The 576716-nt window shown below is 38.8% G+C and overlaps 1 protein-coding gene, 2 long non-coding RNA genes and 1 pseudogene across 26 annotated transcripts; 2 read left to right on the top strand and 2 right to left on the bottom strand.

Annotated features, from left to right (window-relative positions):
- Positions 1 to 202523: 202523 nt before the first annotated feature.
- PLCL1 (phospholipase C like 1 (inactive)) lies at positions 202524 to 559639 on the bottom strand. Of its 23 annotated transcripts, none has more exons than XR_014079934.1 (9): positions 301299 to 301350; positions 296277 to 296322; positions 291629 to 291705; positions 277825 to 280299; positions 274998 to 275201; positions 254225 to 254300; positions 252018 to 252127; positions 206049 to 206395; positions 202524 to 204178 (listed from the first exon to the last, which is right to left on the bottom strand). XR_014079934.1 is itself a non-coding variant. In XM_081581533.1 (9 exons), exons 5-9 carry the CDS (start codon positions 280243 to 280245, stop codon positions 203996 to 203998), a joined length of 2994 nt encoding a protein of 997 aa, XP_081437659.1. In that variant the 5' UTR covers positions 280246 to 280299; positions 291629 to 291705; positions 293495 to 293616; positions 296277 to 296322; positions 334332 to 334574; the 3' UTR covers positions 202524 to 203995. The 23 variants fall into 23 exon arrangements, 16 of the variants coding, with proteins under 16 accessions (XP_081437659.1, XP_081437643.1, XP_081437658.1 ...); XM_081581533.1 differs by lacking the exons at positions 206049 to 206395; positions 301299 to 301350 and adding exons at positions 293495 to 293616; positions 334332 to 334574; XR_014079932.1 differs by lacking the exons at positions 291629 to 291705; positions 301299 to 301350 and adding an exon at positions 334332 to 334574.
- LOC145542560 (uncharacterized) lies at positions 301379 to 313564 on the top strand. The gene is made up of 3 exons (XR_014079939.1): positions 301379 to 301913; positions 302617 to 302642; positions 313358 to 313564. It is a non-coding gene; the product is annotated as an uncharacterized LOC145542560 (long non-coding RNA).
- Positions 474656 to 479027, bottom strand: LOC145542562 (uncharacterized). Its single transcript, XR_014079942.1, has 2 exons — positions 478896 to 479027; positions 474656 to 475475 (listed from the first exon to the last, which is right to left on the bottom strand). It is a non-coding gene; the product is annotated as an uncharacterized LOC145542562 (long non-coding RNA).
- LOC145542559 (large ribosomal subunit protein uL22 pseudogene) lies at positions 520484 to 525259 on the top strand (annotated as a pseudogene). The gene has a single exon (XR_014079938.1). The product of XR_014079938.1 is annotated as a large ribosomal subunit protein uL22 pseudogene (transcript).
- Positions 559640 to 576716: the final 17077 nt, after the last annotated feature.

Here is a 576716-nt window from a genome sequence, read left to right as displayed (position 1 = left end):
CATGTCTATTTTCACTATTGTTTGCAATGAGTAGTTATTGTTTCTAAACAAAATATATATATATATCATCCACCTTAAAAATGTAAAAATCCTTCTACTCTCAAAAATGCAAAAATTTAAATATAACTGTGTATGCATGTGTGCTCAGTCATGTCTGACTCTTTTGAGACCCCATTTACTGTAGCCCACTGGGCTCTTCTGTCCATGGGATTCTCCAGGCAAGAACACTGGAGTGGGTTGCCATTTCCTCCTCCAGATCTTCCCGACCCAGGGATCGAACTCATGTCTCCTATATTGGCAGGTGGATTCTTTACCACTGTGCCACCTGGGAAGGCAAAATATAACTGTCTGGTTCCATTTTCAGGATGTCAAGGTCAACTGATTAAATTCCAAAAAGTGAAGCTCTTTGGCTTTTTTGGTAAGTCTGAAGTATTCCCATTGTCAAAACCTTTGAAAACTTTCATATTTCTAGGTCTAAATGTCATACCTGGAACAGAAAGAAAATGCCTAACATTTATATCAACACATCTTCACATACTTTTCTGCAACACAGGGAGAAGTCTCCTTGAGAATTCAAAGCAGTGTTTCTTCAGACAGTACAGCAAGAAAGTTCATTTTAGAATCACATTAGCTTTGCATATGGTTCATCATTAGTCATAGAATATAGATGGAGGCCTGAGATTTTTTTAATTTAGACACCCAGCAGGGCTAAAGATACCACTGAATAACTTACAATCATTTGGGAATGTTGTATACATTGAATTTAAGAAACTTCAACCTTCTAGATACTGTCATTCAGAAATTCTTGAATGCTTCACTGTTCATAAACCAGCTGTTAAGATTACCACAGAGCACACCCCAGCACCATTAGTTCCAGGAATTCACACCAGAAATTACCAAGAAGGCCGCGTGACCACTCACAGGACCCCTCTCTCCTCCTTATGACACCAAATGGAAGCACATCATCAAGCACAAGCGACACTATCTTCTTAATGTCTCTCTCATCTTTCTTCATACTCAGCCACACCTATAATCTTAGATCAAACCAGAATGTCTCACCTGATTTTCTGGCCTCATGGCCCTAGCATTAGGTCCTTCTAGTCCATTCTCTTGACTGGTATTTCCAAAAGACTGACTGGATTACATGACTTTCTTACTCAAAACTCTTCTGTGAATTCCCATTACTCTCCTAAAACCCAAATCCTTGAAATCAAGGCCTTTGAGCATGTGGACTCTGTTCACCTCCCCAGCCTTACCACTTGCTAGACCTTCCACACAAACGCTTAACTCCAGACGTTATTACATGATTGCTCTTCTTAGGATGCACTAGGCTTTTTCTGGCTTGCTCACACAACCATGCCTTTTCACATACTCTTCCTTCTGCCTGGAAGCCTTCTCTTCCTTCTCTGCCCATCTCACTTGGCTTACTTACTCATCCTCCAAGCTCAGGTGTCACTTTCTCCAGAAAGCTTTCCTTGAACTGCTTCTCTACCAAGATTCAGGCTAAGTGTAGGAATTCTAGAGGAATCCTACAGCATATTATTCGGGATGAAGCTATCCCATCCTTATCATATGAGATTCTAATAATATGTTCACTCTTCTGTTTCTCTTCTAAGCCTGAGACAGGAATATGCCTGGCATAGTTCTTAAAACATACTAAACTCTCAAGAAGTTCTTGCAGACTGACAAAATGAATGAGTGAATGATTGAGAAACGCATTACTCTGCATCCAGGAAACCGATACTTAGCCAAACATCAATATTTTCACTGATAATGTAAAAATGAAAATCATTACTGACTTTCACCACCCATTAAATAAACCAACCTCCCGTGTACTCTGGTTGACCAAAGTCATTTTTAAAAGTGGAATGAGAAGCAAATATATTCCTAGTGAGACTTGCTGGTAGAATTTGACACTGAAACACCATCAGTATCCAGGTTAAACTTCAATTACATTAAGTGGTTTTGTTATCTACCCTGATGTACAGCTCTAGGACCATATGTATTAATGATAATGGTGCTTATAGTGACAGTCAAATAAAACTACGTCCTCAATGTATGTTACTAAGCTGGAGAGAATCTCTTTTCCTTGCAAAATGTCTGGGTTTGTGTACAATCTGAATAGTAACAGCAGCTTTCTGGTGTGATGAAGTTAGTCAACACACCATGTAGCTGTGGATTTGAAGGGAATGATATCCACAGGCAGATGGACAGATGAGTCTGGCCAAAAAAAATAAGAGTAGAGGAAACTCTTAACAGCAAAGATCATTCAAGAGGCAGAGGAAGATAAAAGATGCTGTAAGGGGCAGCTGCAGGACGGCAGTGACGGCTCTGCACTAGGAGTTTGTCTGTCTTGGCTCCAATCAGCAAAGTGAACACATCTCCTCAAAACTGCCAGCATCCAACGTGTGTCTGTGTGTGTGTGAATGTGTGAAGATGAAAATAATTCTTTTAATAGCCATTTAAACATTGTAAAGTGAAGTCACTTAGTCATGTCTGGCTGTTTGTGACCCCATGGACTGTAGCCTACCAGGCTCCTCGGTCCATGGGATTTTCCAGACAAGAGTACTGGAGTGGGTTGCCGTTGCCTTCTCCAGGGGATCTTCCCAACCCAGGGATCGAACCCGGGTCTCCCACATTGCAGGCAGATGCTTTATCATCTGAGCCACCAGGGAAGCTCCTAAACATTTTAAGGTACAATATAAGTATAAGAAAATATTACCATCAAATTATTGTTGTCAAAGAAGTATGATTGGAAAAGATTGCTGATCACCCACAGATTTTTCAGTTTACACTTTCACCTTGTTATTGTTCAGTTGCTAAGTCATGTCCTGACTCTTTGCGACCCCATGGACTGCAGCTCACCAGGCTTCCCTGTCCTTCACTAGCTCCCTAGAAACATGCTAAAGGATTTCATGCAGAAAAACAGCAACAATAAATTTTTACCTTTATCTTTCACTAGTATCTAGCTATTTTAACTACCTTCTCTCTCCTTTACTTCAGAACTAAATTCCTCAAGTGAATATTACGAAGTTACTTCTTATTTCCCGCTGTATTGATACTGGATCTCAATATTCTAGCAGCCACCAGAGGATGCCTTTCAATCGTCTTCTTTACTCCTCTGTGATTATGCCATGTGTTTACCGCCTCCCACTTCTCGACATGCTTCCCTTTGATTCCATTTTCTCCTTGATTTCCTCCTACATCATTGCCCTTTCCTTCTCAGTCTCCTTTTAGAGTTCTCTTCTGTTTGTCCCTTAAGATCAAGTTGTCCCAACTGCATACACACACAGAGCCACCTGTGAAAAAAGACTTCTGGTCTCACCTTTCCTACTATTCTTGGGCAGATTACCTGAAGTTGTTTTTGTTTTTTTTTACTAAGGGGAGATTTACACCTCCTATAAAGTGTGCATGTGGATTAATAATAATAATAACAAGAGAAGTGTAAACACTGAAACTTTCTAAGAAGGTTTCAGCAAAAGTATTGTTGGAGAGGAGAAGGTGTAAAGGTGTTAAATTCCTATCTTCCATAGAAAGAAATCAGTAAATAACATTTCAAACTGAAAAATGAGGAGTCTGTAGTATCAGTTAAGTTATTTTAAATATGGAGGTAAACACCAGGGGGAAAATGTCAGCCAGAAGAGTTGAAAATGTTTCTCTGCAGAGTGAGAACTGCAGGAAATCAGAAGTGTTTTGGGCAAAGGACTGCTGTTTTTCACAATACCTCCCATGATACCATTTGGCTCTTTAAACTTCGTGCACATTCATATAAAAGGTGATAGGGATAACATTCCAAACCACTAGTTTCCGTATATATAAAATCAGTATTTTGATATAAAATTTGCCTAAATGAAAAAAGATAACTGGAACCATTCCAAAGCAGACCTCCAAGAATGAAGCAATAAAAAAGAAAAAAAAAAAATGCTCGAATGGCAGTTGAAGGAGGAGACGAAGCGATAACTGCCGTCTGGAAAAAATAAAGAACCACACACCTCTTTCCTATTAAACACAAAACTGTACTATAGTAACCAGTTCCTAAGTCTTCCTAACACCTCTAAGCAGCTCTTGTGCTTGCCAACAGGAATCTCCCAGGTAAAATTCCATCTGCTAATTTTTGTTTCTGACATTGTCTATTCTAAGTCTGTTAGATTCTTTTTTTAGGTTTTTTTTTAATCAAAAAATATAGTTGATTTACAATGTTGTGCCTGTTTCTGCTGAACAGAGAAGCAACTCAGTTATACACATTTGGTAAGTCTATTAGATTCTTAATTTAGATGGTGAACTAATATCACAGCCTTGTCTATTAGGTCACTTATTCTGGCAGATACGACGTCCAGTATGAATCTCTTAACTCTACACACTTTAAGAAATTCCAAATATAAACATTTTCAATAATGTAACAAGGGCTTCATATTTATATGACATACATCTTTTGTGTAAAATATATTATAAAAGAAGTAAGCACAGAACTTTAAACAGACTCATATCTAGTCCATGTTGTAGGATATATATTGTGAAGCCCCAATGTGGAATCGTGTAAAAGCCTTTGGGGCTTTACAAGTGTTATTGGATTCCAGTCCCAATAATCAGTCTAATGTATCTTGTTTACAGACATCCTTGATTAAAAAACATAGAAGAACAAGACAGGAGGTGAGGGCAAGGAAGGAGCATTCATTAGCAATCTCAAACTAAAAGGTAGTCATAATCCATAAACTATTGACCCAATAGACAGAAATTTCCCTTTGTTTTAAATCAATTAACAATTATACATGAGCCATTAAAAAGCCATCATGCTTATAAGCCATTACAGTGTGTACCTATCGTGTATCGATTAGTGTGCAGTCAGTTATTAATTAATGACATCATCACTCTCAAACCTCTGAAAGGTTTGGTGCCTTAAAGAAACACACCACCCACCAGAACCAAGTGCTTGACACCTGACATACTCTATAGCCTCAAGCAGAAAGTATATATTCTCACAGACCCTCTGTTTGTCATTCTAATGCATCAGTCAAGTCCATACTGTATGTGTGTCTTCCAAAATATCCCATCTCATTATAAGTAAGTCATATAAATCTCTAATGACACAATAGTTTTAACATTATTTATATGTGTGGCAGCAGCAAATCAACTTCTCAGAGCATAGCCAACATGAAAAGTACTGTCACTTGCAATGTATGTACAATGACTGCCATCTAAAGCTAAAACACCTCTTTCATCCTGCACATCCTCTGACACTATTCCTAAAGTATCTAACAGATCTTACAGATCTAACAAAGTGGGACCTAAAACTATGAAAACACAAACGCTACAAGATCTATAATAGCAAATGTGTTTTCTTTCATGCAATATAAACCAGAATAATATTTTTAATTTTTTTTATTCTCATTTTTAAAAGATTGTCTCTTTAGCAGGCAAAGCTGTTTTTAAAACTTTGAGAATAAAATTTTTAGTTCAACTTGCATCATAGATCCAAGAGAACTAACATAAGACCCTAAATCATACTGTGAAACTGAATCACAGAAGTTTACTTAAATACCACAGTCTGCTAAAGGATAACACACTGACACAATGGTAAAAGTCATATTAAGTGTACAATAGGATTACAAAGTAAAAGTTACCCCAGGGAATCTGAAATCTTTTAAAGAATGTTAACATCATCTTTCTTTCTAAATCAAATTAACTCTCTGAGTAAGATAGATACACTACAAAATAACTAATTATTATTCACCCCATCTCACATTACTCCTAATCATGGAGAAGCTAGTTATTTGGTGTTCTCCACAAAATTGTTTAAATAATACAGAAATTTAATTAACATGTCTTCTTTCTGCAATTGTATATCATGGTTTAAAAAGAAAAAAGCTTCCCAATCGAGTTTCATTAAATAAGCACAAGCATGAGACCAAATCACCTGAATTAAAATTCTACATTTTTCCACTCCCTTCTCCCCTGAGATCATAGCAGATTATTCACTGTCCTCATTCAGAATCACTGCAAAGAGAAGGCTGGACAAGTTTGAAGTAATGTACAAACACATTAAGTATGTAGTATTCTCTACTTGTTTTACATTGTTATGGGCTCACTGCTCAGCCTGGAAAATGGAATAGAAAGCACCCTTGTAAGATGATATTATTATTATTTTCATCATCATCATTTCCATTATTTTGCCACAAAAGGGTTCTCTTTCATTAGGTTAGAGATCATCCTGAAATAATGATTACAACATTAGAAGATAGGGCAAGGTTAAATAAGGTCCCATTGTTTGGGGTTCACAATAGAAATCAGGTGTATTTGCCTTTATGGAAGATTTTGGTTCACAGAATAGTTTTTTGTGTAATTTTTTTTTTTTTTACCACGACCAAGATATGCTTATTTCTTCCATAAAGGAAGACATCTTTTTTTAATAAAATTGGCAGTGAGGTTATGTGTAAGGCAAATTGTGACTGAGCCAATAATCTGTCATTCTTACCACCCAGAATGTTCACATGAGGATATAAACAGAAAAAGAAGCCACTTCGTATGTAAAGAAAAAGGAAGAAGACGCTTCCTCAAGATCTCAAAAGCTCAGATTCACACTCGCCTGAGGGAAGAGCGAGGTGAGCAACAGAGAAGTTACGGAGGGAGAGAGGAAGTACTAACGATGAGGACAGACTCCGCAAACAATTTCAGAGAAGAGACCTTACTCTAAAGTCTAAACAAGCCTGGTAACACTGCTCTCATTTTACATATGATAGAAAAATCACACTATGTGGTCCTGAAGCAGGTTAAAAACAGGCTTTTCTTCAGAAAGAATTGTGCAACTTCTAACCTCAGGGCCATGAGGTGATTGGGCTCCAAATGAGGTCATGGCAAATTCTCCCCTCAGTGTCCTTCCTCCTGTCCCTGACTCAAGGTGAAATCCATGGCAGTTGAAAGGCCCCCTTCAGTGCTTTGGGTACATCTCATGACTTAGATAATTATAAAGAAGTTGAAGAATTTTAAAAGAATACATTTGCTGACTAGAAAAAAGGAAAATCACATATATATGTATATATTTATTAGCTATTTGGAGCAGATCATTTTATTGGCACTTATTTTAGATGTCACAGCCAGGCAGTCAGCATTTGTAGGTTCGGGAACCTACCACTAAAAATCTTAGTTTACCTAAAAAAATTGCAGCTAGATCTGAGTTTACCTAGAAAGAACCATATAGACCCTCTTCTTGTTCTGAGGTCACAAGAGAAACGGAGCTCAAAGGAACAAAATGTAGTAAGCATCCATCTTCAAGTGATATAGTAAGTGATTTGTGCATTGGTCTCTCCCAATAGTTTCCCTGTTTTAGCGAAGAGGATTCTGAGGCCCAGGCAAAACCAGAGCTGATTAAGCGCTGAAGGCTGGGTTGAACCCAGTTCTTGCTGACACTGAAATGACTTTCTCTCCACTTCACTATCCTTCCTTAATTGCATTTGGTTGGGGATAAGCCTGTACAGCACAGAGCCTAAGGAAGAAATAACAGCGTAAGGGCTCCTATATTTACTGTTGTTGTTGCTGTTAATACTGATTTAAAACATGGGTCCAAATTCAGACAGATGACTGTGAACCCTAGGCTGCTGCGTATCATCTGACATAGGACTCCTTGGCATACAGTAGGTGTTTACCATTTTTTGAGGCTTCTTGACAAATACATAAAACAACAACCAGGCCAGCAGATATGGGTCACCTGTATTTCAATAGTTTTTCTCAATAGTAAAGAACTTTACTTTTCCACTAAGACTTTGATATAGTTTTTAAAAAAATCAGTCAAGATGAAATGGAAAGCCATTATTTATGCCTCTTTAAAAACCCCAAACCTGTAATTTAAAAACAACAAAAATGGCAAAATTAAACTTGATAGAAGCATGAATTTTCATGTATACAAACACACCATATAGCCATGTGCGCTTTAAGGGAAATGTTCCCTGTCTTATGAAAGTGAGGCAACTTGTTATGATTTGTGCACACTTCCATGAAATACCAAAGAGGGAAAAAAACCCTCCTGTCACTTGTCAGCTAGTTCAGTCACTGCTGCTGTAGAGGTACCATAACATATGCACGTCCCCTTCTGAAAATGTATCAAAAGGGGCTTTGGTAAACTCCTGTACAAGCTTATCATATGTGTTAAAGCCAAAATGACTTAAATTCTCTGCCCTGATGGATCTGCACATCAGATGCATAACTGATTAGTGACAACTGACACAGAAACAGAGAAAATGTTCACTGTTAGGACGAACACAACGATTCACGCACGAGTGCCATCAGGATGGCATACTATACTTTCTGTACATACAGAAAGTATGTTCTGCTGCTAAGAGAAAATTCTAGTCAAAGAACTTTGCTTTTTAAGTACTTAATCCTCAAACTGACTTAGAAATATTTATTTAAAAATTCTTACCAATTTAATATCAATTTCATCAATAATATCTTAAAATATCAAAAATGGTCTACTCCAGTTAAAAATAATTAATTCACAAATTTCTCAAAGGCTTACTCTGTGGAGTGTGTTCTTCTCTAAAGCATAAGTGATGGGGCAAAAATGCTAGTAGCATAAAGAGGCTAAAATGTAAATCGATCTGATTATATACATTACTCAAATAATGAACAATTCTGAAAGATATCAAAGGACAAGTACAGTTCTGCAAGGATGAGTGACTGAGAACAAAGTAGAATGATAATATTCTTTCTATACATGAAAGACAAATCCACCAAGCACTGAATTCTTCAATGTAATTTTTATTTGGCCTTCAGGAAAGTTACCACGAATATTTCACTATCGTATGGAAAACTGTGTTATATCATTAATAATAATAAATTATTTAACTCAAGCATGAGACAGACTTAAACAATTTTCTTCTTTCAGAAAAAGTAAAACTATGCTAAATGAATACTTTCCACAAGTTCTTATATTGGCAAAAACTGCATGTGCCCTTGGCCATAAATTTTATTTGATCTTTTATATTTTTCTACTTTTGAGAAAGTTTTTCTCTCCCTAAATGTAGATGATTTATTTTGAGATGCTTCTTTCAGTATATTTTAAGGAAAGTCAGTTGTGTCTAAGCTTTCTGATAAAACACAATACTGGACGCCCGTTCCCACCCGCCCACCCCCGCCACACACACACACACACACACACACACACTTCTTATTCTGAAGTCTGTTCTGTTTCATTTCTGTTCCCCTAAAGGCTTACCTCTCAACCTCTACCTACCCAGATCCCAAAACTCTGCTGGTTTCAACCTCCTGGGAAAGAAAGCCTCCCCCTGCTATTTTCTCTGCTCCTTCAAAACACACTAAAGAGGTGGATGAAAGAACATCTTAAATCAGTCCGCCTAAAACAAGTGCCTTCTTGGCGCCATCCTAAACGCTTCAACAACTGCCAGCCTCCAAAAGACATGAAATACTGTTGGGAGGGCGCGAGGCCATTGCTTCCGCGTCTTATGTGAGCAATGAGGAGCCAACAGCAGAGAACGTGAAGGTACGAACTTCTTTTAACTACCAGACTTAGTGGTAGACCAGGATCCCTTCCTGGTTCCACAAGTATTCAATATAATTTTTTTGCTCCTTTTCCCCTTTTCCCCTCCTCCCGCTTCAGGTAGTAGTACTTGAACAACAACAACAAAAAAGTTGTTGCGGATGCCCCATCTCTGTGAGGTGGTGGCGCGCGTGTCCCGCCTCAGGCTTCTCCGTTTCCCACACGGTGCTGCCTGGTGCGCCTCCATCCTTGGAGAGCTCTGCACCCCCGCGCTTCCGGCCCCAATGCCAATACCATATTCTGACTTCTGTGCGGAAGCCAGCCACTCCAGAAGGCTATGTATTTCAAGTTTTCCATACCAGAAGAACTGCACATAGATGAAGATGCATTTCATCAACCCTGCAAGAAACAAACACCAAAACAAAACCCCGGAGCAACTGCATCACTTTCTTCAAGTGAGAACCGAAAAAGCCAAAATTCTGGGCCTTCCTGAGGTTCATTCCTCAGGATTTTCTTTTACAAAAAACGGTTTTTGCGTTTTTCTTTTTACGAAAGGAAGAATAAAATCACGTAGAATTTATAGCAATGTTTGGTTTTTCCCGTTTTTACTTTCTTAAGGCTACTTTTTATTGCTCTAGCCATTGGCACTAATGTCCTTGGTATTTTTCTCGTAACTCTCTTGCGTGATGTGTTTTTACCATGTTTTCATACCCTTTTCTCAGTACTGTAACACATAATGAAGGTTTCCAATCTCTGCCTACATTATTTGCCAGAGATGGTTTACAGAAAACATGGCCAACCTATGTGGAATGTAACATCTGAGGAATATTTCTTAGGAGAAAGTAGCTCACAGGAGAGACTGTTTTTTAAAAACAAAAGCCCACATTCCTGTTAACTGTTTACCAGAATGTTACCTCATAATATAAGCTGGCTACCTTTTGCACCAGTTCCTGATGTTAGTGGGGGTGACAAAGAAACTGCAAAATATAAAGGAACAATATTACAAGCCAACCTGTTGATATTTTGAACAAGAAAGCTCCTTATACCACACTAAGTTAAACACTGTAATATAACATTTGGGCAATCTTCTAATACACTAGGAATGCCCCTAAGGCTTAAATTCTAATCCACTTACTTCTGATCATTTTTATGATCCAAAGTAGTTCTCTCTCTAATATAAAACATATTTCCAACTACCTACTAGTTACGAAAGCCATTAAATTCTTGAAGATTGAAGGTGGAAAAATAAATTGTGTGTATTTTAGACCCCGAATGATCTTCCTATAGCAATTTTAGAACAAACTATGAAGAATTCTGCAATTTTAATCTCCTCAGTAGCTTCCCATTACTAAACAAGCACAGAGCCACCGTACAAATGTAGATGTTACATGTCATCTTGATCTGCTGCTTTTTTCTTTCATTAAAGCTTTAATGCAGCAATTATGGCTACGTTGCCCTATAAAAAAAGGAAAAGGCAGTTTACTTTAAAAAGTGAAATTGCATAGCCTACTATTTAATTATACACAAATGTAAATGGCCTATTTTTCCATAACTGGTTATTACAGCACTGTTTTACTTTCTGAGTTTTCACAATCTCTAAAACCTACAAAGCTTCCTGCTATATAATTGTTTTGTTACATTATTGTTTTCATCTTATTTTTTCTTTTAATGTGAGTGCAGCGGGATAAATCTTGGTTTTAAGCCAGCCACTACTTCATCTACTTAAGCTTTTATAGATGAAGATTGCTGTAATTATCAGAATACCCGCTTATTTCTGAAGTATTATCCTGGCAACCTGCTGGCATTTACAACCAATTAACAAGCTTTGCCATTAGTTGCATAAGGGGTATCGCAGAGTAAACCCATTGTGTGCTAATTTTCTATTTTAGATAATCAGTTTGGCCATCCAGAATGGAAAGAAGAAGAAAAGAAAAGGTTTGACACTCAGTGGTAGACATGTAAAAATTACTGCGTGCCCCCTAGAGACAAAGGTATCCTGCAACTCAGTGATTGCTTTGTTGCCATCACTATTGGTTCTTAAGTATTTCCCTTTGTCTCTTTTGGAAGAAAAAAAAAAAGTGGGGATTCAGGAAAGTAATCATGTCCTATCTCACACACTCTCGGTCTTTTAAAACTGACTAGCTTCTCTTGCTATCCTGCCCATAATTTGACCAAATTGTACGTGTTAAATACCAAAAAAAAAAAAAAAGACATTGAGCACGAGTTCTTTGGGGTTTTTGGTTCTTTTAAAAAAAATGCCTTTCAACCTTTTTTCCCCTCCCCACCTCCCCCACTTGCTATTAGAATAAATTAATGCATGGGCTTCCACCAACTGGGCTGCCTTAAAATTAGCCTGCATGCTGGGTTTAGTTAAAGTGGTGTGCTGTTGTCTGTTGCTCTGTTTAAACAGTCGCTGATATTAATATGTCCCAAAGTTTGGTCTAAATCAGGCAAAAAGCTACAGTTCTATTTTGCTCTTCAAGCTTAAGACTCACTCCGGAGAGTAAATGTCATCACCAGCCCGAGAATGTCAGCCTCGGGCCACAGGAGACCTCCCAGGCTTGTGTTCAGAAAGTCTCTCTCCCCTTGAGTCTTCGGCAATACTAATAATTACTTCAACCCAGTTCTCTCTGCTTCTATCTGTAAAGTTTTCCTAGTCTCAAAGCTGCCTCCCCGCTCCCACTCCCAGATGATCCCTAATCAAATGTAACTGTTCTCTGTGAGGGAAAGCACAGACTGGCATTTTAAAAGTACCAGTATTGACCAGTACCCATTCTTGGCATTTGTAAACTTCTTTGGCCATAGAGATTCTGAAACTCCCATGCCACCCTGCACTTTAAAATCATCATCTTCAGCACTTCCAACATGGGTTAGGAGGTCTCTATTTGCAGCAAAACAGTCTTTAGATCAGATCAGCATCCTCCTTGCTCTGTAAACCTCAAGAGACTTGTATACGACAGTAGAGTTGTAAAGTACCCATCTCTAAGGACCTGCTTTACCCTGGATTAATTAACTGCCTTACACACACAAAAATTCACAAGGAGACACCCACTATCCCATGCATCAAGTTAAAACCCCTAATAATTTCCTTCTGTCCAATCATTTGCTCACAGATGCAGGTAATGAATGTGTCTACAGGCAGAGCCACATTATCAGGGCATGACACCACCGTAACAGACTTTTCTGTCTTTATAACCAAATTCACAACTCATTATGGCATTTATATTTGAACAGATCTTTCCAGCAAATGAAGACATTATTATGCTTCTCACAAATACGGCTTATTGAAATCAGAAGGAGACATTCTTTTCAAGGTTTGTTATATTCTTATACTACTGTAAAATTCTTATGAAAAAAATCCTAGCTAACTTTCCACTTTCACAGCACAAGGACCTAAATGCTCGTGATTTGTGCAAAGAACTACCCAGTCTCACCAAAGAAAGAGGAAAAAAAAAAAAAAAGCTTGGAGAGGGAGAGAAGAGCCAAGAGAAAAAGATGGGAAGTTCTTTTATTATTCTTATCTTGGACTATTCAAGGGCCTATGCTGGGCAGCCTAATAATGTAACTCTCATTGTTATTTTAATAGACTTTTATTATAATAGTTATTAAATTATCTATTTTAACTGTATTGGTTTCCTAGTAAAAAAAATTGCTGATTTCAAAGTTTATTGAGTGGGATTTTAACCTTGCTTGACCTATTGGAGCTGTAGTGAAGGAGAAGAGAAAGAAAACAACTGTAAACTGCCTTTGGGGAGATGGTGCAATAGATTCAACAAGTGATATGAGGAACCTTCCTGAAGTCTTGCTCCCATGACTAAGACGGCCACAGCTACACCATTTTTGCATCTGAAAGACATTAATTTTTTTCTTCTTTTATGTACTCTATTTGCCTGCATCTCAGAAGTTCTAGAGCTGTAAAAATGGGGTTTTCCCCATTTTTCCCACAAATATTTAATCTCAGTGACTGCAAGCATCATCTCTGGGGCACAAGTCTTTCTGCCTCGCTCTGTGATCTTGGTTAAGTTACTTCTCTGTGCTCAGTTTTCTCAGTTTTTCTCATCTGTAAAGTATGAGACTAATTGCCTCATAGGATTGTTGTAATAATTAAATATAATAAAGCATGTAAAATGCTTAGCACAATGCCAAGCACATAGTAATACAAGTTGTAACTTATTGTTCTACCATTTTAGTTGTGTATTAGTGGTTATGCTAACCACTATGGGGCCATTAAGATCAGAGCAAGATCCAAGTAAAAGATACTGGAAGAATCCAGAGAGGAAGAATTTACAAATATTTCACCATTTCCTCCTAAGGGTAATACCTATGACTTTGATTTTGTTTGTTGTACAGGTAAGCCTTAGGCTAAAAAGATTCCTGCCAAAGATAGCTAATCTCAGATGCAACGTAACAAGTACATGTATGTGTGTGTGTGTGTATGTGAAAGTCGCTCAGTCATGTCCAACTCTGCGACCGCATGGACTGTAGTCCATGGAATTCTCCAGGCCAGAATACTGGAGTGGGTAGCCTTTCCCTTCTCCAGGGGATCTTCCCAACCCAGGGATCAAACCCAGGTCTCCTGCACCACAGACTGATTCTTTACCATCTGAGCCACCAGGGTTGTAATCGTCTGTTAATTTTTTTTTTTTAATTCACTTAAATAAATGAAATAAATAGCAGTATGTGGCTATTACCAGTCAATATTTGGCATTTTTAAAGTATACCACAACCTAAAATTGGCTAGAGATTATGTTACAATGAGATTTTATTTGCAAAATTAGGCTTAATGGAAAGTGTTTCCCACAAAGAGAAGAGGTTTAGCTTCTTTGCTTGTAAATTCTAGAGCAGCAGAACTCTGTTTTGTCCATTGCTACATCTTCAGGACTCAGGCAGTGTTTTATACAATAATTATTTAGGGATGTATGAATGAATGATTTCATTCTCTGTTAATGGTATTTCTATCAACCATTGGTCGTTAATGAAATATTAAGTCAGTAAGGGTTAATCATCTAGTGCTGTATTAAATTAATGGAGCTATAATACAAAGAAGGTGAGATGGAAGAATTTCGTCTCAAAATAGTTTCCCACACAGTTTAGGGACTCTTCAAAGTCCATTTGGTAAGGTTGCTAAGTCTAAAAACAGTATTGAGCTTTGCCGATAACTGCAACAGCATTCTCAGCCTGCAGTTGTTTTACAAACAGAAAACTGAAACTTTCCATTTTATAGGAATGTAGCAAGATTGAACACATGCTCATCAAAACCCAAAAGCCTATTAAAATCCCAAATTTTCTTCTTTCAATGCATGCTTTATGGTTTTGTGCAATTATTAGGCTAGCCCTTGTTGATCTGATAACCTATCACAAAAGTTAGAAAAGAAAAAGTCCGATCTGTACTACAGTTTAAAGTTATTAGACAAAGGAGATCTTAAAATTGAATATGAGTCAAATTCTAGAATAAGTTGACAGTTTTTAATTTTAGAATGGAACCAGAACATACCTTATAACTTGAAAACCTCTAAGACACGTTTCCATTGCTGTCAAAAGGTGAAATTGATCCCACCTCTCTACAGGCTCATCAGAGTTTTCCAAATAGCAGCCTTCAGCTGTTGAGTGTTATGTTTCGATTATATTTCAGATGAGTTTTCTAGTTTGTTTTTTAATTGGCAGGAGCTCAAGAAACATTTTTATATCACAAAAAGTTCCCTTTTACATTAATGAATATGAACAAACCTTCTATCAATTTGAAGTTTCTGTTTTTCTGCACAACGTTAAATAATATTGGATCTAGCTATGAAAAACTTTCAGAATAAAGTACTATAGTTCAGATTAAAGGCTGTAAAATCCAGTTCTAAAAAATGTATCTTTCAAGATATCTGTGGTACTTAAAGGAAAGAAAATAAAGACAGTTATAACACAGTTATATTCCTAGCCCAATAATTAAGACTATATTTTTAATTGTCATTGTTTTTAATAACATATTTTCTAGGGAATATTAGTCCACATAAGAATGTAAGTCATCTGAATTCCTCTTGTATTAATATATAAAATCTCAAGAAATTCTCATTCAGCTTACATGTCATCATTATAGATTTAGTCTATGGTACCAAAAAATTCTGTCATTATAACCAAACTTGTCATTGTCCTCATAATTTATATCATTCTAAATTGTGGGATGTCAAATCCAATAAAATTTGAAAAAGGTATAGAAGCTACAAAAGCCCTTCTAAAATATCTACATATCCTTTTCTCTAGAGTATAATAATTTCAAAAACATGTATTTAATTTCCTTTTCGGTTCTTTTCATTTACGGCCAAGAACTTTTCATGTTGCAAGCACACACATCCACCCCTCTTTATCACTTTTTAACAACTTTCCTCAAAAGCAATTTAGAATAGTCACATACGTAAAACTGTGTTTTCAAGATATTTGTGAAAGGAGCCTAAATCAGGACAAAAAATAAATAAATAAAAGTGCATGCAGACTCCTAGTACATTCTTGTACATGTCACCCCTTTTGAAAGGAAAAGGAATAAAGGTCAGGAAAATTAGCTTCTCAGCACAGCAATGTGGAAAGGAAGAGGAATGTTGCTTATAGTGACATAAAAACCATCAACACAGATGTGTTCTGGGGTTGGAGAAGGGTATCTATGTGAAATGCTTGCTCAATGCATTGTCAGCATAGAATCAGACAAGGGCCCCTCTTTCTGATTCTATGACATATTAATAGCAGCCTGGGCTGTCCGATTCACGGGGTCTCACTCCCATGCTAGAGAGAGGAGCTGGCAGACTAGATGCCATACCCTAATCCGGAGGCAGGGCTACCACATCTGTTCTAGATTATCTTCTTACTGACCCCAGCCAACAGCCCCAACCCCAGTCTTGACTACAGACCCTCTTGTCATCAACTTTACTGGAGGGCAGAGAGGAGAAGAATGAAAGAAAAATGGCTCTCTGCATGATAAGTCTTTTTGGTCATGTCCAACTCTGTGCGATCCTATGGACCATAGCCCACCAGGCTCCTCTGTCCATCGGATTTTCCAGGCAAGAATACTGAAGTGGGTTGCATGCCCTTCTCTAAGGGATCTTCCCAACCCAGGGGTTGAACCCATGTCTCTTACATTTCCTGCATTGGCAGGCAAGTTCTTTACTACTAGTGCCACCTGGGAAGCACAAGGGAGCTCTGAGGCTTGGTTCAAATCCTACCTTCACTGCTTTCTAGCTGTGTGACCTTAAGAAAGTTACATAAACTTTCTGGACTTCAATTTCATGCCCTCAAGTGCAGCTGGTGATAGCACCTCCCTGGTAAACTTATTTTGAGAATGAAATGAGTGTTGAGGCTCCATCTGAAGTGCTTGGCACAAGGCCCAGCACATAATTGGTTCTTTATAAGCATCAGCTATTATTATCATTATTGTAATATGAGCAACGTCTACCCCCTGACCATCAGCACCATCCCACCTCTCTTCCTGATGTTGACCCAAAACAGCAAGAGATGGCCAAAATAAGTTTGTGACTCAATGCAGACAAACATGTAGATGGCTCTAGAGAGTCGAGTAGAACCTTAACTATTGAGCCACTGCCAATTCGGGAGCCCACTGGTCTTGTAAATGGACTAATCAGGATGCTGAAAGGAGACCCAGGACCATTATGGATTGTTAGTGCAGTAAAGTCCCAAGGGAGGCAGTCGTATCTGGTTTGGAACTCCTTCTCTCCCACTTATTAGCTATGAAAATCTATCTTGGGCCAATTCAAGAATCTTTGTAAGCACCAGTTCCCTATCTTTAAAATGGATTAATAATATTAACTTACTTGCAGAGTTGTATGAAATTAGAAAGTTATAGACAGAGAAACAGGCTTCCCAGCTGGCACTAGTGTAAAGAAACTGCCTGACAATGCAGGAGACATAAGAGACATAGTTTCGATCTCTGAGCCGGGAAGGTCTCCTGGAGGAGGGCATGGCTGCCCATTCCAGCATTCCTGCCTGGAGAATCCCATGAACAGAGGAGCCTGGAGGGCTACAGTCCATAGGGTCACAAAGAGTTGGACACAACTTAAGTGAATTAGCACACATGCAGATAGCAATATAGAGACAGAGGTATGGTTTATTACCTGGCACACAGAAAGCACTCAATATGTAGCAGTATCATTACAAAGAACAGGAAAAAGGTAAATTGTGGACCCAGAGTAATTGTGGTAGACCTTGAATAATGGTTCCCCAAAGATGCACATGCTTTAGTCCCTGGAACCTGTGAAGATGTTGTTAGCATTGCACAGCAAAAGAGACTTTGCAGATGTAATTAGGGTTAAAATGCTTTTTAATGGGAAATTATCCTGGATTATCTGAAATAGGAGTAAAGTTGGCTCAGTGGTAAAGCATCTGCCTGCCAATGCAGGAGATGCAGGAGACACGGGTTTGATCCCTAGGTTGGGAAAATCCCTGGGAGGAGGAAATGGCAACCCATTCCAGTATTCTTGCCTGGGAAATCCCATGGATGGAGGAGCCTGGTGGGCCACAGTCCATGGAGTCACCAAGAATGGAAGATGACTGAGTGGCTGAGCACTCACACACACACACACACACGCATCCTGGATTATCTAAATAAACCAATCTAGTCACATCAGCCCTCAAAAGCAGAGAACTTTCTCCAGCTGGAGGCAGAAGAGTGATGAGGTGAAAGGGAAGTCAAAGAGATTCCAAGTTTGAGAAAGATTAGACTCACCGTTGTGGGCTCTGGAGAGTAAGGCTTCTAGGAGCTGAGTGAGGGCAGTCCCCAGCTGAGAGCCAGCAAGACTATGAGAACTTGAATCTTAAAACTGCAAACTGAAATTAGCCAATACCTGAATGAGCTTGGAAGCAAATTCTCCCCAGAGCCTCAGATAAGAATCAACTGGTGGACATCCTGATTCCAGCCTTGTGAAACTGGTTGCAGAGAACCTAGTCAGGTCAACCCAGGCTTTCTACCTGTAGAACTGAGATAGTAAATCTGTGTCACTTTAAGTATAAGGTTTATGGTAATTTGTTATGACAATAATAAAATTATAATACAAGAACTATTAATATAAATGGTTTTCACTACTAGACTGTGATATTCTCATTTGGTATAAGAGCTTCTGGAAGACAGGGATGCTCTCAAATAATAATAGCTAATATTTCTGATCATTTACATCACAGGGCATAACGCCAAGTGCTTTACATATATTATCTCCTTTTATCTTCACAAACTCACTAGGTAGGTACTGTTACAACTGCTGTCTAATAAGTGAAGAGATAAAGAAAGTAAAAGAGATGAAGGTTAAAGACTCAGCAGTAATCACACAGCTTACATATAGTGGAACCAGGATTCAAATTCAAGCAGTTGATTCAGAGCACATGCTGCTCACTGTGATACTATGCTTCCCTTGGCAAAGCGCAGGGGTTGGCATACCACCTACACTAGATCTCTTGCTGAACAAATTACTAAATGAATACAAAGAAGTAGTTTACAGTTCTAAATAGTTAATAGTTCTTGCTTAACCAGACATTTTATAATCTGAATTATTTCTAGAACCTAAAGATTGATCTATCCAAGGCAATTATTATTAAATCATTTTACCAATCTGTTAAGCTAGGCTATCCTATGGTAACAAATAAACCCATAATCTCAGTAGGGCAGCACTACCAAGGCTTATTTCTCATTTTTAGAAAGCCTGTTATGAGTTAAGGCAACATCCCAGGGTAACTGTCTTCAATGCAGTAACTTGGAAAATCTACTTTGATTTTGTGGCTCTGTCTTCTCAATATGAGGTCCTGTAGTTGCTGAGGCAGGAGAGCACCTGGAGATATCCTAGCCCCTCTTCCAGGCTTCAACCTGAAGATAACATCACCTATATTCACACCTTTTAGCCAGAACTATTCTTGTGGGGTCGCACAGAGTCGGACACGACTGAAGCGACTTAGCAGCATTCTTGTGTCTCCTCCAACTGCAAGCCTAAAACTTGTAGTCTTCCATGTGCCAGAGAGGAGCAAAGATTCAGATACTGATGGGCACTATTAATATCAATCAATGGAGAAGGAAATGGCAACCCACTCCTATATTCTTGCTTGGAAATTTCATAGACATTGGACCCTAGTGGGCTACAGTTCACAGGGTTGCAGAGAGACAAACACAACTTAGTGACTAAACAACAACAAAATTTTGTTTTCTTTGGAATCCTAATGCTACAATTACAGTCACTAAAATCCTCCTGCAATACAGGACACACAGGTTCGATCCCTGGGTCAGGAAAATCCCCTGGAGATGGAAATGACAACGCACTCCAGTATTCTTGCCTGGAAAGTCCCAGGGACAGAGGAGCCTAGTGGCCTCCATGGGGTCACAAAGAGTCGGACACAACTCAGCAACAACAACAATATCAATCAAAATCACTAAATCCCACTCCATACAAAAGAAATAGAATGAGTTATTAAAAATTATAGCTCTGACTTCCTATATCAAGTGTCCCAAGAACCCCCATTTCAGCCTCATCTATTTCACATTCTGTCTTCCAATCTGTAATTCAAATCCTTCACAACAAAAGAGAAGTTCCCTGTTTTCAGGTGGCAAGGCTTTTTCAGACTGCACATGGCCAACAGCGGGATATCAGTTTAGGTAGTCTCCCTGCACCCTGAAACTCTGAGGAGCTGAACCTGTAACCCTCAGATCACAGATGTCTCTATGCTGTCCCCAAACTGAAGGACCTTCACAAATAGTGATCAACTGATGCTAATCAAATATTTATTCATCCTTGTTGTTGTTGTTCATTCACTCATTCGTGTCCAACTCTTCGCGATCCCATGGACTGCAGCTTTCCAGGCTTCCCTGTCCTTCAGCAACTCCCGGAGCTTGTTCAAACTCATGTCCACTGAGTTAGTGATGCCATCCAACCATCTCATTCTCTGTAGCCCCCTTCTCCTCTTGCCTTCAGTCTTTCCCAGCATCAGGATCTTTTCTGATGAATTGGCTCTTTGCATCAGGTGGACAAAGTATTGGAGCTTCAGCTTCAGCATCAGTGCTTCCAAAGAATATTTGGGATTGATTACCTTTATGATTAACTGGTTTGATCTCCTTGCAATCCAAGGGACTCTCAAAAGTCTTCTCCAACACCACAGTTCAAAAGCTTAGGAGCCAAGAAATTTTAACTATCACAGAAGACAAACAGATTCAATTTTGTTTTTCTATTAAAATCTCATCCCCAATTATTATCTCAAAATTATAGAAAGTTCCTCATCCTGCTCAAATAAGGATTTTACATGAATCTCAATTAGATCATATTTCTTCCCCTAGGATAATTAGTAAGAGCCTTGTTTTGAATTAATGATGGCATAAGAGAAACCAAAGAAAAGATTCCTAAAATATAGGAAGCTCTCTAAGTTAATGTACCTGTCCACATAGTCTTGCTATCAGTATTCAGAATGTGTAACATCACAAACATGGAGGGAAATGCAGCTTAAACCATAGAAATATTCATGTTCACCTTGGAGAGATTGACCGTCTCTCTTATTTTCATGGAAATGTGCAACATAATATCATTTCACATTTTGGGAAAATTGGAAAAATAAGTTTTGCCCCCTGTCTTGAGAATGTTCTAAGGATTGCTAGGAGTCTCCTCCACAAAGTACTATTTTTAGTCGGCATTCTCTGTGGCCCTAAAGCCACAGTTGAACAAGCAGCCCAGGTGACACTGTACCAACCAGCCCTGCTCAAGGTGATTTGCCTACAAAGTACTTGTTTTCAGTCTACAATGAAATGAGGAACTCGTGTCAGACTGTAAATCAATGGCCAGCTTCCTTCATCAGTACAGTCTTGCTATTAAAAAACTTAGTCAAACTTAACAGTGTCTTTGGTGATGAAGATGATTTATATTCTAAAGCAAGCTTCTTGTCATGAGCAGACAAAAGCTGAGAGACCAGAACAGTCACGCATATTCTACAGTCTGAGGAGCCATTTGTTGTTGTTCAGTCACTAAATTGTGTCTGACTCTTTGCAACCCAATGGACTGCAGAACACCAGGCTTCCCTGTCCTCCACTGAAGAGCCATCTTGCAAAACTTTGGCTTAAAGATACTGAGATGGGGGGTTATCGGTTTCTATAATATAAAGTCCTCTCTCTCCCTCTAGTAAGTCACTATACAGTCAGAACCTTGAGAATAGAGACCCTGAGGATGGTGTTCACTCTTGTCCTAATTGATGTTTCCTATATTACAATGTAGAAATACAGCTATAACTCTTTTTGGGTATTCTGATAAGGGCCATGTACTCACTGGCTTAAATGTTTTTTTCCTGACACTCGGTCCAATTTTCAGGTTCATTCAGTTTTATCGATACTTTATAAATGAACATATTCTGCATGGTCATTAATTGAATAATACAAGCTTCTAGTGTAAAATACAAAATACTGTTTCTACTTTCAGTGGAATCAATTAAAATTAGAATGTCAATTAAATATAGTAAAATTTAAATTATCCTATGTTATAGAGGTAACAGGTCAACTCTAATCCAAATCACCAGTCAGCATCACACATCACACAATATGTATGTTTTGAGTTTATATTCAGTTTTTATATACTTAGCACTAGACTACTCATGGTTGAGAGAAGTCAGTCTTAAAGACAGGGTTCAAACTTACAATGCAATACTAGAGCATCAAAGCCACACACACACACAAAATGCATACAGAGGAATAAATTCTAATGTTTCTTATTTCATCCTTTTTTCATTATGAAATTGCAAACTTATTAAAAGTTAAGGGGCAAAGGACATGGCTTATATTCTTCAAAGTAACTTGGACATAGTAGGATTCAATAAATTAAGTTGAAATTAATCAAACATAATAATTGGTTGCCTATTGTGTGCTTAAGAATGGCAAATTTAGCTAATTTTTTTAGTCCAACCAACAGATATTTGCTGAATTAAAACTATATTCCAAATACTGGGCCACATGCAAAAAGAACTAGGACAAGGTTCTTACAAAGTGTTTCTGTTTTTGTCTATGAGAATGGCAATCTAAAGGAGTTTAAACAATATCATGCATGCATTGCTTCAGTCCTGTCAGACTCTTTGTGACCCCATGCCCTGTAGCCCACCTGGCTCCTCTGTCCATGCAATGCTCCAGGCAAGAATACTGGAGTGGTTTGCCATGCCCTCCTCCAGGGGATCTTCCTGACCCAGGGATTGAATCCTCATCTCTTACATCTCCTGCATTGGGAGGCAGATTCTTCATCACTAGTGCCACCTGGGAAGCCCGAACAATATCATATGTTAGTGCTAAAGGAAGAGTCATAATAATCATAGTGGCCAACCTGTCAGTGGTTACTTAAAACCAAGTAACATCCACATCCTTTCCCCGTATCACCTTGCTATTCCTCAGAAGCACAGGTGCACTCTTTCAGTCTGAATTCTTGGATGTTAGCAACAGAAACCCACTCTAACTACCTTAAGCAAAAAGGCATCTATTGAAAGATTTTTGTGGAGCTCACAAAATGAACAAGAAACTGAACGATCAGCTATGGGTGTGGGCAAAAATCCAAGGATGCTCCAAAGGACCAAGAAAAAGGAAACATAAAGCACAGCACCTAGCTTATGTATAGAAAAAAATGTCACCATCATTACAGCTGCCATGTCTGCCTCTGCTGCTACTAGGAAATCCTCTAATCACACCCCAAACCTTGTCATCTCCTCAAAACTAGATGTTTCTGAAGAGGGCATCTAATTGGCCACTGTTGATACTCAATAACCCCCTGGTAGAAGCAGAGAAGAGAAAAGAAAGTATCCAGTCTCTTGGATGAAAATCCAATATCACCCCAGGACTACTTACAGTAGGAGATGCAGTTCTCTAGAAAAGCAGGGGGGAAATGCTTAAAACCATAGTGGAGATTCTGATCAGCCAAAAATTGACAAGATATGTAGATAAGAAAAGGTCTAGATTTACTTTACGGAAATAATAAAAATAAAAAATTTATTTTATAAAAATATAAAAATAATAAAAACATTAAGATTAAGGGTTTCTCGAACTAGAATTTCATTCAGTGTACAAAAATTTGAATTTAACTGCTGCTTAAGGATACACCTAAATTATTTCTCCCTGCAGCCTGAACAACCCAAACTTTTAAAAACTGTCTACTGACCTAGAAAGAATAAAGCTAGTTAGGAATCCTTGAATGAAACATATTCATTCATTTAATGAAAATTCATCCAAAGTCACATAGGTAGACAGATTTCATGCACAAAATGATATATACAAGAACAGACTTCTTTGCCTTTCAGGTTCAAGAGTTTAAAAGCAAATTTAATCAGAACGTAACTTAGGTCCTCTATTTCTTTTCATAGAAATAATGCCTTGCATTTAAATAATATCGTTTAACTAAGAATATTTCACTGTCCCTAATCCTCACAATACCTCTATGCCCTAAACCAAAAGTATTATTCTTTCCACTTTAGAAAATTAAGTCACTCATCTAAAGTCACACTAGCTATTTGGAGTGGAAATTACCAGATCATTTTTTCTCATCTTTAAAAGTCACATTATTTTTCAAAGTCTAACTTTCATTCCAATCCATTTACTGCTTTAATAGAGAGTTATAGATGAGAACAACGGATAACCTATGTTCCAGGATTTCTTCATTCAAATTTTACAGTATCTGAAAATATTGGATGACAAAGTACAAAGTGTCAGTGAGTCAAGACTTGAAGTGTTTATAGAACTAATTTCTTCAGTGGTAACAGCAAAGCCAGCGAGGAAGGAAAGACTAAACCACACCTATAAATGGAAGATGAATCAGGCTGTGGCCCCAGAGTGTTGTCTTTTTTTGTTATCTTCATGCAGGATATGGACTACCACAACAAAAATAATTAGTCTCATCAACATACAGTACCCATATAGTTGATGAGGACAAACTACTTATAGGATAGTCATTTATTTCACACAGAAAAGCTTGCCATGAATGGGGAAAATATGCTTTTTGAGTCAAAGATTGTCTCTCACAATAGGAACTATGGCATTATGGTAAAGATTTAATGAGATAATGTATATGAAAATGCTTGTCAACCGTAAGAGAATATTCAGATTTGCAGCAGAGCATAAGCATGATAAAATATCTGAAAGACAACTTCTAAAACTTTTTAATAAGTAATAAAGAAATCCAGGGATTAAATAAAGATCCAAAATAGCCGCCATTATGAAAAGCTTTCAGTTTTGCTAACAGTCTTCCACGGTAAAATGAATGCCCTCCATTTTGTAATGCTGCTGGTAACACCAGAATAGTTTTACAAAAATACATTGGAGACATTAATCAAAAGAGGGTTAGGGTGTGAAGTTGTTGAAGACGCTGAGCTCTACTTTGCACCACTTTCTCACTCCTGACTTTGCATCACTCTGACCTGTCCCTAATGTTTGGAACCTATTGTCTGACACTCATTTCCCACCTCAAAATCTTAATAGGATAATAAATCACAGTCTGGTCACTACTGGTCACTACTCTGGTCACTACTTCCCCCAGGGAAGTGTGCAATACATAAAATGTTAATAACTCTACCTCTCTCAAGAGAATATATATACACATCAGAGGTGTCATCACAATTGGTAAGTCTAAGGAATGAAGTTACAGAATTTCAGTCATCAGACAAGTGAGGAAGAAAAAGATTGTATGAGCATCAGAGACCTCCTCAGAAACCCGAAACTAAATTCCTTTGGTTATCATCTAGCTGAAGTTAGTGGAGGCTACACAAACATTAATTCTTGGGACAACCTAATATTGTCAAAAACCTAGTGACAAGCATCTGACTTGCAGTAAAGTCCTCAGAAAGGTATACTAAGGGCTTCAGAAAGGTAAGACTTTGCCCTCAGAGGCGGCTTACCCCAGAGCCAGTGTGATCCTGACTTCACCCACTGGAGTTTGTGCCCAGCCATGGGGACTGGGAAGACTGGGCAATTTGACTCATGGTTTCCATTTATGTATCTCCTGCTCTCTCAGATGATATGTCATTGACTGTGAAACGATCAAAAGCAAAAGAAAGGTAGATACCAAAGCCTTGAAGGTGATCCCCAGTTTCTTTCAGAATCTTTCTGACATGCTTGAGATTTGAGAACAAAAGAACACACTAACTTGTACTTCTGTGTTACTTATAAAATATTCAGTAGATAATACAAGAAAAATTTTATCCATTCAACAAATATGAATAGACGGCTTATTATGTGTCAGACATTGTTCCATGTAGGTTTTTGGTTAAATAGGTAAAATGTAAATCAGGAAATAAAGTTGATTAATTTCAGTGGAAAATGTTAAAAGTACTTTTTAATTGGATCTGTAGGTTAAAAGTTGGGAAAGAGTTTGAAACAAACCAAAAAGATCATTAAGTGTCTAGCACACCCTTCCAGGTTTATCTCTGCTTTTCACTGTCTTTGCAATATTTTGAATCTTTGAGTTATAGAAAATTAAAAATAATGTGAATAATTCTGGTCCATAGAAATATAAATGTTATGACCTATAGAATACAATTGATTATTAGCCTGTAAATATTCACCAGTTTTGTATCTACTTGCCAATTCATTCCAGCATTCTTTATTTACTTATGTGTATATGAAGGCAAATTTGAATTTTCCTTTGAGCAGGTTATACCATCTTACTGCTTCTTTCATTAATTAATGAATAGATAAAAATCTTTAAGCCCATGTTCATTTTGTGTCTACATAAGAATCATAATTATACTTTTTAAAAATATATCCTTTAAGAGTTTATAATAAATGTTTGTTATCAAACCACCTACCTCAAAAGAATATGTTTAGAAAGAAATAGTAAATTAATTCTCAAGCTCTCCAAATCAAAGTTTTAAATGCATGAAAATAATATCTTAATACAATTGTGGCATTTGAAGTCTCATTTTGATAAGGCCTCTAAATGTCCTCATATTACTGATCCCAGATAAAGGAACAGAGCTGAGCTATGGGGAAAAAAAGAAAGAAAGAATATAAGATCTCTTCTTATTTTTTGCTTTAAAGAAATAATAAACTGCATTGTTGTAACTCAGTGTAAGTAGATTCGAGTAAGGCAATAGAGACGGATGCCAGAAGCTACTCATATCGTTCTTTAAAATGGAAATTTACCGTCTGCTGCATCACATGGACAAAATACAGAACTATTTTTCACAGCTTGTTCACTGAACAGATTATTGTAGAAAAAAAAAAACTTTTACATTTTCTGCAGATTCCCAAATCTCAGTCAAAAAACTCTTGGCAATTTTTAGCAGTGAAACAGATTTCACTTTCAGATTGAGATACTCCATTTAGCAGTAGTCAGATGATCTTCCAAATAAATATAGACTCGTTTCACTCTTGATTTTATTAAAAAAAAATGTTTTCATGAGGTGTCTTGGAGGAAACTTGCAGTTATTTGGTTTTCCCAAGCTAAAGCAAAGAAAAACTCGAAGGTCTTCAAAACCAGAGTTAAATAAAAAAGGAATGTTAAACTGAAAATGTTATTACAAATAATGCATGTTCATCACAGTACCAATAAATAAATAACCCTATAAAATTTTAGAATTAGTTGCAAAGATGCTCCAATCTTTTCTGCCCTAAATCTCAGCTCCCCAAAATATTACTAAACAGAAGTGCATGTGTTCGGTACAATATAACAGACAGCAATATGTTGAGATACTTCACACAAAGAGGTCTCTGGGCCACTTTTCTCTTTCTAGATTAGCTCTATCACTTAAGTACAAGGCAACTGCACTCAGCAATTTATTTCCAGAACCATTGTTTTTCTTATCTAAGTGTTTAATGCCACAGAAAATAATGGGATATGTTAAATTTAATAAAAGTTAAACCCATGAGAAAATAGTGAAATAAAAATAACAATCTTCATATAATCCTGTGTCCAAGATCCCAGAGCTATTCACTATATGCCTCCTCCCCAAATTCTTGAACTAAATTTGCCCCATGTTTTTCTATCCATGAGAGGGAATTATATGGCAAATCATGAATAAAATCAGAAATATTGATTTTGTCTTACTTCTATATTTATAAAAACATAGATTGTATGTATGAATACCACAGGCTGCCCAACTAAATCTCACAAATGTTGTTGCTATTTTTAACGAGTTTTTATAGATTTGTTAAAAGTTCATCTCCGTGACATTAAAGATGATCCCAGTCTTAAACAAAGCAACCTGAATTTAAAGCAGAAGATTTGCCAAGTGGAGAAAACCGGAAATAGCTCATGCTATTAAAACCATTCCACTCTTCCTCTAATGACAGTGTTACTATCTGGGAAGAATTCATTGTGTCCAATCCCCAAAAGCCACGTTTGACATACAATATAGGAAGAGATTAGATTTGGAGGGTTTTTTGAGCTATAGTTGATTTATAGTAGTATGTTAATTTCAGGTGAACAATACAGTGATTCAATATTTATATAGCTTATACTCCATTTATAGTTTATTATAATATGTCAGCTATATTTCCTGTGCTGTACAATATATCCATGTAGTTTATTTATTTTATACATAGTAGTTTGTACTTCTTAATCCCCTACCTTTATCATGTTCCTTTCCCCTTCTCTCTCCCCACTGGTAAAAGAACAGGTTATTTTTGGAATCTGCTATGAATTGTTGGAAAGTTTCAAAGGAAAAAGCTAGCTATGATTCTACAAGTATTGGGGTAATGTGAAAGAACAAAACTGTTCTTATAGTATTCCTTGACAAAAAATTAAACTAATATAAAATGTGTGAGAATCTGAATAAAACCACCATATCATGATGGTAAAATTTCATATGATAAAAACTAAATTGTCTAAGAGACAACTGTATGAGACAAATTTGCTGTGCTTTAGATTTCAGTGTTGGTTTCATTTATAGGTCAATAATTGAGGAGTGGGGATGGCAGAGCAGAAATAAAAATGTAAAAGCTTCATGTTTAGAGATCTTTCAACATGAAAAAATATTTGAAATGAATCTAAAGGGTTTTTGACATTGTAATTCCAACAAATGGGAAAATGGGACCTAATTTACAAAAAAATTATCACCACCAAGTAATATTATTTTCTTTCCTTTCATAAAGTTAATCAAACTGATGTTCCTGCTTTTAAAAGACTTTATTCATTAGAATAAAATATATTTTGAATTTAAAACTAACGAAAGTGTAGGCAGCTGAGGAGAATATCTTGGAAAGATGAGGAAAAACCCCCAGACACATTTGGCCCATCGACAGATCCATCATATGTGGCAGTAATGAGCAAGTGACTTTGGGACTGAGAATAGAAATTGACCTAAGGATGGAAAGAGTTAGTGGCACTGATCCTAATTTTTTTCTAAGCATGATGAAGTTTAAGCAAAAAAAAAAAAAAAATTAAGAGTTACAAATTGAAATACTTCTACATGGCTCAGAAATTAACCCCTAATTCTAATATCTTCTGATGTTAAAGACAGGACAATAGGCTCAAAATGGAGTTGCTTATGCTAAGCCCCATGTCACCAGATTTAACTGAATTACAGCCTCAGCTCTTCTAGAAATAGATTCTTAAAGCAACCGGGAACCACCCCATCAGCACAACGGAGGTGATCTGCCTGATAGACCTCTGCCAGCCACTATAAGGGAAGTAACCTTGCAACAACCAGTTAGCTTGTTTGCCTATACAACTCCCCTTTTCTGCTCCCTTCTGCCTATAAAATCTCTTGCCTTTTTAGCTCTTCAGAGGTCTTTTCTATCTGCTCGATTGGATGTTGCTCAATTCTCAGACTACCAAATAAAGCTAAGGAGATCTTTAAAATTTACTCAGTTGAATTTTGCTTTTGAACACTTATAAGAACTGAGTCTAATATTAAAGCAAAAAAAAAAAAATACTAACCTAAATAATAGTAAAAATAACAATAGTAACTGTTTCTAAAATTAAAGGAGTCTTCCCGGATCTGATAACACCCTGTAGACATATATCTTGATGCTGGCGACTAGCCCATACTGCTGGAGCCCATGACATAGTCTAGAGTACCAGATGTGGGCATAGTTCGAAGCCATCAGTCTTAATGGTCAGAGTTCCTTTCTTCCTGATTGCTAATTTTGGGGTATTAACTCTTCATGGCATCTTTATCAGACAATGGAAGTAAGCCCTTTATTTAGAGCATCTCACTGGAGAGTCTGTGAAGTACAAACTGGACATCAAGAATTTAGTCCAAGCTGACAGCCTTGTTGTAAGAAAACTTCCCCTGTAGAAAGATTTAAACCAATTCCATCATAACTACAGCTAAAATAATTAGCCAAAGCACTTGGTTGCCAGCCAGTGGTTTCCTGGTAAATGAAGATAATAATGAAAGCTGATGGTGTGGATCTACTGATGTCTAGCCACATGCCAGACACCTATAGACAATGATGTAACACTGCAGGACTTGAGTTTAAAGTAACAGGAACAGCAGTCAATTGGGATTTTCCTCAGCAACTAGTGCCTCCACAGCAGGACCTCTACTGTGAGATTGAAAGAGGTTTTTTAGTGGCCATGGCTGATTTTTTATTTTAAAAAGGACTAAAGGCAAAGAGTGTTAAGGTTACTGCTAAAAAAGGTGAAGGCAGTGAATTATTCATCAAGTATGATTATTTCTATCATGGAGCCCTTTTTCCCACCTACCGTTTTCTGTTGCTTACCATTCAACGTTGTCCTCACATTCTTTTGTTGTTGTTATCTGGTTTTGTTTTGTTTTGTTTGTTTTTAGGCTGCACTATGCGGCACATGGGATCTTAGTTCCCCAACCCGGGATAGAACTCCAGCCCCCTGCACTGGGAGCAGGGAAGACCTAACCCCACCTTCTAACTTAGCCACTCAGTCTCTCTGACGTTTCCCTGGCCTAATGACCTGTGACCTCTACACACCTGCTCAAACTCATTTTGAGTCATTTTAATTTTTGTAATTAAAAAAATTTTCAAACTCATTGCCTTGTGATTTTTTTAATGTGCATACATATTTTTAGTGGATACAAAAATATAGCACTCGAGATGAAAACCCCCTTGATTGTATATGGAACACCTATAGTAACTCTCCCATGTAAAGATAGAGAACCCACTTTTCTTTCTCTCACTTTCTCTCTCTCTCTTCTCTCTCCTTTCTCTTCTTACCTCTTTGGCTTTTTTTTTTGGTAGTGGAGAGAAGAGAAACGTTTTACTAACTTTGAAATCATCTGTTGTTCAGTGAGAGATGGCTTCTCAGCATTTCTCTGTTTTTGTGGTAATATCTAAAAATTTCTTTACAGAAATTTCATTGCTCTCAACAGCCCTTTTACTTTTCATTTTCGATGTGACCTTTAATTGATTGCTTTGTGCATGCCAAAATGCATTTTTTAATTCCTTTTACAAAGCTGGGCACCTAACACAGTAAATTAATATAGTATCAATCAAGTGAAAAATATAAGTAACACTTTTTAAATAAAAAGAAATATCAAATGGCATATTATTTATAATTCCAAAAGCCATAGAATTTTAGAACTTGTCAGGACCCAAGAGATCATCTAGCCTTAAATCCTCATTTCATACAGGAGGAAACTAAGACAGAGAGAGCTCCAACAGACCAAGAACTAGGTCCTGGGCCTCCAAATATATGTCCTAATACTCCATCTAGTTGACCTGCGCCTTACTTTTACCTATAACTTTCATCTTACAGTATCTCAGCAAATTAAGGAGTTAACATGGCACTGAATCCACACTTCCTTAGCTTTATAAAGACTTCCTTATGAAATTCCTGACACCATAAAAAAGGGTCCAAAATTATTATGCATTTGTTTTATGGCCCAACTGTTCACGAAGACAATACAATATATTGTCATCTGCTGGTGACAGTATTTATGGTCACTGCCTATGACCCAGAGATCAGCCACTTATGGGTTGATAATTTACAAGAATTTGGGTGTAAATGTGTGTTTATTTTGCTATTTAGATTTTCATGGTCCCTTCTACTCCAAAGAATTCTTTTTTCATGAGTTTTTATCCCACAAATGAATGTTGTAATTACCTTTCAAAGGCAGATTCTCTCCTAATCCATCTGACCACATCTCAGTTCCTCCCTACTGTGAAGCAGCCTCTTTGGGTTGCTGCAAGGGTTTAGTTTTTAGTTCACAGCTTCTGAGGAAGCTGATGAGATTTGAGGGCCACTCTTATTTGGACATTCCTCACAGGCATCAGTAGATTGTAAAAGGAATATTTTACTAAGTAAAATTTAAAATATAGCACATCCGTCTGAAACTCTAGTACAAAAAATTAAGCTAAACATCAGTATTATGGCCACATAAAGTTTATAGTAATATGAGCCTCTGACTTCCCTTCCCCAGGCAACCTGGGTTTTTTGGCAGATACACACTTGGAAGGGGTCCTGGGTCGTTTGTTGATATCAACTCTATCAAAACGAGCAGAGATAAAAGCACTGAATGTCTTGACACCCCTGGTTTTTATTAAAACCTGCCCTTGACTCCCTGGCTGGAGGTACTGCTCTACCTGGTACCAATGGTTGAGTCTTCAACCCAGATCTCTCAGTTAACCTGATATTGAGACCACCTTTTGGCTCTGAAGACAGACATCATTTACGTTGGCACCACAAATAATGGAAAGTATTAATAACTAAGCTTTAGAAGAAATATTCTTTTATCAGATCTAATTCATTGGTAAGCAATTTGCTCTTAATGCCATTTAAAGAGAAAATCTCAATGCACACATACAATTGAGAAAGGTTATGAGCATGCAAAAGTAAGAAAACTGAATAGTGAAGAATTATCCATTGACTATTAAATTGTTTTCTTTCTGTAATCAGTCATCGACCTGGTGTCTTAGCCCATGAATTATTCACTGGCCACAAAAGGAGTCTCAATGTGTGATTAAAACATACACTATAAAAATCTCTGATTCAAATAAACAAAAATTCCCTTCTTCTCGTCTCTGTGGTTAAGATGTCTGCTTTATTAAATTAGTAAGATTATTTAGTTTCTCATTCAGAACAAAACCTGAGTGTTTACACTCTGCACTACGATTTAACAATTTAGGTCAAAAAACATGTTTTGCTTCTGTATTTGTCAGTAAATTCTGAACTTCAATCTTATCATCTTTTAAAAGGCTAATGCTCTGTTTTTATTTTTCTTGCTATCCTATTTCACAATGCTTATTAAGCTGAACTTTTCTTTTTTAAAACATCTTTTTCTGTTCACCTTACTACCCAGGCTGTAGGCAAAATCTCCATGAATTTGCAATTGTAAAGAATTCCCTTTACCAAAGAGCAAGAAACAAGTCATCTTTAATGCGTCGGGCTTTTTGTAATTATACAACATATCTTTTTTTATTTTACTTTTACAAAAAAAAAAAAATATCTTAACATTCACATTATGCCATGCAATAAAAGTAACTTCTAACTTTTCCTCTTATTCAGCCAAGTTTCTATTAGAACTTCTTCTGGCTATTTAAATCTGTTTAAACTAATGGTTTTCTGTAATTTGTCTTTTTTCTTTGGAAACATACCGTGCCATTGTCAGTTTTTAAAAAGAAGCAATTTTCTGACTTGGGAGATTGAGTAGGTCAAGGAAAAATTACTACTGTTGAAAACCCGTAATTAAATAGAAAATGCAGCTGCACTTATGAGAAACTAAAATTAAGTTTATTCTATTAATATATGATGCTGAAATTCTATTTGAATTTTTGGTTAAGGTTTAATTTAGAGCCATGTCTTATCTATACTCCATCTTCACTGATTACTTTTAATAACTAACATGTAGGAATATACTAGTCATATATTTATGGAGGGATGTTTCTAATTACTTTCCTTTCCTCCTTAAACTATTACTTTCTGAAGTATTTTTAAATGAAAAAATGAAATGTTTTCTGTCAATTTGCATTTATTTTTTATTATGATTATTCTGAGTAAATATATGTTCTCGCAAATGTCAAAAATGTATGTGCAAAAAATATATTTTTAGTACTAATCTTTACGGCAACATAAAGATTAGCTACAGAAAGGCTAGTATTTTAAAAAATAAAATAATCTAAGCTTTCTTTTCATTAATTTTTCTAAATGTGATATATACTATTTTATTTCACTGAACAATACTCTTAAAGAGGGGTTTTACTAAGAATACAAGCCGACTGTTGGATTTATGAGATTACCAGATCTCTTTCCTGATTATGGCTCCTGTATGAACAATTCATCAAATTAGGTTACATTTAAAGAGTTAAAATATTTTGTATAAACACAAGTCTAATAAAAAAATTCAACCATTTAGAACAATTTAAAAAGTCATAATATTTGTCACTGCCTAATTTTAATGGTGTGTTTTTAACAAATCAAGATAAACACCCTTTAACCTCCCCTACAAAACTCTTGGATTGAAATCTGAATAAAATTTACATAAAATTAGATATAATGTGAAAGCCTTATTAAAGCAAATCTATGAGTTCTATAAAATTATTTATGCATTGAAGTACAAGTAATCTCCATCAAAAAGCTGAAGTTGAATGTCAGAATATACATAAATGTTTGCCACATCCTTAATCGTAAAGCTTATGTTTTTTCATAAGTATATTTTAAGAGGCACAGTAATATAAAAAAATAGCAATTATTTAACTGCAACTAGATCTAAAACCATAAACTTTGAAACTTATTTCTACTTTGAAAAAAATAACCTCTTTTTTTCTGGGAAAGAATGTTCTGGTTTTGCTTTTGTTTAGAATCATTTTAAACACGTCTTCAGCCAATGTGTGGATTTCTTCACCATGATTCCAGACCTGTGATCCACAAACACTACAGTACAGTGACCAGGAGACATATATACAAAAAAATACATACTTCTCAGTTATTACACATTTATGAAAAGAAAAGTACTAGGAAGTGATAAAAGTCCATGGTTTGAGGCGGAGTGGAAATTTACAATAAAACTAGGGCTTTAATAAACATATTCCTCTTTGACATTCCTGGTCAGTCCTGTCGCCACTGTTTTGTTTGGTCATTTCTGTTCATTTGTTAATGTGCTAAGGCTCTTGGAATTCTATTTTCCAGATGCTTATATTCTGCAGAGGGAAGGAAAACTGATCCATGAATTTGCTATTTGCATAAAACACAGAAGCATCTGTCATAGACTCCTTTCTGGTTGAGTCTGGCATCCAGGGATCACTCATCTGGTCTGCTCGGCACTGAGCTCCCATGAAGGCAAAGGGTCCCCAGTGAGGACTGCATCTAGGTGCAAGGTGAGAACTCACTCAGTTCACCAGCAGAATATTGACAATTATGTTTTCGAGATGATGATGACATAACTGGCCTTGTCATACACATGCACACACACACAAGCTCAGATTCAGCCCAAGAACCACTGTAATTGATGACACTTCCCTACAAATATGTTTCTTATCAAAGTCATAATGAATTCATCATAATCATGTCGTCTACCGTTAAGTAGCACAGAGGGTGAAAATTTTAAGGCAAGATTAGAATTCTTTGCAGGGTTTTATTTTAGTGGAGATTTTTGCTTTGTTTGGTTTTGTTGTATCTTGTCTTCTCTCGCATTTAATTAAAATCCCATGAGTGTGGATATCTTTGTGCCCACTTGACACACACACACAGAAAAGGAAATTGCTTCTATTGCTAAAGTAAATTGCAAAATCAGGATGGATCAAATAAACTTTAAAGAGATACATTTCAGTATCATTCTTTTTCACACGTACTCCTGCATGATATTCAAACCAACATTTAAAGTATCAAGGTCAGTAACCAGAAATGTCTATAAACTGTATAAACATCTGTAACTAGGTTAATACAGAAATCTAGATACAGTTTTCCCCAAGGATGAATAAAAACCAGTTCAAAGACAAAATTACTTGCAATATTTTCTTAAGTATATTTTAAATATGTCTCAGTGTCTGGTGTAGTCATACTGCTTACAAACACTTTTTATTGTTAGTCTACCTTGATTTTTGCTGTGCCGATACCCTCACTATCCATTGTTTCCTGTGGATTGAGTTACTACAATCTGTTAGACAAGGTCTTCATGAATAAATGGCACAGAGAAGCAGGCAGAGTAACCAGTTAACAAATTCAGACTTTGAAATAATAACAGCTCTTTATAACAAACGGGTATAATTGGACTAAAAGTTTCTCTGATGCAAGTTCATCAGTAAGCAGTAATCAGATAGGAGGCTCCTTTGAAACTTTTCTGATTCATAAATAATATAGTAGTTTACAAAGAGGAAGTTTGTGGGAAGCAGCAGTAAACAGTCTCGAAATCCATCTGTTATTATGGAATCCAGAAGAGCTGAATCAGGATCCACATTGTTTATGATATAAAAGATGCTTGGGAAATGTTGCTGAAATTATTATTAACCAAAAATGTCATGTTTTACTTTTTAGAAGTCTGAGTCATATGGGTGGTGATGAAATGTACCCACCTGTGTGAATAAATGCAAGAAGCTTACCTAGATTCCTTATTTAATAGGATACCAAATGCAGTTTTTTTAAAAGGTATCCTGTGGCAGAATGTATCCTTATTCTTTCATTATTGATTAATTTTTAAAGTCCTTTTCAAATATGTTCTTTTAAAGCATTCTGTGATTTTTAAGAATACAGCTTTAGAGTCCCATTTACTCAAAGAATGTGATTCAATCTTGTGTTTAAAATTAAAATAGCCCAAGCTAGAATGTCTTCCACTCTCCCGTCTCCTGACCTTAACATCACCCTTCATTTCTCTCCTTACCGTGCTCCCAAGCCACACAAACACACAGTTAAATAAAAGGAAAAATTTAGTGTGAGTGTTGTGAGTGTTTCACTCCTGTTGCCCTTTTGAGGTCCAGGAATTACCCTCAAGTCTAACTTGCTTGACACATTTTAATTTTTTTTAAATTTTGGAAAGAACAAACCAAAAAATATATTAATGAAAAGGAATTTCTGCAGTGAAGAAGCTTTGTTTCAAGTTTACTCTAAGTGAAGTTAAAATGCTTTTCCTTGTACCATTTTTTGTCCCAAGCCTGATGAGACTATCTGCTCCCACAGTAAGGAGCCACAGCTGGAAGACAAGGTGCTCTCCAACAAGAGAGGTTTTTAACATCCTCTGAAACAAGAGTGACACGAGTATTTCTATAGATTTCCAATAATGGTAAGTTAGAAATGTAATACAGTGAGTCCATCGCTTACCGTTAATCAGCTAGCTATAGGTTTTTCCTTTATGGGGAAAATGAATTAAAAACCTAGCCAAAATAGAATGCCAATATAAAGATGTAACTACCCAGTCATAAGGTAAGTAACAGGCGTATGGATCTAAAACATCTATCCTATATTACTTTTTTCTTTGTGTTTCAGCTTGCTTTGGAATATTTTGCTGTACTTTACACATAACCCAGATAAAAAGAAGCCTACACGGAATCCTCCTCTAAGTACACTCTGTTGCTCTGAACCGTGCAGAAACCAGCTTGACGCATTTTGTTCACGAGCTCTCCAGACCTGGAGGGTATTTTCCCTGCAAACGTTGACAACAGCGCCATCTTCTGGCTCGACAAATAAAGCGATTCAACCACTTCAAGTTCTCCTCTGGATAATGAATAATCTTCGGCCAGGTTTTCAACTGTGGCATTTTTATTGACAAGTGTGATATTGTGCCCTTGCAATAGAAATGGGACACCTTAATTCCTTGTTTCTTTTCCTTTGATATGTACACCTTTGTAATTGGAAAATTCTTTGATTTTGTTTCTAGCTGCAAAATTATTTTTTAATTTCTCTTTCCCACTCTCTCATTCTCATCTTTAATTTCTGGCATTTTACCATAACTTTAGATCAAACTTATCAACTCATTTTATTTTAGGAATTGTTTCTATATAAGCAGTTCTATGTATGTGTCTCTGCTGCTCATCTTGTACCTAATCTTTCCAGGTCTATAGTGACATTTGGAATTCACTTCCTACTTTAATTTTGATTTTAATTTCTTTAATTTCATACTTCAATTTCTCCTTTTCTGGTTTTTCCAAACTATCTTTTAATGAGTCCTCATTTAAACCATCATTTTATTTTTCTAACGTCATCCAAATTAGTAAAATTCTACAATCAGTAATGAATAGCTATAATTGCTTTAAAAATCTCTAAAGCCATAAAATGCTAGCTAGTGTTGATGAACGTTGGAAGAAAAGCTACATCTTTTCATGTACATTCGGCAACAGATAAATAACCAAAATAGTAATGTCTCTTTCAACCTTTCAATATGTTCAGTAGAGTTAAACACCAAATGGAGTAATGGTAACATGCAAAGAAAATTCTGTATCTTCGTAATGATCTGAAAACCGTCATAGAGAGAGGAACGGCAGTACTTCAGATAGGGTGGTCAACAGATATTAGTTGAAAAATGATGAGGTCAGCATGTCCCTACGGGGCCACAGGAAATGGCACAAATGGGTGGAATACAGTTTTATAGAAAGGAGGGCAGAGTGTGTGTAAATTTTCTAACCAAATAAGGACACCACAAACACTTGAGCCTTTGTTCTTCTTTAAAAAAAAAAAAAAAAAGTTGTTTTTTTTTAAAGGACTGAGCTTGTCACAGTTTAATCAGAGAGAGAAATGAGTGACAGATGAGCAGTAAATGAAGAGAAAAATTGAAGTGGGCCAAAAGAAACAAGTGAAAATGAACAAAAGCTTACACAAGGTAGTGAAATGTATTGCAAGTAAAAAGCAGCAGCAGACGTGGGACCTCAGAAAGGCGGACTGAGATGCTATGCAACCATGTGCTGGAAAGAAAGGAACCCACACACCTTTGTTCCTGAGGCTTTGCGAATCAAGGAAATGTGCTACCCAGACCAAAGCGAGAGACCTAGGAAAAACAGCAGATGTGAGGGTCTGCTAACCTGACTTCACTGGCAAAGGAATTATGAACATTCCTGTGGAAACTATAATTCAGCCAGGCCATGGCACATATTATCCCCTCCCTCACCATCAGTGGGTTATAGCTCCTCTCTTCAACTAGACCAATGGTTCTCAGTCTTTGACTGCACCTTGGGATCACTTGGGGAGCTTTTAAACTTCCTGATGCTCAGGTTACACTCCCATCCTCACCACTTAAAATGACTCCCTGGGGGTCTGGCAGGTATTAGCATATGTTCCAGACCCCTAGATCTTTCCAGAATGTGGGAACTATTGAACTAGATTAAAAATCTCAAAGGGCAGATTGAGTCCCTTTTGTTACCTCCCGTAACATACCTTTGTTAAGTGAAAATAACAAACCTTAGTTTTTTGACCATCTACCTTGTGTTTTTCAGTCAAGAGTTTTCATTTCCAGACCCATTTCCCTTCCTCTACCCTCGAGAGTCCAACATTTCCGCTTCCTAATCCTATGACCTCAGATGAGCGCCTCAAACTTCTCAGCTTTAGTTTCCTTGTTGGTGAAGTGGGCTTTGTCATAAAGCTGTTGAGAGGATCAAGTGAGATAATGCAAGCAAATCCCTCAGCTCAGTGCCTGCCAAGTAGTCAGCGCTCCAAAAATGTCAGCCGTCATTATTATCCATTTATTCATGAGTTAATTCCCTGCCAGCATAAAGGATTTTTTAAAAGTCTTTTGTGAAAGAAAGTATGGAGAACTTTAATCACACAGTAGCCTGAAAAGGGGAAGTTCAAGAGACGAGAGGAAGACACAGTCTTTTATGAAAGGCTACAAGGTTAAAGAGAAGGCTTAAAGGATAAGGAGTTTGTTTTAAATACAAAAGCAACTACATGCCTTATCTTTTAGTCCACACCCCTCTAATTAAAGAAAGTTAGAAATTATAAAATCAACAGATAACTCATCAACTGTTTGCAGAAACAGGCTTCAAGGGAGGGAATGGTATAAGTCCTGACCAAGTTGAAGGTCTCTCCCTCCGAGCTGTGCCCCAAACGGGCCCTTGGAGTTGAGAGGTATGCCTACGGTCCAAGCCCCAAAGGAATGGCTCCTGCAAAGCAGTGTAGACGGAAGCTGCTCCGTGATGCCAGCCTTCTGACTCACTTGAAGCTGATCCACCAAGGAGACATCATTGTATCTATGTGGCCAGAAATTCTTCCTGAAACAGCAAACCACTCCTGGAAACAGGAGTCCCCAAAGCCTGCCCCAACTGGCCCCGGTGCTCCGTTTTGAGTTTTGGAGATTCTGCACAAGTTATCCAATTGCAAAGAACTCAGTTATTGCACCTCACAAAAGAGGTGGGCACGGCAGCAGAAGTCTCAGGCAGGGCTGCCGGGGCAGAAGAAACCATGCTGTGCGCAAGACGAGGCTTATAATTGAGTTAAACGTATCATCTTTAAGCGGTTGAAGTCTGAAAGGCAAATTAACCTAAGAAGCCCTGGATAACCACTCCAGCCGGGTAAAAAGCAAATCGCTCTGAGTAGGAAGGGTTTCATCAAAGGCCAGGAAAGCTAGATGATTGGCCATTATGTGTAAATTGGAATCTGTTTTCACAATAATCAACTTGTTAATTTTCAATGAAATTATTTCAAAGAAATTTTAGCATTTCCTGAACTCCCTTTATTTGCCTCTATCCTTTTCTTTCACCAAATGGACATAATGTCAGTGTTTAAAAGGAAGTATTTATGCCTTTCTTTCAGCAGTTAATTACTACCTGTCAGGCAGTTGAAGATTTCGGGCAAGCCTGAGCAGAGTAAAGTGGGTAGCCTTTCAAAGCAGAAATTCATTCATTCAACAAATGCATGTTCAACATCTGATGTGCCTATGGCTCAGGGGTCGTTTCAGTGGAAATGCACTCAGACAGAAGAGAGTCCACTATCTCCATGTTAACTTACACAAATAAGGCAGCAAGTACGGGCTGAATTGTGTCCTCCAAAATTCACATGATGAAGCCCATAACTCCCAACACCTCAGGATATGGAGACGGGCTGTTTAAAGAGGCAACTAATAAGGCCGTTCAGGTGTGCCCTGATCCAATCGGACAGATGCCCTTGTAAGGAGAGATTTGGACACACAAAGAGGTACCAGGGCTGTGTGCACACAGAGGAAAGGCGGGTTGCCAGAGAAGATGACAACCTGCCAGCCAAGGAGACAGGCCTTGGGAGAAACCTACCCTGCCAACACCTTCATCTTGGACAGCCAGCCTCCAGAACTGTGATAAAATAAATTTCTGTTGTTTAAGCAGCTAAGTCTGTGGTATTTTGGTCTGACAGCCCTAGCAAACGTATGCATAAACCAAATATTTACCTGCAAAAATGCCTTAGTTTTCTTCCCCATCTATAGCAAACTCCAATTCTTTCAAGTACCCTTTTGTGTCCTCTTTTTTACCAGAAGTTTCAGCCTTAAAACTTCCCCTGAACCTTCTGGACAAAGTTTTCCTATTCTTTGCTTCTAACAAAGGAGTTTTAATGTGTGTGTGTGTGTGTGTGTGTGTGTGTGTGTGTGTGTGTGATAGCCCGTGGCCAAAAACTGTATCTTAGTGAGCTACAGAGAAAAAAAAATACTTGAAAAAGTATGTGACAACTTGTTACATTCTCTTAATTCCCTTTAGAGTGAGTATAATAAAGTAAAACTTCATTATATCATGGGAAAAAAATTGTACAAAATAATACTACTGCTTGCTTGTTGAAAGATTAATTCTGCCTGGATCCAGTATATGTGTCATATTTCTGGAAAGTCATTTGACACGAATCAGTCTAAAAAATAAAACAAGCAGGTGCATAATATATTACCCAGAATAAAATAAACATGGCTTCGTTTTTAAGTGCCAGAGTTTATTTCGTCCATTAAATCTCCAGCAGCTTCTGCATGTTTGGCATAGAGGCTTGGCGCCCTCTTGTGTCCATTTGGGACAGGTTTGTTCATGGAATTTTTGAGCAATCGATTCCATTGTGTCTCCTATTCAGTCCCTAAAAATTGTCAGAGAACCCTCAATAGAAATAAAATTCCCTTCTTACATGAACTACACAAGTTATCAAAATACTACTCAGTTAAAATGTATGTTATAAAATTTCAAATAAACATTTCTGTATGATGTGTGTCCCTGAGTATTGAGCTTATCTGTAGTATTATAGACTAAAGCTTTTTCATTTGTTCTTATAATTAATAGGCATTCATATTGGTTTATTAATCCTTCATATTTCTAGTCCTAAATTACTTCTCATCTATGTAGTCTTTAAATTTTTTTTTCTTGGCTTTCCATGGGAAAATATTATGCAAAGAATTTTTACAAGTGAAACCATAACTTATGTTATCTGCACTATATAGTTTTGTTCAAGATACCACCATTGCTATTCTTATCAAAAAGATGAATGAACATAAGAAAACTGCCGAAACACAACATCATGCAAACTTGTTTAGTATGTTGGTGATCATGGTATAAAAGGTCACATTGCAAGTTAAAGTGAATTTCCCCAATTCAGATCTAATAAGCCATCCACCTTGGTTATTTCCTTAGTTGGTGTACATATCATAAAATGTGAATTGGGATCTATATTACAAACCATCTGAATCTATCCCTATTTCTCTTACTACAATTTAGTTCAAATCACACACACATCAAAATGTATTTATATTTACACTATACTCAGATATATAACCATGCTCATCTGGGTCATGGTCTTTATTTCTCCTACAGGAATCATTAAACTCCCCAAGTGAATTCACTAAACTTAACTCCAAAGGCAAGGGGATTGGAAAACTGACAAGGGCTCTTCCAGGAGCTTCCAGAAGATGAGAAGGCAAAATAAATACCTTATAAGTCATGAGAGATTGATAACCTTTGAGAACAAATACAGTTTGAAGCTGATTTCATTAGAAGCAGCTACGAGACTGGATAAGAACATTTAAAATAAAAGCGGAGAACTAGGGCTTTCATCATAACTCTCCACATTCTAGGAAGAGGAATAGGTCAAATCCACTCATTTCTCTGAACCTCAGTATCATCACCATTAAAATGGGAATAATTCTTCCTTTACTGATCATTAATGAGATGTTGCTGTTTAGTCACTAAGTCATGTCCAACTCCTGGATGACCCCTGGAATGTAGCCTGCCAGGCTCCTCTGTCCATGGGATTTCCCAGGCAAGAATACTGGAGTGGATTGCCATTTCCTTCTCCAGGGGAATTTCCTGACCCAGGGATCGAAACCAAATCATCTGCATTGGCAGGCAGATTACCACTGAGCCACCAGGGAAGCCCCCATTAATAAGATAGCACATAATAAATACTTAAGGAAAAGGGTATAAGTAATAAGATGCAGCTGATTAATCAATGCAACTTAGAAATTTAGTATAGACCTAAAAGCAATTATACTAATGATTTCCTCATTCTTGGGAATTAGTTTTAATTTTTTCAGACCCTTGGAATTAGTCTGTAATTAGAGGTAAGCGCAAAATAACCAAAACAAAGCTAAGAAGTTCTGGGTTTGAGAGGACAATTCACTTAGACAAAAGGTCTTAGCTTCACCTCCAGCCCCTGTTAAACATACACATACACACACACACGTGCATACATACACACAACTTCCTACTCATTGTTGAAATAAGTATTATCTTCAGAGGATGCCACCCTCATCATTTTATAAAATTGCCTTTTCCATGATTAAAACAAAAAGAACATTTAAGGATTTCATTTAATAACTGATTCTCTTCTTTTTCTTTCCTGGCTTTCCCCCCAGGTAGGCATTTTGGCCAAGTATTTTAATCATTATATTTTTCACCATCTGGATAAACAAATAATAATGCACATAAGTGGTGCAGAGAATTTGAAGGCATCCAGATGTGCCTGCACATGATTATTATTGCCTGCAAATAAGAGAGTCATTGGATCTCCACGTCTGTGTTGGCACTCTAAAACCTTCCCCATCCCCAGCTAACACGTGTTCCTCTATCCTCAGAGTTTAGAAAACTTTGTTCACATCGTTATGAAAATTGAAGTCAGATTGATTTTAGCTAGCTGGGTATGACTATAAGCTCCTTGAGGAAGAAACTATGTCTGATTCATCTTATTTTTATTTCCAAGTGTCTAGAGCAATTTTCTAATGCCTTAGAAAGCTCGCAAGGTGTACAGGGAAGGCCTGGGTTAAGGAGGCCAAGTGTCCTTTACCCTGCTGGTAAGTGGAGCCCTGCTCTGAGCTTTGACTTTCTCCCTTGTAAAGTGGGTTAATAGAGTATCCGTATCTCTCAAGATGGTTGAGAAGATTAAATAAGACAATTTGCATTAAAGTACATTTTAAGCTATATAGAACTAAAAAATAAATACATAAAAATCTTAATTTGGCCAAATATGTAATAAAAGCCAAACACAAATATGTAAACTCATTCAATTTTGTGACACATCAGAACTCCCCCTTTTTCAGGGGAACGCAGAAAGTAAAGCAGTCTGTGATGGTAAGTGTTATGTGTCGGCTTGCCTAGGCTATGGTGCTCAGCTATTTGGTCAAACACCAGCCTAGATGTTTCTGTAAAGGTATTCTTTAGATGTGATTTACATTTAAATTAGTAAACTTTGAGTAACACAGAGTGCCTCCATAATGTAGGTGGACCTCATCCAATCAGTCAAAGGTCTTAAAAGCAAAGACTAATGTTTCCCTAGGGAGAAACAATTCTCCTTAACACTACAACATAGAGCCTTGCTTATTGCAATGCAGAATTCAGACTCAAGACTGCAACAGCAACACTTGCCTGATTTTCCAGACTGCCAGCCTGCCCTGCAGATTTCAAATTTGCCACTCCCATAATCCCATGAGCCAGTTCCTTAAATCATTCTCTTTTACATATATATTTGTATAAAAAAATATACAAATATATATTTATACATATATCTTTCATATATGTTATATATACATATATATATACATATATCCCTGACTAATACACTAATGCATATGTCTATATATATATATGAGTAATACATAATATACAAATTTTATATATATATGTGTGTATATTATATATATATATATACAGATTTTATGAGTCAGAGAAAAGTTGGGAGAATTTAGTTTGTAGGTTGATTTTTGAATGGCTATAGATAAAGGTAGTGGGAGACAGATTTGGGCTTAGCATCCATTCATTAATTCAATGAGTATTTTTGAGTACCAAATAATGAGCTAAAATTTGCTGAACACTTCCTATGTTCCAGGCACTCTTCCAGAGGCTTTCCAAGCCTCGTTTTCATGGGTGCCTCAAAAAGATAAGTACTATTATGATTCCTACTTTATGCAAAAGGAAACTAAATCACAAAGAGCTTAAAGTTACTCAAGGCCATACAAAAATGAGGCAAAGGAAGGAGATTTGACCAAGCACTTGACTCTAAAGCCACCATACTGTGTGACCGTCACCTCCTGAGTGCTAGAGCTTGCATCAGGCAAGGCATTCAGGGCAGCCAAACAGATATAACTCGTCCCAATTCCTTAAAACAAATCTCTCTTTTTATATATACTCAGCCTATTGGTTTTGTTTCTTTGAAGAACCCTAGCTAATACACATAAACACACACATACTCACATGAATATATATGCATTTTACACATATGCATGCATATATATGTGTATGTTATATACAATGCATATATAATAAATATAATGCATACATTGATATGTAAAACACACACATATATATGCATGCATATGTGTTACATACATATATATCTTGCTGTTGACGATTCCATACCTTTGTATAAATGGCTACTTCTTCTTGGAATGGTCTTCTCCCCTTGTCTGCTCAGCATTGCTTGTCTATCCAGGGCAAACCCACCACAAATATCACTTCCTGTTCCTGCCAATCTCTTGCAGCAGCCTTCATCACTGCTTCCTCTGGGGGCTTGCCTCCATTGTACCCTATTACAAAGACCAGTCCTTTTTCATTCATCTTTACCTACAAGGCACCTGGAGAAGGCAATGGCAACCCACTCCAGTACTCTTGCCTGGAGGACCCCGTGGAGGGAGGAGCCTGGTGGGCTGCAGTCCATGGGGTCGCTAAGGGTCGGACACGACTGAGCGACTTCACTTTCACTTTTCACTTTCACGCACTGGAGAAGGAAATGGCAACCCACTCCAGTGTTCTTGCCTGGAGAATCCCAGGGATGGCGGAGCCTGGTGGGCTGCCATCTAGGGGGTCGCACAGAGTCGGACACGACTGAAGCGACTTAGCAGCAGCAGCAGCAGCAGCATAAGGCACCTACTCCTCCTCTTGCCCTGCATACAGTTGGTCCTCCCTGAGTGTTTACAAGATAGAAGTGGGTTAAATGCTGCTGCTGCTGCTGCTAAGTCGCTTCAGTCGTGTCCGACTCTGTGCGACCCCCTAGATGGCAGCCCACCAGTCTCCCCCATCCCTGGGATTCTCCAGGCAAGAATACTAGAGTGGGTTGCCATTTCCTTCTCCAGTGCGTGAAAGGGAAAAGTGAAAGTGAAGCCGCTCAGTCGTGTCCGACTCTTAGCGACCCCATGGACTGTAGCCTACCAGGCTCCTCCATCCATGGGATTTTCCAGGCAAGAGTACTGGAGTGGGGTGCCATTGCCTTCTCCGGGGTTAAATGCATGGGATTCCAAATGCAAGCTGCATCCTGACTACTCACGGGGAGGGAGGGTGTGGGGTATGGGAAGGTGCCTGTACACAGCCCTGTCTGGAGTCAAAGGTAGGATGTCATATCTTTCTTTGAGGAGTGGTCAGGAAGCCTGCAACTAGTTATTTGGTGATTGGCTAAGACTGGGCTCTGAGAAGTATGTAGGCTAAAAGGAGATGAGGAATGAGGGGATGTGAAAGAGGACAGGGTAAAAGGAGGCAGGATGATGTGGACTGATGGAGGGAGTGGGTGGAAGAACAACACAGCCATTGGGCCTGAACTTTTAAAATGAAGGTCCAGAATAATATAGTGCAGGGGTCTCCAATTCCCAGACCCATAGACTGGTACCCATCCATGGTCTTTTAGGAACCGGACCACAGAGCAGGAGGTGAGTTGTGGGCAAGGGAGTGAAGCTTCATCTATAATTACAGCTGCTCTCCACTGCTCACGTTACTGCCTGAGCTCTGTCTCTTGTCACATCAGCAGTGGCATAATAAACGAATCATCCTGAAACCATCCCCTGGAAAAATCATCTTCCATAAAACTGCTCCCTGTTGCCAAAAATGTGGGAGACCGCTGATGTAGAGCCTGGGAAGTGGTAAAAACAAAATGATGATGATGATGATGACGACGACAATAATGGCAGCAACAGCAACAATAATAAGCAAGATTGAAACAGAAAGAATGGTAGCAGTCCAGAGAGAGCAGGGTCAGATGGGAAAAGAGCAGAGAAAACTGGAGAAGCTTGTACTTATAGGGAATGAAGTGCCAACAAGCAGAGAAGAGAAGTGACTGGTGAAATGCTTTTGTTTTTGAAATCAATTTATCTTAACATGGTAGAGGAATTTGCTATTGTTTTTATTTTATAGTCATCTTTTAGAAAAATTTATTTGGAAATGATGAGCCCTGATGTAATATAGTATGATGTTTTCTTTGAAGTTTCCATGAATTTTTTATGGCTGTCAACATTGATTACGTTGTTTACCATAATTTTCTTTTTAGGAAGTATTCCTAGAAAATGTTTCTGAACCTAATAATGAAAAAAACACTTAAATTATCTTAAATTCATATGAAGGAAGAAAGTAAGAATATTTAAGGAAATACCAAAGAGGAAATTAAAATTTTTCCACATAACTTTAACAAACCCTAATAAAAGGATGACTCGTAACATCAATAATCTCTCTCTTCCTTGCCTGTAGAATCAAATTGGTTCAAAAAAGAAGCCAAACTTTTTATATTAAGAGCAACTAGCACACTAAAATAATTATAAGTACTAACATGTGTAACATGTTAGTTTGTTAGTAACAAACTAACATGTTTGTCTGAAACACTAGATACTAGCACTAACACTCAGCTCTAGAAAATATGCTTGGCCCAGGGAGGAGGCCAGTGAAGCACAGTGGGTTTGGCATCTCAAGTCAAGACCAATCCCTTGGCTAGTTGAATTCATTTATTCTTGGCAAAATGGACTTTCCTGTCTGTAAGAAGAAAGATTGTTTTTTTAATCTCATAAAAATTATTCCAACATTCTCTTGACTTCAAAAGGCTCTTCCAAAACATTTTTATTAGTTAAATTTATAGAATATGGTATGTAAGGATTACATTTTCTTATATCTTAAGTAAGTTACAATTAGGGTAAAACCAGTGAGATGACAAGTTTGGAGATATTTGGCAAAGAAGGCATCCTCAGAGAACCTCTTTACCATAAGCTACAGGAAAACACATCGTCTTCAAGGAGGGAAGGTGTTCTCTCTCTAGGAACTCTGGACCTGGGGTGCAGCTCCATTTTTCTTCAGATTATCCAAGCTCAAAGCTTCTTACCAAGCTTATACTGAAGGCCACCAGGACTTTCAAAGGTGATAGCAAACATGCCTGTTCATCAGTCCTTTTGTTAATTAAGATGGCCTATTTCTACTACCTATTCTCAGGGGAATCCAGTCTCCCAATCTCCCTTTTATGAGGCAAAAATGTAAGATGCTTTGTGTCATGACTCTCATCAGTGAAGGTGAAAAAGTTAGTCGCTCAGTTGTGTCCAACTCTTTGCAACCCCATGAACTGTAGCACATCAGGTTCCTCTGTCCATGGAATTCTCCAGGCAAGAATACTGGAGCGGGTTGCCATTTCCTCCTCCATGGGATCTTCCTGACCCAGGGATCAAACCCAGGTGTCCTGCATTGCAGGCAGATTCTTTACCATCTGAGCCAGCAGGGAAGACCCTCCCAGTTATTATGAGGATAAAATAGAGGGTGAAATTCCTCTTTTAAAATAAAGTGCTATAAAACATAAGGTGGTTAGAAGCCGTAATGGTGGAGGTGAGGTAATGAGCTGGGAAGGAGATAAATAAAACTCCTAAGTTGATGTAAGCATTTGGAAGGCCATTAAGCAATGTATAGGTGACATTGGTGGGTTAAAAATTCTGCATAGTGGCTTAAATTGATAATAAAGGGGGGAGAGTTAGGTGAACAAACCGGGAGTTCCCTCAGTGTTTACCTGACTCTTGACTTTACATAAGTACCTGCTGTCAGTCAAGCCAGCCCCTCATCTGCCCCTGCCTGGCCTTAGACAGTCACTTCCTATCAGATCCATGCACTTCTCTGGTCTGGACCTTAGCTCTCTAGTCTGGCGCTTCACCTTGAACCCTAACTCTGTAAGAAGTTTTTGACATTGAAGGAGGTTCTCGTCATCTTTTCAATTATCTCAAGCACTTTGCGGAACCTTTCTGTAGTTTAAAAATCTAGAACTCTGCTGGGTAAAACATTGGGAGCAGGATAGTCACAGGCACAGGCTGTGACCACATGTAGGGTTCATTCATACCCAATGGGGAAGAACCATACATGGAGAGCCTGGGGGACACTGGTGTGATGGCTGATCCTCTGTGTCAACTTGACTGGGCTTTGGGATGCTCAAATATTTAGTCAAACCTTATTCTGGGCGTGTCTGTTAGGGTGTTTGAGGATGAGATGAATTTCTGAATTGGTAGACTGACTAAAGCAGATTGCTCTCCCCTGTGTGGATGGCCCTCATCCAATGAAGGCCTGACTGGAACAAAAGGGTGACCCTCCCTACGTAGCAGCAACTCCACCTGCCCAACAGCTAAGCTGGTACATTGGTCTTTTCTTGCCTTGGGACTTGATTTAGAAAATCAGTTCATCTTGGACCTCAAGGCTGCTCACCTCCAAACTGAAACTTATGTCACTGGCTTTCCTGGTTCTCAGGCTTTCAGATTCAGATTGGAACAATACCTCTGGCTGTCCTGGGTCTCAGCTCGCTGATTGCATGTCTTGGGATCTTTCAGCCTCTGTAACTGCTTTACCCAATCTCAGATGGATAGACAGATATAGATCTCTATATTGTATCTGTATCTATACGTATCTCCTATTGGTTCTGTTTCTCTGCAGAACCTCAACTGGATACAACAATCTAATCCAACTTATATGCAGAGTACATCATGAGAAACGCTGGGCTAGAAGAAGCACAAGCTGGAATCAAGATTGCCAGGAGAAACATCAATAACCTCAGATATACAGATGACACAACCCTTATGGCAGAGAGTGAGGAGGAACTAAAGAGCCTCTTGATGAAAGTGAAAGAGAAGAGTGAAAAAGTTGGCTTAAAGCTCAACATTCAGAAAACTAAGATCATGGCATCCAGTCCCATCACTTCATGGCAAATAGATGGGGAAACAGTGAAAGACTTTATTTTTTTTGGCTCCAAAATAACTGCAGATGGTGATTGCAGCCACGAAATTAAAAGACCTTACTTCTTGGAAGAAATGTTATGACCAACCTAGACAGCATATTAAAAAGCAAAGACATTACTTTGTCAACAAAGGTCCATCTAGTCAAGGCTATGGTTTTTCCAGTAGTCATGTATGGATGTGAGAGTTGGAATGTGAAGAAAGCTGAGTGCTGAAGAATTGATGTTTTTGAACTGTGGTGTTGGAGAAGACTCTGGAGAGTCCCTTGGATTGCAGGGAGATCAAACCAGTCCAGCTTAAAGGAAATAAGTTCATTGGAAAGACTGATGTTGAAGCTGAAACTCCAATACTTTGGCAACCTGATGCGAAGAGCTGATTCATTGGAAAAGACCCTGATGCTTGGAAAGATTGAGGGCAGGAGGAGAAGGGGACGACAGAGAATAAGATGGTTGGATGGCATTACCGACTCAATGGACATGAGTTTGGGTAAGCTCCGGGAGTTGGTGATGGACAGGGAGGCCTGGCATGCTGCGGTGCCTGGGGGTGGCAAAGAGTCGGACACGACTAAGTGACTGAACTGAACTGAACTATCAGTCTCGGCACAAACTGGCACTGTGGTGTTCAGATCCGAGGCAATGGGAAGATACAATACCGCCCACGTAATTATTTTTGTCAAAATACTTAACATGAATCTAAATCAAAAGGAATTCTTTAAGACAATTGGCCTGGGAACTTCAAAAATGGCAATGCTAGGAAGGCAAAAAGAGGCAAGGGAAAAGATGATGAATGCTAGGAGACAAGAGAGCCAAATGCAAACATGACTCTTGATGCAGAATAAAAAAAAAAAAAAAGACTACAGAAAACATTTTGGGGACAATTGGAAAAATTTTTAATTGGACTGTAAATAGGACAATATTATTGTATCATTTAAATTTATTGGAAATCGTGATGACAATACAGTTACTTAGGGATGAAATGGGCTTCCCTGGTGGCTCAGCTGGTAAAGAACCAGCTTGCCAGTGCAGGAGACACAAGAGATCGTGGGTTCGATCCCTGGGCCAGGAAGATCCCTGGCAAAGGAAATGGCAACCCACTCCAGTATTCTTGCCTGGAAAATTCCATGGACAGAGGAGCCTGGCAGGCTACAGTCCATGGGATCACAAAGAGTTGGACACAACTGAGCATGCACTCACAGAGATGAAAAGAGAGAAGAGATAGAATAAACAAGGCAAAAATCTAGCAGTTGATGCCTCCATGCCTGAAACTAGATGAAGAATGTTTATGTTCTGCTATTCTTTCAAAATTTCTGTTAAAAATGATTTTTAAAATATAATTGTGGTTACATACATTTGCATACCAGAACTGAAATACCTGGACATGGTGAACTTTCTGATGTGCTGCTGTGTGATATACACAAACAACCTATGAAGTATTCTTGCAGAAAAGGGGGGAAAGGGGAAAAAAGAACCTGAGTGTAACAACGCCTCTAGTACTCACATCCCTTCACAGTACAGTGGACAGTGTGATGGACTGCATGACACTACAAGGAAGGAAGCAGACAAATCTAGCATGGGGACATTCGTTCTTCGGGATACCTGACCTGGTTTTTTACAAAAAGTCATTGGCGGAAGCAGGGGATGTGGGGGGGGGGGAGAGAGAGGACTATCTAGACTGAAAGAGACTTAAGAGACAATAATCATATGTCATGTTTGAAATTTGTTTGAGTCAAGAGTTGAATAAACCAACAGTAGAAAAGATGGTTTTGGAGATCAAACCAGTCAATCCTAAAGGAAATCAGTTCTGAGTATTCACTGGAAGGACTGATGCTGAAGCTGAAGCTCCAATACTGTGGCCGCCTGATGCAAAGAACTGACTCATTGGAAAAGACCCTGATGCTGGGAAAGATTGAAGGCAGGAGAAGGGGACAACAGAGGATGATATGGTTGGATGGCATTACCGACTCTTCGGACATGAGTTTGAGGAAGCTCCAGAAGTTGGTGATGGACAGGGAAGCTGGCGTGCTACAGTCCATGGGGTCACAAAGAGTCAAACATGACATGAACTGAACTGTGAAATGTGATGAGGAAATGTGGTGATGCACTGAACCTTGGATGATACCCAGGAATTATTGTTTATTTTATAAGTACAATAATGGCATTGTAGTAAGGAAAAGTCCATGTTATTAAGAAATTCCTAATAATGTATTAAGAGTGAAGTGTCTGAAATTTGTTTAAATCCTTCAGAAAGAAAAAAGAAAGGAATGAAGATGAATGAAATAGGGCATAATCTTGCTAAATACGTAATGCTGCTAATGTTGGTAAATTGGGTAATTGGTATGTTGGAGTTCCCTGCAAACTGAATTTGTGCATGCTCGAAATTTTTCATGATAAAAAACTAAATACATGATATATTAAATATGTTTGCAAATTAGCTCTCAATCAGCTTTATTTTTTGCTTTATCAGAGTTATTTATTTTATCCTGAACACAAAGTACCAATATAATGCATTGTTAGTGAACACTTAATACTCTGTATCTATAATAGAAAAATGAAGGATGGGTTAGTGGTGAGCCCCTGAAGCCAGGGTGCTTTTGAGACTTGAAGTGGGAGTAGCTCAGTCACAAAAGAAGAGAATGAGGGAGCTGTTGGCACATGGGCGAGATGTAAGTTATTGCTTCTCCTTCTCTAGTGTGAGTTAAATACGTTTCAAACATGAGTCATACATTTTATATCGTCTTGACTTTGGGGAACTGGCAGAGTCTGTTTCTAAGCAGAACTGACTGACTGACTTCCTTCTCTAATCCATTTCTAAATTGTACTCAAATTACTCGTCCCACAAAGAAGATAAGAGGAGCTTTAAAAGGCTTGTTTCAGCATCCTGACGTGAGAAAGGAAACTGCATGCCTTGGAAAGTGCACCTGACTGAATTAGAAGTCTGACTCTGCTAACCAGTTATATTACTTTAGACAAAGCACTCTCTCTCTACAGCTCTCTCCAGGCTTCTTTTTAGTTTTTTGTGTTTAATAAAATGGGCTAGTAGATGAATTGCACAATCTCCTCCTACTCAGACTTCCTGAAAGAGCTGTCCATGTACAGTAGTCTGCCATTCTATATTCAGTGTCTGGCCCTCTCGTTAACATAGAAGGAATTCAATTTGTATTTAATAAAAGGAAAAGAAAAACAGATACCAAAGAATGGATTGAACTTGAACACGACTTCAAAAGCCTGTTGATCCGGAGAGTTCCTGATATTTGTTTATCTCTTTGCTTTCTATCTTTTCAGGTTTAACTGCGCCTCCCCCAAAAGAGACTCCAGAAGTGAGGCTGGAATATACCATGTATGACCACTAGATGGAAGCACGAACCTACCGCAGAATCATTCCCAATGCAGCTGGAGCGCTCAGACCAACAGAGCTTCTCCAACAGAGCAGAACCAATACACTATGGACAGTGACGGCTGCCCTGACTGGTGACTTTCCCTACACCTCTCCCTTTGGCCTTGACTATAAGGAACCAGTAGCCGCTACGGGACCAAAACTGTTCTGTTGTTTCAGCCTTAGGATGTTGATCCTGATTTTACTTACATTTTTGAGATTTTGCTCATCATGAACTTTTCTCATTGACTTTGATTTTTTAAACTACTACATTAAAATATTATTTGTCTTGGTTCCTAAGGTTTTTGGTACCACAGGTGAGTGCCTCAGGATGTGCTTTAGTGCCTTAGTCCTGAAAAATATGATTGCTTCTAGCAGCCTAGAAACAATACAAAACAATACAATATTGTACAAAATAGTGGTACAAAGACATCAGGAATAAGCAGCATGGGAGATATTGCAAACATTAGTGCACATCGGAAGACACAGAAAGCAGGAGATCGCTAACACACATGGTTTCTGAATGAACAGGAAATGATACTCAATACAAACTCATGCATGAAAGATGAGACGACGGTCCTTTGTTTACTCCTCTACCTTTTTTATCTTCACTCTTCAAGGTCTTTTTATTACTGGTCCTTCTTCTCTCCTTCCTCCCCTTCTTTTTTCTCTTTCCCTTCTCCCTGCTCCTTCTTCTCCTGCCTCTCCCCCTGCTCCTTCACCACCTCCTCCTGGAACTCCCATCTGCTTCACTGGTACTGCATTCAGAGCGCCCTCACCCCCTTAAAAAAAATTCTCCATCTATTCTCTCTCTGTTGCCTTCTCTCATACACAGAAGTATCCCTAAGTCCTCTCTGACTCTGTCTTACTTAGAGCCTAGAGGCCTCAAGAAGATGGGGTGCAGGGAGGGGAGAAAGGGGAGAAATTCTGAGAATGGAAAGCTCAGAGCAGAGTCCAGGTCTCTCCACTCAGACTACAAGCTCCTTGGGGCACAGCCTCTGCCTGGACTTGGCACCATGCCTTCCTCAAAACACCATAAACATCCATTTGTATGGATGACTACCCGTGTTAATCAGCAGGGTGTTCTTACAGATGAAAAGTCATAAAATGAAATAATTTTCAACAGTACCCTGTAAAGGATTGTTTCAAGGGCTTAACCAAATGACAACACCCATGAATATTGTTGCTGACACCCTTTGTGCCTCTCTCCCACCTCAACTCTTAAAAACATGAAGGTCAAGGGTGAAGCAGATCCACAGATCCAAGGCTCCCCTGTGGAATCTCTCAGAGGCCCAGGCTAGTCCTTCCATAGGCACTACCACCTTCTTCTCTTCTAGTGTTGATAAATTATCTCCTGTGGTTGAAGAGGCAGATGGTGGTCTGCATTGTCCCCTGAGGTGACCTGCGCCTGTGACCTTGGCCTGGCCCTTCCAGATTCCCTCTGTGCACTTCTCTCTGCTCTCCAGCCTGGGGGCTCCATCACCAGGACACCCCAGCGCTCTGTGCTCTGGTGGGGGAAGCCAGTGGGGAGCACTGGTATCAGAGGGAGGTTGGGTCCCTTCACTCCCTCCCTGCAAAGTTACCTGCGGATGACTGTGTGTCCAGAAGGAAGGTTACTCCTGATCAAGGATAGCACAGTCCTCAGACCTCCCACCCACCCTCAGTACCTGGAGTCGTCACAGCACTGCTGCTAACAGATTAATGCAAGTGGGATCCTTGACCAACCTTTATCAAACTGCTTACTTATAGAACATTCTAGGAACTCAGACTGGGAATTCTCCACTTGAATAGAACCAGGCCAGCTTCCAAGATGTGTGCAGGTCTCAGCTCCAGTCTGTCTCAGGGTGGCTGGGGGACTGTAACCCTGGTTTGCCCACCCTTAGACCCCAGATGGCCAAAGGACAGCACAATTGTGAACAGAGCTTGGACGCATGGAGAGGGTGTCCATCCATGAGCTGGCAAAAGTGTTTGCTGTGAGCACAGGTCAGGGGAAGGGAGGGGGCAGGGACGTGGGCTGTCTGTCTCTCCCCACCATGTTCTGGCACCAGGGTCTGTAACTCAGAGGAACGTAATAATTCTCTATGCAGACCTGGCCCTCCAGGTCTTCACACAAGTACCACATTAATGAAGCAGGAGGGTAGAACAAATTTTACTCAGTGGTGTGTTAGCTTGAGTTATAACCTTGGAATATTCTGATTTGTAACCCCTGTACCTCTGTCTGTACTCTGCCCAAGGCACAACAGCTGCCAGGAGAGAACTGATTGTTGTTCCAGCTTACTGAGCTGGCCTCCACAGGCCCCTGGCACTCAGAGCTCTGGAAACAGCCACTGGTATGCGAACTCTCCTTGAATTGATCTCTCTGATGGAGGGTTCCCTGTTTTCCATTGGTATCTTGACTGACATGGTGCAAAAACCTAATTGTACCTGGCATATAGACTCTCAGCTTTAAAGAAAATGTTGACTTGAATTGAATGGGTTGAAAAGATAAGGAAACAAATCCTCATACAAAATCCTCATACAAAACTAAGATAATCAAAACTCATCAAGGGGAAACCCAAATCAGCAAAACCAGGGTTGGTCAAGGAAATCCTCTTAGAGATACATGTTCCTGGAAGACATAGGTATGCCAAGGGCATGAAGGAAGATATCCAGCTCCTCAGATAGGCACCTGAACAGCCCTGCTGGTCCCCTACACTTGAGGGGTCTTGAGCCACAGAGGCTTCATCTGGCTCCTATTCTCCAAAGGCTCTTAGATTTCAATTTCAAAATGTTTCTATAATAACATCCCCCAAATTCTGTGACAGTTGTGATGCTGTCACCTTTCAATTGTGATGACCTTGCATGGATCCCTTTGAGCTGTTCTGGTTCCTGGACCTTTCTGGACCTTTCTAGAAGCTTCTATTGATATTCCCTGGTTTTCAGTGACTATGTTTCCCTCAACAACATTCTATGTATTGTTTCTCCTGGTTTTATTCGTGTATTCTTTCCTAAATATTTTTTTAAGAACTTGTAGGTGCCACAGGTATTGTAGGAGCCAGGGCAACAATGTTGAGATGGCAATGTTCCTTCTTTCATGGAAATTAAGTTCTAGATAATTGCAATAACATTCAGATAAATATCATTCAGTTAACATTTACTGAGTACCTTCAATGAGCCAGACACTGTTCTAGGCTCTAAGAATATAATCCTAAATGAAACACACACACACACACACACACACACACACACACGCACACACGTGCTCTAAGGAGCTTACATACTAGGAAGGGAGATAGACAATAAACAAAGCTATGTAAAGTACATAGTATCTGATTTGCACTGGGTTCTCTAGAACACGAAACAGAACTAAGGCAAAAGCTATGGCTAACAGTTTCTTTGAGAGTAAAATCCAGATGAGCAGGAATGAGAGAACAGAAGATGACGCAAGGAAAGAAGAGGAACAAATACAAGGGGATGGGTTACCAACCTGGCTTCTAGCTTCATAAAAAAACATAGCCAATTACTCAGTCTGTACAAAAGCCTTGTGAATTACTGGGTCTCAGAACAATACATCTTAAGGAAGACGTATGGCAGGTTAAAAATGGCCACAACTTGGAGGCGGTCCTAAGATGGTGGAGGAATAGGACGGGGAGACAACTTTCTCTCCCACAAATTCACCAAAAGAACATTTAGACGGCGAGCAAATGCCACAAAACAACTTGTGAATGCTGGCAGAGGACATCAGACACACAGAAAGGCAGATCATAGTCTTCAAAAGGAGGTAGGACAAAACATAAAAGATAAAAAGAGAGACAAAATAGGTAGGGACTGAGATCCGTCCCAGGAAGGGAGTCTTAAAAAAGAGAGAAGTTTCCAAACACCAGGAAACACTCTCTCCCGCGGGTCGGTGGTGAGCGTTGGAATCACAAAGGGCAAAATAACCGGGAGGAAAAATAAATAAATAATTAAACCCCACGTTTTACATACCTAACAGCAAATCCCAGCGGGGCGCACAGCCCAAACGTGCGTATCCCCTACAGCAAGTGGGGGCTGGGCAGGGAGGGGCGGGCTGCATTTTGTTTTGGGTTAGGACTGAGCCTGAATGCCCCGTGGGCAATCTGAGGGAACTACATTGAGACAGCAACCTGGACCTTGGGATAGCTTTCCCGTGAAAAGCCTTAACCTAAGACACTGCCAGGCCTGCTCACAGAACAAAGGACTTAGCAGAGTAAACCAGCCACAGACTGGCCCATCCCCAGCAGGAGACAGGAAAGGGAGGGCAGGGAGAGCCGAAAGGGTGGAATCGCGGCCCTAGAGAGGCATTCTATACCAAACTGCAAACAAACCTCGCTGCTTGGGACTCTGGAGGGTTGACACCCGCCAAGAGGGTCGCAGCCAGAGATCAGCTCCCCAGGGGAGAGCACGACACACCTGGGAAGCTGTGCCCATTGTACACCCAGAAAACCGAGCGGCTGGGATGGGGGAAGGGAAAAAGACGCAGCCCCCGACCGCGCTAGCCAAAAACCTGGTCACCGGCGCTGCGCGGACCTGGGAAGGGCACAAAACCCAGGCTCAACCAAGTCTGCGCCTTTGTGAAGTACCCGGAATCCAGAACCTGAGCGCCTTAGACCTGGGAAATACAGGCAACCCCAGGGGCTGCTTCAGACAGTTCCCGGCAGTGCAACCTAGAACCTGAACAGTGTAGACTGGGAAAGCACACACGCCGTGAGCGGCGCCGTGAGCGGCGCCGTGAGCGGCGCCGTGAGCGGCGCCGTGAGCGGCGCCGTGAGCGGCGCCGTGAGCGGCGCCGTGAGCGGCGCCGTGAGCGGCGCCGTGAGCGGCGCCGTGAGCGGCGCCGTGAGCGGCGCCGTGAGCGGCGCCGTGAGCGGCGCCGTGAGCGGCGCCGTGAGCGGCGCCGTGAGCGGCGCCGTGAGCGGCGCCGTGAGCGGCGCCGTGAGCGGCGCCGTGAGCGGCGCCGTGAGCGGCGCCGTGAGCGGCGCCGTGAGCGGCGCCGTGAGCGGCGCCGTGAGCGGCGCAAACCCAGTGTGGCCGAAACATTGTGAGCACATGCCAGTGAGATTTGTTCGCAGTGTTCCTCTCTCCCCACAGCACGACTGAACAAATGAGACTAAAAAAAAAAAAAAAAAAAGTGACCACCACCGCCAACCCCTTGTGTCAGGGCGGAAATTAGACACTGAAGAGACCAGCAAACAGAAGAAGCTAAAAGAAACAGAAGGAATCACATTGGAAGTGAAAGATGCAACAGATTAAAACCCTGTAATTAGCACTGACTACATAGGAAGGGGCCTAGAGACCTTGAGAAGTACAAGCCGGACCAAGGAACTATCTAAAAATGAACTGACCCTACAAAGTCCATAACAGCTCCAGAGAAAGTCGGAGGTATATTTTCACTAGTATCATTTTTTAGATTTTTAAAACTTTTTTTTAAATTTTTTTGTTAATTTTTTAAATTTTATTTTATTTTCTTATTTTATTTTTATTTTTAAGTCCCCTATTACTCCTTCAATTTTCATTTTTATAACCTACTATAAACTTGCAAAAAAAGAAAAGACCCTATTTTTATTTCTTTTATTTTTTTCTTTAAGACATTATTTTTAAAGTAAACTTCATATATATACATTTTATAATTCTTGTGACTTTGGTGGGGTTTTTTTCTGTTTTTTTTCTCTATGTTCTTTCTTTCCTTTTTTCTTCTTTTCTTTCTTCTTTTTTATATGGTATTTTTGAGAACCTAACCTCTACTCTAGATTTTTAATCTTTGCTTTTTAGTATTTGTTATCAACTTTGTATCTTCAAGAACCCAATCTTCAGCACCCATTTTTACTTGGGAACGAGATCACTGGCTTGATTGCTCTCTCCCCCTTTTAGCTCTCCTTTTTCTCCACCAAGTCGCCTCCATCTCCCCACTGCCCCTTTTCTTCTCTACCCAACTCTATGAATCTCTTTATGTGTTCCAGGCTGTGGAGAATATTTAGAGAACTGATTACTGGCTGGATCTGTTTCTCCTCTTTTGAGTCCCCCTTTTCTCCTCCAGGCCACCTCTGTCTTCTTTCTGCCTCTTCTCTTCCCTGTGTAACTCCATGAACATCTCTGAGAGATCCAGACGGTGGAGAGCACATAGGGAAGTGATTACTGGCTAGCTTGCTCTCTCCCCTTTTTATTCCCCTCTTCTCCTCCTGGCCACCTCTATCTCCCTCCTCCCTCTTCTCTTCTCCATGTAACTCTGTGAACCTCTCCGGGTGTCCCTCACTGCAGAAAAACTTTTCATCATTAACCTAGATGTTTTATCATCGGTGCTGTATAGATGGAGAAGTTTTGAGGCTACTGTAAGAATAAGACTGAAAACCAGAGACAGGAGACTTAACTCCAAATCTTGAGAACACCAGAGAACTCCTGAAGCCAGGAAGCATTAAACAAGAGGAGCTCATCAAACACCTCCATACCTACACTGAAACCAAGCACCACCCAAGGGCCAACAAGTCCCAGAGTAAGATATACCACACAAATTCTCCAGCAACACAAGAACATAGCCCTGAACTTCAACATACAGGCTGCTCAAAGTCACACCAAACCCACTGACATCTCAAAACTCATTACTGGACACTTCATTGCACTCCAGAGAGAAGCAATCAAACTCCACCCACCAGAACACCGATACAAGCTTCCCCAACCAGGGAACCTTGACAAGCCACCTGTCTAACCCCACCCACAGTGAGGAACCTCCACAATAAAGAGGAACCACAAACTGCCAGAAAACAGAAAGGCCATACCAAACACAGCAATATAAACAAGATGAAAAGGCAGAGAAATATCCAGCAGGTAAAGGAACAGGATAAATGCCCTCCAAATCAAACAAAAGAGAAAGAGATAGGGAATCTACCTGATAAAGAATTCCAAATAATGATACTGAAAATGATCCAAAATCTGGAAAACAAATTGGAGTTACAGATAAATAACCTGGAGACAAGGATCAAGAAGATGCAAGAAAGGTTTAACAAGGGCTTAGAAGAAATAAAAAAGAGTAATTATATAATTAATAATGCAATAAATGAGATCAAAAACACTCTGGAGGGAACCAACAGTAGAATAACAGAGGCAGAAGATAGGATAAGTGAGACAGAAGATAGAATGATAGAAATAAATGAAACAGAGAGGAGAAAAAAGAATTAAAAGAAATGAGGACAACCTCAGAGACCTCTGGGACAATGTTAAACACACCAACATACGAGTCACAGGAGTCCCAGAAGAAGAAGACAAAAAGAAAGACCATGAGAAAATACTCGAGGAGATAATAGTTGAAAACTTCCCTAAAGTGGGGAAGGAAATAATCACCCAAGTCCAAGAAACCCAGAGAGTCCCAAACAGGATAAACCCAAGACGAAACACCCCAAGACACATAATAATCAAATTAGCAAAGATCAAACACAAAGAACAAATATTAAAAGCAGCAAGGGAAAAACAACAAATAATACACAAGGGGATTCCCATAAGGATAACAGCTGATCTTTCAATAGAAACTCTTCAGGCCAGAAGGGAATGGCAGGACATACTTAAAGTGATGAAAGAAAATAATCTACAGCCCAGATTACTGTATCCTGCAAGAATCTCACTCAAATACGAAGGAGAAATCAAAAGCTTTACAGACAAGCAAAAGCTCGGAGAATTCAGCACCACCAAACCAGCTGTCCAACAAATGCTAAAAGATCTTCTCTAGACAGGAAACACAGAAAGGGTGTATAATCTCGAACCCAAAACAATAAAGTAAATGGCAACGGAATCATACTTATCAATAATTTTCTTAAATGTAAATGGGTTGAATGCCCCAACCAAAAGACAAAGACTGGCTGAATGGATACAAAAACAAGACCCCTATATATGTTGTCTACAAGAGACCCACCTCGAAACAAGGGGCACATACAGACTGAAAGTGAAGGGCTGGAAAAAGGTATTTCATGCAAATAGAGACCAAAAGAAAGCAGGAGTAGCAATACTCATATCAGATAAAATAGACTTTAAAACAAAGGCGGTGAAAAGAGACAAAAATGGACACTTCATAATGATCAAAGGATCAATCCAAGAAGAAGATATAACAATTATAAATATATATGCACCCAACATAGGAGCACCACAATATGTAAGGCAAATGCTAACAAGTATGAAAGGGGAAATTAACAATAACACAATAATAGTGGTAGACTTTAATACCCCACTCACACCTATGGACAGATCAACTAAACAGAAAATTAACAAGGAAACACAAACTTTAAATGATACAATAGACCAGTTAGACCTAATTGATATCTATAGGTCATTTCACCCCCAAAACAATGAATTTCACCTTTTTCTCAAGCGCACACAGAACCTTCTCCAGAATATATCACATCCTGCGCCATAAATCTAGTCTTGGTAAATTCAAAAAAATTGAAATCATTCCAAGCATCTTTTCTGACCACAATGCAGTAAGATTAGACGTCAATTACAGGAGAAAAACAATTAAAAACTCCAACATATGGAGGCTGAACAACACACTACTGAATGACCAACAAATCACAGAAGAAATCAAAAAAGAAATCAAAATATGCATAGAAATGAACGAAAATGAAAACACAACAACCCAAAACCTATAGGACACTGTAAAAGCAGTGCTAAGGGGAAGAGTCATAGCAATACAGGCTCACCTCAAGAAACAATAAAAAAGTCAAATAAATAACCTAACTCTACACCTAAAGCAACTAGAAAAGGAAGAAATGAAGAACCCCAGGGTTAGTAGAAGGAAAGAAATCTTAAAAATTAGGGCAGAAATAAATGCAAAAGAAACAAAAGAGACCATAGCAAAAATCAAAAAAGCCAAAAGCTGGTTCTTTGAGAAGATAAATAAAATTGACAAGCCATTAGCCAGACTCATCAAGAAACAAAGGGAAAAGAATCAAATCAACAAAATTAGAAATGAAAACGGAGAGATCACAATAGACAACACAGAAATACAAAGGATCATAAGAGACTGTTATCAGCAACTATATGCAAATAAAATGGACAACTTGGAAGAAATGGATAATTTCTTAGGCAAGTATGACTTCCCAAAACTGAACCAGGAAGAAATAGAAAATCTCAACAGACCCATCACAAGCACAGAAATTGAAACTGTAATCAGAAATCTTCCAGCAAACAAAAGCCCAGGACCAGATGGCTTCACAGTGGAATTCTACCAAAAACTTAGAGAAGAGCTAACACCTATCCTACTCAAACTCTTCCAGAAAATTGCAGAGGAAGGTAAACTTCCAAACTCATTCTATGAGGCCACCATCACCCTAATTCCAAAACCTGACAAAGATGCTACAAAAAAAAGAAAACTACAGGCCAATATCACTGATGAACATAGATGCAAAAATCCTTAATAAAATCCTAGCAAACAGAATCCAACAACATATTAAAAAGATCATATATCATGACCAAGGGGGCTTTATCCCAGGGATCCAAGGATTCTTCAATATCCACAAATCAATCAATGTAATACACCACATAAACAAATTGAAAAGTAAAAACCATATGATTATTTCAATAGATGCAGAGAAAGCCTTTGACAAAATTCAGCATCCATTTATGATAAAAATCCTCCAAAAAGCAGGAATAGAAGGAACATACCACAACATAATAAAAGCTATATATGACAAACCTATGGCAAACATTATTCTAAATGGGGAAAAACTGAAAGCATTTCCCCTAAAATCAGGAACAAGACAAGGGTGCCCACTCTAACCACTACTATTCAACATAGTTTTGGAAGTTTTGGCCACAGCAATCAGAGCAGAAAAAGAAATAAAAGGAATCCAGATTGGAAAAGAAGAAGCAAAACTCTCACTGTTTGCAGATGACATGATCCTCTACATAGAAAACCCTAAAGACTCCACCAGAAAATTACTAGAGCTAATCAACGAATATAGTAAATTTGCAGGATATAAAATTAACACACAGAAATCCCTTGCATTCTTATACACTAACAATGAGAAAACAGAAAGAGAAATTAAGGAAACAATTCCATTCACCATCGCAACGAAGAGAATAAAATACTTAGGAATATATCTACCTAGAGAAACAAAAGACCTATATATAGAAAACTATAAAACACTGGTGAAAGAAATCAAAGAGGACACAAATAGATGGAGAAATATACCATGTTCATGGATCGGAAGAATCAATATTGTGAAAATGAGTATACTACCCAAAGCAATCTATAGATTCTATGAAATCCCTATCAAGCTTCCAATGGTATTCTTCAGAGAACTAGAACAAATAATTTCACAGTTTGTATGGAGATACAAAAAACCTCGAATAGCCAAAGCAATCTTGAGAAAGAAGAAGGAAACTGCCTTGCCTGACTTCAGGCTCTACTACAAAGCCACAGTCATCAAGACAGTATGGTACTGGCACAAGGACAGAAATATAGATCAATGGAACAAAATAGAAAGCCCAGAGATAAATCCACACACCTATGGACACCTTATCTTTGACAAAGGAGGCAAGAATATACAATGGAGAAAAGACAATCTCTTGAACAAGTGGTGCTGGGAAAACTGGTCAACCACTTGTAAAAGAATGAAACTAGAACACTTCCTAACACCATACACAAAAATGAACTCAAAATGGATTAAAGATCTAAACGTAAGACCAGAAACTATAAAACTCCTAGAGGAAAACATAGGCAAAACACTCTCCGACATAAACCACAGCAGGATCCTCTATGCCCCACCTCCCAGAATATTTGAAATACAAGCAAAAATAAACAAATGGGACCTAATTAAAATTAAAAGCTTTTGCACAACAAAGGAAACTATAAGCAAGGTGAAAAGACAGCCTTCAGAATAGGAGAAAATAATAGCAAATGAAGCAATGGACGAACAATTAATCTCAAAAATATACAAGCAACTCCTGCAGCTCAATTCTAGAAAAATAAACGACCCAATCAAAAAGTGGGCCAAAAAACTAAACAGACACTTCTCCAAAGAAGACATACAGATGGCTAACAAGCACATGAAAAGATGCTCAACATCACTCATTATTAGAGAAATGAAAATCAAAACCACGATGAGGTACCATTTCACGCCCATCAGAATGGCTGCTATCCAAAAGACTACAAGCAATAAATGCTGGAGAGGGTGTGGAGAAAAGGGAACCCTCTTACACTGTTGGTGGGAATGTAAACCAGTACAGCCACTATGGAGAACAGTGTGGAGATTCCTCAAAAAACTGGAAATAGAACTGCCGTATGACCCAGCAATCCTACTGCTGGGCATACACACTGAGGAAACCAGACTTGAAAGAGACACGTGTACCCCAGTGTTCATCACAGCACTGTTTATAATAGCCAGGACATGGAAGCAGCCTAGATGCCCATCAGAAGATGAATGGATAAGAAAGCTGTGGTACATATACACAATGGAATATTACTCAGCCTTTAAAAAGAATACATTCGAATCAGTTCTAATGAGGTGGATGAAACTGGAGCCTATTATACAGAGTGAAGTAAGCCAGAAAGAAAAACACCAATACAGTATACTAACACATATGTATGGTATTTAGTCAATCGGTAAAGATAACCTTGTATGCGAGACATCAAAAGAGACACAGATAAATAGAACAGTATTATGGACTCTGTGGGAAAGGGCGAGGGCCGGATGATATGGGAGAATGGCATGGAAGCATGTAAATTATCATACGTGAAATGAATTTCCAGTCCAGGTTCAATGCATGATACAGGGTGCTCGGGGCTGGTGCACCGGGATGACCTGGAGGGATGGGATGGGGAGGGAGGTGGAAGGGGGGTTCTGGAAGGGGAAAACATGTACACCCATGGTGGATTCATGTCAATGTATGGCAAAACAAATACAATATTGTAAAGTTAAAAAATAGAAAATAAACTAATTTAATAAAAAATAAATAAATAAATAAAAATGGCCACAACTTGAGTGTAAATTGGTATATCCACTATGGAAAACAGTATGCAGGTGCCTCAGAACACTAAAAACAGAACTACCATGTGCATGCTTAGTTGCTTCAGTCACTGTCTGACTCTTTGCAACTCTATGGACTGTAGCCTGCCAGGCTCCTCTGTCCATCAGGATTCTCCAGCAAAAATACTAGAGTGGGTTGCAATGCCCACCTCCAGGGGATCTTCCCTATGAACTACTATATGATCCAGCAATTCCACTACTGAGTATATATCCAAAAGAAGTGAAAACATTAATTCAAAAAGATACATGCAAATCAGTGTTCATAGCAGCATTATTTACAATAGACAAGACATGGAAGCAACCTAAATGTTCATCAACAAATGAATAGATAAAGAAAATGTGGTATATATGCACAGTGGAATATTACTCAGCCATAAAAAGAATGAAATTCTGCAATTTGCAACAACATGGATATAGAGAGGGTATTAGGCTTAGTGAAACAAATCAGACAGAAAAGCAAACACTGTGTGTTATTACTTGTCCATAGTATCTAAAAAATAAAACAAATGAATGTATCTAACAAAACAGAAATAGACTCACAGATACAGAAAGCAAACTAATTGTTACCAGTGGAGAGAGGAAAATGAGAGAGGAAGATAGGGGCATGGGATTAAGAGGTACAAATTTCTATGTATAAAATAAATAAGCAACAAAGATATATTGCACAGCATGGAGAAACACAGCCATTGTTTTATAACTTTAAGTGGAGTGGAATCTACAAAAATGCTGAGCTACTATGTTGTATATCTGAAATTAATATATTATTATAAATCAATTATACTTCAATTAAAAAAAAATGAAACAGTCACAACTTCCCTGACATTCCTTCCCTTGAGAGCCAGAGTCTATGTTCCTTCCCTTGATCTGGATGGGCTGTTGATATAGAGTATAGAGGAAGTGACCCTGTACAAGCTTCTAAGCCTTAAGCCTTAAGTGATTGGCAAATTCTACTTCCTGGTTCCTGAGATGCTTGAGCTTTAACCCAGAAGCCCTGCTGTGGGAAACAAGTTCTGGGGAGAATCCCCATGTGGAGAAGAACTGAGCCTCCCAGCCAACAGCCGGCACCACCCCGCCAACTACGTGAGCACGCAGCCTTGATTCAGGATCCTCCAGCTCCGGTGAAGCAGAGATAAGTCATTCCCAGTATCCCCTGGTCAAACTATAGATTCAAGAGCAAAGTAAATGATTGTTGCTATTTTCCACCTTTAAGGTAGTTTGTTATACCAAGATGTAAACAGAACAGAAAGGGAGAAATATTAACCACAGGCTCTTGTGATGTATTAGAGACAGTTTGCCCCAAAAACTGTCAACCCCACTGTCTTACAGTTTGTGCCCTGCAAACTCTCCAGGCACCCATGAGAGAGGCAAGATCTCAAGACAGGAAGAGCAGCGTCTGAGCCCAGAATTGGGTGAGCACAGGGATCCACACCTGCCCTGTTGCAGCCTGAGCCTCCAGGCGAGCTCATGTCTGCATGGGTGCTGCACAGAATTCCTGTGAAGTCTTTGTCCTCAGCAGCCCCAGAAACACCAGAGGTGCAACAGTGGGAGACTTGGGACAAGACCTCTCGAGGGCCTGAGCTGGGTATGAGGGGCTAGGAGCAACCATCTCAGAGGGCCCAGCTGCCCGGGGCAGTGACCCCACCTGCCACCTTGCTAGGTGGTGGCAGAGTGTAGTGAGTCTGTTTTCAGGCAAGATCAAGGCTTGTCCTCTATGGCCCTCAGAATGTGATAGTGCCAGGTGATCTTCCTGGACAGATATCAGCATTGAGCAGAAAGGCAGGGGCTAATGAATCCAGGAAGGTACAAAAACTGGGTCCAGAAGAGTAGCTGGAAAGTGTTAAGTGTCATAAATACTCATGAATTATGAATATGTTTAGATAAACAGCAAGGGACCTAGGAAATGCAATGTGAGCATGATGGAGGTTTTCAACTTTCATAGGGCAGTCAGGCGAGAGCCTCTAAGAAGGGTTTGAACATTTGCACAAGTGTTTGAAAACATTAGGGAGCCCCAGTGACCTGCTCCAGACTTGAAAGGGCAGAAGTGATGACAGGGGTCAGACCTCAGATAGACTTTGAAGGCAAAGCCAGTAGAATTCGCTTGGGCACTGTGGTGGAGTATGGAGGAAGGAGAGGAACCAAAGAGGACTCCAAAGATTCTGGCCTCAAACACTGGAAGGACGGAGCTGTCATGAAACACGACAGGGGAAAATGTGGGCGAGGGAAGGTGGAGGGGTGGATCAGAAGTTCAAATTTTGGACATCCAAACAGAGGTGTCAGGTTGTCACCTGGAAATATGATCTGTTCTGGGAAGAGGTCTTTGCTGGAGGTATAATTCTTGGAACTGTCAGGAAATAAATGGTCAGGTGGCCCAGCGATAAAGAATCCACGTGCCAGTGCAGGAGATGCGGGTTTGATTCCTGGATTGGCAAGATCCCCTGGAAGAGGAAATGACAACCCAGCATTCTTGCCTGGAAAATCCCATGGACAGAGAAGCCTGGCAGATTAGAGTGTATAGGGTCACAAAGAGACATGACTGAGCGCATGCACATAGAACCAAAAAACAAATAATATCATTGCGTGTAGTGAGAAGTTCTACCAGGGACAGTCAACAGGGTCAGCTAATAGAAAGCACTGAAGAGGACGGGGTGCCAAGGAAGAAGGGTCAGAAAGTCTCTCAGAAGAGGTGAAAAAATGAGCTGATTCCAATAGGAATCCTGTTCACGATCCCTTACACCAAACTGTTGGGGAAAAATAAGTTTCAGGATTAGAGGATTGGGATTTCAAAATAGCAGACAGTACATTCAACATGCTTGGCAGGGTCTGGGCAGCATCCTATAATATTATCGCTGTTTCTGCAGAAAACATTTATTTATCACACTGAACAGGGTAAGTAAACATGAATGGTCATGTATCAGTTTGGATCACATTTTACTGCTAAACAAATCTGCATGAAACCCACATTTTTTTTTTTAGCCTCTCAATACAAAGCACTGTTTTAAGTGCTCACATGCATTAATTCATTTAATCTTCATATCAGCACTCTGAGGTGGTTGTGTTATTATCATTACCACTTTCCAAATGAGGAGAGAGAGGCACACACAGAGAGGTTGCTTATGATACAACACCTGATCCAACTCCCAGGTTGGCACTAGCCAGGGCCACGGTCCTGAAGTGGGAATAAATGCGGGTGTTTGAGGAACCTGCTGGCTGGAGGTGGGGAATATGTGGGAAGTGGTAAGAGGACACAGCAGTGGGACCTGGCTGGGCCCCATTCTACGGGTTCTCTTCAGACTCCACTGTAGGGTCCAGAATCCTGAGTACAGCATCTGTTTATTTGGACCATTTCTGCTTGTTTTCTTTGGAACAAATTCATCAGTCTGCTCCATAAGGAAGAGACTGGAGGGGAGGATCATGGAAGTGGGTGGATAGATCACACTACCCCAAACCCCACTTTCTAATCTCTGTGGTTCCAGCAAACATGAATAGCATATTGAAGACTTCATGTTGAGGAAACACTAAGAAGAGAAATGAGAATGTCTTCTTAGCCATAAATTTACCATATTTAACTACAAAGCAAGATCAACACAAAACGTCATTTGCCATCTACAATTTTGTTCCACATACATTCGTGAGATATTTCCTCACATAAATACTTTAGTATTTCTTTTTTAACTTTACCCCACTACTGCCTTTATGCTGCTTTTCCTTTTGGATTTCTTGAGCTGGTTTTTGATAACAAATTGCATGATTCCCTCACAGCCCTTGACATTCTTTCTCACTTGGTCATGATAACCAGGGTGAACAATGTGCATGAGCCCTAGCCCACCAAGCCAGACTGAGAGTTTGGTTTCCCTCTGTCAACCCACAGACCTCAACAGAACTTGAGAATGCAACTGCTTGGAAATTTTATTTCTGGCTTCCTAGAAGGTAATTTTGATTGATACATCATTTGCTGTGTAGGATTGATATTATTAAATATTTAAGCATGCAGGAAAGATTAAGGCATTTTTATAAGCTAGCACCAAATAATATTCTTTGTTGTGTCATAAATACTTCTCCCCAAACTGACATCAACCACACGTTCGCCAATGACTCTCTTCCTTCCCTTAGATCAGTGTTGTCCAGTGTGGTGGCCATAAGCCACACGTGGCCAGCGAGCACCCGAAACATGGTGAATATGAATGGAGATGTGCTGTGAGTGGAAAATACATACCAGTTTCCAAATTTTGTATCAAATCCCCAAAGAATGCAAAATACCTCACTAATAGTTTTTATACTGATTCCTTGCAAACATGACAATATTTGTTATGGGCTGTTTTAAATAAATTTGTTATTAAAATTGGTGTTTATTTTTACTTTTAAAATGTGGCTACAAACCAATAGAGGAGAGAGAGGAGAGGAAGGAAAAGGAATCAGGGAGGGCTAGGAGGAGAAGAGATAAGAAGGGGAAAACAGAAAGAAAAACTAAAATATCTCTTTTAAAAAACTAACTTTTTATGAAAATAGGAACTGTTGGGATTAATCTTCTGAATGAGGGCTTTGTTTCGGAAAATTTCAAGAGACTATTCAAATCTGTTTTAGTCTTATTGACTTGATTATGCTTTTATGTTGTTGTTAATGAAAATGCCAGGATACTCTAACTCTAATATACTTTAATAGTTTAAGTAGTCAAAAAATAAAAAGAAACAAAGAAATGGAATCCTAAGAAAAATGTGCAAGTGTGCAAATTTTTATTTAGATATTAAAAAATCTTTGTTTCATTAAAAGAAAACTAACTTTTTGGTAATACCATTATCTATTTTCTCTTGCCTGTTCTGATTCTAGGTTTCCAGGGCTCAATGGTATTTCTAGTTCCAAGAGGTCTCACCTTCATCATTTTACCTTTGAGAGAAAGCAGTAGCTGTGTGCATCCTTTGAGCTCTCCTCCCCACTCCCTGTAGAATCTTTCCCACCACATCTCATTCAGCAGGAGCCACACCTCTTCCCTGACAATATAGGGATGGCTAGGAGGCCTGCTCAGCTACACTCAGGGCTTTTCTGACTTTTATCTTAAATGGGTCAGGTAAAATGCCCTGCCTCCCTTAGCTGGAGCATGGCTCACTTAAAAATAAGAAGCAGTGAGAATTAATTATTTTCTTCTTGCAATGACTTGTGAATACATTTAAAAATGAAGAATGCACTAGGTTTTTCTCCCTGGAATGTCTGTTTCTGAATTATCATGAAAGACAATACTTATTTTCATAACGTGCTAAATGTTATAATATGTCTGGAGTTATATAATACCTAGAGTAACTGGCAAGTCTAGCCTTGGAGGACAAAATGAAGCAGGGCAAAGGCTAACAGAGTTTTGTCAAGAGAAAACACTGGTCATAGCCAACATCCTCTTCCAACAACACAAGAGACAGCTCTACACATGGACATCACCAAATGGTAAATAAATACCAAAATCAAATTGATTGTATTCTTTGCAGATGAAGATGGAGAAGCTCTATACAGTCAGCAAAAGCAAGACCTGGAGCTGACTGTGGCTCAGATCATCAGCTGCTTGTTGCAAAATTCAAGCTCAAATTGAAGAAAGTAGGGTAAACCACTAGCCATTCAGGTATGTCCTAAATCAAGTCCCTTATGATTATACAATGGAGATGACAAATAGATTTAAGGGATTAGATCTGGTAGACAGAGTGCCTGAAGAACTATGAAGAGAGATTTGTGATATTGTACAAGAGGCAGTGACCAAAACCTTCCCAAAGAAAAATAAATGCAAGTAGTCAAAATTATTGAGGAGGCCTTACAAATAGCTGAAAAAAGAAGAGACATGAAAAGCAAGAGAGAAGGTGAATGATATACCCAACTGAATGCAGAGTTCCAGAGAATAGCAAGGAGAGGCAAGAAGGCCTTCTTAAATGAACAATGCAAAGAAATAGAGGAAAGCAGTAGAATGGGAAAGACTAGAGATCTCTTCAAGAAAATTGAAGATACCAAGGGAATGTTTCATGCAAGGATGGGCAAAATAAGGACAGAAAGAGTAATGACCTAACAGAAGCAGAAGAGATTTAAAAGAGGTGGCAAGAATACATAGAAGAACTATACAAAAAAGGTCTTAATGACCCCGATAATCACAATGGTGTGGTCACACACTTAGAGCCTGACATCCTCGAGTCTAAAGTCAAGTGGGCCTTAGGAAGCATTACTACAAGCAAGGATAGTGGAGGTGATGGAATTCCAGCTTAGCTATTTCAAATCCTAAAAGATGATGCTGTTAAAGTGCTGCACTCAATATGCCAGCAAATTTAGAAAACTCAGTAGTGGCCATAGGACTGCAAAAGTCAGTTTCATTCCAATTCCAAAGAAGGACAGTGCCAAAGAATGTACAAACTGCCATATAACTGTGCTCATTTCTCATACTAGTAAGGTTATGCTCAAAGTCATTCAAGCTAGGCTTCAGCAATATGTGAACTAAGGACTTCCAGCTGTACAAGCTTGATTTAGAAAAGGTAGAGGAATCAGAGATAAAATTGCCAACATTTGCCGGATCATAGAAAAAGCAAGGGAATTTCATAAAAACATCTATTTCTGCTTCATTGACTGTGCTAAAGCCTTTGACTGTGTGGATCACAACAAACTGGAAAATTCTGAAAGAGATGGGAACACCAGACCACCTTACCTGCCTCCTGACAAATCTATATGCGGGTCAAGAAACAACCATTAGAACTGGACATGGAATGACGGACTGGTTCAAAATTGGGAAAGGAGTATGTCAAGGCTATATATTGTCACCCTGTTTATTTAACTTCCATGCAGAGTACATAATGAGAAATACCAGGCTGAATGAAGCACAAGCTGGTATCAAGAGTGCCAGGAGAAATATCAATAACCTCATATAAGCAGATGACACCTCCCTCATGGCAGAAAGTGAAGAGGAACCAAAGAGCCTCTTGATGAATGTGAAAGAGAAGAGTAAAAAAATTGGCTTAAAACTCGGCCTTCAAAAAATGAAGATCATGGCATCCAGTCCCATCACTTCATGGCAAATAGATGGGGAAAAAGTGGAAGCAGTGAGATTTTTTTTTCTTGGGCTCCAAAATCACTGTGAATGGATATTGCAGCCATGAAATTAAAAGATAATTGCTCCTTGGAAGGAAAGCTATGACAAATCTAGACGGTGGATTAAAAAGCAAAGACATCACTTTGCCAGCAAAGGTTCATATAGCCAAAGCTATGATTTTTCCAGTAGTCATGTATGAATGTGAGAGTTGGGTCACAAAAAAGTTTGAGTGCCGAGGAATTGATGCCTTCGAATTGTGGTGCTGGAGAATAGTCTTGAGAGTCCCTTAGACTTCAAGGAGATCAATCCAGTCAATCGTAACGGAAATCATCCCTGAATATTCATTGGAAAGACTGATGCTGAAGCTGCGGCTCCAATACTTTGGCTGCCTGATGGAAAGAGCAGATCCATTGGAAAAGACCATGATGCTGGGAAAGGAGATGGGGCGGCAGAGGATGAGATGGTTATATAGCATTATCAACTCAATGGACACGAATCTGAGCAAACTCTGGGAGATAGTGAAGGACAGAGAAGCCTGGTGTGCTACGGTCCATGGGGCCACAAAGAGTCAGACATGACTTAGCAACTGAAGAACAACAACAGCAACAAATGCTTTAAATGACTTTCTTATAAGCTATGCAAAATGTCCTAAAGTTTATTGCTTTTACTTTTCAACTCAGGAGAGTAATTGAAAAGTCAAGGCTTAGGATTTTAAATGATCATCAAGTACTAGTAACACTAAGCCACAAATATGACTTAATAGTCTCTGCTCTTGTTTCATACACTGATTGTCCGGAATACAAACCACAAAATTGGCCCAGCCTTAGTCTTCCAAAGCATATGATGAGAGCCATGCATTTTCTGAGTAAGAAACCCCTTGGTGAGTCCTCAGAGCATGAACATTAAATATCCCATCAATCTTTTACTAAGTCCAAGGACGTGGCCAAGCCTCACATAATAAATTGCTGGTACTTGGCATCGAAATAGACAAGTGGAGAGTATTTTAGGAATATGAGAAGACATTTCTTTCATTCTCATGGAGCCCAGAGCAGCCGAACTCAGCATGACTGTTGCCTTCCCTGCCAGGTGGATTTCTGTGCCCCAAGGCCTGCCTTCCCACCCACATGGGGAAATAAGCCACTGCCTGCTGAAGCTGAGATGCTGATCCAATGTGTGTCCATAGAGAGAAAGGAAAAGGGGGAGGGAAAGTTTGAGAGAAAACAGAGATATCTCCTCTAAGTAGTCAAAACTACGGTATCTAGCTTCCACACATGCTCTCTGGAGCCCGGTCCAACATAGAAAACACATCACTACAGATAATGTCTGTGTCCCACTAAGATTCATATGTTGAAACCCAATCCTCAATGTGGTGGTATTTGGAAGGGGGGCCTTTGGGAGGTAATGAGGTCATGAGGGTGGAGTCCTCAGGGGTGGGATGAGTGCCCTTATAAAAGAGACCCCAGAGAGACCCCTCAAGCCCACCAGCATGTGAGGACACACTACAAAGAAACTTCTATGAACAAGGCTCACCAGAATTGACCATGTTGGCATCTTGATCTTGGACTTCTCAGATTCTAAAACTGTGTGAAATAGACTTCTGTGGCGTATTAGCCACCTAGTCCATGGTAGTCTGTGATAGCAGCCCAATGGATGAAGACACATATTAAATATTGCACAAATTATGTCTCATACATAGATGTGCACTATTGCTTGGACCTGTCTTGGGTAAAGAAATGAATGCTGAGAAGGGAAGGCCTGGCAGCCAGGTCATTTTCTATCCACAGCAAAGACTGTTGGGCACCTCCCCACCTTCTGTCTTCACACAGCCCACTAGTGCTGGAAGATAACGTCCCACTACTTCCTCCTCTGATACAGTTACATACAACCATCTCTGTGGAAGCAAACGTGGAAGATCCATACATGAGTCCAAGTGCAGATAGAGAGTTTCTGAGACATCTTTTCAGATTATGTTTTCTGATTTCCAAAACCCTGATTTTAAAAAAATGCATTAATCAGGGCTATGTGTATAAGTATATACATATATACATATATATTGAGAGAGAGAAAGATGTTTATTTTATTTAAGAATTAGCTCATGATTGTGGAGGCAGATTGTGGGCCACAATCTGCAAGGTAGGCCAGTAGGCTGGAAACCCAGGAAAGGGGTGATGTTGGAGGTCAAGTCCAAAAGCCTTGGCAGAATTTCCTCTTCCTGGGGAAGGTCTGTTTTGCTGTCCTATGGTTTTCAACTGATTGGATGAAGCCCACCCACATTATAGAGGGTACTTTATTCAAAGTCTACTGGTTGTTAATCTCATCTAAAAATACTTTCACAGAAACATCCAGAATAATGTTTGACCTAACATCTCAGTACCATGGCCTAGCCAAATTGACACATAAAATTAGCCATTACAAATGACCAAATGGAAATACAAATGAATGAGAAAATGTAAGAAAGCAGAAGCCCCACCTCCCACCCCTACTGACATACATGGTCCATCAGTACTGGATGCTGTGTGGGACTGGTCAGGGGTTCATTTTTCTCCTCACCACCCACCAGCAAGGAGTACCCCTCTTCTGTGATTGCCAAAGCAGCTCTCTGGTTTTGTGTGTCTGTGCTGAGACTGCCCAGCCTGGGTCTCTGGGTAGGAAAAAATTGAACCTCCACCCTCAACTCACATAAGAGCTAAAACAGTTAACTGAATATATATGTTGATAATTACTGTCCATCCCAATCAAGGGAAAAATCTGAATGGGAAACAGACCTATACAGCTTCAGAAGAAACCCTTGCCAATTGTCTTTACAAACCAACACAGGTTGGTTGTGTGTGTGCACATGTGCGTGTCTGTACCTAATACATTTCTGCCATATTATAAATACTATATATATATATATAGCCATTTGCTTCATTACTTCATATTACATATTATATTACAAACCAGGCCTTTAAAGAAAATCCGTAATTGTAAAAATGTAAATCATATTATTGTTTGAGATTATTTACTCCCCATTCTTGTAACTGGATTATATTACACTATTCATTGAGAGAAAGAGACAGTAATATTATGTTTTTAGTTCTGGCTGCTGTAACAAAATGCCGCAGACAGGGTGGCTTTAAAACAACAAGGTATTTCTCACAGTTCTGGAGTCTGGAAGTCTGAGGTCAGGTGCCAGTGTGCTCAGAGTCTGGGGAGGGCCCTTTTCCAGGTACAGACTGCCGCCTTCTTACTGTGTCCACACATGGCAGAAAGAGAGCTCTCTGGTCCTTTCACTGTCTCCTAAGACCACAAATCCCATTCATGAGGGCTCCACCCTCATGACCCAATTACCTCCCAAAGGCCTCATCTCTTATTACCATCACAGTAGAGATTAGATTTCACCATACGGATTGGGGGATGAGGAAACGATGTTCATTCTTTACATATATTCTGTGGGAAAAGCATACTTCCCATTCTATTGACATTGCATTTATCCTTGCGAGTTGCTTTGGCAATGTCACATAAGCAAATAAGGTGGACCCCATATCCAAGCAAAACTTTTAAGGGCCCTTATACGTTTCTATCAGTCCTCTTGCTCTTTTCATTCTGCCTCAAGAAAGGCACGGCCCATATTTCGTCCCTTCTTTCATCCTCTTGGGATATAAAGACGTGGAGTAGGAGTGGAAATGGCTTTGACCTTCATCCAACATAGCAGATAAACAAGAAATAAACTTTTGTTTTTATAGGTCACTGAGATTTGTGGGATTATTTACTACCACGGGACAGCTAACAAATAAAAGGAACATAATTAACAAACCAAATAAGGAGACCTAGAAGGAATGTTAGCAACTTCAGTATATTTTGATATGATATTGCATTTATAATCAAGATTAGACTACGATAAAGAATGAGTAATCAAAGCTTTTAAAACAAGTAAATAAAATTAAAATTTTATCTGAAATAAATGTAACTGGTGGGCTATATAATAAAATTGGTGTAGTGAAGACTGACTAGATCATTTAGAACAGGGCTTAACAACTTTATTGTGCTTACTGGTCACCTAGGGATTTTGTTAAAAGGCTGATTCTAATTTAATAGTTTTCAGATGTAGCCTGAGAAATTGCATTTCTAATGAATCCTCAGGTGATTTTAACACTGTTGGTCCAGGACTCGGAATTGAAGAATTACTGTTTTAAATCCTTGCTACTCAAAGTACAGCCCAGAGACCAGAAGCTTCATCAACAAGCAGCTTTTTAGAAATACCATGCTGATCTTCAGATACCCTTTGAGTTGCAAGGATACAGAAGAGTATTTTTCAAATTCTGGTCCCCATATCAGTAGCTCAGAGTCACCTGGGGATTTGTGAGAAATGCAATTTCTTATCCCTCCATCCCACCCCAGTTCTACAACTACTAAATCAGAAAATCTGGGGATGGAGTCCATCAACTTATTTTTAATAAGCCCCCCAGGTCATTCTGATACACATAGAAGTTTGCGTGTGTGTGCTCAGTCGTGTCTGACTCTTTTTGACCCCACAGATTATAGCCCACCAGACTCCTCTGTCCATAGGATTTTCCAGGCAAGAATACTTGAGTGGATTGTTGTGCTCTCTTCCAGGGGATCTTCCTGTCCTAGGGATCAAACGCACATCTCTTTCATTAGCAGGCAGACTCTTCATCATTGAGCCACCCGGGAAGCTAAAAGTTTGCTGCTGCTGCTGCTGCTGCTGCTGCTAAGTCACTTCATTCGTGTCTCACTCTGTGCGACCCCATAGATGGCAGCCCACCAGGCTCCCCCATCCCTGGGATTCTCCAGGCAAGAACACTGGAGTGGGTTGCCATTTCCTTCTCCAATGCATGACAGTGAAAACTGAAAGTGAAGTCACACAGTCGTGTCCGACTCTTCATGACACCATGGACTGCAGCCTACCAGGCTCCTCCGTCCATGGGATTTTCCAGGCAAGAGTACTGGAGTGGGGTGCCATTGCCTTCTCCAGCTAAAAGTTTGAGAACAATTAATTTAGAAAAAGTGACAATTGTCTCTACAGTACATATAACAAAAGAGATACAAAGAAGAAATGGAAAAGAAATTGTGCAAGAAAAGGTAAAATAATAGACGTTAGACTGTAAAATCATAGAAGATAAGAACAGATACAGTGAAGGTGAGAAGAGAGTAGTTTTCAGATCAAAAGACACATTAAATGCTGAGCAGAACAAATAAAGATGACCTACATCCAGACACCAGCTTGTAAATGTGTAAATACTGAAATCATCCATGTAGAAAACATTTTTGCTCAATGAATCCCAGGAAATTCACTTATTCTTTTAATTTACAAAGTCTATAATTGATGCTGGTACTTCTCATCTTCTGCTCAAGGTGAGCAATATGGAATTAAAGTAAGTAGAGATTAAATTCTCTCCAATTCCCTTCCACCTACACTTCAAATTACTTTTAAACCTATTTTGGCAAATTACTTGGTGTTTTCTTATTTATTGAATAACACTGGAATGAAGCAGGCATGATTTCAAATAAAAGTTATAGCTGACATTTTTTTCTTGATGAATCAAAAGTACTTAAATGGTATTTGGGGTTTGTTACGTTTTAAATGTATCAGCCACATTTTTTTAAATGGAAGTGATTTTAATCACCAGTTGTTAGAAAACAGCCAATTTAGCTATAAGCCATTTAGCAGTTCTGACTGTAGTAACATAAATATTAAACTACAATTTAGTTCATATTAAGCACATGTCCAAGGAAAGAAAAATGTTACAATATTTTAGACAATAATTTAGTCTCTGAAGGCTTTTGATTTGACAAATCAAGGAAAGTGAACATATGGTTCATTTGTAGAGGGAAGAAGTTACAAATATCAGAGGAACATCCTTGACTTTTTGCAATTTAGCTATTAACTCTCTGTTGAGTCCTTCTGAGGAGCCTACCAGGCTCTGGGGAAGCAAGAGTGAAGGAAGCCCCTCGTTTTGTCCTCACAGAGCTGAGTTTTTACTGAAGGCAGGTAGGAAGCAAGCAGAGATGAAATGGTTACAGATGATGACACACGCTTCCAAGGGAAGAGCAAGGTGCCAGGAGAGAGAAAAAAAGGGAGACACACTTATAAACGATGGTTAGGGACCCTTATGAAGGTCGAGACCCAAAAACTAATACGCAACTATCCACGCAGAATGGAGGTGTAGGCGGTCCTGGTAGAGGGAAGAATACTATAAAATTCCCAAGAGAGGGAGGAGTTTTGTGTCCTAGGAAGGCAAGAGGAAGGCACAGGATGAGATTAAAAAACATGCAGAGATCAGATATGTCCAGGCCCACTGAATATGGTAGGGAGCAATTGAAAGTCATGGAGATTTTAAGCAGAAAAAAACACCAAAAAATAAATAAATAAATAACACATTAACAAGGATGTGGAGAAACCAGAACTCATTGCACTGCTGGTGTAGCTGTTGTGAAAAACAGTATGGTAGTATCTCAAAAAATTAAGATCAGAATTATCATATGACCCAACAAAACCACTTCTGGACATATACTCAAAATAATTCAAAGCAGGGTCTCAGTTATTTTTACACCAATGTTCACAACAGTATTATTCATAATAGCCAAAAGGTGGAAACCGAAATGTCCATTAGCCAATGAATGGATAAATAAAATGTGGTATATATTAAATACATACAATGGAATATTGTTTGGCCTTAAAAAGGGAGGAAATTGCACATAATACAATGTGGATGAAACTTGGAGTCATTTATGCAGTGTAAATGAGTGCTGGGACTGTAGGCCATCAGTCTCCTCTGGGATTCTCCAGGCAAGAGTACTGGATGGATTGTCATGCCCTCCTCCAGGGGATCTTCCCTACCAAGGGACCGAACCTGCATCTCTGGTGCTGGTAGGCAGATTCTTTACCACTAAGCCACTTGTGAAGCTGAAGTCATTATGTTAAATGAAATTAAATGCACACAAAATGACAGGTGTTGTATAGTTCCACTTAAGAGAGGGACCTAGAATAGTCAAATTCATAGAAGTAGAAAGTAGAATTATGGTTACCAGAGGATGGAGGTAGGAGGGGGAGTTAGTGTTTAATGGGAATAGAGTTGCCATTTGGGAAGACGAAACATTTCTGGAGATGGATGGTGGTGATGATTGCAGAACAACTGGAATGTACTTAATGCCATTGAATTGCATACTTGGAAAAGAGTTAAAATGATAAAGTTTATGTTATCCGTGCATGTGTGTGTGTGTGTGGGGGGCGCTTAGTCACTCAGACATATCCGACTCTGTGACCCCATGGACTGTAGCCTGCCAGGCTCCTCTGTCCATGGGGATTCTCCAGGCAAGAATACTGGAGTGGGTTGCCATTCCCTTCTCCAGGGGATCTTCCCAAGCCAGGAATCGAAATGGGATCTCCTGCATTGCAGGCATATTCTTTACCATCTGAGCCACCAGGGAAGCCCTTATGTTATCTATATTTTACCACAAGTTTTTAAAATGCTGGAGACCTTAAAATACCTATCACTCTGGCTGAGGTATGAAAAATAGATTGGAGGGGAACAATGGAAATGGAAAGACCAATTGGAAGACTGTAGCAGCAGCTGTTGGCATGAAAGAAAATGGTGGCTTGAAACAGCAAGGGCCTGTGCTCCCTTCCAATTGGTAAGGCCATTTAATAACTGATTTTGTAATAATAACATGGGCTTCCCTCATGGCTCAGATGGTAAAGAATCTGCTTGCAATGCAGGAGATCCAAGTTCAATGCCTGGGTTAGGAAGATCTCCTGGAGAAGGAAACGGCAACCCACTCCAGTATTCTTGCCTAGAGAATTCCATGGAGAGAGGAGCCTGGTGGGCTACAGTCCCTGGGGTCAAAAAGAGTAGGACATGACTGAGCAACTAACACTCACTCACTCACTTGTAACAATAATTCAAAACAAACATCTTCTATTTCCACTACCACAAGTAGATTGAGCAAGGTCCCTATACCAGCTGGTTCCACTTGGAGTAAATTTAATTTTTTTAAAAAGCACTAATGCTCCTCAATATTGTGGATATGGGATGGATAGGGGTACATGCATCAAGCACTTTGCAGAGAAGAGGCAGGGTGCTGAGTTCATGCGTGCAAAGTCAATTCAGTCATATCAAGTCAGTTCATTCTTTGCGACCCCATGGACCATAGCCCACCAGGCTCCTTGGTCCATGGAACCACACTCCAAACAGTGGGAAAATCCTCATGTAAGTCCATGTGACTATTTGCTCAGATTTCCACCTATATTTTAATGCAAATAATACTTTAACATCACAAACATATTGGGTAAAAACAGAGGAACTATCAATTTTAAACTTTATATGACAGACATTAGAATATTCCTAAAGACTTGTTTTTGGTTTTGTTTTTTTTTCTTTACTTTAATAAATAATAATGCTAACAGGTCTGTGTGAATTTTATCCAATGAATAGATAGACCTATTATTCAACCTGCATGTCATATACATACAGGAAAAAAAAATAAGTTGTGACCATCTTAAATATCATTTGTGCAAGATGTCCTTTCTCTGTGTTGAACATTTGGAAATATGCTAATCTCTTTCCAGATATATTTCTTGTTTAATGTCAGGTTAAGTTCCTTTGATTTCTGCAGTAGAAACTGTTCCTGGACGTCTTGTAAAGATGTGAAAGCAGCTTGCGTACCAATCTTCAGGTCTATATTTCACAGTGACACATGACAAATAACCTAAAAAGATTATGCTTGGCAGACTGAGGCCAAAGTATGAAATGACTGTTTTTTCTGATAGTAAGTGCAATATTTGAATATCCTTATGATCTGAATAGGAGTGATTTCTTTGTTCTGAAAGAATACTTGACTTAGAAATACTTTTTAGTCTTTACTTTGGCTTTTCTCTCCTCCCTTTACAACTTGTGAAAACTTGTGACTGCATTTTACGTGGCAAAAAATTTCCGAATGTATTATTTAATTCTGTTCTGAAAGGAACATTATAAAACAATTCCCACTGGCGCAGGAACAAATAGCTTCCATTTGTGAAACAATGCCCTTCTGGTTTTTAGCTCTCTGACTTCCTGAAAATTATTCCCAAGGAAACATCATCGTAGCTGCGGCATTCTGTTTGTTCGGATTGAATTGCTACCTCCTAATGAATGAATGTTCAGAAATTTTTACATCTTGCTCAGCAGCCAGAGTTCTGCAAATGGTCCACGAAACAGCAGCAGAAAATGAGAAGACAGAGGGAAAAGACTCTACAAATCCCTGAAGGACCACTGTGTAACCTTGGCCCACGCATGGGGAAAATCTTGCTTGTAATTGGAAGCATACACACACTTAATGCTTTTGCTGCTGGGAAACTGAAGCTTTTCAACTGTGAATAGAAAAATGTGCTAGATAGCTTTTTATTGGAGGTGTTTTAAAAACCAAGACTTTCACATGGCTACTCCAGCACAGGAAGTAGTTTACTCACTCAATTAATGTTTTCTAAAAGCTCTAAAATGAAACAAATCATATGTTGTTGTGAAGTCTGCCTACTTGTTTGCAAGGGAATAGCAGTATACTTCATTGTAATCTTCTGCAACATGAAAACCAAGAGTGATTTTTTTAAACTTGGGTTTCAAATTAGACTGTATCACAATTTTCAACTGCATTGACCTGAACCAATAAGTTTATTCCACCCTTACTCTGAGTTATGGTAGTCCTTCTTTAAAGAGTTCATACTCAAGTAACTATGTTCTCAATGAATCAAAAGCAAAAGGTACTTTAGTCTTAAATATGAGTATTTGCAAACTGCTTTAAAAACTGCCTGTATAGAATTTTATATTTGGAAAGTTAGAGATGATTTTCTATTAATTTAAAAACCACCAAGTTGCTGTTTTAATTTTCTGTAAAAATGTAGTGTGAAAATCACAGACTCCACAATTCCCTTTAGAGAGTTAAAGGAAAGCTGTTGAAGACATTGCATTCTAAGAAACTGTTTTGCATTTTGGCAACAATGTCATATTTAATAAGTAAAGCTAGTTGTGTCATAGCACAAATTAAACAGCCATCTGAATGTCCAGACTTGTCTTTTAGACAAGTTTTCCAGTTCTCCAAGTTTTCTTCATAGATTTTCCAATGAAGAAAAAATAAGAATTGCTTTTTGCTCTTATTAAAGTCATATAAATATTGTTCTACATTGTGTCTCCAACTTTTATGTGCCCATGAATTGGCACATAATAGGGATCAAAATATAGTTATGAGTGGATTCAGTGTGGTATGGAGACTGAGAATATGCATTGGTAACAACCTCCCAGGGCATATTGTCAACCATGGCTTATTAAATGTTCTGCTTTACTCACTGTAAAAGATATTCACATCAATCATTAAGTAAACAAGGCAGGTTTCTAACCAGTATACAAATATTGTATGATCCCATTTAGGGTGGGAGAAAAGGCAGGGAGGCATTTCTGTGTGCCAAGAAGGGGGCAGGGGGAATCCTGCTTTAAAACAATAGCTAGTGAGAACTGGTTCTGCCTACCAAAGGAGTGGCATGATCTCTCACCAGCCTAAAATATCCATTGTTTGGAAAAGATGTCTGAATAGGCTTAAGGGTAGAAGAATGAGACCTTTCATAAAAGGGTCTGGAAAGAACCATCAAAACATACAGAGCACTGATTTGCTCCCTATAAGGAAAGTCCTGGATGTGGGGCAGCTGGAAGACTGTGTGCAGAGAGGCACGGGTTGAGAGAGAGACTGAACCAGTCAGCAGTGCAGCCCACACTTACCCACTCAGGTAGGGGAGCACGTTCAGGCTGAAGTAGCGAAAGAATTTTTGAAAATGGAGATGTGTTAAGCATGCACTCTTCTGTAAGGCTTTCTAGTTCTCCCCACAGCCCCCCAGGAAGGACACCCTAGAATCAAGTATAAGAGGCTATGTTCCATATTTGAGTCTACACAAGAGACTAGACACCAGGGAGATGAAGACAACAGCAGAAGCTGGAAATCAAAACAAGATGTAAGCAGGAGGAACTTTTACCAACCCATGAATCCCTGGAGAGACTGAGAAGTTTTGCAGTGTGAAAGAGTACTTCTAGTGTGAATTACATGTGAAATTTATGGGACAGAATGACTTTCACCAATTACAGGACTTGGCACCGTCTTGGGCTTCCCTGGTTGCTCAGACAGTAAAGAATCTGCCTGCAATGCAAGAGACCTGGGTGCAATCCCTGGATCAGGAAGATCCCCTGGAGGAGGGCATGGCAACCCACTCCAGTACTCTTGCCTGGAGATTCCCCATGGACAGAGGAGCTTGGGGGGCGACAGTTCATGGGGTTGCAAAGAGTCGGACACAACTGAGCAACTAAGCACAGCAAACACAAGCAACTGATATGCTATGTAGACAAAGGAAAGGTCTGGAAAAATACCCACCAAAATGTTAACTATATTTATCTTTGAGCAGTGGGATTATGAGGTTTTTGTTTTTGTTTTGTTTTTTTTGCTTACCTACATTTTCTAAATTAAAAAATTAAAATATATCACTTCAGAATTGAACAAAGTAATTTTTTAATTCCACCTACACACACATGCATGCAAATTGATGCCACATTCCAGTAGAAGTGATACTTCAGATGAGATCTACAGAACAAGTTAGTGTTGGGCAGTGGGATTGGGGTGGGGTAGGGGTGCTCTCCAGGTGCCAAGAATGTGGGACAGGGCACAGCCTGCTGCAGTGGCAGAGCCCAGACACAGTGTGGCCAGAACAGATGATCTAGGCTGAGACCAGATCAATAGTCATGAGACAGAGCACGCTGGGTCTTGGAGATGGGAGAAAGCAGTGTTGTTTTATTCCAAATACAGTGATAAGTCATGAAAGGTAGCAGACAATGACATGATCTGATTTATAGTTTTAAAATATCTGAGTTGGAGAATGGATGAGGTTGAGAGAGGTGAGAAGAGTGAAGCCAGAGTAAGTTCTGGGCCCTTTGCAGCTCCCAGGTAAGAGAAATAGTGGCTTTGACTATAGAAATGGGGTGAGAATTGACAGGTCTCAGAGAGAGATGGGCTGAGGAACAAAGAACAACAAACAAGGTCTCTAGTTTGGAGCTTGGGCAATTAAATGGCAGTGCCATTTTCTGAGACAGAGACTGGGGAGAAACGAGCTTTGAATGGAAAAGCAAGAGTCTAGTTTTAGAAATGTTAACTTTAAAGTGCCTATCAAATATCCCAGGAAAGATGGTAGCAGCAGATTCAATGAATCATGGGTAAAATGGGAGTCACTGGAATTGAGGTAGGGAGAACATATATTCTGTCATTCAAACCGGGATACTTTTGAGAGTTAAAGGGGATACTATTATAAATTTTGCTAAGAACTAGGCATAAATAGCCCCCCCACCATGGGAGAGTACAGAGTGAGGAGAGGAAGAGACATAGAACTAACCTCTGATGAATTACAATATTTATCTTGAGTAGTAAATGGAGGAGAAAGAACCAAATACCAAATGATAGCTAGAAAGAGGAAATCCAGGGAAATGTTGTAATATGGAAGCTAAAAGAAGAAAGTATCTTAAGGACAGAATGCTCAACAGAGTCAAATATGTTAACAGCTCTATTAAGACTGTGGGGAAATACTCATTGGATTTTGCAATGTGAAAGTCATTGATAACCTTTAGCAAAAGCAGTTTGGGTGGAGTAGTGGGTACAGAAGCCAGAAGAGATTGTGCTGAAGAGTGAGTAGACATTGAGGAAGTAGAAAGAATGTGTATACAGCTTTTAGAAGAGTCTTGACTGGAAAGGAGAACACAGTGATATAACAGCAATTGCAAGAAAATGTGGAATAAGGGTAGGGATAGATGAATTTAGCATCAAAGACACTGGAGCCTGTTTGATTGATGATGAAAGCATTGCAGGAGAAACTCTTCTAGCAGAGTAAATCTACTAGAATGTTCATTATAATATTCCACACCAACAAAAATCTGGAAATAACCCAAATATTCATCAATAGGAGAAAAGGTGAATACGACATGGTCTAGTCACACAATGGAACATTATACAGTGAACTGAAAGTTGCTCAGTCATGTCCAACTCTTTGTGACCCCATGGACTATACAGTCCATGGAATTCTCCAGGCCAGAATACCGAAGTGGGTAGCCTATCTCTTTCTCCAAGAGATCTTCCTGACCCAGGAATCGAACCAGGGTCTCCTGCATTGCAGGCAGATTCTTTACCAACTGAGCTATCAGGGAAGCCCATGTTATACAGTAGTAAAAACAAATGAATTGATAACTCACAAAGACATGGATCATCTCAGAAATAGAAGTGAAAAAAGTAAATCTCCCAAAGTTAACATGTACTATGATACTCTTTATAATGTTAAAAAATATACTCTTTCAAAATCTAAATAGCTGTAATAAAACTATGTAAAACACGTAGGAAAAGGGAAAAATAATGAATATGGTATTTTAGATGATGGTCATCTCAGGTCAAGGAGATAGAGTAATAAGAAGATGAAGTGGAACCTGGGGTTAAAATGGAGATTATTGCAATTTCCCGGCTTGTGTTTCAAGTGGTGGGTTTACAAATGTTTATTACCCTGTAAAAAAATAAAATAACTAAATATTAAAAGAAGCTACAATTGATCTATGTTGGGAATATGTTATGAATCACATTTATGATTAATTCTAAATCTGTGTACCTGACATTCAAAGACCAGGGTGAGAGTAGAGGGGAGAATTCAGTGGATCTGTTCAACAATAGTCTTAAGATAGTCACAGAATTCTTCTTTTGGTTACATATCTATCTACAGCACAGCAGTTGAGTCCGAGGAAAGGAGATTGTTGCAGAGATAGAAGCCATACCCAAACAGAAAAGTATTTCTATCTTTACAAATAAGGCAGTTCAAGGCATTTTCTGTAGATGGTAGAGAGATGCTGTGTCATTCTTACTTCTGCTATTTCCTCTTACCTCTTTCTCTGGACATCAGGGAATATTCAGTCCACAAACATGAGTTGTTGGGGGGCTATTTTACTTTCTAAATCTACTATTCTTGCTTCAGAGACAACAGCTGCTTAATTGTCTCATGTATGGTGAAATGGTGTTTCTAAAGTAATTTTGTTATATTCTGATTGATGTAAAACAATATATTTACTGTCATTTTAACACGCGCACATGATTTATAATCATTTCATTAATAGACAAATTACTAAAAGCCTACTTGGCAGTATTACTGAGGCTAGATTTTGCCCAGTTGAATCCTCTATTTTTATTTCTTCCTATGTGAATTACTTTACTAAATTTCGTTTTACAGATTTCAGTCCATGTCTTTCACTTATCAAGATAAAATGGCATTTTAAGAATACCTCCTAAACTATTTGTAATTTATCCCAAGTTTTTATCACCTGTGGACTCATCCCATTGGAGTGCTTTCCCCTTTCACTCCTGAATGCTTCAGAAACATACGGGGCGAAACTGAAACAGAGACTCCACAGTAAACAAGTTAGAACTTCGTTAAAGACAAAGCAAGTGAGGCTGGGCAGCCTCAAATCACACGTCTCTCCCTGTTTGATCAGCAGCTGTGATACACACTTGTAAGAAAACCCGTAGTATCTTGGTTTTCAATATGTCTTCATAACAATTCCTAAAACCCTCCTCAGGCTCAGAGGTGGGAGTGGCTGATTTCCTAGGGATTATAGTAATTAATGCACATGAGTTTGAGTGAACTCGGGGAGATAGCGAAAGAAGAGGAAGCCTGGCATGCTGCAGTCCATGGGGTCGCAAAGAGTTGGACAAATGGGGTCGCAAAGAGTGGGACTGAGCAACTAACTGAACAACAACATAGTAACCAAACGATTTCCCTTGAAACAAATTTGGCCCCATGTTCTGCCCTAGGAATGCCCTCCTAGACCCCCGGGCTGTGTAACCTGGTGCTCTAATCAAGATCAGCAGCGCTGTTACCACTCCCACCATTTCGTCAGAGGACACTGGACAGCTGTTGGGCAGATTTTCAACTCTTCTTTTGGATTATGATTAATACATTGGTTTGTTGAGGTATGAATCTCTTTGTTTATTTCAGTGATTACAGGATCTAGAATGAAGTTAGTCTATTACATGCTAGTTCTAGAAGATCCCAATTACTTGGCTAAACTGAAGATCTCATGGTGGTTCCCCACCTTCCATACTTCACTGTAGTTTTCCTTCCTTTGAACAGAGGGGCAATGTTCTTGCAGGCTAAAACTTGTGATTTATAAAGATCCTGTGTTTTAGAACTTAAGGCTAAGCCATAGAGGAAGCTAGGCCCAGAATTCCTGCCATAACACTAGACTGGAAGGGGACAAGGGAAAAGGCAGGCCACCCCACCTGCAGAGAAGAGTCTGTTCACACACACAGCAGGGCTTTCAGAGGGAAGAAGAAAAGCTTAGATCCTGTGTCCTGCCTCATTCCGGCTGAGTCCTCTACTGCTAACTACCTACGTCATCCTAGAGCATCTCTTTGCCCATGTCTACTTCACTATTGCCATCTGTCAGAAAGGAGTGATGGTGATTAACGCCAGTTGTAAAGTTCTATCACAAAGCTAATTACAAAACCAGCAGATAGAGAAACCCTTCAACTTTCTCTTTAGACACAGCATAATCATTCATTCAAACAATATTTATTCAGCAGCTACTTGGTACTACAGTTATGTAGCGCACTAGGTAGGCTCGGCACTAGGTACTGGGAACGAAGACAGGAAAAATGAACAAAACTACTTTCCTCATCGGTGAGACCACTATGTCTAAGACAATAAGTCTAAGGATGAAAGTCTGTTGGGCTGGAGCTGACAGAGGGAAAGAATGGAAAAAGCCCAGGCCATGTGGCTACCACTGAGCAGATGAAACTTTTCCTCTGAGCTGCCTGCTTCTAGGCTTCTGGTTTAGTGAGATAATTAAACGTTTCTTTGCTGAAGCCACTCCTGGTGGATTTCTGGTTTTGTAGCAGAAGTCATCCTAAGTGCTATATACTTACTGTCGGCTCTCTTGGGATCTGTTCTTACTCTTGGCTTTTCAGGTATAAACTATTAATATAACCCAATGATATTCGGAGAAAGTACTACTGGCCCTTCACATTTTCTTAGGACTCCAGGAGCACTAACCCCTTTCCACTTAATTCTACCAAAAGTCTGCTCTCCATGGGCTATGGCGACTAACTCAAAATTCTCCACTACAAAGGACAAAGGGAAGTTTGTCCTTCCCTTTGCCATCCCCAAGCCACCTGATGAAATCTTCTTCTTTCGACAACCCTTATTTAACCATCTGACTTCCTGAGTGTGTTGGAAATTTTTTCTTCACAATGTTTTAAACTATCAAATAGAAGATGACATAGTCAAAGTACAAAGGTTTTCACACAAAAATATTTTGTAAGTCAATCAAATTATCATCTAGGGCAGGCTCCAACACTAATATTATCAAAATAAGAACACAGAATCAAAAACATCAGTTGACATACAGCTATATCTTGTCTTTATCTTGTCTTTAAAGGCAAGTGTATAGTAATAAAATTTAAAATGTCAATAGATTCCCAGAATGTAATTATTGCTTAGCATTCTTTTATCTCATCTTGCCCTCCAGAACCCACACTGTAGTCAGAATTATCTTTCAAAAATGTATATCTGACCGTTAATCATGTGATTTTATAATCATAATCTCAGATGGACAGATAATATCATAGTTCTTTAAGTCACATGTTTACATATAATTCTAAGCCTGTAGTCATATATTTTGAAGAAATCCTGTCAGTCATGAATGTGGATCCTCCTTCCTTTAGTTCACACACAAGTCCTGTAGGACAGAAGCTTCTTTGGTCTTCAGCCAACAAAGCTCATTGCTGACATGGTGAGGGTCCAAACCTTCCTGCCACTCAGAGTCTGAGGAACTGTTGCTCCTGGGCCTTGGGACCCGACTGGGAACCCCTGTGCTTAGCCAGCCTCGCTGGGCACCTCTCTCATCCACTCACCACCAAGGCAAGTCCACACATCACCTCTCACAGGGTCAGAAACACAGTTAGAGTCCTGCTGCTTCCAGAACCATCTAACTGCAGGACCTTCTCCAACTTGGTGAAATCAATTTCTCCCTAAAGACCCTTAAAGATTCCCTTTCCCGTCTCACCACTCAAAACAGGTATTGTTTCTTCTGTGAACTTAGCTTCTAAAAACCTAGAAAGGCATCTCCTAATTAAGCAGGTGCTCCTGTGTCCGCCTTCCATCCCCACAAAAAATCCTGAATGAGTAAAATAGAGAGGATCTGGGGACTTCTCTGGTGATCCAGTGGCTAGGACTCCATGCTCTCAATGCAGGAGGCCTCGGTTCAATCGCTGCTCAGGGAACTGGATCCCACATGCCAAATAAATAAATATTTTTAAAAAAATCTAAGACCTGACAACTAAGACCCAGCATAGCCAAATAAATAAATAAATAAAATATTTTTAGAGAAGAGGACCTGGATATCAGAATTGAATAAAGAAAGGAAATAAAGAGAGTGGGGGAAAAAAGTCTTAAAAGATTATCCTACCACAAGATTAAATCACTCCCCTCCCCTGTTTAAAATCTTTTAATGATTTTTTATTGCTCTTAAAATAAAGTTCCAATCCGTTAATATGACTGCAGGGCCCACCCTCACTTTCACCCAACTTGGCTGAACTGGAGACCCAAAGGGCTCTGACGCCGCACCATCTCTTTAGCCTATAATAAGGATTGTGTCAAATGCTCGGTGAGATTTTTTTCCCCAGTTTTCATGGAATTATAAGACCCCAAAGGGCTAATTATCCTACATTCTAAGTTTAGAGACTCAGAGAACTGCCAGTTGTTAACACCTTTCAGTTCCCCCTGGGGCTTCCAGAAATTGCCATTTCTACCCATAGCCCTAATACCACTATCAGCACAGCCACAGATTAAGATCACTGAGGGAAAAAGAAATGTGGCATTTTGGAGGAACGTAATGTCTGTGAAAAGACTATCCTTTCCCTAAGCTCACTCTGAGGAAGGCAAAGGGAGTTATTACCCTCCGCAAAGCCAAGGGAGTCTCGAGAGAATAACTCTTAAAGAATGAGGGTTTCTTCACCCCGTAAGTCAAGTCCTAATGACAATCTCATCTTTTCTTGTCTGAAAGCTGTCCAGTTTCTCAACCCTGGCACCACTGATGCAGCTGAAATGCCAGCGGGGCACATTTCCACGTGTGAGGGGCAAGAGTCTACTTGTTTCTTAGTTGTAAGTGGACCAGAAGGAAGGTGGTTGGAGGTGGTTGGAGCAATCTTGCTAGTATTTAACTAAGGTGTCTCACTGCTGGTTAAGGAAGACCCAATAGCAAGAGGTAATGGAGGGTACCACACAGTGGGAAGACTGGAGAGGACAGAAGAAGAGTTCAGAGCCCAAGCGACACCTCCCATTGGCCCAGGAACCACATGTAGACACACTTTTGGACACTGTTTGTCCCACAGACCATACACTTGGTAGTCAGTATTAGAGGAGAGGCCAAGGAATCATCAGGACTTCCCTGATAGCTCAGTTGGTAGAGGATCCACCTGCAATGCAGGAGACCCTGGTTCGATTTCTGGGTCAGGGAAGATGCCCTGGAGAAGGGAAAGGCTACCTACTCCAGTATTCTTGGGCTTCCCCTGGGGCTCAGCTGGTAAAGAACCCGCCTGCAATGCGGGAGACCTAGGTTTGATCCCTGAGTTGGGAAGATGCCCTGGAGAAGGGAAAGGCTATCCACTCCAGTATTCTGGCCTAGAGAATTCCACAGACTGTATAGTTCATGGGTTCGCAAAGAGTTGGACACGACTGAACAGCTTTCATAAGGCACCATCAAGAAAGGAGATCTCAACCTCTGCCCATCACTTCTTTACCCCAACATCAGAGGGGAAGCACAGGGAAGAGGAGGAGAAGAAAGGATGGCAGAGTTGACCATGCCTGCTCTGCATTCCTTGTGACTAAAGTCACTGCTTGGCTTGCTTCTCAAGTCACATCTCCCTCTGACTCTGAATTCTCCTGTGTCCCTCTTCTACTTTTAAGGACCCTTGTGATTATACTGGACCCATCCTGATAATCCAAGTAAAGCTCTTCCAATTCTGACACCAGTTCCAAAGTGTGTGTTTTTTTCCACACCACTAAGCAATTCTCCAATCCCAGCTGGCTGACTTACAATTCAGCTCAACTCTGACACTATCTACCTGGAATAGCATCAGTCCTACAAGTCTGCTTTTCTCCTCTCTTCAGATATCTATTGCATTCCAGGCTTCTTATGTACTTCTGACTGATAGTCTATGGATTGGAGGTGTCACTTAATTGGCTGTAGTGGCTCAGAGAACTCAGAGAAACATCATGCCTTCCATGCTCACTTACTAGAGCATCAGTTTGTTACAAAAAGATATACTCAGGAAAGTCAGATAGAAGAGATGTATGTGGGAAGGGGCTCAGAGCTCCCACACTCTCAGGATGTCACTCCTCCTAAATTTTTGCATGCTCATCAACCTGTAATCTTTCCAAACCCCTTCTTTTTGAGATTTTTTAGAGGCTTTATTGTTTTTGTTGTGTTTAGTCACTGAGTTGGGCTCGACTCTTTTACAACCTCATGGACTATATAGCCCATCAGGCTCCTCTGTCCATGAGATTTTCCATTAACAAAATTCAAGCAAGAATACTGGAGTGGGTTGCCATTTTCTTCTCCAGGGATCTTCCACACCCAGGGATTGAACTTGCATTTCCTGCATTGGCAGGTGGCTTCATTACCACTGTGCCACCAGGGAAGCCCCAGAGACTTTATTACATAGGAATAGTTGATTAAATCATTGACCACTGGCAATTGATTCAACTTCCAACCCCTCTCTCCTACTGAGAGTGGGAATGGAAGAAGGTGGGACTGAAAGTAGCAACCTTCTAATCACATAATGGGTTTCCCTGGCATCCTTAGGTGTTTCCAAAAGTCACTTCATTAACAAACCCAGGTGTGGTTGAAATGGGTTTGTTATACATACCAAGACACTTTTATCACACTTTCATTTAGGAAATTCCAACAGTTTTAGGAGCTCTGTACTAGAAGTGGGGATGAAGGGCAAATATATATTTCTTATTTAAAATTACAATTTCACAGCTACCTATCCTAAGGTCAACTGATAAGGAACTTAATTCCATCCACAATCTCAAATTTTCTCTGCCATGTAATATAGCATGTTCTGGAGATTGGAACCTGGACATCTTGAGGGGAGCATTATCCTGCCAACCAAAGTGTCTTAAGATTCTTCAGGAAAACAGAACTAAGAGGATGTGTGTGTGTGTGTGTGTGTGTGTGTGTGTGTGTGTGTGTAAAGAGATTTATTTTGAGGAATCAGATCATGTGATTGAGGAGGCTTGACAAATCCAATATCTAGTAAGGGAGTCTGACAGGCTGAAGAATCGAGAAAGAGTTGCAGTTTGAGTCCAAAGGCTAGAACCAAAGGCTCAACTAACAAAAAGTTAGTTGCTGGTGAAGTTGAGGGCAGACTGCTGGAGAATTCTCTTTTGCTTGAAGGAGGTGAGCTTTTTTTTTCTATGTAGGCCTTTAATTGACTGAATGAGGCCCACCCACATTACGGAAGGCAGTTGCTTTATTCAAAGTTCACTTAAATATCATCTACAACCACTCTCATAGAAACATCTAGAATGTTTGATTACTTATCTAGACATCACAGTCAAGCCAAGCTGACCCATAAAATTAAGCATCACAGCATTACTCCACCAAAGTCTCTCAATGATCCATTTATACTTATGTCTAGCTAGTCTCATCAAACTTACCCTTTTTAGTATAGCTACAAAGCAGGTACTCCCTAGCAGCCAGTGTTCCATCCACAGTGTTTCTAACTCACCCTTTAAAGCTTTCTTAGGGAGTCCTTTTTCTATGTGCTCCCATAACAAGCGATAATATTCATTGAGTGTGTTTTATGTACCAAGCATATTCTATTTTATATGCATTAGTTACATGCAGAACCCAATTAACTGCAAGGCCACTAAATCTATTGTTTTTATCATTTTGAAGAGAAGAAAGCTGAGACACATGGAGATTAAGTAACTTGCCCAAAGTCATCAATTGAGTAAGTGACCATGGCTGAAATGGAAAAGTTGGAATCCAAACAGATTGGTTTCTATAGCCTTGCTCTTAACTTCTAGGTTAAGGAGAGAAGTTACCTGTGAGTATATCGACACTGCCTATATTTCAACACACTTAATCTAAGGCTGTAAAGTAGACTGCTAAGAAATCTTTCTATAGCAAGGGTAACATTAGGACATCAAGTATTTCAATCTTTTAAATCTAAGTACTTTTTGGTGAGCTGAAGCCTCAAATTCAGCAGAAACCCCCATTTGTCCTTGATTGCTTTACTTTCCTCCTCTTCAGGCATTTGTGACCTGTGAAAGCAATGGAATCTGAAACCTCAGTTTCAACTTTTATGAAGGCCACAATTACCTTTATCTTGTTCACAGTCATCTCCCAAAGCTTAAGACAGTGATTGGCACATAGTAACATCTGGCCAGCAAATTTGGAAAACCCAGCAGTGGCCACAGGACTGGAAAAGGTCAGTTTCATTCCAATCCCAAAGAAAAGCAATGCCAAAGAATGTTCAAACTATCACACAATTGCACTCATCTCACACGCTAGCAAAGTAATGCTCAAAATTCTCCAAGCCAGGCTTCAAAAATATGTGAACCAAAAGCTTCCAGATGTTCAAGCTGGATTTAGAAAAGGTAGAAGAACCAGAGACCAAATTGCCAACATCTGTTGGATCATAAAAACACAAGAGAATTCCAGAAAAACATCTACTTCTGCATCATTGACTATGCTAAAGCCTTTGACTGTGTGAATCACAACAAACCGTGGAAAATTCTTCAAGAGATGGGAATATCAGACCACCTTACCTGCCTCCTGACAAATCTGTATGCATGGCAGGAAGCAATGGTTAGAACCTGTCATGGGACAATGGACTGGTTCAAAATTGAGAAAGGAGTACGTCAAGGCTGTATATTGTCACCCTGCTTATTTAATGTATATGCAAGTACATCATGTGAAATGCCAGGCTGGATGAAGCATGATTCAAGATTGCCGGGAGAAATATCAATAACCTCATATATGCAGATGACACCACACTTTATGGCAGAAAGTGAAGAGGAACTAAAGAGCCTCTTGATGAAAGTGAAAGAGGAGAGTGAAAACCTGGCTTAAAACTCAACATTCAGAAAACAAAGATCATGGCATCCACACATCACTTCATAGCAAATAGATGGGGAAACAATGGAAACAGTGACAGACTTTATTTTCTTTGGCTCCACAATCACTGCAGATGGTGACTGCAGCCATGAAATTAAAAGATGCTTGCTCCCTGGAAGAAAAAGTATGACCAACCTAGAAAATGTATTAAAAAACAGAGGGCTTACTTTGCCAACAAAGGTCTGTCTAGTCAAAGCTATGGTTTTTCCAGTAGTCATGTGTGGATGTGAGAGTTGGACCACAAAGAAACCTGAGCACCAAAGAATTGATGCTTTTGAACTATGATGTTGGACAAGAGTCTTGAGAGTCCCTTGGGCTGCAAGGAGATCAAATCAGTCCATCCTAATTGAAGTCAGTGCTGAATATTCATTGAAAGGACTGGTGCTGAAGCTGAGACTTCAATACTTTGGCCACCTAATTCAAAGAACTGACTCTTTGGAAAAGACCCTGATGCTAGGAAAGATTAAAGCCAGGAGGAGAAGGGGAAAACAGAGGATGAGATGGATGAATGGCATCACCGACTTGATGGATATGAGTTTGAGCAAGCTCTAAGTATTGGCAATGGACAGGGAAGCCTGGCATGCTGCAGTCCATGGGGTCACAAAGAGTCGGACATAATTGAGCGACTGAACTGAACTGAATTGGACATCTGGTATTCAAAATAGAATAGAGTTAGAAGTAACAGGGAGAAAACGGAGGTCAGAGAAGTAATAGTTGCCAAGAATCACAAGTCAGAGGAAGGTAGACTTAGTCTCTCCAGTCCTCACACTTCAAAGTCCACGTTTTATTTCTTACAGAATAGTAGGTAGATGGTGCTTCATTCCATGTGTTTATAAAGTCCACTGCGTGCATGTTTAGTTGCTAAGTCATGTCTGACTCTTTGAAACCCCATGGACTATAGCCCACCAGGCTCCTCTGTCCATAGAATTTTCCAGGTAAGAAAACTGGAGTGGATTGTCATGTTTTCTCCAGGGGATCTTCCCGACCCATGAATCAAACCCACGTCTCCTTCTTGACAGGCAGATTCTTTACCACTGCACCACCTGGGAAACCCATAAAGTCTTTTAGTTCTTTCAAATAAAGCCATGACATATGAATACAAGAGAGGGACTGACATAGAAGAACAACTCAGCTTTTGACATAAATCAAACTTTACAAAGTGTATTGCCATAATATGGAGCATTTGGGAGCAGGAAAGCTCTGGGTAACTCGGTTCCCTAGGAATGTGTTCTTACAGAAGCTCTATTGGATCATTTAAAATCCTGAGCTATCTCAATCATGAATGGAGTTTTGAAGAATACAGTTAGGGAGGCCTGTTTTTCTGAGATTTTAAAGACTGAAGTCTATATAGATTTCCTCCTGTGCATGCACTTTCTGCAGAGAATTGACCTATGACAGAAATCGATGCAAAATAAGTCAAGCTGCAGACTGTGCCACTGCTAGGTTGCCAAATCAATTATGATTTCTTAGATAAGAAAGTATGACAGAGCTGCTCAACTATGAAATAACCTCTGATCTGCAAATATCATTGTTCTAGCCATGGCAAATAGATGGGGAAACAATGGCAACAGGGACAGACTTTATTTTCTTTGGCTTCAAAAATCACTGCAGATGGTGACTGCAGCTATGAAATTAAAAGATGCTTGCTTCTTGGAAGAAAAGTGAAAGTGAAGTTGTGTCTGACTCTTTGCGACCCCATGGACTGTAGCCTACCAGGCTCCTCAGTCCATGGAATTTTCCAGGCAAGAATACTAGAGTGGGTTGCCATTTCCTTCTCCAGGGATCTTCATGTCCGACTCTTTGCGACCCCTTGGACTGTAGCCTACCAGGCTCCTCAGTCCATGGACTTTTCCAGACTAGAGTACTGGAGTGGGTTGCCATTTCCTTCTCCAGGGATCTTTCCAACCCAGGGATCTAACCTGGGTCTCCTGCGTTGCAGGCAGACACTTTACCATCTGAGCCACCAGGGAAGCCTTGGAAGAAAAGCTATGACCAACCTAGACAGCATATTAAAAGGCAGAGACATTACTTTGTCAACAAAGGTCCAACTAGTCAAAGCTATGGTTTTTCCAGTGGTCATGTATGGATGTGAGAGTTATACTATAAAAAAAGCTGAGCACCGAAGAATTGTTGCTTTTGAACTGTGATGTTGGAGAAAACTCTTGAGAGTCCCTTGGACTGCAAGGAGATACTACCAGTCAATCCTAAAGGATATCAGTCCTGAATATTCAATGGAAGGACTGATGCTGAAGCTGAAATTCCAATACTTTGGCCACCTGATGCGAAGAACTGACTCATTGGAAAAGACCCTGATGCTGGGAAGGTTGAAGACAGGAGGAGAAGGGGATGACAGAGGATGAGATGGTTGGATGGCATTACCGACTTGATGGACATGAATTTGAACAAGCTCCAGGAGTTGGTGATGGACAGGGAAGCCTGGCATGCTGTAGTCCATGGGGTCGCAAAGAGTCAGACTCAACTGAGGGACTGAACTGAACTGAACAGCCCTTACATGGATGCATGATGTGAAAGAAAAACTGGTGAAGTTGTCAAGTAACAGGGACTTGACACATTTTTCAGTAAATTACACAAAAGTTTGTAGCAGAATAATGGACCATGAACTCATCAAAAGGGATGTAACACACATATAAAATTAGAGACATTAACCAGGGCCAATGGTCTTTCCCCAAAAGCATTTAAAATAGTAGACATAACAGATTTACATTCTTTTAATTGCATAATCTGGCCTACTGTTAAAAATAACACAGAATATGTTACAAAATTAGGTCTTCCATAGAATGTTCTACTTCATAGCATTCTCTAGAAATGAAATTCTTTGAATGGTGATTTTAATTTTCTCTCACGTCAGTTGTCCTCATTGACAGAGATGTCCCAATCCAGGTGGCCCTTCCTTCTTAGCATCAAAACTCTAGTTTTGTTTAGTTCAGCAACACACTAAACTGAAAGACTGCAGTTCCAGCCTTCCTTGCATCTAGGTATGGCCATGTCACCCAGTGGTCAGTGCAATGTGAACAGAATTCCTACATGAAATTGCTAGGAAAGCTGATTTCAGGGAATTGACACAACCTGGAAGAGGAACATTTTGTCCTTTCTCCCTTCTTTCCAGCTAGGCTGGATCATGCATGGAATAGATATACAGTTAGGATGGTGGAGTTTTGGAGGAGATCATCACAAGCACATGACCACTGTTTGACCTGCGAGCCGGACCTGGGCAATCAAGGCTCTGCACCCCAACCCCTGTTCTTGGAATGTATGGTCTGCCCACGTTCCCACTCTAGGAGCCATTTCAAGGGCACGGCTCTGAGAGAGCAATGTGTTGTTGAGCACACCTAGACTATGTATGTGGCTGAATTCTGTTAATAAGGTCTCTGAAAGTTCTTTCAAAGATAAGGCCTTTGAAAGATTCTGACAGGCAGGAGCAGAGATCTACTCATCTTGCAGCTGCCCAAGACAAGCCTCATGCAGAAATCCGCTTGCTTATTAAACCTATCCCCTACCAAGCCAGATTGTTCTGTCTCTCCGTGTCCTCTTTCTATAGGACCAGTTTCGAATTTCACCCAGGTAACCTACAAGGTGGCAAACTAACACAGGACACAAAGGAAAAAGACCAGAACAGTGATGAGTAGGGAGCTGCTGCAACAGCCCTGAGTTGCCTAACTCCAGATTCCTTGTTTCTGAGAAAGAAATAGACCTTACTTTGTCTAAGCTATGTGGCTGTCCCTGGCGGCTCAGACGGTAAAGAATCTGCTTACAATGCTGAAGACCCAGGTTTGATCTCTGGATCGAGACGATCCCCTGGAGAGGACAGTGGCTACCCACTCCAGTATTCTTGCCTGGAGAATTCCATGGAGAGAGGAGCCTGGCGGGCCACAGTCCATGGGGTCACAAAGAGTCAGACACAACTGAGCAACTAACACTGTCTAAGCTACTGTTACTTCTCCATCACTGTAGCTGAAACATACCCTAATTGATGGACCCCGTTCAACCATTACTCTAGTATCAAGATCAACTGTTAAGTTTGAATACTTGTTTAATCTTATTTTGGAGGGTGAAGGTGGGTGTCACTTTTAAGTAGTTCATCTCTTTATTTTACTTGCTGAAACTTCTCCAGAAATATTAGTTTAGGAAATTGACAGGAAGCTAACCCGGCCAACTGGGTAGGATAACCAATTCATTCCTCCAGATGTGCATCACATTTCTTCCTTGTCCCTACACTGACTTGTGACCAGAAACCAGGAATCTAAAAAGTCAGTTTATGAGCAGAATCTCTGAGGCCTCCTCCATCAGCTGGTGAATCTGCCTACAAATCTCCTAGACTCTGTAATTTACTGCATTTTCCTTTGCAAAATTTGTAATTTACCGCAGCGTATCACCACAACTGACAGATTTTCTAGAGTCAAGCTATTCAAAATGTCTCCTACTTTGGGAAAAGTCTATTTGAACTCAAAATTGTATCAGTTATTATAGAAAAGATATCATACCTTTGATGACCTTCATCAGATGTTCCTAAATTGGTCCCATCCCCAGGGTTTTCTATGAGTTGAAAATGAGATGCCTAATTCAATAACCTAATTACTGTTAGCCTCAGGTTTGACTTTTGACATATATATCTCATAAGTGGTGCCATGTTTTTCATCTTGCATCATGTCAGGGGGCACCCCTGGATGGCTTTCTCACTTTTAGTGAGGCTAGATTGATCAGAGAGTTCAGTTCCCCGTCAACACTTCATTTTATTGTTTTACTATCTATCTGCTGGTGACCATTGTCTGCATCAGTTATTTCATTAGAATTTGAAAAATGAATTGGAAAAACTATTTCCAACCCTATCATTCCTTCTGCATTTATTTGCTGAAATCCTTCTGAATGGAAAATAGTTCCCTTATCCATTTGATTACCCTGAAAAATAGTTTATGACAGTAATCCAAGATACATACTTCTTTTCCTTCAATGATCAATTTTTAGAGTAATGAGCTATGCCCTGGCTCCACGTGTTCTTAGTCGACCTAAAAGACCCCAAGCATAGCATATTCATCATTGCACTGGCCATGCATATTGAGGAGTGTTCAGCCACCGCACTCAACTGCTTTCTGTAAAACCTGTTACTAGACTCTAATTAAGCTTTTCTTGATGCTTGAGGAGCAAATGGGAAGAAAATAAAATAAAACCAAGTCAGGGCCAATCTTAGTTAATGCTATGAAACAGATACCTCCCTACTTCTGTTCAACATTCTGCCCTAACTTTAGCTCTCTTAAAACACTATTTGAACAATGGGGAACAATGTCAAGAAAAAAACCCTAATATAAATGAGGACTTTGAGTGATCATGGTGTGTCAATATAGGCTCATCAATTGTAACAAGTGTACCACTCTGGTGAGAGATATTAAAAATGAGGAAAGCTGTACATGTAGGGAGTCAGGGAGTATATGAGAAATCTCTGTACCTTCTGCTCAATATTGCTGTGAATCTAAAACTGCTCTATAAAATAAATCATATTAATATAAATAAAAACACTCCATGGTTGCCCAGAGCTGGCTATATTATCACCCCTTCTAAACTCACTCCATTATATAATACCTGATACCCTCAAATTAGTCCTCTTCCAAACTGGGTACAAACTCCTATAATGACTTCTTTCTTCTTTCATTTATTAACTTGTACAAATTAATTCACAATGGGGTTGTAGAATGGAATAGTGAAGAAACTAGAGCTGAGCAGCTAAGAATTGCTGCTTTTGAATTATGGTCCTCTTGAGAGTCCCTTGGACAGCAAGATCAAACCAGTCAATTCTAAAGGATATCAACCTGAATATTCACTGGAAGGACTGATGCTGAAGCTCTGGTATTCTGGCCACCTGATGTGAAGAGCCGACTCATTTTAAAAAAAGCCTGATGCTGGGAAAGATTGAAGGCAGGAGGAGAGGAGGCAAGGGCAGGATGAGATGGTTGGACAGCACCACTGACTCAGTCAGCATAAGTTGGAGCAAATTCCAGGAGACAGAGAAGGACAGGGAAGTCTGGTGTGCTGCAGTCCATGGGGTTGCAGAGTTGGACATAACTTAATGATTGAACAAAAACAACAACAAAGTGAAGAAACATGATGTTATCACCTTAAAGCATGCTACTAAGAATAGCAGTTGGTGCTGACTGGTATGAGATGTTTCCAAAGTCCTTTGCTGTTACACTTTTCAGAAACCATTGTAATTATGACACATCTATGTTTTACCTTCAACTAGACAGTAGCTTCTCAGGTGTAGGACTGCATCTTATTCATCTTGTATCCTCCAGCACCCAGCACGGTTCCTGACCCAAAGTAGATACTCCACAAATATTCTGAATGAGAATAAATGAAACATTTTTCATTTAATAAAAGCAAGTGTGGTATATTATATACACACCGATCTATACCAGAGGTTAAGATGGAAAATTAAAAAGGGGCATCTACCCTGTGATGGGGCTTCCCTAGTAGCTCAGCTGGTAAAAATTCTGCCTGCAATGCAGATGACCCCAGTTTGATTCCTGGGTCAGGAAGATACCCTGGAAAAGTGATAGGCTACCACTCCAGTATTCTTAGGCTTCTCTTATGGCTCAGATGATAAAGAATCCACCTGCAAGGCAGGAGACCTGAGTTCGATCCCTGGGTTGGGATGATCCCCTGGAGGAGGGTATGGCAACCTACTCCAGTATTCTTGCCTGGAGAATCCCCACGGACAGAGGAGCCTGGTGGGCCACAGTCCATGGGGTCACAAAGAGTCAGACACAGCTGAGCAACTTAGCACACATACACTCACACCCTGTGATCACTAAGTCCTCAAGCATTGCAAATCTAGGTCTTGGAGAAGAAAGGGGCAGACATGGAAGGATGCCTCGGAATGTCTATACCTGTTTGTGAACCAAGCAGTTGAAACATCACTATAAAAATGTTGTTCTAGTACCTTATGGGTATTTATTTAAAGAAAAATGCCATTCACATCAGCTAGCACTCTAATCATTGAATAGAGGGAAAATACAAAGTAATGGTGTACCACTTTTTACCTTTGCTATTTCTTACAGATTTATTATTCCTCTAAATCTCCCAGACTATGTAATCCTAAAGGACAACAACCAAAATAGGTGTAAGAAAATTAATCATGTTTACGCTCAGTATTTATTTTTCTTTCATCCCATAATAACTTTAATATATACCTTGAAATTTGTCCACTTGCACATTCTCTCTGAACCAGCAGATAGCTTTGGGGGGGTTTTGGTTAATTTCGGAAGCACCTAATACTTTTTTTGCCAAGACTCCTTTCAAGAATGTAGAAGTACATTGTTTATGTTCACTTTCAATGACACTTGGAAATACAGTCACCACTGCTAAGTCTACTGCAATTTCTAGAGGTTTAAATCCATATCTAGCTCAATATTTCAGTTTTATTTGAAGTTAGCTATGGAATTCATGCAAATCTTTGCTGAGAACTCTAATTTGTACCAACCTAGACATTGAAAACCACCAAAACAAGCAAGACAAGGATAGTATTATCACAGCAGAGAGCTTGTTATTTTTCCCCTTAACTGTGTAGAGAGGCTGCTTCTCCTTGTGTGTATAGATTTAAATCCTTAAAAATAATCTTCAATGATACTTAGAGTTGAAAACAACTATTTTCATCTGACCATGCTCTGATAATACAAATACATAATATTCTAAACATTATCTAACTTCCTACAGCTCAGACAGACTTATAAGACAAAGCTTTATAGATCTTAACTTTCAAATCTGTGTAATTTATTTCTTCCCCTTACACTTTCAATTCCTCAGTGAATTATCCCACAGTGGTCCTGATTGCATGTTATGGGAACAACGTATGGTCTGTTTTCATTTACAGTTTTGCTCTGTGCTCCATGGAGGGGTACCCAGGCTCTGTCTTAGCATCTGCCAAACTCCTTTCTCCAGACCAGAACTTTCCTGATTAATTTTCATTTATTTAATCAAAGTGAAGCAAAAATGACAAGTTATCAAAAGTTATCAGTCAAAATATTGCACTTTCCCTTTAATCCCTATCAAATCCAATGCCAGGTAATGTTTGCTTATTCTTTTAATGTGGTTATTAGAAAACTTAAAATCACCTACTCGGCCGACATTTGTGGCTTGCATCGCATCACCATTGGACAGTGCTGATCTGGACACCACTCCTCCTGCCTCTGCCCTTTTCCCCGCAGGTGGGATCTTTAGACCATCCAAAGAGCCCTAAGCTTTAGAACTGGTCTTATCACTCAGTTATTGGGATCATAAAGCAGAGGAGTTGCCCATGACTTCTAGCTGAATTTATATGAACACAAACCTACCTAGACAGTGTTCCAGGTGAAAAGGTGGGAGTTGCTGTAACCTCTTTTATTACTTTCCATGAGACAGAAACTATGGTCCTGTGATACCATCCCATCACTCAGTTACCTCAGCTGGGCCATGGAGAGGAAGGGTAAGCTTCTTTTAGAAACATAAAAAGCAAATGAGCATGATCCCTAAACAAAGAGGGAGGTTTAGGTAGGAAGTTTGCCAAATCCTCATGTGTTCCTCCTTGCCACGGATCTAATCTGAGACTTGGAAGGGGACACAGATGTGGCTAGAGAGGAGACGCCAGCTCTACATTCAGCTAATGGCTTTCATTTCCATTGGAAGCAGATACAGTCACGTGGTGATGCTAGAAAATGCAGGCACCCATCAAAGAGAATTTTCCTAAGTGTTTTCCATAGAAAGCTCATTGACTTCCCATGAAGAGGAGGCCAGCACTACATCATCTGTGCACAGGGCTGTAAATATATTGGTGAGGAGAACAGAGAGTATCCTTTTTCAGAGGTTTCCAAAAATAACTAATTATCAAGATTACCTTTTCAAAAACCACAAATCCACTCAGTAAGGGTCTCTGAGGATTAATTAACCAATGCCCAGAGACTACATGATATTTACCCTTCCTTCCAGGCAGAGAAATTCTTAAGAGTGGATGAACTGAAATGAGGGGCCAGTTCCTTGATTCTCTGATGAGTTCTTTGTTTATATGCTGCAGGGGGAAAAAGGATGAGGTGGAACATTGTGCTAAGAACTAAAATTTGGACATATGTTAAGGAATATGTGTACCATAGGATGATTCACGAACTATGCTCAGTAAGCTTGTAGTATACAAGATATCCAAACAGTGTTAATTGTTAGAAATGCTTAGACATAAATTCCATGCATTGTTCCCATAATGTTTTAAAAATACGTTAGGGCATATTATAATTCTGCCCTTAATATCAGTGCCTGAGGATGTGGTATCACCTCTGGGAGAGGTCAGCTCCCAGTTGAAGAGCAGAAAACATGAATATAAGGTAGAGTGAACATTGGTTGTTTTTACCCATGGCCTACCCGCCTTCCATTGTGAAAACGATTTCCCTAATTCATGTGATATGGAAGGAACTGTTAACTACAGGACCTTTCCTGACATTTGGCTACATAAGTGAGCATGTGATCCAAACCTTGCCAGTAGTGGTTTTCCCAACTGTGGTTGGTCCAAAAGCCAAATGAGGTCAGACAATACCAAATTGCCAAGTCGAGTCAAGGTATATGGATGCTAGAGGACTGTTTCTCTTCTCTCTGGGTGGTGACCTGGGAGAACCTGGAGGCTTAGAGCTTACTCTGCCTCTTTTCATTCTTTCCCGATTATGCAGCAACCATAGTTCGGAGTGACTGGTCCAGGCTGCAGTTCCAGAGATGGGCCAAAAGCGTTATGAGCATCATCGGGTCCTCCTGGCCACAGTGACCAATCTCATGAGTGATTGTGCAGGACTTCTTTATGATGGCTGAGGTAAAAGCCTTCCTTGCCCTGGATAGTACAGTATACCAATGTGATCCCTGAAACTGCTCCAGCCATTTGAGTACCTCAGAGAAGTCCACACAAGAAAGTAGTCAACACATGAAGGACAGAGTCAAACAAAACATAGAGACACAGAGAGCCCTGATCAAACCCTGCCTGAGCACTTTCAACCTCTGGAATGCCATCTATAGTTTTCAAATCATGTAACTACTTTCTCATTTAAGCCAGTTTAACTTTGTTTTCTATTACTTGCAACTCAAACCAATACAGAGTTTGGTACTAGGAATGAGGAAGTAAACCCCTAAACAGGAGGGCCAGCAGAGGGCAGTGTGGAGCCCAGTATTCCAGAGTGGAGGTCAGCCATCCCTATCTGAGCAAAATGTCTATTGCCATTAATCACCTTGATCACACTGAGATTTTCTTCACTTTGTCCTGTACTCATGTCTCTATCAAAGGTACAAAAGCAAAACATAGAATTGAGTTCTACTGGTTCAGAGGAGAATGGGATCTCAGGCTTGCTTTACTCATTTGTATCACACTCATTATATCATGGTCTGATGTCTACAGCCATTTATGTTTACAAACGCTGGAGTAATTGTCACCTGATTGTCAGGGTGGGGTGGTGAAGGGGAACAGTGATCAGGGAGAGGGAGGGAGCTGAAATACATTATCCCTGAGGTCCTAGAAATCTATAACATAAAAGTAGAGTGTATCTTAATAGCTACTCTTAATTTCTTTAGACTATAGTAAGTAATTTTAGGCAACTAAGACATGCATAAAATTAGGAGACTATCATGATCAAGAGGGTATCATCATATAACCAATAGCTTTGGAATTTTTACTATTATTAATATAGTAACAAAATGATTGTTCTAAATATTATCATATCAAACTCTTTTGGGCTCTATCAAAATAGTTCATGTCACTTAGTAGTTTAAACTTTTTTCCCTTTACTACAAAAATTCCGAACATTACGGTGTCCAAGCCACCAAGAGTTGTCAGGATCTCTATAAAAAATTTTTCAGATGAAACACCAGAAAGAATATTGTGTAAAACTCAGTTCATACATATTTGTTACTATAGAACTTTTATCAGATGAGTGAACTATGCAAGTGAAACAGAAATGCAGACTTATTTGTGTTTTTATTTTACAGCATAAATTCTAGGAAGAGAGCCCTAGGAAAAAGTAACTTCATTGGGTTCTTCCTCCCAAAATTATTTTTTAAAGAGTGATATAATTAACTCTAAGACAACACCTAAGAGGTGGAAAAGTTAGAGTTCTGGGTTAGAGCTGTGAGCCCCGATAGACATCCTGAGAGTCAGAATTTCCAATAGCCTGTGTTTCCAGTACTTCTTACCTCCCGAACCAGGACCAGCCTGCACCACATCATTAGTTTGTTTGTTTTTAATGATCACCAACAAAATCAGGTGTTAATAAAATCTTACCAGGAAAAATACATGTGATTTTACATGAAAGTCAGTGAAACATGAATCTGATGAAATCAATGTTTTCTCTTTAGCTGGAAAGAATAAAGGATGAATAAAGTTCTGACTATAAGAGAAGAGAGGGCCTTTCCAAAGCTGAGCATAGATCGAGATGATAATTGTGATGAACATGGCCTTGGAATGAGACTCCTTGGTTTGAATTCATCTCTGTCACTTATTACCTATTAAACAATGGACAAATTACTCACCCTCATTGTATCTCCATGTTTTCCTATGTAAAATAGAGCTGATAATAGTGTGTCACAAAGGTGTGAGGATTACATGGGCTACTCGTGTTAAAATAGAACAGCATCTGTGCAAAATAGGTTCTCAGTGAAAATAAGTATGTCCCCAGCAACTAATGTTGACATTTCTCAAGCAGTCTAGTAATGGCAAAATATATTCTGGGCTTCCACAACCTGTTATTTCTAGAATATTACTGATCACTTTCTTAGAATCGGTTGACTTCTCCTGCTTACCTGGACCTTTGTTGTAAGATGTATATCATTAATTCTCTAGGCTATTTCTCTGCAACATTTCCTAAAGATCAGTTTCTGAGAATGCTCAAACAATACCTGAATTTAACAGTTCCATGAATTCAGTTAATTACTGCTGTTAAATGATTTCATTATTGGATGCTTAATGGCACATGATGTGATGCAATGGCTGATGGCTACTTAGCCCCTTTGCTTTATAACAAAACTCTCTTTAAGATATTATCAGAAGATGCTTCTTCATGATTAAGGATTTTTCTTGTACAAACAGGATGTATGTCAAGGCTAAAAATTGGGTTACTGTGCAAATAGGGGAAAAGCAATGAGCACATTACTTATAATCTTATTTTTAGTTCCACTGCCTTCCACACTGCTGCCAGAGTTATATCAGAAACACAGATGGGATTGTGTTATTCTACTGCTTAATAGTTTTCAAATGGCTCCTTACTGCCTAAAAAATGTCCAAACTCATTAACAAGCCCAAGGCTTTAAACAATCTGGTTCCAATCTGCCCCTGTAAGCTCATCTCTACTCATTCCCTCCTCTACATCAGTGTTCTAACTTCTGAATACATCACATACTTCATTACTTCTATTCCCTTTCTTTTGTGGTTCCCACAATTAGAATACCTTGCTTATCTGACATACTATATTTCTCCAGACTAAGCTGATATGCTATCTAAATTATCCTTCATGCTTATTGAATCTTTTGTTGGCTTCCAGGCAGAATTAACCGTTTCATTTTCTGAGTGTAGAGAACTCTGTTCAAGTATGATACTGAGGATACAGTGTGAGGTCAAAACAGATATCATTCTTGCCCTTGTGGAGCAAACAGTCTGGTGGCAAGTCAGACATTAATCAATCAATATCACAAATATAGATTAAACTATGATAAGGAGAAGAGCATGGTACTATAAGATCATTTAGGCATTTTAAAAGGCTTTCCTAAAAGGTGTGAAGAGTAGTAGTAAACTAGATAAAAGGAGCAGAAAGAGTATTCTGATAAAATCATGTGCAAAGTCCCTGTGGCAGGAAAGAGCATCACAGTGTTAAGAGCTGAAGGCCAGGGTGACTGTAATGGAAAAACTAGAGACTCTTACAGTTGGCTGACCCTGGAAAATAGCACAGGGTCTATTCTTCTTCTCAAACCTTTGCATCACTTACTCTAACCCTTCTGCCTCTGGAGGATGATAACATGAGATTCCAATAAAAGTCAATATGGAATTTGTCAGGTTATCAATACCCTATTACTGATAGTTCTTTTATTTTGGCTGCACTGGATCTTCATTGTTCATTGTTGCATGAGGGCTTTTTTCTAGTTGCAGAGGGCAGGGGCTACTCTCTTGCAGTACGCTGGCTTCTCAATGAGGTAGCTTCTCTTGTTGCGGAGCATGGGCTCTAGAGCAGAGGCTCGATAGTTGTGGTGCATGAGCTTAGTCGCTCCGTGGTACCTGGGATCTTCCTGGGCCAGGGATCTAACCCATGTCTCCTGCATTGGCAGGTGGATTCTTAACCACTGTACCACCAGGGAATCCCATTCTGTATTCTTAATGATAATACAGTGAACTATTACCTAAAGACAACTTTTGACATTCATAAATGAAATGTATCCATTTTATTCTCTTCAGTTCTCTGTATACTATTCCTGATAGACTGTTCATGAGTTACAATAGCTGTGCCCAACATCAGGACTTGTTATTGCTCAGAAAATGAGATAATAGCTTGTTTCCACTGTCAGGAGTACGTCAATACCCCTCTGCCAACAACCACCACCAGTAAGTCCCACTCATCACCCCCCTCCACACCCTACATATCCCGTAGAGGGTAAATAAACCAATTGTAGGGGGAATTAGCCCCAAGTTTATTCCATGCTGCAGTCATCACAAGATTTCTAGTGTTATTGATCTTAGAAAATTGAGTATATTTCTCTGAAAGTAAACTCAAATTTCTCAAGAGATTCATTTTTCCAGAGACTGTTCATAGTAGAAACAAGGGAGACAGTTGCTCTCTCAGAGTTCATTAAATAAAACAAGTTTTTCTTGGTGAGGTATTCAGGGTTAATTTGTGATTTTTTTTTAAGAAAGACAATTTTATATCTGAATTATATGTGCATTACAATTGCAGTTAGACAATGCAATAATTTGACATTTATTTCACCTACTCATTCAAGAGATATTTATTAAGCATTTACCATGGCCTCATCACTATGACAACTATGATCAGAAATGTAACATTTTGTGATTTACATATTTTATTTTCTTAAGCCAGACAAGTGAAGTGTAACAGAAAACAAAGCAACCCTTAATGAGACTCGCATGTCTATTTTATTCACTTGCTCTTCAAATGCATACATATAAGATATTAATTTTCACTTTGTGATGGAGGATATTAGTACACCATAACTAATTATAGTGCTGGTTACAGAAATGATAGATGAGGAAGCAGGAATTGTGAAGATGAGTCCAGAATCAAAGTGCTTCATCACTTTTGATAGAACAGGAACAAAACTTTCCATTCTGTTCATGTGAAATAGATTACAGAGTAAGGCAAAAATGTAACCGGTCTCTCTCAATTCTAAAATTAGGTTTTTTGTGTTTTTACTAAATGCCTCTGTTGGAGCTTTTCTCTAATCATTCTGGACAAGATGTCCCAAAGCTTAAGCCATCAGGACAGAGAGAAGATCAGAGTTATGACAAACTCCAGAGAGGGCTATACTCAATTTGTGCTGTTAACTCTGTTTTTTAGTATAAAAGGAACCATTACCTGTTTGCTCACAAGCTAATGGTCCTCAGCTAGATATCTAAGTGCACTGTTACCATACCCCCTGTTAACTTCAACTTCACGTTCTCTCTGTTCTTTGTAAAGAGAACTTTGTATGACTGTTGCCTAGATACCAAGGACTCCAACTTGTATTACAGTAGTTCATACTTCTGTCGCCATCTGTCAGGTCTTTAAGACCTTATAAAATCAAGCACTCAACCTAGAATTTGCAATTGTAGGGAAATTGAATTCACTCCAAATAGGAATAGAAGGGATGGTACTGTCTTTCCCCCTCAGTTAAGTCACTGTTTCACAACAGTTGTCTTTGTGATTTTAGAGAACACAGACTCCTCAGTATTTCATTTTCAACCAAGGGTCACCTTACTTCTTGTGTCTGTGTGTGTTTAAATGTTTTTAAACAGTGCCTTTGTAACAGAATGACCTCTTTAAAAAGCAGATCCTTAAGAATTTTGAAATTCTTATGAGCAGAAGCTTTAAAAATAACTGAAAACTGACATCTGAAATCTGCAAAAAATATTCCATCTTGCAAGATAGAGTAACTTGAATTCTCTTCTGAGACTTGCTACTTCATTGTTCTTATGACTGAATAGGCACCATTAGAGATAAAAATTAAAAGCAAAGAATCCGCCTGCAATTCAGGAGACCCCAGTTTGATTCCTGGGTTAGGAAGATCCACTGGAGAAGGAATAGCTACCCACTCCAGTATTCTTGGGCTTCTCTTGTGGCTTAGCTGGTAAAGAATCTGCCCGCAATGCAGGATACCTGGGTTCGATCCCTGGGTTGGGAAGATCCCCTGGAGAAGGGAAAGGCTACCCACTCCAGTATTCTGGCCTGGAGAATTCCATGGACTTCATAGTCCATGGGGTCACAAAGAGTTGGACACAACTGAGTGACTTTCAGTTTATGACTCCCGTCTCTTGGGGATAAGTCTGAAGCCCCATAAACCCTTCTGTTGGCATTATGAATGAGCAACTAGCAGTTTTCATTGCTAATATAAAATAAATGGAGTCTCTGCAGACATTGCATTGTTGAGCAGAGAAAAATGCTTCTTTTTCCTTTGAATTCGTTGTGCACTCTGCCTAAAACTTTTCCCTGGTTTGTGTGGAAAAAAGTTGAATTCCTGTTTGAGCATCAAACCTTAGGCAAGATGAGGAGTTGGAATCAAGAAACCTGGGGAAAGGATTTATATAGGCTTCTTCGAGTTAAATTAGAAAAAGGAGCCAAAAGAAACTAGACAGAATCTAATGACTTTCGAGCAGGAACAGTCTGTTAATGTTCTCCGTGTGCTATTTCACATGAGAGAACCTAGACTTTGAGGAATATGCTGCTTTGTACCATTACATTTTCAGGTGATTAACTTACTAACACTAGAGTGCAAGGTCATATTATATTCTGTGTGGAGGGTTAAGATTCTCCTTGAAGGCAGTGAATTTCCCACTGTCAATCACCTGAGAAGAGGAAGTCCCAGTAACAGGAGAGGAATCCACTGGACTTTGGTGAGGGTAAAAACTTATTGCCTATTGCTTGCTTCATGGTAATGTCTAATAAGCCCACAGAAAGAGACAAATTCTATTGCTTTCCTGGTACTTAGGATCAAGTCATTGCCAGATACATGACAATAGTCTGGGGAGCACCCTATCTTTATTGTAACTAAGCATGAAAGATCTGGTTAAGACTTCCCAGTACAAGTCTGGGTCTCTGGATTATGAAAGTCATCCCATCCAGTGGCAGTTGATGTTTTTCTGTGCTAAACTTCCCTTTGATTATGTCCAAACTTACCATGAAATCTAGTTTAGAGGTTGCAGCCTGGTGGATGACTTCTAGAAAGGTAGGGTAAGGACCTCTGAAAAATCTGGTAATCTCTAAAAGTAATGATAACAGTGGAGAAAACTGTTCAGAACTCCAGAGATTAACTAAAGATTTACAACAATACAAGTTTTATTCATGAAAAATAGGTAAATGTCATTAAGAACAGTGAGTTCGTAGCATTTTAACTTGTCCTAATCTTATTCTCCTCTCCCCAGCCCCATGATATCCTTGGAAAACAACAGACTTGTAACTATGGTAGCTGTAAATACCAACAGCCTAGCAGCCACTGGAGGAAACAAAATGAGCTTGGAATGCCTCAAAAGCCCCATTCCCAGAGAACTGTCACTATTTGACTTGCCTGGTAGCTTACTGAAAAGCCCCAATCTCAGGGCTGGTGTTTATGTGATCCAACTCAGAGATCACTCTTTGTGAGAACCCTATCTCTATTTGATGAAAACAATCACCAGTAGTTGTATAACATCACAGCTTCTGCTGAGGATAACAAGAGGCTGACTATAGAAATTGAAAGGACAAACTGGAGAATGAGAAGTCCACAGAGCTTTGAAAAACTTTTAGATGTTCCTGGGAATCTAGGTCATGTCCATATTCAGAGCTTATGTGTATGCCCAGGAAAAATTTGAGAAGATTTCTCAAATTTCTCATATCTGACAGAACTTCAGGCTACACACAAGCAGGAAGCGAAGGCTAATGCAGAGCTGTAAACTGACTACTAAAGTATTGAAGTCATGACCCAACACCGGGGCCAAGCTCCTCAGCAAAGGCTGAGACTTACTGGTTCAGAACACTTAAGGAAATCTCTGCTTAATCCTTAGCTTACCCCTAAGAAAACAACCAGAGACTTCAGTGGCTGCACCTAACAAAGAAGAGAGACTTTACAAAATTAGCCTAAGAAAGTCACTAAACAAGCAAACAGCAAGAACCTTGAGGAAGGTAACAGTCTGATTTCCAGAGTTGTGACATTATGTTATTTATAATGCTCCACTTTTGACAAAAAAAATTATAAGGCACACACCCAAAAAACAAACCAACAGATGAAATCCAGAAAATTATAGCCGTTACAGAGGGGAAATAAAGAAGCCAATAGAAACCACCCTGATGAAACCTAGACATCAGACTTTCATTTAAGCATTTGGACAAACATTTTTAATCAGATATTATAGATATGTTCAAAAAACTAAAGGAAATAAGGTTAAAAGTTTTAAAAAATAGGAGACAAACATCTCACCAAAAAGAGAATAAAGAAGAAAATCAAATATAAATGGTGGATTTTAAAGGTACAATAACTGAAATGAAAAAATCGTTTAAAGAGCTCCACAATACATTTGAACTGGCAAAAGAAAGAATCAGCAAACTTTAAGATAGGTTAATTAAGACTATCCAGTCCATGGAACAAAAAGGAAAAAAGATAAAGAAGGATGAATAGAGCTTCAGATATCTATGGAGCACCTTGAAACATATCAACATATGTATAATGGGAAGGCCCAGAATGAGAGAAAGAAAGAGGCAGAAAGAATATTTGGAGAAATAATCATCAAAAACTTCCCAAATTTGATGAAAACTATTAATCTGTACATCCAAGATGCTCAACAAAAAACAAGTAGAATAAAGTGAATGAGATCCACACCTATACATATCATACTCAAACTGTCAAAAGGCAAAAAGAAAATCTTGAAAGTGAAAAGTGTCTTATTATACACAAGGGATTCTCAATAAGATTAACATCTGGGCTCTGATCAAAAACTTCTGAGACCAGAAGACTATAGAATGACATATGCAAAGTACTGAAAGGTAAACACCTGTCCACTAAAAATTTATATTGCATAAAACTATTATCCAAAATGGAGAAGGAAATGGCAACCCATCCCAATATTCTTGCCTGGAGAATCCCATGGACAGAGGAGCCTGGCTGGCTACAGCCCATGGGGTCGCAAAGAGTCATATACTACTGAGCAACTGACACACACACATTCTCCAAAAATGAAGGAAAAATTATTACAGTCTTAGATAAATAAAACCTGAGAGAATAATTGTAGTTCACTCACAGTCAGCACCAAGCCCTCTTAGATTACTTATACCTCATGGCCTAATAATTGTCTTTACATTCCCATTGTTGCTGTTCTCATTTTAGACTTGAAACACTTGGCCCTATTTTGTTATTCCAAACTAAAACTGGGTCTGTATCTCTGAATTTATTTAGAATATATTTACACGTCAATGGGAATTAATAAACTTTTATGAAGCTTTAATGCAACCAAACAGCCGATTTAAAAGTGCACCTTCTATTTTCAGTGGAAATGTGAATGTAATTCTGCCTCTCTAAGGTTAGGAGAATACCCATAATGTAATTCATATTTTTTTCAAAATATGTATTTATGTATTCAGAAGCTGAGAATCAAGGGTTCTCACTAGAAAGGTAGAAGGGAGAGTTAATTATAATCATTTCTCAAAATTCACATCAAACTTTTAACTCCAAATAGTTAATTAGGCTAATGCACTTCCAAAAGTTCATTATTTGAAGATACTGAATATAGATTTTGCCCAACTTTCGCAAAGATGCTAAAAAAAGAAATCAAGTATTATATTCTACCTGCCTACCTGGAAAGGCTCAGCCTCAGTTCCATTATCTTTGACAAAAGTATTTTCAGGCCATCCTCACCTCTACCTGAGTCTCATGCCACAGGATTCTGGATACGTCATTCTCTTCCTAACTCAGTGATTCCATTAACTTAGTCAGATTATTCACCTTTTTAAGACCAGAATACCCTCTCCTCTATAAATCTTTTTCTGATATCCTGGATAATTGGTCATTTTTCCCTCTGCAGGTCCACTTCTGCTTTTATTTCTTGGAAGTACTTATCACATTATACAGTAATTATCTGCCCACATGGCTGCTACCACTACTAGACTCTGATCTTCTCCAGAAATGGCAACACTCATGTATCTTTGTATTCCTGATCCCCAACACAGCAACCAGAAGGAGCTCAGTGAGATTGGATCTAATGAAATATATGACATAGATAACTAAATTTCACTAATGAATTATAGGTATAAAAGCCTTTAAAGGAAGATGGGGGTCCTTAACAGTTTTTAATACTAACTAGCTGCTAATAACATACTCTCTGATAATCCACTAATATAAAGAACAGTCACAGCTTCTTCATGACTGCTGTTGATATAGAAGGAACATGAGCAGTCAATGGTCACATCTAGGGTACTTTATGTATGTTTCATTTATTTGAATAAATGATGTAGCAGTACTCATAAGCAATCAATACTAACATCAGCAATTTGATCATTCATGCAAATGTATGTCTGATCAGGTCTCCTCACAAGTATTGCAAATATACCTAGGCATGTCTAACTTTAACGATGAACGCAAGTTCTGCCAGGGAATGCAATATACATACTCAAATAACTGAGCACCTTAATTACTCATCTAATAATTCCAAGTACAGATCTCCTAGTACCTAACACAGTGCTTGGCATATGGTAGATGATCAAAGTCTGTTGTCAATTAATAAATTATAATGGTCTTTATTTAAATAGTGTAATCATCTCCTAAATCTTTCCCTATCTTTACCCTCATTTCTATCCTTAGTCAAAAGCAGAGTCTTCTCTTTCAGCATACCTTTTCAGAAGAAAGGAATACTTTTTCAGGATGATTTTCTGTAGTTATTCTTCTTGAGACTGGTTCAGCTTCCATGGCTAGCACTTGATGTCTCTAATATAAATGCTTTTCTAGTTTCCCATTTCAGAATTTTCACTGAAATAATAATAAGTTTAATTTGATCACACAGAAATAGTCTCTTTTCACTGGACTCATAGCTTTTGTGAGCTTTCTTAAATTCAGTTTCAAGACTTTTCTAAATGATTTTTTGCAAGATAATCACAAAATTTCTTGTCTCCCTATTTTTCTCCAACTTTCTCTTCGAAAACATTTAGTATTTATTTTTCTGCATCCAACTCTCATTTACTTTTCTTTAACTAGGATCAACTCCTTGGTCTAAAGATCAGCCTTAGTAATATTATATTCTTTTGGTCCACTTCTAAATACTATGAAGTCATCTTTTTGTTTGTAGCCAAATAGACTTTAGTGTAGTCAAGAAACTGGAAAGTGACATGTTTCTTCACTCATCTTAATAATGGAATTATAATGTTGGTTTATGCTGGTCATTATGGTAAAGAATTCAAGTCTTTGGTATATCCATTTTGTCAGTAATGTCTTTGTTTAGAAAGGAATACTGTTATACAAAGCCACCAGTTGTAGTAAGTGTGTCACAATAATTTTATAAGAATAAGACCTAATTCTTAAAAATTAAAGCAATAATGTTTATACACACACACACACACACACATACTAAGAAGCTTTTGTTTACATACTACTGGAACATACTACAAGCAGATACTCAGCTAACATTCAAAAGTAAGATGTTGATTTTCCTTTTCAGATTCTTTTTTCATATAGGTTATTACAAGATATTGAATACCGTTCCCTGTACTATATGGTAGGGCCTTGTTGTTTATCTATTTTATATGTAGTAGTATGTATCTGTTAATTCCAAATTCCTAATTTATCCCTCCTTCCCTCCTCCATTTATTAACCTTAAGTTTGTGTTCTATGTCTGTACTCATTTCAAGATTCTTAACCACATGAGCAAAGTCTCCTTTTCCATCTCCAAGGTTTGGAATATGTGCATCTTTGATAGGAAGCACTATATTTTTTCCCACATACTATGACTCTGAAGTGGGAACAGTCAAAAAAGTTGTGCTTTTCTACGGCTGCTAGGGGAAAAAAGGCATGGCGGAGGTAGAGAGCTTGGCTTTACGAAGACGGTAACCCTGGAGAGAGAAAGGGAGAAAAGGTAATTCTAGTGATGGACCTGGGACTCTCAGTTGGACAAGAAAGTAAGAGAAGACACAGTAGGGTGGAAGGAAAGATTGATAATTAGACTGTGGTAAGGTAGGTGGGCTAAAGGTCTCAATGAGGTCAAAGAATTCCTGAGTGGGATGCCTAAAATAGACTAGTGGATGCGAGAAATCAGGAGTTTAGAAGTGTGCATTCATGCTGTGATTGAGGTCAGAGGTGTGACCACAGTAAAGGACAGCTGTGGTGGGATGAAATAATTATCGGATGCAAGGGAGTCACAGTTGTTATGTTTAAGAAATTGGTAAAAAGGAAATCCCTGAATAAAGGGAATGAAGTTGAAGCTTGTCAACAGATGTAATCATGGATCCAGAGTAAAAAAAAAGTATATATGTACATTCATATATATATATATATATATATATATATACACACACTTTTCTAATCCTGTAACATATGCTTATTAGCAAAATTTAAAAAATTACTGGATAAAAAATTAAAATCATTCCTGTGCTCCATCTCTTCAAGGAATGCTAATAATCTGGGTTACTTAGTGTTATGGGCTGAATTATGTCCCAAAATTCATATGGTGAAGTCCCAACACCCCAACACCTCAAAAGGTGATTAGATTTGGAGATTGGACCTTTAAGGGAGTAATTAAGTTAAAACGAGGCAAAATAGGCTATAATTTAATCTGACTGTCATCCTTATAAGAAGAGGAAATTGGACACCCCAAAAGAAAGATGTGTGTACACAGAGGAAAGACCATGTGAGGACACACAGACAGCCATATATCTGCAAGCCAAGGAGAGAAGCCTTAGAGAAACCAAACGTGACCCCTTGACTTTGGACTTCTCACCCTCCAGACCTGTGAGAAAATTCCTGTTGTTTAAGCCATCCAGTCTGTGGCATTCTGTTATGGCAACACTAGCAAACTAATGTACCTTGTTTGTTTTACAGACTATTATTTAGAAATTACTCCTAATTTTAACACTCCTTTAGAAAGCTCTTTCTATCTGGAAAGTTCTTTTCAGTCAGGATCTCAGAATTGACTCCACCTTCCTTCATCCTGAATTCTCTGAATCTTAGTGGGGAGGCAATGAGAAGCATTCATGTGAGTAGGTGAGAGGTGATGGCCTGTTTCCCACTGGTGCCCAGACTTTGCTTTGGTCTGCATAAATTCAGCCTTGATGTGAGGGGATTATGTTGTGAAATCTTCTCAGCAAGGACACACACCAAGTCTTTTCCACAGCCTGTGCCTGGAAAAGTCTGAGTGCAAGCTGGCAGTAATGTAAGAGCAACCTAGGAGTCCAAGTCCTCTCTGGCCTGCCTCTACCACATGTCTTCCTTGTGGCAAATGATTTTCCACTGGCAGGCAGGCAAAGAGGTTTTGTCATTTTTAAATTGTGGTGTTTGTGTGAAAACACCCAGGAAACCAGCAAAAGCAGAAGGAGAGGTTGTACAGTCTTATGCAAATAAGAAGTGAAACATGAAAATGAAGTACCCCATGAAGGATTGGCTTGGCAGGATGACCCACATTCTATTACAAAAGTCATTAAAGAAACAATTTCATCTGTTTGGAAATATTACAACAGGAACAGAATGTCGTGTCCTTGTGCAGTTCAATTCTTGCTTCTGAGTTACCACATTAGTTTGTAGGTAACTTTCTACTCTCTCTGATCTTAAAATGTTTATAGAAACTACTAAACGTTTGGCCTTCAAGCAATTTTTGAAGTTCTTATAAGGAAAAAAATAGAATAAAAATGGATCTCTAAATGTAAGCTGAGGGAGAGTCTTGGTGGTATTTATGTCCCATGTCGCCAACAGGACTCATCATTGGCAGCAGAAGCCTGTGGTGAGATTCTAGACCTGGTGCACTCAGTTGAAGCAAGCCACCTGCCTGGTCCACAGTGACTGCCTCGAGAGCAACTGCTGCAGCAGCATCCGTCAAGTAGTTCACTTCCTCCTTAACTTGCCCTGTGAAGCCTCCCCACTAGTGCAGCAGGTGCAGTGTGGATGGACTCATCCAGAACATGTCTGGGTTTAATGATGCTCCATTTGATGCCAAAGAGGCTGTGTGTAAACAGTAGTCCTGCCATGAATGCCTGCCATTGCCAAAAACACATGGCAAGAGAAGAGCATGTTTTAGAATGCTTACGGTGCAAAGGGATGCTTACATATATTTTTAAACAAACAACAGAATTAAAGGCAGAATGATTGCTCTTGCTTCCTTCACACTGGAGCCTCCTGTACTGTGAGAAAACAACCAATCTTAACGTGTTACATAAAATTATAGAACTCAAGCTCCTCCTTTTACACGCCTAAAGACCTGGTTCAATGTTACATGGGAGGTCATACTGATTTCTTAATATTTGATCAAACATACTTGCTCAAAGTTCACAGGCCCTATGCTCACAATTTCTGATCCAGTGAGCCTGGCTCAGGCTGAGGAATCTACATTTTAACAAGTCATCCCTGGTGACTCATGCAGGAGAGACATACTGAGATAATTAAGGGCAAGTCTCGAGCATCCTTTCATTTTAGCTGAAAAGATTCATTTCTGCATTTTTTTGTATGGCAGGTCATGTGGTAGGGAACTCCCTTAGCTTTTGTTTGTTGGAAAATTTTTCTCTCCTTCATTTCTGAAAGACAAAAATTGCCAAATAGAGTGTTCTTGTTCCTTTTAAGATTCTGTGTCTTTGATTTTTGATAGCTTATTTTATTTTTCAAATTATTGTGATAGTTTTGTTTCTTCATGGAGAAGACTTCTTTGAGTTTCAGGGGGCACCTATGAGATTTCTGAACTTGGATATCCAAACCTATCCCCAGATTTGGGAAGTTCTTGGCCATTATTTCTTTAAATAAGCTTTCTTTCCCTTTACCCTGACTTCTCCTTCTGGAATTCCTGATTGTTTCTTTTGATCCACAGATTTAAACTTGTGGGATGTTTCTTTTGATGATTTCCCATAGATCACATGCCTCTTTCTTCATTCTTTTTCTTCCTCTTTCCTTTTTTCCCTTCTGATTGGATAATTTCAAAGATCCTGTCTTCTAATTCACAGACTATATTTTGCCTGACCTGTTCTATTGATGGCCTCTACTGCATTTTTCATTTTCTTCTTTCTATACTTTAACTCCAGATCTTCTGCTTTCTATTTTATGATCGTCTCTTTGTTAAACTGAGCATTTTATTTGTGTATTGTTTTCCTGATTTTGTTGAATTGTCTTTCTGTGTTTTCTTGTGGCTCAGTGTGATTCCTTAAAACAGGTGTTGTGAGTTTTTATCAGGTAAATCACAGATCTCCATGTCTTTGAAATCAGTTGTTGTTGTTTACTCACTAAGTTATGTCTAACCCTTTTGTGACCTCATGGACTGTAGCCCACTAGCTCCTCTGTCCATAGGATTTCCCAGGCAAGAATCCTGGACTGGGTTGCTCTTTCCTCCTTCAGGGAATCTTCCTGACCCAGAGACTGAACCCACATATCCTACATCGTCAGGTGTATTCTTTACCATTGAGCCACCTGGCAAGAAAGCCCTTGGAATCAGTTCAGTTCAGTTGCTCAGTCGTGTCTGACTCTTTGCGATCCCATGGACTGCAGCACACCAGGCTTCCCTGTCCATCGCCAACTCCCAGAGCTTGCTCAAACTCATGTCCATTGAGTCAGTGATGCCATCCAACAATCTCATCCTCTGTTGTCCCCTTCTCCTCCTGCCTTCAATCTTTCCCAGCATGAGGGTTTTTTCCAATGGGTCAGTTCTTCACATCAGGTGGCCAGGAATCCGTTGCTGAAATATTATTGTGATCCTTTGGTGATGTCTTATGTTCTTAATTTTTCATTTCCTTGAAGTCTTATCTTGCTATCTTTGCATTTGAAGTAGCAGTCCCTACTCCAGTCTTTCCTAACTGCCTCCAGAAGAGAAATACCTACTGACAAGTCCTGTGAGGGTTTCTGAGGCCTTCTCAGACCTAGAGATACTCCTGCTCCACACTTCTCCTTCTCATGGCAGAATGTTTAAAATTGTATGCCTTCTCTTGACCCTGCAGTGTGCCAGAGTGGGTACTGAAAGCCTCCTTTTTTCTTTCCCAGGATGGAGTTAAACCTCAAGTTTGTGGTCCTTCCCTGGCCCACAGATTTAGGCTGAATTTCTGTTCGTTCACTATCTGTCTGCCAGAGTTCATTCTTGTTACCACCAGGATCCAGCCACAAGTTCAAAAGGTGTATGGATGAAGCTGCAGAATGCTCAGGGTACTTGGGCATTCAGGGAGATCTGCAGGCAAGGCATTTCTAGCAGCTAGTGGGTGGGCTTTTTGACAGAGTCCCTAACACCACTAGTAGCATTCACATCCTTTCAATGTCCTCTGATAGTCCTCTCTGCCACTCTTCCAGTTTCTTCCCAATTTCCCTCTAAGTCATGCAACTCACAACCCAGTACTCTGGATGGAATGAGAGAGAATTGGGCTTCTTCAGCAGCATCCCACACAGCTGGGAAAGCCAGACATGCACTCACATTCTCTGACTTTCCCCTGCAGGAAAGACAACAAATCAAGAAGGTCTCTTTTGGCATTGAGCTGTGCCACTTTGGAGAAGATATGATTTAGGTAAAGTCAAACTATTCTTACCCTCTCCATTGTGTCCGGTGGAATTTTTTCTTTCCTCCCATGGTATGCTGAAAACCTAGACTTCCACAAAGGTTTTCTTGTCCATGAATTGATTGTATACAACAGTGTTCTCTAGTGGCTCCTAAACTGCAACTAAGAGGGGCTGGAGTGGGTTCATGGGTCACTGCAGGGTCCACAGCCAGAACCGAGGTTTGTGTGCCTTTTGTCCAAGGCACAGGTAAGTGAGTCTTTTCCCAGGCCCCTAGGTAAATGGTGCTGCATCCCACAGCTTCCACAATGGCATTTTTCATGGGTGGATGCCAAGTTGTTGCTGTTAAGGGGGAGATACAACTGAGGGATGCTTTATTAGGCCATGTTGCTGATGTTACTTCCTCATTATGTTGATTCTTAAAGCATGATCCCAGTAGAGGTTCTTTTGAACACAGTTCAAGATGTAAAAAAATCTGTGATGGGATTTTCCGCCCTCAATTCCCTTCCAAATTTACTTAACTTGTTTCTAATCAAGAATGAATCTGAAATGAATTCAGTCACTTCCCTTCAATTTTTTGGAGGAAAATTAAATTCAGTTGTTACAGTTTTCATTAATGAGAAAACATCTGATACCTAGGCTTACAAATGATAATGGTCATAGTAACACACATAACAAATTAGAAGACAAGGGTCAGTTTACAGAACCCCTGAGACATACAGACAAGTATTCTAAGTACCAGAATAACCAGAGCTGTTCTATAAATATTTATTCAGTAAGTACCATCTGCAAGTCTCTGTGCTATAGATGCCATAGGAGAGTCAACCCTCTACAATCTTCAAAAGCTCTGACTGGGGAGAAATGGATGCAAATAAGCGACCAGTAGCATTCAGTTAATTCACCCAAGTTGCTGATGACACTTTAGGACTAATTTAATACTATATATATAGCTTAAACAGTTGGATGCTGGAGATGACTCATATTGGCTTGCAAGATCCAATTAAATTTTCAGGAATTTTGCAACCTGGGTGTTAAATACAACCATAATTAAAAATTGCATAAACTTATATTTAAGTTATATTACAAATAATGGATATATATGATCAAAACTCACCACTTCCTAATGATTCTACTACATTCTACTATCTACTACATTTTGCTATATTCTTGAGGTCGGGTTTCCCCGGTGGCTCAATGGTAAAGAATCCACCTGCAATGCAGGAGCTGCAGGAGATGCGAGTTCAATCCCTGGGTTGGGAAGATCCCCTGGAGAAGGGATTGGCTATCCACTCCAGTATTCTTGCCTGGAGAATTCCATGGACAGAGGAGACAGACTGTTGGGCTACAATCCATGGGGTCTCAAAGAGTCAGACACAACTGAAGTGACTTAGCACACATGCACACACACATATTCTTCATATTCCTGAGGTTATGTCTAAGAGATCTGTATGGTGAAAATACCATAAAATAGTGTTCATCTCTTTCCAACTTCTCATTCAGTAACATCACATTGGTAACTTGAAATCAGCCACAATGGGAGTATTTACACCACAGGAACCAGAAAAATGCTACAAAGCAGAGCTTGAGTTACTGTTTTGTTGATCATTCAGACTGAGATTCGACAAACACTTTCTATAAAAGGTCAGAGAGTTCTTTTAGGCTTTGCACGCCATACCCTCTCTGTCACAACTCCTCAATGCTCCTGTGGTAGAGACAAAGTACCCATAGACAAAATGTGAGTGAATAATAAACCTATGTTTCAATATGCATGCAAGCTCAGTCGCACAGTCATGTCTGACTCTTTGCAACCCCATAGACTGTAGCCCACCAGGCTCCTCTGTCTATGGGATTTTCCCAGCAAGAATACTTGAGTGTGCTGCCATTTCCTCCTCCAGATGTTTCAGTACAACTCTTTACAAAACAGGGGCAGCCAGATTGTGCCCACAGGCTGTAGCTTGTCAACCCATGGTCTAGATTTAACAAGATGATAGATAAAATGTTAACGTATATCAAATTTAAAAGAATGTCATAACATAATGTAGTCATTAAATTGTACAGAACACAAAAAAATTGAGGAACTATTCTAGTATTCTTAAACTATTAAATATCATTCAATTCAGCAAAAAGTTTCTCATCTCTTTGATGAGCCAACGAACTTCTAAGACACATCACAGCTATTTCACTTTTGTCTTACTTGCCAACATAAATAAAATTATCAATGGATATTTATGCTGAAGTCACACTTTTAAAAAATACATGTATTTATTCTGAAATAATATAGGTGTCTCAATTTTTTGGTCAGATGTAAAAATGACGTTTTTATATTGGTTGACACATAATCACTTAGATTTTTTTATCTTCTTCTCTACCTTTCATTCCTTTCTCACTTTTAAATATTAGGGCTTGGAACACTTACTTCTAGTAATTATTTTACTAATTCATTGTACAAACTAGGCTGCTTTGAGCCAAAGGTAACAGAAACCTTGATTCAACCTGTCTTCAAATATAAGAAAGTTTCTTGGCTTACATAAGACATACATCTAGAAAATTGAGCAGATTTCAGGGTTGATATCATCTATCTGGCTCTGGCTGCTGCTGTTCTGCCCTCTGGTGTGTGTGGCTTCCTACTTAGGCTAGATGTGAAATGACTGCAGGATTTCTGGGCCACATGACAACATGCAAAGGAAGAGGAGAAAACTCCCAGAAGAGGGAGGAGATACTTTTGCCATAACCCATAGCAAGCTGCTCCTTCATGCTTATTGGCACAGTCAGGGTCACATGACAGTTTCTGAAGCAATCCTAGGCAAGGAAGATAGGCTTAACCATAGGCGCACACTGCAACGTGGGCAGGATAAGGTTCCCCTGAGACACAAGGACTGAACTGCACAGGGATGGACACCTGAACAAAAGGGAAGAAGGGGAAAATGAATAAGAAAAAGATCACTGGAGATATCCCACTACTGTTTATTTTTTATTTAATTCTTCTGTCAGCTCTTTTTCTGCAGCTTGCATCTCAACTGAAACCTTTAGTGAAGAGTTTCTCAAAAAGTTTACAATTTGAAGAAAATAATTAAAAATAGATTCAGTTATTTAACTATTAGGGTGTTAATCAAAGCAAGCAAAAAACTTAGAAACAAACTAAATGTTTAACAATTATTGTGGAAATTATGTTATTGAAAGGTTAGAAATACATTTGATACAGTAAGATCTTCATGAAATAGTATATAGAGGAAAAAGCATGTTGTAAAATAGTATTTTAAACTCTAATAATAAAACAAAGACCCCTAGAAGAAAATGCAAGTGTGTCCACTCTCTTGGCAGGCAGGGGAACCCAAGTCACTGAAGAAGTCACTGAGTAGTTTGCTCAGGGGGGATTGTAGGTATCAGTGGTACTTAGACATATCAAGCATTGAAAATTAGCCTCTGGGAAATGATGGAACAATGCCATCATTCTGTAAACATTTGGTAACAACAAGTCCCACAGTGTATTGATAGGCGTCTTCAATGAGTTCCAGTAAGGGTAAAAGGTCATAGCCTTTAATCAATTTAATTATTTAAAACAAGTTGTGATAAAATGCAGCATTTAATTTTGGTATCTCCCAGATGAGAGCAAAAAATATTTTTATATCACTATCCACCTGTATCAATCAGCATCCAGCCAGGTACACAAGAACCACACTACCATTTAAAATAGAGGAGATTTATAGAAATTCCCTGGCTGTCCAGTGGTTAGGTCTCCACAGTTTCACTGCTGGGGTCCCCAGGTTCAATCCCTGGTCAGGGAACTAAGATCCTGTATGCTGCATGCTGCAGCCAATAAATAAATAAGTAAAACAGAAGTAGGTGAAATCAGAGAGTTGGATACACAGGAGATGAAACAGTTGAGAAATCAGAAGATGAGATGACAGATTAGTAAGAACAGGAAGCCACTACATAGTTCCTAGACTGGCAGCACAAAGGGAAAGGTGGGGAAGGTGCAGCCCCAAAGCTAGGCTAACTGATGGCAACTAGAACCTCGATCACCCTGTCTCACAGAAGCTTGAGGAGACGTTCCTTAAGGTAGAGAGAGGGAAATGAAAATACTCTGGCTTCTCCCTTCCTCCTGCCCTCCAATCTCTCATCAAGGCTTTCCATTGGCCAGACCTTAAGGAAACCCAGTTGATGAGGTAAAGAGAGAAAACAGGAAATGCTGTCTGCCATAGTCATCCCGCCCTTTATAGAGAGAGCATAGGAAGGGATATATCTGATTGCAAATAGTATAAAGCCTGGTACAGAGAATCTGTCAGTGAATGTGTTAATATATATAAATATACATTATAAGGATGATTCTGAAAATCCATCTACATGGAAGAATGTAAGTTTTTCTAGGTTATAATAGCTTTTTTTTCTATTTAATTGCTCATATTTTCCAATTTTTATTCAATGACTATATATTACTAAAGTTATTTTTTAAATTACAAATTGCCTTCAGAAATTAAGTACTAAAACAGCAAGCTGTTATTGCAAACATTTAGTCAACAAATCACTGACTGGTGCTTTCAAAAAATCTATATTATTATTCATGCCCACATTGTCAACAGGGCATGTAGGTATAATCTATCATGAGGAATAGTCACAATCCTCAGAGTGGAATATTTACAAAAACAAATAAGTCTTCTTTTTGTTGCTATTAGCTGCCTCTCATAATAAAACATGAATATATTATTGTCCTAACAGATGGACTCCTTACTCTTAACAAAGTTCCCATCTCCTCCAGATATGAGAAGTGGAAGTAAAGAAATAGTTAAAGGGAATATAATCTCATTCTGCCACAGTTTCATTGGTTCAAATATTTTCTTTTCCTGTAAGAGTAGAGTATTAATTTCAGGATTATCACAGGGCTGGCAGTAAGCAATCGTAAGATGCCGATGAATGAAGTTTTAAGCTTAATGTGCTTAAAGGTGACAGCTCAGTACACAGGAAGACAGAGAGAGTTACACAGAAGCATGCCTGAGCTTTCAAATCCCAGTAACACCCCAAGATACTGAGGGCATGAGGGGACATGAGGTGGAAGCCAGTGTGTTTTCCTGTGTCATTCTCACAGAGTTTTTATAATCTTCTGACCCTGCCTACTGTTTGCAGAGTCTGGATACCTGTTCACCTATCCAGTATATATAAGTAACTAAGAACAAGCCCAATACATTCCCAAATGCCCCCAGATAGGTTAAGAAACTGAATGAACTAAATATCAATATGCCTGGCATACTATACCCTCTCCATTGCCCCCAGTATAACACACATCAATCTTGGCTGCCCGTTAAAATCATCAGGGAAGCTTTTTAAAATGCCAATGCCATCCCTAGAAATTGTGAGTGAATGAGTCTTTATGGACCTGGAGCATCCACAGTTCTAAATACTTGTCAGGTACAGCCAGCGTGGAGGGTCATGACTCAGAATCAGGTGCAGATCTACCAAGAGTTATTTCAGAAAGTGCTTCTTAATAAGAAACATGAATCTCCCACTGGGAACGACATCGCAGAGTCTCTGCCACTCTTCCTCAAGGAAAAGACTAAATGGAATTTTCCAGTCATTCACTTTAGACACTTTAAAACTGTCATTTGTCCCACTGTCATCCTCACTCAAAAGGATTGAAGAAACCAGGTCCACTTAGCCTGCTGCCTTGGACCAAAGATCCCAGAGTAGAGTGAAGGCTCAAGAAAGGTAAACCATTTACCCGCCTCTCCACTGATGTTTTGGCATGTTGTAGATTTATTCATTTTTAGTTCTCAGATAATACATGTCCATAAGAAAATTTATATGCATGCACACCCACACCTATGGATAGACCCTCTGGGCTTAGCCCGTGTCCTGCTTTGAATAATGGACCCTTAACTGTATCACTTCCCTCACTTTACTAATGGAGAAATTGGGAAAGGGGTCCCTTTGGTTTTCAACTTAAACATTTCTTCTCCCAAGAAAGAGTCCTGGTTCCCCCCTAAGTTACAAGAAAGTCCTTGCTCTGTAGTCCTGTCACCCCCTCTACTTCCCCATTAGACCCCACTGCAAATATCTTAAATTGTCTGGATCACCCCGTAGATTCAAGTCCCTGAGAAAAGAGAGTGCCCTCTTGTTCATCAGTGTACTGATGTACAATGGGCTAGTACCCTAGTGCCAGGTACTATATCACATTTCAGGGGAGATAATAGCTCTTCTTTCATTTTCATCAAGTGAATGCCATTTGGGGTATGCATGGAGTCAAATATCTTAATTTCTGTTTTACAAGAACACATTCCATCTTAAGGAAGATGATAGGAACATGCATTCCTTCAAAGCCATGTCACTGTCACTATACACAACAACACCTTCAGAACTGACTTGGAGGTTTGGGCCAGGTCAAATAATTAAAAAAAAAATTCTGACAGATAACAGAGTAAGATTTAAGAATGTAGCTTAAATTATGTCAGGAAGAATTATGAAGGTTTTTATTTCTAGAAAGATATATGGCATGTGAGGAGAAGTGAGTTGAAAAGTGAGCACAGGCATCAGAGATGAATTGAAGGGGCGCCCGCTGGCCAGGACATGGGAGAATTTTTAGATGATGACATGCAGTTTTGGCTGGGATTTACACACTTACTGGTTTGAAAGTGCTTGGAAGGAAATCAACAGCTTGATCTTCTAAAAAAGTAAAGCTGCAAAATGTAAGCCAGCGGGACAAGGAACCAATCTCAAATACCTAGAAATCTGCCTAACTTTTTGGTTGAGGATATAGTGGCAGAAGATGTCTAATAAGGTGTGTATTTTCAGAATCTCATACGTTTTCAAATGCTCTCACTTTTCCTTCCACTTCAGTGAAAAGCATTTCCTTATTAAAATAATGTGTTCTTTCCTAGCTTCCACATCAACTCTCTATACCCTTGAATGCTTGACTATTTGGCTTTTATTTTCTCATCTTTCTTTTAGAAAGACTACTATACTGGTTTGCTTTAAACACAGGGTCTCTGCTAGGTGAACTAAGTCTTTAAAAAAAAAACCTCTTTTCACACATGAAAATATAAAAGAAAAAGACCCTACCAAGTGTGCCTTTTCAAACAATTCTGTAGAATATTTTTTCCTTCCTTGCCTTCTTATCTTGTCAACCTTTGTTGAAAAGATCCCCTGGAGGAGGGTATGGCAACCCACTCCAGTATTCTTGCCTGGAGAATCCCATGGACAGAGGAGCCTAGTGGGTTACAGTCCATGGGGTCACAAAGAGTCAGACACAACTGAAGCCACTGAGTACAAGCACGCCTTCCTCATCTTGTAAACCTATGTGTTACTACCAGTACCTCAATCTGCCTTGCAAAAATGAAGATCAGGTACATTCACTCCCTAAGTACTTGGCCAAACTGAGAGAGGCAGCTGTGATTGTCTTTTTCACAAGGCGTCTTGCATGCTCTCTGCATTCTCCCACAGGCAGGATGAAAGAGTATTTTGTATTTCCCACTGCCCTGATCTGCATTTCACCAGCTCATCTTCCTGTTTGGCCTTTCTGTTGATGGGAGAGGGTAAGAAGACTACTTTCTACAAGTACAATGTGTGGTTAGAAAAAAAAGGCAGTGTCCACAGAGTAGCACCCTCTTGGTGATAGGAAAGAAAAAAGAAAGTCATCCAGCTGTTTGCAACCCCATGGACTGTAGCCCACCAGGTTCCCCTGTCCGTGGAATTCTCCAGGCAAGAATACTGGAGTGGATTGCCATTCCCTTCTCCAGGGACCTTCCTGACTGAGGGATTGAACCCAGATCTCCTGCACTGCAGGCAGATTCTTTATTGTCTGAGCCACCAGGGAAGCCATGGTGACAGAAAGGCAGGCAGCAATGGAGATGCTGTTGGGGAAAGTTGCATGAGAACAAAAACAAATTTGAGCACTCAGGCCACCAGGAGACAAGTTGGTGGGTTATCAGCAAGCTGAATTAGGAGTAAAAAATTAACAGGTAGCAGTAAACATCATACTGTGGGCATTCGTGTCAACAGTCAACATGAGCATGGTGAGTCAGGTCAGTACTAAGTTATGATCTGCTCTGATACCAGAGGTGAAGTCACTCAGTAGTGTCTGACTCTCTGTGATCCCATGGACTATACAGTCCGTGGAATTCTCCAGGCCAGGATACTGGAGTGGGTAGCCTTTCCTTTCTCCAAGGACACCAGAATCCTTGTTTAGAGTGAAAGACCGAGGTTTTCTGCCTGACCTGGGAACAGTGCTCTTCTGAGCCCTAGATCAGTTCTTAGCTGCCTGATACTCAGCATAGCAGGATCATAATTTTAGGAAGTAATTGAAACTTATCCCTCAATTTAAAATAACAAAAAATTTTAAACTCATTAGTGATAAGAATATATAAAAATTTTACTAAGTCTTGCTTCAAGGGAAAAAGTCTATAGCAGATCGATTCAAAGATTCAATAGAAAATTTATAGGAAGACAGACTAGCTAGATCAGTTTCTCATGCTCAGTACTATGGACACTTTGGACCTGATAATTCTTTATTCGGGGGTTTGGGGGCTGTCCTGTGCATTATAGGATGTTTAGCAGCATTGCTGGCCTCTACATACTCGACACCAGTAGAAACTCCCACTCTCTCCACCAGGGTTAAGACAACCAAAAACATCCCCAGACATTGCCAAATGTTCTCTAGGGAAAAAATTACCTCTGGTAGAGATGCAAGAGGTTGTTGTGCTGTGCTAAATTGCTCAGCTGTGTCTGACTCTTTGTGACCCCATGGACTGCAGCCCACCAGGCTCCTCTGATCATGGGGATTCTCCAGGCAAGAACACTGGAGTGGGTTGCCATGTCCTCCTCCAGGAGATCTTCCTGGCCCAGGGATCAAACCCAGGTCCCTGCATTGCACACAGATTATTTATCATCTGAATCACCAGGGAAATCCAAGAATATTGGAGTGGGTAGCCTATCCCTTCTTCAGGGGATCTTCCCGACCGAGGAATCAACACAGGATCTCCTGTGTTGCAGGTGGACTCTACCAGCTGAGCTACCAGGAAAGCCCTATGCAAGGGGTTAGATTACCACTAAACTTAAATCTACAAGAAGGGTTTGTTAAAAGTTACTAAATTTACCAAACTTTTGACAGATATCAGTTGGGTACATAGGTGTCTGGCCTCTGAGATTTTTTAATCCCATTAAAGTTCCTCGGGAAATAAATGGCTTCAATATTTTTATCAAGAGTGTTATTTTTCCCCTGGAGATTGTGAATTACATCACAAAAACATTCTGTCCCAGATTAGATCCGATTTGGGACGATTTTCTGTTACAACCTCTAGGACACACTTATATTCATCACCCTCTTACCAAGCATTTAAGCAACAGCGACTGTTTTTTATTATGCTGCTCTTGAGGGAAATGAGATACAGCAAGAAAAAATCAGGTAGACATATTTCTAAATATTACTACTAAATGCCTAGTAAGAGCAATCACAGGAAACTTACGGAACAAAAGCCAGATTTTCCATTGCAAGAACCAGGACTTTTGAAAGATCAAACATTTTTGAGTTCAAGGTTTGAGAATTTGGAGCATCCAGAATAGGAAGAAAAAAAAAAGAAGGAAAAACACACACGAAAAACATAGTATTCACACACAGAGAAAATAAACGTCAGAATAGAACGGACAGGAAGTTGTCTTAAAGGGCTCTATTGCTGACCCCAATCAGAGCGAAAACACAGATGTTGAAGAATGAGTGGTGCATCAGGAGAAACACTGAGAGCCTGAGAGTGATGAGGACAGGTACAAACAAGTACCGAGGGTCTAAGGAAATTGTCTTGTACCGCTTCCACCCCAATCTGCCTCCCTCAGCTCCCCAGTAGCACGGGGCAGGCAGGCACTAAAGAGAGCTGAGAACTCCAGTGGCCAAATTGTGGAGAGGGAAGGTGTCACTGGACAGAGACAAAGTGACCTAACAGAGAGCTAGAGAACTGACCACCCAAAGTGAGGTTTCAGTGAGTTGTTGTTAAGTTGTCCTGTTGTGTCTGACTCTGTGTGACCCGTGGATTGCAGCATGCCAGGCCTCCCTGTCCCTCACCATCTCCTGAAATTTGCCCAAGTTCATGTTGATTGCATCAGTGATGTCATCCAGCCATCTCATCCTCTGATGCCCTCTTCTCCTTCTGCCCTCAATCTTTCCCAGCATCAGGGATTTTTCTATGACTCAGCTGTTTGCATCACATGACCAAAATCCTGGAATTTCAACTTCAGCATCAGTCCTTGCAGAGAGTATTCAGGGTTGATTTCCCTTAAGATTGACTGGTTTGAAATCCTTGCAGTCCAAGAGATTCTCAGGAGTCTTCGCCAGCACCACAGTTCAAAGGCATCAGTTTTTCAGTGCTCCACCTTCTTTACAGGCTCTCATAACCGTACATGACCACTGGGAAGACCATAGCCTTGACTGTACAGACCTTTGTTGGCAGCGTAATGTCTCTGCTTTCCAACATTCCTGTCAAGAAGCAAACATCTGATTTCATGGCTGCAGTCAACAACAGCCATAATTTTAGAGCACAAGAAGAGGAAATCTTTCACTATTTCCACATTTTCTCCCTCTATTTGCCATGAAGTAATGGGGCTGGATGCCATGATCTTAATTTTAGTTTTAAGCCAGCTCTTTCACTCTCTTCCTTCACCCTCATCAAGAGGCTCTTTAGTTCCTCTTCACTTTCTGCCATTAGAGTGGTATTATCTGCATATCTGAGGTTGTTGATGTTTCTCCCTCTTATCTTGATTCCAGCTTATAACTCATATAGCCTGACATTTCTCATGATGTTCTCAGTGTATAGGTTGAACAAACAGCATGACAACAAACAGCCCTGTCATACTCCTTTCTCAATCTTGAACCAATCATTTGTTCCATACAGGGTTCTAACTCTTGCTTCTTGACCCTCATACAGGTTTCTCAGGAGACAGGTAAGATGGTCTGGTATTCCCAACTCTTTAATTGCTTTCCACAGTTTATTATGATCCACATAGTCAAAGACTTTTGTGTAACTGATGAAACAGAGGTAGATTTTTTTTTTTTTTTTTGGAATTCCCTAGCTTTCTCTATGATCCATCGAATGTTGGCAATTTGATCTCAGTTCCTCTTCCTTTTCTAAATCCAGCTTGGTCATCTGGAATTTCTTCATTCACATAATGCTGAGGCCTAGTATGCAAAAATTTAAGCATGACCTTACTAGCATGCAAGATGAATGCAACTGCTTGATGGTTAGCACATTCTTTAGTACTACCTTTCTTGTGAATTGGGATGAGGATTGACCTTTTCCAGTCCTGTGGCCACTGCTGAGTCTTCCAGATTTGCTGACATATTAAATGCAATACCTTGATGGTATCATCCTTTAGGGTTTTGAATAGTTCTACTGGGATGAGACCTAGGAGATGCTGAAGAGATCAAGAAGAGATGGAAAGAATACATGGACAAACTATATAAAAAATATCCCAATGACTACAATGGTGTGGTCAGCCACCCAGAGCCAGACATTCTGGAGAACAAAGTCAAGTGGGCCTTAGGAAGCACTGCTATTAATAAAGATAGTGGATGCAATGGAATTCCAGAGGTTTCAGTGGGAGTCACAGTTAAATCTTTGAGGAAGTTGCAGCTCCACCATAGTCTGGGGTGCAAGAGTCAGCAGGATGAGACCTCAGCTATGGGCTGTGCTAAAAGAAGAAGTGAATTAGGGGACTTCCCTGGTGGCCGTATGGTTAAGAATCCACCTTGCAGTGTAGGAGGTGTGGGTTCAATCCCTAGTTGGGAAACTAAGATCCCATATGCCGCCCAGGAACTACTGACCCTATACATCACAGTGAAAGATCTCGAGTGACAAAAAGTATCCTGTATGCAATAACTAAGACCTGATGCAGCCGAATAAACATTAAAAAAAAAAGGAATAAGTTACATCAGTGCTGGACTCTCCAACAGTGGACACAGCAAGAGCAGAGTGGTGAGAGGGAGGAAAAGGGGCACTAGACAGATCTCTGGAGTACAAAATTGTCATATTTTAAACATCTCATGATAAGAACAAAAGAGAGTCCCAGAGTGACAAGGTTAGTCAGACTACACAGACTCTTCATCTTTCTCTCCTGAGAAACTCAGGAAACTACATCTCACTTACACACTAGCAACAAAAGACAATCACAAGTGAATTTCCTGTAGTTATGATGAGCAGAAAGTGAATAAATATCAGAACAATATTTCTGCAAGTAAGAAAGACATTTGAAAATTTGTGGATGGATACAAATGTATTTATTACATTTTAAAGTAAGCTAAAAGAAGATAAGAAAAGTATAGAAGCAATAAAAGAACAGCATAAATCAAAATTTTAAAAATCTCAGAAATGAGATGATTGGGCAAAAAAGAGCCAACAAAAAAGAAAGATTAGAACTCATAATAAGCATGTCAGGACTTAAGACCACCAAGACCACCTAGAAGGAACATAGGGCCTTCCCCGGTAGCTCAGCTGGTAAAAAAAAAAAAAATCTACCTGCAATTCAGGAGATCCCAGTTTGATTTCCCTTTCCAGTATTCATGGGTTTCCCTGGTGGCTCAGATGGTAAACAATCCATCTGCAGTGAGGGGAGACCTGGGTTCGATCTCTAGGTTAGGAAGATTCCCTGGAGAAGGGCATGGCCAACCCACTCCAGTATTCTTGCCTGGAGAATCCCCATGGACAGAGGGGCCTGGCTGACCACAGTCCATAGGGTTGCAAAGAGTTGGACATGACAGAGCGACTAAGCACAGCACAGCACAGAAGGAACATAAGAGCAAATAATAATGCAATAAAAGAAATAAGAGACTAATAGGAAGAAAAAAATTTAAAAGGAAACGGAAAGGAAGAAAAAAACTGTAAAAATTTGAGAGAAACAATACATGTAGTAGATAAGCAAAGAAGTTTCATCACACATGCGGTGGGAGTGACCAAACAATCTATAATCCAATGAAACTTTCCTAAAATAAAAGAACACTTGAATCTTCATATTTAAAGGGAATTTTGTATACTTGGGGAAAAAAAAATAAATCTTGCAGTCAACATCAAAACTTTGCCTAGTAAAACTATTGGGCATTTTAAAAATAAAAGGGAGGGCAAACAGACCAAGTCACTTATAAAGTGGGGAAAAAAACAATGATATCACACTTTTCAACAGCAATGATTATACCAGAAGACAACTGAGTAATGTATCAAGATTGCTTAAGAGAAGAAAATGTGAGCCAAGGATTTTATATCCACTCAAACTGACCTTTAAGTACAAATACAACAAAGGAAAAACTGTTGTGAACATGTAAGAATAGGATAAATATTGTTCCCATCAGCACTTTCTGGAAACTCTTCTAGAAAATGAGCTTTTCTAGAAACTGGAGAGCCACTGGCAAAAAGAATGTTGTTGAGCGTTAGATAGATATTTACCTATGGAACTGATTTTTGTTTAATTTTCTCATGATGATTTCATTAACTGCTAGTTTACTAAATTCTCTTTTTGTTTAGTTTTTCCATTGATTCTTTTGGGAACCAAGCTGTATAACAACAACATCTGCAAATAGATATAGTTCTATTTCTTCATTTCAATTCTTATAGTTCTAATTATTTGATCTAAATTCATTGCCTAGTGCTTCCAAAATGGTGTGGAAATGTTTGCCTTCCCTGTCATTTTAGCAAGAAATTCTCTAATGTATATATGTATACAATCTTGTTTAGAAAATATTCATCATTTTCTGTTTTAATGAAGAAGTGTTAAATCTTGTCAAATTATTTTTCTGCATATATAGAGATGATCATATGATTTTTATACTTATTTCTGTTAAAATAATAGATTACATTAGCTGATTTTCTAATGTTGAGCCTTTATATTGCAAGAAAATTTTATATGGTCATACTGTATTATTTTCTTAATGGGCTATTATGCTCTTTTCCCTAACATTTTATTTAGAACATTTTAATTGATGATCATAATGAGATTGACTGGTAGTTTTATTTTTTTGGCACAAATTTTGTCAGATTTTGGAATCAGTTTACTTTATAGAAAGAATTTAGATTTTTTTTCCTTAGACCATGTTCCGTAATAGTTTTAATACTATTATGATTAATTGATCTTTAAAGTTTAATATTAATAAATTCCTATGTGAGCCATCTGGCTTTCAGATTGGAGTGCTATTTGATTTTTCTATTTCTTCTAAGAAAATTGGTCTATTTATAGACTCCATATCTACTTGCAAATTTATTATACCAGAAAATTATTTAATTTAAATTTATTTGCAGAGTTGTACAGAGTAGTCTTTTATAATTTTTAAAGGTTTCTCTCTTCTAAACTTCTATCTTGTGATTTTAAGTTTTGTAAATCTAAGTTTCTTCTTTTCTTTGTTAGTTTGACCAGTAGTTTTTCTACTTTGTTGATTTTATTTCCCCAAAAGATTTTTTTTTTACATATTCATTTGTTCACTCTTTCTGTCTTATTTTGTGTTTTAATTCATTATTTTATATTTTTATCTTTATTAATTCATTCCTTCTGCTTTTCTATTTCCTTTGTAACTCTAGATTTTTGTGTAAGTTATATAATTTGTTTGCATTTATTTAATTGCCATTGCTATTTAATACCCTTTGTACTTGTGATACATTAAAAGCTATTGAACCACATTCTGAAGATCTAACCTGATATAGCTAATGTGAATATTACAAACATTTATGGGGGGCTGGCTGAATTGAGTTATATTCATACCACTATGCAGCCATGAAAATTAATGAGTTAAATTTATATAGATTACCTGGCAGAAATTTCTATAAGTATTTGTCTAATGAGAAAAGAAAGATATAAAGAAAACTGCAATTTTTTTCTAAAACAGACACTGACAAGCCTTTAAATGCACACTAGAGTATGATATTACATATCTATGAAAAAGAAATGGAAGGATACATCAGTTACTTGAGATCATATGAGGAAGAGGGAGATCATATGAAGATAAGAAATAAGAATATGAACATAAAAATGCTTTTAAAACATGACCAATAAAATAACATGATCACATTCAAGATAATTATAAATATGTGAAAGTGAAGAGAAACAAAATGGTGGTCACTAAAATGTTAAATCCTGATACCTCAAAATGATATGAATTTAGGTATTTTAATTTAACTTTTTTCTTTATTCATATTTTTATTATATTATTTGCCCCAGGTCTTAGTTGGGGCATGTGGGATCTAGTTCTCTAACCAGGGATTGAACCCACTCTTCCTGTATTGGGAGCACAGTCGTAGACACTGGACCAACAGGGAAGTCCCTATAACATACTTTTTAAGAAAATAAGAGAATGACAAAATATTTTTGTGATATGAGCAAAATCTCTTAGTTATTTTCATCTGAACTGATCTTCATTTCCACCAATATATATTTATATATTTCCCATTATCTCTGTCTTATTTTTTATGTAGATTAAAAATCTCTCAAGGAGAAGCTAATTTTCTGCCTGAGTTTACAAGGGCTTGCACCTTTGCAGAAAATAGTGAGAGTGACATTTTTTCCTTTTTTGCCAGAAAAACCATGAAGATTTAGGAGGTGATTTAATAATGATATTTATTTTTAAATGAATATTGTATAGGAATGAGTAATCCTTCCATTCATCCAAAAAATGTTTAGAAATGTATTAGAATTCCATTAAAAACTGGAATCCCACAATTTTAGAGCAGAATGGTAAAAGTTCAAAGGGTTTGGAGTAGTATCAAAAGGGTCACTGAAGGATCTGAAAAATTAAATATATGGGGCAAAGTTAGAGGAAAGCATTGTTCAATGAAGTAGTTGGAGAGAAACTGAATAATCATTTTCACATCTATAAAACCTCTTATACAGAAGAATGAGGCCAGCTGGTTCCAATCTCCATTAATGATGTAACCAGAAGGGGGAAAGGGGGGAGGAAATTGCAGCAGATGAGACATGGGCTGACTACAAAGATCCTGGTGGCAAGATTTGTCAAACACGAGGATGAGTTACTAAGGGAGGTTGTGGGATTACTTCTCCCTTCTCCTCAGGGGCACTTCCCTCATCTGTCTGGAATGGCTTAAATGCAATCCGGCCTCGAGAGAGGTGAACGCCTTCATGACTTACAGGCTCATCTTGTGCTATATGTCTAAGACAGATTTGGACAAGGGTAACTTTAAAGCTAAAACGATTACATTCCCTTCCGTCACTCTCCACCCCAGTGTCTAATAATGGAATATTTACTGTACAAGTTTATGAGGTAGCATGGCAAAGATTGGCTCTAGCAGGCAATTTAACAGAGAGGGGACCGTGGAACAGCAGAAACCTGGCTCCACTACACACAACTTCAACAAAGAAATTTCATTGTGTCCTGTAAACCCAATTAAAATGTTTTTGATGGTTTCCTAAACAATTTATTTTACTTTGGACCATTCTATTGATATTAGATCTTAAAAGATGTTGTGAAGCAGAGCCTTTTTGCAAGATGACTGTGTCTTATTGTGCAACTGTATTTCATAAATAGCTGCTTTTACCATTTGTGTCTATGATTGTTAGTAAAGTAGTAATGGAGATAAATCCCATAGCATTATGGGAAGAGGATCAAGAATTCTCCAGAGAGCAATGCAGAAATCAGGCCTAGCAATTAGTAAAGAGACCTAAAATGGCTTACAAATAACCAGTACTTATGAGTCCTAATGTCTTTATATCTGAATTTTTTATTTGTGGTTAAAAAAAAAATAACAGAAACTGTGTCATCTAAACCATTTTTAAGTGTTTGGTAGTGTTAAGGGTGGGCATCCCCGGTGGCACTAAAGAACCTACCAGCCAAAGCAGGAGCTGGAGGGGATGCAGGGTTGATCCCTGGGTTGGGAAGATCACCTGGAAGAGGGCATGACAATCCACTCCAGTATTCTTGCTTGGAGAATTCCATGGACAGAGGAGCCTGGTGGCCTACAGTCCATAGGGTCGCAGAGTCAGACACAACTGAAGCGACTTAGCACGCACACAATGTTAAGGGTATTCTCATTACTAATCTCCAGAACCTTTCATCTTTGCAAAACTGAAACTCTATATCCATTAAACAGCAGCTCCCAACTTCCCCCTCACCCAACTCCCAGCAACCATCATTCTTTCTGTTTCTATGCTTGACTACTTCAGATACTTCGTATAAGTGGAATCACACAGTGTTTGTCCTCTTGTGACCAACTCATTTCATTTAGCATCATCCAAGTTGTAGCATCCAGGTTGGGCTTCCCTAGTGGCTCAGCAGTCAAGAATCTGCCTGCAATGCAGGAGACGCAGTTCAATCCCTGGGTTGGGAAGATCCCCAGGAGAAGGAAATGGCAACCTACTCCAGTATTCTTGCCTGAAAAATTCCATGAACAGAAGAGCCTGGTGGGCTACAGCCCATAGGGTTGCAAAAGAGTCGAACGTGACTTACAACTAACACAACAACAACATGTTGTAGCATGTGGCAGGATTTCTCTTTTTCAAGAAAGGGCTGAATAATGTTTCCTTGAATATATATACCACATTTTGATTATTCTTTCATCTGTGAATGGACAGTGGATACATGCCCTAATTTTTTAAATGTAACATAAAGAATTTTAAGAAATGTGTCAATTACTATGCTATTGTCTCTCAGCTCCAAACTCACCCTTTTATATTCTGTTTGAGGCCAACGGGGACTGAGACTCTATAAATCCAATTTCTTCTTTTCCTGCTGGCTCTGTTAGACTTCAGGGTCTCCCAGAATCTCATGGACAGAATCCAGAGGAGCTTGATGGGTCCGGGGTCACAAAGAGTCAGTTACAACTAAATGACTAACATGCGCGCGCGCGCGCACACACACACACACACACACACACACACACACCCCATTAGACCCTGTCAATAGGCGGCACTAGAGGGAGCTCACCGGCCAGAGGAGGAGGTAGTGCTTGTTCCTCCTGGATCTCCATAGCTTTCAGTATACTTGCAGTTCCACTGTAACCCCAGCAGCACTCCTCACCTGGCCTGGCAGTTCCTCCCAGTGCTACCCCAGCAGCTGAACATGGTTTGCGGTTTTTCTGATGCCGGCAGGACCAGCCTCACTGCACCCTGGCTCTAGAACCACCTGTGAAGCCCCCTTCCAGGGCCTGAGTGACACCTCTGTGCCTCTGCCTTTTAGTAATGTCTAGCCTGGCCTTTTACCCTCAGCTTCAGTTAAGGGTGGGAGCTGTTGCTCCCCAGATTTGCTACCTCTGAGCTACATCAGTAGTCTCTTTCTGTCTTTTCAGTTATCTAGTTAACTATACACTATACCTGGTTCATGATTCTGTATATTAAATTCACTCTTTTCAAATAACTGATCTATGTCTACCTGCTGACTGCCCCTGAAGTGATACAGAAATCATTCAAATAAAATGTCACCTGAAGTTCTAGAACCTTCCAGAAAGGAAGAACAAACATGGGCCTGGCCAAATAACTGAATAAATCTATTCAGTCTCTCATAAGTGAAAGAGTAGAGTACAGTATGATAAGCTATGTTTCAAAGGAAAAGGAATGTAGGTTGTTATGGAGGATAGAGGTCACCCCTAACATAGACAGGAGTTACCTTATCTGGCTCAGATCTGTGAATGAAACTGTGATGGGAAGGCTGGCACTACTCGCAACCCAGAACCTCCACTCAGAGAGCTGAAGCCTGCACTCCAGGGTTGCTGTCACCCTTCGCTCTCCTTTTTAAGTGTTTCTCCACTGTCACCCGTCATCCATAATGGTATGGAGGTGTGTGTGTTCTATCTCCTTTACATTCTGAGTCCCTCAAGAGAGCAACAAGGAAAACTGTATCTTTATTTCTGTAACTCTTACAGCCCTCAGAAGGGCCCAGCCAGAAGCAACAGCTATTGAAGTCAACAATCTAGGTCTCTGTTTGCTCTGAAATTCATTCATTGGGGAAATGTAAATGAGCTATTGTAGGGATAAGCCTGTGGATGATCATCAGAATAAGAATAACTGACATTTCTTGTACAAGGGCTACATACCAGTCATTGTCTTGATTCATTCTTATCCATGAACTCCAATCCTTCAACAACATACTTAGTATCATTACCACCATTTTACTGATATTCAAAGAAATCAGGCTTAAAGAAAGTTAATGAGCTTACCTAATGTCTCACAAGCAGGCTTTGATCTGAGGTTCTAAGATTCTTCAGACACAAGAGCCTCTGGTGCTCTCTCTACTGCCTATTTTTATGAAAGAAAATAAAATTTCAAGAAACTATTGTTAGCCTACTGATTTAATATCTTCTATTTATACTGTTTCACACCTAATACTTAAAAATCTGCTGTCTGCTTTTAAATGTAAATAGGCTCCTCCCTGAGAGTAGAAACTATTCACATCTTATGATGATAGTATGTATAAATGTAGTTATTTATATGTTAAACTTTTGAAAGTTAGATTAGCAGAACCATTCTAGAGTGATATATTCTGGTAGTACTTAGCCAAAGAAGCAAAAGTGTGCATATACCCTTTAACCATGCTATTCTGCTCCTGGGTATATCCCAGAGAAAATATCACACAGTCCACAAGAACCTTCATTGCAGTTTTGTGGTTGCAGAAAGCAAGCAATCTCATATGCCCATACTAAGCAAGCAGACAGGGAAAGTGTGATGGATAATACTGAGTTCAATGTTAGAAAGCTTAAAGGCAAAAAGTCCCTAGACTCCTTTGCATCTTGGGCTCTGGATCTGATTGAGGCAACTCTGTCAGATGGAATTTCATGACATTTGGAAGGCAGTAAGAAAAGCTGGCTTGAAACTCAACATTCAAAAAACTAAGATCATGGCACCCAGTCCCATCACTTCATGGCAAATAAATAGGAAAAAATGGAAACAGTGGCAGATTTTATTTTCTTGGGCTCCAAATCACTGCAGACAGTGACTGCAGCCACAAAAGACAAAGGTTCATATAGTCAGAACTATGGTTTTTCCAGTAGTCATGTGAGAGTAGGACCATAAAGAAGGCTGGGTGCCGAAGAATTGATGCTTTTGAACTGCAGTGCTGCAGAAGACTCTTTGAGAGTCCCTTGGACAGCAAGGAGGTCAAACCTGTCTATCCTAAAGGAAATCAACCCTGAATATTCATTGGAAGGACTGATGCTGAAGATGAAGCTCTAATACTTTGGGTACCTGATGTAAGAGCTGACTCATTAGAAAAGACCCAGATGCTAAGAAAGATGGAGGGCAAAAGAAGAAGGCAGCAGAGGATGAGATGATTGGATAGCATCACTGACTCAACAGACATGAGTTTGAACAAACTGTGGGCAAGAGTGGAGGACAGAGGAGCCTTGCATGCTGCAGTCCATGGGGTCACAAAGAGTCAGACGTGACTTAACGAATGAACATCAACAATAACAAGGAGGTAGAGGCTGACATTCTGCTGTTTCAGCTGGTTCTGCTGGCAAGCAGTTCCTGAAGATGTCTGTTTTGCTTCTGGGACTTTCTGACCACAGCGGCCTTCTGGTTGTGACAGGGACACTTGTTTTTTGGCACCAGGAGCCTATCAATTCTGTAATTTCTCATTAGCCTTTGGGCTCTTCAGGCAATTCTTTGAAGCTCAGTTTTAAACCTTTCTAACAATTCTGTAAACTGTTTATAGCCCTGTAACAAGCCCGTTTTTGCTTAAACTAAGCAGAGAAATTTATGTTCCTGGCCCTGACCAAAAACACCAGAGCACTGTCTGCCTTGAAAGGGGTGCCTTGCATAGGGCTGTTCGGGATCTGTGAAGAGTGATCTGTACTTCTGTGGCAGAGTAAACAGTTAGAGGCTTTTATGTTTTTTTTGGTTTGCTAAAAACAAGACTTTAATGTCTAGCATGCTTCAGGATCAGTAAATATGATGTTAAAAATAAAGCTTCTTAAAAGTAAGCATGAAATATCTCCTACTAGCTGTATACACAAAATGTTTAGAAATATAACCTAGCTACATCACCAGGCACAAATATGACTTTATTTATACCAATATACTTTATGCAAGACTTGTAGGCACCTCAAGGGAAAGCTTGAATCATGTTCTGTTTATTTTTGTTTTACTTTATAGTCTGAGCTAAAATTGAATACACTTTCTCTGTTTGTCTAGTTTTACATTAGCTTATATGAAACCAACTATGGAATTTGAGGAATCTTAAGGAAACTTCTCAGATTCCCCTGCAGCAAAACCAACAGCTGTACCACTGGATAGGATGTATACTGTGCCCCTCTTCTTATAAGGCATTTTATGCAGTCCCTTTCCAGCTAGAAACAGCAAATTTTCAGCATATACAGAAGGAGGAGAAGCCTCTAAAGATAGTTTTACAAAAGGACATATTGTTTTATAGAAATTACACCTTCCTGGTAGGTTGCGCGGGCCAGCGTGGGAGCAGCTGAGACTAGAAAAGAAGGCAGATAGGACAATGAGAGAAACCTCCATTGAATAGTTACAGTTCCCTAACCATTGTACCAAACACCAGGGACTCCAAAGCCTGGAATGTACCTGAACTTTGGGAATCAAGGTTCCACTTTTTCACCTCTGTCCTTAATTCTGCATCTTGTTGTATCTTGTGAAAGGAATTGATTAAAAATAATCCGTTCTCATTTGCCAAATGAAAAAGGGAAATGCTTGCCTTAGTATTCTAGAAAGGGAAGATGAACCGTAATAGCATTCTTTTGTTATGTGCTTTAACTTAACTGCTGAACTTGAGAATGAAAAACCTACATATACACGCCCACCCCACTACTTATTAGCCCTGAGACCTTGGTCAAGTCACTTAGCACAAGTTTCTGTTTCTTCCCTGGGGGGATCATTGCTTTCTGGTCTAATCCCAGGCTTGGGGGTCGGGTAATATAAAATATTATACAAGAAATCTCCTTCAGAATTTGAGAAAAATCATACAATTGACAGGTGTTAGCCCAGAAATGTGTTATACTCTTGTCATCAATGTGATGACTACCAAGTTCCAAAAACAGCATCTGCTCCAAAAACTGTTGCTAACAGACATTGATCATTTTTCTTTAGTAAATATTTATCAGGCATGAGTGTTTATTGAATGACCATATGTGTGAATGAGTACAGCATGCTCTGAGAAGCGGGGCTGATGGATGTCACAGGCAAATGCCCAACACAGTATTGCACCGAGCCAGAGGAAAGAATCAATGCTTCTTTGCGTCATCATCTGCAACTAAACTGTGTCATTTCTGAAATCCCTTGCAGGTATTTCACTTGGCTCCTTTGCTCCAGCTCCAATGACTTTCCACATTCTGGAATCTGTGGTAATGGCTGATAATAATGTGCACTGACAATAATTAAGTTATGAAATGGAGGGAAATGTCTAACATCAGTTCAGTTCAGTCACTCAGTCGTGTACGACTCTTTGCGACCCCATGAACTGCAGCATGCCAGGCCTCCCTGTCCATCACCAACTCCCAGAGTTTACTCAAACTCATGTCCCTTGAGTCAGTGATGCCATCCAGCCATCTCAATCTCTGTCGTCCCCTTCACCTCCTGCCTTCAATCTTTCCCAACATCAGGGTCTTTTCAAATGAGTCAGTATTTAGCATCAGGTGGCCAAAGTATTGGAGTTTCAATTTCAATATCAGTCCTTCCAATGAATATTCAAGACTGATCTCCTTTAGGATGGACTGTTTGGATCTCCTTGCAGTCCAAGGGACTCTCAAGAGTCTTCTCCATCATCACAATTCAAAAGCGTCAATTTTTCAGTGCTCAGCTTTCTTTATAGTCCAACTCTCACATCCATACATGATTACAGGAAAAACCATAGCTTTGACTAGACCGACCTTTGTCAGCAAAGTAATGTCTCTGCTTTTTAATATGCTGTCTAAGTTGGTCACAACTTTTTTTCAAAGGAACAAGCGTCTTTTAACTTTGTGGCTGCAGTCACCATCTGCAGTGATTTTGGAGCCCAGGAAAATAAAGCCTCTCACTTCCCCATCTATCTGCCATGAAGTGATGGGACCAGATGCCATGATATTAGTTTTCTGAACGTTGAGCTTTAAGCCAACTTTTTCACTCTCCTCTTTCACTTTCATCAAGAGGCTCTTTAGTTCTTCACTTTCTGCCCTAAGTGTGGTGTCATCTGCATATCTGAGGTTATTGATATTTCTCCCGGCAAACTTGATTCCAGCTTGTGCTTCATCCAGTCCAGCATTTCTCATAATGTACTCTGCATGTAAGTTAAATGAGCAGGGTGACAATATACAGCCTTGACGTACTCCTTTCCCAACTTGGAACCAGTCTATCATAGCTGCTCTCAAAGACTACAAAACATAACTCTTGTATCTATTATGATATTAGTGGTGGTGGTGGTTTAGTCACTAAGTCATGTCCAACTCTTGCGAACCCATTGACAGCAGCCTGCCAGGCTCCTCTGTCCATGGGATTCTCCAGGCAAGTACTGGAGTGGGTTGCCATTTTCTTCTCCAGGGGATCTTCCCAACTCAGGAATCGAACCCACGTCTCCTGCATTGCAGACAGATTCCTTACCAACTGAGCTACAAGGGAAGCCCACCTAATGGATGGGGTGGTGATACCCAGCTTCCTAACAGACTCACTGTTTTTCCAAAGTCATTTCACTGGGTTGGTGCATCTGTACTGGTAACTACACAGTCCTCTAGTGCATACAGATAGCCATTGCTGGGCTTAGGAACAGTATTATACTATCAAAGAATGAGAAAAAAATTTTGTAAGAAGTGTGTGGACCATTCTTTAATTTCCTCTTTTCTAGGATACTGGCATAAGATTCTCAAATGACACTGAAATATGAACTTGGCTGCTTATTTTATACTCATTAGAAACCACTTTTCAAATTCAGTTAATAGTGACTATTTACATGTATAATACACAGGGTCTTATTTGATTTTTCTTCTAAATTTGAAACAAACTCTGTGAGCTCTTGAAGTTTTTCTATGTTAATGTTTTATAAAAGATTTCTGAAGACTTCACAGTCCCAAAGCAAATAACATTAGAAATGGGAAATCTTGCCAAATTTAGAACTTTGTATTTTGATGTAGACAATCCAACTGTCTGGAAATTGTCCTCTTAGGGATTATATAAAACATATGCTGTTTTACTAGTCCAAAACACTTTTCCTAATATATTTACCAGTCTTGGGGTGGAAACTATTTTTTAAGAAAACTTTCTCTCCAATAATAGCACATTCCCAAGCCTCACTCCAGACCTGCTAAATCAGGTCTGGAGTAGAGAGAGTAAATGGGGGGTGGGGAGAAGCTGTGTTTTAACAGTCCATCAGGTGATTCTGATGCAGCATTTCTCAAACTTTTGCCAGTCTGAGAATTTGGATATCTAAGTTCCCAGGTGATGCTGATGCTAACTGATCCAGGGGACCAAAAGATAAAGACCATCACTATTTACACTTACATAAAGAAGATGGTATGTGAGCACAGAGCTGGATGGCGGCTGCCTGAAAGCAAAGAGAAGAGGCCTTAGAATGAAATCTACCTTGCTGACACCTTCATCTTGGACTTCCAGCTTCCAGAACTGTGGGAAATAGATTCCTGTTATGTGGAAGAAGTTAACTACACAATGACCACACTGTAGCCATGACATAAGCTGCCACAAATCCAAGAACTGGCCTTGAGGAAATGGAAACAAACCAACTCTGTGACTGAAGATTAACTGTACCTAAAACAATCAAGATGATGCTGGTCAGACCACCCCATGACAAATTTCAGGATGACTGTCAGAGCTGACTGTGCTGTTCCTGCATGTAGCCCCCTCCCAGGGTCTATAAAAGCTCTTACCCTCTGCTTATCTGACAAGCTAAAAAAGACCTCCCCAAGTGTTAATAATTTTGCTAAAATTATCAGTCATTGAAAAATCTTTGTGAATTTTCTTCCTTTCACAGAGACAGTATGTAGTGAGCAGACAGGCATTTCATCATGCCATAGTAAAGCTCAGAACTGATATTTTAAATGTATTGTGCTTTCTCCAAATGACTAGGTCTTGAACCCTCTTGTCTATATTCTATTGCTTTTTGGTGTCTCTTAAAGACATTCTCCCTATTAAGTTACCTAAGACTCTGTTTGTGGCTTCATCACATTTATGGGTGGTAGACATGGGAAAAGGCTTCCCAGTTGGCGCTAGTAGTAAAGAACCTACCTGCCAATGCAGGCGACTTAAGAGATGTGGGTTTGAACCCTGGATCAGGAAGATCCCCTGGAGGAGGGCATGGCAACATACTCCAGTATTCTTGCCTAGAGAATTCCATGGACAGAGGAGCCTGGCAGGTTACAGTCCATAAGGTTGGAGAGTTGACACAGTTGAAGCAACTTAGCACACACGCACAGACATGGGAAAAGGTAAAATCTGGTTCACGATCCTTCTAGCCTGGTGGTAGAAAATTTATAAATGCCGCACAAGTGATTTCATGGTAGAACAAGTCTTTATGCCAAATGGAGAATAAGGTTACCACTTTTCAAAATTCCAGAGGTGCGCCATCCACATTGTTGCAGATGGTGGTGCCTAGAGTTGCACTGTACACAGCCTGCCTGCCCTTAATGATAACTCTGGTTGTGTAAACACAATATTTCCACCATCTCTGCACACATTTTGTACTTTTGTTCCTGACCCTTAGTTACAGTGACTAAAATTAGCTACTTTATCCTCTGTCCTAAGGACGGATCTCTGCTAGTATGCTAATGACTTCATGCAATGTAGGATAACTACTCCTACATCTGAGTAGCTGATACCATTTGGGGTGCCTTCCCATTTATGGTCCTCTCTCTAAAAGGCCTTCTTACCCAATAGAGCGAACCACTACAGCCATCTCTATACTACACGATATAAGCCCCTAGGCACTGCTAATTGCATCACTGGTGGCACCTGAGAGGGATGAAAGAGACTAGACTGGCCAACTGATGGCCAATAAAAATCTGAATTTGAACTAAGAGATATAAAGATTCAATATTGGGATCTGAATCATCTCAATGCAAAATATTAACAATGAAGTTCAGTAAACTGTTATGTCTCCACAAACTGGCCTTTCTGAAGTCTAGTAGCTTTCACTGATTCTACAAGTTACTCTATTCTTTTTCACTACTGGTTATACTTCCCTTGTCCCCATTTTCCCCAGATCTTCTCTCCCTTCTCTTACTTGCTCTTCTCTGCGCTCCAGAAGCTCACCAAAGCACACTGCATCACCTTGGTTCCCCTGCTGCCTGGCTTCCATTGGAGTTGGTCAATGGAAACCTCTGCAGGTCATCAGAGGATGGACAAGAGAGAAGCCAGAGTATTTCTTCTCCACTCCCTTCCTCCAGGCTTCAGGGGCTTCTCTGTCAGTAACTGCAACACCCCAAACCCCCACCATGACTATAACTTCTACCAGGCTATCCCTCCCTCAAAGTTTCACTATCACCAGGCTCTAGAAACACTATCATCTCCCTTTAGCACTAGAAGTGGTATCTGTTTTCTACTGATACCACTGATTTCTAGGTACCTCATCACCCCTTGTTTATTTCTTTAACCATGCCTACAGCATGACTACCATGATGTAGTCATCTCTTTCATTAATGTTCATTTGAACCATTTGGGTGAATTCTACTTCCTGCTGAAAACTTAACTGACACCTTTCAATAAATGTTCCTATTACTAGTGAGATAGTAGTATTTGTTTAAGTGGGTTGTGATTGAACTGCAGGACATGCACATAAACATGATTTAACCAAAATATGCTATCTTTTAGAGGTGCAATCAAAGTTTGAAAAGCTGACATCACTTGCAGGTAAACATGGTAGATTTATCTCTGTTCCTTGAAAAATTCCACTGAATAGCAGAATGAAAATATTAAAAAAGCACAGGTTTTATTTTCTTGGGCTCCAAAATCACTGCAGACAGTGACTGCAGACATGAAATTAAAAGATGCTTGCTCCTTCAAAGAAAAGCTATGACAAACCTAGACAGCATATTAAAAAGCAGAGACATTACTTTGCTAACACAGGTCCATAGAGTCAAAGCTATGATTTTTCCAGTAATCATGTATAGATGTGCGAGTTAGACCATAAAGAAGGCTGAGCACCGAAGAGCTGATGCTTTCAAATTGTGGTGCTGGAGAAGACTCTTGAGAGTCCCTTGGACTGCAAGGAGATCAAACCAGTCAATACTAAAGGAAATCAACCCTAAATATGCACTGAAAGGACTGATGCTGAAGATGAAGCTCAAATACTTCGGCCACCTGATGCGAAGAGCTGACTCATTGGAAAAGACTGCGATTCTGGGAAAGATGTAGGGCAAGAAGGGGGAGGGTGACAGAGGATGAGATGGTTGGATGGCATCATTGGCTCAATGGACATGTGTTTGAGCAAACTCCAGGAAATAGTGAAGGACAGAGGAGCCTGCCATGCTGCAAAGAATCAGATATGACTTAGTGACTGAACAGCAACAACTAGTGCAAAAAAAGAACAGAATGAGAGAGAAGGCAATAGTGAACTAGAGATGAGAGTAAAATGTAGGAGATGCTATGTGGGTGGAGGTGTAATGACCAAATGATGACACAGCACAGGAAACCAACCTAGCAGAGGGGATGTCAAGAGGCAGTAAGCTGATTTCCCCCATCGACAGCCTCAAAAGCAAAGACTAAGAAAGACCAGGGAAAGCGTGGGGGTGGAGAATTGCCCTAACTTGGAGGATTGGTTGAGAACCTGTATATGAAGTTACTGAAACTCCAGGACTCCTCGCCAACTTCCCAGATTTTTCTCCCAAGAAGTGTAACAAGAAATAGTGACGGATGGGTATGTAAAGTGTGGAACTCAAGGGGATTGTGTGGCAATCTGATTAAGAGGCCCTTATCCTTCCCCACCCACACCCCACCAAGCCCTATTCCCACCCTTTTACCCACTCTATCTGCAGATTCCAGTAGCCAGAGGGGACTGGAGAATTATCCTCGGGAGAAAATGGTACACCTAGAGAGAAAATGTCCAAGTACTGATGATTGGGAATACAACAAAAAGCTAGATTTATGTATGTTCGCTAAAGAGAAAAAGGTACAGGTTGACAAGTCCAACTACTACCACAGGAAAAATGTCCTTTTAGTGCCCTGCTCATGTATGACTGGAAAACCAGAGCAGAACCTCTCTTTGGCCTCTTGCCCAACTCTCCATGTAAGGTCCCCATGTGTCATAAGCACAAAAACAAAATGTATTAGAGAATACATGGTACCTCTCACTCTATACTTAGCACAGAGCTGCTGCAGCAACTTAAGACCATAAGCGTACATTCTAAATATCTTGAATAAAAACAAACTTTTGACAATACTCATAAAAATAAGATGTTTGCATTTTAAATGCTTACATTTCAACTTACACTTTCTGATAAAATATGTTCAGATTGTATACACGCTGAGTACAATTATGGCTATTTTTAATTCCTATCATTACTATCAATAATGTCAATCATATAAAAATCTTGCTTGTTACATAATTAGTATGTTTGCTGAAATAAAGGCAAGAAAAATAATTTAGAGAATGTACAATAATTCATAAATTATATCTTTTCTTTTATTGCTTGTCCGGACATCCATAGCTCTATAGAAGACTTAGACATGAGCTATAATAATTCAATTCAATTGCCTTTGATGCTTTAATGATTTCCATTCATAAGAAAACCAGCTTTATATAATTTTTAAAAATTATTATGGTCATTGTTTTGAAAGTATACCTGTAGGAGTAGGAAAATTAAACAGTTTGTTAGCTTGAATTATAATTTCTAGATATTTAGATATGTGGTATACAGGCTTCCATTTGTAGTCTTGTGCTAGGCCCCACAACATTAGGGGCAGACCTGATCACTCACTGCTTGAGGAAAGCCTCAATAGGGAAATAAAGAAAGACTATAGAAAGTGAAACAAAGAAATCTCTGTGGATAAAAGCTGAAAGAAACAAAACAATGCAGATGTCAAAACTTTCTTTAAAAAATTAAAATGATTAATAATCATTGAAAGATAAAAGAAGCCACATATTCCTTAAAAATGGATCAGGATCTTTCTTATTATTGGAATTCAATAAGAAGGATCTCTTGGAAATAGAGAAAGCAAAAATAAAAAGTATAAATATAAACTGGTTAAAAACTTAACATTAAAAAAATTCAATTAGAGCATGGGAAAAAATATGAATGTACATTTCACCAAAGAAGATATATAGATGACAAAAAAGCACATGAGAAGATATTCAACATCATTTGATATCTCATCATTCGACATCAGGTAAATACAAATTAAAGCCCATACCTATAAGAATGCATTAAATAAAAGATAGTAACAATATCAAATGCTAATGAGGATATAGAAAAACTAGGTCACCCATACAGTGCTGGTGGTAAAGTAAAATGACACATCATTATGGAAAACAGTTTAATAGTTTCTTATAAAATTAAATATGCAGCAACCATACATGTAATCTAGCAATTGCATTCTTGTGCATTTATCCTAGAAATATGAAAAAATTATGTTCAAACAAAAATCTGTACATGAATTTTCAAAGGTGCTCTATTCTTAATAGCCAAAAACTAGAAACAAAACCCAGATGTCCTTCAACAGCTGAATGACAAACAAATATGTTATGGAATACTACTCAGCTATAAAATAGAACGGGCAATTGATAAACAAATTACATGAATCTGGAGGGAATTACACTAAGTGAAATAATCCAGTTCCAAAAGGTTATATAATGTATGATTCCATATAGCACTCTTACAATGGCAAAATTATACAAATGGAGAACAGAGTAGTGGTTGTAAGGAACTAGGAATGGGAAGGGGAAGGACAGTGGGTGTGGCTATATGTATCTAAAAGGCTCAGATGAGGGATGCTTGTAGTGATGGAAAAAGTTTCTACTTGACTGTTTCAGTATCCTGGTCATGACACTGTAATGCAGGTTTGCAAAGTATTATCATTGAGGGAAACTAGATAAAGGGTGCTCAGGATCTTCCTGTATTATTTTTTTTACAACTGCATATGAGTCTACAATTGTCTCAAAATAAAAAGTTTAATTTAGAAAATAAAGAAGCACTGGAAGATCATTTCAAGGATAGCTAGAAAATAGGACATAAAGACATTTGAAAAGGATACAATAGATTTTTAAGAAGTTGGAGGACCACTAAGGTCCAAACAGGTCCTGAAGATACAAGTATTAATAATTTACATAAAGAAATGGACCAAATACTCCTGATCAAATAAACCAGTGGTCCACATTACTGCTCTAGTGACTTTTCTCTCCCAACCTGCACTTATGGCCACATGGGCAGTTCCCTATGATAACTCAACAGAAGAAGAGAAGACTGGAACCTTGTTTAAAGTTAGGCAGGTATGCACTATAGACAGGCACCATTCAAAATCAAAAGATTTCCAGGTGACTCAATGGGTAAAGAATCTGCCTGCAATGCAGGAGATGCAAGAGACATGGGTTTGATCTCTGCGTGGAGAAAGATCTCCTGGTGGAGGGCATGGCAACCCACTCCAGTATTCTTGCCTGGACAATTCCATGTACAGAGGAGCCTGGCTGGCTATAGTCCATGGGGTCCCAAAGAGTCAGACATGACTAAAGCGACTGAGCATGCATGCACTTAAAAGAAAATAGCTGCAGCACTAAAGCTCCTTTCTGGCACACCCCTGGAGAAGAGTGAGAAGGAGAAATATCTCTCAGTGGGCAGAACTTGGGGCAATGCACCTCACTGTTCACTTTGCTTGGAAGGAGAAAAGGCCAAATATGCAATTATATACCGTTTGTGGGCTTTGGCCAGTGGTTTGGCTGGATGGTCAGGGATTTGAAAACAATGTGATTGGGAAAAAAATGTGTCTCTGTTAGTTGCTCAGTCATGTCTGACTCTTTGCAACCCCATGGACTGTAGCCCACCAGGCTTCTCTGTCCATGAGATTTCTCAGGCAAGAACACCAGAGTGGGTTGCCATTCCCTTCTCCAAGGGATCTTCCTGACCCAGGGATCAAACCCAGGTCTCCTGAATTGCAAGCAGATTCTTTGCCATATGAGTCACCAGGGGCTTCCTGGGGAAAAAATGGTGATAAGGAAATTTCAGGAAGAGGTATGTGGATAGACCTCCAAAAATAGGCAGAAGACTTGAAGATGTGGGTATCCCATAAAGCATTTGGTAAATGCTCACCAAAGCATGACATCAGCAGAGGATGATTTTAATAATCAAGACAGTAGGATCACCATACTTTGGATACCAGTCAAACTCTTTCCCCGGCCACCTTGTCATCACCCAGTGGGCTCACAACAAAGTGGCCATGGTAGCAAGAGTGAAGGTTATCCATGGGCTCACCAACATGGACTTCTATTCACCAAGACAGACCTGGCTATGGCCAACACTAAGTGCCCAATCTTCCAGCAGCTGAGACCAACACTGAGTCCTCAATATGACACTATTCCTTGGAATGATCAGTCAGCTACATTGTAGCAGGTTGATCATATAGGACCACTTCCATCTTAGAAGAGGTAATATTTTATTCTTCCTGGAATATACATTGACTGTGGATATGAATTTGCCTTCCCTGCACGTAACACATAATTATCTTCCATGGACTTACAGAATGTCTATTTACTGTCATGATATTCCACACAGCATTTCGTCTGATTGAGGAACTCACTTCACAGCAAAGAAGTGTAGCAATGAGCCCACACTCATGGAATTTCCTGGTCTTATCATGTTTCTCACCATCTCGAAGTAGCTGGCCTGATAGAACCATTGGAGTAGCCTCTTAAAGACTTGCTTTTAGCACCGGCTAGGTGGCAATATCTTGCAGGGTTGGTACAAGATTCTCTAGAAGGCTGTATATGCTCTAAATCAGTACCCAAACATAATTCTATTTCCCTTCTAGTCAGGCATCAAGGGGTGGAAATGAAGGGGTACCACTCACTATTGCCCCTAGTAATAGGGGTACTACTACTCACTCACAGAACTTTTGCTTCCTGTTACCATGACTTATACTCTACTGGCTTAGAGGGCTTAGTTCCAAAAGGAAGGACGTTTCCTTCAGGAGACACAAGAATTATTCCATTGAACTGGGAGCTAAGACTGCCACTTGCCCACTTTGGGCTCCTCATGTCTCTGAATCAAGAGGCAGAGAAGGGAGTTACAGGGCTAGCTGGTGTGATTGATCCGGACTACCACAGGGGAAATGGAACTACTATTCCCTAACAGAGTAATGGAAGTAATGTCCATGATGTATGGAGTACAGGAGGCCCGTTAAGACCTCTCTTGGTCAGGAGGCCCATTAAGACCTCTCTTGGTATCACCATGCCCTGTGATTAATGTTAATGGAAAACTATAATAACTCAATCTAGGCAGGACTACTAATGACCCAGATCCTTCAGGAATGAAGATGCATGTCACACCACAAGAAAAAGAACCACGACTGACTGAGGCGCTTGCTGAAGGACTGTAGAATGGATAGTAGAACGCAGGTTCTTCTACTACCAGCTACAACCACATGACCAGGTATAGAAATGGGCACTGTTAATTGTTATGAGTATTTTCTCCTTATTTTGTTATGGATATGTGTGTGTATGTTAAGCAAATTACTTTGTTTTCTTCCTTCTCTTATTCCTTTATCATATAATATAAAATGTACTTACATCATAGTATTCAATTTACAGGAGGTCAAAAAATGAACATTACTCATGGACTTTCCCTCTCTTCTGAGGGAGGGGTTAGATGGAATTATGAACAAATGATTATCTTTATTTGGGAATTAATATGATTTAAGAAGACGCATTGGGTGCCAAGTTGACAAGGGTTGGCTTTGTGGCAGTTAATTTTATGTTAACTTGATTGCATTACATTTAGACTTTTGGCTAAATATTATTCTGGGTGTGTCTATGAAGGTGTTTCTGGATGAAATTAACATTTCAATCAGTAGACCAAGTACAGCAGATGATCCTCCTTAATGTGAATGGACCTCATCCAATCAATTGGAGACCTGAATAGAACAAAATGGCTGTGATTTCAATCCTGATCTAAAGGGACTTAGGTCTTTAGTCTGATGCCTTTGGACTGGAATATACATGATCAGCCCTCCTGGTTCTCAGACCTTCGAAAGCAAACTAGAACTATACATCAGCTCTACTGGGTCTCCAGCTTGCTGACTGCAGATCTTGGGACTTTGTAGCCTCTATAATAGCGTGAGCCAATTCATTATATCACACTCACACATGCATATACATATATTTATCTTATTGGTTCTGTATTTCTGGAGAACACTAACACAAAAGACCTCACTGAGGGCCCCTAAAATAAATGAAAAAGTTTCATAGCCAATCACCACCATCAATAACTAGAAGGGTCTGAAATTTTATCCAATTTTTAAGCAAACAAGCCTGCCAGAGTTTCATAGGTCTGGCAGAAGATTAAATATTCCTCAATTAGAGACAAAGGATTTTATTACCAAACAACAAGCAGGATGAGTTGCATATTCATATGGTTCTCCTTGCTCCTAAGTCCCATGGAGGCAACACAGAGCAATCCACGTGGATGCTGCACATGCTGTGGGTTTGTGTCATAGCTGAGAAACCCTGAGCTTGGGAAAATTGATGCTTCCATAGCGGGCTTCAAGCAAACCTGCCCAAACTTTGCATAAGAGGTAAACACTGCCTTAATATCCTGGATGACAACCAAATATGCCCTCCACTGAAGAAACGTTATATCTTCCAAGGCTGTTTTCTATACAAATGTCTTTGAAAAGATTGTTCAGAACAACAGGCTATCAGGGCCTCAGCTCATAAAATTTGTAGAAATGCCTGAGACCCAGGGAGAACTGGCTCCCCAAAATGACAAATAAGTAAAAATAGAGGATTTTAAATGTTTACACAGGGGAGAACTTATCTATTCAGACTTTTAATTAGCAGTTAAAAGACGATAAATTTATACCAGAAGACTGAGGGAAATAATTTTCAACTTAAAATTCCATACTCAGCCAAGTTATCAACTGAGTAACAGACAGAATAAAAACATTCCCAAACATGCACAGATTTTAAATTAATTCCTGTGAGCATCCTACATAAAACTACTAAGAAGCTATACAACAAATCAAATGAATTTAGAAAGGAAATGATATGAGATCCTGTATAGGAGATTCAACACACAGGCTATCAGTAGAGAGAAACTCTAAAAGGATGGTGAAAGAAGTCTCCAGAAAACAATGCAATGGGTCATAATAGTATCCACTATAGACAGGAAAAAGAAGAGATGGCTCTGCAGGTGAAACACAAGAAGAAATGAAAGATTTTCTCTAGTTGACCATTTGGAAAATTATACTGACAGGAGTTAACAGAGCTATTTGAATTTGGGATCTAATTAATAATAGGCTCCTTTATTTTGAAAACTAAGCAAATGGAAAAATTGAAGCAGTTATTAAGTCTAGGAAAAGCAAGGAGTTATAAAACGCATAAAAACAGTAGAGCATCTGACTAGCACAGAGTAATATTAAATAACCAAAATAATTCAAACAAATACTAGCTATTAAATTACTCTGTTGTGACTATATTGGGAAGATGGGTGAAAAAGGATTGGAAGCGATGGTTATATAGAAGCTAACTAGTCCACTAGTGAAACTCAACAGATGATATCTAGAGTTAAGAACTAAAGGAAGTGGCAATTCAAGCATTTATTTTAAAATTAATTAATTTTAAATAATTAATATCAGTAGCAATAGCTAAAAATATTGAAAGTGGTTTCTTCGCTGAGGAGTGGGACCAGGAGTATGCATGAGAGGCTTAAGGAGAGACTTAATATCTCCTGGGGAAGATGGCAAAAATAAGTCATTTTCTCATTGACTTGGAACTTCCTTTTATTATGCATCTTTAAATTCTATAAGACTTTTAAAAACATATGTTTATTTGACAAGAAAGAAAAACAAACAGACCTAAAAGACTTCTGAGACTTAGTAGTAGTAGTGTCAGTCATTCAGTTGTGTCTGACTCTTTGCAACCCCATAGACTGTAGCCTGCCAGGCTCCTCTGTCCATGGGATTCTCCAGACAAGAATACTGGAGTGAGTAGCCATTCCCTTCTCCAGGGGATCTTCACAATCCAGGGATTGAACCCGGGTTTCCAAACTATATATTATGGGTTCCAGATCTAAATGGAAGTATTTTAGGTCCTACCATTCCCAGCCACCAAAACATCTCTGTTCCCATTTTTCAATATGTACACTGGGACTCCACGCAGGTTAATTTCAAGATACTTCTGTTAAAACATTTTGTGTTGCTGTACAGTTGTTCGTTCAGTCATGTCCAACTCTTTGCAATGCCATAGACTGAGACCCAATGTTAAAACATAAATAGTGAATAAGATGGAAACCACAAGCAATAATACAGCCTAACAAAATAAAATCATGAAATGAAATAAAATATAAGGGAATAAAATATACTAGGAAAGGAATATCTTAAAATAATAGATTCCTAATCACAGAATGTCATATACTCAAAACAGGCTGGTAGAGAGATAGTTTGAAGAGGAATGGCAACTCTCATTGGTCTTTTAAATCAACCTACACTAGTGATACACAGAGAAAGCTGTCTGACAGAAAAGCTGTAATTCTCTTCAGGAAGGAGTATATTCCTTTCCACCTATGTCCTCTATTTATATCAGCCAAATCTTACTGATGCATTTGGAAGTGAAGATCTTTTTATTGCAAAAAGCATTAGTTCAATTCAAATTAGTTTAAGGGGAAATAAAATGGAACATATTGATTGTGTAACTGAACAGGTCAAGAGTAGATTTTTAAGCTGGATGAACCCAGGAACTCAAATGTCAGGTCTCTGCCCATCTCTCAGCTTCCTCTATATTGACTTTATTCCAAGGCAGGTCCTCCACTCACAGCATGAAGCTCCAAGCATATATCCAACAGTCTCTGTTATCCCCCAAGTAAAGCCACTCTTTTCCAAAAACTTCATGAAATTCCCAGTTTGCTTCTGATTAAACTAACTTAATTTGTATGCCCTTCTATAAATCAAAAGCCTCTAGACCTATATGGGATACTGCAAATGAAAAATAAAAAGAGAGGGCTGAGCAGTCTTTGCTATATTTGTTACTAAATGTTTAATGCTACTATAAATGGCATTACAATCTAAGCACCAGTTGCAACATGTGGGTTTTTTCCTCACACCAAACAATTCTCCATATTCTCCAGGCCAGAATACTGGAGTGAGTAGCCTTTCCCTTCTTCGGGGGATCTTCTCAATCCAGGGATTGAACCCAGGTCCCACATTGCAGGCAGATTCTTTCCAACTGAGCCACAAGGAAAGCGCAAGAATACTAGAGTGGGGTAGCCTATCCCTTCTCCAGCGGATCTTCATGAGCCAGGAATCAAACTGGGGTCTCCTTCATTGCTGGCGGATTCTTTACCAACTGAGCTATCAGGGAAGCCCAATTTTTCAACAATTCAACTCAATTCTGACACTACCTGGAGATAGCATCAGCCCATAGGTGAAGGGTTCAGTCCTCCAAGGCTGCTCCGCACCCTCAACACTTCAGATGTCAATCAAAGTCCAGGTTGCCACCTGTACTTCTTACCAAGCACCTATAGATTGGAAGTGCCAATGACTCTCCTCCTTGAGGTCAATTTATTCACTAGAAGTGATCACAGAACTCAGAAGCACGTTTTGTTTACTAGGGTGCCAGTGTATTATAGAAGGATAAATAAAACTCAGAAACAGCTAAGTGGAAGATGTGCATAGAGCAAGGTGTGGGCAAAGGATGGGGAGCATCCATGCCCTCTTTGGACATGCCACTCTCCCCAATTCTCCATGTGCTCTCCAACCCGGAAGCTCTCCAAACACTCTCCTTTGGGGTTTTCTGATGGCTTCATCACACAGGCATGATTTCAACCTCTGTCTCTTCTCTCTGCCCTACAGGTCAGGCGGCTGGGACTGAAAGTTAATTCCTCTAATCACATGGTTGGTTCTCACATGGCAACAAGCTCCTATCCTTAGTTGGGGGTCCCAAAGTCACCTCACTGGCATTACAAAAGACATCTTTTTGGCTCCTCTCACTTAGGAAATTCCAAGGGTTTTAGGAGCTCTGTGCCAGGAACGAAGACCAAATACATATTTCTTATTATAAATCACAATATCATAGATATCTTTTAAAAAAATTATTTTCTATGTGTTTGCTGCTTCTATTTTCTAGAAAGAGTTGACAGATCAGCTACTTTCACTGCTTCTGCCTTATAATCTCCCAAGTGTTCTGCTACTTTGTAAAATATAGTTTCCACTCTGATACCTGTGGCCAAGGGCAGGAATGTCCTCCCCTAACCCATACCCTACACTTCAGATAATCCTTTAACACTGATGACCATTTCTTCCTAGAAATACTCTCTTCTTGGAGATTCTGTGACATTGTACTCTGACATCCCTGGCTCTGCTTTTCAATTTTCTTTTTAACTTCTTTCTTTGTTCATTCCTTAGGTTAATATTCTTCAGTACTTTTATCCTAAGCCCACTCCTGTATATTTTACATTGACAATTTTTTCTGCATTCATTACTTCAAATACTATTTATAAACCAAATAACTAGATGCAAACCTAGACCCACAGTAATTAACTGTATATTTCTGCCTCATTCTTTCTCAGGTTCAGAAACCTTGCCAAGACTATTAATGTTCACCAATATCTGAATTCACCTGTTCTTTATGGGCACAGGGCTAAAATGTATTTTTCAGCCACCTTTGCAGTTCAGAGTGAGTATGTCATGGGTTGCAGACAGTAGAAATAAGAGGAATTGATATTCTCCAATTCTCGGGTTAGCCCATAAAACCCTCATGTGCAATACTTATTCTGTCAGGTAAATGAAAGAATGTCAGTTATCTAGACAGAATACCTAGATAGAAAGAGCTTGAATTATTTTATGGAGCAGATTACATCTCACCCCTCAAACCCACATTGTACTTTTGAGTGTTAAACTAGTAAGAGGTTGTCTGTTTCACCAGCTAACATAATCTACCTGAACTCATATAGACCCATTTACCTAACTGCTTCCACAGCTTTGTCAAACTCAACCAGACACAAAGCACTATCTTCTTCCCCTCCCCCTCACCACCTAACCTCCTTCTCCAGCTCTGATCTCTTACTGATTACCTCATTGGCTTAATAACCTCAAAGGGAAATCTGCCAATCCTGGGTCCTTCCTCCTAACATCAGGCAGGCCAGTCATCAGTGATCTCTGGAATCAAATCGCTTTTCTCTATGCCCACTGCTGCTACTTGCATGCCAGGTGTCATCATCTGGCTGGACTACTGCCATGACCTCCTAATTGTTTCCCTTCCTTAGATCCTTGCTTTTCTCCAGTCCATTCTCCACAGTGCAACCAGATTGATCTTGGAAAAATACAAATAACTCCTCCATTATTCTGAAGATAGAGCCCAACTACCCTCCCATGGCTTAAAAGGCCCTATAGTATCTGTTCTTTGCATATCTCTCTAGGCCCATCGTGTATGGTACTCAGTCCTCTACCAAGCTGTACATCTTCCTGTTCCTTGAACAGGTTATGCACTCTATCTGCTACTGCTTATGTCTAGTGGGTTCAGTGATGGCAGTGACACCATCTAACTTGTATGCTGTGGTATTTCCAGACTGTTTGGTATAAGTTAGCACTCAAGTGTGGAAGAGTGCCTGACATTGATTTGACCACAGACAAAACCCATGTAAATATCCTATACAAAGACCAATATTAGAGTCTCAGCCATGTTAATATACGTATACAGAACACCAAAAGCAATAGTACTTTTGAAATGGTAATCATATTAGTTGGGGGGAAAGGTAGATAGCTATAACACAGAGACTCATAAGGAGAATAGCTTAAGGAACAAAAACATTTATTTCCCACTCATATAACAGTTCTGACATCAGTGGTCCAGGTTGCCTGGGCAGTTTTCCTCTGTATGGGCATTGGGGGACCCAAGTACCTCCCCTCATAGTGTTCTTTCACTCTTGGGGATAGTTTCACTATCTACAGGGACAAAACTGGATCACCATGGGTTCCAGCCAGTGGGAAATGAGAAGAGAATATGGGAGAGAAGGTACATAGAGAAGAAAAGAACTTATAGGATGTATCAGGAAGGATTCCACCATAAAAACAGAACAACTAAGATAATATATATCAAGAGATTTATTGCAAGGAATCTGTCTATGAGATTATGTGGGCTGGCTAGGCAAGTCTAAAATCCATAGCACAGTCTCCCCACAAGGGTGGGCTGGAAATTCGCAGGCAGAAACTGAAGTTTCAGTTCCCAGGTAGAATTTCTTCTTCCTCAAGGAAATCTCAATTTTTCTCTTACAGCCTTTCAACTGATTGGGTCAGTCCTATCCTGAGATTACTCTCTTTTAAAGTTAATTTAGATATCAATCACATCTACAAAATAGCTTTACAGCAACACCTAGATTAGTATTGCTAACTGAGGGCCATAGCCTAGCCAGGTTGACACCAGGTTGACACATAGAACTGACATCACTCAGAAGAAAGGACAACAGAGCGGAGAAGGGGACAGAGAAGCGAAGAGCACGTAAAGGAGTATCATCCATTGCTTTGGGTCCCAGGTGAAGTGGGCAAATTCACTTCAAGTCACATTCCATGATGAGATCTTAGGCACAGGGCTGCACCTAACTGAAAGGAAGTCTGGGAAATGTAGTCCAGCCATGTGCTCAGTATAAAAGCAAAAAGCAGTTTTAGTGGAAAATTAGTAATCTCCACCATAGCAATGATCAATTTTGAGAAAGTATGTGTCAATACTTTGGCTGTCCATGTTTGTTTCTGGTGCATCAGAACTGAGAATGCACTTTACTCCTTCCAAATAAAGTCTTACTATTACTAATACCTAGGGATCAGAAAACACTGCTGATATAGGTCGGCTTATGTACACAGCAGGTCACAACAGCTTATCTCCTTGGCATTGCTTGCCCAGCTGCTCTTTTTACAGTAATGATATAAGTTTGTGATCAAACTTTGGCAATTGCTTCAGCAAACTTCCATCATTTATAACCTTGCTAAATCAGAGTCAGTATAATATCACTGATATTCTACCACTAACATTAGATTAAAACTATTATGAACTTGTGATTCTAGCAATTAGCTAAGAGAGTATAATATACTAAAATATTTTGGTTATTTTAACCAAAGAGATTTGACCATGTGAGAGCAAGCTTCCTACTTTTGGTATGCATCCAAGTATGTGATACAGTGCCAGGACTAGGAATGGGAGAAAGACACGTTTCTGTCCTCTTAGCAGCTTTATTTAATTTTATTCATTTGCTCTTTTTGAATCTGTAGAAATGCCCAGAATAAGAATTTCCTGCTGGCATCTCTCAGTTTGTTTCCTCCTCATTCTCTCTTCATAAAATCTGTTGGTAAGCAAGAAAGGAAGAAGCAGGAAACAGCCTGCAATGGCATTGCTTTGCCCTCCCTCCAGTCCTGATTTCTCCACATTCCCAACATTGCTAAGATTAAGAGGCTTAAGTAATTCCCATGCTAGTGAGATACCCTATTGGTGCACTCTTATCATGACAGGGTCCCTAAAACATTATGTATAGATGCAGACTGTAGTTACTATTCTAATGCATGTCCCGGTGTAAAAATGAGGTGAAGTTAATGAGGAATGCAAATAGGATTTGGTGACTGTTCAAAAATTTACAATTAGCGACATCATGGATGAGGGCAGAACAAAATTAGGGCTCATCCCTTATGCAAAGAACCTTGGGCTTTCATGAACATGCTCTCCTCCTCCCCTCCAGGTCTGTCTCTAGATTTGCCTGACAATATTACTGAAGCCAGCTGGCAAGAAGGACGGTTGGAATGAGGCTAGATAAGAAAGTTAATAAAACAAAGTCATCTATTCTAGGAAGAATAAACAATTGATACCACAATTTTGAGCTGTAAAATTAAGTTTCCCACTGTCACTGGGGATTCAGGCTTTCTTGAACTGCTTGCATTTCAAGTCAGGAACTGTGTAAAGCACTTTGTTTATCAGTAGATTTACTTCTGCAAAAAGCTAATTCTGTGAGATAAATATGATTAGCCCCAATTTTCAAATAAGGAAATCAGTGTTTAGAGAAGTTGATGAATTTGTCCAAGAGCAAGTTGCTAGTATGTAGCAGACACACTACCATGTCTGTGCTTTTTCTAACACACACACACAAAAGATCCTGAGCTATATGGAAAAGTCTACAGTAGATTTAAAAAATATTCCCACTCATTAAAGGTGTGACAAATAAAGATTGAATTGTTAAAGATTTTAAAAACAAGGAGACTGATTGAAGAACACAATTTCTAAAGGTCCTGAAACTACTTGGATAGATTAAGTTGAAAGCTAGTATGGGGAGTAAGAATGGGTGTAAGGCCAAAGAAAAGAGGAAGAAGAAAGAGAACCAGTTGTTCCATTTTATCTATTGGCTACTGAAATGTTGCCTGAAAGTAGCCTTAAGTAGAATCAAACTAAATTCCAACACATGCTCAGAATCAGTAGGTCTTAAATTATAATCATGTGAGATTTCTTTAGAGACCCAAGATACTAAAAATGAAATTTTATTTGTGTATAGTGTTTTTATCCCTCATTACAAAATAATAACTTTCACTTTCTAAATAACTTTAGTCTCTATTCTAGTTGTCTTTCAAATTTATCTCATGTGGTATCTCATGCACAATGATGGTTTCTAATTTCCAAAGACAATACTTTGTTTCTGCCTTTATTAACATATTTTCACCTATAATGGAACTCTTTTTTATAAATATGCAAGTAGCATCTTACTTGTTTCCCTGGATACCAGGGGGAGATACTCAGTCATAGCTTGTGTTAGAAAAGAGAGATGGGAAGGAAAAGGGAGAGAGAAAAAAATAAAATAGAAAGAAAGAGTATTGATTGGTTTCCTTGAGGACAGAAATTTTATTAGACACCAAGAAAGAAAATATCTTTGCCCAAGATGCATTCAGAGTCATAGAGGAGAATAATAGCATCATTATCACTAAACATTAATTGAGTTCTTACTACGAGCCAGGCTTTCCTCTCCATATCATTACCATTATTCTCCTCATCGGAATATATGAGCACACTGAGAAACAGATGACATAATAAGCCCAAAGTCACAAGAAATGGTATAGCCATCATTTAAACCTTAGCAATCCAAGTCTAGATTCCACATATAACCAATGCTCTCTGCTGTCTTCCAAAGAACAAGATAACCACAGTGTTCCATGGGAAAGGAAAACTCTGTTTCAAATGCCAAAGAAACAGAATGGAAGGAATATTCTGCCCAGGTGGGAGCAGTGAGTGTGGGTGGGTGGGACTGAGGAGTAGGGCAAATGGTGTTTAGAGAAGAGGTGACACTGGGTTTCACCTTGGATGGTGGGAAGGGATTTTCCATGTAAGTGTTCAGTTGGGGATTGGGGATGTTGAGGAAGCAAAGACAAGTCCAGGCAAAGATAAAAATTTGTCCCAAATTATAGATATCTGAAAGTACATGGTATATTCTGTATGTGCAGAAGATAGTAAGGGGGGTAGGGGCAGTATATAGCAGGGTTAGAGACTCTCAAGGTGAGTGGTAAACTGACTGAAAAATATTTTTAATTTTCATTCAACCACTGGGTATTGAACATCTAGTACATGCAGCACATAGCAGTGACTAAAAGAGGCAGAAACTCTTTATGGAGCTTACATCCTAGAGAATGGTGACAGCCAAGAAATGCATATATAATGTAGCACATGATAAGTGCTGAGAGGGAAAATAAACCAGTGTAAGGAGACACAGAGTCAGGAGGTGAGTGCTATTTGAAACAGGCTAGTAAAGAGGCATTTATTTACACAGAGACTTAAAGGAGGGAAGACTTGCTCTCACAAGCAGGAAAAGTGCCTGACAGATTATCACTAGGGATGCAACTTGATCAGATTTCCCTTTCTGAGAGTTAATTTTAGCCGATGGTTTAGTGCTGGGAGTGGCAGTTGCGACTCATAGAGAAGTAGAAGACCACTTAGAGAAATATTGCAATAATCCGAATGATAAAATATGATAAACTCAACTACAGCAGCAGCAGTGGGTGTATAATTTTAAAATAAGAATGAGCTCAGAGGGGGACCTAGAATGCTGAGAAAAATCTCTTTTTAGTAACTTGGGCCAGAGGTAATTGTAGACATGCTAAAAGCCAGAGGATATTGGGAAGCTGACAAAGAGAAAACCAGAGAGTTATTTATTGCTCATCCTACAGCATCCATGGAAATGGGTGTGAATGGCTGAAAAGAGAATGTGGACCATTTTCTCACTTCCAAAAGCAAGTGTGACAAGAGAGGAGGAAGAAAACCTTGAAGCAGTCTCAGCTTTGAACAGTGGTAATGTCCAATGTCTCTGTCATCATGGAAGAAAATAGGAGATAATGGATTCCGACTGTTCCTAATTCCCTCCAACTCCCACAGACATTAGCCCACCCATGCTCGCTCAATTCCCCACCAGCATGCATGTGTTCCGCCCATGAGGGTCACTGGTTCTGTGAGACAGGAAAGGGTGGGCACCCTGCAATGGGGGAAGAGACAGAAGTGGAGGTGTAGGCAGGCAGGAGAAAGGGTCTTGGGTGTTTCTGAGCTGATTTCGTGGGCCCCACCAAAGAAATTTGTTGAGGATTCATTTAATTCACTAGAGGATTAAAAGAACAAAAAGTAAACAATTTACTTATAATGAAAACAAACACCAAAGACCATCATTGAGGTGGGTAACAAGGGGCTTCGGGACAAGGCACAGCCTGAAAGCTGAGCTAGCCTGAATCTTCTTTCCTCCTCCTTCCCTAAACTTCACAAGACTGGTCCTGGCAAGGCTGTCAGGAGAGCGGTCCACAGAGAGCTACCATATAGCTCTGCAGGAGTGTGATACAAACGTTTCTTACTACATGTACCTTCAAATACAAAGACTGCTGGCATACAGGGAGATGGGCCAAGATGGTGGAGCAGAAAGACCCTGGGCTCAACAGCTCTCACAATTACACCAAAGTCACAACTGTCTGCAGAACAACCATCGGTGAAGAAGATGGGAACCCAGCAGGAAAGATCTTCTACAGCTAAAGACAAAGAAGGAACCACCTTGAAGGAACTTCCTCAGGGGAGGAGAGTAGAAGAGGAAGACTCGCGATATAATCGAATCCTATGCCCCTCAGGGTGGGCGACCCACAAACTGGAGAATAATTACAGTTCAGAAATTCTCCCACACAAATGGGAGCTCTGAGTGCACATCGGGCTTCCCAGGGGTCCTGTGCCAGGAAGATGAGCCTCCAGAGTGCTGTCTTTGAAGGCCAGTGAGTCCTAATTTCAGGAGCCCTGGGAGATAGAGACTTCACTTTAAAAGGACACAAACAAAATTTGATGCAAATCTAGACGCAGGACAAAAGCAGTCATTTGATAGAAGCCCGGGCCAGACCTCCCTGTTGGTCATGGAGAGTCTCCAGTGGAGGTGAGGGCGGCCTGAGCTCACCCTGAGGATGGAGACACCGGCAGCAGCCACATGTGGGAGCTTTGCAGTACCAGCAATGCCATCGCAGGTTCACCAAGACTCAGCCTGTGGGGCCAGTGCTGGGACTCTCAGGCCAAATAACTAACTGGACAGGAACACAGGCCCATCCTCTGGCAAAGAGGCTGCGCACCTCTAGTGCAGCCCTGGGCACCAGTGGCCCAGGATCCACCTCAGCCCACTTATAGGTAGGCGTGGGCCCTTCTATCAGGAAACCTGCCCTGTGCAAGTCTCTAGATACAACCTCACCTACCAAGGGACAGACAACAGATACAAGGAAACCACAAATGCATAGCAGGCCAGACCCTACCTGGGACCAGTTGGTCCCTGACCCTTCTCACTAGAAACCAACACAAACTTCAGGACACCCCAGATTACATACCCAACTGTGTCATTCCTCTCAGTAATCTGACATTAGCTATGGGATCCATTTCCTGATGGCTCAGACAGTAAAGAATCTGCCTGCAATGCTGGAGACCCAGGTTCAATTCCTGGGTTGAGAAGATCCCCTGGAGGAAGAAATGGCAGTCCATCCCAGTATTCTCGCCTGGAGAATTCCATGGACAGAGGAGCCTGGCAAGCTACAGTCCATGGTGTCACAAAGAGTTCGACACAACTGAGCAACTAAACACTTATGGGATCCCTGAACTCTGAAATAGGACTTGGCTCTGCCTGCGGATAGTCCAGCACCAGCGCCAGGACCTGGCTTCACCCACGTAGCCCCAGAATCTTCTGGACCCTGACCCTGCTCACCAGTGAGCCAGCCCAAGCCCCAGAGAACCCTAGGGTTCTGCAGCCAGCCACCTCATGACAGGTCCTGCTAACTGGCAGCCAGCAGTAGCCGCACAAGTTTGGTTGCAGAGCCTGGCAACCAACCAAACTAGGGGCCAACTATGCCTCCAGACCACCTGCATGGTCAGCCTGTCATGACAGAAGGACACACACAGCCCTTTTAGAGGAACTCCTTAGAGCGTATAGCTTGGGTGAACACAACAGGGTGCACTGCTGGGGTGTGTAGAACATCCCCCACAGAGGACCACTTCTCCAGGGTCGAGAAACATAACCAATCTACCATAAACATACAAAGAGCAACTACAGATAAAATGAGGCAGCAGAGGAACATGCTCCAGATGAAGCAGCTCAATAAAACCCTAAAGAAAATCTAAGAGGAGATAGGCAATCTAACCAAGAAAAAGTTCAGACTTAAGATGGTAAAGATGATTTAAAAACTCAGGAGAGGATTACCCTTGTGATACAGTGGATAGGAATCCACCTGTCAATGCAGGGGACACCAGTTCAATCCCTGGTCTAGGAAGATTCCACATGCCACAGAGCAGCTAAGCCCATGTGCCACAACTATGGAGCCTGCCTCCTGCAACCGCTGAAGCCTGTGTGCCTAGGGATTATGCTCCACAACAACAGAAGCCACTGCAATGAGAAGCCTGTGCATTGCAACAAAGAAGAGCAGCCCCCACTTGCCACAACTAGAGAAACCCCATGCAAAAGCAGAGAAGACCCAGTGCAGCCAAAACATAAAAAAGAAAAACAAAAAACCTCAGGAGAAGAAATTCAGAGGAAGAATACTATAACTGAAAGAAAAAGAAAAACCACCACAAGAAACAAGAAAATCATGAAATGAAAAAGCTCACTGGTAAAGGCAACATACAGGAAAGATGGGAAATTATCCACAGACAAAATTGGTAGGGGGGTTAAAAGACAAAAGTAGTAATACCTTCTATACCCACAATGCACAGTTAAGGGATACGCAGAACAATTCGATATAAAATATGATATCAAGGCTGATAGCATGAAGGCAGACTTACTTTTTAGGCACCATGGTCTGTGACTAAGTCTTGTTTTCCGCAGTGTCCTTGCCACATTGTTAGAGCTTGGCACCATGTAGAGTTCAATAAATGCTTGTCAAGTGGGGAAGCTGATTTAAGAGCCCCAGGAAGCTGTTTTGGCACCTCTAGTGGCCCTTTTGGCAGCTGGAGGTGCATTTAGGGGCTGGAGATTCCTTCAGTGTGTGAGTTGTTTTTGGTTCTGGAGAGCTAAGAGGAAGTGGAGCAGGGCAGAGAGGGAGAAGCTGGCTGCTTGTCAGACCGACAAGTAGAGAGAAAAAGAAGCTTCCAAAATTTTCCTCGAGCATCTTCAGCCCAGGCTCTCCGGGGAAGAAAGATGTCTGGCAGGAGCCTACAATCATGAGACAAACATCATACACATGCTCAACTTCTACACATTCACACATTTCTACTGTACAACAGCGAGTGAGAGGGAGCAGGAATTGAGAGGTAGGGAGGATCAGCAGCTGCGCGGCACTGGAGCGGCGAGCGGCCTAGAGGAGATACCCTACGTCCAAGGTAAGGAGCAGAGGCTGCGCTTTGCTGGAGCAGCCAGGAAGAGATTCCCCAAGTCCAAGGTACGAGAAACCCCAGTAAAACGGTAGGTGCTGAGAGAGGGCATCAGAGGGCAGACACACTGAAACCACAATCACAGAAAACCAATCTAATCACATGGACCACAGCCTTGTGTATCTCAGTGAAACTAAGCCATGCCGTGTAGGCCACTCAAAACGGACAGGTCACGGTGGAGAGGTCTGACAGAATGTGGTCCACTGGAGAAGGGAATGGCAAACCACTTCAGTATTCTTGCCTTAAGAACCCCATGAAAGTATGAAAAGGCAAAAAGATAGGACACTGAAAGATGAACTCCTCAGGTCATGAGGTGCCCAATATGCTACTGGAGAAGAATGGAAAAATAACTCCAGAAAGAATGAAGAGACCGAGCCAAAGCAAAAACAACACTCAGTTGTGGATGTGACTGGTGATGGAAGCAAGGTCCAATGCTGTAAAGAGAAATATTGCATAGGAACCTGGGATGTTAGATCCATGAATCAAGGTAAATTGGAAGTGGTCAAACAGGAGATGGCAAGAGTGAACGTCAACATTTTAGGAATCAGCAAAATTAAAATGGACTGGAATGGGTGAATTTAACACAGATGACTATTATATCCACTACTGTGGGCAAGAAACCCTTAGAAGAAATGGGGTAGCCATCACAGTCAACAAAAAAGTCCAAAATGTAGTACTTGGATGCAATCTCAAAAATGACAGAATGATCTCTGTTCATTTCCAAGGCAAACCATTCAATATCACAGTAATCCAAGTCTATGCCACAACCAGTAATGCTGAAGAAGCTGAAGTTGAATGGTTCTATGAAGACTTACACGACCTTTTAGAACTAACACCCAAAAAAGATGTGCCTTTCATTATAGGGAACTGCAATGCAAAAGTAGGAAGTCAAGCAACACCTAGAGTAACAGGCAAATTTGGCCTTGGCACAGAGAATGAAACAGGGCAAAGGCTAATAAAGTTTTGCCAAGAGAATGCACTGGTCATAGCAAATACCCTCTTCCAACAACACAAGAGAAGACTCTACACATGGACATCACCAGATGGCCAATACCGAAATCATACTGATTATATTCTTTGTAGCCAAAGATGGAGATGCTCTATACAGTTAGCAAAAATAAGACTGGGAGCTGACTGTGGCTCAGATCATGAACTCCTTACTGCCAAATTGATACTTAAATTGCAGAAAGTAGGGACCACCACTAGACCATTCAGGCATGACCTAAATCAAATCCCTTATGATTATACAGTGGAAGTGAGAAATAGATTTAAGGGACTAGATCTGATAGAGTGCCTGATGAATTATGGACAGAGGTTTGTGACATCGTACAGGAGACGGGGATCAAGACTATCCCCAAGAAAAAGAAATGCAAAAAAGCAAAATGGCTGTCTGAGGAGGCCTTACAAATAACTGTGAAAAGAAGAGAAGCGAAAAGCAAAGGAGAAAAGGGAAGATATACCCATTTGAATGCAGAGTTCCAAATAATAGCAAGGAGAGATAGGAAAGCCTTCCTCAGTGATCAATGCAAAGAAATAGACAAAAACAATAGAATGGGAAAGACTAGAGATCTCTTCAAGAAAGTCAGAGATACCAAGGGAAAATATCATACAAAGATGGGCTCAATAAAGGACAGAAATGGTATGGACCTAACAGAAGCAGAAGATATTAAGAAGAGGTGGCAAGAACACACAGAAGAACTATACAAACAAGATCTTCACAACCTAGATAATCACGATGGTGTGATCACTCACCTAGAGCCAGACATCCTGGAATGTGAAGTCAAGTGGGCCTTAGGAAGCACGCTATGAACAAAGCTAGTGGAGGTGATGGAATGCCGGTTGAGCTATTTCAAATCCTGAAAGATGATGCTGTGAAAGTGCTGCACTCAATATGTCAGCAAATTTGGAAAACTCAGTAGTGGCCACAGGACTGGAAAAGGTCAGTTTTCATTCCAATCCCAAAGAAAGGCAATGCCAAAGAATGCTCAAACTACTGCACTCATCTCACACACTAGTAAAATAATGTTCAAAATTCTCCAAGTCAGGCTTCAGCAATACGTGAACTGTGAACTTCCAGATATTCAAGGTGGATTTACAAAAGGAATCAAGAAAGGATTTACAAGAGGAATCAGAAATCAAATTGTCAACATCCACTGGATCATCGAAAAAGCAAGCGAGTTCCAGGAAAACATCTATTTCTGCTTTATTGACTACACCAAAACCTTTGACTGTGTGGATCACAACAAACTCTGGAAAATTCTGACAGAGATGGGAATACCAGGCCACCTGACCTGCCTCTTGAGAAACCTGTATGCAGGTCAGGAAGCAACAGTTAGAACTGGACATGGAACAACAGACTGGTTCCAAATAGGAAAAGGAGTACGTCAAGGCTGTATATTGTCACCCTGCTTATTTAACTTATATGCAGAGTACATCATGAGAAACACTGGGCTGGAAGAAGCACAAGCTGGAATCAAGATTGCCAGGAGAAATATCAATAACCTCAGACATGGAGATGATACCACCCTTATGGCAGAAAGTGAAGAAGAACTAAAGAGCCACTTGATAAAAGTGAAAGAAGAGAGTGAAAAAGTTGGCTTAAAACTCAACATTCAGAAAATTAAGATCATGGCATCTGGTCCCATCACTTCATTGCAAATAGATGGGGAAACAGTGGAAACAGTGACAGACTTTATTTTCTTGAGTTCCAAAATCACTGCAGATGGTGACTGCAGCCATGAAATTAAAAGATGCTTGCTCCTTGGAAGAAAAGCTATGACAAACCTAGACAGCATATTCAAAAGCAGAGACATCACTTTGCCAACAAAGATCCGTCTAGTCAAAGCTGTGGTTTTTCCAGTAGTCATGTATGGATTTGAGAGTTGGACTATAAAGAAAGCTGAGTACTGAGGAATTGATGCTTTTGAACTGTGTCCTGGAGAAGACTCTTGAGAGTCCCTTGGACTGCAAGGAGATCCAACCAGCGCCTCCTAAAGGAAATCAGTCCTGAATATTCATTGGAAGGACTGATGCTGAAGCTGGAACTCCAATAATTTGGCCACCTGAAGCAAAGAGCTGAGTCATTTGAAAAGACCCTGATGCTGGGAAAGATTGAAGGCAGGAGGAGAAGGGGATGACAGAGGATGAGATGGTTGGATAGCATCACCGACACAATGGAGAGGAGTTTGAGTAAACTCCGGGAGTTGGTGATGGACACGGAGGCCTGGCGTGCTGCAGTCCATGGGGTTGCAAAGATTCGTACATGACTGAGTGACTGAACTGAACTGAGGAGTGGCTAGAAGAGATGCGAGATGGAGAGGGGGAGGCAAGGGAGGAGGAGTTTAGGGGAGGGGTAGAGCATACGAATGAATAAATAAGAAATAGCCACTTAGCTTTCCTTGAAGTAAGTGTCTCCAAGTATGAGTCCTTTTTTCCCTTAGCCACTTGGTACCCACATTCAAATATTTAACGTTTTGTATGCAAGGCCTATAAACCCAAGTTCTTTATCTGATACTCAATCATAGAAACAGAAATCTTTTCCAAAGCTCCATGGGACCTGTTAGAGACAGTATGTCGATCTCCACTGTGACAACTGCCTAAGGAATTTGCAAAGGTTCTTTAATGCTTCATAATTTTTATCTCCTGTGCTGGTCTTAGTATCTACCCCACATCACTAATAATGTGTGACATTGTTATAGAGACCTGTTCCTGATGAACCGAGAAAAAGGAACCTTTTCCAGTGAGAGTATAGGTACTACCGTTTTGAATAAGAAGTAAATTTGCTAAGTTAATAATGTGATAAAAGTCATGTGTATGAAGACATGGTTTGCAGTCAGATCTGTATCTCTGAACATATCAGATTTAGCCATGACTTCCTAATTGTGAAGAAATTTCTCCAATTTATTTCTCTCTCCAATTAGTAAGTCTCAAAGTTTCACTTCAGCTTCATAAACTATCTCCTTCATCCAGTCTATCTTCCTCATCCCTTACTCTAGCTCCTAGACCATTTTCCCCTTACTGGGTACTTGAATGTTTTAGAATCTTTGTCCATGCTGTTCCTCCAGTGTAGAGAGTCCTACCTCCCACGTTTTACATTCATGGAAATCACATTCTTCCTTCAAAACTGTGCTCTAATAGCCCCTCCTGTAAATGTCTTTCTTAAACTAGCCACCTTCTATATTTGCCTACTTGTCTAGTTAAACCTCATGTTATAGTTAACTTATTGCTGTATGAGATAACAGAAGTGGAAAGGACTTTGAACTACATGTAAATTATAGTCATCTCCTGGAAACCATATGAAATATCCTAAGAACCTCCCAGGTGAGCTCTGTCAACTAATAAAACCATGAGAGCTAATGATAAGTTGTCTTAAAACAGTTTTCTGGGTTTTTGTTAAGCAGCAATGGAAAACTTTATTTTGGGGGATCCAAAATCACTGCAGATGGTGATTGCAGCCATGAAATTAAAAGACACTTACTCCTTGGAAGGAAGGTTATGGCCAACCTAGATAGCATGTTGAAAAGCAGAGACATTACTTTGCCAACAAAGGTCCGTCTAATCAAGTCTATGGTTTTTCCAGTAGTCACGTATGGATGTGAGAGTTGGACTATAAAGAAAGCTGAGCACCGAAGAATTGATGTTTTTGAACTGTGGTGTTGGAGAAGACTCTTGAGAGTCCTTTGGACTGCAAGAAGATCCAACCAGTCCATCCTAAAGGAGATCGGTCCTGGGTGTTCACTGGAAGGACTGATGTTGAAGCTGAAACTCCAATACTTTGGCCACCTCATGTGAAGAGTTGACTCATTGGAAAAAACCCTAATGCTGGGAAGGATTGGGGGCAGAAGGAGAAGGGGACGACAGAGGATGAGATGGCTGGATGGCACCACCGACTCGATGGACACAGGTTTGGGTGGACTCTGGGAGTTGGTGATGGACAGGGAGGCCTGGCGTGCTGCAATTCATGGGGTCGCAAAGAGTCGGACACGACTGAGCGACTGATCTGAACTGAATGGAAAACCAGAACACAGCCAAAAGCATTCCAGATGATACAAAGATCTAGAAGCCGTAAACAAATATCTTTTACACATGTGTCTTCTGAAGAAATGTGTTGAGGTGGCATAGTGGAGAGAGGGCCAGGGCCACTCCAAGGGTCTGTGCTGATGTAACAGGAGAGATGGTGTTGCTGAGGCTGGAGACACACACAGAAACCTCACAGTGGCAACACATTGGAACTAAACATGCTTGAGGGTTCTCCCTAGTATCATCTAAGGATCTGGGAGCTTTAATGGCTCCTCAAAAAACTCAATGAATCACTTCTTATACATTCAATAAATACTTAAGGAGAAGTTTATCAGGAGAGAGAAGAAGACAATAAATGATGGAATGAATATGATGTAAACCAACAGGGACTCGGTCATCCATATGGGTTGTCCTTATTGGTGTCATTCTCTCTGGTCCCAGCACTACTGTGTTGTGTCTGGCCTGTCATTGTCCCTCAAGCTCTACTCTCCCCCATATAGGAACCACTTCCCATGGTCATAGAGTCAGTCCCTCACTACTGTTCTGATGGCCTCAGCATTCAGGATCCAGTGCCATAGCCCATGCCTGGCTGTCACTCAAGTTGGATGTGGGGCTGCCATTCATGGAACCCCCTAGACCCAGTATTCCCCCATTTTCTGATGGCAATTTTCTATCTCTTAGGTCTGTCCATTTCTATCTTATCTGAGCCACAAGTCCATTCACCTCTGGGAAAGCCAGGCTAATCATCTTGATGACCTAAAAACCTTTCAACTGTTTACTCCAACCAACAGACTGAGGGTAGGGTGGGGATAGGGAACAAGAGACAGGGACAGAGCTTAGCCTCCAGGGACCAAGGTTGGTGTCTCCTTCCTGAGATGGGGAGTGAGAGGAGAGAGTGAGTCCACATAAAGGAGGAAAACAGTTTTCATCTTCCTTTTTCTAGTAGTTCATTCTATAGCACATGGTTGTTAGAGATAGGAGAATTGGCATTTTAGTCCATGGGGGGGAAAACTCTGAATTCTTGCAATACATATAAAACTAAATGTTTCTTGAAGTAAAATGATGAAAGGATATATCAGAGGAAAGATGTGAAGGTAAAAAGTTCATGAAAGAGATTTACCTTATTTATAGCCTAGCCTTCCCTTGAAATGAACAGTATTTCAGTTCATATCAGGGTAATTAATAGACCTGAGAAAGCAATATTCCTAAGAAAAGTGATACTTAAAAGTGTCTATTGCATTAAAAAGCAAAATATACAACCTAGCATAAAACTGTCCTCTGTGTCCATTTCATAAATTCAATTTTTCCAAAAAGATAAAAACATCTTAAAGCTCAGCACTTCAGAAATTAAACATGATCAGCTAAACATGAAAGTAGGTTTGGGTACTGATGCATTAAAGTGCCAGTTTGAAGCAGTAACATTTGAGAAAACTGGCAGCAATTGAAAAAGGGTTATTTCCAGAGGTATCATTATTCAACCAGTTTCTTGCAACACAGAGAGAACAAAATAATGTGGGAGCTATAGCTCCTTGTTTCATCACAAAGGAAACATATCCACAGGGAAGTCGCTGAGGCTGGAATCAGACTTGACCTGGTACTACAAACTCCACCCTGCGTGACCTGGTGAGTCACGGGCCCAAAGGTCCTCTCCTCATTCCCACCTTGGGACATTATCACTCCTACTGCCTCCCTCTTGGGGGACTCAGGAAATGTATGAAAAAATATGCACTATCCTTTTTCAAAAGCCTGTCAATTCCCACTGCTATTTATTACAGTCAAAGTTATTTTGCAGTGGCTGAGATACAGTTCTAGACAGGATAGGTTGTGTCCTAAGAATTTACAGTGCCTAAGGTTACAAAAGGGGTGTGTGTGTACGTACACACGTGTGTCGATTTCACAAGAGGACAATAAATAGAAAACAATGTTTTCAAGGGTACTATACAAAGAAATATTTGTTGGGCAGAATTTTTTCCCCAGGTTAGCTCAAGTATCTTTATCTTCATTAGTAATTTTTTAAGCATTTTTTTGAGAAAATTCTCAAATATAACACAAAAGTGGAGAGAAATATATAATGAAATCCCACACCAAGTCCAAGTTTGCTCTGCTCACCACAAAACAGGTCAATGAATCTGAGAGATGAGGGACTGAGGGAAGAAAGAGACTTGAATCGGGGAGTCAGCTAACTGAGAAGATGGCAGGCTAGCACCTCAAAATAACTGTCTCACCGGGGTCTGGATACCAGGTTCTTTTATAGGTCAGAGATGGAGGGAGGTGAAGAAGCAAAGTAAAAAGGCCATTTATCTTGTAAACATCTCCTAGAAAGCTTCAGACAAAGGATGTGTTCATTTCTTCCTTCCTGCTATCTATAGGTGGACAGGATTCTGAGCAAAGTTATTCTGAGTCTGGCAGAGTGGCAGGATTCTCTGAGACAGGCCTTTCTGTATGATTATAATAACAAACGCAACAAAAAACAAGTCAAAGAAGCAGTTCCAACATGGAGTCAGAATCGGCTTCTTCTCTGCAACGTATGTACCCATCATACAGAAAGACAGTGAGCAATATTCTGCTTGTAAGGGACTGAATTGCTTCTCCAAAATTCATATGTTGAAGCCCTAAGCTCTAGTACCTCAGAATATTAATATATTTGGAGTCAGGTCCTTTAAAGGGGTGATTAAGTTAAAATAGCAGGGTGTGTACCAATCTAATCTGGCTGGGGTCCTTATAAGAAGAGTTTAGGACACAGGAAAGACTCCAGGGATTCCCTCACACAGAGGAAGAACATGTGAAAGCACAGACAGAGACAGCCACTTGCAAATCAAGGAGAGGGGCCTCAGGGGAAACCAATCCTGCCAGCACCTTGATCTTGGACTTCCAGCCTCCAGAACTGTGAGAAAATGTGTGGCCATTGTTCAAGTCACTTAGCCTGTGGCACTCTACTATGACAACCCTAGCACAATAACATGCTGCTGTCTTTGTTTCTTCTATTATTCTACTTTTATTTTGTTAACGTTCTTTAGTAAATTTGGCACTGGTTAAAGTATCACTGTTTAGCTCATGGGCATCACGTGCTCTCCTGAAGCAATGGTTAAAGACATGCTCCAGGAGAATAACTGTCGTCCTGGGCCCCGGAGCCACAGGAACAGCCAGTGTTTATTACAGGAGAACTTGAGGTTGATACCAAGAGAAGGAAGGAAGTGTGGTCACTTACATTCCTATAAATGGCAGGGTTTGGGGTCCCTTAGACCAGGGGCAGCACACCATATTTTCTACTTCAAATTCTCTTCATGCAATAGGTCAATTTTTGAAAAATTTATTCTTGCAAATTTAGAGACATACTACAGTGAAGTCATCCTTGGACTACTCTGATTAGGAATTATTATTAAATATTTATGCAAAAATTGAAAATAGAGCCTTATATTTCAGTAAAAAATAAAATTTGCTTGATGATAGGAATAGCTCATGTACAGAGCTGTCAGCAACAGAAACAAGCTTACATTAGCCCTCTTGGATTGAAATATTATCCGGTAGCCATTCCACAGATCTAAAGCTCCATATTAGAGCCCAGAGTGTCAGGCCTAACTAGACAGGTATCAAAAGCAGGAGGGCTGGCATCTGGTAAACTCAGCCAAACACACATTCCCAGGAGGTTATGGACCAGAGGCTGTTTCCACAAAGTCCTTTCCATTCCACGTCTAGGGATATGGAAGGGTTCAAGACTTGTAAGTTGAGAAAAGATAAGGAAAGAGGAGAGGAATGGAGTCCAGATCTTTAACTTATATCTTAGACCAATATGAAATAGCAGAGACCATATTTATCCTCCAACACACAATGACAACAAGAACAAATAAAAAAAATATATGAAACAAAAGCTCCCGTGACATTGTGTATCAGACAAAAAATAACAGTGACCTCTGGAAGATGGGAAATAAATGAGATAAACCTCATGAATACCTGAGTTTACTGCCTAGAGAATGTTTCTAGGCCATACTGCAGGGATGAGGAACCCAAGCAAAGCCCAGTAGTCCCCCTGAGTTGAGGATATAAAGTTGGGAATCTAAGACATAAAAGGTAGCTTGAGTTCACAGGACAGAGTACTGAAAAGGTGATAGCTCATTGAGAAAAAAAAAAATAGTCAACAAAAAAGTCCAAAATGCAGTTACTTGGATGCAATCTCAAAAACGACAGAATGATCTCTGTTCGTTTCCAAGGCAAACAATTCAATATCACAGTAATCCAAGTCTATGCCACAACCAGTAATGCTGAGGAAGCTGAAGTTGAACGGTTCTGTGAAGACCTACAAGATTTCTAGAACTAACACCCCAAAAAGATGTCCTTTTCATTACCGGGGACTGGAATGTAAAAGTAGGAAGTCAAGAGACACCTGGAGTAGCAGGCAATTTGGCCTTGGAGTACAAAATGAAGCAGGTCAAAGGTTAACAGAGTTTTGCCAAGAGAATGCACTGGTCATAGCAAATACCCTCTTCCAATAACACAAGAGAAGACTCTACACATGGACATCACCAGATGGTCAATACCAAAATCAGATTGATTATATTCTTGGCAGTCAAAGATGGAGAAACTATACAGTCAGCAAAAAACAAGACTGGGAGTTGACTGTGGCTCAGATCATGAACTCCTTATGGCCAAATTCAGACTTAAACTGAAGAAAGCAGGGAAACCACTACACCATTCATGTATGAACTAAATCAAAACCTTACGATTATACAGTGGAAACGAGAAATAGATTTAAAGGACTAGATCTGATAGACAGAGTGCCTGATGAACTATGGACAGAGGTTCATGACATTGTACAGGAGACAGGGATCAAGACCATCCCCAAGAAAAAGAAATGCAAAAAGGCAAAATGGTTGTCTGAGGAAGGCCTACAAATAGCTGAGAAAAGAAGTGGAAGGCAAAGGAGAAAAGGAAAGATATACCCATCTGAATGCAGAGTTCCAAATAATAGCAGGAGAGATAAGAAAGTCTTCCTCAGTGATCAATGCAAAAAAATAGAAGAAAACAAGAGAATGGGAAAGAGTAGAGATCTCTTCAAGAAAATTAGAGATACCAAGGGAACATTTCATGCCAAGACAGGCTCAATAAAGGACAGAAATGGTATGGACTTAACAGAAGCAGAAGATATTAAGAAGTGGCAAGAATACCCAGAAGAACTATACAAAAAAGATCTTCATGACCCAGACAACCACTATGATATGATTACTTACCTAGAGCCAGACATCCTGGAATGTGAAGTCAAAGGGCCTTAGGAAGCATCACTATGAACAAAGCTAGTGGAGGTGATGGAATTCCAGTTGAGCTATTTCAAATCCTAAAAGATGATGCTGTGAAAGTGCTGCACTCAATATGTCAGCAAATTTAGAAAACTCAGCAGCGCCCACAGGACTGGAAATGATCAGTTTTCATTCCAATCCCTAAGAAAGGCAATGCCAAAGAATGTCCAAACTACCACACAATAGCACTCATCCCTCACCCTAGCAAAATAATGCTCAATATTCTCCAAGCCAGGCTTCAGCAATACATGAATTGTGACCTTCCAGATGTTCAAGCTGGTTTTAGAAAAGGCAGAAGAACCAGAGATCAAATTGCCAACATCCAATGGATCATTGAAAAAGCAAGAGAGTTCCAGAAAAACATCTACTTCTGCTTTATTGACTACGCCAACACCTTTGACTGTGTGGATCACAACAAACTCTGGAAACTTCTGAAAGAGATGGGAATACCAGACCACCTGACCTGCCTCTTGAGAAATCTGTATGCAGGTCAAGAAGCAACAGTTAGAACTTGACATGGAACAACAGACTGGTTCCAAATAGGGAAAGGAGTACTTCAAGGTTATATATTGTCACCCTGCTTATTTAACTTATATGCAGAGTATATCATGCGAAATGCCAGACCAGATAAAGCACAAGCTAAAATCAAGATTGCTGGGAGAAATTTCATTAACCTCAGATAACACCACCCTTATGGCAGAAAGTGAAGAAGAACTAAAGAGCCTCTTGATGAAAGTGAAAGAGGAGAATGAAAAAGTTGCCTTAAAACTCAACATTCAGAAAATTAAGATCATGGCATCTGGTCCCATCACTTCATTGCAAATAGATGGAGAAACAGTGGAAACAGTGGCAGACTTTATTTTCTTGAGATCCAAAATCACTGCAGATGGTGATTGCAGCCATGAAATTAAAATATGCTTGCTCCTTGGAAGAAAAGCTATGACAAACCTAGACAGCATATTAAAAAGCAGAGACATCACTTTGCCAACAAAGGTCGGTCTAGTCAAAGCTGTGGTTTTTCCAGTAGTCATGTATGGATGTGAGAGTTGGACTATAAAGAAAGCTGAGCACCAAAAAATTGATGCTTTTGAACTGTGGTGTTGGAAAAGACTCTTGAGAGTCCCCTGGACTGTAACGACATCAAACCAATCAATCCTGAAGGAAATCAGTCCTGCATATTCATTGGAAGAACTGATGCTGAAGCTGAAACTCCAATACTTTAGCCATCTGATGTGAAGAACTGACTCATTTTAAGAACCTGATGCTGGGAAAGAGTGAAGGCAGGAGGAGAAGGGGACAACAGAGGATGAGATGGTTGGATGGCATCACCGACTCGATGGACACGAGTTTGAGCAAGCTTCAGGAGTTGGTGATGGATAGGGAAGCCTGGTGTGCTGCAGTCCATGGGGTTGCAAAGAGTCGGACACGACTGAGAGACTGAACTGAACTACTCTAATGAACCTTAAAGGCAAGGCACAAAAAGGTCAAACCATTTTAAATAACTTACCTGCACTGCATAATATTGTAGAATAAATATTTCAGAATATTTAAAAGGATACAAAATATCCAGCATCCACAAAGGTATAAGGTAAAATGCCTGGCATCCCATCAGAAGTTGCCAGGCAGACAAGGAAGCAAGGGGAAAAAAAATTACAACCCATAAGAATAAGAAAAATCAATCAACCAAATCTGACCCAGAAATTATGTGGATGATAAATAGCAGACAAAGATAGTAAAACAGTTATTATTATATTGTTTTATCATTGTAACTGTTATTATAACTATAGCCCATACATTCAGTTAATTAGAGAAAAGGTTAAACATGTTAAATAGAGACATGGAAATTGGCCAAGACACAAAGGCAATTCAATGGAGAAAGGAAAGTCTTTTCAACAAATGATGCTGGATCCTTGGCCCATACCTCACAATGGATACAAAAATTAACTCAGTTGGTCATAAATCTAAGTACAAAATGTAAATCTATAAAAAATTTTAAATCTTCATGAACTTTGAGAAATAACATTCTTGGACACTACAAAAGTATAGTCTGTCATAAAAAAATTGATTATACTTCATGAAAATTTAGAATTTTAGTACAATAAAGAAACGGTAGGAAATTAAAAGTCAAGCTAGTGAGTGCAAGAAAGTATTTGTAAATCATATCTCTGAAAAAGAACTTATATCCAGAGTAAAGAACTCTTAAACCTCAAATAGAAAATAGTCCATTTCTTAAAAACTGACCAAAACTTTGAACATTTGACCAAAGAAGATATATTGATGGTAAATAACACATAAAACGTTAGCCAATAGAAAATGTAAATTAAAACATACAATGAAAGACCAGTGAACGTAAGAGTGACTAAAATTTTTTAAATATAAGAAATTGCCCTCTGAAGGGTCAAAAGGACTAAGAGCGACTGGATCTTTCATATGTTCTAGTGATATTACAAGCTAGTGGAACCACTCTTGAAAACAGCTTTGGCAATTTCTTATAAACATGCACTTTCCATGTGACCCATCAATCCCACTTTTAATATTTATCTAAGATCAAGTGTCACACTTTTTTGTTAATGGAATTTTATTGGAACTCAGCCATCCTTATTTATGTAATAAGCATGGCTTTTTCATACTTTAGTGATAGAATTGAGGAGCTATACCAGGCTACATGGCCAGCAGAACCTAAAATATTTTTTAGTTGTTCTTTTACAAAAAAAGTTTGCTGAACTCTCTCTAGGAAAAAACAAGTACCAAGGCTCACACAAAAACTTGCTCACAAATGTCTATGGCAACTATATTTACCCTGGCCAAAAGACAAACACACACAAAAACTGGAAACAACTCTAATATCCTTCCATGTGACTAGATAAACTCTGGTAAATCCATACAATGGGATTTTACTCAACAATGCAAAGAAATGAATAATTGACATACAGACACAACAACATAAATGACTCAAACTAATTATTCTGAGTGAAAGAAGCTAGAGGGAAAAAAAAGAATACATATTGAATGATTCCAACTGTATAAAGCTATAGAAAATAGAAAACTATCACAACAAAGTAGAAAACAGTTTTTGCCTGGAAACAGGGGGATGGGGCCAGGAAGGGTGACAGGAAGGAATCACAAATGGACAAGCAGAAACCTTAGGGATGATGGATATTGAAATTGTGGTGACAGTTTCACTAGTGTGCATCTAGTTAAACAGTTTAAGTGGCAACTTATTGTATGTAAATATGTCTCAATAAAGCTATTACAAACACAGACCTGTTCGAGTTCAATGTCCATACATTTAACCACGAGGCTCTATCTTCTTTTCTCATGAAAAGTCCTATGCTCCAACATCAGGCTGTAATAACACCCTGTGGTCCTTTAATCCCCAAGGCTCTGATCCTGGGCATGGGGCTGGTTAGGAAGACAGAAGCTGCCTCTTAACAGAACATTTCTGCAGTCATCAGAGCCAGGGCCACAAGCCTCCCCAAGAACCTGCCTGCAGCCCTTACCCCCACGCTGGGCTTCAACCTGCCCCATCGGGCCTTGACTGCCTCACCTGGCTCAGGTGGAATCCCTCAGACGTCTGGAGAGAAGCCTCAGCATCTCTATTTTTGAGGCTCTGAGAAGCCAGAGGTGTGTTGATTTATTTAAAATAAACAGTGTCTGTCACAGGTTGGGGTTTCTGGAGGCAGATATGGAGACTATGTTTGAATGCAAGAAGTTTATCAAGGGTCAATACCTGTGAAAGCAAAGGGAAACAAGCAGGATTAGGCAGAGGGATAATCAAACAGATTAGTCTGGCAAAGCCTGGGCCAGCTTGGAGGGGAGCTCTGGAATACCTCCCACAGCCAACAGAGACATCCTGAGTAAGGTCCAGATGCTTGGGAATTTACATCCTCACTCAGGACTGCGTCATTCAGTCATGCGATGCAGGCTGACCAGGAAAGTGTATGACATTGGCTGAGCCCTTCTCTGCAGCTGAGGCTGACCCTAAGGGAGCTAATGGCTGGATGCTCTCATGTCTACCACCTGGCCCTTGTAGAGTCAGGGTGAAAAAATTGTGACATATACTCATTTCTTAAAAAAAAAAAAACAACAAACTATTATGAAGAAAATCTTTATACAAGATATAAACATGGTCTCTTTCACCAGCTTGCTAGGCAGTAAACACAAGGCATGGGGAAAGAAATTGAGTTCCCTAATTAATAACAAACTGATTAGCTTCATTAGTTTATTGTTTGTGTCTTTCACGTGTTGACCAATTTTCCGAAGATTCGTCACATTGTGAGATGATGCTGGGTGGCACATTTAAGAGCTAGCTTAGGATTAAAAAGCAAAATCACATTCCTGCCATATCAAGAAGAAACTTCATGTTATATACAGAGAGAGAAACTGTACATTAATTATGGGTATGCTTGACTGATTGCAAGAAGGCAGATAGGTGTGATGCCAGAAGAAATGGGAAAGGAAAGCAATAATGATGCAGCCAGCAGGATCCTATTTCTGGTGCTCTGAGCTTAAAATGAGTGTCGGCAGAAGTAGCAGGAGGAGCGTGGGATGCCAGCTCTGGGATTAACAACAGGAGAATTTCAGGGAACAGTTGCTGCAGTAGTAAGATTCTGCCAAATACCAATACAAAAAGTTAGTAGGCTAGGACATCAAGAATAGAAACAAGTGACTGTGAGTTGGTATTTCTCAAAAATGAACTGTCAGGAGCAAGTTTTTATTAATCAAGTAATACTGTTTTGTTGTTTGGTGATACTGTTTATAGACTATGGAAAAATAATGAATCAGAATTCACTGAACCTTTGAAATGCTGATCTATGAAAATAAAATGTGTCGCTTTTAATGATGAAAAAAACTTCTAGAATTTCCATAAAAATTAAATCAGGGGACAAGTGTCAGTAGTGTTGGCAGTGGAATAAGTGGTAAAATAGGCAAGAATGGGTCTCTCATATCTCCTCTCCTCCATTTGTCTCTCCTACAGTCTAGACGGGGCCTTGGGGCCCTGGCAGCTTGAGGCTCACCTTCTAGATATCTAAGACTGCTGTATGCTCTCATTTGTATGCCAGCCCTGTCGAGACCAACCAGATTTCACCATCTCCATGGAAAGAATGCCCAGATATTGGGTACAAAGGGAAAGGGGCACTTGTTTTCAGACCACACAAAGCTACCTAGGGGAGAGTGCCAGATACAAAGCCAGGAGACCTGGCTACAAAGCTTGACTTTGCCACATGCAAATTGCATGATCTTGGACACCCGGTTGCGTTTCTGAGCCTCAGGGTCTTCAAGTGTAAAAGGAAGTAACACCCACAACCCTGGGTCTCTCCATTCCAGAGAAACATAATAAGGATCAAATATAAATAAAATGCTTCATAACAATAAATTATATAGCCACATCACAGTTCTAGAAATCCCTTGAGGAGAATAAAGGAAAATATTATTAACTGAACTTCAGGAGGAAAGCCAAGAAATATAGGGACATGAATCAACAGCATGATGTTCCTCCTGATACAAAACTCAAACTGGCTTCAGATACTATCAACATCTAAAAGATCAAGCTTATTCTTTGCATTTTAAATTTAAGGAAGGCAAATAAGTCTTTGTTTAATATTTTAAAGGTAAAAATATCAAATATTGAATCAATTAGAGGTCTAGAAATTCATACATGCACCTGGCACCTTTAAACATACAACACTTATCTCTTCAATTAGCCAAAATACTTTTGGATGAGGAAATCTGAGTTATACTATAGCTTATATCACTCAAACTAAATTTTGGCTTCCAGATGGAAACTCACAACATGGATACAACCCCTGCTGTATGTACTATTGTGACAGTGCTGTTGTTTGTTCCAGTAACCATGTCACATGGTGCTCCCAAAGAACAAATTATTGGAGAGGGGTCAGAAAGCGAGACTGTATAAGATAGATGTTTATAAGCAATGTGTAAAATTCCCTGTGGACTCTCAGAAATAACTGGGTGAGATTTTCATCAGAGTAGGATCGCAGATCCTACATCAGCTGAGAGGGAAAGAGAAAGCATTCTTTTGCTCACTGTGACACCCATTTGTATCCACAAGCTGAGAAAGCTTGGAGAAACATCCCAACATCTATAGGCACTCCATTGAATTAGAACGCAAAGAAACAAAAATACAGATCAAAGTACTCCTGCCTTTCCTAGTCAACATTTAGAACATCTTCAGATGGTCAGCTCCTTCAATCAGGGAGCTGCAAAAAACAAATGACCAATAAATTCCTATTGAAGCGGCTTGCATCAGCAGGAAGACAAGTGTTCTTATACTACTATACACAAGTGCCAATTACTCTGAGAGCAAAAGACTTCTATAACGTCTCTTTCTGACTTGGAATTCTACACAGGTTTCCTAGAAACTCTCCTCAGGACCTGCCTGTGTTCTTCCAGGGCTGCCAGAAAATCTTCCTCTCAGTCACCTAATTTCATCTATTCCTTTCGTTCTGTGCAAATCTTCTCACAAGAAACAGGAGGACTAGTTTTCTCATCAAGAAATGACTGGCAATTCCAAATGTCACTTGTAGAGTGTAGTGGGTTGAATAGGGTCCATCCAAAATTCATATTCACCTAGGACTTCAGAATGTGACCCTTCTTGAAAATAGGGTCTTTACATATGTAATTAGGTAAAGATCTCGAAATGATATCATCTCAGATTTATAGTGGATCCTAAATCCCATGACTTGTGTCTTTGTCAGAGAAAAAAAGGAAATTTGCAATAGACACAGGACAAACACAAAGATGCAGCCATGTAAAAACAGAGGCAAAGATTAGAGTGATGTAGCACCAAGCCAAGAATGCCAGAGATTAGAAGCCTAGACTTTAAACTTTTAGCTCTATAACTGCCAGAGAATAACTTTCTGTTTTAAACCACCCAGTCTGTGGCACTTTGTTACAACATTCTTGGGAAATGAATACACAGAGATACAGTCTAATATGCCCAAACCTGCCTTTACATTTCATGACCTCCCTTTACTTTTTGAAACCAGGTTCCTAGAATATAATCTGCCTGACTAATGATTAAAATGATATGAAATAGTAAAAAAAAAGAACGTCAGCTTTAGAATCAGTTTGTTAGTTATTCAGTTGCATGAAGCTTCAGTCTCCTTTTCTGTTAAAGGGACTAGTATCTTCCCTTTTAATAAGATGGTTCTAGCATTTAATTTAATTATATATTTATATACCTTGAAATATTTAAAAACATCTGGTGTAGCTTGATAAAAACCAGAAGGTAGGCCTATCCTATACGTAAGAGTGATATGACACAAAATGAAATGTTTCTTTAACAAAATGTTAATAATTTCCAAAGTAATTAAGCTAATCAGTCGTGGTCAAACAAGACCAAGATATCACCTAGAGATTTTTTCTTTTTTAATTTGAACTCCACCCTAAACTATCCTCTGAGGCTGGGAGAGGCATTGGGTTTATTGGTGGTGGTATTGGTTGGTTAGTTTTGGTTTAACAGGGCTCTCATTTGTGCAGACTTTCACATTTGTTTCCATTTCATAAAACATGAAATAGAACCTTAATAGATTTTTATCTAGTAGTGTCTCCAATAATTTGCTTTCCTCATGTCACATCGTAGAAAATGTGACAAAATAATGAGGGTCCAGGCTCAGAAAATCCACCATAGCCCAAACAGTAACCCCCTGCAAACATCCCTAACAGTCCAGATACTCAGGGGAAAAGACAGAGACATACCAGGATCTGGGAGGCTTTGCTGGAGGGCTTGAACCAGGACAAATGTGTCCTTCAGCAACAGAATGCAAAGAAATTATTGTTAGGGACTGAAAGTAACTGCATGCACTGTTGGAGCAATAAGATACAAAAAGGGCAGAAACCGTTGCTTCTGAGGTGACAGGAACAAAAGCAGGCTGATTATTCCATGTGATCCCTGTACAAAGCACCACCAAGGGGGTGGGCAGACTACCTAAGACACCCCTCCAACCCAACTGGCAAATCCACCCCTACCCTCTCCCCATTTAAGGAACCAGCTCACCCAGAGGGAGCAAGGACACCTGTGTCTGATTCTCTCTCCCTTTTGCTGCAGTGTGAGTCCCAGGAAACCCTTGGCTGAATTTCTCATCTGGCCTCTCATCAATTTCTATTGATTAAAGAGCCCAAGGGCCCAGGTTGGTAACATCACCACTGATTACTACTTTAATCTCTATTACAAATTCCAGTCCAGGTGGCTGAAAATAAACCTTTCCACTCAGTTCACGGAGTAGCAGTTTATTACACCACAATTTCCACTCTATTTTGTTGTTCATGTGTGTGAGCACACATTTTAGGACGGTGTGTATGTGTGTATATTTCAGTTAGCAGTGCATAGTTTCTTATTTTCTGTCTCCATTCTTTTGCTTCTCCTTAGCCTAATCATACAAAAACTTCCAATCACACAGCATTGCAAAGCCCTTTAACATAATCTGTATTTTGCTTCATTAGATAAGAGGCATTGACTGCCTTCCCATCTCAACTGTATGTAACAAATAAGTCGTCTCTGTAGGCACAGTGCCTCACAATGCATCCAAAAATAATATTAATAAAGATAGCTTTGAATCTCAAATATAGAGAAAATTTTCTCAGAGAAAAGCTAAAAGTGTTCTTGGTAACAGAGTTGCCTGTTGCCATGGGAGTGAATCTAAAGATTCTATGACATTTCCTGGGACCACATGAGCTAAGAGGAAAGGATGCTTTTTAGACGTCAACCCCATGTTAATACATTTACCTGGGAAACTATGGGGAAGAAAAAGCTCAAGATAAAAGTATTTATGTGGTTCAGGCATTACAAGCTTGCTATCTGAAATTGTTTGTCTTTTGCAGGTACACAGTTACAAAAGAAAAACAAAATGAGAGAAAACAACAGATCACCTAATACCATTAAATCCTAAAGTATAATGTGTGGGATAACAATAAAGTTCTCATTTTCGTGTCTCCAACTCTACCCCAAAACAAGTAACGCTAAGTTTTACTGTTCACACAATCACAGGATCTGCAGGTAGGAGTGTAGCAACAAACACCATTGTCTCATGCCCCTTTTGTCATCATCTGGCTTTCAAATAAGACTCCCAAGGACTTAGCTGACTGGTTCTGCTGCAACAGAAACAGGACCAGGAAGCCATTCTGACTTCCTTGCTTTGACTCTTTTCTTTATCATGGAACCCACTTTCAGAAGTCGAGGTAAAAGTGGCCCTGATCAGCAACCCATGGACGCTGTGTGAAAGACCATCACCAAGCTACAGCTTTGTTCCTCAAAGAGTGGGTCATCACCGGCCAACTCCCCCCCAACCTCCCGTTAGCCTGCATCTAACAAAGGTTCATCCTGTGAAATAGAATATGTCCACCATGTCAATAAACACGGATGTAACAAACATCAATGATTTCAGGCCTCCAAATGTAAATGAGGGCTCCCAAAAGGGAAAACAAAGCCTGTACCCCAGTAGATGGCACTTATATACACCCTGACTCCCTCTCCTGCCTTCTCAGAGCAGTCTCTCGGGGCTACCTGAGATGCTCCCTCCTGGGCTTGAAGTCCCAAGATTTTCCCACCAAATGAAATAACTCTCTATTTTTAGGCTGTAAATACTTTCAGTCAACAATCCTTTTCTAAAAATTGCTTTTTTCCAGATATTATATAGAAACAAACAAAATTGCTGATCTCCAACCATGCTTGAACATATAAAAATGGCAAGTTCTTCTGGTCAAGCTAATGTCATTATTCTTCAAGTCTCTACTTAGAATGCACATATTAAATATTTTAATATGAAAAATGCTACATGGTTTTAAATTTTATTTAAAGAACTAAGAGGACTACGAGAAAGCAGGGGATGCCCTGAGACTTCTGACCCCACAGGCATTTCCTACTTTTTAAAAAATTACAGATTATTGATGTGTCCAAGCTTCAAGGTTCCATCCAGCAGCATATTATATCAGTTCCAAGTCTTTACCCTCTCCAGGGAACCTGGGTTACAGAAAATTCTCCCATGTGAGTACATGTCATCCTGTCAGACCTTATGTTCTCACCCAATATTTTCAAGATCCAACCCATATGGGTTCTTTTGGCTTCACCCAGTATGTGTTAGCCAATTTGTTTCAGCAAGTAAAATATATTATTCTGGAGAGCTCACCTTCCCTCTTGTTTTACCTCCTGGTCTGGGGGTATAAGACAAGGTGAAGGTGGATCTTGAGGAGAAAAAGCATCATCTTTCAAGGCTTCTTCCTCAGGCTAGGTCTTTGAAAGGGCTCCAGGGAAAGAAAGGCTGCTTTCCTCTACCCTCTGCCCCGGAGAAGAAGTTACTGCTGCTGGCCCAGAACTCAGAAGACTCTAAAGTTTCAAGTTTTTATCCATCCAAATGTTCCCATCCCAGGTCTTTTTTTTTTAATCAGGGTCCTTGTTTTTCAGTAGAAACTTGTCACACCTGTGCACTCAGTCCCCTTTTATTTAGCTCTATCACATAAGCCTGATTTTCAACATACTTCTTCCCTGTGACCTTACAACAGAAGAATCTCTCTAAATGCTGCCATGAAGGACCTTTGGCTTTTATGCCTCACTCCAAGCTGACAGATAGCTGAACTGAGCCAGTTGTTTTTGTTCTTGGGAATTTCCACAGCCAGTGCCGCAATCACTTAAGTCATCAATACCCTCACAGTCTTCAGGTGCTTGAGCAACTACTTTACCTTGCACATGTACCACTTCCTAACCTACCTCAGATGAGCCTTTTTTATTGTGATGTTTCACTACGCTACAGATTATCATCAGGAATTACTCACTTACTACCAGCAATTGGTCCTTGTTGCTATTTGATGAGAGATTGCTCCAGAATATTACCCCACATGTCTGCTTTCTAAAGCTATTCCTTATGCCAAATCACTATTTGGAGTTCCCCCCAAATCAGTGCCTAAAATAACTACTTCTGTATAGTAGTTTATTTAGTTGCCAATTCCAGTGAAGAGAAGTGAATCACCAGGAAGAATGAGGAAGGGGAAATAAATATATATATATGCTATTGATATTGTCATTGTGAACAACAAAGTCTTAATTTCACAGGACCTCCTGAGCAACAAAGAAAGTGCCTCCCCAAATTGTCCCTTGTAAGGACTATAGGCAGAAGCAGTCTTTCATGAATTACCCACATCATGCACACACGTTCAGAACATCACTCCGCACCTCCTTGGACTCTGGTCACTAGATTTCCTAGAATTCCATATTTGGATCTCTTCTCAGGCTCCACATTCTTCTATATCTCCTATTCCCAACATTCCGACTTCATAATTGCATGTTTAATTGTGGTTTTGATTTGCATTTCCCTGGTAGCTAGTTACATTGAGCATCTTTCCATGTGTTTGTTCAGTTCAGTTCAGTCGCTTAGTCATGTCCGATTCTTTGCAACCGCACTGCAGCACACCAGGCTTCCATGTCCCTCGCCAATTCCTGGAGCTTGGTCAAACTCATGTCCATTGAGTCAGTGATGCCATCCAACTATCTTATCCTCTGTCATCCCCTTCTCCTCCTGCCTTCAATCTTTCCCAGCATCAGGGTCTTTTCCAGTGAGCAGTTCTTAACATCAAGTGGCCAAACTTTTAGAGCTTCAGCTTTAGCATCAGTGCTTCCAATGAACATTCAGGACTGATTTCCTTTAGGATTGGTTGGTTTGATCTCCTTGCTGTCCAAGGGACTCTCCGGAGTCTTCTCCAGCACCACAGTTTGAAAGCATCAATTTCTCAGCGCTCAGCCTTCTTTGTGGTCCAACTCTCACATCCACACATGATCCTGGAAAAACAATAGCTTTGACTATATGAACCTTTGTTGGCAATGTGACACGTCTGCTTTTTAATATGCTGTCTAGGTTTGTCATAGGTTTTCTTCCAAGGAGCAAGTGTCTTTTAATTTCATGGCTGCAGTCACTGTCCACAGTTTTTTTGGAGCCCAAGAAAATAAAATCTGTCACCGCTTCCACTTTTACCCCTCCTATTTGCCAGGAAGTGAGGGGATCAGATGCCATAATCTTAGTTTTTTGGATTTTGAGTTTCAAGCTAGCTTTTTCACTCACATCTTTCACCCTCATTAAGAGTCTTTTTAATTCCTCTTCACTTTCTGCCATCAGAGTGGTATCATCTGCATATCTGAGGTTGTTGATATTTCTGGCAGTCTTGATTCCAGCTTGTGATTCATCCAGCCTATCACTTTGCATGATGTATTCTACATTGACGTTAAATAAGCAGGGTGACAATATATAGCTTTGTATTTCTTTCCCAGCTTCAAATAAAATAATGGTACATCTTATAATTCATGATGCTGTAGATCAACAAAGTCCAGTACCTAGTAGTAGAGTACAGCTGGTCAATAATATGTGTTCGATAATTGTCCCTAGTACATAATAAGTATTCAACTAATATTTTCTGAATACAGGATTGAATTAAGACTTTTTGGTGCAAAGATGTGAAAATTTTCTCTACAAATGAACTATTATTTTTCCTTTTTTTATGTGGGAATTTCATTATTCACCCTGTCACACTTTTTGCCCAAGTTATCTAGAAGCCCAGAGCTAATTCTTACAGCCAAGTACAGGAAATTAACTTGATAATGTTAGCCATTATTCCAAGGTACCAAGTCCAGAGAAAAGGAAAAGGAGATTATATTATTTTGATTAAATAAACAAAAAACACCAGCTATCCTTGCTATAGAAGGAGTAACATAATGTATTGAACTTAGATCATAAGAGATCAGTGCTCTGTTAGTGGAAATAGTATATACAGTAACAGCAGATGTGTTTGGGAGGAAGTTGCATTTTAAAATGGTGAATTTGGGGACCTGAAAAAATATCCCAAGGAAGATGAAAGAATTCCAGAATAAATTCTTTAGTAAAAGTCAAAGATTTTCCTGAAGTAAAGTATGCATAATCTTCCTTATGCAACTTTTGTTAGCTAATTTATCGTTGTGCCAGGTGCTTTTTACATCATTCATGAAACAGATATGTATAGGGTACATCTGATGTTCTGGGCACTGTGATAGAAGTCAGGGTATCATGGTGAATAAGATGGAGGAGGGTGAGTTCCTTCCTTTTATAGTGTTTATATTTTACTTGGGGAAGGCTGATAATCAAAAGTAACAGCAACAAAAAAAATCAACAAATAAATACAATGCTCCAAAGGAAACAGGGAGGGGATAAAGAATATTTGGAGACACTACTTCATATTGTGTGATCAGAGGAGGTCTTTCTGAAAAGTTGACATGTGAAATCAGAGTCACACACACACACACACCCACCCCACAGTCACTGGAAGAGAAGACGGAGGACAAGGGGAGAGCAAGCTTGATGGATTTGCGGCTGGAACACCATGACAGAGAGCTGGCAGTAGTTAAGGGCAGGACCTTAGTCAGCTCCATCTGCAACAACAGATACAAGGGACTTGGTGGCTTAAACAATAGCTTATTTCTCTCAATTCTGGATGCTGGGAAGTCCAAGACCAAGGTGCCAACTTATTCTGTCCCTGGTGAAAGCCCTCTTCTTAGTTTGTAGACATCTTTTTAGGTCCTTACATGGTGGAAAAGAGCGAGCTCTAGTCTCTTTCTCTTCATATAAGGACACCAATGCCATCGTGGGGGCTCCAGCACAAGAACTTCATCTAAACATAATTACCTCCCAAAGATCCACCTCCTAATACATCCCATTGGAGGTTAGGGTTTCAATGTGTATGAATTTTGAGAGAACACGAACATGCGGTCCATAATAGGCAGTAACAAACAGGGGCCAGTGCTCACAAATCATGAGGATCATGTCTGGGAATTTGAGGTTTAAGTGCAATCAGAAGCTATTTGAGGGTTTAAAGTAGAAGCATTGACATGATTAATGACACAGTTAAACACACACATACATGTACACATTTTTTTTCATTCATTCTTACTACTATAGGGCAAAGATAGACTAAAGTGTCTTGTTAGAAACCACTTCAACAATCCTGGCAAAGCAATGGTGGACAGTCAGCGACAGAGGTAGGTGGTAGAATTATAGATAGAAGGGAGCAAGAAGATTCCAGATCTGTTTGGGTGAAGATGCTAACAGGATTTGATTATAGGAGTGTGAGAAAAAGAGTGGAACAGACATGGCCCTCTGGGATTTGGGCCTAAGCTCTTGGGAAGATGGTGTTACTGTTCAGTAGGAGAGAAAAAGACTAGGGAAGAACAGGTGGTAAGGGGGATGGGAGGCTGAGAAATCAAGAGGTGAAAACATGATAATTTGACTTTAAGCCTCTTCCAGTGATAATGACAAGGAATAATATGGGCATGTTTATGAGTATAAAAGGATATAAAGCATTATTTTATAAGCTGCAACAAAGAGTAATTGCCATATTATGATTCCTTGCACATACCAGATGAAAGAATACAATCTATTCATCACTGACTGGAAAATGAGCTCATAATCCATACAGCTTTATTCCATCTGTGGCATATATTTTTCATGATTATTTAGCAACTCTTCAAGAAGAAAAGAATTAGTGAACAATAATTTTTACTCAGAGATTTATTTTAAAACTCAGAGATGCCAAAATGTTCTCTACAAAAAAATGACACTATTTTTAATGACATTATTTTTTAATAGTGTAAAATCTGACACTATTAACAAATGAACATAGAAACCAATTTTAAAAGCATGTTCTCTTACAACTTGATATTTTAAATAGCAAAATTACAAACCTTTGAATTGTGTTAAATTCCTCCTCACAACTAAATTGAACTGATGGCATGAGAAATTGATAGTAAAGAAATCCACTTTTTAAAAGAAGCGGAATAAAAAACTTCCTAATTTGATGACTCCTAAAATACACTTTCAATGTGAAAGCCCTTTCTTTGTTTTCACAATGAAGGGTAGTCTGTGAGGGATATTTGGCCCATGAGAATAGGCTTAGAAACACCTCTTCCCTGAACGAATAGAAGAATTAACCAGCTAGAAAGGAAATAGTATATAGGAGTCAAAATCAAACGAAGATGGCACCAGGGTAAAAGAGGATTTGATTTGGTGGAGAAGCAGACTCAGAGTATTCATTGATTTCTCTTTGCATGATGGCCTATGAGTGATTTCTAAAATTTTTTTCTAGAAGTCTCAGCATTTTTCTCACTTAAAAGGCTAACTGAAATTTTAAGCACAGGAGGGAATCAATAAACAGATTATAGAAACAGAAAACATGCAGAGTGTGGTGGGAAAGCAGCAGGAAAACTGCCATGAAAGGAGATAGAAGAAATTCAGAAAGTGCAGTGATAATGATAAACCTCAACAGTTTTTCACCTGTCCCTCTGTTGCTCTGTCCAAAGGAACAAAGGCCTTTATAGGTCCTATGCACTGAAACCTGATCTAAATATGATGGCAAGGAAGCTAGAATATTGCAAGTCCAGTATATTAATATGTAGGCTTTCTACATCAGAATGCTTACCAAAGGGATTTCAGCACTCTCCTAGCCCCACATGCCTGGCAGGATTGTATTTTATGAATAAAAATCAGAATATATAGTGTCCCAGATATGACTATATGGTGAAGGACACTGGGGAAAATCTAAAATCTGGACTCTCCAGTTTGCAAGGTCAAGTTTCTTATATGTGCTAGTAGCAGCTACATCTTTGAAGCAAAGCAGATAAAGAGAAATTTAAGAATACAGTACATTAATATTAGCTACTGAGCAAAATTTTAATCATTGAAGAGTTACAATGCCCTCGAGATTTTATTTGAATAGCATTCTTTTCCATTCTGCTGTGTCTCATTGCTTTCTTCAGAGATAAGAAGTGCTATAAAGGGCTCTTATAAAAGCTATTGTTATCCTTTCCTATGTCGATGGTTTATTTTACCCATCAAGCAATTGTGAATTCCTTGTTGAGAAATGCTGAAATCTGTGGTTACATAAATAACAGACAGATAAAAAGTATTAAGCAGTGTGCCAGGAGCTGTCATATATTTGTTTGCTTTAGCAATCCTAAAATATAAACATTTATGCATTATATTTCTGAGAAGATTTTATAGAAGAGAGGATAATATTTATATGGCATATTTGGAAATGGACAAATGCAGACTCAGGAGTCAGTTTAGCAGCAGCAATCTACCACTTTACAGATAAACAAAAATATATATATATAACGTATATTCATATATAGTCTAATGTATTCTAATATATATTCCAAATAGGGCCCAGATAAATTTAAAGAATTTAGAAAGACTTTGGAGCCTAGAAGCACATTTATGCTAAGGCCACCAGGATGTCAGCAACATGTTCACCAGGATGCAAATACATGAAGAAAGAAATTTTCAGTATTGTATCCTTGGAATTTTGGGGAGTTTAAGCTTTAATAAACTATAACCTAAACACACTTTGGATGACCTACTATTCTGGTTTCCTCTACCTTGTTGACAAAATCGTACTAAAAATAGCTATGAAATGAAAAGTCACCAAATTGGAAGCCAGTAAGTGCGACTTCTAGGGACCCCTGGGTAAAGAAAGATTCCTTGGTGTCTTTATCAGATGAATGAAAATTATAAAACCTATCATAAAATGTGAGAATGTTGCAAAACAAAATACTACATCATTTGGGAATAAAATTAATAAAGCAAGTAAAATCATTCCCTTTCATTACAAGGTTGTCTTTTTATTAGAAACTGGAACACTTGAGTCTTTGCTAAGTCACAAGTCCTTAACCCTGAGATGACTAGATCACTAAATAAGTAACATCAGATTCTATGGCTTATAATCAAAGATTCGGTTCTTCATTTAAATTTTAAGAGTTTTAAAAACATCCTAGCTAAACAGAGGAAATAAAGTAAAAACAAACTCATGTCATTTCTCAGGAAAGAAAATTTTCTTAAAATATTACAAAGCATGAATTTAGAATAAAAATATTTTGTAACATAAAAGACGCTAATAAAAGCTCCTACACCATAAAGGAACATGACCATAGCACAAGAGTTATGGAAAGTCATACCTAAAAATTTTTAAGAAAATTTAAGATAGTATCTCTTTTATACTCAGTGTAATTGTAAGAAGAAATGATCTTGCTTCATTATTCGGAGAAGGCAATCGCACCCCACTCCAGTACTCTTGCCTGGTGGGCTACAGTCCATGGGGTCGCGAGGAGTCGGACACAACTGAGCGACTTCACTTTCACTTTTCCCTTTCGTGCATTGGAGAAAGAAATGGAAACCCACTCCAGTGTTCTTGCCTGGAGAATCCCAGGGACGGGGGAGCCTGGTGGGCTGCCGTCTATGGGGTCGCACAGAGTCGGACACAACTGACGTGACTTAGCAGCAGCAGCAGCTTCATTATTATCAAGTGACCTTGGGAACATTACATAACTTCTCTGTGGAGGATTAAAGTTTCCCAAACTGACAAAATTAACATTTCTGGTTTCACATGGTCTTTTAGAGCCTTACCACATTTCAATACGGGCTTCCCCAATGGCTCAGCAGTACAGAATCGCCTGCAATGCAGGAGACAAGGGTTCAATGCCTGGGTCCGGACGATCCCCTGAAGGAGGAAATGTGAGCCCATTTCAGTATTCTTGCCTGGAAAAACCAATGAATGCAAGAGCTTGGCGGGCTACAGTGCATAGGGTCACAAAGAGTCAGACATGAATGAAGCTACTTTCTTCACATTATTTTCATCATGGTGAACACGTATGCACTCAGTAACAGTAGAAATCCAACCCACCCCTCCTTGATACTGGGTATGACTTTGTGCTGCTTCAGTGGATGTAATGTAATAGAAGTGGCATTGTGTCCCTTCCAACACTAAGTCATATGAGGTGACACAGCTTTGCCCTGCCTCGCTCTCTTGAGGAACACTTACTCTTGAGACCCAGCCACCATTCTATGAGGATGACCAGGCCAAATGCAGAGACTACTTGTAGATATCCAGTTAAAGTCTCAGTCAATAGCCAACATCCATGACCAGCCACGGGCAGGAAAAAGTCTTCAAATGATTTTGGCCCCAAGCCTTCAAATCATCCCATCTGACACTGAATGAAACAGAGCCGGGTACCTCTGTTAAACCCTACCTAAACTGCAGACCTGTGAACAAAATAAATGGGCTTGATTTTTTAATCCAATGTATTTTGGGTGATCTGTTTGTAGCAATACACATTCTCTAAGCCTCAGTTTCCCTTTCTCTATCTCCAAAGTGATAACACTGATCTCTAAGAATGTTTTGAGAACTAAATGAGATTATGCATGTAAGCATATAGCATGGTATTTGACACACAGAAGACACAGTAACTATTAACTTTAATGATAGGATCAGAAAATAGATCATAAGGGGAAAAGCTGTCTGAGAAGCAGGCGGGAACTTAAATAAAAAGCCGGATAAAATGAAGAAATATTTTAAATGAAAAATGTGGTGAAACACTAAAACAACAAAACTGACAACATATAAAATGGAACGTTTGTTGTAAAGTCACACACACAAAAAATCTCCCAGAATACAAAGGAAAATGCAGAAAAATAACATGATTACCGAGAAGATAAAGGAAAGGATGCAATGACGGTATAGCCAACTACTGTTCTTGAAAAGACTAGAGCAGATACATGAAAGCAAATATGTCCCTAAACACACACACACAGAAAAAATACAAAATGAAAGCTTTTTAAGCTAAAAAAAACTTCAACTCTGTAAACTCACAATTCCCCAAATAAAAGTAAAACTTAACTATTTGAAAATATACAGAGGTGATATCATGTACATCAAAGAAAAAGAAAAACCAGAAACTTTCAGGGAGAGGAAATGTTTACTTATAAGTGAAAAAATAAACCTGCTTCAAAAATATTATTAATACAGGGAAACTACTGAGTATTTTAAAAGCTTTGCTGAGGTATATGTGTATGTTCAGTCACTCAGTCATGTCCAACTCTTTGCCACCCCATGCACTGTAGTCCGCCAGGCTCCTCTGTCCATGGAATTCTCCAGGCAAGAATACTGGAGTGGGTTGTCATTTCCTACTCCAGGGAATCCTCCTGACCCAGGGATCGAACCCCCATCTCCTGCGTCTCCTCCACTGTGCCACCTGGGAAGCCCTTACAGAGGTATAATTCCATGCAATAAATTGCACACACTTAAGGCATACAATTTGATTAAGTTTTGACATATGTATGACATTGGAATGATCACCACTATCAAGATAAAACGTTCCTCATAAGTATGACTGATATGTTTTAAGACCCCTAGTGGATGCCTGAAATCACAGACAGTACTAAACTCTATATATGCCATGTTTTTTCTTATACATACATACATATAATAAAGTTTAATTTGTAAATTAGGCACAGTAAGAGATTAACAACAATGTGTGCGCACATGCTAAGTCGCTAAAGTCGTGTCCGACTCTTTGCAACCCTTTGGACTATAGCCCGCCAGGCTCCTCTGTCCATGGACTTCTCCAGGCAAGAATACTGGAGCAGGCTGTCATTTCCTACTCAAGGGGATCTTCCCAACCCAAGTATCAAACCTGTACCTCTTACGTCTCCTGCATCTCCTGCACATTGGCAGGCGGGTACTTTTACCACTGGCACCACCTGGGAAGCCCAACAAACTAACACAGTTGATTGAAAGACGTGGAGATACCAGGGATAGAACCCAGGGCCTTATGCATGCAAAGCATATGCTCTACCACTGAGTTACATCCCCAGCCCTGTTTTCCCCTATATATACATACCTATGATAAAGTTTAATTCATAAATTAGGCACAGTAAGAGATTAACAATAATAACCAATAATAAAATAGAGCAATTATATTTAAAGTTATGTGAGTATGAGCTCTGTCTCAAAATACCTCATTGTACTGTACTCACACTTCTTGTGATGACATGCAATGACAGAATGCCTACATAGTGAGATGAAGTGAATGAATGACATAGGCACTGTGACATAGTTAGGCAACTACTAACCTTCCGACAATACAATGTCAATGGTTGGGGAATCCAGGCAGGATGAAGCAGGACAATGTGAGATTCCATCACACTACTCAGAAAAACATACAATAAAGAACTTATGAATTTTTATTTCTGAAATTTTCCATATTTTGGCACCACAGTTGACCACAGTAAGAGGAGACAAACATACATACATGCCTTATTTCATCATCTACTTTCAAAATTTTCTCCTTATCACTACTTTTGACCAGTTTGATGACTATAATGAGCCTTTTTTGTTTTTTTGTCTCTGGTCATTGGGGCATTTTTAAGATTCTTGGATCTGGGGCATTAAGTTTTCAATAAAAATGAGGGTTTTTTTGAGTCATTACTTTCTCAAACACTTTTCTTTGTCCCCCACTTTCTCTCCAATTTCAGACATATTAGACTTCTTAGGGTTATTTCACTACTTACTGGTGCTTGGTTCAGTATATAAGTTCTTTTATGTTTCTTTTATTTATAATCATTTTACTCATAATTTACATACCATAAAATTCATTCTTTTAAACTGCTCAGTAGTTTTTAGTACATTCACAAAGCTGTGCAAACATCACCACTATCTAATTCCAGACATTTTTATCACCCCCGAAAGAAACCATATCCTTTAGTAGTCATTCCCCACTCCACCCATACCCCTGCCAAACACTAGTGTACTTTCTGTTTCCATGGATTTGCCTAATACAGACATTTCACATAAATGGAAACATACATTAAGTGGCCCTCCTTTGCTTAGCATGTTTTTAAGACTCATTCATGTTGTAGCCTTTATTGGTACTTCTTTTTATTATTAAATGATCCATTGTATTTAAAAATTTAAATAAAAAAGGGGACAACACAGGATGAGATGGTTGGATGGCATCACCGACTCATTGGACATGAGTTTGAGCAAGCTCTGGGAGTTGGTGAAGGACAGGGAAGCCTGGTGTGATGCAGTCCATGGGATTGCAAAGAGTTGGACGTGACTGAGTGACTGAACTGAACTGAATCCATTGAATGGATATATTTTTTTGCTTATCCTTTCATCAGTTGATGGACATTTGAATTGTTTCCATTTTTTGACTATTATGAATAATGCTGCTATGAACATTTGTGTACAAGCTTTTGTTTGTGAACATATGTTTTCATTTCTCTTAGGTGTATACCTAGGAATATAATTGCTAGTCTGTGGTAACTATGGTTAACCTTCTGATGAAATGTCAAGCTGTTGTCCCAAGCAGCTGCACCATTTTACATTTCCACCAGCAGTGTATGATGGTTCTAACTTTTACTACCTCCTCACTAAAATGTGTTACTGCGTTTGTTATTATAGCTATTCTAGCAACTTAGTGATGGAACAGCAGCAGCAGCAGCAGTGGTATCACATTGTGGGTTTTTATTTAAATTTTCGTGATGGTTAATGATGCAGAATATCCTTATCTTCTTTGAAAAAAATGTCTATTCAGATCCTTTGTCCATTTTAAAAATAAGTTTGTCTTTTTATTATGTTGTAGTAGTTCTTTATATATTCTACTTCCAGTCTTTATCAGATATGTAACTTGCAAACTCACTCCTGAATTGTCTTTTCACTTTATTGATGGTGTCCTTTTAAGTACAGAAGTTTTAATTTTGATGAAGTCCAATCTTATTTCTCCTTTTGTCCACTTATATGTGGGTGTCACACCTCAAATTCATGAACTTAACCCAAGATCATAAACTTTACTTCTGTATTTTTATCTTTATATAAATGGCAAAAGTTACATTTAAAAACTTTAATTTCCCGATAAAATCTACCAAAATCTAGGGTATGTAGCATACTCATAATGATGAGATATTGGAAACTTTCCCCTGAGACTGGGAATGAGAAAGGATGTTCACTGGTATCACTTCTGCTGAATATTGTCCTGAAGGTTTTAGCCAGTTCAACAAAGCAAGAAAAACAGATAAAACACATATAAAAGAATCAGAAACAAAAAAATAAAACTGTCATTATTTTCAGATGACACGACTGTGTACGGATGAAAACCAAAATAATACAGAGATAATTACAATTAACAAATGCATTTGGTCAACTCACTTTATATATGGCTATCACAAAACAATCTATTGTATTTTCTATATACCGTAAATAAGCAATTTGGAATTTTAAAATGTTGCTATTTCTAACAATAAGAGAAACATTAAATGTCTAGGAACAAATCTAATTAAAGATGTCCAAAACCTTACACAGCAATGTAGTCTTAAGAGAAAGTAAATAAGACCTTGAAAATGGAGAAATACACCATGAGAATGGACTGGATTAACCAATAATGTAAATATGTCAAGACTCTCCATGCATTCAGTAGAATACTAACCAAAATTCCATGAAGTGTCTGATGGAAATTGATAAGCTGATTCTACAATTTATATGGAAAAGAAAAGAGCAAAAATAGCCAAGAAAATGGTGAAGAAGAAGAGAAGCACGAGACTACACTCTCTGATATCAAAACATGGTAAAACTATAGTAATGAAGACATTAAAATAATGTTGCCAGGACAGACATAGACCAATGGAACTTGGAACTGAATAGAGACTCTGTAGAGGCACACACATACTTGAGTGCTACACTTTCTGTGAGGGTGGCACTATAGAGTCATGGACAAAGGAGGGTCTTTACAATAAATAGACCCAATCAATTGATTATCCATGTTGGGAAAAGATGGAATTGGGCCTCTAACTTATGCTCTACACAAAAGTCAATTTTAGGGGACTTGTAAATTTAAATGTGGAAAGTAAACCAAAAAAGCTATCAGCAGGTTAAAGAATATCTTCATGAACATCTGGGGCAAAAATGTCTTTAACACCAAACATGAAGAAAAAAAAAATCATAACATGGATTAAATTAGGGATCTATACATCAAGAAACATTAGCAACACACACAACAAACTCAGGGTTAAGATTCTTATTAAGTAAATGACTCTTAAAAATATATAATAAAAGATAAAAATTTAACAGTCCACCCAAAAATTGTCTTTAAAAACAATCTTTATGAGATTATTTATAGTCAATGAACATATTAAAGTGTGTTCAGTCTCACTAGAGAATAAAGATAAAGAAAAGTAAGATTTTTAAAGTAGTAGATTGGCAAAGACGAAAGTAAGAAAAATTAAATTTTATATTAGCCAAGATTTGTACACTTTCATAAACTTATGTAGGAAATTAAATTGGATAAGTTTTACAGAAACTGGCAATTATCACAAAATCCCTAAAAATATATCTATTCTTTGACCAAGAATTCCACTTTTAGAAATTTATCATAGAGAAAAAGCTGAACAACTTTGCAAAAATAGATTTTCATCACTGCAATGCTTATATAGTAAGAAACTAGGAGATAAAAGTCTAACAATAGGATATTGGTAAAATATGTTATGGTAATCCACATACAAAGACACTATGTCATAATCATAAATAATGATGTGGATCAAGGATCACCACTTAAGATGACCACAGGGGCAAGATGTAACATAAATGAGTGAAGAGACTCTGGCAGACTAAACAGCACGTGCCCCTTTTGAAGAGGGCAACTCCAATTAATCGATGCCAAGTAAGAAGTGGGGGAGGGTCTAGTGCTGTCAGTATAGCCAATATTTTAAGTGAAGTAAAAAACTGAAATTTTTATGTGAAATCAACTCATGTTTAAAAGTTGTCTATTGTTTAAAAAGATTTTGAAAAAGATTCAGTGACCAAATAAAATATGTCATGTATGGACTAGATTCAATTCAAAGGCTGACAGTACCAATGTACATGCATATTGCTGACACAGAAAGATATTCAGGATGTATTGCTTTTATTGCTGTAAAAAGCCTGTTACAAAACAGCTTCTATAATATGATCTCACTTTTGTTAAAATGGAAAGCATATTTATATACATAAAGAAGTGCTAAACAGTGTCTAAGGGGTATAAGTGGTATAAATTTAAAGGTATATTGGGAGATTTTTATTTTTTATACATTTCCCTATTTTTGCATTTTTATATTTATCATTAATATTTTACTGTAAGAAAATAGCATGAAGTTTTTTTCATTTGTGATTATAAAGGAAAGAGTTAATAGTTTAGTTGAAATTTTTGAGAATTAAATTAAAAAAATCAGAATCACTGAGTAAATATTCATGCACATAAAATCAGACCAAAATTGAAAGTCAACTCTTCCATTTAATGTATCAGTGGCCTTGGGTTTTCTCACCTATAAAGTGTCAATGATAATACCTACCATCTCTACCTCAAATCCCCTGGGTAATGTAAAAATTAATAAACAAAAACAGAATTAAAATCTTCCACACCGCCTTCCTAGCATCCCCCAAAACTAAGTGGAGAGTAGGGGGCATTTTCTACTGCTGTTCAAGTTTGAAAAGAAAACAGACACTTGTAGAATACAATGATGAAGAAAGGTTGGTACGTTTGTTTTTGTTATTCCATCAAGAGGTAAGACCTCTTCCCTTGCAACTCCCTGCCCCACACGTCACTCCCTGTCTACCAGGGATACCCAACACAATGGAGAAGAGTGTGGCTGTCAACAGAAGTAGCATTAGATGAGGTAGAGTCGTATCACGTTCTCAGGAATATCTGGGTAGAGCCTAAGTGTGCGTGGAGCCTCAGGACACATGGAATAAACTAGAGAAGCCACTCTGAAGATTGGATTTGACCCTAAAATAAATACATGAATACATATTCCTTGAAAATCTGCCACCCTTTAGCTTGTCTTCTCGTCTCTCTGGTAAAGGCATGGATTTTTCCACAAGGAATTCAGGGAAGTGAAGCAGTCCACAGGTGAAACCAACCAACTGGCTGATGTAAGGAAGGTTTTGTTTCTATCTGTATCACCTCTTTCTCATCATAGAGGACTTAGTTATCTGTGTTCCACTATTCCTTGTAACTACCGTGCAGGGTAAGAATTTTCTACAATGGAGGGTAAGGACATTTTTTCTGGTTACTGTATATACCATTGGAAACCTACCTTCAAATGAGCTTGTGTGCTTTCTAAGCACCCAGTTTTAAACCTAGGGAGAAATATCATCATATCTGGTCCATGGACATATATTCTGTAAGATATTTTTGATATAACTTATTTTCATTATCGCTCCTTTTTCAATTAATTTCCAATAAAAGAGAACAATAAAAGTGTTGTTTTATATCTTTACTCTCTCAGTAATGTGCAACATAAACATAATAGTGTTAAGAAGTCAGAAATAACTTAACACAGTAGCCATAGAAGATGTTTATATTTGCAAAATTTCAACAATGATCTTCCCTAGCTTCCCCCAAATTAGCATATTTGTTAACCAAATTAATTAAGAAGCTTTTCAAAATAAAAGCAATGTTTTAAATAAATAAATTTTCATAACGATAGAACATTTAGTTCTGTTGGAGGTAACAAACATATTATACTCAAGTACTTTATGAAGATATTAGGATAAAAATTATCTGGATGCAATTATAAATGTACCCAAATTAGTCATTTGCTGTTTTTGCTTGTATGTTTTTCTGTATGTGTTAAAATTATGTAATAGATTTTTGTAATCAGGTAGTCCTTAAATCATCACAATGTTATCTGATGCACAGAATTTATATCACCTCAAGATGATGATATGATATTGTTTGGACAATGTCTTTAAATTTAGTACTCTAAATTAAATGCAATGAAAGCCAAGACCTCCTCTCTACCCATGTTTGTTAGAGAAAATGAGCACTAGATCCCCAGTTTGGGAGAATGAGACATTTTTACAAATCCCAACCTTGAAATTTCATAACTGAATATTGTTGTCACATCAAAATTCTAATCTCAACAGAGTTTTCACTGTGTTTCAGAGTGGGTGGGTATAAATTCACTTATGATCAGCTTTTCCACTGAAATCACATCTGTCTGGTAAACTACAAAAAGCTTTCTAAAAATTGATTTAATAAATATTTTAAAGAGTTCACTAACTGATCCTCCAGAAATTCTGATCAATTGTTTAGCTTTCATTCACTTTTATTTCTACTGTGATTCTTAGGAATTTGTCTAGTCTATATTTAATCTATTAAAACATCTATGCATTGGTAACTTTGGCTTCCTTTCACAATAAGCTATGTTAAGATCTCTAAATTAAATGACAAAGGTAGAGAAGTAAAATTAAACACAGCAACAGGTTATAGTAAGTGCTCTTTAGAATTTCAGATTAACAAAATTGTCCCAAAATGATAAGTAATAACTTAACCAAATGAATAATGCAACACAGAATAGATTTTACCAGAATCTCAACCTCTCTCTCCCCTTCTTGTCTATCTCTCTCAATCTTTCTTTTTCACTCTCTCTCTCTCTATCTCTGTCTCTCACTCTCTCACACACATACACACATACACACACTTCCACCCACATCCATACATGAGTGTGTACACACATCTCAGAATTTTAAAACACTGCTACTAGAGGTTTTAACTTAGATAAATTAACTACATTAAAATACTGACGCTGTGAAAATATCTGTTTATGTCCAATATCCCATAGAGGGCATCTTCTTGTGACCTTCTAAAAATCTTAAAGAAAGAAAATCAGAAGGGAAAACCAGAGTCCTTGGGAGGAAGGCTAGGTGAAGGCGTTGTTGCTGCTTGGGGTCACAGCTTTCCATTGTCCTCACAGCTCTCCTTCTCCTCTATGGCCTCCAGGCTGCGCTTGCTCTTGGCCTCAGCAGCACTGCTGGGGGCTTTACTGAGGCCACAAGACAAGCACGCCAGCTGGATCTGCTTCATGTTTTCTATGGCTTCATTCTTGGCGTTCTTCAACAGGTCTCCCTGGCCCTACAAATAAGCAGAAATAAACATCAAAGAAAAAAGTTATGGGCCAGGAAGATCCTGAGTGACATCATTCTATATGCTTCCTGCTATTGCTCAGTAAGGAAACAGACTCGGACTTGAGAGCCCACTTTTGATGTTGAAGCTGAAACTCCAACACTGTGGCCACCTGATACGAAGAGCTGACTCATTTGAAAAGTCCCTGATGCTGGGAAAGATTGAGGGCAGGAGGAGAAGGGGATGACAGAGGATGAGATGGTTGGATGGCATCACTAACTCAACGGACATGGATTTGGGTGGACTCCGGGAGTTGGTGATGGACAGGGAGGCCTGGCGTGCTGCAGTTCATGGGGTCGCAAGAAGTCAGACACGACTGAGTGTCTGAACTGAACTGAACTTTGCCAAGTTTAGGCCACTTTCTTTTCTTGCATTATTGAGGGTCTTTGTAATTTAACTCAAGGACCTCAACCTGAGCTTTCACCATCGGTTCTGTGGTTGCCGGCAGCCCCCTTGAGATTCCTGTGGGAGGAAACACTCTCCTCTGAATGTACCGAGGACACTCAGCCCTTCCATCACTAGTGTTTGAGACTGCACATTGCTACAACTTCTTTCCCACCCAGCCCAGCATTCCTAAGCTTGGGAGAAAGCAAGGAAAGAACCTCTTCCTCAAAGAACCAAAAATTAAATCAGCTTCTTGATGTACAAGAGCTTACAAAGCAAAATATCTTCCATAAAGTAAATCACACACCCTTATGCTTGGTGAGCTGTTGTTTTTTTTTTTTTAAATACATTGCATCATCACTGCAGTTTGCAGTCTGATAAGTTCCAGGTTATCCATATTCCTTCTATCTCTTCCATTATCCTCAAAACAATGTTCCCATCTCGTTGATGGAGGAGAGGCTCTGGAGGCTTAGTGTGTCAATCAAAACAAAAAAGCAAACAAGGATCACAGGGAATCATCCACTGTCAGTTACATCAGAGACTGAGTGATCTTTTTCCATTATCTTTTTTCTTATTTTAGTTCATTGTTGTGATGATCAAGTATGTATGCTGACACTGGCCCAGGGGGCTGAAGAAGTAAGTATGGGAAAGCGAGAACATATCTCTACAGAGTACAGACAAAAGAGGAAGCAGTTCTGTCTCCCCACTTCATTCTCACGACAATGCCTGAGAGTACGACCTTGAAACTGGAGGTTACCCGAGCTGCTGGGGAGTTTCTCTATAAAGCAGAGACTCTGAGAAAAGGAAAGTCATCTATTTTATGCATGATATGCTGCTTGCCCTCTTTAATTTGATGAAGGCTTTCACCTCAGGGTATATGAGAAAGCTTGTATTTAAAATGCTTTGGAATATTTCCTCAAAATCTGTACAAGCACTTGCCAGTTCTATCTTATGTCATAATAGCTCAACCTTTCAAACAACACTTTTAAACATATAGGATGAGTAAGTAAGGCTTTGCCTAATATTTTTGTTATGGTGCGCATGTGTGCTAAGTAAATTCAGTCGTGTTTGACTCTGTGCGACCCAATGGACTGTAGGGCTGCCAGGCTCCTCTGTCCATGGGATTCTCCAGGCAAGAATATGCAGTGGGTTGTCATACCCTCCTCAGGGGATCTTTCCGTCCCAGGGATCAAACCTGCATCTGTTATGTCTCCTGCATTGGCAGGCAGGTTCTTTACCACTAGCACCACCTGGGAAGCCTACCCTATTTCACACGCCACACTTAGAATTTAGACTAAGAGTAGACTAGAGACTGAACACTCTTTAGGATACAGAGGGACTTTCAAAGGGAAAAATATGCACTACACCAACAGAACTTGGGGAGTATAGACAATAATAAGCCCCCTCTGAATGTTAAAAAGAAGGTCATACCCACCTTGAAAATGCAGTCTTTAAGCAATAATAATAATATAACATACAAAGCGCTTGCTCTCTGTGGGTATCCTTCTTCATGCTTTATATATGTTCATTATTCAATTGTCATAACATCCCCACAAAATAGGCATTTTTCTTATTTTAAGTTTAGAGTGAAAAAACAAATAGAGGCCCAGAATGGTCCTCATTCCGATTCATACAGCTGCTAAGTGGTAGAGTTGGGGTTGAAATAAAGTCCTGCAGTTGACTCCAGAGTCTGTAGTCTTAACCACTACACGATATGGCATCTCTTCAAGGCAAGTTGTGCACTCTTACAAAGCACATTAAAGCCTCCCAGTCATTGTTACCCTTGGAAACAAGACAAATAAAAAGACAATCATTGCCCAGGTGGCACAGAACTTAGAGATGGGATCTACAGTCAGGAAGATAAGATGCACTAAGATATGTTGGCAGGGACAAAAGTCAGAGGATCTTAGTTGTGCTTTTAGCTCCAACAATTTCTCCCCGTGCCATTTTATTTCTCGTAAAAATGATGAAAACATTCTTCTGCCTTCCTCATAGTTTTAAAGATTAAAGAAAATATGTTGAAAAGCTGTTTGTGAGTAAATATGCTATTAGGTGATATGAAAAGCAATTGACATAGTCAACTACTAAATAGTGGGAAATGGCAACCCACTCCAGTATTCTTGCCTGGAGAATCCCACAGACTGTAGCCTGTTAGGCTCCTCTGTCCATGGGGTCACAAGAGTTGGACACGACTTAGTGATTAAACCACCACCACCACTACTAAATAAATGTCTTGATGTTGTGTACATTTTAATATAAATTTTACCAACTTGTTTAAAATGCATCCATAAGGGTTTGTTTTTACTGAGATATGTATACTGCTACTGCTTTTACAAATGCAAACATCCCTTTACAAAAACAAACTGTATTAATAAACAGATTATACCCACACTCATTTTCAGAGTATTAGTTTTAAGTGCTCCTTTTTCTCTTAGTGTTGAAATTTTCATCAAGCATTTTTAAAGCATGACAAAAGCAAAGCTGGCATCTTTCCTAATTGCAAAAGAGCAGTGAAATACACAAAAATATCAAGCTTGATACTACTAATGCATAATGCTCTCATGTCTCTTTTCTGGCGGCAGGTTATGAAACACATCTAATTAATCAGCCAGAATGTCATCTCATCAGTTCTGAGAAGTGGCATCCAGGCCTAAAAGCCAGACTGTGTCAGTTCTGGTAAACAGAAGTCACTCTCTCTAGAAAACAAAGGCCAATTGGAGAAGACAGTTTGTGCCAGTGCACAGAAACACAAGGACGTCATCTCTGGATAACTAAGAGACAACACGTCCTGGGTACATGATATAGGAAGAAAAATAATTAAAAGAAAAATTAATCTATTAACTAACAGAACAAGAAAAAATGAAAGACTACATTATTAAGATTTACACTTAAATACTGATGTAGAAACACTGTTTTCAATTTTTTTTTTTTTAAGAAGAAAGCAGAGAGGTCACCTTTCTGTTCTGTGATTAAACTCCTTGAGTCCTCTTAATTAAATAAGCAGGAGCGGAAGAGACTCATTCTAAGCAAAACTGTAAAGAGGGTGAAGTTTATTGTTAACAACCCCCATCTTGTCATTCCTTTTCAGGTCTGACTTCTTCCCACTATATGTGCAGTGATTTCTATTGACCAACTAGCACCCCATCTCTACTCCATCATACTCCCTCTCAAACTCCTCCTAACTAGCCAGCTTATACCATATCTCTTCCCTTGAAATAGCTCTGTCCTGTGTAGCATTTCCCACAAGATATATTAGGTATTTAGATCACTTAGCTAAGCCAATTAAAGATACTAGTGTGTAGTATTCATTTAAGGAGTATTATAACTGGGCATTTCTAAAGAGTATGCTTAGAAATTCTCCTCCAACAGAGGTCTTGGGAGAAAGGCAGAAAGGAGAGAAGCCCAAGAGAATTCATTTTACTTGGTGGTATATAAAGCATAACATCTCTTGGGAAAATAAATCTGAGATTGTAATGGCCTGGAATGAACAATTAATGGAAATCTGACCATTGAATACTCAACTTGAAAGAAATGTCAAGCTGTTGCCAACATTTCAATATACGAGCAATCTCATGGGAACATTTAGCATCTCTCCTCTGGTACTAGGGACGCTTCAGGGGAAAACATGAGGACTGCTTCAATCTGAAGAAAAGTAAAAGTAATAAAGGGCATCTCAGGCAGACTGACGCTGATGAGACAAGAGGACTATCAAAAGTCCCAACAACAATGACCTCCACGGTTATTTGTCTTCCAAATGTCAGAGTCCATGGAAATCCCAACACACTTAAAGAGTAACACTTAGAATCATAGAAAACCATAAATCGCTACAGAAATTTGAATCTAAAAATTAGTAATGATTAATGAGCTTTTTTAAAAAAAAAGATACATTAAGCATTCATAACCAAATCTTTCCAACATCATTAAATTGCAGTTAAAATACATTATCTAGAAATCAAGAAATATGTGATGCATTTAGATTGCAAAAGGGACCGATATACTACCATGCCACCACAATTTTTATTACTACTAATAAATTATTACTGACAATAAAAAGCAGAAATAGACACACAGATGTAGAGAACAAATGTATGGACACCAAGGGGGAGAAAGAGGATAGGATGAATTGGCAGATTGGGAATGATTATACATTACTATGGGCTTCCCAGGTGGTGATAGTGGTAAAGAACCCACCTGCCAATGCAGGAGATGTAAGTAAGAGACCAGGGTTCGATCCCTGGGTTTGGAAGATCCTCTGGAGGAGGGCATGACAACCCACTCCAGTATTCATGCCTGGAGAATCCCAAGGACAGAGGAGCCTGGCAGGCTACGGTTCACAGTGTCACAAAGAGTCAGACACAACTGAAGCAACTTAGCATAAGAGAACCTACTGTATAGCACGCAGGTTGGGCGGGGGGGAAAGAAGGCACAATCTCTTTGTAGGACACATATTAAGCTAACCTTAAAAATACATTCCAATATACATTAGGTGAAAATACTGTTTGATTCCACTTACACGAGGTACCTAGAATAGACAGATTCATAGATGTCAGGTCCCAGAAGGTAGGGGTGAGTGGGGAGGGGGATGGGAAGTTAGTGTTTAATGGGGACAGAGTTTCAGTTTAGGGAAGTGAAAAATTCGGGAGATGGATGATGATGGGAGGTGCACAACAACATGAATGTTCTTAGAGCCACTGAACTGTACAGATAAATATGGTTAAAATAGTATGTTTTATATTATGTGACTTTTACCACAATAAAAAAAAATTTAAAAACTTAAAAATGCGATCGCAATACCAAACAGAAGCTAATAGTTATTGAGCACAATATACTAAACATAAACCAATTTGTACCCATTATCTCATTATATCAAAACCATAAAAGGGGCTAGAATTCTAAATGCGAGTCAGCTATTAGCTATATATAACAATATATTTTATCATCTATCAAAAGACGTTTAGTATTTGTGTTATTCCTGTTCATACTAAGAAATGCAGTTTCCCTCCATTGTTTGAAAATAGCCTAAAATAGTTTTGGCTACCTTCTGGCAGAGTAACTTACAAAAGACATCCATGGTCTTTAATATCCATTTTTCCCATGAACTGCACTATTCCTTGTGATATTAGTGCATGAAAGAGCAGCTGAACATTATAACTAGTGTCCTTGTCACGTGTGAAGGAAATGCGTGGGTTGTCTCAGAGTACACCACAAATATTTAAAGCAGTTAATCAAGACTCTGGGAATGGAGAGGCCCTCACGTATTCACAACGACACCCATAAACAAATGCAACACTGTCGCCAGGCAGGCTTGTGTGACTCCTTGTCATCACACACTCAACGGCAGACAGATTCCCCAGAAATTCCACCCATGTGAGTGTCAACATCCACAGCTAGAGTCACCCCTGGATAATACTGCAGCAAAAATCAGCCACAGACAGTATGATGGGGTTAGTACCTCTTTATTTGTTCCAGCTCCATTTGGTGGACATGACCATATTGTAGTGGGCTGTGCACAGTTAATAACTGTTCAAAAAGCACAGTTTTGAGGAATCTCTGTATCATCTTAAAGGCGTAAGTGTTTTGCTCCAAAGAGATACACACAACTATTACAGTGCCCTTTATTTGAGAAATTAAAATAGCAAATCAAAAATGTGTTGATGTCAAAACAGATATATTTCTCTTGATGTTACATTACTGAAATATTGGGTAAAACTGTGCAAAGATGGCCTGGGATTCTTGCTCTCCAGAATGAAAGCCTAGTTATGTAGGGAATGTATACAACATGTTAGCAAGAGTAACAGGCACAGAGATGTGGCAATAGGGAAATTATGTACAAAATACCTCGACTGCACAAAAACAGAAGTTTTCATTGCATAAAGTTATCAATACTCAGATTTATTAGTTTTCAAGACCTTGTCAACCAAATATTCAACTGCATCCTACTTGCCTCTTAAAAATTTGAATTTTTACCCTATGAACCTTCAAGAAATATAGATGAATAGTTGAGGAGTAGTTCTGGTCTAAGAGTATTGACTTAGTGAAACTTTTTGTGTTACTCTTCTCCTGAAACTCTGAACTTAAAAAAAAAAAAAGAAAAAACACTGCTTTTCAAATCTTTATCACATAAAGCAATTAAACTATTTCCTTTTTTAGGAAGAAAAAAGTGAACTACATTGGACATGTTTACCTGAGCCATTAGATTTTATAATTTTTATACAGTTTTTTAAATTATCCTTATGACACATTTTAGTATTTGTCAGAACTCCAATTCATCAAATATCTCTGAAGATTACGGAAACAGAACCTGACTAAGTGTTTTTAGTATCTGAGAACCTGGATCTGAAAGAAGAGTAATTTACCAAATGTAGAAGATATTTCAAAAAAATGTTTAGAATAATTCAATGCCAGACAATGTTAAAGAATAAAACAAAATGACTTGCTTAATAACAATCATACAAAAGGTTCTAAAAAATATGAAGTCATACTCTATTAATATTCAACATAATGAAAATTATGTCTGAAAGTTAAATTTGATAACATATCTTTTAAGACCTGGTAAATAAGATTTTCTTTTTTCACACGTCTTTCTCAAATAACAACCTTTGTATTAACCATGTTTTTTTTAAAGTAGTTTTTAATATAAAGTAGGCAATTATTGTGTCATTGTGTGAGTATGCATGTATATATATATGTATAGAGAGAGAGAGAGAGAGAGAAAATAGGGGCTTCCCTGGTGGATCAGGCAGTAAAGAATCTGTTTGCAGTGCAGAAGACCTGGGTTTGAGCCTTGGGTCAGGAAGATCCCCTGGAGAAAGGAATGGCTACTTACTCCAATATTCTTGCCTGGAGAATTCCATGGACGGAAGAGCCTGGCGGGCTCCATGGGGTCACAAAGAGTCAGAAATGACTGAGTAACTAATACACTTAAACATATACAGTCCTGTATGTTAATGAAGTAGTTTAACATTATTTAAATACTACTCACTAATAATAACATAATTGCATCACTTTAACAGAATGAAATATAAAAATTATATGATCATTTCAACAGATGCATAAAAATAATTTGACAAAATTCTACATCATTTCACGACAAAAACTCTTTCATGACAAAATAAATTGAGTATATATGGAATGTACTTCAGTATACAAAAGGACTTATATGACAAGCCCACAGGTAACACCATCAGTTCAGTTCAGTTCAGTCGCTCAGTCATGTCTGACTCTTTGTGACCCCATGAACTGCAGCACGCCAGGCTTCCCTGTCCATCACCAGCTCCTGAAACTTGCTCAAACTCATGTCCATCAAGTCAATGATGCCATCCAACCATCTCATCCTCTGTCGTCCCCTTCTCCTCCTGCCCTCAATTTTTCCCAGCATCAGGGTCTTTTCCAATGAGTCAGTTCTTCACATCAGGTAACCAAAGTATTGGAGCTTCAGCTTCAGCATCAGTCCTTCCAATGAATATTCAGGACTGATTTCCTTTAGGATGGACTGGTAGTATCTCCTTGCAGTCCAAGGGACTCTCAAGAGTGTTCTCCAACACAACAGTTCAAAAGCATCAATTTTTCGGCACTCAGCTTTCTTTATGGTCCAACTCTCACATCCATACATGACTACTGGAAAAACCATAGCTTTGACTAGACAGACCTTTGTCAGCAAAGTAACGTCTCTGCTTTTTAATACACTGTCTAGGTTGGTCATAGCTTTTCTTCCAAGGAGCAAGTGTCTTTTAATTTCATGGCTACTGTCACCATCTGCAGTGATTTTGGAGCCCAAGAAAATTAAGTCTGTCACTGTTTCCCCATCTACTTGCCATGAAGTGATGGGACCAGATGCCATGATCTTAGTTTTTTGAATGTTGAGTTTTAAGCCAACTTTTTCACTCTCCTCTTTCACTTTCATCAAGAGGCTTTTCAGTTCCTCTTCACTTTCTACCATAAGAGTGGTGTCATCTGTATATCAAGGTTATTGATATTTCTCCCTGCAATCTTGATTCCAGTTTGTGTTACATTCAGCCCAGCATTTCACATGATGTACTCTGCATATAAGTTAAATAAGCAGAGTGACAGTATACAATCTTGATGTAATCCTTTCCCATTTTGGAACCAGTCCGTTGTTCCATGTCTGGTTCTGTCAACAGTAAAAGGTTGAAAGCTTTTCTTCTAAGATCAGGAACAAGACAAGACTGCCCACTCTCACTATTTCTATTCAGTATAGTATTGGTAGACTTAACTAGAGCAATTAGGCAAGAAAAAAGAATAAAAGATATCCAAATTAGAAAGGAAGAAGTAAAATGATGACCTGATGTTTTATATAGAAACTCCTAAAGACTCCATAAAAATACTGTTAGAACTGATCAGTGAATTCAGTAAAGGTGCAGGATACAAAATCAACATAAAAATATAATCAGTTGTATTTCTATACACCTATAACAAACTATCAGAAAGATAAAGAAATAAAATAATTCCATTTACAATAGCATCAAAAATAATAAAATATTTAGCAATAAATTTAACATAGGAGGTGAAAGATTTGTATACTGAAAACTAAAGGCACTGACAAAAGAAACTGAAGATAACACAAATAAATGGGAAGATATCCCATGATCATGGATAAGAATTAAAATTATTAAGATGGTCATACTACCCAAAACCATCCATAGATTCAATGTGATCTCTACCAAAATTCCAATGGCATTTTTCACAAGAGAAAAACAATCCTAAAATTCATATGAAACAAAAAAGATCCCAAATAGCCAAAGCAAGCCTGAGAGAGAACAAAGTTGGAGGCATCATACATCTGATTTCAAACTATACTACAAAGCCAATCAAAACAGTATGGTACTGTCATAAAAAGACACATAGACCAATGGAACAAAATTGAGAGTCTAGAAATAAAAGACTGTACGACTCTCTGCGACTCCAGGGACTGAAATCCACCAAGCGCCTCTGTCCATGGGGATTTTCCAGGCAAGAATACTGGACTGGGTTGCCATGCCCTCCTCCAAATAAAAGACTAATAATATATTACTGCTGTTCAGCCGCTCAGTCATGTCCAACTCTTTTTTGCGACTCCATGAACTCAGGTCTCCCACATTGCAGGCGGATTCTTTACCAGCTGATCCACAGGAAAGCCTAAGAACACTGGAGTGGGTAGCCTCTCCCTTCTCCAGAGGATCTTCCCAACCCAGGAATTGAACTGGGGTCTCCTGCATTGCAGGCGGATTCTTTACCAACTGAGCTATACACACCGCCCAAAATAAGAATGGTCATTTAAAATAAAATAATTTGTATTTCAACATGTAAACACCCAAGCAGGCATACAGGAAACCATAATTAGGTAGATAGATACTTGTACTTACTTAATATGATTAATTTATATTTAAAAGAGAGATAACAGGACCAGATGCCTTTCTACACACATAAGATACAGGAAAATGACAATGCACATAGACACTAGTATATAAACAAATAATGGCAACAGACCAGACTTGCTTACATATAATAAAAGACGGCAGGAAATAATCTTAATTAAGATAGGGATAATATGTCAAGACAAGTACAGAATCTCACCATGAAGAAAAATGTGATAATCCCACAAGTGAAGAAGTAAATAATGTTCCATACACCCCATCAAATTTGCCAAATCTTCAAAAGAACCTCAAAGGACATTTTCCTTTGGTGGTTGATAATATCCGCCTCTACTTCACAGGATACTATGGAAGGCTTATCATGGATTATCGATAATAACAAAGTATCAAATCAAAACCAATATCTCACTTAAGTTTGTTCCAATATTACAATTATAGCAATTATACAATCAGGTAGACAGAATGCCCAGAGTGAATACGTTATTCAATTTGTAAACAATATCTTTATTCATTTCAGCTTACCTCTCAGTAACTCTCTCTTTCTCATGTACTGGGCCTTTCACACAACTTCTTATTAAACAATCATTTACAAAAGTCCTCTGATTTGTATTTTAAAGTGTGCAGTCAGGCAGGACTCGAGAAAGTCTTGGAGAACATAGAGCAATTCTTCATTGTTTTGCACCATCCTGCACAGTGTAGGAAAGCCAACATTCCCGGCCTCTCCCACCAAATGGCAGGAGAATCCCCCTCCCTCCAGAAGTCACCTGTACAATGTTCCTAAACACCCTCTAGGGGGCAGTACTGTGCCTATTAAGAACCATCAGGCTAGACTCTGGGGATACTATGTTTAGCACAGATGACCCCTGGCCATATAAAACTTAAGTCTAGTGAGGGACACAGGCATAAATCAAAAAGTCACACACAAAAAATTTATGCCTAATTGCAAGTTGTGCTACGTGCTTAAAGGAACGTGATGCTGCAAGAACAGGTAGTCTAGGGTATTAGTCAAGGCTTCCCTGTGAAAGTGACAACTGAACAACTTGAAAGATGGAGAGGCATCTTCATTTCTTTCCTGGCATCTTATAATCAGTGAAATATAATGTGAGGATCTTTTGATGCTCACCTTGAGTCTTTAATCTTCCTACAGTCTTACAGATACAGATAGCATGGGAGACTGGTCTAGAAGTATACTGTCTCTATGACACAGAACCAAAATTGTCTGATACATCCCATTTTTCCTTATATTTCATTACTCAGAATTTATTTGTTTCCTTGAAATTTAAACTGGGAAAGAAACATTGAAAGTGGAAAATACTCAATAAAGTTTAGTTTAGTGATAGTGTCTTTTTGTTCCACCAAGTAAGAGCTCTTAGTCATTACTCAAAACTTTTGAAGGATAGCTATAATGTTTCCATAACTACATAGATGAAGAAATGAACTCAAGATAGCTAAATAAATATATTGCCCAGGTTCACATAAAAACAAGCATGAGGGAAATAACTAATAATGTCTGCTTCCCAGGACAATAGATGGTTTTTCTTCACTGCATTATTTTTCTTTGTATTTAGGTACATTACATGCTATGCTGCACATGTCATCTAATAGATTTTAGAAATGTAGAGAAGGAAAAAATAGCTTAAGACTTTTTGGTTTAAGAAAGAATAAAAAGTCCTTTGAGAGAACCTTGTGAATGTCCTTAGAATAAATACTACATTGGTGCTCATACTTCGATATCTGACCTTTTCCCTCAATACGGGTACAGAGTTTGGAATAATATCATAATTTTAATCTGAGCCAAATTTTCAGAAATCTGCAGTACAGAAGTAATGATAGAAGATTCATGAGTAGGGAAAGTGTGGAGAAGATTGATTTTCATTTTAAAGAACACTGCGCCACCTGTTAGATTCCTTGAATGAAAATCCACCAAGCAAGGTCATTTGATGCCTCAGTTTCCTTATCCGTAAAATGACTATGATAATTGTACCCATCTCCAGGTTTAAAACCAAGGTAAAGAGAGATAATACATGTGAATTGTTTAGAACAATGCCTGGCATACATGGTAAACTCTAAAGATTGTTAGCTATTACTATCATTCTATAAACTGAAAATTTAAAGATTTCAGTAAATTCAATGTTTCACTATCAGTACCATTATATATATACACATCTATAGATATAATAAATGTCTACTGTATTTTACCTTCTAAAATGTAAGGAAACATAAAGTAATTTGAAGCTTAAAAAAAGCAAGTTGGTAAAGTCAGGGGGAATAAACCATTATTGAGAATAAAATTCAGGATTGATCACCCATTAGCCCCATGAAAAATCTCATAATGTTTAAAATAAAAAGAGTAACAATTGCATTCACAAGGGAACTTACCTTGGCGAATCCCAGACCCTATAATCCTCCTCCCTCTGAAAGTTTATTTTTTGTAATTTAGAAGTTACAACATTGTTCAGTGTAAAACATGGAAGCGCTGCTCACTACTGAAATAAAAAAACAGCTGTTTCATTTAAGCCAGATGAGAAATTTAAAATGAACTGAAATCATCTGTCACCAAAAAAAAATTAATGACAAACATTATCTTTTGTGACAGACCTGTTATATTTCTGAAGATACTAGAAGATAGATTTCTGCAAGGGTACTCTGTTTAAGAAGCCATCTGTCTGCTTTGGGCAAATGAGTCTGAGCCTAATCCACTTACAGAAAATGTCAACAAAATTGCTTCAACACCAGTGAGCTGAATAATAGAAAACCCCGAGCTAAACTTTAAAAATATGATTCCACTGCAGAAAGCTTTATGAATTTATGTTTGTGCGGTGATACTGATATCCTGAGAATTCTCTTGCAGGCATTTTGACAAAGAACCATTCAATAAAACAATAAGAAGCCACTGCCTGTTGATTTCCCTGCTCTTTGCTTCCCATTATTGTGATCATCTGCCTTTTGTCAACAGCTCTAGTTAGAAAGGACAAAAGAGTAACATCAACCTTTAGCAAGGTGACAAAGGCTATTAATTGTACTTTAAATGAAACTTTAGTAATAGATGGTCATCATCACAAAAAATATATCATAATATCTCAAATTAACTTTCCTTGTATAATGAATGACTATCTTGAGTGCAACAAGCCAAACACAGTGCGAGCTTCTCTTAACATAAAAACCTGTGTTTTGCCAATTCATGCAATTTTCATTTTAAAAAGATTATCTACAATAGCCTGAAAGATGTAGGATGCCTCAAACCTCAGAACAGACAAAGCCTAGAGAGGTAGTTACTAACATGAGAAGGATATTTTTTAAAATTCATTCTGGAGTTCGTTTGGTAAGGTTTCAGTTTAAGAAATTACTGATAGCATTGCTTAAAGTATTGGCTTTTGATTCACCCAAAAGATAAATCTCCAAAAATGCCAGGATAAGAGTGTAGATACACTGACAAAAGAGTGAACATCAGATCACAAAATGGTTTCAACTGCTCAGCACTCACAGTGCTGAGACCTTCAGTAAGCGAGTGGCTTCTTGTGACAACTGGCCCTGCGTCGCACCACTCCAGGGGCACCTTTCACACTGTTGTCTGCACCCTCTGCAGCCTGATGACAGATGTACTACATCTGGTCTAGACCTGCCCTCTACCAAGGACACTTACTCTTTATTCTCTGCCAAACCATAATGCTTTTACAAAGGCTGAAACTGTCCCCTTTAGGAGTGCATCATGGCGTGTGCCGAACCGGCCTATCCAGTGGCTCTGTGGGCACCCATTTACATGTGCATGACTCCTAGGTATGGTGTTGGTTACAGCAGCCAAAGAGCTATCAGCAAGACACTGTCAAAGGTCAACCACCTTGTACTCTCCACCCATTTCTTTATTAAATGAATTGGGCTACTTTTTATTAACAGTTAAATCAAGCTGCAGCCAACTCGGCTCCCTCCACAGTGACTGTTTAGAGATTTAGTCATTAATGAGGTATTCACTGTTGGCGGCCCAAATCCAGTAGCACATTTGGTTAAAGACCAGATTACTGTTACTCCAAGAAAATGTCAAGACCTATGTTCGCTCATCTGAGACTTTCTCAACTTTCAGATCTCAAACTTAAGCCATCCACAACACCAAACTATTAACAACACATTTTCTTCATGCTTTTTTATGTTTATTTCAAAAATCATGCTACTTGAAAGTTAAGATAATAGCATCTAAATTTCCCAGTTGTCCATATTATGTCATATTAGCATAATCAACTTATCTATCTGTCTGTGTATCCATCTGTCTGTGTATACTTCATCCTGTATACTTCAGTAAGCATATCATGAAAATAAGAATTCTCTGTAACCACAATACTATCATAGCCCCCAACAAAGTTGGCATTCATTCAGTCATTTAATCTGAAAGCAGTGCATTTAAATTTGCTCAAATGTACCAAAACATCTTTTACAGATGTTTTAAAAAATCCAGAATCCATTCAAGTTTCACATTCGTAGCATCTTTGAAAATAATGATCCAGCTGTGTGAGTTAGAGCAAAAGCATGCGTGACAGGAGAGTGCCTGGGGAAACCTAACAGGCAAGTTCACAGCAATAAGCACCACTGCCTTAAAGACATGCATTTATCTCCACAGCTTCACTCCTGTCCACTCCCCAGAATACGTCCCACTAAATCATCACATACACTTGTCAAAACATTTCTTCTGAATGTCAAATACCATCACTCTTATATTCTTATTTTTAAATCAACTTTATAAATACAGACGCCTGGAAAAGTTCACTGTACATTCACTAAGCCCATTCAGTTTTATGAATGTCATGCTGTTCTTCCTAGGCAAGCCTCAGATTTCTTCCCAGAATAGATGACTCTGAAAATCAAACTATCAGAAACTTCAATTTCAATATTTCAGTAGCTGGTATATTTTTAGGCCTTAGCTATACAAACCAAAAAATTCTTCCACATTTTTAGAGGAACTTTAAATTATCCCCAAATTAAGGACCCAGAACTCCATTTGACAAGCCTTGCATGACCTTGTCCAAGACCACATACTCCTTCCAAAAAAACAGCGCCAGGCTGACCTTGAGCAGGATGGCTTTGCTCTGTGCTTTAAAACCCATCTCCCAAGAGTAGCATGGAAATATATACACTAACATATGTAAAATAGATAGCCAGTGGCAATTTGCTGTATAACTCAGGGAACTCAAACTGGGGCTCTGTGACAACCTAGAGGGGTGTGATGGGGTGGGAGGTGGAAAGGAGGCTTAAGAGGGAGGAGACATATGTATACCTATGACTGAACCATGCTGATGTATGGCAGAAACCAACACAATATTGTACTTATCCTTCAACTAAAAATAAATTTAGAAAAAGATTGAAAAAAAAAAAATCCCATCTCCCAGCCATGACTGGTTAAACCAAATATCACACTGGGCCAAGAGTGGCCCATCTACAGGGGACCAGTGACCGATGAACTGGCCTGACTCCAGGCAGCAGTGACAGTAATTAATCAAACCAATTAGATGAACTCTCTCAGAAATTGAGCCTGGGAAACTGGAAAAGCCTTAGCTGTTGTTGTTGTTCATTCACTGAGTCGTGTCTGACTCTTTGCGACCGCAAGGACTGCAGCACACCAGCCTCATTGTCCTTCACAATCAACCCAGAGCTTGCTCAAACTCATGTCCTTTGAGTCAGTGATGCCATCCAACCATCTCGTCCTCTGTCTTCCCTTTCTCTTCCTGCCTTCAATCTTTCCCAGCATCAGGGTCTTTTCCAATGAGTAGGCTCTTTGCATCAGATGACCAAAGTACTGGAGCTTCAACTTCAGCGTCAGTTCTTTCAATGAATATTCCGGACTGATTTCCTTTAAGATTGACTTCTTTTGATCTCCTTGCAGTCCAAGGAACTCTCAAGAGTCTTCTCCAACACCACAGTTCAAAAGCATCAATTCTTTGACACTCAGCCTTCTTTATGGTCCAACTCTCACATCCATACATGACTACTGGAAAAACCATAACTTTGACTATACAGACCTTTGTTGTATAGTCAAAGGTATGACTTTTGTGAGTCTTAGTTAGTTGCACACAAAAACAGGTGTTAGAAAATAGAGGAAAGAAAGAGAGGAGAGAGCTGAACCTAAGGCCACAGCACTAGAGTGAAAATTCCTAAATTCTTGTTCCTAAGAGAGGAAAAGATAACACAATGCCCTAAAGCCTGCTCGCATTGTCATGATCTTCTAGCCTAGGTTCAGTGAGGCTGCCCATTCTGGGGCTCTCCTTCTTCCCAGGAGATGAGTTGCCCACATTGTCACAATCTCACCTGAAAAAGCCTAAATGAGTCCCTGGTTCCCTGTAACTCAAGCAAAAAAAAAAACAAACTACCGAAACAAAGTTAAAAGCACACTTCTGTCCAAGCCAAGGCTTTCTTAAGCTTCTTGTAGAGAAAACCAGAATTGGTCAAAAAGAAAGGACAGGGATTACAGCTGAGTGCAGTGCAAAGATGATCAACACATCGTCAATCAGCTGTGTGACCTTGGGAATGTCACTCACTCCTGTGAGGGGCCGGTCCCTTCTCTATTAAACACTGAATGGGATGAGATGGTCTCTGAGTTCACCTTATATACCCAGTGTCTATCATTTACTAATTAGGGCTCGATTCAAAACTGCTGTGTCAAAATTCATTACCTCATTATTTTAAATAAAAGAGACTGTCCAGTGGGAAAGAAATAAGGAAGCAATAAAAGTGCTCTGTTAGGGAAAGAACAGAGGACTGTAGAAAACACGTGACAAAAATCCTAACCCTGATGGCAGGGGGGCGGGAGGGTGGGGTGAAGTAGCAGTCTCAGAAAAAGGTCTCCTGAAGACTTAGCATCTGAGCTCACAGCTGGGGCGCAGGTGAAGTGCCCCATGCAAGTGTGCGAACAAAGGCTCCCAGGGGGCAGTAATGACAGCAGAGGGAAGGCCTTATAACTGCTCAGCAGGACAGTGTAACTGGTACCTCCAAGGGGAAAGTTCAGTGTGGCTGGGGTAGCGCTCAGAAGAGGAAGGTGATGAGAGGCGAAGCTGGAAAGGAGGTGGTCACAAAGAGCTCCATGGGGGAAGGTAAGAAATTTGCAGGAGAAGCCATGGAAAACCATGGTGGGGCTTTAAGAAGGCAGAATGGCCATGGCCAGACCCTTAGAAAGGTCTCCCAGGTGTTGTGTTCTGGAGTGGAGCAAGGGTAGATGGGGAAGGAAAGGTTCTTCACTAACTAGAGTGATAAATAACTAAGGCAATAGCTATGGGAATGGAGACCTCTTAGGGAGATATTTAGGAAGTTGACCAGTGATGCTTGGTAACTGCTTAGAAGTGGAGGTTTGGGGAAAAGATCAGGGATTACCCCAGGACTTTTATTTGGCTTGCTGAGAGTTATCACTCTCTCATTCAAGTAGGAATAGCAGAGGTGTCGTGGAGGGCAGGCAGGAGATGTGGGTGGAGAAGAACACAGTTTGAACTGACCTCTCCATGGCTGAGAGACCTCCAGAGTGCAATACCTGATAGGCAGTTGGGAGGGATGGGTGGGGAGTGGAGGTCATCTAAGGGTAGGAAGAGACACTTGGACCAAAGATACACACTTTGGATTCAATAGCATAGAGGGGGCAATAGAAACCATTTGCATGGACAGTATGACCCAGAAAGAGAGGATGGAGTGAGAGAGCCTAGCCGAGAACCCTAAGAAACACCAAAATTTAATAGAAGAGTAGAGGAAAGGTAACCTGCAAAAATTCCTGAGATGAAAAGCCAGAGATGTAAGAGGAAGGCCAGGAATGTCCAGAGGATATCCCCTAAATCAAGGGAAGCAGTGATGCAAGAAGGAGGGAGTGATCAGCCCTTAGAATGTTCCCAAGTAGTGAAGGGAGATAAAAGCTGACACACATCCATGAGATCTCATGACAAGAAGGTGACTGGTGACTCTGGTGAGAACAATTTAATGGAGTGTCAGGGGGAGAAGACAGATTAAAGTTGACTAAGGAGTGCGTGGGAGGTAAGGAAGTGGATACAGCAAGTATAAACAATCTTGTTAAGAAGTTTGGCAGTGTAGGCGAAGAGAGAGATAGGAAGTCAAGTAGCCAGAGGGAAGCTGAAGGTATGTATAAAAGCCATATTTTATGCATCAACACAGTCAAACTGAACAATGAACTGTGAGAGAACAGACAAAACATGAAATGGAATAACTAAAAGCCTTTACTTCTTAGATTGATTGTTGTTCTCATTTGATTTTCATAGTATCCTAATGTTCCTTGTCCTTATTTCAGAGCCTGTTATTTGTATGAAGTGAGAAAGTTACTCTGCAATTAAACATGTAAAGCATACTAATTTAAATATATCAATAAATCTACCTAAAAACTCGAAAAGCAGGGATTGCATATGGCCTATGCATTCAACTACTCCTGGAAAATGAAGTGTTCTAACGTTGTCCACCAGGTGGCTCCCCTGTTTGGGGCTTAGGTAGGAAGCTTCTGTCTGTCCACAAAGTCTGTTCCAATGGTTAGGAACGGCCTTCTAACACCATTTGGTTACTTCCTCTGCTTCCATGTAGATTTGGACCTCAATCATTCTAAGTATGTAAGAGTGACCTCAAACAAATTCTGAGAACTTACAATGTCATAAATTAAAAATCCGTGTGTCACCAACCAGTATATATGTAAGCATTTTAGATGGAAAATACCTTTCCCAGCAAAATCTTGAAACAGTCATGGCTCTTCAAAGCCAAAAAAAAAAGCTATCTGCTTTCTCAATTTGGTGAAAGGAGAAAAAACTAACTGTAAAATGTTCAATAAATTCGTTTCACATAACAATAAATAGGTTAAAATATCAATGTCTCTTTCATGTATAAGGCAGTAACTTTATACTTGCTGTTTGGAGAATTTTAACATGCATAACTTAACCTAATATGATGTAAAGCTCTCAAATTTAAATAATTTGTTGATGGCTCTAAGACATAAAGATTTTTCCTCTGTTTGAAAGGGGTTATTAGCATGATTTAGCATTCAGGACATATTATCATTATGCATTTATGATGTGGGTTAAAAGAGATCAAACCAGTCAATCCTAAAGGAAGTCAACCCAGAATATTCATTGGAAGGACTGATGCTTAAGCTTCAATAGTTTGGCCACCTGATGTGAAGAGCTGACTCATTGGAAAAGACTCTGATGCTGGGAAAAAATGAGGGCAAGAGGAGAAGGGGGCAACAGAGGATGAGATGGTTGGATGGTATCACTGACTCAATGGACATGAGTTTGAGCAAACTCTGGGAGATAGTGAAGGACAGGGAAGCCTGGCGTGCTACAGTTCATGGGGTCACAAAGAGTCAGACAAGACTTAGTGACTGAACAACAACCCCATGGACGTTCCTCTTTGCCCTTCTCCCATCCTGCTGTGCCTGAAACACCCACTAACACTAGAAACAACGTGGGAGAGGGGAGGGCAAATGTTAGTTTTACAACTACCAGTGTACAAAGGGGTTAAGAACACACCACCACACACACACACACACCATACTAGCTAAAACCAGTTTTCCTCAGTTGCGTATCTTTTTAGGAAACAGTTTTATCATTTTTAACTTGTTAATAGTGCAGCATGAATGTTAGCACCTCAGATTTGGAACCTAAATGGAAATGAGAGAAGCACCAAGATAGGAATGGCTCCCTCCACATGGCGCCTTTGTAAAATCCCCATGACTGTCCCTGAGGACAACACGTCATGTTACTCCTTCTTTACCCCTTTTTCCTCGTTTTCTGAGAAACTTGAAAAAAAATCCAAAAGGTTAGCCTCTGAGTAAAATCACCCTCAGGAGGCAGGAACGACCATAGGATATTTGGAGAACTGCAGAGGGTTGTTCATGGCTGGAGTACAGGGGAAAATGAAGATGAATACAAGAAAAATAAAAGCAGCATTACGGTCATTAAGAAAAATGACCTACTTAGCAAGGCAAAACAACCTCATCAGAGACAAATTAAAGGAACTGTATCTACCTAGACAGGGCTTTAAAACTTTGTTACCCTGGAGACTTGACAAGCTGCACTCCTCTAAGGAAAATATTTGTTTATTTCATAGAGGCATGTTCATTGTGCTGCTTATGTAAAAATGTACGTCATATCTATTCAAAACAAACACCAACACATTCTAGCCATCTCCTAGCGCTATCCCCTGAGCCATTCTTCCTTGTCCTTTAACTTTCCATATTTATGTGTTGGAGCAGCCAGGCTGACACCTGCCAGACGATGTTTCAGCACTGAGAGAAATCAATGGGTCCTGGCAGCCGTCTCAGCTCCCTTTAAAAGGTGACCTTTAGGAGCAGCGACAGATGTATATCCCCCACCATGACATATTATTTTTTTTAATCCTCAGTTTCAGGTTGCATAGTTTTTAATAAAGTCTTCCCCTAATGTCAACTTCAAGGGTGCTGAACCATCACAGCGGATTTCCTTCTTCTCTACCCACGTTTCAGTCTCCTCTTTTTTCCTTTGTACTTGGAAAAGTGGAGCTTGGCTACAGTGAAGTCGACATTAGTTCTCCCGGCTGTGGAGGGTCCAAGTGCTGCTAGGTTATTTTAAAGGAATAGTTTCCAACATTTCTCATCTCTATAAACCACAGAAGGTTTATATTATATAGTCAGGTTTTTTTAATAAAAAGGAAAAAATATTAAAAGCCTGTAGTTACTACAGACAAATTGCTCATAAATATAAAAATGAAAACTCTAAGAATGCTAAACCTCAACATTCATAATACTAAAGGAAAAGGAAATCTATCTCTAGTTTAAAACCAAGCCCCATTCCTCATTTTGAAGACCAGACTAACATGAGATTTGTACCTTGCCCTGCAGCCAAAAGTGGGCTATTTTGTTCCAGATAGATATCTTTTGTCCATATATATGTGAAGAAATCGGAGAAGGCAGTGGCAACCCACTCCAGTACTCTTGCCTGGAGGATCCCATGGACAGAGGAGCCTGATAGGCTACAGTCCATGGGGTCGCTAAGAGTCGAACATGACTGATCGACTTCACTTTCACTTTTCACTTTCATGCATTGGAGAAGGAAATGGCAACCCACTCCAGCGTTTTTGCCTGGAGAATCCCAGGGATGGCGGAGCCTGGTGGGCTGCCATCTATGGGGTCACACAGAGTCGGACACGACTGAAGCGACTTAGCAGCAGCAGCAGCAGCAGCATGTGAAGAAATAAATACAGATATCTTCTATTCTCTAAGGAATTAACAGTGAAGGACTCTCTTACTTTATTTTGTAATTCTGGTATAACTCTGTAGCCCAGACAATGTTTGCTAAAGAACCTTTCTGCAATGATAGAAATATTCTATATCTCTACTGTCCAATACAACAGTTACAAAGCACATGTGGCTACTGAGAAACTGAAATGTGACTAGTGCCATGAAGATGGAATACATAATTTTCTTTAATTTTAGTATTTTCACTTCAACAGATACCTGTGACTAGTGTTTTTCACACTGGACAACATGGGCTAAAAGATGATGCCAACCTTCAGCAATACAATGAATTAAGTAAAATTATTTTTCACTCTCCCCAGCCTCTTTCCTGACATAGGACTGGCTACAGTTAGAATTAAATACCCAACTATGGCTTGCACAGGCTTCCCTTGTGGTTCAGCTGGTAAAGAATCCACCTGCAATGCGGGAGATCTGGGTTTGGAAGAACCCCTGGAGAATGGAAAGGCTACCCACTCCAGTATTCTGGCCTGGAGAACTTCATGGACATGACTGAGCGACTTTCACTTTCATGGCTTGCACTTTTTAACATTTGCATCAACAATGAGAACGCACACTTTTTTAGTGCAGTGGCTGCCTCTGTCATGGGCACAGCTGTATCCTTAGCAGGCAGCACAGAGCCTTGCTCAAAGCAAGGCTCCAAAGTATTTGTCAAATGAAGGAAGATTGGGAGCCACTGACTACACATTCATCTCAACCTAGTATTTCCCAAGACTGTTGACATCCACCTCCCACAAAATCTCATTTCCCAACCTTTTAATTCTAGCAAGGAATAGTCAGTTCACCCAAAAACTAGCCCATCGTTTCATAACAAATATATTGTCCCCTACCTTTTACTCAAGCCCTTTTTAACAAGAATTTTCTAGAAGATGACTGTGATACCAATAGCAATTTCAAGGTCAGGTGGAGTGATGATAGGTGATCAGTTCAGTTGCTCAGTCATGTCCAACTCTTTGCAATCCCATGGACTGCAGCATGTCAGGCTTCCCTGTCCATCATCAACTTCTGGAACTTGCTTAAACACATGTCCATTGAGTAGGTGATGCAATCTAACCATCTCATCCTCTGTCGTCCCCTTCTCCTCCTGCCTTTAACCTTTCCCAACATCAGGGTCTTTTCCAGTGAGTCAGTTCTTCATATCAGGTGACCAAATTATTGGAGCTTCAGCTCCAGCCTCAGTCCTTCCAATGAATATTCAGGACTGATTTCCTTTAGGATTAACTGGTTTGATCTCCTTGCAATCCAAGGGACTCTGAAGAGTCTTCTCCAACACCACAGTTCAAAAGCATCAATTCTTTGGCCCTCAGCTTTTTTTATGGTCCAACTTTCACATCCATACATGACTACTGGAAAAACCACAGCTTTGACTAGATGGAACATTGCCAGCAGTAATAGGTATATCAGTGATACGTTAATACCTGTGCTGTGCTTAGTCGCTCAGTTGTGTCCAACTCTTTGCAACCCCATGAACTGTAGCTCACCAGGCTCCCCTGTCCATGAGGATTCTCCAGGCAAGAATACTGGAGTAGGTTGCCATGCCCTCCTCCAGGGGATCTTCCCAACCCAGGGATTGAACCCAGGTCTCCCACACTGCAGACAGATTCTTTACTGTCTGAGCCACCACAGAAGCCCTGTATATATCTATTATCACTCCACCTCTCCAGGGAGGCAGGAGCCAATGGAATAATGACGGATATATTTATATATTTGGTGGGAGACATGAGCCAGTGGAATTCTTCTAATCACCAAGAAGACTGTCCTACCTACCCACATCTAGAGAAAGTCATTTGACTACACACACGCCACATCACATTAAAATGCATTCTAAGTAAATTACAGTTTGGGCCAATGATCAATAGAAAATTGTGACATGTTTTTTCCTACTGGGTTTTATATTAGAAAACTCCTTAAATTTTACAATCCTTTTCTTCCTCGGTTACTGCTATGGACTTTCATCTGTTGAAGCCTTAATCCCGAACATGATGGTATTTGCAGGTGAAACTTTGGGGAGGTAATAGGTTTGGATGAAATAATTAGTCCCCATGATGGGACTGGTGCTCTTATAAAAGAGTGAAGAGTCAGGCACAACTTAGCAACTGAATAAAAAATTTAAACTCTCTCTCTCTCCACCACGTGAGGAAACCAGAAAGAGGGTGCTCACCAGAAATAGACCTGCTGACACTCATCTCAGACTTCCGAGCCTCCAGAACCATGAGAAATAAATGTCTGCTGTTTAAGCCACTCAGTCTATAGTATTCTTGTAATAGCAGCCCAAACTGATAAAGATAACTACTGTATCAGATTCCTAGGGCTACCAAAACAAAGAAACACAGACCAGGGACTTCCCTGGTGGTCCAGTGGCTAAACTCCACACTCCCGTGCAGGAGGCCCAGGTTCAGTCCCTGGTGGGAGAACTAGATTCCACATGTTGCAATTAAGAGTTCACATGCCACAACTAATGCCCAGTGCAGCCAAATAAATAAAAACAAATGTTTAAAAAAATTAAAAAAAAAAAAAAGAAATACAGACTGGGTGGCTGGATTAAACAACAGAAATTTATTTTCTCACAGTTCTGGAGGCTGGAAGTCTGATACCAATGTGTGAGCAGGGTTGGTTTCTTCTGAGGCTTCTTTCCTTGGCTTATTGATGGCCACCTCTCCCTGTGTCCTCACCTGGTCTTTCCTCTGAGTGTCTATGTTTAATCTCACCTTCCTATAAGGACACCAATCATATGGGATTAGGGACACCCCTCCCCTGACTTTTCATTTTAATTTAGCTACCTCTTTAAAGGCATTATCTCCAAATAAGGTCACATTCTGAGGTAATGGGCATTAAGACTTCAACATATGCATTCTGTGACTCAAGCTGACTTCTTATATACATCCAATCACACTGGGAACCCATGTTTAAAAAAATGTGGGGATAGTTTGCCTATTGTACTATGAACAAAGAGCCTTTCTCTGCCCATCTGAAGACTCCCTCTGCAATTATAGATTTGTTAGTTTAGGGTTTAATTATTATTATAAAGTATGGCTTTACTATTGCCGATAAGATTTTTCATGTGTTATATGTGAAATAGACAAGTAACCGGTGGGACAGTCTTGTCGTAGACAGACAAGAATTCTGGGTCCAGACAGCCTGGATTTCAGTTCTGGCTTTGCCACTCATTAGCTAGTTGACCTTGTTAAAGGTCAGCCACCACCTAACTTCTCTCTTAGTTTCCTCATGTGTAAGTCATAAATATTAGTAGTACCTACATCATCTGGTTGTTTTGGAATTGAATGAGTGTTTAGTAAATATGAAGCACTTGGAACACTATCTAGCAGAGAATAATCATTTTATAACCATTAGCCATTATTATTATTTGTTGTTGTTGCTAAAGTGCATTCTGTATTAAAAAATATATTTCTGAGATAATCAAATTCATCAATTTCAACTAGTCATATGCTTGATTCCAGTTTTACAGTGAGTGTTCCTGAAAATGTCCCATTTCTTTCTGGTGTACACAAGGGCTGTTTTCCAATAAAATAGTTATTTAACTTATTGAATTAAAATAATGATGACCTCAAGATTAGAGGACTTTTCCACAAGCATAACAAAGACCAGTGGGAGAAGATCTGCCTATTTGAGGTGTAAATAAATACCAGGAAGGAGAGCAAACTCTCAAGGCATTGTCATATATTTATAGCATTAGGTATATGATGAGCTCTTGATAAATATTTAAAGACTGACAGTGATGAAGATGGTGATGATTCACGAAGGAAAGAAGGAACTCAAAAGATAAGTTACCCAGATTTTAAAAAAGATCATATAAAAAATGCTAAAGTTCAGTCACTTGGATTGTTAATGATATGTGAACCATGCTGGAAAAAGACCAAAAAAAATTCGAAGATAATTAAAGTATCTTTTTTAATCCTCTTATGAGCAACTACAGGCAATAGTGACTAAAGTCTTATTGCACTAAGGCAATTTTTAATATGATTTGGGGTTTATATTCAAATAATTCCTGTCAACAAACATATCTTGAGCACATACCATCTGCTGCTTCTATTGCTATAACAAAAAATTGAATGCAGGAACTAGTTGTAAAATGTAGAATAGGGCCACCAAAAAGTGTCTATATTGTATACTTAGACTATTTTGTATGTGTGTGCACACTGCATTTACAGGGCGTGAACTAAGGAAAATGGCTGAAAGGAGCTGAAAGAGTGATCTGGAAAACTGTGCAACTCTACAAACAACCTGAGAAGAGTCACTAGTTGCCAGACAGACAGAAGACAAGTATCTGAAGGATGAGAAAAATAAAAGTGGACCATGAGCTTCCAGAAAGAAAAAGCTAAAGCCAAATTATCAATCTAATGCCCATTGCTATGTGCCTGTGTTCTGTGAAGACAGAATGCCGTGGTTAGAAAAGATGAGCCTGGGGAGGGAAAATGACACCTCCCAGTGGTAGGAGGAGGAAGGAAGAGAACAAAATGCCAGCCGCATGAGGAAATGGAGCTGCCAAGAACTGCAGAAACACCTGTCTCCCCAACAGGCACGCAGGCATTGAGTGGTCACCTTGGACATCATGACTGTGGACATGAAGAACAAGCTTTGGAGTCACACAGATAGAGGTCCGTGTCGAGCTCTGCTGCTTCCACGTCAGTTATGTTCTCTTGAACAAGCTGCTTAGCTTCTGGAATCCTCTGTGTTTTCAGCTTAAACTCAGCACTGTGGTGAGGTACAGCCCCAACCCTGAAGGAGCATAACCTCGTACGAGAAAAGACATGGGAACAAATCCTTACAATATAGGAGTGAAATCATACACAAGCTACACATATAGCACCAACAGGAAGATTATGTGGTTTTGATGGAAATCAAAGAATGCGGGCATGGAGAGCAAAGAGCAGGGAAAGCTTCCCTAGAAAAGTAATAGTTGACCCTGAGCTGGACTGAGCGATAAGGAGGAGCTGGTCAGGTGACTGAGGACAGAAACAACGCTACAACGGGCTGGAACAGCAAGTGTGAAGCCACAGAGTCCTGAAACTGCCCGGTAGGCCCAGGAACCACAAAACTATGGGAAAGTTGAAGCATGAAGTGGAGGTGCAGAGCGATGCAGAGGCCCCATCACACAGTGCCTTCTATCCAGCCAAGAACTTGGAATTATTTCCTATGGCTGACAGACAAACATCAAAACACATTCCTCCTACTCAAGTTTAATTGGGCTGTTAGAAAAAAGTTGTTTTTCAATCCTCTTAAATAAATTTAGAACACTTTTTTTCCTGAAGATTAAAAAAATATTAATTAAATGTTCTCTCACAAGCTCATACTAGACTTGAAAAGAGAATCGGATATTATTTTTCCAATGCCTCTTGTTTCTGTCATCTGGAGTTACAAATGGAACCAGCCGAGTTTGACTGTCAAAACCAATTAAAGCTAAGATCTAGCTAAGCTACAAATGAAATTTCCTCATCTGATGTATACAATACTCTGGATTACTGAGCTTCTCTAATGCACTTCAATAGACAGATAAGAATTGGCAAGTTCATAAAAAGACACATATTGCACATGGATACTTTGAAATTACTTCTCCTAAATGTAAATCTTAGTAGGAAAAATCACTGTGGTAGGCAATAATTAAAATAAATATAAGTAATAAGAAAAGACACTCCCCTAAAACTTTACGGAAAACAGAAGGCTTTGCTTTATGTTTTCAATAAAGGAAAACTTTATGGAAAACAGAAAAATGATTAGATTGACCATTTCAAGGTAGCTAGATGACAGATCCAGAGGGCACCATTCACATAGACTCAAAGGGAATGGTGTCCCCTAGAGCTGTGTAGTACACAATTTACAGGGTAATATTACTGTATAGCAGCTCTGACCCACTCAAGGATCAGATTTTTAAACTTCAGGTTGCAAAAAGGAAATTACACTGGCGTAGAAATGTCTAATCAAGAGCGCCAGGAAGCTAATTTTGGTTGTACTGATATTTAACTTCAATGTAATTCATAAAGTCTCATGTGATTAATTATCAAGGCCAGCTATAGTTCAGGGTCTCTGTGAAAAGTCTTCCTGGGTATCCTTGACAAAGGAGCAAAAGGAAATGACCTTCCCAGGAGCAGTTATTTAAGGAGTAAAAACAGGGGTAACCACTTTACTATTTGCTCCCTTTCCCTCTGACCAGAGAGGAAGTTCAAGAACAAACTGCTTCTGAGACAACTCAATAATCCGTAAGGCAGTGGTTGTTAAGTGAAGGGTGACAGAAATGATTCAATCTGGGTGATATAACTGTAATTTAGTAGCTAAGAAAGTACTCAGAGGGCCATATTATAACACACATACACACACACAAGAAGCACACACTATATATACACATAATTGTTTCTTTCCATGCTATTCTTCCCCTCCCAGACAAAAATGGATTATAGATAGAAGAGGAAGGAAGTTGCTCGTTTTTTTCCCTCTCTGGTTTCAGATTACATGAAAGGACTGCATGAGCTGACTCAGAGGATACACAGTATACATTGCTAAGAATCATTATTCTCATTTACTCAGATTTAATATTAAGGTGTAGCTACTATTAAAACACAACTTTCATACATAAGCATTTACATGCCAGCTTCATATATTAACACCCTTGGATATTGGTTTCTCCGTTGATACCAAATCCACAATAAACAAACGAGCCTGTTTCCTTCAATATTTTTTAGAAGTGTAGAGAATCATCTTTTTATCCTGGAATACATTGTGAAGCAATTTAAGAACTTTCCATCTCTGAATCCATTGACTCAAGACTCCATTGAGAATACTATCTCTTAAATAAACACTCAAAGAGTTTGGCTATTTTTAGAACACATAGCTTCCTTCTGGCAGATTTACAAACCAAATCAGAAGGGGTTAGTCTATTTTGTAGCAGACTGAATGATTCTCTTTAGCTAGAAAAAAACCTAGATTTTTCTTTGTCTCTGAAAGCAAATGGCTTCTACCTAATAATTTGATAACCTTTCCATAAAATCATATGATAATTCAAAAGTTTAAGACTCAATTCTAAGTCATAGTTCTGTGACAGGGAGTCTTTTCCCTTCTGAAATTACCTTCTTTCAAAACATTAATATGATGGTCATAATGATGATAATAATGATGTTTCTTTCATATTCCTATACTTTTCTGAATAGTTGTGTGTAAATTTTTTATGAACCTAAATAAATGAAACTTACTTTTAAAAATCCAAAGAGATTTCTTTTTCAAAATATCTGTAATTAATTTTCTCATAAAGCCATAGATCTTTCCTTAAATGGGAAATTCATTTCCTACTTATTCTGTGTTAGTGAATAGGTACTTTCTCTTATTACAGATGCTTAAAGTATCACTGACATATGGGGAGTGATTAACAACACTAAAACATCCTACAAGAAGAGGGAAATAAGGGAGAAAAAAAATCCCCCCACCTCCAACCCTGGTCTGTTACCATGAGTCTGTAATCTCATACACACTGTGTATTTGAGCACAATGGCTCGACTTAAAATAAGAGAAGTCTAACTAAATTGGAAGATAACCACTTCTGGATTGAGGAAAATTATGATCTTTTCAATATGGTTTTAAAAGAGTAACATCTAATTTTACTATTCTTAACTTAAAATGTTCTTTAAACATTTATATTTACATATGTATACACACATGTATACATATATACACACATGCATACACACATATATATGCACACACATACATAACATTGCTTGCATTCATATTTATATATGTATGTGTGTATGTTGACAGTGTTAAACTCTACCTGAGCCCTGTGCTCCTGGGAGACAGGGATGTTAGGAAACCCCAACTTTTTGCATTCCAGGAAATAGCTCATAGTCAAGAGCCACCCTTCACCATATGACCTAGATAAGACTCACAGGTGCCCTCCTCGTTAACTGATTCTGGACAGAGACACTCCAAGTTCCCTTTCAGAAATGATTAGCTGAACTGTTGACTCTGCCAAACTTAAGCTTCTCTTCCTCCTTCAAGACCTGAACTCTGACCACTCCCCAGCCTGAGCCAGCATTCAGCCCCTTAATGGCCTCTCAGTATCATACTACCCAGCCACCTGCTCTCCATACCTGACTCTTCTAGCCTTGTAGTAAAAGATTCTTCTAGTAAAAGAAAAATTGTTTCTACTTGACCTTTAAGAAGGTAACAGATTTTATGAAAGGATCATTCTCCTTATTTATTGCAATGGTCCCCTTCCCTACAATGCAATAACTCTTTTGAATAAAATCTTTCTTTACCTAAATATGGGTTTGTTTTCATGTGGCAGTGTATACACCACACTTACATACACATTCAGAGTAGCGAGCTCATGTTGCTCTGATTTGGGTTAAGAATAAGGAAGTTAGATAGATTTTTCCCATATTCTTCTTAGAGAACAAGGAAAGAAGAGGGGCCTGTGTCTGAGAAACCTAAAAAGGCTATAAGAAATTAAAATGAAATACTTTTGCTATCAATGTTTTGTTTCCACATATCATTGAAGAAAATAGTTAACAGAGTAAGGGCATTAAACTTACCTTAGACTAAGACTCTGTGGGTAAGAAACATATTTTCTCTAAAGAAAGTTTTCTTGCAAGAAAAGCAAGACCTTCCATAACCTCACAAATTACAGCCAAGTCCTCTAGTCTATGATGTGTCTATTCATTTAGACTCTGCCCCCTTTTGAATTATTCAAGACCATTATAAAATGCAGTTTTCATCTGAAAAAGCAAATGTACCTACTTCTACTGAAGATAAAGTAAAGTGGTCTATGCTTCCATCATCATGTCACAGGCCTGGCTTTTATCTCTTCTAAACTCCTGGGCAGCACAGCTGGGATACAGCCACCCTAGGCAGAAACCTGGATACCATGTAACCAGGCTGCTTATTGCTAAGAAGCATTAACATTCCATCTGAACCATCCTATGTTGTTGGACAAGGGCTGTTTGGAATAACACTTTAGATTTGTGATATTTTTATTTTTATACATGCATTAATTATACTCTTTTAAAAAAAGAATTTACTTTTTCTAACAGTAATACAGTTCATATTGTATATCCTATAACTCTCTCTGCATTTTTTCAGCTTTAAATCACAGAAATCTCTCCAAAGCAAAACTTTTAGCATCCTTCTCTACAACTACAAGCTGTCAAATGAATTTTATGGATGCACATGGACAGAGAACGTTGCTACAGATTATTTTTTAGAAGACAGATTATTAAATTCACTTGTAATTAACAATATGACTCATGACTGGACCCAATATAATAACAAATTATCTATAATGCTAATGGTGGTAATTAAATGAGCAAGGCAGACATTTTAGAACTCCCCAGACCAAGTTGAGGATGTCTAGCACATCTTTATTTTGATTTGTTTTCTTTTCACCATTATTTTCAGATTGTTTTGGCAACCATACTCAAGTATCAAGATACAAGGCAGGGTTTTGAAATCAATAAAAGGCTAAAATATTTGCTCTCTGCTCAACTGGTACCTCCTCAAGGAAGACTTTCCTGACCTCCTATTGGATCAAATCCCACTGCACATTCTCATACTTCTCTTTCACAGCACTCATCACAGAGACAAACTTAATACTGCTGCTGCTAAGTCGCTTCAGTCGTGTCCGACTCTGTGCGACCCCATGGATGGCAGCCCACCAGGCTCCGCCGTCCCTAGGATTCTCCAGGCAAGAACACTGGAGTGGGTTGCCATTTCCTTCTCCAGTGCATGAAAGGGAAAAGTGAAAGTGAAGTCGCTCAGTCGTGTCCGACTCTTAGCGACCCCATGGACCGTAGCCCACCAGGCTCCTCCATCCATGGGATTCCCCAGGCAAGAGTACTGGAGTGGGGTGCCATTGCCTTCTCCGAAACTTAATACAGTGTGTGATTATTAGTAACTACCTCTCCCACCAGACTGTCAGCCCCATGAGACTATGTTTTTATTCACCAGTACATTCTTAGGCATGGAACCTAGAACCCAACAGGGGCTTTTAAGTATTAACTGAATGGATGAATGTGGCTTTGCAAAAAAAATAAATTATTATTTGCTAATTTGTGGTTCAGAGACCTCTATTATGTTGTGCACCTTCTTATTTATAAATGTTAAAGTGCAAATAAGTTAAATCAACTTCTTGAGATGGAGCGATATTTATTCTGTACTAAGTCAAACCAATAACAAGGTTCTAAATATATGTTTAGGAGTACCCTTTCAAACACCTAGTCTGAGTATAAATACATCAAACAGCTTATAAAACTCTGGAATGGATGCTATGCCTTCTAAATGTATACTCTTTACTTCATAAGGCCTAATAATATTTTCTTTTGTGTGTAAAGATAATGAATGGTACTGACACATGAGATCAGAGTTGTTTTTCTAATTCTTATCCATCCATTCTCTCTCACCTGCCACCTTCTTCCTGGTGACAAATGACATGTAATGTAAGGCAGCTGGCTGATATTACAGGTGAGTCTAGGCTTGCTAGATTGAGCGAGACTAAACCAGCTGCTGGAGAAGGCGATGGCAACCCACTCCAGTACTCTTGCCTGGAAAATCCTGTGGACGGAGGAGCCTGGTAGGCTGCAAGTCCACGGGGTCACCAAGAGTCGGACACAACTGAGCAGCTTCACTTTCAATTTTCACTTTTCACTTTCATGCATTGGAGAAGGGAATGGCAACCCACTCCAGTGTTCTTGCCTGGAGAATCCCAGGGACAGGGGAGCCTGGTGGGCTGCCGTCTATGAGGTTGCACAGAGTCGGACACGACTGAAACAACTTAGCAGCAGCAGCAGCAAACCAGCTGCCACTAGGATCACATCCTCAATTTTGGTATCATCACTGTTTTGCTTTTCCAAACATTTCTGGCATGACAAGTACCATAATTGCTCACCAAAATTCAAATATTATTTTTAAAACATTTAACAGGTCAAAGAATGAAAATATATTTTAAAATAAATGCAACCTAAAGAAGATATATACTAGGTCAATAGACAACATTCTGTCCACTAGCTATTAGAGACACTTAACCTAACAATATAGGAAATTCTTTAGGTTGGTAGGTAAGTCTTTTAGTAGATAGCTGGCTAGGTAGGTGAACAGATGATAAAGTCTTAAGCAGTGACTACTTGTATGGTCCACTCTGTACAATTTTCTTTTCACTATAGAGCACTTAACCTACAAACTTTAACAGACTGTAATCTGTATTTCTAGAGTAGAACTTTTGTGCATTATAAACTGAATATAATTATCATAACTTCTATACAGTTTTTTGAGTATTTCACTGCTTGGAGGCCTTGAAGAACAAAAGAAAGAATAAAATATCACTCTGTTTGCAAAAATTTACAACAGGAAGGCAATATTGTTTAAGATGTCAATATTACCAAAAGCAATTTATACATCCAGTGCTGCTGCTGCTGCTAAGTCACCTCAGTCGTGTCCGACTCTGTGCGACTCCATAGACGGCAGCCCACCAGGCTTCTCCGTCCATGGGATTTTCCAGGCAAGAGGACTGGAGTGGGGTGCCGTCGCCTTCTCCGATATCCAGTGCAAACCCTATCAAAATCCCCATGATATTTTTGCAGAAATAGAAAAACCCATCCTAAAATTCACTTGGAATCCCAAGAGACCCTGAATAGCCAAAACAATCTTGAAAACAGAACAAAGCTGGAAGATGCATACTTCATGATTTTAAAACTTACATAGCTACAGTAATCAAAAAAGTGTGATACCGGCATAAACTCAGATATATAGAGCTGAATGGAATATTAATAAAATAGATAACCCAGAAACAAACTGTTGTATAAATATGATCAAATGATTTTTGACAAGGGTTTCTAGACCATTCAATGGGGAAAGAACAGTCTTTTCAACAAATGGTGCTGAGAAAACTGGATATCTGCAAGTGAAAGAATGAAGTTGGATCCTTACCTAAAAACATATATAACAACTGACTCAAAATAGACCAAAGATCTAAATTAAGACTTAAAACTATAAAATTTGTACAAGATAACATAGGGCAAAACCTCATGACAATGGATTTAGTGACGATTTCTTGGATAAGACACCAAAGGCACAGGCAACAAAAGGAAAAAATAGACAAATTAGGCTTCATGAAAACTTTAAACTTTGTCCATCAAGAGACAGCATCATTAGAGTTAAAAGGCAAACCACAGAACAGGATAAAATATTTGCCAATCATATATCTGGTAAAGGATTAATATCCAGAATATATAGAGAACTTATAAAACTCAATAACGAAAAATCCCAAATAACCCAATTCAAAAATGGGCAAAGAACTTGAATAGACATTTCTCCAAAGAAGATATACAAATGGCCAATAAGCACTTGAAAAGATGTTTAACATCGCTAATCATGAGAGAAATGCAAATCTAAACTACAGTGAGATACCACCTCATACCCATTAGGGTGGCCACTATCAAAAAACCAGAAAATAATTGTTGGTGAGAATGTGGAGAAACTGGAACTCTTGTGCACTGTTCGCAGGAACATAAAATGGGATCGCTGATGTGAAAACCAGTATGGTAGTTCCTCAAAAAAAATTCAACATAGAATTGCCACATGTTCCAGCAACTTCACTTCTGGGTATATACCTGTAAGTATCACAATCAGGGTCTCAAAGAGAGATTTGTACACTCACAGTCATAGCAGCATTTCTTACAAAAGCTAAAATGTGGAAGTGTCCAAGTGCTTGTCAACAGATGAATGGATAAGCAAAATATGGTATGTATGTACAAGGGAATATTATTCAGCCTTAAAAAGGAAGGGCATTCTGACATATATCACAACATGGATGAACATTCAAGACATTACACTAAGGGAAATGAGAAAGTCACAAAAAGACAAGTACTACACTATTGAATTTATATTATATACTTCAAATAGTCAAAATCATACCAACAGATAGTAGAATGGTGGATTCCAGGGGCTAGGGGAGGGGGGAATGGGGAGTTATAGTTTAATGAGTACAGAGTTTCAGCTTTACAAGATGAGGAGAGTTCTGAAGATGGATAGTGGTGACGGTTGTACAACATTATGAATATATTTAGTACCATGAACTTAAAATGGTTAAGATGGCCAATTTTATGTTTTATGTATTTTACCACAATAAAAAAAAAAATCAGAAAAAAAATTCCCAACAAGATGGTAAGAAGAGACCATCTTATTTGGAAAAGCGGTCAGGAAAGGAGACAATAGCAATCGTGGAACCAAGTAGAACCCTGCAGGCTCCCCACCACCGCCAAGTACAAAAGCCCCACTATGTCCCCTGCTTCTTGGTGGTAGAAAAGCTGAAGTCTCCCAGGCTCCCAGAGTCACAAAATAGCAGGTTTGAGCAGTTAGTGATTAGGATAACAGAGTCAGGGACTTAGTGTCTGATGCACATTCCTGAGTTGTTTTACAGATATTGTAACTTCCACCAGAGGGCATGACATAAGCTGCTCCATCTTGAGCAATACTGAGTCTATGGCTAGCACAATTCCAAGAACTAGCCTCAAGAGAAGAGAATTAACATTATTGCTCATAATAACCTATATCTTTGTGGGCATAAAAAAAACCATAGCTTGTTCTGCCTGTATATGTAAGCAGGCAAAAAAATTGTCAGCAAAGAGATGCTCAAACCCATGTTGACATCTTTCATTCGGATAATACATCATCCTATGTCAAAGAAGTTACAATAGCTGGACCTTCACCCCAATCCCACAGAAATGAAATGATATTTGAGGGTGGGGAGTTAAAAGCAGCTCTTTTGCCCCTTTCCTGTTTGCCCATTTCTGTTCCCTTCTAACTGTAACAGAAGCTAATTATAGGAATGAAATCATTAAGCAATTGAAACCAGCTCCTGACTTATACTTTCCTGAATGCATATCATCCCCTGCCTAACCTGTTAACCCTTTTTGTAGATAAAAAGAAGAATGAAGAATTAAGTAGTTAAAAGAGTGGTTAGCTCTGGATCCCTAGTAGTCCTCTTAAACAATCCTCCACACAGATCACTCAGCCAAGATAACATTTGAAGAGTCAGTCAGTCTGCATGCACACAATGGAGAATGATGAACCAACCTCCAGCTTCAATGATTCACTGAGATTCTTCTCCCATCCATTTTTGCGTTTAAAAACTGCGATGGCTGAGAGGAATCTTTGGAGTTGGTTTCAGGACATGAGCCCACCTACTCCCCAATGGCTGGCTTTTCTGATTAAAGCACCTTTCCTTTTCATTGACACTTCCCTCTCAAATTATTGGCTTTTGAGCAACAAGCAGCCAAACCTGAATGGGGTAACAGTAGGAGGGATCACAATGGGAGACTGTGGGAAGTAAGGATACAAACTGAGTATAATTTGGGTTTATAGTATCACAGGTTTAACAAAAGGTGGGAGGAGTAAGACATAACAGAGAGATATATGCTATCGATAAGTTTAGTGACAAAGGAATCTATGTATTTAAGTAACATAAGCAGAAGATATTAAGAAGAGGTGGCAAGAATACACAGAACTGTACAAAAAAGATCTTCACGACCCAGATAATCACCATGGTGTGATCACTCACATAGAGCCAGACATCCTGGAATGTGAAGTCAGGTGGGCCTCAGGAAACATCACTACAAACAAAGCTAGTGGAGGTGATAGAATTCCAGTTGAGCTATTTCAAAAACTGAAAGATGATGCTGTGAAAGTGCTGCACTCAATATGCCAGCAAATCTGGAAAACTCAGCAGTGGCCACAGGGCTGGAAAAGGTCAGTTTTCTTTCCAATCCCAAAGAAAGGCAATGTCAAAGAATGCTCAAACTACCGCACAATTGCATTCATCTCACACGCTAGTAAAGTGATGCTTAAGATTCTCCAACCCAGGCTTCAGCAATATGTGAACCATAAACTTCCAGATGTTCAAGCTGGTTTTAGAAAAGGCAGAAGAACCAGAGATCAAATTGTCAACATCCGCTGGATCATTGAAAAAGAAAGAGAGTTCCAGAAAAACTACTTCTGCTTTATTGACTATGCCAAAGCCTGTGACTGTGTGGATCACAATAAACTGTGGAAAATTCTGAAAGAGATAGGCACACCAGACCACCTGACCTGTCTCTTGAGAAACCTGTATGCAGGTCAGGAAGCAACAGTTAGAACTGGACATAGAACAACAGACTGGTTCCAAATAGGAAAAGGAGTACGTCAAGGCTGTATATTGTCACCCTGCTTATTTAACTTATATGCAGAGTACATCATGAGAAACACTGGGCTGGAGGAAGCACAAGCTGGAATCAAGATTGCCAGAAGAAATATAAATAACCTCAGATATGCAGATGACACCACCCTTATGGCAGAAAGTGAAGAAGAACTAAAGAGCCCCTTGATGAAAGTGAAAGAGGAGAGTGAAAAAGTTGGCTTAAAGCTCAACATTCAGAAAACTAACATCATGGCATCTGGTCCCATCACTTCCTGGGAAATAGATGGGGAAACAGTGGAAACAGTGGCTGACATTATTTTACTGGACTCCAAAATCACTGCAGATGGTGATTGCAGCCATGAAATTAAAAGACGCTTACTCCTTGGAAGGAAAGTTATGACCAACCTAGAGAGCATATTAAAAAGAATAGACATTACTTTGCCAACAAAAGTCCGCCTAGTCAAGGCTATGGTTTTTCCAGTGGTCATGTATGGATGTGAGCCTATAAAGAAAGCTGAGCGCTGAAGTATTGATGCTTTTGAACTGTGGTGCTGGAGAAGACTCTTGAGAGTCCCTTGGACTGCAAGGAGATCCAACCAGTCCATCCTAAAGGAGATCAGTCCTGGGTGTTCATTGGAAGGACTGATGTTAAAGCTGAAACCCCAGTACTTTGGCTACCTGATGCGAAGAGCTGACTCATTTGAAAAGACCCTGATGCTGGGAAAGATTGAGGGCAGGAGGAGAAGGGGACAACAGAGGATGAGATGGTGGATGGCATTACGGACTCGATGGACATGGGTTTGGGTGAACTCCAGGAGTTGGTGATGGACAGGGAGGCCTGGTGTGCTGTGGTTCATGGGGTCGCAAAGAGTCGGTCACGACTGAGCAGCTGAACTGAACTGAATGTAGTTAAGTCACAGAAAAAAATTGAAAATAACATATAATCAAAAAATGTAAAGACCTGTAAGGATTCCAGCTATCATAAAGTCTGATCCTGTTTTTAACTGAGGAAATCTAGCCCCAGAGAAGATAAGTTAATTTTTTTAATTATATTAATTAGTTACAGATTTCTAGACTCATAGTCCAACTTTCTATATGTTAAACTCTTAGATAATTCTAAGATAACACAAACAGAAATTCACAGCCCAAGAGTTTGTTATTTTGTATGTATTACTGGAAAGTATTTTCCTTACACGTAACAAAATTTAAAACTTTGCTTAAACCCTTGGAACCTTGCTTCTCCAGATCAATGACTCAGAGGCTCCTCAACTTCGCCTCACAGAAGGCTCCCTTCTTCTTAGTGAAGCCTGAGGAATTAACCTATAGTGACTTCTGCTGCTGCTGCTGCTAAGTCGCTTCAGTCGTGTCCAACTCTGTGTGACCCCATAGACGGCAGCCCACCAGGCTCCGCCATCCCTGGGATTCTCCAGGCAAAAACACTGGAGTGGGTTGCCATTTCCTTCTCCAATGCATGAAAGTGAAAAGTGAAAGTGAAGTCACTCAATCGCGTCCGACTCTTAGCAACCCCATGGACTATATAGCCTATCAGGCTCCTCCATCCATGGGATTCTCCAGGCAAGAGTACTGGAGATAGTGACTTCACCTCATTTCTAAATTAACTCAGGTTTTTTATTCAAAGGAAAAATATTCCAGAATTTCTGATCTAACAGCTTAAATGATAAAAGAAAGAGGATGTGAAAGGCAGAACTGAAGCTGTGGAGGGAGGAAGAAATATGAATGGGAGTATGGTCTCTGCAAAGTTTCTGCTGGAAGCATGGCTCGAAGCTTCCTCTGTCTCAAGATGTGGAGATGGCAATGACTAAATTAAAAGGCCATGAAGAGTAAAGAGAAACAGGGCGGTGGCTGGATTCTCAGGGTGGGTCTAGGGATCAGCCTTCTGCTTTGGTATTTTTGTTGTTATTTTGTTTTGCTTTCTTAATCTCAGTGGTATCTGTCCAGGGGTTCAACTGCATCCAATCACTCAGCAGTGGCCAGGCCCTGGGGAGCTGATTCATGCTGACCAAGCTCATCAGAGATGGACTGATTAAAAAAAAAAAAAATAGGAAGTTAACTGACTCATATACACAGAGACAGCCAGGCAGATGGGACTAGTTATGTCACTGGATCAACTTATTCCATCTCCACTAGAAAAGTATACTTGGGCAGTCAAGTTGAGAACAGAGTTGCTTGGTGAATGGAGTGTCAGAACAAGGAGATTGGTGGTGCCAAGCTACACTATCTCAATGTACCACTCTGAATAGTAGGAATACATTGTCAAGGTGTCTAGAATGTTCATAGCAGCTGAACAGGACACTCATTCTCTTGGAAGAAGATAATAAAGCAGTTAGTACAATATTTGATATACATAAAGTATTCAGTTTATACAAGCCATCAATATTATGGGGCTATATATTGTCTGGCAGTTTAACATAATAGGCTGACAGCATGCACTTTGGAATTAGATCCTAACTCCATCACTCACTTTGGCTGCAAAGAATATAATCAGTCTGATTTTGGTGTTGACCATCTGGTGATGTCCACGTGTAGAGTCTTCTCTTATGTTGTTGGAAGAGGGTGTTTGCTATGAACAGTGCATTCTCTTGGCAAAACTCTATTAGCCTTTACCCTGCTTCGTTCTGTACTCCAAGGCCAACTTTGCCTGTTACGCCAGGTGTTTCCTGACTTCCTACTTTTGCATTCCAGTCCCCTATAATGAAAAGGACATCTTTTTTGGGTGTTAGTTCCAAAAGGTCTTATAGGTCTTCATAGAACCGTTCAAGTTCAGCTTCTTCAGCGTTACTGGTCGGGGCACAGACTTGGATTACTGTGATACTGAATGGTTTGCCTTGGAAACGAACAGAGATCATGCTGTCGTTTTTGAGATTGCATCCAAGTACTGCATTTAGGACTCTTTTGTTGACCATGACGGCTACTCCATTTCTTCTAAGGGATTCCTGCCCACAGTAGTAGATATAATGGTCATCTGAGTTAAATTCACCCATTCCAGTCCATCTTAGTTCACTGATTCCTAGAATGTCGACGTTCACTCTTGCCATCTCCTGGTTGACCACTTCCAATTTGCCTTGATTCATGGACCTAACATTCCAGGTTCCTATGCAATATTGCTCTTTACAGCATCAGACTTTACTTCTATCACCAGTCACATCCACAGCTGGGTATAGTTTTTGCTTTGGCTCCATGCCATCATTCTTTCTGGAGTTATTTCTCCAATGATCTCCAGTAGCATATTGGGCATCTACCGACCTGGGGAGTTCATCTTTCAGTGTCTTATCTTTTTTTCTTTTCACACTGTTCATGGGGTTCTCAAGGCAAGAATACTGAAGTGGTTTGCCATGCCCTTCTCCAGTGGACCACATTCTGTCAGACTTCTCTACCATGACCCATCCGTCTTGGGTGGCCCCATACAGCATGGCTTAGTTTCACTGAGATAGACAAGGCTGTGGTCCGTGTGATCAGATTAGCTAGTTTTCTGTAATTATAGTTTCAGTGTGTCTGCCCTCTGATGCCCTCTCGCAACATCTACCGTCTTACTTGGGTTTCCCTTATCTTGGACATGGAGTATTTCTTCACGGCTGCTCCAGCAAAGTGCAGCCGTTGCTCCTTACCTTAGACAAGGGGTATCTACTCACGATGGCCCCTCCTGACCTTGAATGTGGAGTAAGCTCAACTGGAATTCCATCACCTCCACTAGCTTTGTTCATAGTGATGCTTTCTAAGGCCCACTTGACTTCACATTCCAGGATGTCTGGCTCTAGGTGAGTGATCACACCACCAGGATTATCTGGGTCATGAAGATCTTTTTTGTACAGTTCTTCGGTGTATTCTTGCTACCTCTTCTTAATATCTTCTGCTTCTGTTAGGTCCATACCATTTCTGTCCTTTATCGAGCCCATCTTTGCATGAAATGTTCCCTTGGTATCTCTAATTTTCTTGAAGAAATATCTAGTCTTTCCCATTCTGTAGTTTTCCTCTATTTCTTTGCATTGATTGCTGAGGAAGGCTTTCTTATCTCTCCTTGCTATTCTTTGGAACTCTGCATTCAGATGGGAATATCTTTCCTTTTCTCCTTTGCTTTTCACTTCTCTTCTTTTACCAGCTATTTGTAAGGCCTCCTCAGACAGCCATTTTGCTTTTTTGCATTTCTTTTCCATGGGGATGGTCTTGATCTTTGTCTCCTGTACAATGTCATGAACCTCTGTCCATAGTTCATCAGGCACTCTATCAGCTCTAGTCCCTTAAATCTATTTGTCATTTCCACTGTATAATCATAAGGGATTTGATTTAGATCATACCTGAATGGTCTATAGGTTTTCCCTACTTTCTTCAATTTAAGTCTGAATTTGGCAATAAGGAGTTCATGATCTGAGCCTGGCTTTAGAAAAGGCAGAGGAACCAGAGATCAAATTGCCAACATCCGCTGGATCATCAAAAAAGCAAGAGAGTTCCAGAAAAACATCTATTTGTGCTTTATTGATTATGCCAAAGCCTTTGACTGTGTGGATCACAATAAACTGTGGAAAATTCTGAAAGAGATGGGAATACCAGACCATCTGCCCTGTCTCTTGAGAAACCTGTATGCAGGTCAGGAAGCAACAGTTAGAACTGGACATGGAATAACAGACTGGACTTCCCTGGTGGCTCAGAGGTTAAAGCGTCTGCCTCCAATGCGGGAGACCTGGGTTCGATCCCTGGGTCGGGAAGATCCCCCGGAGAAGGAAATGGCAAACCACTCCAGTGTTCTTGCCTGGAGAATCTCATGGATGGAGGAGCCTGGCAGGCTACAGTCCACGGGGTCGCAAAGAGTCGGACACGACTGAGCGAATTTCCTTTCCTTTCCTTTCCTTTCCTTTTCCAAACAGGAAAAGGAGTACGTCAAGGCTGTATATTGTCACCCTGCTTATTTAACTTATATGCAGGGTACATCATGAGAAACGCTGGGCTGGATGAAGCACAAGCTGGAATCAAGATTGCCGGGAGAAATATCAATACCCTCAGATATGTAGATGACACCACCCTTATGGCAGAAAGTGAAGAAGAACTAAAGAGCCTCTTGATGAAAGTGAAAGAGGAGAGTGAAAAAGTTGGCTTAAAGCTCAACATTCAGAAAACTAAGATCACGGCATCTGGTCCCATCACTTCATGGGAAATAGATGGGGAAACAGTGGAAACAGTGTCAGACTTTATTTTTTTGGCCTGCAAAATCACTGCTGATGGTGATTGCAGCCATGAAATTAAAAGACACTTACTCCTTGGAAGGAAGGCTATGGCCAACCTACATAGCATATTTAAAAGCAGAGACATTACTTTGCCAACAAAGGTCTGTCCAGTCAAGGCTATGGTTTTTCCAGTGGTCATGTATGGATGTTCGAGTTGGACAGTGAAGAAAGCTGAGCGCCAAAGAATTGATGCTTTTGAACTGTGGTGCTGGAGAAGACTCTTGAGAGTCCCTTGGACTGCAAGGAGATCCAATCAATCCATCCTAAAGGAGATCAGTCCTGGGCGTTCATTGGAAGGACTGATGTTGAAGCTGAAACTCCGATACTTTGGCCACCTGATGCGAAGAGTTGACTCATTGGAAAAGACCCTAATGCTAGGAAGGATTGGGGGCAGGAGGAGAAGGGAACAACAGAGGATGAGATGGTTGGATGGCATCACTGACTTGATGGATATGGGTTTGTGTAGACTCTGGGAGTTGGTGATGGACAGAGAGGCCTGGCGTGCTGCGATTCATGGGGTCACAAAGAGTTGGACACGACTGAGCGACTGATCTGACCTGACCTGACCATCAGTCACTACCCATATGTCCAAAGGAAGGTTACTTAACCTCTTAAGTCTCACTTCTCCTATCTGTAAAAAGGAGTATAATAATAATAACTTTACAGAGTGACCTTTAAAATTACTTAATATGTTGTATGACAATCACTTAACTGCTCACTGTAAGCACTGAATGCTTTCAAACTTAGATAGTATTTTTATATCTCAGATATTGCTTTATATATACATTAATTCATTTAGTCCTCATCATGATCCTATGAGGTGAATATGGCTGAGGAACCTGTCACTGGTAGGTTATATTCACCAATATCTGCTCCCCTTCCTCAAGGAAGTATATACTTTCCCAACTCCCTGAAGTCAGATATGACCATCTGACTTGCTTTGGCCAATCAAATTTAAAGAGAAGGGGCATGTAAACATTTAAACTACTTGGCAGAAAACTTTAAAACCAATTTGTGCTTTCCTACCTTTAAGATTACAGATGGATTAGTTGAGGTAGAGCCCCCCTCTCCATTAGACTGAGTTTCTAAGTGACCCTTGCTGACCCTGGTGGACAAACAGTGTGAGCAAGAAATAAGCTATTTAAGCCACTGAGATTTTCATTTTTGTTATCATCATACAATCTGGTATATTCCAATTGATTCAGAAGCATAGAGACAAAAGGAAATTTTCCCAAGACGACACAGCTAGAAAGGATCTGGCTCGAGTCTGTACTCTTGCCCATTTTATATTTCTTAACAATCGATGGTAATATCAGTATGAAGAATAGTGTATTATTAATGCATTGTTATCAGTGGAGGTCTCTTTCTAGTCTTCATAAATAGCTGTTCTTTTCTGAATGAGTTGGCTCAGGAGGAAACCTAGCCTTTCTCAAGCCTCTATTATAAAAACAGCCCACAGTTGACAGAACACCATTCGAGAATTTCTCAATGGACAACATGGAGGACCCTGGACATGTTCTTTCCTTACGTAATCTCAGGGCAGCACCCAGGGGCACAATAACCATGGCTGCCAATAGAGCCTGGTCAGATTCCCTCAACACACAAGATCTCAGAGAAAGATTTAAAGTATCTATGGTCATTCTGTTGAGGGTGACCCCATTCCTTCTGTTACTCAGTCTTTCACAGATGGATGCCTCTTCTCATACTTCTCTTCCCATTCACCCATCATCCTGTTTCCCTTCTTTTCCTGTCTCTGAACAATGAGCAAAGACTTCAAATGTGCTCTATTAGAAAGCATATTACTGACATCCATGCAATTTCCTTTATGTAGCAAGACTTCCCAGAGACTGAGAGCCTGAAATTTGGAGATTAAATGGGAGAACCTGAGTTAGAAACCCAAGTACTCAAGGAGAGATAAGGTGAGAAGTTTAAGCCTCTGCTCTTCCCAAAGACAATTAAAATGTTATCAAGATAAAAACAGAAGGAGCAAAGCTTAAGCAGTGACAGAAAACCAAAAAGTTAAGTGGAAAAAGATTAGTCATATCTACCGAACATTAATCTATGAAAGAGACTCAGTTTTTTTACGACATACAATGTAAAGCTTTAAATTATAAACCGAAAGTCTATCTAGGGAAAGTATAGATATGTATCAAGTAATAGAAGTGCTCATTGATGAAGTAATCATTAATTCATAATTTATTTGATACATGGCATTCAACTAGTAATCGATGAGATTCATGAATAAGTAAGAACAGCCACTTCTTAACTGTTTTATTTGTAAACTCTAGGGATCTGTACTCCATAACTTTTCCTTTATAATAAAATGTTTACTAATTATATTTCAATATTTTCATGTATCTCCAATCTGATAAAGCTGATTTTTTTCATCAAACTTTTAAAAATGTAAAGATAGTGGAATTTATTTCTTAAAAAAGACAATAGGGCAAGTCAGAAAAATAAATAATTGGGAAGCTCACTAAAATGTTACTCTCAGGTTCTTACTAATTTCAGTTTTGTAGGTGTGACCACCTTTCAATGACGTTCTTTTTGTACTTAAAGAATCAAATCATTTTAGGTAGAGTCCAAAATTTTAAATGAATTCCACTTCATAATACATTATGTTTTATCTATGAGTAGTATAAATTCCTATCTCTTTTCTAAGAGACCTTCAGAATTCTCATTAACAAAATCCTTCCAAAATTGAAAACTATTTAGGACAATAAGATGGCTGTGCAAGTGAAGCTGTAGTATCTTTTTCTGGAAGAAAAAAGAACAGGAAAGACTTTCACTGTAAGATTTTAATATTATGCTAGTAATCAAACAGAACTCTTTTCTGAAGGACAGCATGCAGAAAAGACATATGGAAGGAACGGTTGGCATGTGTGGGTGGGATGAGACGAAGCTATATCAATCCAATGATTATCTGGAAAAGATACTTCAGACTGAGTCATGAAGACCTGCATCATCATATCATCCCAAATGAAGACAGAAGCTATTTAGAGAGTTCAATTTTATGCTCAGAAGTAAAAGAAAGACAGGGGAAGAAAATAACTGTAATAGTTGCCTAATGGCATGTGACAAAAGTGTGAGGAAATGTGAAAGTTCTACTAAGCAAATTCCCACTAAAATATGAATGAAAGTAAAACACACGTAAGGAAGCTTCCAGATCATCGTGAGTTCAGCCTGCTTGCTGGATTCTAAGTCCTCATTTCTAGCTTGGAAAAACTGGACTCTGTAAGTGTAATTCATGTTTGTTATATTGTAGAGCTATTCATCTTCATTTCTATAAATTTTTCTGCAGCTTCTCTGTCACATATTAATATTGAATCACAAAAAACACAAACTAAAGAAGTTAGTTTTTAGTCTCAGCTCAATTTGCTTTATTGATGCCCCTTTCCACCACTCCCACCTGCCAACCCATAATCTATCTGAGAGCACATATCTTTGTTTTTCCCCAGATCCTCTCTTACTTATTGGAAATTCCATTGAAATTAAATATTTTAACTACTTGAATCCACACATTCAACAAATATTACTCAATCATTCCCTTCCCCTAGATTTCAAGAAGTACTCAAAAACTGTGTGTAAAGAAAACTTTTCAGTAAGAAATGCAGAATTTTTAGATGAGCTTTGACAGAGCCTTCTATTTTAGTGATTGTGTCTTAGCAGTGTGGCTATTACTAATTCAAGCAGTTGTAAGCAATGAAAATTCACTTTAGCAAACTTAAGGAAAAGCATTTTTAGGAGCTTAGAAAATCAATAGGAAAACTGGAGAACAAAGCTGGGACTAAGATGTAAGAAATAAAAAAGAGGAGGTTCTTCTCAGAAAGTCACCACTAGAGTACACAGTCTCCAAAAAAAAGAGTCTGGGCTCTTTGTCCCTCACCTACAAAGTCAGATTCCAAGGGAGTCATTTGTTTAGCCCTTGAGGAAAGGGTAGGGGATTAACAGGTCTACTAAACACAATGGGGAGGGCAGAGAAATGTCAGAAGTTTGGAAAAGTTCACTATCCTTGTTTAAGTTCCTAGTGCTCAAGCTGAAATACTAGTAGCTGGTACATGAGCTAAAATAATAGAAGATCGATTCTATTTCAAAACAGCTCTCTTAGAATGATTTGTACAGCATTTGATAGGCCTCATCTAGCCATCAAGGGTTTCCCTGGTGGCTCAGACAGTAAAGAATCTGCCTGCAATGCGGGAGACCCGGGTTCAATCCCTGGGTCGGGAAGATCCCCTGGAGAAGGGCAAGGCAACCCACTCCAGTATTCTTGCCTGAAGAACCCAATGGACTGGCAGTCTACCATCCACAGGGTGACACAGATTCAGACACGACTAAAGCGACTAAGCATGCACGCATCTAGCAATCAGCTCCTGTCACTAAACCAAACACACAAACCTCAGAAAACAGTGAGCCTTAGCAAAGAAACTAACAATTATATCTCAATTTTTTAATTAATTGATTTTTTAAATTAAAAAAACCAAAAGCCTTATATTCCAATGGCCATCCTCACTCTAGCAAAAGTAATAGCACATCTATACGATAATAGTATAGGTAGAGATGTATTATATAGTGTCATTTCATGCACTGTGACTTAGATATTTTGTATACTTTATCTCATTTCATTCTTACAAAACCCAGGGCGGAGGTATTATTAATGTTACCACCCTCAGAGAGATTACATAATTTGGCTAAAGCCTCACAGCTACCAGGCAGCCTACACCCAGAGCCTGTGCCCTCACCCCTGTCCTAGGCTGCTTGGACTCAGCTCCATGGATGAAATCTCACAGGACACAGGAGGACAGGTTGTGGGAAGAACCATGCCCATGAGTTAAAATCTCAGCTCTGCCATCTACCAGCTGAAGGGAAGAAACTGAGACCTCCCTGAGCCTCAATTTCCTCATCTGTGAGATGGAGAGGGTCATACGGGGGTCAGCATGAGTTGCTGAATGTCACACAGCTGTTGCAAAGTGGAAAGGAGGAAACACATATAAACTACTTAGTCATGAGTGCTTAATCACATATGAAATGATGAATAACCAATGGCTGCTATTAGTCATATGTCTGTCTCCCCTGGTACGCTAATCTTAGAGACCCAGGTACTACTTTTTGATACCCGTGTCCATAACTCTTTTCTCAGCGATCAGCACATTAACAACCCCACATAAATATATGATGAACAGAAAGCATGTTTCAGGGCTCTTACTGACACATTGTACTCAAGTATTATAAAATAAGCTCCTCTTTATAGTAACACTATAGTTCCTGCCTCTTAAGCAAATGATGCCTATTTCCCCCCACCTCACCTCCTGACCCCTGACTGTCAACTCATGAGGTTAGGGTCTAGATAGATTTTGTTCTTCATAGGTCCCCAGTGCACAGCAGAGAGCTCAATACATAATAGGAGCTTACCAAATATTTGTGGGCTGAATTTTTAATAAGCATTTGTGATATGTATTATGATTCACTTAGCAGGTTCAAGTAAACATATGCAGTAAGTATCTTTCTGTAGACCAGGCTGTGGTCTGGAGCTACATTGCCTGAGTTCAGACTCCAGTGCCACCATTCACTAGCTGAGTGATCTTGGGTAACAGACATAAGTTTTCAATGCCTTGGTTTTCTCACTTGTAAAATGAGAATAATAACAATATTGGGTTAATGAAAGTATTACAATGTTAATTCATATAAGCCTTATAAAACAGTGCCTGGCTCACCAGTGTTCTTTAAATGTCAGTAATTATTAATTTTGCTTGTAGCTCTTTTTCTCCATCACGATGTTAAGAATAAATCATTCCAACTGCCTAAATCATTTTTCTGTTCATGTAACAAAATATGAAAAGTGATGTCTTTACTTCAAAGTCCTAAAATTAATTTTCAGCAGAGCAAATCATAATCTCAAACACCTGACTTCCAAAATTTCTGTAAAAATAAACATATTTATAGAGACTGTCCCTATAATAAAATAATCCTAAATGGCTCCAAATCATCTGTAGTTTAAGGCTTTCCCAAATAACTTGTGTTGGATCCTTGTCCAGTAACATTTTATGTTATTCCTTCCACAAACAAGAACAGCCATGCTGATTTGAGTAGACATATGAGTACACACACACACACACACACACACACACACACACACGCACCCCAGGTAATGGAATTAGGTCTTGCTGTCTTCTGCCTCCACCACAAAACTCATTGCCTTATTACAGACAAAAGTGCATCAATCCGTGTATGCATCTCCCCATCACTTAGAGTATGAATTAATTACAGCAAGCTTTAATAAAAACTTTAAGTCACTGTTTTCAACCACTGATGAGAAGACCAATTAGAGAAATGAAGAGAAAAAAAAAGCAAATGGGCACCTGAGTACTTCACTCACCTTCAATACTGTAATGTTCCAAGCAAAGCTCTCAGTTGCTTTGTTGAGTTTTCTTCCTTTCAAGCCTTCTTTTGCTCCCAGATTATGAAGCTCCTCATGGAACTCCATGCCTTTGAAAAGAGAGCATAAGAGAATTCTCTGTATAAATTTCAGAAATTCAGGCATTTTATCGTGAAAATATTATCAGTAAAAATATAATTTCCCATTTGTGTCCTCTTATAATTTATAAATCCCCAAATTGAATTCTCTTCTCATTCTGTTCATCATCACCCAGTGGCTATCCTTAAGGGAAAACTAAAACTAATCAATGCATTAGATTAAATTAAATTTTAAACAGCAAGAATACATAGACAAAGACATGAGAAGTTAAGAAGAAAATTTTTCCAACAGGTTGCATCCATCTTGCCTGTCTTCTGCCTGGTTTTTATATAAAATGGTGTAATGTGTGAATGGCTACCATATGTGAAGGATGCACATATCTTACTTTTTCTTATGAACCATCCATATGGCTTGACAGTAGGCCTGGAGCCTACAAAGATAACAATGGTAATTAGTAAATGTTGAGTAAAACTAAAAAGGTTTAAAAAAAAAATAGCATTCCTGGAAACACCCAACTGTTTCAGATTTGGGAATGGCCCTAAAGTTATTTACAGCTAAACCATTCTCCTGAGCTTGAACACTATGAAAAACATCATCATCATATGTTTCTCTAGTCTTTGTCTTAACACCTCAGAATTGGGAATCATACTTTTTTCTGGTAAACTCATTCCATCTTTGGAAAGCTATGATTGATATCAAGCCACTCTTTCTCCCTGGAACTTCTACCCCTTGGTTCTAGCTAGACTCACCAACAAGGTCTAATCTCTGTTCCACAGTGCAGCCCTTTAAATATTTGAAGAAAGATATTGGATTAAAGTCTACCAGAGCTTTCCCTTCTCCAGATTAAACATTCTAACATGTTTCAGCTTATTATAATGTCTCTCTTTAAGGATGAAATCCAGGAATATTGTACTTAAAATAAGACTGAAGTAGCCCACATAAGGTAGGGTTTTACCACCACTTCCGTGTTCTACCGACTAGGTTTGTATTAATGCAGCCTAAACCACATTAACTTGCCTGGTGCTAACATCACAAGCACAATACATAGTAAAGGCATGGCTTCAGAGCCTAGATCTATCCCCTGGCCCTAGCACTGACAGGCTCCATAAGCATGAATGAATCCCTGAAACTCTCTGCCATTCAGTCTCTTCAGCAGTGCAATGGCAATAACAAAGAGTATTGACCTCATGAAATTGGGTGAAGATTAAATAAGCCTACAAATACAAAGCTCTCAAAGTAGTGCCTGGTACATAGGAACATAATGTAAGTATTTGGTATTGTTATTATTTTCATGCTTCCTTTCAACAGAAACATTTAAGCTTCCAGATCAGCAGTGAAGAGCACCATTTTCAAATTTTGGTATAGGTTCAAAGGTCGCCTCTGCCACATGTTGATATGGTATTTGGGATAATTCATTCAATCTCTCAGAATCTCAGATGCCTCATCTCTAGATTGGACATAATGATGATTACCTTGCAGAGTTGTTATGAGGACTAAATAACATAGCAAATATGTTTAGTATATCATATGCATATACATCAAGCAATTGTCAGTGTCACTTTCCTTATCATAATCACTAGTGTGTGTATCGATTAGGGAGAACATGGATCCAAGAGAGAGGAAAAGTACAGGTACGTGGATGAAGGTGAAAATAACAAACAATGAGACGTTAGAGACATGGGACCCATCGCACCCTTGAAGAAAGAACAGACCTAAAATGAGGACTAGTAAATGGGGCAAAAGCCTAGAAGGTTAACAGGATTATGGTTCAAACTGTAAAACTAAAGTGGTTCTTAAGCAGCAATGTAAAACCACAGTTTCCATATCAGTAGTAAACAGCTTTGATAGGTTCCCAAATCACGAAAGTAAGTTCAGAAACCCTCACCTCTCTAGATATCTTCAGATACCATCTCTATATACACACAGACAACCCACTTACTATCACCTAGATCTCTTCTGTACTAAACAAAGGCTTCAATGTAACTCAAAGTATCATTTAACTATGACATAAAATATTTGAATTTTAAGAGTAAAAAGAGAAACTTTTAAAGTTTGCAAGAATCATCATTATGCTTTCTAAGCAAAATAGAGGCAAGAGGGAAGATTACCTGCTTTTTGACACTGCACAATCTTTTCCTGGACTGTGTCTGCCATTTCTATGAGAAATCGGCTCTCTTGGATCATCTGTCACAAAATAAACATTAGAAGGTGGTTATCAGGAATCCTTAAACTGGCACATTGTAAAGACGATACTCAGAAAGACCTACATGATACTGCCAGTAATGGGGCACCATGGAGTAACCATGGGAAATGAGAGAGGGAAGGATGATCCCTGCTCCAACCCCCATCCACTCTCACGCTATCTAGAGCTACTTACCTTATGGCTGCTCCAGTTATGTAACATGCCTGCACACCATGAGTGCCAAATCAACAACTGTTGAATATACGCATACACACTCTTAAGGTCCCAGGTCACATTCACGAACACCTCTTCTTTTAATCCCCTCACCCCAAGTTACTGCAATATCAAGGCTAATGGTACTGGAACAATAGTAATGAGAATCAGAACAAGGAATCACCCATTGATGAGCTTAAAGGACTATTGAACACATCAGTGAAGTTGGAAACTTGGATCTGAGTGGCACAAAGGTGGCAGAGGTCTGATCCTTCCTCAAGAAGGGCTCTGGCTCCATTGGCAAGAATGAGCTGTGAGTCATATTCACCACTGATTCCACAGAGCTTGTAGGCAACAACATTGAAATGGCATCCCTGCCCTTCACATTTGGGTAGAAAGGAAAAAGACCAAAAGGTGATTAATATACTGAGTGAAGTAGGGGAAATAGGACAGCTGTTGGAGAGATAGAGAAAAGAAAAATATGTATATGAAGAAGGAGGGAGACAGAAATAGGTACAGAAGTTGTGATCTTTCCCAGAAAGACAAGGGATTGGGGCTCTTCTAAAGAAATGGCCAAAGAAAGGCACCAATAAGCAAATGAATACTTCCTGGATTTCCAGTCACTCTTCTATTCCTAATCAGTTCAGTTCAATTCAGTTCAGTCACTCAGTCATATCCGACACTCTTTGCGACCCCATGGACAGCAGCATCCCAGGCTTCCCTGTCCATCACCAACTACTGGAGCTTGCTCAAATTCATATCCATCAAGTCAGTGATACCATCCAACCGTCTCATCCTCTGTCGGCCTCTTCTCCTACAGCTTTCAATCTTTCCCAGTAACAGGGTCTTTTCCAGTGAGTCAGTTCTTCACATCGGGTGGCCAAAGTATTGGAGTTTCAGCTTCAGCATCAGTCCTTCCAATGAATATTCAGGACTGATTTCCTTTAGGATTGACTGGTTTGATCTCCTTGCAGTCCAAGGGACTCTTAAAAGTCTTCTCCAATACCATAGCTCAAAAGCATCAATTCTTCAGTGCTCAGCTTTCTTTACAGTCCAACTCTCACATCACACATGACTACTGGAAAAACCACAGATTTAACTAGATGGTCCTTTGTCAGCAAAGTGATGTCTCTGCTTTTTAATATGCTGTCTAGGTTGGTCATAGCTTTTCTTCCAAGGAGCAAGTGTCTTTTAATTTCATGGCTGCAGTCACCATCTGCAGTGATTTTAGAGTCCAAGAAAATAAAGTCTCTCACTGTTTCCATTGTTTTCCCCATTTATTTGCCATGAAGTGATGGGACCAGATGCCATGATCTTAATTTTCTGAATGTTGAGTTTTAAGCCAGCTTTTTCACTCTCCTCTTTCATTTCATCAAGAGGCTCTTCAGTTCCTCTTCATTTCTACTCCTAATAAATGACCCTTTTAATCTGGCTATTCCATGATTTCTCTGTCTGGCTCAATGACCTGAAGAGAGCTCAAGGCAGAATCCAAAGTGGACATAAAAGATCTTAAGACACATATTCTTCATAATGAAATGTTGTTGAACAGATTGTAATTTTATACAATCACTTTCAAATATGAAGTGGTTAATGACTACAAATCTTCAAATGGAAAAAGATATTTGAATCACAAATTTTTAGTGCCTAACAACTCCACAGGAGTAAAATCATACCATTCATTCATTTAAAAAATATCTACTCAGCAGCTTTTATGTGTAAGCACTGTAGTAACTACAAGGGGTATGATACACTAAGGAGCAGAAACAGACACATTTCTATCTCCATGGGGCTCCATGGTCTAGTAGGAAAGTCTGCTCAAATGAATGAATGAAATATGATATGTAATTCAACCAAACTTCAATTACTCATATTTCTGAATAAGACGATAGTTTGAAGTGACTTATTTGGAGGGCTAAATTGACTATTAAAACCATAAACTAGACACTCAAGAAGGTCTAAGCTGCGTCAAACTTTTTAACTGCATTAACTCTTTTAACTCCCAAGAGGAAGTGGAATGCTTCTGAATGACAATTTATCAAATGGCTAAGAGTAGCCTAGTTTATAGCAGGTTACAAGTAAATGAAATTCACAGTCAAAGAAAAATTTAATATGAAGGCAATTTGATTTAGTCTTTTCTAAGCTTAGCATCTACACATGCAACATCAATTGAATTTTTAGGATACTTTCAAAGTTATCAGATGTTCCAATTAGTTAAATAGCATACAAAATGTTTTCATGAAATTCAAGCAAGGGAAATATTCATAAAGAGAAAAGTACATCCTGTGACTTTACTGTGAGCAAGAGCTAATATACTGTACATTTTTAGAATCATTTTAAGGCTAAAAGAATCTTAACTATCAGGACCACCCCCTTAATTTTGTGAAAAAAGGAAACTAAGACTTATAATAATTAAGATTTTCATCTAAAAAACAGAACTAATTAATGACTAAGCTGAAATTAAAATTTCAGACTCCCTCTGATTTTGTCTGGCCTGATCATGCCTTCACACATGCCATCTTTTGAACCTGAAATGTAGCTTTCCAAAGTTGTCAGACTCAGCCCATCAGTAAAAACATGAGGCCATGCCCATAACTGAACTACTGCAACCATGTTCAAATGTTTCCTTTTAAAGAAAAACTTCAAAAGGGGCAAGACTGGCAATTTCCTTTGACAGTATCTTGACTAACATTCATTTCTCTTGGTTTTGCTCTCAGTGGAAACCATATACTATTCTCTGACTAAACAGAAAAGAAACTCTTTATTGGTATGTGGCCAGTTTTCCTCGCAGTACTGTACTGCAAGTATCTCCTCAGTGTTGAGTATGAAAGGAATATACTTCCTACCTCCAAAGAAGCCACAGCCTCATTGTGACAACCTGAGAAGGAAGTGCCCTCTTTGCCAAGGCTCACTCTTCTACCTTGACTTCCAATCTCACCTTTCCCTGCTTCTTTCAGGAATTCATTCCTAACAAATCATTTTTTCATCTACAATTTCTGCTCCTCCCCCGGTTTTTCCTTTTTCCATACAGTATCTCCTATCTTAGAGTAAGCAAATAAAATCGATAACAAAATACTCAATTCATCTTTGAGTGTTGTTCCTTGTCAACTTTTCCTTAAAAAACTATCCTATTGCTTGGACTCCTGCAGGATTCCACTGAGACCCCCAAAGTGTAGTCTCATCACAGAGTACCCCTTGGCCTATCCCCAGATCTCATTTTGTCAGTTCAGCAGTTGACACCACTTTATTACCCTACCCTCATCTATCCATTTATGTATCTATCCATTTACATCACTTTTTCCTTATCTTACTTGTGATACTGATTTCTTCTACATATTAATTACCCACACATGTAGACAATATGCATTTTATTTATTATTGATCACTTCTAACTTATGATTGTCTTTTTTGAAATATAATCTCTTTTGGTCTCTAGTCTTTTTCCTAGGTTCTCCATTTTTCTATAATCTTACATGTTCTTAATTTCCTTTCAAATTGAGTACTGAAAAATAAAGTTTTTAGTAGGATTATATCTAGAGAAAATGTAATACTCAAGTATCAGAAACTATATTACTTCTTTGAGGCAAAATAAATTCAGGACCAAAACATACAATAAACCCTATGATTCAAGTTCTCTTCAAAATCTCCCAAGTAAATATTTGTTAATCCCATAGTGTAAGAAATTTGTTTTTCCCACTGTCTAATAGATCACTTCATAGAGAGATAGTCAAGTGTGATTTCACCTTCAACATAGAAGAGTATCCCTGAGGATAATTTGAAAGACTTTAGTCATAAAAGTCAGAACTTTTACTTTAAAACAAGTTATTATTAATATTCTCAGAACTTAAAATCATTGCTTATACAAACTGTTTTATAAGAGCATTTTGATCCTCTTCTCTATGATAACAGCTTCCATTGTATTTATAAATATAATTTTATTCTATTTTCTGCAGTCAACTTTCAATTATTAGCAGTTGTAGAGAAAACAAATAAAACCAGATAACTGAAACATACCAACAAAGCCAAACCATATTTAAATCAACAATTTCAACCTTTCCCCCCAGCTTAGATAAGTAATTTATGTAAGTTGTTAGAAAGGAAAAATGGTTGACTTGAGTTTCATCTCCTTCCTAGGTCTCTACAGATCCTGACGGAAATGAAATACAAAGCCAAGGAGTGAAGGTGAGAAGCATGTCCTCAGAAAATCTCCCAGCAGGGCAGAGTAGGTAGACAGCCAAAGCTGGGTTTTCTCAGATAGAATCTGGCAGCAGCCTGATTTACATATCTGATGTCTCAGCCTCAGCTCCCAGTTGCCTTTGCTGATGGAGTGATACAAAGAGCTTTTCTTTGGTTGTTACATGAATATCTCCGAAAAGATCTTAATTCCTTGCCATGGCTTTGAATCTAAAAGAACAGGGGACTTACCCAGATAAAGGCTGCTGTCACTTTAAGCATTAGATGTGTCCTGAACAGGGGTGTGTAAAGTTGTCAGTGAAGATGAAAATCATTTATTTAAAACAAAAACTTTACTGAAGGGGACAGTAATGCTTTTACTCAAAGATGGATTAAATTGTCTAATCTGTGTGAAAAAAACTGTCTTCCCAGCTCAATAGGGATTTGACTAATTGCCTAGGATCATCACAGAGTCAATGTAACTATTTAATGGTACTGGAAAGATGAGATTTCATCAAAACATGACTCATAACCTTCCATAGATTCCAGTTTTATCCTGAATTACATCTACATTCTTAGAGCCACAGAAGTTTATATCTAGAAGTAACCTTAATGACCATCTATCATGGACAATCCCATTTTACAGATAAAAAAACTCAGTCTCAAACTAATTTGCCTTAAGCCATACTGCCAGTTGGTAAAAAAAAATTTACACTAGAACTCAAGCATTCCTGAGGTGCAGACCTTATAAACTATTCTGCAATGCTAATATTATATTAGAGTGTAGAATTTCTACTGCAAGTGCAAGTTGGTGATTAACATTTTATAAATTAGAATTCAACAAGCAAAGCAACATAAAATATATTTTTTCCATGATTGCTTCCCCCTTCAAGTCAAGCAACACACATGAACCGATATAGGTATTCTTCCTATGAAATCTAGGAAGAAATATACTTACTTGTGTCCATTGTTTTTTCAGGAAGGAGTTATCAAATTTGAAAAGGCAACCGCTTAAGAATATGTGAATCTATAAAAAGCCAATCTGCTCTCTAGACCTTGTAAGAATACCAAAATAATCTATCTCTTATCCTTTTTCTAATCAAAACACTAGGTTTTAGTTTTTAGTTCAATAGTGGCTCACCTATTCAGATTGTTTAAAATAAGACTTGAATTTTATTAAAGTTGGTACACTTTAATATCTGATTGTTGTTACAAATACATTTGCTAACTAGAATGAATATAATTTCCTTTAATTTTTAATTTACTAAAACATTTTAAATCCGATGGATAAAAAGCACTCTTGATAGATGGGCATCTTTTGGTTTTAAGCAAATTCAGTCTTATAAGACTGCTAATTTTCAGTGATACAGGAACACATCTAAGGTTACAACGTTTACCAACATACTGGAAGTCTACTGCCTTTGGTGTATGTGATGAAGTTAGTATTCTCTCTCCTGGAGCCAGCTCTGAATGATGTTCCCTAGTCTGAATTACAATGGAGCAGGACAGGGGAATTCACACAGACGAGGTCAAAGGACCTCTGTCTCCACATTCATGGTAGTAACAGAACCTATCAATACTACACGAGCAGCTTTCTGCATAAAAGGATAATTTTACCTTTTCTTTTCTCTGATTCGAAGATATAATTGTCAGCTATACTTTGAGTAATCATTAGAAATGTTTGTTTTTATCTCACTATGATTAAAATTTAGTTCATTCATACTATCTCCTAGTGACTAAACTTCATGAACCTTCTCCAGAATTTTTCAGACCAATTTGACAATCTTACACTGTCTTAAATTAAAACTGTTGCAAGAACTTGAGTATTCAGGAATGCAAAGCAAACCCTGAGGATTCATGCACAACATTTCACAAAGAAGCTGCCCGAAATACTTGCTTATTGATGCATCTCTGATACCCTGTGTCCCTGGGATCCTGGTACCAAGTGAAAATGCTGCTAACCCTCAGATGCTGAAAATTCCCTCAATATATAGAAAATGTATAGAAGACATAGTCTCACCCAAGAGTAAGCAGTTTCAATGCACTGAGTACACAACATTTTGTTTTTAAATAACCAGCTCTGGTTAAACACTTGCCAATGGTTTTTTTTTTCCCCTGGGTTCCGTTACTGCACAACCCAACATGCTTTTTAAAATGCAAACTAATATAAAGTTCTACACAAACTTCACCACAAGAGAGAGCAATGGATGGAGAATACTTTGACTTAATTTCAATTTAAATTGATTTCAATAAGTAAAACTAAAGCTGCATTGGAGGGCTGTTGACATACCTACAACTTTTCTCATTCTTCAGCTCAAATGTATACTGATAATACTGAGAGCAGAAAACGTATTTAGCTGAACCCATTATGTTTGGTTTCAGTGTGATACTGGCCCGTACATTGATTCTACCCCAAGAATGATAAAAGATAGTGATTGGCTCTCTTTGCTAGATTCCTAGCTTTGTTAACACAATCAACTGTTCTCCAAATCACACAACTAAATAAAAGATTAAATAATTCTTGACTTTTGTTCTCTAGATTGTTTTGATTTTATGTTCAGAAAATCTGTTGCTGTTTTCATAGCAAAGTTTCAACTTTTATGTTAATGTTATTCAGCACAGAAGTCACCTTCAGAGAATGCTTTGGCTGCATTTTTTACACTTGTAATTCCCTGCAACTCTTCCACCTCTGATTTCTATATTTAAAACACTACTCAGAAGTGTTCAGATTAATTTAAAACACTTAAAAGGACCAAAATATGTTAGGCAATACTTCTTGACTATGCATGGAAAATTAAACAGGTAAGAAAACAGAAAAGTAAAAATTCAGGTATCTAAAGAAAACAATATACAAAGGTTGGACAGTATTTTTCTTTCAAAACCATTTGCACATTAAATTCTGCTGAGCACTGGGTAAGACAGGGTAAAAGTCATAGAGGGGGTATATTACAAGGCACTGTGAAAAATCCACCATAAGGACTCAAGGTCCTTAGACTCCATCCATCACGGGACATAAAATATCATCTGCTTCACTGCCGGGATACTATGTGTCTCTGCTTCTTCCCCTTTTTAGGTGTAAATCTTGCCTTCCTATCAGTATTTCCCTTTCCTCGAGGATAGAAATTTTGCGTCATACCATTTCTTTCCCCCAGCAACTTGCATAGTAACCTGTGTGCAAAGTGTTTCTGTTGAATTGACAAATCAAAAGACTAAACACATAGACAAAATGATACATTGAAAGAAGTGTTGTTACAACTGGCAAATATACACACTCCTATCTCATTTTACTTACATTTCTCCTGACTCAAAGAGCTGTCATGCTTTACACTATGGCTATTTGTGCTGATAACCATGTCTCTATTTAGTCACCTCTGTTTTGCACACAATCTACTAAGTTCTTTATACTTTACATTGTTGAATGTCATGAATAAAGTCAATAAATGAACTTTTTCTTAAAGTCAGTTTTGCAAGAGATTAAGACAAAGGGCTGGCCTTAGATTGATGCAGAAGAATTAAGGGTAGGAAGTCATTTGAAGTAGAGTACAACAGAAAAACAAAGGATGGAAAATGAAAAATACCTGGCAAATAAAATAGCTTGACTGAAAGAGAGGATTCAAATAGAAGGAAATGGGAGATGAGGGTGGCAAAACAGGCAGCACAGGTCAATGAAGGCTTCTCAAGACTATCAGAAATAGAATTTGAGGATAATTATTCCCATTGCTCTTCCAACAACACAAGAGAAGACTCTACACATGGATATCACCAGGTGGCCAACACCAAAATCAGACTGATTATATTTTTTGCCGCCAAAATGGAGAAGCTCTATACAGTCAGCAAAAACAAGACCAGGAGCTGACTGTGGCTTAGATCATGAACTCCTTATTGCCAAATTAAGAATTAAACTGAAGAAAGTGGGAAAACCTCTAGGCCATTCAGGTATGACCTAAATCAAATCCCTTGTGATTATACAGTGGAAGTGACAAATAGATTTAAGGAACTAGATCTGATAGAGTGCCTGATGAACAATGGACAGAGGTTTGTGACATTGTACAGGACACAGGGATCAAGACCATCCCCATGGAAAAGAAATGCAAAAAAGCAAAATGGCTGCCTAAACAGGCCTTACAAAAAGGGCTGTGAAAAGAAGAGAAGTGAAAAGCAAAGGAGAAACGGAAAGATATACCCATTTGAATGCAGAGTTCCAAAGAATAGCAAGGAGAGATAAGAAAGCCTTCCTCAGCAATCAGTGCAAAGAAATAGAGGAAAACAACAGAATGGGAAAGACTAGAGATCTCATCAAGAAAATTAGAGATACCAAGGGGACATTTCATGCAAAGATGGGCTCAATGAAGGACAGAAATGGTATGGACCTAACAGAAGCAGAAGATATTAAGAAAAGGTGGTAAGAATACACAGAAGAACTGTACAAAAAAGATCTTTACGACCCAGATAATCACAATGGTGTGATCACTCACCTAGAGCCAGACATCCTGGAATGTGAAGTCAAGTGGGCCTTAGAAAGCATCACTACAAACAAAGCTAGTGGAGGTGATGGAGTTTCAGTTGAGCTATTTAAAATCCTAAAAGATGATGCTGTGAAAGTGCTGCACTCAATATGTCAGCAAATCTGGAAAACTCAGCAGTGGCCACAGGACTGGAAAAGGTCAGTTTTGATTCCAATCCCAAAGAAAGGCAGTGCCAAAGAATGCTCTAACTACTGCACAATTGCACTCATCTCACACGCTAGTAAAGTATTGCTTAAAATTTTCCAAGCCAGGCTTCAGCAATATGTGAACCGTGATCCGTGAAGTTCCAAATGTTCAAGCTGGTTTTAGAAAAGGCAGAGGAACCAGAGATCAAATTGCCAACATCTGCTGGATCATCGAAAAAGCAAGAGAGTTCCAGAAAAACATCTATTTCTGCTTTATTGACTATGTGAAAGCCTTTGATTGTGTGGGTCACAATAAACTGTGGAAAATTCATAAAGAGATGGGCATACCAGACCACCTGACCTGCCTCTTGAGAAACCTGTATGCACGTCAGGAAGTAACAGTTAGAACTGGACATGGAACAACAGACTGGTTCCAAATAGGAAAAGGAGTACATCAAGGCTGTATATTGTCACCCTGCTTATTTAACTTATATGCAGAGTACATCATGAGAAACGCTGGGCTGGAGGAAGCACAAGCTGGAATCAAGATTGCCGGGAGAAATATCAATAACCTCAGAAATGCAGATGACACCATCCTTATGTCAGAAAGTGAAGAAGAACTAAAGAGCCTCTTGATAAAAGTGAAAGAGGAGAGTGAAAAAGTTGGCTTAAAGCTCAACATTCAGAAAACTAGGACCATGGCATCCAGTCCTGTCACTTCATGGCAATTAGATGAGGAAACAGTGGAAACTGTGACAGACTTTATTTTCTTGGGCTTCAAAATCACTGCTGATTGTGATTGCAGCCATGAAATGAAAAGATGCTTACTCCTTAGAAGGAAAGTTATGACCAACCTAGACAGCAGATTAAAAAGCAGAAACATTACCTTGTCAACAAAGGTCCGTCTAGTCAAGGCTATGGTTTTTCCAGTGGTCATGTATGGATGTGAGAGTTGGATCATAAAGAAAGCTGAGCACTGAAGAACTGATGCTTTTGAACTGTGGTGTTGGAGAAGACTCTTGAGAGCCCCTAGAATTGCAAGGAGATCCAACCAGTCCATCCTAAAGGAGATCAGTCCTGGGTGTTCATTGGAAGGACTGATGTTGAAACTGAAACTCCAATACTTTGGCCACCTGATGCAAAGAGCTGACTCATTTGAAAAGACCGTGATGCTGGGAAAGATTGAGAGTAGGAGGAGAAGGGGACAACGGAGGATGAGATGGTTGGATGGCATCACCGACTCAATGGACATGAGTTTGGGTAAACTCTGGGAGTTGGTGATGGACAGAGAGGCCTGGTGTGCTGTGGTTCATGGGGTCGCAAAGAGTCAGACACAACTGAGTAACTGAACTGACTGATTCCCATTAATGAATTAGAGAAAGGTAGAGACTAGATGGGGGACTAGTCAACTAGTCCTAGTCAACTAGTCAACTAGTCAATAATTTTTTCAATTATTGAAAAAAATTCACATGGGAGAAGAAGAGAGGCTTTTTAGAACCATATCTGTGTCACTGTAAGGAAATGGATATACATGAGAAATATGGCAAGGAAAGAAGCAATATCTTTCACTGATACTGAATTGTAAATAAAAAGACCTTCTTGGATAGCCATGACATGGAAACAACTTATATATCCATCAACAAATGTATAGATAAAGAAGTGGTATACACACACTCACACTCACACACACACACACACACACACACACACACACACACACACGTGCATGTGTGCTAAGTTGCTTCAGTCATGTCCAGCTCTTTGTGACCTGTTGGGAGCCGTTCTGGAACTACTGCCGGATGACAAAGTCACGGCACCACTCAAGAAGAAACTGCAAAGCAGTTTCTCTCCTGGATCGGAACCTTCCCTCCTTCCTGTTTCTATGCTTTTGTTGTGGCTAACTCTGTGTCATTCTTTGATGGCTGGAGTTGTAGGGGCTTCCATGGTGAGGTCATGAGAGTTGAGGAAAAAGAAAAATGATCCCTTGCCCCAGAGAAACATTCCAAAAATGATTAAACCTGCTGAGGCCCCTGACTGGTGGGTCCCTAACATTCAGCCAGGGAATAAGGCCATGATCATTTGGAAAATAAGCCCTAAGCCTATTGTGACCTGGCCTCATGAGGAGATTGTTATTGATGACTGGAAAACTTGGGTCATGTATCAGGGAAAATTACAGAAACTAAGCCAATTGCCTTTTCCCCTCAGAATCTAAGCATAAACAGAAAAGAAATATATGAATTGTATTGTAAATAGTTTCTAGGTAAACTGCAAAAGACTTGCCCCTGCCAGAAATAGTCTTGTATTATGTGGGTAGATGGTAAACAAGCCACCACTGACAATAGCTGTATTATGAGAAACTTTGGCCCTTAGACACCACTATAGTACTTATTCACTGAAGCAAGACACTGTATTCACTGTAGTAGCAGGCTGTACAGAAAAAGTAGATGGAATGATATGATTTATAGACTATGTTTTAGTAAAATAAAAACAGGTTTCGGGGTAAACATGTAACCGAAATGTGACAATAGACTAGGAAAAAACTTTTAACACATCTTAGAATCAGGGGATGTTGATCTGAATGGAAAAATATTGCAAGAATCATTACGTAGAAGAACATGTGTAAATAGAGACTAAAGCAATAAAGATTATGGTCCTTGGGCCATCAAAAACTCTCTGTCTCCCTTCTTTTCCTTTCGCCGATGCCGTTCATCCCTTGGGGACCCCTGGACAAGCTGGAGCTGGACTCCGGCAGTGACCCTAGGGACTTAGCCTATCAGGCTCCTCAGTCCATGGGATTCTCTAGGCAAGAATACTGGAGTGGGTTGCTGTGCCCTTCACCAGGAGATCTTCCCTACCCAAGGGTCGAATCCACGTCTCTTATGTCTCCGGCATTGGCAAGCTGCTTCTTTACCACTAGTGCCACCTGGGATGCCCTGAGCCACTGGTGGTATAGTCACTAAGTAGTGTCCAACTCTTGCGACACCATGGACTGTAGCCTGCCAAGCTTCTCTGACCATGGGAGTCTCTCCAGGCAAGAATACTGGACTGGGTTGCCATTTCCTTCTCCACTGAGCCACTGGGGAAGCCCATAAATACATATATACACAAACACACACACAATGGAATATTACCTAGCCATAAAGAATGAAATAACGTCATTTGCAGCAACATGTATGAACCTAAAGATTATCATACTAAAGTCAGTCAGAAAGAGTAAGACAAATACCCCATGGTATCCCTTGTATGTGGAATCTAAAATATAACACAAATGAACGTATATATGAAACAAAGATTCTGCCCACAATGTGGGAGACCCAAGTTCGATCACTGGGTCAGGAAGATTCCCTGGAGAAGGAAATGGCTACTCACTCCAGTATTCTTGACCGGAAAATTTCATGGACAGAGGAGCCTGGCAGGCTACAGTCTGTAGGGTCCCAAAAAGTCGGGCACAACTGAGTGTCTAACACTTACGCACACTTACAAAACAAAACGTGACTCATAGATACAGAGAATAGATTTTTGGTTGCCAAGCGGGAGGTGGGGTTGGGGTGGGAAGGATTGGGACTTTGGGATTAGCAGAGGCAAACTATTATGTATAGGACAGATAAACAACATGATCCTACTGTAAAGCATAAGAGACTGTATTCACCATCCTGTGACAAACCATAATGGAAAAGAATATGAAAAAGAGTTTTTATGTATGTATGTACAAAAAAGTCACACTGCTGTACAGCAGAAATTAATGCAGCATTTTAAATCAACTATACTTCAATAATCTGTAAAAGATTATTGAATCTAAAAAGATCTTATTGGAGTTAATATATACATAGAGAAAGAGTATTTGAAAATCACTTGGAGGAACTGAGGACCATTGACTTGGCGTTATCTTTTGCAGTGATCAGAAAAGGGCAAATGAATATCTAGGGAATTAAAAATGAACCCAGCTTTTGACCTATTAAATTTCTACTGTTTGTTTTTGAAATACCTAGGTGACACCCTGTAGTCAAATGTAGAAAATTTTAAGGCTGAAGCTAGAGATGTGTTTTAAAATAATGTAAAATGTCCATGTGTAAAAACATCACTGTAGAAGGAAAAAAGTAAACCTATCCAAAGAAATTCTGATAGTGTTCTACTGAAATTGAATGTACTTTCCAATGCAATCATGTACCATCACAACCTTGTGTTAAATGAGGAGGAACATAAGCAGATCACCAAGGACAGAGTCATAAGCATGGTTTGGACCTTAGCATGTCGCCTGCCCTGACTGTAAGCTACCGGAGCACAGGGCCTACGGTAAATCCCAAAGCATTAACACGGTGGCTTGCCGGTGGGCTTAACTCAGTAAATGTTTATAAAATTAAACATCTCCATTCCTGGATCTGACACTAACCAACTCTTTCAGGAACTTTTTTTTTTTAACAACCCCAAGGTTAAGATTAATCCTAAATGAAAAAAAGTCCTTACTTTTTATTTATAAAACATAATTTTGCTGCTTTAACTGCCTTAAGAGACTTAGCAGTGACTCTATGACCTACATTACCTACACCAGTGATATTTTCTTAGAGAACATGAAAGTCCAGAGTGGAGAAGTGATGTTTGCTCTTTCAGAGACCAGAGTTCCAATCTCCCATAGAACAGTGCAAGAAAGGGACAAGTCTGTCAGAAATGACATTCTGATCTTAAATTAAGGCTCTGGGAGTTTCTGAAAACTTGTCATGATGACCACAGAGCCACCAAAATAGCAATGCAGCAAGGAGTCTGACACCACAAGTCACCTCCGTGTGTCGTTAGCCTGGGAAGGAAACATCAGTTCCACCTTCAGTGTTTAGGGCCTCTTCTACTTGCTTGAGTTATTGATTAATAATGTTCCCAGTTTGCTTTAGTGCTTTTCAGAGGCTGTCACTTCTCACCTCTGGCTGTGACATGTGTTGGATATCAGGAAAGTCACCTCTACTTTTGTTGCCCTAAACATCAGCCAGGAATTTACATAGCTACATGCCTATTCAGAGCACTGAGGGAGATTGTAGACAGGGCTGCTCTTAAGTAAAATTGCAATTGTTTGAGCAATCTCACCCCTACCTTACACAGACTTGGGGAACACTCTGTCATTAGGATCTCTTCCTTTCTCCAGGTGAAAAACTGCCTGTAGGACAGGATATGTTAAATTCACCCAAAGGTACAAATTACTGATAACTCATTGTGTTAGTACTTACTAAGATTTTCTTGCATTTTAAGAGATTAAATTCTTAACCTTTAATCAAAGAATTGGTTATAATTTTGAAATTTTAAGTACCAGTGAGCAGGTAGAAAACAATATGTCTTAAATAAGATATGAAATGGGGATGGGGTGTCTTCTGAAATTATGCCATGCAAATAAACCTACTCTATTATGGATATATTTGGCTTTTGATTGCTTGATACCAACACATATGCTATAATACAATTTTAATAGCAATATAAGATGACTTTTAAGGCTGAATTTCTAAAACTCTCAAGTGGAAATATTTCCAAATATTAAATTAATCAATATTCAGTAAGGAATAGGACCATCTCAGGTCATTAGGAAAAAGCCAAATTTAGGGGAAAAAAATTGTGCAAGCGAGCTCAAGGTCAATGTTTTTGAGAGTATTTTGACTTTATTTCCTGACGATAAGTAGTAGAGTTTGATGCATTTGGGTTGACTTTCAATAAATGTAGGGTACCTGGCTGCCTGATTTGTTCCTTTTGATACTGAAATAAGCCAAACATTTATATCTGTTCAGAAATGATTTCAGGTTGTTTATTCTAAACATAATCTGTATTCTGTATTTTTTTAGTGGTTACAACATTTCCTCTTAGATGGCATCTATATAGCTGGGCTTCCCAGGTAGCACTAGTGGTAAAGAATCCACCTGCCAATACAGGAGACTCAGGTTCAATCCTTCGGTCAGGAAGATCCCCTGGAGGAGGAAATGGCAACCTACTCCAGTATTCTTGCTTGGAGAATCCCACAGACAGAGAGCCTGGTGGGCTACAGTCCTTGAGGTTACAAAGAGTCAGACATGACTGACTGAGCACATACAGTTTATTACCATTTCTGAGAAATTTTTAAGCAACTTAAGTCTAAGTTGAACACACAAGCTGTTCATTTTGGAATAACTGCCCCCTAATACCACCACTACTAGGCAATAAACCCTAGATTTGTCTTTTGCGTTAGTCATCCAAGTAAGTTTTTATTAATAGTCTTTGTGGGGCTTTTTAGGCTTTATTTTTAGAAGTTTTAGGCTTGCATCAAAGCTGAGCACAAAGTACAGAGAGTTCCCATGAACTCTCTCACTCCACCTCACTCCCAGTTTTCCCCACTGTTAACATCTTGCATTAGTGTGGTACATATACTACAATTGATGGGCCAATATTGGTACTTTATTATCAACTAAAGTTCATAGTTCACATTAGGGTTAACTCTTTGTGTTTTACATTCTATGGATTTTGACTAATGCATAATGGTGCGATCCACTATTATATTGTTATGCAAAAAAGCCCTGTGATCCACCTATTCATCCCTCCCTCACCATATCCTGCCCCCAGTCCTTGAAGGTACTAATCTTTTTCCTGTCTCCATAGTTTTGCCTTAGTCTGTGTGTGTGTGTGTGTGTGTGTGTGTGTGTGTGTGTGTATGTGTATGTGTATGTGTATGTGTACGTGTGTGCGCGCGCTCAGAGTGTCTGACTCTTTGCAATCCCATGGACTCTACACAGCCTACCAGGATACTCTGGAATTTTCTAGGCAAGCATACTGGAGTGGGTTGCCATGTCCTTCTCTAGGGGATCTTCCTGACCCAGGAATCGAACCTGTATCTCCTGCATTGCAAGTGGATTCTTTACCACTGGGCCACCTCCAAAGCCCTTTGACTTAGTCTATAGGTTTCCAGCTATATGTGTAAGGCAGGGAACAATTTGGCTAGGATAGTATCATAGAGATAAAACACAGGGTATTTGAAGGTTTTCTATAAAACATATTCAGAGATAGTATGGGAACTACATTATTTCACCAACTATATAGATGAATTCATTTACATTTTATTCAACTGACATTAATTGATAACATACTATGTGTCAGCAGTAACTCTAGATGCTAGTTGGTAACTCTAGATGCTAGAGTTACCAACAACAAGCAAGACAGACAGAGTCTCTGCCCTCTTGGAATATATAATCAAATCAAGAGTAAAAGGAAAAGGACAGAAATTAAACCAAAAGTCAAGTGTTTTTCAATACCGCTGAATAAGATAATGGAAATCAAATAGGGGTATGTGGTAGAGTGACAGCTGGAGCCAGCAGTTAGGGAAGTGGGAGACCTGGGTTCGATCCCTGGGTTAGGATGATCCCCTGGAGAAGGGTAAGGCTACCCACTCCAGTGTTCCCACCTGGAGAATTCCAAGGACTATATAGTCCATGGAGTCGCAAAGAGTTGGACATGACTGAACAACTTTCACTTTCACTTTTCTCTGAGGATATGGCACTTGAGCTAAGAATTAAAAGAAGCAACCGAAGAGAAGAACATTCCAGGCAGAGAGAACTGCAAGTAAAATGGCCTGGATATAGGAGCAAGCTGAGTCTGATTGAAGAAAGCAAGCCCACAGGGCTGAGTGAAGTGAACAGAAGAGAGTGTATGGAGGTGAGGCTGGGAGCAGCAAGTGAGATGGGAAGGCAAGGCCAGGTCATAAATAGCCCTGTAAGCCACAGTGAGGAGTTTTAGTTCTGTTTTCATGGGAAGCCTCTGGAGGCAAGAAAGTGGTATGATCTGATTTATGCTTTTAAATGATCACTGGATCTGCAGAGTATCTTAAAAGACATTTATCTTAAAATAAATACTAACATGAATACACAAGAGTACTAAAGATGTCAACCTATACAGTGGAAATCCTAAAGTAAAAATGGTTTTTGAGATCATCATGGCATGTGTCTGGCCAATATCTACAGCACCCCTTTAAAGAAATAACCAACTGAGACATCAACAGTATTTTTGGTCATGTCCACAATTGGCCAAGTTTAACACTTGGTACGGTCAGATGATAAAGAATCTGCCTTCAATGGAGAAGACCCAGGTTCAATCGCTGAGTCAGAAAGATCCTCTGAAGAAGGGAATGGCTATTCACTTCTTGCCTGGAGAATTCCACAGACAGAGGAGTCTGGCAGGCTACAATCCATGGGGTCACAAAGAGTCAGAAATGACTGAGCGACTAATACTTACATGTTATGGACAGCCTATGCTAGCTATAGGGATATTTACTCTCAACTCCCTAACAAAACGAAAAATCTTTTCCAAAGGGAACTATAAATGAACACGTCATTAGAAGTAGTTCTGCTTTCCATGGGAATTCTCTGGTGGTTCCAGTGGTTAGGACACCACACTTTCACTGCCCAGGGCCAGGGTTCAATCCTCAGTCAAGGAACTAAGATCCCACAAGCTGCATAGCACAGCCAAAAAATTAAATTAAATTAAAAAGAAGTATTTCTGCTTTCCACTATAGTGGAGTGAACATAAAGTTTTTATTTTAAACTTTGGAAAACCATGGTGTAGCCTGCAATTAGAAATTACATTTTAAAAATATGAATGAGATTTGGCCAGCAGGTGTGGTTCCAATACCATGGGACACTTGGGGATATGAAATGGAAACTGGCTAACCACAGTCTAGGTGTTTTAATGCTTATTACAGGCTGAGCTCCAGGGAACCAGGCTCCCCTCTCAGTGAGTGATTTTTCTTTCTTAGCTTAAAAAATGAATTGGAGCAATAAGTGCTTCCACTGTCTGTCTCTATGGCAACAGGTACCCTAATTTCACCTCTTAGATGGCAGCTACACCTATTCACTGAATAGCTTTCAGTCCCTACTATTATGATAAAAAAAAAATATTTCATGAAAAATGAGATTTAGGTAACAAGCAAACTTCTTCTCCAGCAACCATGAAGTACAGTTTGTAAGAGGTATGATCATTCATAAGCAGAATATACTTTATGGGCTTTTCTTTTTCAAGTGTAGGGTATTTATTCCCAATGTCTCTCTTCTAGTTGTTTTTGAATGATAAAATAGTATCATGTTCTTCCTTAACATCTACTTTTATTCAATTATGAAAATTAGTCAAGTTCATTGTTAAGAGTTTGGTAGATACAGAAAAAACATAGAAAAGCATGTGCAAGAAAATAAAACTCACTCTCCTTATTTAAAAATAATCACTATTAATATCCTGCTAACATTTTAGATGTATATACATACAAATACAATTTAAATGCTACAGTGTATATATTTTTTGCAACCAGAATCTCTCACAAAACATACTATGAGGAGTTCTTCACATCATCAAATATTCTTCTATCACAATTTTAATGGTTTCAAGGAAGTCCATAATATGGCTTACTATATTTTATTTAACTTATCCCTCTGAAGTGAAGTGAAAGTCGCTCAATCGTGTCCGACTGTTTGTGATCCCATGGACTATATGGTCCATGGACTTCTCTAGGCCAGAAGACTGGAGTGGGTAGCCTTTTCCTTCTCCAGGGGATCTTCCCAACCCAGGGATTGAACCCAGGTCTCCCCCATTGCAGGCGGATTCTTTATCAGCTGAGCCGCAAGGGAAGCCCCACTGATCCCTCTGTGTTGACATTATTAACCACAGATGTTTATGTACACATCTACTGGCTTACAGTAAATCCCTGGATATGAAATACATGGATCAAATAGGATAATCATTTTAAATTATATTGCCAAATCCCCCCCAAATTTACCAATTTATTTTCCCACTAGAGGTAGATGTACTTAAGAGGCACTATTTTAAAAAGAAAAAAGTTGCCAATTTGATGGAGAGGGGAAGTATCTCATTACATTTCTTTGATATCTTAAATTTAAAACTTATTTTAAGGTTAAACATGTTTTGGGGGCTTCCCAGGTGGCACTAGTGGTAATGAACCTGCCTGCCAATGCAGGAGACATAAGAGCTTCAGTTCAATGCCTGGAAGAGGGCATGGCAACCCACTCCAGTATTCTTGCCTGGAGAATCCCCATAGACAGAGGAGCCTGGTGGGCTATACAGTCCATAAGGTCACAAAGAGTCAGACACAGCTTAGCACACAGCCCAGTATGTTTTTAAATTTTCATTATTTTTGAGGGAGAGGAGATACATAAATTGCCTGTTCACCTCTGAAGCAAAGACTACTATGTTGTCCCCTAACATCCATTCTCTATTTTTCAGTAATAGAAGAAATTATTTTTAGTTGAGCACATAGCCCTTTAAAATAAAGATATTTCTGGGCTTCCCTGGTGGCTCACTGGTAAAAAAAAAAAAAAAAAATCCCCTGTCAATTCAGGAGACATGTGATTCAATCCATGATTCAAGAAGATCCCACATGCTGCAGAGCAATTGAGCCCAGGCACCACACCTATTGAGCCTATGCTCTAGAGTGGGGGAGCCACAACTATTGAGTCCATGTGCCACAACTACTGAAGCCCGTGCACTCTAGAACCCATGCTATGCAACAAGAGAAGCCATCACAATGAGAAGCCTGCACACTGCAACTAAAGAGTAGCCCCCTGCATGCTGCAGCTAGAGAAAAGCCCACCCTGCAATGAAGACCCAGTATAGTCATAAATAAATTAATTAAATAATTTTTTTAAAACAAATTTTAAAATACACAAAATAAAGATAATTCCCATTCTTATTTGCAGGTATATGTGTCTATGTGTCAACTCCAGGTTGATGAAACAAAATGTGATGTACATTTTTTCAGAGACATGTCCTTAAAGGGAAAGAATAGTGCCCTCTTTTTCCTCTTCATCATTCCTGATGGTTGGAATGCAGATATTATGGCTGAAGCTTCAGCAGCCATTTTGAACCCTGAGGATGGTCTAGAGATGGTGGAGCAGAAAACTAGAGGGAGCCTAGGTTCCTAAGAACTTTACAGAAGTGTCACCATGAATGCCTGTGAGATTTTTATGTGAAGGGACTGTATTTTTAAAGCATGACTGGTTTGCATTTTTAGTTTCAAGAAGCTGAACTTAACCCTGACTGACACAAGATTTTTTTTTCTCATTTTTTTCTTATTGATTTTTAAATGCTGTTTCGATTTTAAGATTATTTACACTTTATCTGGTGCACATGTCACAAATTTTTCCAATTCTTCATTTGGTCTTAATTTTATTATGGAATTAGGATTTGCAAAAGTATCATTATTCTTAAATTTACTTGATATTTAAATTCCATTATATATTCAGAAAAATCAGATAACAGTATTAGCCTAGAAATATAAATTCCAGAGAATTATTTTGTCTCAACCATCATAAGGCAGTTCTGAGGCATAATTTTATTTCCTCTAGGCATGTGATTAAATAGTTATATTGCAGGCTAAAGTTATTTAGACAATGAGAAATTGTGTATACTTTTGAGGTCTTAGTCAAAATTTATTCTTTGCTAAAGCAGAGATTTTCCAGTTTTAATCTGTGGAGTTCTGGGTTCAAAGCATCGTCTCAGAGGTCTCCACTGGGGCTTATGTGGAGCTGAGTGGGCCAGTTCTGCCTGGAACCCCCGGTCAAGGTTTTTAAAGGCAGTCACTCTGTGTTATTTACTGAAGTTTCACAAAAGAGGCCCTGCAATATGATTTCCTCCCACACAGAAACAGAGAGTAACAATTTCCTACCAGATCATAAGCAGCTAGCATCTTTTTCTGCATATCTGGAATTGCCCCCAGAGGCTCCAGATAAGGAAAGTTGTCTTTCATCACAAGAGAGACGGAGGGAGTATTGTCACTGGTGATGAGCCGAGAAGACAGGGTCAACAGGCACTGCTTCAGACTGGCAATTGGAGGAAGTCCACACAATTCCTTAACAGACACTATGGCATTCTGTGTGGGAGAAAACATAGAATTACACTTCTGACCATAGGACACCACCCTGAGCACTTCCAGTACACAAAAATACATTCATTAGAAGTATACCCTTAAATACATATGAAATTTGAAGCAAACTGGATTATAACCAACCCAAAATACTGTAATATACATGGAGATAACATGCAGAGCTCATTCACAATTACATTTCATCTTTCCCAACTTTTAACAACCGCTACAAATATGCCACAAAGCAAAGGAGATTATGATCTAAAGTTACACAGTACTTTTCAAAGCTGGGCTTTGGAATATTCTGGAACATCTGAAATATTCTGGACAATGCATACAAGTTAACATTGACTGATCATGAATATATTATTAAATCCATATCATGATGATCATAAAAGCATGTCACTTATTGTACATTGGAGTGCATCTCCTTTGAGATTTTTCCCACGAGGTAGCAGGCTGCTATTGCTCATCACCCTCTTTTCACATAACCATCAATGGCATCCCTTTGTCACTCCATCAGAAATGCACCTGACAGACGTGCATAAAACACATTTTATGTAAAGCTACATTTGTCCACATGACAGGCATTTAAAAGAATATTTGAAATAGCAATTATGCCTATTAACAATGAACAATACCTAACCTAGCATGCCTCATGAATTTAGTGACAATGATGGCATTCATTTTTATACTAATTAGGCTCTAAATAATCCTTTATGTTGAAATGAGATCAGTTATGCTAACAGAAAAAACTTTATCCATAGCCAAATCTCCTTAATATGTATTTTAAACATATAATACATGCAAAGGATATATTTCAAGAATTATATGGAACTGTATAAAATCTACTTCAAATATATAAAGTTAAGTGTAGAAATGACTTATAACTAATCTAACACAGGGGTTTATAATGGTTGCAGAATTATGTCAGAAAAAGCCAGATCGATAATGCTAATATTTGGAACCTATTTTTATAACAGTGGTTAAGGCAACCCACTGCCAGTCACATGTTTACAATCTAAGTATTTGTATGTAACATAGTATTTTCCATTACAGCGATTTAAAATTGATTTTAAGCCCATTCCAGAATTTCTCTGTGCTGTTCCGCATTAAGGTAACTGAGAATCATGAATGATTATTGGGTTTTGGTGGTGGCTAATTCTGTATTTAAAGCTCAACATTCCCATTTATTAAATGCAGTATTGGGGAAATTACTTAACCTCTTCAAGCTTGTTTTCTATTTTGAATGTAGGGATTCTTGGTGGTTACTATAAAAATGTTAACTAAAGGATCAAATAAAGCGCATTGAAAAATATTCCTCTCATTTTTTGCTCTCATGCATAGACTGCTGCCACTTCTGCCAAACAAGACCTCCTTGCACCTTGTAGGAACTTACTAAGCATTTGTTGTTTGATTGTTTCTCAGTAACATGAGCCTAGAGTAAGCATACTAAATAGTATTAAAGAAAAAGTTTTCAGCCATCTCTGATTAAAAGTATTAATGAAGGCAAGAAAACTGAATTAAATTCCTACATGCTAAGACTGGGTAATTTACATTCACTCTCATTTAATTCTCATAATAATCCTATGATGTAATTATTACTATTTTTCTTATCTTATGAGGAGAAAACTGATGACCATACATCCGAAATAATTTGCTCAAAAATCACACAGTTATAGAGTTTAATCCAGAATCCATGTACTTTCAATTAAAGCACAACACTAAGAGACGACTAAATAGTTTTCAACAAGTTCAAGTGCTGAATTTTGTTTGTTTATTAGTTTTTTGCTTGTTTCATGGAAGATAATTTATTATTATTGTACACTTAAACAACTAAAAAATAATCTAACAGGCACTACATGTTTATATGACTTTAAATACCCTTCTGTGTTCTTATCTGTAAATATTTTTATATATATTTATAATTAGTATGCATGTGTCTGTATATATAAAATTTTGTATTACATGCACATGTACTATTTTATATTCTTTTTTTCATTGTTTCAAATACATATTCCCATATATCAATTTACTGTGTACTAAGGACATTTTAGTGGATATATAAAACATTTTGCTACATTGATTCTCTATTAGTTGGTTTAGTTCAGACCAGACTTAACACAGCATTCACAATTAGAAACATAAAATATATCTGTTTTACAGAGTTACAAATGTAGGGAAAAAACTTAGAGTTACAGGGTGGAGTAAGGAGGGAGAGCTAAATTGGAAGATTGGAATTGACTACATACTACTATATATAAAATAGATAATAAGGACGTACTGAATAGCACAGGGAACTCTACTCGATACCCTTTAATGGCCTATATACAAAAAAGATCTAAAAAAGAATGGATATACATATATTTATAACTGATTCACTTTGCTGTACATCTGAATCTAAAACAACATTGTAAATCAACTATACTCCAAGAAAAGTTTTTTTTAAATATATGTTTTATCACAGGCAATACTGAACTTAATTCAGCAGTACATGGGTTTATACATCCTCTGTGATAATTTTTTGAGGAATCAGATCATTAGTAAAAACACAACGTTCCACGTTCACTGGTGAGAGAAAGATCAGAAGAAGGAGGGGTAGGGAAGAACAATATGGGACGTTTCCTACCTGCATATTTTCTCTCATATCTATGGCTTCTCGTAAGGGATGAACTGCTATCTTAAAGATGTCATCTATGGTTTTAAGACCAATATTCCTGAGCATGGTACACTCCCGAACTTTCTTCCCCATTCTCACTGAAAGGCTGCGCTTCTGTGGCTTTCCTCCTCCACTTCTATTAGTTATTGCTATGTGGACAAAAAGAGTTACATGCTCCATGATGTCACCCACAAAGGAACGGAGGGGAACATGCCGATAGCCAGGCTGCAAGCATTCGAATGGTATTGTATATTGCCCTATAAACTCATCCCCAATGTAGTCATCATCCAGAACTACAAAACGGATCATGGCCAGTTCAGGCAGGTTCACTTGAAACTCAAATGTCTCATCAAAAATAGGATTATCACTGTTTTGTTGTACAGTTTTAGTTCTTTGTTCTGAACAGTCCGCTGGAATTCCATGTATCTCTATACACACATAGGGATCTATGACATCCCCTTTGGCACAAGCTCCTTTGGGCTTCGGGAAGTTCTGACCACTGATAATCTTAATATGAAGTACTAGAGGAGACACCCCAGGTACAATGCCCTTTGTGTTTGCACTGAAGTAAGAAACTTCATCTCGCATGATAGACGGCCTTAGAACATAACCACAGCCTCCATTCTGAAGAAACCAGCCTGTGTGGAGGTCCATCATTGGGCCTGGAGTCTGAAAATTCATTGCCACAATCTGACAGCCACAATTCCAAAAGTCCTGTGGATTCAGGTTACTGGAATCAATTCTCATGGCGCTTGGATAGACTCGTGATAAGAACTTCTTATTATAATTTACAAAATCCTCTGGGTATTCATTTGCAATTCGGCTGGCCTCTGTTTCACTAAATGAACAAATTTCCCAATAGTTTTGGCTTTTCATAGATAATTCAAAATCCCTGTACTGTACAGATTTACAGATAGATACCAAGTCAGAGAGCTCCCTACACAGCAAGATCTGTTTCTGCTCACCATTGTAATCTACTGACATCCTTCGAGACATTTCGGCTTCTTCATCTTCATCTGTAACTTCTCCTTCTAAAACATCTGTATCAGAAGGCAATTTCTTTCCTTTCACAATGATCATTCTTTTTAATTTTTCTGGTGACGGGAGGTAGGATTCTGACAGCAAAGGTGCTTCAGTATAGAGTTTACTGCCAAAGACCTTTTTCATCTGTTGGACCATTACCTTCTGCTGTGGTAGGGAGCAGTGATTCCCCAAGCAAAGAATGAGTGGGTATTCAGAAGCCACAAAGGCAAATTTATTTATCACCTCTATGACACTTCGAAAGGAAAGGTGTGTTGTCATGTTATTTCGATTACAAAGGATCGGTTCGTTGTCTGAGCCATCATTTACATCAAGTTCAATGCTGCGACAGCCCATTTTCAAAGCTCTAACATACCCGTTAATATCAGCTGGCCCTCTGAACTGGTCTTCAATGAGATAGGTGTTGTGAGAGGCATTGATGTAATAGTGAGACAAAGGCTGGGTCATGTCTTGGGCAACCTTATTTTGTTCAGGATCAAAAATGTTACATTCTGGTGACAACAAATACTGGGTAAAGCCGTCAATTGCAAGAAACCCTTTCTGACGTCCTTCTTCGGAAAGTTCATATCTCCGAATAATGTCTAAGCACATGTCCTCAGTGATATGAGTGACTCCTTGCTCAGCTTCCAAAAAAAGCATGAGATCATTGGCATCCAAATATTCTTTGTTTTTCGATATCTGCACAAGTAAGAAATACACTTCCGGCCTGGTGCAAAGTTCACAAAAAGCTTCGCAAAATTCCTCTTCTGTCACTCGAGTTGTCAGTTTTTCTTTGCTCTTCTGTATTTCTTTAAACTTTAGCCTAATCTTGGACTCCTTCAGGGTAGGGTTGAGTTGTTTTATTAACTCTACGGAGGTGTCTTCCAACATAATCCCATTCCCATCGATATCTGCTGCTTCAAACACTGTCTTCAACCACATGAACCTTGGTGTGTTCTGGTTCCCCTCCATAAAATCGAGGGGTTGCTTACTTCGAGAAACCAGATACCGCAACCCTGACACCCAGATGTTTGCTACGTCCGCTGAATTGGCCACTAAGTCCAGAGACTCGTAGTTTTCCCCGTGGAGTATGGAAAAGGCACAGTCCTCACAAATCTGGTCAGCAAGGCCATTGTTTCTAAATGTTTCTGTGTTCTTCCCTAGTCGTATCTCTTTTATGGCAGAAATATCAAGCTTAGCTTTCTCGAGGTCTTTCTTGGAAGGTTCCCAGCGAAGAGCCTGCAGGTCTGTGTCCAGAGTGAAGAACCGGTTGTAAATGCGAGAATTCGGCCTCACTTTCTTCAGTTCACAGCCAGCCTGCATGAAACTGATGCAGTCACTCGCGCTGCTGATTTTCTTTTCCGACGGCATGCTGCTGAAAGACACGGTTTTTTTTCTTCCACCACATTTTTGGTTTGCAGGATCCTGTAAAACAATTTAAAATAATGAATCAATTTACTTTACAAAATAAACAAATTCGGTAACACTCTATGAACTCCTCAGATTCCATTCAGATATTATGATTATTTGGACAAAAGCTAGCCTAAACTTTACTTGTATAGTGTTTCAGAAAGAAGAAATTGCCCCCAAAATTGAGATTATTAGGTTCAGGAAAAACCTATTTTTTCAATGTCTGTGTTCTTTGAAATGAAATTAACTACAAATCACTCTTTTTTATTTGTTAAAGCAGATTTCCTAAGATCCTCTACCTGCTGGTACTTAAATAACCTTGCTCAGTCCCTATAGATATACGAAACAAATAAAGCTGAATTTCTTTAAACAGTTGTCCTCGTTTACAGTTTGTTACAGTTTAATTTTTATACTTAAAACTAGTTCAAATAAAAAAATGTTTACCTTACCATACATTACATCAGAAAGTCCTTACAATATAGCTTAACAACAACAACAAAAAAAATCCCTTTTTTTCCTCAAACTATTTTGAAGAATAAAGGCATCTTGAAAGTCAGATCCAGAATGAACAGTAAACAATAACCCTCACTTGAGCAATCTTTCAATTTAAATGAACATTATAATAGAGTAAATGATTTAAATGAACATTATGATAGAGTTGCCATATGATTTGGCAATCCCACTCCTGGGTATATATCCAAAGAAAACTACAATTCAAAATGATACATGCACCACAATGGTCAGAGTAGCACTATTTACAACAGCCAAGATACAGTAGCAACCCACGTGTCCATAGACAGACAGTGGATAAAGAAGAGTTGGTATATATAAATATATACACTGGAATACTACTCGGTATTAATAAAATAATGCCATTTGTAGTAACATGCGTAGACCTAGAGATTATCATACTAAGTGAAGTTAAGTCAGAAAGAAAAGACAAATACCATAAGATATCACTTATATGTGAAATCTAAAATATGATACAAATGAAGTGTGAAGTGAAAGTCCCTCAGTTGTGTCCGACTCTTTGCGACCCCATGGACTATACAGTCCATGGAATTCTCCAGGCCAGAATACTGGAGTGGGTAGCCATTCTCTTCTCCAGGGGATCTTCCCAACCCAGGGATCAAACCCAGGTCTCCTGCATTTCAGGCAGATACTTTACCAGTTGAGCTGCAAGGGAAGCCCGATATAAATGAACTTATTTACAAAACAGAAACAGACTCACAAACATATAAAACCAACTTATGGTTACCAAAGGGTTAAAGGGATGGGGAAAGGATAAATTAGAATTTGGGGATTCGAAGATACAAACTACTATATATAAAATATATAAACAAAAAGATCCTACTGTATAGCATAGGGAACTATATTCAAACTCCTATAATAAATCACTATGAAAAAGAATATATATTATGTGTGTGTGTGTGTATATATATGTCTGAATCATTTGCTGTACACCAGAAACTAAGACAACATTATAAATCAACTATACTTCAAAAAGAAAATAAAAATAAATGAACACTACAAGGTTCAGACCTACATTTCAGTATAAGGCTATTAACAGACACTGCTTAGAACCAAACAGAAATATGAATGACTTCACTAATTTTTGAGGTTCTTCTGTTCAGACCAAAGACTCAAATTAATAATGCTCCCAATCACATTATCAATTCAGATAATTGTTCCAGGAACAAATTTCTCAAAAGTACCTCGGTGTATGTTTATAATGGCCAATTTTATAAAGCATATCAAAGAGGCAGTGAAGTATAGAGAGCCAAAGGCACGGTCCTTAGGGCAAAAATGACTAGTCTCCAGTTGGTTTTATTCCATTCACTAGTGGCCTTGGGTAAGTGACTTAGCCTCTTTGAATCTTAATTTCTGCTTTTAAGTAGGAACTAATAATCATTAAGTATGATAGAGCATTATTGTAAGACTCAAAAGAGAAACTGTTCATGAATATTTTTTGTAAGGTTAATCTTTTTGAAGGGAGAGGAACATTTCCTCATATATCTGGTCTCTGTAGAACTGTCAGTAGGCACCGACCAGGATATTGGTGGTTATCCAGAAGTTGATTCACTCCTGACCTATGAGCATTTAAAACAAATCTTCAATGATAAAATGAAAATATTTAAAAACAGCCATATGAGAGTACTATTTAAAACACTGAAAAGTGTAGCCAAAGTAGTCTAGGCTGTTTCCTTCACTGGCATTCTTTTAAAACACAATAGAATCTCTCCTCTAGGATCTCTTTTAATTGCAGTTTTGCCTGTAAGAGTCTCCCTATCTTGTGATTCAGAAAAGGACAGGATGGTTTATTATTCAATTGACTAAAACTTTGCCTGGAAAAAGGAAACAGAATTTGCTTTAGTTATGGGATGTTGGGAGGATGATTCATTAACTCAAATATATGTCTGATTTTTAACTGACCAAGATATAAATTAGTCAATTTAGATTAAAGGATATTGTCTCTTGGTGCTCTGGTATTTAAAAACTTACTCCTATTTCTCTATAGAGTTGTTATTTTTAATTACCCCACAGTGGTCAATTTCCTCATTTTTATGTTAAAAAACAACCATAAATTTTCAGCTGCTTATACGCAGATGCACTATTAAAACCCATTTGAACACATTTAAATTCGTCACAGCCCACATGCTCAGAAAAATCAGATGTTTGTATTTTCCCTCACTTTGAAGGCAGGAACCTAATGGTACTGTTGAGATGGGATTAATCTACCAAGTAAAATACTGAGAGAAGCTGTGAATTATGATGGTAAATTAAACTGTGACTCAGTTTTCAAAACTACCATTTCACTAGACTTTTAAGTAATGAGAGATTTCACATTAAAAAATGTTTTTATATAAGCATATCATGTTCCAAATAAGATGATTGTCAACAGAGTTATAAAACCTATAATAGTTTCTAACAAAGCCTAAATGGGAGATCAGCGTTCCTCTGAATGTACATCTATAGTTCATGCACCCTATACGTGGTATTACACCATCCTTCCCAACAGTCTAAGCACCAATCTTTGTTTATGAGAATAAAACTACTGCTGTCAAAAAAGCTTTCTCTTATAAGCCTCTCTTCTTTATGGTGGTATCTTCTTATATCAAAATTTTCTCTCCTAGGAAAGTAAGTCTTCAAGAAATAAATGTTTTATATCTACCCTACAAAAGAATCCATCTGCCTCATAGTGCTTATTTCTTGCCTTGACCTGTAACTTTTACATAATTATAAAACTTAACCTAAAATGGCTTAAAACTTAGAACTAGTGGAAAAGATATGATCTTAGGTTGTCATCTCACAAAGGACAAAATGCAAAGTTATTACAAGCCTCCAAATGAGCAAACAAATACATATATATATTACATATATTACACAAAAGAATAAATTACTTATAGCTCTTTAAATGTGTTTTATTATACTGAAATGGGGGAAAATGTTTCAATAAATCAAATTAATAAACCTGTTTCCATAAGTTCCTATTGGCATTTGCTCTCTGAAGCCAATAAGGCCAGATATGCTGCAAGTTCCTTAACAAAACTCACCAAACAAAATTATTTTTCATCAGAACACACTGATAAGCCCCATAGAGAACTTTGTTTATTTAATGTAAGCACAGTTTTGGGTCTCAATAATGAATTATTTCAATACAATAATTTTTAAAAAGTATACTAAAGCAGTACAAAAAATGTGAATGCACACAATGCCATAGAACTGTACATTTTAAAATGGTAAACTTTATGTTATGTTTATTTTATCACCAAAAAAGAGCATATTGAAGCATTGTACAAAAATTTAAGAGTAAAGGAAAATACCCATGTTTTCCTACCTCTGACCTAACAAGCATATTTAAGCAACTAATTTTAATGCAATATATTCTTTCCATTTTTTTGGTAAGCTATTATTAAGAGAATGATGATTCTTCGTTAAAATAAAACAAATTTACAAAACCTTTAAGAATAGCAATCAAAACACCAGTTGTCAAACTGTGATTAGAATCTTGTTTCATAATACAGAAATTCAGCTACATAAATGCAGATACACTAAAGTGACATTCACTTTTCTTTTTTAGTAAAAGAGAGGGGAAAAAATTTATTTCTGAAAAGTTCTCCTAAAAAAGTCTCCAAATAAAACTTTAATAGACTCTAACTAAAAGACAAAGAAAAATATAGGCACATAAATCTTACTTTCACCATAGGAAGCCTATCTTGTTCTTACAGATAACCTATGAACTGTAATTCCATATTAATGATATTCATCCCAGTTTTATGAACTTCCAAGCAAAATTCTCTTGGCAGAATTCTATTAGCCTTTGCCCTTTCACCATAGGAAGCCTATCTTGTTCTTACAGATAACCTATGAACTGTAATTCCATATTAATGATATTCATCCCAGTTTTATGAACTTCCAAGCAAAATTCTCTTGGCAGAATTCTATTAGCCTTTGCCCTGCTTCATTCTGTACTCCAAGGCCAAATTTGCCTGTTACGCCAGGTGTTTCCTGACTTCCTACTTTTGCATTCCAGTCCCCTATAATGAAAAGGACATCTTTTTTGGGTGTTAGTTCTAAAAGGCCTTGCAGCCAAAGATGGAGAAGCTCTATACAGTCAGCAAAAACAAGACCGGGAGCAGACTGTGGCTCAGATCATGAACTCCTTATTGCCAAATTCAGACTTAAATTGAAAAAAGTAGGGAAAACCACTAGACCATTCAGGTATGACCTAAATCAAATCCCTTATGATTATACAGTGGAAGTGAGAAATAGATTTAAGGGACTAGATCTGATAGACAGAGTGCCTGATGAACTATGGACAGAGGCTCATGACATTGTACAGGAGACAGGGATCAAAAACATCCCCATGGAAAGGAAATGCAAAAAAGCAAAATGGCTGTCTGAGGAGGCCTTACAGATAGCTGGGAAGAGAAGAGAAGCGAAAAGCAAAGGAGAAAAGGAAAGATATTCGCTTCTGAATGCAGAGTTCCAAAGAATAGCAAAGAGAGATAAGAAAGTCTTCCTTGGCGATCAATGCAAAGAAATAGATGTAAAAAAACAGAATGGGAAAGACTAGAGATCTCTTCAAGAAAATTAGAGATACCAAGGGAACATTTCATGCAAAGATGGGCTCGATAAAGGACAGATATGGTATGGACCTAACAGAAGCAGAAGATATTAAGAAGAGGTGGCAAGAATACACAGAAGAACTGTACAAAAAAGATCTTCATGACCCAGATAATCACGATGGTATGATCACTCACCTAGAGCCAGACATCCTGGAATGTGAAGTCAAGTGGGCTTTAGAAAGCATCACTACAAACAAAGCTGGTAGAGGTGATGGAATTCCAGTTGAGCTATTTAAAATCCTGAAAGATTATGCTGTGAAAGTGCTGCACTCAATATGCCAGCAAATCTGGAAAACTCAGCAGTGGCCACACGACTGGAAAAGGTCAGTTTTTATTCCAATCCCAAAGAAAGGCAATGACAAAGAGTGCTCAAACTACCGCACAATTGCACTCATCTCACACGCTAGTAAAGTAATGCTCAAAATTTTCCAAGCCAGGCTTCAGCAATATGTGAACCGTGAACTTCCAGATGTTCAAGCTGGTTTTAGAAAAGGCAGAGGAACCAGAGATCAAATTGCCAACATCCGCTGGATCATCGAAAAAGCAAGAGAGTTCCAGAAAAACATCTATTTCTGCTTTATTGACTATGCCAAAGCCTTTGACTGTGTGGATCACAATAAACTGTGGAAAATTCTGAAAGAGAGGGGAACACCAGACCATCTGACCTGTCTCCCGAGAAATCTGCATGCAGGTCAAGAAGCAACATTTAGAATTGGACATGGAACAACAGACTCGTTCCAAATAGGAAAAGGAGTACGTCAAGGCTGTATATTGTCACTCTGCTTATTTAACTTATATGCAGAATACATCATGAGAAATGCTGGACTGGAGGAAGCACAAGCTAGAATCAAGATTGCTGGGAGAAATAATCAATAACCTCAGATATGCAGATGACACCACCCTTATGGCAGAAAGTGAAGAAGAACTAAAGAGCCTCTTGATGAAAGTGAAAGAGGAGAGTGAAAAAGCTGGCTTAAAGCTCAACATTCAGAAAACTAAGATCACAGCATCCAGTCCCATCACTTCATGGCAATTAGATGGGGAAATAGTGGAAACAGTGGCTGATTTTATTTTGGGGGGCTCCAAAATCACTGCTGATGGTGATTGCAGCCATGAAATTAAAAGACACTTACTTCTTGGAAGGAAAGTTATGACCAACCTAGACAGCATATTAAAAAGCAGAGACATTATTTTTTAACAAAGCTCCATCTAGTCAAGGCTATGGTTTTTCCAGTAATCATGTATGGATGTGAGAGTTGGATGGTGAAGAAAGCTGAGTGCTGAAGAATTGATGCTTTTGAACTGTGGTGTTGGAGAAGACTCTTGAGAGTCCCTTGGACTGCAAGAAGATCCAACCAGTCCATTCTAAAGGAGATCAGTCCTGGGTGTTCATTGGAAGGACTGATGCTGAAGCTGAAACTCCAATACTTCGGCCACCTCATGCGAAGAGTTGACTCATTGGAAAAGACCCTAATGCTGGAAAGGATTGGGGGCAGGAGGAGAAGGGGATAACAGAGGATGAGATGGCTAGATGGCATCACCAACTTGATGGACATGGGTTTGGGTAGACTCCAGGAGTTGGTGATGGACAGGGAGGCCTGGCATGCTGTGATTCATGGGGTTGCAAAGAGTCGGACACGACTGAGCGACTGAACTGAACTGAAGCAAAATTCAGAAAAGGTTTAGTTGATACATGAAACCGTCAAAGGATTGTAGACAATATAATCTAGGACCCAAATGAGCCCCAACAATGGACGCTGGTCCCATTCTTCATTCATTCATTCAACAAACAATCCTTCATGCTAAGGATTAGCACATTTAAGAGTTTTTTGGAGCAACTGATAAAGCCTCATTTTTATCTGACATAGATCACTTTAGATGTGCACTCGAAGGATTTGATACAGATGAAACTGAAGATGGTGCAGTAGGTGAGTACTACAGCATTAAAGGAGAGATGTGATGTCCGAGGTACATCACTAACAAAAGGAATGGAGGGAAGTGAGAAGTATTGAGAAACAGGAGATAAAATCAGAAGTTCTTGATTCAATCTAGGATGACTCCTAGGTTTCTGGCTTGAATGAAAGGTGAATGGAAATACTGCTAATAGATAGGAAATACAAGGAGAGGTAAAGTTGAAGAGGAAGTAAGTTTACTTTGTGTTATGGTGGATTTCAGATGACCACAGGCCACCTAGGTCAAGAGGCTGGGCAGAGGAGAAGATCTAAAGCAAAAAAAAAAAAAAGGCTAAGGGGTAAAAGAACCAGGAGCACGAGTCTCACAGAAAAGCAAGCAACAGATTTGAAGGAGCAGGTCTAGAAAATAAGATGTTAAAATGGCTTACAGGATTCAGTCACTAAGATATTTACTGTAACTTTAATAAGAGAATGTTTCATGTTGTCTTCAAAACGGTGAGGATGGTGACAGGGCTGACAACCAAACTGCAACCTGAAAATAGTTGGAAGCAAAGAGTTCCAAGAAAGAAGAGCAGATACAAAGTTCCATTGGTGGGAAAGAGGATCAGGATAACTATAGAATAATAAGTGAGAGGTAGTGTGGCCACAGATGAGAATGAAAAAGCAGGCAGAGATTGAGAGTAATAAGTCAAGAGAAGGCTACCCTCACATTACTGGTTTTATCGACTTGTATTGGTGACAGTTTAAGAAATGGATTCCAAGTGTAGTGTATGCATTAGATGTATGTATTGTATGTAATGTATACACTTATACCTAGATTGTCCTGTCCAATGGGTCTATGCTCAAATCCACAACCATGCCTGGCAGTTAGGTAGTCTAGAAAAAAACCCAGCCCCCTACACAAGGCCTAACTCTTCACACAGAACTCAAGGAGAGGCAAAGGTGGTGTCCTCACCACATCTGCTGCCTTCAAGTTTCAAATAAAGGAAGACTGCAACTGTAGAATCACATCATTCTTTTCACATTAACATTTCCAAAGCTATTTTCTCACAGTAAACTCAAACTACTTAATGCAAAGTCACAAACAGGTGACATCACTTCCTTATGATGAGCACCATGTGACCCACCTAATGTCACTGTGTGGGATAATGAGGGCGGAGGTCCTGAGACACACTGCTGAGAAGTGGTTGAAGTCTGACCCAAGCTCTGTGAACCACGGGCTCAGCCTGGTGGTTCTCACTAAGCCTAGTTGGTAAGAAGCTGAATTTTATTATCTATTAAGAAAGCGTTCATTCTCTACAACGTCTTATAATTCAAGAGAATTAACTAAGGCAATGCGAAGTTATGCTTGCACATATCTATCACCAAATTAAGTTTTATGTCTGTGTTTAACATTACATTTCATTTATAAAAGGTGATCCCTTTAACAAAATGCACTAGAGTTATCCCGTTAAAGAAAACTACTCCACTATGTATATGCGGTGGTGGTGTTAAGAAATTCACTGAGTTATAGGAAGGCAGTGATCCTCTAAACATTTTTTTTAATGACACATCTTAAATGACTCTCCTAATCTGAAAGCAAAAATGTTGATTTTCTAAAGGCAAAGATGGAATAAAATGCAGAAAGAGTCCATTTCAGTGTGGGTTCTTAGTACCTTTTATCTGTTTTCTTGAACAGAGGAAGCCTTCTGTTGTGCTATATCTCACTGTCATCATTCACTCATTAGAATTCATTATGACATGACTCGAAGTAGAAGTGATTATCTCAGGCTCTTCTGATGGCAAGGTTTCTACCCAGTTAGGGCTTTTCTACAAATATGATGTTCATTATGCATGTTCCGTGAATTAGTTGAAAATACAGTGCTCACTTTCGCAAAAATTAACTGAGCACCTACTATGTGCAAGCACCTACTATGTGCTAGCACCGTCCCAGTGATTAGTTCTTTAAAATTCATTAATCCCAACACTAATGGCACCTTGAATAGATGCTCTCTTTCCATAATACTTTTAATGTATAGCTTTTATAACTGATGCAATCTGTAAGTAGAATAATGACAAAATCATCAAATTTAATAAGTCAAACAAAACATATAACAAATGCTTTTAAATAAATAAAAGCAGCTTGAAACAACATTGAGGATGTTTGAGAACCAAGACCATAAAGGGGCACAAGAGCTGATGAGCCAATATTTAAAAGGAAGTACTAGTAATTAAGTATAGTTAAATTATATCTTTACCACTAGGGCATTTATTGAGATGCTTAAAACTGGACAAGAAAAAAACTAAGCTTTAAAGTGTTCAAAATCTATAAAAGTCTTAGGTAAAATAGTTTTAAAAATCACTGCCATTTAGCAAGAAAACAAATACAACTTTCCCATGGAGCTACACTATAACTTTATGCCATGGGGAAAAAGTCTTAAACAACACAACCCTACCTGTGACTCCATTATTCCGAGATGTGCGAGAAAGACCTGGCCACTAACTGTGTGTGTGACTTGTAACAGTTTGCTGCAAGAACCCAGAAGATGGCATCAGTGGGTTTAGTCACACCAAAGTCCCGTGGCCATGTTCTCATAGTAACTGCTAATAGACAGACTGCAAAGCACTTTATCAACCACAATAGTACTGGATTTTTAATAGGCTAACATTTTTATAATGCCTCCTAAAATAACTGGAACAGCAGAAGCAAGACTATGGAGTCATATTCTATTAGGTTCATTTTGAGAAAAGAGACTTCCTTACTTTCCAGACCATTCTCTAGACCATCTCTAGACTAAAAAGGCTTTGGTTTGAAATCTTCAACAAAACTAGGAAGAAAGCAACTCAAAGAAATGGTAAGAATAACAGTAAATAATACCAAAATATCCTTTTCAGCCGACTCAATGGATATGAGTTTGAGAAACTCCGGGAGATAGTGAAGGATGAGAAACCTGGTGTGCTGTCCAGTCCATGTGTGCTGCATGTTCAGTCGTGTCCGACTCTGTGACCCTATAGACTATAGCCCGCCATATTCCTCTGTCCATGGGATTCCCCAGGCAAGAATACTGGAGTGGGTTGCCATGCAGGAGATCTTCCCAACCCAGGGATCAAACCTGCGTCTCTTGTGTGTCCTGCATTAGCAGCAGATTCTTTACCACCGTGTCACTTGGGAAACCCAAGCACTGTAGTCCATGGTGTCACAAAGAGTCGCACAAGACTTAGCAACTGAACAACAACAATCCTTTACAGATCACAACTTCAAGAACACTATAACCTGATTTAAATATTTTAAATATTATGTATGATGTTTGTTCAACAACAGTGGACTAAAGATGAATTACCTCTTCTTTAACTTTATTCTATATACCTTCATCTCTGTGATTCATTCAAGAGGCAAAATTATAAACCTAATTAAAAATCTCTGACTTTTCACTGCAGATCAATACGCATAGGTAAAATCAAAGACTATTCACCTGTTTGGAATTATTTTTTCACTTGTACAGAAATTAAACCCATATGGGTGAGGAGATATGGCTGCAGGTCAATAAAGGCTGGAAGCCTATGTCTCTAGATGTCCGATCATTCTATTATTCCATTGATTCCTGCCATCTCTGTTTCCCCCACAGAGTAAGGGTACAAACCCTGTGATTATTTATTATCAAACCTCACTACCTGATGGACTTTCTATTTTCAACTCTTATTTCCCTCCAAGGACACAAGTATAGATGTTCCTGTATCGTGTCAACCGCCTTCATGGGAAAGGCCTAGTTTCTCACTTAAGTCTTGTCAATCTCCTCTTGCATCCTTCACAATCCACTACTTCATATATTGTTACAAGGTACACCAATGATCCTATTTTTCTAGTGAAAAACTTGACTGTTTTCACATGACCTGTATCAGGAGTTGGGGGGGGCAGGGTATCTTGCCCTAAAAATGATCAAAAAATAAAAAAAAACTTGACTGTTTTAAACTAATCCAACTGCTACATGAAGTATATGTTTTTGCTTATTTTAAGTCCCAGGGGACTTTGTTACACTACTGTGTCTTGGCAGCACCCATATGAATGAAATGAAGGGGACATCAATAAAGGTCATCTGACAATCATTCAATGGCTTCTGAAGAATGACATGCTGCTGCCAATCCTATCCCTCTAAGACAGATGTCCACCTCACACTCAAACACTACATTTAAAATTTACTGGTAGCCTGCGCAACTCTCAACAGAGGTGCCAAGAACCAAGTGGGCCTGGAGACCGAGATATGATTCTGTCCTTCCTCACGAGACTCCCTACACAGCAGGCCCAGGAATCCTGGCTGAACTTACGCCAGAGCCAACTCCATTGTTTCTGGTGTGAGGATTAATCAGAGGTTCTCTTTAGAGAAGGCAGCATGTCATGGTCCCTATAAAAAGAAAGTCTGTAATGAAGAATATGTAAAATGTGGTTTTAATAACTATATTGCTAACACATTTCTTTCACGGTCCTGTTGTAGGGATCAAATATTGCGTTGGCTAAAAGGTTCATTCAGGTTTTTCTGTAATATCTTACCGAAAAACCCAAATGAACCTTTTCACCAACCCAAAAGAATGCCCTAATTATTTTGTAGGTATAACAATATGTTGATGCTTAATTAGGGCATTCAGCAGAAATTGATATTTAATTAGAGAAGCATTAAAATCTATGCATAATTTTGTTTTTTAATTCCAAACTAGTGTTGCATATACTTAAACTAAATTATCTGAAAAATTAAAATTCAACAGGAATGGAACACTATTAAGTTTATTTCAAAAATGTTGCTGAAAAAAATTCCCATTTTCCTTTGTGTGCTAAATAACCAGCTCACAGAATAATTTCTGTTTCATTTTGACTTTTCAATTTTTAATGGTAATATTTACCATCAAATATGAGACACTATTATATTATTTACATTGATTTCAGTCAATGTGGAATTTAAACATAGTCTCCAGTCATCCAAATCTGAATAAAACAAATTTAAAACTGAAAGGGGAATAACCAATATGTTTCAATACTATGTGAGTTCTACCATTTGTTACCATAGGGTGTTACTGGAGCTGAGTTTCAGAAACAGATGTGATTTATAAAAATAATATCATGCAAAACTTGAAATTTGTTAGGAGAGTAGATCTTAAAAGTTCTCATCACAAGCAAAACAAATTTTAAATATGCACAGTGATAGATGTTAACTAAACTTATTCTGGTAATCATTTCACAACATATACATACATCAAATCATTATGTTGCACACCCAAAACCAATACAATGAATTTATCAATTAAATCTCAATTTAAAAAACAAACTCATTCAGAGATATATTAGCTTAAGCGGAAATAAGGTTATAGTCAGCCTTGCTTCAGAGCATAAAGTTGAATTAATGAAATAGAATTTTAAAAATGATCAAATTCCAGGAATTCATGATTTTTCTGTGCAACATTTGGTAAGAACAGATTTCAGACTTTATACATCATTTATAAATTCCAATTGGGATAAATATAAAATATATAACTATTAGTGGCATTTTTTAGAGGTAGATAAGTGCCATTGTACTATATAGAAATTAACATGTTTAGGTTTCTCATTAAGAGAAAAATATCTTACAAGAGATTTAAAAACAATAAATTTACTTTATGAAAACATTTTGTAAATGTGTGTGACTCTGGACATAAATATTAAATGTCAGTATAACAGCATAATTCTATTCAAAGCTAAAATACAATTCATTTATAGCCTAAATCCATTTTTCTCTACACTTGGAAAAGTTTAACCTCCCATTTAATAAATAAATGTATATCAACAAATGGGCCATTCTTGCATTTGCATTATCTTTTATAGGTTCTAAAATTTATACTTATGTTATTTTAAAATTTCCCAGTTGAATATTTCTTCTGTAATAGATTCTGAAGTACAATCTCTAAACTTTCTATAAGGCAGATGCCTGAACCACATATAAAATGGACCTAATGCAATGTAAAAATGCATCCTTAATATTTTTTCTCTTATGATAATAATGAAATATGCGTTTCAGGACTAGTTACTATAGAGATGTAAAATCTTTGGCTCAAATAGCTAACTTGACTTGAACATCAAGATGAATCAGATTAAAGGTTTCAAGTTTTATCCATAACTTCTGAATGGGTTAGTAGCATCTAACACCTTAATCCTTATTGTATTACCTTGGTTTAACTGAACATCAGCATCTGTCCATGTGCAACAAACAGATGGCAGATCTCAGAGAATGTACATTTTCAGCACAGAGACTCCTTTAGGGTGAAGGCTCCCTGATACCCAGTGAAGGCTCCATAGTCAAAACAAAAACAAATCTATTGTCTTAATTTAGAAAAATGTAAAAGGAAACTATATAAGGACAGTTTTTATTTGAGATAATAAAATTCAAAGTACTAAAAATTCAAATACCTTACTTATAGAAATTACTGTATTCTCCCCAAAGCATTGGATTGGGGACTAATTGATTTTAGTTACCATCACCACCTACTTGCATGACCTTATGACAGGCAAATGTTCTATATCTATTGTTTTCGTTTATCAGAATAATGTAATAATTTCTGTCCTAATTCATAAAGTTATCTCAAAGATCAAAGGAAATAAAGCACGCTAAAGCCCTCTGAAAAACATAAAACTCCAAAGGAGTGAATCATAGATCCATCTTACTTATGAATAAAGTAAAATATAGCAATATTTTTTAAAGTAATTTTTAAAAAAAATCAAGTTTATTCCAGAAATATAAGAATGTATCAGCATTAAGAAAGCCATCAATGTAATCCAATAAAAAAATAAGCTAAAAGAGAAAAACAGTATGATCCTACCTATAAATTCCTCCAAGGTAATACAATATTAATTCCAAAGAAAACATACAGTAAACTGAAAAAGAAGGTAACTTTCTTTACATGATCAAAATCCTATTTCAGAATCCTAAAGGAAAGATCATACCAACTAGCAAATATTTAGAAGAATTCCCATTAAAATTTAAAAAGTAACAAAACAAAAGGCTACTATTTATTCTACATTTTAACATAACTCTGGGTACTTCTGTCAAAGCAATAAGACGAGGATAAGAAATTAAGCATAATATATGATAAAGGCAGTGAAAGATCATTACTAGTCACAGTGGTGATAATTATTTACCTAGAAAATTCAAAAGAATCAAGTGAAAATTATTAGAAATAATAAAAGAGATGGTGGCAAAATAAAGTATAACTATAAAAAATTAATAGCTTTCTTATACAACAATTTGCTTCTAAATGTAATGGCAGGGATGGGTAAAAGTGAGAGGAACCCATTCATATTAACAACAGATATAGTAAACAAGCCAAGAATAAATTTAACAAGATACATGCAAAACTTATGCATAAAATTTTATTTCATATAAAGTTGAAAAAGATGATCAAATGAAAACATAAAAAAATCACTTACTGGAAAGATAATGCTGCTAAAATTCAAGTTCTACACTAATTAATGACAATAAAATTCTAATGAAAAGTCCAATGGGATTGTTTCAAGGGGTAGGGTGGAAGTGGCATTTAAAATAACAAAGGAAACAATATATTAGTCAAGTATTAGTGTTGAAAAATTCACTATTCATTTGAACAAAAATATAAGTAAATTTCTGTTTCATGCCAGACCTAATGATTATTTTAGATGGATTAAAGATACAATAGGGTTTAGAAGTACTAGAAAAGATGTAACCATATATTTCCACAGTTTGGGGTGGAGAAGATTTCTTCTTAAATAAATCAAGACCACACAAGCCACAGAGGAAAAGACTGATAGATATGAGCACAAAAAAGCTTAAAACTGTGTCCAATTTTTTTTACTCTCAAACTGAAAAATATTTGATATATGTTTCTTAATTTATAAAGTTTGCTCACAAACTAATTTTGGAAAAGATAAATTCACAAAATTATACAACTGTTTCAAAATTAATGAAAAGATGCTCAAACACAAATACTAATATGTACTATAGATACACAAGTAAAGTTATTAATTTGCACACCAGATTATCAAAGCTTAAAAAAAATGTCAGGTTATAGAGAAAAGGGAATTTTTGTATAATGTTAGGTTAGTATAAAATGGAACAGCTTTTCCAGAAGGCAATGTGATAAATGTTTTAAAATGTTAAAGATGTGTCTACTTTGATCTAGCAATATCACTTTTGAGACTTTATCTTAAGCAAATATTTGAACAAACAGGCAAAGATATAAGTACATGGAAGTTCAATGCTACTCTGTGAATAATATTAGGGAAATTAGAAATAAACTAATAAATTAAACACTAATCCCTAGTAAGGATTGGCAAAATAAATTATAACACATTCATGCAAAAAGATCCTATGTAGTACTTATAAGGGTGACATAGATCCATAAATCTTAAAAGGGATAATCTGTGTGTGGTTGTGTGTATATATGTCCTTAAAAAATAGATAATATAAAAGAGTACATATATTATGAGATCATATCACTAATGTATAACAAATCTGAAAGGCTCTATTCCAAGTGGTAATAGTGGTTATCTCTAGGGGAAAAGAAGGAGAATTATGAAAATAGTTTTCTCTGTTTTGTTCAAATTATTCAAAATTAACAGATATTAGCATATAGTATAAAAAAATATTAAAAATGTTCCCATAGCATTGGGTTCCCTGGTAGCTCAGCTGGTAAAGAATGTACCTGCAGTGTGGGAGACCTGGGTTTGATCCCTGGGTGGGGAAGATTCCCTGGAGGAGGGCATGACAACCCACTCCAATATTCTTGCATGGAGAATCCCCATGGACAGAGGAGCCTGGGGGGGCTACAGTCCACGGGGTCACAAAAAGACATGACTGAGCGACTAAGCACACACAGTCCTATAATTACCTCATTAATTATCAGAAAGTTGTACTTTGTAGAGATAATGATATATATCTATAAAGAGTTAACTTGAGGCATAATTAAAGTGCATTACCTTATTTTTAGGACTTCCCTGGTAGCTCAGCTGGTAAAGAATCCGCCTGCAATACAGGAGAACCCAGTTTGATTCCTGGGTCAGAAAGTTCCCCTGGAGAAGCAATAGGCTACCCACTCCAGTATTCTTGGGCTTCCCTGGTGGCTCAGAGGGTAAAGAATCTGCCTTCAATGCAGGAGACCTGGGTTCGATCCCTGGGTTGGGAAGATCCCCTGCCTGAGGGCATGGCAACCCACTCTAGTATTCTTGCCTGGAGAATCCTCATGGACAAAGGAACCTGGCGGGCTACAGCCCATGGGGTCACAAAGAGCCGGAGATGACTGAGCGACTAAGCATATACACACAGACACACACACACACACCTTACATTTATGAAAATAATTATACCAATATTATTTTAGTTAAATATAAAACTTTATATATTTATTATTCTTAGGACTGGCCAATGTGTTTCTATTACAGTATGACAAAAATATCCCCTAAATATGATAAATCTTTGATTTGGAAATTATCTTAGAATCTTACACTTTAGAATTACTGACTTTTACATGTATGAATGTGGAGTTGGACCATAAATAAAGCTGAGCACTGAAGAACTGATGCTTTGGAACTGTGGTGTTGGAGAAGACTCTTGAGAGTCCCTTGGACTGCAAAGAGATCAAACCAGACAATCCTAAAGGAAGTCAGTCCTGAATATTCATTGGAAGGACTGATGCTGAAGCTGAAGCTCCAATACTTTGGCCACCTGATGCGAAGAGCTGACTCATTGGAAATGACCCTGTTGCTGGGAGATTGAAGGCAGGAGGAAAAGGGGATGACAGAAGATGAGACGGTTGGATGGCATCATCGACTCAATGAACATGAGTTTGAGCAAACTCTGGGACTTGGTGATGGACAGGGAGGCCTGGTGTGCTGCAGTCCACGGGGTCGCAAAGAGTCAGACACGACTAAGTGACTGAACTGACTTTAATTAGCCTTGGTGAAAGCAGCGTTCAAACCACAATGCAATTTTGCAGTGTATCTGTAAAATTAACCTCATTAGTACTTAAACAATCAATTTAATGAAAATGTGTAGTATATCTCCTTTTGAATCAGACTTTTGCTACCTCTAAGCTTTGAGAATAAATATAAGTAGATGAATGTTCCCAGAGGAAGAAAAGGAGATTAAACTGAGATTTCCCAACTAGTTGTTTAAATTAATTGATTTCAATTAAATGCACTTCACTGATAATGAGATTCAAATCTGCTGTATTAAATTAGGAATTAAATATGCTTCAGAGAAATTGGATTCAGTAACAATTCCATGTAGGTTACAAGAAATTTAATCTTTCAGAGAACACATCCTAATTATCAAAATTTCAATAATTTTCATTAAGTGTAGCCTGTAGCTTTGGCCTAATCCTTTATTTTCACATCTAGATATGGGTTTCAAATTTGCCTTTGTGTTTTATACTCAACGCATTCTCTCTCTCTTCATTTTTTTTTTTTGGAAGACATAGTACACAAAAGTATCTTTTATTGTTTCCTAATCCATACTTCCAATAGTCATGTATGGATATGAGAGTTGGACTATAAAGAAAGCTGAGCACTGAAGACTTGATGCTTTTGAACTGTGGTGTTGGAGAAGACTCTTGAGAGTCCCTTGGACTGCAAGGAGATCCAACCAGTCCATCCTAAAGGAGATCAGTCCTGGGTGTTCTTTGGAAGGACTGATGCTGAAGATGACACTCCAATACTTTGTCCACCTGATGCGAAGAGCTGACTCATTGGAAAAGACCCTGATGCTGGGAAAGATTGAAGGCAGGAGGAGAAGGGTACAACTTAGGATGAGATGGCTGGATGGCATCACCGACTTGATGGACATGAGTTTGAGTAAGCTCCGGGAGGTGGTGATGGACAGGGAAGCTTGGTGTGCGGCAGTCCATGGGGTCGCAAAGAGTCAGACGTGACTGAGCGACTGAACTGAATCCATATTTCTTTATTGCTTTAATTATCGCAGAAGTCCCTTCTTTAATATAGGTTTCTTACCTAAACTCAACTGACCCAAATTCACAAAGTTGTTTCTTTACATCTTTGCCACTTAAAACACTCTTCTACTAACTACACTTAACTTTCTACATGTAACTTGTGAATCTTAGGAAATTCAGCTAATGAACCTAATATTCTAACTTGAACGCTACTTAAAATAGCAAATATTTCTCTGAATCATTTTTACACTTTCAAGAAAAATAATATTTGTCAATATGTTAAAATACACTACATCTGCTCAATAACCACCAGGATGGTTGCCTCATGAGAATATAGTCTGCAGTATGAGAATATCATCATAAGAAACAACAAGCAATGTAACTATGATAAAAAGGCTCTCATCCCATGTAAATCTAAGCCAGTTTCAGCTGAAATACAGTCATTTATGGTGCATATTCCTAAGTGTGTCTCACTGTTTTAAAAAACTGCTAGGTGGCTTGCTTTCTTGGCACTGAGAGAAGTTTACAAAACCCTACGAAATTTGAAATAGTTAGACTTGCTCATCTTAGCAGTTTTAAAAATGGGATGAATATCACAGCCTTTTACAGGACTGTAAATTAGCACATACTTGTCTCTAGGCTATCAATTTCTCTGAACACAAAGATATTTAAAACACAATTTGAATTGTGTGGGGTTTTTGTTGTTGTTATATAAGGTCATTACTTTTACTAAAAAGCTTTGCATTCCCATATGTTGATGAAACTGACTGGCACACCTCTGAGAGGATAAATTTCTTATATGTCTACTAATGTTCTCTGAGAAGGATAAGATATTTTATCACAAGGAGAGTGAATCCCATGGTGAAGAAATAAAAGAAAAATATTCACATTACAGATTCTTCTTTAGTACTTAATCATAAAAGGATCACGGGCAGCATGGATTCCAAGTCATGCTGGGTCAGTTAAATTAAATTTGTTCAAAATAATGCTTCATCTCTTAGATCTCGTTTATATTGCCAGTAAAAAGAAAATTAAAGTCACGCATTACTATAAAACTGGTAGAATGACAGGGAAATAAAATAATTAATGAAGCCATTTATAATCTATAACCCTTTTCTTAAAACAGCATTTCTACTAAACACTTCACAACGAAAAGGCATAGTAATTTACAAATAGCTTAGAGATTAATCTCTAACTAATCTCTTTAGAAAAAGAGACTTGACGCACAGCATATTTAAAGTTAATTAGTATTGCTATCAGGAAAGCTTGTAAAGAATTAAAAAGTAAATCCACAATGAATTCACTTCATTTACTTTCATAACATCATCCCTAGGTGATTTCTTAATAATAATTTTATATACTGAATGAGAGTAACAGCTAGACCTACCTATGAGATTGACTAAGTTCATTATTCTGCAAGTAAAACCACTTTATGCTTATAAATGAAAATCAAAATAAAGAGTGTAAGAGCATCTCACATTTTTAAGAAGTTTTATATTTTGCAAAGGGCTTCCACATTTGTCTTCTTATGAAATCGCCACAAGATTTTAAAGGTGAGAAAATCCAAGACACAAAAGGACTGAATGTCTTGCCAAAAACACGTAAAGCAGCGGCAGAGTGAATGCTAAACCTGGATATTCCTATTCCTGATCGAATTTTTTTCTATACGCTCACATTACCTCTGCATTTTACAGTTCTACTTTTCTAGTTCCCAGTGTATTTTCTCACCCCTTCACCTTGGTAACGAATGCAAATTTTACAACTCCAGCTATTTTCTCTCACCCAATGCTAAATAATGGGAACTGATTGTCATTTTAACTAGTTATCTCCTCCCAACCATGCTATTTTACTTGGTAAAAATGTCCCTCAAGAAGAAGGACCACAAAAAAAGGATATGTATGGAAAGTAATTTTGCAGTATTTTTAATCCTTTCAAGATAAATTTATGGAACCTCTGCAGGAGGCATAGGAAACTAGGGTTCAGTTCCTGGGTAAGGAAGATTCCCTGGAGAAGGAAACAGCAACCCACTCCAGCATTCATGCCTGGAAAATCCCGTGGACAGAAGAGCCCAACAGTCACGAAGAGTCAGACATGGCTGAGCACACACACATGCAGCTTAGTGTCAGGGACTCATTCCGGTGACTAGGTAGGCACTCAGCTTGGAAATAGGTGTACTGTAATGTCACTTGTAGTAGAAAGATATGTTAAAAATAATCAAACAAACATGATTAAAATTATTTTTAAAAATGCTCTGAAAGAAAGTATTTTAGGTACAGGGGCTAATTTAGATTGGAGTGGGGTCCTACCATTCCCTTGAGGAACTGACATTTAAACTAGGCAACCTTCCAGACAAATAGTGTGGGAAGAGTATTCTATGCAGAAGAAACAACATGGGAAGATCCTAAAGTAACTACAGTACTGCAGACCAGGGTAGCAAATGTGCGGTTAGAGAAGGGGAAAAAAATAAAGCTAGAAGAGCAGGCAGAAGGCAAGTTAGATGATGCTGTGAAAGCCATTTCTGAAAAATCTGGAGTTTATGCCATGTAGATTTTAAATCAGAAAGGTGAAAGTTCATACATTAAAAATCTCTCTAACTGCTGGATAATGAATTTGGGGATACAGAACTATCAAGGAAGCAATCCCTTAGATGGTTATTGCAGGAGATCTAAGTATACTAAGTGGGGTGGGAATAAGAGAGAAGTGGGGTTTTTGAGGATTTACTGGAACTGGAATGGAAAATGAGAGAAGGAAGAAGGGGCTACCACAGATGGCCCCCAGATCTCTGGTTTGAGCAATGGGGAGGTTGGAGTAGTTAAGACTAGAGAAGGAGCAGATTTGTGAGTGGCTCTGGAGGTGTTGAGAATAAAGTTGCAAAAAGAGGACTAGACCTCAGGACAGACATATGGGTTCAACATAAATTTGGGAACTGTCAGGTTATTTGTGGTATCTGAAGCCATAGGACTGGGTGAAATAACTTTTGGGGAAAAAAGGCAAAATAAAAAGAGAAGCATATCTAGCACTGACCTTTGGGAAAGTATATTTTGAGATCACTTACAAAGGAGATGGATAATGAAAGCCAAAGCAGTAGGAGGAAGCCAGAAGAGTATGTTGTCATGACAGCCAAGAAAAGAGAACATTCTAAGAAGGAAGGCATGGTCAGCTGTGGTGAATGCTGATAAGAGGTCTAGTAAGATGGAAAGAGCTGTCCACTAGATTTGATAACATGAATGCTCTTGGTGGTCTTAGAGTGGGCAGTGTCAGCAGAGTGGTGGAACAGTGGGTATAGAGAATAGAAAAGAGTAGATTGAAGAATTAATGTGTAGAGAACACAAAAGTTTGGCTGAGGAAAGGTGTTGAGAGAAAGAGCAATGGCTGGAAAAGAGATAGATTTGTTTTTGCTCTTGTATCAGGGGGGAAATAGAGTAATAGAAGATAGGTACAATGAGGTGTGGGGAAGATAAATGAGTAGAGGGATAGAAAGAGATCCAGAGCTCAAGTGGAGGAAATAGCTTTAATAGCAGAAATTATAACAGGAAAGAAAAAGATGAGTGCTGAAATAAGTAGGGGAAAGAAATGAGTGGTGGCAAAATATGAGATGTCCCACTGGGTGCCTCCCAGCTTATCTCTAAAGAATAAGGCAAAGTCATTCACTGAGGATGGTGATTAGGAGGTAGGGAAAATCAGAGATTTGACAAGAGTGGATACAGTCTTGGGTTATTTTTGCTGGCTCATCCTCCATTCACCTTCCTATTCCTCAGGAAATCACCTTTCCCCATTTGCAATCTATGGTCTAGAGAAGGAACTGACATTTCACTTCCCTCCTTTTCAACCTAGATCCTAAGGTGGGCTTGCCCAGGTCTGCTCAACTGACGCATTCACCACTCTTGCATTATTCATTGTTTCAACCCAGTGAAACCCAACTGCAGAATTTTTAATGAGATCACTGGGAAAGAAGCACACTTTTTCCTTTGGGGCTTCTAACATGGTGGGATGCAAGTCTGACAACCATCTTTATCCCATCTGGGAAGCAAACCTGAGGAACAGAGAACTAAAAAGAGAGAGGAAAAAAGCTAGATACTCCCAGACATCAGTATCTGAGCCAATATCCCTCTCTGCTTAAGAGAATATGCATATATGGTTTGAACTGTTGACATGCGCAAGCAAAGGCATCCCAATTGATATAGGGTGATATTAATTCCTGTGGTGAGTGAGAGAGTACTAGAAAAATGATTGTCAGGCATTGCTGAGGTTCTATTTGGCTTCTGGTTGTCATGAGTTTGTGGTAATATCAGTAACCTTAGGATTCTCACTACATGCTAAGTCATTTCCGTCGTGTCTGTCTCTTTGTGACCCCATGAACTGTGGCCCACCAGGCTCCTCTGTTCATGGGACTCTCCAGGTAAGCATACTGGCATGGGTTGCCATGCCCTCTTTCAGGGCATCTTCCTGATTCAGGGATCAAACTCATACTTTTATGTCTCCTCCATTGGCAGGTAGGTTCTTTACCACTAGCACCATGTGAGAAAGTTAGGATTTCCACTAGATAAATCCAATTTCTTGAAATTTTTTTCATAATACCAACCCATTGATACTTAATACAGTTAGCAATTTGATATAATCATGACTATTATATACTATAAGCTATTTAAAAACAAAAATAATATAAGAGAATGAAAAGGTAAGATTGGGAGAAAATATTTGCACAGACATGTTTGATAAAGGACTGTTAAACAAAATGTTTAAAGAAACACTTTAAAGTCAATAATAAGAAAACAAAAACTCAATTAAAAAATGGGCCAAAGACCTTCACAGAGAAGATATACAGATGAAAAATAAGGTGTTCCACATCATATATCATCAGAGAAATGCAAATTAAAAAACAATGAGATAACACACCTATCAGAATCGTCAAAGTGCAGAACACTGACAACATGAAATGCTAGCAAGGATATGGAGCAACAGAAACTCTCACTCATTGATGGTGGAATGCAAAATGATACAACCACTTTGGAAAACAGTTTGGTGGTTTCTTAAAAAGCTAAACATAGTCTTACCATGAAAGTGAAAGTCACTCAGTCACGTCCAACTCTTTGCAAACCAAAGGACTATATAGTCCATGGAATTCTCCAAGCTGGCCTGGAGTGGGTAGCCTTTCCCTTTTCCAGGGGATCTTCCCAATCCAGGGATCAAACCCAGGTATCCCACATTGCAGGTAGATTCTTTACCAGCTGAGCCACAAGGTAAGCCCAAGAATACTGGAGTGGATAGCCTATCCCTTCTCCAGGGGATCTTCCCAACCCAGGAATCATCTCCTGAATTGCAGGTGGATTCTTTACCAACTGAGCTATCAGGGAAGCACAAGCCTTACCGTATGGTCCACAATCGCATCCTTGGTACTTATCCAAAGGACCTGAAAACTTCTATCTACACTAAAACCTACACAAGAATATTTATATTAGCTTTACTCATGGTTGTCCAAACTTGGAACTGACCAAGATGTCCTTCAGTAGGTGAATAGTTAAATAAACTGTGATACATCCAGACAATGGAATATTATTCAGTGCTAAAAAGGAATGAAAAGACATGTGCTATCAAGCCATGAAAAGACATGTGCGTGTGTGTTCAGTTGTTCAGTCGTGTCCGACTCTTTGCAATCCCATGGACTCCAGGCTCCTCTGTCCATGGTATTCTCCAGGCAAGAATACTGGAGTGAGCTGCCATTTCCTTCTTCAGGGGATCTTTCCTACCCAGAGATCAAACCCGAATCTCCTATGTATCCTGCATTTGCAGGCAGATTCTTAACCCCTAAAATGCATATTGTTAAGTGAAAGAAGTCAATGTGAAAACACTACACTGTATATAGGAAATCACTGAATATTCCTTTTAATTTGCTGTTTAATTTTAACAGCATTTCCCTTGTCTAAAGTTTAAAGAAATTCAACTTAAATGTAAAAAGGATATAATATGAGATCACTCAGTGTCTTAACACCATCTAACTGGCAAAAGGTAAATTAAGGAAATGGTTTTCTTCTACGTTTGTGTCCAACATGAGGGAGAGACTGATATTTGTCTGCAGTTTAACCAAGGGAAAACAATCCCTATAAATTCTATTAAATTATTTAACAGCCACAAACAGATGCGATAATTCATTGTCAGTGAAACAAATCATTTTCTCTCTTCTCTCTCAGTGCCAAGAAAGCAAACATTCACAGGTGCTCCATCAGCATCTTTGCATAAAGACAAACAATACAACTCTTTTATGAATGACAAAGGAAACATACATAAATAGAGTGACAAAATAATGAGTCATTATTCTCCACATATTTGAAGAGGCTTTTTAAAGAACCAATCTGAAGAATACGGGGAAAATTTTACTAGGATTCTAAATGTAAAACTCACTTTATTGAATTGACATTTGTCAAGAAATCATTGGACAGAACTCTATGAGAAAAAGATTTGAAATAGCTTTTTCTGACTTTCTTAATCATGTGGACTGGAAAAGTGATTAGTGTTACCAATCCTGGGTTGAGAATATGCTCAGACTAAAGAAATTTTCTAAACTGAAAAAAGAAGTTTCCTAGAGAACTTTCCTTTTATAAAGGCCTTCTGGCAAGGTGATACCTAAACCAGTCCAGAGAAGACTATCTCAGAAGACGTAAAATTTCTCTCTATACTAGTGTTACATCCTAAAAATTGTCCCTCATTCCTTCAAATGATGAAAGAGTGCTTCTCTCTGTACTAATCTTAGAGGATTTTGAGCATTCCACTAGTCCCACAGTGGCAGGGTATACATAATATATGCATCTGCATTCTTAAAAAAGAAATCTTTGCTGCCTCCCTAGTCTTTTATTTTGCATTTGTAGTTTCTAGTCTTATGTCTTCTCACTGTCACTATGCTGTTTTGCCCCCTGATCTGGGGACTTCTGTGGGGCTCTGTGAATTTTCAATATTCACAGCCATAAGCAAGTCTATCCATCTAACATATGCTACTGGTCATGCCAAATATTCTCCAGGTGGGTAAACTGCTTGGATACAACTGAGTGAGTGAGCATACCATGAGCACAGGTAGACTAGAGCAGAAACAATGTTGCAGTATCTTCTATGTGTCATAGAGAAACTGGTGTTGGTTCCTGGGCCAGAAAGATATCTGCCCAGCCTATTAATGATTCTATCTCCATAATCTCCCCCATGCCACATAGTCCTCCACAGTCATTTGTTCCAACAGTTGACACACCTGAGGACAAATGGGTGCTCTTTTGTCTGCAAAACATAAAGACTTTCATTCAGTCTTTGCTTTAAATTAGTTACAATCTTACAGAAGGAAGTACCATCTTAAATGAGTCACCAGTAATAACACAACTTTGGTGTATTTTGGCAAGACTAAGATAGTACTCTCCTTGTGGGCTAGGAAGCAAATTTTGCTTAAAGTTTCAACCATAAGACTATGAAAGCAATGAGGTTAGTAGGAATCAACATCTTCCTAGATTTGGTAGTCAAAATTATAGTTACAATATTTTAATTGTAGCTATGTCTTAAATTGTGGCTAAGTCATCAAATAGAGAGTTAACACACAGAAAGTTCATTGTTATTTGCACTGTAATATGGACAATATTTATTAACATCCAAAAGAGGATAAAATGGACAAATTTTAAGTTGCAAACTAACCTCTAAATCATTGAATTAAGGAATTCAGTCTCCTGGTTAAAGCAGAAAACTCTAGTCAGGAAATCTAAATTACAAACTAGCTGTAATGAGCTAGAATAACATGAACAAACAAATATAAGGTACTGTAATGGGAGCTCACAAAGATACGGATTTTGTTTTTGTTTTGCTCATTGCTCCATCTTTAGTATCTAATATTATTATAGTAACTTCCTTATTCTCAAGTTTATTGCCTATCTCCCAGAGCTCCCTGAGAGTAGATGTCCCTGGTACCTAGGACCATGCCTGGCATGTTGTAGTCACTCGATAAATACTAAATAAAAGCTTGTAGAAATTCCTTTGTTGTTGTTTAGTTGCTAAGTCATCTCTAACTCTTTTGCGACCCCATGGACTGTAGTCCACCAGGCTCCTCTGTCCATGTGATTTTCCAGGTTAGAATATTTGGGTAGGTTGCCATTTCCTTCTCCAAGGGATCTTCCTGACCCAGGGACCGAACTCACATCTCCTGCATTTGCAGGTGGATTGTTTATCACTGGACCACCAGGGAAGCCATAGCTGTAGGCTATGATTATTATTATTAGCTTACCAGGCATTTTCTATATTGTAGGCACTGTACTAAGGGCCCTGCCTAAGAGGTAGAAGCAAGATCTGAACCCAGGCATTTGACGCCTGGGGTTCTTTCTCTTTAACAGCTATTCCTGGAGTTCAATTCCATGAGACTACTATCTCCATGTAATATATACTTCCTACATGATCATTGAATTTTTGCATTTAAATTGGCTTTTCTTTCACATATTATGAGAAAAAAAAAATACTACTTCATGAGAAACTATGGAACAAAGTGAAAATGAAGTTGTGACTGACTCTTTGCAACCCCATGGACTGTAGCCCACCAGGCTCCTCTGTCCATGGGATTTTCCAGGCAAGAATACTGGAGTGGGTTGCCATTTCCTCCTCCTGGAGATCTTCCCGACCCAGGGATTGAACCCGGCTCTCCGGCATTGTAGGCAGACGCTTTACCACCTGAGTCACCAGAGAAAGCTATGGAACAAAGTACCCATGTTTAATGTGATGACCATATTTCTTTCTTGGGACTCAACTAAATTTACAATTATCACATTAGTCACGTATGTAAGGAGAGCAGGTAGCAGTGATTTTATCCTCAACTGACATGGGAAACAGCTCTCAGATGATTGGTTTCTCCATTTCAACATTATTTGCTTCTCTTCAGTATCTAAACTTACAGAATCTTGGCAGTAATGATTCAGACAAAGCATGCAGATTACTCAATGCTATCAAACTCATGCATCCAAGTGACCTTTCTATTCTCACACAGTTAACAGCTTGTTTTAATAGATTCACTTTGTATTCTTGAGTTGAATTCAGATGATGTGTTTTACTAAGATGTGGCTATTCCAGCCAAGTTATTACTTTGCTGAATGCTCACCCCTCCCTATCTTCTTATCGGCCTATTCTCTTCCTTTTGTTTCTGCCTTCTCCTTCTCAGTTTCCATCTGTATTACATGTTTAAACATGGTAGCTTATACTGCACTTTACAAGCAAAATACATATACATATATTTATGCATAATGTATGCAAAAACTTATTTAAGTATGCACAACAAAATTATAAAAAGAGAAAGAAGAGAATAAAGCTAAGGGCTACTAAAAACTATAAAGAAAGTTTATAAAAACTATAAAGAAGGCTGAGCACTGAAGCACTGATGCTTTCGAATTGTGGTGTTGGAGAAGACTCTTGAGAGTCTCCTTAGAGAGCAAGGAGATCAAACCAGTCAGTCCTAAAGGAAATCAACTCTGAATATTCACTGAAAGGACTGATGCTGAAGCTGAAGCTCCAATACTCTGGCCACATGATGCAAACAGCCAATTCATTGGAAAAGACTTTGATGCTAGGAAAGATTGAAGGCAGGAGGAGAAGGGGGTGACAGAGAATGAGATGGTTAAATAGCACCATCGACTCAATGGACATGAGTGTTAGCAAACTCTAGGAGATGGTGAAGGACAGAGAAACCTGGCACGCTGCAGACCATGGGGTCACAAAGAATTGGACATGACTTAGCAACTTAACAACAACAAAGCTTCCCAGATAAATGGGCTTCCCTGGTAGCTCAGCCGGTAAAGAATCTGTCTACAATGCAGGAGACCCTGGTTCGATTCCTGGGTTGGGATGTTCCCCTGGAGAAGGGATAGGCTACCCACTCCAGCATTCATGGACTTCCCTGGTACCTCAGATGGTAAGGAATCCACCTGCAATGCGGGAGATCTGGGTTCTATCTCTGGGTTGGGAAGATCCCCTGCAGGAGGGCATGGCAACCCACTCCCATATGCTTGCCTGGAGAATCCCCATGGACAGAGGAGCCTGGCAGGCTACAGTCCATAGGGTCACAAAGAGTCAGACACGACTGAGCGACTAAGCATGGCGACTAAGTCGGACAAGACTTAGCAACTGAACAACAACAAAGCTTCCCAGATAACAAATAGGATTATAACCCAGATGTATCTGGTTTCAAATTTGCATTCTTTCTACTACATACTTGGTTCCCAAAGTATGGTGCTTGCCCTTACCTTAGTTGTTCAAAGTTAGTACATTTTTCTGTTGTGAAGACATGAATAGACAGACCATCAAAGGCTTTACTTCTATGCATTTTTTTTTTTAGTTGGGGGCTAATTACTTTACAATATTGTAGTAGTTTTTGCCATACATTGACATGAATCAGCCATGGGTTTATATGTGTTCCCCTTCCTGGACCCCCCTCCCACTTCCCTCCCCATCCCATCCCTCTGGGTCATCCCATTGCCCCAATCCTGAGCATTTGTCTCATGCATCGAACATGGAATGGTGTTCTGTTTCACATATGATAATATACATGTTTCAATGCTATTCTCCCAGAACGTCCCACCCTCACCTTCTCCCTCAGAGTCCATAAGACTGTTCTATGCATCTGTGTCTCTTATTCTGTCTTGCATATAGGGTTATCATTACCATCTTTCAAATTCCATATATATGCATTAGTATACTATATTTTACTGGAAAGGTAACTTCTGATTTCTTTACTTTTAAGGAAACAGAGGTGAGAAAAGCTGACTAATGGTCTTTTTTTAAAGGACTCAAATCCAGTAGGATATTAGAAGCATGTGAGCTGTGAGCTATCAGCTGCAAATCACTCCTGCACTGGGAGAGAGCACATCTGTACATGGAGAGGGCACATCTCCTGCTGGTAACGTTACATGTAGCCAGACACCCTTGCCCAGTCCTGCTAAACTGACACTTCCACATATTGGGGTTAACATGGCCCAAACCATTTCTACAGATTATGACAGACCACAGCTCCCCTGACCATACACATTTCTGGAGCTCTTGCAACATGAACGCCCTTACACATCCTTTTCTCCTGCCTGAGTTTTATCTATCGTGGAAGGTCTCTGCATGCAAAACATACAATTCAGAACTAGTCCCAATTTCCTCCAAAATCACACATAAATAAACTTTGTGACTTACTTCAGATTCTGAGTGTATGTGTCCTGGGTCAAAAAGGCGAGGATAGACACTGATAGACATTTCACTGGCTCCAACCCCGTTCTCCATGTCCTCTCTCGATGTTTCCTCTCTCAAAGCTAAAACTGCTTTCTTCCAACTATGTACCCAGGCCCTTTGGGTCTTTTCTTTTTCTGGTAAGCAAACTACAACTTTCTTCCCAAACACAATGCCTTGCTTTGGTAAAAGAACATATAACTGTCAGACATGGTTAATCTAAAGACGCTTCCCACCTCATGATATGTAAAACATACAAGTAAAAATCAATTTTACTGGTATTATACACAAAACAAACAGCTAGGTTTCCAGAAAAAAATCTTGATTCTTCATACATTCTTTTTAACAAATGAGATTTGAGATTTGTTAAATACAAACTTCTGGTTTTCTTTTCACACATTCTGACTTTTCATACATATCAATTCTCAACAGAAAAAAATTTTTATTGGGCTACCTTGTCCATTTTCTTAGTTAATATATTCAAAAGAGAGACCTTGCTGTGCCCAAAAGGCTTAAAGCTGGTCTCAGGTTTGAGTTGGCTAAATTAAGGTAAGTGTGGGGGACAGCATTCCAAACTGGAGACCTGCTTATCCAAAAGGGAGAAATGCTATTGAGATTGTTCGGGAGTAGTAATTGTAAGAACTGTGCTAGAGCTCACAATTGGTGTTGGAGGTTACAGGTGATGAAATGTACATATTAATATACTCAGGATTCTGTTATGTTAGTCCTCAAAAATCTTCAAGGAAAAGATTTCTTAAAAGTCATGTCCTGCTCTATCATCTGTTTTTGCATGAGTATGTAATTCGTATGATTTTAATCCTGTCTTTAGTTAGCCTGATAGAAGGAAGAAAGTTACTAGAATGAAACAAAATGGAATAAGCAAAATAAAGCAATCACATGTCTCAGCCATTATATTTGTCAACTAAAAAATATAGTCACAACCTGAAAGTACAGAGTTATTTTATTTGGTGGGACTCCGAGTTTAGGACTCTGAGCCCAGGAAAGCATCTCCGTAGCTCTGAGAAAACTGTTCCAAGGAGGCAGAAAACTGTTCCAAGAGCTTCTGTATACAGTAGGGTACCCTACTGTATACAGAAGCTCATCTCCATATACAAGTTTGCAACCAAGGGAGCAGGCAGTCTGAACATCAAAGATCAGCTATCAAGTTAAAGGAATTTAGCGTTCTATGTATGGGAAGATGCAAGTCTCTGGGCTCACTGAATTTATTCCTTTCATATGCACCTCAGCTATCTGGGCCAATCTTGTTTCCTTGTTCACCTTGCTTCTTGCATTTCCCTGGCTCCTCAGCAATCACTGTGGGGGGTGGCAGCAGCCACTGGATCACAGTATTGGGAGCCCTCATTCACAGTTGGAGGCCAGGAATCGCTGATGGCTGTGACATTTCTTATTTATTAAGATGCAGGAGATATTTTCATTTTACATACTAAAATTAAAGAGAATAGAGAATTTTTTTTAAGTGAGCCATACAAAATATATATTGGGGAAGTAAAACAACCATCTTTCAGATTGTTAGGACATCTGATACAGAAATGTAGACCATCCGCTTATACAGAGTATAATTAAGATATTTAATTTTTAATATTTTAAACTATTTCCTTAAAATAATTTGTTCAATGCTTTAAAGAAGCCAGTTTGGTAACTGAATGTGCTTAAGCTTACAAAATGGTTCGTTTTATTTCTGAAGTGCTCCCTTGTGGTTTGACTACAAGATTATATTGCTTAAATGTGTCAGAACTCATATGGTAAAATGAGTGCTTCCTCCTTCACAGTAGATAGCTTGAGAAGGAATATACTTAATTCAGGATGCAGTCTCTGCTTAAAGGCATTTTTTAATTAATAGTAAAACAAAATTTCTGTTACAGGAAAACAATGTCAAACTATGGAAAGGCATAGAAAAGAAAGTAAAATTCAATGAATATCACAAATTATAAAGATACCACTATTAATATTTTAGCAACTATCTTTCTAGACACATATTTATGCAAACATGTAAACAAAAAAATCACAAAAATGCCACCCTACTATATATGTGGTTTCATTACCATTTCTTTTTCCACAACATATCATAAAAATCGTTCAAAATAAGCAGTTTTTTAAATCACATAATATTTATTTAAATATCTCTTTGACAGGTATTTTGGGGGCTTTTTTCCTTGATTTTTCATGATTATGACTAACACTGCAACAAGCTCAATGCATCTTCAGAACAGCATTTCAGAATTCTTGTCATATGCAAATATATATCCTCAGTGTAAAGAAACTTCACTGTGCTGAGCACCGTTTTCCTTGGAAATGTCCAAGTCTTTCAAAGCCAGCTCTGGTTAATAAAAGTAGCACTATTTCTGATTACACCGGCTGTGACTGATGGAGGAAACTCCGTGGAGTTCCATCCATCATGTGCTTCTTGGGAGGCAGCACAATAGAGAGAAACAGGAATAGACTTTGAGCCAGGCAGAGCTATTTTTTTTGTTTGATAAGTAACTTTTATTGAAGTATAGCATATACACAGAAAAGTGCACAAGTTCTAAATATACATCTTGATGGATTTTCACAAAATACACTATGCAGTCAAAACCGTTATTTTCTTCTCCTTTTAGAACTGCTTTTCTATTCACTGCGTAATCTTGAAGAAATCATCTGAGCCTAAATGGGGCATGATAATACCTGCCTTAAAGATACACTGAGAGGACTAAATGCATACAAATGTATACTAGGCTAAATGTATACAAAGCTTCCAGTACTCAGTAAATAAATGACAGTTTCCTCCCCATATCTCCCCAAGCTAGGAAGCGCTTTTGTTCCAGCCATATTCCTAATCAGCTCCTTCTCTCCTTTAACCTAAAACCATCAAAAGCCTGGAACACCTTGCTCTCCTGACTGCTTGAATTACAAGTCTCTCCATTGCAGAATGAGTTCTTAATTATGTTCGTGAGGAATACAATCACATCAAGGATCCTAATTTAGCACCACAAGGTATTAACCAGTAGGAGATAAAGAAGCTCATCTCCATTAAGGAAAGTAGTTGTTAGAATGACTCACAAGTTTAATTCTGCTACTTGCTAAGCATTATTAAAAATATAAAGAAAAGCAAAGCACCCTGGGTTTCATCAAGGCACCCACAGAAGCCAGATACAGCCTTACTCAGCAGATCTGAGTGTGTCACATTCTCAAGCACAGAATCCTGTTTTATTCAAAAAGTCAAAATCAAGGATAGTGGGTAGCAATGAATGAAACTGAGCTTATTTTTGCCATTGCTGCTAAAGCCATCCAAGGGTTGAATGCAGTGTCCTCAAGTCCAAATGAGAGCAACATCCAACAATTCCACCATTCTATCTTATCTGTGAGGCCTCAAACATCACTCCGGAGAAGGCAGTGGCACCCCACTCCAGTACTCTTGCCTGGAAAATCCCATGCATGGAGGAGCCTGGTAGGCTGCAGTCCATGGGGTCGCTAAGAGTCGGACACGACTGAGTTGACTTCACTTTCACTTTTCACTTTCAAGCATCGGAGAAGGAAATGGCAACCCACTCCAGTATTCTTGCCTGGAGAAGCCCAGGGACGGGGGAGCCTGGTGGGCTGCCGTCTATGGGGTCGCACAGGGTTGGACACGACTGAAGCAACTTAGCAGTAGCAGTCAACCATCACTCAGGGGCTGCTCTGTGATGATGACATTTAGTAATGCAGAAAGCAGACGGTCAAATGCTAATAGTCACAAAAGCAAACAGACAGTATAAAAGCTTTAAAAAAAAAAAAACAGCTACTAAGGCTTGAAACTTACTATGCGCCAGGCTCTCTGTCATGTAAGTTCTTTACACACTATCACTTTATTTCTCCCTCATAGCAGGTCTTTGCGGAGCTTTCCTTATCTCTGTTTTGCAGGTGGAAAAATGGAGGCTTAGACAGATGAAGTTACCTGTCCAAGATCACCCAGCAGAGATGACAGGAGATCAAGCCAAGGCCAAGCAGAGACTATTGAGCATTTAAGCCTAGGTCTGTTGGACTCCAAAGTGTTTGTCTCTAAAAGCCAAATGGCCAAAAAAGTTGCCTTTGTCCACCTTGGTTTTTCATACAAAGTGTTACACTCTTTGCCTGATGTCTACATCAATTTTTTAAAAAATGAATCCATCCCTTTGGGGTGGGAAAACACTTTGATTTTGTAAGGGTAGGAAAAACTGCCTTAACCCAAAGACTTCTTTGATGAAAAGTTTTGTTGCTAGAATTTTTCTAGTTATTTTGTTTTTAATTAGTAATGAGATAAACAACATGAAGACAGGGAAAAGTTATTGAAATATTGCCTGTAATAATTTTCTCCATTTCTTTGAACACTTTTAATTTCAAAATTTCAGCAGAGACATCTTAGTGTAACTATCACTCCATCTGAAGCCAAAAAGTGGTGGAAATTTCATATGGAAATTTTAATAGTCCCTTTCTCTCCAAAGCCAATTATTTTTCTTTCCTACTTGGAATTAGCCCATCCCATTTGACTTCTAGCCATGAGCTTGGAGGTTGGTTGGAAAGCTTACAGCATGTCATGAGCAGAGGCTGACAGCATGTCAGGTTCCATTGTGTTTGTGTGACTGCTGATCACAGTAATGAAACAAGGATTAGCTTCATCCTTATCACTATAAATAAATGTGATCTTATGACAACATTGGAGCTTTCATCATTTATTAAAAAGGAAAAGAAGAAACTTAAAAGTGGCTATACAACTCGTATCAAGAAATCTGCTTGCTCCCTGAGGTCAGCAGTTGACTTCAAATTTTACATTATTTATGCTGTGAATAAAAAGTTTTATTAATGGAAGCATCAATCCAAGGAAAACCATGCTCCATCTCACTATATTTTAGAGGACATATCATAAATAGTTTTCTCCAGCCAAATCTAATTCACTCAAAATTGGAAAAGACCATAGAAAACAAAAGATTAGTTTGGGAAATTATAGAATATTGATGCATTTAACATTCAATTCAATTGAATCAATTATTTAATTAACTAGAGGTTATCTGGAAGTTAGATATAATATGACTTTCCAAGGACATCTGGAATCTCTCTCTTCCTCTCTCTCTCTCTCACATACACACACACACACAGAGGCTTCAATCAGTAGTTCTTGAGGTTTGTGAATGTTATGAGTTTAAGAGTTTAAATCCACTGGTTTGTGCATTTTTCAGTCCCTAGTTCCTACAAAACAGGAAACACTATAGTTGCAGAAGGCAGGTCAGAACACTAACTGTTTCTTCCCAGAACCTTCGACCTGAACAACGTGACTGAAAAGTATCTGGGAAGAGAGTTTGGGAAGACTTCCTGTTTGTCTTCATTTATTAGACTCCTCTTTTCCAACACACACACATAAAACACATCATGAATGCCACATAATGTACTGACTCTGATTTGCCAGGATGATTTTATGTTTGTTTTCCATCTGAGGTCATTTCTTAATATATCTAGACATTGTTGCTGAAGACACAGGCTTGTTTCTGTCCCTCAGAGACCATTTTCCATAATGTCCCAATGCAGTGAGGAGGTGGATTTCAGCCTGCTGTAGCAATGCTGATCATCCCCACCGTGAACTATCTTAACCCATGAGGAAATTAAAACTTCAAGTGTCTGTTGTTTTTTGTTTATTAAGTCTGGGTGTAAAAGCAGGTCCCAAAAATGCCTCTCAATTCCTGCAGGCCATTTGGAAGTCAATTTTTATCTCCTCCCACAGCACTCTTCTCACAAATGCTACACAAGCAAGAGGAACAGCCTGCTTATCTCAGTCCCTTTGGTGAGGAGCTGCTGCCCAACTGGCCAAGAAGGGGTTCTGAGCAGCCACCCTCCTCTTCTACTCCCCAGAAAGGTTAGAGTGACAGGGCTGGAGTCAATGAAGTTGAAGAGATGGGTCCAGGCTGCTCAAGGCACCAGAGTGCTTTTCCTTCTGAGCCATTCACTGCTCTCCTCTCTTCCCTCTGAACTTCTTCCCTTTCCCTTTCTCCCTCATATTCCTGTGAGTGAAATTATGAAGTTGCTTCTTTGGCATGCTCTACACCAAACCTATAGCTTTTTCCCAAAAGCCAGCTCCTCTTTCAAGGCCTATCTCAATCAGTAGCAATTACCACTAGTTGAACTGCCTGATTTCTCCTGACCATTGTTCCTCCACTTAGTTGAAGTTGATTGTTGTTCACAGTTAGATCATTGAAATGGATTGGATCAATAAAAGTCCACTGAGGGGAAAAAAAGGAGACACTCCAAGTGTCCAAAAGAGAGGGAATTTAACATGGGACTTCATATATACAAGTGATGGAAGAGTTGAGAAACCAAGAGTGAACAATGAGGCAACACAGAGATTAGCACAGTAGGCAGTTATTCCACTCCCAGAAAAGAAGGAAGTGGTGTTACCAGAACCCAAGGGCCAGAGTCACGGAAGAAGCTAGAACCATAGTGGGCTCGATTTGCAGAAGCTGGAGCCACAGAGCAAACAACGTAGCTGTAGACTCTCCTACCAGTGCCTCCCATTGGCCAGAATTGGACCTGTCAAATCAGCCAGCAGGGGTTGACTCCTCTGCCATGCAGAGAAGGGGAGTGGGAGACAAAGAACAGATCTGCTAGCAAAAAGGCCAAGAACCAGCTCATAAGCTAAATACACTCTACTTAGTTCCCACAATTAATAACTGATACCCTCATTCTGGTGGTGGTTTAGTCACTAAGTCATGTCCAACTCTTGCAACTCTATGGACTGTAGCCTGCTGGGCTCCTCTGTCCATGGGATTTCCCAGGCAACAATACTGGAGTGGGTGCCATTTCCTTCTCCAGGGAATCTTCCCAACCGAGGGGTCAAACCCATGTCTCCTGTATTGCAGGTACATTCCTTACCACCTGAGCCACCAGGGAAGCCATCCTCACTCTATATTCTAAAAAATTAAGTCTCAAGAGGCTAAATAACACACTGGGAGTCGAATGGGGCAGCCAAGATTTGAACCTCGATTTCCCCAACTCTAAAATCCTTTTTCTTCTTAGGAGGCGAGGCTAAGATGGTGGAGGAATAGGACGGGGAGACCACTCTCTCCTCCATAAATTTATCGAAAGAACATCTGAACGCTGAGCAAACTTCACAAAACTACTTCTGAACGCTGGCAGAGGACGTCAGGCATCCACAAAGGCAGCGCATTATCTTCAAAAGGAGGTAGGAGAAATTATAAAAGATAAAAAGAGAGACAAAAGAGTTAGGGACGGAGACCCATCCCGGGGAGGGAGTCGTAAAAGAGGAGAAATTTTCCAAGCACCAGGAAACCCTCTCACCGGCGGGTTTGGGGGAAGATTTCGAATCTCAGAGGGCAACATAACTGGGAGAAAAAATAAATAAAACCCACAGATTAGGTGCCTAAAGGCAACTCCCAGCAAAGAACCCCAGACGCTGGCATCCGCCACCAGCAAGTGGGGGCTGAATGGAGAGGAGCGGGTGGCACTGCTTAGGGTAAGGACTGGGCGCGAACACCCTGAGGGCAATCTGAGGGAGCTAACCTGAGATAGCAACCTAAACTGTGGGACAGCCAGAGAGAGAGAACTATCCCGCGAAAAGCCCAAATCTAAGGCACTGCCGCCTGCTCACAGAACAAAGGACTGAGCGATACCAGAGGAGAGCTAGCCGGCTGCGGACCGCCCCATCCCCTGCCGGACACAGCAGGCAGGCGGGGTCCGCCAGAACCAAAAAGGGGCAAACTCGGCCCCAGAGAGGGCACCCCCTACCAAACTGCAAACAGGCTCCCAGTTTCTAAGCAAAGACTGCCTGAGATCCCAGAGGGTCGGCAGCCGCCGGGAGGGTCACAGCCAGAGACCAGCTCCCCAGAACTGACACAAAGCACACCGGAGCCGGGTGTGCCTAGAAACCGAGGCGGGGACCAGGGAGGTGATAAGTCGCACCACCCCAACAGGGGAGAGTGTGCTCGCCAAACTCCTGGCTGCCCGAGCTGCTCCGACCGGGGATCGGCACAAGCCGCGGGCCCAACCGAGTCTGCGCCTTTGTGGAGTAACCGGGAGCCTGAACCTGAACGGCTTAGACCTGGGAAGTGCACGCATCTCAGGTCCCACTCCCAGGCCGAGTAATCTGAAGCCTGAGCAGGGTAGACAGGGAAAGCACACACGCCGTGAGCGGGGGCGAACCCAGTGTGGCTGAGACACTGCGAGCTCACCACACACACGCCAGTGATATAGGTTTGCAGTGTTCCTCCCTCCCCACAGCACGACTGAACAAGCGAACCTAAAGAGACCACCTCCGCCCCTTTGTTGCAGGGCGGAAATTAGATACTGAAGAGACCTCCAAACAGAAGCCAAATAAACAGAGGGAAGCGCGTTGGAAGTGACAGGCCAACAGATTAAAATCCCTGTAGTTAACACCGACTGCATTGAAAGGGGCCTATAGATCTTGAAAAGTATAAGCAGGAATAAGGATCTATCTGAAACTGAACAGATCCCACACTGCTCACAACAGTTCCAGAGAAAGTACGGGATATATATTTTTACTATTATCGTTTTTTTTTAATTTTTTTCTTCTTTCTTTTTTCTTTAAGTCCTCTATTACACCTTTAACTTTCATTTTCATAACCCACTATTACCTTGCAAAAAAAAAAAAACCCTATTTTTAAAGCAAACTGCATACACATATCTTGTACCTTTTGTGTTTTCTTTTTTTTTTTTTACTGTTTTCTCCTGTTTTATATTTTTTACTGTTTTACTGTTTTTTTCTTTTTACACTGTTTCCTTTTTTCTTTTTTTTATATTGTATGTTTTATAAGAGTCTAACTTCTACTCTAGATTTTTAATCTTTGTTTTACATATTTGATATCAATTTTGTACATTTAAGAACCCAATCTTTAGGACCCATTTTTACTCAGGAGTGTGATTACTGGCTTGATTATTCTCTCCCCCTGTTGACGCTCTTCCTTCTCCCCCAGGGAACCTCTGTCTCCCACCCTCCTCCTCGTCTTCTCAACCCAATTCTGTGAATCTCTGAGGGTGTTCTCAGTACCGGAGAATACTTCGGGAACAGAATACTGCCCAGATCTCTCTCTCCCCTCTTGATTCCTCCCTTTCTACTCATGCTCACCTCTATTACCTTCCTCTCCCCTCTCTATGTATCTCTGTGAACCGCTCTGAGGGTTCCAGACTGTGGAGAGCACAGAGGGAAGTGCTTACTGGCTAGACTGCTCTCTCCAAGTTTGAGTCCCCCTCTTCCCCTCCTGGTCACCTCAAACCCCCCCCACCACCACCACTTCACCTCTCCATGTAACTCAGTGAACCTTTCTGGGTATCCCTCACTGTGGAGAATCTTTTCACCATTAACCTAAAAGTTTTATTATTGATGCTGTATGGATGGAGAAGTCTTGAGGCTACTGCAAGAATAAGACTGAAAGCCAGGGGAAACATTAATTAATAAGAGATCATCCAATAGCCTCCACATATACACTGAAACCAAGCTCCACCCAAGAGCCAATAAGTTCCAGAGCAAGACATACCATGCAAATTCTCCAGCAACGCAGGAACATAGCCCTGAGCATCAATATACAGGCTGCCCAGAGGCACACCAAATCCATAGACATCTCAAAACTCAATACTGGACACTCCATTGCACTCTAGAGAGAAGAAATCCAGCTCCACTCACCAGAACACCGACACAAGCTCCCCCAACCAGGAAGCCTTGATAAGCCACCCGTCCAACCCCACCCACAGTGAGGAACCTCCACAATAAAAAGGAACTTCATACTACCAGAATACAGAAGGGCCATGCCTAACACAGCAATCTAAACAAGATGAAAAGGCAGAGAAATACTCAGCAAGCAAAGAAAAATGAGAAATGCCCACCAAACCAAACAAAAGAGGAGGAGATAGGGAATCTATCTGAAAAAGAATTTAGAATAAGGATAATAAAAATGATCCAAAATCTTGAAAGCAAAATGGAGTTACAGATAAATAGCCTGGAGACAAGGATTGAGAAGATGCAAGAAATGTTTACCAAGGACCTAGAAGAAATAAAAAGGAGTCAATGTATAATGAATAATGAAATAAAGGAGATAAAAGACACTCTGGAGGGAACCAACAGTAGAATAACGGAGGCAGAAGATAGGATAAGTCAGGTAGAAGATAGAATGGTGGAAATAAACGAAGAAGAGAGGAAAAAAGAAAAAAGAATCAAAAGAAATGAGGAAAACCTCAGGGACCTCTGGGACAATATGAAACGCCCCAACATTCGAATCATAGGAGTCCCAGAAGAAGAAGATAAAAGGAAAGGCCATGAAAAAATACTCGAGGAGATCATAGTTGAAAATTTCCCTAAAATTGAGGAAGGAAATAGTCACAGAAGTCCAAGAAACCCAGAGAGTCCCAAACAGAATAAACCCAAGGCGAAACACCTCAAGACACATATTAATCAAATTAACAAAGATCAAACACAAAGAACAAATATTAAAAGCAGCAAGGGAAAAACAACAAATAACACACAAGGGGATCCCCATAAGGATAACAGCTGATCATTCAATAGAAACTCTTCAGGCTAGAAGGGAATGGCAGGACATACTTAAAGTAATGAAAGAGAATAATCTACAACCCAGATTACTGTACCCAGCAAGGATCTCATTCAGATATGAAGGAGAATTCAAAAGCTTTACAGACAAGCAAGAGCTGAGGGAATTCAGCACCACCAAACCAGCTCTCCAGCAAATGCTAAAGGATCTTCTCTAAACAGGAAAGACAGAAAGGATGTTTCAACACGAACTCAAAACAACAAAGTAAATGGCAACGGGATCATACTTATCAATAATTACCTTAAATGTAAATGGGTTGAATGCCCCAACCAAAAGACAAAGGCTGGCTGAATGGATACAAAAACAAGACCCCTATATATGCTGTCTACAAGAGACCCACCTCAAAACGAGGGACACATACAGACTGAAAGTGAAGGGATGGAAAAACATATTTCATGCAAACGGAGACCAAAAGAAAGCAGGAGTCGCAATACTCATTTCAGATAAAATAGACTTTAAAATAAAGGCTGTGAGAAGGGACAAAGAAGGACACTACATAATGATCAAAGGATCAGTCCAAGAAGAAGATGTAACAATTTTAAATATATATGCACCCAACATAGGAGCACCACAATATATAAGGCAAATACTAACAAGTATGAAAGGGGAAATTAACAATAACACAATAATAGTGGGAGACTTTAATACTCCACTCACACATATGGATAGATCAACTAAACAGAAAATTAACAAGGAAACACAAACTTTAAATGATACAATAGACAAATTAGATTTAATTGATATTTACAGGACTTTCCACCCCAAAACAATCAATTTCACCTTTTTCTCAAGTGCACACGGAACTTTCTCCAGGATGGATCACATCCTGGGCCATAAATCTAGCCTTGGTAAATTCAAAAAAAACTGAAATCATCCCAGTCATCTTCTCTGACCACAATGCAGTAAGATTAGACCTCAATTACAGGAAAAAAACTATTAAAAATTCCAACATATGGAGGCTAAACAACACGCTTCTGAATAACCAACAAATCACAGAAGAAATCAAAAAAGAAATCAAATTATGCATAGAAACAGATGAAAATGAAAACACAACAACCCAAAACCTATGGGACACTGTAAAAGCGATGCTAAGGGGAAGGTTCATAGCAATACAGGCGTATCTCAAGAAACAAGAAAAAAATCAAATAAATCAACTAACTCTACACCTAAAGCAACTAGAGAAGGAAGAAATGAAGAACCCCAGGGTCAGTAGCAGGAAAGAAATCTTAAAAATTAGGGCAGAAATAAATGCAAAAGAAACAAAAGAGACCATAGCAAAAATCAACAAAACTAAAAGCTGGTTTTTCGAGAAGATAAACAAAATTGACAAGCCATTAGCCAGACTCATCAAGAAACAAAGGGAGAAGAATCAGATCAACAAAATTAGAAATGAAAATGGAGAGATCACAACAGACTCCACAGAAATACAAAGGATCATAAGAGACTACTACCAACAGCTATATGCCAATAAAATGGACAACTTGGAAGAAATGGACAAATTCTTAGAAAAGTATAACTTTCCAAAACTGAACCAGGAAGAAATAGAAGATCTTAACAGACCCATCACAAGCACGGAAATCGAAACTGTAATCAGAAATCTTCCAGCAAACAAAAGCCCAGGACCAGACGGCTTCACAGCGGAATTCTACCAAAAATTTAGAGAAGAGCTAACACCTATCCTACTCAAACTCTTCCAGAAAATTGCAGAAGATGGTAAACTTCCAAACTCATTCTATGAGGCCACCATCACCCTAATTCCAAAACCAGACAAAGATGCCACAAAAAAAGAAAACTACAGGCCAACATCACTGATGAACATAGATGCAAAAATCCTTAATAAAATTCTAGCAAACAGAATCCAACATCATATTAAAAAGATCATACATCATGACCAAGTGGGCTTTATCCCAGGAATGCAAGGTTTCTTTAACATCCGCAAATCAATCAATGTAATACACCACATTAACAAATTGAAAGATAAAAACCATATGATTATCTCAATAGATGCAGGAAAAGCCTTTGATAAAATTCAACATCCATTTATGATAAAAACCCTCCAGAAAGCAGGAATAGAAGGAACATACCTCAACATAATAAAAGCTATATATGACAAACCCACAGCAAACATTATCCTCAATGGTGAAAAATTGAAAGCATTTCCCCTAAAGTCAGGAACAAGGCAAGGATGCCCACTCTCACCACTACTATTCAACATAGTTTTGGAAGTTTTGGCCACAGCAATTAGAGCAGAAAAAGAAATAAAAGGAATACAGATAGGAAAAGAAGAAGTAAAACTCTCACTGTTTGCAGATGACATGATCCTCTACATAGAAAACCCTAAAGATTCTACCAGAAAATTACTAGAGCTAATCAATGAAAATAGTAAAGTTGCAGCATATAAAATTAACACACAGAAATCCCTTGCATTCCTATACTCCAATAATGAGAAAACAGAAAGAGAAATTAAGGAAAAAATACCATTCACCATTGCAATGAAAAGAATAAAATACTTAGGAATATATCTACCTAAAGAAACAAAAGACGTATATATAGAAAACTACAAAACACTGATGAAAGAAATCAAAGAGGACACAAACAGATGGAGAAATATACCGTGTTCATGGATTGGAAGAATTAATATAGTGAAAATGAGTATACTACCCAAAGCAATCTATAGATTCAATGCAATCCCTATCAAGCTACCAATGGTATTTTTCACAGAACTAGAACAAAATCATTTCACAATTTGTATGGAAATATAAGAAACCTCGAATAGCCAAAGCAATCTTGAGAAAGAAGAATGGAACTGGAGGAATCAACCTGCCTGACTTCAGGCTCTACTACAAAGCCACAGTCATCAAGACAGTATGGTACTGGCACAAAGATAGAAATACAGATCAATGGAACAAAATAGAAAGCCCAGAGATAAACCCACGCACATATGGACACCTTATCTTCGACAAAGGAGGGAAGAATATACAATGGAGAAAAGACAATCTCTTTAACAAGTGGTGCTGGGAAAACTGGTCAACCATTTGTAAACGAATGAAACTAGAACACTTCCTAACACCATACACAAAAATAAACTCAAAATGGATTAAAGATCTAAACGTAAGACCAGAAACTATAAAACTCCTAGAGGAAAACATAGGCAAAACACTCTCCGACATAAATCACAGCAGGATCCTCCATGACCCACCTCCCAGAATATTGGAAATAAAAGCAAAAATAAACAAATGGGACCTAATTAAAATTAAAAGCTTTTGCACAACAAAGGAAACTATAAGCAAGGTGAAAAGACAGCCTTCAGAATGGGAGAAAATAATAGCAAATGAAGCAACAGACAAACAATTAATCTCAAAAATATACAAGCAACTCCTGCAGCTGAACTCCAGAAAAATAAATGACCCAATCAAAAAATGGGCCAAAGAACTAAACAGACATTTCTCCAAAGAAGACATACAGATAGCCAACAAACATGTGAAAAGATGCTCAACATCACTCATTATTAGAGAAATGCAAATCAAAACCACAATGAGGTACCATTTCACACCAGTCAGAATGGCTGCTATCCAAAAGTCTACAAGCAATAATTGCTGGAGAGGGTGTGGAGAAAAGGGAACCCTCTTACACTGTTGGTGGGAATGCAAGCTAGTACAGCCACTATGGAGAACAGTGTGGAGAGTCCTTAAAAAACTGGGAATAGAACTGCCATATGACCCAGCAATCCCACTGCTGGGCATACACACCGAGGAAACCAGAATTGAAAGAGACACGTGTACCCCAATGTTCATCGCAGCACTGTTTACAATAGCCAGGACATGGAAGCAACCTAGATGTCCATCAGCAGACGAGTGGATAAGGAAGCTGTGATACATATAAACAATGGAATATTACTCAGCCATTAAAAAAATACATTTGAATTGGTTCTATTGAGATGGATGAAACTGGAGCCCATAATACAGAGTGAAGTACGCCAGAAAGAAAAACACGAATACAGTATACTAATGCATATATATGGAATTTGAAAGATGGTAACGATAACCCTACATGCGAGACAGAATAAGAGACACAGATGCATAGAACAGTCTTATGGACTCTGAGGGAGAAGGGGAGGGTGGGACATTCTGGGAGAATAGCATTGAAACATGTATATTATCATATGTGAAACAGAACACCATTCCATGTTCGATGCATGAGACAAATGCTCAGGGCTGGGGCAATGGGATGACCCAGAGGGATGGGATGGGGAGGGAGGTGGGAGGGGGGTCCAGGAAGGGGAACACATATAAACTCATGGCTGATTAATGTCAATGTATGGCAAAAACTACTACAATATTGTAAAGTAATTAGCCCCCAACTAAAATAAATAAATTTATTTTAAATAATTAAATAAATAAATAAAATCCTTTTTCTTTCCCCCCTCTCTTGACTGCTTTCTCTTGCCAGTAACTCTTCAGCTATAATATTTACACCATAATGGGATATAGTCTTAAAGTGTAAACAAGCATGTGAAGTTTTGAATAGAAAATTCATTATTTATCATTTTTCCTAATTAAATAAGAAAGTAGTAACATCTATAAACCATAGACTCATATTTATCGTAAACACTTAAAATATAAACCTATAAAATGCTAACATTAGCAAGAGCTGGGTAAATGATATACAGGCTCTATCTGACCTGTCTCTTGAGAAACCTGTATGCAGGTCAGGAAGCAACAGTTAGAACTGGACATGGAACAACAGACTGGTTCCAAATAGGAAAAGGAGTACATCAAGGCTGTATATTGTCACCCTGCTTATTTAACTTATATGCAGAGTACATCATGAGAAATGCTGGGCTGGAAGAAACACAAGCTGGAATCAAGATTGCCGGGAGAAATATCAATAACCTCAGATATGCAGATGACACCACCCTTATGGCAGAAAGTGAAGAAGAACTAAAGAGCCTCTTGATGAAGGTGAAAGAGGAGAGTGAAAAAGTTGGCTTAAAGCTCAACGTTCAGAAAACTAAGATCATGGCATCTGGTCCCATCACTTCATGGGAAATAGATGGGGAAACAGCGGAAATAGTGTCAGACTTTATTTTTTGGGGCTCCAAAATCACTGCTGATGGTGATTGCAGCCATGAAATTAAAAGACGCTTACTCCTTGGAAGGAAGGTTATGGCCAACCTAGATAACATATTGAAAAGCAGAGACATTACTTTGCCAACAAAAGTCCGTCTAGTCAAGGCTATGGTTTTTCCAGTGGTCACGTATGGATGTGAGATTTGGACGGTGAAGAAAGCTGAGCGCCGAAGAATTGATGCTTTTGAACTGTGGTGTTGGAGAAGACTCTTGAGAGTCCCTTGGACTGCAAGGAGATCCAATCAATCCATCCTAAAAGAGATCAATCCTGGGTGTTCATTGGAAGGACTGATGTTGAAGCTGAAACTCCAATACTTTGGCCACCTCATGCGAAGGGTTGACTCATTGGAAAAGACCCTAATGCTGGGTAGGATTGGGGGCGGGAGGAGAAGGGGATGACAGAGGATGAGATGGTTGGATGGCATCACCAACTCGATGGACATGGGTTTGGGTGGACTCCGGGAGTTGGTGATGGACAGAGAGGCCTGGCGTGCTGCAATTCATGGGGTCGCAAAGAGTCGGACACGACTGAGAGACTGAACTGAACTGATCTATACTGTCTTTACAATTTTTCTATAAAAATTATTGCAAAATAAAATGTTTATTTGTTAAGACCCACTGAATGTTTAATATCTCCATTGATATGGAAGATCCATTTGTTTGTTCCTCTTGTTACCCATTTTTGAATCCCCTTTCCAATGACTTTGTTCGTTGTTCATGGCTTTCTTGTCATCCCTAACCCCTCAGATTGACTTCATTTTATGTTCAAGCCAGGAAACTTTGCAATTTGAATTTGGAAGAGACAGAACTCACTTAGTTTAGTTCCCACTCTCTATGGTTGTATCATATTAAAATGTTTCCTTTTCAAATAATTATACCACATAGCACTTTTAAATATAACTACTTGAAGAAAAGCAATTTTAGAAAATCAAAAACAGCCCACAAAGGTGTTGACGGGGTAACAATTGCTTAATCTAGGATCAAGAAGCCTCTAAAGAGAGTTTCCTGATTTTCTTTAGCATATGAGAGAAAATAAAGGAAGAATTAGAAAAGAAGAGGCAAGGAGAGCAAAATGATATTAAGAAGACAAACACTTTGGAAAGGGGAAGGCTAAAAAGGAATTTTTAATTCCCGTTCATTTCATATCAGCCAAATTGCCAAATGATAATACCTGGTAGATGTTAAGTCTTAATTTAAATACCACCATCTAAATCAAAGAAATATTATGAGGCCTATATTTTAAAATCTTCTCATGGCACACACCAGACAAAAAAATCTTTTAACACTCTGCTTTAAACTAAGAAAGTTCTGTCAACTATTTTCTTCTTGTCTTTTTATTACTCCTAAGGTTCCCAAAATAGTACCTTTGCTTAGATATTCATTTTATACACTTAAATAGAAGATAACTTTTTCCTTTTCTTTTCTCCCCACTCCCTGCTCCCTACAACCCACCACCTCTCAGAGATGCTAGAGAGATAAAGGATCTTTAAGCATCTACATATTAGTCATGTTACTGGCTAATGAAAAGAGTTATTTTTCCTTTTCTGGTAAAGTCTGTTTTTCCACAAGTCTATAATTTCTTCCAAATCTCACCTACCATTGTCTACATATGATAATATCCATGAAAAAAAAAAGAGGAAAAAAACACAGGCCTTGGCAGACAGAAGTCTTGAATATTAAGCTGAAGCCATTTACATGGCCTGATGAGGTAAGTGTGAGCCAAAAGCTTTTCCACATCAGACAGAACACGACAGGAGGCAATTCTCAAATCACAAACCTCACCTCCTCACCGCTGCCTAAACAGCCCAGCCTTTGAGGCCCACACTCACCCAGGTGCTGGGGTATTCATCCTTGTCAAAGTTAGTCTCACAGTTTTCTTACAAGCTCTTTCAGGACACAGTGACACTGTGGGTGATAGATGTGCCCAGCAACTCTTCATATTTACTAGTTTTCAGTTACAAAAAGACAAGCTTTCTTGGCATCCTCTTACTCTCTTCTCTGCAGAATCTTTCGGGCTCCCAATCCATCATTACTGGCACAGCCCCACCCACTTCATTGTTCAATAGGTGCCATCTATTAATATTGTTGAAGTCAGGGATGGTGTGACCACCACACAGTAGTAAACTGGAAGTGCCAAGTTTCACTCAAAAAGCGTGAAAGATGCTGTGATTTACAGCCATCCTAATGAGTTGGAAATTTCTGGACCTGTAAGCACCTGCTGCTTCCACAGCATCTGCCAAGTCTACTGCCACATCCTGGGCTATTGGACAGCACTCCCTTCCCCCTTAGGAGAATTTATGGTTAAACTACATTGGAAGCCTTCCTGTGTGCCATCCACTTTTCTTAAAAAGGCAACACTCTTCAGGAAAGTCTTTCTGGGGAAACGAGAGAAAGAGTCCTATCTTTGCTTCTTTTCTTTTGCTCTATGACTGCTCCCAACAGATTCTCAACTAGCCTTACAGTGAAATAAAATCAGGAGGTAATTTTGTTTATTTACTGTTTGTATCCTATCTTCTTCTATAAAAAGTTTAGAGGAAAGAGCCAGAAAGCTACAGGTGTTGTTTGCTTAGAGAGAAGATTTATGCTGTTGTATTTTAGGCACTTGATGTTCCTTCCCTCCAAGAATGTGATTTGTTACCAGTCACAACTAGGAGCAAACAAAACAATCCCGGAGACTCCCAAACCATGCAGATCTGCTCATACCACCTCAGGTAAGTGTAATGGAATCGCAGAAACCAGGCTGACCAAAATGGTGCCTTAGTTCCTTTATGTTCTGCCACCCACCTACAAGCTCCCTTTCCCCATGCTTCCCTCTGCTCAACCAATGTACCAACTGTACACATAAGCCATTCACTCCATCCAAGCTCTTCTTCCACATGAACCACGCTTATTCAAGTCCCAGAGTCACCCTCTTATTTCGCTATCAAACCAAAGGCATGCTCTTCTCAGAAACTGAGACAAAATATAATGTTCTCCACAAAGTTTTTCCCAGCTAATCCAGGTCACCACTTTTGATTCCTATCACACTGGTAGTTGGTACAGTGTGACAAAATGCTTCTACTCTACAAGGTTCTTAATCTGCTAATATGTTCATGGAAAACGTATGTAAAGTGAATGGGTACTTCACTCTCTGATTTCCACCTCCCTGCTCTGTAACAGACCTTTCAATATAGAATAGAAAAATCCCCACTGTTTAAAGCTGGAACCCACTTTATTATAATGCCAGAAAGTTAATGTACAAAACTAAATGCAAATGACACAAATTACAGAAAACAACATCTTGAGTTGCTCATGCTTGCATGTAACTTTATAATTGCTACTAGTGTCCCTTCCAAGTTCACCCTTTTCCCCACGTATGGTTATTTTTCTTAACTCCATTTAGTCCTTGAAGATAGAAATTCACTAGGTTTTGAGCCCAAGTCTCCCTATCTGTGTTATTCAAATTAGGTTTCTAGGGAGCAGTTGTGGGGGCATCCCTATATATTAATCACAAAAATATCCTAACTGCCTTTTCCAAGCCTAGAGTCAAGAAAGCCTAGTTCATCACACTCTCTGACTTTACAACTTCTAGAAAAGTCCCAGACTCATTCAGAACTCTGGCTAACCTGTATCTAATCAGATAACTATGTGCAAAAGGCTGGTGCTCCCATTTCTAAGCCATAACGTCAAAAAAGTTTCTAGTATATCAGTGTGCTCGCATTGTACTTTTGAGAACTCTGGCTCTGACCAGATTGAAATAATTTTCAATTCACATACATTTATGATACAGAATATAGAAGGGTTGTTTTTGTTTTGTTTTGTTTTGTTTTGCTACCATCACATGATTAGTCCTTGGTTATAAAGTGTTTTCTTTTTCTCTGGTTATTTCATTTATATATGTCTTGTCTGAAGAATTCTCCAAGGAAATGAACAAGCTTTTCACTTCTTTTCTGTCTTTCTTAGCATCTTGGTAATTTGATTCTAAAGAAATTGTATGCTGTCAGGTTTAAAAAATGCTAGAAGGGAAGGTCTTAGTTGACTTAAACTTGGAGTTGACAAACTTTTTCAGAAAAAAGCTAGCCAGTATTTTAAGCTTTTGGTGCATATAGCTTCTGTTGAAACTATTTAACTCTGCCATTGTAGTATGAAAGCAACCATAAATAATATGTAAATAAATGAATGTGGCTGTGTCCCAATAAAACTTTATAAAAACGGGATAGATCACACTAGGTCTGCAGGCCATAGTTTGTCAACCTCAAACTGAAACTTGTGAAAACATCGCAAAAGACAAATGATATATACTAGCACTTCACCAGTCAACACGTAATTCAAACTCAACTCCACAAGAAGTTGCTAATTAAATTGAAATTAAGAGTAGTAAGATATACATATATACCTCAGTGAAGCTCTCTATCAAATTAAGTGGTACATTTGTGTCCTGATACATTTGTGCTCACTTCCTTACATCCCACTTCATCCATGAGTATTTTATTCCAGAAATAATTGCAACTAAACTCAATTAGGCAGTTATGTACTATTACTGACAATTTTTAATCTGTTTTTATGTTTCATTCTAGTCCAAATAAATCAGTTCCTAAGCAAATGTCTATGTATTAAAAATTAACATCTGCATCTTGGCAGACTCATTGGTTTCTGACTAGAATTCATTACTCCAGAATGCACAGCCATGAATATATTCTCCCTTCTCTCTCACTCCTAGTTACTTCTCAAGTGTTTATATTAAATATAAGTCAATGCAAAATGATTATTCCTTTTCATCCTCAATTTCAAAATGGAAATTCTATAAAGCAAAATGAACTGACAGACAAAATATTTCCATAGTTAAAACAGTAGTGGAAATATCCTATGTAATACTGATTAAAACAACATATCCAACTTACAAAGAGCTCAAATTTCCACCGAAAATAATGTAATATGTTTCATATTCTCTACTGCCTAGGATTCCTAGCCCTCAAAAAACTAGAATACTAAGTAAGACTCAGTAAAAACTGGGAAATTAAAACAAATCTGACTTGAATAGTCAGTTGATTCACTTTAACAGACATTTGATTTCCACTAGAAAACATAATGCAAAAAAACAGACACAAAGGAAAATAATCTGACAACATGAAAGAACTCATTACCCAAAATTAATGCCTATATTTTGGGCTGTAAGTAAACAAGTATAACCAGGGTAGAAAACTAAATTTTATCTATACTAAGAGTTAATCGTAACTCTAAGTATAAATCATAATAGAGTTAAATCATCATCCAAAGACTGGGGGGCAATGGGGACTATACTCACTGCAATCACTTTTTCCTGAGTAGACAGTAGGGGCTGCGAGCTAGTCAGCCTTTCCATCTCCCACAGAAATTCAGCTTTCTGCCACCTCTTATGTTGCGTACTCTTTCTTCTAACACCCTTTCTTGCTGACTTTAGAGTTTTCAGAAAATGAAACTACATATTAGAAGTGAACTGGCCAACTGAAGTAGGAAACAAAGGTATGTTTAACATGATTTCAAAAATCCTTTACCCACCAAAAAATAAGCAAATAGTGATATTCCCAGGAAATTGGAGCAATTTTTACTTTTTCTCTTTTTTCTCTATTTTTCAAATTTTCTGCCATGATAATGCTTCACTTCCACAAATCAGAAGAAAATAAGAGTCTAAAGACCTACTAAGGTCCTCATGAGTTGCATCTATCATTTCTATTCCTTACTGTGTATATATAGTTTTTACATAATATAACTGGTGCTCCAATACATATCTAGAGGGAGAAATGGCAACCGACTCCATCTTGCCTGGAGAATCCCATGGACAGAGGAGCCTAGCAGGCTGAAGTCCAAGGGGTTGCAAAGAGTCAGACATTACTGAGCAATTGAACACGCATGCATAACACATACATGAAAATCAATCCCAATATATAGAAATGATCCCTTAATAAATTAATATAGACTTGAGTTTCACAGGATTTCTCCTGAGCTGAAGGTGAAGGTCCTTATATAGCTCAGTTACAGTGTGGAGGTAACACCAGGAACTCATGCCATGTGCCATCTGTTAATTCCTAAGTGTGCTTTTTAAGAACTTTATTAAAAATTGTGCTTCATAGAGATTAGTAGAAGACACACTGGAAAGGATGGAAGGTTTCAGCCCCACTGTCAGAAACCACAGGCTGAGTCCACCAAGAGTATAGTTGAATACGTGGAAAGGTAAAATAATGCTGGAATTGGCTTTTTATTTCATATTTAGGATGTCTTACCTAAGTGACATAAAGCTTATTAGAGTTGTGCCTAACTTATAGTCAGCCTAAATTGTATTTTTAAGTAAATAATACACCAGTACATTTTGAAACAGCATGTAATTTCATCCAAGTGATTTTTTTTCCTTTGAAAAAAAAACAAATTAAATTTCTATTCCTAACAAGCCACTGTGTCCAAGTACTAAAGGCAATGTATACCCTTAGCCACCTGGCGGTCCTGCTCAGCATTCGAGATCCACATTTATTCTCCTCAGGTCAGAATCCCTTTCTTGGCCACTTCCCCTCATCACATCCTCCACATCTGTTCTTTGTCCTCTGGAAGGTCTTCCCTCTTCCTGGCACGCAGGACTTCTCACCCTCTTCCCTCCCCAGGAACATTGTTCTAGACTGTCTCACCTTTGCTACTCTGCATGAAATCTCCACCCAATGCTGGGTCTCCTTCTCAGTTTCTTGTTCTCTGCTAAGGACCCACCTGAGAAAGAAGACACAGCATCAGGCAACCTTGCCCTTGACAAGGATGGTTGCCATCTCACTTAGGGGAGGCCTGTTGATCTTTGCACAGATGCCTCATTCACACACATCCTCACAATATCTGCTCCAGAGTTAATCCCTCCCAAGTTCCCTCATCACTTCTCCCCACCACCATCCCAGCTCCTGACACCTGATATCACCTACCCTGTGGAGACAGACACAGCCAAGTATATTTGCTTATAGCTATTAACACTAGTTTCTACAACTCCATGGTTGTCCTGGCCTCCAACTTCAGAGGAGTGTCTGAATCTCCCTAAAAACAAAATATTTCTGTTTTGATGATCTGTCCAATGGTGTGAGTTGGGTGTTAAAGTCTCCTGCTATTATTGTGTTACTGTCAATTTCTCCTCTTATGTCTGTTAATGTTTGTCTCATGTATTGAGGTGCTCCTATGTTGGGTGCAAAGATATTTACAATTGTTATGTCTTCCTCTTGGATTGATCCTTTGATCACTATGTAGTGTCCCTCCTTATCTCTTGTAATCTTCTTTATTTTAAGGTCTATTTTGTCTGATATGAGGATTGCTACTCCAGCTTTCTTTTGCTTCCCATTTTCATGGAATATATTCTTCCATCCCCTCACTTTCAGTATATATGTGACTTTAGGTCTAAAGGGACTTTCTTGTAGACAGCACACTGGAATATTACTCAGCCATTAAAAGGAACACCTTTGAGTCAGTTCTAATGAGGTGGATGAACCTAGAACCTATTATATGGAGTGAAGTAAGTCAGAAGCAGAAAGATAAATATCATATTCTAATGCATATATATGGAATCTAGAAAAATGGTACTGAAGAATTTATTCAAGGGCAGCAGTGGAGAAACAGACAGAGAGAATAGACTTATGGGCATGGGGAGAGGGGAGGAGAGGGTGAGATGTATGGAGAGAGTAACATGGAAACTTACATTACCATATGTAAAATAGATAGCCAACGGGAATTTGCTGTATGGCTCAGGAAACTCAAACAGGGGCTCTGTATCAATCTAGAGGGTGGGCTGGGGAGGGAGACAGGAGTTTCAAAAGGGAGGGGATATATGTATACCTATGGCTGATTCATGTTGAGGTTTGACAGAAAACAGCAAAATTCTGTAAAGCAATTATCCTTCAATTAAAAATAAATTAATTAAAAAATAATAATAAAGAAATAAAATATTTCTCCAACATCACCAATAACCTTGTTTTGCTGGGTTTGAAACTTTCTACTACTTCCTTCCTGGTTTTTAATCTTTTTAAAACCATCTTTTGGTAAGTCTACTACCTCTGTAAGAATCAGCCTTCTCAATCTCCAACTTTTTCAATGAATGATCTTTCTCTACCACACTCAGTTTCTACTCCCTTCCCTTCCCACTTACAACCCCCCATTTTCTTTCCAAATCTGGGCAGCTGATGTGTGTGGCTCTCAAGTCAGCAGAGATTCCTGTCCTGGAAATCATTCATGTTCTGCTTTTACCAGATTTACTTCTCTCCTCAGTCTTCACTTTCCTTGACTTCTCTAGAGTATTGGATACTGATGATGACCACATTCATCTTGGCAACATGCCTTTCTTAAACACCCCACCAACGCCTTTTGCTTTGATGGCATTGAACCCTATTTAATCTTCAACCCCGTGTTATCTCCTTTCTCTGTGTCCATGTTTATACTACCGACCTCTGTTCTTCCTTTTAACTCATAACCAGAGATATTGTTTAACACTTTTCTCTCTGTCCCCATCCAATGTCATAGGCACCCTACAGACTACTTGCATTTAAATGCTCTGTTTCTGAACTGTTTACTGAACGTTTCCACCTGGATGTCCCATCATCATCCAAACCTCAATATGCCTTAAAAGAGAATTCATTTTTATCATATCTGCATATTGTTAAAGTGGTATGGCTATCCCACTAATTTTCCTATTTAGAAACCCTGAAGTTATGTGGCTTTCTCTTAGAAATGCCTGTGTGTTGTCTCTTCAGTTGTGCCCGACTCTTTGTGACCCCACAGACTATAGAGGAGGCTCCTCTGTCCATGGGATTCTCCAGGCAAGAATACTAGAGTGGGTTGCCATTTCCTCCTCCTGGGGATATTTTCAGCCCGGGGATTGAAACTTCATCTCTTCCATCTCCTTCATTGGCAAGTGGGTTCTTTACCACTAGTGCCACCTGGGGAGCTCCCAACTTCCAGAGATGTCTGCCTCCCTCCTATTCCCCTTGCCATAAGTCTTGTATAAAACCTCTTCATCCCAGGCCTATTTTTCTATGACAGCCACCTCAATTTTTACCCCTTTCAATTCACCTTGCACACAATTACAGATTAGTCATCTTAAAATAATGTCAAAACACCACAAGTAACTTTTAAAACTCGTGACTTAAGAGTGCTATATAACATAAAATATAAACAGAGTTTGATTTTTCTCACATAACAGGAAGTCCAGAAGCAGGCTTCTCTTGGTATAGGTAAAGCAGTTTGGGGGTGTTAGAGAAAACACCTCTTAGCCTTTTCCTGGTGGTAGCAAAGTTGCCATATGGCTCTAGGCTTTACATTTTCATTCAAGGCAAGGAAAAGGAGAAAGGGAAGTTCCTGCATGTTACCATAAACATATTATCACATTTAAAAGGCTTTTCCATAAGTGCCATCAACTGTCTTCACGTTGGCCAGAATGAGATCACAGGGCTGTTTTATTTGCAAAGGAGGCTGGGAAAGAGAATGTCATGAGTGGATTACACCAATCATGAGCCATCATTTGAGGACAGGCACAAAACTGAGATTTACTTATCAAAGAAGACTGGATGCTGAAGCTGAATCACCAATATGGTGGCCACCTGATGAGACGAGCCGACTCACTAGAAAAGACCCTGATGCTGGAAAAGATTGAAGGCAAAAGGAGAAGGGGGTGGCAGAGGACGAGATAGTTAGATAGCAATCACCAACTCAATGGACATGCATTTGAGCAAACTCCGGGAGATAGTGAAGGACAGGGAAGCCTGGTGCTCTACAATCCATGGGGTCTCAAAGAGTCAGACACAACTTGGCAACTGAACAACATCAAAGAAGAAGGGGGGATGCCCAACTTTATTTTTTCATTCCTCCTGCATACTAAGCCTGTCCTCTGGTCACCTGGCCTCTTCTCTCAGGGTCCCAAACATGATATGCTCACCTTTACCTTTTCACCTTTGCTCCCTGTATTGGGACCATTTTTCTTCCATTTCTGTCTACTTGCCAAATCCTATTCATTCTTCATAGTTCTGCTCATATTCCATCTATTCCATAACACACAGAATCCACAATGATTTCTTTCTTGAAAGAACACTTTCATTCATTCATTCACTCATTCATTCATCCATATTCACTATTGACTTACATGTGAGTACTACGCAGTTGAACATTTAATTCTTGTTCTTTAGAACATTTCCTCTGACTTGGCTTAATTTCTCTACAATATTATATACAACACAAAAACATGAACTGTGTCTCAGATTTCTTTTGTATGCTCCCAATCTTAACATGGCACTGAAAATATGATATATGCTTAGTAAATGACTGACTGAAAAATTCTATAATTGCCTAGAAAGAATAATACGCGAATTACTAAATGTAAAAAAAATAAAATAAAAACACTGTAGTTGGGACTTTAAAAACAGTACATTATCTACTTATTTCAGCAAAAATATACTCCACAAGACAAGAAAATAATGATTATATTTGCATTTCAATGGTGAATTTATTTCCTTTGGAAAGCTCAAAAGACCAACAAAGCTAAATAAAATTCAAAATTATCAAGTAGAGAAGCCATCTGCAGACTTTTCAGATCTAAAGGTTAGTCTCCTAAGCCATCCCCTGCAATGTTAGACAGAAAAAAAGTCAAGTGATTTATTTTAGAGAGATGTTGATCTATACAGGGATTAAGAGATCTCCGACTAACACTGCTTCAGCCAGTGTACTAAGAAGATTTCAAACTGGGAGCAACTTAGGCAAGAAACTTAACTCCCGAACTGTATACTGACCAGGTTTTTAAACAGTCCTTATAATTTGCTTATTGCCCTTTCATTGTCCAATTGGTCGCGTAGATAACTTAAAATATATGGGGACATGTTTTCTCACAACTTATTATGGAGCCTGCAGAATAGACAGCAGTGCAGCCTCACTATTCTTGGACCTGAAGAGGACAGCCTCTCAGAAGTTGGGAAAAGAAAATAGTTCGTAGGAAAGCTCATAAACTTCTCGAGGTCCTTGCCAGAAGCTGAAATCCCATCCCCAGGGAACAGTAGCCTGGATGCACTGCACAATTGCTGGGCACTAGGTTTCTCTCTGCATCTCCTCTGTCTCCATCAGGACAAAGAAGACCAACGATGGGACTTAATGCAAAGCTGAAAAGAGGTCTCTTTTCCCTACTTCCTTTGCTCTCAACAACATGTGATAGTATTACAGTGGTTGCATTCTCAAACGGAGCAAAAGCTGCAAATATTAACTTTTGTGAAATAATCACTAAAGGGACCACCATGCTGATTGCCCAAAATGTGAAGCCCAAAAGCCAGTTTTTCAAATGAGCCCATGCTCACCTGATAAAATTCTGTCACATTTTGCCTGTATTTCCCCCTAAATTCCTCAACTATCTACTTATGCTGGGAACACCAAGATGCTTTGAGACTTCTTCTATGAAATAAGACTGAAAAAAGTAAGTACACCAGCAAGAAATACTATTGCAAATATTACTCTTGAATTTGGATACTGACTAGTATTTAGGACACAATTTTGTCCTATTTAGGATACTGTTCCTGTCTGATCCATTTCCTGTTCCTAACTCAAATTTCAATGTCACCCTAATGTTTTTCATGTGGACCAAGAGATATGTTTGCCCATTCTATCAAATAACATAGGTTCTCCATTTCAATTACAAGTTTTTATAGTATACCATACATTTTCAAGAAAGTATCAACTAAAAAAGAAATACTGAAAAAACTTTCAAAGAATTCTTTCATTTATCTTAATATCTCTATTTCTTAGCAGTTATCTGACCCACAGATGTTTACTAAGTGAGTGATGTGATTGCACATTTAAAATATCTATTCTTACTAAATAATAGAAGTTCCCATGATATAGCACTTTGAAAGTGCTATATTGTGATCCTATAAATTGACCCTAAAGAAGCAAAAAATAATCAGGAACAATCAGAAACATGAAAAACAGTCAGAAACATGAAAAGTTCCCAAGAAAGATGTTTAAGAATTCAATTACAATAAAACAAAAATAGAAGTCATACCGCCTTCATGAGACTTCAGTTCAGTTCAGTATATTTGCTCAGTCATGTCCGATTCTTTGTGACCCCATGGACTGCAGCACACCAGGCTTCTCTGTCCATTACCAATTCCCAGAACTTACTCAAACTCATGTCCATCGAGTCGGTGATGCCATCCAACCATCCTCTGTCATCCCCTTCCCCTCCCACCTTCAATCTTTCTCAGCATCAGGGTCTTTTCAAATGAGTCAGTTCTTCTCATCAGGTGGTCAAAGTATTGGAGCTTCAGCTTCAGCATCAGTCCTTCCAATGAACATTCAGGACTGATTTCCTTTAGGATGGACTGGTTGGATCTCCTTGCAGTCCAAGGGACTCTCAAGAATCTTCTCCAAACCATAGTTCAAAAGCATCAGTTCTTCAGTGCTCAGCTTTCTTTATAGTCCAACTCTCACATCCATACATGACTACTGGAAAAACCATAGCTTTGACTAGATGGACCTTTGTTGGCAAAATAATGTCTCTGCTTTTTAATATGCTGTCGAGGTTGGCCATAACTTTTCTTCCAAGGAGCAAGTGTCTTCTAATTTTATGACTGCAGTTACCAACTACAGTGATTTTAGAGCCCCCCAAAATAAAGTCCGTCACTGTTTCCATTGTTTCCCTATCTATTTGTCGTGAAGTGATAGGACCAGATGCCATGATCAATAAATGCTGGAGAAGGTGTGGAAAAAAGGGAACCCTCTTGCACTGCTGGCAGGAATGTAAATTGATACAGCCACTATGGGCAACAGTATGGAAATTCCTTAAAAAACTAGGAATAAAACTACCATACGACCCAGGAGTTTCACTATTGGGCATATATCCTGAGGAAACTATAACTGAAAAAAACACAGGTACCCCAGTGTTCATTGCAGCACTATTTATAATAGCTAGGACACAGGAGCAGCCTAGATGTCCATCGACAGGTGAAAGGATAAAGAAGTTGTGATACATATACACAATGGCATATTCAGTTCAGTTCAGTTGCTCAGTCGTGTCCGACTCTTTGTGACCCTGTGAACCGCAGCATGCCAGGCCTCCCTGTCCATCATCAACTCCCGGAGTCCACCCAAACTCATGTCCATTGAGTCAGTGATGCCATCCAACCATCTCATCCTCTGTTGTTCCCTTCTCCTCCTGCCCTCCATCTTTCCCATCACCAGTGTCTTTTCCAATGAGCCAGTTCTTCGTATCAGGTGGACAAAGTATTGGAGTTTCAGCTTCAACATCAGTCTTTCCAAAGAACACCCAGGACTGATCTCCTTTAGGATGGACTGGTTGGATCTCCTTGCAGTCCAAGGGACTCTCAAGAGTCTTCTCCAACACCACAGTTCAAAAGCATCAATTCTTCGGTGCTCAGCTTTCTTCACAGTCCAACTCTCACATCCATACATGCTCACTGGAAAAACCATAGTCTTGACTAGACAGAACTTTGTTGACAAAGTAATGTCTCTGCTTTTTAGTATGCTGTCTTACTCAGCCATAAAAAAGAACACATTTGAGTCATTTCTCATGAGGTAGATGAACCTAGAGCCTATTATACATAGTGAAGTAAGTCAGGAAGAGAAAAGTAAACATCATATATTAGCATATATATGGGATCTAGAAAGATGGTACTGATGAACCTGTATGTGGGGCAGCAATGGAAACACACACGTAGTGAACAGACTTGTGGACACAGTGGGAGAAGGAGAGGATGGGATGAGTTGGGAGAGTAGCACTGAAACATATACAGTACCATCTGTTAAAAAGATACCCAATGGGAATGTGCTGTTAAGAGGTAGGGAACTCAAATCCAGTGCTCTGTGACAACCTAGAGGGGTGGGATGGGGTGGGAAGTCGGAAAGAGTTTCAAGAGGGAGGGGACATATGTATACCCATGGCTGATTCATGTTAATGTATGGCAGAAGCCAACACAATACTGTAAAAAAATTATCCTCCAAATAAAAGTAAATAAGTTTATTTTTTAAAAAAGAAAGTAAAACAGTCCATGCAGATATACCAAGAAATAAGAAAAGATTTCATTGCTGCTATAATAAACAAATCCTGTTAAAGTAACTATGTATCAATTCCACAAGAGGTGTGATAGAAAATAATTTCACTAACTAGAGGAGTAAGATGTCAACATAACATCAAGAAGGCTCCCTAAAATTCCTATGGGCATTGATAGCAAACAATCCATGCTGCTTAACATAAAGCATGGGCAGATAGGTCACTAGAATCTAGAATAATGTTTTCATGTTGAATCTAAAACAACTATAGGCAGATGCTCTAAAATATTCACACCATGTAGTCCTCTTCTTGACAATGATAAACCTTCCCCTTCATCCCACTACATTCTGACCTCAGAATTGAAAAATTGAAATGAACAAAACCTTCCCCCTACATCCCACTACATGCTACCCTCCAAAAAGCATACAAAGGATCTGTCAAAATGAATCACACTGTTTTTTTTTAAGCATTCACTCAATTACTACTCTAATAGAAGAGTTTTCAACATTTCAAAAAAAGCAATACTGCACTGGGTGGAAATATCCTTTTCATATTCAAATACCAGCTTAATTGTTTGACAAATTGCTGTCTTATGGCTCTGCTTCTGGCACTTGTGGGGAAAAAAAATAAGGTAAAAATTGAGTGAATTCCAAATTTCACTGTCTTTTTTTTTCTTAAATGAAAGGATCAGGCAATATTTTCTCTTTTTGTTCTGCTTTGTACATAACAAAAGCAGTTCCTTGCTTCGCCACTTTTATAAACTACAGATCTCTGTACAAATACAGCCTTAAATAAAACCTGAGAAATATTGTTGCATTATTCATTTCAAATAAAAAAACTGGTCCACAACAAGGTAGCTGTTTTGTTTACACAGCACATATATGTACAGATTCTAAAAATTCTTAAATAGCAACACAACCTCACATTGTAGGCTACCATGACATAAAGAGAACCTAGACATAAATCAAATGTTATGTACTGCATAGTCTTTAAGAATTTTTGCTAAAAAATAACATAGAAAAAAATACATTAGTAATAAATAAAATTTGTTTCCAGCCACAAAACCAAAAACAGAGGACTGGATTCAAAAGGATATATATGTGTATGTGTATGGACTGCTCCCAAAGAAAAAGGAAAAGTTTAATAGCATTATGGGCACTAAGCAATTCCATGGATTTGTAACGAAACATGAAGGCAGAAAGTTAATGGGGGCAAAGGTTCTAAAGACAACATAGCCTGCTTAAGAGACATGGAAAAACTCTGTGCTGAATATTTAAAAACATGCCACAGAGAATATATACACTTCCCTTTGTGAAGTCTCCTCTTCAATTCTCTCTCACTAGAACACAAGCCCTTTTATCTGACACCCACAGGGCCTGTAATTAGAGTAAAAGTAGGAAATAATAAAAATTGGTACATATGGACCTTAGATATTTTATTTAAATGTATGTAAGACTTTGAGAATGAATCCACTAATTCAAGTTATACAGTTAATCTTTCTTGAGTAATGATAAATTGCAGTTTCTTTAAATTGCATCAATGACAAAAAGAAACTTGCAAAGCAATCTACACATGAAATACTTTATCATTTTTTCCCAAATATTTAATAGTTTGCCTGATCTCACCTAAATTTAACAACACTTTCAGAAATTCTCCTTGACTGTGTCTTTCCAAAGCATTCAATTTATTTTTCAAAGAAACAATAGCTCTTTATAATTTGCACTCACAAGTCAAAGGATTATGTAATATTTAATTAAGTTATGCAATTTTAATTACAAGTACAAATGGAATAAACAGGTTTTGGGGAAAAAAACTCAATTGACTCTTTGTAAGCATGTGAATCTGACAGGAGAGCACGTTAGAGAAAGAACAATCAATCCCAAGTTTTACGAACGGAATGCTGAATGTCAGGTAAGTGGATGTTGGTTAAGAAAACTTCTATAATCTCTAAAGAAGTGATTTTTAACGTGTGTCCTAAGTAAAATTAATTTCAAGAGTGTGATGGAAAAAAAAGGACTCTGTGGTCAACTAAGTTTGGGAAATGCAGGGTTAAACAAAGCTAAGCAGGTCCCTATATTGCAGGATATTAATCTCTAAATAGTTAACATGCATTTTTAGTTTCCAAAATGGCACTATAGAATGCAATGTTTTCCCAGTGCATTTGATCACATACTTTGTTTTCATCAAGAACCTCTTGGGATTGGAATTCCTGGAAACGGCCTGATGTTAAGGACCACCTCCTCTTCCCCCAATATCATTGCAACTTTTATAATTTACTTTTTAATACTTCAGCATGGGCAGTGTGATATTGTTTGCATGCTAGTTGGTTCAGTTTTTAACTCTAAAGGCAGAAGGTTGCCCTAAAAATAACTCCACATTCAGCCGACATCTTATCCAAAAGGTGATGCTCCAGAAGCAACCACCACAAGCACTTCCAATCTCCTTATTCTCTTTACAATACACAATATAAGTACTCGCGTTATTCACATTAACACCTGAGACTTTGATCGTCAGTATAACAAATGTTAGCAAGTATTTTAATTGGTGAAACTAGTGGCTTATTAATTAATGTGAAGAATCTAGAAATGGGCTCTCATAAGTAAAATTAAAAATAGTCAAGAATATGTGTAGTAGCAAACATACCTTAGAGACATTTTCCCCTGTAGTATGAACAAAATATAAGAATCCAGAAAGGCTCTCCCCATGGAGGTGAACTTGATGTTTGATCTCTAAATGGCCCTGAATACATCTGTTGGTTTAAAAGGATTTGTAGTTGCCTGATAGTTGTGGAAAAGGTAACAGAATTCAACCTCTGAATGCTGCCCTGTCTGCCTTGAAGGAACTATTATGCAAGGTGAATGAACTGAGGCTTCTTTTTTTTTTTCTTATTTTTTAAAATTATTTTTCTTTCTTTTTTTTATAAATTTATTTATTTTAATTGGAGGCTAATTACTTTACAATATTGTAGTGGTTTTGCCATACCTTGACATGCATCTGCCACGGGTGTACATGTGTTCCCCATCCTGAACCCCACTCCCCCTTCCCTCCCCATCCCATCCCTCTGGGTCATCCCAGTGCACCAGCCCCAAGCACCCTGTCTCATGCATCGAACCTGGACTGGGCGTTTCACACATGATAATATACATGTTTCAATGCCATTCTCCCAAATCATCGCACCCTCGCCCTCTCCCACAGAGTCCAAAAGACAGTTCTATACATCTGTGTCTTTTTTGCTGTCTTGCTATACAGGGTTATCATTACCATCTTTCTAAACTCCATATATATGCATTTAGTATACTGTATTGGCGTTTTTCTTTCTGGCTTACTTCACTCTGTATAATAGGCTCCAGTTTCATCCACCTCATTAGAACTGATTCAAATGTATTCTCTTTAATGGCTGAGTAATATTCCATTGTGTATATGAACTGGGGCTTCTTAAAAAGTTCTAAAAACAAGGTACATAAACTTTTTCTGCTTACTTGTTAATAGAAAAGGGGAAAGGGTTAGTCGCTCAGTCGTGGCCCCATGGACAGTAGCCCGCCAGGCTCTTTCTATCTATGAAAGTCTCCAGGCAAGAATACTGGAGAGGGTTGCAATTCCCTGCTCCAGGGGATCTTCCCAATCCAGGGATCAAACCTGGGTCTCCTGCATGCAGACAGATTCTTTACTGTCTGAGCCACCAGGAAAGCAAAGCAAACTTTGGGGTAGTAGATAATACTCACTTATTTCAAACCTCTTCCAAATTATGAACCAAGGTGGGAGGAAGCAAACAGCAAAACAAATGGCAACAAAAAAATACCTAAAGGCTGTGCATGACTATCAGCTTACATCAATTCTCAACACTTTTCTTCAAGGCAGAAGAAGTTACCTACCAATCTATCCTATGATACAAGAGGAGGCCCCAAAGTCTTATTAACCCTCAACAGATTCCCTTTTACCTGTTTCCCAGACAGATAGCCCCTTCTTACCTACCTGGATTTTAAAAACAGCAATTTTAAAAATGTACTCACACTAGCTGACAGGGAAAGAGGCTTCCGGGGAATTTCTGTAGCTCTCATCTTGATATAAACTGATATAAAATAAGCTAAATGTTTCTTTGAAATGTCTGGAGAATCTGAACAGATGGGATGAGACATTAATACAATATTGGGAGGGTATTTCCTGATCTTAGGTACTCAGGCACATGGCAGGATGACCACAAGGAAAACCAGCTTAAGAACAGATTTGACATAATTGTGTGCTGAAAGCTGTGGACTGATTGACTGTGTGGGGAGGAATCAGGAAGAGCAAATCTAACAATATTAACAGTGAAACAATCCATCAGTGATTCTTTTCTCAAACAACCATTTCTATAGCAGTTGACAAATGTTGGTTTTCATTCAATCATTCCTTTTACATGTATTTGTTGGAATTCTATTATAAATAATAACTTCCAATCTTATTTATCTGAATTCAGATTCTTACTCGATCAGGCTTACCTCATAGCTCAGTTGGTAAAGAATCCACCTGCAATACAGGAGACCCTGGTTCGATTCCTCTGTTGGGAAGATCCCCTGGAGAAGGGATAGGCTACCCACTCCAGTATTCTTGGGCTTCCCTTGTGGCGCAGCTGGTGAAGAATCTACCTGCAATGCGGGAGACCTGGGTTCGATTCTTACTCTATCTGTTACTACTGTTTATTTCTATGTTCAGTGGGAAATTAGTCCTTCAAGCTGGCTTCTGAGTCCTTTTGACATGTCTCCACCATTCTTTGCTCACTTCCTTATTTTCTGGCAAAACAAGCTGTTCCAGGCTCATCATGTTGTTTTTCTACCCTAGCCAGGAAGATTTGATTGATTCTTATCGAAGAATGGTGTTTAGAAAACAAGATATCATACTAATTGTGCTCACTGTTACTGTTATCATTGTTTCCTTATCATCAAAATGGATAGAGCCAGGAGGATGGGTAGATAAATAGATAAAGATAGACAGACGTCTATGTATATATAGTTATAAAAACCGTGAGTTCACATTGATATCTCCACCCCCAATCCATTACACATGGGTTCATTTTAGGCTTCTACCTTTCCATATTTATAACTCCCTTCTTCAACAATGAGAAACCTGACCCTCATCCATAACAGATGTGTTTATTTTCATAAGTCTCAAAGTATCTCCCCATAAAATAGTTATTAATTATCAAAGGAAAAGAATAATTTTACAGCACAGAAGTATGACAGACACCCCATTAACTACGTGACCACAAATAATAGCACAAGTTATCTTGTGCCCCTGCTATGAGACATTAAATAGGGCATAACATCATTTCTTTGGTATTTCTGCCAAAAATATATAATCTAAATCTAATCATTAGGAAACATCAGAGAGCCCAAAATAACTGGCCTGTACACTTTAAAAATGTCAAGGTCATGAAAAACAAAGAAATAATGAAGAACTGCTACAAGTTAAAAGAGACTACAGAAAATGAGAGCAAAAGGCAACTTGTGATCTTGGATTGAATTCCTAGACCGCAAAAGTTGTTTTTTTTTCCCCTTTTGTTATAATAGTTATTAGTGGAACAACTGGCAAAATCCAAATGAAGTTTTTAAGTTAGATAATAGTACTGTTAATGTTAATTTTTATTTTGATAATTGTCTTGTGGTTATATAAGAGAACGTTCTCGTTTTTAGAAATATACACTGAGATACAAAAGGACAGTAAGTCTGTAACTTACTTGGGAACATTTCAGGAAAACATATTCCACACACACGTCATTATGGGATTGAGGGGAGTGTGGAGTAGAGATTCCCAGGTGATTCTGATGCATGGCCAGCCAGACAAAGAATATAAAGACGAGGGCTGAGGACAGAATCATAGGAAGTAGCCAGCTTGAGTGGGTGGAGTCTGGGACTTTGAAATATAAAAGAAGTAGCAATAAATCATATTAAAGGAGAAATGGGAAGGTTAAAAAAGAGATGGTCAAACAGAAGGAGAAATGGGTGATTTTTCAGTGTTGCACAAAGGTAAACAAGATGAGGTTGGATAAAGAGTAATAGGTTTTGGTGGAATCTAAAATATGACCAGATATGAAACAACAGGCTGGTTCAAAATTGGGAAAAGAGTACATGAAGGCTATATATTGTCACCCTGCTTATGTAACTTATATGCAGAGTACACATACGAAATGCTGGGCTGGATGAAGCACAAGCTGGAGTCAAGATTGCCAAGAGAAACATCAATAACCTAAGAATGCAGATGATACCACCCTTATGGCAGAAAACAAAGAGGACCTAAAGAACCTCTTGATGAAGGTGAAAGAGGGGAGTGAAAAAGCTGGTTAGAAACTCAGCTTTTAAAAAAACTAAGATCATGTCATCAGGTTCCATCACTTCATGGCAAATCTAAGGGGAAAGTGGAAAGTGACAGATTCTATTTCCCTGGGCTCCAAAATCACTGTGACTGATTGTGGATGGTGAGTGCACCCATGAAATTAAAAAAGCTATGACACACCTAGACAGTGTACAAAGCAGAGACATCACTTTGCCGATAAAGGTCCATATAGTCAAAGCCACGATTTTTCCAGTAGTCATGTACAGTTGTGAGAGTTGGATCACAGGAAGGCTGAGCACCAAAGAATTGATGGTTTTGAACTGTGGGGTTGGAGAAGACTCTTAAGAGTCCCTTGGACTGCAAGGAGATCAAACTAGTCAATCCGAAAGGAAATCAACCCTGAATATTCATTAGAAGGACTGATGCTGAAGCTGAAGCTCCAATACTTTCACCTGATGCGAAGAAAGTGACTCATTGGAAAAGACCCTGATGCTGGGAAAGATTGAGGGCAGGAAGAGAAGGCGGCGACAGAGAATGAGATGGTTGGATGGCATCACTGACTCAATGAACATATATTTGAGCAAACTCCAGGAGACAGTGGAGGATAGAGGAGCCTGGCATGCTACAGTTCACGGGGTGGCAAAAAATCAGAAACGACTTAGGGACTGAACAACAACAACAAAAAAATATGATACAAGGGTACCTCTCTGTGAAACTGGAACAAAATCAGCAACATAGAGAATAAACTGATGGTTGCAAAGGCAGACACAGAGTGGGAGTTTGGGATTAGCAGATTCAAACTGGTATGTATAGAATGGAAAAACAACAAGGTCTTACAGAATAGCCAGGGAACTATATTCAATATCTGTGATAAACCATAACAGAAAAAAAATATGAAAAATAATATATATGTATAACTGATTCACTTTGCTGTACAGAAGTAATTAACGCAATATCCTAATTCAACTAAACTTCAACAGGGCTTTCTAGGTGGTATTAGTGGTAAAAGAACCCACTTGCCAATGCAGGAGATATAAGAGATGTGGGTTCAATCCCTGGGTCGGGAAGATCCCCTGGAGGAGGGCATGGAAACCCACTCCAGTATTCTTGCCTGGAGAATCTCATGGACAGAGGAACCTGGTGGGCTTCAGTCCATAGCACCACAGAGAGACAGACACAACTGAAGCAACTTAGCACACATGCATACAACAGATTGGGAAAGACTAGAGATCTCTTCAAGAAAATTAGAGATACCAAAGGAACATTTCATGCAAAGATAGGCTCGATAAAGGACAGAAATGGTATGGACCTAACAGAAACAGAAGATATTAAGAAGAGGTGGCAAGAATACACAGAAGAACTATACAAAAAAGATCTTCATGACCCAGATAATCACGATGGTGTGATCACTCACCTAGAGCCAGACATCCTGGAATGTGAAGTCAAGTGGGCCTTAGGAAGCATCACTACGAACAAAGCTAGTGGAGGTGATGGAATTCCAGTTGAGCTATTTCAAATCCTCAAAGGTGATGCTGTGAAAGTGCTGCACTCGATATGCCAGCAAATCTGGAAAACACAGCAGTGGCCACAGGACTGGAAAAGGTCAGTTTTCGTTCCAATCCCAAAGAAAGGCAATGCCAAAGAATGCTCAAACTACTGCACAACTGCACTCATCTCACATGCTAGTAAAGTAATGCTCAAAATTCTCCAAGCCAGGCTTCAGCAAAACATGAACCGTGAACTTCCAGATGTTCAAGTTGGTTTTAGAAAAGGCAGAGGAACCAGAGATCAAATTGCCAATATCCGCTGGATCATCGAAGAAGAGAGTTACAGAAAAACATCTATTTCTGCTTTATTGACTATGCCAAAGCCTTTGACTGTGTGGATCACAATAAACTGTGGAAAATTCTGAAAGAGATGGGAATACCAGACCATTTGACCTGTCTCTTGGGAAACCTGTATGCAGGTCAGGAAGCAACCGTTAGAACTGGACATGGAACAATAGACTGGTTCCAAATAGGAAAATGAGTACGTCAAGGCTGTATATTGTCACCCTGCTTATTTAACTTATATGCAGAGTACATCATGAGAAACACTGGGCTGGAAGAAACACAAGCTGGAATCAAGATTGCCGGGAGAAATATCTATAACCTCAGATATGCGGATGACGCCACCCTTATGGCAGAAAGTGAAGAAGAACTAAAGAGCCTCTTGATGAAAGTGAAAGAGGAGAGTGAAAAAGTTGGCTTAAAGCTCAACGTTCAGAAAACTAAGATCATGGCATCTGGTCCCATCACTTCATGGCAAATAGATGGGGAAACAGTGGAAACAGTGTCAAACTTTATTTTTTGGGGCTCCAAAATCACTGCTGATGGTGATTACAGCCATGAAATTAAAAGACGCTTACTCCTTGGAAGGAAGGTTATGGCCAACCTAGATAGCATATTGAAAAGCAGAGACATTACTTTGCCAACATAAGTCCGTCTAGTCAAGGCTATGGTTTTTCCAGTGGTCATGTATGGATGTGAGAGTTGGACGGTGAAGAAAGCTGAGCGACAAAGAATTGATGCTTTTGAACTGTGGTGTTGGAGAAGACTCTTGAGAGTCCCTTGGACTGCAAGGAGATCCAATCAATCCATCCTAAAAGAGATCAATCCTGGGTGTTCATTGGAAGGACTGATGTTGAAGCTGAAACTCCAATACTTTGGCCATCTCATGCGAAGAGTTGACTCATTGGAAAAGACCCTAATGCTGGGTAAGATTGGGGGCAGGAGGAGAAGGGGACGACAGAGGATGAGATGGTTGGATGGCATCACCAACTCGATGGACATGGGTTTGGGTAGACTCCCGGAGTTGGTGATGGACAGAGAGGCCTGGCGTGCTGCAATTCATGGGGTCGCAAAGAGTCGGACACGACTGAGCGACTGAACTGAACTGAACTGAACTGAACTGATACTTTAATAAAAAGTAAATTAAAAAAAAAAGAGAGAGACATAGGCTTTAGCAGTTTGGACATATACTCATTCAACCACATGGATGTTTTAAGTATATAAAGGGTGGGTACACATCATGGAAATACAGAAACCCAGATGCTGATGTCAAGGGGCTTACGTTGTACTGGCTCCAATGAATAACAATACGAGTAAAATCTGTCTCACTTGAGAACATCTGATATCTCCAAATCTCCATCTCCAGTGGAGCCTCTTGAAGCCAGTTAGTCCCAGGTCCCTCTATCTGGGTTCCATCAGGTGAATTGACAATTCTTTGGAAATTGTGGCTCTCCTTGCAACAGGGAATGAGAGCTTTTGTGAGGAGATCCTGCACTCACCAAAGTTGTTTCAGATGACTAGGTTTAGTCAGGCTTCCCAGGTGGCGCTAGTGGTAAAGAACCTGCCTGCCAATGCAGGAGACTTAAGAGACGCCAGTTCCATCCCTAGGTGGGAAAGATTCCCTGGAGAAGGAAATGGCAACCCACTCCAGTATTCTTGCCTAGAGAATCCATGCCAGAAGAGCCCGTCAGGCTACAATCCATAGGGTCGCAAAGAGTCGGACATGACTGCAGTAACTTAGCACTTAGCACAGGTTTAATTAAGATAAGACCTTAGAAAGATGTTCATGCTTCTCCTGGTACTTTTGTGTGCTAAGTGCACCGAACAGTCTTCAGTGCTTCTCTGATTATATTTTATCTTTGAGGTTCAGATTCTAGATTTGTCTTCATCATTATAATTTTACTTTTGTTCTCCATTAGTGAGAATCAAATTTTACCTATTTTACAATAAAATACATTTTCAGTGTGGCCCAGAAGTTGAGAGGAATGATGACACTGTTCTGTGCATGCTGCCTGATGGCTCTATAATTTATTTGATTTTGTAAAGTTTAGGACACTTGGGCAAGGATCCTTGAGCAGCAAAATCCCAAGATTCAGTTCTTAGCATTTAAGCAGATATTCCAAAGACAATTCCCAGTTTCCCAACAGAGCAGTGTAGGTTGGAAAGAGGGGTTGAATAAACACAGGCACTTTACTTTGTTGTCCTAATAATAATAGTTGATGATGAGCAATATTTTACAGTTTATAAAGCTCTTTCAAGTATGTTCTTATTTGATCTCACAAACTTGTAGTGACTTGAATAAATAATTTTTCAAATCAAAAGCCACTAGGGGGAAAAAAAAAGTGTTTTTCGCTTCCAAATTCCTTTATCTCCAAAAAACAGTCGGTGTTGGAAGAGGCTAGCATACTCGTTTAAGCCCCCAAACCAGGAAATCCAATAAGTTAGATTAAGAAATGCAATAGTGTAAAGAAAAGGACATTAATCAACTAATAACGTGATTCACCTGATGCCTAGCAAATTATTTATTTTAATATAATAGCAAACTTATCTGGCTATTTGGTTTCTTGCACACTCCTTTGCCTTCATAAAAGCCAAAGCTAGACACGGTCCTACTTTATCTTTCTGAGGCAATCTTCTGCCACTGATGACATACAGAAGCTTTAATTAAAACAACAATTAACATAGGGATTGGAAGGAGTTTGACTTTTTTGAATCTCATTTACTTTGAGCTTGCTTTAGAAATGTTAATGCCAGTGTGTTTGCTTCTCAGAGAAAAACGTCCAAATATTTAAAGGCTGACTTCTTTTGGCTTTTGGTTTAAAGAAAAACAGAAAAGAAAAGCAACTGATAGGTTTTCATGATCTGTTAGCACACAGACAGATTTGTTCTTAGAAAATGATTAGTTTTTTGGAGACATATGTGATAAAACTGTCATAGAGATCACAAAGAAATTTTTAGTCATTAACTCTTCTCTTTTCCCAAGGAAGAGAATCAATATTTTACGTCTCTCTAAATACACGGGCAGAAATAAGCTTCACTTCCCCTGAATTTAATAGATTCATCCTACATGCTCCCAAAATGAAAGACAACCTACATGTATAGGTACTGTCTTTACATGACAGTGCTACGGGATTTGTGCTCTCAAATTATTCCTGAGACAGTAATTATCAGTTTCTGATTATCACCCAGCATATTGACAGGCACAAAATTAATAATAAGTTAAATATTCAATCATTTGTGACATAAACATTTATTGAGGGCCTATGAAATCACAACAAACTGTGGAAAATTCTTAAAGAGATGGGAATACCAGACCACCTTACCTGCCTCCTGAGAAATCTGTATGCAGGTCAAGAAGCAACAGTTGGAACTGGACATGGAACAACAGACTGGTTCCAAATAGGAAAAGGAGTACATCAAGGCTGTATATTATCACCCTGCTTATTTAATTTATATGCAGAGTACATTATGTGAAATGCCAGGCTGGATAAAGCACAAGCTGGAATCAAGATTGCTGGGAGAAATATCAATAACCTCAGATACGCAGATGACACCACCTTCATGACAGAAAGTGAAGGAGAATTAAAGAGCCTCTTAATGAAAGTGAAAGAGGAGAGTGAAAAAGTTGGCTTAAAACTCAACATTCAGAAAACTAAGAACATGGCATTGGGTCTAATCACTTTATGGCAAATAGATGGGGAAACATTAGAAACAGTGACAGACTATTTTTTCTGAGCTCCAAAATCATTGCAGATAGTGCTATAGCCATGAAATTAAAAGACACTTGCTCCTTGAAAGGAGAGCTATGATCAAGCTAGACAGCATATTAAAAAGCAGAGACATTATTTTGCCAACAAAGGTCCATCTAGTCAAAGCTATGGTTTTTCCAGTAGTCATGTATGGATGTGAGAGGTGGACCATAAAGAAAGCTCAGCGCAGAAGAATTGATGCTTTTGAACTGTGATATTGGAGAAGACTCTTGACAGTCCCTTGGACTGCAAAGAGATCCAACCAGTCCATCCTAAAGGAAATCAGTCCTGAATATTCATTGGAAGGACTGATGCTGAAGCTGAAACTCCAGTACTTTGGCCACCTGATGAGAACTGACTCACTAGAAAAGACCCTGATGCTGGGAAAGATTGAAGGCGGGAGGAGAAGGGGCTGACAGAGGATGATTGGATGGCATCACCGACTCGAAGGACAGGAGTTTGAGCAAGCTCCGGGAATTGGTGATGGACAGGGAAGCCTGGTGTGCTGCCGTCCATGGGGTCGCAAAGAGTTAGACATGACTGAGCGACTGAACTGAACTGATGAAATGAAAACAAAACAAAACTTCAAAGAGCCTCCAATTCAATAGGCGTAAACAAGACATATATATGAATAACAAAAACATAAAACCAAAAATGATGTCCAAGAGGAGATAAAAAGAATCACTGGATGGTTAATCCTTATAGTTAATAAATAGAAAACCTCACCCCTTTCTTTAATGTTACTGATGTTTCTCAATAAAGTAGACATCATAATTTAAAAACTACCAATTATAATACTGAAAATGTTGTTTCAAGCTAAATGTCCACTTATTTGAAAGAATCTGATATCCCCAACATATGAGATGAGCCAAGCTCAAAATCATTCTCTTGGTTCACCATGTTAAAACCAAATTATAATTTTAAAAATTTAATAATAATGCAATCACAAAAAGTAGAAAATATTTAACATTACATGACTGAAGCAACTAGGGTATGATGTATGGGATTCTGTTTAAACATTTTGGGTACATTTTAAGAAACTGATGTTTTTATTAGGCTTACCAATTATGAATAAAATGTGAAATGAAGCCAAAAAAGGAAACCTGGCAAATCCATGTGCCTTATGAACAGGGGAATTGTGTGTTCTTCGTTACCACATTCACTAGCTCATGTAAAGACACCCACCCTCCTTTCTGGGTCAATACACAAAAAAAGGAATAGAAAATGCTGTTTAGAATTTTGCCTCTGCAGTGCACTAACCGTGTAAATGTGGCAAAGTTGCTCCACTAAACTCTCTAAACTGTAGTGGCAATAACAATGCACTTATTTCATAGAACAGTTAAGGAAATTCACTTCAATAATGATATAAAGGAGTCACACTGTGTCAGGCACATGAGAAGTGCCCAGTAAATGATTGTTACTACTCTTATCATCATCATATGATTGCAGAATGTTGCATTTGTACATACACATTCAATAACCAAACAAAGAGAGGAAGGCTATTAAAACTCTATGATTACTTTCTCTGCCTCGTAAATGTCTTTCATCTTCCTTCCTTCAATTTGAGGAAAATCTTTTAGTTACTAGTATTTCTGGGATCCAAAACTTTGGAGGACAGAATGAAATGACAGAACTAGCACCAGGTAGTATTCCCCACTCCTCCTCTCAATCAAAGCAAGTGAGAAAGGGACATGAAGAATGATCAGCCACTCCAGCACTGGCTGCTGCCTATACACAGCAAAAGGTTCCCAGGTCTCCATTTGGTGATGCCAAGGGTAGCCATCATTCCAAGTGGTACAACCCTTTATCAGCTGTCTAAAATACTGCTTTTCCTGTGCCCTGGTTGTCCCCCAAAGGTACAGTGATGACAATATACAAAAATGCCTGCTGCCAAAACAATTTAGATCCCACACAGAATGCAATGCTCAACCATGCTGCAAGAAAAATATAATTTCTAATGATGCTATCTAGTAGAAAATTACTGTGTTTATGAAAAATCTTTAAATTACACTCTAAAACAATTACGTTTTCTATGTTTGATGAGACAGACAAAAATCAATCTGACTTTCTAGTTTGGACCTATACAATGAAGTAAGCAATGGGACATGCCAAATATAATTAAGTTGTAGAAACCATCAGAGAAGTCAAGACGGTACTATCACCTTCCTAAAGACAGTAGGTCTTTAGGAAGATGAATAACTCTTGGTCTCAGCATCAGAAAGTTCTCAAACACCAGCTAAAATTCATGACCATGCTGTGAATAACAAAACAAAGCCAGTGATTCCTTCATTGATATGCTGTAAGTATATCAAGGTAAGAATTGTCATTCATTTATTATTCATTTCATCTAAATCCAACTGCATCTAATCATTGAATGTTTTTTGAAATCTCTTTTTAAATATATATTCTGTATTGAAGTACAATTGATTTACAGCATTGTGTTAATTTCTGCTGTGCAGCAAAGTGATTCAGTTATACAAAGTAATAGAATCTCTTTAAATAGACTTAAATACGTCTTCTCTGAAAAGAAAATTCCAACATGGAACAGTTGGCATGAACAGGCCAGATAGAAGCCACATTAAAACCCTGTCACCTAAATCAAGGAAAACAATTCAACAAAATTTCAAATTTGCTTCTGTAACAAATCAACATCAGAAGTTAAGGAACTTGGTGAGAAGGCAGCAGGCAATTAATATCATCCCCCATGAACAGAAAAAGATAAACAGTGATGTGATGTACAGAAGGTTGTATATAAAAAATAATTGTGGCTTCTCTTCCACTGTCACATGAAGGATAACTAGTTTTACTCTGGTCAGGAAAAAAAAATAAGGAAATGAGAACATCAGAGTGAAAAAAGTAACTAAAGGATCAAAGTAATTCCTTATTTCTGCTAAATCGAAAACAGGATACATCCTCCTATCAGGATTTTGATTACAAGGCTTTGGAAGCAAAGGAACCACCATCTGATGTCTATACATACATCTAAAATTCTGTACAGGAAGAGGAAATGTAGTAACAATCTCAATCCCATTCCTACTGAGTGTATACATGGCCTAGAAAATGTTTTACAATAAAAAAAGTCCTAGTGAGGCTAGGAAAATCTTGCATTAGACATAGAAACTGATATTTTTACTAAATTCTTTCCATATTTCTTTTTTTTTTAATAAATTTATTTATTTTAGTTGGGTGCTAATTACTTTACAATATTGTAGTAGTTTTTGCCATACACTGACATGAATCAGCCATGGGTTTACATGTGTTCCCCTTCCTGGACCCCCCTCCCACCTCCCTCCCCATTCCATCCCTCTGGGTCATCCCATTGCCCCAGTCCTGAGCATTTGTCTCATGCATCGAACCTGGAATGGTGTTCTGTTTCACATATGACAATATACATGTTTCAATGCTACTCTCCCAGAACGTCCCACCCTCACCTTCTCCCTCAGAGTCCATAAGACTGTTCTATGCATCTGTGTCTCTTATTCTGTCTCGCATATAGGATTTCTTATGACTTCAAATCTTTTCATATGATAAAGAGTCTGAAGGTCTGCCTTCAATCCAGGATAGGCATGTCACTGACACCTGAGCCAGTCTTAGCCCCTGTAACACAGGAATGATAGTACTCTGTTCAATTCATCCTCTCTCCCTCCAACTCATTCTCTAAATCATTCGTAAGTATAAAAAGCTTACCTATTATACCCAGCCTTCCTAAAATGTACTCCATAAAAAATAGGCTCCATGAAGAAACAAGTCTATGAAAAGAAGCATTTTACACTCCTGTCCCCAGAAGTCACGTGTAGATTAGTTGTTAAAGGCTCTAAGAAATCTTGCTGTAAAGAAACTTGTCTAAGCCATAAGATTTTAGATTTATTTGCTCATGGAACTCTGTTCCCAGGCACATACTGTGTTCCCAAGAGGACACTGCGGCAAATACTCCATGAGTCCATGAAACCAATAAATACACCACCACCCACCTGATCACCTCTACCAAGATCTCAGACAGTATTTTTATGGCAGTCTTAAAAACCAAGCCTATTAAGAGACAACAAATGATCCCAATCACAAATATAATCAATTCTACCTTATTTTCAGTTTGAACAAAACTTTCGCTCTAAATATTGGTTATTAATCACAATTTTGAAAATTCACAATTAAACATTTTTCAGATTTTCAGAAGTCCCAAGGGATAATTACCACCCTCAAACACTTATTTTACTGACTCTTTACGTTTACATACGAGTTTTCCCAGACCATCCATGATATGTCCTTCGTGAAGAATTGTGTCTTAGCAGTTTTAGTTATACTGGGTGCAAAAGTCTAGGAATCCGGTGTTTTTCTTAGGGTTGTGCCAAAACATAAAAAATGATATCCAAATTCACACACACATAAAAAACTGATTTATATTAAATATTAATCTGCAATAAGAAATATAACTACCAACGAGGTAGATAGTAAGATCAACCCATTTCCTTTCCCACTTGGGAAACATTATTCAAAGTCTGATACAAGAAGCCATATGTCTTTCAACAAGCAATCTAATGAATAAAACATTATGTAACCACGTAATATGGTACTGAGCTACTGTGCAAAGCAATGGAGTGATCTTCAGATTCTATCATTAGATGGAAAAAGCAAAGTTTAAAAGAGTGTATTATTATACTATATTTTTATAAGAATGGAAAAGGATTTATGAATAAATATATGTATAAATATTCACATATTTGTCTTTTATTTTTATATGTGTATAAACTTGCTTATATTATCAAAAAGAAACAAATAAACTAAGCAAGCAAAGAAGATGAACTAAAAATTAGTTTTTAAATATGGGTATAAAGTGAACAGGGATGATTTCTCCAAAGTCCCTTATAGTTTTGATTTCAGTTTTAGATCATTAAAAAACAAAGTTAAATCAAAAAGAAAAAAGTAAATTAAAGGTTAAAAATAAAAACAAATTTAAATAAATGAACCTAATTGTATATGAAGTTGACTTTAAGATACCAAATACTGATTAACAACCAATGGGAAATCAAAAGAACAACAAAGAAATCTTGAGAACTGAATTCAGTATCCTGTTATTTATGGTATTATCATTAGAAAGTATGTTAGTTTCTAGGAATAATGAAATTAAGTTAATTAGAGAAATTCATCTATTTGGAATTTCTCATGATGTCACATAAAGGAGATATTCTTATAAAAACATATACCTTTCATTGTAGTAATTCTTAACCATCAATTGCTTCAAGGTGTCTGTTTTGGTGTCTATAAAATAAATAACTCTAATATCTTAATGGCAAAGACAGAACTTCATTTATCTTTGAAACTCCCACACAACCTGGAACAGGATGTAGTATGCACTTCAATAAACAGTTACTTTTGAATGAATGAATATTTGAGCAGTATTGCTCAAGGAAAACAAAATTACTTTAAAAATTTGTTTCAGGTAGTAACTTTGCAGAATAAAGTTTAACATTTTGGACAACTATGTTATTCCCAAAGTATTAAAGTTCAGTTCAGTTCATTTCAGTGGATCAGTCGTGTCCAACTCTTTGCGACCCCATGAATCGCAGCACGCCATGCCTCCCTGTCCATCACCAACTCCTGAAGTCTAGCCGGGAGAAGAATACTATGTATTGTCTGTCCCTATTGCCAGAAGCAAAGACTTCCTTAGAGCTGAGAAATCGACAAGCCAATGTCATTACAACATATTACATGGGCCTGTCCATATCTTTATATTATGTTAGAATAACGGCAAAAATCAACTTGGAAATCTTAGGGTTACATAGAGATATATATATATGGGCTTCCCAGCTGGCGCTAGTGGTAAAGAACTCACCTGCCAATGCAGGAGACGTAAGAGACGCAGGTTCAGTCCCTGGATCAGGAAGATCCCCTGGAGGAGGGCATGGCAACTCACTCCGGTATTCTTGCCTGGAGAACCCCATGGACAGAGGAGCCTGATGGGCTACAGTCCATGGGGTGGCAAGGAGTTGGACATGACTAAAGTGACTGAGCACTCAGAGATACACAAAGAGAACATCTCTTCTTTTCTCTCCTTTCATTCTAACATTGGGGGCCCGCTATGTGGAAGATTTTTCCCAAGTTCCTTTATCATAATAGGGAACACAGGTGCTGACAGAAATTCTAGGAAAATTCCACCATAGGATAGAATATAACCTCTCCAGATTTAGTGGGACAAGGGCATTGCCACCCTGCATGGTCAGCCAACCGAGGTCTCCTCAGATTTAATTTAAACCATGCCCTCTGCTCCCCAGCCCAGTTCTAAGACTTGAGTCTCACAATTCTAGATTGTCTCAGGAGGAAGCAGATGTTTAAAATTGGCCAGAATTCAAGGTCTTGGCCCCAAGACCATTGTTCTTTATCAAGGTGAATTCCCATTGTGTTTTGGAGCAGGCTCAGTGACCATCAGATATTTCACTGTCGTTTTAGTCATAACACACCATGCAGTCTGGCTACTCATAGAGATTATCAAGTGATATGGCACACTTTATTTTCCTACTCACCATCATGATTTTAAGAGTTGATTTCCTATGGTGCCACCTTCTTTCCCCTATGATCACCCCCCACCAAAATCCGTGGGAGCTCGGAGTGAAAAGCACCACGATCTATGCCTCTCATGGTCCCTAATTTTAAGAAACTTTTCAAAACACAGACCAGAAGTGGCAATATAAATAAACATTTATTAAGTGCTGACACGGCACTGAGGACTCTGCAAGGTGCAATGGAAGGCAGAAAAGAAGCATGAAAAATGTTTCCTGCTCTCAAGATTCTCACCACACTGTGGGGGAAATGAGGCTTTCAGATGAGACAACGTGAAAATAACCTGACACTGAGCTTTGTAACCTCAAGTGCTTTCAGAGTTGAGCCTTCAGTATTAAGTAGAACCAAGCACCCAACACTATAAAGGCTTTCCTATGACTATTGCACTAAGCCTCACACAGCCTTATAAGGGAGGTTTCCTACTCCCCCCATTTAAGAGTCAAGGAAACTGTCATTCAAGGAAGTTAAATGACTTGCTCCAGTAATACAGCAGGAAAGAGTCATGGCCAGGATTTGAATTCAGAACTACTTTTGACCCCAAAACATTTCCACTAGGCCACTGCCTCTGGTGCTTACAGCGGCATTAGAGATTGCAGTTTATAAAGGCTTTCTTAGAAGGGAGAGAGCCATGGGACTTGAAGAGAGGCACATCAAAGAAAGCTCCAGGGTGAACAAATTCTTAATGCTTTCAAGTTAGAGGAAAACAGTTTTCTCACAGAAAACTGGTTTTCTTTTTGTGAACAGTACAAGTAACATAAACGTGCAGATCTTTTATTCTTTTTCCAGCCTGCTCTCCTGTTAATTAGCTGTTACCACCTTGACCCTAAAAGTGAAAGACTCTATTGATCAGGCAGAACTTCAAATGTGCTACCAACTGGAACCATTCATCTGTCCCTCCCCAGAGGCATCTGCCTCCCCACTGAGCAAGGCATTAATGTCGCTATTTCATAAGATATTAGACAGGGCACAGTAGCAATTTTGAAAGAAGAAAAGAAAAAAATTGTTTTTAATCCACATGTTAGACTCATTGTACATTTCACCTGAATGTTTTCCAATCCATTGTAATATTGAAAAGATCTTGTCAGGTGAAGTTGTAAGATACATTTATTTACCTTCAGAGAGAGTCATATATTGACACTAACATATACATTTTTTAAATACACCATCCTAAGTGCAACTCCTTTCCCATAAAAAGTGACTTCAGACAGGTACTTAAAATTTTGGGTCCAGTGTTTTAAACATACTGTGACAACTTCATTTGCCAAGCACAATATTCTGAGCACACTAGTTAAGGTAGGTTACCATCACCACGACCACCACACAGTGACCACTCCTCACTGTATCACACCACCTGCACTACATATGTGACTGTACTTTTATTTATTTAACTTGGAATTGCCAATCTCCCCCACTCGACTGTAGATCATTTTATTCACCACTTGTAGTACCAGTGTTTAAAACAGTATCTAACCTACTCAATAAATATTTGTTGAAGAAATTAATCCTTTCCATACCAAAAAACACAGTCAATAGATCTCTTACTTAGTGATTTCTTAAGAGCTATTAATTGGTTGCTCACTGAAACCAACAAGATTTTCTACAAAGAAACTAGACTTAGGCCATATACATTTTGCTTTCTGATTTTTCAAATGATTATTTCAATTGTGAAGAATGTGTGAAAAATTATACTTTAGGAAACTTTTATATTTCTTTTGCTAAATAATTACCATTTCCCACTCTTGTATAAACATCTTACAATGACACTTTACTCAGCTTTTATAATCCTGCTAAACTCACTTGTGCTCCTAAAACAAATGATATAGATTAGATAAGTAGATAGATTGATATATAGGTAGATCAATACTGAGGCAAGAACAGCAAGATATCAAACAGATAGCCATAATCTTCTCAAGGTTTCAGATTTTATGAAATAAAAAGAAAATAAGATATATATATCTTGCCCCTTTTTTTGCCAACTTGTTTCTATCAGGATGAAAATCAAAGAACTCCTTCATTTTATTTTCTTCTGAGGCTCTGAACATGTAAATGCCAAGAGTAAAGCAGATAGTAAATTCTGCAACATTAAGGCAAAATCACTCAATGATTTTGCCAGAGAAAGCAATAAGGATAGCTTTACTGGCTAGAACCGATTGCATAAGGTTCAAAATTTGAGGAAGAAAAAATTCATGCAATCAAGTAATGTTTTCAGAGTTGATGAAACAAAAAGGAAAGCAGTCTGCACATATAGCCCTCTTCTGCACATCTCCCAGAGATCAAGGACTTTAAAACACTTGCCACATATTATAGCTGGTCTCCTTGTACATTTGAACTGAGTCATGAATCTTTCATTCAAAATAAATTAGGCACTTGGGGAAATGCAAGAATTGTTTATGCATTCATTATAGATGCTATCACACATTCTCTCTAAAGAGAAAAATCCAGTGTCATTTACTATTCAGCACAAACATTCCCACATGATAATAATGAAGATAACGACAACAAAAACAAACAAAAAAAAAGAGCTAATAGTTTTCAGACCTTATTATGTGCCAGGCATTGTACTTACCACAGCTTTACACTGATTAGTACATTTAATTCTAATCAGAACCCACTAACTTGTGGTCCTTTCGTTGTGCCCATTTTTTGGTTGTGGAAACCGATGATTGGAAAAATACTTTGACCAAGGTCACAGAGATGATAAATGAAGCAATTTGAATTTGAACTCAAGTCTGACACTTGAGCCAGAGCTAAGCTCTTAATTAATAAACTATATTTAATCCCTAAGAATTTCCATTCCTTTGAAACGTGTTACTTTTCTTTCTAATCCAAACTTTTCTACCTAAGGTAGCCAGAGAATCTCTAAATCAGAGCATAACCTCATAGATAGCACACCAGTTTTCAACATTCTTTTTCTGATTCAGCCTGGAAACAGTAATACATAGGTTGAAACAGACCACAGGAATTAGGGGCAAAAACTGTGGCCGTTAAGAAAGCAGAGTTTACTGCTTCACAACTCCACGGGCTCATTGGGCCACAAGTCACATTAAGATTTCAAAAGAGGTGAACTACTTGGGCCGAAAATTAGTAATTCTGTTATGCCAAACCCCCCACAGTATTCAGCCTCAAGAAAGAAAAGTTTAATGTTCACACAAAATATCATTTTAATTTGGTCTGGCTATATAAAATGATGCATTAAGCCCACATAGATGTCTAAATCCCCAGTGGCGCTGGTTTACTGGTGTTTGATAATGGTTCATCTGACACATATTCTCACAGCTTCCTTACCTTTTTATCTGTAATCGTTCTAATCACTGCATACAGTTGCCTTCAGTTCAGATTACCTATGGCATGCTTTCCCAGATTTTCTTAGTGAAAGTCATAAAGATTTTCAGTTAAGCTATGATTGGATAAAACAGCAAACCACTTACCAGTGTAATATTTATAAACATGGTACACAGACATGTTAGAGTCTCCAGGTAAGATTTATTCAAAAGGTGCCTTGAGTCAACTAATGGGATTCAGCTGGAAACAAAAAAATAACCCAGAGGGAAAAGCACCCATCTTAATAAAATTCTCATAGATAAAGGAGAATGACAACAGTCTCATTGAGTCATAGCACTTACTATCACAGATTGATTTTCAGTATCGCTGTATAAAATCAAACAAGGCCCAAGAAATTATTCAAGTAAACGTAATAGAATAAATGGGTAACAGAGTGTATAAAGATTTGGAAGAGGTTATTGTTATTGAAAATCAAATTTTAAATTTGTTTCTGGAGTTAATAACTAAAACTGGATGTGATTACTAACATTTCTATAATGATCTCTTCTTGGGAAAGGGGAAACAGTAAAAGTAAACACTGAAACAATGAGCATTAATTTTGCTACTGGAGACCCCTTTTGCCTTGGCTGTCCGGGAGCTTAGAAAAAAGTATTGGTACTCATTCTCAATGAATATATTAGCCTAGGTCTGGGAGGCTCCTTTGTTTCCTCTCCCTCAATAATTATTTGAAATTTTATTTCTAATTGCATATACCTTTTTTTATAAGCCACTTTATATTTTGTGGAGGTAGGGTGTAAACTGCAAATAAATTAGGATATATCAATGGTTGTGGAGAGTGAGAAATGGAATCAGAACTTTAAACAGCTTCCTGATGGAAACAGTTACAGAAATCTTTAGTACAACCAGGTGCCAAACGTATTTTTTAGGGTTTTGATGAAATCAGCATAACTGACTCATAAAGAGAGGGCCAACATTCCATTCATATAATGGTTTCCTTTACTTTAACAAAGTGATATTTAATTAACATCTTTTCCTTGAACCATTTCAGTGAAAATTCACATCAGTAGGCTCTTTTGCTGGTGCAAAATAGGCAATTTTTAATACATGTATTGAAACACACACATATATGTTAGTTGTCTCTGTTAAAACTGGTAATTCCTGCTATTCCGTATGGGTTCTTGACCTCCAAAACCACCTTATAATATAACTAACAGCTAGTAGACTATCAGAAAAGAATACAGACAAATGAAGGAAGTAGGACACTTTTGGGTTCAATTTCTAGGTTTCTAAGGAATTTTATTTCCTGTGTGTAGTGGGCTGAATGGTGACCCAGGTGTGAATAAATTAAAGATTTTGGGATGAGGAGATTATTCTGTATTATCTGGTGGGTACTAAATACCATCACATGTAAGGAGGAAAGGATGAGATACTCAGACCACAGAGAAGGCGGCAATGTGAAGACAGGTGGAGATTGAAGTGACATGGCCCCAGGGTAAGGAATGCCAACAGCCATCTGGCAACAGCTGGGAGAGGCAAGGAACAGATTCTCCCCCAGAGACTCTGGAGGGAGTGTAGCGTAGCCCTGCTGAGACCTTGATTGCAGACTTCTAGCTCCAGAGCTTCGAGAAAATAAATTTTTGTCATTAAGTCACCAAGTTTGTAATAATCTGTTTGTAATAATCTATAGCAGCCTCAGGAAACTAATACACCATGCAATCCCTCTGGGCTGTAAGCTGTACTGTGTGTGAAATATGCCAAATAACCAGTGCCTTGTATGAAAGTTTCAACAACACAGATATGAGCCCAATAGTGGAAACTTCAAAACTGATGTAGCCAAGTGAAATAGGAAGAGCACTAGAGAGTTCACCTGGATATCAGAATTCTCTACAAGGTTGTAATCTGCCAGATGACCCTAGAACAAATCATTTCTCTTTTCTAAACGATGGTTGGATGGCATCACCGACTCGATGGACAGGAGTTTGAGCAAGCTCCGGGAGTTGGTGATGGACAGGCAGCCTGGCATTCTGTAGTCCATGGGGGTCATAAAGAGTCGGACACGACTGAGCGACTGAACTGAACTGAAACCACATCAGTGAAGTAGGAGTCCAGCTTATCTTTAATGCCACTTGCCGGCTTTTGATGATCTACAGTTTTCATTCAAAGTGTCTTGACATTTAAAGCACAAAAATTTACTCATTTTAGGGCATTTATTGAATCTAATAATGTATTACATCTTTAAACTGTTCAGGTATGGTTTACTTCATGGTTTACAAAACATTTTTATAGACTGTGTTTCATCTGACATAACAATCCTCATAGTAACACCCAAGTTTTTAAATTTCTACTTTCCTCTTTAGGAAAACAGACCATTATATACATTATTGCTTCTTTCATGTGTCCTAATCTGATTCTATTTTTTAATTCATCAACATCATCATCAATATTGAGGAATATTTTAAAATTCTGTTATCTAAAGCAAAAGATATCATTTGTAAAGATTACTTTCTAAACTTTATAGATCTATTTCTATTTCATGGTATCTACACATAGTGAACTGTGTACTTAGCATTGCAAAGCTTCAGAGGTCCCCATTGTTTACTTGAAAGACCTTCCCATCAGAAGAAGCAGATACACGCTTTTGTAGCAAAGGCTTCCCTCAGTTTCAGTGCTCCAAAGAGCACCACAGTCAGCAAAATGCTCCAGCCTCATTCTTGGAATATTAACACTGAAGAGACACAAGCCCAGAGCCAGAAGGCAGAGCCTTGGCTATAAGTTATCTAAAGGGATCCTCCAACCATGTTACAGCACACTCACTAGAGGTTCCAGACTGTTGAGAAAATTCAGATTCTAAAAATATATGCAGCAGGAATGAACTGAGAATAAATAAATACAAATATACACAGTGTATAAGCAATGGCTTAAAGTCTGAGAAAATGGACAACTTACCCCTGAAGTTCTTAAAGGAAAATGTCCCTCTGATAGGATATTTGGGATCTTTGTATACAAACTATTATTATTTGTTTATCTGAAATTCAATTTTAGGCATCTTTTTTTTTTTTATTAGTACATCTTTTATTTGATTTACAAAATCTGGTAACCCTACCGTCATTTATTACCAAAATTTAATTTGGTCTCAAGTATGCACATACACAGGCTTCCCTGGTGGCTCAGCGGTAAAGAACCTGCCTGCAACTAAGGCAACACAGGAGACCTGGGTTCAGTCCCTGGATTGGAAAGATCCCCTGGAGGACGGTATGGCAAACCACACCAGTATTCTTGCCTGGAGAATCCCAAGGACAGAGGAGCCTGGGGGGCTACAGTCCATAGGGTCACAAGAGTCGGACACAACTGAAGTGACTGAGCACCCATGCATGCACAGGCACATACACATGTTCACACACACATACACACTTAGTGGGGGAAAAAACAGCCCATCTTCATAAAGTCAATGCCATTATCACTCAAAGTAGTAACTTACTTCTGAATCATAACATCATTAACTTAATTTTAACATCTGAAATCTGATGGTGAATTTTGTATACTTTCCCTTCTTTTTAACTCACTGCATATACAGGGATAAAGTGGGTACTTCCTGCTCCCATCACTCAGCATCAAGAAGATCTAGAATGTGAAGTTTTAAGTCAACACACATCAGTTCAGTTCCGTTCAGTTGTTCAGTTGTGTCCGACTTTTTGAGACCCCATGGACTGCAGCACACCAGGCTTCCCTGTCCAACACCAACTCCCAGAGTTTACTCAGACTCATGTCCATCGAGTCGGTGATGCCATCCAACCATCTCATCCTCTGTCATCCCCTTCTCCTCCTGCTCTCAATCTTTCCTGGCATCAGGGTCTTTTCAAATGAGTCAGTTCTTTGCATCAGGTGGCCAAAGTATTGGAGTTTCAGCTTCAACATCAGTCCTTTCAATGAATATTCAGGACTGATTTCCTTTAGGATGGACTGGTTGGATCTCTTTGTAGTCCAAGGGAATCTCAAGAGTCTTCTCCAACACCACAGTTCAAAAGCATCAATTTTTCTGCACTCAGCTTTCATTAAGTCCAGCTCTCACATCCATACATGACTACTGGAAAAACCATAGCTTTGACTAGACAGACCTTTGTTGCCAAAATAATGTCTCTACTTTTTAATATGCTGTCTAGGCTGGTCATAACTTTTCCTCCAAGGAAGGGGAAATAAAGGAGGGGTGGAAATGAGGGAGGATGGGAAGGAAGGAAAGCTTAAAAGGAAAATAATTTAAAAACTCACCTTTCTACCTTATCTGAAAATTTTATTTTCATTAAGCTATTTTAGGAACCAAAGGCTAGAAAGGACTATTTCTAGATGTGTTAATGGCCCCATGATTTCCTTTCATGTTCTGCAGCAACAGCTAATTTTGCAGTAAGCACTTTCATGTTCACCAGCCACGCCAGACCTTCTTAAGTATCTGAAATTGGAAACAGAGCTTAGATTTCAAATAATCAGTCTGACATGGCAAATCTATTCCCTCTTAAGATACCTCTTAAACAGAAGGATTCAGGAGGTGCTCATGTTGATAAACAATGCTATAAGTTAAGAATTTTTTATGTATAAGACTGAGACTGATACATGTTTACATACTTGGGTTTTTAATAATAAGATTTTTTAAAGAATCTACATTTCCCAGTATTTAAGGTTTGTTACCTAAACATGGTTGTAAAATTAATCATCTTATTACATTTATCATATAAACATGACCACCTTAGGTTTTATAGACAAAACTGACTGTTAAATTCCTGTATTTCTTTCAAGAACACACATATTCTAACCAAATACAGCATAGTCTTAACTTGGACACACATTCTATGGATAAGATAGCCAAAGTCTCTTATGAATTAATATTGGAAGCAAGCCTAAATAATATCAGTAGAATACATTCAATATAACAAAGACACTCATTCAAAGAGCACACTCAAATGACAAATTCATTCAGAATATTTTAGTCAATTAAATGTTCCCTGGCATTGGTACATTGTGAATGATCCATCAAGGAACTGAATGACTAATTCACTCAGCTTCTTTTTTTTTTTTTAATTTTTTTTTCACTCAACTTCTTGTAACGCTTCTCAAACTTTCTTGAAAGTGATAAGAAGAGTAATTTAAATAAACCAAGTGTTTAAAAATCTACTGTTCCCACAAAAGGCTAACTACTGGGAACATTTATAGAAATAGGCCTAGCTTCCAGACTTGCTTTAAAAAAATGCTAAATGTGTTACATTGAAGCCTTAAATAATGTGTAAAGTTTAATTTAACTTATAGGAATACAGCAGTGAAATGACATTTTAGTGCCAAATTTTAATTACTGTTAGTTTAATAATATTAGAACAAGACTTTCTGGTCCTATGCAGGCATCAACTAATATTAATCACTTCACTTTCAGAAAAGCATCACATGTATAAATAAAGCCACAGAGTAGGTCAAGTCCTTTTTAATAGATTCCCTAATTAGGATCTTCAGTTGTGTGCTTGTGGTGGAAAGAGGTCTTGAAGGGCAACCTGAACTCATTAGAAGGCCAATGTTGTCCAACCACAACACTTTGTAATGGCTCCACCTCCAGGTCAGAAGTGCTGTGGAAATATTAATATTTGTAAGGTCTGTATAAAGAATGCAAAGTAAGAAATTATGTGCAGAGGCCACATGTTCTTCTGCAAAGCACCTAGATATGACAAAGTGGGCATTAGCTTAAAATATTAAGTGTAAATTGGGCCAAGAATGTGCCCAAGGGAAATTATCTCTAATAATAGAAGGTAGATGAGGTGAAATAAATAGGTCCTCCATCTTGAATAGACAGACTAAAAGCTAGAACAAGAGTGTAACTTTCTATCACTCCCCACATTACAGCTAAACCCACTGAACTAACAAAGGAATCCAAAAGTAGCTCCAAGATATGGCAGTTTCAGGAATGGGTTTCATAGCTTGGGTTCCACAAGAAACACCTTGCAATATACACTCATTTGACCATTAAGTGCAGAACTGTTTAGACCTGTCTTCCTTGCCTTCAGTAATGGGTTCCTCCCTTGACCAATACTAGTTGAACCAGCATAGACTAAGTTAGCACAAAATGGCAAGCCCTACCCCTGGTTTTTTAAACTATAAAGAATAAAAAAAAAAACTGGTAAGTCTTAATAGAGGTCTGCATTAGGTATCTGTTGTAAAAAAAGGTTCTAATTATTAGCTCAAAATAATGATTACTAATATTTTCTTATGACTTTCTTATGATTCTGTATAACTCACCTGGCATCTGTTATAAACAAAGAATATCTATAGGCTCCTGAATCTAGAAGGCCAGCTGGTACATGCATCTACTCCTTGGGAACTGACTGGAACATGTAGCTTCCAGAGGCTAACTGACTTAGAAATGGTACATAGTTTAGACAGAAGGCTGGAAATCCTGACAATTGATTGCAAAGAATAGTTCCTATTAAGTAGAGGTGATAATCAAATGTTTAACAAAGCACATGGCAAGGGAGTAACCAATAGGAACAGTCAGAATGGATGCTGGCTCACAGGAGTACTTGTGGTAACTCCCTGCTGAAAATGGGCCCAGGGAGGATGGACTGCCCCTTAGGACACCAGGATATCTTACAGGAGGAAATGAGACTAAGTAGCAGAACACTCAAGATCCCACAACCTAGAGACTCTGCATTTTTATGGCCTTTCTAAAACTATACAGTTCAGCCTTTCCTAATTTAATGTGCATATAACTACAATAGCAACCCCCTCACTGCAAGCTAAGTTAATAGAAATGAGGCTCTATTCCATGCAATTTAAGAGCATAGGATGCCAACAAAAGAGAAAATCATACCCCCATTTTTCACACAATTCAAACTGTATTTCTGTAAAATCCTACTATGGATTTACAGAATTTTACTGATGCTAAAGAATAATTTTGTGGAAGTATAAATTGGTACAATCACTTTGGAAAATAATGTGTCCACATCTATTAAAATTAAATATATGTATACCCTGTCATCCAGAAATTTCTCTCCAAGATACACATTCAACAAAAATACACAAATATGTTCAAAAGACATGTATAAGAATTATCATGGCATTCATAAAATTCACATGTCCATCACCTAAAGAATTAATATATAAATTGTGGTATATTTATACAACATAATACTCTAAAGCCACGAGAATGAATGAACTACAACTACATGCAACAACACGGATCAACTTCTCAAACAGAATGGGAGCTAGAGAAGCCAGAAATGAAAGAAATCATTCCATTTATAAAAATTTCCAAAATAGACGAAACTAACCTATGCTTTTAGAAGTTAGGATGATCATCTTTGTGGTGAGGCAACAAGACGGAAAGGGTGCCACAGGGCCTTCTGGAATGTTCTATTTTATGATCTGGGTTCTGGTTGCATAGGTTTGTTTACTTTGTGAACATCATGGAGATGTGCCCTACGATGTGTGTACTTTTCGAATGTGTGCATGTGAAACTTCAATGGAAAACTTACATTAAAATAACAAAATAAACTTTAAAAAAATCCCTCTATAAGTGGTATGACTAATGTTTCATTGTTTGCAGTGCCCTTTCCCATCCATTGTTTCAATGGCATCAAAATCGTGTGTGCCGGACAGGCTGCGCAATATTATCCCCAACTTGGATCAATAGATGCAGTAGGAAGGAAATAAACAATACATACTTTACATAGGTTAGCTTGTTGTATCCTCTAAACAACCCCATGTAAGAGCTATTATTTCTCTGTGAGTTGGTAACATAGCTAGAAAACAGAAAAACCACACCAGACCTCTCTGCCTTCAAACCCCAAGTTCTTACTAACAGAGTTTGCTGAATCTATAGGAAACTCAAGGGTCCAAAAAGTTAATTAGTTTAACTAAGTTAATAATTGGCTTACTAGCTAAACTGTCATTAGCCTAGTCTTCTAACTCCCAGTCCAATGGTATTTGGAGAGCAAAATTGATGCAGTTCTCATGTACTAGTCATCATGCCTCTAGAGTCTGATCTCAAGTACCCCTCGTTGTGATGTTAGAATCGTCTATATTATAGAGTTCTCCTGCCGTTAAATAAATGAGAGAATATATACAGCACTCAGTTCTTGCTTTTACATTTCTATAACACAGTGTCTGGCATATAAGCATATAGGTGAGTGAGTGAAAGCCGCTCAGTCATGTCCGACTTTTTGTGACCCCATGGACTATACAGTCCATGGAATTCTCCAGGCCAGAATACTGGACTGGGCAGCCTTTCCCTTCTCCACAGGATCATCCCAATCCAGGGATCGAACCCAGGTCTTCCTCATTGCAAGCGGATTCTTTACCAGCTGAGCCACAAGGGAAGTCCAAGAATACTGGAGCGGGTAGCCTATCCCTTCTCCAGCAGATCTTCCCCACCCAGGAATCAAACCCAGGTCTCCTGCACTGCAGGCAGATTCTCTTCCAGCTGAGCTGCCAGGGAAGCCCATATAGTCACATAATAGATGATTAATAAATAGTTTGATTAAATAAGTAAATTAGGACACTTAGTCTTCATAAACACAGGCTTAAAAGAAAATTCAAATGGTTCTTTTTAGTAAAAGTCTCCAAAAAAGAAACCAAAAGCAAGTTAATTGATTTCTGGTTGTTCTGTAGCTCACCAATGCTGTGACCTTGAATAAGTCACTTAGCCTCTGTGGACATCAGTTTATCTGTTCATAAAATGAAGGTTTAAACCATATGACTTCTCTGATTTCTTCCACATGTGTTACATTAGACACCCATGACCACATAGAAGAATCTACACATGAATATTAAATGTCAGAGTAACTTTGACAAGAGCATAATGCTACTCATTATATTGTCAACTTTGGGCTCACTAAATTGGCCTGGAAGAGAAGGGACTATCTCTAATGTTAAGCTCATTAAGAAGTGTAATAAATTCTTCTTAATTCTCACTAAGAAGAGTCTCAGTTTCTTCTTCTGCATGTGTGTGTGTTAGTCTCTCAGGCATGTCTGACTCTTTGTGACCCCAAGGACTGCAGCCCACCAGGCTCCTTTGTCCATGAGATTTTCACAGTAAGAATACTTGAGTGGGCTGCCATTTCCTTCTCCAGGGGATCTTCCCAAACCAGGGATCGAACCTAACTCCAAATTAAGCAGACATCTCTGCACTAGCTATCTGTGGGGTGCAAAGCACTGCAATTATAATTGACTAAACTGGGAAAAAATTGAAACCACACCCCTTAACCATTCTGGCATCATCTTTCTTATAGATAATCTAAGATACACCACAGGGTGCACAAAAAAGATTCTACTTTCAGCATAAAATTGTCATCAATTCTGAGAGGTAAAAGGTTATTGGAGATAACATTTTAGGTAATTTAACAATGCAAATGGCAATTTCAACATTTAACAATTTGCTCCAAACAAAAATATAATTAACAACTCAATAGACCTTCTAGCTATTTGAAACTGCACTGCCTTAGGCATCTAAAGCTCTGTTTTCTTTCTCAAACTCACACTCTGTAGATACACATGCATACACACACACTCACATAAAGATAAAAGAGAGAGGAGAAAAAAGGGAAAGTTGATTCTATATAACTTCCACAGCCACATCTATTCATCCAATGCAAAGATCATGTTCCATCCTCTCCTTTCCAAAATCTGCATTGTGGTATAAATGAAGAATGGAATAGACTGGGCATTTCTTCCTATAGATACCCATTAGGGCTTCCATACCCTATGCCTCTAATCTACAGAATTCCATACAGTTGAAATAATAAGTAAATTATAACTATGCACATTTCCATCTGTCAAAATTCAAGAGGTATGTAGCTATATATTTGAGCTTCCCTGATGCCTCTGTGGAACAACAGACTGGTTCTAGATAGGAAAAGGAGTACGTCAAGGCTGTATATTGTCACCCTGCTTATTTAACTTATATGCAGAGTACATCATGAGAAACGCTGGGCTGGAAGAAACACAAGCTGGAATCAAGATTGCCGGGAGAAATATCAATAACTTCAGATATGCGGATGACACCACCCTTATGGCAGAAAGTGAAGGAGAACTAAAGAGCCTCTTGATGAAAGTGAAAGAGAAGAGTGAAAAAGTTGGCTTAGAGCTCAACGTTCAGAAAACTAAGATCATGGCATCTGGTCCCATCACTTCATGGGAAATAGATGGGGAAACAGTGGAAACAGTGTCAGACTTTATTTTTTTGGGCTCCAAAATCACTGCTGATGGTGATTGCAGCCATGAAATTAAAAGACGCTTACTCCTTGGAAGGAAGGTTATGACCAACCTAGATAGCATATTGAAAAGCAGAGATATTACTTTGCCAACAAAAGTCCGTCTAGTCAAGGCTATGGTTTTTCCAGTAGTCATGTATGGATGTGAGAGTTGGATGGTGAAGAAAGCTGAGCACCGCAGAATTGATGCTTTTGAACTGTGGTGTTGGAGAATACTTTTGAGAGTCCCTTGGACTGCAAGGAGATCCAATCAACCCATCCTAAAAGAGATCAATCCTGGGTGTTCACTGGAAGGACTGATGTTGAAGCTGAAACTCCAATACTTTGGCCACCTCATGCGAAGAGTTGACACATTGGAAAAGACCCTAATGCTGGGTAGTATTGGGGGCAGGAGGAGAAGGGGATGACAGAGGATGAGATGGTTGGATGGCATCACCGACTCGATGGACATGGGTTTGGGTAGACTCTGGGAGTTGGTGATGGACAGAGAGGCCTGGCGTGCTGCAATTCATGGGGTCGCAAAGAGTCGGACACAACTGAGCGACTGAACTGAACTGATGCCTCTGTGGTAAAGAATTCGCTTGCCAATGCTGGAGACATGGGTTCAATCCCCGGTCAGGAAGATCCCCTGGAGAAGGAAATGGCAACCCACTCCAGTACTCTTGCCTGGAAAATCCCATGGACAGAGGAGCCTGGTAGGCTGCAGTCCATGGGGTCGCTAAAAGTCGGACGTGACTGAGTGACTTCACTTTCACTTTTCACTTTCATGCATTGGAGAAGGAAATGGCAACCCACTCCAGTGTTCTTGCCTGGAGAATCCCAGGAACGGGGGAGCCTGGTAGGCTGCAATCTATGGGGTCGCACAGGGTTGGACATGACTGAAGCGACTTAGCAGCAGCAGCAGCAGCTGGTATTCTTGCCTGGGAAATCTCATGGACAGAGAAGCCTGGCGGGCTACAGTCCATGGGGTCACAAAAGAGTCAGACACAACTTAGCAGTTAAACAACAACAAGCTATATATTCACACCTACAGACATGACTGTGATAAAATAAATAGTTTTTACTTAATTCTATTCTACAGTAACACTGGGATGTGAAAGGGTAGTTAATCATTAAGGTATAAGTAGAGCCAGCTAGGGATGATATAGCTAAAATATAGTAAAAATATCCTACTCTAACTACTACTACTAGCCTACTTTTACAGGGTACCTATTATCATGTGGGGCTTCCCTGGTGACTCAGAGAATCAAGAGTCTGCCTACAACACAGGATATATGGGTTTGATCTCTGGGTCAGGAAGATCCCCTCAAGAAGGGAATGGCTACCCACACCTGTATTCTTACCTGGATAATTCCATGGACAGAGGAGCCTGACAGGCTATAGACCATGGGGTCACAAAGAGTCGGACACGACTGAGTGACTAACACTTTGACACACATTTTTATGTTGCAAGTCCATAATAAGTGCTTACATAGATCATTATATTTAATCCTGGCAATCTATATCTTCATATTATAGATGGGAAAACTGGGATGGTACTATTTTCTATTTGCCCCTCCTAAACCATCCTTCACCCTTCTCTACCCTGTTTTGTACCCCAGGAAGCCCACCCCTATGGACTCTTGTCCACATACTGCTCTTGGAATTCTGCCAATGAAGGGATCAGCTGAAGAGAGAAATAGCAGGATATTGATTCCTCCCCTCCTCTGTCTCAGCCCGGCCAAGGTCTTGAAATGCTTGAGTTCTACCCATGGCCACAGCTCCTGCTGGGAGGTCCCTCACCCAAAGTTCCAAGAACAAACTCTGTCTCCTCTGGCCCCTTTAGACTTCAGGGTGGCGACGTTTCCTTCTGTTGCCAGTCCCTGCGTCATTCACCATCCTTTGTTGGTTCCTTTCCCAACATCTTTGTAAACTCTTCTTCAGTTAGCCCTTGGAGTGTGCCATCTGTTTGTTAATGGTTCTAAGAGGGTAAAGGGATAGACATGAGGAGCTGTACACTTTAAATTAGTTGGACAGGTGAACGAGCAGATGATAATCATGAAGAGTTAGGGTACAGGGGCAGGTTCATTTTAAGTCACTGGATCAGCTGTGTGTGGAGATGCTCTACAGCCAACTACTTGGTCAAGTGTAAACCAAGTGGGGATAAAAGCTTTCCTGATGAAATATCTCCCACAGTCCTGATTTTCTGTGTTACCACAGAAACAGGAGGCCACCAGGACAGGAGGAAGTGGTTTGAGTGTGCAATAAATACATTGCTATGTGACAGGCTAGATATCAAGACAAACGGTGATTTTACAAAGGTGGTGTGCTGGATATTCATGAAAGCATCACTGTGTACTGCCTGCTTCCCTAGACACACACACACGCACACACACACACATGGCCTGCATTCACAATCATGAAATGTTCAGGGAACCTAGCATCATTCTAAGAAGATGTATGTTAGTTAAAAAGAGTAGACTAGATGGCCGGCTCTTCCCAACCTTCTCACAATACCCTTTAACACATACACATCTCACATAGACTCACACACACTCAATTCACACACATCCTGCTCAACCCTTCTCAAGGAAACTCTCAGGGAAAACTGGATAAACAAGTACAATTTCTCTTCCATAGGCCTGAGTTTTCATTTCCTATGTCCCTTAGAATCACTCTCCACCACCCCCATCCACGTGAGACTTTCTTCTCCATTTGCCTTATCAGTATCTGAGCTCAGCAACTCATTCACCATAAAGAGTAATCAGTACTACTGATTACTAATACTCTTAAGAGTAATACTGATTACTCTTCAGATATTTATACTTTAACATAAGACCATCCTTGATTCAAGTGGCACTAAACACATTATTAATTATAGAATTAAAGGAACCAGTCTTCAGCATAATTTTTGGGAGGGGATGGGAGCAGAGACAAAGGGACCCTTCATGCAGCTCCTGCAATTTCACTGCATGGGGTACAACTTCATCAGACTAATGCAAGGCGCTTTTTCTTGTTTTTTTTTTCCTCTGATGACAATACTCCGCGGGAATAGAAGATGGAGATTGGGAACAGTATGCTCCCTCAAACCTATAATGCACCCTATTCTATCTAACCTAGTTCAGTTTCAGAATCCAAGTAGCACTGAAGAGATTCAAGTTCCTGGCCCCTGAAATTGTCTGTCTGGAACAGACATCGGCAGATGCAGGGTCACGAAAAGGTCTCTGTGTGAATCAGGAAGATCATCCAGGGCTAAGAACAAGCTTCTTTAACAAAGGACCACTGCTATTATCCATTGTTTAGAACTGGAACAGTGTAGTGTGTGTAGACACAGCTCTGTTGCAAGTTAAGAAGAGAAAGTCATCACCTATCACTTCTGACCATTAGAAGCTGACCTCAGCAGACCAGAAGAAACCACCCAGCTGCCATTTGAGCTTCAACACCAAGACAAGAAAAAAGGAAGTAGGAGCAGCCAGGCACAGAGTGGGTACTTGGTATTCAGTGAGCACAAAAAAAGACACTAAAATTATTTTACAGTTGTCTCCTTCAGGTAATGGAACAAAGCAGAGGCTCACTCTCTCTCTTCCTCTCCCCTCCCCCGTTCTCTCCCCTTCTCGCCCCCCTATATAAGATTCTTTCAAAATGCTAGAATCTGGTGTACTGAAGATTCTCCTCCAGTGTTCTAATGGGCCCTAACACCATTTATGAAGCTTTAAAAGCAAGCAGCGTCCTTCTTTCCTCCGTGCAATTTGGGTTGCTTTACTAGTAAATTAGAGGAGTTAGAAAAACAGGATGTGCTACAGCCTACATTCTGATAACTACCGATTTGTTCAACTGATTATTTCTCTTTGAGAGGGGTGCTATTTTTTTTCTTTTAACTGTATTATGTAAGCCTGAAAAGAGTATGCTCGTCAAAGAGATTCTGCAAAAGTAAAGTTGCTATGCACAGAACCGATCTTCACAGGCAAAAGTTTATTTTAATTATCAGACTGTATTTTTAAAAGCAGTTTTAGATTTACAGAAAAACTGTGCAGCAAGTCCACAGAGTTCCCATATACTTCCCTTTCCCCCCTGCAGTTTCCCCTGTTATTAACATCTTGCATTAGTGTGGAACATTTATCAGTGTGTGGTATGTGAACCAATATTGATACATGATTATTAACTAAAATCCATAGCTTACATTATGGTTCACTGCGCTATATAGTCCTATAGATTTTGACAAATGCATAATGTCATCTATCTACCATTACAGTATCATACAGGATAGCTTCACTACCCAAAAAATGCTCTGTGTTTCACCTCCCCATCCTGACCCCTTTCCCCACTCCCACACTCCAGGAACCTCTGGTTCTCAAAATGGGTTCATTCTTAAGAGATTCACAAGCGAGAACAGGAAAGGCTTTACCTAAAATGGCTGTATGTGAAACTTCAGAAAAAAGGCTGAAGCTATAAGAGATACGGAAGGCTGAAGTTATAAGTAAAAACAGAACAAAACGACAACACATCTGCACCAGAAAGAACAAAATTTAGTATTTGTAATTTTTTACTCATGGATATGTGTCACAAGTTAAAGCTTCAGAGTTCCACTGCTACTTAAAACCTGAAAATTATGGGACAAGTATTAGGAGAATGCCTTGAGAAATGACAGCCTAATACCTTGTTTCTGAATGCAGATGACAGCATCCTTTTTTCTCCACTGCTACTCTGAAAACAAGGAAATGGGTTCCTAGAACACATCTGCTTGGAGTGATCATACACATGAAGAAGAAAAAATCTCATCCCAAAATAAACTCAAAAATCAGGCCTACATGATTAGAAAAAAAGAGAATAAACAAATCAGATGTGAACTTGTTTATTCCAGGGAAGATACTCTATTAAACTTACCAATAACTGAACAAGAATATTTCTAGTAGAAACTTTAATTTGGTCATACCTTACCAATTTGAAATATTTTTATTTTCCTAATTTATCTTTTAGCTTGTAAAGATAATATCTAAGTAATCTCATGGGATCATGAGCCATTGTAATTGACTTGTGTTTCAATATCAGAAAAGTTTCCAAAAGCATATTGTATGTTCCTTAATATAACAGGATCTCAAGTATAAAGCAATCTTCCCAATTTCCCATTGACATGATTAGGGAAAAAAGTGTATTCACAATTAATCCAAATACACAAACTTTTAGGGATACAAATTGCATATGGTGAAAATTGAACTAATTCAGTCCCAGTTCTGCTGAAGTCCCTAGGGCAGAGGTGATATATTTCAGACTGAGGAGTGAGACACTGTCTAAAACCTACAGTTTTGTGGCTATTACCCCTTCTCTTCACCTTTCTTGAGTGTAGGTAAGTTAGAAAGTAAAGGAGAATATTGGAGAAAGCTACTGGTGTGCTGTGTGTCTCATCCTCCCCACAAGGGGGAGGAGCCAGGAAAGGACTGGCCCTCACCTCAAGCCTAGGGTGAGGAACTTCAACAGAGTCACTGAGAGTAACTTGTGTTTCCTGGATGCACCAGAATGGCAACTGATTTACACACCCGAGAGCTCTGAAGGGCAAGAGGCTGTGGAAGCATCCTGGGGCAGCAAAGGAGTGGCTGGGGTTTAGCTGCACTCCTATGATGGGTGGAAGGTCCTGTGGACTCAAAGGGAGCTCCGCACATGCAGTGTAAATCTGATTTACCAACCCAGACCCAGCTTCTACCTTTTACCATGCAGTTCTGTGTCCTGGAGGCTGACCTCTATGGACTATATCTACCAAGCTTGCTGCTAGGTTTGCCCAATGGGAAGTACCAGTAGAGCAAGGGAGGAGAGAGAAGATGGGATTTTTCCTTCCCCTAGTTCCCAGCCTGCTGGCTGAAAGTCAACAGAGGCTCCTGAGAAGTCCACTGTTTCTGCTGGACAGTCCTCTCCTGCAGATATAGGTCTCTCTAGTCTCTCTGTCAACATCCTTCCCTGGTCTCCCAAGCCCAGGGGCAATAATGGCTCTATGCTGTTAACAGGTGTTTCACATCTCTTTCTTGTGTCCCTTCACCCTGCCCACACTTCTGTGAAGAGTCCCTTCACTGAACTCTCAATTCCTCTACTGGAGTGTGCCATCTGTGCCCCACTCCCGACCTGATGACAGAGCACACAGGGACCAGCATGAGGTCTCCTTAGATTCTAACCAAGAATGCTGATGAATGCTGATCCTCAACAACACAGACATCCCAATTTAACAAAATGGGCAAAGGACTTGAATAGACATTTTTCCAAAGAAGAAATACAAATGGCAAATAAGCACATGAACTGCTGCTCAACAGTACTAGTCACTAGGAAAATGCATATCAAAAATCAAAACCACCTGATGTGACACCACTTCACACCAACTGGGATTTTTTATTGTTAAAAATAAGTGAATAAATAACAAGTGCTGGTGGGGAACTCTTGTGCACCACTGGTACACAACATAAATTGATGTAGCTGCTATGGAGTTCACTATAACGGTTCCTCAAAAACTTAAACATTTAAGTTTTACCATTAAAATTACCATACAACCCATAAACTACTTCTGAGCATATTTAAAAAGAAAAAAAAACTGAAAGCAAGGACTTGAACAGATACTTGTATACTCATGTACATAGCAGCATTATTCACAACAGACAAAAGGTGGAGGCACTCTGGTGTCCATCAATAGATGAATGGATAAACAAAATGTGGTATATTCATACAGTGGTATATTATTCAGCCTTAAAAAGGAAGGAAATTCTGACACTTCCTGCAACATAGAAGAACCCTGAGGACATAATGCGCAGTAAAATAAGCCAGTCATAAAAGGACAAACAGTATTTGGCTCTGCTGATATGAGGCATCCAGAATAATCAAATTCATAGAAACAGAAAGTAAAATAGTAGTTGCCAGGGGCCAGGGAAAGAGGAAACAGGGAGTTAGTGTTTAATGGGCACACAGTCAGTTTGGAAAGACTAAAAATTTCTGGAGATGGACGGTGGTGATAGCAACACTGCAATGGGAATGTACTTAATGCCACAGAATTGTACATTTAAAAATGGTTAAAGTGGTAAGTTTTATGTTACATATATATATTTACCACACTTTTTTTTAAAAAAAAGAACGCTGATAAGCAAGTGAAAGACCTCAACAAACGGACCCTGATGTGTACAGCCAGAAGCCTAGGAGCCAGCAAAACGTCTTAAGGCATAGATAGGCCAGAAGAAGTGCTGTTACCCACATAAGAAAGTAAAATTGAGTGATCTCCAGTGATAGACAGATTTCCAGAATCCACAGAAAATAGTGAGTACTTTCCTGCTCAACCTCTCTTCTCCCTGATTACACAAACCACCACGCTTCAAGGTTAGCAAGCGTGTTGAAGAGAAGAGACTGAAGCACAGAGTGGGAAAGAGAGAAGCATCCCAGCTTCCCCCACTATAGATGGCCAGCTTCCAACAGCCCTGCCCTGGGATAACAGGAAAGTTTGAGATAAATTGGGAATTACTAACAGAGACTGTGTCTCATGACCTTCCAGAGGGAGCGGAAGTGACCGGGAGAGTCATGAGGCTATATCTAAACTTCAAACAAGAACAAGAAGAATCCGTAGAAGTACAGAAAAAACTTGAAAGGACAGTGAGTGACAAAAATTAAGTTGCTTTATGATGACCCTCCATGATAAATACTTGTTCAAACCTAATTGTTTATATGAGTTATTTAGTTGCCTATGTTTTAAAATGCACATTCTACAGAATTACATATTAATTTTGGAATATTGCAATTTTTATGGAACAATTATATATGGACTCTCCAGTTCTATGCAAACTTTAAGTAATCAAACAGGTTTCTAAAAATCACACCTTCACATATGTCTAAATTGTTAAAACAACATTTTCTGAATCTACCTTCACTGGAAATTTTACTACAAGTCACGACTTTCCAGTCATATTAAGTTAGAAAGCTATTTCCTTCTGTCCTGAGGTATACATTTATGGTACCCACAATATAAATATCTACTATACTGCTTTAAAAGGCATGGTTAAAATTATATGCAGCACCTGCCATTGCAAACTCATACCTCCAGGAATAATAACAGAAACTGTATCACATTTCTTTGCCTCTTTTTTTACTCATCATGTCAGCACACCTCTGTGAGCAAATAAAAATAGCACTGACTGAGGTCATTTCGGTCTAATGTGTCTTCCCCAAATAGTACTTTGCTGTTCAAAATAAAGTAGTTGAATGAGTGCCCTGTAATGTGAGAGACTTTATCAGGATTCCAATATAAGGTGACTCCCACAGGCATATACAGAGACTGACAAAAAAATAGCATTCCAGACTCACACTATCTTTAACAAACTAAGATTCTCCAACTGTATTCTTTTCCTGTAGGCATTGCCCTGCACATTTGTCCTTCATGTGGTACACAAGTCTCTGCACATCAAATGTTATTCCTTGGGGAGTCTCCAAGTAAACTCCAAGTGAGAGTCTCAGAGTTATTTCTATTTAGAAAGGTTTGGATTCTCTCCTGAGCAAACAGTCTTCTAAATTACAACTATTAACAAAGGCATTTTACAAGTTCCACTGAAAGTTATCCTTTCCCAGACACTTTTAAATGAACATCTTAATCATGGCACCAAGCTCCCTTGATCAACTATAGAAACCATATCTTTAAGACGCAAATTCTCTAGCCAGGCAGTCAAGGCCCTTCACAGTTTGGTACCCTCTAATGGGTCAGCTTTCTCTTCCACTCTGCCAGGAAGTTCACGAACCTCAGTCACATTCATCTTCTTATAAGCTCACTGCTGCTGGGCCTTTGATCTGCCACTAGACCACTCTAAAGAAATTTCTACCATTCCTTTGGTATTTCAAATCCTACTCATCCTTCAAGGTCTAGTGCAAATCCCTAGTCCTCATCCTTCAGAAAGTCCTTCTCCAGATCAAGCCAAGAGAAGTACTGACTCTTTCCCTAAACTGCCAAAACATTGCCTCACATGGGCTTGTTTTGTATAGAATTTTTCAACCTTCCTGTCTTATCTGCCCAACTGGGTTGAAAGCAGTCCAAAGGCAAGGACTAGGGATTCTATCATCGGATGTTTCACTGCTTAGTATTCACATTGCTGAGTATGTATCTTACACATAGCAAACTGTCATAAATAATTATTGAATAATAACAAGAATAGCAATCATAACTGTCTGGAAATGTATTCATCTAACATTTTGTTTTATGCATTTTAAAGATTCATTCAAAAAAGAATGCCACGAGTTTTTGTTTATTACAGTAATTTTCTAAAAGTCCCCCTGTTAGTTGTTTTATTTGATAGGATATAATTTATCCCTTTGGGGTTGCACTATATAATCCATCCTAGAAATTACACTTCAGGAAAAATAAGTGATAAGCGCTCTGCTTCACTCAGCCCATTTGTATAACTGACACCCTTTCCTACCTCTGAGTAGGTCCCAACCATCAATTCCTTTAAACCACCCACGCTCACTTGGCCTCTGCCTATTCCTCCTTCTAACAGACTGCCTGTTGACCCCAGTCTACACTCCTCTCCCTGCTCTCTCAGACTCTCTTTCCCTCTTTAACATACAGTATTGGGTAGCAGGAAGTCTTCCATAAAGGAGACATTTATCACATGCTCCTAAAACTGAAACTCAGTCTCTGTGTTGAAATCCATTCAAAAATGCACCCTCCAACCAATTTTTCCAATGTGGAAAACAAACTGCATTTGTTCAATTTACATGATGTTTTCTGAACTGAAACCTACAAACCGTAGTCTGATAATGAAATATTTGACATACGAGTTGTATGGCATAAATAGAAAATATATAGCAGACCTTCACTGAAACATTATCAATTTATTTAAAAACTGTGCATCCTGGATATCCCTCATGATACAGTGGATAGGAATCCACATGCCAAAGCAGGGGACGTGGGTTCAATCCCTGGTCTGGGAAGATTCCACATGCCATGGAGCTGCTAAGTTCATGTGCCACAACTACTGAGCCCTCACCCTACAGCCAACAAGCCGCAACTACTGAAGCCCACGTACTGCAACTAGTAAAGTCCAAGTACCTAGAGCCCAAGCTCTGCACCAAGAGAAGCCACCGCAATGAGAAGCCCAACATGATAACTAGAGAGTAGGCCCCACTCACTGCAACTAGAGAAAGCCCTCCTGCAGCAATGAAGACACAGCACAACCAAAAATAAAAATAAATTTTTTAAAAAAACCTGTGCATCCTTTCTTGACTTATCCCTATGCTCTTGTTGTTCTGTTATTTTTCAATAGTAAGGAAATTAAAAGACGCTTACTCCTTGGAAGGAAAGTTATGGCCAACCTAGACAGCATATTAAAAAGCGGAGACATTACTTTGCCAACAAAGGTCCACCTAGGCAAGGCTATGGTTTTTCCAGTGGTCATGTATGGATGTGAGAGTTGGACTATAAAGAAAGCTGAGCGCCGAAGAATTGATGCTTTTGAACGGTGGTGTTAGAGAAGACACACACATCTGTGGGCCAGAGGAAACCAACCTACGGCCCAACAGTTTGCAACCTCAGGTTTAAATGATCTTCCTTTCTTACTTTCTTATGTAAAATTCTCTATGTGTTCTCTGTATGCTTGTTTTATAAACTAATAAGATTTTATATTTTATCCATTTTTTAAGAAACCTGGCTGAAAGGGAACATCAGACAAAATGACATAGCAGAGGAGACACAGGATATAAAGTCAGAAGACCAATTCAAGTCTCTGTTTCATTCTTTAGAGCTATATGGCTTTAGGTAAGCAGCTTACCTTTTGGGAAACTAAGTTTCATCATCAGTAAAATATAGATAATTCCAATAGTTCTAACTTGTAGGCTGATGCTGATATTTGAAAGAACTTGTATAAATGGAAGCACTTTGTAAACTCTAAAGCACTTTGTAAACTCTAAAGCACTAAACAGCCCTCAGGGGTGACTATTATATTGTCTAACTCCCCAAAGTTAGACAAAGTAAACTTTTAAACAAAGTAAACTTGTAAAGAAAGCTGAGCACCAAAGAACTGATGCTTTTGAACTGTGGTGTTGGAGAAGACTCTTGAGAGTCCCCTTGGACTGCGAGGAGATCCAACCAGTCCACCCTAAAGGAGATCAGTCCTGGGTGTTCATTGGAAAGACTGATGTTGAAGCTGAAACTCCAATACTTTGGCCATCTGATGCGAAGAGCTGACTCATTGGAAAAGACCCTGATGCTGAGAAAGATTGAGGGCAGGAGGAGAAGGGGACGACAAAGGATGAGATGGCTGGATGGCATCATCGACTCGATGGACATGGGTTTGGGTGGACTCCGGGAGTTGGTGATGGACAGGGAGGCCTGGTGTGCTGCGGTTCATGGGGTGGTAAAGAGTCAGACACAACTGAGCGACTGAACTGAACTCCCCAAAGACCAATTCTGGAAAAAAATCAGACTTTGAGATTAACTCAATATCACTTATGATAAAATAATAATAATAATGAAAAAAACTTCTCAGAGGCCAACAATTTGTTCTGATGTTAAATGTTAAATCTATAAAAATTATTATACTAACTTAAGTGAAACGTGGTATCAGACCTTCAGGTAATTTGTAGCACATACACAGAGCTTAATCTCTTCTGGCCCCTGAAGCATCCACTCCAATAAACAGGCAAAATCTATTCAGTTCAGGGTCTCTAGATAGGTGCTGGGTGGGAATCCTGCAACTCAGGACTTAGAATGATACACAAGGACCTGTTAAGAATGACAGAATCCACACTGTGACAAAAGCTCTGAGCAATTTCCATAGCTGTAGGCTGATAAAGGGTACAACAGATGCTGTATCTGTCCAAAGACTAGGATCTGATCAGTCCTTGCTCTGAAACTGAACCAGAAGAAGAGTTTCAGTCCCATCCAAGTCCACTTCTAGAGTTCCTAGATTTCTTATTCTCAACTATTCCAGGGATGGTTTTGTGGTTTTAGTCACCCAGTCGTGTCCAACTCTTTGCTACCCCATGGACTGTAGGCCGCCAGACTCCTCTATCCATGAGATTTCCCAGGCAATAATACTGGAGTGGGTTGCCATTTAATCACAGAGAACCCTTAGACTTCTCTGGTTAACCCCAAGACATAGCTAAGTAATCCTGTGGTCCACGCCCATGGTGCCTCACTGAAAGTGGGCTCTACGTAATCTCGATTAAGCAATCAGGGGTTGGCAAATTATTTCTGTAAAAGGTCAGGTGGCGAATATTACACGTTTTATGGGCCACAGAGCTCTCTGTCACAACTGTGTTGCAGCCACAGACTACATCCAATTGAGTGAGCACACTGTGCTGTGATGAAACTGTGATTTACTGAAAAGGTAGAAGGCCACAATTTACCAACCCCTGCTTTGGACTATTTATTCATTTCATTCTGTAAGCTATAGTCAATGTCAGATGATGTTGAATTTTTGAAGAATTATTTTTATGATAAAGGATGCCAAGGAAAACTAAGGAAATATTGCAAGATGCTTTACACAATGGAGTTTGCTTTCTTCTCAAGGCAATCCTATGAGGGGGTTATTCTGCTCCCCACTTTACAAGTGAGGAAATTGAGATTCTGCAAGCTTAATAAACCAGCTCAGTTACACAGCTAGTGAATGATAGCCAGGATTTTCTCCCAGGTTTCTGTGACCCTACCTTGTTTTCCACTAAAGCATTCGGCTGTCCATGTGGTATACTGAGGAATTTCTCAATGTCTCCAAAAATTCCTGAGCTAATCTGAGATATAGAAACTCATCAAACTTTCATTAAAAAAATGTTCATAATAAAAGTATGAAAAAATTTAGCTTGAATGAATCATGCAACAGGAAGAGCAGAAAAAATTCCATTCACTATCCTTTTGCTTTCGATTGAGCCTATACATTTTATGTGTAAAGCCTTAGTTAGAAGAAGCCAATGACCTAATTACAGGCCCCTTTCTAATACAGTAGACTTTTCTTGAACAGATAAATCACTTTTTTCCTGGCATTTTCACTGGGACTTCCTACTCTCTCACTACAAACAGTATCACCAGAAACATGTTTTACTTTCTCTTGTGCTTAAATTTGAAATACAAATCTATTTTGCAAACTTAATAGTCAATGTTATGGACCACCCAGGAGACAATCACTAAAAGAAAAGAACTCCATTATTTTAAAAAAATTCAAATATTTATCACGAAGAAATTATGAACATTATACTCTTTTTATTGAGGATCTGATAAATAAACCATATTTAAATGGATTTTTAAACGCATTTCCTTAATAGTGAAAATGTTTTCAATGGATCTTAGTTCATTTGTGAAGTCCAACCTACTGTCTCCGACTTCTAAGGTAGTAATGTGCCTTAACTTCCTTGAAAATCACAGCCAGTCACCATTGAAGAATTTGTAACATATTCGAACATTACTATTTTAGTTGCTAAGAAAAATTAGTTTCAAATGTTTTTAAGATAACCAAAGTTTTCTAACTGCAAATTACCATAAGGGACAAATATAAAATTAGTACAGTAATTAAAAAGAGCTTCTTTGTCTTTGAATCAGTAATATGCCTTTAACTACTGAAACACAGAAAGTAAAACATGTTGAAACAAACCATTAAAACATGTTTACATTTTCAAGAAGCTGGGAAGTACCCATTTTCCACAGGTCTGCTTAATCACTACACTAATAAAAACAAATCCAAAAAGTTCCTCAGCAAAGCAAGATTTGTGCTTCGATAACCAACTAGTTGAAGCTTAATATAAATACAACTGGTAGTTGTGTTCCAGTTATGCTTCCCTTGAAGGGATATAAAAGACGCAACTGATAAAATGAAAAACCTGGGAAGCATAGTTAACCTTTTTAACTAGAATATGCTGGGATTTAATGGTACTTCGTGAAGAAAATATTATTCTTTATTAATCCTTCTATAATCTTTTATGCATTTTGTAGATCTGCATATTTCTTTAAAGACTAATTACACAGACCTGGAGGGTAAACTGGCAGTTGGCTTTCAATCCAACCTACAAAACAGCAGAACTTCTATTTTCAGAGAACAATGGTAATTCTAACCACATCCCTCCAGGCCTCTCATCAGCCTTTGATCCCTTTGAAATAGTGTCTTTTCATCCTCTTTCTATCTTCAGTGTCTAGCACAAGGTCCAGCAATAACGGTAAAAGCAACAACTAACAGAAATTCTATCCTTTCCACACGGCAAGTTCTGTGCCAGTTAAGTCTTTTACAGAAAATTCTTATGTAAGCCTCAAAACCCAATTTTACTAACTTCTAAGTAAATTTTAAATAAATGAACAAATATATTCACCTATATATCTGTGCATGCTAAGTTGCTTCAGACATGCCCAAGTCTTTGTGACTCTATAAACTATAGCCTGCCTGTCTCCTGTGTCCATAGGATTCTCCAGTCAAGGATACTGGAATGAGTTGCCATGCTCTCCTCCAGGGGATCTTCCCAGCCCAGGGATTGAACCCAAGTTTCTTACATCTCCTGCACTAGCAGGCGAGTTCTTTACCACTAGCGCCACCATATATCTGTAACTGTAATTTAAATAAAATAAGGAGTTTGTTCTTACAAGGAACTCCTCAGCAAGTCCATTTTATAAGTACAATGCAAATAGTCACTGCCCTCCCTAACCCCTCACTTGAATAGAAGTACAACAGGGAAGAAAAATATTTTATAAACTATGTACCACCGACTCGATGGACATGAGTTTGAGCAAGCTTCGGGAGTTAGTGATGGACAGGGAAGCCTGGCATGCTACAGTCCATGGGGTCGCGAAGAGTTGGACATGACTGAGCAACTGAACTGATGAACCAAAATCCATTTTATCAAAATGGTTAATTTGTAAGTCAAATATTTAATACTTTTTCTTTAAAATTACTCTGCCATTTAGCTAAGTGAAAGATCATACTTTAAAAAATAGACAAGTTAAACAATTAATGGAAAAATATTAATATTTAAAAGGGTTGAATCAACAAATTGTTGAGGCTCTCCTTTTCTTAAGAGAAGCTGGTTGACTTGTAGCTAAGGACAGAAGCAAGTTCATTCAAGGTTCCAACTCTGGCTTGTATCCTGATCAAGTCACTCAGCTCTGTGTCTTTGGATCACAGCTACTTTCTCAATAGCTCAGGCTACCTCATATTCACATCACAAAAGGAACCAAAACAGTGGTAAGGCCCACTTAAAATATGATGTGTACATTAAAGTCTATACTTATGAGAGTCCCATAGCTAATCATTATTCAGAATAGTCAGTAGTGTTCAAATTTGGGGAACCTATAAAATTCTAGAAACATAATTTGGATTAAACCACAGGAGACTGGCAAGAGTTGGCTAAGTATCAGATGAAACAAACAGAAAGAAATCAAAAAGTTGAAAAAAAAAGATTAATTTCTTAGAAAGCATGAGGGCATGGGAAAGGGGTTTTAAATTATTATTGTGATAAGAACTTGACACAAAATCTGCCCTTAATAATTTTTAAGTGCATAATACAATATCATTATATATAGACACATAACATTGCACAACAACGGATCTCTAGAATTTACTCATATTGTATAACTGAAACTTGTATAACATTGAGGAGCAAGTTTCCATTTCTCCCTCGCCCAGCCCCTAGTAATGGCCTTTCTACTCTCTGCTTCTACCAACTTAACTATTAATATTTTCGATGGCTCACATAAGTGAAATCTTACAGTACTTGTCCTTCTGTAACTAGTTTATTTCACTTAGCATAATGTCTTTTAGGTTCATCCATGTTGTCACATATGCCAGTATTTCTTTCTTTATTAAGGGTGAAAAATATTCCATTGTATGTGTGTGTGTATATATGTATATACTCCATTTTCTTTATCCATTCATCCATTGATGGACATTTTGTTTGTTTCCACAGGGGAAATTTAGAGACAGTTAAAAGTAAAGCTTTCTCTGACTGTGGCTTTCTTTGAGAAGTTAAAGCCAATAATGCTCTATTTTCTTTAATGAATTTATATGACTAGCCTAAAAAAATTTAAGAAATTCTATACCACAGGATCAATAAAATAATAACAAATAGGATGAGTAAAATAGTAACAAATAGTGTCTAAGTCAGAGGGTTGCTGAAATACATTGCAGCAGACTGTTTTCCAAAGGATGCCTATAAAGTTACCTGCAATTCCACATGCTATTTTCAAGTGTGACTTTGATAATTCCATCAAGAGGAGGAGTTTATTTCTCCATCTCTTTGAATGTAGACAGGCCCTGAGACTGCTTTGTTTAGTAGAGTAATAACAAAAATAATCTTATGCCAGTTTTAAGTGTCTGTAAACAAGAATTATTTTACATTGCTATCAGTTACTGCAACTTACAGAGTTGTAAAATAGTTCAAAGAATTCCAGAAAAACATCTGCTTCACTGACTATGCTAAAGCCTTTGACTGTGTGGATCACAACAAAGTTTGGAAAATTCTTAAAGAGATGGGAATACCAGACCACCTTACCTGTGTTGTGAGAAACCTGAATGCGAATCAAAAAACAACAGTTAGAACCAGACAGGGACAACAGACTGGTTCAAAATTGGGAAAGGAGTAAGTCAAGGCTGTATATTGTCACCCTGCTTATTTAACTTATATGCAGAGTACCTCATGTGAAATGCCAGGTTGGACGAAAGCTGGAATCAAGATTTCTGGGAGAAATATCAACAATCTCAGATATGCAGTTGATATCACTAATGGAAGAAAAGTGAAAGTGAAAGTTGCTCAATTGTGTCCGACTCCTTGCGACCCCATGGACTATAAGTCCATGGAATTCTCCAGGCCAGAACAGTGGAGTGGGTAGCCGTTCCCTTCTCCAGGGGATCTTCCCAACTCAGGAATCAAACCCAGATCTCCTGCATTGCAGGCAGATTCTTTACCAGCTGAGCCACCAGAGAAGGCCAAGAATACTGGAGTGGGTAGCTTATCCCTTATCCAGGGGATCTTCCCAACCCAGGATTCAAACCAGGGTTTCCTGCATTGCAGGCGGATTCTTTACCAGCTGAGCGACCAGGGAAAGAGAAACTAAAGAGCCTCTTGATGAAGGTGAAAGAGGAGAGTGAAAAAGCTGGCTTGAAACTCAACATTCAAAAAACTAAGATCATGGCATCCAGTCCCATCACTTCAGGACAAATAAATGAAGAAAAAGTGGAAACAGTGACCGATTTTATTTTCTTGGACTCCAAAATCACTGCAGAAGGTGATTGCAGACAAGAAATTAAAAGATGCTTGCTCTTTGGAAGAAAAGCTATGACAAACCTAGACAGCCTATTAAAAAGCAGACATCTCTTTTCTGACAAAGGTCTGTATAGTCAAAACTATGGTTTTTCCAGTAGTCATATATGAATGTGAGAGCTGGACTATAAAGAAGGCTGAGTGCCAAAGAAATGATGCTTTCAAATTTTGGTGCTGGAAGACTCTTGAGAATCCCTTGGACAGCAAGGAGATCAAACCAGTCAATACTAAAGGAAATAGACCCTGAATATTCATTGGAAGGATTGATGCTAAATCTGAAGCTCCAATACTTTGGCCACCTGATGCGAAGAGCCGACTCACTGGAAAAGATCCTGATGCTGGGAAAGACTGAGGGTAGAGGAGAAGGGACTGACAGAGGATGAGACGGTTGGATGGCATGACAGATTCAATGAACATGAGTTTGAGCAAACCCCAGGAGATAGTGAAGGACAGGGAAGCCTGGCATGCTGCAGTCCATGGGGTTACAAAGAGTTGGACACAACTTAGCGATTGAACAACAACAACAGTTCAAAGACAATAAAGATTAAAATCAGATAACACAGAATTATATCTCCTTGATATTTCAGTTTTCTACAAGTGAGAAGTACAAGTACCAGTGAGAAGTCCAGGCTATCCTGGCATCTTATATGTTGAGATGAGGGAGAGAAAGAGAAACCACCACGTGTAAGAGCGGAGGCACCATACATTTTAGTAAAGAAATGAACTTGGATCATCCGTACCAATCAAGCCTCAGATGATTAATTCTAGCACCATCTGCTATATGACTAGCATCTTATATGAGACCCAGCAACAATGCAGCTGAGCCCAGGGAAACTACAGAACCACATAACTAATAAATGTTTTGCTTATGTTGTTACAAAAAAAAAGTAAAGCTTTCTCTATGTTCTTCAGCAAATTCCTAACTATTCTCTCGGATCACACACTTAAATTTGCATAGTGTTTGGGCATCAATGGAAGTGGAAATAACGTGAAAGATAGAAGAAATGTACAGGGCCACTTAATGTTCGTTGTCATTTTATTTTGTCAGTTTTAGACCTGTTTATATGTTATGGACTGAATATTTGCACACCCCCATCACTAAATTCATATTTTGAAGCCCTAACTCCAATGTTGCTGTATTTGGAGATGGGGCCTCTAAAGGAAGTAATTAAAGATAAATGCAGTCATGAGGTGGGGGCTCCTGATCCCAGAGGATCAGTCATAATAAAGACACCAGAGGGCTCACTTGCTAGCCCTCTCCATGCACATACACCAAGGAAAGACCATGTGAGCACACAGAGAGAAGACAGCCATCTGTAATTCACAGAGAGCTCACCAAACACCAATTCTGCTAGCACCTTAATCTTGGACTCTCAGTTTCTGAAACTGTAAGAAAATAATTCTATCGTTTAGGTCACCCAGTTTATGGTATTTTGTTAAGGCAGCCCAAGCTGACTAATACAATATATGTGCAAATTCCACTGGTCAAAGGATATCACTTTTAATAAAAATTCAAGCAGAAATTAATTGCTTCATTAATTAATGTCAAATAGGATATAAGAGTTTTTACTTTCTAGTAGTTAAGTATAAACTGCTCATATAAATTAAGCTATTACTCCTTGAGACAAAAGAATACAATTAAACCCAAAATTTACAACTATATTACAGACTTTTTCATTTAAAATTATTAAAATCTATAGATAAGATTATAAATGCAAAGTTCTAGGCAAATACACAAGTCTGACAAGAAATGCTACCCAGAATACAATCACTTCAAGGCTATGACTTTGGAAAGACACTCGGCCTTTCTTCATTTGTAAAGTAGGGCAACTGAATCAGAAGATCCCTACTCAGCCTCTTTCCGATACTATGGAACTAATTTCTCCATCATGCCCATGGTTTGAAAGGTCTTTTTACATGGATTTCTTTTATTGATTATTATGGATAAATTCATTTTTGAAAGTGGGGGCTTCTTTCAAGAACACACATATCAGGCCATTAATGAACTTCTCCCTTTAGCCATCACAGTCTCATCAAAAACTCCATATGAGAATAGGAAGGAAAATAAAGGAAGAATTCTAGCTACTTGTCTTCTCGGTTCTCCTAAATGGTGGACAAAAAGTAACAGCTATGTGTCAATATGATTTATTTGCAAAATACCTATGTAGAAGAGGGGAAAATGAATTAAAAATGGATGATCATTATGGCACAGCTAAATGAACTCATATAGTCATTTCCTCAATTGAAATTTTATGCACAAAGCATAAAAAGTGACAAGATACATACAAGACAAATTAATAAGTGAGTCTGTGTCCTTACAGCAGAACAAAGGCATCAACAGATAATTATGTTACAATATGGTATGGAAACACAAGATAGGTATAAATCAAGTACCTGTATGTTTAGAAGGCTTCCAGACATCAACTGCCATTTTATGTGTTGGAATCTCCCCAAAATATATTTCATCTGAACTCTGGGATGGATGAGATCCATATATCCCATTGTGTGCTACACAGGTCCAATCAGATATCCTAGCTGCTGCTGCTGCTAAGTCGCTTCAGTCGTGTCCGACTCTGTGCGACCCCATAGACGGCAGCCCACCAGGCTCCCCCATCCCTGGGATTCTCCAGGCAAGAACACTGGAGTGGGTTGCCATTTTCTTCTCCAGTGCATGAAAGTGAAAAGTGAAAGTGAAGTCGCTCAGTCATATCCAACTCTTAGCGACCCCATGGACTGCAGCCTACCAGGCTCCTCCGTCCACGGGATTTTCCAGGCAAGAGTACTGGAGTGGGTTGCCATTGTCTTCTCCACAGATATCCTAGAGGCATCTTAAAATTGAACTAATATTTCTCACCTGGACTACTTTTCCCTTTTACTTCTATCTCCCTTGGTGTTCACATACCTTTTGTGTCACTCAAGACAGAAATCTAGGGGCTATTCTATTGTCTTCCACATTGTGCATTTCACCACATCTAATCAGGCACTAAGTCTTAGTATTTCTTTCTAGTTCATGGAGATTTCTCAAATTTCATCCCTTCTATTCCCTGTGTATAGTCATTTTGTTATACATTCCCCTGCACAACCTCTTACAAACCATATGGAAGGACTCAGGTGTCATTTCCTAGCATTTTTCACAGCCTGGATTTCAATATGAGGATGAATAAATGAATGAGCAAATGATATAGGAAAACAGAAAAGGAGCGACTCTGATGATGTCCAGAAAAGCCTCACAGACGAGGTAATATTTGAGCTTGTTTTAAATGATCAATGGGAACTGGCCAAGGTAAGAAGTAAGCAGGATATTTCAGGCCTCAAGATCATGGACTTTTCTGGGAGCAGTGAAACTCTCAGCATCGCCAGGACAGGAGAGACGGCCGAATAAGTGGTTAAAGATGGACCTGGAGAAGGCAAATGAGAACTTAAAGGGATCTTAGGATCCCACAGGTGAATTTGGATTGAACTTCTAGAAGCAACAGAGAATCAGAAAATGTGTATAAGCAGAGGAGTGGCATCACCACTTTGTTTTGGGTGGAGACAACTCCGCTGGGGACAGATAGCAGTGGGAAGAAACTGGTGGCGGAGAGAGGTGGTGAGGGTCAGAAACGAGGCACCAGCAGTGGGAATGGAGAGAAGGGGAGAGAGATCACAGTTATTTTAAAGGTAGAATCAATAGAGTTAGCTGACGTTAGAAGAAACAGTACCTCAATGATAACTTGGTGATAATTTGTTTAAATCTTTTTTGCTGTTCCTTAACTAAAACACTATATTAAAATTGAAAACACACAAACAACCTCATATCGATAGAACTAAATACCCAGGGGAACAAATTTTCACTACAGCGTTTGGGTTTTTTCCAGGAAAAATTATGTGCAGTCCCAAAGGGCCCCAAAGCCGGATGTCCTCTAAGCACATAACAGATACTTTTAACTTAGGAAGGATCAGGGGCCTGAAAAAAGTCTAAATAACAACTAAAATAACCAAATACCAAGTACTTGAAGAATTGTTCAAATGATACCAGTGGAAAACATTGAAAACTGGGGCTGAAGAGCAATTAATAGAGGAGGAATATAAAATAATCATCCAAAATTAAAAATGACCTAAGATAACTGACTTCAAAATTCAGAAAAACCATTTCCTCTAGGGAAATGTAGAAAGCTTTTACAATAAGTGACACTGGAGTTACACTTTAAAGTGTGTAGTAATTTCATTTGCAGAGCTGAGGGGAAGTCCTCTTCAATACAAGGGAACAATGACAGAAGTGGGAAAATCTGGGTAGCACTGAAGGAATGGCCAGAGATTTCCAGTTTGATTTGCTCACCAGGAACATAAAGAGAAATAGTGGAAATTAAGACTGAAAATGTAGGATGGGGCCAGGTCATGATAGACCTTGAATGCCACATGAAGGAGTCTGAACTTGAAGGACCTCTAAAAGTGGGTTGAACAAAATGTGGCATGCTCCACACCAGGTTTCAGGAAGAGTCACTTATCAAGGTAGGTAAAATGGAGTGAATGGGTGGGACAATAGCAAAGGAGCAATTGGAACACATATGAGAGCAAAATTTGAGGCAAAAAAAAAAGTAGACAGGGCTTACCATGATTGGGATTGGAAAAGACTCAGATTAGTCCCACTGGGGAAATCAGTTGGGAACTAATTACAATGAGAAAGCAATGGAGCCAAAGGTCTAATTGAGGAGGTGATATTCATGGCAATATCAATCAGACCAATTTTTCTGCTGTCTTATCTCTGGATGGCCCCTGGAACTGCAGCAGCTGCCACGCAATCAGGAAGATAACTAGTCATACTGAAACTGACCTAATAGGATCAATCTGGTGGAGGGAGGATGGAAAGATCTCAGTTCTTTAATGATATTACTGAGTCACTGATTTAACTAACCATGGGATTTGGAGCTATATGCTAAAATGTTAAAATAAAATCAGTCAGAAGACTTTTTTTTAAGCTCAGTAATGTGAGAGCAAGAATAGAGAAATCAGATGGTGGAGTCTAGTCTGAATTGGAGATTTACAAAGCAAATAAAATAGGACACAGGGAGCAGGGCCTGAAGTCCATGAAGCCAGCAGGAACCAAGTTTAAATAGCAAGCGAAAAGGTCTATGGATAGGGAGGTAGGTGAGGCCAACGTGACATGTCAAGGCAATGAATGGGGCAAGGAGCTGTTCCAGTAGAAGAAAGCCAAGATTTAATACAAGAAAAGATCAAGAAGAGGTAGAACCATAACCGATATGGCCTAAGAAGATCATTTCACATGAGGAGTTATGTCTGTGCCTACAGGAACAAGATGTCATAGAAATAAACTTAAGTTTCAGAAACCAAAGCTCTCTGAGGACCAGGATTGGCACAGCAGATAAGTGTTCGGTGTCCTCAAGATGACAGAGGAAAGAGAGGAAGCCAGCAAAAGCAGACTTTTAATGGAGTAAGATGGAAGCACAACATGTGAATTGAATATAAGATGGAAGAAGTGTGGTATACAAGGATAGAGCGGTGCTTAAAACACAGTTCTTGAGAGATAGTGAGCAAGTAATACTAGTCTGGATGTGACAGTGGGAAGCAGGAAATTTGCTGACCCCTGTTCCTTACTCTGAGAGCCAGAGAAAGTGGAAGTAACCACTGGTGATAAATTTGGCTCAGGAACTTAGAATAAAGCCAAGACTGAGTTTCAGCAAAAGTGCAGGGATATGTGGAAGGGAAAGGTTAAAGAATGTGAACTTTGTTTAACAGGTAGAATACCAGAGTGTAGTAGAAAGGCACGGGAGGGGAGAAGGCAGGTATGGAATGGGGGCTGGGGTTTAAAATCTATAGGCAGAGAGCAGAAAATGGGCACCTTGGGAGAGCATTTTTAAAGAGAGAAATGTGGTGGCATCTAATTGGGTATTTGGCTAGCAAGACAAGGGCTGACAGGGGAAAACAAGACAGGGGGGATAAACTAAGGCAGATTTTGGTAGCTTAACAGCCTGGCAAATTAAAAACTGCAAATAAATTTAAAACTAGACAGACCTAGATCTGAGTCCTGACTCTTCTATTTACTAGCCATGTGACCTCAAGCTTCTGTTTCCTCATCATTAAAATGGAAATTAAAAACTCAGACTTTGCTGAGGTTTGAATACAATTTCAAAATAATTTATGTAACATTTCATGGTCACTGGCCCAGGAGAAGCGTCACTCTATGACTACAGCTAGCTTCCTGGCTGCTGGCCTGCCAGTCAGCTTCTAGGACATCACAAGGGGAAGGAGGCTTAAGCACCTTCCCCAACAGCATTCCCCACAAAGTACACAAGGCCACCGATACACGTCCATGCTCAGTACTGTCCAACTCTTTGTGACCCTATAGACTGTAGCCCACCAGGCTCCTCTGCCCATGGGATTTTCCAGGCAAGAAAACTGGAGTGGGTGGCCATTTCCTTCTCTAGGGGATCTTCCCAGCCCAGGGATCAAACCCACGTCTCGTGCATTGGCAGGCGGACTCTTTCTCACTGAGACACTTGGGAAGACTACAACACCACTGGAGATAACAGCTATTGGTTTAGCAATGAAAATTCTGAATTAAACTCAATAATTCAGCAGCCAAACCTAAAAAGATCTGAAAAGGAATTTTGCACACATGGTGGCAGAGGCACTTTCTGCTCTGTATTTTGTTTATTCAGTGAGTCAGCCTATTATCAGCACTTGCAAATTAACTCTAATTATCAGATAAAAGTAGTTATTCTAATCTCTTGATAATCAACTACTACAAAAAGCCTAAGTAATGAGTAATAATTACTATATCATTTCATAAAAAAAAATCTTTTCTTCTTTTTTTTTTTGAAAGTAGGACACACTCAAGATTATATCTGGTTTACAGGCACACTGGGACCAGTCACAATTTTTTAAATTTTATTTTTGGTCCCACTGCAATGCATGTGGGATCTGAGATCCCTGACCAGAGATCAAACCTGTGCTCCCTGCATTGGAAGCACAATCTTAACCAGGGAAGTCCCCAGGGACTGGTTTACAATTTTATTTAGCCTTTCACAATTTAGACTAGGTTCAGGCTAGTGATTCTCAAATTTAAACCTCCTGTCCAGGCCTTTTCATTGAGGCCCAAGAGACCTCTCTGACATCTCACCTTCAATATCTAATAAGCAGCCCCAGTTTAGAATGGTAAAAATAGAACTCTTGGTATGCTTCCCAACCAGTCCCTCCCCAGGTCTCCCCTTCCTCAATAAATGCCACCACCATTTACCAAGTTATTCAAGCCTCAAACACAGGAATCATCCTTGGGTCATACTTTTGTTTACTGTCCTACAAGCATCCATTAACAAGCCCTGTGGGCTCCTCCCTAAAATACATCCCAAAACCACATATGGTTCTCTCTTTCTCAATCACTACTAATTTTGCCTGAGTCATCATCACCTCTCACTTGGATTACTAACTCCCAGAGATCAAATTGCTAACATTCATTGGATCATCAAAAAAGCAAGAGAGTTCCAGAAAAACATCTACTGCTTTATTGACTATGCTAAAGCCTTTGACTGTGTGGATCACAACAAACTGTGGAAAATTCTTAAAGAGATGGGGATACCAGACTACCTGACAGATTTCCTAAGAAATCTGTAAGCAGGTCAAGAAGCAACAGTTAGAACTGCACATGAAACAACAGACTGGTTTCAAATCGGGAAAGGAGTACGTCAGGCTGTATATTAACACCTTGCTTAATTAACTTATATGCAGAGTACATCATGAGAAATCCTAGACTGGTTGAAGCACCAGCTGGAATCAAGATTGCCGGGAGAAATATCAATAACCTCAGAAATGCAGATGACACCACTCTTATGGCAGAAAGCGAAGAAGAACTAAAGAGCTTCTTGATGAAAGTGAAAGAGGAGAGTGAAAAAGTTGGCTTAAAGCTGAACATTCAGAAAACTAAGATCATGGCATCTGGTCCCATTACTTCAAGGCAAATAGATGGGGAAACAATGGAAACAGTGACAGACTTTATTTCTGAGGGCTCCAAAATCACGGAAGATAGTGATTGCAGCCATGAAATTAAAAGACGTTTGCTTCTTGGAAGAAAAGTTATGACCAACCTAGACAGCATATTAAAAAGCAGAGAGTTGGACTATAAAGAAAGCTGAGCGTCGAAGAATTGATGTTTCTGAACTGTGGTGTTGGAAAAGACTCTTGAGAGACCCTTGGACTCCAAGGAGATTCAACCAGTCCATCCTAAAGGAAATCAGTCCTGGATATTCATTGGAAGGACTGATGCTGAAGCTGAAAATCCAATACTTTGGCCAACTGATGCAAAGAACTGACTGATTAGAAAAGACCCTGCTGCTGGGAAAGATTGAAGGCAGGAGGAGAAGGGGATGACAGAGGATGAGATGGTTGGATGGCATCACCGACTCAATCGACATGAGTTTGAGAAAACTCTGGGAGTTGATGATGAAATAGGGAAGCCTGGCGTGCTGCAGTCCATGGGGTCGCAAAGAGTTGGACACGACTGAGCAACTGAACTGAACTGAACTTCCTTATCACTCTCCCTAGGGCTTCCTGATAGTTCAGTTGGTAAAGAATCCACCTGCAATACAGGAGACCCCATTTTGATTCCCAGGTTGGGAAGATCCACTGGAGAAGGGATAGGCTACCCACTCCAGTATTCTTGGGCTTCCCTTGTGGCTCAGCTGGTGAAGAATCCGCCTGCAATGTGGGAGACCTGGGTTTGATCTCTGGATTGGGAAGATCCCCTGGAAAAGGGAAAGGCTACCCACTCCACCATTCTGGCATAGAGAATTCCATGAACTGTATAGCCCATACGGTTGCAAAGAGTCAGACACAACTGAGGGACTTTCACTCTCTATCACTCTCCCTACTCTTCCACCATCCATTCTCCACCAAACAGCCAGAGAAACCATAAAAAAAAGTACAAATCAGAAAGTGTTACTCTCTAGTTTACACCTTACAATGGTTCATTGCTTTCATAATAAAATCCAAGCTTTCCCTACAAGGTACACCTGACTGCATGCCTACCCAGGTCCCTGACCTCAACTCCTGTCATTCTCCCCTGCACACACTGCACTCTGGCCACAGTGGCCTTCCTTCTTTTCTCGAATGTGTGGAGTTCATTCTCATCTTTCTCTTGCTATTTCCTCTGCCTGGAACATCCCAACAACAGACCTTTTCATGGCCAGCTCCTCCTTTTCATCAAGGAGGAAATATTTGCCCTTCAATGAAGCTGAAAAAGTGAAAGTTGTTCAGTCATGTCCGACTCTTTGTGATCCCATGAACTGTATAGTCCATGGAATTCTCCAGGCCAGAAAACTGGAGTGGGCAGTCTTTCTCTTCTCCAGGAGATCTTCCCAACCCAGGGATTGAACCCAGGTCTCCTGCATTGCAGGCAAATTCTTTACTATCTGAGCCATTAGGGAAGCCCAATGAAGCTATTCCAATCTTAATGACTACCTCCTTCTAGTCGCTCTCTATTGAATTATTGTTGTTATTTAGTCACTAAGTCATGTCTGACTCTTTTGCGACCCCATGGATTGTATCCCACCAGGCTTCTCTGTCCATGAGTGGGTTGCCATTTCCCTCTCCAGGGATATTCCTGACCCAGGGATCAAACCCATGTCTCCTGCATTGGTAGGTAGATTCTTTACCACTAAGCCACCATGGAAACCTCGCTATTGGATTACATAGTTTTATTTTTTCATATATGTTGTCACCAACATAGCATATAATAGCCAGTCAATAAATCTAGAATGAATTAATAAACCATGTACAATTTTTCTTAAAATAGCATCCTAACTTGGGACAATGCAATCTCAAGGTCACCTGGCACTCAACTTCAATTCAAGAGTTGTTCAAAAATCTGCTGGATTGACTCCTATCAGCTCCTAAGTTGATGAGAAGGGATAAAGGTAAAAGTCTCAGAGTAAAATGCATTTGTGGCCTTGTGTCACTTCATAGTTCATACCTTCATGCACTGTTCTGGCTAAGAGCCTCTCAGAGCAGGAAGGACTCTCTGGACAAAGACTCAGAATGTGTTTCATGAAGAACCTGAGCAGCTCCTCCACCCCAGGCAGGCAGAGTCACCAGCAGTAGGGTGGCTCCAGGAAGATTTGAGGACAAGGAATGTCTGCCCCTGCGATGGGGAATATTGCTAAATCTCCTTCTTTGTACAGCCATCTTACAGACACAGACATGAACCAGAATTGGTTGGATTCTTCCTGTCAATCATCATGACTCTTGTGACAACCATGCAAAGGCTTTCAAAATGTGCTGATAACTTGAAGGGACTTTGAGAAAGGTCATAGTTCTGGGCAGTGCTATAAAGTTACCCACAATGCTTTCCACACAAGAGAAGCTGACCTTGATTTTTTTTTAGTTTTTGCTTATATGTATCAAATGGTATATGAATATATAACATATCATAGAATAAATTGTGTTTTACTTTTAAAAATAAAACCAGGAAGCCAAAGACAAATAAGATACCACTTATATGTGGACTCTAAAGATAATGATGCAAATCAACTAACATACAAAAGAGAAATAGACTTACAGACAGAGAAAACAAACTTATGGTTACCAAAGGGGAGCAGGAGCAGGAATAAATTAGGAGTTTGGAATTAACAGATGCTGCTGCTGCTACTGCTAAGTCGCTTCAGTCGTGTCCGACCCTGTGCGACCCCATAGACAGCAGCCCACCAGGCTCTGCCGTCCCTGGGATTCTCCAGGCAAGAACACTGGAGTGGGTTGCCATTTCCTTCTCCAATGGATGAAAGTGAAAAGTGAAAGTGAAGTCGCTCAGTCGTCTCTGACTCCTAGCGACCCCATGGACTGCAGCTCACCAGGCTCCTCCATCCATGGGATTCTCCAGGCAAGAGTACTGGAGTGGGATGCCATTGCCTTCTCCGGGAATTAACAGATACACACTGCTATATATAAAATACACAACATACTGTATAGTACAGGCTTCCCTGGTGGCTCAGATGGTAAAGAATCTGCCTGCCATGCAGGAGACCCCAGTTCAATCCCCGGGTGAGAAGGATCCCTGGAGGAGGAAATGGCAACCCACTCCAGTATTTTTGCCTGGGAAATCTCATCGGCAGAGGAGCTTGGTGGGCTACACTCCATGGGGTCGGGAAGAATCAGATGCTGTATAGTTCAGAAAACTATATTCAATATTTAATAACCTATGAGGGAAAAGAATATGAAAAGTATATATATATACACACACACATATATATACATATATATATACACATACACATATATATATCACTGAATCACTTTCTTGTACACCTGAAACTAACACAACATTGTAAATCAACTATAAAAAATAAAAAATACCAATTAAAAAATAAAAATAAAATAAAACCAGGAAAGACCATACTAGGTTTTACAATCCAAATTCTCCAGATTAAATAAATAAGAAAAATGGAACCCAGAAAGTTTAAGTGACTCAAGATCCCCCAACAATTCAGAATGTTTTTCATACATAACACCTTATTTCTTGCCCATTTTTAAAGATGGGGGGAAAATGAACTGATCGTGAAGGATAATTTCTTTATTTTGCCCTTGCTCAGGGGTTTCAGTAAAATTAACCTTAGGAGGATGTTTTCTCAGGTTGTCAGACACATAATTGAATTCAACAAGGTCACAGTCTCTTGCAGGGGAAGAAAAACCTTTTCTCATCTCACATCTTGTTACATTTTGTTTTTCCTTTCCTCTTGCTACATGTAATTTTTTTTTTGAAGTAGAATGTCTTCACACTAAATTTATCTTGGAAAGATTTTCCAAGAAATTAGAGTTCCAAGTTTTCCAGATATTGCAAAACAAACCCCATATTTGCCTTTCTTTGACAAAACTTGGCAGTCTGCCTTGAAAACTGACATTATTCAGCATGTGCCCTCATGGCATAATTCCCAAATCCTCTATAATCTTACATAAGCATTTTCTTTCCTTCTAAAGAAATGTTCACTTTCAGATAAGACACTTGCATGATACGAATCAGTTATTTCCCTTCGTCAGTGAGAAAGTCAATTGGAGCCTTATTCAGGGAGGAGACTACCTAAATGTGAATATTTAAAAATTCCTTGATTACCAAAATGAATGTGTTCACTCAATACATTTCTTATTCCCTCCCCTTGTTAAATTTTTTTCTGTTACATTACTAATTTTTTTATTGAACTATAGTTGATGTACCATATTATGTTAGTTTCATAATATGTGTTAATTATATAAAATTAATATATTATTAATTAGGTGTATTAATTATATAAAATTATTTACATATGCATATACTATGAGATCATCACCACAATTAGCCTAACCATCTGGCCACATACAAATATTATTGACCATATTCCTTATGGTGTACATTACATTCCCATGAATTATTTATAATATAACTGAAGATGTATACCTCTTAATCCCCTTCACCAATTTTCCCCTCACCAACTACCTCCCTCATTCCTTTTTTTTAATTTATAGTAACTTGATAGTTGTTTCAACAGAATGCAAATGATATAGGCAACCTCTGAGCTGGGTACTTAAACTCTGTCCTGATGTTACTCCTAAAAGCAAAAATTCTGAGCCAAATTATTTACTGATTATACAAATCATACATGTTAATTTGGGGGAAAAATTCACAATGCATAACAAAGAAAGTACAAATCACCTGAAATCCAGCCACCATCCAGAGAGAGAATCATCACTAATGTTTTGGTAAGCAACATGCTCTATGTCTTTCCATGCAACACATAATATATAGTTTTATGCAAATAAAATCATATAAAGATTGGCTTGTGGATAAGTTTATCCTTAGTCTACAGTCCATCTACCCCCCATCCCCTGTGCCACCTCTTGCCCCTTCCTTATCCAATGGAACAGCCTAATTCCCTCTAGGTTCATGTATTTTATGCCAATAGCTACAATTTATTAAGTGCTTAAAATTTTTTCCACCATCTTTGTTACTTGGTGTTTCCTCCACCCCTTTTTTTTTAAAGATGTGTTGTTAACCTCAGGGGCCCCTTTCACCACCTATTTTGCTATCTATCTCACTCATCTAGAAACCGAAAGCCCTGCCTCCTCACGAGAGGGATCCTCCACACCTGATGTTGCAGAAGGCCTTCAGGGCTGCCCTGTTTCTCCCTTTCTGTTTCTTGTTGATTTGTAGCACAAGGCCTCAGATAAAGGGCAAGCCGATATAATAAATAACATGGATGGATGACACTGGCAAATACATAAAGGTCACCATTATGACTGAACAAACAGGGACTTCTTGATTATTTTTACAAAGATAAGAAAATGCTGGCCCTAAAGAGTGACCTCACTAAAAATTTGATCAGGACAAGTATTTTTAATAATCATAATCCCAGAATATTTCCAGTGTGCAAAATTTTTTTAAGAAATAACATAAATATACATAAACATATCATTTAATTTTCTGATGGTTTACAAAAGATTAAGGATTTTGTTCTTTAGCTAAAGGAAATAAAAGAGGGGATTATTAATCACAAAATATAAATCAGATTCATGTTGAAGACTGCATTATTGTTAATGTTAAGTTAAATATGTAGGGGGAAATATTTTACTCATTAAACTTATGAATCTACCACATCCCATACCCTAGACATGGTTAGATGCTGTGGGAAAATAAGGGTAACACAGACAGAGCTCCTGCCTTCAATAAGCTTATGGGTCACTGTAGCACTGTTGGACAAAAAATAATGCAAGACACATGGATACTTTTTCAAGTAAAAAGAAACACATGAAATTAATTTTAATAATATACTTTAATCCAATATGCCCAAAATACTATTTCAATATATAAACAACACTTAAAAATCTCTAATGAGATATTTTTCATACTAGGTCTTCAAAATCCAGTGTGTGTTTTACACTCAGAGCACATCTCTAACTGCACCAGCCATATTTGAACAACTACTGCATTGGAAGCATAGGCTTAGTGCATCTGTAAGAACAGCCCAGGTTATGCTGTGTACAAACAACCCAACCTCTCAGCTGCTGAAAGCATCAAAAATGTATTTCTCACTCAAGCTACATGTCCTTTGCAGGTCAGCAGGGGAGTCAGGCACCATATCAACACACAATCATATTTAACAAGAATGAGAAGCAGGAGTTGAGCACCAGCTATCAAGTGCTTCCTACCTGAAAATGACATGTGTTATTTCTGTGACAAAAGGAAACTCGCAGCCAAAGGCACTGGGAAGTGCAATCCTATCACCTGCCTAGAAAATTGAGAGCTGAAATATTTGCTGCCCAATGCCAGTGATTACCACATCTCTTGGGCAAACATCCTGAGTCAAACAATGGGAAGAGCAAGAAGGAAGATAAAGTGGGAGACAGCTAGAGTTAAGCTACACAAGGTGGTGGAAGGTGATGAGAGCACTCAGCATGGGACAGAGAAAATGCCAGAGGAGTTCAGGGCAGAGTAAAGTGACTTCTGGCACCAACAGAGAAGCAGCTATAAATAGTAAGGGCTTGTTTGGAACCACCTTACACATCTGGAAGGCAGTCCCACCTAATTAGCCTAGAGGCTACTCTTGAGAAACCAGATATCTCACCTCTATTACAGAGTACAAATTGCTGCTGCATACAACCTGTGAAAATGTACAGCATAATAGATACTAGATTCAAACATGCACTTTGAGAGTAATTCTGTGGAAACTGTCCTTTTAAACCATTCACTCTGAAATTATAAAAGAGCCATATCTGAACCAGTCATTAGATTATCAAGACCATTCTAATGTCTCAGAAAATGAGGAGGAAGGGAAGTCCTCTGCAGTGACCAATACTGTACCATGCTCAGGGAACGTCCAGCAGAATAAGAAACGCGAAGAAAAACCAAACACAGTAGCAAAAAGACAATTTCAATTTCCTAAGCAATATAGAGTAAAGTGAAAAATCTGGCTTAAAACTCAACATTCAAAAAACTAAGATCTTGGCATCCGGTCCCATCACTTCATGGCAAATTGATGGGGAAACAATGGAAACAGTGACAGACTTTATTTTCTTGGGCTCCAAAATCACTGAGGATGGTAACTGCAGCCATGAAATTTAAAGACGCTTGCTCCTTGGAAGAAAAGCTATGACAAACCTAGAGAGCATATTAAAAAGCAGAGACATTACTTTGCTGACAAAGATCCATCTAGTCAAAGCTATGGTTTTTCCAGTAGTCATGCATGGATATAAAAGTTGGACCATAAAGAAAGCTGAGTGCCAAAGAATTGATGCTTTTAAACTGTGGTGTTAGAGAAGACTCTTGAGAGTCCCTTGGACTGCAAGGAGATCCAACCAGTCCATCTTAAAGGAAATCAGTCCTGAATATTCATTGGAAGGACTGATGCTAAAGCTGAAACTCCAATACTTTGGCTACGTGATGCAAAGAGCTGACTCATTGGAAAAGACCCTGATGCTGGGAAAGATTGAAGGCAGGAGGAGAAGGGGATGACAGAGGATGAGATGGTTGGATGGCATCACCGACTAGATGGACATGAGTTTGAGCAAGCTCCAGGAATTGGTGAGAGACAGAGAAGCCTGGCGTGCTGCAGTCCATGGGGTTGCAAAGAGTCAGACACGACTAAGTGACTGAACTGAACTGATCTTATGAAGTTATTGAGAGATTGTTTGGTTGAGAAACCTTCTACTTTGCCCTTGTAAGCCTCCCTGGCCATTTGGAGAAATGTTAGCTATATCTGGGAATATTTTATACATTACAGAGCTGTGAGACCATTGCATTATAAAGCATCAAGGAATGTAGAACTGCTGGACGTCACCTTTCCAGGAACAAGTCATGGGAAACAGGAGACAATTTATCTTTACATGTCTGCAAAGGTGGCTGGGTTCAGTAATATAAACTTCAGAAAAAGACAATCATACCCTGTAGAATGTCTACTGATCTGCAATACACTGCATAAGACATGTCACATTCTGTCAATCATTAAAGGGAGCACAGGAGACATGCAAAATAACTTATAGTATTTCTCATCGAATACAATCCTATCCTCCAAATCATACCCTCACCCAGTAACCAAATGGCAGACAATGCTATATTAACCCTGGAAATTGCAGGGTCATCAATGTATAATCTGAAAAAAATAACAATTTGTATAATATCCATTTATTTGTCTTGTTACAAAAGATGCATCTCATTCTGTCAGTCATTAAGGTAAAAGCATATTAGATACTCATACTAACACACAGATTTTCTCGCCAGAATAATCTTGTTCTCAAATTCTTTCCACACAAAAAACAAACATTAACAATTATTTACTAAAACCTGAAGGCTTTAAACAAATGTCAATATTGTCATTCTTTAAAAATGCGGTATATAATAGAATTTTTAATGTTCTTAACAATTCTCAATAAGGATCTACAGAATATTGCCATTAAGTAGGTATAATACCTTTGATTACTTCTTGCATCAAACATAGTCACATCTGTGACTATTAAGAATGTCAGAGGGACTTACCTGATGGTCCAGTGGTTAAGAATCAGCCTGCCAATGCAGGGGACATGAGTTCCATCCCTGGTCTGGGAGGATCCCCCATGGTGCAGGGCAACTAAGCCCAGGCACCACAATTACTGCGCCCGAGCCCTAGAGCTCAGGAGCTGCAACAAGAGAAATCACTGAAATGAGAGGCCTACACACTGCAGTGAAGACTAGCTCCTGCTCACTGCAACTAGAGAAAGCCTGCACACAGCAATGAAGACTCAGCATGTTCCCCTGAAAAAAAAAAATGTCAGAATTACAGGACCAAATAAAATATATTGATCTCCCAGTCTTTCACTGACTTTGACAGTGGCATAAAGGGACACTGGTCAGTTAACACTTTGTAGCTTACAGAGAGTATAAGATATAGTTTCCTGACTAGCAGAGAGGAAAATTACATACCTATGAAAAGCTAAAAGGAGAGAAACTGCTTTAAGTTAAGGTGGTCAAAAGACATCTCATAAGAAGCAGAAGGTGGGCTGACTCAAAGGATTTCAACAGCCAAGAAGAAGACAGAAGAACATTCTGGAAAAAAGTAAAAGCCCCAAAATGCAAGGTATATGCTGAAGCAACTGGATATCCATATGCATAAGACTTAAATTGACTCCCTACAAAAATTGACTCAAAATGGATAAAAGACATAAATATAAGAGCTAAAATTATAAAATTTTTAGAAGAAAACAGAGGAGTAACTCTCATGACCTCAGATTAGACAATGGTTTTTTAATTATGGCAACAGGAGCACATGCAGCAAAAGAAAAGATAGAGATGTTGGACCTCATCAAAATTAAAAATCTTTGTGCTTCACCATTAAGTGAATTGACAACTGATGGAAGGAGAGAAAATGCTGACTCATATAACTGATAAGGAATGTTTATCTGGAATACATAAAGAACTCTCAAAACACATCAGTATAAACATAAATAATCCATTTTAAACATAGGCAAAGGATCTGAATAAATTTTCTCCAAATTTCTCCAAAGAAGATATACAAATGACAAATAAGCTCATGGAAAGGTGCTCAACATCATTAGTCATCAGGGAATGCAAATAAAAAACACAGTGTGATACCATTTCACATCCACTAGCATGCCTATAACCCAAAAATAGATAATAAGAAGGCAAGATGTAGAGAAATTAGTACCCTAAGCAACTACTGCTGATGAGAATGTAAAATTGTGAGGCTGCTTTTGAAAACAGTCTAGTATTTCCTCAAAAGGCTAAACACAGAGTAACCATATGACCTAGCAATTCTACTCCTAGGTATATACCCAAGAGAAATAAATGTTTCCACACAAAAACTTGAATGTGAATGTTCACAGCAGCATATTTATAATAGCCAAAAATCAGAAACAACCCAAATGTCCATCAACTAATGAGTGGACAAAAAAATATGACATAGTCATACAATAAAATATTATTTGGCAATAATAAGAAATGAAATATTGACACTTGCTACAACATGGATAAACTTTTAAAACTTTATGCTAAATGAAAGAAGCTAATCACAAAAGACCATATACAGTTTGGTTCCATTTATTTGAAAGTGAAAGTTCTCAGCTGTGTCTGACTCTTTGCGAGCCCATAGACTGTAGCCTACCAGGCTCCTCTGTCCATGGAATTCTCCAGGCTCTACCGGAGTGGGTAGCCTATCCCTTCACCAGCAGATCTTCCCAATTCAGGAATCGAACCCACATTGCACGTGGATTCTTTACCAGCTGAGCTACCAGGGAAGCCCTAAATGTTCAGAATAGGCAAATCTGTAGTGATAAGAGAGTAGATTAGTGGCTTGCAGAAGAGTGAGTGGGTGGAGAGGAGACAAGGAGTGACTATTAATGGTTTTTTGTGAGAAGGGTAGGTAATAAGAATGCTCTAAAATTGATTCCCGTGATGGTTGAACAACTCTGTGAATATACTAAAAACCACTGAACTGTACATTTTAAATAGGAGGATTATGTGATTATGTGAATTTATCTCAATAAAACAGTTTTTTAAAATATGTAAGGTGTATTTAATATAGAGAACCATAAATAGACGATTCTGACCAGACAAAGTAAATTTGACAGTGACAAATGGAAACTAAAACTGGAAAACTAGGTTGCCCCTGTGGTATGCTTGCAGCCCTTCAATGTGAAGGAAAAGAGTTAGAACTGTATTCCTACTTTTCCAGCTGATTGCTTTAGGATGATATGTATATAAAGAGCCCAAAACCTAATAAGCATCCAAAAAATGATAACTGTTCTTGTTATTATCATTATCAGGAGGTCCCTGATCATTCTAGACAGTGCATTCACTTTACCAGGACCTCTGGCCTGGCCTCTTAGGCCCTCCATAGTCTGGATTTTATGTGACCACTTGATCTTAGCTCTACCAAGACCATGATCTTAGTTTTCTTAATGTTGAGTTTTAAGCCAACTTTTTCACTCTTCTATTTCAGTTTCAACAAGAGACTTTAGTTCTTCTTCACTTTCTGCCATAAGGATGGTGTCATCTGCATATCTGAGGTTATTGATATTTCTCCCAGCAATCTTGATTCCAGCTTGTGCTTCATCCAGCCCAGCATTTCTCATGACATACACTGCATATAAGTTAAATAAGCAGGGTGACAATATACAGCCTTGACATACTCACAGAAAACTAAGATCATGGCATCTGGTTCCATCACTTCATGGCAAATAGATGGGGAAACAGTGAAAACACTGACAGAGTTTGTTTTTGGGGGCTCCAAAATCACTGCAGATCGTGACTGCAGCCATGAAATTAAAAGACATTTGCTCCTTGGAAGAAAAGCTATGACCAACTTAGACAGCATATTAAAAAGCAGAGACATTACTTTGCCAACAAAGGTCCATCCAGTCAAAGCTATGGTTTTTCCTGTAGTCATGTATGGATGTGAGAGCTGGACTATAAAGAAAGCTGAGCACCAAAGAACTGATGATTTTGAACTGTGGTGTTGGAGAAGACGCTTGAGAGTCCCGTGGACTGCAAGGAGATCCAACCAGTTCATCCTAAAGGAAATCAGTCCTGAATATTCATTGGAAGGACTGATGCTGAAGCTGAAACTCCAATACTTTGGCCACCTGATGCAAAGAACTGACTCATTGGAAAAGACCCTGATGCTGGGAAAGATTGAAGGCGGGAGGAGAAGGGGCCGACAGAGGATGAGATGGTTGGATGGCATCACCGACTCAATGGACATGAGTTTCTGTAAACCCCGGGAGTTGGCGATGGACAGGGAGGCCTAGCGTGCTGCAGCCTGTGGGTCACAAAGAGTCGGACACGACTGAGTGACTGAACTGAACTGAACTGAACTACCAATACCTGAGGTCCAACCAACTTGATTCAATTTACTTTTGAAGACTGAAAAAGACAATGGATGTCAGCTTGATTTTTGGATCCTTAGCAAAAGGAAAATAATCAAAGCCCTGAAATTCTAGGCATAATGTAATGCACAAAGGCAATATCCACATAGATAAATTAGACTTGTAAGTTATATTGAGGTAACAGAATGTCACTGGAATAATAAGTGAAAAACAATCAAGCTCAATAATGGCTATGTTCACTATGTTAACCAGACACATATCAGTAGAGGGAAGCTATTAGAGATTACTGTGTGGAAGAGAGTGGACTTTACAAGAACAAGGGAGAAACTGAAAGTCACCCAAGATACCTATAACTTTTCCAGCTTTGATGGATCAGTACTTTGAGCTACATGAGGAACCATAAAATTTTCTTTCATGCTTCTCTCTGTTGAACGAAAGAATTCAAACCACACGTGCATTATAAAGTTCAGCGTCTCAAGAGCACTGATATTTTACTAATATTAAAAATAAGCCAAGAGAAAGTATATAGTTTTTCTTCTGAGTTTCTTATCTTTTCATCTAGGACCATGGGAGAGATATAACTTTTTTAACTGTCAAGTAGATAATGAATACATACAAGTCATCAGAGAGTCACCAAAGAAACCCCTAAAATAAATTAACAAACAAAATGAAAAGTAGTTTTCCCATCTCTGAGCACACTAATAATTTCAGGTCTAACTACTCAGGTTAGAATGTATTCTGGTTGCTGGTATGTATGTAATGAAACCCAGATTACTTCTAAACTTAGGATAGTTATCAACGAGTGAGCAGAAAGAGAATAAAACTTCTAACATAACATAGCATTCGCCTGCACAAAGAATAGCACGTTTTCATACAGCTGCAGAGACAAATCCTCCCTGGGATTCCACAATGTCAACAACTATACAACTTCCTGCCTTTGTAATTTCAAATTGGAGCAGTAACCTCCTCTTCCAGGTTTGCCTCAGCCCCTGAGTCTGACACTACTGTACAGCTGAGGCTGTATAAGAAATTAGTTGGCATTAGTTGGCACATGAAGATAGGTGGGTCAGAAGAGCTGTGAGATAAAGAAAAAAACCCAGAAATCAGAGATTTAAAACCACCATGGATAATCCACCTGTGGTTAAACCAAATGGTAACACAGACAAACCATATGTGTTCTACCAAATGTCCCAAACTGTACGTGGCAATCCTGCGCATCAGTGGTCTGCTCAAGGGAGGTCTTTCCACTGACATCTACATTACCCATCAATACATGTACCATCTTTCCTTTTGTATTTGTATTTCTTTAAAGGGAGAAGGAGGACAAGAATGAAGAAAAAATCTGCAAGCTATTCTGAAAGCATAGTCTTTTACAGTTTAATTTTTTCTCTCATTTCAAAATAAAAACTTTATATTAATACTATGCCATGTAAATTCCAAGGATAGTTTAACCACTTCTATTATTCAAATACAAATTATTTATGTTTCTAATTATAATGGAATTACAGTATTTTTCCAAGCCTGTTTATTTATTTTGCTAAAACACAATAAATTTCTTGTTACTTTCTACCTTGTACCTGATGTAGAAACAGGAAGTAGCTCAGCCTTCAGGCCAAGAGAAAGCACCATTATTACTTATCCTTGCAGCTCAAAAATAACCCCCTGAGGTCTAAAGTTTCATTTCCAAAACTACCTCTCACATAGAGTCTATTATCTGATTAAAGGAAAAGACGTTAACTGCCATAGCTCTAGGACCTAAGCTTATTTTGTCTCTGAGCCAAACAAGACTACAGTTCCTAACAGAATAGCATAATAAGCAATCTTCCAAGAGCTATAGTCAGTAATTTACTAAAATTACTTCAAAAGACAGCATAGGAAGCATAAAACTTTTGCTTAGTTTAATATTTCCTTTCCTATGATTTAAAGGAAACGGGATTTAGAAATAAACTCCTAGGTAGATTTAAAAATAAGAAAACTACAAGTCTATTCAAGATGAAAATAAGCAATTGGTTAAAGTTAACGATGACCTTAATATGTTCAAAATTAATAGAAAGAAAAAGTAATAGGAAATGTTCTAAAAATGGAAAATCTAGAGGCAAGCATATGCCTCCCAAGTAGAAAATCTAATATTAGACATTAAAACCTATGCTTTCTCTCTCTAAAAGATCTTCACATAAATTATCCACAGGAATTCAAGTATCAAGCGAAAAAAACTGCATACAAAATTTAATATTCAAATATACACCCTGGGAAAAAGGAAAACATTCTTGATGAAATGGAATATGGCAGCTATTTAGATCTAACACATTTAGGACTATTAGAAACTATTATTGATTAGGATTAATAAAGAGTAATAAATGTTGAATTCCAAAATAAAATTTGGAAGCATTCTAGAATACTTTTAAAATAGTGTGTCCTATGGAGTGTAAATATATAATCAAACACTGTTTGCCAAGAAACTGACAAAGAAGCTAACTGTCCTGAATTACTTTCATTTAGACTGACTTCTAAAGAAACCATAATAATGCCATACATCTGAAATACATTTCTCTAAACTCAGAAAAACAGAGCATGTTTGCAAATCATAGGCCTGTGGAATTAATTTCCAAGGTCCTGAAGAAAATTTGCATATATTTTGTCCCCAAAAAAGTGGCCATAGGCATGTTAACATGCATAAAAGGATGTGACTGGCTTAGCCATACTAAGCCATTAATAAAGAAAATTCTGGTCCTCTAAGCCTCTGCCTTACTTTCTCTACTTTCTACTATTTTCAGACCTATAAGGCCCCTGGGCTGTTTCTTTTCCCTAGTGCCCAAGCAAATCGTATTTGCAATATGGATCTAATATCACCACTTTGTTCCTGTGTCAATTTAGCCTGTGACTTGCTACTTTCAGAGGTGTCTGCTTTCTTTCCCATGATGGAATAAAATGCTGTACTTTATTTCTCACTACAAAATAAAAGGTTTTGTTCCGGGTGAAGTCATTTCAGCATTCAGAAAGCAACTGCAGAAGTTGTAAAACTATTTTACCTTTGAAATCTTACTTTAAGCAACTGCCCGTTCTATTTTCCTATAAAGCCAGCCTGGCTATCGGGAAAATATTTCTCACATTTGAAACTGCTTGTTGAACTAATTCAACTCCATGCAAAATTAGCAGGTTCTCTTCTTACATTGATGTTCTTCCATCTTTGTATCTGGTAACCCCATTCAGTGACTCTGAAGAACCCAGTTCATAATTTCTATCACTGCCTACTCAAAAAAAGCATGCAGAAATATAAAAGCACTTCTTTCATTAATTCATAAAAAGGAGTGATCTGGGGAGCCCAGAGAGGGCAACCCTGGGAAGGGTGATAAATCACACTGCGCACAGTGAAGAAATAGCTATTTCCGGACCACGCAACAGCTTTCATGTATGTGAGGAATCCTACTTCTCCCTCTGTCATTTTTAATCAGGGAGGCGGAGCTGCCACAGACATTTGGTAGTGAGTGAGACAGGGGTCAAAACTCAAATGCCCACAGCGCTCAGCAGCTCACAGAAATAAATGTCATGAACAAAGTGAGTGACATACAGGCAGTGGTGGGGGTCCGGGAGACAGCAAACCTGCTAACAGGTGGCATCTGTGACTCAGCTACCCTGTGGCCATACGATGTTGCCAGTTTACCAATTATTTTAAAAAAGAAAACCTAAAACACAGATTTTCATGTGAAATTTGTTAGCAACTACCAAGCAGTTATGCAAATGTTTAAAAACACTGGGTGGGGTAAGTCTGGGTGAGTCAAACTAAAGCCACCAGTTGTCAGGGTGTGTCCCACTGGTCATGTGTTTGGTGCCTCTATTTTATAATTATGATCACCTGGTCCAATCCCCTATGATTTTACCAAGGGGATTTTAACCTATGGGACCCAGAGGGAATAAATGATATAATAATTAATGTTATGTGTCAATTTGGAGGGTGTTTTTGGATGAGATCAACATTTAAATCAGTGAATTTGGGGTAAAGCAGATTGTGCTCTATAATGTGGGTGGGCCTCACCCACTCATTTAAAGGCCTGAATAGAACAGAAAGAGTGGCCTCCCTGAACAAGAGAGAATTCTCCAGAAGAATGCCTTCCAACTTCATCTGCACCACCAGCTCTCCTGCATATCAAGCCTGCTGGCCTGGCCCACATTATAGATTTTGCACTCATCAGCCCTCATAATTGTATAAGCCAATTATTTATAATAAATATATGCACATTGCATTCGTTCTGTTTCTCTGGAGAAACCAATACAATTTGGCCAAAGTCACAAAACTAGTTTGGGGAAATTTTTAAATGAATTGTTCTCTTTCCTAGGGTATGTTCCAGTGTACTGTACTTGAGCAGGAATCCTTATAAAGTAGAAGATGGCATTACAGACTCTGGTGGCTCTGATGGTAAAGAATCCACCTGCAATGCGGGAGACCTGGGTTCAGTCTCTGGGTTGGGAAGATCCCCTGGAGGAGGGCACGGCAACCCACTCTAGTATTCTTGCCTGGAGAATCCCCAGGGACAGAGGAGCCTGGTAGGCTGCAGTCCATGGGGTCACAAAGAATCAGACACAACTGAGTGACTAAACACAGCACATGTATATACATTACAATACCCAGAGACAGCACACACAATGTGTATTTCTCAGAGTGTAGCTGCAACTCTACAGAATCATATAAATACTTGTTTATATACAGATTCCTAGGTCTAGCTCCAGATGAGCTGAATACAGCTCTCTCAGTTGGGGCCCAGGAATCTACATCTTGGCAGCTCCCCAGCATGGTTCCTGTGCACACCAAAGTATGATAACACTGGAGTAATCAAGAGGCTAAATAGATTAGCAGTAAAGAGCACAGACTCTAGAGCCAGAGTGCCTGGCTTTGAAGCCCAACTACTTAACCCTGTGCTTCAAACTAGAGCACACTTCACACCTCACATCCCAGAGATGACATGAGGATTGAACAAGGAAAGGTTGTAAACATTGGTGCATAATTAGAATTTAACTAATGGTTCAGTTCAATTCAGTCGCTCAGTCGTGTCCAACTCTTTGCGACCCGATGAACCACAGCACGCCAGGCCTCTCTGTCTATCATGGTAGATATTACTAAACTCTCTCATCACAGGTGTTCTGGCACATTTTCAGTATCATGCTAATCAACATTTATAGTGATGATCACAGTGGCACTTTAAGATCTTGAAATACTTGCTAAAGCAAAGATCAATGTGGTTAGATGCTTCATTTCATGAAAATTCTTTGTAACTTGATAATTTGCGTGTAACATCAACGGTAACTTTTTCTAGAGATTAGAACATTTGATAAACCTGAATACCACATCTGACTATAACATGTAACAGAGTTTGCTGTATGAGTGTACCATGTAGTGTGAAGACAGTGAGAGATTTTCTTACCATGGTCTTTCCGCAGTTTACTGATCTTCTTTCTCTATTCCTTAAGGATTGAGGCTATATTTTTTTTTAATTTTATTTAAGCTTTAGCTCTCCAGTCGCTAGCTCAGACAGCTTCCACAACAGGCATTCAAATATAAATAATTGCTGAGTTAAATTTTTACACTAACATAATGGCTTTGATCCAACACTCTTTCACTAACAAATTCTCATGATGATATCTAAAGAAGGTATACAAACAGAAGTTACAAAAGGAGGCTATAAATAATGACACATGGAATATTTGTCTCCCCCACCAAGAAGAAAGCCAAATTCATTCATCTTTCAAACTTTTATTCCAGCCAACTCTGAACCTGAGAGCAGTTATCAGCTAATAAATTGAAACTGCACAAATACAAGAGCTAACAAGTAAGTAAAAGGAATGTATGAGACAAAACTGGGTGAGATCAGAAATATGGTAGGCTTTTGGATCATTTGGCACTACATATAAACCTGAGATCACTTTGCATTTGAATTTGAGAAAGTCTTTTGACAGAGCAGATCTGTTTTAGGACAACTTAGAACATACGGAAAATTTTGCAGATACCAGGTGGCACATGGTGCTTCCTAGGTGGCGGTAGTGGTAAAGAATTTGCCTGCCAATGCAGGAGACACAGGAGACCCAAGAGACAAGGGTTCAGTCCTTGAGTAGGGAAGATCCCCCAGAGGAAAGCATGGCAACCCACTCCAGTATTCTTGCCTGGAGAATCCCATGGACAGAGGAGCCTGGTGGGCTACAGTCCATAGGGTAGCAAAGAGTCAGACATGACTGAGAGACTAAGCACATACACACATATAGAGACTGGACATACATACAGAGACTGGCTTCCCCGGTGGCTCAGTGGTAAAGTATCCGCCTGAAATTCAGGAGATGCGGGTTGATTCCTGGGTCAGGAAGATCCCCTGGAGAAGGAAATGGCAACCCACTTCAGTATTCTTGCCTGGGAAATCCCAAGGACAGAAGAGCCTGGCCAGCTACAGTCCATAGGGTCACAAAGAGTTAGACATGACTGAAGCGACTTAGCATGCACACACACATGTGGCACAATTAAGAAACTTAAAGGTGAAAAGTATAAATAATGGAGGCCAACAATAACCACAAGATTTGACTTGGAACAGAAGGAATATGCCCCCCCAAAACAAGGATATGGCAAAATAAGGCTTCAGAAATAAAAAGTATCATTATTTCATTTAGAACTTGGATCGAGATGAGGGGCTCTCCAGCAGGGAGCATCCCAGTTGAGCAGAGGCAGATGGGCCAAGGGCGGGGTGGCTGTTCCCTGTAAAGGAAATGGTCTGAGGATACGTGAGAGAATCAGGAATCCAAGAACTAGATTCTGAACTAGAACAGCAGTGGTTACACAGCTTAGAAGGAGACTAACACATCTACATGTGCCCAGCATCACACAAAACTCACCAACCTCACATTAATGAGAGATTTCTAAACCAATGAAATAAGCAAGAATAAAGCAGCTACAAGAGAAATGATTTCAACAAAACCCTTCATTCACTGTCCTGTGTACCTAAGTTATCAAAACCAACCCTGTGCAAGCTACTGTTCAAAGGAAAAATAAAAACAACAAAAAGATACGGCCCCTGCCCGCAAAAGTGATCATCTAGGTAAAGGGTATAATATAAAGAACATATATGTAAGAAAAAATAATAACACAAAGGAATAATCATAATGCTTAAAGTGAGTTTCAGTATTCTAGCAAAATGAAAGGAAGGAAAGATTATTCTAACAGAAGTGAACAGGAATGAATGAACAGAGTTTAAGGGCTTTTGAGAAGACCTGAACACCCAGGCTTGACTTGATAAGATGGAAGGAGAACAATACATTAAAAAGTGGCACAGGCAGATGTCTATAAAGGAAAGAACAGAGAACAACTAACTAAAGCAAATATTCAAATCCACTAGGTCTTGGAGGACTGGCAGCAGAGTTACAGGGGACAAGGCAGAAATCTCACCTGACTGTCACAGACCTTCACTGCTAAGCTACAGTGTTTGGGGTTTTTTTTTGCTAAACAGTAGGAAACCAGTAGAGGCTTTAACCTGATCATAGCTGTGTTTGATCTATCTGATGAGATACAAGGTGGTATTTAGAAAAGAGTGAGAGTCAGGAGAAAAACTAAAAGACTCATGATAATCCATGAGAGGACTAGTAAAAACCTAAATTAAGGTAATTAGTATATGTGAAGGGAGAGATTGATGGATGTGGTACTTGCTCCTAAAATGTGGAATGTTCTGATATTAATTAGCATATTCACCACCAAGAAAATAAATATGTTTATGCACAATGGAATTAGAAACTTCCTAACTCCAGTATAATTCCTAACACACCAGCCTCAAGTCCTTACAACATTCCTCTCATGTTTCTTCTCAAAGAGAAATTTTCTTGTAATATTTTTTAGCTTCTAAGTTCACCATTATCTCCTGTCTGAGGTTTTCCCACAACTGCTATGTAGAGGAAGGACTGAGGAACGACACACATCACAGAATGCCAAGAACAGCCTCTGCCTGTTAACAGTAAATTTAAACGTGAAATCTGTAGAAGTCTGGAGTTTCTGTTCCTTACAAAACACCTCCTTTCTGAATATATTCATACTTCAGCAAACAAGCACCTCTGAACAATCATTCTTAAATATAAACTACACGATGCAGTGGAATAATTGTAAATTACCACATAGTTCTTGACACCCACTCTGATGCTTGCTCATGAAAGAAACCACAGATGCTGAACTGATAGAGATTAAAATCTCTCCCTGTCCTTTTGAAGGAAACAGGAGGCAAGCCATCTGAGGAGAAACTAGGCTGAGGCTCTCTGCAGGCCTTCCTGCCTTCAATTTCTATCCCAACCCACTGAACAACATAATTTGTGGTGTTTTCCTCTGTTTCCAAAAGGGTTTGTGATCAGATACCAGAAAACAGAGCTCCAATTACCTGGCACTACAGAATTCCAGCCTCAAAGTTTAAATGAAACCTGCGATCATTTCTCTCAGTTACTTCCTTCTAAGGCCAAGAAAAGTGAGAATCAAGGTGCCACAGCTGATATGGCAAAGGATAAGTCTTCTCACTGACAGTTTAAGGTTTCTTTCACTGCCCTCCACATTGTCTTCATAAGCCTTCAGTTTTAAATATCCATGTATTCAAATGATGGAGTGTCAGCCCCAGCATTATATAATGGATCACGGTCAAGGAAGGAAAATAAAAGTTCAGCCATGGACACATAGGGCAAGATTGCACCAGCTTTTTCCCACCATGAAGATGTGTGTTGTTTCCAGGTTATGGGCCAGGCAAGATTCATGCAGATTTATTCCACTATGGCAGGAAGTTAGTAAAAATAGAACAACATTTTAAAAACAACTCTGGAATACACAAGGTGCTGTTTAAAACACTTAGCAAAGATAATAAAAGAACTTAGAAATGACTTTTATTCTTATAGGTCTAATTCAGTTATTAGGAGAATATTAATGAAGGTACCTCTAAAATGGACTTAATGATGAGATGTTGATTATTGATACATTATGAATAATATACAAGTAAGAGTAGTATTGTAATCCACTTAGAACTTTCAGAAAGAACTATCCCTAACAAACCTCTAGAAAACAGAATTATAAGAAGTTATTAAAAGACCCATAGGTTCTCAATCAGTGACTCAATCACCATAAGGTTATCACCCAACAATTCCCAAGACTCTCAAGGAATTACCCTCTGAACAGAACAGCAGACAATCAGTCTGCACTCAGTCTCTGTGTATCATTTAGGGATTTTTTATTAATATTGAAACTCTTCCACAGCTGGGTTAGATGATGATCCATGGCAAGATGCCAGAGGCTTTCTGGTCCCTTGGGATTACCATGGCAACCACTCCTTACTGGCTACCTAAAGACAGGGAAGGAGGTAAATCACACAGGCAAGAAGTCCAATTTGAAGGAAGCAGCACTGGTGAGCATCTTCTGAGTTTTGTTCTCTCTTTAGCCAAATCACCTTAGCCAAGCTACTAAACCTCTCTGTGCTTAGTTTTCCTCTCTTGTAAAATGAGGATAATATCTACTTAATAAGGTTGTCCTGAAGATCAACCTCAATGAAATAAAGTGTGAAAGTACCAGCAGTGTCTAGAACATGGCAGTTTTCAACAAATGATACCTATTTTATTCTATATGCAGGTATGACTTACCTATATAAGAGCAAAGATGTAGGCTCCACATCAGAATACATGTATGATATAAAATATTTACCAAGAATGGTTATGCTGTATTTACCAAGATGGTAAATGTTTATGATATTTACCAAGAATGGTTATGCTGTATGGGAGACTCAACACTGGGAAGAATTTCAGCATCAATAAATTTAATGGCTTTTACTGCTGATTAACTGGGTGCCACTTCCACAAAAAGTCACTTTCCCCTTCTTATTATTATAGTATCTTAAATTCACAACCAACTTACTCCAGTGAGTTAAAAAGTGAGCAATAACTGGAGAAGGCAACAAAATAAGCCATTGTCAATGAATTTCACTTCAGCAGAGTAGTTAACCAAATTCTTTAGCTGATCAGCAGAAGAGTACTGACACAGGGCAGAGATTTAAGACAGAACATAAACTTTCACCTCTTGCCTATAATGCCAATAAATAGCCTCAAGTCTATCCTGACTGAGGTTTCAGAAAGGACCTATTCTCTAGGGCACAGAGTGACAGGGTCCTATCAATTTTGGTGTATTAATCATGAGTGCTCATCACACACAGAATGACTTTGGACAGCTGTCCCAACTAATCAAAAGAGACTGATTAGTCTTTAGGTTTCTGGATTAGCCTTGTGGAATATTAAATATTTATCAGAAGATAATTAGTCACTCAGTCAATAGGATTTCTACCTTCAGACACAAGTCAATGTTCCTCCATCATGTCCAACAACCGACGAGTTCAGAGTGTTATTAAACCTCAGGATTACTTTGATGCCATAGTCTCCCAGCCTTGAGTAATCTTTCCTGTGTACAGTGCCTATGTGTTTGGTCAAGTGACAGAAATTCAGCTTAGATTAGTTGTAGCAATGTGAAAATACATAGGAAGTACAAAGTATCCTATGATTTTAAAGGGTTGAATACTTTGGCTGCTGGAAGTATGCATCTCTCTACCTTATGATTCTCTCACTGTAGACTGGCTTCCTTCTGTGGGCAGTAAACCTGGCTATCATATCATAAGATTCTGGGTTTCATATCTTATAAATTCCCCAGCCAAAAGGAACTGACACCTTCCCAATTCACTTGCACACTTCAGGGGAAGGACCAGCTTGAGTCAGATGCCCTCTCCTGGCCCTAGTAAAAGAAAAGATTGGAGCAGGGAAGGGGCAGCATCACATAAAGTACAAGGCAGTGCCCACTGGAAGCTTGAGCCATCCCCAAAGTAAAAGAGGTGCTGTTCCCAGAAGAAAAGCTGAGGGAAGGGTTGTGGAAACAACAATGGCAGACTGCTACAGGTATACATGTGCAATTTTTATTTCAAGTATCAGTATGTTATGAAAACATACGTGTTCTTTCACTTTGTAAATAAACCTTCACCAAACTTAACCATGGGCCATAAATTTTATAGCCATTCAAGTCAGGTCATCTACTGTATCACTGGTCTTGTCAGCTCACTATTTCCCACCACTTCCACCTCCAGACTCTTAGCTGGAACACAATAAACCTCCTAAGTGGAAACTTCTACAGGAGGAGATACATTCACAAGGATTGCACAACCATGCTTCTCTTGTCTAGAGCAGTCCTCAGGCAAAAAAATCTTTTTCTTTGTTATGCTAGGTATCTCATTTTGGCCTCACATAATCTAAACAATTTTTGCAATGTAATTTCATTACTGGAAACAATTTCATTATAGGAGAATATCAGGCAACTGTTAGAGTGAAGTCAAAAGGTCAGTATCCACCTATAAACTACATTCTTACTTTATAATTCTGCCTACTTACATATAGCAAATTCTAAAGTAGCAAACAGACTTAACAGAAATATTAAAATATTTTCAATTACCTTATATCAGCATTTGTAATTATTTCCTCAATAAATATGTATGCTGACTTTGAGGTTTACAGTATACAGAGTATTTTCAAACTGCTAGTTCTGGGGTTTACAAAATGACTGAGAATGAATCTTTTATTGCCTTCTTCCTCTCATGTTAAATGATTTTTTAATATTACTTGATATGTCATAAAACCTTACCCATTTAAATCCAAGTGATCATATAACATACGACCTTTGAAAAACAAATGCCCCACCCATACTAATGCTCAGGAAAACAGTCTCCCAGAATATTAGTCATGTCTGACCACTCTTTCTGGGTGACCAGATGTCTCCCGGGTTCAGGTGCTGGGCTGGGTGCAGTAGACCCTTAGGTGTGGAATGGAAGAACTAGTCTCCCCCAAGGCCACAGGAACAAGGAAAGCAGTTGTTGTTGTCATTGCTGTTGGTGTTGTTGTTGTTGTTCAGTCGCTAAGCTGTGTCCAACTCTTTTGCAACCCCATGCATTGTAGCCCGCCAGGCTCCTCTGTCCATGGGATTTCCCAGGCAAGAATACTGGAGTGGGTTACAATTTCCTTCTCCAAGGGATCTTCTCAACACAGGGATTGAACCCATGTCTCCTCCACTGGCAGGGGGATTTTTTTTACCACTGAGCCACCAGAGAAGCCCATAAGGGAAGAAAACCAGATGCAATCAAAGGGAGATTAAACAAAGGAAAGCCACACCAGTTAGAGAAGCAGTACAGAAATTGTGAGTCAGAAGCACAGACTTAATGAAACAGCTGGTAAAGCTGAAGAAGAGCCAGTGGGGCCAAATCACTTTAAATGAGCTAGAACCCAATCTTTTTGAGAGAAATCATCTTTGCTACCCAAAACTCTACAATCCAAGTGTCACCTGGAGTTTGGGTCTCCCACCAAAGCTCTGTCCAAAATTTCTGAAGATTCCTTAGGTGTGTATAAGGTGGGAAAGGGTGCAGAACTTGTGCTTCAAAGTCAGCTCAGCACTTACTTGCATAGCCCCATCTCTGTTCTCCACCATTAGACCCAACATGAAGCTCAAGCCTTCTTGAGTTCCCCATCCACGCCTCCACTCACATAAAGCTTCCATGAATATGAGACTTTGTCAGTTATTCAGAGGGAGGTATAAAAGGGGTTTAAATGACAGCAAAGTAAACAATTTCAAATTGAACATCTCTCTTCTTAAGGCTTCCTTGATGGCTCAGACAGTAAAGAATCTGCCTGCAATGCAGGAGACCTGGGTTTGATCCCTGTGTTGGGAAGATCCCCTGGAGGAAGGCATGGCAACCCACTCCATTATTCTTGCCTGGAGAATCCCCAAGGACAGAGGAGCTCAACGGGCTGCAGTCCATGGAGTCACAAAGAGTCGGACACAACTGAGCAACTAAGAATGCATGCATGCTTCTTAAATTATCTTTTGATTACTCTAATACCAGATTATTTCCAGAGATCTCTTCACCCAACTTTGCAGCATCTTCAAGTTTCTCTACCTTCCTATCTCTATATATCTCCTTCAAAGAACCACCACAAACTACTCTCCTTAGGTGAGGGTGCTAACTACTCTCTCCTCCTACCTTGGCTCTAGCCTCCAGAAGGTTCTCCAAATTTGCTTCGTGCATCTACATGGATTACCAAGACTTTCACAAATGGATTTCCTCCTTTCAGAAGAACTTCAGTGACCACTGTCAAGTTCATGGATTTAACTTCTAACTCTCATTACACAAGACTGAACTGGAATCATTGGTCCCTGGATGAGCTAATGAGGAGAAATGAGCTTGGGTGTTGCTCGATTCCATAGTCTAGGGATAAGGCAGCCTGACTTGGTAGGGAAAGAGTCCACCCATTCATTCACAAGTCAGGGTACCTGAATACAGTCTGGGAAGAGTTCTCAGCAGCTTCTCCAATCTCCCTAGTTGTGGAACTGACTCCCCTTTCCAGAAAGAAATTCTGCCTTTTGGTTCATCACAAGAGGCACTTATAGGCAGGTGTTGAGCTCAGGTAAGTGAGCTCTGATCTCACATTCCACACTGCAACAAGATGGCTTGTGGCACCCATTGTCCCAAACCCTCTCCCTGCTGTGCCTGGCAGGCCCTGGCATACACAAAAGCGAGATAAATTTCTGTAACATCAGCTTATAAGTCTGGTCTAATTCTGCTGAAATCACAGATGACTCTAGCTCATGAAAATAAGCCAAAAAACAGATACAGAAGTAGAAACCAGACACATTTTAGGAAATCATAGTAATGTAAGGAACACAAAACTGCCTACACCAAAAACCCTCTGCCCTTTTGGATCCCATGGATTCACTGAACCAGTTCAATACTTTATGACAATCTAGTCAAGACATAATCTTTAACCACTGGATATCTGGTGCCCCCATACAATGTGATCTGAAGACACATTGCCCATCAAAATGATAAATGGACTTCATGTATAAAAGTAAGTTCACTCATTCATTCATTGATTAATTCAACAAATACATATTGAGTGCCTACCACATGCCCATCATATTAAGTTCATGGGTTTAAGCCTTTTGAAAGCTCCTGGAATGATTCTATCTACCCATTTAAAAAGCTACACACTACAAGAGAGTTTACATTTTCTAAGATTCATGCGAAATCCACATAAAAATTAACCCTATCTTAGCTAATGATCACAACGGGCCTGTCAAAAGAGCAACGCATTGATTCACCTTCAGTTCTACTCCTTTTCCCTAAAAACAATCTGGTTCTTGACTGATACTACAAGGTATCTTAGAGTAAACATAACCAAAATTAAAATTTTTTAGTTTCTCCTCAAACCTGTTTCTACCCCAATGTTCTCAGTTAATTGTATCACCTCTCACCCAATTGAAAAGTGACCCTGGAGTCATATTGGAGTCTTCTCCCTCTGTCTCACACTTTTCATATCTAAGGATCCATTGGCAAGTCCTTTTTCTTCTACCCCAAATCCTACCTACCATCCAGCATCCTACTTCTCACCACCCCTACCACTACCATCAAACTAAAGCCAACATCACTTTTAACCCAGACAGCTATAACATTTTCTTTTTTTATTTTTTTAAATTTATTTTAATTGGAGGCTAATTACTTTACAATATTGTAATGGTTTTTGCCATACATTCACAGAAATCAGCCATGGGTGTACATGTGAACTATAACATTTTCTCACTGGTCTCTTCATTCACTTTTAATGTCTTACAAAATTCATTCTAACAGCTGGAAACTAAATTCAATTATGTCCTCTACTGTTCAATGGCTTTTTATCACATCTGAAATAAAATCTCAACTTTACCTTACTATTAATACAAACAGCCTGTATCCATCATTCTCAGCCTTGGCTGCTTATCAGAATCACCTAAGAAGCTTTTAAAAATAACTAATTGCCTCCCAGATTCATTAAGTTTGGAGGTGGGCTTGGCATGGCTTGTTTTTAAAGTATGCTTTCAGAACAGAGGACCACTGTTCTCCATGGCCTGCCCGCTGTCTATCTTCCTCTCTGAGTTCCCCTGCTGCCACTGTCTCTTCCATTCTTCCACTGGTTACATAGGAATTTCACTAGCCCCTCTGCTTCCTTCAACCCACAGTTTCTCTGCTTTACTTGGAAAGCTCTTCTTCATTCCCACCCTCTACTCCCACCACTGATAAGCATCACAACATTGGTTCCTTCTCATCCATCATTCAGGTCTCTAACCACATACCACCTCTTTGGAGAACTTTTCTGGAGCTACTCAATACCCTACGCCTGTGGTTCTCAAAATGTGGTCTCTAGAGCAGCAGCAGCAACAGCACTCAACAACTTGTTTACAATATAAATTCCTGAGCCCCACAACCAGGCCTCTACCGAATCAGAGACACTGGGGGAGGGACTTAGCAATCTGTTTAAATTTAAAGCCTAATGGGTGATTCTGATACACATTAGAGTTTGAGAAGCACTATTGTGTGTATGTGTGTATATGTATGCATACATACTATGTTTACATATGTATATATTTCTTCTTCCTATCCATCATCTGAAATTGTTGTTTAATTTTTTAATTGACCATCCCTACCTCCCTAAAATACAAGCTCCATGGAAACTTATGTTCACTCCTATATGCTCAATGATTAGAACAGTATCTGACACACAATAAGTATTCAATAAATATTTATTGAATAAATGAATCTACAAACGAATCAGCCTGGTCCCTTTCTCCCCCAGAAGCTCTAAGGTTTTGTTCTGTTTTGTTTTGCTTTCCTTTAGAAAGGAAAGAGGGGCTTCTCAGGTGACACCGGTGGTAAAAAAAAAAAAAACCTGCCTGCCAATTCAGGAGACACAAAAGATGTGAGTCCGATCCCTGAGTCAGGAAGATCCCTTGGAGGAGGGCATGGCAACCTACTCCAGTATTCTTGCCCAGAGAATCCCAGGAGCCTGGCGGGCTACAATCCATAGGGACACAAAGAGTTGGACACGACTGAAGTGACTTGGCACGGATGCATGCAGAGAGGAAAGAACATGTGCACAGGGATCTACAGGAGAAGTTCTCAGAAAACAACATCAAAATCCAATCAAATAGCCACAAACCAGCCAAGTCTGGCTCTTCAGAAGGCAGCCTCTTTATACGCTGAACATGCTTGGCTCACATAAATGTGAGGTAATTGCTCCCAGTAATTAATGCAGAGTTGGAAGGCCTCATTACATCTCAAGTACCTACCGGGGCACTTTTCCAAAGAAACAAAATACAGAGGAAGAGCACTTAAGAGGGTATCTCGAAAGCAGAGATGCAGAGGAGGCTGGTACTCAGCTCAGAGGCCAAGGTGATCCCACCCACAAAGGATAATTTCCTTTGACTATGAAAACTGTGGTGAACTTGTGTCTCTTCCTACCCTTAATCCATGCCACCTTTCCCAATAAGTGAAAAATATCTTTTATTTGATTTAAATTTCTTTAAATTTTAGTAAGAGCCTTTGCATATCTGTACTCACCATTTGTAATGGTTTTTTCTGTGAATGGACTGTCCCTGTAGTTTTCTTTTAGGCTGTTTGCCATTTTCCAACTGACTGGCAATTAAATTTACTCTTGCCTTTTATACGCACTGTCATCATTTTTCCCAGCTTGCGTTTCACCCCTGATTTTGTTTTGATTCCTCTCCTCAGTCAGAAGTTAAAATTTTATTTGGTCAAATGAGCCAGTTTTTTCCTTTAAGGTTGCTGATTTTAATGTCAATAAATAGAAAAGCTTCCTCTACTCCAAATACATCAAAGTATTCAGCCATATCTCCTACCAGTACTTTTATGACCCTTTTTGGTTTTGTGGGGTTTTTTTAGATTAAATCTTTGATCTATCTGGAGTTCATTTTGGTGTGAAGGTTGAGGAAATTTTCTAGCAATTTTTTCCAAATGTCAAGTTCATCTGGGAAACTCTATAACTCAGCATTTAGCATAGGAAAATTATATATATGGTTGACATTCAATTTATGTCTGTTAAACTGAATTATCAAAAAGGTGATGAAGCTATAAAATAGCTATTGAATCATCACATACAACAATACAGGCCCCCCAAAAACGTATGTTTTGTATGACATTAATGTGATATTAATGTTCAGTTCAGTTCAGTTGTTCAGTCGTGTCCGATTCTTTGCAACCCCATGGACTGCAGCATGCCAGGCCTCCCTCACCAACTCCCGGAGTTTACTCAAACTCATGTCCATTGAGTTGATGATGCCATCCAGCCACCTCGTCCTCTGTTGTCCCCTTCTCCTCCCGCCTTCAATCTTTCCCAGCATCAGGGTCTTTTCCAATGAGTCAGTTCTTCGCATCAGGTGGCCAAAGTATTGGAGTTTCAGCTTCAGCATCAGTCCTTCTAATGAATATTCAGGACTGATTTCCTTTAGGATGGACTGGTTGGATATTAATGTATGTCAATGTAAATCTTAATAAGAAAAGTAGACGTGTGAACCAATACCAATTTTGTTATCTCTATGCCAACAACAGTAACAATAACCACTGTTTACTGAGCACTTATGCTTCACACACTAGAAGTGCCAACATATTAACTCATTTAATCCTAAAAGCAAGCCCATGAGTTTCTATTCTATCTTAACTTTACAGATGAGAACACAGAGGCACTAGGATATAAGAAGGACTGATGACCAGCAGTTGTCAGAGTCACACTCTGAGACAGAAGCATTGAGGATCCCATGGCTTAACCACTATGTTATCTTGTCTCAAGATCACTGCTGACCACAAAATAGAACAACAAATGCTATTACCATCTAAAAGGTGTTCACATTAGGACATTCTTTTATTCTTATTCTGTATTTCTATTCATGTCCCTATCCCCATTCTCACCCAACTTCCTCCACCTCTGCCAAAAAAAAAAAAAAAAAAACATGTCAGAACTCAATAATGCCTTTGGCTACAATATCTGACAAAGGACCTATAAAGGTCCAACACAAAGTAAATCAAAATTTGATATCTTTCTCAACTAAGCCACATTACTTCACACCTTCTAAGTTCAAAATCCCACCATAAACTATTATAATTTCCAAGAATGCCCTGATTTGAAATATTAATATGACAGAGCTGCACTGAATAATTTAGTCCAGCAAGGTCAAAAATTATTTCTCAGTATTTTATATTATAAATTAGATTTTTTAAAGATGTAGATAAAATTACTCAAAATATTATTAACAATGACCAGTATCATTTTAATGTATTCGTTTTCTTTTTCAGATTCTTTTCCATTATAGGTTATTACCAGACATTGAATAAAGTTCTCCATCCTCTACAATAGGACCTTGTTGTTTATCTGTTTTATATATAGTAGTGTGGTGTGTATCTGTTAATTACAAACTCCAATTTATCCCTCCCCTTCCCTTCCCCTATGGCAACCATAGTTCATTTTTTGTTTGTGAGTCTATTTCTGTTTTGTAAATGAGCTCATGTGTATCAATTTTCTAGATTCCAGATATAGGTGATATAATATGATAATCAACAGGCATCATTTTATAACTCTAGCTTTTATTTAGAAAAATGAGCAGACTTTTCAGTTTGATGATGGCAAAGTAAACACAGTTTCACTCTCTTCTTCTCTCAAAATTCTAAAGCCACAAAGATGACAGGAAACAAAAAAACAAACTCCGACTTCAACAAAATGAAGTAACTATAATCCAACATTTGAAGATGGAAAGCAGATGGAGGAAACATTTCAGCAGAGTGGGGAAAAATCAAGCCAGTAACTACAAGAAGCAAGCCAATTTGCCCCTGTACATGCTTTGGAAATGGAGACACTGGGTACTTTGAAGAAAAAAATAAGAGCAGTTGCTGAAAATGAAGGCATATTCAGGCTCTTAATCTTTGGTGGACTGCAGCTGGTTTGTACTGGCTTGCAAGAGCCAACTCTGCCGTTATCTCACATTGGTAGCTTGAAATCAACCATAGTGGAAAAATTTACACTATAGGAATTGGCAAATTCTATAAATCAGAATTTTTGTTTTGATTTTTTTTTTTTCAGAGACCTAGTAGTTAAACATTACCAGCCCACCATACCAAAGTGAAAAAAGGAGAGTGAAAAAGTTGGCTTAAAGCTCAACATTCAGAAAACTAAGATCATGGCATCCAGTCCCATCAATTCATGGCAAATAGATGGGGAAACAGTGGAAACAGTGGCTGACTTTATTTTGGGGGACTCCAAAATCACTGCAGATGGTGATTGCAGCCATGAAATTAAAAGACGCTTACTCCTTGGAAGGAAAGTTATGACCAACCTAGACAGCATATTAAAAAGCAGAGACATTACTTTGTTAACAAAGGTCCATCTAGTCAAGGCTATGGTTTTTCCAGTAGTCATCTATGGATGTGAGAGTTGGACTATAAAGAAAGCTGAGCACCAAAGAATTGATGCTTTTGAACTGTGGTGTTGGAGAAGACTCTTGAGAGTCCCCTTGGACTGCAAGGAGATCCAACCAGTCCACCCTAAATGAGATCAGTCCTGGGTGTTCACTGGAAGGACTGATGTTGAAGCTGAAACTCCAATACTTTGGCCACCTAATGCGAAGAGCTGACTCATTGGAAAAGACCCTGATGTTGGGAAAGATTGAGGGCAGGAGGAGAAGGGGACGACAGAGGATGAGATGCTTGGATGGCATCACTGACTCAATGGACATGAGTTTGGGTAAACTCCAGGAGTTGGTGATGAACAGGGAGGCCTGGCGTGCTGCGGTTCATGGGGTCACAAAGAGTAGAACACGACTGAACTGAACTGAACTGATCGCTACCAAGTCTTAATCTTTACCATTCACTAGAAATCTGAGGTTTATTCTCCAGAGAAAGTGAACCATAAAGGTGCAGGCTTAGGCACAGTAGTCACAATAAAGGGCAAGTAAGAGGTACAGCACTGAAAACAGAGATGATATATGAAAATCTCCATTTTTGATCACTGAGTTCCTTCAACCCAAGAACATCCACCTTCAAACTGCATTGCCCTGGCAGGACACTGAGCATTCTCTGGAGAAACTAAACTCCCCAAAAGAAAGTATTTACAAATAGTGATATTTTCAGGGAGGTGGAAGGGGTGGTGGGTCTCAGTGAAAAATCTAGCTAACTTATCTGATCAGCCTATGATGAATTAGCCCGTTCAGACATACAAAGTGTAAAAATTCTTTACCCAAGCACCTTTCTCAAGAAGCCACTTCAGGCTACACCTCACCAAAACAAAGGAGTAAGCCAAGAAATACAAGGATGTCCAATGGAAAGAGGCAATGGGCATTGCCAGAGTAATAGCTGTGCCTCAGGCCAAGTGAAGATAGTACAACCTGGGGCAGGAAGTAGAGGCTGCAAGAATAAAAAAAAAAAAGGAACTGGTAAATTATCTGACTGCTTGATCATGTGGAACACTGTACTGGGAGATGTTTTACAGAGCTGTTATAGGATGTTGGAAGAATTAGCACTCAAAGAAAATTAAACAGGAAAAAATGAGGCAATTATTCATTCCAGGTAAAAAATGACAATGAAAATAAGAAATGCAGTCATACATAGATTACTCAACTATGGGAAGCATTTATATAGACATAATAAGATGCTAGAAAAAGGTTAACCAAACATTTAGACATAATAAACTATACAGTGAAGAAGTAAAATTTTTCACTTTGCTACATAAACCAAATTATTCAGTGCAGCTTTGTAATATACTCATTTCAGATCAGGGCATGCTTAGAAATTATAGCTGTTCATGATGAGATTTTGAACTTTAAGGAAGAGGAGGTATAAGTGAGTGAAGATCCTAATATACCCTATTAGGAAGTAAACTGACTAATCAAGAAGCTTATTCTTTTCAAGTAAGGAAGTAAACACTAGAACAAGCAGCTAAAAACACTGAAGTGATTCTTCTAGTAAGTGGACCAAGGCAGTAGGAGGAAAGAGAAAAGAATATTGGAGGGTTTTAAGTATGCTTTACATAAGTATTTGACAATCATATTCATGTAATACTTTCATCACAATTTTTAATTTACATAGTTAAATACAGAGAAAAATAAAATGTAAGTTACAGGCAACTCCAGAGAATGTGGAAATTTTTCTGATATTCTCATAATAAAGGGATTCCCCTATTGTAGCAACAGGAAATTTTCCAAATCAGGAGAGATCTGGTTAACTTCTTACAGTAAATTATATGAGTATACAATGTCAAGTACAGTAATCAAAATCTAAGTTATGGGCATTAAACAAGAGAACCTGTGATAAACATGCTAAGGATAAAACCAATACAGATTTATCTTCTGATCTTATCTTTTGGGGGAAGACAGAACCTTTACTGGGGCAACCATACTTAGTCATCAAGTGTTCACAATAGATAAAATTTATGCATCCTTTGTGTATTTCTAATTTCATTTTCTAAAGAAGATGAAGAAAAACATTTTCATAGTTCTCTTCATGATTTTATTTTCTGCTCTGAAACACCAATCTAACTGCTAGAAAAGAAAACTGATTTCATAATTAGAGGAAATTACTGAGGTGGGTGGTTTAGAGCGGGAAGAAGAGCCAAAAATCTTAGTGGTAAGGAAGAAATAAATCATTTTTTGGATGTTTGGTGGGGAAAAGACTGAGAAATTCAGTGGTAGCAAGGGTCATGGGAGAAAGAATTTTTCAGATGGGGAAATCTGGGTTGTTCAAAGGCAAAGGGAAAAGATGCAATTAATTTTAAAAGAAAAAAGATTAGATGTTAGATGATAGTGTGAAGGGAAACTAAAAATGGAAATGGGTAAACTGAAAAGCATAAGTGGAGGAGTTTACTTTCAACCAGGAAGTCCTTCCTTGTGTAATTCAAAGAAAGATGATACCTAGAAACATGTTTCTGAGGTAAACAGAAGGGAATATGAGGAATATTTCCTGGATGGCCTTAGTTTTTTTAAGTGAAGGAAAGGACCAGTCATCTCCTAAGAGGGGAATTAGAAATGGGAACTTGCAAGAGAGGAAGGAATTGAGAATAGTCATTCTCCTAGAGTGAACCACCAGGAGTCCCCAAAGACCATTCATTCCCTGGACCAGAGAAGGGCTTATCTTATCAAGAATTGCCCAGGAGAAAGGAGTGCAACAGATAGACTCCCCAGCCCAGTCCTCAGGAGCATTTGACAGATTCAAGATGAAACTGGGGGACCAGTTTTTAACAGGCTCCCCAGGAGATCTCTATGAGAAGCTAAATCTGGAAGCCACTAGCAAGGGATCCCCGAGGTGCAAATAAAAGAATTTCAAACAGCACTCGTGAGGCCAAAATGTGAAAAATTTGCAATGAGGCATATATATGAGGTTTTGCTATTTTCTCACAACAATGAAAAAAAGTAGAATTATGAGGGCTAATAATTCACAGAGTGATGGGAATTACAGTGGCATTCAGTTGTTAACCAAATCTCACTTCTGCTTCCATGATTTTTTTAAAAAAAAGGCTAGAAATCAAAACAAAAAACCTCATTTCTCATTCTTTTTTTATTCAATCCATTTTTAACCAAAAGCAGCCCCCTTCATAAAGAAGATCACTATCTTAGTCCAAGTGGGCACTTGTGTCCCAGATCAGTCCTTAGTTTCAATGAAAGGAAAACATACAATTAGGTTCCACCTTTGGGTCCTTTGCTAGTGAACGTCTAAGGTTGAATTCTTAAGTGTTTTAAAATAAACTCTCTAAATGTATTGATATATTAAAGTCTAGATTAATCTCAGTCTGTTGAATTCTTGCAGAGCTTTGAGCAAGTGCTTACTTAATGCAGAGATGCAATCATAGTTTTAAGATAAAAGCTTCCGTCCTCAAATCTCTGTGTCAGAAATCAAGAGAGAGAAAGGACAAATAAAATCAACAATTTTCCTAGGACTGTACACTTCTATAGCTTAAATGATGCTTTTTCTGATCTTGAATACCATTTCTAAATCCCTTGATTAAAACTACATAATTCAGTCAAAATGAAATCATACTATTTAAAAATAACTTTCTGGAAAAAAAAAAAAAAAGAAACCAAAAATAGTATTAAAGCACAATGGGAAAGACAGTGTGCCCATGTGTAACACAGCACAGTAGAAACGGTCTTTTGTTATTGAAACAATAGTACTATTTCCTCACCCAAGTTCAGCCTTCTTTTAAGCCTGGACAGTGAAGAAATACATATGTAATTAATATAAGCAAATTACAAAGGCAGCTCATCCATGGCTTTATTAAATAATCTCTGACACAGAACTGCATTCTAGGAAGCAACCAGATGTCATGAAGCCTTAATGAAAAATGCCAGATAAGTGGCTTCAGTTCAACACACAAAAACTGGCCTGATTAAATCAATGAACTTCTATCAGATATTTATATCATCTGGAACATAAAAGCTAGCCTCCTGAAAGCTGAAAAACATTTCTTTCATCAAGAAATTTCACCAAAAGTTATGACATTTTAGTCAGCTTAATCATTTTAGTGTCAGTTGTTTCACTTCATTCACTTTCTGAGTGATACACCCAAGTTCCTTTGATTTGTTTCCATTAAGTGGAGAAAAAAACCTGCAAATCACATGTAAAATAATGTCAAACTCCATGCTTGACATTTGAAACTATACAACCTCAGAAGTACTTAGCTCTTTTTTTTAGACCTGAATTGTACTGTGGTAGATATACATCTTTCATAGAAAGAAGCTGTATTTCTTAACAAATTCTCAAAGAAAAAACTTAAAGAAAGGTAAGTAATATGGTTTTGTTTATACAGTTAAGAAACATATTTTAGGACAGTGCTGGTCAAACCTGGGTACACATTTAAATCATCTGGGAGCCTTTATTTAAACTAACAATATCTCATTTTACCCAGATCAAATCAAACTTTTGAGTGTGAGGCCTAAGCATTGGTGTTCTTTACTTTTTTTAAAGCCACCCAGTTATCCACTCCTTTTTAGATTCTTGAAATGACTCTGTAATGACCTTCCCATATAGATCATTATGGAGTATTGCGTCGAGTTCCCTGTGCTATACAGCAGGCTCTTATTAGTCATCTATTTTATATATAGTAGTGTGTATAGGTCAAATGCTCAGAGAAGAGTATGAGATCTCAAATCAGTCATTCCTCTACATGGAAAATTCATAATTATTTTGTATCTTGCCTTGGTTTTATTTGGTGGCTCAGAGGGTAAAGAATCTGCTTGCAATTCAGGAGACCTGGGTTTGATCCCTGGGTCAAAAAGATCCCCTGGAGAAGGGAATGGCTATCCACTCCAATATTCTTGCCTGGAGAATTCCATGGACAGAGGAGGCTGGCAGGCTACAGCCCATGGGGTCACAAAGAGTTGGACGCCACTCAACAACTAACACATCTTCTTTCATTTTACAGCCTTTCTCTTTGGCATTAATGACTTCAAGTTCTTTAATCCTTGTCTCAAACATCTGATTAACTTCTATTTACTCTTTCATAGTAACTTGTGCGTAGTTTATGTTTGTTTTCAAAATTCTACTAACATTTATTTTTAAAATGTCTTTGCCCAAGTAATCTCTAAATTTAGAGGCTATTATGGCAGAGAACATCATAGGGAGCTTGGGACATAGTAAGCTATAGAAGTAGCCAGTGAGACAAGTGAGACAAAGAGAGAAATGAGCCTTAGAAAATTTTATTCAGAGGAATTCAAACTTATGCCTCTCTTATCCAAATATACTCATCCAAATAGTATCAAGTATCTAATAGTGCTTTTCAATATGAGAGAAAAAAGAAACATCCTGACCTGACTGCTGTGGTTGTGGGGAAGGCATCTTGCATGTGGATATACTGCCTTCACAAAGTCCAAAGTAGGAATAGTAATCTGCTCTCAGTTCTAATGAACATTACCCCACCAGCACATTTATAACTTCCACAAACTCAGTGAAAGTCGGTTTGGGGATGCATTAGGTGTTTTATCATATCATCCCTTGCTCACACTACTTTGAAAAGAGCCAAAGAAAGAAATCCCTTGGAAGACAGCTTCCTGTCCATTTACAACCTAGAAGGAATCCTCACAAAAGAAAAAAACACTTGCTGGCAAGCCAACATGTTTCCTGAGATAAGAGAAGGGAGCATAAACACTTTCATTTTAAAGTACTCATTTTTTAACTATAGCTGCTAATATTGAATGAGAGTTGGCATAAAACCTAATTGGATGAGTTGCATTAGAGTTAAGTGTATCAAGCCAAAACGCATTTACATCTGCCTTACAGGTTTCTGGAAGCATCTCACAGTATGCATCTCAGCAGCTATAACCATTTCTAACCCAGCTTCCTCTTCCAGGAAGTTTATTTTAGGATTAGAAATTGAAATACTGTATCAACAGAAAAAGAAGAAAAGCATAAGTAATTTTTTTAAATCATTATAAAACATAGCCATAGTTAAGGACAATATATAAAATAAAGAACCTGCCTCCCACTCTTGCCCAAGATACAGCTTGATCTTCAGTCACTAGCCAGCCCAGCGCCATTGACTTCTGCAGTCATTATCCATAATGACAAGGATGAACCAGAAGAGATAGTAAATTTATAATTACTACTCTCATTTTGGCCAAACATCACAGCTTTTCCTCAGCCAACCTTTCTAAAGATTTTCAATTAATCTTGTTAGTTTCCTTTCTACCAGCTATAGAGAAATTAATATAAAGAAACAACTCAAAGATCAAATAAGAGGCAGGCAGAAAGAAAAGGAGGGAATAAAGAGGGCAACTTAGACAATTCTCCAACTATATAATGAGCTCCTAAATAACTAAGAATCAGCTAAGAAATGGTGCCTACCCACTCACTGGAATTTTTAAAAGCTCTCTTTCCATGGCTTTATGTCAAGGGCAAGCCTTTGAAAAAGCAGAGACCATCACACATGCTTTGTTTCCAAGAGCAGGTGCTTTAAAATATTTCCTTTATTAGTTTCTCACTTTTTATGAATTGACCCTAAGCCTCACCAAAAAAGGAGAAGAAGAAAACAAAGCCCAAACCAGCAGACCTGAACAAATCAGTATGCCTTCCCTATTAGATGTGATTGCCTTTTCTTTTCAACACTTATGAGTGGAGTACTTAAAATCTCCCCACTGACTTTAATATTGACTCAAGGCAACAGTCACCTTGAACCCCTCCAATACCAGGCGGAGTATCTTATTAACAGTAGATGACTGAGGATGGTTCTTGAATTTAAAAATTGAAACTATCTTTCTATACACTCACACACACACACAAAATCATGAGTTTTCAAGAAAGCACAAATCTGTGGAAATGGGAAATAACTGTATCCAGTGCAGTAAAGAGACATTTTAGAATGGCAGTTTCTCAACCATCACAAGCTGAAGAAAAAACCCAGGTTCCCAACACAACCTCTTTCCACAGGATCAGCGCAGAAACTAGCCACACCTCATCAGACAATAACTGAGGAATTGGTAGCCAAGTAGCGAGGGCTCTGCAATATTAGTAGCAATGGCCAGAGAAACTGTGGGAAGGACCACTGAAGCCTAAAATGGAAAAACTGGTCATTCTTTGAATCTTTTAGTCACATCATGTCTTACTCATTCACCACTCAAGAGAATTTCTTCTAAAACAGCCAGGTCCTGATCCATGAAGAATATTTGATCTTCCAACCTAAACAAAACCAGAAATACACATATACAGTATGTATAATGACCACAGCCCTGCAGTTTCAATAAATTCCCAAAATACCTTTAGCCTCTCCATTTTCACTTTCAGGTTCAACTGAACTTACAGTAACAAAAACATTCAAGAAAGAGTTTTACCATAGTCCTTATACTTCACAATGAATTTAAACCTGGAAATAAAGGGCTCTGTCCCATGGTAAAAAGACTGGTTGGTGAGCTGGTTGGTCAGTGGGTTGGCTGATTGGTTGAAGGAGAGCACAAGGTCCGTTCTAATGCCCCTGAGATCATATTCAGTAAAGCCATCTCTAGACAGGAAGACAGAAACTTCATCAAGACCACTTGTGTAAAGGTACTGGTAACGTCTGCCTGAAAGAGAAAAGTACGGGTGGAATTTGGATGGAGAAATTAATAACTTAAGGACCAACCATATAAGTTACTGCTCAAAGCAATAGCTAAACCCCTTGTGATTCTAATCCAGTTCAATGACTTTATCCTCTTTATAAAAAAAAAAGGAAAAAGAAATATTCTCAGAGTAGTATAAATTACAGTACCAATTCCAAACCACTGCTCTGAGGTGGGTGAGACAACAGGAAAGTATATAATGAAATTATATAATGACTTCCATAAGCCTGATTTAAACACTTTCTTGGGAACAAAGCAATCCTGACCTTGGCTGCTGGCAATAAACTCTGCATAGACTCTGTCTTCCCTTCTGAGACACCTCCCACTTTCCTTTCTCTGTCAAGGTGGCTCTTGTTTTCACTTGAGGTGGAATTTATCCATAAAAAATTTAAGAGAGTGAACATGAAATGTGACTTGGCCCAAACTCACTTATCTTCCCTGCCATCTTCCAGCCAACCTGTCCTTCGGGACTCTGCTGTCCACAGCCCCTGATCACTCAGACCCTTGATAATAGACTGAAACATGGTATTGGAGAAGACTCTTGAGAGTCCCTTGGACTGCAAGGAGATCAAACCAGTCAATTCTAAAGGAAATCAACCCTGAATATTCATTGGAAGGACTGTTGCTGATGCTGAAGCTCCAATACTTTGGCCACCTGATGCAAAGAGCCAACTCATTGGAAAAGACCCTAATGCTAGCAAAGATTGAGAAGGGGAAGGAGGCGACAGCAGATGAGATGGTTGGATGGCATCACTGACTCCATGGACATGAGTTTGAGCAAACTCCAGGAGGTAGTGGAGGACAGAGGAGCCTGGCATGCTGCAGTCCATGGGGTCACAAAGAGTCAGACATGACTTAGAGAAAGAACAACAACAAACAGCAAAAGAAGCATGACTATCATAAAGAATAACTTTCTCCATCATGCAGTAAAACATTTTTATAGAAAAAGATTTGACAGAAGATACAATAAACCAAATAATCCCCTTCCAGACAGGAAAAAAGGCTTAAAAAAAAAAAAAAAGTTGCCCATCCTTCTCCTTATGTAAGAACTTCTGTGAATTATAAATGCAGTTACTAAAACTGCAAACATACCCCTTCAAGATTTGTCCTGGCAGCTGCAAAATGGTTGTCTGAAAATTCTGGAGGCAAAGGACCTACTGGATTACAAAGTTTCCTTCAATGTTTGTCCTTTGTAGCTCAGCAAACCCAACCACTGATAAAAGCAGCTATTTGATACAAATCAATAAACTAGAGATCTTAGAATGTGTATCACTTTTCCTAAACTTAACAAATGAAGAGTAAGAAACTTAAGAAAATGAAGAGTATCAAAGAATAAGACATAGTAGGGAAATGAGGTCTCTTTACACAATAATCTATTAAGAAGAAAAATTAATATCCAGTTATTTCATTTTGGTTTTAACTCCTTAATTTTCACATATTCAAAGTTATCAAATATAAAATAACCCAAACATCTTTCTCTCAAGATACTGCACCAAGTAGCTCAACTGCAACACAGGTTGAGTTCAGTCACATCATTTGTATGTATTCTATTTTGTGAGGAACAGATCTGATGGAGTAGTGTTTTTAATGACCAAAATAGTATGGTTTCTTGAAGCAATGTAGTAATTGGAGATTCTCCTTGACTGATATTTTCAAAAACAGCTTCTTAAAATAGGAAGGTGGGATATATGGTAATATGTGCTAAAAGATCACTATCTTCTCTTATAAAAGCATAATCAGGTTAAAAGATGGCACACAGTCCATTTCAAACTATGTCAAATACTTTTTGATTGTTCATACTTGTACAGACTAGTAGTAATGGATTTTTCTTTACTCCATAAGTCTTATGACTAGTAGTCATTTGCACAAATTACTGCACACTCTTCCATGTAGATTCTTCCCATAGGAATGACTTCCTCTTCTCTCTCACTCAATGACACATGTGCTTTACAGGAGGAAAAAAAAATGCAGTAGAACAATTTCAGGCAACAAATTTTATTAAATAAATGGATTAGTATTAAGTATATTGTTTTCTGTTTTTTCCCATTATTCTACAACCTCACACTGATAGAGAAAGGATAAGAGATGATACAAGTCAAAGACTGAGAAACAAAGGCAGAAGAAGCAGAAGTACAAAGTTTTCTGTACCACTCACTTTGCTGGTTACCTAGCACTGTTTTCATCTTTCTCATGGTCATTCATGAGAATTCATATCTGCCCAGGATCTGAATGCAAACCATTCCTGTACTCTATCCTAGATCAAAATATATAAAATGCCCAGCTTTCAACTATTCCTATAAAATATCCTTTAATCATTCATATTCCTTCTACCTAACCTTCAGAAGCTCCTGATATCTGAAAAGACAAGGGAAAGAAATTTTGCTGAGGATCACAATGAGTCACTGTAAGTCAGAGAAATGGGCTGGGTCACTTCAGCTGGTCTGCTAATAACAGAGCTGCAGTCACTTCCAAGTGAAGAATGGGAGCTTTCCTGGCCACTGAACCAAGAGTGAAAGAGAAGAAGCATCTTCATTCACAGGCAGAGGAGCATAGTGCCTCATCACCTGGAAGTCAGAGCTGTTTCCACTTGTGAGTGTTTATAAGACTACTAAAATAAATAAAGCTAAAAGAGGGGAGATGTGTATACCAAATGTCACTATGACACAAATTAAGCTAGAAAATGACTGACATAGAAGCATTTCCTTTAATCATTTATTTATGAACATAATTTAAAAACTAACAACTCAGTTGAAACATAAACATTAGCAATTAAATGATTTCATTTAGTTAATTGACATATGCCTATGCTAAAAATATTCTCATTTTAGAAAGTTAAAATGAAAGAAAATGAAATAAAAGTATAATGAAAAATTACCAAAGGGGAAAATATCATCCAAACATATTAAGACAATGATTATTTACATACTGATATAGTTTCTTCATATATTTTTCTAGCTATATTTATTTTTACATTGCTATGCCCAAATATATACATAATTATGATTCTGTTGTTTCATTTACTATCGTTGCATCTAAGTTATTAACAACTCAATAAATATGTTTATGACAGAACTTAATCTTGAATTAAGCAAAAGTAGAACAACAAATCAGTATAGTGACCCATCAGTGATTTAATACAAACACACATAAACAAAGTTCAAATATATATCTCCAACATTAACATTTTATCATACTGTTCTCATAAGTATTTTTTAAGTTGTGGGATCTAGTGTAATTTAAGAGAGAAAGACAGAGACATACAGGCCTCTAACCATGTTTAACAACACTTTCAAAAAATACTGTAATAAATTCATTTCAGAAATTTTCAGAGCTAAAAACTATGCAAGTAACAATAATGTTAGCATGGATTCCACTCACAACATCTCAAATATTATCTAAAATATATTCCAAGCATTAGCTAGTATCAATCTTCCTTCTTTAAAAATCTAATGGGGTCAGGAGAGAAATTTTGTATAAGTAACTGCCTGGAAGCTCCTAATAGCTCTTTGAAGTTAGGGCTTACTAGCAAATAAACACCATTTGCTTGCTTAATGCCACTAAGGACAGAGCCAAGGAGATTTAACCTTGACAGCTAAGCCATTTATGTTGAGTAATAATGTAAATTAGAAGAAACTGCTTGTCCAAAATAAAAGGCTAATATATTATCCTGCATGTTTATCCACAACACAATGTTTTCAGCAATGCTAAAGGAAACACTGACATTTATATGAAAAGAAGGTTCTGAAACTGTATATCTTTATTTGAAATATATATACATAATAACTAGATGCAAATATAAAGCAATGTGAAAGTTGTTCAGTCGTGTTCGACTCTTTGTGACCCCACAGACTATACAGTCCATGGAATTTTCCAGGCCAGAATACTGGAGTGGGTAGCCGTTTCCTTCTTCAGGGGATCTTCCCAACCCAGGGATCGAACCCAAGTCTCCCACATTGCAGGAGGATTCTTTACCAGCTGAGCCACAAGGGATGCCATATAAAGCAATACACCAATTCAAAAAGTATTTCACACTATCAAACTTCAATAAAAATGACCTCGGTTTCAAACGTAAGCTTAAAGTTTGTGCATTTTTCCAAAATAATAAATAAATAAATCCTTCTTCTTTCTTTTCCTAAATGAGAAAAGAAAAAGTACACCCTATTTGTTTATCAATTTTTACACTAACTTGCCATAACTTCACTGCTGCTGCTGCTGCTGCTGCTAAGTCACATCAGTCATGTCCGACTCTGTGTGACCCCACAGACAGCAGCCCACCGGGCTCCCTTATCCCTGGGATTCTCCAGGCAAGAACACTGCAGTGGGTTGCCATTTCCTTCTCCAACGCATGCAAGTGAAAAGTGAAAGTGAAGCCACTCAGTCGTGTCCGACTCTTTGTGACCCCATGGACTGCAGCCTACCAGGCTCCTCTGTCCATGGGATTTTCCAGGCAAGAGTACTGAAGTGGGTCGCCAGTGCCTTCTCCGATAACTTCACTAATGCTAAGTATAAATATCTGTTTGGATTATTCCCAACAAACTGCATAACCTTCAAATTTTCCATAATGCAAACAGATGTTGATGGACTTCCCAGGTGGCACTAGGGGTAAAAAAACCCACCTGACAATACAGTAGACGAAAGTGACGTGGGTTCAATCCCTGTGTCAGGAAGATCCCCTGGAGTAGGCAAAGGCAACTTGCTCCAGTATTCTTGCCTGGAGAATCCCATGGACAGAAGAGCAAGCAAGCTGCTGGTCATAGGATCACAAAGAGTCGGACATGACTGAAGCAACTTAGCACTACCACTGAAGCAAACAGATGTTGATGCTCAAATTATTTCACCTTAGGAACAGAACCACACCATCTAACCCTTGGGAAAAATATTAAAATCTCACCTACATATTTGATTCAGACGTTGGACCCATGAAGAAAGATGTCTACTGAGAATCCCTCTTCCCAAATAGTCCTTCCAAATGAGCCAGAGAAGTTGCTAAAACTGTGTAGCCATTTCTCCAGAATTTTTGTAAAGATGCCCTCTAAGTAGACTATAATACCTGGCTGTTTGCCTTGAAAAAACTAGTCTTATTTTATTACAATGCTTATCTTGGCTTTCTACCTTTCTTCTTTGTATTACTAGCATTAGCAAAAGGCAGAAGGTAACCCTCTGAATGAAAATGTAAGAACATACCTGCCAAATTAATACTTGAAATACCAAAGGCAAGAGACATAGAAGAGGGTGAATACACTAAGGAGGTGCTCACCGTCACTGGCAGCACCAAGATGAGTTTCAGGTGGTGAATAGAGACAGAATTAAATGACATTGACTTAATAGTGAGAAAGCCTTTCCCTTTTTGGTTTGGTTCTGACTGCATCACAGAGAATATCTAAGTTTGGTGCTAGTTTTTAACACCACTCTAACAGTAACCTGTGGTAGATTAAAGATGACCACAGATTCTTTGCCATCCTTTTCCCTGAATCTGTACTGGCCTTGAAAGTGAAAGTGTTAGTCTCTCAGTCATGTCCAACTCTTTTCAAGTCCCTGAACTATAGCCCACAAGACTCCTCTGTCCATGGAATTCTCCAGGCAAGAATATCGGAGTGGGTAGCCATTCCCTTCTCCAGGGAATCTTCCAGACCCAGGGATCGAACCTGGGTATCCCACACTGCAGGCAGATTCTTTACCCTCTGAGCCACCAGGAAAGTACTGGCCTGAATAACTTCTTAACCAATAGAAAGTAACTAACATATCATGAGACTTCAGAGGCTAGGTCATAAGAAGCCCCATAGCGTCCACCCACACCTCTTTGAACAATTACTCTTAGATCCCAGCTGCCATATGTGAGAAGGACAAACCACATGAAGAATCAATGTGTAGGCACTATAGTACAATCCCAAGGGAAGTCTCAGCAAATGCCAGCATCTATTGTCCAACATGACATCCATCATGACAGCCACCATGACATCCAGCCTAGTTGAGCCTTCAGATTACTTCTGCTCCAGCTGCTAACTGAAAACCGCAGGAGAGATCCCAACTGAGAACCACCAGATGACCCAAGTCAACCCACAAAACCATGAGCGATTGCTGTAAAATGTCACTTTAAGCCACAAATTTGAGGTGGTTTGTTTTGCAGCAACCGATAACCTGAACACTTCCTGCTCTCTCTTTGCAAGAAAAAGAGGAAAGGTGCAAGTTCAGCAAGTGCACAGGCCAATAGCAGAAAGTATAAACAGATGGTTGTCTTTTCATCTGATTTATGTTTATGGCAATTGAGAGTGAGTTTTTATTGACAGTAATGATTAGAAAGAGAAACATCATATGAGAATATTTAGGCTGACAAATTTTTAATATCAAGGAAATTATCATTTGAGTTTGAAAGCTTATAACAAAAAAAAACGTGTTTGTGAATGACTGATATTTGGGAAACTTTGCAGAAAGAGAACAAGAATGTTAACATGGAAAGGTACTAAAGGGAGAGACTGGGATCAGGAAACAGAAATCTGTTCTTTTGCTTAGGAGTGGTAAAATGGTACTGCAAAGTCAAGAAGAAGGTTCATTCCATACTTGACACATTCTGATGATGTTCTCTGTTCAAATGTCACTGATTACTCCTGAATTTCAATTGCAGGAGCTAAGGGCAAACCTGACCTCTCCCACAGGTGTTGTTTGGCGGCTCTGTAGCATTGCTGTCCTGATACTATTTACTTTATATACTCTTTAGAGGTTAAAAGAAATCACCAAGAGTCCACTGAAGCCTGACAAGTTATTTGCTGACATGCTGTGAACAGGAAGTTCACAAACGGTGTAGAGCAGCAAATAAGAATTCATAAAAGATGAGAGAGAAAACAAGATTTGTAAAGATGAAAGAGAAAGAAAGGACAAACCAAAATCCATTAACAGGCAGACAATATAATACAAATACAATGAGAGATGACCTTCAAATTAAGATTGAATTTGATTCAGAATGTGTTGGGAATACAGAAGAAAAAAAGATGAATGTGCTATGTATGAACGTGCTATGTATAAAGAAGCAATTTTAAATATTATACTCTGGAGTATTTGAAAGCGAGTAGAAAAATCAGGTCATGGGCTAAAAGAGAGATCAAAAAGAGAAGAGGCTAACAACAAAGGTATGAGATTAAGTAAGAGGTGCTGCAGGCACAGAGAAGGTCTCAGTGAGTGAGTGAGTGAGTAAATGAGTAAGTGAATCAGTGAGTAAATGGAAAAAAATGTAATTTAAGCACAACTGATAGACCATTAACATTTGTGATAGATGTTCTTAGGCTTTTGTAATTACCAAAATGGCATATGATGTCCTCTATAAAATACACACATGAGAAGATATGGGTATAGACTTTCTCCTTGGTTGTGAATGGCTCCAAAAAACCAACCTTGCACTCTCCATGTCATATTTATGATTTGACAGAATTATAAAGCACTGCACTGCAGAGCTTAAGGTACATTCCTAAACAATGAAAACTGAAAATGTTAAATTTGGGAAAACTTAAGAGTCTACTTGCATTCGCTTGAGAAGAAATTTCTTCCCAGAAGCTGAGCACTGATGACTGATTAAGTAATCCACTGGTTAGAACTGTGCTATGCCACCCAAAATTCAAACTAACTGATTTTTTTAGCCAACTGATTTTTTTCAAACTTCCTCAATACAGTTCTATAGTATATAAATAAATCTTACACAATTCTGAAGAATTTATTTTATAATTTTTACTTTATCACCCAAATAAAAACAAATTTTTAGTAGACATTTAAATGTTTTCAGTGTGGGAAACTGCATGTGTTGTTTATAACCTCCTATCCAGTACATTCATAAATTGGATATTATTAATAATTATATCACTATTCACAAAAGTCCATCAGAAAAAGTCGAGAGGGATTCCTAATCTTTTGATTGATAAGCCACTCTTGCCATCTTAAGAAGAGTCATTTCATGCTACTTCTCAGGATGATCTACTGCCCTAATTTATTCAACAAATTGGTAGGAAATCCAGAGCTAGAAATCTATATTTCCTTCACTTTATTCTATGTTCAACTCTAGATCATCCCCCATTATTCAGAAACCCTAACTGTTCAATCTCTCACTGGGCAGAATTTTCAGTCAACTGCTTAAGGCCTCAGAAGGTAATGCTTTCCTTTTGTACTGAAGACCGACAAAATGAGAAAGATATTTAATTGAGCTGCCACCTTCCTCTTGTGGACAGGCAGGTCAGAATAGTGCTTAAGACTTTGACTGTGGAATCAGCCTCAACTCTTTGGACCTTCAGGAAACAGCTTGGGCCCTCTGTGTTTCTGTTTCCTTGTCTGTAAAGTGTTGACAATAGCAGTATTGCTCATGGGGTTGTTGCAAAGCTTAAATAGAATGATATGTGTAAAATGCTCTGTATAATGCATGGCAGAGTAAGTGCTATATGAATTTCCACCATTACTATTATTGTTGTTATTAGAATTTGCTAAACTTAATTCAAATCTAAAGGTGAATCTATCAGAGCTTCCTCAATGCTTAATATCAATGGAAGAGTCACTTGAAAAAATGTTTGTGTATTGTGATATAGCTGCTTTCAATTTCCCAGCAATTAAAAACTCATCCTTCAACCTGCAATTGTTACCTTTATCAGTGCCCAGAACTCTACAAATAGGGAGCTCTCCTTAAATAATGTAGCCCAAATGCAAGCAGAGAAAATTCAGAAACATGAAATACAGAGATAATAACACAAGATTGCATAACTACTAGATTGTAAGATATCAACCACAAGACTTGTAGAAATTCTGAGAAAGATCATTGTGGACCACAGAAGTCAGCTGATATTCTGGAAAAGATACACAATTTCTGTTGGACTTTTAGCTCAAAGAAGTGCATTTCATGTGGAGAGACAGTGTGATCAGAAGTACAGAGGTGGGAACAAGGGCGGAGATGCATAAAAATTAAGCAACAAAGCAGAAAGATCTTTGAGGGTAAAGACAGATGTGTTTCTCCAAACATAAGCTTAAAAAATGCTGTTTATTTATGAAAATTATATTTATATTTTTATTTCAACTTTGGTTCATTTAATTAAATTACATTGCCTTTATTAGAAGCTTACATCTGTCAGAATTAAATATGAGTACATTTCTTCATGCCAGTATTTTTAATCAAGGCACTTTACCACAGCTAAAAACTTTTTACTCCCAAACTTTGAAAAGGACTCCAATTAATACGGATGCCTCTTGTTTTTCTATTTCATAGGTTTCGTGACATTATAAGTAACACCCAGCAAATGATAGATGCCTTACATAATCTGAGTGGCTTGCTGCTATATTCTGAATATTTGTATCCCTGCAAAATTCGTATGTTAAAAGTTAACACCCAATGTGATGGCATTTTAGGAAGTCATTAGGTTATGAAGGCAAAGTCTTCATGAATGGGACTGTTATACTTATAAAAGAATCCCCAAAAGCTCTCTTGCCCCTTTCACCTTGTGAGGTTATAGCAAGAAGATGACCATCTATGAATCAAGGAGTGGCTCTTACCAGACATCACATCTGCCAGCGCCTTGATCTTGGACCTCCCAGATACCAAAAACAGGAGAAGTAAATTTGTGTTGTTTTGTAAGCCACCTGTCTATGGTATTATGTTACAGCTGCCCATGTGGACTAGGATACTTGCTATCATTTAATATAAACCAACTTTTTAAAGAAATATAATCACTAGATACTAAAGGCATAAGTATACCTTCAGTTTCAGCCCTATATCCTTTTTCATTGAGCTGGGCTGTGAAATTAAACTGCTCATAAATCAAAATACAAAGGGCTTATGTGCTTTGGTTTGCAATGAACATCAAATTGGCTTACATATAGTACTGGATATTTGTCCACTTTTGGAAAACAGCTGCAATATATTTACAGAAAATACGCAAACTCATTTCATTCTTAGACATATAGAAAGATAGATATAGATATACATTCTTCTAGAGAGCAAAAAGCCAGGGCAAGTGTATCATTTTATCTTTTTACGCTATACACTGACCATAATAACCACAATAATTTGAGTACCCATTAAACCATGTGAGCTGCCAGGAGCCAGCCCATGAGATCCCACCCATGACAGAGTCATGGGAAAGAGGAATGATTGAGCACGGCTTCTCAGGCCTCAGGGATTCTCGGAAGGCTGCCTCAGCGCTCACCTTAAAGATATCTGTCTTTCTGATGTTTACTATAATAAACCTCTTCTTATTTTCTATGACTTAAGCAAAAGGCCTTTCCCGATTTCCTTCTAAAATAGATCATTCTGAAACCTCAAATCAACAAGGCCCCTGAATGGTAGCACCCTAAATAAAATTATCTGGGATATAGAGTATGCTGATCTAAATTCCTTTTGCTAACATATTAGTTTGTTTAATAAATAAGCCTGTGCCTTTAGAGCTAATATACATGACTGCTCCTTAATAATAAAACAGCATTGAGAGCCTCCGCACAGAAAGCCCCTATGGGCACAAAACCCTTCGTAGGAAAAAAGGCTTATTAGGAAATATAAGAAATATTGCTTTGTGAAACTGTTACTTAGTCTATATTTACTCACTATGTTTTTACTCTTAACGTATTTAGCCTATATAATGACAGCATAATAGTTAAAAATTTATAAAAGTTTGGCTTTAATACAAATAATAAGACAATTGTTGATTTAACTGATGATTCTTACTTGGAGCTGACCTTCAGCTTGCTGTTCTTTGACTTTATGGAACTACATTCTTTTCTGTTAAGCTCAAGGTATAGAGTAAATTACCGAAAAGTTTTACCTTGAAACTTTCTATTGATGAATTCTTTCCTGCTGTGCCTGATACAAAAGTGTTCTGACTGATCAACCCTTATCAATGGAGTCACAAGATGTTAGCAGGCCCCCAGGCCAGAAGATGATGTAAACAAAATGAGGCTTTTGGTAACTAAAAACATGCAAACGGTTTCGATGAAGGTCAAAACTGCTGCCCTATTAAGCTGAATTGATAGGCCCATTAAGCTGAATTCATATGCCCATTAAGCTAAATTGGTATGCCCACTAAGCTGAATTGGTATGACTCTATACTTTACATTTGTTTCTATGTACCACAAAAAATATAAAAGCTGTCTTAAAAATAATAAAGTTGGAAGACACTTGGGAGACACTTGGAAACACCGAGACTCGCTGTGTCTTCTCATTCGTATCGCCGACGCCGTCCATCCTGAGGGAACCCCTGGACCTGCTGGAGCTGGACTCCGGCAGTGAGCCAACGAAGGTACCTTTGCATATTTTATTATACACTTGATCTATTTTGCAATCGTTTCCTCAATTTCACTCTGCAGAAATGTTACAATAAAATGAAGCAGCCATTTGGTTAACAGTAAAGAAAATATGAGGATACTGTTTCAGGAGCTAGACAAATAGTAACAATTTCCAATTCCAAGAAAGAACTCTGTCTTCCTCAAGCACTGTGTCCTCTGCTGTCACTGATGTAGCATTTCATACTGTAGTGTGGTATCGAATTTCCTCATGTTTTGCAAACCACTCAACATCAAAAGCACTAGAGAGAAAGATGATACAAGTGAGCCTCTCAGAGAGCATTCTGAGACAGGCTGTGGAATAGCTCTCTGTCCCTATGACACAATCCTATAGGAAGACCCACACTATTCTGAGCAGCATTGTGCTTAATATATTATATTCAGAAGTTTAATTTGAGAGACCACTGATGAATTTTAAGTTACAGAACCAAACAGACAAAAGGATAAACAAGGACCTTGTTGTTAATAATTTTGTGTATTTTGTGTGAAGGCAAGTCATATATTATCTTATTCAATCATCACAATGACCTTATGACATAGGCATTATTATTATTCTCATTTAACACATGAGGAAATCAAAACAGAAAAGTTAAGAGGCTTGCCTAAGATCACAAAACTAGGAAATGGTTTGGCCAAGATTCAAACTCAAGCAATCTGACTTAAGATGTTGCAATTTTTCTTCCACTTACTTAACATAAAAAGTGAAAGTCGCTCAGTTGTGTCCGACTCTTTGCGATCCCATGCACTAGTCCATGGAATTCTCCACGACAGAATGCTGAAATGGGTAGCCTTTCCCTTCTCCAGGAGATCATCCCAACCCAGGGATCCAACCCATTATGGGTGGATTCTTTACCAGCTGAGTCACAAGAGAAACCCAAGAATACTGAGTGGGTAGCCTTTCCCTTCTGCAGCAGATCTTCCCGACCCAGGAATCAAACTGGGGTCTTGTGCATTGCAAGCAGATTCTTTACCAACTGAGCTATCAGGGAAGCCCTATTTCTAAACATGCTATAAGTCTTACACAGGTCATGTGGCAGAGGTGGGGAATGGTCATGCTCTTCATAGCCACTCAGAAAAATCAGGCATTCAGAAGGTATACAGAAGCTAGATACATATTTCCTCACTCACGAAGGCAAGAAAAATAAATGTGACAAATCTCACAGTAGCTCTTAAAACTTCTTCCAGGAAAAAAAAAAAAAGTCATTTCCTCTCTTTTCTCATTGGTCATCACAAGTCATGTGGCTGTGCCAAAAAAGGAGGTAGGAAATGCAATCTTACTAGGTGCCAGGAAGGCAGAGAGCCAAAATATTTCAGACTAGAACTAATGACAGCCATTAAGGAAGTCAATGAATGGGGCTTTCAAAGACAAAAGGAACAAAATTAGAATTGGCAGGAAGGTGGGACTTCCAAGAACAACCACAATTATTTTTTAGTTATGTTGAAACATCATCATGGCAAATGGTATATGGGATAATGACCTATAGGAAAAAAAAAAAATGTGCTTCAGTAGAAAACTGCACTGTCTAACACCCCTCTGGGTTATATGATTCTGATTCTATGGATGTTATTTTACAACACCATCAGCTGTAGGTAATTGATTGCAATGCAAAATAATTTTTGTCTATAGATTTGCAAATTCTGTTTTGTCCAATAGAAGTCAAATTGACTTGTCTCCCTCACAGTGAAAAAAGCTAGTTTTGCCTCTATTTGTACATTCATTTCAATATTCTTGATCTATAAGTGTGTCTGATCTTTTATTACATCCTCTAAATGATTATAGCATATTTCTGGTTTTTTCATTATGAGTTAAACAAAATTTTTAACATGACCATTATTTTTATATCTCTATGAGAGTCATAATTTATCTTTTTAAAAATTATCTTTTAACTAAACCATTATTTTTTATAATAAACTTTAATTTCTAAACTATCTTAGATTTCTAGAAAAGTTATAAAGATAAAATAGTTTCCATATACCCCTTGTTTAATTTCCCCTATTAACATCTTGCATTAGAATGGTACATTTTTTATAGTTAATGAACCATTATTGATATATTATTATTAGCTAAAGTCCATAATGTATACAGATCTCATTTGTTTTTATCTAATGTCTTTTTTTCTGTTCCAGGATCCCATTGGTAATAATACATTACATTCAATTATCATGTCTCCTTAAGCTCCTCTTGACTGTGATAATTTCTCAGACTTTCCTTGTTTTTGACAGCATTGATAATTTTGAGGAGTACTAGTCAAAAATTTTGTATATTGTCCACCAGCTGGGATTTGTCTGATGCTTTTCTCATGATCAGACTGAGGTTACAGGTTTGAGAGAAGAAGATTATGGAGGTAAAGTACCATTTTATCACATCATATATATATAAAAATATATGCTAACAAATGTCTTATTACTGCTGATGTTGACATCAATCACCTGGCTAACACTGGTCAGGTTTCCACATTGAAAAGTTACTTTTTCCCTCCATCTGGCACTGTACTCTTACATCAGTATGGATCCATGGGTATTTATTTTATATTTCAGATTATAATCCAATACTACTTTATTTTGTTGCTCAAACAGTTCCAATTTTGGCCACTAGGAGTCTTTCCATTGGGTCTTATATCCCTTTGACATAACCAATCATTCTGAGGTTTTTGTGTTTACTCCACTTTGTTGTTATTGCTGTTGTCATTTTGTCTCATTTTAGTTTTGAGCACTTCTTTACTTTCTTGTACTACAAGATGCTACAGGCCCATCTTGTATGTGTCCTGCCCAGTCCCAGAATCATTTATTTCTCTAAGGAGCCCTGGTTCCTTTCATTAGAGAATGGTATTAGAAACCAAGATCTGCATGAGAAGTATGCTTGTTGCTACTGAAATGTCATTGCTAGGTACTGTCAGCTGTCAGGGCAAGCAGATATTTGTCTATACTAACCCATGTATATACACAAATCTATAAATATTTCTATATGTATAGATTGTTATCCACACTAAGCTAAGCATGAGTTCATATTGATATTTCCAACTTCAATCTACCACACTAGTCTCCTCCCCTGGCTTATTTATAAACTCTCACTCCAACAGTGGGAAAACTGGCTCCCACCATCTACCACACAATTATTTAATTGTTCATTTTCAAAATACATGTATCACAGTACCAGAACTCTTTACTTATATCCACATAGAAAATGTAATAATATTTCATTGTATAGGTATACCACAGTTTGTTTACTCACTCACAAAATGAAGGACATTTTGGTTGACTTGTTTTTTATTATTGTTAATAAAGCTACCATATGCATTCACATGTAAGTTTTTATGTGGTCATAAGTTTTCACATCAGTTTGGTAAATGCCTAGGAGTGCAATTGTTGGATTGTATGGTAAGATTATTTTTAACTTTGTAAAAAACTGTGAGGCTCTCACCAACAATGAATGAAAATACCTATTGTTTCACATCTTTGCCAGCAATTACTATTATCAGGGCTTTTTTTTTTAATTTTTGCTAATCTAAAAGATGTGCAGTGGTATCACATTGTTGTTTTAATCTGAAATTCCCTTATGACATGATTTTGAGCCTTTATTTCTGTTATCTGTACACTTCCTTTATTGAGGTGTCTGTTTAGTGATAACTCTTTATCATAAAAAGTTATTTTCCTCAGCACTGGATATGAGAATCCATCCTTGATTGTCCTTCACTTTAGTTTTTGAGCAGCACTTGGTATTCAGTTTGAACTAGTTTTCTCTAAATGCCTGCCCTCTTAATGATTATTCCATCCTGTCCTCTAAGCTGAAGCAGCTGGTGATGATGGTGAGACGGTGAGGACGGTGACCATGACGATCATGTTACTAAGCTCTGAGTGCTAACCATGTGCCAGATACTCGGAATGCACTTCATGGATTATTTCCTTTTACTATTCACAACCCTAAAAGGTAGGTGCTATCAGCATGCCTGTTTCATAAACTTGAGTATATAAAGTTAGAGAACATTAAGAAACCTGCCCATATTTACAGTTAGTAAGCAATTCAGCCTCTATTTGAATCCAGAGAGGTAAAGTCCAAAGCCTGTGATTTTAACCACTACAGAATATTCACACTGCCTAGACACTAAAGGTTGAAAAGATAAAAACAATTATTAATATATTCTTTCTCAATTTTTAAGAATACTTCATGTGAGACACCAAATCAATCATTTTTGGAAACTATGAAAAATATAATCACTACCTATGAAACAGAAACTCTACAAACAACTGCTGAGTTGTCAGAATATGTATCTTAATGCTGGAAATATACTGCTACTGAATAAGATAGAGAAGAAGTAATATACAGAGAGGCACAGTCTTTGCCTCAGGGATGTAATGCTTAGCACAAAGGAAGGTTTCAGCATCTCCAAGTCATAAAAATTATATGACCACAAGCAGCACAGAACTATGCCTACCGGCTTCCACAACTATAGCAACTAAAGCTACTGTGTTGTTTGATGCTACTTTAGCCATTTATCCTATTGTTTCCTGAAAAAAATATGCTAATTCTAGAAGTCAGAGCAGCTAAGACACCTCAGGAAATGTCACTGGCAAAACTTCATATCACCTCCCTCAGTGTCTCCCAGCTCCCCATCACCAAGCCACATCAGCCAAATGCACTGAGCTCTGAGATAGAGAGGAAATTACTCCCTTTATCAGATACAAATGAGGTGTCAGTGCCTCATGGAGGTGAATGCTGCTGAGCTAGAAATAGTCATTAGAACACCTGATCCTCGCCGAGGATTAGCCAGCCACTTCTGTGAAAGTACGTGCTGTTAAGATGCTCTTCCTTCCTCTGCTTAAGTCTCAACACTGCTCAACCAGGAATTTCATATTCTCTTGTCACTAGGACATTTTTTTCTTTTTAATCTTCTTCTAAAAAGTAAAATTTTAAGTTTGGACAAAAACCTCCCTTTATCACAGAGTTTCTGGAAAGAACATCTTCTATTTCACCTCTTTCTTTCATACTTGATACTTAAAATCCCTCCTAAACTCATTCTCCATTTAAATATGAGAAGGAAGTAGGATGTGGACTTCACAGCTTTCTGTAAAATGGGATTGCGTACATACAAATCCTGCTACGTTATTCTGCATGGTTGATGTTGCCATTACGTCTAATGGCTCGTCCTTGAGATCAGCTTAAATCATGTGAATCATTATTGCTTCCAAACATAAAAAAAACAAAGCAGATGATTTGACGATTAAACACTTTCTTCAAGAATTTTCCAGTTTGTTGTGATCCACAGTCAAAGGCTTCAGCGTAGTCAATAAAGCAGGAGTAGATTTTTTTTTGGAAATTCTTGCTTTTTCGATGATCCAACGTATGTTGGCAATTTGATCTCTGGTTCCTCTGCCTTTCCTAAACCCAGCTTGAACATCTAGAAGTTCATGGTTCACGTAGTGTTGAAGCCTGGCTTGGAGAATTTTGAGCATTACTTTGCTACTATGTGAAAGTCACTCAGTCGTGTCTGACTCTTTGCGACCCCATGGACTATACAGTCCATGGAATTCTCCAGGCCAGAATATTGGAGTGTGTAGCCATTCCCTTCTCCAGGGGATCTTCCCAAACCAGGGATCGAACCCAGGGTCTCCCACATTGCAGGCGGATTCTTTAACAGCTGAGCCACCAGGGAAGCCCTAACTACTGGTAGTTGTTTGGGTGGGTTAAGTGGGCATTTGACAACATGGTTTCTCCTTTGGCATGTTTAATTGTGATGTTTAACGGACATCCTAGCAGTTTAAGATGACACTTTTAAAATAAAATTCTCTCCTAATGATGACTTGAGCCCTGCCACTTGACGGGAGAATCAGTAGAACCTGTAGGATCTTATTTGCAATTGACATTCTCTATTGTAATTTTGTACTTGTTTATTTTTAAATTTTTCTTTTTGTTTCACTGGAAAGGAAATATGATGCTCAGTTTTAAATGTTAAAAGTGAACAAGTTGTTTTGCTACAATAAAACTAAATGTGTACCAAAATATATATATATATATATAATTTTTCTTTTTTTACAATAACATAGCACATTGGTTTAGGTCAGTTTGCAACACCCTAAAAACTGGTTGCTGTTTCTTGCTGCTTTTGTTTTATTTGCACTTATGCTAAAAAAGCTTTAACTATGAAGCAATCTTTTCTATAGTTGAACATATCATTGACACATAGAATTAGCAACTTCATTAGGGTATGGGACTCTTAACTTGGCACAGTGGCACTTGGAGTAACAAATGTGATTAACACCTACCTGAAAACCTTCTAAGTCTTTTAACACGGACATTTTTTGCCTGGTAACTAAAAGCCACCTCTGTCTCCAGAAGGAAGGAGTAGGGAACACCCATTAAGTCACACCGCCCAGGAAAAGCTATTTACTTCCTCTCTTTTCTGCTAAATGCAGTTTCAGCTTTGCTCCCATCATTTTACTTCTTTGTATTTCAGCTTACATTGTCTAATTACAATTACATCGCTGAAGTCAATGGACCTTTCCCAAACCAAAATCTAAAGACTGGCAGAAAAGAGAAAGGTTTTAACATTCCTTGCCTAGTCAGAAAACCTAGTTAATAGTTCACAGTCAGCACTCTCTTCCTCAACCATGACTTCATGCAATAGTTTAGTCAGTGAATATTGCTTCAATATTCCCTGTAGCAGTGTCCAAGATACCCATTAAAATCTAGTTTTAATGAGGCCTAAATGATCTGGTATTAGGAAATAACCTTGGTCTTGTTAAGATGTATGACATTAAAGCACATTTGTCCATTTTCTTCAAAAGCATAACTTTCCAGAGATTGCTATGCATGCAAAGAATGCATTGCAGAGGGGCCTGGAATGCTTCTCTGTGTGTTCTGGCATGGACTCAGGGGCAACAGATACCGGGGCCTGGGACAAGAAGCACAGGCGCTGTTACAGGTCACTGAGCAAATGGCCAATGATTTACCATGCTTGATCTGTTGTTCCGAACAACCTTATACTCCAAAAGTGCTGAAGTACCAGGCTCAGGAAATTATGCATTTCATACAAATTAAATAGGATGCTAAGGATGCCGGAGAAAAAGAAAGGAATGATAAACACTATCAGGAACTCTCAAATTCTGCCAACATAATACTCATGATAGAAGCAAGGAATGGATGATCTTCAGAAAGCAAATCAAATATACCATGTTACACAGTTCTAATTTGTTTTCAAATCTTTATCATCTCTGAAGGAAATCTGATTTTTTTCTTTTCCTATAGAAAATCTGATTTTTGCATATTCTTTCAAAGGTTTCTCTTTTCCAAATTACTAAACTGTTATTAAAGATGAGTAAATTGATATCACAAATATGAACTTCCACTTGCAGCTTTTAAATAAAATGCATTGTACCCCAAACATCAACTTTCAGGATTAGGATTCATTTTACAATGTGCACAAATTTAATTTGTTTTAAATGAATATCATGTCTATTAATTTTATATCAAAGTGCAAAGCTTTCATTTCTGGATAGTCTTTATTGATTCTAACTTCTCACTTAGAAGTTTTCAGGGCAAAAGCAAAGACATCAAGTTATTGAACTTTGAAGTAATACCAAATGTAATGAAGATTACATTGAACACAAAGTTATTTACTTCTCTAGTAATTTATTTGGAGAAGGCAATGGCACCCCACTCCAGTACTCTTGCCTGGAGAATCCCATGGACGGAGGAGCCTGGTAGGCTACAGTCCATGGGGTCGCTAACAGTTGGACACGACTGAGCGACTTCACTTTCACTTTACCCTTTCATGCCTTGGAGAAGGAAATGGCAACCCACTCCAGTGTTCTTGCCTTGAGAATCCCAGGAACGGGGGAGACTGGTGGGCTGCCATCTATGGGGTCGCACAGAGTCGGACACGACTGAAGCGACTTAGTAGTAGTAGCAAGTTAAAGAGAAGTTACAGGGAGGGGGGATGGGTTCAGGTCACTGGGGAAAAAAATACAGTCCAGTATCTGAGACCTACTGGAACAAAGGGATGAAGACTCGACTTCCAAGTAATTGCTAACAAGTGGAGAAGAGACAGACAAGCACTGAGAAACAAAGTAAGTTATGAGGTAAGGTTATAAACAGTAAGTTACGAGGTAAGGTTATGAAAGGGTAAGAAAAGGAATAATTGTTTCTGAGGAGTGTGAGGAGTTGTGGGGCAGAGGTAGAACGTGGGGAAAGCTTTTGCAGAAATGGAGCAAACTTTTGTTAGGCACCTACTAATTGATGCCTAAGCAGGAAAAGATGATTCACTTATATCTTAAAATAGGAAGATACCTTTTTACATAGGATGGAGCTGAGGATTACACAACATAAATGCTTGGGCGTCTTTTAATTAAAGACTATGCAGCTAGGAAAGAATAGAACGAGATAGAATCCAAATGTGAATGGTTCCAAAGTTTATGCTTTTCAACTAAAAACACTTGCTTTCCTGAGAAGACCTGCTAACCACTTTATATACATTAACCATCTAATCTCATTTAGTCCCCACCTAACACCCTGTGCAATAGGCTAGTTAACCTCCTTTCCCCAGTAGGGAAAACAAGTCCAAAGAAGCAAATTAACTTTGACCAAAGTCTCATACTTTGAGTAAGGATCAAGTTTTAAACACATGTCTGTCTTACTCTAACTTGAAGATAAGCCTGAAAGCAGAATAGAACTGCAACAGGTGGGGATGCAAGGAAAGGTACAAAGAGAGCCCCCTTCTCACTTCCTGTACTGATGCCTGGAGGATACAGTATGTGCAAAGCCAGAATTGAAGGTCTACTGGATTTTTAATTTTCCCAAAGAACATTTACTACATCATATGACCCTTATCAAAGGGCAGACAGTGTAAACTTTACAAGCTGACTGCTACTAACACAACTTTTCCCTAGAGAACTCCATTCTCCAAAATTCCAGGCTACCATCCAAAATTCCAAATACCCTCTCAGAGAGGGAACTCTGAGGTAAACAGATCCCATCCTCAGAGGGTACCGAAGAGCTGCTGGCTATGAGTCAAGATTGTAAGCGCCGCCTTGATTCATCTCTGCAAAATTGTCTGTGGGGCTTCCTAGTGACACAAGGAGGAAGTGGGTCAGGAAGGAATCAATAACAGTCACCTACAAATGCACGTGGAAGTGCCATGAAGGGAGTGACTGGGGATACCTTGGACCGGTTCTCAGGACACAAAGCCAGTCCTCTATGTTGGAGCAAACTGTGGTTCTTCCGGGTATAAATTTTCAGTGTCCACTGCTGTTTCTTGGCAAAAAAAACAACTCAGGAATGAACTTTTAATAACATTCTCTCAAACCAGAATGGATGACAAAGGTTTTTCCAGCTATAAATGGAAACATGTCCTGGCTAGGCCAAGTACCTAAAGGAGACTCTCCAGTTCTTCTCTGATGTATGAATGATGATCTAAACAACTAATTCCAAGATCAAAACAGTTGATGTATGAATGATGATCTAAACAATTAATTCCAAGCTCAAAACCATTTCCAAGGGAAGGAAAGAGAGATTAGTTATCTAAATGGGTGCATACCTTCTGAAACACAAGAAATGGGAAACTGCCACATTTATCCATGAAGATTAATCTTCCACAAAAGGACTAGAGTAAGTCTCATGTTTGGCCTTTTTTGTGACTATGCTCTTCTATAACTTTACAGACTTTCAAATGATCACTGTCTTCACTCTTGAAACAAAGAGGTCAAAAACTTCTCCATATTGGGATAAATTCTTAAGATAATTGTAAGTGATCTTTTCTTTAACAAAGCATAATGTACTTTACATAAATTTTCTATTTTTAAATCTGACTTTTATATAAAGAAAGAAAAACATGTTTCAGAGACTATCACCTCTTCCATACTACAAACATATAGACAGTTTTTTAAAAAGACTTATGATATATAATGTCATTAGATGAAGATGTAATCAGGAAGTATATATTCCCTTAATCGAGTTTAATCAACATTTATGTTTTAGATAGCTTGGTAAGAAGATACTTTAGAAAGTATTGGTACTACAAACATGTTAAATGCAGAACAGGTAACCTTGATCCCAAGGAAGAAAATATTTGAGAATAAATTTCTCCTGAGGCATGGAAGAGAAAGACTTGCTATGAATAGCTCCAAAGGCATAGAAAGGATCACTGGACAGAACAAAAACAGATTCAAGGTCAATATAAGGAAGAACTTTTGAACTATTTCAGCCATTCCAAGAAAGAACAGATAATTCACTCTCTATTGCCAGAAATATTTAAGCAAAAGTCAATAAATATCTGGCAGGCATTCTTTAATATATTTAGCAATAAAGGATAAAGTCCTATCCCAGTTTTGGCCAGCTCTAATGTTTGAGATGTTCTTTCTTATCTCCAAATGGCTGTCCCACGGGTTGCTCAGTTTCTCAGTCCAAAACTGAATCATATTTTCTCTCCTAAGCATCATGCCTATTTTGTTATCTCAGTAGATGAGACCATCCTAGGCAACATCTTACATGCATCCCTTTTCCTCACCCCAAATATGTCATCATTCTCCAAGTCCTATCCATTCTCCCTCTCAAAAATCTCTTCCATTGGGTGACAGATTAAAACAGATGACCCTCTTAACTAGAGCAGTGGCTCTCAAACTTAGCTGCTCTTGAGACTCATCTGGAAAGCTTTAAAAATGTAATATGGTTTTAATATGCCCAGATTGCACCCCAGGCCAATTAAATCAAAATTGAAATAAGAAATTATGGACTAGGGTGGGTGCAGTTTGGATAGAAATTTGAAAAACATTTTGAGACAACTGAGAGAGATTCTGGAACATATCTCTCATGAAAATGCCAACCTTCATGGCATAACCTCAGTTCTTTCCATCCCAGGTATGGTCAGAGATTACAAAGGACCAACCAGTTGCAATCATTCACAGAGGGGACCAGGTGAGATACGTAGATGGATCAGCTCAAACTTTTTACTATCCCTGGGGAAACAATCTACAGTGAGCCAGGGGAATTACCTACAGAAGTAGGAAAACAATTGGAGCATTTGTGTAAGTAGATTGCAGTGTTTTCATACAGAGTCACCAAAAGCATGCCCTAAAAATTAGGTCCTAAAAAAGTTTCAAGTACCTAGAAAGTAAGGAAATGTATTTGTTTAAATATTAGTCTGATATAGGATATTCACATATCTAGTATTCACAAATGTTAGCATTATTTATATTTTTGATTGCTGCCCAAATATTATGCTTGAGATTGATTTTTTTGTTTATTATATGCCACAAAGTTTTTCTTTAAAAAATGTTCTCCAATTAATAGAACTTGGAAAAACATGGTACTATCACATGAATTTAGTTCAAAGATAAAATCACCGTCAGACCAATAGACCTTGCCATTCCTAGAAACAGCCCCGATTTACCACAACAATTTCCTCAGGAAAGGGGGTGGAAGTAGAAAGCCACTAAACTCCTACACTTGTCTGTCAGCCCATGACCTTCCCTGCTCTGGCATGAGAAACCTAAGAATAGACAGGAGGTGAATTAAAGGCAGATACTGTAGGCATGTTACTCTGGCTTCCTGGACCTTCTCAGAATACTGCCAAGAATAAACAAAAGAGAAATCTGCAACTCTTCACTGAGCAGAATTTGGCTGTCTTCTTACAAACTTTCTAATACTACTAGAGAAGTGAAATAAAAGCATGGCAGAATAACATTTAAAACCCTACAAAAAGGATAGAAATAAATAGGTGAAATCAAGAAGAAAAAGGAATAAAGAGCTCAAAATTCAGGCAGGTGAATACCGGTAGAGTGGAAAGAAAAAGAGAAGGGATTGGTGAGGGGCACACACAGAACTTCAAAGGAAATGATAATGTGCTTTTTCTAAAGCTGAATTTATGATAGTTACATAAAAATTCAATTGCTATCTTCATATCTTCAACATACCTAATGAATGCTCTTTCATAATTATTTAATAATTTAAACCTTTTAATGGAGTAGAAAGGGAGATATCTAGATTTCTGTCGCAAGCCTGCCATTGTGCAACCTTTAGCCAGACACTTTTCTGAGATTTAGTAAAATACAGACATTGAACTAGAGCAAAGGTCACCAGACCATGGCTCACCATCTGTTTTTACAAAAATTTATTGAAACATAATCAAACCCATTCATTTGTTTATTGTTTTCTGTTGTTTGTGCATTAAAATAGTGTCTAGCCGTGTGTGTGTGTGTGTGTGTGTGCGCGCGTGCACATGCACGCTCATGTGTCCAACTTTATGCAACCCCATGGACAGTAGCCCGCTAGGCTCCTCTGTCCATGGATTCCATGGACAGAATACTGTCCAAGAATACTGGAGTGGATTGCCATTTCCTCCTCCAGGGTATCTTCCTGACCCAGGAGTCGAACCCATGAACTTGTGTCTTCTGCATTGGCAGGCAGATTCTTTACCACTGCACCACCTGGGAAGCCCTTAAGTACCTACAATAAAGACCATATGACCTATAAATCCTAAAATATTTGTTATCTGGTCATTTAAGGAAAGACTCTCAACTCTGAGCTAAAGAACTACTAGAACTTCTCCTAAATAATAAAGACTAAAATGAAGAAAAAAAAATGTACTGAAGCATGCTAACACCAGTTGGCCCACTAATAGATCAAACTTTCTTTTTTGTATGTTCTATAAACGTTTGCTTACGTTAACTATCCCACAGTCTATAAAATCTCATGAACCATGTCAACAGATTTTAGACACAGATTTTGTGCAAAGTGTAGCTTCTTTTACAGCAACAGTAACACAAATGCAGAATCAGCAATCTCCTGCCCTGGATATTAAGAGCTGCCTCTGAAACTAAATCTCATAAGCAAAATCCAGGTTGGGAAATCTCAGAAACTAAAATACCCTCTTGTGAAGGTTCTCAGCTCACTTTGAATCAGAGAGGTTTATTCCCAGAACTTGATCTACTGTTTCCCCACATGCTAACACAAGGATTATCTCAAGATTATCAGTGTCTTAGCATACATATGTGTGCACATGGAAAAGGCTGGCATTTGCCATTTTTAAGTGCCAAGGGTGAAAAATCCATTCTGATCTTCTTCATCACAGTAAGTTCATTTCTTTATCTGCGCAAACAATCCTTCAGCCTACAAAACTATTGATGAGCTGCCTCTGCCAGAGATTAAGAAAAAAAAAATAGGACTATATTGTCTACCCAAACTTCTCGTCTCTAACCTTAACTTCTTGTTCTTCTCCAAGCTCGTGTAATGGCAATGATACAGTATTGCATTCACACTTGAGACATAGCTGCTTACTCCAAACTTGCAATGTTGCCTGAATTCCAACAATTACTGATGTTGCCACCCCATCCTTGGATGACCAAGTGGCATAAATGGCCAGAAACCATTCTGAATGTCTAACTTCAAATTACGAAAAACCCATGAATTTAAATGGAAATAAGACACTTTTTGGAACTGTCCATTTCAGGGTCTGTATATCCACAAGAGCAGCAGACCCAGAATTCTCTTTCTTGGTTGTAGCAGGATAGCTGGACACAAGCCCCACAAAAACAATGTGACAGTAAAGAAAAGGAACTACTCAGGGACCCCAATAGTCTTCTCAGTCAGTCAGGACACTACTCTTGCTTTAACTATATAGTGCTTCTGTTGTGGTATTTCAGTTGAAAGCAATAAATCTTTCTCTTACCCTCTAAAAAGATAGGCTTATAAGGGTTCATCCAATTTCTTTTATAGTCTAAATTATCCCGTTCACAGATGAAAGTTACTTATTTGATGAGAAACGCTTAACTTGGAAAATTATTTTTGGTATATAGGTGTTTGGGGGAATTTTGACTTTTACCAAGAAAGAACACTTGGAGTTGAAATCACAGGATGTAGATTCTAGTTTCTTTTGTGTTAAACTGTCATCTTAGACAAGGCCATAACCTCTCAAGCCCTATATCTCTAAACTAAAATTCCTGGAATAAGTGGATCTGAAGATACCTTCTATCCCCTTCCTTCTCAACAGATCACTTTGCCCATAATCTAATGAGTTTGAAGCTATGAAATGATCTCCTTTATCCCTATACCTCAAGTTACTCTGAAAATTCTCCCTGGAGGTCTGTGTTTCTCTCTCTAAATTAGAAGTATTCTTCCTTCTTATCACAGGTAAATTTTCCACCCTATCTCTTGACCTCATCCCCTTCTGCCTCTTCTGGAAGACTGTTGCTGCTTTAACATGACCTATACTTTTTCACCTCTGTGCCTCTGCTCATACAGATTGCCATTTTATTCATCAGAAAATCTTATTCAAGATCCACCACAAACATCACTTCTTGCCTCTTGCCTTTTCTGAATCTTGACTACGAGCAATGCCTTTGTCTTGTGTACCTCATCAGCTTATATTTTATTTATTTATTATGGGGCTCATCTGTATTGTAGTGATTGCATTCTTGCCCTGTCCTTTCTGGTAGATTATAAACTACTTATTTCTAACTCCACTTTGTATACTTAACAATGTCTCACACATTATAAGCATTCAATCTGTACTGAGTAATGATGAATAAAATAGATTGAAAGTCTCCTCATATACTGATTCCATATTCTGGTTAGTAAAAGCTTAACCTCTATTGTCTGCAGTCGCTACCATTAAAGAGGTACATTTTAGAAAAGCATATCTTTATTACTGAGCAAATTATCTGCTAGTCACAGATTCAAACCCAAAGACATCACTTCTCAATGTATATGTACCTAATCCACTTTTCTGTTTGTCTAGTTTAGAGACGTTTTCAAAATCCCATGTGGTAAAGTTGTGACAGACAGGATGAAAATGATGGGCTTAAAAAAAAAAGCCTACAATCTTAGGAGAAAAAAATCACAGTAGGTGTGGAAATCTAGGGAGTGGTGACAGGATATCCACTTCAACTAAACCTCTCATGAACCTTCAAGCAAGAGAAAAGCCCTTAGGTTTTACTAGTTTCCAGAAATTAAGCTTTTTTCCTGATTGGAAAAAAAGTTATCTATGACAATTACCTTTCACTTTGTAAGCGCCAATAAATAATAGTTGAATAGAAAATAAAAACATCAATAGTAAGAGAATAGGAGATTAAGAGATAATAATAAAAACTGAAAGGAAATGGCAATCACTTGATTTTTCTTGCCCAGATTGTTTAGTGATTTTGTAGCAAGGCTAACTTAGCTAATGATCCCAAGGTCCAGGGACTGTTCTGTTCTTTCACACTACTCATGGGAGCCCTGCAACTTCTACACTCAAATATTTCTGAATATTTAGACTCTTGGGACCGTGCACTCAAATGAGTAACATTGTTTCCCGCCTTGATCTTTTTTTTTTTTAACTCTTTGCTTTATTTCCCCAACTAAGATTTATTTTATTTCCTCTAAATCCATTCCACTTATTGTTAATCATGACTTGCCTTACTCCTCTTATAAACGTAATCATGATCTTTAGCTCCACTTCACCTATACTTGCAATTTAATTAATATTACTTAATACATTCTAAAACTTTTCTTCTGCAAAGTCAGTAAACATTTTTGCATTGACTTATTCATTTGGTGACTATTTATTGACCACTTACTATATGCTATTCACTATTCTGAATGCTGAGAATATAGCAGTGGTCAAGCCACACAAATTCCTGCTCTCAAGAAGCTTAAATTTTAATGGGAGAGACAGATAACAGACACATACATGTCAGGAGGTATTAAGTGCTATAAAAAAAAAAAAAGTGAAGCAGAGCAAGGCACTAGAAAGTGCTGGGAGAGAGCACTGTTTTCAGTAGCATGGTGAAGAGTGAAGTGGGGGAACAAACTTTACAAGAATCTAGAAGAACATTCCCGGGAGGAAAAACCTAACTGTCAAAGCCCTGAAGCAGGAGCTTGCTTGATCTGGTCAATGAACAACAGTGGACAATTAGAAAACTGGAGCTCATCAGACTGCACCAGCTAAAGTCTTCATTTAATTAAGGTTCATAAACTTTCTACTATTTTTTTAAATTACTTTCTCAACAGAAATGGCCACATAAAATGCAAAATCACCTAAACTATACCACCCCCTTGATAATTATTGCTGATAACCACTAAGTATTCAGATAGTTCCAGATGGAGAAAATTTGACTCTAAATGTGACATATGACTTTGTGTGAGAGTAATTTAGTTCCTCCAAAGTCACCAGTTTACAATCTCTGAGAAGAGTAGGAGAGGAAAAATGAATGAATTAGGAGCAGAGACCTAAAGAATAAAGGGCAGGTAAAAAAAAACTGTAACAATGGTCAGAGGAAAAAGTCTGAAAGTTAGGAAAAGGATCAAAAGAAAAGTATGATATTAGAGCATTCAAGGAAAGACAGAGTTTAAAGGAAGGAATAAGAAACAGTTCCAAATTTTACAAAGCACCAAATAAGAGCAGGACCAGAGAATTGTTTAGATTTGTCAAGAAGGTCACTGGAGATCTTTGCCAATTCAATTTATCTAATACCAAAATAGCAGACACAAAAGTGTGATTTTAGTGGAGACTCTATTTTGCTGAACAGTCTATTCCCAGGGCCTAGAAAATAGTACCTGAGCTGTCCACATTCAATAAATATTGAAGAGCAAACAAGAATATGACAAACACAAGATAGAAATGTGCTTTGTGATTTTGGTCAAAGAGAGTATATGTTGGTGTGGTGATGACAATAGCAAAACTAGTAATATTTTGTGAGTCCTTAAGATACAACAGGGCTTCCCAGGGGCGCTACTGGTAAAGAACCCAGCCTGCCAGTGCAGGAGACTTAAGAGACGTGGGTTCAATCCCTGGGTCAAGAAGATCCCCTAGAGAAGGAAATGGCAACCCATTCCAGTATACTTGCCTGGAGAATCCCATGGATAGAGGAACCTGGCGGGCTGCAGTCCATGGGGTCACAAGAGTCGGACATGACTTAGCGACTTTGGACAGATGGAAGATATGGCAGGCACTGCACTGAGTGCTCTGTGGTGCAATATACAGTATGCATACTGTATATTATGAATTTTCAGAATAAGTACTATCATTATCCTTACATTACAGTTGAGGAAACAGGCTGAGAGAGGAGAATGTAACCAATTTATAAGTGCATACTGTATATTACGACTTTTCAGAGTAAGTACTATCATTATCCTTACATTACAGTTGAGGAAACAGAGGCTGAGAGAGGAGAATGTAACCAATTTATAAGTGCCAGAACTGAGATCTGAACACAGGACGTGCGAGTCGAAGAGGAAGGAAACTAAACACACGCAAAATCTCATCTTAATAAATTATAGGTATTAGGGGACATGTTCCATCAGGAACACGAAACAGGAAAGGAGTATAAATTTAGGGATGAAGAGGTACTTCTCAGATGCAAGAAGGGCCAAGCATGAGTGTTCTCGGAGTGATGCCAAGATCAGCCTCGCTGTACATTTTATAAATGGACTAGAAGAGACTGAGTAATCTGATGTTTCAAATTTTGCAAATGACACATTAAGCATCTCTAGGGTGTGAAATGCCAACCTGACAAAAATAAAACAAAGTATACTTAGAGAGTGACGAGCTCTAAGTTCACAAGACCCAAGAATGGGATCTGGCAACTCCATGAAGCAGGTAGGTGTCTCTCCGCTTTCCATTTTGGTACTGCTTCCATTCTCAGTGTGTCCTACTATCCCCTGATCTGTTGAGGCCCTTGGATGTGGTCATCTATCCCAGGGACAAGCTAAGGCTAAAGGCCCCAAGGACCCACCGAGCCAGGCAAGGACCCACCAAGCAGGCCAAGAAATTCAACCTGATCAAAGCCTTGGGGTTCAGGACAGGTTATCAAGCCCTGTGGACTAGGAAGAGCCCAGCCTGGCATAGATCCCAAGCAGCAGATGCCAGAACACTGTACTAGGCTCTACCTTCTTAAGGTGGACACAAGCCTCTCTGGCCCACATGCCTGGCTACTCTGCATGGAGGTGATGAGCCTGTTGGACTCATTACTACAACATATGGCACAAACCAAAATACGAGGATGTTTAACAGCTTCTTAATCTAAATGGGATTCAAGGTCAACTAGAGTTTAACATGACAAAGAAAATTGGTTTCAGCCATCAAATGCTTCTTAAAAAGACACTGTATTATTACAGTATTATATCTGAATAGATCACACCCCTGAAGTGCAAGAAACTTCTCATATAAACTATTTAGTAGCTACCAGACCTCAGAGTAACAAATTTGTCTCTTAATACTTCTCGATTTATAATTCACATTCACCTGACTTCCAGAAACCAACAATCCTTAAGTTTTGGAAAACTAAAGTGATTAGAGCATCTTCAAAAAATGTTCAGGAATAAATATCTACTGAATTTAAACCAAAATTAATAATAATTTTGTTTGTTTCCATTTCACTGAATCCATATTTTTAAAAAATACAAGGGATAAGTACTCTTATTATCCCGATTTCACAGATAAGGAAACAGATTTTGAGAAGTTATGTGACTTATCCAAGACCACGTGGCTATTAGTTGGTGGAACAGCTACTCAGAACTTGGGCAGTTTGTCTCCAGAACCACAATCTGAACCAAAAAACACTATATTGCATCCATTCTCTTCTACAAAAATAAAACTTCATTATTATACAAGTCCTTTTACATTAATCTGCCAATTCATCCATGTCAAATCAAATCCTCTAATCTAGCACAAGTAGATACTACATAGGTTAAACAAAACAAAAGCAAAAACATAAAAGCAAGTCACTGTCCCATCTGCAAAAGCATCATTATGAAAATGTTCATCTATACTTTGTAGATTAAGAAAATACTAAAAGCAGTACTGTATACAGTTTTCCTAATAAGAATGGCATATGTGCCTTAAATACCAAATCTTAAATTTAGGGATCACAACAAACTGAGGAAAACTCTAAAGAGATGGGACAACCAGACCACCTTAACTGACTCCTAAGAAACCTGTGTGCTGGTCAAGAAGCAACAGTTACAAATGGACATGGAAAAAGACTGGTTCAAAATTGGGAAAGGAGTACATCAAGGCTGTATATTGTCACCCTGCTTATTTAACCTCTATGCAGAGTACATCATGTGAAATGTTGGGCTGGATGAGGCTCAAGTTGGAATCAAGATTGCCAGGAGAAGTATCAACAACCTCAGATATGCAGATGACATCACTATAATGGCAGAAAGCAAAGAGGAACTAAAGGGCCTCTTGATGAAAGTGAAAAAGAAGACTGAAAAAGCTGACTTAAAACTCAACATGTAAAAGACTAAGGTCATGGCACCCGGTCCCATCACTTCATGGCAAATAGACAGGGAAACAATGGGTCACTTCATGAAAAATAGACGGAGAAACAATGGAAACAGTGAGAGACTTTATTTTCTTGAGCTCCAAAATCACTGCAGATGATGACTGCAGCCATGAAATTAAAAGATGATTGCTCCTTGGAAGAAAAGCTATGACAAATCTAGATAGCATATTAAAAATCAGAGACATGAATTTGCTGACAAAGATCTATATAATCAAAGCTATGATTTTTCCAGTAATCATGTATAGATGTGGGAGTTGGACCATAAAGAAGGCTGAGTGCCAAAGAATTGATGCTTTTGAATTGTGGTGCTGGAGAAGACTCCTGAAAGTCCCTTGGACAGCAAGGAGATGAAACCAGTCAATCTTAAAGGCAATCAACCCTGAATATTCGTTGGAAGGACTGATGCTGAAGCAAAGCTCCAATACTTTGGCTACCTGATATGAAACGCTGACTCACTGGAAAAGACCCTAATGCTAGGGAAGATTGAAGGCAGGAGGAGAAGGGGCAACAGAGGATGAGATGGTTGGATAGCATCACTGACTCAAAGGACATGAATTTGAGCAAACTCTGGGAGATGGTGAAGGACGGGGAGACCTGGTGTACTGCACTCCATGAGTCGCAAAGAGTCAGACACAACTGAGCAACTGAACAACAACAACAACATCCTCTTTCCATCTGCTCTCAAATAGAGGGAGTGGTTTCAAGACTGAAGAGCACCATTGGAGAGTCACCAGAGGTCATACGGAACAGTTCTCATCGATAATACTTCCATATAAAAAAAGATCAACTACTCTGCAGAGACAAAAATTCTACCTAGAAAAAAGTCACCAATGAAAGGAAAACAAACCCAAGGCTGTTCTAACATTTTCACTAAATTTTATGTAAATAAAGACCACCAAACACTAAGCAGTAAAAGCAGTGGTTTGTAGAAAATGAGCTTGGAAGAAGTCAGATGTGTGGAGTCATATGGATATGCAATTAAATATGTATGCCTGATATTAAATACCATTCACACGTTTTACACTTCTCCCACATAAAAGAAGCCATTTCAAACTGTTTAATATTGGAAATAGTCTTTATCTTTTTAAAGTCACATTCTGAAATATTTATGGGTGATATGACTTGTTTCAAAACACTCCATATTGGGAAAAGAAAGCAGTGGAAGGAGGAGCAAAGAAACAGAATAGGCCATGAGCTATGAATTGTTGAAGCTGGGGGACAGAAATAAGAGGTCTCACAATATGATTGTCTTTATGCTTTATTGACACTGTTCTAGTTATTTATGCATATATCTGACATGTCCCACAATGAAAGATTTTTTTAACCTGTTGAAGAGTTTTTAAAGTATTATCCTACTTGTGCTTCTGTTGGTTTAATTTGTCCACCAGATAAAATAATCTCTGACAACAATTTAAAATTCAGAGTATGAGCAGAATACAGAAGCCATCACTAAAGCATGTACAGTTTATCATCTGCCTCTCTGAGTTCATGGAAAGCCTGGGATGACTGGGTCAATGTCACAGGTTCCATTTTTTTAAGGTATAGTTTGATTTCTTTTGCTCCTTAGCTGTATAATTCTAGTCTCAGCTAGCCATTTTAAGAATTTATTTTGTCCTGTAAAACAAAGAGTGATGTATAATTCTTGAATAAGAACAGCAATGACCAATAAAAGACTTCATTATATGTGACAGTACCACCAAAAGATGGTGGAATTTCAGTAGGGATTGCCGAGTATAGTTTCAATATGCTTTTTTTAAATTAATTTATCTTTTAATTGAAGGATAATTGCTTTACAGAATTTGTTGTTTCTGTCAAACATCAACATGAATCAGCCATTAAACCACCATGTCTTGGAACGTCCACTGATGTGTTTCATTCTCCTTTAAGTCTTCTCATCCAAAGCTCATATTTCACATGTTAAGTTTGTTCTCCTGATTGTTCTCTGACACCAAACTGCAAAGTTCCCAACTTTGCTTCTATTAAATAAATACAAATGGCATTTGTATGGTGAAATCCAACTTATTACTGAAGTGCTTCTTGGTTGTTAACCAAATTTGTGCAAAAAAAAAAAGTTTTCAAGGTATGTTGATTAGGTAAACATAATGAAATTTGCTCACTGAAACCAGCAAACCAAAAGGACAGTAGCATTTAATTTTATTTTATTTTACAACCTGTTTTACAAACATCACAATACTATCTATCTCAGAAAACAGCCCTCATTGACTTCACTAAGAATTACATGAATTGCTATATATGAACATTTGGTTACATATAAATGAAAAATATACAACAAAAAGAAAAATTAAAATGATCTTTGAGTTACCCATACACTTATTTTAGATTCACACACACAAATTAGAATTTCCTTTCAAAATGACCTTAACAATGGCATTTTTTACACTTTCTCTGACTCAGGATAGCTTACTGGGGTGGTATAAAGAGGGGAGGGAAAGACAGCAATGGATTTCATTTTGAGGGAGCATTTTTAGCCTGAGTAGCGATATCCTTTCTCTTAAGTGATAACTTAATAATAATTTAATTAGGTACTTGCCTTTCTGTCACTACACAGGATTGCTGTGTATTTAATCAGAAGGGAAGTCCACGGGGCCAAAATTTCTAAACTACTTCCCTTTTCTGTAAGAAACAAAAACTCAAGTTTTTTATCAAGGGAAATAGATAAACTGCTTCCAAGTTCGACAAGCCAGGGTGTTGTAGGGGAAGCAAGAAACTGCAGAGAGAAAGAGGAGCTGCAAACACAAGTGCCTTCTCTCACCCCAGCTCTGTGGTACTTCCAGTCACAGGGCACATCATGAATCCTCAGAGCTATGAGGTGAGTGTCGTCACCCTCCCCTGAAAAACGAGGAGACTAAGGGTGAGAAGGTGATCAGGACTACAACACATCTGATTCCAAAACTTCTCCTCCTACTCCACTCAACTGAAGAAAAAAAAGGAATATGTGCCATCATGTTGCTATAACTTAAAACAGCTTCATGAACAGGCCTGTGCTTGGCCACAGAAACTCAACTCTAGACAAACACACACAGTTCAGGGCCTGCTGATTCTCCATAACCATTCTAAGGACAGCAAACGCATTTTAATTCCTACTCCTTTCTAATTTACAAGCATGCAGAAACCGAATGTTTACAAAGGATGATAAAGTAGTTGTGTAACTATCTTGCAAATAACCTCATGAAATAGATATGCTAGTAAAGAACTACTAAGCAAAAAACAAACAATCCAATGAACCACAACATCCCCTCTCCAATGTTATAATACCAAAATAAGTGAAATGGGAGTTATTCAAGTTTTACTTTCTTAGGAGTTGATTAGGAAAAAGTTGCCTAGCACTCAGAACCAGTAATCACAAACTTCACACAGCAGTAGGAACGTACAGAGATTTTCAATTGGTGTTTATCCAATGCTGTTTGCTCCATTTGGAATTACAGTAAGACTGTGACAAACACTGTAAACTGGCTTACTCAACAACCAATGCCAACCTCCTTTCTTCCTTGCTGACCTCTACTTTTAAGGCTGACAAAGCTAGTATTGATTTTCCCTGACTCTTTCATAAGGTGGGGGATAGGGACAGGAGACTCAGGGACGTGTGTTAAGTCTCTGGTGGTGGTTTAGTCACTAAGTCATGTCCAATTCTTGTGACCCCCGTGGACTGTAGCCTCCCAGGCTCCTCTGTCCATGGAGATTCTCCAGGCAAGAATACTGAAGTGGGTTGCCATTTCATTCTCCGGGGGATCTTCCCAACCAAGGAATCAAACCTGGGTCTCCTACACTGCAGGCAGATTCTTTACTGACTGAGCTATAAGGGAAGCCCAAGTCTCTGGCCAATATGACAATTAGAAGTCCACTGGTGAAATTTCCAGGCAGCTTTTGATTTTCATGATAAGAGGGACAGATGAAGCTGGTAGCCCCTCTATTGCACATACACTCCATTCCTTTCTGCCCAAAGCTGGGGCAGTCATTTTGCAGATATGAAGAGATAAACATGAGGACAAATGTCAATGAGTCCAAGAATAGCAGAGCAAAACATCAGAAACAGCTTGGGTCACTGAGCAGCAGAACCAGCACTGGCAACTGCCTACCTCCAGTTTTCTAATTGTATGAAAACACTGGATGCCTATTTGTTTTAGCCACTTTAAGTCAAGCTTTCTGTTGCTTGAAGCTAAGCATTTCCCTAACAGATAAAACTCCCTGGTAGCTCAGCTGGTAAAGAATTCACCTGCAATGCAAGAGATCCCAGTTTGGTTCCTGGGTTGGGAAGATCCACTGGAGAAGGGATAGGCTACCCACTCCAATATTCTTGGGCTTCCCTGGTGGCTCAGCTGGTAAAGAATCCACCTGCATTGTGGGAGACCTGGGATCGATCTCTGGGTTGAGAAGATCCCCTGGAGAAGGGAAAGACTACCCACTCCAGTATTCTAGCCTGGAGAATTCCTTGGACTGTATAACCCATGGGGTCATAAAGAGTCAGAAACAACTGGGCAGCTTTCACTTAAAAAACTTAAACCACTAAGTTTAAAAAACTTAAACCCCCTAAATCACTCTGAGTTTAAGTTTTGCATGCTGAGATGGATAATACACTGGATTCTAAACTAGGCGTTGACAGTAACTGCTTTTGACTTAGGGCAAGGCATTTCACCTCTCTGAGCTTTAGTCTTCTCACATTTGTAGAGTAGGGATAATGATGTCTGCTCTGCCTACATCACATGATTGTTATAAAGTCAAGTGAAGGGCCTGACTCTAAATAAACCCTAAAGTGCATCATGAATGTAAAAGTTATATGCTCCTGTAATCTTTAGTTGCCACCTCTTCCACTCTCAAATCCTGCAGCAAATATACTATATGGCACTGAGGTTACTGAAAACACTAAAAAGATACTACTTAATGGTTTTTTTTTAATTGTTCTTTCCTGAAGGATGTTTATGCCACCTCTCTAGCCAACACAGAATCTATACACCAAAGGGGTTCAAATCTAATGAAGAGACAGGATAAGTATGTGTGCTGTGTTCAGTTGCTCAGTCATGTCCAACTCTTTTCAATCCCATGGACTATAGCCTGCCAGAATCCTCTGTCCATGGGATTTCCCAGGCAAGAATACTGGAGTGGGTTGCCATTTCCTCCTCCAGGGGATCTTCCTGACCCAAGGATCAAACCTGCACCTCTTATGTCTCCTGCATTGGCAAGAGATTTTACCACTGCACCACCTGGAAAGCCCATAGGATAAGTGTAGTCATGGCAAACAAAAGAGGTACTGTAAAGTTACAGATATTCTAAGTCCTACTTTTTAACTCATCTGTTGGTTGGTTGTACTTGATTAAGAAATTTAAAGAACAACTATACCAAGAAATAACCAATAGTGACTTTGTGACTCAATACAGTTAACCAACTTCAAACCTCTTATTCTATGAAAGCTCAATAGCATTTTTCTGTTCTTTGAAAAGGCTTAAGATTTAACTCAAAAACTGGCTCCAAGTTACATATATATATTGAATGACTCCCCATTTAAGCTCTCACATAGAAAATCATAAGTAAACAGATGTTATTTGCAAAGAGGAAGGAGTCAATTCAAATATAACTTGCTGTATAACAGATTTGCAAAGTGAGCTCACCAAAGTCCTAAGACCACAGGGCATATTCACATGTGAAGAATGAAATGGAAATCCTCGCTTAATTGAAACCCTCTACAAGCACATCTTGTACGCCAGTGTGTCCACAGAGCATAGCCATCAATATCACCTGGAAGCTTGTTAGGAAAGCAGAAGGTCAGCTCTCACAACTTCCCAGACATACTGAGTAGGAATCTATATTTTAACAAGATCCCTGGTGATTCACAGGCACATTAAAGCTTGAGAAACACTCTTCCCTGCCCAACTAGCATTTAGATCTGATTTAATATTCATATAAATAACCAACAAGCCAAGAAAACTTAATTACCTCCATATAAGAAACGAGGAAAACATTTCCATAATATTCTGCCTTTCCTACCAGTTTACTCAAACCACAGTTCTTATAATGACACTCAAAATTTTCAGTGACTCCTCATCACCTACCCCACAAAGTCTAAAGTTCTTAGTTTGATTGTCAAGGTCCCCTGTCATCTGACAGTAACCCCCTTTCCAATTCGGTGCTCCACCCTAGGCCCTTCCCATGGCTTATGCCTATTCTCAAAGTGTAAGATCCCCTGGAGAAGGAAACGGCAACCCACTCCAGTATTCTTGCGTGGAGAATCCCATGGACAGGGGAGCCTGGCAGGCTACAGTCCATGGGGTCACAAGAGTCGGGCACAATTTGGCAACTAAACCACCACCACCATCGAGAACACTACCCACAACAGAACTACCTGAGGCCTCATCCTTGACCCGCTGAATCATGTTCTCTAGGGAACAGAACTGGGAAGGAGTGATCTTAACCAGTTCTCCCAGGTGATTATTGGGAAACGATCACCCACCCTTTCAGGACTAAGTCTCTCATCCTCAGTCAATTTCCTCCCAATGCACCCATGCACATGCCTTAGTGCCAACATTGGCCCCGTATACATGTCTGTTGTCCACCTCACATAGTATTACAACTACATGCTTCCATGCCTGTTTCCCATTTGAGTCCTTGAATATGGGAAAAGTGTATTATGCATCCTTGTATCTCCAACATCTACCACAGTGTCTGGCACAGTAAGTGTTCAATATTTGCTGATTTACTGCATCTTTGTTCATAGTAGGAAAAAAGAAACTGAAACAAACTTAAGTACCATTATTTGAAAACTACCTAAATTAATTACAGTACAATCATCCAGTGGAATGCTGTGTATTCATTAAATGATGATACTGTTTACTGATTAGAAGGATACCCTAATCCTTTTTATAGTGAAAAAAAGCAAATTGCAAACACATTATACAATAATTTTATGGAATATACACAAAAATGTTAACAGTGGTTATTTCTGAGTGATGGGATTGTAAATGACATTATTCTCTTCTTTGTATCTATTACTTGAATTTTCATTAGTATTATATTTTTATATTTTAAAGCTAGTCCTATTTTAAATGCTTATGGAATAAGTGTCCTTATAGCAAATGATAGCTTCACTTATTCAGCTTCCAAGGACAGGGATTTCCAAAGGTTGGCAATGATCCAGATGTTGGCAATGATCCAAAGGCTGGTGGTGTTGTTGCTAAGAAAGAAGAACATAGGAAATGGGTAGTCCTTAGCAACTGGCTCTCACCAATGTTCCTCCTATTGTCTGGGACTTAGAAAAATATTTAAATGTCCTTTAACATCTTATTACATAATAATTTTCTAATAAAAACTGTGGCTTCTAATGGAAACAATTTTGACAATATCAATTAGCCTCCGCATAAAGAAACCATCATTGTCAATTTTTCCAGTTGTGAAACTCAGCTTTCACCCTCACTTCACTTTCCCCGTTGGCTCTTCTCTCGCTTTTCATAATGCTCACTGTCCAAAATGATTGTTAAACACTATGTTTTACTTGATTTTGCATGATACCAAAAATGGATGTCCTTGCACATGTCAATGACTTTCAGTTGCTATCACCAAATTGGGGCATTGCCTCTGCCATGAGAACAATAGGTAGGAAGAATGAAAAGATGCCCCCATCATTTTTTATCCTACTACAAGGAAAACTTTCAAGCAAAATTCATTTCAATTAATAAATGAAGATGAACTGAAGAACAATAACTGAAACAAATTATATCTCCAGCAGCAGGAAGAATGTGTCAGTTACTGTGATATTTTTTTCATTAATTTCAACATTCACCTTAAAGTAAAAGCAACACAAAGAGATTTACAAAGAGAAAAACACAGAAATAATTAATCAACGGTTGGAATTTACTACAGTTTGGATCAAATTTGAATGCTTTGAATATATATTCTGCTTGAAGAATCAGTTCAGTTCAGTTGCACAGTCATGTCCGACTCTTTGCCACCCCAAGGACTGCAGCATGCCAGGCTTCCATGTCCGTCACCAACTCTGGGAGCTTGCTCAAACTCAGGTCCATCGAGTCGGTGATGCCATCCAACCATCTCATCCTCTGTCATCCCCTTCTCCTCCTGCCTTCATTCTTTCCCAGCATCAGGGTCTTTTCCAAAGAGTCAGTTCTTCGCATCAGGTGGCCAAAGTATTGGAGCTTCAGCTTCAGCATCAGTCCTTCCAATGAATGTTCAGGACTGATTTCCTTTAGGATGGACTGGTTGGAACTCCTTGCAGTCCAAGGGACTCTCAAGAGTCTTCTCCAGCACACAGTTCGAAAGCATCAATTTCTCACTATTCAACTTTCTTTATGATCCAACTCTCACATCCATACATGACTACTGGAAAAGCCATAGCTTTGACTAGACGGACTTTTGTTGCAAAGTAATGTCTCTGATTTTTAATACGTTCTCTAGGTTTGTCATAGCTTTTCTTCCAAGGAGCAAGTGTCTTTTAACTCATGGCTGCAGTCACCATCTGCAGTGATTTTGGAACCCAAAAAAATAAAGTCTGTCACTGTTTCCATTGTTTCCCCATCTATTTGCATGAAGTGATGGGACCAGATGCCATGATCTTAGTCTTCTGAATGTTGAGTTTTAAGTCAGATTTTTCAGTCTTCCTTTTCACCTTTATCAAGAGACTCTTTAGTTTCTCTTTGCTTTCTGCCATTAGGGTGATGTCATCTGCATATCCCAGGTTACTGATATTTCTCCCAGCAATTTTGATTCCACCTTGTGCTTCATCCAGCCTGGCATTTCACATGATGTACTCTGCATACAAGTTAAATAAGCAGGGTGACAATATACAGCCTTGACGTACTCCTTTTCCTATTTGCAACCAGTCTATTGTTCCATGTCCAGTTGTAACTATTGTTTCCTGACCTGCATACAGATTTCTCAAGAGGCAGGTCAGGTGGTCTGGTATTCTCATTTCTTTCAGAATTTTCTACAGTTTGTTGTGATCCACACAGTCAAAGGCTTTGGTGTAGTCAATAAAGCAGAAGTAGATGTTTTTCTGGAACTCTCTTGCTTTTTCTATGATCCAACTGATGTTGGCAATTTGATCTCTGGTTCCTCTGCCTTTTCTAAATCCAGCTTGAACATCTGGAAGCTCTTGGTTCACGTACTGTTGAAGCCTGGCTTGGAGAATTTTGATCATTACTTTGCTAGCGTATGAGATGAGTGCAATTGTGTAGTAGTTTGAGCATTCTTTGGCATTGCCTTTCTTTAGGATTGGAATGAAAACTGACCTTTTCCTGTCCTGTGGCCACTGCTGAGTTTTCCAAATATCCTGGCATATTGAGTGCAACACTTTCACAGCATCATCTTTCAGGATATGAAATAGCTCAACTGGAATTCCATCACCTCCACTAGCTTTGTTCGTAGTGATGCTTCCTAAGGCCCACTTGACTTCGCATTCCAGGATGTCTGGCTCTCAGTGAGTGATCACACTATCATGGTTATCTGGGCGATGAAGATCTTTTTTGTATAGTTCTTCTGTGTATTCTTGCCACCTCTTCTTAATATCTTCTGCTTCTGTTAGGTCCATATCTGTTAGGTCCATCATTTCTGTCCTTTACTGTGCCCATTTTTGCATGAAATGTTCCCTTGGTATCTCTAATTTTCTTGAAGAGATCTCTAGTCTTTCCCATTCTATTTTTTTCCTCCATTTCTTTGCATTGATCACTGAGGAAGGCACTCTTACCTTTCCTTGCTATTCTTTGCAACTCTGCATTCAAATGGGTATATCTTTCCTTTTCTCCTTGAAGAAGAGCAACATAAAAATATGGATTGTTACAGATTAATAAACTTGAACACTCTTCCTACTTGGGTTCCCCTAAAATGTCCTTACTACAAAAAAACATAAAGTAAATAGAGGGAAAAAACTTTAAAAGATTTGCTAAAATTTAAAATTCAGTAATTTGAAATCTAAGAATTTTTAAAGCTATTTTTTAAACCTAGCTCAAAATAACCTCTCCAAAAAAGCAAGATGTGACTACAACTTACTATTCTCTAGGTTCAAGAAATATGGCTGCTCATTTGACGAGTTTAGAAGAAATGCAGCTATTGTCATAAACTCCAAGCAGGCAGACATGCAACCTATGCTTCCAAGATGTCCCAGGAGATGAGAGAGATTCTAAGCAAGAGGGAGACAGAATGAGTTCTTCCCTTTTGTTCTGCAGCTACCACATGACTCAAGCTAGTTCCTTTGCTTCTCAGAATTTCTGACTTCCTTATCTGTAAAAACAGGCACTGGGCAAGATGATGTGTAGGTTCTTTCCAGATCAAAAAACTTTAAGCTCTAATTCTACACACTCTCCACACACATACAACCTGAACATATCATATTTTATAATATATGAAAGCTAAAAATAAAAGAACTTGATTTTTGCAGATATTTCCACTAAATTTTTGAAAAGGGAAAAAGATACAATTTCACCATTTAACAATTATTTCACTTTTCAAATATTAGCATCATCCCTTATTACTCATTAGTATTAGTCAACCATGTATTTTTTTTCTCTAGCCCCCTAGCTATGAGGAAATCTGTATATCCCAACTATTGAAACAGCAGGAATCACGAGATGAGCTAAAGGCAGAAAAATATCTGAGATATAATGATAATTAGTTTTGTTTTCCAAAAAAGTAACTAAAGGCAGAAATTCCAATTACCTAAAATATTATATTCAATGTAAAAGATAGTTCAATTATCAAATCAGTAGTCAAAACTAATATTCACTTGGTACTATTTATAGAGTACTTTCAGATGCATGATGTTACCAAACCCCCACGACTCTCTGAGGAAGTACTGTAACCATCCCCACACTATAGCTGAGGAAAGTGAGACTCCCTGACGTTAACTGTCCAAGATCATAATGCTAGGAAACACCAGATTCATGACACAGCCTCCTGAACTTTCCCTCTGAATCTCTTGCTCTCTCTGTGACATTTCACGCATTTATAAATTTTTGTTTCAAATGAAGCACATTTTCACCTAACTTAAAGTCGATGGTTGTTCTTAAACACCTTAAACAATTACTTGGGAACAAATATTTAAAACATATATGACAGAAAAGGGTTGATTTCATACCTTGATGTATTTTGGGTCTTTCAGTTCGGTTCAGTTCAGTCACTCAGTCGTGTCCGACTCTTTGCGACCCCATAAACTGCAGCACGCCAGGCCTCCCTGTCCATCACTACCTACCTAAGTCCACCTAAACCCATGTCCATCGAGTCAGTGATGCCATCCAGCCATCTCATCCTCTGTTGTCCCCTTGTCCTCCGGCCCTCAATCTTACCCAGTATCAGGGTCTTTTCCAATGAGTCAGCTCTTCGCATCAGGTGGCCAAAGTATTGGAGTTTCAGCTTCAACATCAGTCCTTCCAATGAACACCTAGGACTGATCCCCTTTAGGATGTACTGGTTGGATCTCCTTGCAGACGAAGGGACTCTCAAGAGTCTTCTCCAACACCACAGTTCAAAAGCATCAATTCTTCAGTGCTCAGCTTTCTTTATAGTCCAACTCTCACATCCATACACGACTGCTGGAAAAACCATAGCCTTGACTAGACAGACCTTTGTTGGCAAAGTAATGTCTTTGCTTTTTAAAATGCTGTCTAGATTGGTCATAACTTTCCTCCAAGGAGTAAGCATCTTTTAATTTCATGGCTGCAGACACCATCTGCAGTGATTTTGGAGCCCAGAAAAATAAAGTCAGTCACTGTTTCCACTGTTTTCCCATCTATCTGCCATGAAGTGATGGGACCGGATGCCATGATCTTAGTTTTCTGAATGTTGAGCTTTAAGCCAGCTTTTTCACTCTCCTCTTTCACTTTCATCAAGAGGCTTTTTAGTTTTTCTTCACTTTCTGCCATAAGGGTAGTGTCATCTGCATATCTGAGGTTATCGATATTTCTCCCGGCAATCTCGATTCCAGCTTGCGCTTCCTCCAGCCCAGCATTTCTCATGATGTACTCTGCATATAAGTTAAATAAGCAGGGTGACAATATACAGCCTTGACGTACTCCTTTTCCTATTTGGAACCAGTCTGTTGTTTCATGTCCAGTTCTAACTGTTGCTTCCTGACCTGCAAACAGATTTCTTAAGAGACAGGTCAGGTGGTCTGGTATCCCCATCTCTTTCAGAATTTTCCACAGTTTATTGTGATCCACACAGTCAAAGGCTTTGGAATAGTCAGTGAAGCAGAAATAGATGTTTTTCTGGAACTCTCTTGCTTTTTCAATGATCCAGAGGATGTTGGCAATTTGATCTCTGGTTCCTCTGCCTTTTCTAAAACCAGCTTAAACATCTGGAAGTTCATGGTTCACGTATTGCTGAAGCCTGGCTTGGAGAATTTTAAGCATTACTTTACTAGCACGTGAGATGAGTGCAATTGTGTAGTAGTTTGAGCATTCTTTGGCATTGCCTTTCTTTGGAATTGGGATGAAAACTGACCTTTTCCAGTCCTGTGGTCACTGCTGAGTTTTCCAGATTTGCTGTCATATTGAGTGCAGCACTTTCACAGCGTCATCTTTTAGGATTTGAAATAGCTCAACTGGAATTCCATCACCTCCACTAGCTTTGTTCTTAGTGATGCTTCCTAAGGCCCACTTGACTTCACATTCCAGGATGTCTGGCTTTAGGTGGGTGATCACACCATCGTGATTGTCTGGGTCGTGAAGAACTTTTTGTACAATTCTTCTGTGTATTCTTGCCACCTCTTCTTAATATCTTCTGCTTCTGTTAGGTCCATACCATTTCTGCCCTTTATCGAGCCCATCTTTGCATGAAATGTACCCTTGGTATCTCTAATTTTCTTGAAAAGATATCTAGTCTTTCCCATTCTATTGTTTTCCTCTATTTCTTTGCACTGATGGCTGAGAAGTCTTTCTTATCTCTCCTTGCTATTCTTTGGAACTCTGCATTCAAATGGGTATATCTTTCCTTTTCTCCTTTGCTTTTCGCTTCCCGTCTTTTCATAGCTATTTGTACGGCCTCCTCAGACAGCCAGTTTGCTTTTTTGCATTTCTTTTTCTTGGGGATTGTCTTGATTCCTGTCTCCTGTACAATGTCACAAACCTCCATCCATAGTTCATCAGGTATTCTGTCTATCAGATCTAGTCCTTTAAATCTATTTCTCACTTCTACTGTATAGTCATAAGGGATTTGATTTAGGTCATACCTGAATGGTCTAGTGGTTTTCTCCACTTCCTTCAATTTCAGCCTGAATTTGGCAATAAGGAGTTCATGATCTGATCCACAGTCAGCTCCCAGTCTTGTTTTTGCTGACTGTATAGAGCGTCTCCATCTTTGGCTGCAAAGAATATAATCAATCTGATTTCGATATTGACCATCTGGTGATGTCCATGTGTAGAGTCTTCTCTTGTGTTTGGGTCTTTACAAATTATAAAAAGGAAAAGACCAACAACTCAGTAGAAAATCAGAAGAAAAAGACAACCAGAGAGTTAAGAAGTATCCAATGCAAATAACTTTGAAATGCTCGAAATAAAAAGGCTTTATCTCAGTCAGTTGAATAATTGCAAGTACAAATAACTTTGTTTTTTCACTATCTTACTAAAAAAACTTTAAAAATTGATCATGGGCTAAACTGACCTTGGTTTAGGGAAAAGTTACTCTCTTACACCATCATGGAGAATGCACTGGTTAAAACTTTCAGAAAGGGCAATTTTACATAGGTAGCAGAACTGAAAACTTATAGTATTGACACACAATCCCACTGAAATTTATTATTTACTTTATGTGGACAAAGTAAAAACAAATGGTCATTGTGTAAAGGATATTCCTGAGAACATCAGCCCTTACAGGAAAATACTGAAGACAATGCAAATGCCCACCCTCACAAAATAATTAAACAAACTTTGTGTACCTCATACAACAGAACACAACAGTCCAATGTAAAACACTACATTTAAAAAAAAGAAAGCAGAATAGTATTGTACCCTCCTCATTAGTGTATAGAAGGAAAAAAAGAATGATTTAAGATATAATGACCTAAGATCTGAGCTAGTGCTTAGTGCCAGAATACTAAAATATTTCTGGAAATATACCCAAGGAATTTCCCTTTAGAGAAGGGAACTGGGGACTCAGGAACCTGGCTAGGAAGGAGGACTTACATTTCAATTATTTTAAAATTTAACACTATTTGAAAAGTTTTATCCTCTTCATGCCTGGCTGGCTACATTCCATGGGGTCGCAAAAAGAGTCGGACACAACTTAGCAATGAAACAACAGTGCCTAGTGATTATTTGTGGGTTGCAAGCAGCTCCCATGCTTACATTCAACTTGTTGATGTAACAATTCAATTAGATAAAATAATATATGTTAAAACATTTTGCAAACTGAAGAGAATATACAAATATACAGTTTAGGAAGACTTTTTATTGCCTCAGCACCTACAGCTTCAAGCTAAACTGTGCTTACTGGTAAGCACAATTCCTCAGTAGACACTGCATAATGAATTGAAGAATTCTCTTTTAAAATGCAAATATCCACCCAGGAGCCAATACTTTTAAGCAGTATGCCTCAAATCTTTCCACTAAATTGTCCCTAATGTCAAAGAGACTGAGCTCCTTCCCCAAGAAACCTAGAAGGCCCTCAAACTTTAACTACCTCCAAACCTTTTTGGTAGAAAAGCATTTTTCTCACAATCCTTCTAATAAAATCAAAATTCCAGGAAGATGTACTAGATTAATCATGAGGCCTTACCCAAAGAACAGGGATACACCCACTTGAGAAATTTGACCTTTAAAGGATATGTGTTAACATCTTAGCGGAGGAGACCTTAAATATTGGATGAAAGGCATGGAATAAAAAAGCAGGAGGGGAAAAAACTGGGATCAAACACTTAGTGATTTAATCCTCGGAATCACCATTCTTTTAACAAGTTACTGAACTCCTACTGCAGCTACAGTTTCCCTTGCCCTCATAAAGTTACAGTTTTTAGTTCTAATAGATACTGGACAATATGCCCTTCAAAGAGGTTTTAATCAATTAATTCTGCACTGATGGTGTATAAGAGTGCTTCTTGAAGGTGCAAGTCAAGCATTGAATTCAATATAATTAGATCGTGGGACAGTGGGCAACTTAGACATGAGGTTAGAAAGAACTTCTTTAGCTAGGTAATCAGTGAAGGTTTATCTGAGGGAGGGACATGAGATCTGAGAACCAAACTGTGAGAAGGGATTAATCATATAAAAATGGAGAAGAGTGTTTCAGGGCAAAGGTGTTAGGCAGTGTTACCAGACTCAATGGTCAGTCACTTGGGGTGTATAGCCAATGAACATGCCAAGCACTTTTAATCAAAGCAGAAGCATTTATTCCTTGTGAAAAATAAGGAGACAAAGAGATAGCTTTCAAAGCACTATCTCCCTGAACAGCAAGACCATGGAATTTTTAAGCTAAGCATGCATGCATTTTCATGAAAGGGTGAGAGTAACCTCCCATGCAGACGTGGCATTCTTGATGTGTCCGTACAGTGCAACCATAGGCTCATACCCTGCATGTGCAAAAATGGCAGCAATCTCTGCCCTCGGGGGTGGAGATTTCACCATTAAAATTAGGCAAAGGTCACTCTAGGTTGACAAAATCCAGGCACCTCATTGAGTGAAGTCACAGGACCCAGCAAAGGTCAGTATCATCATTCCTTAGGCTCCAGTTATTCTGGTGGTTGAGTGTTAGAAAGGGTTTGGATCCTGCAAAATTGCTCAAGGATGTGCTTCAGACTGGTCTTTACCTTCAAAACAGAACTGGGACATTTTTTGACTGATTTCTTATCTTTTCTATGGTTACTTCTCTAACCTGATAGCAGTCATTTGGTCCTGCATTTTTTGTTCTTCTTAAAATCATTAGTCACTGAAACCTATTTTTATTCCACATGAAGACAGAGGAGCTCATAGTTCATCTTTCCTCCAATCATCAGTAAAGAGAACACAAAGAGGTTCTGAAATTCACCATCTGATTCTCAACCTAAACTTGTCTCTAGCACATCTTACAACTTTTCTCATTGCCTTCTATTTTACTGCTGTAAGATATGACATACTCTGATTTGATCCCATCCCTTCCTATGACTTCCCTGGTGGCTCAGACAGTAAAGGGTCTGCCTGCAATGCAGGAGATTTGAGTTCGACCCCTGAGTTGGAAAGATCTCCTGGAGAAGGAAATGGTAACCCACACCAGTATTCTTGCCTGGAGAATCCCATGGATGGAGGAGCCTGGCAGGCTACAGTTCATGAGGTCGCAAAGAGTCAGACACGACTGAGCAACTTCACTTTCACTTTTCATTTCCTTATTACTCTCTCACTAATAGTAGCATATGCTTGGTACATTCAAGGGACAAAAAGGTGGCCATGCTTCATGATTAGAGCAGGAAGACCTGTGGGTGATAAGTTTAGAGAGGCAGGGGCCAAACCACGGAAGGCCTTGTAGGACAAGGTAAGAAGGTGACACTTATTTTTATTGCAGTGGGAAGCTACTGGATGGTTTTAGGCAGGAAAGTGATGGAATTTCACTTAGTTTTTGAGAAAATCATCCTGTTTGCTATGCAGGCAATGTTCTGTAGAGAAGCAAGACAAGAAACAAGAAGACCAGTCAGGAAACAACTGAAATCATCCAGATAACAGATAATGGTGATTTGAATTCTGGATTTAATAGTGGAGAGAGAGAGAAGGTTCAATTTAAGGATATATTTCAGAGTTGTGGAACTTGGTGTTAATTTGTATATGAAGTATAAGAAAAAGAAAAGAATGGTGAATGAATCCCAGGTTCTCAGACTATCTAGTAGATGGTGGTACCATTTATTAAGATAGGGAGAGGATCAGGAGGGATGTTCTATTGTGAACACTGTGGTCAAGACTCCTGGTTGCTTCCCAAAATGCACTAACCATGTCTTTCCAAGTGACCAAACCCCAATTTTATACCAGCTAAAAGACTACGATTCCCAGCCTCTTTTTACTGCTAAGCGAGGTTATAGAACTAAATTGTGGCCAATAAGAAATAAGTGAAAGTATGTATAGGACTTCTAAAACAACTGAAAGAGCTAACTTGGCTGGGAGTTTCATCTTTTTTGCCTTATATGTCATCTTCCTTCATACTGCCTGTAATAAGGAAGATGGCTGGACCTACAGCAGCCATCTAAGTCATGTGATAACCTTCTGAATGGAATTCACATGTTGAAATGGCTGATTAAAGAGTTTAAATGGAGCCTAAATTGCTGGTGATTTCAGGAAGCAGACACACCAGTGTTGGACTGCCAATTTCTAGGCATCTCTTAAATGGAATAAATTCCTGTATATTTACAATTATTTTATAGATTATTTACAATTGTTTACAGATTATGCAGTCACACAAAATCCTCACTGATAAATCCTGGTATAAAGTTCAGTTCAGTTCAGTTCAGTTCAGTCACTCAGTCGTGTCCGACTCTTTGCGACCCCATGAACCACAGCACGCCAGGCCTCCCTGTCCATCACTAACTCCCGGAGTCCACCCAAACCAATGTCCATGAGTTGGTGATGCCATCCAACCATCTCATCCTCTGCCATCCCCTTCTCCTCCTGCCCTCAATCTTTCCCAGCATCAGGGTCTTTTCAAATGAGTCAGCTCTTCGCATCAGGTGGCCAAATTATAAGAGTTTCAGCTTCAGCATCAGTCCTACCAATGAATATTCAGGGGTGATTTCCTGTAGGATGGACTGGTTGGATCTCCTTGCAGTCGAAGGGACTCTCAAGAGTCTTCTCCAATACCACAGTTCAAAAGCATCAATTCTTCGGCACTCAGCTTTCTTTATAGTCCAACTCTCACATTCATCCATGACCACTGGAAAAACCATAGCCTTGACTAGACGGACCTTTGTTGACAAAGTAATGACTCTGCTTTTCAATATACTGTCTAGGTTGGTCATAACTTTCCTCCAAGGAGTAAGCGTCTTTTAATTTCATGGCTGCAGTCACCATCTGCAGTGATTTTGGAGCCCAAGAAAATAAAGTCTGTCACTGTTTCCACTGTTTCCCCATCTATTTCCCATGAAGTGATGGGACCGGATGCCATGATCTTAGTTTTCTGAATGTTGAGCTTTAAGCCAGCTTTTTCACTCTCCTCTTTCACTTTCATCAAGAGGCTTTTTAGTTCTTCTTCACTTTCTGCCATAAGCGTGGTGTCATCTGCATATCTGAAGTTATTGATATTTCTCCCGGCAATCTCGATTCCAGCTTGCGCTTCCTCCAGCCCAGCATTTCTCATGATGTACTCTGCATATAAGTTAAATAAGCAGGGTGACAATACATAGCCTTGACGTACTCCTTTTCCTATTTGGAACCAGTCTGTTGTTCCATGTCCAGTTCTAACTGTTGCTTCCTGACCTGCATACAGATTTCTCAAGAGGCAGGTCTGGTATTCCCATCTCTTTCAGAAACATGATATGTTCATTAAATATTCCAGTTAGTAGAATCTCCATTTTAAGGATGAGAAAACTGAACGTCAGAGAAGTTATTGGCCCAGACAGTCAGCTTGAGAGAGAGGAAAGATTTAAATCAAAGGCAGTCTGACTTCTAAGTTCATGTTTTTATACTATGCCACTCTGTACTAAAAAAGAAAAGCAGAAGGAAGGCACCAGAGTCAAATGCTTCTAATAGTACAATCATGTCCAGTTTTATACCTGGTACCCCAAAGTAGCTCTACTCGTCTGATATAAGGAAGAAACTTCTTCTACATAAAAGTGTTACTCTTTATATGTATATAAAGGTCAGTATTGTATCATGCTTGCTCTTCTCTTTTTAAAAAGAAATATTTTCTATTTTTCAAAATTTTATTTTATATTGGAGTATATTAACAATGTTGTCTTAGTTTCAGGTGTACAGCAAAGTGATTCAGTTATACATACACATGTATCTATTATTGGCAGGCTACAGTCCATAGGGTTGCAAAGAATTGGACACAACTAAAGTGACTTAGAATGCATACATGCATATTCACTTGATCCATTCAGCTTTGGTTTACTTCTATTGTATTAATGCTACTTTACACTTGAAATTAATATTGTAAATCAACTACATGTCAATAAAGAAATTAATTAAATGCTACTTATATTTACATGGTCTCTTATAATTAAATATATGCTGAACTTCATTCTGAATTCCTCTTGCCATACTAAGGTATCAATAATTATGGATTCTAATACATACTCTAACACTGAGCCAGGACCTTCTCTTACATGACCCTTATAGAATAATAAGCTTAATAATAAGCTTAATAATTAAGAGCCTCCAACATCAACAGGTCTACTAACAGTTCATCTTGACCACAGTTTCATGGTTTATTAGATGGTTATCTCATGAAGCAGAGAAACAAATGCTTTGTACAATAAAAACATTAGGCGTCTATTACTCCTTCCTCAATCTACCTGTTCTGTCCTACAAAAGAGAAAAAAAAAATCAGATTACTGAGGCAAGCCTTATTTCTTAGAAGGTCAAGTAAACAACTAACTTAAACTTCAGGTGCTCCTAAGTAGCCAAAAGGGAAGGTTTCTTCTTTTTTCATTGACATATAATACGCACATTGTGAGGTACACACATCTTAAGTAGCCAGTTCAATGAAATTTTACAAAGTGAGCAAACCTGTGTGACCAACTCCCAGGTTAGGTTACAGAGCACTTTCAGCACCTAGAATGCCCTCTCATACCCCTCTAGTCACCACCCATCCCCTCATAAAGTTAACTACTGTCCTGACTTCAGATTCTACAAATTCAGTTGCCTCATTTTGAACCTGGTATAAATGGAATAATACAGTGTTCACTTAACATTATACCTGTAAAAATCATCCATATTCTTCTAGATAGCCATAGTTTATTCTTCTGCATAATATTCCATTTATCCATTCTGTTAACAGACATTTGAATTATCTGCAGTTTTAGGTATTATAAATAAAGCTGCTATGAACATTCCTGTCCAAGTCTTTCCGTGTATACTAAGGGAGATTTTTCACTTTGCATTTTTTATTCCTGTTTTACTATTTTATTCATGATGTTATACAAAGAACATTGCCTATACATTTGGGAGCAATACCTCCAAAGTTAGCACAGGTACTTTGGCTAAAATATATTCTGCCTACAAAGCAATCTTGAGAAAGAAGAATGGAACTGGAGGAATCAACCTGCCTGACTTCAGGCTCTACTACAAAGCCACAGTCATCAAGACAGTATGGTACTGGCACAAAGATAGAAATATAGATCAATGGAACAAAATAGAAAGCCCAGAGATAAATCCACGCACCTATGGACACCTTATCTTCGACAAAGGAGGCAAGAATTTACAATGGAGAAAAGACAATCTCTCAAACAAGTGGTGCTGGGAAAACTGGTCAACCACTTGTAAAAGAATGAAACTAGAACACTTCCTAACACCATACACAAAAATAAACTCAAAATGGATTAAAGATCTAAACGTAAGACCAGAAACTATAAAACTCCTAGAGGAAAACATAGGCAAAACACTCTCCGACATAAATCACAGCAGGATCCTCCAAGACCCACCTTCCACAATATTGGAAATAAAAGCAAAAATAAACAAATGGGACCTAATTAAAATCAAAAGCTTTTGCACAACAAAAGGAAACTATAAGCAAGGTGAAAAGACAGCCTTCGGAATGGGAGAAAATAATAGCAAATGAAGCAACAGACAAACAATCTCAAAAACATACAAGCAACTCCTGCAGCTGAATTCCAGAAGAATAAATGACCCAATCAAAAAATGGGCCAAAGAACTAAACAGACATTTCTCCAAAGAAGACATACAGATGGCTAACAAACACATGAAAAGATGCTCAACATCACTCATTATTAGAGAAATGCAAATCAAAACCACAATGAGGTACCATTTCATGCCCGTCAGAATGGCTGCTATCCAAAAGTCTACAAGCAATAAATGCTGGAGAGGGTGTGGAGAAAAGGGAACCCTCTTACACTGTTGGTGGGAATGCAAACTAGTACAGCCACTATGGAGAACAGTGTGGAGATTCCTTAAAAAACTGGGAATAGAACTGCCATACAACCCAGCAATCCCACTGCTGAGCATACACACCAAGGAAACCAGAATTGAAAGAGACGCGTGTACCCCAATGTTCATCACAGCACTGTTTACAATAGCCAGGACATGGAAGCAACCTAGATGTCCATCAGCAGACGAATGGATAAGGAAGCTGTGGTACAAATACACAATGGAATATTACTCAGCCATTAAAAAGAATACATTTGAATCAGTTCTATTGAGATGGATGAAACTGGAGCCCATTATACAGAGTGAAGTACGCCAGAAAGAAAAACACCAATACAGTATGCTAATGCATATATATGGAATTTGAAAGACAGTAACGATAACCCTATATGCAAGACAGAATAAGAGACACAGATGCACAGAACAGTCTTATGGACTCTGAGGGAGAAGGAGAGGGTGGGACATTCTGAGAGAATAGCATTGAAACATGTATATTATCATATGTGAAACAGAACACCATTCCAGGTTTGATGCATGAGACAAATGCTCAGGGCTGGGGCAATGGGATGACCCAGAGGGATGGGATGGGAAGGGAGGTGGGAGGGGGGTTCAGGAAGGGGAACACATGTAAACCCATGGCTGATTCATGTCAATGTATGGCAAAAACCACTACAATATTGTAAAGTAATGAGCCCCCAACTAAAATAAATGAATTTATTTAAAAATATATATATATATATATATTCTGCCTAATTCAATGCTCTGAGAAAACACCCCTGAAGACTTGAACACTGTCAGAAAAATAATGAAAATAAAATAAAGGAGGATAAACAGCCTGTTTTAGAGGAGACAGAGAAAGCTTGGGAAATGGGTAATAGAAAATATAAAATAAAGAGAAGTAGCTGAGTCCTTCCTATGAATTTTCAAGTTCTCAGTGAATTAGATAATCGTCATTTGCAGAGCCTTTAAGTTGTGTCATCTACTACCACTAAGACAGTTCATCAAGATGCATCCATAAAGTTGGCTGGCTTTTTCCTAATCTTTGGCAAGTACCTTAACTTCCCAGAGTATGCTGGGCTCCCTAGTGATGAGGTAATTACATCTAATAGGTAATGATACTTCTTAATATTTCAACTACATAAGGATTCCAATAGCTGAAAACTCTGGCTTCTCTTCTTCCTCCACTCTGAAAAATAAGTTAACAAATTTTATTAAGCATTTAAAAGATGTATAATATGTGGTGTGTGTTGGAGTGCCTCTCACAGCCCAGCCTCATTCAGTTATTCAAAATTTATCACCCTGTTACTTAATGTGTACAAAGTTCTGTGGTAGATGCCTCAGAGGCTAAAAAAAAAAAAGTGTAAATATAAAATATTTATAGATTAAATGACATATCTAAGATTTGCTTCCAAATAAAGGAAGATAAGAAAATGGGGCATGATGAGACAGGATTGGCCATGTGTTCATGGATTGATGGTTGAAGCTGGATAATGGAGTTTCACCAAGCTGATCCATCTGTTTTGTCTGTGTTCAAAATTCTCTCTAATAAAAAGTTTAAAAACAGCATACACAATATGTGTCAGATAGCCTCTGACCTCCAAGAGCATACAGACTAATAGAAAAACTAATATATGCACTTCAAATAGCCAATTGGAATTTAATAGGCCATATCAATTAAGAATCCCAACTCTAGAATTTTAAAACCAAGACAACACCTAGAAAGGAGTGACTTGGAGGCCTAGAGGTTGTGAGTTGCCAAGGTCATATGGCTGGTAGCAGAGGTGATACAGAAAACTAGATCTCTCTCTCTGTCTCCCTGTCTCTCTCTCACACACACACATACACACACAGAGAGGCATTGCTCTAATCTTCCAATCAGATTGTTGTAATGAAGAGTGGTGTTTGGCAAAGCCATGAAGCTAGTCTGAACTAGGTGCACAAGAATTCAGACAAAAGACACCACCTGGAACCAAAAATCTCAGGCTATTTCACAAATTGTGCAAAAAAAAAAAAAAAAAGAGAAAAACTGATTAGTGAGGCAAGAATGTTGTTTATTTGCATAATTGTTGCATTCGCCTCTGTCTCTCCCAAAGTCACTAGATTTTCTCACAGGGTGCTGAGACCTACACACCTGTGCAACAGAAACCCATCATTTGTCAGTCAGGCAAGGTACCATGGGCATTTACCATATGCCAAGAAATGTATTAGGAGTTGAAGATACTGCAGAGATTATCAGAGTCGCTGCCTTCAGGGAGTTTCCAGGCTGCAAGAATCAAATAATTCTGAAGGAGAACCACAAGGTAGTCCAATCTAAATTTCCTATTACAGCTCTAGATTCAGATTGACTTCACTTTAAAAGGATCACTTCTGCACATTTAGACATTTTCTGATATGCATAGCTTTAAAGAAATAAATCATCATAAATAAATAAACCAGATACAGTTATACTCTAACCAGTAAATCATCAGGTACAAATGAGGTAAAGGTAACTGCCTATAAGAAGAGAAAAACTGTCAGGCCCTGGTATATGTTTGCTTTTGATCATGATATGTACAATTTGAATATTTTCCCCAGTGATGTTCCCATAAGGGAGGAATAATAATGTCTTTCAGGAAGATTTAAGCTCCTTAAGGACAAAGTCCACGTTTTAGTCCTTCTAGGACAAACTAGCACAGCGTATAAATGTACTTAATATATTGTGAGTGAAGAAACAAAGCAAGATCAAACTGCAGAGATTATAAACGTGTTCCACTTTCTTTCTATACATAAATGTTTTTCATCTTAAACCCTAGGTGTGCTAGATAAAATCTTAACCAGACATATTCTCCTCTCTAGTTCTTTTGGAGCCAGACTTCCTTTTCCAAAATAACCTAGGAAAGGAATTCAATTTTTTTCTTGTGTTTTCCCTTGTATATTAGAACTTTTGAAGACAAGCAAAAAATAATATGACTTTAAAAGTGGAAAAGTAATAAAAAATTTTCAGTTTTCTTAAGGTATCTTGTTTTTACTTTTCACATAAAAATAGGTGTCTCCTCTGATCAGTCCTAAAAAAAAATCACAGTAACAATATAATCAGTACTCAGAACATTCAAATATATTTCCAGAAATTTCACTGGTGAGGGAAATTTAGCAAGGTAAAGTGGTTTACTCAAATTCTCTTGTCTGCCTCTAAGAGAAAGAACTGAAGAAACCTAATTTCATAAACATTAGATCACTTCTCTGTTCATAAATAAGCATTGCCAAAACACTCATAATTTTGCAGAGCTTTTATTCCTAAAGTTGGATAAGAATTCTCTCACTCATTATAAAACATTTATCCATTCCCACATTCAAATCCCTTGAGCTTTTGTGTTATTATGCTTCCACTGCCTTGCTAGTCTAGCAATATATGAAAACTAAATTGTTTTGAGGGAGACATAATTGCTCCAAATTACCACACTTGAAAAGTTTTTATTTTTCCTTTTAAAAGTTAGATAAGAATTACTCTCACATTCATAACATTACTAAACACCTCATGTTTCAGCCTCTTTATCTTAACAAAACTGGAGAATTTACTGGGATTAGAAGCGGTTTGCATAGACCTTAGATAACAAGATAAGGCTAGCCCTCCGACAAGTTGAGTATGAGTTCTGGCAAGATTTCTCTGTCTTTACCAGGAAGGGTAATTTGAAAGAACTGGAAAGAAAGGCTGCTTGAATTTGTCTCACGTGCCATCCTGACCAAAGTAACTGAAAGTTTAGCAATTAGAAAGTTGCAGACTCATGAATTAAAGAGGCAATTCAAAATCTATTCAATCTTCATCAAGATTTTTCCCATTATACTTCAAAGCATAAAGAAAGTATAATGTCCTAGGAGTCTACATGTTTCAATGCCTTTTAAATGAATCAACTGTTTTTCTTAACACATACACACACACACACCATACACAGCACACACATGCACACACAATTTCGAATTAGCAAGCACATTTGAGTTGTAGCACCACTAAAGTTACCATTTCAGACCATTTTTGGTAGATAGTAACAACTGAATGTGTGTTGGGAAAGATAAGCATTTTAGGTATTTATGTTCTCTTTAGCTGCACTCCCTTCCCATCCTGAACCCAAATCAGGAATTCTAAATCCTTTGAACCTGAAAATTACTGGATTTGATGGCCAGATGTCGATGTAACAATAAATAATACGGCTCTCAAGGATCAAGAAGATGGCTGTTATACAAAATGCAGTTGCTAGAAAACTAAGATAGTCTCAAAGGCAGCCTTAAATTAGTCTCAAACCCCGATGCCCTCAGGAATCCAGCAGGTAAATAAATGTATGAATTCACTGCCAGTGGGGTGGGGGGCACTTGAATGAGTTGTAGAAGGAGGCTGTGGCCCAGGGGGAAGGGACAGCTGCCTCTTAGCTCCAGCCAAGTGTTTCCCTATCTTCTAATTTCTCAAGACAAGCCAGAAATGTAGATTACTATGTGAAATCTTTCTATTAAAATGTTGGCATGAAATTTTTTAAGGTACTGCATGGGCCAAATAAAACATGTCTGTGGGCAGATTCAGCCAGCTGGCTGCCATCTTTGAGATCTCAGGGCAACTATGGAGAAAGAAAGCAGTAAAGTATTTCCTTGATGTTCCCTCCACCAACTTATAATTCACAGTCTTGGAGTTCACAATGGGAGTCTAGTCAACGGAGAATCAAAGATGCTTTGGAGACTTCACTTTGGTCTTAAGGGAGACACTGCTTTTCCACCATACTTTTTTCAGTGAATTTTATACATATACACACTAACACATTTTATTTTTCCATAGATCCAGGATTACAAATCTGAAGCATTTCCATCATGGAGTTAAGGGATATCTTGCTTGTGTGTACCAGAAAAAATGAAAATCCATTAAAACACATTTATAGACTGAAATATAGGCTGAGCTTCATTACAGTTGTCTTTGCTCTTAACAAAAAGGAAAATGTACTTGCTAGCTGCAAATTGTTCTCAACGGTATGAAGCAGCCCATTCAAAATCCAATAAGCTTATTCTCAGTGACAAGTCAAATGTTAGCTGCTACCAGATCACACTTGCTTTATTCACCACTCATTCTAGAATATGGTACAAGCAAACTGGTAATAGGAGAAGAATAAACAGAAAAAAAATACCAACTTTTGGATTACTCACAGCTCTGATAATGGCAAATGTTATTCCTCACTGTTTATAGAGCAAAGCAACATGGCACAGAGGAAAATTAAAGTTTTATATCCTGACCAACAGAATAAAGTACTCTATGCAAACATTTTGAAAACACAGGCATTTTATTGCATTCTCAGACTTAGAAGTGTCCTTCATCTTTGTTACCATATACATGGACATATTTTACAGGCTTGTTATATTTTCCAAATATTTACTCACTCTCTCTAATAAAAACACAGTGGTCACATTGGTTTAATCAATAGTTTTTAATCCTTTTAAGAACCTGATAAAAGGAGAGGACCCACCCTGCCCTTGAAGAAATGCTTTGATTTACCACATGTTGTATTCAGTTTTAAGGGGTTATGAACCTTCTGAAGAAATTCATCCAAGGACACTTATTTAAGAACTCCACAGCAAAACCACTATAATTTCATTTGGTTTCATTTATGCTAACCTCCCAAAAACAATTTTTTCAAGATATGTTATAATAAATTAAGGTGGTATATTTACAAGTATTTCTTTTCTTATTTACATATATTTAAATATTCTTTCAGATTTGAGAAGCACCACCTTTTTTTAAACCAGTCAGGCCTGGGTGATAAATTAGGCTACTATATTCGGCAAGAATAGATTACTATTCACTTGTTAAAATGTATGCCTTTTTAATTTCTGGACCATAAGTTTTTTTTTTGGTTTCCACTAATAGGTTGTTACAAATATTTAGAGGACTTGGAAAAAGGGTACAAGACGAGAGTATCACTTTCAGAGATATTTCGCTCAGCAACCACGTAAGATGGGCCAATATTTTCCATTCTGCTATTTTTTTAATAGTATGATCAGCTTTCCAAAATCCATGAACAAACACAAGTCCCTCAAGTTTCCTCTTTTGCTGTGCCACTAACATGTTTTCTCTCCCACTTGAATTTTCAAGGTACTCCTACTATAAAAAAGTAATAGGATTTAAGGAATTACATTTATTACCTAACTGCTCTAGAAGTATTTTTAAAATATTTTAAGGAGTCACCTTAGTGAACGTCTGTAGACATACTAGGATATGTCTATTGAGAAAGGAAAAATACTACTTCTGAATGAAGGTTTTGTTGCTATTGTGTTCTCCTTCTGTAACTGAATCTCGTTGCTGAAATTTGGTTAGATCTGCTTACAAGAGTTCATATACTGAAAGTAATAAATAAGAGTAAGATGATGCAGACATCAGATCTGAAAAACAAAAATGTCAACCTTGGGAGGTTGCCTGTGTTGGCATTATGTAATGTACATGAGATTTTGCTTCCTGAAAACTTAAAGTTGATTTACGGGCCTATAAATTAAATCCACAGTACCTACATTTTTAATAATTACCATCAAAAGGCTCTATGTAGCTCAATAAATTTATTTGTAATCAGATTTCGATATGCATGTTTTGATGGTGTTAGAATTTGGTTGAACTAAAACATCTAAACAACCCTGAACCTAAGAGTTCAACACTTTAAATTTGCTGACAAGGTAAATGGGACTTTCCAGGTGGCTTAGACAGTCAAGAAGCCACCTGCAATGCAGGAGACCCGGGTTCGATCGCTGGGTCGGGAAGATCCTCTTGGACACATCTAAGTGACTAACTTTCTTAGTCACTTTCTAACTTTCTTAGTCGCTTAGATGTGTCCAACTGTTTGCAATTCCATGGACTGTAGCCCACCAGGCTCTTCTGTTCATGGGATTCTCCAGGCAAGAATACTGGAGTGGGATGCCAGTCCCTTCTCCAGAGGATCTTCCTGACCCAGGGATCGAACCCGGCAGAAAGTGAAGAAGAACTAAAGAGCCTCTTGATGAAAGTGAAAGAGGAGAGTGAAAAAGTTGGCTTGAAGCTCAACATTCAGTAAAGTGAAATCATGGCATCCGGTCTCATCACTTCATGGCAAATAAATGGGGAAATAATGGAAACAGTGACAGACTTGATTTTCTTGGGCTCCAAAATCACTGCACATGGTGACTGCAGCCATGAAATTAAAAGACACTTGCTCCTTGGGAGAAAAGCTATGACCAACCTAGACAGCATATTAAAAAGCAGAGACATTACTTTGCCAACAAAGGTCCGTCTAGTCAAAGCTATGGCTTTTCCAGTGGTCATGTGTGGATGTGAGAGTTGGACTATAAAGAAAGCTGAGTGCTGAAGAATTGATGCTTTTGAACTGTGGTGTTGGAGAAGACTCTTGAGAGTCCCTTGGACTGCAAGGAGATGCAACCAGTCCATCCTACAGGAAATCAGTCCTGAATATTCATTGGAAGGACTGATGCTGAAGCTGAAACTCCAATACTTTGGCCACCTGATGCAAAGAACTAACTCATTTGAAAAGACCCTGATGCTGGGAAAGATTGAAGGTGGGAGGAGAAGGGGACGACAGAGGATAAAATGGTTGGATGGCATCACCAACTCGATGGACATGAGTTTGAGTAAGCTCCAGGATTGGTGATGGACAGAGAATCCTGGTGTACTGCAGTCCATGGGGTCACAACGAGTTGGACACGACTGAGCGATTGAACTGAACTGAACTGAAGCGACTAACACACACACAAGATAAGTGTGGTATACAACTGAAGAAATTACTCCTACCAAAAATATCCCCTTTTACAGAGCACAGAGGATTTTTAAGGCAGTAAAAATATTCTGATACATAATGATGGATACATGGCATTATACATTTGTCCAGATCCATAGAATATACAACACCAAGAGTGAACCCTAATGTAAACTGTGAACTTTGGAAGATTATGATGTGTCAACAAAGGTTCATCAATTGTAACAAATGCACTATTCTGGAGAAGCATGCTATAAGGTGGAGGCTATCTATCTGGGGGAGAGAGGAGGAGGGGAGTATTCTGGAAAACCCGGTACCTTCCTCTCAGTTGTGCTATGGACCTAAAACCACTCTAAAAAACTATCTTTAAAAAACAAGTCCCTTCCAAAACAAGCCCGGTGAAGTATTACTAAGATATTCTGTCTTTAAGAAACTTTCCTCTGTCATCTATGGAAATTCAATCTGGTATTCTCAATTCAGAAAGATATATGTTCTATGAGAATCTGATGTTTCCTAAAGTTGAGAGATGTAAATATCACAAGGGAAAAATGAAAAAAATCTAACCGACCTATCTAGCTGTAAATACAACCTTAAATATGTAAGACTAGATTCAGGCATCCACTCCTTCAGAAGACCTCCCAAATATCCCTGTCAGATGAAGCTGGTTACTGGTCCCTCCTCTGTGGTCCTACAAAGTCTTGCACAGACCATCATCATTTTGTATTATAGTCATGTTCCTGGACCTGTTTTCCCCAAAGAGGGGCACAACACCCAGTGTTCAGAGATATTTTTGCATCCATGAGTACCCTCTCCACCCCTGCAATGTACTTATCCATTGTTCTTCGATGCAAACATAAATTTAATCTACAAAAATATTTTTATAGTTAGAGCCTTTTTGTGCTCATAGAAATCTTTTTTCCCTGAGAGTCAAGGCATTTTGAAATTCTAAGATATCTATGACTGTAGCAGAGCTCTATAATCTGACAACACAGAGGAATGTTAAAAAAGAACTGCATTCCAATTACAGACTCAGCCAAACATTTACCTCCCTGTGTCTACTTTCCTTATCTGAACAAGAGACAGCAATAGCAGCCTGTCTCACACATCTGCTGTGCACAAGAATGAATAAAACTTATCAACCGCCTTGAAAATAGTTAAATAACTTGGAAAATTTTCACAATAGAGAAAAACAACAAATAGTAGCAGTTTGACTTTTTAAAAAAAAAAAAAACAACCCAGTGACTTCTTGGAAACCATGAATGAATGACAAGAAAGTACATTGTATTTCCCTAAGAAAATGATATGAAGATTGAATGTCACATGGAAAACAAGAGCAGATATCAAATAAATGACTTCTTTAGTAATTGTTTACATTTTACATTGAAATGTATCATACATATACCATAGTATACACAATGTAAATGAAGGTCAACGAATTGTTTTTGAAAGTAAATAAACCTATAAACCTATATAACTACCACCCAGGTGAACATACAGATCATTCTGATATTTTCTCTGCCTTTCCCATCACTAACCCCTTCTGCCTCCCCCTAAAGTAGCAAGTGTCCTGACTCCCTAACTATCCTGATCATCCCAACTATAGTTTTAGTTATACTTATTATTGAACTTGATATAAATACAAGCAGGTTGTGTCTGGCTTATTTCAGACAACAGTAAGCTTGTGAGATTTATTCCTGTGTTTGTACGTGGCTGTAGTTCCCTTATCATTGCTATGTAGTATTTCATATAATAATGTAAACCATTATTCATCTATTCTACTGTTAAAGAATATTTTGGTTATTTTGATTGTTTCAAATTTAAATTAATAAATGCTCAAAATCTTGAAAATAGGCACAAATATACTATATACTAACAATATATAAGAAATCTCAGTGTATCATGCAAATTTATCTAAGCACAAAATTATGCTACACAATACAAAAATGTAATTATTGAGTCATAGACTTAATCTAAATCTGAAACAGCTATGTAAGAAACATTAAATTTTTAATTTGAATTTTTTTGCAGTTTAAAAGTCAGATGAGGTTCTTTTCTACTTTTTTAATGCTTTGCAGGACTCAAGTCTCTTTTGAAAAATCTCTCAAGGTTATTCTAAACAGAAAATTTCACTTTCTGTTAATATATTTTCCTATAATAAACAGTAATTTTAAAAAGTCATTTCATTATAAAAACCAAATTTTAACAATGATTATCTCTGGCTGGAGAAATTATTAATTATTTTTAGTTTTACTTATCTACATATTTGAAAAATTTTAGACTATAATTATTACAAAGATACTTTTTCCTTAATGAAGCTATTTCATCATCAAATTGTAATATTCAAAAATAATCTACTTTCCTTTCCCCACTGAAAAAAGTTAAATATTTGGACAAACCATCAAGTAAATAGGCTTATCAATTTGTTTCCACCTTTGAAAGGGATAAAAAAATTTATAAGTAAAATTTCAGAAGCTTGCTTGAAATTATGCTTACATTTTGGTTAAAAAACCACTCTAGAAATATTGATAGTATTGTGTTATTCACGTCGGCCTTAACAAATGCAAAAACTGTTTCCTTGAAGAAGATGTCACTTAATGATTGAATGTGAAGATGAAATGAACTACACTAGGAGATCAACAAGAAATAAATAAACAAGCAACTTACAAGAGCTATTGAATTCAAAGTTTTGTTTTTATTTTCTCAATGTACTGAAGTCTTTTCTAGAATGTTCTTCAGCATAATTTAAGCCTTGATTATCGTGTGCCAAGAATCTAGCAGATTGAAACACCAATTTCAGCTCTCCTTTATTTATTGTTTTTTTTTTTTAAGATTTTCCTTTTCAAGGAAGGTGGTCTGATATAGTGGCAAGACACAGATAGAGTGAAGATTGACTGTCTGAATCTGAAAGCTCCACTTCCCCCTTACTGCATCCCCTAGTTGTATGACATTGTGAACCATATGAATGTATGAGTTGTGACTCATCAGCCCCAGGGATAGCCACAAATAAGGGTTCCATTACTTGCATACTCATAAAACTCACAGCCAGATGGGTGGGGGTAGCAGAGCCCAAGAGCTTGCTACTTTGCAAAGGCCAATTATAGCCTGGTTGTGGGCAGCCACAGCCCCAAGGAGCCTCTCCAAGCCTCTCCACCATACAGTTCAGGAACCTGACCATCACACTTTGATGGAACGATCTTGCTGCAGGGTCCATGATGTTCCTCCACTTGTTGCAGGCACTGACCTTGACACTGAGGATGTGGCCTAGGCAGCCACCAGAGAGAAAAAGGACAGTCTGTGCCTACAGGCTTCCACCTGGAGGCTAAGAGGCTGAGGCTTTTTACCCCTAACCTAAAAGGACACGTGTTTTAATTGGAAAGTTTTTCTGAATGGTTTTGTAGTAGATAATTTTTATTGAATAAGCATAAGCTTCATGTTGAATAATTCTGTAACAAAAATAAGTAATTTGGAAATGTTCCCTCTAGGATTCTCTTAAAGCCAGTACAGGGACTCTAACATGGTGCGTGGTAGAAATTTAGAACAAATTACTTAATCTCTCTGTGCTTCAGTTTTCTCATCAGAAAAAAAAAAAAAATGGGGTAACAGTGATAGCTCTTACCATACATGATGATTCAATGAGATCATGCATGTGAAACACATTAGAATGGTGCTAACATCTGTTAAGAGCTTAATCAATATTATTATCAAATAGTTGTATTTCAGCCTATCATCCTGTAGTCATTGGCTTCTTTTCTATTATGACAACACTTTTTTTCCTCAAGTCCCTCTTACATACACTTATTAAAAAAAAAAAAACACAGCATAGACAAAGCAGAGTTTAGACAACAGTCATAATAAAATAATAATTATTATAACAACAATAATCATGAAAGTGCCTAATACTTACTGAGAATTTATTATGCACCAAGCACTTTATAAGGATTCCCTCACCTAATCCTGTCCATCATCCTATGAGATAGGTATCATCATCATTATCACCATCATCGTCCCTATTTTTCAAATGGGAAAACTGAAGCTTAGAGAAGTTGAATAACTCTGTTAGGTAGTTAGAATAGGAAACAGGAGTCCAGAATGGCGGTGGCTAAAAGACAAGAAAGGGAGGGAAAAGCCCGCGAAAATAGAACAAAGGAAGGTCTGAGGACCTGAGTGAGGACCTCAGGTAGAACAAACAGCGCTCCTGGCTAGCCCAGTTTACATAGGGCAGGCCCAAGGGGGAGGAAAAGACATATAAAAAGAGGAGCCAAAGGGCCGGGGGTCTCTCTCTCCCACGCGGTGGGGCGATATTCTCTTCATGTCTTTGGGTCGGCATGCCCTCACTCCTCGAGGATGGATTTTCCTGCTATTTTCTAAATAAAATAGAGCTGTAACACGGAGCTGTAACACTGATTTGTCTAAGAGCTATAACACGGTCTGTTTGAGACCTGAGAGCTATAACACAGTCTGTCCAAGACCCGAGAGCTGTGACACGCCAAGGGCTTTAATGTCTGTCACTCCAAATCTTTGTTGTGACAAGACAGAACCGAGGTACATACACTCGCCTGACATCTAGACCAAGGTCACAAGCTAGTAAATGGTAGAGCTGCAATACAAATCTGGATCTGCAGCATGGTCCTTAACCATTAGGACACAATGCTTTCCAGCAAGGGGAGCCAATCATATGTTTGGTATAAACTTCTGGTTGGCATAGATGTCTCCCAACAATTTAAAGAGATAAAACTGAGAGGGAGGAGAAGGAGATGAAAGCACTGGAGGAGGGGAAGTAGGGGAAATAAAGGAAGAGGGAGGAGAGGGGGGGAGGAAGAGAGACAGGTTGAGACCCTATTTAACAAATGAAGGAGGGAGGAAGCAGACAGGCAAAGAGATTCAAAATCCTAAATGCCTTCCAGACTTAGTATAAAGGAATCAAATAGACCAGTGATTGGTATTGTGCTGATTTTGCTGTATTTAACTCAAGGAACTTCCTCTACTTACAGGGAGCAGGAACTTTGCCACCTAAAACTAAACGAAGGTCACCAAAGGATCTGATGAACTAAGCAGAAAGCTCTTGGATTAATCCAAGGGGAAAAGAAAAAACCTGACAAATTGTTTCAGGTCAACTGACATTTTTTTTTTTTAATTTTATGTCTTCCCACATTGTAAATATTAGTCAAACAGTTGCTCACAAAATGTTTTTAAGCCAGACTGGAATTTAGTATCAACAGCAATAAAGCTGTGGTACAGCTGAGCAAACTAGAAGTCAAAGGAGCTAAGTGCGCATCCCAGCTTCTCACCTACTGAAGGCAAATCACTTAGAAAGGTCACGGGGTTGACTGGCTAAAGGGCTTCTCAGGGCCTCTGTGGGATGGTGGGTAATGTGGGACAGAAGGGAAAGCACAGATCTCCTTGTCAGACACATCTGCATTGCAGTCCTAGGGTGTTATCAGCTGAGTGGTTACCAACAAACTGATCAGAAATGCATGAACAGCACTGGGGGAAGGGGCTGCTAAAGAGACAATCTAACTTGATTTAGGTTGTAGATTTTGCTGGTTTTTGTTTTGTACCGGTTTGTGGGGAAGAGGGTGTTCAAAGAAGTTTCCTAGGGAGGCTATGCCTGAGATAAATCAAGTGTTTGGATACTGCATAACAAAGTGGTTCAGTGTTCTGGTCTGACTATTTGAGAGAACTGGGTTAAACTCCACCACTTACTATATGACACTGGCAGTCTCTTAAACCTTTAAAATAAGACCGTAATATCTTTCTCATAGTATTGTAAACATTAAATGAAATCACATACACTAAAGCATTTAACAAAGTGCTCAAAAATTTACAGCTACTATTACAGGAAATTCTAACAATGATTTGCTTTTTCAAGTATTTATTGTGCAAAAGAATCCTTCCTGGGCATCCCCAGAGACTGATACATCAGTGTTTTACAAAATGCACTGGTCATAAGACCATCTCTATCAGAAACACTAGCAGAATTTGTTTAAAAGCAGGTCCCTCGACACTGCCAGTAATGAATTGAATATGATTGCCAAAGATGCCTGCCCAGAGTCTGTGAGTGTGACCTTAATTGGGAAAAGGGATTTTGCAGATGCAATTAATTACGAATCTCAAAGTGAGATCATCCTGGATTAAGATGAAGATGGGTAAATCCAATGACGGTTGCCTTTAGAAGAGACGAACAGGAGACACACAGAGAAGAAGAGGATATGAAGATGGAGGCAGAGATTGGAATGATGTGTCTACAAGCCAAGGCACACCAAGGACTGCCAGCAGCCACCAGCAGCTGAAAGAGAAGACTGAATGGATTCTCCTCCGAGCCTCCAGAAGGCACTAACTCTGCTGACACCTTGACGTGTCACATCCTCCAAAACTAAGAGAATAGATTCCTGTTTTAAGCCACCAAGTTTGTGGTAATATGTTATGGCAGCCCTAGGAAACTCCAACACTACCCTCAGGAGACACAGGTTGGTGTCTGGGAATATTCCCAAGGCACTTCTCCAAGTACCTCAGGTGATTCTGGCACCCATGAACACTGACTATCCTCGGCCCTATCCTATTCCCACTGGCCTGAAAGACCACACTGCCCCCCTTTCTATGATCCTCATTCTGAGGATGAGTCCAAGAGACATCTGAAGCTATGGAGAAGACCAAGGACTTCTTCTCGGCCTCAGCACAGGATTTGTTTGGAGTCAAGCCAGTGAGTCTGCAGCTCTACAGGCCCTTCCCACCCCTCAAATAACTCTCCAGAAGTGTGTGTGTGTGCTCACACTCAGTGATTCAGTCATGCCCAACTCTTTGCAACCCCATGGAATGTAGCCCACCAGGCTCCTCTGTCCAGGGAATTTCCCAGGCAAGTATACTGAAGTGGGTTGCCGTTTCCTACTCCAAAGGATCATCCTGACCCAAGGATCGAACCCATATCTCCTGCATTGGCAGGCAGATTCTTACCTCCATGCCACCTGGGAGGCCAACTTTCCAGGAGAAGTCTAAATTAGGGTCTAGAAACGTGCATGTGTCTCATTGTTCCCACTTGAGGGTAAGTGTCATGCCTCTTTGGTGACAGGCCCAGGGAAATGTTCGCAACTCTAACACTAACCCAAACAAAATTTTACACGAATATAGTATGTCACTCTTGGTAGCATTCTAATCTCTAGAAAAACAGCTCTTCACGGACTGAATGTTTGAGCCCTTCCCCCAAATCCATAGGTTGAAGCCCCACCCACCAATGCAATGGCATTAGAAGATGGGACCTTTGGGAGATGATTAGGATGATAAGAAGTCAGGAAGTGGAGCCCTCATAAAGGAACTCTTACAAAAGTGGCCTTACAAAAGGAACCTTTTCAAAAGTACCCTTACGAAAGGAACCTCAGGGAGCTCTCTTGCTCCTTATTTGCCTTGTGGAGGTAGAAAACAGCCATTTAGAAGCCAGAGAAAGGACTCTCACCAGACCTGGACTCTTGATCGAGTGATTGAGAACAGTAGGAATGAGGAAAGTTGAGCAGGAAGGTGAGAGCAGCCTGATCTATTTTTCTCTTTAACATTGTTTAAGAATTCCTGTTCTAGGAAAAGTGTCATTCTCATCTTACCCCACCTCTATTCCATACCTGAGAAGAAAGGGCTCTACAGAGTTCAAGGAAAATATGAATTTTAAACAAACATGATTAAGCCAAGGCACTTGGGCTTGGAGGTTTGGGGAGTAAAGAGGCACACAGAGTTCTCCACTGTGTAAGGTTGACACCTTTCCCTTATCCCTCCCTCCCAACAAACACAGTAACACTTGCTGAGATTTAGAAGTGTCACAGGTTTGGGAGGTGCCATACAGACCATGGGGTCACAAGAGTCGGACACAACAAAGTGACTAACACATCATACCTAGGAGGTCTGCACAGTGGTTCCCAAGCATTCATGAGACTCATTTGGGGACTATTTAAAATGGACATTTCTAGGCCCTACACTAAGAGATTCTGAGTCAACAGGCCCAGGATGGGGCTCTCACTCCAGAAAAAATACAGCATAGATAACTTAGATCTCTAGTCTACATTTTATGCTAAAATCAAAAACAAGGTCACTCTGGCTCATCAAGATATAACACTAGATAGGGGTCTGGAGCCTGCATTTGCTTGAGTGTTTCTTGCACAGAACCCCACTGGAATCAAACGGATTGATGGTAGTAAGTGACCAGATCAGCATTCACAAAAGATCAAACACCCTAAAAAGCAGAAGACATCCCCTTAGAGTTTACTCCAATTTCTTCATGCTTTAATGATTCTAATTCTGGCATAAATCAACTCTAATTAGTTGTTGGGGTTTTTTTCATTCATTTTAGCTAAAGTTCAGTAGAAGTATTAAACCAGTTAACTCCAGACAGAAAACAAAACTTCACAGTGTTTCATGGCCTCCCAGGCAGCCTGGGGTTTTTATTACCTTTCATCTTTGATAAAGTTTTGTTTCTACCATTTATGATTTCTGATAAATAACACCCGTGAAAAAAGGTATTCTCAAAACCATTTTACTGAGTCAAATAAAAAGCTAGAAAATAATGTTGTGGTTTTCTTTCAGTGATCCGTGAATTATATAAGAAGTCTCACCATGAAACTTATTATTACTGCACACCTTCTACTATGGGTTATTATCTATTTTTGTAACCAATAAAGATCTAAGTATTAAGGGCTGGGGAGGGATTAAAATCAAACACTAGCATAACATCAAAACTTCTGGCAGTCACATCTGTTTCTGTTATTTTGTTCTCTGTGTCAGAGATGGTTCAGCAAAGAAATTACTTTCATTTAACTACCTGCTCTTTTTAATCATTGTACCACAGTGGCAGCTGCCACAATTACCTTGAAAAGGGTTCTGATGCTTTCCTGGCTGCCCCTTCTTCACCCTATTCCCTTACCATAAACATTCAAAGTGCAAGTATACGATTGTGCAATTCAAACAGCATCAGTTCTGAAGCCAAGACTTTTAGAGTTACTGAACTACACGAAGTGGGAAGCTACTTATATAGAGACCAAAATAATCAAGATTTCTATATATCCTTTCAGGAGCAAAAAAAGACAAAATGTAAATTCAAGAGCATCAAAAGAGGTTATTATTAAGTACCTCTAAGAACTATACTACTCTTAATAATTTCACTAAGTACATTACAAAATGTTCTATAGGGATGTGACTTGGTATGATAGAAAAACAGGGGCTTTTATTTTTTAATTTAATTTTTAAATGTACTTTTTATTGAGGTAACATTGACTTTTAATGTTTTATAAGTTTCATGCGTATGACATTATATTTCTACTTCTGTATACACTATAGCAAACTTCCCTGGTGGCTCAGTGGTAAAGAATCCACCCGCCAATGCAGAAGATGCATGCAGGTTCGATCCCTGGGTTGGGAAGATCCCCTGGAGAAGGAAATGACAAACTATTGCAGTATTCTTGCCTAGAAAATCCAATGGGCAGAGGAGCCTGGCAGGCTACAGTCCATGGAGTTGCAAAAGAGTCAGACACGACTTAGCCAGTAAACAACAACATACACTACAGCATGCTCACCACCAAACATTTAGTTTTCATCTGTCACCATACAGCTGATCCCCTTCTGAATCCATTCATCCACAACAGGCTTTCTGGTTCAGTCACTTACAACTTGGCTTTGAGAAAATCATTTCATTCATATGAGCCTCAGTCTTCTTATTTTTAAAATGGCAATAACTAATGTCTATCTCAAAGACAGGATGTATGCCAGCAAATTTGGAAAACTCAGCAGTGGCCACAGGACTGGAAAAGGTCAGTTTTCGTTCCAATCCCAAAGAAAGGCAATGCCAAAGAATGCTCAAACTACTGCACAATTGCACTCATCTCACATGCTAGTAAAGTAATGCTTAAAATTCTCCAAGCCAGGCTTTAGCAATATGTGATCCGTGAACTTCCAGATGTTCAAGCTGGTTTTAGAAAAGGCAGAGGAACCAGAGATCAAATTGCCAATATCCGCTGGATCATCAAAAAAGCAAGAGAGTTCCAGAAAAACATCTATTTCTGCTTTATTGACTATGCCAAAGCCTTTGACTGTGTGGATCACAATAAACTGTGGAAAATTCTGAAAGAGATGGGGAATACCAGACCATCTGCACATTTATATTTTTGATATCACATTTCACATATTTTATCTCATGTATCTGTTAACTAATTATTGTTATCACAGTTATTTTTTTATTTTTCAACCTTTATACTAGCTTTATAAGTGATTAATTCACTACCTATACTGTATATTTACCTTGTCAGTGAGATTTGTTCTTTTATATGTGTTCTTGTTACTAATTAGCACCCTTTATTGATGTGATTATTGGATCTTCCCTGGTGGCTTGGCAATAACAAATCTGCCTGCAATGCAGGAGCTACAGGAGAAATGGGTTTGATCCCTGGGTCAGAAAGATCCCCTGGAGAAAGACATGCAACCCACTCCAGTATTCTTGCCTAGAAAATCCCATGGACAGAGGAGCCTGGCAGACTACAGTCCATAGGGTCACAAAAAGCTGGACAGGACTGAAGCAACTTAGCACACACCCACATGTGATTATTGACATTTTTTTCATCGTTTTCTTGAAGCTGAAAATAAAGGGTACTTTTAACATTTGTTGTAAGGCTGGTTTTGTGGTGATAAACTCCTTGAGCTTTTGCACATCTGGAAAACTATCTCATCTTCACTTTTAAATGATAACTTTTTTAGGTAGAGTATTCTTTGTTGGCAGCTCTTTTCTTTCAGCACGTGGAATATATCGTATCACTCTCTCCTGGGTTGAAAAGTTTCTGGTGAGAAATCTGCTGATCACCTTATAGGGGTTCCCTTGTATATAGCAAGTTGTTTTTTTCTTGCTGCACCTCATATAGATAATTTAATACGTTTACAGCTAATAAAGGTTATATTATTTATATACAAGGTGACTATAAGTGCTGACTTTTCTCGATTACTTTTGATCTCCCATTGTCATATGCCCTCTCTTTCACAAGAATGTCCTGATTTGGATAATTGATCATAGGATCGCCTATTTATACAGTGAAAGTGAAAGTCATGTCCGACTCTTTGCGACCCCATAGACTATACAGTCCACGGAGTTCTCTAGGCCAGAATACTGGAGTGGGCAGCCTTTCCCTTCTCCAGGGGATCTTCCCAACCCAGGGATCGAACCCAGGTCTCCTGCATTGCAGGCAGATTCTTTACCAACTGAGCTATCAGGGAAGCCCCATTATACAGTAATCTATGGCAATAAAAGGCAGTTTCATAATACCTTATGCTATAAAGCCTCTAATCTTCTTAAAGAAGCAAGTTGGCAGGAGTTAATTCCTGTCTGACTTGAATTTTACCAATAAATTAGAATACCTATTCTGGTTTTTAAAGTAATATATTTATTGTCCCAAAATTCTACGAATAGCATAATATGACAAGCTTCCCAAAGAAATGCAATAATTTCAAACTAATAGTTACAGACCATCTTTAAAAGTTGTTTGAGGTAAATAAAATAAATACAGCTATCTACTTTGAGTAGTTTTTAACACAATTTACAGAGTTACATCTTATATTTGTATTTCATCTTCCTGGTCACACCATCTGGGGATGGACAGACACATGACTCATGCCAAACTCCACACAACTAATCAGGATTTTTCCAAAACAGACACTTGTTTTCATTGTGCTTAAGTTTAAAAGCATATAGAGATTTAAACTATTACAGCTAGATTGTTCCCATACCAAGTCTGAGAGGACAACAACACAAATAAAAGAGACACAGCTCATGGAGAGGAAAAAACTGGGTCCTGACTTCCTTCTAGGGCCCCCTGCAGCCAGCTGTACCTAAATTTCTTCCTCTTCACTCTCCCTTTCTATAAACTGATAATTTCCCATTTTTTATTTTCTGCCCTTTGCAACTAAAGAAACTAAAGACAACTAACAGCTTGTACTTCCTTTTTCTTTTATTTTCCATATCTCTTTTCACTGATTATTATCTCTTCAATAGTCATAAAATCAAGTTAGTATTTATAAGAGAAACATCTATTAACGTCAATATATGTGATTGTTTTCAGTTGTGATGCTGATTGTGATGATCATGACATCACTAGGAGGACCTGGTTCACTCTCATTATCATTTAACAGGCTTTTAAAAGTTTTAGATGCCATCTAAATCATTAAACACAGCATGTAACTCTCCTATCATTAGACTGATTGATTTAATTACTCAATAAGCAGACCATTGCTTCCCTGGTAGCTCAGTGGTAAAAGAATCTGCCTGCAATGCAGGAGACCTGGGTTCAATCCCTGGGTCGGGAAGATACCCTGGAGAAGGAAATGACAACCCACTCCAGTATTCTTACCTGGAGAATTCCATGGATGAGGAGTCTAGCAGGCTACAGTCTATGGGGTCGCAAAGGGTCAGACACAACTGAGCGGCTAACATGCACACACAGCTCTCTCTTAAAGGGGAAAATTCTATAAGTCTGCTTTATTGAGTTGTCCAAATGTCATGTATACAATTCCACTAAACTAGTAAAAGAAGTGTTACAGCCTTTATTAATAAACTGCTAAATATATTTTTTTCTATATTTTAAATTATTAATTCCCTTTTATCACAAAATCAAATTGTCTTCAGTAAATTCTCTATCTGATATAAACTGAATAAAGGTAAGAAATTTAATGCCTTATACACATTTTATTAAAATACCATAAAAATTCTAAGCATTTTATTTTTTATAAAGGTAAGAGTGGATTAAAAATGCAATCTAATTTAAATGATAGATTAAGAGTTTACAGGGAGGGGAACTGGATAAAGGTGATGAAAAAACACAAACTTTCAGTTACAAGGTAAATAAGTGCCAGGGATACAATGTATAGCATTATGACTATAGTTAACACTGCTATATGATACTTATGAAAGTTGTTAAGAAAGCAAATCCTAAAAGTTCTCATCACTAGGAAAAAAGAAATATATACATATACTCTATATGAGATGACTGATGTTAACTAAACTTACTGTGGTAATCATTTCACGATATGTTTAAGCCAAATCATTAATACTGCATACCCTAAACTTACACCGTGCTGTATGTCAAGTCTATCTCACTAAATTGGGGGAAAAAATTTTTTTAAATATCAAGTAGGGCACTCAAAGCCAGTGCTCTGGGACAACCCAGAGAGACGGGGTTGGGAGGGAGGTGGGAGGGGGATTCAGGATGGGGAGACACGTGTGCACCCGTGGGTGATTCAAGTTGATGTTTGGCAAAAACCCCCACAATACTGTAAAGAAATTATCCTCCAGTTAAAATACATTAATTAATTTTAAAAAATCAAACATGAGATACATCAGTGGAATTCTCATTTATTTTTCTCTTCTATAGAAGCCTTTCTTCACTCTGTGTTTATTTAACTTCAGCAGAAATAAGAAGCAAGGTGGGAAGAGGAAGAAGAGAAGAAAGCAAACGTATATCAGCATCTTCCATTTCAGGGAAAGTTTGTGGTAGATTAAAAATGGCCACAAATTCTTTGCAACTCCCTCTATCAAGAATGGAGTCTATTTCCACACTTCTTCTTTTTTTTTTTTTTTGAAGGCATCTTTTTTATTCAATGAAAATAATCACCACAATTAATCTGTTCGACAGTTTCTATTTTTTAATGAAAAATCTTTATATTTTTTCTAATAAGAAAACAGTATAATTTCATTTTATTTTATTTTTAAAATTTTTTTTAGCATTTTAAAATTTGTTTATTTTCTATTTTTTAACTTTACAATATTGTATTTGTTTTGCCATACGTTGACATGAATCCACCATGGGTGTACATGTTTTCCCCCTCCAGAACCCCCCTTTCACCTCCCTCCCCATTCCATCCCTCTGGGTCATCCCGGTGCACCAGCCCCGAGCACCCTGTATCATGCTTTGAACCTGGACTGGCGATTCGTTTCACATATGATAATTTACATGCTTCAGTGCCATTCTCCCATATCATCCCGCCCTCGCCCTCTCCCACAGAGTCCATGCTGCTGCTGCTGCTAAGTCGCTTCAGTCGTGTCCGACTCTGTGCGACCCCATAGACGGCAGCCCACCAGGCTCCCCCGTTCCTGGGATTCTCCAGGCAAGAATACTGGAGTGGGTTGCCATTTCCTTCTCCAGTGCATGAAAGGGAAAAGTGAAAGTGAAGTCGCTCAGTTGTGTCCAACTCTTAGCGACCCCTTGGACTTTAGCCTACCAGGCTCCTCCGTCCATGGAATTTTCCAGGCAAGAGTACTGGAGTGGGGTGCCATTGCCTTCTCCTCACAGAGTCCATAATACTGTTCTATTTATCTGTGTCCCTTTTGATGTCTCACATACAAGGTTATCTTTACCAACTGACTAAATACCATATATATGTGGTAGTATACTGTATTGGTGTTTTCCTTTCTGGCTTACTTCACTCTGTATAATAGGCTCCAGTTTCATCCACCTCATTAGAACTGATTCGAATGTATTGTTTTTAATGGCTGAGTAATATTCCCCACTTCTTAAATCTGAGCTGAACTTGCAACTTGCTTTCACAAATAGAATGCAGCACAAGTACCACTGTAGGAGTTGTAAGCCTTGCAGCTTTCAGTCTCTCCCTCTAGGAGTGCTGTGCCATGTGATCAGCTCCGAACTGGCCCACTGGGGGAGCCAACAGCCTGACAACTACCACACATTTGTATGAGGCCATCTCAGACCATCTGGTCCCTGCCAGTGCACCAACTGACTGTACTGTTGGAGTGAGCCCAGGAGAGATCAGCAGAAGAACCACAAACTGAGCTCAGACCAAAGTGCTGATCAACAGAATTGTGAGGAAATAATCTTGTTTGAAGCCACTAAATTTGGAAGATGGGTTGTTTTTAGCAATAAAGAACCAATACGGTGCTCTACATGGTTATTTCACTTCATATTAGTAAGAATCCTATGAAGTTAACCAGGGCAGATCCAATTTTTGTGAGGCATAAAGTTTGTACAATTTGGGGAGTTCTCCTTTGGGAAAAAAAATAGTATACATCATATAAAAATAAGATAATAATACAAAGTTACAAAGAGCATAAATACATAACAATAAACCCAAAAATGGGTTGTTGGGTGGAAGGACAGAGGGAAGGGATAGTTAAGGAGTTTGGGATAGCCAGGTACACACTTCTATATTTAAAATGGATAACCAACAAGGACCTATTGTATAGCACAGGGAACTCTGCTCAATGTTATATGGCAGCCTGGATAGGAGGGAAGTTTGGGGAGAATGGATACATGTATATGTATGGCTGAGTCTCTCTGCAGTCCACCTGAAACTATCACAACATTGTTAATCAGCTATATTCCAATACAAAAAAAAATTTTTTTAAACAAACAAATATTCAAATAAATATGGAATGGGCACAGGAAAAAAATGTCCATGGCCACTCCAGTGCCACATCACACAAAGGGAAGTGACAGAAAAGAAACAGAATGGAAAAAACTTAATAGAAACATATGGCATGGGAACACATGGCTACAGCCCTTCCCAGGAGGTTTCATTAACTAAGCTTCATTAACTTCATAGGAAATTTACTTCAACAGTTAACATTACTACTCCTTTTTACAAAGAGGAGCCACAACTCTGAGTGGCTATCACTTGTCTTAAAGCACAAGAGTGGTGAGCTAAAGAGCTAGAATCTGAGCTCAGATTCCTTGGTTTTTAAAACAGACGCTCTTATGTTTTCATTTTTACCTTGTGATCTACTCCGTACCAAGTTTTATATTAATTGAAAACACCTCTACTACAATATCCCCAAATGTATCCCCATGAAAATGGAGCTCTCTAAAAAAGAGGCCATCTAAACATTTCTCATATTGCTTAACAGCCCTATGAAGCAGGAGCAAGAAGAATTGGCTTCCTGTCCATTTCTCTGAGTAAATGAAGGAAGTACGAACTGATTGCCCTAAATCAGGGATCCTTTCAGTTCCTTTCTTTTTAAAACTTATTTGATTATAGTTGATTTACAATATTCTATTAATTTCTACTGTACAGCAAAGTGATTCAGTTATACATATATATACATTCTTTTTCATATTCTTTTCCATTATGGTTTATCAGAGGATATTGAATATAGTTCTCTCTGCTATATAGTAGAACCTTGTCATTCTTCCATTCTCTATATAATAGTTTGCATCTTCTAATCCCAATCCCATCCCTCCCCAAACCCACTTCCCCTTTGGCAACCACAAATCTGTTCTTTATGTCTGTGAGTCTGTTTCTGCTTCATAGATAGGTTCATTTTGTGTCATATTTTAGATTCCACATATAAGTGATATCATATGGTATTTGTCATTCTCTTTCAATTAGTATGATAATCTCTAGGTCCATCCATGTTGCTGCAAAAGGCATTATTTCATTCTTTTTATGGCTGAGTAGTATTCCATTGTATATATGTACCACATATTCTTTATCCATTCATCTGTCAATGGACATTTAGATTATTTCCATGTCATGGTTACTGTACATAATGGTGCAATGAACATAAGGGTTTGGCTTCCTTTCTTTCAGGATTCCATTTACTATATGCCAACTTCCTCATAGACAAAGTTATATTATTCCAAAAACTGAGTACGGCTATCTTGCTCTCCTACATTTTATATGTCCTTGCTATAGCATTTTTCTGTTTATTCTCTGGCCTGGTCTCCTTGTACCTGGTCTGTTTACATCCAGTTCCTACAAGCACATAGTTAAGTTCATGGTTGCAGAATATTTACCTATTATTTGCCTATGCAGAATAAGCAAAGTCAGATCTTAATAATTTCTAATGCTTTTATGCTCAGCTATATTCATTACTGTTCTCTCCTTTCAAATGACCTACACTAAAAAACAGGTGAATCATTACTACATGGAAACCAGATTTCTTATCATTTAACACTTCACAGGCTGTTTGTATTCAAGGAATTTCTAGCTTTTCACATCACTAAGCTGATCCAATTGGCTAATCATTTGTTTTGCAGCTGGGTTTCAAGATTATAAATCCTGATCAAGGGTACTGCAGTAGCTTATTCAAGGTACCTATTTCTATCAAAGAACAAACTTTCTGTGTAAGGTTTAACCTTGGGAAATAATTAAGTTGCTGGGGAAAATACCTAAAGCTCCAGAGGTTGTACTGGTGGTGGTTTAAAAGCATACGAGGCAACCAGGTACAGTGGAAAAAATGAAAGAAGGGATCAGAGACCTCAGCTAACCACATATCATCTCTGGGTCTCCATCTGAACAGTTGGCCTGAGTGACCTTTCTGGTCCCTTCAGATATAAAATTCTATAAATCTACTGACTTTATCCTTTATCATTATCAAAGTTATTTTTTAAAAGTATTCAGTTCTCAATAAATAGTTTTAAAAGTATGAGAATCCTAAATACTATATACAATCTTCTCAAAGTTGGACCACTTCAAAAAAACTTCAAATAGCCCCATTAAAATGTATTTAAAAAGTAGTTCAAACAAAATAATGTAGATAGTAAATGCTACGTCACAGATATTGCAAGAAATGGCAAAATAAGGGTTCATTTCATCTTTATCCTTACATTGGTTATTGAAACTTGTCAACAAATCAGTGAAATGTCCTTTAAAGTGGTTTTCATATCCTAACCATGACATAAACCATCAGACTAGTTATAATTCTTAAAATTCCAATTAAAATACACCAAGTTTGAATTTTAACAAAATTTCAAATGATTCAAATAAAACGTGGTATTTGGTTGCTAACAAAAATTTGTTTTTATGTCATTTGTAACTGTATGCATACATACAATAAATTAAAAATGTTTTGACAATAACATTCTGTTCAAAACAAAAACTATTCTTATTTTTCACATTCATTCCATGCATATGCAGATTTTGATAGATTGTGTTTTTAAAGTAACATTTATAAAACTATCACTGTAGTAACAGCAAGCCAACATATCATCTAAGCATAGGATTTAAGCATAAATCTAAGAACCTAAGATGCTAAAGAAATTATTTCAACTTCCATCTCATTTTTTTCACCCAAGATACCTTTAATCAGGAAAGTCCACTTCCATCTCATTTAAAGGTTATCTTTATGTGGTTTACAAAATCACCACAAGAGGAAGGTCAGAGTTTCAATACAGTGTTACTACGGCCTATGGGCTTGTGGACCTATTAGGGGTTCATGAACTCCTGTATTCATATACAAAGCATTGTGCATATGTGTGTTTTTTTTCTAGGATCAAAAAAATTGAAAAGCACAACTAAACAAGCAAATCAAAATTGCCTGCTTTGCTTTTAAAGGTCAGTTCAGAATCACCTTAGAAAATAAAGCTTATGTAATGGGGAGAAAATTGGTGATGACTCTTGCTTAGATATGACTGAATTTTGTTTTAGGTCAGAAAGAGGCAGCCAAGCTAAAACAGATGCCCTTATTGAGTAACATTTTGAAACAGCATATTTTATTGTGCTCATATGGCACATTTAAACAACTGCTTGAGACAGAGGTTAACCAGGGCATTTATCTTTCAGCAATCAAAAGCACAATTGTTGATAATGTGGCCACTGAACTGGGCTTTGGTTCTCCAAATCAGGGCTTGGCTAGCAGCACTGGCCATATTAAAGAAGACTAAGACACAAAGATGAAAGATACACTCACTGAAATGGGGAAATTTTTGAGACAAATGAAGGACATCAAGTGGGTGAGAATATGTAGCAACCAGTAGAGTTAGATAAAAGCCTGAATAACTAAGCTCTTGGAATTAGGAAGACATAGCAGCAGGTAAATTATAACCCACCCAACCAGGCTGTTCCAAGGAAGACTACAGAGGCCAAATAGGAGCCCAGACCCAGAATAACTGGGCTACCAGTCAAAGGGGAAGTTGATCGCAAAGAACAAGAAAAAAGTCTATCATTGAAAAGGATTGTCACCAAAACCTAAAACAGGACAGAACCCACGTGTGGAGATAAAGTGGTTTCAACTTTGAAAAAAATAGAGCGGTAGCGCCAGTCAGAATGGCTGCTATCCAAAAGTCTATAAGCAATAAATGCTGGATAGGGTGTGGGGAAAAGGGAACCCTCTTACACTGTTGGTGGGAATGCAAACTAGTACAGCCACTATGGAGAACAGTGTGGAGATTCCTTAAAAAACTGGGAATAGAACTGCCATATGACCCAGCAATCCCACTGCTAGGCATACACACCGAGGAAACCAGAATTGAAAGAGACACGTGTACCCCAATGTTCATCGCAGCACTGTTTATAATAGCCAGGACATGGAAGCAGCCTAGATGCCCATCAGCAGACAAATGGATAAGGAAGCTGTGGTACAAATACACAATGGAATATTACTCAGCCATTAAAAAGAATACATTTGAATCAGTTCTATTGAGATGGATGAAACTGGAGCCCATTATACAGAGTGAAGTAAGCCAGAAAGAAAAACACCAATATAGTATACTAATGCATATATATGGAATTTGAAAGATGGTAACGATAACCCTATATGCGAGACAGAATAAGAGACACAGATGCATAGAACAGTCTTATGGACTCTGAGGGAGAAGGGGAGGGTGGGACGTTCTGAGAGAATAGCATTGAAACATGTATATTATCATATGTGAAACAGAACACCATTCCAGGTTCGATGCATGAGACAAATGCTCAGGGCTGGGGCAATGGGATGACCCAGAGGGATGGGATGGGGAGGGAGGTGGGAGGGGGGCTCAGGATGGGGAACACATGTAAACCCATGGCTGATTCATATCAATGTATGGCAAAAACCACTACAATATTGTAAAGTAATTAGTCCCCAACTGAAATAAATAAATTAAAAAAAAAAGAAATAATCGTGGCAAAAGTTAAAAGTGGTAAAGTTAGGTTGTGAGTATAGGGATGTCAAATGTATTGTTTTTCTTTTGTTTTTATTTGAACTATTTATAATCATAAAACATAAATATGAAAAGAAGTCTGTTGGTTTAAAAACCTGAATGACTGACAGCTGGCAAATAAAGTTGGCAGAATTAAGACAAAAATAAAGAGGAGAATTTTTTAATTCAAAAAAAAATAGAGTGGTAGGAAAGAGGACAAAGTAAAATGAAGAGTGGATTTAGTTAGGATGGAAAAGAAGGGGTAAGCATTGCAGATAAAGAGAAATTAATGCTAAGTGCTAAACACAAGCATTGATGCAAGGAAAGATGTTATTCTGTTAGCCCAATGCTCAGTTTACCAAAATTACTTCTGCATCTTCCTTGAACTTAGTGAGTTTACTGACCTGAATAGTTATGAGTTTTATTAAGTTATTTGCCTCTAGAATATCAGCTGAAAGAGGCCTCAGCAACCATAGGGATATTTATCCTAGTGCCTGACCAATTCAGTTATCCAAAAGAATATTAACAGTGACCATAGGACTGATTGCAAAAACTCTCTCTTTATCTTAAACACAAGTAATCTTCAGAATGATATTTAACTTAAGCTCTAAATCAAAAAGTCAAAGAGGGAGGAAAGTGTAATATTTTATTAACATCAAAAAAAGTGACCAACCATCCAATTGAGCCACTCCATAATTAACTCAATTAGATCAAGACTGCTAGTAACTATCAGACCCTTAAATAATTCATATCTACCTACTTGTTCTCCTTCACACTTATAATCAAAAATAAACATCACTTCAGCAAAGAAACATAGTCTACAAATCCTAGTGTACAAGTGTCATCCTGGTAAACACATCTATATTATATGCATATAAACTTTTTAGGCATATATAAAAGTATAAATTATGTCATCCAGAAAACTTAATTTCAAATTCTTGCATGATACAACTTTTCAAGCACTATAATCCTTAACGAAAGCTGATACAAAAAAATTTTACCCCAAGAACTAAAAGAAGTATTAGCATTTAAAAGACTGGCATGAATCTGAAGTAATTCAGGTAAAAATGGCCCATCTTTTTCCTTTAGGAAATTTCCTGGAGATGAAGTTGAGGCAGAGATGCCCTAGTTAGAAAAAAAAAAAAAAAATCAATAAATGTTTAGAAGCACTGAACTGACTTGTACTTCCCATGTTGGGAAAAGGTAGAGTTAATCCTCACCTCATACTAGTCCTGGCCATGCCTACCAGAGGACCCATAAATAGCATGTCCCTCCAAACTCATTTCAGTTCAGAGTACCCTACTTCTGCAGTAAATATTTCCTGCATGGCTACTTGTGCCAGGAATTATGCTCAGAGCTAAGAACAAGATGCTGCCCTGACTGACACAAGGGTCCATCCTCACGGAATCTCCTAACTCATAGATCAATGTGCACAAGAGCCACCCAAGGCGAAGCGTACCAATTCAGATGCCTGAGCCTAGCTGCTGCTGCTGCTAAGGTCACTTTAGTCGTGTCCGACTCTGTGCGACCCCATAGACGGCAGCCCACCAGGCTCCCCTGTCCCCGGGATTCTCCAGGCAAATATACTGGAGTGGGTTGCTCTTTCCTTCTCCAATGCATGAAAGTGAAAAGTGAAAGTGAAGTCGCTCAGTCGTGTTCGACTCCTAGCGACCTCATGGACTGCAGCCTACCAGGCTCCTCCGTCCATGGGATTTTCCAGGCAAGAGTACTGGAGTGGGTTGCCATTGCCTTCTCCGACTTGAGCCTAGAGTGGGTCATCAAAGCTCCCAAGTGATTCTCACACAGGTGATCTTACAGATCACACCCTGAGAAACTGGTCCAGATGGAGTTCTCTACAGATAGATTCTATGTGTTCTGTGTTACCACTGAATCCCCAATGCTAAATGTATAGTCAATATTTCAGTATGTATGTACTGAATGAATTACAAATAAGAGATGGAGTGAAGATATAATCACCAAACAGTATGGTAGGTGCAGTAGCAGAGGTGCCATAAAAGCATAAAAGGGGGCATGTAACATACCTTGGGGAGAAGCAGGACAATTTCCTTGAGAAGGCAGCCTCTCAGCAAGTCTTATAGGTAACAGTGTGGATGAGCTCTGAAGATATATGCTAAGTGAAGTGACCCAGTCACAATAAGACAAATATTGTATGATTCCACATGTATGAGGTATGCGTGCATGCTAAGTCACTTCAGTTATGTCCAACTCTTTGTGACCCTACGGACTATAGCCTGCCAGGTTCCTCTGGCCATAGGATTCTTCAGGCAAGAATACTGGAGTGGATTGCCATGCCTTCCTCCAGGGATCTTCCCAACCCAGGGATCAAACCAGCATCTCTTATGTCTCCTGCATTGGCAGGCAGGCTCATTACCACTAACACCACCTAGGAAGCCCTATATGAGGTAAAGAGTAGTTAAATTCATAGAGACAGACAATTAGAAAGTAGTTGCCAGGAACTGGGGGGAAGTGAGATGGGGAAGAATGGAGAGCTATTGTTTAATGGGTATAAAGGTCCAGCTGGGGAAGATGAAAAATTTCTGGAGTTAAGACGGAGGAGGTAATGGTTATACCATAATGTGAATGTACTTAATGTCACAGAATTGTACATTTAAAGATGACAAATTCTATTATATATATTTTACCACAATAAAAAAAAAAATAATATTTGTCCCAGTGGCTGCCTTGGGATTCAAGCCCAGCTCTGTTTCCTAGAGAAAACAATCAGTTTCATTCTAAGGGCCAAAATAGGAGAGGTTTAAAGAGTTTTGTCCAAAACTCCAACAATCCCACTACCTTAGAATCATATTAATCATCAGTGACTGGCACCTATTAACATATCTGTACATATCTGAATATTGAAGAAAACTCAATCAATGAAAAGATAAATTTTAAATGCAAAGATGCAATGTGATGCATTAATCCTGAATGCAGAATGATTTAAAAGGATAGTTACAGACTTTCATCTTCTCTTTAATCTACCATAAATGCAGATGAATGAGCATATTAAGTGCTATCTATCTTTTAATCACTACATGCATAAAGATTTATTCAAAAGGCACAGTAAACAGCTAACGGCTACAAACGTGTAAAGTAATATGCAACCAGACGAGAGTAGAGAGCCAGGACTAGTACTCTCCAGCTGACTGTCACAGTGTGGCTGGCCAGGGCAGGCTGCTGCTGTTCATAGTGGTACCATCTCCCTGTCATTCCCCCTGCTTCCTCCCCTACCCTGCCACATTGCAGCTGTGCAGCAAGTGTTCCCAGGAACTGAAAGGCACGTTGCCCTGAATGACATTTTTGCCCTCATTCTACATGCTGTTATGTCCCTCCTTCCTCCAACTATCACCACCCAGTACATCAAAAACATGGCTAAAGCCTGTCATTAAATTTATTCACTGAATTTGCTGCAGCTTTCCAATACGTGGCAAAATCAAATGCCGAAGGTCCTCGTTTATACACGAGAAGAATGTCATTTGGAAATCATTCTACATTCACCTTTCACTCCTAATGGCAAATCCAAATGCCAGGTCATGAGCGAATTTTCATGTGGCCTCACACTAGTGCAGCAATTCTATCTTAATATATAATCATCAGAGCCTGGGGGAAAGGGAGTCAGGTGAATGGAGCCAGTTCTCCTTCCTTTTCACCTTGTGTGGGTTTAAAGGTCCCTTGAACTTGGTTCAAAACTATACCCTCCCAACATTCTGGTCTCCTCTGCCATGCCTCTTCCTGCACCAGGACCTGTAGGTGCAGGTAGGAGAAGTGAACTCACTCCCCCTGGAGCCGCTGTCTTTTCTCCCCTTCTGACTCTTAGGCTTTTCCCCACTTCCCCTAGTTCTTGTCTCTTCTCACTTGTACCCAGGTTTTCTGTATCATTAGAAAAGTCGTTCTTTTGAGCCAAAAAAACTGTTGGCCCATGGAAATCATTTCCCAGAACAATAACACTAAACATGGTGTTTCAGGCATCACAACTTCTCTGAAACAGCAATTACCTCATGTTTCTTCAAATAAAGACCTCTGCAGTCAAGCATAGCCCTGCTTTCCTTTGCAGCTAGCTAATCAATACTTCCATCACGATGCAGTAGAAAAAAACCTTTGGGTTCTAGGCCGGTAGTTCCTTGACATTCATATGTCACTTCATCACCAAAAACTTCTGTACTGAGCTTTTATTTCATTTGTTCTATGTTCTTCCAGACACAGAACTGCTCCCAAAGTCTGAAATTTCCTGAAATCCTATCTCCACATGACAAAAATTACATTCACATGCAACAGAAAATAAGGCTCTTGAGTAGCTGGGTATAGTTGTTACATAGACAGTCTGGCCTGTCTTCTTCAAGATCAGCAGTGAGAAAAATATATAAGCAATAAAGTAACTCTCCTAAAGTGTAACGGACTTCAGGTTAATTCCCTTTATGAAACCCATAATCTCACCAAGTACTGCACAATCCTAATTTTTCTCATTCCAAATATTACGAAAAATTTTAAGTTTGCCCATTTGTTTGCATCTCCTATCTGTGTTTTCTCTCTAACACAAACACACACATCTATTAATTAAGACAATTTGACTATCACATTTTCTGAATTCTAGGCAGGATTTACACTTTTTTATTCCATTCCTACATTCCTTGAGTTCATAAGCTCAAAAAGGCACTTAGCTCACTGTCTGAACTAGGAAGAGTTTAATTACCTTGAAGGCAAGAAGAAATGGTGAAATGAGGCAAAGAGAGGACAAGATCAATGCCTTAGAACAAAAGGGTTAGAACTGAAGAGAACCTTGGAGAAAATCTGATTCTATCCTGTCATGCCCCTAATGAAGGACCTGCTAAACCTTAGAAAGGTTAAATTATTTACCCAAGGGCATGCTAGGACCTGGTAAACAGGCCAGGCTTTCTGGCTGCCAAGTGTGTGTTGTGTGTGTGTTTGTGTTTCCCTGAGCATGCACACACATTCGAGTTTAATGGAAGCAATGAAAATTTGGGTATGAAGGCAATTTAAGATACACGTCTCAACAGTCAGCGCCACTTCAGGAACACTTGAGTGAACTGAAATCAATCTCTCAAATGATCATCTATTCTCATTTTAATGATCTCCCCAGAGAGATCATTCTTTGGTATTTATTTCTACATTTGATCCAACTGCATTACGGCCAGTTCCACACATCTTAAAATAGATGTGTCCCATCTCCTTTGTCCCTCTTCAAGCCTTTTTGATGGCTTCAATATTTGAGAAGTTTCCTCCCCTCATCCCACCCCATCCCACCATCAAGTATTCTGAGAGAATATTTTGCTTTAAAATACAACTCATTTACTTTTACATTTCTCCAAATTTCTTGCTTTGTGCCTGTATTGCTTTTTTAATTTAAAAAAGGCAACACTGATATATTTTTAAATTTCCATCATTCTGCATCAACTGGGCCTCTCCTAATTAGTTTTATCATGTATATGGGTTCCTTTAAAATTCAAGGCAAAGCTTAAGAACGATCCCCTACTTCAAAATGTCTACTTTGTTCTCTATGATTATTTTTTATGGCTTTTAAATTACACATACAGCAGAATGCCAATGGTACTGCAAACCTACCATTCATTGCATTTGCTTTTCTCTTGCCTGTTACCAGCACCCAGGGATTAGAGGAGGCAGGGAGGAAGCTTATACTGGGTAGACTGTGGCCTTGGGAACACAGCCCCGCCCACTTAATTCCCTCAATACCAAATCTTCAGCATCAACTCAATCAAGCACTAGAGCATAAGAAATACTCTGTGATGTATCAGATCACAGAGACGAACAGAGCTGCAAGTACACAGGCTGGCTATATGGACTGTTCCCTCTAGTTCAAGAAAGGAATTTTCCTTCTCTGATTTCCTCTTCTGTCCCCACAGGCAGCCATTCGTCTCCCATCTCCATGGCCCCATATTTCTGCAGGTAAAGGTCTGGGTTTCCAGACACCAAGACAGGGATCAGGCCCAAGCCAAGCAGCAGCACTGCACTGTGTAGCTGGTTTGACTGTCCCACAGCCCCAGAAAAATCATGACCTTGTCGATCTCCAAAGCCATCTGTTCTAATCCCAATAGGCCCTTCTCCAAGATCTGCGTTGGACAGCTTTCCACAAAGTTCTTAGCTAATATTCTTTCCTTGTTTCTTTTGTGAACACTGCTCTCTGACAGCAGACCATTACGGTCTGGAACAAATGGTTGTCCATATGGACATCAAACATACTTCAATCTAGTCCTTGTCTCCAGGAAAATCCACAAGAAAAACTTCCTCCTTTTATAAGAACCTATTTCTAAATTTCAGATCCTAGGTGTTCCCACTTAACCAGGCAAGGTGAATTTCTACATTTTCTTCTACCCTTTCCTTTCAGAAATCTTAGTCTCCCTCTGACTCTCTATCATAAACAGCATGCTCATGTAGGAATTTAGTGGTTCAAGAGTGCCAAACACTCACCTGAGCCAAGAAGCTGCCTGTTCCCAAACTCAGTGTTTTCCTTTCAACAAAACAGTTCAGAAACTTCAGAAGTTCTCTGTTTACACTGAGACCAACTAGTTTCATCTGACTTAAATTCACCAGTATATTCTAATATATATGTGTTTCACACAGGGAGTTCAGCCAGGTGCTCTGCAATGACCTAGAGAGGTAGGGTCGGGGGTGGTGTGGGAGGGAGGCTCAAGAGTATGGGATATATATATATACTTATGGCTATTTCACGTTGTTGTATAGCAGAAACCAACACAACATTGTAAAGCAATTATTCTCCAATTAAAAATAAATAATAGTTTTTCTGGTAAGCGGCCTGAGGTGACCCCTAAAAATGGTGCGCTATTCACTCGACCCAGAAAACCCCACAAAAACATGCAAATCAAGAGGTTCAAATCTTCGTGTTCACTTTAAGAACACTCGTGAAACCGCCCAGGCTGTAAAGCGTACGCATATTCGAAAAGCCACCAAGTATCTGAAGGATGTCACTTTAAAGAAGCAATGTGTGCCATTCCGTCGTTACAATGGTGGAGATGGTAGGTGTGCACAGGCCAAACAGTGGGGCTGGACGCAGGGTCAGTGGCCCGAAAAGAGTGCTGAATTTTTACTACACATGCTCAAAAATGCAGAGAGTAATGCTGAACTTAAGGGCTTAGATGTAGATTCTCTGGTCATTGAGCACATCCAAGTGAACAAAGCCCCCAAGATGCGGCGCAGGACTTACAGAGCTCACGGTCAAATCAACCCCTACATGAGCTCTCCCTGCCACATTGAGATGATCCTTACTGAGAAAGAACAGATTGTTCCTAAACCAGAAGAGGAGGTTGCACAGAAGAAAAAGATATCCCAGAAGAAACTGAAGAAACAAAAACTTATGGCCCGGGAATAAATGCCACAAAAAATAAATGCAAATAAAAGTAAATAAATAAATAATACATATTTGTGTGTGTCTGTGTGTGTGTGAGTGTTTCAGTCTAAATTCAACTATCTTGTTCTATTGTGTGGGTTCTAAATAGTTTGGCCAAATTTAACACTTTAGAAGTCTGATTACATTTTTATTTCACTTAGCTCTCTTTAGAGACTGGAATAGGAAAAATCATCTTAAATTGCACAGCTGTACTCTCTGATTCAAGCTACCTAGCAACTGTCAAAATACAACCCAAACCACAAAGGTGTTAGAAGCTGCATGTGAAAGCGTATTCTAAGACAGATACTGTCAACTTTTCCACCGTCTTAAACACAGCTTGTCATTTCAGCACACACACAGTGGGGAGACAACCTTAAGAGTGGAAGAAGTGTTTTAATGGTCTAAACTATTTGAATATTTTCCCTGGCATCATCAGAATAAAACATAAATGCATAATTAGAGCTAAATCTTTCAATTTCCATGTTTTAGCAGGAGAAATGTTATCAATTCCAGCTCTAAATGTCAGATTCACTGGGGGCATGTCTTCACAAAAATCCAACATCTATGTCTCAGGACAGAGTGCTTAATCTCACTTCAAAACTCATGTTTCAAAGTTGTTTGGAAAGAGAAGTTAAAGATCATTTGCTGGCTGCCTTGCTAGGGAACTATGGTTACCTTTATGCCCTCCAGAGGTAAAATAAAAACCATTCTCACCACAAAAATAAAACATCCGTTGTGTGAAAGACCACTAGAAACTGCTAACAGTGCTTGCCTTTGGGATGCTGGGGATCTGAGGCTTGCTATTCATTACATACTCTATTTTACTGTTGAACTTCCTTCCATGTTCACTTGTTGCTTTTACAATACTAAAACAAGCTTGAAGAAATAAAGCTACTTGCATGTTGCCCAGGTTTGATAATCAAATTATCCCCCTGGGCTCAGGAATGGAAACATATTTATGCTGGTGCCAGCAGACAATCACAGGTTCCTACAGTAAACACTCCTTCCCCAAGTGCTTTCTGACCATATTTAAGAAATATAACTTTTCTCACTGGGACTACTGAAAAAATAAACTGGAGTTCTATTTTGAGAATTCAAAGTACATACCATTCATGCAAACCAAAGAACACATTTGCTCAATGGTCCAGCCCACTACTTCATAGTTATAAAATGTGGAAATTAAGCCATAAATCTCATACCAGCAATACAACTAAACAACTCCCTAGATCATTCCCTAAAGAGCAAGACCTATTTTTCACTGCCAATATATTAAACCCATAAAACATCCTTGAGGGTCTATCATCTGTATACAGCTCTGCCTTTCCACTGCAGTCCATTTGTACAACTTTTCTTTCTTACCCTAAATATCTATACTACTTCTTTCTTACCTATGTCAAATTAAATTAGGAAATAATTATTTTGTAAATTGCTGGGCACTCATCCATCACAAAATATTTTATTTTTTATCCCAACTATCTTAAGTTCTTTACTAGATTTAATTGTCAGCTTCTTGAGGTCTAGGAGACTCCTAGATCTTTATTTATATTCGTCATTCTCCTGACAATATTATATGTTGTTCCTCAAAGGTAGGAATTCAGAGCTCTTATTTCATTTTTCCCCTACATCTTAATTTTTATCTATGGAAGTGCTACAAATATTAAATTATTCAAACCTAAAACCACAGCAATAATATTGGATAGCTTATTAATTATTAGCCTATAAACACAGTATCAAAACACTCACCCACTTAAAGCCTGTCTTGAACTGAATTGTACAGATAGAGAGAGACTTAGATCTGTAGAGATAAACAGACAAATAGGTAGGTAGATAATCTGGAGATAGCTACATATCTCTCTAGGTCCAGAGACATCTAATCTATACTTTGCATACATTTTAGAAGAGTTTATTTTCCTATTTCTATAGAAGATGGTGGTGACAGTGGGAATCTTCCTTTGCATCAGGACTTGTTTGAAATAAAATTAAGCAGCTTCTCCAAAACACAGAAGCAACCTAAACATCCATTGACAGAGAATAGATAAAGATGTGGTACATATATACAAGGGAATATTAGTCAGCCATTAAAAAGAATGAAATAATGCCATTTTCAGCAACATGGATGGACCTAAAGATTGTCATATTGTGTTAAGTCAGACAGAGAAGGAGAAATATCCTATGACATCCTTTATATGTGGAATCTTAAAAAGAAATACAAATGAACTTACAAAACAAAGAGACTCACAAACTTAGAAACTGAATTTACGGTTGATGGGGGGGAAGCCTAGGGGGGTGGCATAGTTAGGGAGTTTGGGATAGACAGGTACACAGTGCTATGTTTAATATGGATAACCAACAAGGACCTACTGTATAGCACATGAAACTCTGCTCAAAGTTCTGTGGCAGCCTGGATGGGAGGGGAGCTTGGGGGAGAATGGACACATGTATATGCATGGCTGAGTCCCTTCACTGTCCACCTGAAACTATCACAACATTGTTAATCGGCTATATGCCAATACAAAGGAAAAAGTTGAAAAGAAAAGAAAAAAACTGAGCAGCTTGAGCTCTGCCAAAATCTCTTATTTACTCACCTTCAGTCTCCTCACAATACACAAAGTAGCTTGAAAGAGTAGATTTCAGTTAGCAAACATAAGTTAATAAACAAGCCTACATAAAAACTCAGATTTGAAAACATACTTTATCTTACTTGCAGTATATGCAGACAGATCTCCAAAACTGACAAAATTGAAATTACTTTCTTACCAAAAGGTTACTATTTGCATTTTAATCAGCCAGCAAAGTTTTGCAAAATCTTTGAAGATGAAGTACCTTACTGATGCCACAAGGGGAAAGTAAATTGGGTGCAAAGAGCCTTCAAAGAAGGTGATCCAAGCTATCTTTAATTCCCCTCAGTGTTTCAAGCTGCTTCAGAAATGCTACTGCGTTTCAGGGTAAAACAAGGAAATTTCCATCCCCTCTAGCTAACTATTTCATTGACCCTTCTTAAAATATGCTCTTCCCTTAGAAATCTAGTATTTTGTATTTAGAGGTGACATTGCATTTTCTACTATAATATTTTGTAGACAAGAAAATAGTCTTTTATTGCCAGGTTTTAAACAGTTCTTGTAGAGAAGGAAAATAAATTCAGCCTGAGTTTCTCTTTCCATTTATTTTCCTAGAATTCACCTCTAATAGGCATTTCTAGCTGTACTCTCCAAAGGATAAAATGACAAAAGAAATGAAAATGCAGCTTTGGGACATACTAACACAATGATTTTTAATAGTACCTCAGCAATTTCTCTGAACAGTCTAACTGGCTTAAAGGACTCCCAAGAGATACGAAAAATAAAAGTTGTTTCTTTAAACTTCATTTTACTTTGTATTACACCATATTCTTGCATTTCATATTAATGTGGCTTGTTAGAATTATTTAGAATATAGGTTTGTTTGACATGAACTATGAGTCTGGACTATTTCTAAAGATTGTTTTCAAAAAAACTACCCTGTACATGGTAGACAGAGAGATATTAATAAATCTTGTGTTAGTAAAATGCTTTTCTTTTTAAGTATTTACAGTAGTGTTGAGAACAACTGCTGTTCAAACAGTGATACAAGAAGAAATAATATGATACTAAATTTTTCTTGTATAAAAATTGACAACAGCCATTTAGGGATTCAATACCTTTTCCACTGAGTAGTCTTCCACTTGAATGCCTATGCACCAAAACAATGGATTGTTTATCTTTACAATTTTACTAGTTGTCATATTTCCATTTCTTCAGTTACTAAGAGAATTCTCAAAGTGGTCTCTTTAGATGAATCGGGGAGAAAATCATTCATGGGTCAATTACAACTAAACCACTGTGGGTCAGGATGTGGTCAACTGTGGCTCATATTACTGACACAGCCACATAAAACCAAGTCAGTTCCTCTGCTGCCAACTTCTAGCATCCCCATTAAAACCAAACAGGAAGGGTACCAAGCAGAAACTCCATTGCAACCTATCCCCTTAAAGGCAAATTTCAATCATTCTGTGATGCATATGTTTATATTTTCTTTAAACAGTGTCTCCAGACTTAGGTCCTAATGATACAGAAGTACCTAGTACAAACAGCAGGCTTTTTAAAGACTTTTTTAATTTTTGAATTTTTTCCTAAAAGAAACTGAGAGCATGATCATGTTCTTTGTAACTAATATTTCTCAAATTAGAAAGTCATTCATTTCCTGAAAAATCTCCTTTCCCAGCACTAAAACAGGAAATAGCCACTGTCTAGACTTTTTCTGCCACTACCAAGTGCAATTGAAATACTAACAATGAAAAGTATTAGGACTTCTATGATTAATCAGTTAGTTAAGTACTTTTCTTTGGAGAATCTAAAAACTTTTCAAATGTAGAATCACACGGGCTCTCCTTTCTAAGTGAGAAAAGCAAAAGCCAGCTTATCAAATTTGACCTCTTGAGAGAGCCAAAGGGTAACTCAAACCCTGAAAGATGATTTGCCAACATCATGAGAAGCAATAGAACTCAAACAAATTCACAGCCCCTGGGGTAGGCTTCTTCAGAAACACATTGGTCCTTTAAGCCCAGTTTAGATGCTAGGTATTTTCATCTTTAATTAACAGGCCAATTTCAGCCACTGAGGAAAGAAAATCTTGAGCATCACATACAAATCTTGGAATACAAGAATTATTACATGCATAGCTAAATTCCATTTATGAATGACTTTTTGTTCTTTGAAAAATATAATTGGAAAAAGCAGCCCTCAATTTCAAACAGAAATACTGCTTCTGTTTTCCTTCCCTGATGATGCTAAATTGCACAGTATTTTAATTAGGATGAAAGTTTCCTTCCACATTCATTATGAACCAAATGATTCTTATGATTGTTAGGGGAAGCACACTGATTGAAACCGCCCACCCTGGCCAGGCACCATAGTAACTATTTGCATGAGTCGTCTGACGACAGGAGGTCCTGGTAAGGAACACGAATCTAATAAGCCTCCACCAACCGGAAGAGTTAGGGAAAGGTCAAAGTGACACACCACGTATCCGACCACCTCCCAGAATCCTTCTCTCTGGCATTCATCTTGGCTGAACAAGGCTGCACCACCAGGAAGGACTCTTGAGTTAGAATGATTGGCTGAAGACAACCCGGAAACTAATCCCATCACCATAAAACCTGAGACTGCAAGCCATATGACAGAGCTGTTGTCCTGGGTTCCCTTACCCTGCTGCTCTCCGCCTGGGTGCTCTTTCCCAATAAAATCTCTTGCTTTGTCAGCACATGTGTCTCCTCAGACAATTCATTTCTGAGTGTTAGACAACAGCCCTGTTTTGGGCCCTGGAAGGGGTCCTCCTTTCTGCAACATGATCACTAAGGACCAACACAGCTTTTGGAAGAAAGTACCAAAATTTTTTCCAGAAATCTAGTTTTAGCTAACAATGTTATTCTCTAAATGTGTGTATTGAAACACTCTTCTCATCTAGGTGAATCACTGGTTCATCCCCCTGTCATCGCTAGAAGCCTTTCCATTTGCCCCGCTCAATCCTAGCTCTACATACCCCGTCCTTTCACTCCCACCCTTAATGCGGCCAAATTGGATTTTTGGCACCCATCTGTATGGAAGAAGTGGAGAAGATAAGTGGCCTGAAGCGGACTGAGCTTGAGGTGCAATCTTAATATATTTCTGATGCCCTTCAAACACAGGTTCTTCTATCTTTAATAAGAGAAAATAGCTAAGCAAGTGGAGACCACAGAGAGAAATAATATCTGAAAATTATTATTAAACTTGAACGTTTTGTTGAACATTTAAAATATACTTATTATTTAGGGAACAAGGTTTACAAGTTGTGTCAATATTTTGCTTTTTTCATTAGTGTGCATAAAACCCTTCATGTAGCTAACTCTCCTGTCTTTTGTCTGAGTCCCAGGGCCTATTTAAATGAGGATATCACATCTTCATCCTGAGATGAAGCCACAACATGACTGCAGCCTAAACTGTCATCTTTCTCTCAGAACCCACGTCCCTGAATTTACTAAACTACAACCTTAATGCACAGATGGAACCCTTTCCAAGGGGACTGACTGTAAACTCTTTGGAAGGAAGAGACCATAATTTAGACTCTTTATCCCTCATAGAAACTAGTCTTTAATACTTTACAACAAGAAATTTCTCAGTAAATACTTGTCAAGAGGTATATGAAAAATAGTTGAATATGTAACTTAAAAATTTGGCTAAATTTGCACACCTTGATTATTTTGGTGGCTGTTTTTAATACACTATGATTCCTGTAATACATACTTGCTTTATAAATTCTTACCAGTGTTAACAAAATTTGGCAAACTTAAATTAAACCTTTTATTTCCTCTACATGTTCTAAAGAAGAAAGTGACAATTAGTCAGTTGGACAAATGAACATGGATTATTTACGAACAGTATAATTTGAATAGGAGAAATAGAGAATGATTTTTAAAAAACCAAAAATAAAATTCATGAGTTTAAGCACTATTTAGTTTTCTACCAGCAGAAGCTAAAATTTTTATTTCTGTAGATATATAAAACAATTGTTTAAAACTTTAGTTTGTAAAATGCAATAATTTGCAATTTCCATTTTCCCAGGTTAAAAAAAAATGTCATGTAAACCATGTGGGTAATAGGTAGATTCGAATTTACAATGCCTTAATATTAAGCTATTTTTTTACTAGCTCCTGCAGAAGTCATTTAAAAATTGTCAAACTGAAAAAAATAAGTTAATATTTTCAGAACATTCCATATATGCAATAATAGTCTGAAGCCAGATACTTTACATATATTATCTCATCTTATCCTCCCTAAAGCACAGTAAAGACTTAGTTTCATTTTAGAGATGAGGAGACTGATGCTCACAGAAGTCAGACAATTGGGTCCAAATTACTAGTTAGAGAATAACAGAAAGGGTTTGACTCCAATTTCTGACTTTTCCCACCTTCTTGTGCTGCTCATATTACTATCAATTCTTAGCACTATTGAAAATAGCCTTCACAAATTCACAAAAACAGAAAGTAGAACGGTGGTTGCCACACGTGGGAGGGAGAAGAGAATGTAGAGTGACTGTTTAACGGGGAAAAACTTTTAATTTGGAATGATGAAGAAGTTCTGATGATGGACAGTGGTAATGATTGCACAATAAAGTGAATGTACTTAATGCCAATAAACTGTATATTTAAAAACAGTTAAAATTGTGAATCTATGTTTTTAGGGGGTTTCCCTGGTGGCACTAGTGGTAAAGAACCCACCTGCCAATGCAGGAGACATATGAGACACAGGTTCCATCCCTGGGTTGGGAAGATCCCCGGAGGAAGGAATGGCAACCCATATTCTTGCCTGGAGAAGCTCATGGACTGAGGAGCCTGGCAGGCTACAATCCACAGGGTCTCAAAGAGTCAGACAGGACTGAAGCAGCTTAGCACATATATTTTACCACAACAAAAAGAAAATACCATTCAACATCATACCCATTTTGTTGGTTTCCTACAAATTCTATGATTTCAATATAGAGTTCAGAAGGCTTTTAAATCATGGATATTTCAATTGTATGATTGTCATTTGAGAGATTTCAAGATATTATCTGAAGTTGTATATTGAAATAATGATAAACATGTTTAAATATAAACATTATATCACTGTAATTGATACTATTTTACACCACTCATTAGAATTGCATTAGATTCTTTCATGGAGTTTGTTTTTAAAATATAAGATGTAGACCAAGGAAAAAACTCTGAAAAAAATTAGTCCATTTATTGATATAATCCAACATCAGCATGTTTAATTAAATTGATTAATTAGTAAATAAGCCCTTATCTTTTTAAATAATAGTTCCTGCTCTATGTTTCTGTTATTTATCAAAGTATCTTCTTTATTCTTGAATGTTCTAAATTGGTATTACTATCAGGTTTCTTTTTAAAGAAAGGTTCTATTAGAGCAGAAAAGACAAAAAAGATATTAAAAAAATAAAATAATCAAGCTAAGTCATTTCAATAATTCTCAAGAAATTATTTTTAACCAGTATAGCTTACAATGTTTTTCATATTCATATTTTAATAGTTCTAGTTTCATGTTTTTTGTTGCTGTCAGATTTTATGCATTTATATTTATAAATTAATGAATGAATGATCATTCATGTGAATGATAATATGAAGATCTCATATGTGGTACCTGCCTAATTATTGAGGGCTAGCTCATAAAGGGTAACTACTGTCATTCATGGGGGAAAAATTGTGTCCTATAGCATGGAAAGAGCACTGGATGATGGATGCCCACAGCAGAAGAGGCAAAGGCCAGCCAAGCTAAAGAAACAAGCAGAAGAGTGTGCAGTTCAAATCATGGCTGCATCCCAGTTCCATGGTACAAGCACAGTAATTCAGTCTTAACAAGAAAGTTAAAAGCAAAGCATTATTAATCATGCAGCAAACAAAAACATTTGGTTAAACTAATAACACTGCTTAAAACTGGACAGCTAAAATCTATGTGTTTGTTGAAAATTCGAAAGTCCAAAATACCTAACTAGAAATGAAAAAAATTCAATTTACTGAGTTAAATTCTAAAGATGTATTTTAATGACTCTAATAGTGCAAAACCTCAATATACTACAGGATAGAAAATGCAAAACATAAGAATTACTTTTTTTGTTTTTTACTGTGCTACATGGCTTCAGGATCTCAGCTCCCTGACCAAGGATTGAACCCAGGCCACAGTAGTGAAAGCCCAGAACCCTAACCACCAGGCAACCAGGGAACCCCCTAGAATCACAGTATTTTTAACTTCTCTAACACAAACACTAGTATGTGGGAATTATTGATAAAGTATAGCTCTGAAGACTAATTCCCTGGGTTCAAATACAAGCTCTAGACTGACTTGGCGGCTTGGTAACCAAGATATTTTTATCTGATTCTGGAGAAATTTTACAGAAAAATTCAGTTTCATAAGAAAAATAGATTCCTTTACTATTACCTTGTGGCTCAGCTGGTAAAGAATCTGCCTGCAATGCAGGAGACCTGGGTTTGATCCCTGGGTTGGGAAGATCCCCTGGAGAAGGGAAAAGCTACCCACTCCAGTATTCTGGCCTGGAGAATTACAGGGACTATACAGTCCACGGGGTCACAAAGAGTCAGATATGACTGAGCCATTTTCACGTACTGTTACCTATGTTTTACCCAATCACCTACAGCTAGGATTGCCAAACTTAACAAATACAAGACGCCAATTAAATTTGAACTTCGGATAAACAATGAATAATTTTTGCGTAGGACATACTTATAATAAAAAAAATACATGTTGCTTATGTGAATTTTTACCGTTTTATTGAAAAATGATTGATATACATCATTGTATAAGTTTAAGGTGTTCAGTATATTTATAGAATTATTTTAGGACAGGTAAAGGTACTCTGTTTCTATTTATTCTTGATACGCTACTTAAAGGAGCATAACAGCTTTTAGTACATGCTTTTATCCAAATCATAGTAATTAGAATAGCCAATTATTGTCTTATGTACGTAATTATAAAAGTGATCAGAGCAATCAATATTTTGCCCAAACAAGTGCATTTCACATTACCCTGTGGATACTTTTACAAAGGTTTGTTTAACATGGTAAAGCTGTGAGAAGATTTAAAAGATTTGTCTTTAAACATCTAAATTACCATTATTGAATGTTTTTCCAAAATCCATACTTGATTGTTAAGTCATAATCATCCAGGCATAAGAATTTTTAAATCCTATGCTACATAATAATTCTACTTAATCAAACATATATATTGAATCAGAAAAAATTAAAACTTTGAATTCAATTTAAAAATTCAAAGCTATTAAATAAAATTTTTTGTACATTTTGTTTTTTACTGTCAGTTTTCTTAAGTTTTGAGTTCAAAGGTAATTTTGATCATCAAAATACCTCTACAATGTAAGATAATCCTTAATGTAGTATTTATACTATTCCAAAAATATGTGACAACAGGTATCAGATAAACCAACCAATCTCTTGCACAAAGTTTCACACAGTATCACCGAAATATCGATATTTTCAAAAATTCTATCTATTCCAAACTAAAGATACGCAGTCCCAAAGAATGCTCAAACTACCACACAATTGTACTCATCTCACACACTAGCAAGGTAATGCTCAAAATTCTCCAAGCCAGGCTTCAACAGTATGTGAACTGTGAACTTTCAGATGTTCAAGCTGGATTTAGAAAAGGCAGAGGAACTCGAGATCAAATTGCCAACATCTGTTGGATCATCAAAAAAGCAAGAGAGTTCCAGAAAAACATCTATTTCTGCTTTATTGACTATGCCAAAGCCTTTGACTGTGGATGACAACAAACTGTGGAAAATTCTGAAAGAGATGGGAATACCAGACCACCTGACCTGCCTCCTGAGAAATTTGTATGCAGGTCAAGAAGCAACAGTTAGAACTGGACATGGAACAACAGACTGGTTCCAAAATGGGAAAAAACTACATCAAGGCTGTATATTGTCACCCTGTTTATCTAACTTTTATGCAGAGTACATCATGAGAAATGCTGGACTGGATGAAGCACAAGCTGGAATCAAGATTGCTGGGAGAAATATCAATTACCTCAGATATGCAGATGACACCACATTTATGGCAGAAAGCAAAGAAGAACTAAAGAGCCTCTTGATGAAAGTGAAAAAGTTGGCTTAAAACTCAACATTCAGAAAACTAAGATCATGGCATCCGGTCCCATCATTTCATGGCAAATAGATGAGGAAACAATGGAAAGACTGACAGACTTTATTTCCTTGGGCTCCAAAATCACTGCAGATGGTGACTGCAGCCATGAATTTAAAAGACACTTGCTCCTTGGAAAAAAAAATTATGACCAACCTAGACAGCACATTAAAAAGCAGGGACATTACTTTGTCAACAAAGGTCCATCTAGTCAAAGCTGTGGTTTTTCCAGTGGTCATGTATGGGTGTGAGAGTTGGACTATAAAGAAAGTTGAGTGCTGAAGAATTGATGCTTTTGAACTGTGGTATTGGAGAAGACTCTTGAGAGTCCCTTGGACTGCAAGGAGATCCAACCAGTCCATCCTAAAGGAAATTAGTCCTGAATATACATTGGAAGGACTGATGCTGAAGCTGAAACTCCAATCCTTTGGCCACCTGATGCGAAGAACTGACTCATTCGAAAAGACCCTGCTGCTGGGAAAGATTGAAGGCAGGAGGAGAAGGGGCCGACAGAGGATGAGATGGTTGGATGGCATCACCGACTCAATGGACATGAGTTTGAGTAAGCTGCGGGAGCTGGGGATGGACAGGGAAGCCTGGCGTGCTTCGGTCCATAGTGTCACAAAGAGTCGGACATGACTGAGCGACTGAACTGAACTGAATGAAAACAAGTCTTCTGACTGGTGTGAAATGATACCTCATTGTGGTTTTGATTTGCATTTCTCTAATAATGAGTGATGTTGAGCATCTTTTCATGTGTTTGTTAGCCATCTGTATGTCTTCTTTGGAGAAATGTCTGTTTAGTTCTTTGGCCCATTTTTTGATTGGGTCGTTTATTTTTCGGGAATTCAGCTGCAGAAGTTGCTTGTATATTTTTGATATTAATTGTTTGTCTGTTGCTTCATTTGCTATTATTTTCTCCCATTCTGAAGGCTGTCTTTTCACCTTGTTTACAGTTTCCTTTGTTGTGCAAAAGCTTTTAATTTTAATTAGGTCCCATTTGTTTATTTTTGCTTTTATTTCCAATATTCTGGGAGGTGGGTCATGGAGGATCCTGCTGTGATTTATGTCGGAGAGTGTTTTGCCTATGTTTTCCTCTAGGAGTTTTATTGTTTCTGGTCTTACGTTTAGATCTTTAATCCATTTTGAGTTTATTTTTGTGTACGGTGTTAGGAAGTGTTCTAGTTTCATTCTTTTACAAGTGGTTGACCAGTTTTCCCAGCACCACTTGTTAAAGAGATTGTCTTTTCTCCATTGTATATTCTTGCCTCCTTTGTCGAAGATAAGGTGTCCATAGGTGCGTGGGTTTATCTCTGGGCTTTCTATTTTGTTCCATTGATCTATATTTCTATCTTTGTGCCAGTACCATACTGTCTTGATGACTGTGGCTTTGTAGTAGAGCCTGAAGTCAGGCAGGTTGATTCCTCCAGTTCCATTCTTCTTCCTCAAGATTGCTTTGGCTACTCGAGGTTTCTTATATTTCCATACAAATTGTGAGATGATTTGTTCCAGTTCTGTGAAAAATACCATTGGTAGCTTGATAGGGATTGCATTGAATCTATAGATTGCTTTGGGTAGTATACTCATTTTCACTATATTAATTCTTCCAATCCATGAACACGGTATATTTCTCCATCTGTTTGTGTCCTCTTTGATTTCTTTCATCAGTGTTTTATAGTTTTCTATATATAAGTCTTTTGTTTCTTTAGGTAGATATATTCCTAAATATTTTATTCTTTTTGTTGCAATGGTGAATGGTATTGTTTCCTTAATTTCTCTTTCTGTTTTCTCATTATTGGAGTATAGGAATGCAAGGGATTTCTGTGTGTTAGTTTTATATCCTGCAACTTTACTATATTCATTGATCAACTCTAGTAATTTTCTAGTAGAGTCTTTAGGGTTTTCTATGTAGAGGATCATGTCATCTGCAAACAGTGAGAGTTTTACTTCTTCTTTTCCTATCTGTATTCCTTTTATTTCTTTTTCAGCTCTGATTGCTGTGGCCAAAACTTCCAAAACTATGGCTGCTATCCAAAAGTCTACAAGCAATAAATGCTGGAGAGGGTGTGGAGAAAAGGGAACCCTCTTACACTGTTGGTGGGAATGCAAACTAGTACAGCCACTATGGAGAACAGTGTGGAGATTCCTTAAAAAACTGGGAATAGAACTGCCATATGACCCAGCAATCCCACTGCTGGGCATATACACCGAGGAAACCAGAATTGAAAGAGACGCGTGTACCCCAATGTTCATCGCAGCACTGTTTACAATAGCCAGGACATGGAAGCAACCTAGATGTCCATCAGCAGACGAATGGATAAGGAAGCTCTGGTACATATACACAATGGAATATTACTCAGCCATTAAAAAAAATACATTTGAATCGGTTCTACTGAGATGGATGAAACTGGAGCCCATTATACAGAGTGAAGTAAGCCAGAAAGAAAAACAACAATACAGTATACTAATGCATATATATGGAATATGAAAGATGGTAACGATAACCCTATATGCGAGACAGAATAAGAGACACAGATGCATGGAACAATTTTATGGACTCTGAGGGAGAAGGTGAGGGTGGGACGTTCTGGGAGAATAGCATTGAAACATGTATATTATCATATGTGAAACAGAACACCATTCCATGTTCGATGCATGTGACAAGGGCTCAGGGCCGGGGCAATGGGATGATCCAGAAGGATGGGATGGGGAGGGAGGTGGGTGGGGGATCCAGGAAGGGGAACACATGTAAACCCATGGCTGATTCATGTCAATGTATGGCAAAAACTATTACAATATTGTAAAGTAATTAGCCCCCAACTAAAATAAATAAATTTATAAAAAAAAAAAAAGAAAAAAGAAAACAAGTCTTCAAACACAATTATAACAATACCACAGAAAAACAGTAGCAGAAAAATTTTCACTATTCATCCCTATAGCACAACCTAAATGATTCAAACTTGAATTATTAACAATATTTATCATGCTAGATGCAAAATGTTATCTTCATACACACTTTTTAATCTCAGAGTAGTAGAAATGTAGACTTTTGACCACACAAAGATCAGTAAGCTAAAACAGAAAACAGTTACATTCCCTGTGAGTCATCATATTCCATTGACTACAACTCACAATTTAAGGAAATTCTGTAGCCAACTAAACACTTAATAACAGTGCCATGACCATTTGGGAAACTTTGGAAAACAATGTAAACCTTAAAGAGTGAATATCTGGCGACTTTTCTAACTAAACTAGATCATAATCTCAGGAAACAACAAACTTAAGATCCAACAGAGTCCTTTTTCATATGCTACACTGAGTTATTTCTCAAAAATCACCCCTGAAAAAGGTTTTTCAAGCATTTACTGGATTTAATAATTTCTTAGTCTCTATCATGGTATTCATTATCCATTTAATTGTCAGCACCTACTCATATTTATTATATCCTCTTATCAAATATGAGTTTCTCTCCCTTCTCACCTCCTTGTTTAATGCTCCTAAAAACTTTTTCTTCCAATTATGCCACTTCCAGAGAAGCCATATGAGAGATAAGAATAGCTAATATATATTGATCCACTATCAGCAGGGCCCTATGCTGTGTATATAGTGTCATCTCATAGAACAGAATGAGGAGGGCATCACAACTCACTCCAGTCTCCTTACCTGGAGAATCCCCATGGACAGAGGAGCCTGGCGGGCTATAGTCCGTGGGGTTGCCAAGATTTGGACACAACTGAGAGACTAAGCACAGCACAGCACACCACAGAGCGGAATATGAGCATAGGAAATGGTAGGAGATGAAGCTGGACAGATAAGGGAGGGTCTATGTTGTATTGGGACTTCCTGAGTTACATGAAAGGGTTTGTACTTTACTCGTGGGCCACTGAGAAGTCATCAAAGTTTTAAGGAGGGAAATGATACAATTAAATTTGCCTTTTAGAAATAGACTCTAGCTACTTTTCTGGATAATAGATTAAGAAAAAGAAGTGGTGGGAGGCAGAAAGTCAGTGAGGAAGATGCCATGGGTAATAGAAGCTAAGTGTGGAAGTAGCCAGAACTATTAATATAGCAGTGAGAACTATTCAGGAGACAGAATCAAGAGAACACAATAATAGATCAGATATGATGGGAGAGAGAAGGAGGGAGCAAAGATGACATCCAGGTTGCTAGCAATGACAACCAGGCGGATGGTAGTGCTATTCATGAGACCGGGAACACAGAGAAGGACAAAGCTGGGGGTATGGCAGTATTCAGCAAACACATAGACAGACATGGATGCATTCATTTATCCAATAAGCATTTTTAAGCATCTAGTTCATATCTAAATCCTCTTACAGCAACTACTTTCTATTTGGGATTATAATTTTAGTACATTGGGTATAAAGTATGTCTGTGTCACTTCTGAATTTCTGTATTACAAAATATAGTCTTGTCACAAATAACAGAAGCATCAATGAGCAGATGAATGAATCAATCATTAAAAACAAGTTTGCCAAGTGTATCATGGCATGAAAAAAGTTTGATCAGTATTGCCAAGGAGGCTGTTAGCAGAGTCAAATTTCAATGGCCTTGGCTCCAACAGAGACATTCAACATATATCTAAAGATTTAATAATATAAAAACATTGAATAATGAGATACCATGTCCACATCCTTCCAGCTCTGGCATATGTAGTATTATTAAGTATCAACTCAATTTTTCATTTGAATGAAAAAGTCAAAATCTATCATAACTAAGAAATGTCTTTATATATAATTACCTAAAGATTTAACACTGTTTTTATTTTAGTTGTAGCTCACAGAATAAGGCTGTACACAGATGACAGAGCTCAGATGCCAGACATGGTTCACATCCATACACATTAACCTAAGCGACTGTGGGCAAGGTATCCTCAGATAACAGAAGGAGATAATGTGACTGAATGAATGTCATAAACAGTTTGCTGAAGAGATAGTGGCGGCCAGTAAGACTGCTTCTTATAACACTAGTACACTGCTACTGGAAAGCTGGGTGAAAAACCACTCAGAAGGAAATACTGACCACAGCTACCAGGAATGCATATAAACCATGTCTTTAAATTTTTTGTAGTTATAGACTTTCCACCACTGACCAATAGGCAGCATTTTTAATAGAGGAGCTACTAGTTAAATGGATTGTCAAATCCTCTGTTTTTCAGGTAGAGCTTGAAATATATCTCAAATATATCCACAGATACAGTGATTACATTCCTCACCACCGGTCCTTACAGCAAATTTGCAGAACAGCCATTAAATCCCATTTTATCAACAAAGAAGCTGAGGCTTAGAAAAGTTTTAAAACTTGCTCATGATCACACAATTAGTAAGCAGCAAAGATGAGATGCCAGGATCCCAGATCAAATTCTCAAGTCTGCATTTCCTTCTCTGCCCAAGCTGTCACCCAAAGATTTAAGTTCCTACTAAGGAAAGTGAACCTAGCAACGGCAGACTGCATTAACTCAGATAAAGGCTTCTTCCGGGACTATGTAAGAAAAAAAGTCATCTTGATTCAATCTTGGGAGAGAAATAAATCAAGTTATATGTTCCTACTAACACTTAGTAGGAACACAAGTAAAGTCTAATATGTGGTGTCTCTCTCTTCAGAGTTGGTGAGATGAGACTAACAAAGAATAAACAAGGGGTGATGCATTTCCCAGCATATTTTCTAATTTAGTTCCTTCTTGTTGAAATCAAGGTTATAGCCGATATAACCTTGCAGAATATAACACATAGCAGAATACTGCCTTTATGTTCTACAGAAAAGGTTTACAGCATCATCCAAGAACATAGGACTACTCAATTAAGTTTACTGGGGGTGGCGGCTTGGATTGGACCCAGTGTCATTCAGCAGCAATACATTATCTCTAGTTCAGATTAAATCCATGATTGGTTTGCACAAGAATTCTAGGCAAACTTCCAGTTCTTTCAGGGTGCTTAATAAAGGAAGCTGCAGATCCAGCAATTCCACATCTGGGTATTTTTATCTGAAGGAAACAAAAATATTATCTCAAAAAGATATCTATACTCCCATGTTCATTGCAGCATTATTTACAGTAGCTAAGATACAGAAACAACCTAAGTGCCAATCGATGGAACAGACAATTTGTGGTATATACACCACAGAATATTATTTGGCCATAAAAAAAGGCATTCCTGCCATTTATGGATGGACCTAGAGGGTATTATGCTAAGTGAAATAAGTTAGAGAAAGACAAATACCATATGATTTCATTTATATGTGGGCTTCCCAGGTGGTTCAGTGGTAAAGAATCCGCCTGCCAATGCAGAAGACAAAGGAGACCAGGCTTCGATCCCTGGGTTGGGAAGGTCCCCTGGAGAAGGGATAGGCTACCCACTCCAATATTCTTGGGCTTCCCTGGTGGCTCAGACAGTAAAGAATCCACCTGCAATGCGGGGGACCTGGATTCGATCTTCCTCCAGGAAGATTCCCTGAAGGAGGGCATGGCAACCAGTATTCTTGCCTGGAGAATCCAATGGACAGAGGAGCCTGGTGGGCTACAGTCCATAGGGTTGCAAACTCTCCAACGCAACTGAGCGACTGAGTATGCACACGTATACGTGGAATAAAACAAACAAAAAATCTGAACTCACAGATACAGAGAACAGGTTAGACTGGTGGTTGCTAGAGACAGGGGGTGGGGGTAGGGTGAAGATGTGAAATGAGGGGAATGGATGAAGCTAGTCAAAGGCACAAATTTTAAATTATAAAATAAATAAGTCAGAGGATGTAACAGTAACTATAGGTAATAACACTGTATATTTGAAAGTTGCTAAGAGAATAAATCTTTAAAGTTCTTATAATGTAACTATATGTAGTGATATTAACTAAACTTCTTGTGGTGATTATTTCACAGCATACACACATATTGAATTATGTCATACACCTGAAACAAGAATGAGCGTGTACTCAGTCTCTTCAGTCGTATCCGATTCTTTGCGGCCCCATGGACTATAGCCCACCAAGGTCCTCTGTCTGTGGAATTTTCCAGGCAAGAATACTGGAGTGGGTTGCCATTTCCTTCTCCAGGGGATCTTCCCTGGAGACCCAGGGATGGAACCCCACGTCTCCTGCATCTCCTGCATTGGCAAGTGGATTTTTTACCAAGAGCGCCATCTAGGAAGCCTGAAACAAGAATAACGTTATGTGTCAATTATATCTCAATTTAAAAAACAAACATAACAACATGATACCAAAAATTATAATAACAGATTTAAATCTAAGGAGTATTTAAATCTAAGGAGTGTTTAAATCTAAGGAGTATTAAGGGAGGTGGAAAATGTTATATTCTTTATATCCTCTTCCACCCCCCGACCTGAGTCTCACTCATAAGAACCTGTAGGTGACAACACCTAAGAAAGAAGACCAGGAGGAAGCTCCTCAGAGTCTCAGCAGCCTTGACTGTAAGCCTAAAGAAAGAAATAGATAGCACTGCCCCTTAATCATACTCTTACAACAAATTAATAGCTGCCAATTTCATGGTTAACTTCTTTTCTAAATTTTAAGGATTTATTGTAAGATTGGTCATTATTTATTTAAGGCCTGTATTTTTACAGAGCATTACACCCTCTCTTTTAGAGACCACAAACTGAACAGTTTGAATGAGTTCTTGCTTTTAAGGAATTTACAACCTAACAAGAAAAACAGAAGCTTAAACATACAGAAAACCTGAGTCTGAGTCAGACATGATTTTTTAAATACTTTTAGTCAAGTTTTTATTCACATTTTGTTTATATTCACAGAATTTCCCAAAACGAGCCTAATTCCAGGAGAAAAAAAAGTCAGAAGTAATTAGCTGTGAGAGATTTTTGTTTAATAAAAGCAAAGATTTCATTGAATTGTAAGGTGAAAATGAAATGTGAAAGGTTTAGCTAAATTAATGAGGAAGCTATTTCTAACAGATGCCTTTACCAAGTTTTAGGTGTTCCTTCAGGCTAAGTGCCAAGGTGGAGGTTATGGAAGCTTTTCCTAAAACGCGATCAACTTGAAGCAAGAAAAAAGTTCATTAATATGAGATTTTTAGAGCAGAGGTCAAGCACATAGCATTATGCCATAATAGAGTAAGTATGTAAAAATCATTTGGTAAACTAAGTGGAGCTACATTAAATTCATGAATAGCTCATTCTTTTATTCTAGAATTTGAGGAAGTTGAAATCCATCTTTGCACAAACTTGACCCTCTAGCAAAAAACTGTACAACTGTCTTGTCAAGAAGGAGTAAAAATGGTAACAATTACAAACTCTGCTGGTTGGTTTACAGAACTTTTCTGATAGAGATAGGAAGGTTTCTTTTAATAACTACTGACTAAATCAACTAAAATCACCCTATTTAAGAAAAGTACAATGACTTTATATATCATTTAAAATTTAATGCAGCTGCCACAGCAAGTCAGCCTTCAATCAACCCATCAGATCCTCCCAAATTCAGAGGCATAGCGTGTGGAATACAAGGACAATTTGCTAAACTGCTATCAATGAAACATGTTGAGTTTTTTTTTTTTTTCACCTCCAGAAGGAAAATTCCTGTGATAATTATAGTCATAGGAATATAATCTCCAGAAAAATCGAGATAAAACACTCCACTATAGTGGACCACAGTGCCCCTAGTATAGTAACAAATGTTGTAGTCAAGGGGCATTTTAAATTAAACACTGACAAATCAGAACATGCCACTTACTTGTTGTGTGAATCTGAGCATGTGATTTAACCCATCTGTCCCTCAATCTCCTCATCTATGAAAATAGGGTAGCCATCACCCACTTCATAAGCCTAGTGAGAATTACATGAGTTAAATCATACAAAGTGCTTAGGACTGTGTCTGGAAACTGGTGAGCACTCAAACATCAGGGGTCATTACTGCAGTGGAGTGTGGGAGGAGACTTCCATATAAATCCCTTCAAGTATGTCAAGAGTTGTCACATGAGAACTTAAACTTACTCTTTTCAGTTTCTGAGACAGAAATTGGACTGACTAAGAAACGCATCATGGAAGAATTTGATTTGGACTCAACATAAGTTTTTCAAACAATAGAAGCAGCCTGAAAATGGAATTGGCTCCCTTGTAAGAGGAGGAGCTCCTTGCTGAGTGGAGGCCAGTACCCCCTCATCCACAGAGGTTCTTATTCTAGTGCTTTTACGGCACCTGACACCCAGCAAAGGCTCACCTAAAACAGACCATCAGATTCTTTCCCACCAACACAGTTGTTACTCAGGACATCCTTGATTGTTCTTGTTTGGGGTTTCTCTGTATTTCACATGTGGTATGAATTTTGAGTCAGGATGCAAAGTGCAGTTCATGTGTATGAAAAATAATTGTGAAGTGAACTGGTTCATTTCAGGTATTGGAATAAGACCTAGTAGTACATGAGCCATGTTCTTATCAGTTGCCCTAACCAGATCAAACAATAGGAACTCCAAAATAGATCAGAGTAATGTTTAATTCCCTCATATTACAAAACACTTTGAGTCCTTCTTCAATTAAGAATATATTTCATGACTAATTATTTTAACAAAACTAACAGTCTCTTTTTCTTCATTTTACTAATAAGAATCTCCTAAACTTTAAGCTGAGCACATAACTACCTAGGTAGAGACTACATTTCCTAGCTGGCTGTAGCCATATCACCAATATGCCAATGGAATAAAAGTAGAAGTGATATGTGCAACTTACAGATAACTTCCTTAAAATAAAGTTGTTTCCCTCCTTTCTTATTCCCTCTTCGTATGGTACAGAAGGGGGATGTGATGGGGGGCTAGTTTAACCAAAGGGACAAAACCATCCTAGAGGATGGCCAAAAGGGAGACAAAAGGAAACTGGATCCCTGAACTTCTTTATGGATCAGAGTTACTTACTTGATTGAGAAGAACCAGCCTAGTTACAGAACGTTACTTATTAGAGATAGCTTCTAATATTGTTCCAGTCAACATAGGTTTGCTAGAGCAACTGAAAGTGAAGTAGCTCAGTCGTGTCCAACTCTTAGCGACCCCATGGACTGTAGCCTACCAGGCCCCTCTGTCCATGGGATTTTCCAGGCAAGAATACTGGAGTGGGTTGCCATTTCCTTCTCCAGGAGATCTTCCTGTCTCAGGGATTGAAACCAGGTCTCCCACATTGTAGGCAGACACTTTACCGTCTGAGCCACGAGAGAAGCCCTAAAGAGCAACTTAGCAATAAATGCAAGTATTTATAAATATGGAGTGTGAACTCCCTCATTCCAAAGGCTCAAAGATTCATGTATAAATATTCTCACTTAAATTCCTCTTTCAATAAAGACTTTTAATAGTGAAATTTAAAATTCTGATGTAGATCGAGCCAGCCATTAAAGCAAACAATGCTTTTGTTTGTCCTACCAATGACAGTTTCTAGAAGATGAAACAGAATGAAGGAAAACACCCAAATGACAAAAGAAGAGTACTTGAAGAAAACTACAAAGACAGTCCCTTGAGGGACTGTCATAGCACCAAGATCCTTATAGGAATAAGACAAATAACTGCCTTAGTCATCGACTTGTCCTTTAAAATGCTCAAGTTATTTTCAACTGTAAAATCTAAAAATCAAAACTGAAACCATGAATAAGAGTTCAGAAGAATTTAAGACATAATCAGATAAACACAGAGCTGAGCTTTTATGTCCATAAGAAGCCTCAGAATAATGTTTTGTTCCTCATAAGAAAGCAGATTTTTAAAAGATAATGACATATTAGACATGGTTGTTAAAGGACTTAAATCACTGTTTGGTTTTCTCCAGACTTTTCTTGAAGGAGTTTAGAACAACAAAAATATCTGGTGCAAAGTTTTTATTTTGTACAAATAAATATCCAACATCTAGATCCAGGATTTTTTAAATTATGATTCCAACTTTTTACATTTTATTTAATGCCACCCCATTCTCAGTTAGTCCTAATGTCAGTGGTGAATGCTATTTTTCTCTTATGGCTTTAAATAAGCTTTATACAATGGAAAACATTCTATAAGCTGGTGTTACTGTCCATGAAACCAGATAGCAATTGGTTCTCTATGATGTGAGCTTGCCTGGAAATTACTCTTTAATATATCCACCACTGAGGAAACTGGGTTTATCCTTATTTTAACAGTTTGCATTGCCATACAGGCTGGAAACTCCCTTTCTCTGACAGTACATACAGAAACACAGGTAATGACCAGGTAAGGGTGTGTTTTGTGTATGGCTATTATAAGTAGCCTCTATAATATAATTCTTTTATTGAAACTTACTCACTTAAGTTAAAAGGAGATAAATTAAATAACTGATTTTATACACTAGCCATGAGGACTCATCAAAAAACTTTTGAAAGAAAAAAAAAAATCTACATCTTTAACCACAAAAAAAAATCTTCCTCAGTCTGGAATATCACCTCTTCTTCCTAATTATAATTTATAAAGTTTTATACTTTTAACAGTGAAGATAATAGAGGACATCTGCCCCAAAGACAGATCAGTTGAATCAATTTTCCTGGAGAGTTTTCAGAAGTACGTTCTACTCAGAGTCAAGTCAAGGGCACAAGGATGTTGTGAGAACCTGAAAGTCATTCTTCAGTTCTTGTGAAGAATATGTTAAGAATAAAATCCAGAAATCTGGATCCCCTTCTTTTTAAATCTTATGAAGTTCAGGTCATAAGAAGTTGGAAGACATTGGTACTAGTTCTCCATCAGTTTGCTTTATGATATGAGGAAGTCGATAATCCCTCTAAGTCCATTTTCAGACCTGTTAAGAGGTAGATTCAACCATTATGAGGTAAACTGTAAGGATTCTTTTAGTTAATTTTCCACTAAAGCTCTACATTTTAAAGTATAAAAAGTATATCATATTAAAGTAAAAATGCAGATTTAGTTAGAAATGAAATGCTCCTAAGATCCATAAACTATTTTTATTAAAACTACTATTAAAATCCTAAATCTTAATCCAGTAGACTGCTCATATTGTAACAAATTATATTTATATTTAAAGAATCTTGATAAAGTTCATTTAGAATGGGAAAAAATCATCACAACAACAATGACCTAGTTCTGAAACCAGGGTATGATAGAATAATGGTCCCCAAAGATTTTATGTCCTATTCCTCAGAATTTGGTTCCATGGTTGGGTTCCGTGACAGGTTCCATATTAGGTTCCATTTGGTTCCATATTAGGTTCCATGACAAAGAAGATTACAGATGGAATTAAGATCACTAATCAACTGACTTTAAAATAGGAAGATCATCTTGGATTATGCAGGTGAGTCCAATGTAATCACAAGGATACTTAAAGATGGAAGAGAGAGAAGAGTTAGCATGAAGCAGGGCAAGGTAGTATGATGTGAGAAAGACTTCACTGGCTGCTGCTGTCTTTGAAAACGGAAGGGGCCAGGATCCAAAGAATGTAGCAGATTCTAGAAGCTGAAAGGGGCAAGAAAATGGATTTTCCCCTAGCCCACCAGACTCCTCTGTCCATTGAATTCTCCCAACAAGAATACTGGAATGGATTGCCATTCCCTTCTCCAGGGGGTCTCTCCAAACCAGAGATGGGACCCAGGTATCCTGCATTGCAGGCAGATTCTTTACCACTGAGCCACCAGGGAAGCCCCAAAAGGAACACAGATCTGCCAATATCTTAATTTTAGCACAGTGAGACACATTTCAGGCTGCAGACTTCTAGAACTATAAGATAACAAATATATACTGTTTAAAGACACTGTGATAATTTGCTAAAGCAACAATAGAAAACTAATATTTAGGGTTTCTAAAATGTAGCTTTTGAAGAGTAAGAAACCCAAACCTCCAAAGCAGTCCCCTCAAATCTATCATTGTGTATTAGAGCCTCTTGATGAAAGTGAAAGTGGAGAGTGAAAAAGTTGGCTTAAAGCTCAACATTCAGAAAACTAAGATCATGGCAACTGGTCTCATCACTTCATGGCAGATAGATGAGGAAACAGTGGAAACAGTGGCTGACTTTATTTTTCTGGGCTCCAAAATCACTGCAGATGGTGACTGCAGCCATGAAATTAAAAGATGCTTACTCCTTGGAAGGAAAGTTATGACCAACCTAGACAGAATATTAAAAAGCAGAGACATTACTTTGCCAACAAAGGTCCATCTCGTCAAGGCTATGCTTTTTCCAGTGGTCATGTATGGATGTGAGAGTTGGACTATAAAGAAAGCTGAGTGCCGAAGAATGGATGCTTTTGAACTGTGGTGTTGGAGAAGACTCTTGAGAGTCCCTTGGACTGAAAGGAGATCCAACCAGTCCATCCTAAAGGAGATTAGTCCTGGGTGTTCATTGGAAGGACTGGTGTTGAAGCTGAAACTCCAATACTTTGGCCACCTCATGCAAAGAGTTGACTCATTGGAAAAGACCTTGATGCTGGGAAGGATTGAGGGCAGGAGGAGAAGGGGACAACAGAGGATGAGATGGTTGGATGGCATCACTGATTCAATGGTCGTGGGTTTGGGTAAACTCCGGGAGTTGGTGATGGACAGGGAGGCCTGGCGTGCTGTGGTTCATGGGTTCGCAAAGAGTCAGACACGACAAAGAGACTGAACTGAACTGAACTGATTAGATCCTTCTGACTTTCAACTTAAATATGTGTCCCTAGCTCAGTAGATGTGGTTGCTTTCATCACAGAACAGTGCAAGGTTGAACCACCTTAACTTTGCTGTAACTCTGGCCCCATGCAACCAGATTAACATATTCTTAAATCATTGTTTTTTTGGAAACCTAGGTTACTGGTGGTTACATGTTTGAGTTATAAAGAAAATAGGGAGGAAAAAATTCTGCCCTCCCCCACCTCTACCCTACCAAATACAGACATACTTAATATCTGGGAGACCTGGAACATGTTTCTCTACCTCTCAGAGCTTTGGTTTCCTTATCTGTAAGGTTGAAATGATAACCACAGCCATGTTTTTCCAACTGCTATAAGAATTAAAAAATTTATGTAAGATCTTGACAATTTGGGGGCTTGTTATTATTCTGCACCATGAAATTGTAGAAGAACCCTCCATAACTCTCCATAACCTATCCATGGTGCCATAAACAATACCTCTAGTGGCTCCCTGGAAGAATGGGAGAGATCATAGAAAGCCACGCTTAATAAATGAAGGGGTAGAATTAGAGAATGATCTCAAGCTCTCCAATTCTATAATAATGTAACTGGATAATTAAGCAGTATTAAGCTGCTGGAGTTCAAACAAGTGAGTTTGTTTGGTTTGGTTTGGGTTTTGCTGCACCACGTAACACATAGGATCTTAGTTCCCAGACCAAGGATCGAATCCATGCCCCCTGCTTTGGAAGCACAGAATCTTAAGCACTGAACAGCCAAGGAAGTCCAGTGAGCTTTATTTTCCCCACAACAGCTCCCTCCCAACTGTGCCATCTCATATCTCCTTGCCCCTGGGTACTCCAGTTACTACTAACAACTGACCTCACTCAGATTTCACAATATAGCTCAGCTGGTAAACAATCCACCTGCAATGCAGACCTCGGTTGGATTCCTGGGTCAGGAAGATCCCCTGGAGAAGGGATAGGCTACCCACTCCAGTATTCTTGGGCTTCCCTTGTGGCTCAACTGGTAAAGAATCTGCCTGCAATGAGGGAGACCTGGGTTCAATCCCTGGGTTGGGAAGATCCCCTGGGGAAGGGAAAGGCTACCCACTCCAGTATTCTGGCCTGGAGAATTCCATTGGCTGAATAGTCCATGAGGTCGCAAAGAGTCAGACATCATTGAACGACTTTCACTTTTTCAAGTCCTTAAAAAACTCATTCCTATTCATTTAAAACTTCAATCTCAAGTTCAATTCAAGGTCTTCTTTCCATTCCATATCCCCAAAGCAAGCGAAAACAGTGGTGGTAGTTGCTGCAGCAGGGGATAGGTCTAGTCTACCCACTTCTCTCTTTCTTTTCTTCCCTATACTTCCCTTCTAGGGTTGGGCTGGAGGATGGATAGGACAGGCCATGGTCTCTCTAAAGATGGCATCATAGGGATGCTGCAGGCCCCACTGGGTGGGGTTTCTCTGCTCCTTGGGTTAACACTGAACTATTGATTCTCTCTGTAAGGCAGGCATCCAAATGCTGACTCTGTGTGGAGATGTTGGTTCTCTACAGTGCTCTTCTTCCTGTACATTCATCATACTGGTTTTAGAGATCTGGCTTGGACACTGACCTCTTTCTCCCACCACTTACCCAGCCCCTGCCCCAGTCTTTTGTTACTAGAGTCCCTCTGTTCAAATGGCTTCTTTGGGTGGGGCACTAGCAACATCCTGGCTATCTTTGACAGTGTCACCTTTGTCCACACTCAGGAACTTGGACAGCATAAGAGCTCTGCTGGTCTGGCAATTTAGCATGTTCCAGAGAAGATATGAGCATCAGTCCCAACTTACAGGGAAACTTGGTGGAGAGGGGAACTGTTGGATGCTACCACCATTACCTGCCTAATCTTTACGCATGATTCTCTTGAGTCCTTTTTCTCTCAGCTTCAGAAAGGGTCATGGGCTCTTCCACCCAAAATTAGGAAAGTGGAAGGAACAGGATCCCCTCCAAGGTCACCTCCTCCCTGGAAGTCCTCCCCTTGTTCAGCCTGGGAAAGTGGGGTGGGCAAGGGCAGCAGTGAAGGCTGCCTCTCTGCAAGACCGTAAGGGGTGTCTGAACACAACAGTTCACAGTCCCCCTGCATCTGTGGAATCACAGAGTCTTTTGTTTTAAGCTGTGACAGCTAATTCCAGCACTCACAACTACTTCTATTCTGTTATACCAATTTCTACAATGTCTTGTTTCCCAGAAGCCATTTCTCTGTATTGGTGACCCTGTCATGCTAATGGACGAACTCTGACAAATTCCCTCGGACTTTCGTAGGGCTAGGGCTAGGAAAACAGAAAAACAGACATAACTTGTCTTTAATGCCAAGCATTGCCAACAACTGAGACCAGTTCTTTCTAGATCCTTCCCAGGAATCTCTAGGCTCAAGGGCCCTGTGCTGAGTATTCACCATTAGCTGTGTTATGGAGTGAGGTGTTAGTTAAAAGACTCTCCAGAACCAAAATGCCAACAAAATCCCCAAACTTTGTATTTCCAAATGTACGACTTCTGGCAGAATGATCCAGGTAAAGAACTATTTATTGAAATATTACTGTGCCCATTTATAAACATGGTCCTATCTGATTTCTTTCTCTTTAGCACACATTGATCCTCTTTCTCTTCTCCCCAAACCACAGAAATCTCAACTTCTGGTGTAACTGAACTGCTAATATTTTTGACTTCTCATAGCCCATGCAATTACTTTCATAATAAATGTGTCATTGGATAAAGACCATCACCTCAGCCATAGGACAGAAAGCTAGGGATCAAAAGGTCACCTGCTGTTGAGGTTTCTGACTTCCAATGTGTACACACCACTGCATTTATCACAAAATGAGGTTGATTCCACACTAACTGAACATAAGAGGGTATTAGGAAAAATAATTCTTGTAAATTTCAGATGTTTGGGGAAAGCCTCATTGTTTTTTCAAAAAAAGAAAACACTTTAAGAGAATGTGACCAAATGTCTTATTGTGCAAATGCTGCAACAGAGAAAAGACAGGGAGAGAGAGAAGAGAAATAAAAAGCCAAAGTCCTATGCCCTTTCAATAATTTAACATAACCACAGATAGATAATTAAAGCTGACATATGAGGAGTGTTTCAACAAGAGAGCTGACTGTGCCTTTAACCCTGGCCAGTCTCCAAGTGATGGAGATAAACCTCTGGGTACCATTTGGCCATAGTACTGTATCTCTGCATAGCAGAATAGACTCATTACCCTCAACACAATAAAGTAGCCACGAGCACAGTACTTTCACAACATACTCACATATTTAAATTTCCCACATACTGACTTTGTAATTTCCACCCCCCAAAAAGGAATTAAATGATTAAACAGACTTTCAGACTTTCAGTTTAATGAAATTCCTCAAATATTCCTCATATGTGTGATGAACTCACCTACCTCAAATGTAATTGGGGAGAAATCTGAATCATACAGCATCATATCCACTACCACTTATCAAAATTGCAAATTCCCTGGATTAAAAACTCAGGTACATCTTTTTGATTTATTGATGCTGGAAGACAAAACTATCAAACTATAAAATAAATCATATCAGTTTGCATTAATTAAGTAACAGTCCATCCTTAGCCTGTATAATTTATAGCAAAGTTGGATCATAAATTGTTGATTCATGGTAAAGATGTTTATTCTGGAAAAGAGTAAAAATATACTAAGAAAAATTCCATTCTCTCAAGGGAAAGTGGAGTAGAGTACAATATTACTGTAAAGTCATGGGCATTTTACATGAAAGGTTAATAAGCTAAAAAAAAACATAAGCAAAGAATCCTTAATAGAATTTCCCAAAGTTGTTTTCAGAATTGCTTCTTTTTGACTTGTCAGCTAAACTTAGTTTTTAAAGTAGCTATATAATGTCTGCTATTTCATGCATACTAGCTAAGGTTTAAATCAATATTATTTAACAGGATGTATAGTATAAAGATTAAAAGCAACCTATGGAGATAAACCATTTGGGTCCATTTCTTTGCTCTGCCATTTACTAGCTAAGTGACCTTGGGCAAGTCACATAGTATCTCTCCAACTGTGAAAAGGGAGATAACAAGTAAAAACACTAAGCTCATAAGGTTATTTTGAGGATTGAATGAATGAATATACATTGATTGAACAATGCCAGACTCATAACTTAAATAAGTATTTGGTGTCATTATAAGAAAATTTCTCAATAGGAAAATCTCTGCAAGATGTACTGGGTGTTTATCTATTAAACATAAAAATAAAGCATTTAATTATTAATAACATATTTAAATACATACTATTTAATTATAGCATGGAATCAATAATTCCAAAGTATTTCAAAAGGGGAGTTCACCAAATGCTGAATCTTCAATCTTGTCTGTCTGTCTGTCTTTGAATCTTGTATGTCAGTCTCCAGGGGGAGCACAGACTGCCAACCTTCATTCCCCACCCCACTCTACCTCACCACTTCTGCCCCTACTATCTCCTCCAAAAACTAGTAAATGATTACAAGACTGCAAGGTCAGGTCAGTTCAGTTCAGTTCAGTCCCTCAGTCGTGTCCGACTCTTTGTGACCCACAGGCTGCAGCACGCCAGGCCTCCCTGTCCATCGCCAACTCCTGGGGTTTACAGAAACTCATGTTCATTGAGTCGGTGATGCCATCCAGCCATCTCATCCTCTGTCGTCCCCTTCTCCTCCTGCCCCCAATCCTTCCCAGCATGAGACTGGGTTGGGGTCTGAGCTCAGGAAAAGGGCAACTATGTGAGAAGAGAGAGTGTAAACTGCCTTGCTCTGCTCCCTTCAGGTCAGCCTGTTGTTGGTGAGGGGAGAGAGAAGAGACCACTGTGTGCACTCCGATCTTTATCTGTGAAAACTTCACCTCCGTAAAACAGAGTCTATCAGAGCCTTGAACTTGCAGTGCCTTTTCATACTGTTCATGGCAAAAAGATAGGACACTGAAAGAGGAACTCCCCAGGTCGGTAGGTGCCCAATACACTACTGGAGATCAGTGGAGAAATAACTCCAGAAAGGATGATGGGATGGAGCCAAAGCAAAAACAATATCCAGCTATTGATGAGACTGGTGATAGCAGCAAAGTCCGATGCTGTAAAGAGCAATATTGCATAGGAACCTGGAACGTTAGGTCCATGAATCAAGGCAAATTGGAAGTGGTCAAACAGGAGATGGCAAGAGTGAATGTCGACATTCTAGGAATCAGCGAACTAAGATGGACTGGAATGGGTGAATTTAACTCAGATGACTATTATATCTATTACTGTGGGCAGGAATCCCTTAGAAGAAATGGAGTAGCCATCATGGTCAACAAAAGAATCTGAAATGTAGTACTTGGATGGTAAAGAATCTGTTGTAATGCAGGAGACCCTGCTTCAGGAATAAGATCCCCTGGAGAAGGGAATGGCAACCCACTCCAGTATTCTTGCCTGGAGAATTCCATGGACAGAGGAGCCTAGCGGGCTACAGTCCATGGGGCCACAAAGAGTAGGACACAACTGAGCAACTAACACTTTCACTTTTCAAGCTTTAGTGTAGTACTCTTCATGCTTAGTCTAGTACAGATTTAGCACCTTTTAAAAGACTTTTGAACAAGTCAGTGTGAAAGAATTAAGAAAGCAGATATTATCTTTCAAAAGTATTTTGAATACAAAGTTGTATGGTTAAGGAAAAACACAATATCCTTGCCAGTAAAAGTCATACACTTTCACAAATTCACAAATACAAATTAAGAAATCTTTGGGAACTAAGTGCACTTATTAAAATAGTTTAGTTGTTATGTTGTTTCATTTTGGATGGATTGTATTGTTTTCAAAATTAACTTACCTTTCTTCTTTCTGGAGTGATAATAATATAAATAATGATTGCTTTCTACTCATCACATACAATCTTACTTATCTCAAAATAATGCTAGATTAATTATTAGTGAGGTTAGTTATAATGGTACTGTTGAAAATAAACTAGATTATATCTCTCTTACACATCCACAGAAAATGCTACAGATTAAACTACAAATCAAATTATAATTTAAATCCAAGGGACTATTCCAATATTTTGTCACATTATTATTTTGTTGCCATCAAATGTTAGCTGAAATACACAATACATTGGCCAAGACTTAAGACAGAATGTTGTTGTCATAGAACTTGACCATTCAGTTCTAATTGCTTTTATTGTATATTGTAATTTATTAATTACAATAAATTTTGTCTATCATAACCTTCATAGTAACTAGGATACAGAGATGAACTGGGATGCAAAGATAAATGTGCATGCATACATACTAAGTTGCTTCAGTCATGTTCGACTCTTTGCAACGCTATGGACTGTAGCCTGCTAGGCTCCTCTGTCCACGGGATTCTCCAGGCAAGAATACTGGAGTGGATTGTCATGCCCTCCTCCAGGGGATCTTCACAACCCAGGGATCAAACCCTAATCTCTTATGTTTCCTGTATTGACAGGCAGGTTCTTTACCATTAGTGCCACCTGGGAAGCCCCGCAAAGATAAATAAGATTTGAAAAAGCTACAAATAAATCTTTTTTTACATTATTAGAAAACATCAAAATATGAGATTATGTAGAACTGGCAGGTTCCATTGTAATAGGTTTACTGATTTATTATTACCTTAGATTGGAAGTACAATCAAATTATTCTCTCCATAGAGTAACCAATGGTTAATTTACTAGTGGTGAGATCCCAATGGAAAACTCAAAAAGGAATTTTACTCCTGCCTCTTAGTCATTTTAAGCTGGATAATTTTTTTAATGTACAATCTTATACAGGTCTCAATTTAGATATTGATCCTGAAAATGGAATTATGTTTAACGTTCACCATTATTAAAACTGAACAGTCACTGGGGGAGCAGGGAAGCCTGATGTAATTCTTTCTTTGAGTTACTCCCCAGCCTACTGCCTGACCAGTTGCTCCAACATTACCTAGAAGCATTAATGGAGTGTTTGTTCTGTGGTACCAAAGGTAAAATCAGCTGTCCCAATGTCTTCTCATAATAGCCTGTGGTGCCTAAGGTGTTATTTGGAAATAAATGTTCCATTGACATTTTACTGTACAAAATTTAATTACCTGTTTTCTCTACTGTAAAGGGGGAAAGGCTGAGAAAACAATTCTTCAGTCTTAATCGCAATGTATGTTTAACCTCTCAATGGCTATGCAATTAACTTCTTTTTAAACCTTAATACATTTTTCAAGAAGGAAAAAATTTCTTATAAATTCTGATAATAGTAGGAAGCACTAATCAACAGGTACTTCTAAAAGTCTCTCATCAAAGCAATACAAGGTTCTTTATCTAAATTTTATTCTGAATTCTCTTGAGAGATGCTGTAAGAAATCACATCAGAAAGGCACCACTATGAAAAACAACCACTTCTAAGGTGAAATGTGACCATGTTTCTATGGCAATTTCAGGAAAATTAATACTCTACCTGAAGTTACTGGCATAACAAAACAAATCCATGCAAGAAGGTCAATGCCACTTATGAATCATACCTCAGGAGGGGCATCCACAATGGAAACCACCAGGACACGCTCATGGCACCCAGTAAGGCTGGGAGCTCCGCTGTATAATCAGGTTGTTTATCCAACATTTACCCATAAATTGATTTTTTAGAACTTTTAACATATTTCTACAGGCAAAGGAGTCTATAAATGCTGATTAATTCCCATGCCAACTTATAGAAGCCTATTTAACTTACAATGTGTCTAAAATTTTTGAGTTATTTCTCAATCATACTTCATTCCCTTCATAATTGTCCCTATAAAAAATATTTGCAGAGCTCCCACACAAGATCCCTTATTTCATTACTCCTCTAGAGTAATACATACTCCTATGCTTCATATAGCATGGGCTTTCCCTGATAGCTCAGTTGGTAAAGAATCCGCATGCAATGCAGGAGACTCTGGTTCAATTCCTGGGTCAGGAAGATCCTCTGGAGAAGGGATAGGCTACCCACTCCAGTATTGTTGGGCTTACCTTGTGGCTCAACTGGTAAAGAATCTGCCTGCAATGCGGGAGACCTGGGTCCAATCCCTGGGTTGGGAAGATCCCCTGGAGAAGGGAAAGGCTACCTACTCCAGTATTATGGCCTGGAGAATTCCATGGACTGTACAGTCCATGGGGTCACAAAGAGTCTGACACGACTGAGTGACTTTCACTTTTACTTTTACTATGCCCCATAATGAGTCTAAAAGAGAATACAATCCTTCACAAACTCAACTGCTGCATGAGAAGGGGAGAAGTGGGTCGGGCATAAAAGAACAGGTGTGACCTTCATATATTAACAACAAGTAGAACATCTGCCAAGCTTTTCTGCCTTTCAAAGTACAGTGCAGGCCTAACAAAATGACCAAAGACAAGAGTGTATGCAATCTCTTTCTGACTGAACTGAACTGAACTGAAAGTTGCTCAGTCGTGTCCAACTCTTTGTGACCCCATGGACTGTCCATGGAATTCTCTAGGCCAGAATACTGGAGTGGGTAGCCTTTCCCTTCTCCAGGGGATCTTCCCAACCCAGGGATTGAACCCAGGTCCCCTGCATTGCAGGTGGACTCTTTACTAGCTGAGCTACAAGGGAAGCTTTCTAGAGTCATCCATTTTGAGTTGTTCTGAATTGGAGAGGTGAAGCAGAGAAAAGAGAATTTACCCACAAACCTTGGAGCCCAAGAATCTGCCACTTTCTTAGATGTTCACGTTACTTCTAACCTAAAATGTGTTCATGGATTGTGGCTCTCTCTGCATCTGAGAATCAGCATGAGACCACAAGTTTTCAGACATGGGTATGAATCCTGACTCCACATTGTATCAGGAGCTCTCCATGCCTCCCTTCTCTACTTCAGAGAATTTGCTGTGAGGATTAAGTGATTATAATGTATGAAAACTCCTAGTTTATACCTGACTCACATTAGGCAGTACTTCATAAAAGTGAATAAAATTTCCCTTGCTCCTCTGAGGAGAGCCATAATTTTGATATGGGTCAGCAGGTACCCAAGGAGCATCTTTGAGGCTGCAGCTCAGAAACCCACTACATCAGCCCCACAATCACCATGAACATTACAGAATGAGACTGGCCATGATATGAGACATGAACAACATGGAAGTCACTACTTTAGCTGCTTCAGTGAACATCTCAGCACCTCATTTCCAACTTCTGTCTTCAACCCACACACTTATGCCCATGGGATCCAAGTGATAATTTCTTCTCAAGAGTTCACACTGAAGTAGAAGCAAAAGGAAATGGAAAAAAGTAGGACTCTTCAATACATTACATATAACGGGAGATAAATCATTTGCTTTTTTTTTTTTTCCTTGGCTTTGCAGTCTGTGAGATCTTAATTCCCTGACCAGAGATCCAACACAAGCCCCCTGAATTGGAAATGTGGAGTCTTCACCACTGGACCACCAGGGAAGTCTTTCAACTATTGAGAGACTTATTTTAAAAGTCTTGCTCAAAAAATATGCTATTTTTAAAACATATATGTACCTCAATTCCCATCATCTATTCGGTGGCCAGAAGTTCATTCAGATTTTTTGTTACAGCTTATGGACAAATCCAAATGAACTTTTTGGCAAACCCAATAGTATAGGGAGCAAGCTACACTGCTTTCTATTTCCCAAAATTTCTGTTGTAGAGTAATAGTGATAAACTGCAATCTAGAATGCTAAATATTTTAAATACATAAATTTTATGTCAAATACCAGATAGTTAATTGGTCTAATTTCTTAGGTAGAAGTATATTTGAAAGTACAACAGTACCTAATTACTAGATATTCTCAACCCTGCAAGTACCTAAATTTGTCATTTTAAACCACAAGTCATAAAGAAGCAATTAAGATGGAGTTTATGCAATACTGTGGTATACAACAATACACTTACCAAAAAACATGCAACATTTATCAATGTCAATGCTGTACAAAAAAATTACACAGAAAAACACAAGGAAAAATGTACAGGTTAAAGAGAACATAGTTTAACTCTCACATTAAATTTTTCAAAACTTAGGACTGGGCATATAAGGGAAGAAATATAACTACAGTAGAAAGACTTTCAAAAATGTGTAAAGATAAATGTTATTGTTTTCATCAGCTCAGAAGGAAATTGTTTTCTCAACTAAACACATGTTTTCACAAATTAAGGAGGGCAAATTTACTGAAAACATTCCTTCTATTAATATACAAGATAGTCTGTTTTCTGGCATGATAGAGGAATGCAGTATTCTGATTTATCTAATATTCAAGTTTACAGAGAATTAGCAGTCAAATTAGAATAGAAACAATACCCTAAACTGAGCTGAAAAGAATTTGATATTTGATGATTCACAATCTTTCAGTGGCTCAGAGTTATGACCATGTATATAAATTATCACTGTACTAAGGCTATCTGGAACAGCATTTAATAAATACTTTGATTAATATAAAATGTACTAAAGCCTTTCTTTTTGTGTATGTTTCAATGCCAAATAAAAATAACTCTTGGAAAAACAACAAAGAAAGCAATCTTTTCTCAACAGAGAAGCATGTACTACTTACTTCTTATGATCTAGACCTTTTTTAGAAACTCTCATTTTTATTGTGTTAAAGTGAACAAACCATGGGGTGACAGATTCTGAGATGTCCTTGATCTCAGAGGAGGAGTGAAACAGAACCCATCACCTGTCCCTTTCCCCACTGGAAGATAATGAAGACCTCTGGGAATAGACCCCAAGGACCGCTGCCCCCCAGTGACCTACAGGTTATCCTTGAAGATTAACAGATGCATCATCATGACCTTAGACAACTCTCCAGACATCAAAATGTTTGGTGCAAGTCTGAATATATAAACCCTGTAAAAACTCTAGCCAAATTTTATTACATAAATCAGCAGCATCAGTAGTTCACCACAGATATATACAGATAAATATGCTTATATATGGCATATTTCTGGAAGGGTACACAAGAACATATTAACAGCTATTGGGGTGGACTTTGTAAGTGGGAATGGGGAGTGGCTGGGAGTTTTCCCTTCAAACTCCTTTGCAACATTTGTTTTTATCATATGCATATATTAATAATTTTTCAATAAAAGTTAACCAATAATAATAAGAAGAATTCACTTCATCTTCTGGTATCTTTAATTTTAAATGGCAGTTATTAAATGTTTATTTTACTATTAAATAGGGAAAGGATTAAGTTGCTACTCCATTGCCTCCTTCCTTTTTTGTCACAAAAAGAAATTTCAAAACTAAACAGGCACCATTACTCAGCAGGGACCCTTCCAAGAATATCAACCGGCACATACTAAAATTTCAAACTTACCAATTTAGTTGCAAGAATTTGTATACTCCTTACACTCTGTTGCTTTCATTTCTTTTACAACAAAAAAAGCCCAGTGCTTTTTATGATGGTATATTTTAAACTATCTTGTGGCTACTGTTTTCACACAACACATGTAGTGTCTACATCTTAGGCTCCAAAATGTATATTGTCTACGAGGGGCTTTTTTAAGTTTTAAAATAACATGCTTTCTGACCTATGGGTTAAAGGGGGCGGGGGCAGGGATCGTTTCCTTTTTCTCCAAATTCATACCCAGAAGAGAACACTCCTCTTCACATAATCTAAAAGTCACAAAATAACAGAAACTACTACAAGTCATTTGCAACTACCACACACTCTTCTTTTAATACAGAAATCTCCCTGTTTGGCTTTAAACTTCCATGTGTCAGTATTGGGGAAAAGCCTAGATCATACTTGGAGCTAGCTGGATGGACTGTGGGAACAGTCTACCCACACTGGCACTAGGAATTCCAATTTAGAGCTTGAGAAAGAGAAACGTATTGTGTGATATATACACAGCTTCAACCTGAACAAGGGTTTTGAAGGTATTAACACAAGCACATTGAAGAGTAAGTATGGATAGTTCCAAGTCCATCCTTCATTTTCATCTTTGGCTTATTTTTATATGGAAGCAATTTCATACTGACTGTTCTTCCAAGATCAATTTTAATGCCATGTACTCAAGATTACCCACACACATTTATGCTAAAATGCCCTCTTCCAAAGCCTGTGGAAAGGTTCTGAAATCCAGGAGACCTTATACCAATGTCATGAACCCAAGATGAAATCTCAAACAGGAAGCAAGCCCCAAGTGGAAGGAAGACAGAAGGAGACAAGAGGAGGGATGAGGCTAGCCAAACGGATAGATAGAAACCCTGACTGGTAGTTGAGGGGTCGGGAAGTGTTCTCCTGGATGTGGTGGTAACCACGAGGACCCGGGGTGATGCTTGGTGGATTTACTGCTTTCCGGTTACGCTTTCTGCACAACTCTAGGCTCCACCTTAGCTCTTTACGTTGCCTACTTTGCCGCAGGGTCCACTGAAAACAGCCTGCCTACGAGGAAGGTTCACGCTTCGTGACATTTCAAGACTGTTTGAGCCTCGAAGATTTGTATGTTTTGTTTGGGGGCGGTTTTCCACTTGAGGGTAAACTGTGCGGGGAAAGCTAACTTTTCGTTGGAGAGCAGTGCACAACCTTCCCGCAGGTCTGCATTTATATTGAGTTCTGCCTTCCTCCTTACATCAATGGTTTAGAGAAACTTTCAGAGAAAATGAGGGAAAGCATCCATAAAAATGCAAAGACGCAGAATGGAACTTTTCCTCTGCGGTGAGAAAAAAAAAAAAGTCACTTCTGCTTCTCACAGGCAAGAGCTGAGTCTGGGAACCTCCGGACAAGGAAGGAAGGTTTGGTAATGAAGGACTCTGGAGAAAACAATGCTAAGCCTGCGATGCCTCCGGACACCGTACATCCTGCCCCAGCCCCCCGACCCACCCACCGCCCACCAACAGCCAAGCTCCCAGGGCCGCGCGGCCTCGCTTACCTTGATGATGCTGCTGCGCCGAGGGGTCGCCCGGGCAGCCTCCAGGAGGGCGGCCTCGCTGTCGGCCGGGGGCCCCGCAGCTCCGGGTAGAGCGAGCCCACTGCGACGGTCCCTCCACCGGCCCCCAGGGGCCGCCGCCACGCAGTCCCCGGAGGTGGCATCCGGGCCCACTCGGGGGTCGTCTTCGCTCCCGGACGCGTCAGGCGGCGCTGAACCCTCCCTGCTGGCTGCGCCCTCGGCCATGGCCGAGCGCTGTTCGGGCTCCCCGCGGGGAGGCGGCACGCCCGGCAGCGGAGTGCAGCCGGTGGGCACGGGTGCGCTCTTGCACCAGGAGGCGGCCCGGCCAGACTTTGTTTCACTGCCCGGTTGCGGCGGCGGCGGCGGCAACTTTCTGGAGAGGAGGCATCGCTCGAGCAGAGACGTCCGCGGGCTTTGGTCCAGGAGGCCGGCAGTCCGCGGGATGCGGCGGGGGACGGCGGAGAAGATGTGAGCAGGAGGGAGGAGAGACGACAAGGAGAGGGAGGTGTCCGAAATGTGATGCACACGCCCGCTCTGCGCCAGACAAAAGGCACCGGGCGCCTGGCCGGGCGGCCGCAGAGGCCGGGACGCACGCGGCCTGAGAAGGGCAGGAGCCCGGCGACCGCTGCCCGGCGCACCCGCCACCTGCCCGGGGACCGCGGTGCAGCGGCCCCAGGAAGTGCGGAGGCGGCGGCGGCGACCTCCACTCCGCTCTGTTGTGACAGGGAGGGAAGACTTGTTTTGACAGCCCGTGGGGATTGGCAGGCGTCTGGGCCTCTTAGGAGCCTCGCCTCGCCGACGGGGGGTCGGCCCGACCAATCCCCATTGCGGAGGGGTGTGCCCGAGCGCGAAGAATGGAATGTGTTCTCTAACTGGGAGCCGGCTGGGCCGCCAGCCGGGCTCGTATACTCGAGTGGGGTGTGAGAGCACGCTCGCGTGTGCGTACATTTTGAGAAGTTTAGATGTTCGACACGACTCTGGAGATGCAACAAAATCGGGGGGTGGAGGGGAAGAGAGGGGAAAAGAAACATTCATTTGCAAAGCAAAGCAATTTGGAAAAAATGGGGGTATTGAGTGTTAATGTCAGTGCCTTTGGGGTGACTTCAAACCATCAGGGTTTAACTGCAGCCTCTCACCTTTAGAAGTTAAATCCATGCAGAGATAAACCAGGGTTTACTGGAACCCTGTTGTTGGATAATCTGCTTCAGGTTCCGTGTAAAAATCTTCAGTTCACTCTGCACTGTTAATAAATATGACAAGGAAAGGGAATTAGATAAGACGAGGGTAATAGGAAACAGAACCAACTAAATCCCTGTAAAGAATGACTCCTCACAAAGCATAATCAGGATTTGTTGTTGTTCAGTCGCTCAGAGGTGTCCGACTCTTTGCGACCCCATGGACTGCAGCACACCAAGCTTCCCTGTCCTTCACCATCTCCCCCAGCTTGCTCAAATTCATGTCCATTGAGTCAGTGATGCCACCCAACCATCTCATCCTCTGTCATCCCCATGAACAGTATGAAAAGACATATAGGATGCATGTTGGCCAAGTGCAAGTTGAGGTAAGGGATTTAATCTCTATCCTAAAACATTTGATAATGAATGGTTCGACTTCCTCTCTCTAGATAATCTTATGTAAACATATTTTGCTCATTTCCAGCAAGTTAGCAAGCAAGAGATATCCTTGAATGATTCATTAAGGCACAGAAATTAACCACAGAATTCTCAGATGAAAAAAGGATGGCTCTGAGATTCCCTAGTAAGATTTGATATTTTAATTTAAAAGACTTCCTAATATTAGAACTATGTTAAATCTCATTTATAACATTGCTATTTTTAATTATTAATAATTTTATAATTTGTGATGTTACTTGTTCCTTTGACCAAGAACAGGAGAAATTCTGCAGCCTTTAGACTCAGAATGTGTTAGAATATCAGAATTTCAGAGATACAAGGAGATCTAGAGATCATCTAGCCCAGGCCTTTTTTTTTTTTCCCCCCAAATGAGAAGAAGGCCCAGAAAGCTTTAATTTCTTGTCTACTAGTTGGCAGGAGCTGAAATTAGAATCTGCCACTTAACTCCTCCAGTAATCTCTTCACTACTTTATCTGGCTCCTCTGGGGCTGCAAGAAGCCAGAACTGGATGAGGCCCTTGGGAGTTTTCAGACTTGACATTTACCAACTTTTAGGGGGACTGAGAAGGCTTCATTTTACCTTTTCTTTAAATATAAATGCAGCCTACTAATGAATGTACCAGATTAGCAACCTCTGGTTATAGATCAACACCACCCTCTAGTGAGATTCTGAGAACTGCATCATGAAAGCAATGGATTTTTTCTATTTTTCTCAGATGACAAAGACAGGAGAGAAAATTCAATGTTTCCTTTCAACCGATCTGCCCTTACAACCCATGCTATAACCCATGTATGGATGTGAGAGTTGGACTATAAAGAAAGCTGAGTGCCTAAGAATTAATGCTTTTGAACTGCGGTGTTGGAGAAGACTCTTGAGAGTCCCTTGGACTGCAAGGAAATCAAACCAGTCCATCCTAAAGGAGATCAGTCCTGAATATTCATTGGAAGGACTGATTCTGAAGCTGAAACTCCAATCCTTTGGCCACCTGATGTGAAGAACTGACTCATTCGAAAAGACCCTGCTGCTGGGAAAGATTGAAGGCAGGAGGAGAAGGGGACAACAGAGGATGAGATAGTTGGATGGCATCACCAACTCGATGGACATGAGTTTGAGTAAGCTCCGGGAGTTGGTGATGGACAGGGAAGCCTGGTGTGCTGCAGTCCATGGGGTCAAAAAGAGTCAAACACAACTGAGCAACTGAACTGAACTGCCCTTATAATCCACAGACTAAAGGAAGGACATGAAAGGGCACCCAGATTTAAAATGATCATCATGGTGTTGGTTTAGTCACTAAGTCGTGTCCACTCTCGCGACGCCATGGACTATAGCCCTCCAGGCTCCTCGATCCATAGGATTTTCCCAGCAAGAACACTGGAGTTGCCATTTCCTTCTCCAGGGGATCTTCCTGACCCGGGAATCGAACCAGAGTCTCCTGCACACAGGCAGTATTGTTTAACTACTGAGCTACCAGAAAAGCCCATAAAACAACCATACATGTCCTTTGCCTTCATAAGAAATATTGTTACTTGCTATACTCACAAATATACCCTATTTTAAGCTATCACTGTTTTTCTTTGATATTTAAGTATTATTATGTTTCATTTCAGTCTTCTACAGTTGCTTTCAGAGCTTCATCTTTCTGTTTCCCTAATAAAAATTCCATTTTTGGGTTGTCCTGAGAAATGTAAAACTGTGGTTATCTCTATCTTGTTCTACAATATTGATATATCTACAGGGATGTTCAATGTAAATCATTTGTGTATATGACCTTAATAATATTTTTGATATTAAAATTAGTGTCACCTTACTAATTTTTATAGTCAGTGATCTTCAAAAAAATAAACTAGAAAGTATAGCATGCAGTGTACAAAATTTTTCTTGTTTCAACTAGATAATGTCCAGTTATTCTCATCTCTTTTCTCCCTTACCAGCATTCTGTCTCACCCTCATGTGAAAGCAAACACACACATACACACACCTCTGAATCTTCGCTCTGAGCATCTGTTCATAAAGACTGTTGTCTATATATTATGCTGTGAGAATACAGTTGGACCTTGATCTAGCAGATTTCACTCTGTGGTCCTCTAGCATAGGCTCAAAAGGCTTCTCCTGATATTCATATTTTCAGTTAAAAACTAAAAAGAACTCTCCATTGAACCTTCTTCTACCCAGGCACAGATTCTACTCTGTGGCCCCACTGGCAAGACTGAGAGAAAGGTTAACCAGATTCGTTTAGGTCAACAACCATAGCCACATTCCTACACCTCCATTAAAAAAAGAAAAACTCTGCAAGTTACCATCACTCACAAGTCCTGCCATTCAATCTTTCACCAAGTAACGTGACAATCACCTGATGGGCAAATTGGAAGCTGGGTGGGGGGAATGGCAGAAGGGATGTGAATAAGAACCACAAATTGTCAATTCAAACATCACCACCATCAGAGAAGCCTTTTCTAACCACAAATCTCAAGTTGCCCCTTCAATCTTACACACATGCTATGTTATGAATATTACTCAGTTTTGTTTTCTCATAGGATTTTATCACTGTAAATAAACAGTCCTGTCCAGGGAATTGTTTCTTTATATAGTCTGTCACGCTGCCCTCCTGTCTCTGCCCCACAATACAATCTTCGTGTGCATAAAGACCTATTTTGTTCATTGTTGTATTTCTAGCTCTCAGAACCATGCCTGGTACAGAGTAAGTGCTTAGCAAATATTTGTGGACAGAATCTTCACCTTTGCAGTCCTCTGACTGAATAAAACAACTGCTTCTGATAAGGAAAAATGGCTCTGTCACTAAGAACTTCTTATCAATAAGGATCCTAGACTTCCATTCTAGGGCAAAAATCAGAGCAGACCCAAAGCAAGCAATGGCAAAATTAGAATAAACTGGAGTAACATGAAATTGAGAATTGGACTGAAAAACAACTGATGGGAACCTAGCCAGATCCAGAAAACCTGAAAATACCAAGCCCAGAATCAAAGACCAGATATGTCAAGGTAGTCCTTCTAGTTCAGGTTAGTCACTCCAGAACTGTGGGCCTAAGAAAAATCCAGTGAGAATAGTACGACTTTCCATATATTACCAAGAAATCACATTTGGAAAGAGAACTTATAATTTCTTTCTCTTAATATGGACCAGATAATCCTCAATGAAGAAATCTGATCTCCACTTTACAGATAAGGAAACTAAGGGTCAAAAGAGTCAATTCACTTGCTCAGAGTGACAGAACCAGGATAGGAGTCCCAGACGACTTCGAAGCTTGTAGTTTGTCCTACTACACAAGGTTCTCACAGCATGCAAGTCTCATGATGGTCCTGGAGATTTCACCTATTCTGAAGAACCACTCCTTCAAATCTGGAACCACTCACATTAGGCACAACTACCTCTTCTCTTAATATCAGCACTTTAGGATTTTAAATAGCTCAGCTAGAATTTCATCACCTCCACTAGCTTTGTTCATAGTAATGCTTCCTAAGACCCACTTGACTTCACACTCCAGGATGTCTGGCTCTAGGTGAGTGACCACAGCATCATTGTTACCCAGGTCATTAAGACTTCTTTTGTCCGTTCTTCTGTGTCTTCTTGCCATCTCTTCTTAATCTCTTCTGCTTCTGTTAAGTCCTTACTGTTTCTGTCCTTTATTGTGCCCATCTTTGCATGAAATGTTCCCTTGGTATCTCCAGTTTTCTTGGAAAGATCTCTAGTCTTTCCCATTCTATTATTTTTCTCTATTTCTAATCATTGTTCACATAAGAAGCTTTCTTATCTCTCTTTGCTGTTGTCTGGAACTGTGCACTCAGATGGGTATATCTTTTCCTTTCTCCAGAGTTGACCCATTGGAAAAGACCGTGATGCTAGGAAAGATTGAGGGCAAAAGGAGAAGAGGGTGACAGAGGATGAGATGGTTGGATGGCATCACTGATTCAATGAACATGAATTTTAGAAAAGTCCAGGAGATGGTGAAAGACAGGGAAGCCTGTTATGTTGCAGTCCATGGGGTCACAAAGAGTTGAGCACAACTGAGCGACTGAACAACAACAAAGATGCAATGAAATATAAGTAGAGCATTTTCAAATGAGCCACACATATCTTTATATTCAGTCACAGAACTCCCCATACACATTAATCATTTAGATTTATTATAAAAAAGCGATTTGTAGGGTAATTTGTAGGAGAAATATTACGGTAGAGCAAGTATATGCTGGTTTTCCAGGTGGCTCAGTGATAAAGAATCTGTCTGCCAATGCAGGAGATATGGGTTCAATCTCTGGTTTGGGAAGATCCCCTGGAGAAGGAGACGGCAACCCGCTCCAGTATTCTTGCCTGAAGATAACATAGAGAAGCCTGGTAAGCTACAGTCCATGGGGTCACAGAGTCAGACATGACTGAGCAACTAAACAACAACAGCAAAATATACGCTAAGTCAATAAAAGATAACCAAAACTTAATATAACCTCTTAAAATTCAATATTTTCCTTTTCTTGACAGGCATTCCTTCATCCCTTATATCTCAGTAATTAAAACATAAAAATCAACTAATTTTATTTCTAAGTCCAAGGATACTTCATTTCATAATAACAATCCTACAAAAATGAGAGTTCCCTGGTGACCTAGGTGTTGGTATTCTACACTTTCACTGCCCTGGTCCTCGGTACGATCCCTGGTTGCAGAACTGAGATCCTGCAAGCCTCACAGCAGGAAAAGAAAAAAAATCAGTTGCAAATTGTTTACAATAGATCTAAATTCACCAGTTTAATAAATCTTTCAGGTACTGAAAGGCAATAAATATCAATATTTAAGACATCACTAATTATAGCCAATATTCTTCAGGATCTGATGGCTGCTATTTCATCCAGGTGTTGGAAAACATTTTCTACCTGCAGGGGAACAGATTGCCCAGGTGTCTGTCCACTAACATGCCGCCTCAGGAATCACTCCATGTAGCCTCTGAGGCTAAAATACACTATCAGGAGCCCCTGGCCAATCATCTGGGAACAGCCTGTATGATCAGGGCAGAGGTCATTTAAAAATAGACAGTGTTGATTTATTTCCTATGTATTAACTTACTTTGACATGGATCCTAGAGTTGGAGCTCAGGTCGCAGTTATGTTCCCTACTGATACAGAGCCACAAAGACATTAACAGAAATTACCACCGGAATGGCACCAATGATGCCCCTGGAAAAACTTGTATCTCTTCTTTATCTATTTTATTTAACAACTTGAGACTTTTCTATTTATGATTTTATAATATAAACCTCTTCAAATCAAACATACTCCTGATGTCTGACACTTGTCACTCACGAGTGAATATAGGGTAGGCTCCTCCTCCTTTCTCCCACCTAAATCTAGTTTATTTGCATGTGGTAGGGGTTCTTCCTCCAATTTCACCAAGATGTGAAGTTTATTCATGCTTGTTAGTATCACAGGACTCACTGGAAGAAAATATAGAGTCATATTTCTTTATACTCTTTTCCTTTGGACACAATAAAGGACAGAAACAGTGAGGACTTAACAGAAGCAGAAGATATTAAGAAGAGGTGGCAAGAATACACAGAAGAACTATACAAAAAAGATCATCATGACCCAGATAACCATGATGGTGTGATCACTCACCTAGAGCCAGACACCCTGGAATGTGATGTCAAGTGGATCTTAGGAAAAATCACTATGAACAAAGCTGGTGGAGGTGATGGAATTCCAGTTGAGCTATTTCAAATCCTAAAAGATGATGCTGTGAAAGTGCTGCACTCAACATGTCAGCAAATTTGGAAAATTCAGCAGTGGCCACTGGACTGGAAAAAGTCAGTTTTCATTTCAATCCCAAAGAAAGGCAATGCCAAAGAATGTTCAACCTACCGCACAACTGCGGTCATCTCACACACCCTAGTAAGTAATGCTCAAAATTCTCCAAGCTAGATTTCTATAGTACATGAACTGAGAATTTCCAGATGTTCAAGCTAGATTTAGAAAAGGCAGAGATCAAATTGCCAGCATCCACTGGATCACAGAAAAAGCACGAGTGTTCCAGAAAAATATCTGCTTCTGTTTTATTGACTATGCCAAAACCTTTGACTGTGGGGATTACAACAAACTGTGGAAAATTCTTAAAGAGATGGGAATACCAGACCACCTTACCTGCCTCCTGAGAAATCTGTATGCAGGTCAAGAAGCAACAGTTAGAAGCGGAAATGGAACAATGGACTGGTTCCAAATTGGGAAAGGAGTACATCAAAGCTGTATATTGTCACCTTGCTTATTTAACTTATATGCAGAATAGATCATGGGAAATGCCAGGCTGGACGAAGCACAACCTGGAATCAAGATTGCAGGGAGAAATATCAATAACCTCAAATATGCAGATGACACCACCCTTATGGCAGAAAGCAAGAGGAACTAAAGAGCTTCTTGATGAAAGTGAAAGAGAAGAGTGAAAAAGTTGGCTTAAAACTCAACGTTCAAAAAACTAAGATTATGGCATCTGGTCCCATCACTTCATGGCAAATAGATGGGGAAACAATGGAAACAGTGAAAGAATTTATTTTCTTGGGCTCCAAAATCATTGTGAATGGTGACTGTAACCATGAAATTAAAAGACATCTGCTCCTTGGAAGAAAAGCTATGACAAATGTAGACACCATATTAAAATCAGAGACATTACTTTCCCGACAAAGATCCGTTTAGCCAAAGCTATGGTTTTTCCAGTAGTCATGTATGGATGTGACAGTTGGACCATAAAGAAAGCTGAGGGCCAAAGAATTAATGCTTTTGAACTATGGTGTTGGAGAAGACTCTTGAGAGTCCCTTGGACTGCAAGGAAATCAAACCAGTCAGTCCTAAAGGAAATTAATCCTGAATATTCATTGGAAGGACTAATGCTGAAGCTGAAGCTCCAATACTTTGGCCATCTGATGTGAAGAACTGACTCATTAGAAAAGACCCTGATGCTGGGAAATACTGAATGCAGGAAGAGAAGGGGACAACAGAGGATAGGATGGCTGGATGTCATCACAGACTCAATGGAGATGAGTTTGAGTAAACTCCAGGAGTTGGTGATGGACAGGGAAGCCTGGTGTGCTGCAGTCCATGGGGTCGAAAGGAGTTGGACATTGCTGAGTGACTGGACTGAACTGATGATATATTACTCTTATACTTATTTTATTAACCTTATTATGTCTTTGTTGTATCCTACCTCAAATCTTTTGGGAGGAAGAAGCAAAGTACAATATTTAAATAAGCAGAAAGTTATAATGCATGTTCTAAATTAAAATATAAGACAAGAGTAAAAGTATGGTCTCTTGTAAACACTTTTTCATTTCAAGTAAGTTTTCAGGTGTATAGCTCTTTGGTTTAGCACAAGCTTATCTGCGTTATAAAAATGACGATCTTAGAAAGTGAATACATTGCCTTTTAAAAATCCACTTGAGAAAGAGAGAATATATGTATACCTATGGCTGAACTGTATTGATGTATGGGCAGAGGAACCAGAGATCAAATTGCCAACATCCTCTGGATCATCGAAAAAGCAAGAGAGTTCCAGAAAAACATCTATTTCTGCTTTATTGACTATGCCAAAGCCTTTGACTGTGTGGATCACAACAAACTGTGGAAAATTCTGAAAGAGATGGGAATGCCAGACCATCTGACCTGTCTCTTGAGAAACCTGTATGCAGGTCAGGAAGCAACAGTTAGAACTGGACATGGAACAACAGACTGGTTCCAAATAGGAAAAGGAGTACGTCAAGGCTGTATATTGTCACCCTGCTTATTTAACTTCTATGCAGGGTACATCATGAGAAACGCTGGGCTGGAAGAAACACAAGCTGGAATCAAGATTGCCGGGAGAAATATCAATAATCTCAGATATGCAGATGACACCACCCTTATGGGAGAAAGCGAAGAACTAAAGAGCTTCTTGATGAAAGTGAAAGAGGAGAGTGAAAAAGTTGGCTTAAAGCTCAACGTTCAGAAAACTAAGATTATGGCATTTGGTCCCATCACTTCATGGGAAATAGATGGGGAAACAGTGCAAACAGTGTCAGACTTTATGTTTTTGGGCTCCAAAATCACTGCTGATGGTGATTGCAGCCATGTAATTAAAAGACGCTTACTCCTTGGAAGGAAGGTTATGGCCAACCTAGATAGCATATTTAAAAGCAGAGACATTACTTTGCCAACAAAGGTCCGTCTAGTTAAGGCTATGGTTTTTCCAGTGGTCATGTATGGATGTGAGAGTTAGATGGTGAAGAAGGCTGAGCGCCGAAGAATTGATGCTTTTGAACTGTGGTGTTGGAGAAGACTCTTGAGAGTCCCTTGGACTGCAAGAAGATCCAACCAGTCCATCCTAAAGGAGATCAGTCCTAGGTGTTCATTGGAAGGACTGATGTTGAAGCTGAAACTCCAATACTTTGGCCATCTCATGCGAAGAGTTGACTCACTGGAAAAGACCCTAATGCTGGGAAGGATTGGGAGCAGGAGGAGAAGGGGACGACAGAGGATGAGATGGCTGGATGTCTGGGTAAACTCCGGGAGTTGGTGATGGACAGGGAGGCCTGGCATGCTGCGATTCATGGAGTCGCAAAGAGTCAGACATGACTGAGCGACTGAACTGAATGCCAGAAACCAACACAACATTGCAATTATCCTTCAATTAAAAATAAAGAAAAAAATCTGCTTGAAGCCAAATGTCTAGTGAAAGCTCAACTGCTAGCATTTGCTCTGTCATTAACCCCTGTGAGAATCTCATAGTTCCCACCCTCATTGACTCACATAGGTCACCATGGATACAACGCCTCTACCCTTACCCCACAGTGGAGGAGCAACAGCTGTTGTACTGCACTTGGGAATTTTGCCATTTTCTGTTCTATATAAAATGTACTGGTGAAACTGTTCAGATAAGGTCACAACTGTTTTCAAAAGATTCGAGGGGAAAATATGTTAAAAGAATCACCTGAAATATTGAGCAAAAGCAAAGGACTAAAATTTAATTTAAACTGGAAAATGAGATAACAAGCAATAAACATAGTACAATACTATAATTACTGTAATAAGAAGTTACAGAGTTTTCTTTAAAGTCTCTCCTAGCCAAAATGATTTTTCAATAATTAAATTCATAGCTGCAGAGAGAATTTATTTGGAAGATTCTTTATGAGCACATAGTTAAACTCTAAACAAAAAGTACCAAACACTATTACTTTCAGACTCTCATTTCTAAAGAAAGGAATACTTTTCTGTTTGATAAACATACTGCTGTGAATTCTAAACTTAAGAAAAATAAAGTACGTGTATAAAATAGCATCTTACCCTTCCATCTACCTTAATTCTTCCTTAATGCAAAATACAAATTAAAAGAGTTTTAGTTTGTGTTCTGAAAATGTAAAAAATAGTCTGTGATCTGTGATTGAATCTAAATGAAAATCAAAACAGATGTTTCTTACCTGTGGATGCAAAACAAGCACCTGCTGAATTATAAAAAATATTTTCTCTTTTTTCTCATCATTATTCCCTTCACTCGCCAATCATTAATAACATTCATTAGTATGACCACATACAAATACTTCATTAATACTCTTTGTGATAGAGCAGTTCATCCTACTCCGGGAGATGGTCACTGATCCTTCCCTGTGGGAGCGTTAATTCAGCCTCATCCCATTCACAGGAGGCTCAGCCATGTGACTTGCTTAGGTCAGTGAAAGACGAGTAGAAGAATACTTTGTGTATAGAAGTTTTAGAGCTAGTATGTACTTACCACGGGTTCCCAAGTGGCTCAGCAGTAAAAGGCTGAATCTTGAACCTGGCATGGAGCAGAAGCTGAAGTCAATCTGCAATGAACGTGAAACATGAGTAAGAAAGCAACCTTTGTCGTAAGTCCCTCATATTTGGAGGCCATTTGTTACTACAGTAGAATCTAAACTCTCCTCAATGATACAGACACATAAGTTTACCAAAGCCCTATTCTTTTCATGCTATTGGCTCATATGGCCGATACTGTTTGATCTATGTAACAAATACACATTCTTGGCATCTATTAAATCTGCAAAACTAAAAAATGTTGTATATTTCAATAAAATTTGTATGGTTATTTCCATTTCTGTGACATGTTCTTATTTCTTTCCTGCAAGATGTATTTTGCCTTTCTTAAGAGATTTAGAAATAATAGCATAAATGTGATCATATGAACTTTTTGGTACAATTTTTTAATCTTCTTTTACCTGTCTTGCACATTTCTCTTCTCCTCCACCTACTCAATCTTCCCACTCCTTGCAAGATAAATTAGCAACCTAGTATGCATCTTTCCAGCTTTGATTTACATTCATATTTGTAGATATACACATATAAATTTTATCATTTTTTGAATTACAAAAAACCAAGGGGAGATATTTTTATACATACTCATTTGAAATTTCCTTCTCTCACTCAATAATACCTCATAAGGATCCTACCACTGCTTCTGCAGTATCTACAAATTCATTCTGTTAAATAAATGCAAGATTGTCCATGGTATGTATATATCATAATTAATTCAGGCATTGCCCTATTGTGGGTATTCATTTCTAATTCTTCATCACTATAAACAACATTGTAACAATCATTTTTGAACCCATGTCTTTATGAATTAATCATTTCATTTCCATCAGATAGATTTCCAGGAGTAGAATTTGGGGTCTAAGGGTATATGTATTTTATTATTTTAATAGATAATGCCAGATAGATTTTCCAAGGAATAACAGCACTTTATATTCCATTTCAATGGGTATTGTAGCTGTCATTAATTTCTGCCTCTTATGGTATAAAATTATATTCCATTGTTATCTTAATTTGCACTTTTCATATTATTAAACATCATTTCAAATGTTTCTTGGCCATTTGGACTTAATCTTTGGTGAACTGTCTATACATGTGCTTTGCCTAATTTTCCATTGGATTGAATGCCATTTTCTTCTCAGTTTGTAAGAATTAGATGTCAAACAGAGATGCCACACTCAGATTCTGCTTCAATAAAGGACTCACTCTCCAGCTACAATGTGTGTGGTTCACTGATAGCCTTCAGATGTCCAGTTACTCAGGGTCCACCAACTTCTGACCCATGGTCTTGTTCTTGAGGAAGCCCCTTGCCAATGAATGAGTGAGGCATTGATAGCTGAGGACAGTGCTTCTTTTCTTTGGGCAATCTCCAGCCGATAGGCCCTGGCCATTTTCACCGTGACAGAACTCTTCCAACCGGCAGTCATTGGTCCAGAGCTGCCCCATGGCTGGTTGAGATTTTTGTTAGGTCTATATCTGGTCTCCTCCTGCCAGATAGGAGGTAGACCTACCGCCTGATCCTCCCTTTTTCTTCTACTGTGTTATTTTCCAATAAACCTCTTGCACCTCAAACTCACCATGCTTCTCAGAAAACCTAACCAGCGTATTACAGATGTTACCCTTATTACATTATCTGCTATTTATTGACTTTGTTTATGGTAGTTTTGCTTATACATTATGCTATTTTCATGTGTGTCTTCTCAGCATTGGTTAGGAAGACCTTTCCAACACCTAGATTGTACATGTAATCTCCTACTTTTTTGGTAAGATTTTTATTGCTTTTCTTTAAGTATTTGGTCTTTCTGTATTTTTTAATTTAGTTTATATGTGTATATAAGTGTGTACAAAGCTAAATGAGGTTTTAAAAACAAAACATGGTCTACTTTTTATTGTCTTCATTAACTATCCTTTTCTTACCGAATTTAATTATCCTTCTTGTCATATGTAAAATTCTTACATGTACTTGAGTCTACTTCAGGGTTGTCTGTTCTGATTGCCATCCAGTATCATGTTTAAATTGACTATCATGACTTTGTGGTATGTTTTCATATCCATACTCCCTCCATATTGTAGCTAGAGGGAATTACCTAAAGTGCAAACCTGACTACCCACTATGAAGCTTTATTGGCTTTCCAATGCCATTTGAACAGGGTCCAGGCTCTTTGGCATATGTGGTCATCGCTACTATCTATATCGCTGGCTTCCTTTCTGCCTACTCCACTTCTCTTTGTTCACACTCTAGGACTATCAGACTACTTGAAATCCACCAAATACCACATGGTGTTTCATGCTGTCACATTTTGGTTACATGAAAAGTCTTTTCCCTCTCTCTTCACTGAACTAACCATTATTCTTTCTGAAAAATTCAGTTCAGACTTCATCTTTTCCAAGTAGCCTTTCCAAAACCTACAACTTACACTTTATCCTCCATTAATATGTTTGGCAATGACTATACTGCATTGATACATGTCTTTAAGTTTGTCTGCCTTCTACTTTAGACTGCAAAATTCATCTTATTCATTTTTGTACATTTCAAACTTAACCCTATGATGATACAAAACAAGCATTCAATACATTTTTCTTAAACTACTGAATTAGAGCAATGGTCCTCTGAGGATGTGGGAAGAAAATATTAGGACTTATATTTATACTTATCTAAATTAAATACAAAGTAAATCAAGCTTTGCCCACATTAATATGCAGATAGTATTGGCACCATCATTTGATCCTTATGTGGGTGAAAGACGTCTGATGACTGGGAGTTCTAGAACATGGCGATGTTGACAGTGCCAACTCATTGCCAAGTACATAAATACAGTTAAATAAATTTTAAAATAATATTGTGTAGTTTTAAGTTCAACTAGCCCAAAATAGATGGGTGGCTTACAATATTCCTGGAAAGCATCTTGAAGATAATTCTGGTGAACATTTTAAAATAGCAGAGCTAACCCTTCTCCTGTTCAATACAAGGACATCATTGCTCATAGTAAGAGGTTAAAAACAATGATCATATATCTGACAAGAAGTCAGCCCAAAAAACTTTTTGACATTATAATATGCAGATGGCTTTGAATTCTGGTTGTCTTTAAAATTTTGCAGCATTTTAAGGAGACCCAGCCTTAAACACATGTACATACATAGTGAGATAGCAAATACAAAATAAAAAATGAGGCTTAATTCTCCCTATCAAAAATAAGGGAAGAGACTTCTCCCTTTCTCCTTTTTTCTTTCAGAATTTCTTTCTCCGTGCTTTCCAAATATATGTAAATCTGTTGCATAGCTAAATAAGTCTCTTGCCAGTCTCACAACTCAGAAATGTTTCCTCAAGAACATTTCTGAGCTGTGAATTGGAAATTCAAATTTCAAGGGTTACAGCTCCACTATCTCCCAGTTTCAGTAAGGTAAGAGCCTAAGTTTGATGGTTGCTTTGCTGTAGTTTGCAAAAGTACCTCCTGTTACAAAGATATAAGCAGTTTGTCTTTCCTCTGGATAAAGCCAATAAGATGGTCACTCCAATTATTGGGTAAAGTTGTGATGAACTGTGTGTGATGTAATGGGTTGTACCTGCTTGACTATATAAGGAGGTAAGATTCCTTTCTGTCTTTGCAGTCTCTCATGGGTGGATTGTCTGTCCATTGGTACACATTGGTACCAACGTGGTACCACAAGTTTCACACTTATTTAATAATGAAACTGTTTTCCGTCTCACCATTGAGGAAAGGTTTTCTGGGTTGCAAAGGTTTTGTTTTTTAATTATGTTGCCCCATCATAACCAATACAGATATTTTCTTGAACATGGAACCAACAGAGGACAAACCCATAAGATATTTTCAAGTCTACAGTCATTAAATACAACATGCAACCTGTATTTTCAGGCAATTTTTGTTTACTGGATCTATGTTCCTGGTATTCACTGCAATCTCTGAGGTGCTCTAAGAAAAAAGCTTGAATTTTTCCTGGGATTATTCTATCAGGTGTTCCTTCAACCAAAAGCAAACAGTGGTAACCTGATTAATCCCTTGTGGAGAAAAAGTCACTCAGTGGTTATGAAGCTACTTTAGCATATGCTGTGGTGTCCCAAATCCACTTCAGTACTGAGCCCTTTGTTCCACCAGGTGTTGTGAGTGTGGGTTATTCTCAGCTGTGCCGCTGTCCAAAAATTGCCCTCAGCTGAAGAGAACCATCATGTCCAGTCAGGTCCACTCTGGGAGCAGCCTGCATCCAGCAACTATAGAGTACAGGGTTGAAAGGGAATTCTGGTCACTGGGGACAACTTAGAAAGGCATCCTAGGATTGCTGAGGACTCTGTTTCAACATCACAATTCAACTTCTTTGCCCAGTTCTGTTTCCTTCACTCTTCTCAGGTGCTGTTCCCAAGCACAAGTCCCCAAAAAACTCCTGCATGCAAATTTCAGAATCTGTTTCCTGAGGAACCCAACTTGAATCACTTACCTAGCTGAAAATTTTACCAAATGTCAAGCAGTTACTTACATCTGAGAATGTGATAGTAAAACATTATGGACATAAACCAGCGTTTCCTGATACTATCTTATAATGCAGGAGGTCTCTTTAGGCATGGCTGCAACTGGCCCACTCAGCACCTTTTTATGAATTAGGAAAAAGCTCTCCCATTGAATGGATGGGGCACTATGGCTAACTGGTGATGTGAATGGAGCAGCAAGGGCTGTATTTCAAGCCTCTTCACATTTCTGCCCAGAACTCTTTTTTTTATATATATAAATTTATTTATTTTAATTGGGGGCTAATTACTTTACAATATTGTAGTAGTTTTTGCCATACATTGACATGAATCAGCCATGGGTTTACATGTGTTTCCCTTCCTGGACCCCCCTCCCACCTCCCTCCCCATCCCATCCCTCTGGGTCATCCCATTGCCCCAGCCCTGAGCATTTGTCTCATGCGTCGAACACGGAATGGTGTTCTGTTTCACATATGATAATCAGTTCAGTTCAGTCGCTCAGTCGTGTCCGACTCTTTGCGACCCCATGAATTGCAGCACGCCAGGCCTCTGCCCAGAACTCTTATGCACTGAAGAATCTCCACAACAGTGTGTGGTGGTCTGCCTTAGGTATGCACCAAGGCAACAACTGCCTGCTACTCAAACACAATGTAGTTGCTGAAGGAGAGTAGAACAGTGACAATTCAACAATGTAATACAGAGATGTTCGAAATGTCAAGGACAGAAGGACACTAGGGACATGACATGACATATTGCCAAAATGCTTAGGATGTAAGAAAAATGAATTAAGAGGTGTCATTATTCTAGTTGTGAAAATATTGCATGCATTTGAAGGAAACCAGAACATGTCACCCCAAAATGTCTCTTTGACATACAATTTTTATTTGGAAGCAATTAAGAACCAGTAAATGTATAAAAAGCCTAAAGAAAATAAATCCCCTGTCAGCCGAGAAGAATCTGCAAACAAATCTTGTTAAACTAACCTTAATCTTCCTAGTTACTTCTTCACCATTTACTCTCCCTAGCCCACACTCTTTTGTCTTGTCAATTCCTCACAAATTTATTGTTTCTTTGTCTAAAAGGTATGAAAGCTTCCTGTTCTCATTACTTCCTAGAGTCTTCATTCTCTCCTGAAGGTTCCTATGTATATGCGAAAATTCAATAAAATGTGTATGTTTTTCTCCTGTTAATCTGTCTTTGTCAGTTTAATTTTCAGACTCAGCCAAAGACTCTAAAGAAGGTCAAGGAAGACTTTCTCCTCCCCTACATTTGAAATCCAAGAATAATATAAAAATGGAAAGAGGATAAAAACCAGCCAAGTTACTGGTCAGGAAGTGAGAGCAGGTTAGGAGTAAAATAAAGGGACAATATTGTAAAGTAATTATCTTCTAATTAAATATTGGAGGACTGTGGCATTTGAGAAGATTCTTGACAGTCCCTTGGACTGAAAGGAGACCAAACCAGTCAATCCTAAAGAAAATCAACTCTGAATATTCATTGGAAAGACTGATGCTGAAGCTCCAATACTTTGACCACCTGATGCAAGGAAACGACTCACTGGAAAAGACCCTCATGCTGGGAAAGATTGAAGACAGGAGGAGAAGGGGACGATAGAGGATGAGATGGTTGGATGGCATCACCGACTCAATGGACAAGAAGGAGACATATGTATACCTATGGCTGATTCATGTTGATGTATGGTAGAAACCAACACAACAGTATAAAGCAATTATCCTCCAATATTATTGTTTAGTCACTTAAGCCATATCTTAAAACTTAAATACATAATAATTTTAACACTTTATCTTGAAAGTAAACTAAAGTCAAACTTTTATAATAGTACAAAAGTCATTACTGAGGTAATTTTAAAC

Source organism: Giraffa tippelskirchi, chromosome 3, assembly GCF_054371585.1.
Source record: "Giraffa tippelskirchi isolate mGirTip1 chromosome 3, T2T-mGirTip1v1.2.pri, whole genome shotgun sequence".
NCBI lineage: Eukaryota > Metazoa > Chordata > Mammalia > Artiodactyla > Giraffidae > Giraffa > Giraffa tippelskirchi.
This window is presented reverse-complemented; position numbering and strand designations above follow the sequence as displayed.

What these genes read in the sequence shown, in the direction of transcription:
- PLCL1 (XM_081581515.1), bottom strand. Translation starts at nt 559,149, where the DNA reads ATGGCCGAGGGCGCAGCCAGCAGGGAGGGTTCAGCGCCGCCTGACGCG. An exon ending in GGCGCAGCAGCATCATCAAG is followed by an intron (nt 280,300 to 558,906) that starts GTAAGCGAGGCC and finishes ATTGTTTTACAG; the next exon opens with GATCCTGCAAACCAAAAATG. An exon ending in TGCTAGCTGCTTATGATCTG is followed by an intron (nt 254,301 to 274,997) that starts GTAGGAAATTGT and finishes ATTTTGTGACAG; the next exon opens with ATGATCCAAGAGAGCCGATT.